Source organism: Dromaius novaehollandiae, chromosome 14 (genome assembly GCF_036370855.1).
Source record: "Dromaius novaehollandiae isolate bDroNov1 chromosome 14, bDroNov1.hap1, whole genome shotgun sequence".
Classification (NCBI taxonomy): domain Eukaryota; kingdom Metazoa; phylum Chordata; class Aves; order Casuariiformes; family Dromaiidae; genus Dromaius; species Dromaius novaehollandiae.
The window spans coordinates 1,985,666-2,548,139 of record NC_088111.1 but is presented as its reverse complement, the minus strand read 5'-3'; the positions used below and the strand labels follow the sequence as shown (position 1 = coordinate 2,548,139).

The 562,474-nt window shown below is 51.2% G+C and overlaps 13 protein-coding genes and 1 long non-coding RNA gene across 34 annotated transcripts; 6 read left to right on the top strand and 8 right to left on the bottom strand.

The window, feature by feature from the left end:
* Positions 1–35,428: 35,428 nt before the first annotated feature.
* Positions 35,429–43,692, bottom strand: LOC112980423 (uncharacterized). Its single transcript, XR_010391517.1, has 3 exons — positions 43,384–43,692; positions 42,921–43,065; positions 35,429–36,150 (listed from the first exon to the last, which is right to left on the bottom strand). It is a non-coding gene; the product is annotated as an uncharacterized LOC112980423 (long non-coding RNA).
* A 39,227-nt stretch (positions 43,693–82,919) lies between these two features.
* SOX8 (SRY-box transcription factor 8) lies at positions 82,920–88,258 on the bottom strand. Its single transcript, XM_026095271.2, has 3 exons — positions 87,495–88,258; positions 86,052–86,290; positions 82,920–85,210 (listed from the first exon to the last, which is right to left on the bottom strand). The coding sequence occupies exons 1-3, from the start codon at positions 87,938–87,940 to the stop codon at positions 84,468–84,470; spliced, it is 1,428 nt and encodes a 475-aa protein (XP_025951056.1). The 5' UTR covers positions 87,941–88,258; the 3' UTR covers positions 82,920–84,467.
* Positions 88,259–96,302: 8,044 nt separating this feature from the next.
* Positions 96,303–327,608, top strand: LMF1 (lipase maturation factor 1). Of its 6 annotated transcripts, XM_064520065.1 has the most exons (18): positions 96,303–96,537; positions 107,009–107,318; positions 122,973–122,983; positions 158,129–158,277; positions 180,992–181,057; positions 230,572–230,739; positions 263,668–263,851; positions 267,140–267,293; positions 270,864–271,047; positions 281,530–281,642; positions 291,282–293,615; positions 293,723–297,016; positions 298,794–298,973; positions 305,705–305,870; positions 309,063–310,252; positions 310,853–320,751; positions 322,660–322,711; positions 323,782–327,608. In XM_064520065.1, exons 1-11 carry the CDS (start codon positions 96,336–96,338, stop codon positions 291,454–291,456), a joined length of 1,716 nt encoding a protein of 571 aa, XP_064376135.1. In that variant the 5' UTR covers positions 96,303–96,335; the 3' UTR covers positions 291,457–293,615; positions 293,723–297,016; positions 298,794–298,973; positions 305,705–305,870; positions 309,063–310,252; positions 310,853–320,751; positions 322,660–322,711; positions 323,782–327,608. The 6 variants fall into 6 exon arrangements, with proteins under 6 accessions (XP_064376135.1, XP_064376137.1, XP_064376136.1 ...); XM_064520067.1 differs by lacking the exons at positions 305,705–305,870; positions 309,063–310,252; positions 310,853–320,751 and having other exon boundaries at positions 325,938–327,608; XM_064520066.1 differs by lacking the exons at positions 305,705–305,870; positions 309,063–310,252; positions 310,853–320,751.
* Positions 327,609–333,726: 6,118 nt separating this feature from the next.
* LOC112980426 (uncharacterized) lies at positions 333,727–353,426 on the top strand. The gene is made up of 20 exons (XM_064520064.1): positions 333,727–333,745; positions 335,983–336,093; positions 336,664–336,793; positions 336,954–337,047; positions 337,763–337,913; positions 338,302–338,464; positions 338,948–339,073; positions 340,326–340,388; positions 341,912–342,034; positions 342,348–342,503; positions 343,621–343,674; positions 343,930–344,147; positions 344,967–345,043; positions 346,053–346,163; positions 347,202–347,288; positions 348,270–348,377; positions 348,637–348,758; positions 349,832–349,954; positions 351,419–351,461; positions 352,292–353,426. The coding sequence occupies exons 2-20, from the start codon at positions 335,988–335,990 to the stop codon at positions 352,367–352,369; spliced, it is 2,133 nt and encodes a 710-aa protein (XP_064376134.1). The 5' UTR covers positions 333,727–333,745; positions 335,983–335,987; the 3' UTR covers positions 352,370–353,426.
* Positions 353,427–361,344: 7,918 nt separating this feature from the next.
* CHTF18 (chromosome transmission fidelity factor 18) lies at positions 361,345–375,945 on the bottom strand. Its single transcript, XM_064520061.1, has 22 exons — positions 375,783–375,945; positions 375,452–375,673; positions 374,991–375,132; positions 373,705–373,903; positions 373,499–373,588; positions 373,255–373,307; positions 372,474–372,618; positions 371,641–371,853; positions 370,804–370,901; positions 370,591–370,714; positions 370,282–370,415; positions 369,770–369,863; positions 369,585–369,683; positions 369,247–369,377; positions 368,720–368,882; positions 368,211–368,435; positions 367,980–368,129; positions 367,515–367,645; positions 364,415–364,559; positions 362,926–363,057; positions 361,897–361,954; positions 361,345–361,663 (listed from the first exon to the last, which is right to left on the bottom strand). The coding sequence occupies exons 1-22, from the start codon at positions 375,874–375,876 to the stop codon at positions 361,527–361,529; spliced, it is 2,979 nt and encodes a 992-aa protein (XP_064376131.1). The 5' UTR covers positions 375,877–375,945; the 3' UTR covers positions 361,345–361,526.
* Positions 375,946–375,992: 47 nt separating this feature from the next.
* On the top strand, positions 375,993–380,885 carry RPUSD1 (RNA pseudouridine synthase domain containing 1). 2 transcript variants are annotated; one of them, XM_064520063.1, is made up of 6 exons: positions 375,993–376,146; positions 376,625–376,814; positions 377,131–377,254; positions 377,654–377,756; positions 377,834–377,935; positions 378,334–380,885. In XM_064520063.1, exons 2-6 carry the CDS (start codon positions 376,633–376,635, stop codon positions 378,732–378,734), a joined length of 912 nt encoding a protein of 303 aa, XP_064376133.1. In that variant the 5' UTR covers positions 375,993–376,146; positions 376,625–376,632; the 3' UTR covers positions 378,735–380,885. The 2 variants fall into 2 exon arrangements, with proteins under 2 accessions (XP_064376133.1, XP_064376132.1); XM_064520062.1 differs by lacking the exon at positions 375,993–376,146 and adding an exon at positions 376,169–376,412.
* A 1,803-nt stretch (positions 380,886–382,688) lies between these two features.
* Positions 382,689–395,797, top strand: LOC112980438 (mesothelin-like protein). Of its 3 annotated transcripts, none has more exons than XM_064520056.1 (20): positions 382,689–382,826; positions 383,182–383,249; positions 383,670–383,701; positions 384,340–384,477; positions 385,928–386,131; positions 386,589–386,774; positions 387,311–387,360; positions 388,035–388,119; positions 388,527–388,612; positions 389,012–389,138; positions 389,250–389,440; positions 389,526–389,616; positions 389,950–390,094; positions 390,446–390,630; positions 391,323–391,478; positions 392,023–392,156; positions 392,498–392,628; positions 392,803–392,897; positions 393,119–394,151; positions 394,928–395,797. In XM_064520056.1, the coding sequence occupies exons 2-20, from the start codon at positions 383,210–383,212 to the stop codon at positions 395,005–395,007; spliced, it is 3,189 nt and encodes a 1,062-aa protein (XP_064376126.1). In that variant the 5' UTR covers positions 382,689–382,826; positions 383,182–383,209; the 3' UTR covers positions 395,008–395,797. The 3 variants fall into 3 exon arrangements, with proteins under 3 accessions (XP_064376126.1, XP_025951063.2, XP_025951062.2); XM_026095278.2 differs by having other exon boundaries at positions 382,690–382,826; positions 385,928–386,110; positions 388,035–388,155; XM_026095277.2 differs by having other exon boundaries at positions 382,690–382,826; positions 388,035–388,155.
* An 863-nt stretch (positions 395,798–396,660) lies between these two features.
* Positions 396,661–435,731, bottom strand: MSLN (mesothelin). Of its 6 annotated transcripts, none has more exons than XM_026095169.2 (33): positions 435,470–435,731; positions 433,631–433,830; positions 431,522–431,866; positions 422,239–422,352; positions 419,763–419,868; positions 419,343–419,438; positions 415,253–415,293; positions 414,651–414,672; positions 414,510–414,537; positions 413,590–413,674; positions 412,318–412,479; positions 411,627–411,829; positions 411,102–411,193; positions 410,036–410,166; positions 409,279–409,400; positions 408,681–408,855; positions 407,756–407,971; positions 407,475–407,645; positions 406,323–406,469; positions 406,118–406,167; positions 405,139–405,259; positions 404,728–404,813; positions 404,005–404,134; positions 403,680–403,870; positions 402,759–402,849; positions 402,117–402,228; positions 401,695–401,879; positions 400,788–400,934; positions 400,418–400,551; positions 399,668–399,795; positions 398,920–399,014; positions 397,922–398,111; positions 396,661–397,209 (listed from the first exon to the last, which is right to left on the bottom strand). In XM_026095169.2, the coding sequence occupies exons 6-33, from the start codon at positions 419,383–419,385 to the stop codon at positions 397,121–397,123; spliced, it is 3,387 nt and encodes a 1,128-aa protein (XP_025950954.2). In that variant the 5' UTR covers positions 419,386–419,438; positions 419,763–419,868; positions 422,239–422,352; positions 431,522–431,866; positions 433,631–433,830; positions 435,470–435,731; the 3' UTR covers positions 396,661–397,120. The 6 variants fall into 6 exon arrangements, with proteins under 6 accessions (XP_025950954.2, XP_025950951.2, XP_025950956.2 ...); XM_026095166.2 differs by lacking the exon at positions 435,470–435,731 and adding an exon at positions 433,937–435,444; XM_026095171.2 differs by lacking the exon at positions 435,470–435,731 and adding an exon at positions 433,937–435,444 and having other exon boundaries at positions 433,631–433,745.
* Positions 435,732–435,763: 32 nt separating this feature from the next.
* Positions 435,764–449,942, top strand: CIAO3 (cytosolic iron-sulfur assembly component 3). 2 transcript variants are annotated; one of them, XM_026095213.2, is made up of 11 exons: positions 435,764–435,913; positions 437,443–437,538; positions 438,946–439,089; positions 439,431–439,563; positions 439,936–440,070; positions 440,414–440,532; positions 441,615–441,744; positions 441,986–442,058; positions 445,948–446,085; positions 447,192–447,349; positions 448,475–449,942. In XM_026095213.2, exons 1-11 carry the CDS (start codon positions 435,848–435,850, stop codon positions 448,711–448,713), a joined length of 1,431 nt encoding a protein of 476 aa, XP_025950998.1. In that variant the 5' UTR covers positions 435,764–435,847; the 3' UTR covers positions 448,714–449,942. The 2 variants fall into 2 exon arrangements, with proteins under 2 accessions (XP_025950998.1, XP_064376128.1); XM_064520058.1 differs by lacking the exon at positions 435,764–435,913 and adding an exon at positions 436,668–437,240.
* A 536-nt stretch (positions 449,943–450,478) lies between these two features.
* On the bottom strand, positions 450,479–455,055 carry HAGHL (hydroxyacylglutathione hydrolase like). Its single transcript, XM_064520059.1, has 8 exons — positions 454,846–455,055; positions 454,371–454,435; positions 454,118–454,235; positions 453,340–453,448; positions 453,118–453,221; positions 452,926–453,027; positions 452,762–452,841; positions 450,479–452,660 (listed from the first exon to the last, which is right to left on the bottom strand). Exons 1-8 carry the CDS (start codon positions 454,948–454,950, stop codon positions 452,495–452,497), a joined length of 849 nt encoding a protein of 282 aa, XP_064376129.1. The 5' UTR covers positions 454,951–455,055; the 3' UTR covers positions 450,479–452,494.
* A 978-nt stretch (positions 455,056–456,033) lies between these two features.
* Positions 456,034–469,754, bottom strand: HAGH (hydroxyacylglutathione hydrolase). Of its 7 annotated transcripts, none has more exons than XM_064520051.1 (10): positions 469,458–469,754; positions 466,957–466,987; positions 465,292–465,473; positions 464,695–464,759; positions 462,968–463,085; positions 461,770–461,878; positions 460,618–460,721; positions 460,044–460,145; positions 459,474–459,553; positions 456,034–458,908 (listed from the first exon to the last, which is right to left on the bottom strand). In XM_064520051.1, exons 1-10 carry the CDS (start codon positions 469,752–469,754, stop codon positions 458,809–458,811), a joined length of 1,188 nt encoding a protein of 395 aa, XP_064376121.1. In that variant the 3' UTR covers positions 456,034–458,808. The 7 variants fall into 7 exon arrangements, with proteins under 7 accessions (XP_064376121.1, XP_064376119.1, XP_064376125.1 ...); XM_064520049.1 differs by lacking the exon at positions 466,957–466,987 and having other exon boundaries at positions 456,034–457,538; positions 458,784–458,908; positions 469,335–469,489; XM_064520055.1 differs by lacking the exon at positions 469,458–469,754 and adding an exon at positions 469,304–469,449.
* On the top strand, positions 469,705–470,859 carry FAHD1 (fumarylacetoacetate hydrolase domain containing 1). The gene has a single exon (XM_026095214.2). The coding sequence runs from the start codon at positions 469,705–469,707 to the stop codon at positions 470,374–470,376; it is 672 nt and encodes a 223-aa protein (XP_025950999.1). The 3' UTR covers positions 470,377–470,859.
* A 2,614-nt stretch (positions 470,860–473,473) lies between these two features.
* On the bottom strand, positions 473,474–493,412 carry MEIOB (meiosis specific with OB-fold). Its single transcript, XM_064520048.1, has 13 exons — positions 490,967–493,412; positions 487,487–487,544; positions 485,895–486,026; positions 485,049–485,121; positions 482,729–482,924; positions 482,132–482,232; positions 480,118–480,170; positions 479,934–480,029; positions 478,359–478,460; positions 477,678–477,831; positions 477,121–477,304; positions 476,474–476,560; positions 473,474–475,562 (listed from the first exon to the last, which is right to left on the bottom strand). The coding sequence occupies exons 1-13, from the start codon at positions 491,033–491,035 to the stop codon at positions 475,434–475,436; spliced, it is 1,434 nt and encodes a 477-aa protein (XP_064376118.1). The 5' UTR covers positions 491,036–493,412; the 3' UTR covers positions 473,474–475,433.
* Positions 493,413–505,851: 12,439 nt separating this feature from the next.
* On the bottom strand, positions 505,852–552,771 carry HS3ST6 (heparan sulfate-glucosamine 3-sulfotransferase 6). The gene is made up of 2 exons (XM_026095136.2): positions 552,287–552,771; positions 505,852–506,632 (listed from the first exon to the last, which is right to left on the bottom strand). Exons 1-2 carry the CDS (start codon positions 552,610–552,612, stop codon positions 506,014–506,016), a joined length of 945 nt encoding a protein of 314 aa, XP_025950921.2. The 5' UTR covers positions 552,613–552,771; the 3' UTR covers positions 505,852–506,013.
* Positions 552,772–562,474: the final 9,703 nt, after the last annotated feature.

Below are 562,474 nucleotides of genomic sequence, written 5' to 3'. Positions count from 1 at the left end.
GACAAAATTAAAATATAGGCAAGGGATTACAATTCATTCTTAAAAAATAAGCAATTTATTCTTAAGAACACCCCCACGCACACCTCCCCGTGCAGCAATACATGGTTGCAGGATTTAACCTTCCACATGTTTCAGTTGTTCTAGTTCAAGTTTTAAGTGACTTCCGCTGCACCAGTGGGGAGAAAGAGCAAGCCAGCAACAAAATGTGCGCAACCTCGTAAATCTGTAGAAACTGAATCTTGGGAGGATTTTACATGGCTAAATGCAAAACAATGCAGCGTGTGCAAAATGAACTAGTGCATCAAAATCAGGCAAGGAGGGTATTTTGTGCTATCTTCAGCATTATAGCTGGGAGCATGTCTCCATGGAGCGGTTGCAGTGGCACGTAACAACTCTCAGTTTTGCTGCGATCCATCTAACCTGAGAAGAGGAGTAAGGACAGCTGCATTTCTGTGGCATCTGCCTGCCTCTGCTTACCTTGCTATCAAAGCTAAACAGCTGCTGTTGCGGCTGGAGTGAGCACAGTTATTGCCACTATTATTAACAGAAGCATTGCGCTAATTCTTATACAAATACATAATATTCAATATGAGCCAATGCTGTATATTCTCTGCCCCCAAAATACACAATATAAAGACCTGATGGATTAAGCAGAGAGAAGCAAGTTTCTGCAGCAGAAACAGCAGCTCTAGGAGGTCTCCGCTGTGAAGCACCGGACCAATGAGTTTGTAAAGCACAGTGAAAGCTCAGATGAGACTGCCCAGAGCACGGGGTAGGCAATGAGCTGGGATTAGCCAGGCTGCACCATCCTTAATGTGTTTTCAGGTCAGTCGGGTGGAGGAGCCTGAAGATCATGAACAAACAGCCATTATCATGTATACATCACAGATAAAGGCTTCTGCATTGCTGCCGGAGATTGCGATTTTCCAAGGAATTATCTGGTCCCCCCACCAAGGGCTCACAAAGTCTTCCAGAAATCTGCTAGGATCCACGCCATAGACTTCCTGCCAGGAGATGCGGTGCCTCCTGCTATCTTTAGAGTATTTTAAATGTCTAGCTTGCCGTGATTTGGTCCCTGAGAGGATCCATCTAGCCCGTGGAGAGACAGAGGAGACGGAAGCCTGTCAGATTCCTAAGAAAACCTAACTCAGACGGCGCCAGCACTCCCTGCAGCTACCAACATCTGCCTTGGGGGCTGAGCTAAAACCCATCGCAGAAATCTCTGGCGAACTCATGATAAAACTGAACGAATCAGAAACTTTGTGATACGTGCCCAAAGAGAGTGGATGCCTGGCTGTGCAGCTTCGCAGCCATGGTGCATTGCCATCCGGGAGAGGACTCTGAAGGCGAGGCGTGAGCACATCTGTAGCCGGGGCCCCAGCGAGGACCACCCCAGGGGATGTGGGAGCAGTTGCTCTTGGCTCTCATTTTTCCAAGCAGGAAATCGCAGACAGAAATATGATGCATCCGCCATACGGCAAGTCCGACGCGTCCTGGACGGCCGAGCTGCACTCCCAGGCCGGGCGTGCAGGGTGGAGCTCCGGCCCCGGTAGCCCCCTTCCCCTCTCCCACCTCCAGCACAGCCACGCCGGGACCAAACCGCTGCAGTGCACCAACACAATGAACTCAAACATTCCCCTTCCGGAGAGGATGTGGTCAGTCACCACACACATCTTCTGGGGCCCGACCACAGATCCAAACAGTCTGGTCACACATCACATGTAATCTTAACAGCAAACTTTCTGACATGCAGTTCAGACCTACCCCTGTCCTTGTGGGATATTTTCCTTATATCTCCATGATAATAAAGAGTGAGACTTGTTCAAAATATTAGTATCTGGGGAGAGAGAAAAAACGCTTCAGCAGACTATGACTCACGCAAGAATTCCCTCAACCTGAGATGTGGGTAAGTCGTTAAAAAGAATGAACTCATCACAGCTCGGAGGTGAAGCGTCAGGGTCTCTTCCCAAGCTGACGTTCCCAAAGCCTTCTCCAAGGAGGGCCCGTACCGGGGGGATTCATGCTGGCACTACGTAACAGATCTCGCCCCTCACGCAAGGCCTCGCAAGTTGGGAGATGTTCTCAGACGCTGTGGTGGAGGCTCAGGCTTGGAGAAGGGACCCTTCACAGGACGTAGCCTATTGAGCACATCTCATAGCGAGGGACCACGTCTACGGCCACCACCTCACGCACCGTGGCAGGACATCAGCCTGGCAAAAATGTGGTCACACCTGGAGGTGACCATTTCACTCCCGCCAGCTGCACCTCGAGGCACCAAGCTCCAAGCTCCTCTTACGTCCCTCCTCTCACGCTGTCCTGGACACTCGTGCAAATTCTGCAGCTCCTCAGCATACGCCAATGTCATCATTGCTACTTAAAAAGGGCTGTGTTTCATATAGCAATCTTGTCCTGAACAATTTACTGCCCAACTTTAGACATGGATGAATAGATGTGTCTGCATAGAAGAGCAAAGCTGCACCTTTCCAGCCAGTTTTTATTTAGCATGTAAATAATGTCTATGACTAAACCTAACTTTCCACATTTTTCACTTCCATTAAAACCTTTGGATGTTTTTTTTTCCCCTTATATTATTTGCTCGACTGAAAACTTCGATACGGGGCAAAAAGTGATTTTCTTTTTAATCTGAAGATGAAAATTCTATTTTTTTCTGATTAGTATTTTTCAGGAAATATATCAGAATTTTGTTATTTTTCTGCTGAAACTTTCTGCAGTTGGGTGATGCATGTTTTCCCACAAGGTGTGACGTGTATATCCACACATCTGTTTAAATAACCTGTGATTTCCCTGTTTAATATCTTTAATGTCAATTAAAATCTAATTGTTATAATAGATAATCTCCATCTTCTAGCATTTAGCTCAGAATATCGTTCATTTACCAGCTTTTCCACCTATGCTTGGAGTTGCAGATATCCACAGTAACTATTTAGTAATGACTTCCTTATGGCTTCTGTTGCAGATATAAAAGCTTATAATGTCAAAATGATTGTTTTTTATCTGTCAAAGTATTTTCCAATCTGCCCCATTTCCTCCACCCACATGTTTTGTTTTGCACAAGGAAAATTAAATAAACAGGATCCATTTTTCCAACGAAAACAAAATCAGTTTGCTAGCCAAAATGAGCTCCGCCGGTGGACTTTGAACAATTTAAAGCTATTTCTCTGCATGTGTTAATGAAGAATTTAAAAGTTTAGAGGGAATAAAATCACCATGAATGATGCTTTGGAAATGAAGCCCCCTTCATGCCGTGTCCCAGCTTCTGTCGTGGCTTTCCCGGAAGGGCTCTCCCTGCCTCCTTGAACTGCAACGGGCACCTCGGCAGGGAAGCCCTACGGAAGAGCTGGCAAGAGCCAGAAAGGGCCAGAATACGCTGAATACTGGTGGTGCCACCATCACGGGGACCCTGGGCAGGAGGACACGGGACGGGAGCCGGGAACAGCTGAGCCCAGGGGGGCAAGGCGAGAGGCAGCGACTCCCGGGACACCGGCTCCTTGGGTCCCTGGCCGCTTCCCTTGGCTCGTCCCCTCCTGTGAGCTGTCACTGTCTGATCACTGCTAATTTCTCCCGGGCTCTCAGGGCCCCTCATTAATGCTGACCCCGGAGAAACCAGCCTGGCCACCAGCCCCGCAGCCCTGGCCTCTAGCCCAGCCCCTGCACGTGCAGCGGACGCTCATCCAGTCGCGTTCACATCCCTGCCTGAAATTCAGAAGTGGCTCATGCCCAAGAAAAGGTCACCTCCCCCCCCAGACTAGAGGAGCCGGGTGCTCCTGCCTCCCCGACACTCCCACGTCGCCGGCCAAGCGCAGACCGTGACAGATGGCTTTTTTTAATAGACATGGCCAACAGCCTAGCAAATTGCAACCAGCGCCACGCTGAGACCCGAACACGTGGCGTTGTCCCGCGGGTCCCTGGGGAGGACGCACGGCCCCGCGCCAGGGAGGGGGTGGCAGTCCCAGCGTTTCCCTGAGGTCTCCTCGCTCCGGGATATTTCTCCACGGGGAGCTCCGCCGACACGGCTGGGGGAGGATGCACTGGAGCAGCGAGCGCTTCCACAAAAAGGAAAAATACCTAAAAACATTGCTGAGGGTAGAGGCAAGTTTAGAGGGTTGGAAAAGCGGGGAGGGTGCAAAAGCAACAGGTTGTCTCTGAGCTGCTGCTGGCACATGCTCCCGACCGCCTGTTGCTGTCTCCGAACAGATGTGGGCAGTTTCTCAGATGATGAAGTATTGAATATGTTTCTCCTTCAGGGATTATTACTACTAAATAAATCTGCAGGTTTATATGTTTAGCAGCTGATGGAGATTCTTTTTCCCTTCCCTTCTACATTATATTATTCCTTGCAGCAAGAGCCAAAACGAGGTCTTTAAGCCAGGGAGAGGAGAGAGAATGATCAGGATATGACTTGGGAAATTTTAGGAACAGTGCTAGACCAAATGGAGGCAAAATATCCTACCCAAAACATAGCTCATTTATACATTTAAGCTTGTTTCATGGTGTATCTTGGACTCCACGAACATTGGTTTAACCACCAGTTCATAAATTCGTCTGGTATCTTTAGAATTTGTGGCCTGAGAAAAGATCTTTCCCTCTCTCCTGGTGGTATTGGATTTATTCTTTTTTTATTTCTTTCTCTCAGAGCTGAGTTTCAGCAACATGAGGCTTGGATTTACAGTGTTTTAAGTTCCAGTGACAATATTCTCTGATCAGCCCAGAAATGAAAGATGGAGAGCACGTGATTAAAGAGCCCAAATCTGTTTGCAGAGCGTTCCAGCTCCTATTTGCTAATGGCAGGTTGAACCCAGGGCATGAGCTGAGTCATGCAGTCTTGATATTTTGGCGTCTATGTGGGTTTTTTAGGAGTCCCAGCTTACTTGAATGCATCTCTAAATCCCGCCTTGAAAGGAGGCTTGGTGCTACCCTACGCTGTTTCTGTGGCCTCTGTGCTGGAGGCCAGAGGCAGCCTCCTAACACAGCTGCAGGACTTCCCTTCCTAAGTCCTCTTTGCCGTTCCCAGCTTGTCCTTGTCTCACAAAAAAGAGCTACAGAGCAGTAAGGGACGCTCAAGAAAGACATGCCCACATACAGCCACCTGCACACCCGAACAGCTCCACGGCTGCTTTTACCTGCGGCAGAAAGAGGCTATTGCCCTTGGCCCTCCCCCTCTTCCTCAGGTGCGGTCCGAGGGATGGGGACCCCCGCGACACCCCGGAGCTCAGCTGCTCCTTTTCAGGGGCCAAATCCAGCCATCGGCCGCTGGTCACGGGAGCAAGGCAGAGGAGGGGGAGGCAGTGGCCACCAGCCACCACGGTGGGACGGGCGGAGAGGCAACGGCACGTGGCTCCAGCACCAGCACCCCAGCCCACTCTGCAAGGGGATTTCACCCCTGCGGGAATTAGTGCTGGAGGACACGGATCCCCTCCCTCTTCTTCCCAGTGCCACAGCTGCTGGGACGTTCACTGAAAACCTCAGGAGGAGGCCAGCGGCGTGGGACGCTGCTGCTTGAGGTGGACAGGACCCCCCAGCTGCTTGCTGCCCCACGGAGATCCCCCACAGCTGGCCAGAGGAGGTCCTCCAGAATAATCTCCCTGTAAGTGTCCCCCAGTTCAGCATCTCGGTCAGAATGAGTATTTTTATAGGCTTTCCCTCCCCCCCCCCCCCCCCCATCACTAAGGAAATGCATCATGTTGTTTGAAACTTTCTGCTAGTTTGACCAAAAATGCAAAAGCTGAGTCCTCTGCAGGACAAAGGTGGCTGCTATAAAAGGAGAGGGCGAAGCACAGGGGAGGGTGGTGGGGACAGTCGCTTCGGAGAACAACGAATGCTGCACATCGGGCTGCCAACACCATCCCGGCGGCAAGGGACACCCCCGGCTTCGCTGCAGCTCTGCTCAGCCCCACTGGCCCCCGCGCCCTGAGGGGCGGCAAGTGCTTCGGGGGGCAACTCCTGCGGCACTTTGCAGAGCCACGAGCAAAAAGAGGCTGCGCGAAATAAGTCTGGTACAAATCCCCCCTCAGCTTGCAGCTTTTCCGACAACATTGCTGCCTTTTCCGCCTTTTGGGCATGAGCTAATGAAACCCCGCAACAAGCACAGCGTCAGATAAAAGCAACAGCATCCACGTGGAGATGGGGGGGAAACTGTCGGGATCATGACTGTATTTCTAATTTCTGGCTCCTAGTTATGGTCAGGTCACAGAACGCGTCTCCGAAGGTCTCTCCTTGGTTTTCACCGTGCGGCAAGCACATGCGCGGGGCAGGATGGGCCCCGGCTTCCCCTGCGCTGGGAGACCTCACTGGATCACCCAGCAATCAGGTAAGAACAAATCTGAAATGGGCCCTCGCGTTACCGGTGCAGAGCCAGTGCAAGTAGTACAGAACAACTTACATCACAAGTCTGAGGTTAATGCATTTCACAACAGCGCATGAAAATCTTTTAACAGATTGTTCTTTATTTAATGGTAAAAAATGTGGGGGGGGGGGGGCTCTGTATAATCCCATGGTCCTGGGGAGAAACCTGCTTTCAGACTGATCCCCCCTCATCTCTGTGCAAAGCTGAGGAGGAAAGAATTATTATTTCTAGTATGTTTTTGACCAAAATATATATTTTCTTTATTTTTACATCCCAGTTTGCGTGAATGAACATGATATTACACTGGTTTTAAGAGAACTTTGGCAGCTTTTTACTGCTGTTTTACAGCACAGTTGTTCTTAGAAACAAAAGGTTTGAATTAATGGTGTTTTAATGTACAGGATATGACAGAAATGAAATGCAGAAACAGTTGGCTTGCACACTGGGATCCAAGTCAAAATAAAATTTGGCCGTAAGCCTGCAGGGCTCCTCTGGGACACCCAAAAGGGGTGTGAACATTAACTCATACAGCAATAACCCTGCTGATCATGAGGCTGCTTCAGACTCCCACTAATGCAATAATTGAATAAAAACCATCTTCAATTGTCGTATTAAAAAGCAGCTTTGATCACTGGGTAAAGACGCACTAGCAGAACAAGCGGGGTGTCCTGAGTCACTTGAGGTTCTGGTTACTGACAGTTTTTCTGTTCAAAGGTGAGCCTCCCGCAGAGTCCCGAGCTCTGATTTGTATCTACTAAGATTTAACAAACTACCCAAAAAAAGCACTGCAGATTTTCCCCCCTTTTCTTTTTTTCAAGGAATTATAAGTCCTGCAAGTACACAAACCAGAAGACAGGGATGATTATCCTCAAAATATCTCTGACATTTACTTCAGGGTTTTTGAAATACTGAAGACCTCTTTCTATCTATGTCAGTGCCTTCCTCTGCTGCCTACAAGCATGTGCCTTAACTCCTCCATCTCTCCAGCCTCCAACCCGTCTCTGATGTTTCATGCAAGAAGGACGCATTGTGTAGCTGACGATTGCTTCACTGTGGTGCCAGCTTCTCCCATGGACTTCACTTTTTTTTTTTCTTTTCCCCCCCTTTTTTTTTCTTTTGGTAATTGGTAACAGGCAGAAGTTTGGGTATTAAAAAAAAGGAGCGTTCCACATAATTTAGAGAAGTTAACGAAGCGTGAAACTAAATAAAAAACACCATCCGGTGCTGATCTCAACGTTTATAAATGCATGAGTGCATATAGCCGTATAGAATATATTTGAACTAGATCTCTCTTTCCAGAAAAAAAAGCTTGTTGCCTTTGCAGTTGCTCTGATATTGCACAGCATTTTGAAGGCTATTTTTTGACCAGATCTTTTTTCTGAGCCACAGTATCTACTAGAATGCCTCAGGCTGTCTGTGCTCTCCTGGTGTTTTGGGATATTTTGCCATGTTAATGGCACATCTCTGAATTATTGCAGCAATAGCGGAGACATGCAGTCCCCTGGGCATTTTCTGGAGGGCTGATTAGCTGAAGCGGACACCTTCCATAGCCTCTCCTTGCCTTCTGCTCTCTCTGAAGGTCTGAAAGCCCTATAAGGAGAAGGAATTAATTAGGGAGGAGAGTTAACAAGTCAGACTTCTGCATTCATTGGGTTGCTCTCGCGAAGAGGGTGAAGCAGCAGAAGGGAGGTGCTGCGCGGCTCCGGGAACTGGGAGGTCCAGAGCTCCAAGCCATACTGCGATGTTGCCACCAATGCAAGGCCACCAACGGGAAGGGACCCAGAAGATGCCTCCGGATTTCCCGGCAGCCCCAGCCGCTCCCTGGAGCCGTGGGTGTGCCGCCAGCGGATCTTGGCCCCAGCGCACGGAGCAGTTTGGTCAGGTTATGCCTTCGGCGCTGACACCGGCAGCTGGCTCTTGTCTGTCAGTGGGAGGCTCAGCATAACATGGTAAAAATTGATTCCTTCTACGTTTCTTCTGTTCCTACCCCAAGTTCAGATTAGACACATGCTCAGCCCCTCTCTAACGAAGTCGATTTCCTGGTTGTGATTAGGGATGGTTTACATATATTTCCTATTGTTTTTTTCCTTTTATTACTATCATTTAAGGAGATTTCTGTGCACCCTTCCTTTTCTGAGACATCTGCGCTTCAAGACATCCTTGCCAACTTTGCTCCTGAAGAGGGGTGTTGAAATCAGTGCAGCCAGGAAGACTTGCACTAGATGAGGATTTGACCCAAACTTCCTTCTGTGAAGCCTCAATCCTTCTGTCATCCTCGCACTTCAAACCCTTGAGCTAGAAGAGGACCGCAGGAATTAGAGCATGTTCGTAAAGCACTTAGTGGAAAGCACGCTATTAAATCACTAAGTAAGAAACAGCCACCACGATGAGTAATAACGAAGTGTGAGGTTGTCCCTCCTCCTCTGCCGCTGGACAAGGGCGGCGTGGAGCCGGGCCAGGCTGGGCACGGCGGGGAAGGGGCCGTGACGGTGACGCTCCCTCCGTGCTCTCCCTCCCTCCGAGGAGGAAGCTGGCGGCGGCTGCGCAGGATCTGCTGCAGAGCTCGTCTCTCCCCTCCAGCTCGGCTAACCGAAACGCTTCCAGCGAGAGTCTGACCCTCCCCTACCCACCTCCGCGGCTCCGAGGAGCGGGAGGGAAGGCAAGAGGGAAACTATCAGGCCCAGTGAGCTCATTTTTCCCTCCCGAAAATAAGTCGTACTGCTGAGTAAAGAGGTACATTCACTTCTTCCATTAGTCCCCCGCCATGGTACACGGGCGAGTGAAACTCTTCCCTCCAGTGCTCGCTCGCTGTATGGCACCTATCTACCACACGTTTCAGGGCACAGCTTCACCTCCTGCAGTGGGGCTGAGGCAATCTCTTCCTTGCTGAGGGCAGAGCAGGACTTTTAAACACTTTGGGAGGCTGCACAGTAACGTACATCTTGGTCATTTCCATAAGAGGACCCAAAAACACTGGCTGTGTGAACTGGCATCCTGGACTCCCTGGAAATGCCCAGTCCTGCTTTAACCCTTCTTGATGAGGCACCAGAGACATGACTTGCAGCTCCTCTTCTTCCCCACCCTCCAGCAGGGCTGCAGGGATCAGACCTTCTGCATTACGAGAGACCTTCCTGTGCCCTTGTGACGGTGCTGCCCTTACTGCTTAGTCGAGAACATGCTATCCCAAACATGATCCTGGAGGAAGCGAGGTGGTTCAGGAAGCATTAGTGCTCCACGGCGATGGAGTGGCCTTCAAGGGCAGAGCTTAGGGAGCATCCAACCTTCTGGGAGAGCAGCGTGGATTCAGGAGCAAATATTTCTTCCCTCCGAGTGGACCTGGGAATGATGGTGAAAGTGCACCCACAGTTGGTGGTAGCATATCATTTTGGTCAAACATTTGCTCAACTGGAAACGCTGGAGGAGTTGCATTCTGAGTTTTACGTCCTATACCATAAAATAGTCAAAATATTTCAACATTGCATTCCATTGTGAAAGTCCCACTCACGCAGCCAAAACAAAATGTTCTGACCTTATTCACACAAAATTATGTCACAAGCTTTGATTCCTCCTCCACTCTTCTTGCAACTGTAAACTTTGCTCAGTCCTTTTCCTTTGGCAGTGTCTCTCTGTTTTTATGAGGTCTGTTGGGGGTTATTAATGCAGGTCCTGGCTCCCTAGCAATCCCACAGAAGTATTGATTTTTCCACCTGAAAAACACTCTCCCATCCCAACTGGTCCCACAGAAACGTGTGGCATTTAGACACAAAGAGGCTACAGGCCTGAGCACGGCCATGTTGCACTGAGAGGAGTGCTGCTTTGGGGGGATGCTGCAGCGTCTAGGAGCACTAAGCTTTAAGCCACTGCTCATTACCAGGGAGATTTCTAAGCCTATCTTCTTGTTTCATGTTCTCCTCTCCTGCTCTATCCTCCCTGCTTTTCTCATTTCCATTGCATGGATACCTGCCATTATGCTGCATGCAAACTGGCTCTTCTGCTGTGAACGATGGGCTTCAGCACCTGCCACGTCGTCTAAGGCTAACAGACCCTGATTCCCTATCCTGCTAAAGCAAGTTCAGGATGTAGGTGTGACACCTGAACTAGTGCACATGGAGGGTGGGGGGTGATTGCAGCCCCTAATTCTCTCCCCTTGCTCTTCAGGGAGCCAGAGCCACGCAGCCCTGCAGGGGCAACGGTTTGAATCTCTTCATGAAGTATATTCCTATGTCCATCTTGGTCCCACAGGTAGTGTTGTAATAACCCATGAATCTTACCATAACAGACCAGTTCAAGTTTGTATCTTAACTGTAATAGGTGAGACACGGCAAGACGATACCAAGGAAAGAGTAAGGCATCATGCTGGTAACACAGACACAATGATAATGGACAATTAAAGAGAGATGTGCCAACAAGTTAGAAATAGGTATTTGTGCAAAAGTAATGGGATCAAAAAACGTGTACTGCAGCTCAATGAGTTCTCATTATCCACAGATACATCCATTCCTCTCTTGAATTTTACAGTCATTGGCTATTAGGTGATTAGAGTCAAATTGGAGTAGTTACCTGTTTCTTGCTTAATGACTTCGGTCTCTTTCCTGCCTGTGTACCAAGATGATGATGAGGGAAGAGCTCAGCAAATCAGAGCCAGAACAGGAAAAGCACCAGGTAGAACTGAGAGGATATCAGGGTCCAAGCTACGCGTCTCTGGAGCCAGAGAAACCCCCCCACTGCTTTTCCCAAGGCCGCTGCATCAGGGCCCTGCCCAAAGGGACCCATCGGCAGAGGTAACGCCGCCGTGCCACGAGGCCCGGCCTCAGCCTGCCTCCCACCGCGGAGCTCAGCGCCTCTCCGCCCGCGGCCGTCACTGCCTGCTCTCCGTGGCAGGGGTGCAATTTCCTTCAGCTTCTACGCACTGCATCCAAAAACAACAGGGAGGCAAAAAAAAAAAAAAATCACATTTTTTTAAAATGTGAAGTTCTACAGGCCTTGTCCATAAAGGGTGAATATTCCCTCGAGCGGGAGAGGGCTCGGTGGAGAGTGTGGTGTTATGTTTGCTGTAGCAAAGCAACAGTAGCTAATGTGAAAGACCATTCCTAGGCTGTTTTTTATTACTTGAGGTCCCTTTGAATTAGTGTTTTAACAAGCGCTACTGACTCAACCGGTAAACATGGTAACTGTTGCTAACAGCGTGCAACAATTAAGCAAATTAATCTCAACACAGCCACATGCTGTCGTGCTCACAGGCCTGCTAGTCTGGCTTCCACTGTGAAACCAGAAGGGCTTTTTGCCCCCCTCCTTGAATTAAGTGATGCTGTTTTTTCCAGCCAAACTGTGAGCTCAAAATTTTTGAGAGTGGTTGGCTAAGGTGCTTTTGCAACCCGATGGGCTGCAGGGAAGAAAACTGCCCCTCCAGCTAGTGAGCCGACGAGTGACAAAACGGCTGCCGCGGGCAGCGGTCCTCTCCTGCTGCTGCTGGGACCAGGATGGGGACTCCGGTGCTATCAGCAGAGCCGGTGCTCAGACGGAGCACCATAGGGGACCCAAATCTTGAAAGTTAGCAGTTTTCCCCAACTTCTGCAACTGAGGCTTTTCACGGCTACAAGTTTAGGTTGCAGTAAATCGAAGCGTTCAAAAGCCTGAGTCATTTTTGGCAACATAAAACACAGAATCGAGTGACACCCCAGTGCCAGTGATGTAGCTCAGCCTTTACCGACGCACAGGACGAGTCTAGACCTGCCAACTGTCAACATTCGCCACAACCCCATCCCCTTTCCTGCCACCAGATCCAGAATGAAAACGTTATTTTTTCTGAATTAAAAATAATGCCTAGAGACCTACATGTACAGGCAGATAGTTGCAGAGCTGCCAGAGCTCAGCTGATGCCCAAAAATTCACCAAGCCATGAAAACACCTCTGTGTTCCTAACTGCTAGGTTCCAACCAAAGAGATGCCACAAATAAAAAACTGAGAGGTTGCCTGGGGAGGGGATGAGGAGACTGTTGGAGATGATGCACGTGTGCTATCTGCATCCGTTTAACTAAGCTCTATTCAAAGCAGCACCCTATTATTGCACAAGTATCACAGAATCGTCCAGGAGGTCAGTCAGCTACCCCTTCCCCTGGACCCTGTATTTCTAAAGTTTCTGATGTCCACCAAACCACTGGGAGAATGAGATTTAACCACGTGAATACACAATGTCCTTCTCTTCCTAATAGAAAAGCTGAAGGTGGCTTATGCACTGAAATTAGGGAGAACTTGTCCAGCCTTCGCAAGAAAGAAGGCAGTGAAATCCAGCCCAGCTCAGTAGACTCAATAAAGACCTTAAATGATGCTTCATTTTTATTACTTATAGAAAAGCAAAAAACCAAGATGTTAAGAGCCAAGACATTTACTAGGAAATTCTTGGCACTTCTTCTTGGAATGTTTCATGATCATTCTGGGACATGGGTTTTCAGGAAAACACAGGGAGGAAGGATATTATACAGGGAATGTTGCAATGTCACACAGCTTTATGACCAAAATCATTTACAAAATATAATTACAAAAACAAATGAAAATAAAGAAATAAAGAGCCACTGCAGTCTGGCCGAGATGGGGAAACTGAGGCACAGAGATCCTAGCTGCCAGACTCACATAGGTGAGCAAGAGGGGCGAGGATGACCTGCTGCGTGACCTGCGCAGCTGCGGTTGCTGGGAGAGCCCGGCCTAGCCAGGCTCTGCCCTCGCTGCGCAGGTCCCACGCAACGGGCAACCGCAACAGCAGCAACCCGGGGGGAAGGTTGGAGGCAAATCTGGCAGCAGTCCATCGCCAGGAAGCCAGAGCATCCCATGGCAAAGCACGGACATTGGCGGGAGTCTGACAGAGCAAGGGGCTTCGGAGCAGAGCTTAGAGATGAGCCAGGCCGCTGATCCAAAGGGACTTCAGTCTGAATAAAGGCTGAGAAGAGGCTTCAGTATTTGGCCCTTGACGATAAAAAAAACATCCAGATGAAAATCTGCGGTCAGAAGCTCTCGAGCTTGGAGGTCTGCAGTGGAGCAAGTGAGCTTTTCAGCAACGCAACATGAACCTCAAGCAGATCTGCAAGGAAATCACTCTATGACAGTAGCTAAAAATATGCTGGAGCACAAAACATTTCAAGGCGGGCCAGGGCCGGCTGGAGCACCCTCTCCCCAGCAGACCTTTCCAATCACTCTAGCGTGCTTCCTTTTTCATGTTTTTTTTTAACTGAATTGGATGGGACATGACTTCCTATTGCGACCAAAATTGCTTCCGTAGGACTGTGGGGGAGAAACCAGAAAATAAATATGTTAATTTTTCCTCTGAGGCCAGAGAAGAATCACAAAAGAAAGGCTGGATATGCAGATGGATAAATGATTAACCAGGCACTGTCCTTTATCTGTCTGGAAGTGTTCTGGAAAATAAAGGTTAAGAAAAGAGTACAGAAGCAACTGGCCATAGACCTCATTAATCTGTCTCTTTTTGTTGGCACCAGCCAGGTAGCTGGACCCCCAGGGGCTATCAGCATCCACTTTTGACATATTTCTTTGAAAACCAACGCAGTTTTTCATGTCCAGCAATGACTAAATGGTGGATTTTGCACTGTTACCTTACCTTACCCCCAGTGTTCTCAGATCACAGGACAACACAATAATCAGCTTGGCAAAGGAGTTTGGCCAGGCAGCGCTTTTAATATGATTTCCAGAAAGAAAAAGCCCTCAAGTTGCTGTGAGAGAAAGCCTGGGCTTCTAGAGTTAAATAGCACGGGAGAGAAGAAAAGAGAGGGAGGCATCTGAAGACACAACTCTCCTTAACGAGGGAGTCTTGACCGGCATAGTTGTTCTTCTTCCAAGTATTTTCATTGTTTTTCTCCATTAAAAAAAAAAGCAGCCTATGTTCCCAATATGCTGCATACACAAAACTGAGAAAAGCCATCACGGGGAGGTTCGCAGGGCTGCTCACAGCATCCTCTCCTGCTCGGTGGCCGTCGTGCAACCGTCCTTCGCAGCTGTGCTTTGCACTTGGCTGGAAGCCCTCGTGCCAAGCTCGCAAAGTGCCTCCGGAGGATGAACACCCCTCGGCCACGGCCACGCCGCAGCACGTCCCCAGCGCGGCAACCGTCCCGCGGCGCTCGGTGCCGGCCGCGTCGAACCTCCCCGTCCTGGGGGGCACGTGGGTGACGGGGACATCAGCCTGCTCTCTCTGGCCAGCTAGCTCATCGACTCAACGAGGCTCTCCGGCAAGTCTGAACGAGGAAAATAAGCAAACACGGGGGGGGAGAAACGCAAAGAAAATCCACTTTTCCCTTCTTTTCATCGGGGGGTTGTTCCCACTGCTGGGGCTGGTGGCAGACAGCGCTTGGGGAGGGAGGAGAAGGAGTTAAAGTGATCTATCAAGCCAGAGATCACAAGAGACCCCCCTTTGTCAATCTGGAGTGCTTGCCAGATACTGGGTTGAATAATTAAACAGCTACTTAACCCTCGGACAGCATGTCTCCCTGCTCGCTCCCCTTGCTCCTGACAGTCTGTACTTAAGTAGCTATGGCAACGGTTTGGGCGCCAGCCTGTTGACTGAAGAATATGGAAATCACAAGGATTTAATTTTGCTGTGGCACAAAAACTTGTTTGATCTGAGGGTTGTGGCTTTTCTGCAGCTTTCAGCAAAGAATAATTTCTATATTCATATCTCCCATTCAGATGTCAGTTAACAGCTCGAAAAAAAAAAAAGCACCCAAAACAACAACAAAAAAAGCCCGAAGGATTCTCAAAAAAATCATCTCCTTTTTCTGGGCTGATTTAACACTTCGGGTGCCAGCCGAACGGGGAGCTCGCTTTGCTTTACCCTGACGTCGGACGGGCCCCAGAGGTGGCTGCCCGGAGCACGTCCCAAGGGCTCTCGGAGGGCAGCGCGGGTGGCGGCGAGAACCGCCGCAAGGGAACAGCCGCGGAGGTCTAAGCGGACATCCAGGAAGGCGCCAAGGAGAAGAGAAGTCATAAAAACCCCAGGGGCTGGAAGGGTCGCACGGGGCGCGCAGGAGGGCTGGAGGAGAAAGACGAGAGGGAGGACGGGCCGTGCGTGGCGGAGGAGGGTGGTGGGGTTGGGAGGTGAGGGGTGAGCAGGGGACCTGAGGCCATCTGGGTCTGCAAAGCGACACAGCAACGCCGCGAAGCGAGGGAATCCCTGCAGCAGCAGCTCTGACGCTGCTGGGAAACCAAACCCAAGGCCAATCTCAGCGCTGAGCCGCAGCCAGGACACGGGACATCAAAGCAGAGCTGCCAGCCGGGGACAGAGGATTCATCCATCACCCCCGAGTTTTTTCCAAAGGCGGCTGCTATCAGCCATTGCCAAACAGACTGCGAGTGGACAGATCAGGACCTGATAGTCCGACCGGTTGGAACATTTTGTTTCCAGGCCTGTTATTTAGAGGCTGCCTGGGTTACAGCCACATGAGGAAGACACAGGAGGAGAATAGACCTGGACCAAACATGGGTCTAATTGTTTTCAGCCCATTGCTCTACCTTGATAAGCACTGCCTGGCAGGAGGGCTCCTGGAGAGAGCCCCATTCCCGTGCAAAGACCAGATGCGTTTAGCTCTAGCCTTGGGGAAAGGAGCCAGGAGTCCTGCTTCCCGCACCACTGCCCTTATCATGAGTTTTCCTCTGTACCAGGTTGTATCTCTTTTTGAGGCTGCTTTCCTGAAGGAATCGATCAATAACCTGAGTTAATGAAGGAAGCAGGATAGAAGTATATAGACATCAACTGTTTGCTAAGATGTTAGTACTGCCTAGTTCAAGGGATGGAGTTAAACTGTTCTTGCTATTTTTGTTTTCTCTTTGTTGTATGTCTGAGGGGTGGAGGTTGAGGCAGAGAGAAGAGGCTTAAATGCAAAATGCTGAAACTCAAAACACATGGTATCAAAAAAAGTCATATGCAAAGTGTGCACAATTGTAGCCTACTGAAGCCAGCAAACCTTTGCCACCAGCAGGACTGGGAGCTGGGCAGGCCCCAGTACTTGCACAACGAGCTCCTGCGGATTCCCATGGAAAGGGGCCTCTGCGCAGTAGGTGAGGTCTGCTGAGGTGCAGGTCCCCATGGCCATGATTAGGCACAAACCCTTTTGCATGTGTTATTTCTCCCATTTTCAGACACTCCTGGATATTAAGGAGAAATACTGATGTGATTAAGGCCCTGCCAAGGGCCACGGACACACATCAGCATCCCCATTTCCAGCCTCTGGAAGTGAAGGATCCAGAGGAACAGGCAGACACCTCTGCAGGGGCCAGCTCCTCTGAGGGGCACGTGTGGCCGGCCATCAAACTGGCCTTGGAAAGAGCCAGCCCAGCCTGGAAAACTGGGAACGAGCTAATTAAACAAGCATCCATGCTCAAAGCTGCTGGAGGCAACTGAATGGCCTCATCAGAGATGTTCAGCTCTGCAGGCGCGATGCTGGGACCGGCAAGATCCCCGTGACACTGGCAGCCCTGCCTCTCCGAGAAGGAATAGCGGGGAAAGGCATAGGAGGGACGTACACAGCAGGACTCAGCCTCTCCCACCACTGCGGGCATCCTTGCATCGCAGCCCCCGCCAGGGACAAGCCCCAAGGCAGAGCTCCCCAGGGCTTTCAGGATGGACCCTGGCACGGTCCCATCCTCACGGACGCAGCAGCTCACCTGGGAGGTGGAAATGTGAGGCAGGGATGTGACCTTCTCTGTCACCAAACTCCACTGCAAGGGGAGTCAAGAGGACTGCAAAGAGCCAAAGCAGCCAACGTCTCTGATCCTCAGAGGGCAGGACGGCACCAGCAGCACGCAGCTACCACCTCCCCGAGTCCAACTGTGCCCGCGGGGAGCCTGTCTCGCTGCCAGGACTGTGTGATGCTGGGGCTGGTGGGAAGAGCTTAGCCCCGCAGCATGATCCTGCTGCAGAGACGGCCCCTTCGGATGCAGGATCCAGCGCGGTAGGGTTCATAAGTGCTACAGAATTACAGAAAAAATCATAATCATGGCACTGTGGCTTCTCACCAGTGGAGCCAGTGGGCAGCAGCTGACTGCACAAGCTGCCAAGGGAGCGAGAGGATACAGTTAATGGGAGAGCTAAAGCTCATTTTTCTCATCCCCAGTAAATCCACCCCTCAGTTAAAAGCTGTAACAGCTTGAACCAAAGCGCACAGGCTCTGCAGCTGCTGGCTGTGACAACTCGTGACCTCTGTGGATTGGCAAAGATGGGAGGCTCTTGTAACATGCACCCCAGGAGGTTGCTCTGGCTCCTATGTGGGCTGAGCACTTCAGTCCTAGCATTATGTTGGAGCTGAATTTTAAATGCTTGGTGTAGGAGGTCCCGAGGGCTTGGAGGGGTCCCTCCGAGATACTGCTGCAATGTGAGAAAAATCACATGGTTTTTTAAGAATACATTACGTAAGTGACAACTTTCACCAGGTTGGCTCACCATTTAGGAGGAGGATGATTTACAGGAGCACCCAAGTGTCTGCCCACCTCACTGGTTCTCTCTTCAACCACCCCAGCCTTAAAGAAGTCAACAGGGTATCTCACAAGAGTAGGTTTTCCCTGGAAAATTCGGGTCTGCTTTGTCTTTTGGAAGCAAGCAAGAAACAGAAGAACAGCCCTCGTAGGAATAACACAGCAAGTTTTTTGAACTGGTCCGAGTCCAGATAGGCAGAATTTTGTGGAGGATTTTGGTGGATGCATCAGGAAAGGGGGGAGGAAGATATGGCCTGAGCTCTGTTAAATTTAATGAAAAGTTTCAGATACAGCATGAACTGGCAGCAGAGGTTTCTGGACAAATAGTCATTTCTAATGTCTGCATCATCTATTCCGTTCCCAGAGTGAGGGAAGATCCTTAAGGCTCCCAGAGTCTGTTCTGGTCCACCGAACACATTAATTATCCTACATTTCAAAGCTGTCTAAATAAAATACAGACAAATAGCCAGCTGGCCAGACGACCTTAACCTCATGCTGTAATGAGTTTCCCCTTCGCCACCATCTGCCTTTTTGGCTGTCCATAACTATCTGTCAGCTAAGAGCAGAATGGGTCGGGCTTCGTCACAGGCCATCTTTGAGACAAGTACTGCGTGACAGTACCTCGCTGGCATCCATCCAAAAAAAGTCTCTTTTCTAGGAAGGCAGCGGAGCCTGGACCAGAGTAAATGTCCTTCTCGGTTCCCTTTGTAACAGCTGGTGAGGGCATCTCCCTGGTCCGCCGTGGTGGCCTGAAATGCGTCAGCCGCAAAGAAAGAAGTCCAGAAATTAAATAAAACCCAGGCAATTACCTGACCTTGAAAAATCCACAGACCCTGGAGATCAAAAACCTTGGAACAATGTCATGCAGTCATTAAAGCATTGACCAAACAATTTGCTGGTGGCCTCTAATTTGCTTGAACAACTCCCAGATAGTCCTGCTCAAAGACCACCTATCTGTCACTTTTGTGAACGGTCTTTCGCCCATTACTGAAATAAATGGGCTTAACTAGATGACATTGCACACGAGCTAATTCCTAGGGAACAAGCTCTTGACCAGGCTCCAGACAAACTTAACGGGGACGTGCCTATGGGCAGAGAACGATAGATGTACCCAACCGTGGGACTGTTACGTGCACAGTTATCTGTCAAAGAGGAAGGGACTCAAAAACCAGATTTTCAATTTACTGGAAATTCAAATATTCTGAAGTGTTTTTTTAATCCTAAAATGAGGCAAAAATGTCAAAGGCGGGATGACTAAATGAACGGCATTGAAAGTTCTAAATGGATGTATTTATAAACAACAAAACACAAGCAACAAAAGATACTGACATTTGCAATTAAAAATGCCAATTCAAAAATTGTATGTATAACCAAGAAATGTGGGAAACTGGAAAAAAAATTGCCATTTTTACTTGATAATTGGTATTTCAGTGAATTCCCGTGTCTTCTCAGAACATTGTTATAGCCAGTATATTTCAAGTGCCGTAAAAAAGCAGCAACTGAAAACAATTTTTATTGACCCTTTGATAACCAGAACAATTTAAGTTCCCTAATATAAGCAAATTAGGGCTTTCCATTAAATAATATTCAAGAGTATTTGCTCAAAGAAACAACAGTAAGTAATACCATTTCAGTGGAATTTTTCCACTGGCCTGACATATTTGTAAATACTGGTCTGTCCGTGGCCAGATGAATTTCGCCTTTCCAGTCTGTAAGTTTATCGTCCATTAATAATTATCGGTATCCATTTCGTTCTGTAGGAATGAAGGGATTTAAGCGCTAATGTGTTAGTGTAAGCAGCACTTTGCTGTTTTCTTGAACTGCAGAAAATCATTCTGTCTTTCCCTGTCATCCTCGCAAGGCTGGGGTGGATAGGTTACACGACTCCATGAAAATTGCCCGCGGTTCAGGAGCTTAGGCATGTGCTGGACTGCGGGAAGGCGTCTGCCAGGCTGGCTTCCACTCCTTGGCCCTGCAGCCCCTTACCTGCTCACGGCTTAGCCTCAGACTTAAGTCTGCAGCCCCAGCAAGCCCACAGAAGAGACCTTTTCTTCCCGTGTTCTGCGCACACCCTTCAAAGCACCTTTTATTTTTCTTCTCTCCAAACTACACAGCCTCACTCCAAGTCTTTTTACATCTTCAGTCATTTTTGTTGCCCGTTGCTGGCCCCCTTCCAAAATCCTTGGGGCTTTCTAGAGACACAGCGGCTGAACCGTAACGCAGTTATTTAAGCATAGTTCATTCTGTGGCATGACAGAGCAACGTTAAAATACCTTTGGCCTCGTTTTCTTTAGATGTTGCTATATTGTTTGGCTATCAGGCAGCAGTATCGCTCTTAGCAAAAGAAAGCCGGCAGCCCTCTTGCCTGTTCGGGGTCCTGCGCTGCCAACAGAGATTATTGGGAAGGGCCGCGGTGAGCAGCGGGGTGGGTTGCAAAGGCTGTGATTAGACTTCGTTCCCAAGGCAGAAAAACTATTTGGAAAACGGGCCTTGACTGTGCACTGAGATTCCTGGAAGACAGGATTGTCTCTGTTCCAAGACTGGTATCAAAAAGATAAATAAACAAATGATACCAAAACAGCAACCACGCTCTGTATTGGAGAAATGAGCTGTGAAGTCCCAGCTTTCTGTTGCAGCTCAACAGACTGAAGCAGAGTGACGGAGCGAGGTGAGATACCAGAGGAAAAGACCACCCAAATGAAAGCTGGCATTTTAGAAGGCATTTAGGGGACATGACTGTGAAATATGCATTCATTTTAATTAAGTTTAATAGGTTTTGAACACCAAAATCCATCTGGCAGTTTTGTAATCCTGCACCGTACTAGCTGCTATGTTCCAAAGTTTCATTTGAGTATTTTTCCTAGCTTCTGGAGCACACGGAGCAGAAGTTTGCATTGGGCTGTCCTTAGTGGTATCAAGGCATTTGTTCTGGGTGACCAAAGTTAACGTGACCCCAATCACATGCAGAAGTTTCTCCAGAAACGCATCGCCTTGCATTTTGAGAGGTTTCGTTTTACAGGTCATCAGACAGCTCCTTCCAGCTGTGAGACAGTTTCATTTGAGCCTTATCTCGTCTGCTAGACCCCGGCACAAGGGCTGCAACCAGCCGCTTCCCTTGCAAAAAGCCAACGAGCAGGAGGAGTTGCTGCCCTCCGTTCTGTGGCAATAGTCCCCAAAGGCAAACCTCGCCGGCTAATCCTTGGAGCCTGTCAAAACCTCGCCGGTGCCAAGCTGTGCCGTGGTACAAGCCTCAGCCGGTCCCCATAGGGTCTGTTGCTGCACAGGGAACACGAGATCCTGTGACACAGATTAAATTGGGCGATCTGTGGGTTTTCATTCAACTCTAGCCTGAATTGTCCTTTTTACTAATTTTTTTTTTTAAGAGTGGCGGGGGGGAAAAACCCTGCAAGCTCTTTGAAAGGCTGAACCCCCAGCTGTAACTAGCTGATAAGTTTATTTATCACAAGTAGCAAAGTTTTTGGCTGCGGCCAGGTTGATATTTTGTCTGATGAAGAATCTCTGCGCTGATGCCAGGTACCATATGCTCTTAGATCCGAGCTGCTCAGGTCCCCAAGGTGATGTGGCCACCGCTAGCTAAGCTTCACCCTGGTACGCTGCGTAGCCCCGTAGAGATCTGCTTGGGGAAACGGAGCCCACCAAGTTCAGCCCGGAGGGTCACCAGACACGGCACCAGGCACAGCGCTGGCAGGGAGGATGCGCTGCCAGGAGTCACCTGCACTGCGGGATTTAGGGAAAAGTGGAATAAGGAAAAGCGATCTCTGAGATGTCCCTTGTCAGGAACCTTGGTAAAAGCCAGGAGAAGGTTACCCATGGTTCAGAGCTGAATCATAGCCACACTCTGACCAGAGGGTCTGGTCTTCTGCTTTCGTTTCCCCTCCAGCCACTCTTACCAATTTATCAGTTCTTGTCCCGTTGCTTTGTGAGACAGCTCAGAAAAGGCGCGTTCAGGGAACTCCTCTTTGTGGTGCTATAAAAACGACAACAGAGAAATTTAGGAAGAAATGCTTCGGGAGCATAAGGCTCCAATGGACCAGCTTCAACATCCATGCCAATCCCTTGACTTTCTGGTAGAACAAGAGGCATTTAGTCCAGGAAGGATCACAGAGCACCACTCCTCACATGCCCATCCGTCACTGCCGCTAAGCCCTCCCAGCACCTTGTAACACACCAGAGAACACAACTGTCATGGGCAAGAGCATCGCTAATGCCAAGGTCCCTGCAAAGGCAGGGAATCTGTAAAGCAAAATCCCTAGTAATCCTGTGCAATAGCCCATCTCCGTTTTCCAAAGGAACCCAGTAGTCCTTGCTCTCCTGACCTGGTAGAAATGATTTCTGGACCCTAATTCTGACAGTTTGTTTAACCCAGAGCATGGAAGAATGATCTATCCACCAGGCATCCAAAAGATTTTAATACCACTAGGAGCATAAGTGCTTTGCTCAACATCCTGTTTCTAGCTGTGGCCAATTTCCACTGTTTCAGAGGGGAAAAAAAAAATCTCAAAACCAGAAGCTAAATCATGCTAAAAGGGTCAGAAATAAATCCTTCCTTGTCCCTGTGGATGAGCAGTAGAATCCCTGAAGAATGGGATTAATATAATACAAAAACAGTGCGAACAAATTTGAACAAACAGCTAGAGAGTCTCCTTTTACGTCTCCCCTCCGTCTAGGGGATACGTCAGAACAGGGGATTTTATTAATCAAAAAAACATATTTTCAGATTTTTTTTCAGATTGTCTCCATACAAACACACTTCTGATTCACGTAGCACTTAGTAGGTCACGGAAAATGGAGCATAACTGACCTCTTTCTTTCATGCATAAATCAAACTGCTGCCATGTGTCTCTCTTTTATTGCTTCCCACCATGCCAAACAGGTATCTTCTGATGCCGACCCTATATACGTGTTTGGTGTCCCCTGGTCAGGTCAGATCTACAATGAGCGTTGCGTGATCATGTTTCTATTCCTCCATAACAGACCAGCTCATGATTTCTCCAGCACCTCCTACGACATATATTTTATGAACTAGAGAAATCCTTTCTGGATACAAACCAGAGGCAATTACCTTGGAGTCTTGCAAATCCTGACTCTCTGCAACCCGGCAGATCTGCATGCATCCCACACAATCTCACATGCAAACCAAGGAAAGCTTGAGCACCAGTTGCTCCTACTCAGGAAATGAGGACTGTACGACCCTTCATTTCTTCTTTCCACCCAGACACCCACAAGACAGCGGCAGTGACTTTACCTGTTACCCAGGAGCCTCCAAAACTAAAGCAAGTAGATAAGAAACAGGCACATAAATATCGTTCCACTATTCAGACTGCCCAGGGCCTATTTTCAGAGTCCCTGTGGATGGCATTCGATGGGACCTTCTATTAAGGTGCGATGAAATTTGATAACATTATGTATAATTCTGTCTCTATATACATATACTCCATGTATATATATATATTATATTTATATACACTTTCATATATACATATATTTATATTATATATATATTTGAGTGTGTGCGCGCATCCACGCATACACATTTATAGGAAGTAACCAGCAATTACAAGAGAAAAGCCACAAGTTAATGTATGTAATCATGTCAAATCCCCAAAGCAATAAAGGGGAAACCGCCTCTGCTCGAGGTTTTTGCTCCATGAAGTCAAGCAGCTAGCTGCGCAGCAAAGAGCCTCTCCGAGACGCTGCCGTTCCCATGCGGATCCCGCTCCCGCCCGGCAGCCACCCACCGCTCCCGGCGTCAGATGCCCCCGGACGCATCCCCACGCAGCCGGCCCCGACCCCGCGCAACCACCGCCTTGGCTCCCCGCTCCTTCCCAAACTGCTCCAGGACACCGGGGCCAAAACATTTCCCTCCGACTCTCCGTGCAGTCTCTTTCCTCGGCCCCCTCCCCCCCGAAGACCAGAGTAATAAGGAATTTTTTTTTTTTTTAATGGGACGTGAGCTACTTTCGGAAGCTACAGGCCTGGAGCCTGAGGTTAGCGAGAGAGAGGAGAAAAAACGCATCTAATTATAAGTGTGCAAAAAAGAGTTCGCCTGTAGGAAATGGGAAGATTACATGCTGAAGGAATTGGCAAATAGCTGCAAGACAGGCAGACTGAAATGAATTATGTCTCGGCACGGCGACTCCCCACTTGTAACTATTTTCATTTAAAATCGTTATTGTCTTCCTTCCTGACAATCGTTCAGGGGACTCCAAATCTCCCCTTGCCTCGGGATCAGCTTGGAAATTGCTGGCCAGAAAGCAGGAGGATGGGGACGAGGGGAAAGACAGCACGTTCAGCCCTTCCTCTGGGCCCTCCGGGACAGGGAGAAGTAAAAAAGCCATCGGGTTTTGCAGATTTGGGAGCCAGAAGAGAGCGGCGTTGCTGCAGATACCCAGGTTGTTGCAGCCACCTGATGCTGCAGATACCCAGGGACCTCGCTGCCCACCCGGGCTGCGTCGGCCCCGCGGCTGCACACGGAGCCGGCAGGAAACGCGGCTCCGGCCCCTCTGGGAGCTTGGCTGATGGTTCACAGGGGTCTCAGGTACACCTAAAAACAACTTTCCAGCAACCTGACTGGGCTGACAGTCCCGAATTAACCACCTAGAGGTCAAGTTAAGTTTGGAGCTAATTGAAGACCCCGCCAAATTATGATCTACCTTATCAGGAACTGATAACTGAGCCCTTTCTTGAAAACATCTCAATTTGCAGTAAGCCCGAGTAGGCAAAATAATTGCAATTAGACACGGCCTATATTTTTACACCGTCACAAATACCAGCTTCTCTGCACCATGCGCCAGCATAACTCAGCTCAGAGGAACACTGGAAAGAAAAACTGCTCTTTCTATGGAGAACCTTTCCCGTTCACTTCAGAGCTTAAGCATTTTCCGTTTGCCAGGCTGTTTCTCTCCTTCTGAATGAAAAAAAGATAATTCAGCCAGCAGACATTACAATGATGAGCAACAGAGGAAATGGATAAACAGCTGGGTTTGTGCATGGTATTTTTATGACCTCTGTCTTACTGGTATTCTCTCGCCATCAAATCCTCGTTATTGGATTCTGATGCCTTCCCTTCCATATGAAACTGCAATTATTAGCTCTGCCTGTGAATCAGCCACAAATACGGCATGCTTGGGAAAGTAAGCAGGCTCAGAGATTACTGAAATTCATATGCAAAATGTATCTAATGATTTGAACCTTCACAAATATCAGTGCATATTTAAATACGAACCATCGCCTCAACAACAGGATTGGTAGTAACTGTATCAGAATAAAACCACTGCAGGAAACCCAGCTCTGAACAGAAACAACCAACCCACTTCCTGCAGCAAGTTTTGAGTGTGAGAATCAACCTTTCAGCTGTCCAAGTAGTCTCCAGGTTTCTCTGACCAGCTGTGGCACGGGTAGTTTGAGCCAGAAATAGCCACAGCCGAAGTTGATTTATCCCACAGATTTACCCCATCAGTGACAGGAAGAAAACACCTCTACCTTGGCTACTGCCAACAGAGACCAGGGGCTTTCCAGCTGGTCGTGGTATTTTGGTCTTAGCCAAACGCTTTACTGAGCATTTGGGCAGTTGCCCTGCAAATCCCAGACTTCGACAGCAGACCCTGAACGTTGCGTTATCGGCTGCCCGATAAGGCGCAACGCAGAGCGTTGGACCGAGGCGCGACAGCTCCCGAGCTGCTCCCGCGCTGCCGCGGGGTGCTCCTGCTCCGCAGCGAGACAGCGTTCACGCAAGGGTTAACTCCGGAGGAAGGAAACCATACGCCAGAGGCCGCCGATGGCAATCCCAACACTGTCAGTAACTGCAGAGACAGACACAGCTGCTGGAGGAAAAGGCTCTGCAAACAGCAGCATAGAACAAGTCCTATGCTATTGCCATTGAATCATGGAAAACAGAGCGGCACGGACCTGAAGAGTCACCGAGTCCATCCTCCTGCCCCAGGCAGCATCGGCAGCTCCCGAATCGCGGCCGACAGCTGTTGGTTGAACCTGGTCTTAGAGAGCTTCAGTGATGATGACTCCACATCAACCCCCCGCAGTTTTTTCCAGTGCTTAACTCCTTCCAGTTAGAGCCATTTTTATAACTTAAAAATACCTCCCTGCTGCAATGTTAGTCCATCAGTGTTGGACCTGTTCCTGGTGGACACGAAGGAAAGGTTTGTTCCTCTTTGCAGCAAGCCCTTTATATTATCAAGACTTCAAATATACAAGTGAATTCTCTTTGGCCTCAGCTGGTGCTAGCTAGCGATAGTTAGCTCAGCATTCGCGTTGGCCTGGAGTGCATTCCTTCCCTAGCACTAGCCCCCTTCAAGCATCCCCCAGGGATACATTTTCAAGTTTTAAGAGCAGGGTGGTGAATCGCAGAGCCAGGTCCAAGGGCACTGCATCCTCCTCATCGGGGCATCGCTGGCACTGCAGCTCTGGCCGTTGCTGGTTTCAGCCTGCTCCACACACTGCTATCCTTGGTTCACGGGTCCCCTTCGCATCTGTTTGTTCCTTTAATTTTAGAGCTACAGGAAAGAAATGCTACAGAGGCATCATTCTTTTCTAAGCAGCTCGTTTCTGCTCAGTGGAGGTGTCACCTGTGTCCCACTCAGGTCTCCAGCCGTGGGTTCACATACCAGCGCGGACAAGGAGGAATTGTTGCAGCGGCTGCCGTCTTCCCGCGGGCCGGCAGCTCTCTTCCTGCCCACGAATCAGCACAGAAAAGTCAAGTGTTGTGGGCTCCAGCGAGCACAAAACCGTAGATTTCAAGACATTTGGTCCCATTCTTCACAAGCCAAATATGCCTTGATAAATCAGAGCCAATTTCACATCAGGAACGTGCAGGGACCATAGAGTTTATGTTTAATTAATGCATCTGGTTTTGCTCCACTTTGGCTCTTTGTTTTTACTTATCAGAATAAGAAACAAGACTAGAGTTTCCCCAGGACCCCAGAAGAAATAAGGAGTGTTTTTCCAGGAGAGGGAATCTCTGCAGACCATCAGTCTATCTGCAGGCTGGTGTGGCCCGCACAGTAGGCAGGATAAGGTCGGAGCCGCATCTCTCGCAGGAAGGGGAGAAGACCTCATGTAAATAATACTGCTGTTCCTTCCAGGGCTCTGCTCCTTCTCTGGCAGACACGGTCCTAAAGGCTACTGCTGCCCACAGCCTGTGTTCATGACTGTTTTGTAAGAAGCTGAATTTAATCCTGTGCTTGCAGGAGGAGTCAGTGGGAGCAATGGGGGTGTCGCTGGTGCATGCAAAATAACAGCTTCCCTTAGTGACATTGCTCAGGGGACTCACCAGCTTCATAATGACATGGAGAGCAGCCGGCCCTGCTTGGGCAGAGGGATTTTCTCCCCTGAGCTTCCTTTGCTGGCAAGGCAGGGACCCTCGCCATCAGCTCCTCATATCTTCTGAAAAGCCAGTGCCTTCGCCAGGATGGGTAAGCAGGAGAGATGGGAATCCCCGTCTCCCTATTTCATCTTCCACCCCTGCTTCACCTGCACAGCCCACCGCCTTCACGGCACCATTAATGCGGGGTTATTGGAGGAACGCGAGTGAGAGTCAACGTCTCGGCACCATCCTTCCTCGTGGCATTTCGCGAACAGAAGTGTTTGCTCCTCCTTGATAATGAACCAAGGTTAGAAAGAAGCCCAGGGCTTCAGTAAACAGAGAAAAAGGGTCCAGTTCTTGCTGCTGCTGCAAGGGTGCAATGCCTCTCGGTGCTCAGGTCTGCAATGGGAAGGGAAGAGCAGGAGCATCCTCGGCCAGGCCTTGCTGGGTACCAGGTACGCACGTCACGCGTCTTGCTGTTGGAACAAATTTTTGGCATGGCAGCTTCTCTTTTGACAGACAGCTCTGGCAGAAGGGCAGGCATGTCAGTGGTACTTTTTCAAAGATTTCCTTGATGTCTTTTGGGTTCTACCAAAAAAAAAAAAAGAAAAACCTCACAGAACAACCTCCACCCCCCCCAATTTAACAGCTTTATCAACCTTAGAACAGCATTTTGCCAGAACAAGGGCGGAGAACACTTGCCAAATTATTTGTTGTCCTTAAAATAAATTAGGTATCAAGTTATAAAACAATAGCATGGTGACAGAAAGCTGGAAAGCAGGAGCAGTCCTAATCAGAGGCAAACATGCTGCACGTTCTGGGGCTGGGAGCACTGAGAGCTCCTCATCCGGAGTGCGAGAGCAGGGTCTGCAACCCATCTGCTGGCCCTGACGGCTGGGAAATTAACTCGCAGGGACTAATTACTGCAGAAACGAAAGGGGAAGAAAATGCCACGCGCCGTTTTCTTGGAAGATCTCGAAGCACGCTGGGAAGAGCGGCTGTGATGAGGGTGCGTGATCCCAACATGCTGGAGCTGGAAGCCGTACGTGATGCCCTGCCTGCGAGGGCTCGCAGCCCCAGGGGAGACGGCCACGATAACGGTGAGGAAGAGGAAGTATTGCTGCTTTCTCCTTCACGAGTGCAGATCCGATGGGAGATTAAAGGATTTATCAAACTGAGATTGCAACCGTTGGAGGGCCGAGCTGTGCACTTCCAGGGGGAGAGGCGAGGAGGAGGCTGAGCCAGGCGAGACGAAGGCTCGCACATCTCCTGGCCCGGGGCTGGGTTGCATCCCGCCGGTGGGCACCCAGAACCTCCACCTGCAGCCTCTCACCGTACAAACCCCACATCCCCCTTGCATTTCGGGGCCCCGCGTTGTCCCACGGAGCGGGCAGCCCCAGCACCTTGCAGGCCGGGCCCCGCGCCCAGCCCGGCCCCCCCAGCACCTCGGGGCAGGCAGCTGGCGCGCGGCGTGTTGTGCAGACGGATTAGCAGTGGCGCGCATACAGCTGTGCTGATCCGACACACCGGGGCCACATTCGCGCCGGGCCGGGCCGGCAGATTCCCTGGGAAGGGCTGGGGGAACGGACACCCGCAGTTGTTGCCCCAGAGCTCGTCTCGCTGCACCGGCACTAATTCCCGCGGTAATCCCCCGGCACAAGAGGCGCAGTGTTGCGGCCGGGCGGCCCCTTGCCTCCCCGGCTGACCCCGCGGCTTGCCAGCTCCGCCGCCCCGCTCCGCAGCTGGATGCCGTCCCCGGGGAGGGCACGGTGGGGTGACGGGGCCGTGCGCACAGGTGCTGCTGCCAGCTGCAAGTTTTCGGTTTCTCGTTGATTCGGTAAGAGCCCGTGGTTATTTCAGGAAAGCAGGAATGGCCGAGCAGGCTCCAGCGAGGACAGGGATGCAGTTTCCTCAGCTGATGTTCAACAGCGACCTATGGGCTATACTTTTATGTTATAATAAATGCCTGGGGCACATTTTCCTCCTCACCAGCAACAGCAGACCCTGTTTGTGGTCCTGTTAGCCTGCAAAAACCAGGCTGCAGAAAGATTTTCTCCCCTAGGATCCCATTTAGCTTTGAACCAGCCTGCACACCTTGCAGTTAGGGCCTGCACACCTTGCAGCCGCAGGTGTGACCCCAGAAGTCTCGCTGATGTCCCATCTTACAGACACCACTGAACCTATTTTATCTTTGGGTACCTTTGCAAGGAAAAACTTTGTCCAGCTTCCTTACTGGAAGCAGACCCAGACTGGCCAACGTTCTCTGTGCTCCCCGCTAGCGCCCACAGATATTTATCATGTGATAGATCATTCCCCAGAAATGTGCAAGTGAGAGCCACATTCAAAAGACCAGCCAAAATATAATCCCTGATCCAGGTTCACTGTTAGCTGAGGAGGCAGGGACTGAGCCAGCTTCAAAATCTGTACAACAGCAGAAATCTCAGCTTCCAGCATCCACCAAACAGCTGCTACTCAGTTGAGCCAAGAAGTTCAAAAACAGCCAGTGAGTTGGAGCACTGCCAGTATCAGCCACCAAAACACCTTAAAAGTCTGATTTTCAGAGGCAGAAACTTCCTAGAAAATGTAGATCTTTGGTGTAGTATGCACAAATTAGACAAGCTATTCTGCTGATTACAAGACAATCTCCGTGACACCAAAACTGCTCTTCTCTGAGCAGTCTTTCCTTTTGAGAAGTGCACTAATGTCTACACAGTGCATAGACTAAAAACAAGGGTAAGCAGAGCGCTGATTTTTCTCTGAATTAGAGATTTATACCTGGTACCCTGGATATACGCAGTAAAATCCAGCCTTAAAAAATGTGTTTGCCTTGGAAGGAGCCAGATACAGTTGTAACATGGCCCCCTTGGGGGACTGATTCATATAACTCTACCAGAGCACGGCACCACGTCCAAACCGTTGTCTGGGGGCACTGGCGAAGGGCTCATCACTCGTCACGTGGAAATGACTTCCTAGGTATTTCTTCATCTTTATATACATATATATACACACACACAGAGAGAGAAAGAAGATATTCATAATACACAGAGTTTGGAGTAGTAGCCAACAACTGATGTCAAGTTTCCTCTCTGTTTTTTTAGCTGCATCCCTTTAATATGGAGACCAAAAGCTTCTAAGGATCTCCTTTACATCTCTGTAGCATCTCTGGAGAGTCTGAAACACAATCTGATTCTGAGGTTGTGATAAAGCCTCAAAATGGATGGTCTTTTAGTAAGCTTTTCAATTTCTTTTTGCTATCAGGTATATACCAGACTAAAATTAGAGTTATTTTCCCCTTTTTCAGCAAAAATTACTATTGGATTTTAGCTTTCCCTTGCAAAATATGTATTTCTCACATAATCTGAATGTAAGAACAAGGAAGTAACAGGCTTCAAACTGGCCAGACAAGTTTCACTGCCCAAACTAAGTAAACTCAAAAACCGAATAAACAATATCCTTTTGGCTAAGCTGGGTTTTCTGCAGATCCAGACACAAGCTCTATGCACTCCCTATTTAATTCAGTAGCCTTTTTCCAGCTGAGACTGTGCTTGCACCCTACTGTAACAGGGACATTTTATTTCAAACCTGCTGTCCTTCCTTTGTGACACTGTAACATGAGCCCATTGAAGTCTTCTCTTTAAATTAGTTTTTCATACCAGTGCAAACAAGAATGAGAATAGAAGGCAAGTCATTAGGCAGAATATAACAATAGCTCTGGTTGGTAATTAATAAATAGAAATGGAAAGTACCTTGATTAAGGAAAAAAAAAATAGGGTTCTCAGGAATTGAATTTCCTTTGAAGTCACTGTTAGTGATTCATCTGCTGACCACCAGGATTTATTTCGTGAGAGACTGGAGGGATTTCCCCGACGCAAAGCCTTAGTGAAACATTAAGAGTACGAGGCAGCCCAGTGACCGGTCACTGCAACGCTTCAGCGATGCTGCAGCTTCGCCGACACAACTCGGAACGGGGAGAAGGAACCATGCAACGGATTCAGACGTGGGATGGACAGCTGTGGAGAACAGACAGCCGTCTCCCCCGAGCAGGGATCCCCTTTTCATACAGCCTAATTTCTGCAGCACATGGAGCACTTTGCCCAGGCGTCCTGGTTAGGGACAGCCAAGCTGCTTGGCCCCCTCGAGTACCGAGGTGGGAGAAGGGTTAGGGGCAGAAGGTAAGCCAAAGCTGCCTCTCTGCAGAGAAAATCTCAGTAGTGGGAAGCTGTTTCAAGTGTTTTTTGTGTTGGATTTGGGGTTTGTTTTGATTTTTTTCCCTCCTCAATGAATTTCTGTGGAATGCTCACTGGAGACAGGAATGTTGGTTTCCCTGCTGCCCTTCCCAAGCATGTGATGGCATTTGGATAAATTACACACACAGCACTTTTTTTTAGCTCTTTCTACTCTTTTTCTAGCTGGGTTTTGCGTAGAGTTGGCCAGCAGTTTGGATTAAAAGCAAGACACAGCTCCTCTCCTGCAAGGGTTACTCAATTATAGCAATCAGTATACAAAGGCTTCCAGAAATATTAAATGTTGACTAAATGTAAAACAAAAAAAGTGATAAGGAACGTTAGCTTATTCTTTTCCCTTAAGAGTCTAGTGGTGATTAAAGGTACCAGACTACGAGCCCTAAAGAGAGAAGCCTTCTAATTTTCTACAGAAGAGCATCACTGAAAATATCCCCATCAACATGCTTCAGTCCTGAGCAGGAGCACTGAGCTTTTTTGACCCCTGCCATTCTTGTCCTGCTTGGCCAAGTCTGCCAGTTAGCAGAAAGGCGAGTGTGATTTGTGATATAGGCAACTGTCCAAAGCAAGCTGGAACTAGACGTGCTGAGCCTGTACCCCACAAGCGCCTGCACCTACCATCAGACTGGCTGCCAGCTGCACTTGTCTAGCCCACCTAGAAGCACTCTTCTCTCTGTATTTTTCTTAGTACTGTCCACACCTCTAGAATATATGAACAGCCATCTCCACAAGAAATTTAGGACCTGGACAAATCGCTTGCACTGAGAATCGCAGAGACATTTAGGATCATCGATGTCAAGAGCTCCAGTCTTCTCTCCACCATTTCTCCCTCTGTTCAGCCCTTCCAATGCTGTCTGCTTAAACTGAGGGGCGCACACTTTAGTAAAGTCTGCCAAGAACACCATCACTCTGACCTCAGCCTGCCCTGCAAAACATACAGACAAGAAGTGGGGATAAAGGGCCTCCTTCAAGATGCCTTATTCCAGCAAAGCTGGAAAGTTGTCTAGCGCCTGGCTCCTTTCTTGGTGCTAGGTCTTGTTTTGGACTATTCAGGTATATTTATGATTAGTTTTCATTTAGTTTGTCTGAACTGCTGTGAGACAACACATCTGCCTGCGTCACTCCCCCAAGGCTTCGCTGCCAAGTGAACCTGTCTGGACATAGCTTTGAATTATTGACCAAAGCTAACTCAACACACTGGCACGAATTGGCCCCAAGACCTGATCAGCTTACTATCAGCCCTTGTTTAGAAAGCAGGGTTAACACCCACCTTGGGGACGGGTTTGGCAAGTGGCTCTACAAACATCCTAGGAGACCCTGCAGTAGGAGAGGGTCCCGGATGGGAGGAGCTGAGAAGGGAAGGTGCCAGAGTCCTGGCGCTCTCCATTGCCACCCCATTCCTCACTTGAAGGTTTGGCAGTTCTTCCCCTCATTCTTCATGTCTTGTCTATTTAAAATGTACATCCTACACGCGGGGCTGTGATATTCTGTTTGTACCAGGCATAGCACTACAGGCCCCCGCTGTTAGGTGGCCCTTCATTACCCCGCAAACGCGTGCAGCTGAAGAAGGCTGCCGGCTTTGGACGTTGGCTTACGGCTCACGTCTGCAGGTGGGGAGCCGCTGTCGCCTGCCTGGGCTTCAGGGGAGGAAGGAAAAAACAGCGGTACGTGCCCTTCCCTGCAGGCAATGGGCAGGCATGCAGCCTTCCCTCCAGACAGCACACGGAAACGGTAGGGACAGATACACCTGCTTGGATTTGATTAAGTCCAAAGCTTGTTTTCTCATCCAAAGTTCACTGGAAATTGCAAAATCACTTGGGTCGGCAGAACGGAGTCAGAAAGCTGTGAGCAAGGGGGCAATGGGGTGGGGGGTTGTCATCTCTGGCACCTCCTCCTTCTAACGGAGTTTCTTTTAAATGCTTTCCAGCATAATCCCCCTAACTATGTGATCTTTGTCCCAGAGGAGCTGCGCTGTTTCTATGGAGTCCCAAAGATACTATCCATTTTCCCTTTGAATTCATTTCAGTGGGTTCAAGAACAGCAAAACAGCAAAGAGCGAATACAAATACTCGCTAGAGAACCACTTCGGAGGCTGCCGCAGTGGCGAGAAAGGTGTGCGTAACAACAGGTCTTGCCTTTGCAATTCTCTGCGCTTCCTACCCCACGGGGCACGTGTCAAAGGCTGGAGATTAACACCCGCCGAGCGCTCCGCTCCCGTACAAGGCCTCCCTCTACTTGAGGCAATAAAAGCTCAGCCCCGAATCAAAAGCTAAGCTTGCTGAGAGTTCAGAACAGCTCGCAGCCCACGCGCAGCTCGGCAAGGCGCAGCCCCGCGTACAGATGAGAGAGCCCGTGCCTGCTGCCAGGGTAAACCTTGCTGAGACCTGCAGGCAGCTGCCCGACAGCAGCGCGAAGCCATCAGAAACGGAGTTTGTCCCTTCACCAGGTCCAGGAGCCCTATGTCTGCACCCTTCCCTGCTCCATCTCCAGCAGAGATGGCCAGAATAAGGCGCTCTGCTGATCTAAAAGCCCTTCCAGTTGAGGATCTCCCAGTGGCTTGAGAGCCCTCAAGCTTATTATCTCAGGTCTCCCATAAGACGGGAAATTATTAACCATCTTTTACATGCAGGGAGGCACTGAAGGGAGTTGTAGGACCTCATAAGGAAGAGGGTTTTTTTGGTTTACTGGCAATTTTGAAAAACTAAGAAAAAAATCACTTGGAGCTAGATCAAAACCAGGCATTTAAAAAAAACCTTTTGGCAAATCACAACCTGAAAGAAAAGTAGAGTGGGTCATATAAAACATTATGTTTCAATCAAATTGAAACCATTCCTCTCATCGATTTTTTGAAAATGTCTTGGAGCCACTTACACAATTAAAGGAAAGCTTGGAGCAGGAATTGAAAGGGTACCTTTTGAAAATGTCAAAACAAGACCTTTGAGTGCTTTTACAGAATTATCTTTCAGCTTTCTCCAAAGCTAATCATTGGGCAAAATGATCACAAATTCATTACACGTTTCACTGTAATGGAATTTGCATTTTTCATCAAAAAGGGTTTCAGGAAAAGAAAACAAATTTCTCTCCTGATGCAGCCAGGCCAACGGGAGACTGCAGCAGAACCCAGAACTCCTTCATACAAATCCAGAAGGCAAACACGGTTTGAGCTCAGACAGAAATACATTCCCAGAGATAGCGGTGCCCAGTGGGTATATCACTGGCCTCACCACTGCATCCTCCCATTGGACTGCTACTGCATTTTATCCTCTTCCTTACTTTCTCGGTCTTTAAAACCAAAAAAATAAACATTTCTCCTTTTTGTAAAGCATTTTGAACTACAGATGAAAGCACGATGGAACTGCTAAATATTAATATGTCAGTGTAATAGTCTTCGATTCATGAAATAATCATTCATATTCATGGAGGAACGGACTGATGATAGATACCAAATATGCAGAAACCCTGAATCTCTCCCATCGGAGGATCCTGCTCCGTGTTATTTCTGCTCTCCACAACTTCCTTTACTCCTGCTCCAGCCCTCCAATCCTTCCACTGCCGAGAGCTGGGGACATCGAGAATCCCACAAGGATGTGGGCCCAATCCTGCCACTTGGACCCTCACAAGCCATTTTCCAAAGGGAATTAGTCTCATTAACCAAAATAGAACTGGAGTACACACTGCTTCCACAATCAAGTCTCTCTCACACACAGGAAAATGGGCTCCATCCTTCTGCTCACAGGCCTCTCCCAGCTCTACTAACTCATGCTTTGCAAACCCATAGCTTGTCTAAGGCCTCACTTACATTTAAATTACAGAGAATGACCCATAGCTGCCATTCAGTGATTTCAAAGCCATAGCAAAGAACTGCAATCTCATTTATTTGTTGCAGTTAAATCTGCAGAAGCACTTTCTAGCTTCTCTGGATTATTTGACTTGGTGCAGCTGGGACAGGGGAGAACACAAATCTCAGATACTGGTGGAGGGAGAAGGTTAGGATTTTTTTTTTCTCCCCTCCACCTGACTGCAAAACCAGCAGCACAAAACAAGACCACAGGGTGGCAATTAAAGTAATTATAAAAAATTAGATCCCTCCTCCTTTTTCCCTCACATAATGGCAGGTCATTAAAGTTAATAGTCAGGATCACATTTGTACATGTCAGCAAAAAGTCATTGCAGCATCTTTCATCTCCCCTACGGCACGCAGCTTCCCTCTCATTCCTGCAGTCTCCGAGGGCGCAGGACGGTATGTCGGCTTCTGGCTTTGGGTTTTCTTCATATTACACCTGCTGCTGGCACTCGCCAGGCTTCAAGGTGCTAAAACTAGTCTGTTGGAATAGGAAAGCTTTCAAGTACTCCGAATATTTCTAGGTCAGGGAGGAATCTGTGTTAGCTGCAACCCCAACGACAACTCTGTCTGGAGCCTGAGGTGGGGAATTCAGCAAGGGGAAAAACAGCGTGAACTGCCTTTGGTTCTGATGTGCTGCTTTGCGAAGCCACCTCCATCCCGAGGAGGCAGAGCCCATGGCCGTGCCGCTGCTGCCGGTCACTCGGGTGCTGTGCTGGACGTCCCTTTGCGTAGGGTGTCCCTGGTCCAGAGCATCCTCTGCCACCACTTCCCCGGGGAGTCACCCACCGTGTCTTGAGAAGACCTTGGGGGTGTCTCAAGGGGAGAGGCCAGGCATTGGTGTTGCGTTGCAAAGGGATGCCGTCAGCGCTCAGCGCGAGCCAAGCGTTTCCTACAGGAAGAGGAACGGTTGCACATGATGAATTTCGGTCCCACTGCCCACAGGTGGGAATTGCAGCCTGGACCAGGAACAAGCCCTGCGCCAGATCAGACACAAAGGGAAGAGCCTTGAGGGAACTGAAGAGCAAAAACTATTTAATTTCAGCCTTTTTCCTTGCAGCACTGTGAACTCAAAATACACATGTGAGAATAAATGAAATATGCCTTTTGGATAAGCAAGCCAGGACAGGATTGTCATTTGGGGTTCAGACTGAAGAGCAAAGTCCATGTTTCATTAGCAGAGAAATAGGCCCATTCGAGGTATGCTTACTGGTCCCTTCACCATAAATACTGCAGCTTGTTGCAATAGTCTTTCTTCTCCTATCTGAAGGAATTCTCTTGTGTTCTCACTTGGCATTTGCAACACTTTGGAGCAGAGAGGAAGACTTTGTCTAAGAGACACAGGCATCGGGGAATAATAATCACTAACAATAGCAAAACTACTACCTGCAGCGAACACGCGGAGAGATTGCTGATTTTATAGTGGCAAATGTTACTAATAAATACTTGGGGCCCAGAGGAATCTGCTGTCACAACGGAGGTTCCAGGTTACAAACCACCAGCTGCTCCATCCGATCTGGTATCTGAGCACAACCCAGAAAAAAAGATTCTTATTTTACACTTGATCCCAGCGAGATGGATAGTGTCTGCTTTTGCTGAACTCATCAGCGGGCCACTCCCGACGGCGGAGTATGCCAGAGGCTGTTGAATGATGCAGACTTGATGTTATCCTCAGAGAAAATTTCATTTCCCCATTTTTATGCTGGAACGTCTCTGAACTATTCCAGCTGTTTGAGAGTGACAGCTTTTGGGGAATGATACACCTCAGTCATACTCCTTTTCCTCTTGAAAGATCAAAACTAGCAATGAAATGGCAGCTTGAGGCTCTCTAAAAGGAGGAGGGAAGAGGATCCTGCTGCGGGCCTTTAGGGGCAAATCACGATGAGCCCGGAGAACAGTGCCTGGGAAGAGCGGTGAGTAAGAGGAAGGGTCTGCTCTCCTCTCCCTGCCCACACGGCGCTTTTGCTGCATTTCCGAGCCTCGTGCTGGGCAGGGACATCAGGAGCCCCTTTGGAAATACATCCTATCCTCCATTAGGGGAATAACTGATGTGCCTGAGTGCATCGGCATGCCTGACTTCACACAGGAACCCAGGTTCAAGTCCCTGCTCTAAAATTCAGAAGAATATGGTTTTGAACCTGACCTGATACATTCCAGTTTGCCGCTGCAGGGGGTCATCCCCCCCAAAAACCGCTGCTGAGCAGCTCTGCCTGCAGCCGCCCACCTCGGGGCAGGGGTTCACATCTGGATTTGTCTTTTATTCCTCTTTACACTTTGCATAACAGTATGTCTTTTGCAGCCAGGACTGTTGCAGCACTTTCAGTCCATTGCAAGCCTGTCTTGCTGCTTCCAGTGACCCTAAAAATTGCAAGTAGTATGTGCTGGAAAGTCCCTCACCCTGCCTGTGCTTTCCCTGCACGAGTCACAGTACCTCCCATGTCATTCAGCCCTCCTTCAGCAAACTGCTATTGTGCATTCAATACTTTTATCTTTTAACAGTTTTCCTTTACATTTTTCATCTGCTAAGTTGCATTTTTGTGGGCTTCTCTCTCTCTTTCTATTTTAGTTTATGTTATTTCTTTCCCTAGTGTAACTGTACTCTTAGGAAGATTTTAATTACCTTCCTTTAAAGCCAAATGACAAGTAGAGCATGTCATTTGTAGCTAAAGTATCACTTGAAAATGCAAAAGCCCCGGCTTTATCAGGCTTAAAAGCTTTCCTGGAATATGTTCAAAAACTGCTGACTGGGCAAGATTAAACATCGCAATGTTAAGTAAAAGATCTCTGCATGTGGTATTCTTTTATTCCCCCGGGTGATCAAGTTAAACTGCAATGCAGCCCTCAAGCCTTCTTCTAAAATATTAATTTTTTTTCCTCCTTTGTGCAATAGGGAGAGAGGTTGGGGCTTTGGCGATGAGAATCTCAAAACAACTATACTCGTAGGCACAAGGGAGCCACAGCCCCGAAGCCTTCAAAGAGATCAGGTGTTCCTAGAGCAAAGCCGCGACAACAGAGGGCACCTGAGGAGCAGACCCCGTCCAAACACGCTGCCCAGACACACAACGCCAAGCCGTTACCCCCGGGACCCGGGCGGATGTTTAATCCCGTGGCACAGTAACAGTCCGACTGCATCAAAGGATTAAGGGAAACGATTTAAGATGATTTCTTGCATGGGGGTCAGCAAAGGCGGCAGGGGGACCCAGCCTTTTAATTGCTGGGACAATGAATGGAAAGGGGACCGGGTGAGACGCTGCGTGCGGACGACAGGGAAATAGCCCAGCCCAAGAGCATGAGCAGGCAACAGTGAGAAACACAGACTCCTCGCAGAGAGGCAGCAAGGTGGACAGCCAGCACAGGGAGATGAAAGGACATGGAGATGTCCTGGATGCCCGTGCGCACAGCTGTCATGCAGAGGTGGGTCTCACCAGGCCCTGAAGCACAGCAGAGATTTGCTATGTGCAAATCATGCAAACCCCCTTGGAGGTGTGCTGGGAGCACGGGGCCTCTCTGCCTCAGTTTAAACAGCACAACGAGCAGCAAGCAGCCCGTGCCAGGGTACACTGGGGTATTTCAGAGGCGCTTGAGCATAACCCATCCCCAAGGAGCTGCAGGAAAGCCTGGAGGTGCGAGACAAGTGGGCATCACCTGGGAAATAGGTGGGAGCATCCTCATCCTGTGGGGACACCAGCAGGGCTGGGAAACGGGAGGGCCAGACCGGGTTTCCCTGCAGCCTGGAGGGTCTGGGGGGATTTCTTGATTTATGGTAACAGGTTTTTCCCTCCCCAAACACAAGGAGATGATCCTAACCTGCTGGCCAAGAGCTCCTTAAAAAATGTTTAGAAAGGAGGATTCTGGGATGCAGAGGGGAAACAGTTACGGTTTAAAAGGCACATTGGACTTCCAGGTCTGTCCAGATTGTCTCTGAAGAAATCCTCCAGAGAGCTTGGATTACTCATTTTTAATACGAACAGGAACCACCTGCCTGCAATCACACACACAAACTGCTGGTTACATCTCAATGAAAGAGCAGCTTGAATGCTTCTCACTGTAACATTTAACCCACTGTGTGTTTTGGACCTTTTTCTTCTTTTAATTGAAAGCACACTTTTCAGATCCGAAACGTGGTCTCCTTTATCTCCCCAAATCTCCTGAAGAAGTAGGAGTGGGGCTGAGTCCCAGCAGCGTGCACTCCACGCTCCCAAGCCAGGGGATTTTGCTTTGTCAAACAATTACGGGACGAGCGTGCAAGCAGCACCGGTGCAGGGCTGAGGCGCACGATAAAAACGCACCTTTGACCGCTTCACCTGCTCGCTGCTGACTGCCCGGCATTTCGCTCTCGGAGCAGCAGTCCATCTCCCCCCGAGCTGCTCCTGACTGTGCAAGCACCGAGTGCTTCTCCTCTTTGCCCTCCTCCTTCCCTAAACCCCACACATACACTGATAGGACACCATCCTCGTTTCTCCCCCCAAAAGCTGAATGCTCCCAGCCTCAAATCACCCAGGCAGAGACCTCGGACAGGACGGTGAGCCCCATCGGCACCTGGGCTAGGACATCCATGGAGACAGGAGAGCATCCCCAAACCTCCTCCTCCTCCACCTTCGCTAACTATTTTGCATCACGCAACATAGATCTCAAATGTATTTTTACTTTGCTAAAGCACCTTTCAAAACGCACTGCAAAAAGGGAACAGGTAACTAAATAGCAAGAGAGAAAGAGAGAGACAGTAATCTCGGGAAAGGATTCCCCAAAGGTTTCCCACTTTTGTTTCTTCAAATCTGTTGGACCTGATCAAGCCTTCCAAAAATAAATAAATAATGAAGAGAGACTTCTAGATTTTTTTTTTTTTTTTTTTTTTTTTGCTATATAGGCCAGTATCCATCACCCCAAATTTTCACCAGCTGAGAAAATACAGCTCTCGATTCAAGCCAAACATCCAATATCAGGCTGTGTAGTCGTTCCTCCCCCAAACAGGCAAATGCAACAGTTTTGCATCCTTGACCTCTGTACGTGTGCGTGTAGCTGTGGGTGTTTTAGCTGCCAGAGTCGGCTTTTGTCCCGGTGGGTTTCCATAGGGACTGAGAATTCCCTTCAATAAAGGGCTCCAAATGAATGTAGCCTTCTCAGGGATATCATACAACCAGGCCTGCAAAAGCCTTTTATTAGAACATTCACCTCTGATGGGATAATTTTACCTATCAGATCACATAATCTCTTCCCCTGATGCTGAGCCAGGAAATGAAAAAAGACCAGTGGGGAGATTTTTGACTCGAGAGCCAGATTCTGCTGTGATGACAGCCTTGATTACGTGGTCACCGTCTTCTTAAAAGACCGAGCACATCTAGCAAAGCCTGAAATTACAATGTGCAAGCAGACAATAGGTGGGGCAAGAAAGGGAGCAGTGACTAGACACTTTTAGATCAAATTATCAGCAGATCATGCAGTTTAGTCTATTCATAATTATTTTAGCGAGTTGGTTAGCTAATGGAGCTCCTTTGGCTGCAAGTTAAGGTATCTTCTGTTGCTCAATTTTTGTCCACACTGGTAATGCTTGATGCAAACAGAAGTGATTGAAATAACACAGAGGTTAAGAGGATTTAGGAGAAGAGGATCCAGATTAGCACACAAGCAAACTGAAACGTTAGCCTTCCTCTGGTCCCCGTGCTCCGACTTGTTACCGCGTATCCTTTTTCATTGGGTCTAAGAGGAGTAACATAATCATAGCAAAGCAAAAGGCTGCACAGCCCAGTGAAAGGTAATTAACAGATACCTGCTTGCAGGAATACACTGCTCCCCCCCGGAGGAACGGCGTCTGGGCTTCTGCTGCCCTTTGCATGCAAATCATCGGCCCCATGAAAATGAAGCTACTAATCACCCGGTCCGGAGCTCTCCGGAGTCGAGCATGGAGCTGCCGGCGGGAGCTGGCAGGCACAGGCTGTGGAGAGGGGACAGGCGATCTCACCGGCACCAATCCAGCCCCCGGGAGGGAGGAAGAGGTCAGCTATTCCCTTCGGCCCTCGGGCAGGATCAGCTCTCCACTGTCACTTCTGACTAGTCTGCTTCTACAGACTTTCAGCAGGTGAAACTCCACAACAGATCTTTACCACTGCTTCGCTATTTTCCCCCTCCCTTAACAGCTTTCAGCAAGATTCAGTCTGAACCTCTCTGATTGAAATGTAAGCCCTTTCCTTCTCATCCTCTCCACCGTGCGTGTGGAGAACTGATCGTTCCCTCTTCTTGCAGCAGCGTTTTGAAGACTGGTCTCATCTGATCTTTCAGTTTCCTCTTCCTGAGGCTAAACCACCCCTGTCCCCCCAGTCACTCTCCATCATTTTTGGAAGGCCAAATAGCAAAACCAATCTCATATACCTAGCAACAACTGAAAATTAAGTGCAGTGCAGGTAATTTGCTTCATGTTTGCACTTCTGTCACTGCATCTGAACAATCAAGCTTTTGAAAGATAAAGTGTTTCCCTTCCAAAATGCCATCATTTTACTGAAAGTCAGTGGCTCGTACTGAAATCTCACTTTTGCTGTCCCAAAAGAATTTTCCCTGCGACTTTTCAGAGTTAGATCCACTGAGCTACTTATTAAAACATCAGTTGTGCTCCTATTAGCATGTCCAAAAGGGCTAGGTCCCGTTCTTCCATTTTTCACAAAAACATAAAGACACTTTGCTTGTAACACAATGATAGGAAAGGCACACGCTGCTTGCGGAATTCATTCAACTCTTCAGGCACGACAGTTAAGAAAACATCACATTTCATCTTTTTAAACTGAGCATATGTGTTAGAACAGGATGGCCGGCCTTTCTCAGCCCTTGAGCCACCATGCAAAATCTCCACAGCAAGGGCCACACAAAACACATCACATGCCGTAAAAATCCCCAAGGGGAAAAAGAGCTCTGGGGGCATCGTAAGGACTACAGATTGAAGGAGCAAGAAAGGAGAACTGTGAAGAACACATCCCTGATGGAAACCAGTTAGGTTCATTGACCCTGGATGGATTCCAGATCACCTCCACTGAGTGCAAAGGCGTTACTCCACGCTGACAGGAGTGCCACTTGATCAAAAATGGTTGTTTATAGCTCCTGCTTAGTGGAGGAAAGCCCATTCTTTCATTGAAAAGCTGTACCTATTTATAGGAATCGGAGAGGTGGTGGACAGAGAGTTTCTTTGTGCTTACTATGGATGATAATTTCTGGGAATTCCACCTTCTGCTTGCCCTACAAGTTCATTATTCACTTATTACGGGGAAGCAAGGCAAGGCAAAGGCATGCAATGCCCTGACAAGTCAACTCCTCGGGTATTTTCTAGTGCTAGCAGGAAGTTGCAGCCGGGTAGATAACAAAGACATCTTCCCTCTGGTTCCCTCCCCAAGCCATTCCTGGCAGCCTTAGCTTACTCCTCCAGTGTTGATCTGTCATTTCACCTTCACTGTGAGCCTTGCCCAAGAATATTCCTACATCAAAGAGAACTGAAATCCACACGGGACATGATTCTTTTAAAGCCAGATAGGACCATTAGGATCATCAAGTCTGGCGTCACACATAATACAGGACATACCTTTCCACACCAAGCTTATAACTCCTGCATGAGCTGTCGCAGATCTTTATGGAAAACTCCCAAAGTTAAAGCCTTCCAGCAACAGAGAAGCCACAGCTCACCTAGGTAAGTCTCCAGGTGCTTCTGCTGGTGTCCAGAGCTGGCAACTCCTGGAGAGGGCAAGGATGAAGCAGAGGCACAGATCCTTGCTCCTGGATATGAGGAACATTTAAATCAGCTGAATGGCACTGAAGACAGTCTCCATTCCTAGAAGGATGAGAAAATCAGGCTCATTGTTGAACTGCATATCATTTATCACCCAGAAACAGCCTTTTGAGCTGTTTGCAAACTAATCCCTTTGAAAAAGAATACATTCACAAACTTCAGTGTCTAAGAGAACTCTGTGATGGAAATGTGAATTCAAAAAGACCCAAATGAACTTTAAGACATACCAGTAAGAGCTATTTTCCATATCATTTCACCTCCTCAGGAAGCCCCCAGAGTACCTCTCCCAGTACCAGGGAGGCAAATCAGCCCACCTGCCCTGTGACCCCTTAAATGAACCCACGAACTGATTGCTCTCACATGTTGCCTCCCCCAGGAATTAGCTAGCAAACGGCCCGGGGCTGGGGCTGCCCCGCTGACGAGCAGCCGCGGCACCGCGGATGTGCAGATTAGCACGCGCTGCTGTGCGATCGCCCGCGTCCCAGAGCGGGTCATCGCCAAACGTCGCCTTATCGCCTCCGTCCTCTGGAGCATCTCAGAGCCGCGCTGGGGGTGTGCGCTGGGTGCCGAAAGGGTTAATCGGGGCTATCGCCCGGTTCCTGGCGGAGGCTGGAGCGTGTATGCCGGTGACCGATTAATCAGACCGGCCACTTTCCCCCATTCGCCAGCTGGGACGTGTTATGATCCTGACTGCAAATAAAGACAGAAAGAAAGAGAAAACACAAGCTTTCCGTGTGGGAGATAACACGGCCTCTATCCCCGGGCGGATTCGCGCGGTATCAGCCGGAGCGAGGTGCATCACCCCCCCTCCCCGCGGCGGTGCAGGGTTCAAGCTCATTAGCTCACGCTGAACAGGGGCTAATCAGGGAGGAAGCGCTGGTGTCAGGGCTCCTCACCCGGGAACACGCTGCCTTGGGCTCCCGCACCGGTGCACGGCCTCTCGTTAGCTCACCGACGAGCCCCGGGCGCCCCGGCCCTTGCACAGCCCCCGGGGCCCCCGCCAGCTCCCTCCGGCAAGCTGCAACGGGAAAGGGGCAAGGCCAAGGCTACAGGTTTCATCACGGGTTGGCTCAAGGAAACAAGTCGCCTTTCAAGGGCGACGCAGTCTTTGTGGAAACGAAAGGACGGGGTGAAAGCGGGGAGTCCGCAGGGGCCAGTGGCCAAAACCACGTGGACTTTACCGAAACCAGGAGTGTAGCCTGGGGAGAAGCCAAACAGCAAAGCAAAGTGACTTCATATCGTCCACGCAGAGCTACGTTATCAGCACGCGAACGCTGCCGGCCGTTCAAGATCGACCAAGGGTCCCCCCGCAGCAAAAGGTCCATTGCTTTGAAAATCATTACTGAAAGCTGGCGCGGTTCAGCAGTCCAGCCCGCAACAGCTTAATCCAAAAAGGGCTGCTAAAATGCACCATTTCAGTTCAGTCCAGCTGGGTCCTTGTGTCGCATTCGTCACGGTGGTGTTGGATGGCGGCGAAGGGAGCGAGGCGGAGAGGAGGGGCAGAGACCGGACTTCCAGGCATCTGCCGTGCAATCCACCCGCAGCCCCGCAGCAGCGTTCAAAACCCTGTGTTTGCTGCAACGGCAACGCTTGGCAGTATCAACCCCGCTGCACGCACGCAGAGTCTGTCCTGCCCACGAGTCTGTCACCCCAGGGTGACATGCCCAGGTCGGCCAGGGCTCTGGGACAAGGACCTGGGACCTGCGCAACCAGCCATCCGCTGACAAAGCGGTTTGGGGACCACGGGCAGCCGAGAGCCCAGCCCAGAGGTGCAACGGGGTCCCGTCACGCGCAGTAAGCTCAGTAAAAAATCTGCCGAGTGACACAGACATATTGCTGCGGGGGCAGGAGTGACCTCGTGAGTCCAGGGGGAAATTGCAAAGCCCTGAGTCTCTGCCCTGGCTCACCTGCGGCTGGTGGGATTCCTGGCAGACCACTGTGCCAGACTAGGCAGGAGCCGGAGGAGCAGGATCTAGCTGGCAAAGAAGGGCAGAGGAAGGGCTGGCACTGGACGGGCGCAGATGTCCAAGCGCACCCGCACATTCCTCCCTGAATTCAATTTTATGCTCCTCGGCCAGGGCTCTGGAGAGCAGCAGCTGCCTCAGACTGCACCTAAGATGCATATAAATAGAGGCATAATACCTTATTATAAAGGAATGCATGCATAAGTAGGAGATACAGTTACCTTCGGAGGAGGCGGGGGAGGAGGCGAAACGCTGTGCAGAGGAAGGAAAAGCGGGCTGACGGAGATCTAAATGGACCAGCAGTAACGAGACGCTGCCAAGATAAAAAATCCTATTAACCCCCTCCCCTTGCGTTACAGCAGAAGACAGGGCCAGGCCCTGGCACCCTCCGCTTTTCCCTGTCCGGTGGAGGATGCGGGGGCTTGGTTGGACCGAGGACGCGTCTCTGGGCCGTCCTCGACTGTGTGGCACAACCGCACGTGGCAGCGAGTGCCGCGATGCTCACGGGTCCTGGGCCAAGGCTCCCCGACCCCTGTGCAGGGGGGTGGAGAGCAAAAATGGCGAGTGCTGCAAAACTGTCACCTCCACGCTGCAAAACTTGAGCCCAAGTTTTAAATCACGGCCTGAAAATTGCTCTCCAATGAGTCTTCCTCTAGCTTATCTTGGGCACAGGGGAGCTTTTTGTCTAGCTGGTGCATGCATGGATGTGGGCAGCTGAGCACCCTTCGCCCATCGTGGGAGCCGCAGCACGCAGGAGGCAGCAGCCCGTCCCCGTCGCGTTCGGGGGATCGCGACCGCCAGGCTAAGTGACTCAACAGAGGTCGCGTGACGAGGCAGTGTCGGAGCGGGGACGTGCACGCGGGTCTCCCACGGTCTGATTTTTGCGCAATTCCTGGGCAGCAAGCGCAGGCAGACTTTGGGGCTCCGGCCTCAGACCTGGCAGAAATCCTGGGCAGCATAAAGCACAGCCGGGGGGTAACACCCAGGGAAGGGGATGGGGCTCAGACCCCGAGAACTGCCCTGCTGCAAGCCCCGTTCCGGCAAAACCTCCTCCGCGGCCCCGCTGGGCTTCCCTGCTTGGGCTGTGCTGCCATCACCCCCTTCCCGGAGCGCCCGGCGCTGCGTCCGCGGGCCGTGCCCGCAGCGTGCACCATGCATGACTGCTCGGGTAGGCTCACATGGAAAAGAATCTGTGTTCGGTCAAGGTTGCCAGCGTTTCGGCTTTGATCTTCCCAGCCTGCGACGTGATGTAACACCTGCAGAATTATACAGTAACGAGTGAAAAGAAAGTTCCTGGCAATTAAGCAGCCCCAAAAGAGGGGTTTGGGAACCCGTCCGCCAGCCCCAGCTCTGCACAACACGCTCTCCGGGTGCCCCGGGTTTGGGGGGGTGGTTTTCAGGGGGATTTTTAACGTGCGTTTGCTTATTTTCCCGAGACGCCGTGCTACTATTTTCCCCTTGTGCTCCTGCGTCTGTCCAGGCGCCGAACCCCCCGCGAGAGATTTTTGTTCTCCCAAGCCGGCTATTCCGGTCACGTGCCACGGAGCAGGGAAGAGCCGAGACGCGAGCTTGGCCGCGCTGCCCGTCGCCCGGGGGAGAGCGAGGGAGCTCCAGGCCCTTTTAGCCCCCTCCGGTCCTGCAGCCACCGCTTCGCGTCCCCTTTCGCCATACGTAAAGCGACTGCTGAGAGCTGCATTAACATTTGCCAAGCGATGACCGCGGCGATGGTCTGCACGCTCCCGTTGGACCCCCGCTCCCTCCGGGGCTCCCGCGGCGGGGTGAGCACCAGGCTCATCCCCGCGCCGCTCGTTTGGACAACTCCTGAGGTTTCCTAGCAATGCGATGTGCTTCCCCAGAGCGAGGCAAGCACGGTCGTGGAGCAGCTACTTCAGAACGAGGGCAAACCCCAGTGCCAGGAACCATGGAAACCCTGGAGAAAACAACTGAAATTCGTGTTTATATGCAGCTCCCGGTAGCTGCAGGAGTTGGATTCCAGCGTGAAAGCGGCCTTTGGCGGACGCTGCACCTACTCACAGACTATCTGGCTGTGTTTTCAGCATACCCACCATCAATCTGAATTGATTATCGACTATCCAAATCGACCTTCGATCGATCCGCTATTCCTTAAAGCCAGGCAATGAGGGGCAATGCAAACCTCTGCGCTCCCTGGTTAAAGCTTGCAAAGTACATTTGTAGCGCTTGGAAACTGAAAAGCCTCGTGCAAAGGCTGAATGTTATCTTTTATGGATATTACTCAGCAAATTCAGGTATTGGCAGCTTTGGGCTAAACTGGGACCGACTTCAATGGAGTTACACAGCTGCAGGGGAGGAGTAGGGCCTGGCCCAGTTTAACTTGCAGGATTCACGTTGGAATAAAGCAGAGTGAAGTTTAGCCTGGGAAATGCACACGAGACTTCAACCAGCTGGGTCAGAGAGGTGAAGCAAATTTCCAGATTTAACCCAACCAGACCTGTGGGTCCTTGTTCCCTTGCACCAAAACTGAATTTAGCCAGAGCCTCCAATCCAAATACTTCTGTGTCCGTGGCAGTAGATCGAGACGGCCATCAGCAGAGACACTCCAATTTACACCACGTGAGGACATGGTCCTCCAGCTTCTGTAATCAAACGTTCTCAACCTGGATTGCCTTTGGGTTTGCGAGAAGGCTTTTCAGGGAGAGGAGTTGGTTTTCATGTTAAGAGTCCCTCCATTTCTGATGATTTGTGACAAGCATAATCCCATACTAATTAGATTTCAGTGCATGTGTTGAAAGCACTGTGCACATTTAGATCGGTTGGGGTTTATGGAGACTCTTGCTTGTTCTGCACAATTGTTTCAGAATTAATCCTGGGAAGCCAGTAAGCTCAGACCAGATAAAACAGCCAGAAGCCCAACAAAAAAAAAAAACAACAAAAAAACACTTCTTGCATTCTAATTCTCCTGATCTGGTCGGGTTCTGGGCAGGTTACGATTTCTGACATTACACTATCGCTCAAAAATGTCCCAAGCTGTCTACTTCCATTGCATCAGTGATATCAGCTGTGTTGACCTGCTCTTAGAGAGTTTTAATTCTGTTTGCTCTTGGCTAAACTCCATTCCTAATCCTATTTTCACCCATTTCTATCCAATTTAATACAGCTTCTGTAAGTCAAAATTAATTACTCCATGTGCTCTCCCAGCCCTGTGGTCTAAAGGAATAATAGAGAAATCCTACCTCGCCGTTAACGGCATCTCATGGCCGCTCTCATCCAGGGAAGCCGGGAGAGCAAAAGGGAGCTGGGTAAGAAAATCGTGATGCTTTGCTACTTTTTGCAATCAGTATTTCGTTATCCCAGCTCTCTCCTCGGTAAGAGCCTCCACATGCCCATTTGCTAGTTATTAGATGGTGATACTGGGAACGGTAATCTCCTGGGGCAGGGAAACAAGTCAGCACCTCCAGGTCACCTTCTCCCTCTTCTTTCACCTACTCAGAAATATTTCATTTGCCTTTCACTTCTAGTATTAATTACTGCTTCTGTCCAGCTTCTGCCGGTGGAGCTCCCGCGGGGAGGAAGGATGACCGTCCGGTCGCACGCTTCTCGTGTTTCTCCGGCGAGGCCTCCTGGGTTACGACTTACCCCACCTGTAAATTGGGTTTGTTCTTTGCAGGGATGTTGCAGATTTGAATTAATTGAGATTCATGAAAAATCCAGAGGATATAAAGCAGAAATCCTACTAAACACTAGAAAAGTCATTTTATCCCTGGTTTACAGGCACCTAGAAACTCCACTGTATCTCTGATGACTATTTATCCCCGGGTTTTTTTTGTAATTGTTTTAGCTTGTGTGCATTCTCACATCCTTCTTCTTCTTCTCTCTCTCCCTATAGATGTAACATCCACACACTGTCTAATTTTGTATCTGAAATTTGGGGCTCGTGCTCTGGTTTGACCTGCACGGCAGGAAAGGTGGCAAACACCGAGCGGAAACGGTGCCAGGCACCCGGGAACTCGCGTGCGTAAGGAAAACGGCAAAATCACCCAGGCACCCTGTGCAGGAGCCAACATTTCATTAATATAATGTAAGAAAGAGACTACCTATGTGAATCTCCTTCATGCAGAATGGCTAATGTGGATGATGGGAGTAAACGTAGCTTCAGTAACAGCAATTAAAAGCTTCAAATGATGGACAAAACGAAGACGTCCTGCCTGGTTGGCTATTGCCTCTTGGCCAGTTCAGCGAGGGCAGACAATATCCGTGTGATGTTTATGGGCCGTACACAGCTTCGTTTTGCTCTCAGAATAAAACACAGTGGTCATTATTTTGCTTTTACTTCTGTGGATTTCTCACTCGAATGGCATTGATGAAGATACTTAGAATTAAGCTGTTACAAGTAAAAACAGAATTAGGAGCAAGATATTAAAAAAGAACAGCTGACATGCAAAGAAATGACAACATATCAACGCCCCGCAGCTGATTTTAACAGAGACAGACGTTCAGTTTGATTAACTACGGTGTCCCAAGTATCAAGCAAAACGTGTTTGCAGGCTAGAAATAATCTGTTTCCTATATCATTATGTTGATTGAGGTAAAAAAATTGAAAATGAAAGCTTCTTAAAAATTAGCTTCACTTCCATCACTCCGTTTCCATTATTTACGCTGTGTTGTGTTCCCTTTAGCCTCCTTTTAGTAAATAGTTCCTCTTGGATTTTTTTGGTAACGAGTGCGAAGGTCCGCACTGGTTGGGAAGGTGTTGCAGCGTTTGCTTACTGCAAGGCGGTAGGACAGAAACGGTGGAGCAGTAATGCAAGGCGTTGCATGATTTCCCCAAGTGCCTGGTTCATATAGAAAATAATAACATACTGCTGCTACTCGTTAACAGCGTTACCCCTTCAGCTTGGACAGAAGTTGTTCATCTTGCACAGCTGACATATTTTGCATGGGATGGGCCAAGAAATCATGTTCCTTCATAGTGAAGAATGTCAAAGTTTCGTAAGTGCATTTAATCCCCACCAGGATTTTTGGAAACTGTTTGTGAAAAGACACAAACAAGAGAGAGACCCTGGCTGACCCACCCACGCCACAAAAGCCAGTAGCCTCCTTGGTGGTAAAGCATCTCCCCAGGGAGGCAAAGGCCACAACTGCTTGTTATATTTCATCTGTTAACAGAGTTGTGCTCCGTAATGATGATATGTAAGTGCTAAAGCACAGCGAGCACAAAGGTGCGCTTTCATTCCTGGGAGCCATCATCTTCAACTAATTAACTCGGGATTAGTACGAAATGATGCCCAGACAAATGAGATACGGAAGGGCAAGAAGTTATATTCCTTTCCCGAACCTTGCGTTATGTGGAGCGCTGCCAGTGCAAACAGCGAGGAGAACAGAGCGCTACATCTCATGAATAAAGTAAAAATGAGATTGGCGATTAGAGGTGGATGGCTGTTTCCCAGCCGAAGCCCCGCGGGAGCGGGCAGTGCTCAGGCTGCGCCGGCAACGCTGTCGTCTTCCGCCGCTGCTTCCCCGGGAGCGCGGCCTCTCCGGGAGGAGGCTGATGCAGACGGCACGGGACTTGCTGCAGCCTCTCCGGCTGCAAATCAGAGCCGACGTCAGCAGCGTGTCAGCAGCGTGGAGGGATACCGCTGCTCCTCGTGCTGACTTTGCTTCTAACAGTCTCCTCCTTTCATTGGCCTTTTCATGATGGATGCATAACCCCGGCAGCGAGCACAGGGGCGGTGGGTGTGCTGGTAGCAAAGCTGCGTCGTCTGTAGTGGTGGGGAGGTTTTGTCGCTGCAAAGCACCGAACAGCGATGCCGCGACAGCGGCCCTACGAAGGGAGCGTAGGAATTGCTCCACCACCGTGTCCAAGGGTTGCTGATAGATTCTTTGCAAGAGAGATTTTCCAGACTGGGGACTGCTCTGGCCTTGCCCCCCGGGCAAACCCGCCATGAGCTCCTGCGGGCTCAGCAGCTCGCGTCTCTGCCCGGATAACGTGCCGGGTCCTCGCCGAACTCGCTCCGTGCGGAGCCGTAAGGAGCAGCGCTGTGGGGCAACGCCGCAGCCCAGCGCCCCAGCTCCACGTGCAGCTATAAATCCCCCAATCTCCGCCATGTGCCGTACGGCCATCACCGTAAATCCAGCCCCACGTTGCCCCGTTGCAAGCCGGGCTCCCCGCGAGAGGCCGGCGATCGCCCCGCGAATGATCCTGCCCCATTCCAACCCGTCTGCGGGACGTTGCGACCAGGCATCGCTGGGAAGCCAATAAAAGGAGCAAGCACAATCGCTGTGTTTTAATTAAGAAGCTAGCTCTTAAATGAGGTGCATCATCTGTTTGTGTTAAACATGTTTAATTTAATTTGTTATAGTACATTTATTAAATAAATCAGCTTTATTGCAATGGCTGTGCCAGTGGCATACTGAACAGAAGTGAGTGGGAAAGAAACCGAGTCTGGAGTTTTCTTTTTAAATCAGTGAAGGCTCTGTCTGCCCATGGTGGCACTCAGGAAAATTAATTCCAGTTAATTAAAGGTGTGAATTTAGATCAGTTCAACCACCCTAAAGCTCCGCGCAGACCTCTTCATTCAGAACTCAAATGCCGCTGATTAGCTTCGCTTGCTTCACTGGGTGTGTGACATGAGACACCGAATTCAGGCCATTTTAAATCTGAAGGCATGTCGGCACCAGCCTTTCTGGGCCTTTAATTCATCCCCTTAATTTTTCTGCGCAGCTCTGTGCAGCCCGGGTGTCTCCGGCGGGGCAGCGGGTTAGGTCCCGATCCGCTTCCACAATCCTCAGCCGTGGCAGGAATTGGTGGGAGCCGGGAAGCGAGGTGCTGGCTGCGGTGATCTGCTCCGATGGCACCGTCCGGCTGATCTCCGCGCCGCTCTGCCCTCTGCAAGCCTGACTCCGCGGCGGAAACGCAAGATATTGGTTTCTGCCCACGGGAGACCCAAGATAGAGCTATTAATACACACCAGCTGGGGAGAAATTCTCCTGGGAACATCAGCCTCTGTCCAGACCTCAAATCACCGAATTTAGCAGCTCCTGGGGGCCAGGACTCCTGGCCTGTCCGCTGGTAGCCAGCCTCAGCGTTTCGGTCTCTGCATCACGGGTGATCTTTTGTCCTGGTCACCACTTCGACAGCCCCCCCGGGAAGCCCCTCCGGGCGCGGGGACTGGAGATGAAAGTCACGGTTTTATGTACCCACATGCATCCCAGCATCCGACGTTTTGGAAAGTGCCGCTGGGAGACTCGGTCTCTTCCTGGCTCCTCTCCATCCCTCTGCACAGTTGAGGAATATCTGCTTATTTCGCAGGAGAGCTAGGAAAGGTTAAAAACCTGCTTGCAAACCCCTCTGAGCTCCTCAGCCAAGATGAGAGATGGCAAAGCGTCGAATGCTAGCGAGCTCTCCCGCCTGGTCCCTTCTTTCTGCTCCAAAGGGGACCAGCACGAGCCTGTCCTGCATCCCGGCATCACCTCCCGGGGCGCTCGGCGCTGCACCCACGCAGGGACCCTCCACGGCGCCCGCGCAGGAACAAGCCCCGGCACCCCCTCGCCCCGCCGCAGGGCAGCGAGGTAGCCGGCTGTCATCCCCTCAACTTTGTCTGCACTTTTCCTCGGAGGAAAACGAAATTCTTGCCTTGGAATTGGCGCCGCCGTGCCAGAACTCCAGTGACCTCTGTAACCACACAAGATTTAGTGGTTACTTTATTTCAGCTGTAATGAGGCTTTGTAAACCACTAAAAGCCAAATGTTTTCTTCTCCCTTAACTCTTGGTAGGGCGCACGAAATAAATAACAGAGCAGCCACTCTGTCTGTGCATGAATTGAGAATTCACTTAAAATTACCCAGCGTCTGAAGTGGGTGAAACAGTGGTGCTGAAGCCAGGTAGGTGCTGAGTGAGAAGCTGTTTGGAGAAATGAGCCCCGCGCTCCTTCCAGAAAGCCGAGCTTCGATGGTAGGAGGAGACACACCAGCCCGGCCGGAGAGAGCTGCATCTTCTGCCCTGCACCAGGACTTGGGGCGATTTCCTCCAAGCCGCGCTCAGACGTACAAGAGGTCACGTAAATTCAACCAGGGTCTCTGGAGAAGCGTACACTCATCCTTTTCATTCTCACTGCAAGCTTCGTCTTTGGGAAGGCTCTTGCACATGAGAAGCGGTCCAGGCCGCGGTCTGTCCCGGCTGCAGCCTGTCTGGCTTCATTCAGCCGAAGACACTTCTCTTGCCGACACGCACAGGAGCTTTTGGGGAAAAAATGGGAATTTAGACCTGTGCAGCACAGGGGCTTAAATGCCCCTTCCCAAATCTCAATTCACGTTTAGGATAGCAGTGACACCAGGGGTTTCCATGGATGCTGGGCCTCGGATGTCAAGAATGGAAGCTCTACCTGAGGAGAGGAGAGGATGTCTAATAAATAACGCAGCTGGCCTGGCTGTTAGAGGCACGCTTTTGAAGATGAAACACTCTTTAAACCAACGTGTCGCCTCTTTAAATATACTCCTTATTTCAGAGCCTGCTTCAGCACACAGTAAAGCCATTAAAACTGTAATGATCAAAAGGCATCGGCTCACCTCTACTTTTTAAGGCACTTTTCTTACCCTCTGCTGTTAATAAATCATCAATTTTTGTGCTTTGCAACAAGTGTCTGGATGAGGGAGTCCTTACAAGCAGGTATTTGCCAGTCCCAGTGCAGAGGGGTCCGGTGCACGTGGCCGGCAGTCACTCCGAAACGCACAGCCCAGCTGGAGCAGAGGGTCCCTGGGGAAGGCAGCACCAGCTCCTGGTCCTGGTCCTGATGCTGGCACGGGAGTCCGGCCTCGCCGCCTCGCGACCCAATTAATTTGGAACAACTGGAAACATCTTCCTCCAGTTTTAATTTGCCGCATGACTGCATCCCGCCTACGTGATGATTTAACGAGGGAGGGCGGCAGGGCCCGGGGCGGGATGGTGGCACGGAGACAAGGAAATGAGGTCTAGCGGTGAGGTCCCGTCCCTGGATCGGCAGCGTCCCCGAGGGCGCCCGGGGCCACGTGACAACCGTCCCCGCGGCCGGTCCCTGCAAAGCTCGTGGCACAGAAAAAACAGTGTCATCTTCCAGGAAGACAACTGCAATATCCTGTGCCCGCCGGTGCCCCGCACAAGGTGAACGCGGCTGCCGGGTCCGTCCCTCGTGGGAGAGAGCAGCTCTTCGAGGCAGAGATGTCGGGAGGCTGCAGAGGGAGAACTGAAAGTCAGGATCCTGCTTTCGAGTCCCAACTCTGCCTCGAGTAAATAACATGGAGCAAGAAGCTCTGACTGGGGACTGATCCACTCCTGCTCCGGGAAGATCAAGAATTTCCATTAAATTCACCTTGCGGGAGTTTTGTGCCCAACCCTCTGCTTAGCCAACACTGTGCACTAAACTGTGGTTGCATAGGGGGTTGGTTTCAAAGTGTCGAAGGGATTAAGCAGGGGTTTTTTTAAGTGCATTGTCTCTTTGCTGATTTTCTGGTAAACTAATTTAGCTTGATATTCTAGTTTTTGTTGCAGCCGTGACCTTTTCTATTCTAACTCGCATGTGTCAGTCTAACCATTTTGGCATCAGTTAAGCTATTTGCTGTAACAATATCTTACATCAGTAAGTTCCACAAGTTTGTAACCTATTGTACTGTAACAATTTTATTTAAATAGATAAAGTCAGATTCTCACCTGCAGTAAATTGGAATGAGGTCAATTTATGCCATCAAAAGAGCTGGCCCAAAGTTTTAACTCCATCAAACGCCTCTTTGATCTTCTATTAGAAGGGGAAATAGAAGCATTTCATAGCTAGAGGGGTTTATGCCACACATTTTGCCTTCTTCTACCTCTTAATCTTTCACAGTGGCCCTGTGCTGCCCTTTTCAACTGCTCCTAAAAGAGGGACAAAAGTTTGGGAACCACCACCCTGGCTTCAGCCTGCAGGACAGGCTCCTGCTGGGTCAGCCCTTACGAGAGGAGAAGACACCTGCACACTGCAGGCGCATTTTAGGAAAGGCAGCAATTTATTCCACACCTGCACGGTGTACCTTGGCCCTTTCCAACGGTGCCACCAGAAACATCTTCTCTTCATCTATGGTGCCTTGCACGTGATAACAAATGAAGGCTCCACTGTGCAATAGCCAGCAGTGTTCTCCTTCTCCCCTTCCTCTTCGGGACCTCCCTAAACCTCCCTTGTGTTCCCTCAGCTAGGTCAGTTCTAGCCCCATCGAGCAGCCCCTCTGCAGCCGAATGAATTCCCGATTCCCATTCCTAATGTCACTGCTCTGCAATGCGGTCCTCAGGGACAACAGGACCCTGGGAAGCTGGACGATCCCCCTCGGTTTTCTAGGAAGGCTTCTTTATGCCTCCAGGGCTGAGTGGGCCAAGGAATGCCGTACAAGAAGGCGTTTTTCCAGTTAGATTCCTGGTTTTAATAGGTTCTTTTTGGTGTGAGCTCAGTCTGAGCAATCAAAAGGGCCTGAAAGCCCAAACTAGGTCAATGTGCAATGATTGCATCGTTGCATTGCTGTCTTGGTGGTAGGTATCTCACCAAGGAAAAAGCCACGTTGCCTGGGCCTCTGAGCTACCACCTAAAGCTAATCATTTTCCATCTCCAATAGCCAGGGCTGCATTTGAAACCCCAGGCAGTGATAGATGCACGAGCTGCCTGCGTGGTAAAGCAGCCTGCCTCAGAGCCACGGGAGTCCCCACGCTGGGCTCTGAGCTACAAATTTAATCGAATCGGATCTCCCTTGTCTTCGGGAGTGATTCGGGCCACGCGCTTGAGAGGAAAGTGCAAACAGGCAGCCATGGGCCAGCTTGCCGTAAAGGGAAATTATGTCTTTACCTCCGTTAATCAGAGCTTCGCAGAGCACTGGAGCGTGAGAATTTATAACCTTTTCCAACTATTGCTTTTTGCTTTCTTCCAAAAAGAAGGGTGCTGGGGTTGCATCACCATTCCTGCTCCTTTCAGGGACTCCTCGGGGCTCTGCACTCCAGCAATAGCTCTGGATCACCTGCTGCACCACAAGTCATCAGCAAACCCAGCCAGGAGTTGTGCAATAAGCTGCTGGAAATTCGGAAAGGTTAAAACATCCTTGTAAACAGAAGAGGGGCTATAAAAGTTGTATTTCCAATCCTCAGCCAGCGTAGCCTCTCCCTGGGTGCCTTTGAGTCAGGTTCTTTAAGGCAAGGCAAAAAAAAACCCAGAGCTTTAAATTCAGGCTCTCCATGCTGAGATCTGCTCAACATTAGGCAGAGATCACTGGCTTCCCTTCTGCCCTTACGGAAGCTGCACATGGACATGAAAGACTTTTTCTAGGGAATCTATTTATGTCAGATGCCAAAAACCGGTGTTTCTTGAGATTTTTACACCGAGTTGCAGCACTGCACTGCAGGAGTGGGGAATGGAAGCCCGAAGGATCCAGCGCAGGGAACTTCAGCGTGTGTTGTGTACCGTGCCAGCGAGCTCGGCAGGACCCTGTCCACGTGTGAGCACCACGTGGCCTGAACACCAGTGATGGAGTCAGGTCTGAGGGAGACGAAGATGAAATCCCAGCGCACGCGCCGGCAGCCTCCGTACGCACAACGACCAAGGGCAGAGCAGGGAGCTTGCGGTTCGGTGCAGCTCATGTCAAGGCTGATCTAAACTCTACCTGCTGACCTAGTATTGATGCAGCATTGTAAAACCATCTCAAGCTTTAGACCTTGACTTTTATTTTACACTCCTTTCAGCTAAAGCTGAACTAAAGCTGCATCTCCACGGACAAAACAGCCAAATTTAAGTCAGGCTTAGTTAATTCGTTCTAACCTGGCTTGACATAAGTCTGACTTTCTCTTTGTCTAGACGAAACCAAGAACGGACTCGCTCATGGTGTTCAAGGCCATTGCCAGGCACATATCTGGAGTAGTGGAGGCTGCTACAAGAGCACGCAGGCAATCACCATGCGAATATGGCTGTGACCCTCGGGAAGACCCTGCCAGGCAGGAGCTGCTCCCTGCAAGGACAGGAAAATCCACTGCAACGGTACGTGAAGTAAACTGCACCATGAAGGAAGGTGTCTGCCACTCGGCTGTGCAGCAGCAATCACGACAGAAGTCCCTGGCTTGTGAAGTTGTCAAACTGTAAAGTTAATGAGGTAGAAATGAGAGTTCGGTGCAGGTGTCTGAATGCTAGAATTACTCCCCAACGGGTTCCCCCTCCTCTTATTGCAGCCTGCGTAAATGAAGTGACTAAGGGTCTCTTTGGACTCTGGCCAACTCGCCACTGCTGCTGCAAAAGGTATACAGGCTTGTTTTGCAGATTAATAAGTACGAAGTTGCCAGTGAAGGAAGAACATGTGGTTTCTAAGAACTAGACAAGCAGGAAAAGCAGACAGACATTACTACGCTCCTTGTCCCAGTGAAAAAAAAAAAGCCATACATGCAGAAAAACCCCTCCGCCAAACCTGGGAAAGCAGTATTCAGGCGAGACAAAGCAGTCGTGTTCCTAGGAGGCTGGGGGATGCTGGGGGAGACAAGGGCTCAGGTGCTAGATGGAAAAAGTTGGAGGCTTTGGTGCTTTGCCACTAAAAGAGGAACCTAAACTGAATTAATTTTATTGGACTTGAGGCTTGCGTTGCCGGTGCGGAGAGACAAGTTAATGAGCACACAGGTGACATGCCAGCAGGAGAAACCACCTGGTGAAGAAAGACCTTCCCTTTTGGTGCTAGGGAGTGGGTGGCTCCATAGGGAAACTCCCAATAAGTATAGGTGTGCCTTCGCCCGAGTCCAAGGGCAGCATGAATAATGCAGCAGGTGGAAACAAAACGAACGGACCTATGTGTTATGGAAAGAATGAAATGAGACATTTGCAAACAACCTCACTGCCTGGCTAACTCCTACATCCCTTTTGGAGCCCCACCAGGTGACTTGCAACACTATACTGGAAGAGTATTAATTGCAGAGAATAAGCAAAAGAGTCAATCCCACAGAGGCATTCATGCCTAGGGCCTGTGACCATGAGATTTTGTTTCTGAAAATCCCACAGAGTTTGCATGGAGAAGTAGGTCATGGCCCTCTTATTCTCCTCTTTCTATAAAAGAGGTTTGTGTAAGACCTTCATCAGCAAAACCGAGCAAAGAGGAGAGGAGCACACACTGCAAATTTTGGATCAGTTTCCTAACTGCTAGACAGCTTAGAGGAATCTGGAGCTGGAGCTTTGGCTGTATCACAGCTTGAAGCACCGACGTAACTAGAAAGTTCAGGCCGGGACGACACAGGCAGGCTGACAGAGGGGTGCTGATGGTGGCCATCGGCTCAGTAAAACATCCTCCTCTTGAAACGCCTTGCTTCAGATAAATCCTGCCTGTCCCTTCCCTATTGCTAAGGCGATGAGGGACCCTGTTACAGAGCAGGGGCTCAAGGAACATCATTTAGATGAGGGTGCAAACAAGTTACAGCATATTTGAAAGTAAGGGCCGAGGCTGGAACAGGCCTTTCTCCAGAAATAAGATCACAGGAGAGAGCTACTTAGGTTTAAAAGAGGTGTTTGGGCCCCATCACTATTTCTTTCCCGCCCCAGAGGAACTCTTCTACATGTCGACTTTGAGAAGAGCCATCCTAGAAAACCCAAACCGTTACCGACATGCCGACCGTCCTGCGAAAGGGGCCAGACTCTCACCGGTAACATCTGTACGCGCTGCACTGTCTGCACCATCTAGCTTCCTATGCTTAATGCTCAAATCCACTCTCCGAGCGCATGTTATTTTGATAAAAAAGCAGCTGTTTAGATCCGGCGTTGCATTCAGCGTGCAGACAAACAGATGCAATGGCAGCCCAGGGGTAATCTGCGCTCTCCCGATGACACATACAGCAACAGGGAAATTGTGAAGATCAATTTTACACCTAATTTAATATGAGTTAACATGTCTCTGCAAGTTTGCTAATGTAATACAGTTGCACTCTGTGTCACTTACAGCTGTTTCCTTTATTCTGTGACTTCCAAAATTGCTGACTTGTGACTTTAGGAAACTGCCAAGCTGTGACTTTGGTTTTTGCCGACTCGTGCCTTCCAAAAGGCTCTGGAAAGGCTCCAGGGAAGCTCTGCGATGGCTCTGGAAAAGCTTTAAAGTGTCTCGGGGTGGGCAGGGGGCTGTGGTTTGGCTCTAGGTTATCTCCAGGGAAGCTCCCAAAAGTCTCTAGGGCAAGGTCTATGCAGACTCTAGGATGCTTTTAGAACGGCTCTAGGAGCTCCAGGAAGGAGTCTCCAAAAAGAAGTTTAGAAAACTTTGTGCTCATTCCAGGGGTTTGCTGGGACGGCTCTGCAGGCTCCTGAGAAGCTCTAGGAAGCTCTGGGCTGCCTCTAGGAAGGCTCTGTGGTTCTCTGGAAAGCTCCAGGGAAGGCTCCGTGTGCCTCTAGAGCAGCTCTGGTAAGGCTGTGGAGGAAGTCTGGGGTGGCTCTGGAAGAAGTCTAGGGGAGCCCTGTGGAGGGTCTAGAAAGGTCTGGGTCTACAAGTCTCTAGAAACGAGCAGACATCGCAGCGTCACGAGACTTGTCAAAATCCAGAGTCACAACTCAACGACTTCGCAAAGGTGCCACTTGGCAACGTCAGGCCCCCGTAACTGCAAAATCCACAGCTGTGAATCAGCAAATTGCAGAGCCGCTTTTACTACTTTTTGCAAATGTTTCACATTTGTAGGTTACAAATATGAAAAGTTGTCTGTTGAAGGGTAATTTTAATGCATCCTTCTGTTCCACTACTGTTGCTCCATCGTTTCCATTACCTCCTTCACTTCATTATTTTCTCTTCACTATCGGTAATTTTCCATCCATGCAGAGCACAATGTTCTTCCAAGTTACTTCCTCATGACTAATTACTTCTAGAAAGTCAGTACTCTCCTGACTCCCCTTCTTCCCCCATGATAAATGATGTTGTCTTACAGGTTTCGTATGACTGTCTTTGGGCACACATTTTCTTCTGCCTTCCCTTCACCTTCCCAAGCAGGAACCATCTGCATCATACCTCTGTATTTGCTCTCTTTACATGTGTAAACGCAGGAACTCATTTCAGTTTCTCTTTCACCGACATGCCCCTCGCTCTTTGCCAGCCGCACCACCGCCACAGCCACTTTCACAAGCAGCCGCGCTGCCACGGCTCCTCCTTGCCCTTCTGCTTCGCAGCACCGTCACTCGTTGCAGGGGACGTTCTCGTGCACGCTGCCTCCTGAGACACGGTCCTTCCTCTGGGAAGGGGTTGAGTGAACAGCATAGTCCACAACAGAATTAATATAGTGCACTGATATTTCATTTTGACATTCACTGCCTATCTTCCCATCCCGGCTGTTAGTGGAGCTACTGCGTGTAACTGTGTAAACGTGCATGCCAGGAGGGGAGGAAGCAGTGACGAATAGGACACTGGTAGCACAAGGAATGCAAAAGGTTCCTTCCACGTGTCTTCCAAGTCCTGCTGGATTTATGATTTTAACTCGTATTTGGCTAGTAAAGCATTGCTTAAATGATGCAACAATCTGTAAAGAACAGGACTTCATGAGAGGCATTGCAGAAAGAATCAGTTTGAAAAGTCAGTGTGCCAATCCTGTTGCACATAATTCCGACTCTGGTTTGCTGTTCTTACTTAGGACGTTTTCCCCAATGCACATTTTGGCCCCTATCATTCAAAAATACATCAGGGTCCAATTTCCAAAACACAAATCATATGAGAGATGCCATTTCACAGGAGCCAAGTCCAGCAGGTCAGTTTTTGCAGAACTGGCACCCCCAGCCCTGTTCAGTGCTTTGCCCCGTTGCCAGACTGGCTGAACCCATCTGGGGACATCTTCTCCCTCTGCAACCACTGTGCCTCCACCGTGTGTGATTTCGGAGAGGGCATACTACCAATGCCAAGTTGCGTAAGAAACACCTCTCTTCCTATAAAAGCTTTATTTTCTGCCTGTCTCTGGCACTATAAAACATATAAAGTATAAAGCTCCAGTTCTCTTGCAAGTAATAAAACCACTGTGAGAAAGAAGCAACACCAAAAACATGGAGACCAAACACCAAGAGACACGAAGCGTCCGCTGTGGTGGGGTGACTTTCCCTGGGCTGTCCTGGTGAGCCCAGAAGCGAGCGTAATTCTCGTCTCGCTCCCCAGACACGTCGTACCTGCCGCCCCGCGCAGGGCACTGAAACACAGGCTCTTGTTTGGGGGCAGATGTATTTCCGGAGCGCGGATGAATCGACGCTCTGCAAGGCAACACGCTTTTAAAGCGGTGGCAGCAGCTCCTGTGCTGCAGAGCTCGGCTTTATCAGCTCCCATCCCAAGGCTGGAGCGCGCCTTTTTCTAAACCCAGGTTAAAGTGAAACTCCTCAATGTTGCAAGGAATCAAAGTGCTGCTTCTTCCAGCTATGTTAATCTTTGGGAAAAAAAGCACTGTGATTTATTTCTAATTGTTGTAACTAAGAATTGTGAGGTTTTCGCCGTGTCCAAAGATTAATTTTGCACCATGGCCCCTATTTCACATGCCAAAATCCTCATTTACCCAAAGATAAATCTCAGGCACGGTTTGCATTGCCTTCCAGCTCTCCCATGCCTGTATTTTTCCTCTTTTCCTAGGAGGACCTTTGCATACAGGCTGAGCCACCAGGAAAAACGCGAGCTGCCTCTCAGCTCCTTGGCTCCACTGTATGGATGCTGGGATTATGTTGCAGATGTTGCCTGCGCTCAATGTATAAGGATACTACGTCGCGGTGTCACAGCTGGACATCCCATTAATAGGAACAATATTTGGTTTGAGCCATTTTAATTGAAACCACGGCTGTAGCAGCGTGTATTTTTTTCTTAATCTTACGCAAACGTGTTCCACTCGGTCCTCCCCTCCTCCTAGGCGATAGTTATTGCTCTAGGACATCTGGTTTCACAGTTCTACAAGCACAGGCATATTTTCACCATGTAGTTCCTCGCTTGTTGACAGGGCAGAATTTTTTAATATGGGGTTACTATCATCCAGACTTCCTCCACCTCCTCATTTGTGTGACGGATACCTCTAAACAGTCCCTCGGCTCCTCCATCTTCAATCTGCTGGCCCAGTTTTATTAGCTCACAGACATGACACCTAGATGTCTGATTCCCCGCTCCCCTCTTGTCCTAGGTGAAATCCAAGCCCCAAGCTTGAACCGGACCTAGTACTTTTTTTTCTTCTTCTTCTTTTTGTCAAGGTCTGTTCCGAAGAAGCAAGGCCAGCAATTTAGAGTCCCCCAGCACTAAGTAATGTGCAAGTGGATGTAATGGCAGGATGAGACCCCGTCCCCATTCCTGGCCAGGGCTGTAGGACAGCCAAGAGCAGAGCAGCTCCATAACCTGCCTCAAGGTTTGCACCGAGCCCTGTGATGCAGAGACAGGGTTGGGGGTCTCTCAGGACAGCCTGGATCCCCCTGCCCACGCGGGTTTGAGGAGGTGTCGGGGAATAGCACCGCTGGGCCGTCGGCTTGCAGGCGCGGGTAGCCGGAGGGGCTGCTGTGCATCGCTGTGCGGTCACCCCGCAAGCCAAGGCCACGGGTCCGTCGGCGTGGGCTTTCCTGGCATCCTCGCCCAGGCGCTACGTTTTGCAGCCCGCAGCAATAGCTGTGTGAAGGCAAAGGGCCGGTGAGCAGGAGGTGGGCACCGCTCGCGCGGCACGCGGAGCTGCTCCGTAGGCGCTGTTCTTACGGCAATGCCGGTTGCGGAGGAAGCTGTCTGCCCGCGGGCACGATTCAGCCGCCGGCGGAAAGGCTGCCGCGTGTCCTAGGCGTTGGCGTGCCGGGGCGACGAAGGCGGTGCAAGGCGCGGAACAGGCGAGGAGAAGAGGCAAGGGTGACGTGGGGATGACACCCCTCATCTCCCGCGCCCAGGGCTGCAGCCAGCTGCCAGGGCACCTGCGCTCCACCGTTTTGTGTCACAAACCACCATCCCAGGACGTGCCACCGTCCTGACTTCACTGCCCCAGCCAAAAACACCACCCCGCTTGCAGCGGCATCCTTCCCTGCCTCGTGGTTTCCCCCGGGGACTGAGGTTCCCCCTGCTCCACGTTGCCCGTTGCCCTCGACTCGACTTTGCACCCTCCCATCTTGGACGATTTTGATTTCTCTAGATGTGATTTACCCTTCCCGCGCTGGGCGTGAGCATCACCCCTCCCTCGACACGGGCGGCTGGGAGGCGGCTTGCACTGAGCTGAGTCTGGAGGGACACGAGTCACCGGCCGTAAGGAGGCATGTTTAGACTGCGAAGATTAAGTTAGTTTACACAGATCATTGAGCAGATGAGAAAACGCAGGATTTATATCGTGTCGGACTGGAGGAAACCCAGCGGCAAAGCCGGGGCGAGAACGCAGGAGTCCTAACGCGCAAAACCTTCCCATTTCCCAGCCAAGAGCAGTGTGTAGGCTCTAGTATACACCCATGAGTTAAATCCATACATATCCTGCAAGAGCTTTAAGTCTGGTTCACAGAGGTGCGCTTTCACGGCACCCGCTACACCTGCTTACCCAGGCTGGGAACCGGGCTCGCTCTTGGGCTGTTTTTCTTTTTTTTAGGCTGTATTTTTCAAAAAAGGCAAAAATCAGAAGAATAAAATCACTAGGTAAGGTACAAACAAACTTAACCTTTCATTCTTGGTTTATTGGTTACTGGAAAATAACTTTTACAACTATCTCTTGCAGAGGACTTGTTTTCAGCTAGTTTATATAGTAGCTTTTGTTCCTATAAAAATTTAGAAAGCCACTTTCCTCTTCTCCTTTCCCCCCCTCCAATACTTAGGGGAGGTATTACAGTGTGAAATATATCTACCGCTAGCAGGGCCGTGTTGTGAAGCTAAAATGAACACAGTAAATTCTGAGAAGGAATTTGTTTAACCTATAACCTTAAAGTAATAAGTGGAGTGCTAAATGTTTTGGCTCACACTGATATATTTTTATAACACTTGGCAAGGCAGCTCGAAGCCTGAAAGGAAAGCGTGTGCCGGAGGAGCGGCTCCCTGCCTCCCCGGCTCCGGCGGCCGCGGCGCGGGAGACCCGGAGGCTCCGGGCGCCGAGGACCGGTGGCGCGGCGGCACCGGGCTGCGCTCCCCCCCTTCCCTCCTCCAGCCCTTAGTATTTGCTTTTTCTCCCCGGGATTTGGTGCAAACGCCTTCGGAGGGGTTTTGCAAGGGCCGGGCTTGCGGGGCGCTGGGGTTTGTGCTCTCCTCCGCCGGGAGCGACCTTGGGGCCGCCGCGCTGCCCCGCTCCCCGCTCTGCGCCCGGGAACGTTAATCACCCCCCTCCCTCCAGCCTGCAAACTCGTTTCTCCAAAGATTTAAGAGGATGCAATGTGCAGGCCTGGTTTTCCTTCGTTAGCACCCGTTTGACACGGGTGTCAATAACGTCACCCCCTGCTCGTGCCACCGTCGGGCGGGAACCGAGCTCGGAAGCATTGAGCTTTCCTGCTGCCGTTTCGCTGCGAACGCCCTCGGCTCCGCGGAGGGTGTCGTGTCCGAGGCGGAGGGCGGCAGGCTGCCCCGGCGCCCGGCTGCTCGCTGGAAACCTGGCGTGAGCTGTCCCCAAATTGCCGAGCGGCTGCGGCGCGCGGCGGAGAGGCAGAGCAGGGTTCGGCCCACCGCCTGGCCGGCGTCCAGGGTACAGCCTCGCCTGCAGCCCGCTGTGTGCTTTGGTTGCAAACCCGCGCGCCGCGGGCGAAAGCAAATCCTGCTTTCTGTCCAGCCAACGTCACTGCTGCCGCACCTCAGCCCGAGGTGATGTTTTTCCTGGGGGGGGTCCAAGGGCCCAGCGCTGCGACGGCGATGGGGGCCGCGGCCGGGTGCCGGCAGCCTGGGGAGGGCAGAGTCTGCGGGGGGATGCGGGGGCTCTCGGTCAGGTCCTCGGGCTCTGGTCGTCTGCAAGGAGAAGTTGTCCCACCTGGGAAACACCCTGGGGACCGGGAGCAGGCCAGGTCCTGCCCTGGCTTTGATAGCCCCGGCCTGGTACCGGTGGGGCAGCAGCTGGGAGTGGGGGTCTGGGGGGGACAGGAGACCCAGGAGGGGCAGGAGGCAGCACCTACTCCCACGTGGGAGGGACCGGGGCGGAGGGTGAAGGGTTCCCGCGGAGATCCTCAGCCTGAGGCCAGGGATGTCCTCTCCCAAAGCTGGTTTCCCAGCCATCTTCAGCTGGAAAAACAGCGTCTTAAGAAGGCTTTTCACAAGGCTTTGGTTTAAATGCCATAGTTCAGATGCATCCCAGCATCCGTGCCTCTCGGCCATGCAGCACACTTCCCTCGGGACTCGGAAAGTGTTGGGCTGCGTCTACAGATGGGGACACTGAGTCGCAGGGCCGTGAAGTGACTTTCTTTGGGGCACACGGAAAGTCCGTGGCAGGATAACGTGAGGAACCCGTCCCGACTCTGCCAGCCCTCCAAAACTGTCCGCCGGAGACATGGAGGGACCCGTCTTTCGAACTTGGGGTATTTCTCCTCCCATTACAATCCCTCACGAAAGCAGCCTTCCCTCCCCCGGGGAAAATGTCCCACCAAATAAGCTCGTCCCATTCCCCAGGGAGCAGCAGCGGCAGGAATGCTTCATGCCCTTCGCCCTCCTCTTTTTTTTTCATTTTAATTTGGCATTATTAATCTCGGGGGGGACATAAATAACCTTGCTCACCCCTTCCCCCCCTCCGCCTCCCAGATCATTTACTGTGGATTAATATTTGCTCGCTCGTTTGCACAGTAGCCTGTAGATTTTCAGCCTCCTCGCTGGAATGATGTTGACTTGCAGAGAAATTACAGGGGCTTTGCCCTGGTACAAAGCAAACAGTGTGTGCTGTAATCAGACTCAACACCTCGGCAAATAATGAAAAGAGATATTATGCGGCTATAATTTCCACGCGGGATTAGGTGTTTGTCTTGTAAAGCATTCAGGTGCCGCCGGGTGTATAAATGAGTGTGTAATTATGGTCATCAGGCTAAACAGAGGGAGCAGGGATCCTGCCCGCGTTCTGGGCAGGCACAGATGGGCCTGGCGGTAGCTGCTAATTTGCAGCTATGAATGGCTCTTACAGGTCTTGAATATTTGAGTGACTTGGCTGCTATTTATGGTCCCTGAAAGCAGAGGCTGATCCAAAGCCTGCAAGAGTCCCTGGGAGCCTTTCCGCCGCCTTCGGACTGAGCCCCCTTCAGAACATGTTTTGCTCATCTGATTTTTGGTGTAAATCAAAAAAAAGAGAGCCTCTTTCTCTGACCAGCACGGCACGGGGGGTTTCTGACCCGAGGAGGAGATGGGGCTCTTCTGCTTGCACAGATTTCACACGAGGTTGAGGAGAACCACCTGGGCGAGGAGGAGTGCGGGGAGACGCTGCTTTGCCGCAGACGCCGGGTGTTGGTGGCGGTCCCAGCCCCGAGGGCTCCTCGCTCTTCAGACACACCCTGGAGAGCTTTGGGGGATCGGATGGGAAGGCTCCGAGCAGGATGGGATGGGAGCACGCATTAAATCGCCTCCTGAATCGGTGCCTTGTTCCCGAAAAGCTGGAGCGGGACCAAGCCGTTTTCCCTTGGCCAGCTAATAGCCGGCAGCGATCCCTGCAAAACAGCTCAGGGACAACGACCAAAAGGAGACAAGAGGTCTGAGGACTGAGACGTGACCACGGGGCAGAAATGTCCCCCCGCAGCCAAAACGCCGGGCAGCAACAAGCTCTTGCTGACAGATACCAGCAGGGCCTGGCATGGGATGAGCAAAGACGGGAGTGGAAACCAGGCAAAACTCAGCCTGGGAATAGGTACCAGTTTGGGCTGGGAAGAAGTGCTAGTCGCTGCCGTGGACCTAGTGAAAAAGTGCTGGACTTGCCCCCTCTGGATGTGTTTGGGAGGGATAGGCTGAGTTTCGGGCAAAGAGCCCCAGCCGAGCTCTAGTCCTTGGGCCCAGCATGGCGATAGCTTGGTGGTACATCACGGCCAAGGGATGATCAGACGCTTTCCTGGCCTTTGGCCCTAGGAAACCAATGACTTTTCACGCGGGTGGGCTACGACTACCCGAGCAGGCTGAGGCCGCCCGTCCTGTGTGCAAGCGCGGAGCCCCCGGCGCTGCTCGTGCCGCCTCTCCCGCAGCACCCGGAGCAGCGGGAGGGCAGCCCCCACCCCGGGAAGGTCCCGCGGGACCGGCAGCCCGCGGGGGACAGAGGCGGTTCTGCAAAGGAGATGCTGCTGCGAGGCGAGGGCTGCTCCCCCAGGGCACTGCAGGGAAGGAGCGACGGGAAGGCAGCGCGGCTGCGGGAGGAGGCTGGAACAGCGGGCTCGCTGCCCGGCCGGGACGCCTTGGCCGCTCCCGCAGCCGCGCCGGGCTGCCTTCCCGGGGCTCTGGCAGGGATGCAGGAGGCCGTGGGTCGGTTTTGCAGCCCCCCGGACCGCTGCGTTCCCGGCGCTGCCTCGAGCCAGCCCAGCCGCCCAGCCCGGACGCATCCAGCGGGCGAAAGCAGGAGAGCAACAACCCCCTGCAGCCCCCCGTCCTCCCCTCCTCTCCCCCGGCCCGGCCCCGTCGCAGGGGCGCCGCTTTGCAGAGCCTCCCCGGGAGCGGCGGGTCGGTGCCCGCAAGGCGACGGGTCCGTGGCCCCCCCGCCGGCACCTCGGCACCAGGGCGGCAGCCGGGCCAAAACGCCTCCGCCGCCCTCACGCCTTCCCCGACACGGAGTCACTGCTTATTACAGCAGATGTTATTGCAGCAGCGCAGGAGGCTGCGTCCAGGAGCAGGCAATATCCTGCCTGCAGCGCTCGGGGCCCGCCGCCCCGTGCACGTTCCTCCGCCGCGCAATTAGGGCGGCAGGCGACGAGCGGCGTGCGGCGGCCGCTCGGGCCGGGGCGTTGGCTTTGCAGCGGATTCACCTCCGATGGGGAACACGCCGCTTTACTGAACGCCAAAATGTTCCAGAGGAAATCATTAAAGTGGGGTGGAGTGACAGAGCTCTCCGTTAATGTCACCTAGGAGAAAAAGGGAGTCCAGAAAGGAAGGATTCAGGAAAGCCCTAACGGCCCCACGCGCTCGCGGTGAGCAGCGGGGACGTGAAGCCGACGCTCTCCCGGGGAACATCTGCAGCAAGCTGACAGTTCCTGGGATCAGCGCAAATGAAACGTGGACGTTCCTGAAGCGAGGTGCAGGTGTGGGGACTGTCCCCACGTCTTCCGGAGCCCGGGCTACGCCTTGGTCACAAAATCATCCTTCCAGTTGGAAGTTTCAGCTCTCTCTTTTCAATATGGTAAGATTTCCCCAGGGCCCACAGACCCCTCCTCGTCGGAGACTCGTGCTTTCTCAGCGGTTTTACAGGAAAGGACCTCACGGCTGGAGTCGCCGGTGTCGGATGAGGCTGGGCTTCTGACCAGCCCTTCTGGTTGCTGCATTTGTCTTATCTCCTTCCCACGCAGAGTCCCTGGTGCTTAGCAGGGTTTAGGTTCCCCTTAGTGGAGATAGGAGCAGGATAAGACACTGGGATTCGTGCCCTGCGGCGGTACCCGTTCCCATAGGACCATTCCCAGGGCGGGCTGTGCGGAGAGCTGCAGATCTTCAGGCCCACTTGTGCCCTAGACACCATAGGAAACGAGCTCTGGGGTGGTCAGAAGGATGCTGGAGGCCTGTTTGACCGTAGAGTCAGGACACCTGGTGCCTGAAATAGTCAACAACTTTGTACCTAATAATAATTCACGATTGAATTCCACTTCAGCTAGGGGAATGCAGGCCTTGAACCCAGACTAAGTAACCATAAGGCCCATCTCCTCCGACTTCAGAAGAATCAAAGACTTTAGGGGGCAATTTTAACTCTTGAGTAGGCTTGTGTTTGCTTAGGAAGTCTGGAAATAACAACTTCATTCCTTCCACTCAAGGTGGGCACATGGGGAAATGCGTTGCCCTGAGCGTTGCCCTCGGGCTTCACATTAAAGCACACAATTAATATTTAGCTTGTTGTTTTCCTGTTTCCTCTCTGGGGTAACCCAGGCCCTAGGGAGAAGCTTCCACAGCTATTTTGGAGCCTGGGGATGTGATTCACTTCAAGCAACCTCTGCAAACAAGCAAACAAGTGTCCGTCATGTCTCACCTCATTAGCTGGAGGAAATCTGTCATGACCCCGCTGTGCAGCAGGTTTCTCCCACCAGCCACACACGTGGGTGTCACCAAACCCCTTTCGGGTGTCCGCTGGGCCGAGGGTGGTTGAACTCTTAGCCCTAGCTGTGGGCGAGTTTGGGGACCTCAAGCCACTGGTCCCTTCCCAAGGAGCCGTCCCTTGGAAGCCACAGCCTTGCGTTCCCATTGCAGCAGCCTCCCCCACAAAAAATAACCCCAAACAACGTAAAATATGTGTCCCAGAGAAAGGACCATGCCTTAGCTAGAGAATTAATAGCCGCTTCCCAGCTCTCTGCCAGTCGGATGCTCTGTAAGAGGTCTGGCAAGGAGCCGTAGCAGCCGAATGGGCTGGGGGGAGGCGAGACGCTGCCAAAGCAGGGTCCAAACCGTGGCCTATGCTGCTCTGGCCGGGTCAGCCCTGCGAGCCGGGGCCGCCTTCGAGCTCCGGCTCCGGCCGTGCCAGCGCAGGTCGACCCGGGCGGTGGTGGCTGTCGTGCGGGTGGTGGTGCGTTAGGCAAGGACAACGCCGTGAAACGCTGTCCTAAGCAAAGACCCGGGAGCAGCTCCCTGCTCCCCTCGACTTTCAAAACCTGCTTTCCCCCACCCCAAGTTCTCCCACGTTATCGCTCTCCGCCAGCGCAAACGCACGCCGCGTTGCCCTGCAGCTACGCGGTTCTGTCTCCTTCAGGAGGAGCTAGAGAGACGCCGGAGAAGCGCAGCCCATCTCCCGGCCTCCGCGCAGCCCAGGCTGGGTTTATTTTCCGAAATAACCCCTCTCTCAAGCACAGACCCACGGAGCCCCGCAGGCTGCAGCGCCCGTCACTCAGGCAAGGGCTTAAGGGCAGAGGGGACATTTCCGATGACACGCCGGGACCTTGGACACGGGCCACGGAGTTTTATTTGCTACGGGCAGAAATGCTCTTCCCTATTATGTAAATCAATATGAGCAAGTTCAGTAGAGAGGCAGCCACCTCGGGAAACACTCAGCTTAAGCTTCAGAGCGCGAGTTTGGGGAGTTACTCTGAGCCCCGCTCCCTTACCTCCGCCTAGCTCCAGTGGGGCAAGGAACTGCCGAATTCGGGTGAGCCGGAGGAGATTCGGAGCTGTGCAAAGAAAGAAAAGAACATGTTAAACAGTTAGAACTCAGGTAATTTCATGGTGGCAGTATGTAATGAATGGATGAAATTTGGCCAGCTAACTGCAATAAATGCAGCTGCATTTGCAGAGAGGAGCAGGAGTTTGTCAAGTCGAAGAGGCGAAGCACTAAGGTCCGGATCCTCAAAACTCCAGATCCAAAAATCCTTTGTGGACCCAATAGCAGAGACATTAATGACTGTCAAGAGAGCCGTTAAACGATGCCCTCCCGCCCTGGTGCAGCTCCAGGCAGCCTGCACACGGAGCGAACGATGCAAATGGGTGCCCCTCGCTTTGCCATCTCGCCCGCAGGTTCCCGCTGCCGGCACGATCCTGCCCGCGCTGCCACCTCGGCGCAGGCTGCTCCCCGCTCCGCAGCAGAGCCCCGGCCGCAGCAGCCGGGCATCGGCTCCCGCACTGCAACCCGCAGCCGGGCGCTTCCCAGCCGGGATGGGGATGGGGCGCAGGCGCCGTCCGGTCCAAGCAGGGCTCCCGCTCCTGAGCCGGCAGCGTCAGCCAGTGTTTTCCTTCCTTGTCTCCGTAGGAACTGACACGCTCCAGCTTTGGTCATCTTAAAAAAGCGAATGAAGGATGATGGATCCTGGAGAAGGATCCTGAAGAAGGAAGTTGTGGTACCAGCCAGCCTCGCACGGATCGAAGCTAGGAGAGGAGCAAAAGCCAGGACAGAGCTAGGAGGGGATGGCTGACGTGAGGAAAAAATCCCTGGGTCTGGCCGGAGCGAGAAAGCAGGCAGCGAGCTGCTCAGCCGGCGGGAACGTCACGTCGTCTCAGCCTTCCTTGCTGCTGCGTCTTGTCTCCCGCATCCCTCCTCCGAGAGAAGGAAAAGCGGATGCTCGCAGGGAAACAAGCCCCCCGGCTTGCGGCGAGGTCAGGCAGCCAGGCATCACTCCGAGGGAGGTCCGCAGAAACAACCGCTCCCCTTTCTCCTGCTCCTGGTTGTGGGCCCGGGAAGCTCCTGAGAGACGAGGTGCCTGCAGCGAGCTGCAGCGTCCTCAGCAGCGAAGCTGGGACCGAGGGGCCGGGAGAAACACGGGGGGGGAAATCACAGCCCCCTCCTCCGAGAGAGCCCCAGACCCGCGCGCTGCCGCTTGCCATGGGCATGGCCGCCCTCACTAAACTCCCAGTAGGGACCATCACACGGCCCGATAGTATTAAAAAGAGTAATAAAACCCCGCTCCGAACATAACAGCAAAGCTGGAGTTTGGAAGAGAGCAAAATTGATGCAAATGAGGCTTATCGAGTGATCGGAATAACAAGCGAACTCGAGCCGGAGCGGGGCAGCCTCCCCGGGTAATGAGGATTATGTACACATGATTTCCCTTGCAAATCAGCGGCGCGTTCCCGGAGCCGGCAGCGCGCGGGGCGACGCTCGGCATGGCATCCCGCGGCGGACGCGGTCGTGCGGAGCCGTGCCGCCGGTGTGGAGCTCGCTGAGCAGCCCACAGTGCTCAAGCCTGCGGCTCCTTGCAGCCAACCGCGGCCTCGGCATGGGCACTGCCCCGGCCCTCGCTGAGCGGGTCGAGCCGGGTGCCTTGCAGACACGGCATTTGGGGTTTTGTGGCCGCACCACGCATGGAAAACGAGCTGGTTAACGCCGTCCTCGGTCTCTGCCGAAGAGAGAGTTGCAAACCGCCGAAGCGAGTTTGCGCTTTGGCAATTAACAGTGCTTATAGCTATTTTTCTCGTCATTAGCGGGCCGAGCGTCCGTCCCGCATCGTGGAGCATCACTTGCCAACAGCCTCCAAACCCCCCTCAGCAAGGCCCGTGCCCCAGCAGGCCGGCTGTCCTGCTGCCGAGGCTCCGAGGGACAGCCCCTGATTGAATCCAGCTTCCAGGCATCATCAGAGAGCCGTCTCTTCCAGCGATTTGGGTCTCACCCGTGCTTTCAGGGCCAGGACTATTCCCATATGCATGTTCCATGCGTTCCAAAATATTAGTATATTGGAAAGGTCCTGACTCAATTTCACTCTGCGTTTTCCAGACATTTATTAAAACAGTGAGCTGTGAAATTCTGCTGCAGATTCCCCCCGGCTCAATTTATGTCTGGGATGGAGGAACCTGAGGAATCCCAATCCAGCGCATACCAGCGCAGGGAACATCCTCTCCGGCCCTAATGGGAGCCTCCCGCAGGGACCCCAATGTGCTTGGTGAGATAAATGCTCTTTCCTTCTGAATATTCGATATATGACACAGGGAGAAGTTGCAAACAACTTGGGCCTCTGTCTCTACAAGAATGATGTTTGTGGGACTCTCTAGCGCATCACGTCCTTTTTCCTCAAGCCTCCAGGTCTGAGCCCCTGGTTCATCCTCCCTACAGAAGCTGCAGTGCTGCTCACACCCCATATTTTGCTTTTCACTGAAGAGCGAGTTTGCTGTTGCCTACCTTTGCCCCAGGGCCTGGAGACCCCCGCAGTCTTCTGCTGCCCCATGGGAGGAGCAGACACCTGGGAGACACGGAGCGGGTGTACCACAGACGTTGTCCACCGGTTGCCAGAGACCAACTGCACTCCAGGCCTGGCCCATCCTGTGGCTGTGTGTTTTCTCCCACGTGCAATCTCTTCCCTTCTTCGGGGAGCGAGTGATCAAGGTGTCACCTGGCCGTGTGGCCCCTTATAGTCAACTTGCCAGCAGGGCTCTGGAATGAGCACAAAAGACCTCTGAGATAAGGCTCCTGGTGAGCAAACGTGGTTTCTGGGGTGTTTCAGCAAGCAGAAATCCTGCTCTCCCAAAGAACCCTCCTGGTGAAAGACCTGAGGTGGGATGGGCAGGACCTCCCCTCCTTCCCGAACCAGCTCTCTCCCAGGGGGTGGTTGGCGGGACAAGTGGTCGTGAGTCTTTGCGAACAAGGGTTTCGCTCCAGACCCACCTGGCTGGAGCTCTGTGGGTGCTTCCCAGGGTGATGCTGTGCTCCCGTCCGTGCAGAAGAGCCATCGCAACCATAGTGAGGGCACAGAGAAGTATGAGAAACGGGGAAAAAAACTATTAAGGCCATGTGAGTATTTTGGGCAGTTGTCCAAGTCTGCCAGACTCAGTGTGCTGAAACCCACCCCACCCATGCCCAACAATGCGCATTCATTTTGGCGTACCGGGGGGTGGAGCGCAGCCGCTCACATGCTCCCGTTCGGACTTTGTTTCGGAGCATCGTGCTGTGGAACCGAGGAGTCACGGCGCAAACATTGTCCCATTGTCTCCCTGCCCCAGCGTTCCCACAGCCCGGAGCTGCTCTCCAAAGAGCGTGCGGAGGAGGAAGTTCAGGGTCGTGTTTCCAGCCCTGAGGCCATCTGCACAACTTGAGCATGGAAAGTTCAGCCTTTGCTCACCCCAATAACCTACAGAAAGCTTTCCACCGTTGTTAAAGATTGAGAAGCTGCTTTACTGCAGAAGTTTAAATTCGGTCATATCTCCACCATGAGTGGCCATAATAGAGAGATCTGTGCTTCATAGGCGCCAGGTGTTAAAGGACTAGGAGACCAACGATCCTCAGGCTACGTTCGGCTCTCATGACACGTGTAAATCTAAAGCAACTTTTGTGGCATCAGTAAAGATGCTGCATGTTCGGAGCCTTCGAAATGAAAATAGGATTTGGCCGAAGATTCCTCCAAACCAACCCATCTCATGTAAACGTGGCCGTTTTGCACACTCTTTGAATACCAAATTAATAGACGTTACACTGCCCAGTCTGCTTCCCATCTGCAGCAGGTAACCCACCCCCGGGTCCATCAGCACCCCTCGGCACGCCGTTTCCCCCCCGCCTCCAGCGCGAGAGCTGTATGCTGCCGGCGGTGACTCCGCTCGCTGCAAAGCAGGATTGCTCTGCCGTTAGAGCAGCAACGAAGCCAGGCATGGGTGCCGGGCGGCCAAGTGCCGCCCACGCGGGGATGCCTGACCGGGGAGATCAGGAACGGCAGCAGAAGTCGGGATGCAGCAGGGCAGCGGGGAAGCCCACGAGGAGCTTTGCTCCAGCAAAAGTTTGCAGACGACGGTGCTCGAGTATTAGAGTGCCGGGGGGATAAAAAAACCAAGATGAGGCAAATGGCTGTTGGGAAATGCTGGTAAAGGCTGGCATATTTGCGTGACGCCAGCCGTAGCCGAGGCGCGGGTGCCTCGTTGCCCGTCGCTCCAGGTGCGGCGTGGGCCGGGCGCTGCGTGAAGTCACTTTGGTCTGGCTCCACGGCGCTGATCCCGCTGCAGCTGGGAGGGGATTTCCCGGCCGCTCCAGCCCAGCTGCTTAAAAAACTCTTCCACTAAGTGAGCTAATATTTCATGAATAAATTGAAGTGGTCAAGTCCCATTTTGTGCAGAAAGCACGGTTCCCTGCCGATTAGCCTCCTTGGTGCTTTCGGAGATATAAATAACTTCACAGGCTCATTCTCTGCGCCTTTCAAAATAAAAGCAACATTCAGTTATTTGATTTTTTTTTTAATTTTATGCAAATGATCTTCTGTTCTGTGTTATTATGTAAACGAGCCAACTGAAATGGTAATGAGGGAACCCAGAAGTATGCATACATTAACTGCCGCTATGGAGCTTTACACCTACAGAAATGACCCTGAATTACATTTCCAACGGGAGGGACAGGTGCCCTGATGGTGCAGACTTTACTGCAGGACTTGGTCACTTCCGAAACCCCTGTATATGAAGAATAGTTCCTATGCAGAAGAGTCAAACGTTCAATGCAGAGAGCAAGCCAGTACTTCGGTCAGAACTGGCTCATTTTTAGTGCGAGAAAATGTGCTGCAGCCGGTTACCCTCAGCTGGTGCTGCAGCAGTTCGGGGTGAAGGTTTTGCCCCAGGTCCCAGGCAAGAGTCACTCCCTTGCTCGGGTCTCCTTGACCTTATCTCAAACACCTCTCGTGGCATGCTACACGTATAGGAAGGCACACACTAAGAGTAACTTTTCACGGGCTTATTGCAGCAGAGGCACAGCCCATTTCCAAAGGTCCTGCAGGCTCTGGTGAAGTCCATGGCAAAACTCATCAGCGTCGGAGGAATGAGAATTGCTCTGCATCTTAAAGCACGCTCCAGCGCCTGCTCCGCGCTTGGCCGCTGCCCGGAGGTGTCCAGCGCTTGCTCGCCCGCCGCGCGCTGCGCGGGACGTGCTCCGAGCTGGCGAAGCTGCCGCGGGAATAAGGAGACAAGCAACGGCTTTATTTCTGTGCTCTTCAAGACTATCCAGGGGTTGGAACCAAGGTGAAAGCATCAGCTTCTCGTGTTTATGAAATACCCCGCCAGCACCGAAGCTGAGCTCACGAGGGAACAGATGCCTCAAATCCTTCCTAATTCCTATATTTAGCAGTGATGTTTGAAGCGATTAGAGGCACAGTGAGCCCCGTTCCCGGGAAGGTAGAGCAGATGTTGCACGCAGAGGTGTACTAAGCTCTCGGCTGTGGCTGGGCTGCAGAAATTTTGGCTGAAGTCCATCTCAGTGTCTGAATATTGTGGCTCTTTGGCTCCAAAGGCAGCGGATTGGACCTGCGACATAACAGCGCGGATCCGTTTTTCACAGTTCATGAACTCGCTGCTACGGCAGAAGCCAGAGCGAAATCGGGGGCCTCCCGAAGGCCGCGGGAGCCTTGGCCATGACTGCGAGGGACCCGGGAGCTCCAAATCCGCAGCTTCTGTTTAATGGTTAAACGAGGACCAGCAAATAATGAATAATTGGTCATAGCAAAAACCACACCAAGAGCACAGGTCTGATCCAAGGGCCCGTGAAAGGCTTCCGCGGGGTGGACTGGATCTCGGAACAGGCCCATAGTGGCAGCGAGAGCCAATCCCCCCCCCAAGGAGGCCAAAGGGCAAATCCGAAGGTGCCGCCTGAGCCATTTCGGGCTCCAGATCTGTGCCATGGGGGTAAGGCAGCGAGGAAGAGGAGGGAGGGGAGGGCTCCTGCCGCTGCGCCGGTCCCACGCGCTGGCAATTCCCACGGCAGCTGGGTCGCCCGAACGCACACCAGACGAGGAGGCATCGCCCGCTTTGGGGAGAAAGTCATCCCTTGGAGGCACAGCCCGAAAGGCAAGATTTACTGCTCGGAAACCAGGAAACCTTGACTTTTAAACTGCTTGCCAAGTCCTCTTACACCGGGGTGAGATGAATGTCACCGTCGTTAGCACCAAGAGTATATTGGGCTCCAACGTGGAGTCAGGGACAGGGACAAAACTCTACCAAAAGAGGATATTTCAGCTTTGGAGCTGAAATATGTTAGACACTTTTAACAGACTCTTCATGCCACAGGGCAAGGTCTTCTGGTATAGTCCGGAGAGGTGGGAGGAAGGTGAAGGGGGGCTGACCACCCTCACCATCACCTGGTGCGCCTCGCAACCCAGCAGGGCAGTGCCCAAAGAAGCAATCCCGTAGGAAGCCAGAATGAGGTGAAAAGCAGACTTTTTCCACTCTGCAGCTACAGGTCTCCCAGCTGCAGGCAGGGATGAGAAGCGTGTTTAAGGGAGAGTTAGGCAAATTCATGGATAACATGCAACTTGCAGGCAGAGCATTCGGAAAGCGCAAGTGTCTTGCAGCAAGTGCCGCTTGCTGGAGGCTGGCCGAGACCGGGGAAGGGCTGTTTTATAGCTGCCCTCTTCGCTTCTCGCATCTGGGGGGGTTTGTCGTTGTTTCTGCATCGCAAACCTGTGCACCTTCACTCTTCTCCAGCGCACGTGCTTCTACGTTCCCTGCTTCTCCCAAGCAGACCTGAATTTCTGAGTAGTTTGGGACTTTTTTTTTAGTATCTTTATTTTCTGGGGGGGGGTCAGAGGATCTTCTCTGCATGCTCCAGAAATGGCGCACAAACATCTACCACTCGGATGTTTTGTTAAGTTATTTTCATTTATAAAAACAAGCTTGCTTCCATCTGGGAATTATATTAAGTGTTTTAGCTATGTTTTTAACTTCTCTGTAGCCGAGAAGCAGATGTGGATTTCTGCCAGCTCTTCCAGGGCTTGAACACGTGGATCTTGAGGGATGGTCGAAATCTGGTCCCGAAATCCTCACCTGCCTCCGCTCTGACCAGGCGCCGCTCCGAGCTCCTCTCTTGCAGGCCGGATTTCTCCCAAATGTGGGGAAGATCTGGAGCCTGACCTGAAACTCGGCGGTTTGGGTCCAGCTTTACCCACGTCCTGACCCGGCGCCCAGGGAAGCTCCTGCAGATATCCAACCCCGCACGTGGCGGCGGTGGCCCGGCCACCCGCGGTGTCACCGTCCCCGCGGCGTCGCGGCTGATAGCACCTTTCCCATTTGCCTCCCTCTTCGCTGCAGCGTGAACTGAGGAGCGCAAATGGCAGAATTTTTTTTCTCCTTTCACAGTATTAAGAAGCTGAAGTCTCAGGAGGAACATTACAATTTCCAGTGGAACTAGCTACCTTCCCACCTCTTTTTTTTATTATTTGATTTTATTTTTGTTTGACACGCATGCCTTTACTTTCCCGAACGAAGAGTGCTACTAACTACCTCTTAAAATCCTACTACCGAAGGGCTGTATTCTACTGAGAACGGCATTTTTTGTAATAACCCCATTTTCCTTTTCACTTATTCTTACCTAAAAAGTTTCAGATTGCAGCTCATCCATCTCTCTGACACCCAAATCCCTTCTCACGTTTTCAAATACATAGAGGGAAAGTTAACCCGTTATTAGCCCAAAAAAGCCAAAGAGCGAGAGGGGCCGGGAGGCAGGTGAGGGGCTGCGCCGGCGTCGGCTGCCTCGGCCCCTCCGAGCCGCACAGCCGAGGGCAGCTTTCCTGCCTCTATTTCTTGGGAATCTGAGGATTTGCCGAGGCCGCCGGGATCAGCGCATCCGCCCTGGGATGATAAGTGCCACGCGGGAGCGAAGCGCGATGGGACTGTCGCCGCCGGGAGGAACGTGCGCATTTGGTTAGCAAAGCAGCCCGGCGGCGAGGCTGGATCCCGCGGACGGGAAAAACGGTGCGGAAAACCAGCCTAGCCTCTGGGCTTTTGAGCAAAACTAAAAATGTGGTCTTTACCTTGCAAAACCTCCAGGTAAAGGCGATAGCTTCCTATTTTCATCATGCTGTAATGAATTACTCGCGGGAAAAAAATGCCCCGTCTTCTTTGAAGCTTCTTCTTTTCCCTGAAACTTTCACTCGGCCGCGCACAGACCCGACAGCAACTGCTTTCCTTATTTGTGACCCTCTTTAAAAATAAAACAGCGCGTTCCTCATCAAAGTCGCACCTACCCAACGCGCTCGGCAACTGTTCCTCTCCCCTCCGCGTGTGTGGTTTTTATTACAACACACCGGCAACTGCTTAACGTCAACAACAACAAAACTTTGGCAGGAGCCGACTCCGCGGATCGGCGTCCGAGGCGTTCGGAGAGCTTCCCAGCTACCGCTGATCCCAGCTGGCCGCCTCCGCCGGAGCCTTCGGGCTCCTCGGGCCGCTCCGAGGGGTTGATTAGTTCTTTTTCCTTCTATAGGCGAAGCTGCTTCTCTCGAGTCTAAATATTTACTGCCGTTTGCGGACGCGGGAAGAAAAATTAATAAAACTCGCCGTGCCGCCAGAGTCCGATTCCCAATTATTTTGCCTTTGCAAAGTTAAAAAAAAAAAAAAAACCTCCCAACTTTGTTTGCGCATTCTCATTGCAAACACAAAGCCGACAATGGCCAAATAGACAGCATAATAAATAGCACCACAATGCCGACATAAAGGCCTTTCTGGTACTGCATACAAAATATAAACTGTGCCATGCCATTATTATTCCGGAGCCCTTGCTGAAACAGTGCAGTTGAAATTCCACCCCCAACGTGCACCTAATCAGCCATTCAGAGCCCCTTAATGACTTGTCAGTTCTTTGCCCTGCCATTTTCTGTCCAATTAATTCTTTTATTGTGCACCGGATAAAGGAAGACAAAGGCCTTCCCTGCAATAATGAATCATTAAAATTCAGCAGCTCCTCTCTTGTGCGCTTGGCTCCTCACCAGCGATTCAGGCTGCTTCGCATTCGCATTCGTTACGTGTGCGGTGGTTAAAATTCACTCTACCTCAAACAAGACCTCGCAAAACGCTTAACCCTTTGCTGCGGGGAGCCCTCCACCGCTACAAAGCGAATTTAGACCAAAAAAAGAAAAAAAAAAGGGGGGGGGGAGGCAGGCAGAGGTATTTTGGGTAAATGTTTGAATATCACGTCTCCGCCAGTCACAATATTGCCTGCGTGCGCAGCCGCAAACACGCGCGGCGGCTGCCGGGGCGCGAGGTGCCGGCCGCGGCTCCATCGCCCCGCCGGGAGCGACCCCCCCGCTCCCCCGCGCCGGGAGGGGCTTTGCTTTCCTCCCTAATTGGTTTAAGATAAACCGAAAGGCGCCCGCGGGAAACCCGAATAAGCGCGTCCGACCGGCGTTTTTCACGCGGGCTTCGCGACAGCGGGTCGAGCCCAAGCTGCCGGCGCGGGGACCCGGCCCAGCCGGGCAGAGCAGCGTCACCCGTCGCTGTCGGTGGCACGGAGCGAGGGGCGAAGCGGCATCACCCCTGGAAAGCCACGCTGGGGGACCAGGACCGGTCCCCAGGCCGCCGCGCGGGAGGCATCGCCCTGGAGCCCTGCCGCTCGGGCGCGGGACGGGGCTGCAGGGCGGCAGCAGGACGAGGCGATGGGCGATAAGGACTGTTTTTCCATGTGTGCTGCGGTTTGGGTGCCCAGGGCCTGTTTTCGGCTCCCGCTGACTCATTTGGGAGGTCGCATCATCCCCTCCGCCGCTCACTGCCATCCTTCGCTCCTGCATGTCACAAGCATAAAGCGGACTTAAAACGATGCCCGGGATGTGCAGCTTTGCCCCGCACGGGCCCCGTGAGCCTCCCCTCGCTTCGTGCATTAGGGAGCAGCAGGACGAAGCCCTGAAAGTATTTTGGGGAGCCCCTGCGGCACCCGGGGGGTCCCGGCACCCCTGTGCATCGCTCCCGGCATCGGCGGGACTCGCGGCTCCCACCTCCTGCTGCGCAAGGGCGTTCGTGGCCCTCGCGCTGGCGGATCAGCGCTTCCGAATTTTGCAAAGAAAAATTAAGAGAGCCCCAAATCACTGGCACCCAACAGCCTGTTTCTGAAGATGAAAAATGGGGCAGTATTGGGGTCTCGGGAACGCCCTGGCCCCGAGCCAGGGGCACCTGCGGCTCCCGGCCCCGCAGCGTGGGAGGCTTTGCTGGCAGATGAGCTCTGCCCTGCCCGGGATCACCGCCTGCAGCATCCGCCCCTTCACCCAAAAATGGCTTTTGCTGCCCTCCAGTCGACATATTAGCAGCATCCTCTTGTTCGGGAAAGATGCTGGGCTTCCCTACCCGTCTGGTGCCTTAGGGCAGCCGGAGAGGAGAAAAGGTCAACGCAGAGCTGTAAAATACATCGGGTTACAACGAACCGTCCTCCACCGGCGCAGCAGAGGGGCTGCAAACCCAGGCACGTGCTGCAAAAAGGAGAACATCTTCCACGAGTGCTCCCGTCCTCGGTGCCCTCCCCGAGCCCCCGGCGCGGAGCCGCATCCCGCCGCGGCCAGGACCGGAGCGAGCCCCGCTGCAACCCCCGCCTCCACGGCCAGGCGGACCGCGAGACCGGGCCGAACCTACGCGGAAGGTCATTAAACCTGCCCGCTGTCACAGAAACCTCACCGAGGAATTTCTCTGCCATAAACCTAATACCTGGCTGTAGAAAACGTGTAAGGAAAGCTGATGTCACTGCAGGAAAAATGAGAATAAAGAGGATGGGAAGGGGCTTTTCTCCCCCATGCAGAAGGAACGTGGAGATGGTCTGTAAAACTAATGTCCTCTTTCTGGCTAACCAGTACGATCCGAGCGACTCAGATAAATAGCAACATTCAGTATTCCCTGCACCGAAACTCAAACCGAGGAACTTTTCTCGCTCGCGGGTTCCTGTAACTATCCTCACAATCCTTTTTTTTGCTGCCGTTCATGCCAGGAGGACGCACAACATGGGGAAAATCACTTCTCTTTCCGTGGACTGCATCGAAACACAGACTGGAAGCAGAGAACAACGTGCAAACAAAACCATTTCCACAAACAGCATTAATTTCAAATCAAAATGCTTTTCTCTGCATGCAAACTGTACAACACGTCAGTGGTTTTCTCCTAAGAAAATGGAACGGGAACCGGGTATGTCTAAGCGTAGGTCTAGGCGTGGGGAACAACTTCTGGTGCTCTGAGAAATTTCCAGCACGCTCCGGAGTCTGAGTCACCGGGATTATTCAGGGGGATGAGTTTCACCTGCCCATCACCATCCTGAACATCCATTTTCTAACGTCTTTGCGCTTTACTCAAGAAATCTGCAGTGAGCATCACCCACTCCGTGGGCTGACAAAAAACCATGTTGAAGGTCCCTCTTCAGCGGTGGCTGCTCGAACGAGAGCTGCTTCGGGGCACCACGACGCGTCCTCCGAGCCTCACGCTGTTGCTTTTACCTACCGAGCTGCGTAGGTACAGAGCATCGTATCTCTGCAGACGTGAGCAAAGCATGGCATAGGCTGCTTCAAGTTCACCAGCGCAACGAGAGCAGCAGACCCGGGCGAATGCGCTCTTCTGCGTTAAATTCAATGTTCCTGGCTCGATACCCAGCGGTACCTGCAGCATCGCCCGGCGGGGATGCCGGCGCTGGTGCAGCCGGCGCGATTCCCGGGCTCAGGATCAACCCAGATGTCGGTGAAGTCGCTGCAAGTTTTGCTGCGAAACTTTAAGCAGAAAGTAAAAACAAGCACTTAGAGCCCCCTCTTCCTACCGCACTTTTTTTCCCCCCTCCATCGCCCGGGAGAGGACGTCCCGCATCAGCGTGCGGCAGAGGCGAAGCCAGAGCGCGTCTCGCTTTCTCACACGAGCTGGGATACGGCTCGAAACCCACAGTGCAACGGGAGGGAGGAGAACGAAAAGAAAGTCGCCTCTCAGAGCTCTTCTGCAGCTTTGGCTTTCAGTGCAATAAAGTCATTTTGCCAGCAGTTTTGTAAATGAGCACAGAGAAAATGGTGTCCAGTTACAGACACTCTGGCAAGATAGGTCTTGGCACATACCGCGAGCAGCAAGTTTGCTTTGGGACTCCGTTGTTCAGACTCTGTTAATGTTCTCAAGCTTCATTAATTGTCATCACATTTATTTTCCCCGTGCTAAGCCCTTTTCCCCAGTGCTGTGCCGCAGCCGAGCCGAGCGCGGCTCTCGCGAGCTCCCCAAACCGGAGCTTTTCCTCCCAATTAGGCCCCAGCCTGACAGTCTTGCACCAGTTTGTCTGAACTGGTGAAACCAAACTGAAACTTAGTTTAGATAACCAAAAAAAGTCACAAATGTAGCTATTTTAATGACTGTATTTAAAAAAACCACGACATGCAACATATAATTTGGTTGCTATCATAATTAAGAGGTATTTACAAGAGCTCGCCAACCAGAAAACAGGATCTTTACTGTAAAATTCCTACGTGCTGTTCAGAACAAAATGAACCGGGTTTAAAACCATGCTGTTTGACCTTGCAAACCCTTACTCATGTGAGCAATCTCAATGAAATCCTTGGGATTATTTGCATGGAAATATACTCCTTGAGGAAGTTAAAAAAAAGCAAAAAAAACCCTTGTAGTAAGATGGTTTAAGTACAGGGGTTAGGGAGCTGGAGGGAAAAAATTAGGAGAACATAGAAACCCTTGGTCAATGTATTTAATTCTGACTAGTCTGTCTCTTTCGGCGTTCTCAGTTTCTTTTCAGCACAGAAATAAGCTCAAATAGAAAGAAAACATAACACATAGTTGATAAAAAGCAATTTTTAATTTTATCAAATTGATCTGTACAAAAGTTAGCATTGCTTAGTCAGAAGCTAGTGAAGAGAACAGATAAGTAACAGCCAAAGTCTCTCAAACTTTATACAGAAAAATAGATTGCATAAAAAATGAGTTTTCTGTATCTTCCCCCACCCCCACGTCCCCAAAAGGAAATATGCAAAAAATATTTTTAGAAAAAGTAGGAAACATAGAAAAGGTAAAAAGATGATAACCTCTGAAATGTGTTTTTAGATTTACAAAGTTTTTAAAGGCACAAGTTACCATAAAATAGATGGTTATTATATGCTCAGCATACAATGGAAGAAGTAGAAATATATCAATGAAATATTAGTCTAAAACTAAGTACCTAAACATTTTTTTTAGTGGAGAAGATTTTAGTTTCACAGCTTGATGGATGATATCTGGTCCCTAGAAGCCAAAATTAAAGCAGAAGTTGATAGTTTCTCATTAAATTACATCTTTCTCTAAAGTAGTCCTGGTTCTGGAAGTGTACAAGGATTCTGCAATGCCTTAAACCCAATTTTAACCTCTAAAAGCAGGTAGCCCGAAAAATACCTCACTGCCTGCTCCTTTTTGCAATCATTTTAGCCTCCGAATTTAATTAGTAGCTTTTGCAGCAAGCCCTTCGCCCTGCGTGCCCCCGTTATTTTGCATGCCCGTTTTATTTCCTTGCCCGGCTCCGCGTGATGCCGATTCCTCCAGGCCCTCTCTAACACAACTGCTGCAGCGCTTCAAAACAAAAAAACCCCAAACCAAAGAAAATCTATAGACTCATAACACCGTTTTATTGTATCATCTCCACTATTTTTATGCTCCCGCCCCACCCCACCTTTAAAATCTTTTAAAATTCTACTTTTTGCACAAAATTACTTCATTAATTAAGAGACAAAATAATACCGAACATAAATACATATTTAACAGATTTAAAAAAACACTTTAAGCTTCCAAAAACAAAAATGTTAATTACAGCCAAACCTTGCTTAGAAGAACTCTTGACTAAAAAAAACAAACACTTCAGACATTTAATTGGTTGGTCCCAACAGACTCGTTTGTTCCCACAAGATTGTTACACGGAATAGCTGGATTTTCCTTTCTCCTCCGAGTTGGTCCTAGTGAGTTCTTGCCCTCAAGGTTGGTCCGTCTCTCACATTGCAACAGACCCTTAAAGTCTTGTACGGCTTTTTTCTTCCCCCCCTCCATTTTTGCACTTGTCAACTTTCAAGACGAATAAGTTCAGTTCAGTCCTCACAGAGGAGTTGAATGGTTTTGTCCTTCATTTATTCAAAAGGAATTACCGGTCCTTGCTTTTTAAATTTTTTTAAATTTTATTAATTAAAGAAAAATAGAGCTCTGTCCTTTTGGAGACTCTCCAAGCGAGGGGACGTCCAGTCGCAGCGAGCAGAGGTCCCAGTGGCTCAGGAGGCACTTCGGAAACGAACGCGGCCCTCCACCTCCTCCTTCATTCCTTCATTAGTGCATATTTCGGGGAAGACCTCGGGGAGCCCAACGCGTCCTTTAAGGCCTCGTCAGGGTCGTGTAGACCGGCTGGTCCCAGTTGGCGGTGGGGCTGTGGGCCGGCGGGATGGACAAGCCGTTGAGGATGGGCGTCGCGTAGGGGCGCCGCGACGAGTGGAAGTAGGGGTACTGGTAGATGCTGGAGGCGTAGCCGGGGTAGGGGTTGTAGTAGTTGGAGCTCTGGAGGTCCGTGTAGTCGCACTGGGAGCTGGAGAAGGAGGCGGCGGCCGTGGCGGGGCTGGCGGTGGTGGCGCAGGCCTGGGCGCTGTAGGAGCCGTAGTCGGAGTGCGCGGGCGAGCCGTGCGACTGGTCGCTGTAGTGGCTGGGGCTGAGCTGCTCCGTCTTGATGTGCGGCCGCTGCTGGCCCGAGTCGGCGGGCGACGGCGAGGCCGAGGCCGAGCTCTTGTGAGTCCAGCCCGGGGCGGCCCCGCCGCCACCGCCACCCGGCGCCGAGTGCGAGTAGGAGCCGCCGTAGGAGCCGCCGGCCGCCGCGGCCCCGTGGTCGGCCGGCATGGCGGCGTGGCCGTTGAGCGGCAGGTACTGGTCGAACTCGTGCACGTCGAAGGTCTCCATGTTGTTGATGACCTCGCTGCTGAGCTCCGAGATGTCCACGTTGCTGAAGTCGATGTTCTGGCGGCCGCTCTCCACGAGGCGGCGGCCCTCGTGCTTCAGCTCCTGCTTGCTGCCGTGGTGCAGGTCGGTCTTGGGGGTGGTGGGCGGCGTGGGCGGCCCGTGGGTCTGGCCTGGGGGCGAAGGAGAGCGAGGCTTTCACGAGAGCGTCCGCGCCAGCCGGCCCTCTCCCCGAGGCCGGATGGCCCGCGCACGTTTCTCCCCCGTTATTGCCAGAGGGGAAGGGGGGTTTAACCGACGGCCGATGTCCCCAGAGCGACCGCCCCGGGCGCCGAGTCCTCGCTCGGGGTAAGCCGCCGGCGAGAGGGACGGTTCCCACCGGGGAGGAGCCGGGGGCCGCGGTCGCTCGCCAGGGCGTCCGTCGCGGGAAACCGGGATTCGGAGGGGCCCGGGGCGAAGCGAGCGCCGATTTCGGAGAGGCAGCAAAGCCCCTGCTGGCGGGGCGGTGCGGGAAGGGGCCGGGATGCCGCAGACAGGCTCGGTAAGAGCGCAGGCATGTCTGCAGTCCCGGACGTTAGCAATCCTCTTGGAATCCGTCAACACCCGCGGTTTGCCAATTCAGAGCTCCGCCGGGGAAGCGGGAGGCTTGGGGGGAAAGCTGCGCTCTCCCCGCTGGGCCGGCACCCCGCACGCCGCCACGGCGTTATTAACCCTTATCCTCTCCCGATCCCTTCTCCCCGCTCCCAGGCGGCTGCGGAGCCAGGATCCCTCCGTGCTTTGGGGATTTCCTATTGCACCGCCGACTATGAGCACTTACTAGAACTGCGGCCACATTCACAACCTGGTGCAAAAACTCACAGCTCAGGGCCACAGCCCCCAGTTTTGGGAGGTCCCAACCCCACAGATTTTCGTGCACATGCGTCCGGGGGGCAGCAAGCCCGTGCGCGCCGCGGGCTCGTTCCACCAGCCAACACCCCGAGCAGCCGGCAGCGTTTCCGCCCGCGGCCCCGTTACCTGCGTGCTCGCCGTGGTGGTGGGAGTCCGCCATGGCCCCCAGGCCGCCGTCCGCCTTGTAGAGCTGGGAGCCCGCGTGGTGGCCGAGCTCGGCGCCCGAGTCGGAGTCGCTCTGCCCGGCTTTCACGCTTTTCCGCCGCCGCGGCTGGTATTTATAATCCGGGTGATCCTTTTTGTGCTGGACCCTGAGCCGCTCCGCTTCTTCCACAAAGGGACGTTTCTCGTTTTCGCTTAACAAACTGGTTTGCAATTTTTTTTTTTTTCAAAAAAAGGAGGAGGAAAAAAATCCAAAGTTAATGTCTTTTCCTTAGAAGCTCTCAGTCTGTTTCCAGACTTATATCCCCACTTCCCATGCACCAACTTGGGCAAACAGAAAGCAAATTGCAAAACAAATTTGCTGTGACAAAAAAAGCAGCTAAACCATGTCACAAAAAAGTGTTAAAATATTAGTTAAAGCAGCATAAAAAAGCTTCCACTATGGACACTGACAACAAAGCAAAACAAAATCCCCCCGCTCCATTTTAAATGCCACTTTTTACCCCTTGGCTAAACATTATTTCCATGTTTGTCCCCGCAATGCCACCCCCTCGCCGTGACAAACAGCGTTGCCCGTTTCCAGCTTTGTGTGGTGCTTACAAAGAAACCACCAAAGCGCCAGTGACGGGATTATTTCTTTTAAGACTCTCTCCCACCCGGGGCTCTCTGCAGACTCGCACCACGGTGGGAACACCGCAGCCGGAGCCGCGAGTTCGGGCGCACGCGGGGAAGCGCAGCTCGTCGCCGGGCCGGGAAGCGGAGCGCGCTCCGGGGCTGCCCGGCCAAAGGGTTCGCATCGGTGGGTAGCACGGAGTGCGTGAGTGCGCAGATAAGCAGGGAAATTACAGAGCAGATTAAAATAACTGCTAAAAATAGGCTTGTTTGGTTGCAAAGCTTGTTAAGCAGCAAGCGAGCAATCCAGGAAAATACTTTTGGGGGAAAAAAACGTAAAAGAAGCAATAAAAAAGCAGTTTCCCAGCAGCAGGGATAAGGGAAACCCAGGCCACGGGAGGAAGGGGTCCAAGGCTGCCCGTGCCCGAGGATGGAGCGGGGAAGCGGCGTGCGTGCCCCGGCACCGGGCTCGGCCGCCCCGCGGGCGCCTGCACGGGGCTTTTCTGCGGCGGGGACCGGCCCGTCCTCTCGCAGGGTGCCGACCGCACTCCGGGGGATTTCTGCACTTCGGTTTGACACGGTTCAAGAATCCCCCGCGGCCAGGGAAGGAAGAGACGGATGCAAAAATAATGCAAAAGAAAAAGCGGTCGGTGGCAGGGAGGCTCCAGACGCGCCCCGGGGCAAAGCCGCGCTGCTCGCCGCGGGGTCCCGGCGGGAGCGGCCGCCGGCGCGCGGGGGGGATGCAGAGCAACGCGGCGCAGGGATGCAGGGCGCGGAGCGATGCGCGGGACTCACCGCCACAGCTTGCCCAGGGTCTTGCTGAGCTCGGCGTTGTGCAGATGCGGGTACTGGTCGGCCAGCTTCCTGCGGGCGGCCTGCGCCCACACCATGAAGGCGTTCATGGGCCGCTTGACGTGCGGCTTGGCCTTGAGCGAGCCGTTGCCGCGCACGGGCATGGGCACCAGGCTCCAGTCGTAGCCCTTCAGCACCTGCGAGACGGCGTCGCGGATGCAGGCGGGGAAGCGCTCGTCCACCTCGGCCGCGTCCACCTTGGCGCCCAGCGGCGCGGGGCCGGGCGGGCGCTGCGCGGGCGCCGCGGGGGCGCAGCCCAGGCCCTCGGAGCCGGCGGGGGACAGCGGCGAGTCCGAGTCCGAGTCCACGTGCGACATGGAGCTGGTGGTGCCCGCGGGGCTGCACGGCGGCTCCAGCGCTTTGTCGTGCTCCTCGGTCATGTTGAGCATTGGGGGCGGAGGGGGGGGCGAGGCGGGGAGGGGAAGGGGCGAGACGGGGACGCGGGCAGCAGAGGCGCGGGGAGGCGGCGGAGCGGAGCGGAGCTGCACGCGGGGCCGCGCACCCCCCTCGGCGGGCGCCCAAAAACGAGGCGAAAAAAGACAAAACTCAAAAATGAAAAAAAAAAACCTCCCAGGCGCGTGGAAACCAGCCAGGAAACCTCGCTGCTCGCTGTCCCGGCGCGCTGCTGCTGCTGCCGCCCGGGCTCCGCGCCGCTCCGCGCCCCGCGCCCGCCGCCGCGCTCCAGCCCCGTGCGAACCGCGGCCCCCGGCAACAAGTGACTTTAAGGCGAGGGCGAGCGGCCCCGCCCCCGGCGCCGCTGCCCATTGGCGGGGCGGGCGGAGCTCATTTCCATACGGGGCGTGGCCTCGCGGGAGCCCCGCCCCCTCCGCCGCCGCGCCCCCGGGACCCGCCGCGGGACGGGGCCGCTGCCGGCAGGGCCGGGCCGGGCCGGGCCGGGCGGGCGGGCCGGGGGCCGCTCTCGGCGTGCTGCAGAGGGGCGGGGGGCTTCGCCGCGCCGCGGGGGCGGGCAGGGACCCCCCGGTAGCGGGATGCGTTTTACCCGCTCCCCGGTGGTGCGGGCCGGGGCCAAGCCGCGCTGCAAGCGCCGCTGCCCGCGACCGCCCCGGCGAGCAGGTTCCCGGGGCCGGCGGGGATGCTCGGGCGGGCGTTTCGCCGGGCTCCGCGGGGGGAAGCCGGGCTCGGTGCGGGGCAGAGGCACCGAGCTGCGGCGAGGCGGCGGGGGGCGGAGGTGCCCGGGGGCTCCCGCAACGGGGGCGACCGTCGCCGTTCCCGGAGCCGAGCCCCGCCGCTCCCGGAGCCGAGCCCCGCTGCTTCCCCGAGCCGCCCCGTGGCCCCGAGCGGCGCCCGGCAGCCGGCGCGGAGCCCCGTGCGCTGCCCCGGCCCCGCCGCTCCGCCGTGCGCGGCCCCGCAACGCCGCAGCGCGTTATTTTTCCCCGCTTTCTCCAAACGGCGAATAACGGAGGAAAGCGGCGAATTGCTGCAAAGCACCGACGCGAGCCGCTCCGCTTCCCCGGGGCCGCCGGGCGGGTGAGCCGCGCTCGGGTGGCCGCGCTCGGGTGGCCCCGGGACCGGGTGGCCCCGCGGTGCCGCGCCGCGAGCAATCGCCCTGCTCGGGGGAACTCTGCGTGTCCCGGCTTCCCGCGGAGGGTTTCCCCCGCCGCAGCGAGCCCGGCTTCCCCGCACTGATCTGCAGCATTTGCTTCTAATTATCCGCGGAATCCAACCTTCTAATTGTGCCTGGAAAAAAAAAAGCAGCTCTAAAAATTCCGGTTTTATCTGCTGCTCCCCCCCCCAGCCCCGGTACCCCCTGGAAGCACGGGGTCAAATGCAAGATTTACAGGAAAAGAAGGGAAATCGCGCAAATGCTTCAAGCATTCCGGTGTTTAAAAAATAGCAGCAACACGGGGTTTTGGGGAGCATTTTATTTACTGCAACATAAAATCATCTTGAAATAAAATGTGCGCTTTGAGTTTAAGGGTAACACCGATTACATTTGTGTGTGCCTGAAAGTGTGTGTCCGTACTGTGCGAAAATGAATGTCCTCCGATAAAGTGCAAAGCATGATTTTGTTTTATTGAAAAAAATTCTCATTTCCTTATTTGGGTAATTACTCTAGATTTCAGCTTTCCGCTTCCAGAGTCACCAAGTAAGTTACACTTGGGCAGAGCCTTTTTTTATTATTACTTTACAAAGTATAATTTTAAACAAATATTGCCTTTAAGGCTCCAGACATAGTACATACGTCGGACTGGCAAACTGGGAATAAATGAACGTCTCTTCCAGGGCCCAATCCAAAGCTGCACGAGGTTGAGGAGAGGTTTCTGTTGACTCCGTGGGCTTTGGACCAGCGGTTTCGCAGTGCTGTTAGACACTTGGCAGAACTTTTTTTTTTCTCAGTTGACAAATAAATAACGGATATTTCTATGATGCCTCTCTCTTTAAGATCGCTTAGCTTTCTGACAAGTTAACCTTACTGAATTTCTGTGAGCGAAGTAAATTGTATTACATCCACCACAGAGATGGCTGAATCAAAGCAGTAATGAGCTGATTTCAGTCCATCTTTTCAAAGATGGTCTCTCCTGTGGAGCATCTTCAGAAGATTCAAGCTTCATTGCCTGGCTGAGGCTGGGACAGGATCTAGGGGACTCTCCAAGCTTGGGGCAAGCCCATGGAGGTAGCAATGGAAACAAGACGCCCCATACTCTAACCCCTGCCTTCGGCTACGGGGCAAATTCCTGCAGCAGACGTCCCCAGAGAAAGCAGGGATGAGAGACACCGTTCTTCTTCGCACTCGCGTGCTGGGCGCCTTGCACAGCTCCGCAGCTCTGCCTGGGCAGGGAATTGCTTCAATCTCTCGCCATTACAGACTATTTCCCAGCCCACACACATGAATTCCTCCTCCTCAAATGCGAGTAGAAGAAGGACCATGCTGGAGCTGCTCCCTCTTACTCCAGGGTTGGGGATGTGGAAAAGTTGGCGCCTGGAGCCTAACTGAGCAGTTTACATTTCCCACTTTGCATCTGCCTACGTGATCTTGCACAAACCATTTCATGTCTCGTGAGCTCCAGTTCTCAGCCGAGCTGACGGAGGCAGCAGCAGTGCCCTGCCCGCAGGCTGGCCCCAAATGTGGGTGGCTGCAAGAAGCTGGGGTGACGCAGGGAGAGGAGGGGGCATAGGACACCACGGATGGGAACACGGGGGAACTTCAGTGGCTCCAGTTTCATGAGAATTTCACTCTTCTGTGAGGTGGCATGAGACCACACCGGGACAGCGAGGGGGTCAGGTGGTGCCATTTGTCTTAGGGGGTCTGAGGTTCAGGTTTTGTGTGTCAGAAGGTCAGCAATGTCCTTCCTCAGGTTTGCACAGGCGGGGGCAAATCATGGGGCTGCAGGACAGGTCTTGCAGTGATCCCAAATGACGTGTCCTCCGGGCTTGCCCTAATGCTTGTCTGTCCTGAAGAAGTGATATGAGCATAGTAAAGCAGAAGAGCTACAAAGTGAGATGGGATGAAACGATCAGCTGACTGGGGAGAAGACAGGCATCAGAAGGGGAAGAAGGACTCAAGAGGGGCTGAAGGATCAAGTTCAGCTAAGTTACGGTTTCAGTTCAGCAGCAGAACAAAGTGGGAGCTTATTTTTCTCAGTAACGTTGTTTGCCTGTGGGCTCTGGCTCACGCTGCGTCCTGGTTCATACCCACCAGACCTTAGCAGAAGGAAGGGGTTTCTCTCTCACCACTCATGGCTTGAGGCCAGACAAGAAAGACAGCAAAAGAAAGCAGAAATCCCCCAAAGCAGAGTGCACTGTGAGGAAGTGACAGGATGACCCACGTCTCGGATTTCCCTGCTTCTTGTCACTGAGGTCATAATTTACATCTTGAACCCCTGAGGACAGAGGAGGATATAAGTCATTCTCCCAACCAGTGTTTCATCAGTCCCGCAGCATGTGGGAGGGCCGCGTTCTGGTACAGGTCTGCCCTGCCCCAATTCTTCAAGGTAACCGGGCTCTTTTTCTTATTCCTCCCTCAGCTGCAGCACAGGGAGCATCGTTTCTCCCAGGGAGATCTCTGAGGTCCGAAGGGAGGCTGGTGCTGCGAATCCTGCCGAGAACTTCCCTCTCAGACAGGCCGTAGCCGAGCACAGACCCCGGGAGATGCAGACGGGAAGGTACCGCTCCCTGGCTTGCTGCAGGGCAGAGTCGGCCGTCGGCGTTTCCAGAAAAAAGACAGAGATTTGGGAAGGAAGCGCGGAGATTCCCCTTCGCCCTCAGAATTACCACGAGACGGAGGCAGCCGGATCTCCCGTCCTCGTTCCCTCATTCCTGCTCCCGTTCTGCAGGAACGCGCACGTGTGTGCGTTGGCCTCAGGGAAGACGGAGCCCGGCTCACACTGGGGAGGGGACGTTTCCTCTCCGGTGCAGGACGGGGAAGTCACCTTTAGAGCGTGACAGCACGCGGGACACCGCACACGACCGGGTACACGATGCCGGTTTCCCGCAGCGTGCACGTCTTGTGCTCCCTCCCCAGCTGGGCGGACGCACGACCCAAAGGTGGGCTGTATCGCCAAAGGCTTAATCTGATCAAGTGGTAAAGTTATCATTTTTCAAAAATTGGCTGCCTTTGAACTGTGAGCTGATTTTACATGGGAATTTCAGAGAGCAAATAGAAAAAGCCTTACAGGGAGGAAAAAAAACAAGCCCTGATCAGATAAGCATAACCTATGCGTCGTGTTAAAATAAGCCTCTGACATCTGCAGGATTAATGCTTTGCCCAGAGGATACGGCAGTTCAGTGGCAGCGCAGAGATTTCTGTGAAACAATGTACAACCCTTTTCGGGAAAGCTACCGATTTCTAACAGGAAAAAAAGAACCGTGGTAATTTTCAATTAATTTCAATTAAAATAGAAGCAGAAGAGCCGACAGCTTTGATCCCCAGAGCGACTGTAACACTGGGTCTGATCCCACGCTGCGTGCTTGCGAAGGCTCCAGCACAAGACCAGTGTCTGCTCATGCAATTTTACGACTAAATTTATGGAGCTCAGCTGCTTGCAGATCATCCGTTTAGGTCCAAAATGTGTCATCCATTCGCACGAGATGAACCTCGCTGCTCCGGCCAATTCTGAAATCCACAGAGCCATCTCAGGAGTTAGATCCACTTAGAGAAGTAAAGGTGACAGAACCTATTTGCAAATTTTAATAATGCATCGGATATTTAGCCCCAGGCTTTTCCACAGCTCCCACCACCGTGCTGAGCTGTGCTCTCAACATCTTCGCTGTCACCTGCACAGCAGGAGTGCAAAATTGCTGTATGCTCCCTCTTGTTCCTGGACAGGAATAGCTTGGCAGCTGCAGGACAACCATGATGCAGGACCACGTGCCCAGCAGCTCTTTTCCAGCCCCTGAACATTCACCTGGCGTGGGTACAAGAAACGCCGCACACCTGCGCTGGGCAGGACTCCGCTGACCTCCCTCCTGCTCGAAAGGCACGCGGAGAGGATTGCACGGGATTCTTAAGCCCTCTCCCAGGTTTGATCCCTGCAGGAGGTATTAGTGAAAAAGGTCATTTATTTTCAGAAAGTCTTGATTTCCGTGTGAGTCAATGGCAGTGAGAGGTTCATGAAAATCTTTGCGTTACATTTGGCCTGGAAAGGAATTTCTGCAAAAATGTAATAAAATAAGCCCTTACTAACAAATGCTTTTATGATTATTGATTGTTTCATATCCCAGCTGAAAAAAGTCAAAAATGCAGAACAAACCGTAGTTATTTTGCAGCTGTCACAGCCTGAAGCTGTGCACTGTGGTGCTGGCAGCTCCCGAAGAAGCAGAGGCGAAAGGGATTACAAAACTGGCAGGGACAGCCTCCTCTTTCAGTGCTGGAAAACATGTACGGGCAAAGACCAGAAACAGTGGAAAGGAAAAGATATTTAAATGTGTTATTTCTGTTCAAATATTCTAAGACGTTACCAGTGACACAGGAGAACTTGCTTTTGCGAGATCTACGACGCACATGCAGGCATCACACTTTTAAGGCCAGATGAGCCACTGGCAAATATCTGCTCCGACCTCCTGCATGACACAGGCCTGACCACATCTTTCCAGAATAACAGAGAACCACAGCTCTACTAATTATGATTACCGTGATTATGAATGGTGTGTCCTGTGCTACTGCGTAGGAACCCCTGTTCCGAACCGGCACCCCTACATTTTAGATGGAGGAGAAAAAAAATAATACTTCCTGCAAAAATCCTTTTCAGTCTTAATCCTGCCAACCCTGGAGTTAAAGATCAGAATTGCATAGGGAAGAATCAGAGATTTTAGTGGGAAAAATTATTACGTCGGGAAAACTCTTAAATAGTAGAACGACTTTCCCATATTCTTCATGAGACTCCATCTCCCATTTAGCAAACACAGCTGAGTGTTCAGTGGGATCGTGTATAACTGTATTATATATAATTGAATGTATGTTTTCTTTAGAGAAGCCTCCAAATGTTAGTGCTGCTTTACAAAATAGTCATTTCTGCACACATTCGCTGTCTCTGTTTTTTTTTTTTTAAACCTAATTCCTGGCAGCAAGAGGGGCAAAAGACTAGACCTGAATGAACACAGAGTAATTTAGGGTGCCAGGGACAGCAGGGTTGAGGTGCTAGTGGGGACAGCTGCTGGGTGCTGTGACAGTGAATGCTTGTTTCGCTGTCACTTTTGCAGCTGTTTGGAACACAGCAAAATAGGGTCGGGCAGGGGGGCGGGGGGACGTGGCGACTTGTGTTTTGCTGAATGAAGATCGGCATCAATGATGTCTTAGCGCTGGCCCTGCAAGCCTGACATTTATGAATCACTTTTCCTTGGAGATTTCAGATGCAGAGCCTCACTTAAATATCTCGTTTTGTTACTCACTTGGTTTTTGCATAGTTTTCTTTTATGATTCCTTAATTAGAAAAGAAGGAATGTGAGCGAAAATGAGAACGTGGTATTTAAAAGCTGACAGTAAATAAATGAGCAGAAAACCAAAGACAGATGACATTCGCGCAAAACCATGCACAAGCATACAGAAAGGTAACTGAATGTTCTAATCTATCATTTTATTAAATGTTTTTCTTTATAGCTCGATCCATCTCCCAGTAAAGCTAAAGGAAAGGTTTTTATTGCCTTTTATGAGAGTTGGATCAGTCCTTTAGAGTAACAACATTTTTATACAATTTAATATACTTAAAACTTTGCAGCTCGTATTGTTGAAAGGTGCTATTGACACAAGCTGTCCCCTGAGCTCGGCTCGGTTTAGGTTGGTGCTCGTTCATGCTACTGTCCCAACTGCGCAGCCGGAGATTTCAGAGGGATCTTTTGCAATGAAAACTGATTGAGTTCAACATTCCCTTCCCAAGCCCAATTATTCCTTTTTTGCGGAATCTTTTAACTAAATCCTCCACTTTTCCTCAGTAATTTCCTCAGTTATCCAGTTTGTTTTACAGACATTTACATTTAATGTGGAATTTGCTGTAAAAGTTTCATAAAGACCTCACAAAGGAAATCATTAGTTTACATTGATTTAAATTTATCTAGGCAAACCTTGTGGCTAATCCAAAGGGAGAGCGAAAGAGAAAATCTAATATACCAGGGGCCTTTAACAAATAAGTTATTTTTCTTTCCCTATACAATGCACCATTATGTACTTTTTTTCGAACGAGAACAATGCGAGCAGCAGCGATGGGAAACCAGAAAAACAAAAGAGGCATTTATAGGGAACTGGTTTACAGTCTGAAAAGATTGAATAATGTTACACCTGATAACAGATACTTTCTCAGAGACCACCGAACAATTTAGCACCACAGTATTTACTTAAATAGGATAAAGAACGCAGCTCCGAACCCATCAATTACGACTGCTGAGCCTCGGGTTGTTCCATTAAAGCGTTTTTGCTAAAAACGCTGATATATAGGAGCTCAGCATGGAGTGAAGTGCTTTGCAATTGCACAAAAAGCAGAAATCGGGGGAGCGTCATTAAAAAACAAACTTCAAAAGCTGCAAGAACGCAACTTAAAATTATTTTTAAGGGACAGACCCAAACCCACCGCTGTGCAGGGAGCTGACGACGCAGCGGGCAGCTCGCCGTCGCCCGTCGCGGCTCCTCCCGCACGGTTTGGTGGTGCCACGCGGGCACCAACACGGACCGCGCCGGCGACGTCGCGGAGAGCGGCCCGCCGAGGGCCTTCACGGCGCGCGTCCCCCCAGCGTGCAGAAAGGGGGTAAATCCTCCCCGTTTGGGGTCGAGGCTTCGCGCTTGTACACCGCTTTTCAGAGATCATTCTGTACAGAAAAGTTCATTTTTTTCACACAACCACCTACAGTCGGCTTTGGCACCAAACCGCCCGTTTCTGTCACAGATACACCTGTACGTGTCTTTGGCACAAAACTATTCATTTTTTTCCCACACATACACCGGTATTTGGCTTTGGCACAAAACTATTCATTTTTTTCCCACACATATACCGGTATTTGGCTTTGGCACAAAACCATTCAATTTTTTTTCGCAGATACACCACAAACCCGCCCTGTCCTGTCACCGAGGCACCGGCACTCGGCTTCGGCCCTTTCGCCCCCTCACACCGGCGCCCCGGGGGCGGCTGACGAGGGCGAGGCCGCCGCCGGCGGAGGCGCCGCCCGCCGCGCCGCGCCTGGCAATGGCGGGAGGCTCCAGCCGCGGCCCCGGCCCGGGCGGGCGCTGAGGCGGCTCCGGGGCCTGGGCGGCCGCGGCCCCCGGCGCCCCCCCTCGCGGCGCGGCGCGGCGCTGCCCGGCACGGCGGGGGGCGGGCCGCCCCGCACGGCCCCGCACGCATGCTCGCTGCCGCCTACGACATGGCGGCGCCCAGCGCGGCGCTCAGGCGGCGGCCGGCGGCGGCGCGGCGCGGCGCCCCCGAGGCTCCGGGGCCGGAGCCGAGCCCGGGGTCGGGCGGCGGTGAGCCCGGCCCGCCGCTGCCGCCCGGCACCTTCTGGCTCACCCGCATCGTGCTGCTGCGCGCCATAGCCCTGCTTTACCGTGAGTCTCCGCCGCCCGCTTTCTCTCTCCTCCGGCCGCGAGCGGGGGGGAGGGAGCCGCGGGCCCCCGGCCCGGCCCGGCCCGGCCCCGGGGTAGTGGTCTGGCCTTGGCTCCGGGGCAGCGGGGCCGAGCGGCCTTGGGGGGCCCGCTGTGGTGGGGCGTCCCCGCCTGGCCCTCCGTCACCCGCCGTCACCTTGGGGGTCACAGCGGACCCCTGGCCCGGCGGCTGCGGTGCCGGGGAGCCCTGCCCGGGTTTTGCGTCTCCCCCCGGGGCGTCAGCACGTGTTTGCAGACCCAGAGCTCGAGGGGACGGGCGAGGCGAGCGACTGAAGGAGCCTCGGATTTCCCAGCCCTTCGCTCGTGCTGGACTGGGCCTCCTGGGCCACGCCAGCGGCTGAGGGCGAGGGCGGCATTGGGCCGGACCCGGCCGCCGGCGTCGGTGGAGGTCGGAGGAGGTTTGGCTGATGTGACGAGACCTCTACCTGCCGCCAGAGCTCTGGTCTGGTACTCCTGTTCCTTCAAGGTCGATTTTCTGAGTGACTTGTGCGAAAGAGAGACTCCTCGCCTTACGAGGTGCTGAATATCTACCGCGTCTAGGCCCAGCCGAGCGGCTGTGGTTGCCCAGAGTCGGGAAGGCCCTAGCACTGACGTCCTCTTTAACGTAAAATGATTAACGGCAAGACCAGTTCCCGGCCTCGGCTCTGCTCGTTTCGCTCTCGCTTCGGCAAGAAATGCTGCAAGCGGTGCTTGGAGCCCACCGGCGTTCTGCTGGAAAAATATTCGCAGTGAAACTTGAACTGACATGTAACACACTACGTTACAAATTCTAAACTTGCCCCAGATTTGTCCACAGAATCGTTAGGATTTGTAGGCTGCCAGCCTGCTTAGATTATTTTGCATCAAAACCATGCAGAAGTTGTAGTTTTGTATGGTTTTGACACGTGCTCTGTTTCTAGTTTGGTTTCGGCTCTTGGAGAAATGCGGGGTTATGACTCTTTCCATCAGAATGAAAGCGATTCTGATATTCCCCCGTCTGTAAATCCAGACTGCTGAGTTTCCCGCAGCTCAGTTTGCCGTTTCCTTATGAAAAACTGATTAGCGTTCTGCACCGTGTGTCCTGGGGAGGCTGCTGCTTTCTGGTCACTGATGTGGGGTTATAAATATACTGTGCCCTGAACCGAATACGGCCTGGTTCTGTGTGTGCCATGAAGAGGCTCCTTCATGCTGGGCACCCAGGAGAGTTTGAGGGGCAGTGCATTGGGACAGAAGATGCAAAACTCTGTCAAACTGGAGATAAATGATGGTGGAGCTCGTGATGCCAAAGGAGGTGGGGAGAGATCTGTAGTAGAGAAGACTAGCTCAGACGCTTCGTGGTGTGAGGCCAGGAGGGTGGATCAGAGTCAGCAGTCACACCAGGGAGAGAAAGGGTGAGATAACGAGTCGTCAGGTCTGTAGGATGGTGGTGTGTTAGATCGGAAGGGCTGGTGGGGGAGGTAGGAAGGGACCAGGTGGTGGCTGCAGGCATTGAACTTGGTAAGGGGGTGATGAGACAGAAGGCAGCAAAGAGCAAGTCAGATGAATGGGGCCGTCTGGTGAGTGGGAGACTTGATCCGGGACTACAAGAGCGGTATGAGGTGAGGGAGAGGAAGCATCAAATTCAAGGGTCGGGTGAGTTACAGCAGGGAAGTAACTGGCCCCTGCAGACTGCAGTGAGGAGGAGGGAAAGAGCATGCATGAGCCAGAAGATGAAACTGAAATGGCAGGCTGGTGAGTGGACGCGTGTTGACAGCAAATGGAGAAGAACTGAATTCAGCACTCTTCCAAAGAGGAGACAGAAATGGGAATGCCTGGAAATGACAGACGGAGTGGGGAAGCCCGGACATGCTTCCATGGTTCGTGGTGGAGAAACTGTTTTGAGAGGTATCTGCAGAGGAAGGGCTTTGGGTGTGAGAGGCTGGAAGGAGCAGGGTGGGAAGGTGGCTCTAATCTTAATCACAGAAGGAGTGCCAGAGAAGGGAAGTTCACCTGCTTGTTAGCAGCTGCTGTTTGATTGCAATCAGGTAACAGTGACTTCAGCTGTTTGTATTGGTTGTGTAAGAGTTGGTGACCCTAAGCCAGAAACCTGGCCTGGACTTGAGGCAGGTCAAATTCCACTTCTGACCGTCACTTCCAGTAGCATCAGGGCTCCAGCTCTGATCCCAGCACGGAGGAGATGCCGCGCAGCCTACAACCGATGAGCTTGTGGAAGGGAAACTAACTGGCATCTCTTGGAGACAGAGAGATTGTAAACAGGCAGATTCCTAACTGCTGCCAGAAGCCTGTCAAAGGCTGCAAAGCCCTGACACGGCTGTAAGGGTGGGATGCTCTCGAGGGAAGGTAGGTTGCCTTTTGATCTCCTTTGTGAGCCTGAGTTTAAGAACAGCAGAAAACAATTTTAAGCCTCTGTGTCAAACAACTCGTCAGGCTTCTTTTCTGAGGATGGAACCATTTACTTTGACAGATTATTTTTTTTTTCCCAGCCGCGGCTATTCTGCGCACACCGAGTCTCAGGCTTGCTGAGGAAACGGTTGATGCCGTTGTGACAGTTTGGCATTCCTCAGTCGTGGGATGTTTTTCCCCCTTCTTTCATTTCACCCTTTTAAACATAATCCTTTCATTCCTGCTGTGTTAAAAAAACAAATCCTCTGGGGAGACCGCTTGCTAAAAGGTGGAGGAAAGTGGTCGCTCCCTGACAATTACAGCTCCTGCCTTTTCGTGCAGCTGTGTGAATTGAAAGCTCCTTCCCGCTCCTGAGTGGAAGGGGAGGGGTGGCAGAGTGAAGGACCCTTCTGGATCAGCAGAGAGGAGCATGAAATGGGGTGTGTAGTGATGTTGAGATTAGGGACAGAATTGCAAAGCGTGATTTGGGGGCCCTGTCATCTCTTTCCTCCCTGCTGTTCCAGTCCTCTCTTATTGCTGGATGCTGGTCCAGGAGATGCTTTCCCTCTGGATCTTTCCCTCTGGAAGGAGGACATGCAGAGCAAGGCAGGTGTGAGGTGTCCTGCCTTGTCCCCTCCTTTCTCCCCCACCCCTGTTTGATAATAACAGCTCTCCTCTTCTGTCTTTTGAAGGGGGTTTCCAGAAGCAGCCAGGGCCTGGGAAGTCCCTGGCAGAGTGACTGCTGTCTGAAAAGCAGGTTAGAAGCAGGAAGGTGTGAAAGGATCTGCTGATCTGTGGAGCCCAGTGGTCAAAACCACCTGCTGCTTGCAGGAATGGGAAGGAAGGGGAAGATAGGTCTGAGCTGAAAACCTTCCGTGAGGCTTACTCTTTGCATTAGGGCTGTGTGAATGGGGTTCTCCTAGCTGGGCGTTAAGGTAAATGAAGACATGCATGTTCAGTACACTTCTATTTTCAATAGTAATGAGCATGGTGCAGTTGCAGATTGGGTGATGCTGAAGTTGTTCTAATGGCAGCACTCTGGGACACTACCAGATCTAGGGCCTCTCTCTCCACTGAGGTCTTCTCACTTCAAGTAAATGGGGGCAAACCAAGTGGTAAAACACTTTCAGAGCAGGAGATGAGTGTGAAGTAAAACAAAATACAAGCCTAGACTTTGGGGCAGACAGTGTTTGTGTAGGTGCTACCCTGTGCACTGCGGACCAGACCTCTCGCTCTGTTTCTGTAGAGGCCTTTTCATACAGCACTGGTATGCCAGTTAAAGAAAATTGTCTTGGAGACTTCCACTGGTAGGACCTGTCACTCAGTGGCTAATCGCAATCTCTAATATAGTAATTTGTGGGAAAGGGAGACTTGGGGAAATGCAGTTTTGAGTTTTGAGGGCTTTCCATCCTGGTCTTGAGGTTTGTCCTTTATAGCAGTGATTGCCATTCTGTAAATACAGAAACAATGGGCCTTTTTGGAAGTGCTGTTGCAGGTAAATAGGTTATTGCCAGCCCAAAGTTCTTAACAACAAGTGTGCATTATTTGATCCCTTTGCCCTCCTTCTAAATCATTTTTGAGAAGTGCCCTTTCTGGATAGTTATTTGAACTTCTGCATCTGGAATCTGATGGCAGTAAATAGATACCACCCTTCCCAATTTCAGCTATGCTTCGTGGAGTGCTTTGAAATAAACACTGTTATGTAAATCCAGTTTATCTTCCCTCTCCCTTTGTATTGTTTAATAGCAGTATTTTCTTTCCCTAGAGCTGAGGCTACGGGAGGTTCAGGCTGCTGCTTCCGAATTCGGAAATCTAAAGCCTCCTCGCGGGAGCTCGACTTCCTGTGGGTGCCTGGCTCTCCCCTTGTGTCCTTCCTCCTCTCTTCCTTTGCCATCTCCCCTGCTTCGCCCCTTCTCTTCCCTTAAAAGACTCACAGTAGCTGTGAGATTGCCTAGCCAGGGTTATAGTGCATCTTCTGACGTTTTCTTTCTCCCCTGAAAGGTTTTCATTTCAGCGCGGGGCTTGTTAGCAGGTCTGCGAGACAAAGGCAGTATGTTAGCGCTGCGTCCTCCTAGCACGCTGCGTGCCCCCGCTTCCCCCTGCAAGGAAGAGGCGCGTTGGGTACTGAACAAAGCGCTTTCACGGCAGGAAGATAAATTCATAGCAAGCGCTGATAGCTTCAGGGAAATGGTAAGAAGAACCGAGGAGGAGAGACTCTGCCACTTGCCTGGAGCTGGTGGGGACTGGAGGGAGCTTTTCAGTGTCCTGCAAGTTGGGCTGCCGCAACCTGGGTCCCGTGGTGGAACTCCTTAGCAGTGCCACAGCCCAGCCTTTTCTGTTTGCTTTCCTGCTATTTCAAACAAAGATACAATGGGGAGATAAGTGCTTAAAAAACCCCCAAACATGTCCACCCGAAAGTCTTTAGCTTTTGTTGCTTTTTTTTATTGTCATTAACAACAAAAAAAAGCTAAGAACAGACCGTACTTTGTGTTTATTGATGTCTGTTCTTGATGAAAAAGGGGTGCTCGATTTCACTCTGGCTCTTTGCTCAGTGCTAAGGTGCTGTTGCTTTTGTGCTGCAGAACTTTACAGGGAATTTATCAATCAAAAACATTTTTCATTCATTTCTAATAATAAGACCTTGAACATTCTCCCTCTTCTCCTTTTCAGTAACAAAACCTCAATTTTGGCCCTACCTTAGCTTGCCGGTATCCAGCATCGGGCCTTTTTTGAATGCCTTGTTGGGTCAAAGGTGCACTTGATATAAGGCTCCAGGCAGACTTTGTTTTGTGAGTGCAAGATGTAGTTTGGTTTTCATGCTCAGCTCTGTGCTCTTGGTTCATTTCTTCTTGTGGTTTGGGCTTTAAGTAAAAGTTAAGACTTCTTTTAATGGGGGGGAAGCCATATGACCGGAAAGTTTTGGATTTCACATCTTTAAATCTTTACAGAGCATGAAGAATAGGATTCTCTCTTTCTCTTACCATGACAGGCTGAGCCTGGGCCGGGGGAAAGGAGCTGAGGTGACAGGGCAATGCGGATAGACCGAATCATTTCAGATGAGCGGTTCTTGTGTTGCATGCTCCAGTTGTGTTTATTGGTAGCATGTGGGTTTGAACAAGGAACACGTTCAGTTTGGGGGAGAGAGGAGGCTGAGAGGGGAAGGAGAAGGTAGAGGGGGGAGTTAATGGAAAAGTACAGTGAAGCACCTTCTGAGGTGAGAATAAGTAGTGAAGGTCTATTAGCAGCTAATGACAATTTACATGCATTACTTATGTAAAGCTCAGCTCGCATCAGGTGGAGGAGCGTGTTCCCATGTGAGCTGTCAAGGGTTCTGCCTGCCTCTCGAGTGGGAGGGAGCATGGGAGTCGCTGGAGCTGAATTTTTCAATCCGCAAAGGAGCGAATCATCTAAAGAATGGCAAAGTGCTTCAAGTGGAAACAGAAGAGATGGGATGGGCAGAAGATACCCATGTCCAGGAAGTCTTGGTTTAAAAAAAAAAAAAAGGGGGGGGGGTAGTCCAGGCAATGAGCAGGGTGATGGGGGAAAAATAGCAGGTTTTTATGCTGGGGTGGAGACTTGCTGAGATAGGTCCAGGTGTGCTGGGAGTCCACAGGTGATGTCCCTGGGCTGGGAGCCCACGGCAGTGGGCTCACCCCTGTCCTCACGTAGTTGCCCTCGGTGAGGTGGGAAAGGATAGCTATGGGAGAGCTTCAGCTTCTGCATCCTCACTGGAAAAGCATTTCCGAACTGCTGAAAAAGCTCCCTTCTCGGTGCCTCTGATGCTTTGTTTTTATAAGATGATACCAGAAAGTGAGTGCCGGCACGGTCTGAGGGGTCTGGCCTGTTGAACTGAGAGGTAGGAGTTGGTGCTGGTGACTCCGGATCAGGCCCTTTGCCGACTTGCCCCATCCCGCGTGCCCGTGCTGGTGGGGCACGTGCCGTCGGAGCCCTGCAGCGTGGTGCTGGCGCTGAGCCCCAGGGTAGCGGAGTGCCGGCGGAGGCAGCTGCCTAGCGCCTGGGAGTCTTGTTCTGCAGGCGCTTGCGCGGTCCTGCAAGGAAAAATAAATCTTGAGCTGACAAGAGATGCTGATGAACGCATTGCCTGAGGGTTGCAAATTCAGGAGCTGGGTTTGGCGCGGAGGGAGAAAGCCTCTCGAGCAGGGTGCACGGTCCTGCAGCTCTGTTCGTCACGGAGGCACTACCCTCGCCTCCATCGCTGTTAGCGCAGGGATGCTGGCTGCCGGTTTGGACTTTCTTTCTTTCTCCCCCCCGCCTCCCTTTGGATAAGACCTTTCTCTCTGCCTCTAGAGATGAGAATACCCTTGGGCTCACGTGAACCTTGCAAACCCTCTGGAGCGCAGCTTTCCGAGGGGTTGGAGGGGCCGAGGCGGAAGCAGCGAAGTGCTGTCGCTGGAGCAGGCTCCGCGCCTGTGACCCCGGGGACTGCTGGCCGTAAGGCCTGGTTGGACTGGAGCGTGCTGGGGCGCTGGATCCTCCCCGGCCCCGACTGGCTCATTAAGCAGTGAGTTCTGGTTAATATAGCAAAATTGCCAGGAAGAAGCCAGAGGACAAATAGGAGAAGCTGTTAGCCTTGCCCCGTGCCCCAGTGGTGCAGCGAGCGTGCTAGCGAGTGCCCGAGGTGGAAGCAATCTCGTCTGACCGTGTTTACCTGAAGGGAGTGGGAAGATGGAGAGTGGAAAATCCCCAAACAGGAGGCCAGAGGGAGAGAGGTTTCCGAGTAGGGGTTAAGGAAGAGGAACGAAAGCACAGGCTTTGGGGGCAAAAGGGACTTTTCTTTCTGAGCAAGCCAAGATCAAAGGGAAGATCCCTGGAGGAGGGAGCCAGATCTGTGTCGCAGACAATTTAAGGATACTGTTTCTAGAGGGGGTCTGGAGAGAGAAAACGGACAAAGCTGACAAATAACTTTTTGCCCTGGATCTGTGTCACCTGTGCTGCTGAAATCCTTTGCAGAACCTGTCTTTCAGCCTCAGCTGTTGCCCGTGTCTGTGGGCACCCCGGGAGCTCCTGCCTGGGGGGCAGAGTCCCGGGAAGGGAGATGCTCCAGGTGGCATCTCGGGAGACCGGGTCCAGAAGACTTAGCGGAGGGGTTTCCGAGAAGTGGGCGCCGCGGGTGGGATTCGCGCTCCGAGGTGCCCGGGAGCCCCTGCGGCAGCGCCGGGGCTGTGCTGCAACGGGGAGAGCGGGCGGCCGGGGCAGCATCCGGGGGAGGGAGCGGGCTGGGGGCTGTCCCCACAGCTCCGAAGTGCCGGCCCCGATGCGGTCCCGATGGCTTGGGAGGGCGGACGACGTGAAGGGTCTGTTTTGGATTAGATGAGTTTTTCATCGAATTAGGGCTGTTGCTCATGGCGTTTCACTGCAAAATCATTACACACAAAGTAGCAGGAATTCAGCATCTTTAGAAAAATCTGCATTCTGAGAGAGGACCACTTTGGAGCCCAAGCTGTGTGATCCTGAGATGTGCAGTTCATGCCAACTTATAATGCCCTCTTTGCTGCTTTTCAACCTAAAAAGGCTGTACAGTATTTTGTACATATACAGTGTGTACTTTTCTTCAATTGCTATAGTTTGTTTTTCCTAATTTACCCTTTCCTTGTTTATCTTGCATACTGTACAGGGGTCTAATTTACATTTTTAGGAAAAAAAAATGCTTAGCAGTTATGGGTTGAGGCAGCAATTTCTGTAGCATTTAGAGGTGAATTTGATTAGCACTTTTGGAAAACTGTGCGGCAAATTGCAGTGCTAATCAAGGCAAATCAGGCCATGTAGTTTTAAGGCAGAGTTGGGTTTATTTATTTATTTAACCAAAAATGAAGATATTAAGCTGTCTGAAGCTTGTAAATGTTGTATTTCAGCTGGTTTCATGTACCAGGTTTTCTGATGGCACAGTTGTACTGAACAGAGTATTGGTAGAAAAAAATGTATTCTCTAAAATATAAAACATTTCATTTGCTGTCCAAAAACTGGTCACAACATCGAAGAGTCAGTTTCCTCTTGTCTCTGCCTGTTCGTAATTGAATAAAAAGTTCTTGTCTCTATCATTTGAGCGAAATCCTTCACTGTTTATGAAAGACGAAAGGAAAAAGAACCAACCGATTAAAACCCTGAGGGACCGTGTTAGCAGTGTGATTCGGGATCTGTTGAAATCGATGGGAATCCTCGCCGTGACCTCAAACATGCATTAGATTGTGCAATTTAGTGTCAGTTTTAAATTGAGAACAAAATATATGCCGTGTGCGGAGAGGTGGCTGAAGTGGTAAGTGGATTAACTGAAATCCACTGGAGACCGTTGTGTGTGTTTGGGGAGAATGGGACGCTTATTTATTTATTTTCCTGGGTTTGCAAACTTTTGCTCATCAGTCTGAACTTCAAAGAAATGCGAATCCAGGCCTGAGCTCAAGATACAGTTTCACGCTTGCAACCGGTGTCGCCAGTGCAGGATGCCAACCAGATGATCACCAAAATTCCTGTTTGCTGAATGACAGCATTCAGATAAGGAAAGAAAGGGATTTGATCATTAACTGCGGAGGAGTGGAAGGAGTCAAACTGGCTGTTTGCGAGACTTCTGATATTGCTGTGTGTGACGTGGCTGGTGTTTGGATAATGTTTGAAACGTATAAGTTAGTTGCTGGGAGCAAAATGTATGGAGCCTAATCAGGAAATGTTGGCCTTCATCATTTTTCTGAGAAATGGAGATTACTGCAGTTACAAATTGCAAATTGGTAACTGGAGGAGATTCCTAAAATATGAGATAATCCCTACGAACTGACCAACTTTCTCTGTAGAACATCAAATTCTAGGTCTATAATCTGTAATTAAATTGCTTATATGCTGTTAAAAAAAGCATCTGGCTGTTCTAAGATTGTCCAGTGCAAGAGCGTAGCTCATATAAATGAGAGCGCTGTAGTGACATGTAAAAAGTAGCAATTTAGGGGACAGGAAAATATTAAGTCTTTGTATTTCCAACCTAGCAGGATGTGAGAGGATCCAGAAGGTCGACCCGTAACAGAACTACTGTCTTGTCCGACTGGAATGTGTAACCGTTAACCATTGCGCTGCCAGAAGAGCGAGGGCTTCGTTGGGACCCCTCGTGAATACTGCAAATGAGTTCATGCGGTTTCATTAACAATATTTTGAAATACTGAATGTCTTCACTATGAGGAAAAGTTCTAATACTTGGTATCTACACAGATAGCGTTATGTACAAGTGGGGATATGTTGTCCTCTAAGGTTGGAGCACAATATTGCAGGTACAGCCCGCTGCCTGCCATGGGTTATTTGTGCTGGGAGCAGCAGATACTGTAAATTACTGCCAAAAGCATTCATGATGGAGTCGTTATCTGTTTACGCCGTAAAGTGTTTTGTGTGGTGGAAAAAAGAGGGGTGCAGAAATGCAGCTGTTGCTTTGCTGCCACAAAGCAGAAGGGAGTTGCCTCTGCTTTTCTGGCTGCTTGAATTGTGCTCCCAGTCCCTGCTCCTAAACTGAGGGTTTCCTCTTGGTGTCTCTTCAAACGCTTCTTGTAAAAAGCAAATCCAATCTGAAAATCTTGAGAAATTAATGCATTAGTTTCACTCTTGCTCTGCAGTGTAATTAGGCTGTTTTCCTCATTTGCGTTAGGAGATAAATAGCGTGTGTGACTAACCTAGGGTCACGCGGAGCGTCTGAGAGCTGGACTGACCCTCTTGTTTCTATATTGGGTTAGGTTGCTCCATAGCAGGGAGCTTTTCCCAGAAGTTTGTTGTTGAGTTTGCCCGCAGCAAGTGACATGGCCCTTACAGCAGTCGAGGAGAAAATTATGTCTCAAAACAGCCCCTGTGCCATTTCCTGGTGTGAAGGCAGACAGTATTTTTAGGATTTCTGTGCCTTCTATGTCATGGTTGATAGAAATGACTGTCTTGTATTTTCATAGAGAAAACAACATGTGAATAAAGTCCTTCCCAAGACATGAATATACTTGTGTAACGCTGGACTCAAAAGATGTACTTCTGCCTGGATGATTTCTAATACTTTTTTTTCCCCCTTGTTTTCCTCTAGTTGTAGCCTTCCTCGTGGCTTACCATCAAAACAAGCAGCTGATAGGAGAAAAGGGGCTGCTCCCGTGTAAACTGTACCTGCAAAATGTCAAAAGATACTTCAAAGGGAAGATAAGCCTGGATGCGCTGAGCTACGCCCCGACAATCATCTGGTTTCTGGACTGGTCAGACATGGACAGCGTCTTGGACTACCTCTCTGGCTTTGGCCTGGCAACTTCGGCCTTTGTATTGGTAACTGGATGTGCAAACATGATCCTCATGGCCATCCTGTGGATTCTCTACCTCTCGCTTGTCAATGTTGGGCAGATCTGGTAGGTTAACAATCTCTCTGCTTTGATTTCCTCTGATATCTTGCTGTTCATTGTACACATTGAATGTCTAGCTCCCTGAGGTTGGTAGTCTGGTAAGCAGTGATGTAGGCATGTCAGAGAAGGAACATCTTTGGCAAAGCAGTGTTTCACTTATAGGTTATGGGCACACCCCACTCTTTCCTGAGACACGTGTCCCAATTTGCCTCATTCTCAGTGAAAGGGAGATCAGCTGCGTAATGTATTGAGCTACACGTCATCCCTGCTGTGGAGTACCTTCCCTCATGGCTCTTGTGAGAGGATTCCCCTAATAATTACCTCTGAGCTGGTTTATCGATTTCCATTTCTGTCCGGAAGACTGTCAGAGCACTGGAGATGAGTATGTAAAACCTGTGGGAAACGGGAAAGGGAAAATGGTGAGAGTCTGTGTGGTTTGCTCACATCAGGGAAAGGCAGCAGTGCAAATGCAGGCTAAAAAAGCCTTGTCAGTGCCCCAGACAGAAGAAAGGCTTTAGTTGGGCCTTGCACCTTTTAAGACCCCAAATATTCTGATTAAGAGAAGATGAGCTTTTAGGAAATCAGACTTCACTAGTTCACCTCTTCAGGTACCTGTGCATCACTCCGCTAGTAGCAGAGGTGATGCAAGTAACTTTGGGGTGTAAAAGGCCACGCCAGGAAGCAGTACCAAACTGCGGTGGCGGGGACAAGCAGTATTGCTGTGTCACTGGGATGTTCTGCTCCAGTGTTCTGGCTCCACAGTATGTGACAGGACACCTTCCCTGCAGATGGGCTCAGTGATTTTAATTTTAAGGATTTGCATGTTTTCAAGCAGCCCTGCATCTTGTACTGTCCCATTCATTCCTGTCCTACTCTGGATGGTATGTAAGTGGGTGAATGATAACAGCTTCAGATCTCTGAAAAGCTCTGTTCCCTGAGCTCTTAACTCAATGGGAAATTAAAACTCTGAAAGACAGCCACAACATTTGAAAAATAACTCAGTCGATAGCTTTCTGTTGCCCATTTTTGAGTTATTCTAAAATCACTTGTCTTTTTTCTAGGCCTTTTATGTTACCAGGCAAGAATTAAAGTGTCTTCCTGCTCTCATTTTCAGAGAGAGGAGTTTGGTCATTGTAGCAACAAAATCTAGATGCATTGCTTGACCTCCTTCTGTTTGCCTTTCTGTAAAATAAACAAAAACATTATTAAAGTTGCAAGATTTCGTAGCTGGAAGCTGGACCTGTACTGGCTTCAGATTTGATCTAGCTTGCTCCTGAAGGAGTGGGCTAACTAAGAAATTACCATGATAGACCTGCTTCTTTAGCACCCATAAGGCACTCTGGAGTTTTCCATGGGCTGGTGCCATGGTTGTAGCGGTATTACTGTGTCATCATAGTTTTGATGGAAGAAGTGACCAGAATGTGTTCTTCATGTCTTGCTGGACAGTTGTGCTTTCTGTGCTTCTCCTCTGCTCCCAGCTGCTTTTCCTGGTAAAAAGCAGAGGTGCGACCTCTTCTCTGCAGGTGTTGGAGGAGTAACATTCCTGCAGAACTCTTGAGCTTTTGCTAAAAGAAATCCAGTTTTGCCCATTTAACTCTTTCTCTGAGTGGCTGCTTTGTCATCTTCCAAGTCTTTGAGGGAGAGGCAAAGGAAAGGGGGGTAGAGAGGGGGACCTTTTTCTACTCCTGCACTGAACTGACACCAGCATCCAGCAGCCCGTGTCCAAATGTCTCTTCCTGAGTGCGTGTAGAGGGGTTAGCGACTCACGGCCGAGCTGCAGCTTTCTTTGCAACTCTGAAGACAACGAGTCGGCCAACAGGAATGCAAGCAGAGCACGGAGTTTGCATCTGGTGGATGCTGTGTTTGAAAGGAATTGCCTCTTGATTTTTGAGATAAGGCCATTTCCCCCCTTCGCTACTTCAAATTTGGAATTTAAAAGTTACGTTGTCGCAAGCAGGTAACTCATGGCATAGGTAGCAGCCTGCCAAGAGAATGGGACAGGTTCTTCTGGGGAAGGGAGGGGGTGAGAGAAAAGAGGTGGAAGGATAAGAGGCGTTGCCTCAATTTCATCTCTTAGTTGTGGCATCAAATATATTAAACAGGAAATTAGGTTCTTCATGTAAAGGGGCGGGGGAAGAGAATCAAAGCAACCCAGCGCTACAGTTCATTCAGCCGTGGTTGCATTTTTCATTAGATCCTCTGAAATGGGTCACTGGGTGGTCAAAACCATATTATTATTGTGCATACACTGTGACATTCAATTCCATGGAGAAGTGGATGCTGGGTGGCTAGGTGCTTACGGTGCAAATAAAAGGCAGGAGGGAGAAAAGGGGGAATTAACTAACTTCTCCCCATTCTCCAAAGAATTCTGGTGGCACCAGATACGGACTGAGAGTACCCGAAATCTCATGAATTCTGCTGCCGATCATGAGTGGGTGGGTCGCAGTGTTGGCCTTAAAACTCCCTTTCCCCCCTGATTTGTAGATGGGGATTATGTTAAGGTGTCTCAGGGAGGTTGCACGCTCACGCGGGTATCTCTCCACGTGTCCAGGACAGCCGATGGAGAATGTTCTTAATGTTCCTCTGCAGCCCGCAGGTGCCAGCTCCTGTGAGAGAGCACTGCTGGACTGAGCATGGACCAGAGGCTCATCCAGCTTAGCAAATCCTTTGCAGTTGTTGATTGGGAAACCAGTCCAAGGAAGATACGGGATGCTGAGGAGAAAGAGTTATCTTTTGTAGGCCAGTGAGGAACAATTTATTCCTTTATCACTTTTTTCTTCTATTTTAATTTTAAATGTTTCTATTTGTTTTGGGCTGGAGTTCCCAAATACCAGGCGATGCTGAAGGAGTGAGTCTTTCAACTGCTGTCCAGCTGGCTTGGGCTCAGAGTCAGAGGAAGCTTCAGAAGAGCAAAGTGTCTCTTTTGAAAGGCAGGACACTGCTTGTCGGCTCCCGATGCTGCCGACTGCCGCCTCTTTGAGCCACAGCAGTTGGGGAAAATGCTCTGTGCCGGCGGGAGACTGAGCCTTGCTGCGACAGCACAGCAAGAAAAGAGTTAAAGGTCTTTGAGGGTATTAAAACCCCTTAATTTGGTAAAAATGAAACATGATTTAAAACCCAGAAGGAGAAAGATGCCAGACTGGATGGCGAAGGAAGCTAGTTAATGACTGTGGGAAATGGGAGGCTGGGGGTGAGTGAGGCAACTGATGTCTGAGGACCGCGGGGGCAGCATCTTCGGAGGAAATGGCAGGTCTCAGCCTAATTGCTGGAGGATGGAGCTGCTCTTTGGGCCGTGCCTGGTCCTTTTAAGGCAGTTGGATGTGAAAAGCTTGTATGTCGCTGGGGTTGTGCAGGGAAGAAGGCAGCTCCTGGAGCCGGCTGATGTGAGCCCTTTGGGGCGGATTTCTCAGGGTGAGGATTACTGTAAGGAGCTCTGGGAACTTAAAATCCTGAAAACCAGGGCCAGGATGTTGTCCTGGACCTAAATCCTCAACTTTGCCAGTTTTTGCCAACTTTTGCTGTCAGCTCTGCCAAAACGCAGGTAGATTGTCTGGGATGAGATGGACTGTGGTTGAACCAGGCTAGCTTTTGGAGAGCAGCATGTTAATTTTGGTGCCTGTGGAACATGGGGCCGAGATTGTCTTTGACAAATCTAAAAGTGCAATTCGCAGGGAAGCTTCTGCAATTCTGGGCACTCTGTTCCCAAAGCATCTGTGATATTCAGGTTCTTTTGAGATGAAATCTGGACACGTTCCCTGCATCACAGGGCATACATATAATGGTGCCACGCTCACATCACAAGCTGAGACTGTCTGCATCTTAAAATAGTTTTTCTTTTTTTTTCCCCTTCTGCCATTTTGAACTTTTCCTTTTGAAATAGGAGGAGGCTGTCAAAAAGCCAAAAAACTGCCAGTGCACAAAAGAATATTTAAAGCTTGACCCATAGGCTGGGTAAAGAGCCTGCCTAATCTTTATTGTTAATTTTAGCCTTGATTTTTTTTTCTTTTTCTCTTTGTTTTTGCAAAGTATCTCTAATTTCAGTAAAATAATAGTAAAAAGCAGTCCCAGTTTGACTATAATGGAAGTTATTTAAGGAAGCTAGAGATCCTTGAAAAGATTTTGTGGAAATTCCTCGTACTTCGGTGTCCCTTTTTGTATACCGCAAGTCCTACTTGTCCAGGTTCTGTCATTAGAAGAACGATGCTGCTTTTCAGGTCGAATATGAATGTTCCTGCCTTTCTCCCTGCTTCTTCCCACCTGAATGTTAATATTGTATTAGATTTAAACAAGAATGCAAAAAGTTGCCCCCTTGTTTAAAAGCAAAAATACTTTCTGAGCTTGTTGCAGGTGACCTCATGAAACCTCCAGTTGTGGTTTATTCCCTGCCGTTTCCGCTGGGGCGTATGTGTGCAGACATGGACCATCAGCAGCAGAGGTCCTTTCTCAGGACAAGCTCTTGGTGAGAGGCATTCTAGCAGAAGTTAATTTTTATTTTTGTACCAGAATAACTAGTGCACTTCCAAAGTGAATTCATAATTTTGGAATAAAATCACTTTTATCCCAGAGTAAGGTGCCCCCGGAGAGCTATTATATTTTCTTATATAAACAAACTTTTAAACTACTCTGCCACTGATCTCCTGTTTCTTCTTCTGTTGTTTCCTCGTTGAACCCCCTTGACATTTTCAAATATCATCTGAAAACCCTCTCCTTTCTCTTGGCTATTGTGCTGCTTCATTTTACAGAGTGTATTGTCCGCTGCTGGAGAGCATTCGAGGGTACAGTTTGCAACACTTGGTACAAAAGCTAGAATTGTGGGTTTTTTAAATCCCGTTGCCTCTTTCTTTCATGATTAAGATTCTGTTGTGGTTACAAGAACTCAAGGGAATAGGTTAAACAAGCCAATAAATAAAATGTTATAGCATGAGGTGGCTACCACGTTCTTTTCAGTGTGTTCTTCCCTTGTGGAAAATGTTGGTGGAGCTACTGCAAACAGGTATTTAGGGTAAACTAAGACTAAGCAGCACACCTTTTTTTCTACATGGAAAACTGAGCTGTGCTTCACTGCCGTACCACCCCCTGAGGTTGGTGAATACCATTTGAAGTGTGCTCACGTGCCCTTTGAAGCCACTGTGCCCAGGTGGTTTCCAAAAAGTTGCAGATGCTGTAGCACTTAGCTAGAGTACAGAAGAGGACGTGCCTGTCTTTCTGGCTCCAAATGTCTACTGTTTTTTTCGTATTTAGCTGATTGGACATAATATTAATGGCTTTTGACTTTAATATTAAAGGACTTATTAGAGGGACAGGCATACTGCAGGTCGTGAAAGCATGTCTCTGAGGCATGTAATTTAATTGCAGTTAAATCACCATCCTTAGAAGTTCCTTTACAATAGAGGAAGAAGAAAGACTTCTATGTCACAGAGGTTTTGTGGTTTATAAGTCTCATTAAAAACCACTTGACCTATGCAGGACTTTAATCACAGTCTTCTGTCTGCTAGCAGATGAGCTAGTGAATGGCTCAGGCTGAACTCCATTAAATGCTGGGGGGCTGATGAGATGCTCAGGGCTGTGTTTTCCCTCTCCAGGAGGCCTTTAGCAGCCATTAAGTGGACCGTTTCCCCATGTTCTTTCTTCTTAGGTTCTACAGCTCTTTTTTTTTTTTTTTTTTTCCTCCCCTCTAAAGATCCTGGATTTTTGTCTAGTGTCATCCCATCCAAGAAGGGTTAGAAACAGATCTCTTGGGAATTTCTTATTCCAGCTTGCAAATCAGGCAGTGTGAATTGTGGACTAGGTTTAGCAAACTTTTATTCCTAATTTCAAGTGTGCAGGTTTGTGACTGTCCGTGACAAGGGCATGGAGATCCCTTTCAGCCGTAAGCTGGGTACCTGGTGTGACATGCAAAATGGGGACCGCAGAATCATCCTTTGAGACTCCAGCAAACCAGAGCCACCTCAAGTGTGAGTGAATGCCTCCACGCTGGCTTGGTGCACGTGAGCTAATGCACTTTTTATTCACTAGTATGGGTAGTTCAGCAAGACTTTCTTGACTGCCCTGAGCAAGCAAACACTCAAAGATCATGAGCTGTGCAAGCAGGGAATAGAAACTTGTGTCCTGAGTTTCCTCAGTGTGCTTGAATCACACGGGGGGTTTCACTGAGACCTCGCTGTGTAGCCAGGAGCTGATGTGTCGGGCTGTACTGAGTGTGCGGCTTTGGCAGGCTCTGTCGTTAGCTTATATCCTGCTTTATCTGCCTGTCCAGAGGGTGATACAAGGGTTGTACTGAAAGACTGTAGGGCCTTAATAATATCGCCCCTTGAGATATTAATGTTTGAGATACAAGCAAAAATTGTTATTGGACATGCATCTAGCATGTCATTTTGCATAAAGAAAAGGTTTTTACTTGAATCGCATTCAGATAACAAATATCACCTTGACATGTATGCTAAATTGGAGTCATTTGAAATTTGTTATAGGCTTTGCAAATAACCCTCTTGCAAATAACCCTTTTCACAACCTGACTTTATTTTTCTAGCTCTCCAAAGTATCCAAACAACAACAAGAAAACGTAGAATATCTTATTCCTTTATCTGGCCCTTGCCTTGGCAATAAACCTCAGGAATTTCTTTGTTACTGCGGATCACGGTCTCACATCCCTTCTGCTCTGAACTTGCCTCCCTCTTTCCCCAGAAAGAAAAGATTATCTCTAGAAACGTAAACCAAAAGCCGAAGGATCTCAGGGGGTCATCCTTCCTGTAGAGGAAGCTGCTTTTTGGCACTTCCTACTCATGCAGAAGAGAGGGAGCGTATCGGTTTCAAAGAATGCTGCGAGCAGACGTGAGCAGTCGATATGACACATTAATGAAAACAAAGATTAATACCATGTGACACCGTTGCCTTGCAGTACAACTGGGAACTAATGAGGCTAATGAAAACCATATTTTTGTTTGAGAGATTAAAATTTAATCATGGCTGATGTCAGAAATGAATCATTTAATGTTCTTCCCCTTTTCCCCCCAGGGTGCTTAAGGTTTGCCCTCCCCACCCTAGGCTGGCTTTCAGTTTAGCAGCCGTCCTTTAGCAAGGATAGCCCCTTGCTTTCTGCTAGCCTGGCGTTTGGTGTAGCTGGACTCCAGCTCTCTTTAGGCTAACGTGGAAAAGTAATCTCAGGGTTGACTGTCCTTCCTTCGGCCCTTGGACCTGTAACTGCATGTTCCCGGGCTTTTTAAGCAGGCAAGACAGAGCAAAGAGCATAGTTTCCATAGGGAATCCAAGGAGACTTGAGTGCCTTCCTGCCCGCTGCCTTTAGAAACCGTAGTCTGTGAGCAGGGAGTGGACTGAAAGGCTAGGTGGAGATGAATGGGATTGAGAAGCCAGGTCCAGCTATGCCATGGATTTGAGAAGATCTGCATGAGCTGTTGGTAAAGGAAGAGTTGCCAAATGCCTTTCTGATAGTTGGTGGCCGGAGCAGTGAGGAAGGCTGTGGGGTCGCAGGCTGCATCGGGTCTGGTCGTTGCCTGCTCCTGTGGATGTATTTTTGGGGAAGAACTAACCTGTAGCAAGTCTAATGTGCCACTGAGAGAAAACATGAAAACCAGCAGAAGCGGCTTCAGTAAAACCGCACGCCGGGGTTTCTTGAGCAATTGCAGAATGGGAAATTGCAGCAGTGCTGATGAGGCTATTGATTTTCGTAGCAAGTAGTGCCCTGAAGATTAATGGCATCTGAGTGATGTGAGCGCTTGCAAGAGCTTAATGCATTAAAAAGGGGGGAAATGAAAGAGGAATTTAAATCTTTTAAATTGGTTGTACTTATTGTTTTGATTTACTGTAATTACTGGTTCTGCTTCACTCAATAGTACTTTTGGAGGATTTGGGTTTTTTTTTTTTAAATTTAAATCTGCTCTAAGCTAGGCAAAGGTCTACTAAAAACATTAATTCACCGTGTATGAAAGAAATTTGTCTCTGTCATGTCTAGGGTCCCCTGAAGCTGTCTGCAGCAGCCGGAGGGTCACGTCCCTATTGCCGGGTGCTCCGGAGGCGTTTGGGTGCTGCCCGCCGCGTCCGAGCCGGTTCTGCTGCCCATGTGCTGTCGCCGAGCCGAGCTCCTGACCCAGCACGTGCTCGGGGTTAAGGTGCGCTTTGACGTTGGCCGGCGAATGTCCTAGCTGATAACCTTTTCTCATGTTGGTTAATCCCAGTAATAGTTTCTGTCTAAATGTCAAGACTGTTGGCTGTGTATGGCGTTAGGAAAGCCTACAGTTGCTTAGCTTTGCAGAAAGCTTGACAAAATGACTTAACCTCATCGAGCTTAGTGCTTTGATAACGCAGCAAATGGTAGTGAAAAGCATGTAGTGATGTTCTTTTCACCTCCTTCCTGCTTCCCCTGCCTCTAGCTCGATTTCGTAAAAAGACTGTGTGAAAACATCAGCAGCAATTCGACTGGGCTGTGGGCTGATGCAGCGGTGCAGGGAGTTGTATGTAGTGGACGGGCAGCTAATAACACCCACCATCCATTTGCCTGGACGATCTCTAGCTTCCAGTCACTTCTGCAAATCACAGCCCATGAGAAAATGAGAGCAGAGGAATTATCAGAAGATTACGTGGTTAGTGGCATGGCTGTGCAGCGTCTGATATGGCACAGGGCTTTGCCAGAGACTGAGACAAATATTTAATTGCTTATTATCTGGCACATCCCATTGCCAGCTGTATCCAGTTTGTAGACTTCAGTATTGATTCCACAGCTGAAAGACTTAAGAATGAAAAATGTTTCTCGTGTTTTTTTTGTTTGTTTAGGCTTTTTTAACTGCAACTTGCCAAATAGCTTCATGCACCCGGTCTGGTCCAGCACACGTTCGTGTTGCTTAACTCGTCTAACTCCTCCGGCAGCTGTGGTTGGAAAGAATGTTAATGTGCTGATCGGCGCAGCCGAAACGCAGCCGAGGGCTCGGGAAGCGTCCAAGCCTTGGTGGGATCCGTGCGCGCTCACCTCCCTCAGGGTCTTAGGCGGGAAAAATAGTCTCGAGACTAGCGCTCACTGCTAGTCGTGTAGGCTGTTAACTGGGCTGGGATTACTCCGTAAGAACAACTACTTGCCGCGTTGAACCATGTTACTTAGAAATGTTCCAGATCTGCTTGGCTGAACAGGAGTCCTGTCCTGGAGAACGGAGGAAAATGGCTGCAAGACGACGAAAGCTCTCCTGGGGGAACGCTCCCTCGTAGAAAGTAGATGGAAACTTAAAGTAAATCGTGTCTTAAAGAACTTAGTGTAGGAGAAATCATCATGCTTTCACAGGAACCTATAACCCTGCTGCAGACTCCTTCATTTAATAAGGAATTACATTCAGTCTGTACGATGGTTGGCGGAGGGGAACAGCCTCTGGGGAGGGATTAATTAATGCAATTAAATGATTCCCCCCCCCCCCCCAGCATGGCTAGAATTTTACATTTTTATGAAACACTACCTGTCAGCGTGTCGGCAGCTGAAATACAGAACCCTTCTGCTGCTGCGTCCTGACGGAAGCTGAGCTGCAGCGCTCGTGTTGCACCTTCTCCGCGGTGCACGCGTGACCACCACAGTGCTGCAGCGGGGCTGCTCTCTTGGTCTGAGGTTTAAACGTACTTGAATTGGAGCTGATCCCTTTATTTCCCATCCATAGCCGGTTCCACTTGCTGTGCACGTGCTTTTGTTTGAAGGGATTTTTCCCTCTAGGGAAGCGTGGTGATTTGGGCAAGCCGGGCAGCCTGGTGTGGCTGCCGCTGGCCACGGGCTGGGGCGAGCAGTGGCCAAGGGACCCTGCAGCGCTTTCCGCTGCCTCCCTTCCTGCGTGCTGCTCCGATCCTGGCGTCTTCTGCCTTTGATTCGCAGTCTGGTTTAAGGAGCAGCTCAAAGTGGGATTCTCTAGGCTGCCATTGCAGCATCTGGTTTTAGCACTGGAAGGATTTAACCAAAGCAAACCTCATTTGAGTTTGGCAAATTTTGCAGTTGCGTAAGCCAGGGCTCATAATAACTTTTAGCCTCGGAAATGAGCACAGACAGAAAACTTGGCGAGCACCGGGGCTTAGTTAGGTAATTCACATTTTAGATGTCTTTTAACCAAGCCTTGTTCCCTGCCTTGCAATGGGAAAATAAAATGATGCGTTGCTGCTTCGCTGGATCGGCGCGTGGGAGCCGGCGCTTGCCGGCTGTGCAGAGACCTTGTGGCAGTGCCCTACCGCGGAGCGGGTGTGCACGGAGCACGTGGGGGTGTGCGTGGGGTGCGGGTGTAGCTGAGCAGCCAGCGTAGCGGCAGCGGGAAGGCTGCGCCTCGTTCCTCGTCTTTCTGTGCATTGCAACTCTGTGCAGGCACCTACTCCAGCACCATGTGCAAAGGAGCAAACCTCATCTTTGAGCGCTCTTTTTAATGTTATCCCTGTTCCTTCCATTTAAATGTGGATGTTGTAATTACAGAGCACCGAATCCCAGTTTTTAGAGATCTGCGACCACAATAAAGTGAATCCAGAAACCAGACGAGTGGTTTCATTTACTACCATTCTAGCTTATTTCCTCCCCCCATGACCGCCGTGCAATGCTAAAGGCTTGGCAGCAACTGAAACCAGCTGTCAAAAATGTTTCTTACCCCCACACTTTTAAGTTAATGATGCTCCTAAATTAATGGTGTACTAGACTAATTTTGTCATCTCATTTTGATGGACTGTCGGCAGTCTTGCATGTGATACTTGCCAGCTGGCTGCTTTATTTTGAGGTAGCGCACTAAGGAACTGGAGTCACATGTGCAAGGTACTGTACATTTTACATATGTGTGTGTGTGTATATATAAAAGATATTCCGTGTCCTGAAGTGTTTACAGCTTCAATTTGGTTCGTATAGTGTGGTTCACCAAACAATTTTGCAGGTACGTAAGCCAGGAACTTCTTCAAAGGAGCGTCAGGTGCAAGGCAGCAGTGGAAGACGTCTTCCACTTCTTGGAGCTGGGAAGGTGTCAGCCAGCATCTTGCTTCTGGTTGTAGCATCGCGCTTGACGTGGATGTGGCCCCGTGTCAGGCAGTTGAAGTCGCAAGCCGCAGCAGAGGTGCAGAAGGTGGCCTGTTGTACAGAAAGGCTGAAGGAGCTGAGGTTGGTTAGAGAAAAGAGAAACTAGGAAAACGGATAGAGATCTTGCAGTGCATGAAAGCAGCAGAGAGGAGAGAAATAAGCTGTTCTCCATGATCGCTGTCTCCGTGTGGATAGGACAAGGAGCAATGGTTTTACGTGGTGGAAAAGGAGATGCATGTTAGACTTAAGAAAAAGCCTTTGAAATACAAGTTTGGAGAAACACTGGATTGAGTACCTGGAGAGGGAGGTGCAGTCTCCATTGCTGCCTAGGCAAACATCTCAGAAATGACTTTTGTGCAGTCAGCCCTGTCTTGTGGTGGGTGGATAGACTATGTCGATTTTTAATGTTCCTTCCAGCCTCATTTCCATGCTTCCATGGTTTAGCCTGTTCTGTTTCCCTTAATGCAATGCCCAGACTTATAGCAGGCAGCTCCTCCGGCCTTCCCTGTCACTGAGATTTTGGAAGGAAACTCTTAACTCTGTGTATCTGTTTAATTCCCAGCTGTGTTCTGAGGATGCCGCTGTCCCCTCAGGAGACTGTCTTCTGCTTTTTCTCCTCTCCCTGCCTGGTTGCCTTAGGAAAGACACGGATTGTGTTGTGTGTCTTGTTTCCATTCTCGATTGGGAAGGAGCACCTTGTTACATAGCTTCTGCCTCATTTCCATTTTGGAGAGATGCAGCTGTGGAAACCTTATTATTCAAGCAGACCTCAGAACCTTAACTTGCTGGAGAACAGAAAATGTGTCTGCACTACCCTAATATCTCTTTCTCCATTCCAAGTTATACAACCCAGGGAATAAGAGAGATTTGTCATGGAGATGAAAGTTGGCATCTGGGTTCAATTCCTGTAGAGGATGTTCTCCGTGGAGATCAGCGAGAGAAGCTGTTAACACCATCTGCGGATTAGGGGTGTAGCAGTCAGTTATCCCGCCGGTGGAAGTCGGTGTAGTTGGAAGGATCTTGGGCTGTTGGGCACTGCCATGACGTGAGTGGTAGCTAGGGCTGGTTCCTTTTTTTCCCCAGTTATAAATACAGATGTATTTTCCTAGTAAGCATCAGTAAAGGTAAAGAAACAAGTTCCTGTGCGTGTTTAATACTGTTTGTTACCCTCTGTATAGAAGTCTGTCGTGTGTTTAACAGACTTGTAAGAGAAGGAGGCCATGCTGCAAACAACTCGTGTTAAATAATCTGTGTAGCAGTGGGGTGGGCGAGTGGAGAAAGGATGGAAATTTATTGGACAAATCTGGCCAAACCCTTTTCCTAGGTTAGCATTTTAAAGAAAGAAAGGCTTCCAAAATCCTATTCTGTGGCCAAATAGAAACCGGCATCGTAAGTGCTTTACACCCGGAGAAAAGGGTGTTTCTATGCAGGAAAGGGGCAGAAGAGCAACTGCCATGAGGAGTGTGAAAAGCATTCGTGGGCCCGTCCTTAGCAGCAAGGGAAACCACACGGATGTGCTCGGACCGTTAGCCAGCGGCATTGGCCGGCGATCGGGTAGCACATCGGCCGTCTCGTCTCAGTAGGGCAACAAGTCCCACTGCTGCCGGCGAACACGCGGGAGAAGGTCTAGCACGACCGCTGCAACACGTGGCAGAGCCTTAAGTGAGGATGCTTTTTGCCTGGCCAAGGTTGACGTCTGGTGTGGACAGTTCTTCTCCCGCAGGAGCTGTTGCATCCCTTGGTTGGTTGTTTGCTACCTGGATCCGTGGTGTTTTTATTTGGTTTTTAAGTTCCCTCGCCGGGTCGGCTGTTCATTTGCACCTCTGCCAGCGGGAAGCCTTGAGACCCAGCTCTGCTGAGCGCTCGCCCCACCGCAGGGACCCGGGGTGGGAAATGCTTTCATCAGAAGTGATGTAGTTTAAACTACATTTTGCTATTGCTTTTAATTTTTGCTTTCCACAAATATGCTAGAACTAGAATTCATTGGTGTGATAATGTGATGAAAACAACTTAACCCAAATATTTGATGATGATTACGAGTCCCAGCTGATTTTTATAGTATTTAAGTGTGATATGAAATTTTGCCTTTTATGACAAGGCTAATTACATTGTTTCTCCAACCAGAGAACAGAAATGACATCCCATGGTTTTTATTTAATTTACAAAAGATGAGCAGAATGCACGTTGAGCTTGTAAAATTCACGGTTTGGACAACGTGCAGATCAAAAGTTACTTTGCTGCAATTTGCCAAAAAGCCAAACCCACAAAATCAAATCCATGTTTTTACTTGTCATTATCTTTTGGTAACGTTTCAAACAAACTCCAAGGCAGGCAGTAGAAAGAAGTACACTTTTTTTTTAATAAACACTTCTGTTTACTGTGTATAAGCAAGGAGAGGACTTTGGAAAGGCAAAGTGGTAATTAGGCTCCAAACTACAATCTGGAGTCCAAGGGAATTAGGTACCTGCCTATTTGTACCTATAAAAAAAAATCTCTGCGAGAAGCCCTGCTGCTTTTATGTATTTGGACTTGGCCATTTGGTTTGGTTTCCCTGGCATTTGTATCGCAAGCTTCTTCAGAGAAATAAATTCACAAGTGTTTGCCTGTCATCGCATGACAAGTTATGGAGCCGAGATTGATGTAATCAGCAACAGACACACGTCAGAAAACCTAACGTCGCTCAGAAGAATACAGTATTTTATTAATTCCTCATTTTGTGTGTGTCTGTGTGTGTGTGCGCGTGTTTTAAATGAGCCTCAGGGGGTTCTTTACTTCTGCCAAGAAATAACAATAATTCGTGCAAGTTTATGTTTAACTGCACCACAACTATGGTGGAGAGCAGTGAAGTTGGGTTGCCCTTAATGACAGATATCTTTATAAAGAGCCGCTTTTATTAAGAATGTTAAAACTTATTGTGCATTTTAAAGTTATTGCTCTCTATGCGTCAGTAGCCCTGTATGAAATTGTTGTTAAATATGCACTAAAATATTTAGATTGATAGCTTTTATAACTGTTAGAACTACATGTGCACGAATGTAGAATTTGTACACCTCAATAGGACGTTTTCAGTAAGAGAGAGTCTTTCTGAACACCTTGAAAAGGCTTTTTGGTGTTTGGGGAGAGGATTCTTGTTTGGTTTTTAGTGTAATGTGATAGACTGCAGATAACAAAGCTGTGATGTGAGATTGAAACCGCGGTGGGCGTAAGCGCTTTAGGGAAGCGCGAGTGAACGTCAGCTGTGACGATGCCACGACCGCGCATCCAGGCTGCTGGCGCTGGGAGCTGCGTGCCAATATCCGCCTTCACCTTAGCTCTGCCCCTGCAGCCCCGGCCGCTGTGCTGGGCACCGGCAGGCGTCTAGCTGGTTCTTGCTGGGTTATAAAGTAAGTAAAATTAATCAGACTTGTGCTGGTGGAGCTGCAGCTTTGCACAGCAGAAGAAGGTATCAAAACAGATTTCCAGGGAACATCAAATTTCTTAGGAATATGGATGGACCTGGGAAGTTTGAAATAAGCAGCATGCTTCTGCAAGGCGTTGAAAAAGAATGGTGCATTCAAACTTGTTAATATTTTGGTTTTGCTGTTAATTGGAGCTGGCAATCTTACATGAAATCACTTAGTTGTAGCTAAGGCTAAAGGAAACTCCAGTGAAAAACCTCAGTCAGAAAAGCAAATTAAATGGCTCACCAAAAAGCATGGCAGACATTCACGTGACGATGGTACAATGAGCACGTATTGCTTTCCCTTAGATGCTGGAGCTTGGCCATAATCTAATACATGGTACTTGACTAGCAGACTGGAGTGGTGCTAAATAGACTTTTCTGTATTAAAAAGGAGGGGGGAAAATGAGGTATAGTTCACCTGCAGCGAGAAGTCACTTCTTGCATTTCAGCAGCATGGGCTTCATCAAAGCAAAAGTGTGCATTAAGTCCCGAGTGTTTTAACGGCTTTGGTGCAGCCTGGTTGCCTGCTCTCTGGGAGGTGCGGGGTCTGCTTTGGAAACCGTAACTAAATAATCTTGCTGGGGAGCCTTGTTAAGCAGCGAGGAAGACTACATTGCTCACTCGGGTGAGTGCTGCAAGTCAGAGCAAGTGAGGAGCTGCTCTTAATAAGGCTGCCACAGCCCATTTTACCTCTTGTGATCGGGTTTTGCATTCGTAGTGCAGGGGGGTGCGAGCAGGACCTTCCTCAGTGACGAAGAAGGAAGGCTTAGAGTTTCCCAGAAAAGCTAATGTTCTTGGTGAAGGCAAATGTTGGGAAACGACTTCCCTTGCACAGGAGACTGGACTAGTTGCCTAGTCTCTCGGTGCTGTTTCTTTTGGGTATGCTGCTTTAGCATCTTTATTGAAAGATGGGTGACCAGTTTCTTGGAGTGCTAATAACGACTTAATTCACCCCAAAAGGGGTGGGTTTGTGCATTTTACATTTCCAGGCAGTGGGCCACCTTGAGCAGTGATTTGCCCTTCGTGCTTTTGAGTTGCCTATTACATAGTTAAATGGTTAGGCAAGTTTTTCACTCCTTGAGAGCTGTGTTTGGAAATTCAAATGTTTGAAATAAAGTCATGAGACATAAGTCCAGGAGGTTGATCAACTGAGATTTTAATGACTTTGCTTTTTCTTCATTTTGTTTTGCAGGTATTCCTTTGGTAAGTGAATATAAATGAGAAAATCTGCAGTAGTAATTATTGGTGCGTTTGTGGGTATGTAGTTTTTACATTACTCTAGCTTGCTTTCTTTCTCTCTCAAATATTTAAGCTACAGTTGTCTTTATTCTCCACCTTTCATTGAATTTCTTTCTACCTGCATGTTCTTAAGGAAAGGAAAACTGGGATAAAATCTGTAAATCGAGACTGAAGGAAACTTGGTGGAAAGGTTGTGTAACCACCACCAGCATCATTTGGGGGTGAGGGATGACATTAGGAATGAATAGTTAAATAAGTGTGGGATTACAAAGTGAAGCAAGGTCTAAAAGACAATTCCTGGAGGGGGGGAAATCGGTAAGTCCCAAATTCTAATTCTGTTTCCACCAGGGGTATGTGTTAACATCAAGAAGCTCATACTCATTTCACTTGTTTTCCCACTGGCATGCGGTGCAGGTATTATTCTCTCGGAGGCCTGGGAGACTGATTAATATTTGTTACAATGCTTTGCACAGATTTGTTTTTGTTTCAGCGTTAAGTATTCCTACCCACAGTCAGATGTCTAAATGGAAACTTAGATGTCCCAGTAGAAAACTTGTTCCTCTTAGTAGAAATATTAGGAAAACTGCTAGTATGTATTTGATTTTCTGGGAAGTACTGGCATGGCATAATCTCCCAAACCAGCCTATTTTTGACTGCTATGTAGTGCCTTCTCACCCTTCCACCTTGGCGCTCGATCTGTTGAACGGGTCTGGTGGAGAGGCATGCTTTGTCCCTGTGTGGATGAAGAATAGGTTCGTGTTCCCAAGCTGTCACTAGCCAGTCACAAACAGACATTCGTTTAGCCTAATATAAGGCACTAAAATAGTTAAAGCCATTTGTGTCTATGCGTTATTGATGCCTGCAGAACTGATGACTGAATATTCTTCCCCTCCTGCAAGGAATTGCACCCTCCTCCTTGTTTACTGATTCATCATCTGCATAGGCTGTGAGTGGCCTTACCACTTTGGTGTATCTGGGATCACTGAGGAGATGCTTTGCCAAATGGAGAAGCGGAGGAGTATGGAGAATTGTTTGTACTCCTGTGTGTTTTCAATAATACTTCCAGGTCTGGTGTGAATCTTTATTTTAACCAGCTGGACTGTACAATATGAATACACACTTTTGTTAAGTTCGTGGGGACACCCATCCTAGCCTTAACTGAAGTAAGTCACATCCTGTGTGTGTTTTCCACTTTCATTGATGGTTGTAGGAAAAAGTGCTTTTCCCAATTGTCTTTTTTTTTTCTCCCCCTCCTTACTTTGGCCTTTCTTTGTCCTGGCTGCAGAGCCACCCGAAGAGGGTTAGTAGAGTCCTTTGTTCGCAGTAGGGTCTCTCCCTTCCTTGTTTTTGGCTTAAGTGCTATTTCTGAATAAGATGAATGAGATGTAAATCTTAAGCTACTTTTGTTAGAATACAGGAAAACCACAATATTTTTGTTATAATATAGCTGAAACAACAACATTGTCATCCATTGCTGTAGAAGTACATTAAATATTGCTGAGCTCTGGAAGCCTTATTCTTTGGTAGCATCTACTTCAAAGAAGGATCTTTTTAAAAAAAAAAAAAAAAAAAAATTCCTGGAGAGATCTTTGTAAATGCTGACTGTTTCCTATTCCCCTCCAGGAAGTGTGCTTTTTTGATACATCTTAGGATGGATTTTGGTAGCCTCTATTAAAACTGCAGGCTGTCCCTATGAATTTTAAAGAACTCCAGAGTCTGGAAATAACAACAAGCTGTTAGGCCAAATGGGATCAACTGGTATTGCCACAGGTTTTGCTCTTTGCTCTTGCTGCTGTCAGGTAACAGTTATTAAAAACACCCCTCACTTCGGGGAATGAACTGTGAAACAGCCATGCGATAGCTTTCACAATGCAAAGCACAGGCTTGCATTTGACTATTTATCTGTAAAAGGTGAAGAGGTGCTCGGCAATGCAAATCCCGTAACGGGCACTGGCCTGGAAATTAGAGCTGTGCTGAAATTAGTTGAGTTGTAATAACTTCTCGGCTTTATTTATTGTTGTTCAGATATAAATTTGGCTTTAGATTTAGTGTGGCGTGTTTTAGGGAGCTCGCGGTGCTGAAAGGACCGGGCTGACCGCTCTGGCACCTGGGCGGGTTTTACTGGATCCCTCCCTGCGGACAGGCCCAGCTCAGGCGCGCCAGAGTCCCTGCCAGCGGACCGGAGCGCGTGCCTTCGCGGGGCCTTTGCATGCCCGTTTTCTGCAGGTCGGTGCTCTGCCGGGCTGTTAAGCGTGGCCTCTCCTCCGGCAGGACTGCTCTTTGGCCGGAGGGGTCTGGATTGATTTGGTCCTTCCTACCTGGGCTGAGATTGCTGAGAGTCGTGATGGATGGAGCCGCTGTGTCCTCACGGAGCACACCTGCAGGGCCAGAGGCCAGGTCCTCTGCCTGGGAAGCTGAGCTTTCATGGTGACTTAATCCTAGATCTCTGCCCTGAGCTCTGCTGTCCCGAGGGCTTTCCTCCACGGCCCTCTCTGTACGAGCCCTTAATGGCCTGTCTTGGGGAGCCCCTTTCTCGGTGCACGCTGGTGACCCACCGTGAGCCAGCTGACCCTGCTCGGCACCTTTAGGCCTGGCTCAGCTCCAGCCAAGGTGGAGCCTCCCTCTCTCTGGAGGTCACAGCAGTGGTGCAGAGACTTGGAAGAACTGGCAAGGTCAACTCATTATTTTGTCCTTCTTAAAATTAAGGACATCTTTTTCTGCTGGCTTAGAATGGGCTTGAAACTACTCAGCAGATTCATGGATAGCCTTGTGGGGTGGACCACAGCTTTGCTGTTTCTGACCCTTTCTGAACAAGGCTATCTATCCTCTTCTAGAGCAAGAGTTCCTAATGATCCTACTTGTTTCTGTTAGAGTTACCCCCAAGGATGGTTTTTTTTTTCCATTTGAGGCCTGATTTAATGTAGTGACTTTTTTTTTTAAATGTTTTCAGATCACCTCTGTTCTAACAGAGGCTTTAACAAAGAAGTTACTCTTTTACAGTCTGTCTTACCCTCTTTCTTGTATTCTACCTTATTATTGTGCTGAGTAGCCCCAGATATTTGGAAGACAGTTTGGCCTGATGTACGTCCTGAGATAATACAGCAGCGATGCTGGTAGAAGGAGATGCTGGTGGAGAGCTAAGCAGAGCTGCAAAGGTTGTGTGACTTGTAATGGGCAGCTGTGCCTGTCTGAAGGATAAAAATCCAGCTGTGGTGTGGGAGAATGATGCAATCGTTCTGGGAGGTGCTGACTCCACGTTGTCCTCTTACATGGTCCTTGGATACCTCTCAAAGTAGCGATTTTGATTCCCAGCAAGGAACACGCAGACCTGTTAAAAGACAGAAATGTGGCTGTTTGATGATCCCATTGATAACTGAAAGGTAAACAGAAAGAATTGAGGAATGGCTGATCTTATTTGACTTGTGATGCACAAAAGTGGCTTTAAACAAAGCCAAAGCAAATGTTTCCTTAGGGAGAGTTCCAGAGGACCTCGCTTCTAGGCTCTTTGTGGGCCAACAGTATGGACAGAATCGGAAGTATATTTTAAAAGCAAGAGTGATAGTTTTGGTTTTTAAACAATGACCTTGTTAATTTCTGTAGGGAAAGAGGACAGTTAGAAGTTCACCAAATATAGAATTAAACTTGTAATTTTTCCATCATCCGTAAACATGGACTTAGCACATACATTAGTTCATACCTAGACTTGCCCCCAAATTTTATACTGCATCTATTATCTCAGAATTTAAGATGAACCATGTTTTGATTAGAAATAGAATGAAAAGTTGAAAGCCGAATGTACATAATTCTCCATTACTTGTTAAATCCTCACTCTTTACTTCAATGCAAATTGTTCCAAGGAGGATTTTCTTTTAAAAGGTCTTCAGGGATCTTGAATTTTAGATGTGCATTGACAGAAAGTGAAATGGTAGAGTGCACAGCTGGGGTTCTGGCTTTTGCTGTTCAAGACTGAGATGTTTTTCCTTTGTGAGCGTGTTTCTGAGGAAGGGCCTAAGCTTTCCTATTTGTTGCACTAGATGAGTATCGCTGGGGTTGTGGAAGAAGAGGGGAGTGAGCAGAAAAGACTAAGGTCAAGCTTCACTAGTGCAGTTCCAAAGCTCAGTTTAAAAGCGTACTGCAGTTTACTGAGATGGGGATGTCTGGGCTGAACTTGCCCCAAACTGAACAGCTTGTTGCTTCTGACCCACCTCGAGGTTGCGTGAGTGTCAGAGTAAGAGTTCACCGGGGAAAGGTTTGGGGTTTTTGCATGGTAGCACGTAAGTATTGTGCTAGCCCAGGGTGGCATTTGTTCCTTCGGTGGCTTACTGTACGTGAGGCACGGGGGTGAGGAGGGACAGAGAGACATCAGCCGTAGGACGTGGAGGCTGGGTTGGCTCATGTTGTTCCTGGAGGACTTCACGTCCTGTTAACAGCATGAGGCCGTGGACCGGCAGCACGAGAGTCCCAGCAAGCCCCTGGGAACCGCTGCCGGGCTGGAACACCCATATGGCCATACGCTCTTATTTATCCTCCCCCTCCCCGCGATGGGAGGGACCGGCTTACGGTTGTTCCTTTTCCTGGCTCATATTGTGATCTGGTGTTCCTATTTCTCGTGCAAGAGTGGGAAACTTTTCTCTCTGTCTTATTAAATCTATTTTTCAAGCTGTCACTTAACCAGGTCTAGTGACAGAGTCGGATGTTTATGTGGCCCTGGACACTTGAACTCTGGTGTTTTCAATCACAACAGCACCTTTTGCCAGCCGTTGTGAATTAAATACTCCTCGTGACCTTTTACCCTCGCCGCTCTTAAATTCATGCTTTAAAAACAGCTTAATGAGGGGTTTACTGGCCCAATTGGAAGTTTTTATTAAAACCTATTAGTGTGCTAGAGTAGCCTGCCTGAAGGAAACGATTAGCCCAAAGCAACTAAACTCGGAGCTGGCCCCTAGCCACACCAGGTTTTCACTAAACTGTTTCCAGACCCACGTTAACCCTAGCACTGCAGCTTGCATGGTATTCATATCCTCCGGTTTAATTTATAGCTTGTCTGATTCTCTACCCAGCCTTTCCCCATGTTCACGAAAGCATTTTGTTTTAATGTAATTAGACCTGCATTAAGGGGCAACATGCCTTTATCCAGGCCTGGCTTAGCTGAGAACCTAAATTAAGTAGAAGTGTTCCCCAAAAGTCCAGCTGGGGAAGAGCTTCCCTACACATCAGGCTTGGAGCCCCCTTGGACAAACCCGAGATGCTCCCAACCGAGGCTCCGGAGAGGAGCGTTGTGGCATCAGGGATGCAGCCGTGTTGGCAGAGGACCACCGAGGTTGGACGTGAAGATGTCTATGTGGAGAACCCAGACCTGAGGTTGCACCCAGGAGCAGGAGGGTGAAATTCTAGCTTGCATCTACTGCTGACTTGCTGTTGAATGTTAGCCTTTTTGTAAATTGGTGATTTGTTTTCAAAGATGCGATAGTGATTCTTGTCCATCTTAAAAATAAATTTTATAATGCTGCAGAAGCCCTGTAGGCCTTCTCTTCTGCATTCCTGTGCTCATGTTTCTGGGCAGCTGACAAAAGCCAGCCAGAGCTCCTGCTTCACTTGTTTAGAAAATTGATACAGTAGGTCCATGCCCCCAAAGCTGACATTTCACCAGCACTTTATTAGTATTCTGCTGCCTCCGTGTGCCTGGCCTGCTTGTCCAGGCTTCCTGCGGTCTCCTCTCTTAAACCATAAGGTCTTTGGAGGAGGGACTTCTGATGCTGCTTTCTTCAAGTGCAATACCTTGCCTGTCCAGAGATTTCAGGAACTACTGAACTAGAAGCATGAAATAACACAGGACTTGTAGGCTCTATTTAACGTTTTGCTGGTGGTTTGCATTGTTGCCAAACTGATGAAATGGCTGTCAGCTTGTTAATGGTACGTTCTCCAAGCCCAGGGAGTCAGCGCTGTGGATGCTGAATGCTCTTGTCAGGCTTTATAGTTTTTCTTGTTAACCTATAATCAGGGAAGGAAAGCTGAAGAGTGAGACATGGACTCTAATTTGCAAGACCTGGAAGAACCTGGAAAGAAGCCAGGTTCCCCCATAATAATATTATAGATAGTAAATATCAAAATTGTTTAGAAAAAACTAGGTAGTTGCCAGCGTACCCACTGGGGGGTTGCTGTTCAAATGACAAAGTTTTAGGTTCTGTGATGCCTTATTTCAGCTTAATTGTGATGTTTTACTTTCCATAAAGTGGCCTTCCATAAACCAAGCACCAAACAAAAGGGAACGTGGTCCCTCTTCACACCAGGCGTTTCCTGAGTGTCACCTTTCTTTATTTTTGCACCCGGCTTGGGAGGTACCTTTTAAAAAGAATGTTTAAGGAAAAATCTGCCATTAAAGTTATTACTGCAAAGTAGTGCCTTTGATTGCAGCAATTATGCAAATGATTTTAAGGGATAAAATACTGCTTAACAAGGCCTGATATAAATGGTGGTGCTGGAATGAGTGCAAAACTTTTTCAAACAAGATATTTCTGTGTAAGTAATTTTCCTTCAGCAGTTTGCCATGTTGACTGGATGTCGACCTGTGTAACCGATGATTGGCCTGCGGATGTGATCTTATTTTCTCTTGATCCAGGAATGTAAGTGGGTGGAATGGGAACGCTGGGCTTGCAGAAACCGGGAAACCCTTTCCCTAAGCAGATTGTTTCTCTGCAGCTCTTGTGACTGACTTTTGTCCCAGCCTTAATAAAAAGGAAACAAACAAAAATGCTTTTTGCAGGCAGAGATTTTCCTAGGGAAAAGCCGAGTTGGGTTGTCTGACTAGCGAGAGCGGAGCTCTCCTCCTTCTTCCCCACATTTCAGGGACTGTTCCTAGACCTGCTGCCCCTTCTGGGGGACTGAATCCCACTCCTTGTCCCTTCTGGAGCGTTTTCACTGCTCAGGACGTTAACTGGTGTATCTGAGTCCTCCTGCATAACCCTAGAAAAATAGAATTTTCCTCTGAAAAATTACTGCTCCAGGTTGGGAGGAGGTCTTCCGATATTTAACTTCTCAACCCCCTGAAAAAGGTCAGGGCAGGAAGGACATGTCGGTGGAGCAAACACCGTAATCTGGTCATCTTCAGAACACCTTGATGCATCGCCAAAGCTAAGTCAAGTGAATTTGTCTTTCTCCCATATTAGTATTAAAGCAGAGAAGTTAGAGCACTTTCTCCCGCAGTTTGGAAAAACATTTACCGTAATTAGAAGAAGGGGATCTGTTGTTGGTCTGGTGGAGAGATTTATCTCCTATTTCAGAGCCATTGATTGTGCAAAATGATTGAGCAAAATGATTGTGCATTTCTTTTCATTAGTGACGTCTCTGGTCTGCTTGAAAGCCCGTGTTGTGGGGAGCACAACCATGTGGTGGTGGTTCTGACAAGCTGGAGATTCTGACTAATGAAAGCGTAGGTACGCACGTGTTTTACATCTGGGCGTCTCTTTGTAGCAGGAGAAAGGCAATGCTGCAATTAACTTGCCGTAAGTACATGAGAGCAGGTCCGCCCTGGGCTGGTTCCCCTGCACGAGTTACAGTGCAGCCACTTGTCCTCCTTATCTTGCCCTTGCACCTCCATGATCCGCTGTCGTGAGCTTATGCTGGGTTTGGGTTAAGCCTTCCCATTAACCTGAGACTTTGTGCAGTGTTCCCAGTTGCAGCTTCCTGTGCAAGAAGCAAAATAAGACTAGGGTTAATAACGGCCAATTGTTTTTAAACCAAGAAACAAGAGGCTTCCTAGGACCCTTTCCATAAAGGGGTGGCTCTGGACATCTTCAGGCCTTTGAGGAGGATTTGGTTTATGTCCAAACATCCCGGCTTGGACTGAGTGCTGCTTGCTTTGCTGAGGTTTAGCCCTGTCTGATAATCGCCTGGACAGGGCACAGCAGTAATCGGACCGGGCAGCCCAAACGCAATACCCACCCGTTTGGGGGGATTTAAGGAGGTCAGATTTAATCACCCAACTGGAGCGTGGCCAGGGGAGTGGGATTAACTCCCCGCTCCTGCGGGAAAGGCTCGGTTTTGTGTGCCGGTCGGATGAGGGGCCCCGTCCGGCAGGACAGCGCTGCCGGGACGCTGCTCGCGGCACGGCTCGGGCCCCCTTCGCGGCAGCGGTGCCCTCCGCGGAGCTGCAGCCGGGTCCTGCAGCGTGGAGGAGTCTTGGCCGGGTGCGACGGCTCTGCCCGTGCTCGGCTCGTGGGGTAGCAGGACGCTGCAGCAGAGGTAAGGACTGGTGCCAGCTGTGGCACGAATCTCCCCTCTGCAAAAATTGGGGCAAATTTTTTAGGCAAGGCTAGCATCACAGTGTCCAGGAAAGTTGTCCCTGTCAATACCGTCCTAGGGGATTATTTTTCCCCCTTTTTGTTCTCTTTAGAAAAACAGAACAAAAGTCAGACATCTGTTTGAAACAAGATTTTAAGGGAGCATCAGCTTTTTTATGTCCACACCTCATTTAGGGTTACTGTCTGTGTTTTCTGCTAGCGTGATGCCGCCTTTCTGCCTGTAATGCTCGCCTGCGTGTTACCATGCCTAAAGGTTCTTGCCCGCGCTGCTGATCCGTTGCTGCTGCTGAGCCTCAGCAATGCTGCTGCTGTTTTCATGGCAATATTTGCCAGTTGTCCAAAATGCCACGAGTCAGTGTAACCCAAGCACAGTGCATCTACCTGGATTTACTTTGTAGAAAGGAATCTGTTCTATCAAATGTAAGTGTTGTGATCCAAAAGGGCAGCACGAAAGCATAATACACCTGCAAAGTGGGAGATGGTAAAGTGTGGGGTTTTTGTTTTTTTTTTGTTTGTTTTTTTTTTCCCCTCCCTTCTCTCTCTAGTGAGGAAGACTAATTGGGGAGAATCCAGTGAAAACAGTGGATTAGATCCATGACAGTGCTGGCCTCAGCAGACTGACACCTCTCAGCAAGGGGCTGTTTAAATTCATTGTGATATTGCCAGGCTTTTGATGGAAGGAGGGTGAGAGATGGGCACAGTTGTCTTCAAGGCATGTTTCGATCAAAAGTTCAAGTTTGGCATGGCAGAACAAGTGCTAGTTTTATTTTTCTATTTTTCTGAAGTTAAACCCTGATGCGCAGAATAACCTTTGAATAATAATAATAAAATCTGAATGAGGTCCAAGGAACTGCTGGAGGTTTTCTTTTTGTTTTTATCTTCATTAATCACATTGTCATGTCTAATGTGCACCTGACTTATGTTTGTCTGGTTAACCGTTCAAATGCCTGTTTTCTTACCCAATATAACATTATGTAAAAGTTTTACAGCAGTAATTTATAGAGGATGATTATAGCTCCAAATGTGAAGTTTGAGAGCCATTCTTCTCAAGGACGGTTAGGACTTGTCCCTGGTTAGGTGTTCCCGAGGTAGCTGGTAGAATTGCAAATTAAAGGGCCGAAGTTTTAGGATTTGATACCTCTGAGCAGCAAAAAGAAGCTGCATGTTGATACCTGAGGAAGCTCAGTGAGAGCTGGGCACTAAAGTTTGGGTGCTTTTTGAGGAATCTAACTCTAGGAGGATAGTCTGCATCCTTCCTTCGTTCTGGATTTGATCTGGAGCGCGGAGGGTTTGGAATGACGTTCTGTAGGTTTCAGATGCTTTCCATTAGCAATGTTTGATGTACAGAAATGCACCGCAGTTGGGTCACATTAAAGCTGTGGTCTAGATCTCATGTCTCGTTTAATCAATCATAGGATCTATAAAGCTCTTTCTATGGAGGATCATAGGTAAAAGTGCAACGCACCCTTAATGTCTCTCTGTGCCAAATCCCAGGTGCGCAAATACAGATGTGGAGAGACCATTAGCAGCATTGCGCTGGAAACGGCATTTCGGAAGGAAGAGCATCGCAGTATTCCTGCCTGCTGGCATCTGGTATTAACCTTTCTTTTGGCCAAGCATTGAAAAATGGTGATAATCCAGGGACTTGACCAGTGAAACGAAGGGCCGGTTTTGGGACGCGCGTGCTAGCGTGCCCTGAACTAGGCTCTTTGTCTCCTTTTCCTTGCTGGGAGGAGGCAGAGGGGTAGTGCTGTGTGATGATTTTTTTTTTCCTTTGGGAAGCTTCTTTTTAAGGGTATTTATTTGACTGTTCAACGCTACTTTGGGCTAAAGAGGTTAATGTATTTATGCTGGCAGTGTCCCTTTTTGAAGCCTGTGTGTTTCTTCACAAGTCTGTATTTTGGAGTTTATTGCGTTTTCTGGGGTCGTTCTACGTAGGAAGACGGGGGGGATTACTGGCGTTGGTTAATGGAATGAGAGAGACAGGTCAAGTCTGATCTTCCTCCGAGTGCTGGACCCCTTGATCTCCCCTTAGCAGGGAACAAGCTGTCACTCTTCATTGTCTTTGCAGAAAGTGATGCAAAAGTAAGTGACCACATGAATGGAGCCGGCTAGAGACTTCTTGTTGCTGTTCCTTTGTCCAAAAATGTTGTTTCCTTGAAATGGAAATTTTTCTTGGGAATGCACTAGTTTGGACGGCTTTCTAGACCAGACAAATGAAGTCACCGTTTTTGAAACTGTTGAAACTTTTTGTCTTGTCATTTTTTTTAAATTGGAAAAAAAGATGTTTCGTGGTTCAGAGTGTCTTGGTGTATAGAAATTTAGAAATCAAGTGTAGTTATAACAAAAAGTGCTCTTGTATTAGTGTGTTTGCACATGCAAAAAAATGGAACCATGCAGCACCTCAGAATGAAATGAAGATCAAATCTGTAGGCTTATTAGCAACCAGAAATACTATACTTCCAAACCGTTTCCTAGACCAGGACTTAAACTTGAGCAAAGTCAGAGTGATTTATGTGCAGAAAATGTTTAATGAGCTTGCATAGTTTTACACTTAAGTCTTTGCAAAGTTAATGGTTTTGGCTGAATTCTGAGCATCATCTGAAATCCAAAACTCGGGACAAATCCTTTCAGGAAAGATTGTCCGAAATCTGAAATGAAAGAGTGGGTGTGCAAAGGAGAGACAGCTCTGCCCACCGAGCTGTGGTGAGCACTGTCCTAGGGGAACCTGAGCCACGGAAGTACCGATTTTCTTACTATCCAGAAAATACCTCATCCTTGTACCGTCAATCTGATTAAGTTTGTTTGACGTGCATCTGCTGCAACTGGGAGTTCTTGGAATATCTTGTGTATTTTAATATTATTTGTGGCCTCCTTGCATAGGAGCTGAAGCAGATGCATCTGCTTGCTACTGAACCGCGTGCACTGCAGCAGTGTTGTGACTGCGGTGCCTTTATTTCCTTAAATATTGTGCTAGTCCCTGAGTTTCAGTTTTACATATATCAGTTTTGATTTACAGAGAATGCCACATAGCAAATGCTTTTGACTACCTCCTCGTTGGATCCACCATGTTCCCTTCAACTCTTTTTTTAAATCATTTATTTATTTTTAGTCTAGCGAAATAATTTTCTCATGGGTTTCTCTTCCGTTTCTAAACTGGATGAAACCGCAGTGCGAAGCCATCCTCTTCCCAGTCGTATATAGGAAGTGAGCATGAGCCAAGGTACATATTTTATGTTAGTCCAGAGAGATAAGTGTCAGGGTTTCAAAGCAAATTCCACCCTGTAGTTTCCAGCGCTGAAATCTCCTCTGCTCTACCTTGGCTCTCGAGCCTCCGTTCAGAACAGTCGGTGCTTTTGTTGCAACTCTTGTATTTTTATATTCTTTTGGGGGAGAGGGGGAGATAGTGCCTGTGTGCGTGCCCAAATATCTGCCCGAGCCATCCGCTCAAGGAAAAACTTCACGTGTCAGAAGAAAGGATGGTGGCGGACGCCGCGGCCCTGCAGGAGTGTGTGCTGCAGGCGTGATGCCGGCGGCTCGCGGGGCCGGAGGAAGGAGCTAACGCTGCGCTTCAGCATCCTGCGGAGAGGGCAGAAGTGGCTCCGGTCTTCTTGCAGGAGAAGACTCGATACCTAAAGAAAGCGGCTGCTCCCGGGGGTGGGCCGTGGCAGGGAGCGGGAGCAGGCCGTGGTGTCCATGGGGAGCAGAGGAGCGGGGACAGCAGCCCCCCGGTGCCACCCACACTGGAGGAACCGGCCCCCCGCCCGTGGGTGAGCAGCTTCCAGACCTTCATGTAGAGCCGCTCCGCGAGGGCAAGCGATCGCTGTTCGGTTAAGGCACAGTGCCTAAAACAGCAGTGTTTTAGTAGTGGGATTTTGATTCCTATCCTATGCTTTCAGGCTATTAGGTGATTAAACCACCATTAAAACTGGACTAAACAGCTCCAGGCTGTAGTGGAGCAGGTAGCTGAGGTGTGCAGTTACTTTTGATTTACCATTTATCGGGAATATTTATCAGGGAGTCGATAGGGAAGAATTTTCTGCTTTGTTTCGTGCTGGCCTGAGCCACGCTGGATCGTGTCCGATTCAGCAACGGGACTCGAGCTCAGCTGCAGGGTTTGCGGGATGGAGCCCATCGCTGATGAGCTTCTGCAAGCATCTCGCATGGCGGGTCGCAGGCCGAGCCGCGGGGCATTGCACAACCCTGCTGGCGCTGACGCGGCTCTGGCTGGCTCGCTGCGTGGGCAGGTTGGGCTCGGATCTGCCGGCCGAAGCCCGTGCGGGGAGATCTTCCCAGAGCGTGCGGGCAATGGCAGAGCTGGGGACGGATTCTGGGTCCTCCAGCTCCGGTCTGGTCCGCTGTCACCATCGGCCACCTCGTGCGGGTATTGGCTTTCCCAGCGCACGCGGAGGTGGCACGCGATGGAGAGCGGAGTGACCAACGGGTACGGGGGCAGGAAAAGTGATCCTGCCATTCTCCAAAAATACGATTTTTCTGTTGCGTGGGAGACATGAAAGAGCAAAGATTATTTCCCCACCACCACCACCTTTCGGGGGGATTAACATGCTATGCAGTAAATAGGTGGTGAGCAATCTGGGTGCGGGGCAGGGGTGAGAATTTAGGAAGGCTCCTTTTGGGGAAAGGAGCAACGCGAAAGGTGGCAGACGCAGGCTGGAAGGGACAGGGGGACCGTGCTTGTCCCTTGTCCCTGCTTGCTGAGGTAATGCTGTTGTTTCCGAGCCGCCGTGCACGGCAGCGCTCGGCTCCCCGGCGCGACGGCTCCGTCCGGCCTCGCAGCTGCGGCAGGGCTGCTGCCAGCACCGGCAGTGGCTGGCCGCGGTCAACGCTGCGCGGCCGGTTGTCACAGGCGCAAACACTGGCGGGGTTTTGCCTGCGGTTTGGTAAACACCGGGGCCGAGGGCCGGGTAGGAACCTGGAATAGCTGCAGTTCGCCGCGGTCGGGGCCGCCCAGCTGCGCGGGGCTCCCTGGCCGGCTGGAGAGCGCGGCCGCAGAAAGCGGGTGCCCCGGGCGGTTCGGTGCCGCCTGGAGACTCCTAAAAACTGCAGAAACGGGAAAGGGCAGCGGGAAGAAAGGGAGATGCCAGGAAGGGGCATGAAGGGACAAAGCAAAGTTGTAGCTCTTCCCATTTATTCTCCCTTTTGTCCAGCTTTAAATTGCCTTTTTCTCTCTCTCTTTTTTTTTTTTCTTCCCCTTGCCATTTGGCTGATGAATAAATTACATTCTCATTTACATGGTTTATCTCTTAATATGACCTCTTCTGGCTCATATGGCGTATTCGGCTTTTAAGATAGACATGCCTGATAATTAATGGCCGAGGAGAGGAAGAGGAGGAAAAATTTTGTATTCAAGACAGAGCTGTCAGAAAATACGGCTGTAATAATTGACATTTACGTAGCAACATGAGTGCCCTTATCCCGAGGCTCCAGCGGGAAACGAAGCCTGGAGCCCATCCGGGGATGCCCGAGCCGGGTGGGCGCCCAGCTGCCCTCGGCCCCGCTGGGAGCAGAGCTGGGGCCGCGCGTTGCCCAGGTCCCAAATCGCCCGCGTCGCGGCTCACGGCAGCAGCGTTGCTCCACACCGATTTCCACACTCGTGCGTATCTGCGGGCACGCAGCTCTTTGTCCTAAAACGCTTTGCTTTTTTCCCCCCCAGTCGGCTGCGCTGGTTGTCGAGCCCTTGGGAAGGGAGCTGGAGCGCTGTCAGCGTCGAGAGGCGTCCCGCTGAGGTCCGTACCGCGGGGCGGGTGAGGCGGAGGCTGAAGCGCCCTTTGGGTTTAACACACACACCCCCAGACGCAGGAGCAAGCCTAACCTCGGAGCAAGGATAAATCCCCTCTCCCGGGGGTTTCCCGTGGGCTGCGAGACCGGGGCCGCTTGCGAGCGGCGCTGCTGCTGCGTGCGTGTCGGGACATGGCATGATTCATCGTATAAATCATCGCTCGTGTTTTGTGGTGGTGTCAGCCCTACGGTGCAGCTCGGGGGCTGATTTTATTTAATTATTTTTAAGAACGTAGCCTGGGGCGTGTGTGTCATGTTTGGGAGTGTGGCATCCTCCGAGATCTGCGCGGAGAAAATGGTACATGGATGGTTAAGCAGGGGAACGCGGCCAAGGCTTTCTGGCACACAGTCATAATAATTTATTATAATATTTTCCCATCTGTTTGTTATTATTAAATACGAAGTACTGAAGTTGCACAATCTTACCTTTTGGATTTATGTCCAGAAGAAATTGGTGTACGTTTTTATTGAACACCGTTTAACTCCAGCTTATGGTTATGAACAGCATTTTGAACTTCTCCTCCTTTGTCAGCTTATAGTAAAATAAAATTAGAAAACTCCTGACACATGCCACTCCTTAAGGGTCAGCACTTTCTGTTTGGAAAATTAACCTGTACACGGATATCTTTCTTGAGTGTTTTATTTCACTCCTAAATCCTGGGTTGCCGGCAGCTTCTCTCTGTGCTCGGTCGCGCAGGAGAGCCGTAGCTCTGGCGTTTGCGCGGGGAAAACACGTTTCCCAAGCAAGGATAGTCGCAGTCTGTGCATTTACCCCGATGGGTTTCATTCCTATTTATTTCACCATTTCATTCATCATTTAAAGCTGAAATGCACTTAGTATTCCTTCTCTTGCATCCGTACACTGAAGTAGCTTCCAAGGAAAGTCTTGATTTTCCCGAGGAGGAAATAAGGCCTCGAGAGGAGGTGGGAGGGAGCCGAGACCCTCCGTTCTGGGCAGCAGCCGGCGGGCCCTGCCCCGGCGCCGCGGGCCCTCGCCCAAGTGGCGGGCGTCAGGGTGGCCCGTCCTCTTCGGGGAGACCCGGTGGCCCCGGCGGTGCGGGGTGGAAGCAGCGGTTCAGGTGGGTTGCAAAAGTCTACGACGTAAATCCCGATACGGTACCTCCCACGAGTGACTTTATTTCTCGCTTTCGAAATAACTTGTTTTATCGTTCTAATGTTTCACGTTCCACAGATGCAAGTGTGTGTAAAAGAGGCGTTTGCTTCTTACTGGGTTCTTCTACGTCTGCATATCTAAACCTTTTTTTAAAAAAGTTTTCTCTTTATTATCTGTACTTATCCTCCAGTATAGGCATTTAAAGTGTTGCAATGTGTCATGTTAAAAAGCTACTGATCTCTCTTTTAAATGACTTTCTCGATCAACTGAGCAGTACTGCATTTATTAAAGAGAAGAAGGGGTAATTTTTTGTATAAAAGTTTACTTCACAGGGAAACATTTAGAAATGGCCTATTTTATAGAGTAATTATTTTGACAAGTAATGCAGATGCTTTAGAATTGCTTTTGGTTCCCTGACTGCGTTTCAAATGATTTTTAAGTAAAACTTTTTTTTTTTCCTTTACATCCAGGGATTTATTGGTGCGAGCGTACCAAAACCTCAGGTGTATGATAAATCACCGGTGTAAGCTTTGCTTGTGTTAGGGCTACCTTCACAGATGTTTCCAGTTACCTTAGTTTCAGCCCTCAGCTTTACTGACAACTTTCCCATTAATTATTGAAAGATCACATCAAAGGCTGGATAATTATTTTTATTAATAAAAAGAATGTGTTCTTTGAACAACTGTTTCAGAGCTGTTCCCATTCACTTGCAATTTAAGCATTAAATTAAAGAGTTGCAAGATATTTTCCCCTGCTTTTCGAGAGTATTGATACCATTTTAATGGTCAATCTGCAAGCAATACCCGCTGTTTTGCATTTCAGGATTGGTGTTACATTGCTGAATGCTTACAAACTACCTGATCCCTTGTTGGGTAACTCTTTGCTATAGAGCGCGCACACATTTTCAGCCTGAATTAATAACACTTCAGACTGAGGATGGAAAAGCCAATGATTAATTCATGTGTTTGACTTCATGCACTGAAGTCATCTGGATTTCTTACAGGGGGGAGAGCCGAGCGGGTGTGTAAGTTTTGTGGTATTGGGACATATGTGAATAACTGTTTAATATCAGTTGTCACCATTCTGCGTGATGTTTTTAATGTGGTTGGTTTCAGTGGCTTCTATAAAAATATAAAAAGGTTTTTCTTCAAATTAGAAGCAAAAATTCTAATTATATGCTACAGAATATGCTTGCAAGTGAATTTGATGTCACACGGGTGGGAAATGCACCACCCATGTTGCAGGCAGCATAATCGCGCTGTGCTGCCTTGCAGTGTTTTGGGGGAGGAAAGAGGAGAAAGCCAAGTCTTGCCATACACCATATTATGTTATCATTAAACTTCTGAATCCTTCCAACTGGCAACTTCTCACTGGAACTGGGGGAATAGTAATATTTGTGGGAAAACATGTTTCTCTCTTCCCCTCCTTTCTTTAACACGAAGGCTTTGCAATTTTTGCAGCTGGTTTAGGGAAAGTGGTGTGATTTTGGAGTTGACTGTAGATAAATGTTTGTTGGAATGCCAAACCCCTGTCTTTTGTCAGAAAAGCAGTGATGTAGGATCCACTAGGGGACAAGAGAGTCCTCTCACTGGGGTAACCCAGGTCAGGGCTGGGAAGAGAAGATGCTCAGGAGCGGGATGTCTTTAGTAGTAAATGGTTGTTAAGAGTTGTATGAAGTAGGGAAAGGGCAAACGATTTTAGAAATGCATTCGGGGGGCGGGGGGGATCTTGCCAATTAAACTGTTGGATGATTTGAAATGAAAGATTGCACCCCGCGAGTGTGTTTTTTTTTTTTTTTTTTTTTATGTTCTTCTGGCTGGAGGAGAGGAAAGACAGGACTGGATTCTGGGTTGTCCTTTTATTACTATGTTTTGTTGCTGACTATAGTATGTAGACATGAATAAAAAAGAAATGTGAGGCTTAAAATATTAGCTATTGCTCCATAAAGTTATTGTGTCAGGAGTTTCAGGATTCATGGATGTAGTGGCAGCAGTTGTCCAGACGGTGCAGTTGGAGGGGACAGGATACCCTGGGACAGAAATAATTAGTGTGCTTAATTCCTTGTCAAAGGAAAACGGTTTGATGGATGGGGCAGAAAATGAGGAGTCAAGAGACTTGCAGTTTTGAACCTGCTGGTGCTGCCATTACCCTCTTCCCTTGAGCAGGGCGTTTCATCTGCATCGCTCTGGTGCCTCCAGCACTTGGATCCTTAACGTTGTGTCATGCGAGAGATGGAGGGCGAGGAAAGGCGGTGGTTGTATTCCTGGAAAAGAGTAACTGGAATTCCCAGGCAGCTGCTTTCCTTCCTCCTACGCTCGGGTACTCCCGGTTTCCAGGTGCTATCCTCTACTCTGTGACATTAGTGTGAAACACTGCATGCAGGTGTGGCAATAGCAGCAGCTCCTGTCTGGGCCCTTGGGTCAGAGAGGACCTGGCCACCTCTCAGCCAGCCTCCCGGCATCACTTTCTGCGGTCTGAGTACTACAGTTTTCATTAAACCAAATCGCTGTTTCTAGGCAGTTTATTTAATTTTTTTGACAACTTGTTGTTATGTGGTGAGGGGCTTTAGGAGGACTGGGGACGAGCTGCACCTGTGTCACCTTCCAGGCAGAGGGTGTGAATCCAGAGATCATCTGGTGGAAGCACATGGGGAGAGACCAGGTGTAACGGAAAATACGACGACAGCCTGGAAAGCTTAGGAAAGTGGAAAGCTGATGGCTCCCCGAGCTCCCCCGGCTAAGGGCAGGGACGGGAGCCGTTGGGAGGTGGGTATCGGGAGAGGCCCGTTTGGGACCAAATCAGTGCTGGTCCCAGTGGTGGGACTGCCAACCGCTGTGGGCCTGGAGGAGGGGATTATGCATGGAGGAGGCCTGGGAATCATTTGTGCTAATGGAAGGCTGGAAGGCTCTAGCTAAGCGTAACTTGATGCCAATCATCATTTCCAGTGAGGAGGATTATAGCACAAAGCTGCCTGAGGTGACGGTGGCAGAGGTGGTAAACTGAGGCAGTGGCCCTGCCCGAAGCAGACTGGGAAGACCTGAGACTTCGGCAAAGCACGCAGCGCGTGCTCGGTCTTGCATAGTCAGTTGTGAAGAGTGCAATTATGTAGTTACTTCACCCTGGGTAAATATAGATTTCAGCTAGCATGAATTTGAAGTGAATTTTGCAATTTTGGGAACATGTATCTGTTTTAATTTCCTTTCCAAGCTGCTTGATCGCTCCCTTGATACTTCTGCCATCAAATTATTCTCCTGACAGTTGAGTGTGACAGCTTAGGTCTCTCAAGTATATTCACTCCTGTCCCAGATGGATACGTGCTTAGAAACCGCTTCAGAGGGGGACATGTGAGGAAAGGTTGCAAGAGCAGGCGCAGTCCTGGTTGGTGGTGGCATGAAGGGGAGAGAGGAAGAGCCCAAGCCCCAAAATATTCCTGTTTTCCTTCAAGGTGTATTGCAAAACTGTCCTGATCTGAGAAGTGCTCCGTGAGGGAGTATGTGCAAAGTGTAAGCGCGTGGCAAAGCGCAGCGTTCCCTAGGACCGTCTCTAGCACCCAGTTTAGGTGCGCGCGGGTGCAGGCTCCCGAGGCAGGCGATGCAGATGCCTGGTAGCTCTTCTGCCCTGAGACCCGGCCTCGGGGCAGAGAAGATGCAGCTCGGCAAGGTGCTGTCACCCAAACTCCCTAACTGTGCTGTATGGAGAAGGATTTACACCAGGATCAGCTATCCCATGCCGGATGCCAGGGCATCCTCACGTTTCCCTGTGCAGCAGGGGACTGAGGCAAGGCAGGAGGGAGAGGGCTGAATCATCTGCTTCGAGTATTGTTTTCAGGCTGCTTAGGTGATCTAGTTGATGAAGGGGTTGATTTATCAGGAAAAAACTCCAAGTTTAGATGAACTAAGAAAAGCTGTGAAGTGGCCACGATTTTTTTAAATTTAAAACATGTCAAACAAAGCTGCTTGATTTCTGCGTAAGTGCCCAAACGGGGTTTAATGTGTTATAGTGTAAATGCTGATGGATGCTGACCACGTGGTGCTCGTGTTACGTGTGAGCAATGAGTCTGTGTGTTCTGCACAGGCGCGGCCCTGAGTCTGAAGCTGTAAATGATGGAGATTTTAGGAGTATTAATATCTAAGTCACCTTTTTTGCAAAGTTTGATCCTGACTTGTGCCTACCTGGCACCTGAGCGTGGTGTGGCGTTGGAGACCTCCTTTCCGTGGAAGGGCCGTGCAAGCTGTGATCGACTGGTCCTTGGGCACCTCCCAGGCGTGAATGTCCACATGAGGAAGAGACAGAGGAGAATCCAGCCTTCCCGTTCATTTGTTTTGGTCATTTAATGACTATGAGCAAGCTAGATCCCAGCCATGGTTTCTGAGATTGATTTTAATCAATATTTGAAGGCCAGTCATAGCAGCTCACTTCCCTGCCGGGGCAGCTGGAGAAAGTAGTTGCATCGGTGAAGGCAGTTCTGTCCTGCCAGGGAAATGCTCGTGGGAGAGTTTCCTTTCAGGAAAACATCCTTGGAGGAATATTTTCGTTTTTACCTTTTATTAGCACTTAATGAGATTGGCTGTTCAACAGCAGGCAACAACTCTGCAAAATAGCCAGAAAACAAAGGAAAATACACATTATTTTCCAAAAGTTGGGGCAGATGAGGCAAGACGAATGTAACACATCCCAGCTGGGATTCTCAACCATAAAACTAGTGCATGGTCTTCCCAAAAATAGGGTGGCTCATAACTTCTAGGACCTGAGAACCACGTTTTCCTTCAGACAGTGTTAACAGGAATCATTCTGCTAGTGGAAGACGTGCAGTTAGTGTTGGTTAACCTTGGCTGTATCATTAACAGTGTACTTCATGTGGTGGTTCTTAATTTTATTTAATGAAGTTTTAGGGCAGCTCCAGACCTATCTGCTGAGAGGTATCGGAGTCCTCTTAATGGGAAAATGGGTGTGAAACCACATCCAAGTGCTCTGTTTTCGTCTCATTTCAAAGTTTTCAAAACAAAAATAACGTTACTGAGGATTTTATGCCCATACAGAAACAGAGGCAATGTTGGAAGTTTCCATGTTACTTTTATGTTTAAAAAAACCCTTTTCTTTCCCCCCAAAACTGTGCTTTAGGCTTATAAAGATGATGGAAACTTGCAGGTCGCGTATCTTTCCTTTTAAGCTTAATTCCCGTGGAAGCATGAGCTGCTGCCGAGCGCCGTGGCCCAGCGGCTTGGACGCGGATGGGCCGGAGGGCGCTGGGGCAGTCGGCGCGGGGCCGAGCGCCTCCAAAACCTGCCCCGGGGGGGCTGTGCCACGTGTCCCAAATCTGTATGCCCACGCCTTCAAAATACACAAATAAAAAAAAAAAACGTAATTGCAGGCATTAACCTCGTAAAAAGATAGTGAAGCATCTGGGCCCTGTGTGGGCAAAATCACGTTTTTTCGCTTAAGGACGCTGTTTCTGCATCAGTGACGCTCTGGCTCCTACTTTTGGCTGCTTCTTTTTGGATGTTTTTCCTCCTCTTTCCCTTTTTGGAAGTTTTTCCTCCTCTTTCCCCCACCATTTGGCTTTTTTTCTCTCCCCCCCCCATCCCCGGAGTCGAGCGGCGGAGGCGGCACTGCTGCCCCGGCTTTGGCTCCGGGCAGGGCAGGTCGGCGCGTTTTAACCGCGGCCGTCTTTGGCTTTTGGGGCTTTTGGCGAGTCGTTTTAAGGTGCATCAAGGTATAACCAACCCGTTTTCAGGCACAGGAAATAAAAGGCCTAGAAATGGTAATTTCGCATGCCCTTCAGGCGTGCGCAAGTTAAATATTTGGAATATATTAATGCTAAATAGTCTGTGTTGCTAAGTCTAATTTCCGCTGAAGGGAAGCATGTTCATATTTATTTTAAACCAATAAAGCTAAGCAGGGTCATTACTATGGATACTTTTCTCAGGCCGGGCCAGTGACACCTGTATGGATTTAAGCAATGGAAGCCATCTGTGGGGAGGAAGCGGGGTTGCCATGGTTCCCCGGCGCTAACAAGGACCATGACAAAAGCCGCCCGGGCTCCGGGGTCAGGGCGGTGGGCGCCGGGGTCCCGGGGTCGCTTCCGCCCCCGCCGCGCGCTTGGGGGACGCTGGGGACCCCCGGCCTGCCGGGCGACCCGCCACGGGCCCCGCGGCTCGGTGCTCTCCGGGCCCCGTCCCCGCACGTCCCCCCGTCCCCACGCGTCCCCCTGTCCCCGCGGGCTGCGGCACCCGCCCCGGCTCGATCGGGGCTCGGGAGCAGTTTGCTGCCCAGCCCCAGGGAGCTGCGCCAGGCTGGCTTTACTAAGGCTCCCTTATTTCTTTTTTTTTTTTTTTTTTTTAAAAAAAAGGATTTCAGTGTTTCTTTTAGAACTATCATAAACAGTTAAAACAACTAAACCGCAGCTGTCAAAATAAATAACTATGCTTTGTGTCGCTCTATCTCTTTGTTTGCTTGCGACTCTGAAACTTGCTTATTCCTAAAAATGGAATCCGCAGTAATTCTAGCAGCTGCTGGTTCCCATTAATAAGGGTGTCTGTCTCGCGGCCGCTCTTGCCAGCATCTAAGATTTTGAAGTTTAACAAGTAATATCTATACATGTTGCAAGGAAACGTAGTGATTGGAATGTTAATAGGAACAACGTTTGGTGAATTCCCCATCTGGCTGTTTTTCAGCATCACGGTTAACCTGATTTATATTTACCATTTTTTATCAGCTGAAGTCTAAAATTTTATTTTAAATGCATGTTATAACTGTATATCTACTCCTGTTGTTTTTGTAAGTAGTCAGCCAAGCTTGTTTGGTCTCGTATTTGATGTATGTGAAAGTGTTGTTTATCCACATGTCAGAAAGGAAGTAAAATATTATGAAAGGTTCAGAAAGAAGCTCGAAGAGTGACCTGAGATCTTAAGGCTCATGTTGGTGTAGACTGACGGGCAGTTTGATCGTGGTGGAGAATTGCAATGGTAGTCGAAAGAGCAAAGGCAAAACGCGAGTCAACGTTTGGGGCTGTCGTATGGCAGAAGGGTAGGTAAAACTGCGTGGTTTTTAATAGGTTACTTAATTAGAAAACTGGGGGGGTGGACAGGTCATCGTCTGAAGTCTGGGCAGGAGGAGTGCGGTGTGCTGATGGCCTTTTCTCTGTTTAACCAGGCCATGGGAGGCTCCCGCGGAGGCTCCGCGGCCTCTGCTGCTCTCTGCCAGGCAGTGCTGCCCTCATGGGTCTTCCCTCCCTTTCTCCCAGGAAGCCATGGATTGATGGGCTTTAAAGATGTCCCAAGGATGGTTTTCTTGGCTTTTTTCAAAATGAATAATGATTAGAAGAACACAAACCTCTCCAGCGGGTAGGTCTTGTTCCTGATGCTGGGTAAGTTGTCTATTGGACATGGCAACAAGTTAGCTAGGGCGGATGGGCCTCGCTGAAGCTCTCGTGTGTCCTGCAGACTGTTCGTCAAACCCATCCCTTACCAATGTGGAGGGGAAAGCGTTGCTGCGGCTGAAAATAATTATGTCAACGTATTTCTGATTTCTTTTATTGATTATAACTTTCTGTGTACTATATGACAGCTCAGTTGTTCCAGCACTGAATTAAGTGCTTGCTGATGTAGTTAATCTTTCTTTGTATCAACAGCAGAATTTCAGCACTCGGAAGGGCTGGCCCGCAGTCAGGTCTCCGAACACCAGCACTTCTGCTTGTTTATGTATTTGCTCATCCCTTTGTACTGTGCAGGGAGAGAACAACTTCCTAACGCAGTTGACTTCTTGGCATTTCTCCCGTAATTGCCAAAAAACTGCTGCTCCCTCCTACGTATCCATCAGATCTTCTTAAAATCAGATGGGTTTTAAAAGCAGCTTTTTGATTTCCTGAGATCCGCATTTGGTCTTCCTTCCTCCTGCTCCCTCTTTCTTCCTTTGTTCTTTGAGGTTAAAGCTGTGGGTGTCGAGGTCCCGTTAGTCATTTTGGCCATTTCTGAACTCTGCGTGTTGAAAAATGCCTGGATTGAACCATTCCTGAGTTACAGCAGACGGACACTGCTGAAGCTTCAGTCAAGTTAGCTGAGTTACTTCAAAGTGAGGTTGCTGCGCTGAGTCTAGCTTCCTTCTGCTGGAACTGAGACTATGTCCTAAAAATGCAGCAAAACTGGTTTTCTTATCTAATTCTAATCCTGAAAAATAGCCTTCACTCTCAAAAGAGAAAATCCCCTTTTAGAATCAGAAAATTCATGTTATAGATACTGTAGTGATTTTGTCATGCTGGCTTGTGTGAACAGTGGCCTGCATTGGGGGGGGGGGGGGGGCGGCTTCCTTTTTTTCCTTTCTTTTGGTAAGGATTTGAGTGTAAAAGATGGTGAGGGAATATAACTGAAAACTGTAAGTGTGGGTTAAAGTAGTTTCTGGAGTTCCCCAGCACCAAAGGAAATGGGCTCTGCAGTTCTCTCCCTCCTGATGACTGTTGGCTCCAATATTGTTGCTGTTTTATTAGATGAGCGTGGTCGGCGGGATCGGGGCTGTGTAAACACTCGGTCTCGCCAGGCTTTGGTTGCCCACCTGTTACACGGCACTGATGATCGCTCCCTGCGTTGCTGCCCCATGTGCAATTGCACGTGGAGGAGTGTTGGTCATGCCAAGTGGTGAGACCTTGGCCGTGGCCAGTGGCTTTGGCACAGGGGGAAACTGAGGCCTGTGCCCATTAACGGATATGCAAAATTGGGCTCTCCGTGGCTTTCCTGTCCTCCAGCAGGATGGCTTTTCACATTAAACCTAAGAGCTGGGCGTAACCTGTTCGTGGTCTTCTCGTTGTCAAGATGACACCTCCATTATCACTCTTTTGAGCCCTTGGTGGTTGTGGGGTTGGATGGGTACATCTGACTGGAGATTAATGAATGATTGTAGAGAGGACACTGGGTTTTTCCTCCCCAGTACACAAGCTGTCCTTTAAAGGCAGTATATTCAAAAAAAAAAATTTAAGGAGGGGGAGAAAGCTCTAAACAACAGGTCCAATTCAAGTTGACTCTGGTCTGCAGGGGAAGCTGGATGAGGGAGTTGTCCCTTGGTCAGTATTTATCATCATGCAAAAGTTGGTGTTAAAATGTGTGCTTGCACGAGGCTAAAATGTGATCTCTTAAGGGCAATGGGAATCTTGCCTGATACAGCAGGAAAAATTTGTCTAATATGCTTTTTATTTTGAGACTTGCTCTGTGTCTGCTAGCAAAATAGCTGGCCAGGTGCCTTCATGGTATTGGTTTTAATTTGTTCTTGCTTGAAGTGTACAAGCGGGAAATGATAGTTTTGAAATGGTGAAGAAAGCGGGCTGGTTGAGCTGTTAGGCTCCTATGTTGCCATGCTAACCATGTTAGCAGCTGCTAATGGTTTCTTAAGCTGCCAAAGCAGCCTGAAGATAGATTTAACACCCAACAGACACCTGTTTTTAGCAATTTAGCTCTGCAGGCACATGGCACGATACTGCAGGGGTCCTGTCTATAAAGAACAGATAAAATGTGTTCAACAGGTTGCTTGGGAAGCTGGAAATTGCTGGCTTTCTAGTTCATTTTAGGATTTTCATGATACAGAGTAAGGAGGAAAAGCACAGTAAGAAAGAACTTAATCTGGAAGAGATGAGCATTAAAGTGATTATTTGGTATTTCAAACTCAGCTCTGTCTTCCAAAGCCCTTGGTATCTCTACGTCAATTAAAGGACCCTCGTTCCCTTTGTCCTAGTGTCCTCTCACGGTTCAAAGTGCTTTGCAAATGGGAATAAGGTGCAGTTTCTCCCAGATGGTTGGGAGCTCCTCTTCCATGTCTGAAAGAGTCCATCTGTAGCAAGATCAAGCTGCAAAATGACCTTCCCAGCCATCCTAGCCCTGAGGCAGGGTCAGAGTTCCCGCTCGCTGATTCCTGCATTGCCTTCCTTAACTTCCCTGAATGACTGCTTATCCTCAGGCCCCTTCCCACTGCTCCACGTGCTGCATTTTTCCGCCTGCCCCTTCTCTTGGTGCAGCTCATCCACCCTGACCGCAGAGACTCCAGCCGCTGCCAAAGCAGAGCAGAGGGTCTCTCCCTCCCGATCCCTGCTCGTGCTGGTGAGATCATGGCTGGCTCAGCTGCAGCAGTTGCTTTGCCATCCCGAGGGGCTGGAGAGAATGGCTCGTGCGATATGTGTAGGTCAGCTCAGAGCCGAGGCCTGGGAACTGGGAGACCCTCCCCATAAACCTCGTCTTGGCACTGGGAACACCCAGGGCTCCAGCAGCTTTGGTGGGAGAGTACCTGGGGGTGCTCTCGGGGAAGGACCAGGCCCTTGCTGGGAGAAGCAAGCTGAGCTAGGGAGAGTGCGTTGTGTGCAACAGCGATGGCCTTTTGGCATATCTGGATCATGCCAGAGCAGGATTTCACTTCTGACCCAATCAGGCCCATATCAGCACCATATCATGCTGGGAGGAAGGTGTCGGCTTCCCTGCCAAAGAGGGCTGAGAGCCAAGACTCCCTCTCTCTTGCCAATGCCAGACTTCAGAGTCACGACTTCAGCTTCCCAAAGCTTTGCTTGACCCTTAATTGCAAGGAAGGATCTTTTTAGTGATTTCACTTGCTAATTTGGTGTGAGCTTCGTGGAGAGAAGGTGTTGCAAATGTCCGTACAGGACACCTGTATACGCCTCCCTGCAGAGAACGGCACTGCACTTGCAGAGCTCCGTATGGACCAGCTCAGAAGTGAGCAAATAGGATTTCTTTACATGAAATGGGTTTCAGGCTTTTTCATTGGCATAGCAGGGATGTGTATAATAATCACTGGTTCCTGAACAAACCCTGGCTGTTTTGGTTTGGTAGATGAGGGTTCAGTCTTTGCCATTTTTGTCCTTTGCGTGTGTTCTGGTTTTACTTATTTTCTCTTAAGCCAGAAACTCCTGACTCTGCACTTGGCTGTGCCATCAGCTATTCTCTTCATGTGATCAGTGTGCATTTCCAGAGTGAGAACTCACCAGAAGACGGTAACTGGCTTTTAGTTATATCATGAACTTCAAAGAGATCAACAGAGAAAGGATAATTGGAAAGAAAATCCCTTCCAGGTTATAACTATTTGTCCCAGGAACTGGAGTTCCTTAGTGATGATACATATTTTCCCTTTTATTTTTCTAGCGCCATGGGAACCTGGCAGTAGATGGTCTCTGCTGATATGTGTAGCGTATACCTGAACCTCAGCTCAGGGGAGCACAGAAATCATGATATTGGATTCAAACCAGTGATCCATCAAGACTTGTTTCCAGCAGCACCGGAGCCAGCGGCTTCAAAGGAGAATAGAGCTCGGCAGTGGGCAGGTTATCGGTTTCACAGGGAAAGCGTCCCTCAAAGACTCCCATCAGCCAGGGATTGTTCTGCGCCTTGAGGCTTTTTTGTTTCAGTCCTTTAAAGTCGCTTTCTTTTCTTCCTCTGAGAATTGGTTGAGTGGGAATTCATAGCCCTTGCGGAGAACTCTGCTGTGCCCTAATGCAATGTGGAGCACCAATATTAAAGAGCTCCTATCATCTGGTGGTGGTGGTATCGCTTTGTTTCTTGGCCTCTCCTTTAGTTCTGCTTCTGTTCCCAGCTCTGTTCTTCGGCATCTTGTTTCACAATCAATCCTTTCCGTCACTTCCTATTTTATTTAAGAAGTTGTGTGTGGCATGTGAGTCGTGGACCGTTGCAGGATGCTCTCATCCTTGTGACCAGCCCCAGTCCTGTTGATGTTTGTCCTGATATATTGACAGCCCAGACACTCGCGATGGTGACTCTCCTTGTCATAGTCTACTAGGGGAAAATGGGGCAAATCCCCCCACCGTAGGAGAGAGTCCGGAGGAGCTGTTAAAGTTGGTGTCAGGTCGTACTGGGGTCCAGCACCGTGCCAGCCTCGGTCGTGCCGCAGGAGGCCAGCCGGGTACCCGAGAAAGCCACTGTCCCCTCCTGGCTCTGGAGCATTCCTGGTGCTCTCTCCCTTCAGCTCACCGAGGTTGGTGGCGTGAGTCTTGTGGCTGTCGGTCACGTGAAGGTTTTGAGGGATGGCTCGAGCAGTTGAGGAGTCTAATTAGTAAGCGGTAGCTGCTGTGGTTACAGCAGCCTCTAGAAGCAAAACACACCTCAGTGCCAAGCAGCGATGCTTGGATGTTCTCCTTGCGCTGTCGGCCACGCTCAAGAGATACTGATGCCGGTGAGTTCATACGAACACAGATGAAATTATTTTAGTTTCTGTAAGACAGAGTAATTAAATACAGTATATACGGATCCCTCAAAATGACAGCCGCCCACAGAGCTAAAAACAGGAAATCCATTAACTTCATTATTTAAAAAATAAAATAAAAATCTTCCCAACTGATTCCTCTGTCACTTAAAGTTCTGCATGGAAGGAGGGCTAATTTAATGCTGCATTAACTCACTGTTATCGCCCTCCTGTTACCTAAGTAGTTTCTAATGACTACCCTGGAGAGCACTTGGAAGCTTTTAAAAGTTTTTATGCTAAACTTTTTTTTCTGTGTGGTTTATACTTTAAGAGCAAAAGTTATTGATCACATTTTTCCAAATTTTCCAACAACATCAAGAACTATTCTGTTGGCTGCAGAACTGTTAAGTATCACTAGTCTGTTACCTCTTTAGCAAAGGAGAAATTTGAAACATTTAATTTAAGTGGTATTTGAGCAAATTGATGCAGCAGAGTTTGCCTGTGGGAAGCTAGTTCAGGTCGCGGGTGTTTTGGTGTCCGCGACAGCGGTGCTCCGGCCACAGGGCGAAGGAGTGGGGTTACTGCTGGCCGCGGACGAGGTGGCACTGGGGACTCTGGCCTGAAGCTCTCTGCTATTGGTGTTCATATCTCCGAAAAAACCTGAGACCCTGTGGGCAGGAGGCTTGGGAGATGGACCGCTTTGTTTTGAGATCCTTCAGTGAAAGGCATGACACAGTTGAGAAGTCATTAATCATTTTCTTTCCTCCTTGTCTCTTCCTCAGAATTTGGGTGGACTGACTTTTTTTTTCCTTTTCTTTCTTTCTTTTTTTTAAAAATCATCTCTGCTCCTTTTTCTGTCCAAGTTAGGATGTGCTTCTAGGGTTAGGGTCAGCACCCTTTGCACTTAGGTGCTAGAATATGAAAGCCTTGGGGCTTTTTGTGACTTAATGAAGCGTTCTTGTTGCTCTGCAGTGTTCTCAGGTCTTCAAGATGAAACTTGTGCCATGTGTCAGGTGAAGAGAGGTCTCTCCCGTACTTGAGGCGTTTGAGCATTGGCAGGAGTCGGTCCCAGGGCTGAAGGGCGGCTGCTCTCTCCCGCCGCAGCAGAGCGGAGGTGCAGAGCGTGGAGCAGGGGGAAGGTTGACCTTCCCGGACAGAGCTGCAGTTCGAGCTGTGGGTGGCCCTACGCTGTGGAGCAAAGATACAGCAGGCACACTGCCTGTGCAAGGGATTTCCATAGATTTCAAAGAAAAACAATGTCTTAGTAACGAGTTGGTTTCTCAGAGAGCTCTGAGTTGCAGGCTATGATTTGGGATGCTGCCTGCGAGTGAATCTGTGCACGATGTTAATGCCCGGGACTTGACTTTCCTTGGGAAATTGGAAGACCCAGAGTGCTCTGGAGTTCAGCCTTGCATGCATGCTTTGCCTGCTGATGGAGCAGGTTCAGAACTGCTCTGAGACATTTTTAACAGTTTTTTCATGTTTATAGAATGATTCTGTAACTGCACAGAGATCTGGTATTCCTATTAGGAATTGCCAGGAATCCTTTCCATAGGGAGCCCTGGGAAACCTTTTAAACTTGACACAAACTTGAACGTGTCTCATATGTGTTCTTTGTGCCTCTGCTGTTTGGTGATATTTGGAAAGCTAGAGAAGGAGGTGAGTGAGTCTTTATCCCTTTGATAGATCTGTTGCCTTTCTGAAAAAGGGAAAAAAGACCGCGAGGAAGGCGAAAAGGGGGCAATGCCACTGCTGGCAATGGCTGGTGGAGAGCCCAGTGCCTCTGGGGTCCAGATCGCCCACCTGGTTACGACTGCAAACTTCTGTGCAGCAGGTTGACTTGAGTCGCTGAACATGCTCCGCTTTTCAGGGGTTTCCTTCCTCCATCACATTGGTTAGGAGCTGGTTGAAGTTGGTCAGATCTAGGTGCTGCTCCCTTTATGGCCGAAACGGCACAACAGCTACCAGGTCCTCTCCCCTCGCCTTTCACAGTCACCTTCTGCACCGCGTTGGTCTCCCCTGCTTTGGGGCTGGCTGGCGAGCCCACCCCGCGACGGCATCCCTTTGCCCGTCTTCACGGAGAGGGGGAGAAAAGCACGTTTCAGCAGGTGGCAGCTAAGACGTGCAAAACCTTTGCGTGAAAGCCAAACCCGGCTGGAGCTGGTGGGGATTTTGCCATGGGCGTCAGCGTGGCCAGTGATTCACGCTGAAGATGAAGGACTTTGTAGTTAGCTGACAGGCGTAGGATTTTAATTTACTGGAGAGCGGGTTAGTAACACGCTTGAAAAGGATGGTGCTCTTTGCTAGGATAGATGGGACTTCTGCTTTCCTTTAGGAAGCTTTTCCTGTGAGTGATGAAAGCTGTGATGATTTATACGGTATTTTGGGTTTAAAAAAAAAAAAAAAAAGTAAGGAAAAAGTAGAAACATTTATCTTCCAGCATTTCTTGAGGCTTACCTGTCAGAGTTGGAAGAGAGGGCCAAGTTTGGCCTGACTGTCCTCTTTTAAGACAAGATGCACTTAAATTAGAAGCATTTATGGCAGTGAAGTGCTGTGTGTTCCCGATTCGGTCTGTATGGCCGTAAGCGGGAAAGCGGTTTGCTGGGGGCCCCGCGGAGCGCGGGGCGGTCGCAGGCAGGGCCGTGCCCCCGCTGCCGGGCACGAGTCCATTTATTTTGGTGAAGCTGCATGAGCTGGTCGCGGTGGGTATTTGCAGACCGAAATCCTTATTCACGGTATAATCACTAGCCCATCATATTTTCTGTAAGGTGTTTCAGCCCTATAGTTTATATTATATCCTACTAAATTTCAGGGAGGTAGAGAGGAGAGGCTCGGCAGCGGTTAATCTAATTGCATGAGAAATATGTCCGTGCTGGGCATGCTCCTTGCTCTGGCCGCCAGCGCGTGTGACACGCAGCGTTCATAGGACAGCTGCGCTCTCGGCTCCCCTGGGCGCCGGCTGCAAGAGAGCTGGGAAACGTGCCCACGCTGTCGGAGCGCTTGTCCGCGCGTTGCAGACGTGCCCTCGGTGCGCTTCGTGCGTGCATCTGAATGTGCAAAGAGAGATGCTTTCCGCTGCACCTTATCCCAAATTTTAGGAAGAAATGGGAATTAGTAAGAATAAATTCTCTGAACTGTATATACTGTTGTAGCTAGGTGGGGGTTTTTTTCAATTTGGACCAAAGGATTTTCTGGGGAAAAAATAGGTTAATTGAAAATAGGAAATATGCTTTGGAGCTGGCTGCTTTGTACTTAGCTTTGAGGCTCTCTGGCCTCCCCGCCTCCGTGCTCTCTCCGCTGCTGTCCCTGTGAACGGGGAATTGCGGTGGGAGCCCGGGAAGCCGAAGGTGCGGCGTCCGGGGCTGCGTGGGAGGGTGGTGGCGGGGCTTTGCTCTGCAGCCATGGCCAAGCTCCGGTAACTCTGCTGTTTTTGCCATCAGGTATTTGATGGTAAATAACATAAAGATGAAGATTGGAAACCTGAATGATATAATGCTATATAATCTATATCCCCTTAGAAATAATGCTCCCTATAGGAAGCCATAGTGGTGCTGCTTTGGACTCTTTTGGAGACTGTTTGTACCAAATTGACTTTTTTGTGTGTGTTAAGTAGCAATAATGTTTTCTGCAGCGCATCGGCTGTTCCTGCCAAAGCGTGCGGTCTCCCGAGGAGCACCGGCGAGTGCTGCACCGCACCGACGCTCGCGGCTCCTCTTCCAGGCAGCAACCGGCTTTTGGCCCTGGAGATCAGTTCACGTAAGCTCCATTTCCCAGCAGCAAGTTTCAACCATCGCAGGAATGGCTTTATCTAATTTCGAAGCAGCAAATCATTTCAAAACCTTAAAAAGAAAAATGGGAAAGCTTGTTTTCGTTTTCCTGGCCCCGTTTTCTGCTCGCCTTCGTCCCCTGCCCCCTCGGCGCGTCCTCGCCGGCGCCCTGCCGCCCTCCCCCTCTCCCCGGCGGAGATTTCGGAAAATGCCAGACTCGGTATTTCGCTGCATCAAGTTAGGAGCGTGTAACAAACATCTGAAACGCGTGTGGGGCAAGCGCAGCCACCATCGGCAGTTTACTTCATTTCATTTTTTGGAGGAAAAAAAAAAAAATAAACGTAGTTGGGGATGGCTGCGCGGCGGCGCGGGGCGGACAATGGCGCTCATTGTGCCGCCCGCAGCTGCTGAAACCCGACGAGATGCAACTGCCGGGAGCGGGAGCAGGTGGGGCGGCAGCGTGACCCCGCCGTTCCCAGCGGTATCAGCGCGCGCCGGGGGCCGAGGTGCGGCCCCGCTCGGCAACGCGGCCCAGCCTCCGCTCGCGGCTTGAGGGCTCGAGTTCGGCTTGTGAGCCCCCCCGATGCCGCGCCGCACGGGGCTTTTGCAGTGCTGGGAGCATCCCGAGGGATGCTGGGCTGGGATGCGCTGCGGCGTGCCGGAGCTCTGGCCCACGGTGGGGGCGGCGGATGCTCCAGCGGCCCCGGCAGCGATGAGCCCCTCTCCCTAACGAGGGCCGAGCCCCTCTCCCTAACGAGGGCCGAGTGCTGCCTGGGCTTTGTGAGCCTCAGAGGCGGCAGGGGAAGGCGACGGAGCTCCGGCCTTGGCAGCGAGCCGCTGCCGCGCCGGGCTGCGAGGATGCTCGTGCCCGAGGAGGCTTTTGAGGAGCGGACGTGAACCACTGTTCACAAGGCAGCAGTCAGGAGGAACGCGAGGTTTCTGTTGACGGCTCCTAGGATCTTGCTTTCTGATATCGATTTACAGCGAGGTGGATCTGAGGTGGAGCAGAGCTGCCCCCCTTCTCCCCTCTGCCGTCGACACAGTCGTGGCGTTGAACGCACGCTCCCTCCCGCAAAAGCCTCGTGGTTTAGATGTAGTTTTGGAAGAGAAGCTGATGCACTTGGCACCTCCCGTCATCCTGCCACACCAAGCACCGTTACTGCAGGTGGAGTGGCATCAAAACAGGTTCTGTTTGCACATGATTCTGCTTAGAAGAGGAAAGATGAGTTACAGGCAGGGGGGTGAGCCCATGTTAAAAACAGCTCGCGCTTATGTCTGATCTTTCCTTTGCCTGAGCTCAACCTGTAGTTTTAAGCCAAAATGGGAGCAGAAGTAGGTGACTGACTTGGGGGTCAGCGAGTGGGATGGGAGTCGGGACGACTGTGGCCGAGGGAAGGGGGCTGCCGGCACGGGAGGCCAGTGTCGGAAGAGGCCAGGACCAGCTCGCTGTCCGGGTGAGCAGCACGGGGAGAAACCAAGTGCAGAGCAAGACGGGAAAGGAAAATTTAACATCCAGAGGCTGCAGTGAAACTGGGGAAGCTGCAAAATTTCCACCCGATGTAAAAATAGGGGATAAAAGTGCGAGTCAAAGCAGGGAGGGGAGAGTTTGGGCGTTGGGCAGGGAGAAGAGGAGGACCCGGGGCTGCGGGGAGCTGCCGAGGACGGCGCGCGCCTGTCTGGGTGGTGCGTGCCGGGAGGGAAAACCGATCCGCTTGACCGCGGTACCAGCTGCGGCTGTTGGGGAAGAGGGTTGCTCTTAAATCAGAGGCTCTTCGTGCGTTCCTGCATCTCGGACTCGTCCTCCTTTGCGGGAGCTCGGCTCTGCTCCGGCGCTGCCAACCTTAGCGCAGACCGGGGCTCGGCGGGGCGGTGGGAGGCTCGCGGCGCCCGGGCCGCGTCGGCGGGGGAACACGGCGATTTCCATATGAAAACGCCGATAACAGTGGGGTCCTTGTGCCGGCGGCGCCGTGCGAGATGCGCGCCCGCGCTGGTGCCAGTTACCCGCGACGGCCGCTCGCGGCTGGGCTCGGCGACAATTGACCTTTCACGTCTTGCGCTGGCCATTGCGCTGCTGCCGCAGCTGCCCGTGTAGCGACGTACGCCGCTTCTCTTCGCGGAGGCGCTGACTTTGGCAGCTGGAGGATCTGTTCGAGAAACCACAGGGTGTATGGGGAAAGAATGGGGATTTTTTTTTTAATAGCTATTCAGAGTGCAATAATCTCCTGTTAAAAATCATTACATTTTGATTTAAGGGACCTTCTTGATATTGAGAAGAAGAGGTTCCATTCCTGCAGCTAAAAATATTCTGAAGCGAATTCACCATATTTTTGCTTGTGTGACAACAAGCCAAATCTTGAGTTTTGATAATCTAGACCTGATGTGCAATCGGGTGTCTCATACTGGAGCTGGAAGGAGTTCATAGCTCTAATCGGTGTTTTCCCTACCTGTCTAAGCAGAGCTAAAGGGAAGGTGATGATTACGGACCAAGCTTTGCCTCTGCTGCTTTACAGGCAGGGAGAGCCATGTGCGTCTCTAACGAATGAGGATGCTCTCCTGGTCCCCGAGCAAGTCCCAGCTACGCACTGGTGACAGACCGGTGGGAAGAGCAAGGTCTCAGGTGGCTCCAGCCAATTTGGTGAGGCTTCAGAGTTGCTCCGACTTAGCCCTTCACCAGGGCCTCAACGTGCAATTGTTTCTTATGGAAATATTTAAAACTATATATGTGTGTGTGCATATTTAAAAAAAAAAAATAGAGGTAGGATGAAGTTGGTGTAGTGAACTTAAATTTGTTTTTGGCATCACTATGTTGTTTCTTAACAACGTAGTGGAGGTCTGACTTCACCTGTCAAAACATAACTGCTGTCTTCTGGCTCCTGAATGATCACTTCAGCGTTCGTACTGTGTGCTGGGCTGGAAAAGTAAATGCAAAGTCTGATTTGCATGAAGTAGGTTATAGCCAGTCTTCTCCTAAACATTATAGTATCTCAGGTAACAGGTTCATTGTGTGGTTTAAGCCCATGTTTTGATCTCCGCTATACTGGTATTAAATCTGGAGTAATTACCCCAAATCCAGTAGTGTGTAAAGCAAGCTTGATGGATGATTTGGACGTCTTTTCATTATGATTCTTCTTTGTGATTAAAGATTCAAAGCTTCTGGTTGCACATTAAAGCTGATGATGAATACGACTTAATGTGATTTTAATCATCCTCTTCTGAAGACAGGAGCCTGCCCTTTTTCCCCTGGCACGGCTCCAGTGCAGTCGCTGGAAATGGGTTGCGCAGGCCAGCACGGAGCCGGCTCGTTCGCCCCGGGGCAGAGCAGGTTCACGGCGAAAATCCCCTGTGTGCGTTTGTCAGATGCTGCCAGCTTTGGACAGTGGTGTGCCATGGAAAAGCAGATTTCCAGCCAGGTTTACAGGAGTGGTTGTACAAGCTCACTGGTTTTGCAGTGGGTCATCCCCATCCTGGGTCATCTTACCAGTTCCCAGGGTGCTGAAAATTGTATTTTTCCTTTGCTTTGTAAAAATACGTATTTTTCTCTTGGTTCATGCTGCATAAAATAACCATGTAAACAACACACAAATGTGACAGATCGCTCTTGGAGGAAAACAGTGCAGCCAAATTCACCAAACGTACTTGCTGTGTCTTTGATGGAAAAACTAAGATAATATGGTCTTAGATATTAAAGATGATAATAGTGGGAAATGCATTTACAGATGTACAGTGATGTGTTTTACTGAAGTCAACACTGTCTTGTAAATTGTCTTAATTTTGTGTGGCTCATTCAGTCAGTATGATACGTGTATTATTGATAGCTAAATTGCCTCAAGTTAAATAAAACAAAAACATTTCTTCTTGTGTGTTTAAAGTTTGTGACAGGATAGTTTCTAAGATTCTGCAATAAATATATATATATTTTTTTGTTTCTTGCATGTTGGCACTGCAGGATGGGAGTCGCAGCTGCTGGAAACGGGGTTCCTGGGGATATTCCTTTGCCCGCTCTGGACCCTCTCCCGACTGCCCAGCTACACTCCGCCTTCCACCATTGTCATCTGGGGCTTTCGGTGGCTGATTTTCAGGATTATGCTGGGAGCGGTAAGTGCAGCTTTACGTTTTTGCTCTTTGGAGGTGGCAGCAGGAGTGTCCCAGAGCGTTAGTGCCAGGATTTATTCCAAGTGCTTCCTCATAGCAGAAGACCCATCACTGGTACAGTACGTTGCAAGCTTCTAGTTTAGGACTTTTTCTAGTTAAAAAGGAAGGAGAATGCATCAGGAAGTGCTTGATGCTTCTGTTTCACAGAGTCTCTCAATGTCTTATTACTGGTGTTTATTTTTAAGGAGGACAAGCACAGGAGTAAGAGTGTATGTGTTGACATGCTGGTGCTGCGCTTGTGATTGGCTCTTTAAAAGGAGTTAAAGTGAAGTTTAGGACTTGGGCACTGTGGCTTTCTGATAAGGGGTTGGGAATCCAAGGGGTAATTCCCAGGAACCAGCAGCTTTGCACTGAGTTATTTTTGCTTTGTGTGCTTTGCTGCGATGTCATTCTCTGCTCCGTGCTTTCCAAGTAAACAGTCGCTGCGTTCCTGCCCAAGCGCCCATGGAAATTCCCGAGCAGCTTCTAAAAGCATCCATCAGGAACTGACAGATCTCTGCTAACGTAAAGGTGTGGCAGGGCGCTATCCCGTGATCTGCATCAGGATTTTGGACCTTTCGGAATATCCAAAATGTTAAGTCAAGGATCATCACTCTAAAAAAAGGAGTGAAGGCAGGTGGGGTGGATATTCCTGTGTCCACTGTCTCTAAAACCTTTCTCTAGTCCCAGCTCTTGAGGGGTTCGAATCTGTAATCAAGCTCGATAAGCTCTTAATTCTTCTTCTCCTCTTAAAGTTAATAAATAAATGAAAGAATAAGGAAAACTTTTGGGGTCTTAACCTTACTGTTACCTATTTTCAAGGCCACTTTGTTAGCAGAGAACATGGTATTGCTTTAGATATCCTTGGAAAATCATGCTGCATGCTTACTGCACCCAAGCAAGGCTTCCCAGCCTAGGAGTATTTAGGAAATTCACCTTCAAAGAGCAGAAAAAAATCCTCTTTTCTATGCATCACACAACTGGTGTTTCAAAACCCGCTATTTGATGTTACTTTCATCTTTTTTGCAATATCTACTGTGCAGCGTTGCCAGATTTTGCTCTGGTAAAATGTTTCCTAAAGCTGGAGGGATTGGTTCCTGTAATTCTCACTTATGATTAATTAAATAGATCTGGTCCTGCTGTGGGGCAATAGAGATGGATTAAATGACTACTTAAGGTCTATTCCAGCACAGTTTTCTATGACCCTATAAAACGTCTGTCTGTGTGGATAATCCCATAGATTTCAATGCAACTGCCTGTTGAAAATGTCCAGTAAGGGTTTATAGGACTAAGTCACATTTGTAATGCTTTTAAAATGCCATGAGCCTTTCAGTTGGAGTCCATGTGAATGGTGCTGTTCACGTGTGGGTTCTGAGCATATACGATGAGCTTTACTTTTAGATATCAGTCTCTTTAATATAGAGTGGAAATAAAACTAAAGAAAACAGGCAGGTGTCAGAGAACAACTAAACCGTCCTTCATATGCAGCTCTGAATGTCACCGTGTCCTAGGGTTGAGGCTACCTGATGCATTTGTAATTTCCACTTTACTTTAAATAGTCGAAACCCAGGCTCTTTGGACGGTGGAGCTGTGTAGAAAAGAGGGTCGCCTGGCGCTCCCCGCGATCAGAGGGGACACGGGGCCGATGTAAAGGGCTCTGTGCGGGGCTGAGCAAACAGGGTCAGGACCTTCATGGCAAACAAGATAATCTGGTTTGGTAGGTAGATGAAAAATGGTTTCAGTCTCGTGTAGTCTGTTCCATGGGATCTTTTCCCTGGATAGATGGGAAAGCGCTCTTAGAAAAATGGCTAGAACGGTTCCTAGCAAAACTGCCGATAGGGAGGGCTCCGAGCGCGGGAGGCTCTCGAGCTTTGTTGCTGGCTGCGGGTGAGCGTGTTCGTGGCCGCAGGGCTGGGTTCGGACGCGTATTCCCTGCTCGGTGGCAATGGTCCACGAGCCGCTGCTGGCGGGGTGCAGAGCTCCCCAGGGACCGTAATTTGCAGCCCATGTGGATATTACAAATGTTCAGATCCTGGTCTACGTGCAGTTAGTTCAGTGTGTCCAGCACATACGAAAGGTATTGTGTTAGGCTAGTGAAGTTTTATTGAAGCTTTTTTGGATGAGAAATTAGTTTTTCATTGGCATTACATTTTTGTGGGAAAGCGTCTGTTTTTCCTGATGTTTTCCTGCTTCTCATTTGGACGGAGAAGCCCATTATGGTATTTTAATTTGGTTAAAATTCAGATTTTCAGAATTTGGCTGGAGAAGGTCCCAGTCACAACTTCCCTCAAGTTTGCTGGAGCCATGTATATGTCAGAGCAGTTGGATGGGGCTGAGGAGGTCAGAGTCCCCAGGGCAACTGCTCTCCGTCTAAGGAAGGATTTGTAGAACTTTAAAGCAGAGCTCAAAACTTAACACACTAGCCAAAATTGACACATGGGTTTCATAGCAGTTTTCAAGTACTTTCACAGAATCACAGAGTAGTTATGGTTGGAAGGGACCTCTGCAGATCATCTAGTTGTACCTCACTGCTCAAGCAGGGTCAGCTAGAGCAGGTTGCCCATGTCCATTTGGGTTTTGAATATCTTCCAGGATTTTAAGCAGCCATTTAGGAAACAGAATTGAAGGCTTGCTACCTGCCAGAAATATCCCTCTGTGTTTTATTACAAATTAAATTTCCTGCCCTCTCCTTTAAACACAGAATGATTGCACAGAATGATAACTGCTTAGTACCTGACCTGCATGGTTTCTTCATAAGACTTTTGCTGTCCACAAAGATATAAGCTGTTAAAATTTTGCAGGTGCAATAACATGGTGCCAGCTGGCCTTCAGTGATGTTGTTTGGGACCCATGTAGCTGCCCTGTGACATGAGAGGTCCCAGGGTCCTCTGGTGCTGCGTGACCCATGGGACGATTAGTGGGGAGCTGAGATTAGATCCCGTAAGGCTGCCTCTTAATCCTCCAAACTGATGAAGTCTGAGATGCGGGTTACGCTTCACTTTGACTGCGGGGCATGTGGTTTTTTGGGAGTACTCAGAGGAACTTTGTTGTTGTTGTGTTATTTGGGCCATTTAATGCCAACTGACATTTGGTGAAAATATCAAGGTAACCCCTCTGTCCCCTCCAAAGTTTCTGTTCTCAGTAGATGGAGACTGGCTTCTGTGGTCTTGATGCATTGCAGAAGCCAAGAAGCTTCTTCTCTGATGTGACGTTGATTATAGAAGAGATTGACAGTCCATGACACAGAGCGTAGGGAAATCCATCTATTTTTCTTAACAAGTTACGTAATCACCACGTTTGTATCCAGCTTTTCTTTTAGAACAGAGCTTGACTCTGCGCTTTGCTCTGTTCCTGTTAATTTTAATATATATTATGAATTATGGGACAAGTTTGATATAAAGCAAAACCATGCTCATGAAAGATCTCTGTTATTGTTATCTCTGCGCTGCCTCTCAGTTTTATCTGGAGAGGAATAACTCTCCCGTTATTTTGGAGAGAGCTCTGCAAAAGAGATGCCGCCCCCGAGTCCTTCGTCTGTCTGGGTTGCTGATATATAAGTAACAGGCATGGCAGAGTGAAACGTGGAAAGGTCGTTAGAGGGGGATCTACTCCAAGCAAGTGGAAATCAGTGATTGATGGTATCTTTAATGTTTTGGGGCCCAAACACGTGTACGTTTCCTTCCAGGCTGGGGTAATGACGCTTGCAGGCCCTGGAAGCACGTTTAACGCGTGAAACCAAAGTATCCTCCTAGAGCGCAGGTGCATCTGTTCAAAGGCAATCTCTGCCTTCTCCACTCATCCGGGCCGGGGCTGGAACACGTGTGCAAATGTGGAATGAGGAAAGGTTTCCCAGGGGTGGGATTGGCAGTGATTATATGTTACACAGAAGGAAAGTTAGACTTTCCTCTGCAGATCTCCAGAGATCCTTCTGGCTGGTTAGGGTAATGTTTCCCTTGTAAAATGCCATCTTCCAAGCCAGTGGCGTTCCCTCAGGTCGGCTCTGGGTTTCTCACCTGGTGCTGCATGTGAGCTAAGCAATGCCATATGCAGCTTTAAAACTTGCCTTAAATAGGCAAACTTGCCTTTCATTTGCAATGCGATGGCTCCCAATAAAGCCTCTTTTCTCCTGGGCGGCTCTCTGCAGCGGCTGCTGTGCCGGCGTTGGTGCCAGGCAAGGTGGGGTGGACATCTCCGTAGGGTTGTCTGCCCACGTCTGCAGCCGTCTCACTGCCCAGCATCGCGTGCGCGTACCTGCTGCTTTAGAAGTGTCTGTCCTGGTGGAAGTGTGGTCACTTCCACGTGGTCTCTTAAATCCTAACTCTGAGTTTTGCAGCTTTTGCCCCTGAAACTCAAGTGGGGAGCAAAGGGTGTATGCTGGATTAGAGAATTTCCCTTTTCATCCCAGAGGTCTGAAATGGTGCGGTCAGCCCTGGGAGGTTTCCTTCTGGGTTTTGCTCCCTTGTCTGGGACAGCAGCTCCTCTCTTCTCCCAAAGATGATCTGCCTTCAGGATTTCAAGATCAGTTGTTTACTGTGACTGTTTTTGGTGAGTTTTATGAAGACCAAGTTCCATCGCTTTTCTTTTTTCTGAAGTTGGTTCCTGTATCATGCCCAGTATGAGGGTGTGACTGTCACTCCAGCTTTTTTCTTTCCTTTCCTCCTCCAGTGTATCATATTTGGGTACCTTCTCCATGCAGGGCTCTAGCACCTTCACCAGCTACATTTCAGGCCTTCACATTTGCGTGTAAACCTGCCCAGCAGTTTTATCCACATCTAAAATACCAGTCAAGCAGGTTATTTGCGTCTCGGAACAGTGCCATGTTTGAGGGGGAAAAAAGAGGACAAGTTTGAATTCTCCTGCCGCAGGAGCAGACGGGGTCTGAAACGGCCGCGTGAGGCTTCGTGGTCTGCACATCCCATCTCGCGCCGCGCCGTGAGCGGCTCCGAGCCCCTTCCCGGGGCAGCGCTGGGGCTCAGCCTGCCGCGTTCGCGGGAGTGGGAGAGCTCTGCTGCAAACTGTCCCCGCGTATCGCTGAGCGGGCGCCAGGCCCGGGACGGCCCGCACGGATTGATGTCTCTGGCACATGGACTCTGGAAGTCCAGCTTTAGTCCTTTCCTCTGGGGGTAGCAAATAAATCCTGAATTAGTGAATGATATGCAAGGCTTTTCTGCAGAAGTCCTTGAAAAAGCATTTGTGGTCAGATCTGGCTTTATCGTGCGTGCCTTCCTTGGGGCGGGCTGGGCTTTCCCGGGAAAGATGCGGCATCGGAGAGGTAAAGCCCTCCCTTCGCCATCGTGCCGGCAGGCGAGGAGCACGTTCATCCTGCGCTTCTGCGGTTTGATTGGCAGCAAGTGCTGGGCTGATCTCAAATATTGCTGGCTTTCTAAAAGGCATAATTATGTGATTCAATCTATATGTTTGATGTTCCTGATAATCCATTAGTGCAGGATGTAAAGACGGATGTTTCAGGAACACGCAGAGGCAACGGAAGAGCGGTCCCTTTGTGCGAGTGAGCAGCTTATTAGGAAATAAGTGATACAAACCGACTTTCATGCTGCCGATTTGCCTCAGAAGTACTCCGTGGCTTGAAGTCTTCATCGTTTTGCTCCGAGCTCTCTGTCGCTTTGATTTGTGGAGCCGTGGAGGATGCTCCGCGCGGCCGGCTCGGGGCCTGGCAGCCCCTTAGCCGAAGGCAGATTTCCGTAACTACCCCATCTCCGGCGATGGGACACGAGATTTAAAAGTAGACAACAACTTTGTCGAGTTTACATGTGCCGTGTAGTTACCTGCAATAGGTGAAAACCAGGCTGGGGGAGTGAGAGTGTCGGCCCGGCGCCTCGTGTCCTGGGGAGCATCGTGGGCTGCTGAGCTGCCAGCAGCATCTCGCTGCCGCTTCAGGGTGGCTCGCTGGATCCTGAAGGACGTTAGCGACTGGGCAGGTAAACCATAAAATACAGCTTGCTTCTTCATTAGATAAGTGTTCGGGAAACGTAGTGAAAGCAGTTGTTTGGAAATGCAGGAATTTGATTTTTGTCAATACCTGCAAGTGTTGTAGTTGCATTGATAAAACTTAATAACCATAAAAACAAATGTAAAAGGATAGAAAAAGTAAGGGAATATGATTTTTAAGTAACTTTTGGGAAGCACCTTAGGCCTTGTGAATCCTGTTGAGCCCCCGGTAATCAGCCTCAGTGGGTGAATCTCAACAGCGCAGGGTGCCGGGGCACCTTCAGGCTTCCCCGCAGCGCTCCCGGGCTGGTCCCAGCACGACGCCGGGGCTGGTCCCAGTGTGACACCGGGGCTGGGCTGCTGCGGGAGCTTGGTTCAGATCGAGCTGAGTCCTGGCTTGCAGAAGTCACTTTTGGCTGTGGACATGACGGTGATGATTCCTTCGCTGATGCTCCCAGGAGTTGGCTCTGCTTATCGTACCTAGTTCCTCAAATGTCGCGTCAGAGATGCTTCTTTTTTTTGGCAAGAAGTGGTGAAGCGTGGGGATGTGACCTTCCCCAGCACATCCTTCTGTCGGTAAGGACTGGGGCACGGGCGCGTCAAGGGTGAGGGGGGCACATCAGTCCTGCGAGGGGTGGTCTGCGTGCCTCTTCGCCGGGTCCCTGATGGGCGTTTTCTCGGCGTGGGGACCAGCACGCGGGGCCTCGTGAGCTGCCGGCTGCCCCTCGGCCCGCGGAGAGGGGGAAGCGACCCCTCGGCCGCCGGCGACGCGCTGGGGACCCGGGCACGGGCGGACGGGCGCCGCGGGAGAGCGGCAGCGGGTGGGGAGCGAAGGTCGGGCCGGGGCTCGCGAGGGCCCGCGGCCATATGGAACAAGTTACCGGGGAAGGTGGCTGGAGCGGAGAGCGCGAGCGCGTCTGAGACATCTTGATTAGTTTCTGGAGGAAAGGATTGAGGAGGGTAGTGGAAAAGCAGGGAAACAGGATTTAAAGCACATTACCACTTTAATTTAAAAGTGCCCAAAGCAAGGAAATTCGGGTTTAAGGCTGCCAATCTCGCAGTCGCTCGCGCAGGTGTTCCCGCTCGGAGACCCCCGCGGCGCCGCGTGCCACGGATGGGCGCCGGCAGCCCGCGGCCTCCCGGGTCGTCGGAGCGAGCGAGCGAGCTTGCAGTGCCGGGCCGCGCAGCGGTGGAGCCCCGGCGCGTTTTCGGCAGGCGCAGGCTTACCAAATAATTCCAGTCCTCTGGTGCTTCGAGTATGCACAAGAGAGAGGTTTCCTCCTCTGAATTTGACAGAAGGAAAGAAAGATTGTTTCAGGTGATAAGCTCTGGGAAAGAAAGAGTGCGAAGAGATTTATAATAATTAGCAATAAATTCTTCCACTAAATCCTCATAATTATTTTCTAATAAAAGATGTTGCCTGTCCTTCACCCAATGATATGTTTTTTTCACAGAAAGAGGATTAATTATTTCCAGATTATGTGCCTATCACTATACATTTAATTTTTTTAACAAATAGTTAAAAGAAGTATTTTTTTTCTAACTGCAGTGAATTATTTTAGAAACTAGTGGTTTACACTAAAATCCTCACTTTTTTTTTTGTTTTTCCTTGGATTCTGTTAAAAGTGTCATAACGTGGGTGGCATTTGAAAGGTTACTGGAAAGGGTGGGGATGTGATTAGCTAATAAGGGAGATGAACTTTCTGGCAAAAAGAATGAAGACTTTGAAGCAAACAGAATCTGGATGCCTGTAGTAAAATTGCATTAGATGTAATGAAATAAAAGTTGGAATTTGGGAGATCTTTGTAAATCTAGAAAGGAAAAGAAGGAGAAGAAGAATCAAACGGATGTAGTTGTCATTTCGGTGACAAGCGTGCCCTGATCCTGGGCATTATGGCTCTGAAATTGAGAATAATTATTCTAATTTGTTTTATTACATTAGCGTGGGTAGGAGGGAAGAAAGGGCGCTTTCTTTTATGGCTTTCTCATTATTCATCGGAGAGCCGCGAAGGGCCAGACTCCGGACTCCAGCGCCGGGGCTTCATGGGAATTTTTGGAAAATGATGTCTGCAATGTTCTGACCTTTGCCGTCCCAGCTGCAGCCCTCCTCCTCTCTGCGGGGATCCCACACTTGACTCCTTAGCAACCTCCTTTGTGCCTCTGATCTCTCTCCATTTGTCTAGTAATAGCCCTTGGCAGGAAGACTTGTTGTTCCTTCAGTGGCTTAAAAAGGCATGGAGCCGCTAATGCCAAGTACTTTTCAGAATCCCTTTCACCCACTGCTTGCAGCGAGTCTTCAAAGTCAATCAAATGCTGATGCAGTCCGGGCTGGCTTTCAAAGGGTCTTTCTGGTAGCAGGGGGAAAAGACAACAACAAATACCACAAAACAAAAATCAACAGCAGTGACTTCTCTTTCAGAAACGTGCTTTTCAGTCCGTCTGAATCTTACAGGGAATTTGGGTGCTTTTCTGTCCCATTCGGTGGTGACTCTGGTTTAGCTTTTGCACCGAAACGCTTGCTCGTGTTGCAACAAGACCACCAGAAGCAGGGCATCTCCTTCGCTGCCCCCTTGGATGTTTATTTCCCTGCCAGCGTTGACTCGGATCCAACGTTGACTCGGATCCGTTATGGGCCGTGGCAGCGGGCAGGGATTGAATTATCGTCCAGGGCCGCTGTTTCCAAAACCAGTCTCGCAATAGCTTGCGTTGACTCTGTCCAAGCGTGGGCAAAGAGTTGCTGGGAGGGAGGCGTTGGAGTCCTGGCGTCCCGTAGCGGTGCTGCCCCGGGGCTCGCGGGGCCGCAGCCAGCCGATCTGCAGAGCTGGCGCTCCGGCCGCGTTCAGCCTAACGCGCGGCTCGGACAGGGAGATGTTGAAGCCTGGTCCTTTAACCCGCTATGCTGAGCCCGAGTTGAGGAGCTGGGGAGATCCCATCATCTTGGCACAGGCTTGAACCTGAATGAGGCCGGCTGCAGGCTTTGGACCGGTCGTGCAAATGTTTGCGTTACGGAGTAAAGGTGTTTAAAGAGCGGTGTCATCTGATGAGTGTAAACTTGTCGTTTGCTGGTTAAGGCAGTGCTATTTTGGCCCATGAATTCTGCCTCTGCGTGGAAGGAGCAGGAGAGGTTTGCGTTATCAGCTGTTAATTTAATGAGAGGGTTATATGAACATCAGGCACAGCTGTAGTTTGCTGCTGTCAGAGTTGTACTAAAAGGTTTCCAAAAAGCCTAATACCGGTGTTACATCTTTACTGTGTGGCATTTCTAAAAGCAAAGGATGAGATGCCCCTCTGCGGCATGTGCGGTCGCACCGTTCTCCCTGAAAACTGCAGCTCTACTAGGAGCTGTTCTTGGGAGCTAAATATTGTGTTCGTTATGGGGCATTTTGGAAGAAACCCTAATCAGCAGCGCGGAATTAGAGGCCGAGCGCTGCGCTTGGGCGGGAGGGCTGCTGCACTGCGGTGTTGCGGCTGCAGCATCCTGCCCCTGGAGCATCTCCCCCCGATGCATGCAGCATTCAGACGGGATGCTTCACACCAAAGTCGAAATAAAAGCCAATAATTCTTCAAGATTTATCCTTTCGGATTCAGAAGAATTGCTGCAATGGTGAACAGACCTGGGGTGGGCAATAGCGAGAAAACAGGGATCGTGAGCGCCGTGGGTCAGCCCTGCCCCGCGCCACCCGAGCCCGTCTGCACGGCCGCGAAACGGTGCCTGCCGGGCCGCCGCTTGTGCACGGCAAGTCCGGGGGTTTAGTGTTTCTGTTGCAGCGTAAAGGAGTCGTGCGGCAGGTCCTCCAGGTCTCCCGGTGCTTTAAGCGCTTTAGGAGCAGCGTGGCGGCCGTGCTGGCGGTCGTCCCGGTGGCAGGAGACCCTCTCTCCTTCCTGGCACGTGCTGCACAACCGATGAGGGATGCGGATAGGTCCCAGCTCCAGTTGTCTGTAAGCTCAGGTGTGATCCAAAGACAGTCTAAAATCAATCAAAGAATCAGAAAAAAGCACACTATCTGCTGTGAAAATGCACTCGCCTTTGGCACCGCGGCCAGGCGACCATGCGGCAGCGGCGCAGGCAGCTCAGCTTTGCTGGTGCCGCTGCCGTTGCTTCTCCAAGGGGTTGCACCGGGGTTTGGTCCATCGAGGACAGGTCAGTCCTGGGGTTGTTTCGGGCTGTTTCCACTCTCCAGCCCAGCTGCCCGAGTGGGAAACTGCTGCGTTGGTGTTGCAAAATGTGCAAGGATAAGGAGTGCGCAAGTCCAAGTTACAGAGCAGTTTTGCTTGTGTCTGCAGACAGCAGCGCAAGTCTCCTGAGATGCATTACTCAGGTGGGCTTCGTAAAGCTCCTTGCCCTCCTCTGGGCGTTAATTTGGATGCTAATTACAGTGCATTAGCTAAACCAGCTAAATTGTAGCTGGTTTGTCTTTAAAATATATTTGTATGTATTTGGCTTTTAAAAGATGTTGAAAGCACTTTTTTCGGGGGACAGGGCAGCATGGGTTGGTTGATCAGTTGAGTTTCCAAAATGCAAGACACCATTTTCGATTTCCTCAGGGAGTGTTTGATATTCCGAGATAAATTAAAAATCCAGATTTCAGGGTTTCCCTTCTTTTGAGGTTTTTTTTCCTTTTTGCCCATCCTTTGTAGCGTTAAGACGCACAAAAAAGGTCTTTAGATTGACTCTAAATTTATAGCGCTGGTCGCCGTACCCCACCCTGCTCCCCAGAGCTGGTATCAATAGGATTTTTGCAGACATGGTTTGAGTCACCAGGCTTTTTCTCGGCTTGCCGTGCTATTGGCCTGTCTGTACCATTTTTTTCAGAATTAATTTTGGGCTGAAAAAGTCTCAAAGAGAGCTTTGTTCCTCTTTGACACTCACTCCGGGGAAAAAAAAAGAGAGAGAGAGAAAAAGAAAAAACCGTGGAAAATCTGACATCTGCATTGTAGAGAAAAATCAATAGATAGGGAGGAATATAATTATCCCCCACTCCTGAAAGAATTTTTAAGATATTTTTTGTAACAGTGACTCATATCGGCTTAGAGCTTGAATGACATTTTAATTATTTCGGCTTTTTTTCATTTTGAATCACCAAAGTGCATCAGCCTGGAAGGGGTTCGGTCGGGCAGAGTAATCTGCGTGCGATAAAAAGGAAGGATTTGGCGTGTCAGGGTTCAGCCGCTCTTCTCCCCCGGCGCGGCGGCGGGGAGCCCGGGGGACTCGGAGGCGAGCCGGGCCGGCGCCTGCGTGCTGCTCGCCCTCGGCTTCGGGCCTGTGAACCGCTTCTCCTGGCACCCAGTGAATACGGGAAGTTTATCTTCTTTCGAGGTGTTTTGCTCTGTATCCAAAGTGCAAAAGCCGTAATGACTTTTCTAGGGCGGCGCATCGGTGCTTTGCTTTGGAACTAGTAATTGGGCCTGGGCTCGGTCCCGCGGGGAAGCGGGTGCCCCGGGGTGTCCGGAGGCTCCCGGAGCTGCCTCAGCATCCGATGTCGATGCCGTTGCGGATGGCCGTGCCGAAGGACCGGCCGGCAGCGAGCGCCTGGTCCGTGCGGCTCCTGCCCCAGAGCTTGCGCCCGAGGCGATGGGAAGGCGTCAAAACCACAGCAGAGGACGGGGACGGGTGTAATTAGAAGGGCTCAGCTAATTAGGAAGTCGGTGGGAAGGAGGGTGAGCGCAGGAGGGATGGGCAGAGGGGCACGGCGGGGCAGGGCAGGGCAGGGGAGCGAGGTCTGGGATGGGGCCCGCTTTGCGTGGGGCAGGAGCGTGGGCAGCAGCTCCGCGGCATGTCTGGAGGAGGGCGGTGGTGCCGGCTGGGGCCCACGCGCCCCGTCCCCGGGGACGCCCCACCTCTCCTCCGTCAGCGTGGCCGAGAGGTGCCAGCGCAAGGGGACCGGCAGCCTGGCGTCACGCGGTGGTGGCCGGGGGAGGACCCTGGGAGGGGGGAGATGAAAAATGGGTTCGTGTGGTTTCCACCACGTCCGTGGTTGACGTGGGCGTTGCAGGAGGGCTCCCGTCCACCTCTGCTGGGGCTGAGTCGCACGGTTCCCGCTCAGCATCTTCCTTCGCCGTCTGCCGCAGGGCCTGGGAGTCCTGGGTGCCCCTACAGAGCCTCTGGCCGATGGTGACGGTGACCAGATGGGCTTCACGAGCCAGTGGGTTGCTTAATCCTAATAGCAGAAGCCAAGGATGATACCATAAACCAGGAGCCTAAGGCAGCTCTCTCCAGACATGGTCCTCTCCCTGCAACGTCTGCCCTCCGGAGAAGGGGCCGGCGTTTGTGCTGGAAGCGGTGCTGTGTCCTGAGCTAGGTAAGATGCCTGTTCCCATGAGCTCATGAAGCTTGGCTGAAGGTGAGGAAGTTCTCGCTGATGTCTTGGCCCTGCGGGTTGGGAGCCTTCCCCGTGGCCAGGCTGGCCCTGCCCCACGCCTGCCACCCCGACCCGCACGTGGAGCCGGGCTGCTCCAGCATCTGCAAGGCTTCACGGAGCACCTGCATCCTCGCGAGGCGGTTTGGCAATCCTTGCCACCCAACGGTGAAGCGCTCAGCAAGGATTGCTTCTTCACGCATGCTGCAAGTTCCCGCTTCTGCCTTAAGCGGAGTCTATGTAATTTTTTCCTGTTGTGCCCCAGACGTGAGGAAGGAAGAAGGAATCGCTCTTCGCTCCGCCGGTCGTCACCCCTCCGCCTCCCTCCGTCGTCGCGCCGTGCGCGCCGGTGTTGGGTTTCACGTGCCACCGGGCACGGTGGCCACGGCTTTGGGAGCTTTGCCATGATTTAATCGAACTCGTGAAGTGCAGAAATTGAAAGCTGTTGGTAACTTCCCTCTCTCTGGCTTCGTTTCCACTGAAATCCCTGCTGCTGGATACTCTTTCAACGATGGGGAAAGGAAGGGGGCATGTGAGGTTACTCAATCAGGCAAAACTGGAATCGATTCATTGGGAGCAAAGGGTTGATTTTCTTTCCGCCCCCAAAGCCCCCTCGCCACCACTTGGCAAATGTTGCAAATGTCTTTGCAGCAATCTGCTTGGTTTGAAAGAGAATTTCAGTCAAAAATAGCTAGTTTTCGGCTGGCATAGCTACTTCTATAAATGAAGCGTGCTTAAAGGGCTGGTTCGTGGACTTGCTAGCAGTGCCAAGTCCTGCAGCGGGCAGGCAAGGGAAGGAGTTTTTTCCAGAGTGGGTTTTGCCCAGAATTTGGTTTTTGGCAAGGTTTTTTCTTCAGGTCGCAGTGCAATTCGCTGCAGCAACGCTTCTGCATCCGCTCCAGCTACCGCCTGGCAGTCTTTGCTGTAAAGCTGCAGCTCAGCTATCGAATCTAGCGATGGTGCTTGAACCAAAATGGGACCTTGCTCCACGTACTGTAGCTGGGAAATGAAATGAAAGTGCGGGGACAAGGGCACTCTGTGCTTTTCAGATGTCGCCTGCAACGCACCCGGGGAGCAGATCAGGTGCTTTGGAAGACACCTTTTTTAAGAAAAAAAAACAACATTAAATGTAGTTTCGCTTCCCCTGTGCAAAATGCTGGTGAACTGAATGCACCTCAACCGCGAGGGCCCGGGCGCCCGGAGCAGGTGCTGCATCCCCATCCTCGCCGGGGCCGCTCGGCCGTGCCCCGGGGGAGCGAGCGGAGGCGGCGAGAAGGTATTGAGCCCGTATTTCATTCGGGCTGCTAATTCAATGCAGGGCGAGCGTGCGATGGTTCCCTGCGGACAGCAGCGCTGGGAGACTTCAGAGAGGGCAGAGCGGCCCGGAGCCGGCTGTAAATCAGCGTGGCAGCGCTCTCGGCTTCCCCCTCGCGCGGGCCGCGCTCGCTTGCTGCTCCGAAGGGCCCATTGGGACGTTGTGGCCACCACGAGCTCAGCGGGAAGGAGCAAAGCCCCGTTTCTGCGCAGGCACCATCTGATCAGTCTGAATTTAATAATGCTGCTCGGAGCTGGATTCAAAGCAAGGCCGCGGAGGGGAAAGGGCAATTGCTGGTTCACTTTGCCACCTGTTGCCTTCCCTTTAGCTTGTATTTAATTTGCGTTGCTGAATACCTTTCCCTTCTGATACGCGATGCTTTGAAAGTCCCTTCACCCTCCCCGACGTGCAAACAGAGCCGGGGGGTTGCGGGGTTTCTCCGGCGTGCGAGCGTGGCTGCGAGCGTGCATCTACCTGCAGCGCTGGGGAAGAGTCAGCTTTGAAAGCCCTTTCCCTCCCCCTCGATGCACACCCGCTTTTTAGTTTTATCCGATGATTAGAGCTGAGCATAAAAAGGGAAAAATTGGAAAATGTTTCTAAAATCCCCTATTTCCTGCCTGGTAGTTTCCTGTCCTTGCTTGATTTTAAAATAATGCAGAAATTTAAGTTTTTAGCTAACGCTACGCTTGCTCAAAACTGGGGAGAAAGTTGCCAACATTAAGGAAAAAAGTAGTCCTTTTGGAATTTAGATAATGAGAAACGAAATAGTGCATTGAACTTTCTATAGCATATCTTTTCCTGGCATAACTTTTCCAAAGAATGGCATCAGCCCTGGACAATATTAGAAGCCTTTCTTATATTCTGCCAAGTTGGGATAATTTAAAAATATGTGTAAATTGAATTCTTATAACAAGAATGACTTGAATTGACAGAGTAAAGCTGAATCTAGTAGAAGATGGTTTTCCCTGCTTTTGCGAAGTACCCATTGAGATCAATGTTTTATTCTGTATTTGTGCAGCACCGACCACAACGGGTTCCTGTTTCATGCGATCAATTCATAGGTGCTATCACAGTGCAAATAGTGAAAAAAACGTATGTAGTATTGAGTCAGGTGCTGTTTCAAATTGCCTTGAATTTTTAGGTTTTCTTCTTTATTCCAGACTCGGGGAGTGCAGTCGGTGTGCTGCAGATAGCCATGAATAACGACGTTACCAGCTGGCACGTAGCCCCTGCTGTGCGCGCAGCCTCACCTCTCAAGTTTAATAAAAAGCCAGCAAGATGGTTGTGTTGGACAAGGAGCTGAAAATGGGATAACAGAGGCTTTCCCCTTCTTTGTGGGGGAGTCTTACTGTATTCACATCTTCTAGACGTTTCAAAAAGGGCCATAAAAGCTGGGATGGTTCAGTATGTTCAGGAGCAGTCCAGTGTTCAAAGTGAGTGACAGCAAGCAAGCATTTGCTTGTCATTTTTTATCATCCAGCACCTGAACTTGTTCTCCCAGAAAAATGGAAAAATGGAAAAATCCTTTGTTAAAATATTTATAGCGTGGTCTTTCCAATAGCCAGGCACTGCCTCCAGCACAGCCTCGGTGCAGCAAAGCATCAGGCTTGTTCCTAAACCTTCCCCACCTACGTCTGGCTGATACCTCTGGAACTTGGTTTCAGTCGTATGCTTAGAAGTAAATGTTTTGCTTCACTAGAGCCTGAGATGGGGCATTGCCTTTTTCTCCTTTTTTTTGTTTTTTGGGTTTTTTTTTTGTTTTTGCTCGAGCAAAGCTACCAGGAGGAAGCCGCAGGAGGTGTAAGGTCCGACTGAAACGCACCGCAGGGAGGGAGCGGTTGGAAACGTCATTTCAGGGTCGTGAGCCCTGCTCTGCAAAGCGCTGTTTGTAATCGTGTGAATGATTTCATTCCTCTCCTCGTTTTCCCTTTGTCTGTATTGTTCATCTCTTGAACTCTGATTAATATTTGCCCCCAAAATACTCCTTGCAGGATGTTTGCAGCCTATGTCCCAATGAGAGAAGAGCCTTCCAGTTCTGATGGAGGCTAATGTGGTTGTCCCATGGACATGTCCCATGGCTCCTTCTCCTCCTGGTGCCTCGCATGTCCTCTTCTCATCCTCCAAGAGGATGATTTGGGTTCACCAGAGATGCACTCAGCCTCTGCTTGTCTGAGGGCAGGGGATGGGGATTTTTCCCTGTGCTTTGATCTGTGCTGTGGCAGCATAATCTGCTGCAGCTGTGGAGCTGAGGCCAGCTCAATATACACAGAGAAATCTTGAAAATGGATTGGGAATTGTTAGCAGACTGAAAGAAATCCAGTGAACGTGAAACTCCAGCAGATGTAAGGATCAACGTTTCCTCCCTTCCCCCTTCTGTCCTCCCATTCCTGCGCTCGGTTGGACCCGTCCTCCTCTGTCTGCTTTTCTCCTGATGCTTCCCTGCGTGCTGCCAGTTGGAGCAATTAATCTGCGTGTTAATGTATAGGGCATAAACACATCTGCATTTAGGCGTTTTCAGCCACCAATGTCTGAAACTCATGTGGTTCCCTCTAAATACCTTGCACACGGTCAGCAGCTGCTGTGGGAGGCCACACGTTCATAGCCGGCCCTTCCTCCCCTCCTCCGCGTCCATCCTCGTGGTGCCACCGCTCAGCAGTGCCTTTGCTGTGGCTGTGCACACGCGACGGCAAACACCAGCTGGCTTCTTGCTCACACCAGTCCATGGCAAGGAGATGCTCCAGTGCACTTTGTGGTGGTCCTGGGCAGGAAGGCACAGCCAGAAGGGCCTGCCTCCCACCTCTGACCTGTCTGCTGTGAGTTTGCCAAGTTAAAAAGAGGGTGGCCGAGAGCAGACGGTCTTTTCAGGGTAGCGTGCTGCCCAGCTCCAGGGAGGACTGTGTCTGTTCGAGTGAGGGTGTCTTACTGCCCCGGCGGGGAAGCTCAGCCACCTCTGGAGAAGACAGCGGAGGAGGAGTGACTTCCACAGATGAAGAAAATACGTGGCAAGAGCTAGATGTCTTGGTGTACGGACACAGCATCCTTTGCATCTGACCGTTGGCTTCAGGTGACAGCTTGTGGCCTTTTGATGCGTCGTTGCAAAGCGGAAGAGCCCCACGCGCGCTGCCGGGTACCGTGGTCAGGTGAGCCTCGTCGCTGCCGCCGTTCAGTTTGGTCGGTGCTGGTCCAGGCAGGAGTCCGTCCAAGTGGAGCAATGTTGCAGGCTCTCCCGCTGCCCTGGAGTCTTGCTTCAGGCGGAAGAGGCTTGCTCGGGTGCCGTAAGCGCTCTGCCTGCAGTAGGCTGGAGTTTCCTAACGCAGCCCTTGAATAGCCCCGGGGCAATAGCGTGATAAAACCGTCTGCAGGCCCCAGGGTTCCTTGTTTATTCTTGCTACATCACTTAGTGTATTAAAAAAAGAGGGAGAGAGAAATGAAACCCAATCCCTATAGACGTTGTCTCATTTAGCGTTACATGCTTGTATAATAATTTGGCAATTTATGCATGTAGAAAGAAAAACACAGCTTGCCCTCTGAATTCTTCCCCTGTTTAAGAGGCGGCTTGGACCCGGGGTGCTTCCAGGGGCTCTGCTGGCACGCGTGGCTCCTTCAGTCCTCTCAGCGACTGTCCACCCCGTAGGCCCCAGTGGTCTCTGCTGCAACACCCCTCCTGCCAAGGAGGATGCAGAACGTTAACTTCCCCTATTGAATATGTCAGTCATCGTAAAGCCAGTTCCCGTGTAATTTGATTTGCATACTTAGTTAATATAAGTTGAGCTATTTGAATTTGGAGGCAAAACCCTGTTACACTCCCTTTGCCTCCTTTTCCTTTTTTTTGCATGTATTTGCTGGGCTGGGATAGCAGCCCAAGGGACGGGACAGGCGTGTTCTGCGGGTACTTACCTGAGACGGGCTGGGGGCTGCATGGCCCGAGCCGTGGGCAGCCAAGGGCCAGCCTGCTGCGCCTGCCTGCGGGCAGAGGTGGTCTCAGAGGAGCTGTTTAAACGTGCGAGGGAAGCACGTATAGCTCATCTTTGCAGGACTTGAGACTGGTCCTAAAACCTGTTGATAAGGGTGGGAGGTTGCAGGACTTCCTATGGGACGGTGTTGCTCAAACTGTGGGTGCATCTTCAGGAAGGCAGGAGCTGGCTTCCAAAATTGGCAGCACAAACCAGACCGTCGGGGAGAGCGTGTAAAAACAGCGTTCCTCTGCGCGCAGAAGTTACCGATCTCGTGTGCTAGATAGCAAGTGCAGCCGGATTTATTTAGCGAGCCGGGGCTGCTCGGTGCCGCGGAGCGTTCGGCTGCCTGGGGAGCCGGGACGGGCTGCGCGTGGCCGCGGCGGTGGTGCGGCAGGGCCCGTCTGCACGGTGCTCGTCCTCATTTCGTGGCCTTCCTCGGAGGAGAGGAAACCACGGAGCACTTGGGTTTCCAAGCGCTCTGCGCTCTTGTTTGCTGGCCCAACTTCATGTAAAAACTGGAGAACTCACATGCCGATGTGGGTGTGAAAGGGGACCGCAAAGCACCGGCAGTGCAAAGACAACATGAAACCCCCCGTAATTATGAGAGTGGGAGTTTTCTATACTGAAAAACAGATTTGATTTTAAGAGCTTTAAGTGACTTTTCTATTTGAAAGCTTTATAGTAAACAAAATGTGATTAACTCACTTAATGACTCATTGCAGGAGAGCTTTTGCTTTTTCGCGTGGTGTGTTCCTGTCATAGGCTCGTTTAATTATCCTTACTGAGTAAGAGAGCTGATAGCAGCGTGGACGAGGTAGGAGGGAAGGTCATCGAGATAGCTGTCCTTTCTTAGTATCGCAGCAGTCTCGCACGGAGCCGTTCCTGACGTCCGTTGTGCGGTGACAGGGCTGTCGGCTGCGGCGCATCCCGCGAGATGCTATCGGCGGATCCTCTAATTTCAGGAAAGGTTCCAGGGCAGAGCGAAGCGTGGGTGACTCGGGGGGGGCTGAAGCCACGGCTGATGACAGGGAACCTGTCTTGTCCCTTCCTCCCCCCTCTGGGAGTAACATCGGAAAAAGCAGCGGGTCTGTTTGATAGCTCCCCAGAGTGAAGTCGCAGCGCGGTCACCTTTACCCGGGCCGGCTCTGCCCGCGCCTGCCGTGCTTCCCGTCCCGCTGCTCTTATCCTGACGTGACGCCGTTTTGCAGCCCTCATGCTTCGTCTGTCCCTTTTGGACCGATTCTGCTTGGGTTTGGTGGCGGTGGGGTTTTTCCCTTTCATTTTCTCGTGATGACCCTGAGATGCAGCCCTGTGCTGGGGTCTTTCTAGAGCTGAATTTCTGGCGCGAGGCCGTCGTGGACGTGCCTGGAGCTGCCCCCAGCCGTTCCCACCGGCACCGGGGTAGAAGGAGGCATTTGCTCACCTACCAAAACTGAGACCTGAGGGTGACTGCAGAAATACTCCGGTTCTACTTTTTTTTTTTCTATTCCTTACTTGCTCTCGCGTGTCCTGGTAGGTAAGGCTTCAGCGTATGGGAAGCGTGCATGAGGTCCGAAGGTGCCTCCCGTCCTGAGGCTGCTGGGTGGGTTCCCATGCAGAAGGGCTCAGTCTTGGTGTAGCTTCCCAAAAGACGTATGGATCTGTAGGCCAGGAGGTGCCTGGGTGCCTGCGTTGTACAGGTCACTCGCCATCCATGATCCCAACACGGACCCGTGTTGATTTTGTACTGTTCCCTAATTCCCATGTTGTGCAGGACCAAGGCACGTGCTGGGCAAAAGTCTTTGCGTTATTGTTATCTTCTTTATTAATCACTTCTGCAAAAGAATTATTACTCATTACTGTATCTTCTAGTTCTTTCTCACTGATTGCTGTAACACTTGTTTGCTCTCTTGTATCTGTAGCATTTGCCACTGTTTTTGTCTGTGAGGTTATGGTTTTTCCTGCTGCCGATAGTTTAGCTAAGAGCTTGTACTGTCTATCTAGCGCTTTCTTGGTTGGCCACAGGACTGTATTCTTAAAAGTGGCCTTTTAGGTGGTGGGTTGTCCCTCATCCTGCCATAGGAGATGCCCTATGAATACGCTGGGCTTTTACTGCCTCAACTGTGCTAGGTTCTTCAGGTTTGTTCTTGGCTAAAAATTACAGATGTGAATTGTCTGGACTCACCGATTTTGAAAATGTTTAATAATTTCTGTTTACTGTCCTCTGCTAGCACTGGATTGAAAAATAGTTTTGTATTGTATTTTGTATTTTGTTTTTGTATGACTGGAAAAAAAGAGGAAAAATAATGTGGAACAGCAGATGGGCAAAATCTGCTTTAACTTAGCAAGGTGCCCGATAACAGATATAATTTAAGGCTGTAAATAGCCCTGCTGAAGGCTACTGGGGTCACCCATATTCACAAAGACATACACGTCTAAACATCATCTGGTGTAGGCTGTAGATCCACAAAGGTATGTGGGTGCCTATTTCTTTTTAATTTATGCACCAGATAAGCTCGTAACCATTTTTGTGGATCTTTGTTTGTATGAGAAAGTCTATGCTGGGTTAGGCCCAAGGTCCTGCTAACTTACTATATCATCTCAAGTAGCAACCATTAGCAGATGTTTAGGAAAGACTAAAAAGCATAACATGATGTTCTCATGGCAGATCCTCTCCGCTCCTGGCAGTCGAGGGTTTCGGGGACTTTCCGAGGGGGAGGTTGCGTTCAGACGTTACCCTCCAGCCTCTCCTCTGAGAATTTAGTTCCTCTGAACCCGTTTGTACTTTTGGCTTCCACAAAGTGAATGATTTATTATGTGGAAAAGTACGTCCTTTTGTTTCTTTCTAAACCAGCTACTTGATGCTTCGTCAGGTTGCCCTGGCATCTTGCATTAGCAGAAATGGTGAATAATCATTCCCAGTTGACCACCTACATATTAGTCATGAGTTTCTAGAGCTCTGCTCTCCTCTCCTTCGTGGTCTCTTTTCCACACTGAACAGTCCCAGGCTGATAAATGTTACACGGCTCGTGTACGGGATGGGGAGCTGCGGGGTGTTGGTGTTTGGGCAGGTCGCTGGATCTCGTGGTGGCAACACGGCCCCGTTCCTGGAGGTCTCCAAAGAGGGGAGCGAGGTCTGGTGGTGGATCTCCCCCATCGAGAGGTGCAGGCGCTGGTTTTATTTTCCCTCCCGCTTTCCTGATACGTTGATGGAGTGCTAACCCAGACTTTGTGGTTTCCCTCTCACTGGGGGAGGGTTTTGGGGGTGTTTGTGGATATTTATTTATGAGCTCTGGACCGTTGTTGGAGGTGCTTAACTTCCTGGAATCCATGATTCTCCTGAGCCCCAAAGCCTGCTAAATAATGCTGAAAGTGAAGGGTTTTGAGCAATGTGGATGAAACTGATAGGTCAGGATATGCCTTAGTGCTGTGATCTCCTTTGAGTTCCCAGATTTTGGCACTGAAAGATCACCGGTCTTTTCTGGAAAACATCTCTTATTGCAAATGTAAAAAGCTTCAGGATGCTCCCAGTGCAGCCAGCAATGGGTCCTTAAAGAAACTTCGTGTCTTTTTCTACTAAAGAAAGCAGGAACATTATAACTAGAGGCAATGTCAGAAGGTAGGCAAATATCCCCTAATTGTATGCAGATGATAGAGCTGGTCTCAACCTTTTGACTAGTGAAGCTTTCCTCAATTTGGGATATTGTGATCCTAATCAGAGACCTTTAGCCGCACATCAAAGGCGTCACGCTGAACCTGCATACCTTGGGGCTGGCACGGCTTGATTGCACGGCTTCCTGCTAACAGACTCATCTCTGGCCAGGTGTCTTTCCTGCCGTGGACGACTGGTTCCTTTTTAGTCTTCATCACTGAGGCAAAGAAATTTAATCCCAATATTACTGCCAGCCCTGGAATGGACCCACTGATTTGGAAATTTCACCCTCTTGTTGCCCTGAAATATCAATGCAGAGCAACCTCTGATACCTGCTTATTTCATTGCCAACCTCTAACCTAAGGTAGAGCAGACCTGTCATTAGGGTATTCATCTGTGTTTAAATCTGTCAGCTTCCTTCCCCTTCTCCTCTTTTGTTTCTCTAATTACTTTGATTGCATCTCTGCATCCTGCTCGGGGCTGGGCTGAGCGGGAAGGCCGCGTGGTTCGTCTTCCTCGGCTGCGGCAGCGTTAACCTTTCTCCAAGCGGCAGAGATTTGGGTCTGGGTTTTGAAATTCCACGTGCAGCTGCGTTTAGGCTTGGAGGTACCCTTTCAGCAGAGAAGACTGCCCCAGCTGCAGAGCCCGGTCTCAGACCCTTGCTGCGGCCGCGGTGCTCTGCTCCTCCCTCCGACCTGCCGGGGCCGCAGGAGGCAGGTGCTGGGAGCCCGGGGCTGGCTGTGGCCTCGCTGCAGCGACGCTGTGGCCCCATGCGGGCAGGGGGTCGAAGCCCTTGCAGGGCTGCCGTCTGCGTTAGGCTAATAAACCTTGCAAGCTGGTCCCTGCTCTCCTGCGTTTTCCTAAAGCTGGGGCTGGAGGTTGGTTCACCTGATTCACGTGGAAGGTGCTGCGTCAGCTCTTTGGGCATCTCACACCCGTAGCAGCATCTTCCACAGAACGGGTGCCGAAACTGCAAACACCACCTCCAGCTCAGGCCCTTCATGGACTGATCAGGTCCTGAGCTCTTTCTGCTCCGCAGATGCAGGATTAGTTCCTCAAGTTGGGTTCAGATAATGAAGACTTCCATTTCCCTGACAAGCTGCACCCCTTGCCTCTTGCTGTGCAGACATCCCTCATCGCAGTGTCTTCCGCCACCCTTTAAATGACATGTCATGTTCCACCAGGATTTGATGTCACATTGCTGTCAATAAACAAGCCGCGGAAGGAGCGCGTTGCTCGGGGCCCTGTCGGAGCACGCTGGTTTGATAGAGGCTCCAGGGGTTGGTGGACGGACCTCGGGTGCGGATGTGCGAGGGACTCAAAGGTGGTGCTTGTTCCAGCCTCTGTGGTTCCCTGCTGTTACTGGACAAGTCCCTGTAGTTTAACCAGAGTATTTGACATCTTGAGATGTACCTTGATGTTAAGGTAAAGGAAATGAAATGTTTGTGACTGTATTTTTTTGATTTTTCAGGGGTTGATTAAAATTCGAGGAGATCGCTGCTGGAGAGAGCTAACTTGCATGGATTATCACTACGAGGTAAGCGAGCCACACGTGAACACCAGTTTCTGTCGACTACTTCACTCTGCTAGAAAAATTTTCTGTAAACTTTTCTCCTCTACCAGCCAGTTCTCCGTGTTGTTCTTTCTTTATCGTTGCCTTCTGTCTCTGGCAGCTCCATCAGTGTCCATGCGCCAATTCAGTGATGCTGTTGAGGCCGGTTTTTCTCCATTTCCTCCCTCGATGATGGATTGAATCAGGAGCAAACCTGAGCTCCTCCGAGAGCTCCCTTTGCCCAAATGGCGCAAGGAGGGACCAGAGAGGACCGGTCCATAGCAGCGCGCTGAGTGCTTTCTGCCTACTCTTCCAAAATGTGGGCAGAAAGAGAGCATCTCGGTGCTATTCAAGATGCCGCGCACTGATTGTCGGCAGTGCAGAATTATACGGTTTTCTCTTCTTGACATCTGTTTCAGTGATTACATTACGTTTTGATTATAAACTGTGGTTTGTGTGCTGGCTCTGAGTGTCATCTCTTCTTGGATTGTGGAGAGAGGGAGCTCGGCCTCCCTTCTGTGTTCTTTTACCTATATTTTGGCATTTGAATTTGATATGAGCAGTGTTTAAAAAAAAAAAAATAGACACTACGTACAGTGGCACGCAGCTGAGCAAGTAGCTCTGGTTCCGTGATGAAGTAAACAAAACTGCGAGCAGTATTCCTTTCTGCAGATTAACATCAGAGCCGCTGAAGATGGCACACCAAGTAGTGATGCCTCTGATCTGTAACGCGTTTCCGTGTGATGAGCTGGGGAGCGTTCTGCATCGCTTTGCACGATGCTGCAGTCTCAGTCATGCTTTGCTGGCGCAGTTGCTGGTGTCATGTTTGTCCGGCATCACTGAGAGCTGCCTGCGTCTTTGTGCTTGAACCAAGCAGCCGTGTTCGGATGGGGAGCCCGGGCTGTCGATCCCTGACAGGTACCTTTGGGGTGACGTTCTCAGCAGACCTTCTTCATGTCTGGAAACCATTTCCCCCTTCGAGTTAAATCTGACAGCGCCCGACTTCCCTGACCTTCAGAACATGTTCCAAGGTGTCGCCTATGGATTACTTTTTGCCGGGGGTAGGGACACTTAATGGGGAAAATGGGGAGGTTCTTGCAGTCTCTCTTTCTTTCCACCATGGCATAAGGAGAATTCCACGCGAGTGCCAGGGACCGCGTTACCAGTCTTGTTGTAGGATTAAGATTTCTCTTTCCAAAATAGGAAAAATTATATCAGTTTCCCAGGCGCTGAAGCCTTTATCCTTCACTCCTATGACCTAGTTAAGTGGTTCCATTTTTTGAAACAGAATTTTGCAGGTCTGGAAAGCAGCGTCTCCCATCTCAGTTTTAATGCTACTTTTTTGTTGTTATTTCCTTTTGCCATTGTTTGCCCCTGGACTGCAGGGAAAACGCATGAACAGCGCTGAGCGCTCAGCGGACTCCGGGGGTCCTGCTGCCTTCCGAGTCCAGCGTCAGATGCAAAGACCCTCGAATGCTGCTGCTCTTAATCCCGAGCACAAAGGCGGCCGTGGTAGGTTGTCCCTGCTTTGTCCTTGCCTAGCAGCGAGTGCCCCTCTGCCCCGCGCGCTGCGAGGCACCTGGCAGCGGTCAAAGAAAAGCCGGCTCAAGCCGAGCTCCCCCAAATTCCCCGGCGGGCTCCGCCGGTGACCCCAGCCCACAACAGTCAGCCTGCGTAATCCCAAATATTTCAAATCAAAACCAGAATCCGCTCTGTAGCCCAGAAGGCTAATTAAGACCATTCCTGTCATATCCATACCGCGGGATTCCCGGCCTGCGAAAGTAATTGGGAACAGGGGCGCGGGGCAGATCGCATTATCAATATCAATTATTTTAATCCGCACAAAAGAAGCTGCAATAAAAGGCAAATGAAAGCGGCCGAACGTGGGCTGCTGGCGGCTGCAGTTCACCTGTTGCTTTGAGTTTTGCACGTGCCCCTTCCCGCGGGCGGACGGGCTTTGGGCTCAGCCGCAGGCAGGGCTCGCGACAGGGGAGCACGGCTTTGCCGCGCTGCCGCGGGCATGTTGGGAGCTGCTAAAGTTCCCAGGCGCAGAGAATCCGGCTCCGGCCCCGGTGAAGTTTCTGTTTGGCTAGCGCTTGCAGGCAGCTTTCCAGGGGAGCTGTAACCATAGACTGAGCGTCACCGGCTTGCACAGATACGATCGTGTGAGGCCGGTAGAGGGGGAAAAGAAAAAAAAATCAGCGCAGAGCTCTGGGCTCTACCTGTGCCCCTGTCGCGCCGCGGTCAGCTCTGCACGGCCGTCTCTGTCTGGCCTCTTCCCTGGTACCTCCCTTGGTCCAGGACCAATTTGGACTGCTGTAATTCCTCCCCCCGGGGCTTCACTGGTGCTCGCCGTGTGACAGCACGAAAGCCACTTGCAGAAATGCAGTGAGGAACAAGCCCAAATCAAATGACCCGGTGGGAGGAAGAAAGGGGCGAAGCTGAAGGTACCTCCGCAAGGGAGGAGAGGAGCTAGGGATCTGCTCGTGATTAGGATAGACCTGGGTATTGGACCAGCTCATACGTGGACCTGGGCCAACTGGAGTCTGCTGTGATGTATGTTGGCCACCCCAGCTCTCGTATTGCAGTGCTGCGCTGCGGTCCAAGAGCTACATGGGCTCCTTTGCCAAGAGAATTAATGAAAACACATGGCCTCCATCGCCTGCATGTTGAGCGCGCCCTGGACTATTTATTTGTAGTAGAACCAGCAGCTATGCTGGTGGAAAATAACATTTCCACTTTTGTCAGGAATATTGTATAAAATAGTAAAATGTTGTTATGCCTTGGGTAATTAAACGGAGCATATTTTTCCTCCGTTTTTCCCTTCTGATGTGTAGGGCCTTAATCCCAGCCTTTATGGAGATCTGTTCCTCAACTGAAGACCCTCTGTTTAGAGGACTTACGATCTGTAACGTTGTGTAATTTGGAGAGGGAAATGGCAAAATGCACAGTTTACATAGGAAAGGTATTTTCCTACCAACCTACCACTCCTCTGATCCCTGAGGAGCAGATGGGCTCCAGCAAGGGTGGAAGGGAAAGCAGAAAGACTCCGACAGAGATGAGAGGTTGGACCCTTGCTGCACGCGCAGCCTGGCACAGGGAAACGACCTGGAGGAGGAGATTGGGCACGAGGGTAGAAACACTCAGCAGATTAGTCCTGGGTCTAAATACCAGGAGTCCCAAACCGTGCTCCCATGGTGGCGAGGCACCGCAAGGAGGGGATTCAACCTCTCTCTGCATTAGTGTCGTCGTTAAAAGGGGCCGGAGGATCCAAGCTGGGTGCGTGCGCTTGTACCTGGGGTGACACCGGTCGGGGGTCCCGATGCCCGGTGCGTGCCAGGGGCCGGGATTGGCATGTGAAAATGGCCCCATGCTGGCGTGTGATGAGCTTTAGTTACCGTTCACTGGGATTGCGGTTGTTTCACTGCTGGCTGCTTTGCTGTAAGAAAACGCGGTTAAATCGGGGGCTTTTAGGCCGTGCTCAGCCAAACCTGTTTACGATGCAGTTAGTGCAGAGGGAAGCTGCTTCTGTGTTTCAGGTCTGTTTGTCATCATTATTATTAAGCATTTATCTACTGTGTACACAATGGTTTACAAATGTGGTTTGCAAACGAGAGCTGGATTTCGGCTTCCGCCAGAGTCCGTGGCAGGGATCCCACCGCCCCCGGTGCCGTCCTGCCTGTTGGGCAGGAGAGGGGCGGCCCCCGCTCCGCGAATCCGGGGACGAGGCCGAGCGCGTCCCTGGCCGCTCCGGCGGCATTCCCACCCACCGTGGAGCGCAGTCGTGCTGGCTGCCCTGGGAGGGAGCCCAGCGAGGGGCTGGTGCCGGTTTTGTGCCCCATGGATGCTGGTGGTGGTCTCGGCAGAACAGTTCAGATCATCTTGGGGGTTCGGGAAGGGGAAGGTCCTACACGGACACGTCTAGTCCGTGCCCTTGTGCCCAGCGCAGGACTTGTCCCCGGGGGCCGGGATCCAGCACTGCGGCTCGCCCCGGCTGCCGGAATATTGTTGCTTTTTAATTACAGCCACAGACAAATATCTTGTAAAATTCAGCCAGCAACTGGTCGGAGCAGCTGCCGGAGCAGCTGCTTGGGCAGCGCAGTGCGTAAAACGGATCCCCGCCGGGCATCCTCCTCCTCGGCGTGCTCCGCGCCGGAGGCAGCGCGGGAGCCCTCGGCCGTCCCGGGGTCACCCGTGTCCCAGAGCCGCCGGAGGTCCGGACCCCCACGGCAGCGCTCGCCAGGCAGCAAGGCTGTGGCCGGGGCACGCCAAACGCCAGGGAGCTGTGTTTTCTTTTTTAATTTTGATTTTTTTTTAATTATTATTTTTAAAGTGACATTTTGATAACGATGTCTTTTATCAGAAAAATCTCTGTGCTGTGCAACCCTTCCTGCAGTAAGCCTTGCAATCGGCCAACTACTGCTGATACAAAGATGAGGCAAAGGGGTGGGGGGAAGAAAAGGAAAGAAATAAGAAAAACAGGAACAAGGTCTTTGGCAGTGTTGGAAGCGGGATCCAGGATTTGTTCCCCACTATAGAGTTATCCTAGATGCTCAGGATGGGCTGGACAGTCCGAAGGACTGAGCCAGACACCGTTTAATAACTGAGTTGCATTTTAGGTCTTCTGAATCTGCCAGTGCCACAGGTGAAAAGCTCCGTTCTCTCCATGCGACACGGCACAGCCGCAAAGGTCACTACTTCCAATTTGGACAAATCGTTGCTAATTACTCTATACCTTGATTTTCTTAAATAGCTGCTGTCAGTCGGTGCTGCAGCTCGGGGCGTGTGGCGGGCTGCCCTGCAGCCCTCTGAAGCGCGATGTCTCTTGTGCCTAATGATGCGCTTGCTGATAAGGATGAGCAGGAAGCTCTCCTGGCTCCCTGAATGCCTCTTGATTTCTTTTCTCCCTTCTCTTCTCCCTATTAGAGCCTGTTAGACTTTTCATCTACCTTTGTCCAACCTATCAGGAAACAAAAAGTAATTAAATACTCGTTATCTAGCAATTAATTTAGATATGTAAGAAAATGATCTGCTTTTCTCATCCCTGGTGTCTCAGGGTGGGCTGTATCCCAACCAAGTTTGTATTGCTTGGAGCAAAAATGCTCCAAACACTTAGAAGCGGGAAGCTGGAGCTCTTGCTCAAAGTCATTTTTTTTTAAAGTTACAGATTAGGGTGAAACAGAAGGTGCTGAATTAGAAAATAAGAGTATTTAAAATATCTTTTAGAGTGCCATGCAAAGCATTTTGGAGATTTGCTTTTTAATAATGTGTTATGAAGTATTTACGCAGCATCATAAATTTACAATCATTGGCACTTTACGAAATTTTCTCCATTCTGGAGACAGTAACGGTGAATCCTGGCAGAGTTGGTAGTCACAAAAATGAATTATTAAAGCCAATAAACTACATTCACAAGCTGTGGCTTCACTTTGAAGGTCCCGTGTTGGCCTGGATGTAGGCATGATAGACGAGCTTTCCAAAAACGATGTCTTCTAGGGACGGCGTCAGTCTTGCCCTTGCAACAAGCACCAAATGGGAAAGGCAGCGGCGGGCGGACATCCCCAGCTGACCCCGCGGGCCGGCACCTGCCCCGTTTGCAGCTGTGGAAAGCGGTGGGGTCGTTTTGCTGGTGGGGAGGTTGGTTATCAGGGATGGGAGGACAACTTTCCTCCTTAGAGCCTCTTGTTAAAGCGTTACTGGTCCGCTCAGCCTTTGCATGCTGGCGTTGGTGAGCGGCGATGCTAAAGCGAGATGGAAACCCATTTCCTGAGGGGAGAGGGAATTTTTAACAACTGCCAGGGGAAAAAGGGAGATGACGAATGAGCTTCATGTTCAGTTGAAGCTGCAGAAAGTAAGAAAACAGGCTCTTTCCTTGCTAGGTGCTGAGACATGTGGCTGTTCAAGCAGCTTCGTCAGGGAAAAGGTGTTGACAATCAGCGTCGGGTGAAGCAGAGCAGATCAAGAGATGCTTCTCGCTTCGGCTCCGCTTGCAGCCCTGGTGCCGAGCTGCGGTCGCTGGGAGTGGCGAGGTTAGGGCTGCTTCCGAATCCCCGCGCGGGGTTTCCTAGTCAGCATAAAATTGGGAAGCAAGGCAAACGTGATGGTCCGACGATCACGCGCCGTTCAGCTCCGAGCCAAGGCTACCGACATGCGGCTTTTTGGTCTCCGGTTATTGCTCTCTAGCTGCTGGGGTGCCAACCCCGAGGTCTCTGAAAGACTTTGAAGTCGTCATCACTGTTTTCAACTCGTCAGATAGAAATTTTGCAGTTTTCCCTAGGAGAGGATATTACACCAAAAGCCAGCATAATCTAAGGTGATCTTTGAAGCAAGGAGCACATATGTTTTTGTATTGGCACGAGGCGTTTTGAGTAAGTACTAGCGCTGCTCCCACAAATGGGGTTGTAGAGGAGCAGCGCGGTGCGGGAAGGACCATTCTACATGTAGGATTTATATACAAAATCTAAGCTTTAACCTAGAAGGAGATTTCAGGGTAAGAAGTTTAAATACAAGCTCTCCTCACGCTAATTCAGCATTAGGGTCGACGCAGGCAGCGGGTCGTGGTTGCCTGTGCAGGGAGCAGTGGTTGTAACGGTGAGCAGAGTTACCGAGGTTGAGTCTGATCACGCTGCCTGCCAGTCATCTTTTCTCCATCTTTGGTTAATTAGGATTTTTCCTTATGAAGTCCTTTTAACTGACCATAAAGCACTAAAATGCACAATTATTATTACCAGTGAGCTCTGCTTCAGTGTACGGTATTCTTCGATGTCTGTCTTTGCCCTGTGGACCTCTCCCTGGGGTTTCGTAGTGCTTTTCTTCTTCTTTTTCATGCATGGACTTTATTGCATAAACCCTATGTTATCAGATGAGGCTTGCCACAGAATTGATTCAGACTTGGAGGAGAAGGAACAAGATGCAACCTTGACCAGTGGTTTCTACACAGGGAATTTCGCAAGTCAGGTTTTTCCAAAAATATTCCACTCTCCTCTGGGCTCGGGAGTCCAGCAGTGGGGTGGGCTCACCACTGCTGTGGTTGGGAGTGCAGCACGTGATGGGCTGCCCTCAACTTTCGGGAAGGTTTTGAGAAGGGGCCATGGGATCTGGTAAAAGCGCCACGGGTTCCTGGCGTGGTGCAGAGCTGGTCGTTCCTCAAAGCAGAAGTTCTGCCTCTGGAAGACACGTTTCTGTGAAATCGTGGCTGAAGCGAGTTGTTTCATCTGCATCCTCGCTGGACAGCTTGCCTCGCGAGCGCTTCCGGCTGTCTGTGCCTAAGGCCGCTGCTGGTTCCTTTTCTGTAAGGAGGAAATTGGATTCTGCTCGTGGTAGATCGTAAATGAAGTTTGTTTTCACCTGTTGTTGTAAAAACACAAACCAACTGTTCTTTGAATTAAGGCTGATACCAAAAGGAAGAGCGTGCTTGTGCTCAGCTTTTGTTTTTTTCAGTTGGTCATAGGTTTTGAAAAATGATCTTTTCTGAGGCATAAGTGGAAAACCAGTTGTCCCCATTCACACATATTGAAGGGCCATTTAGTGGGGATTTGAGGCTAAGGATTAGGTGCTTTCTTCTGGTTTTTGGTGATTTGCATGATGTCAGTGCTAGCTCTGGAAGAAGGGCTAATTCTTGACCTTGCCTGTGATCAATTAAGTAACAAGATCCATCATAAGGTAAGTGCATGAAGCAATAATATTGGCAGATAAATGTCAACACGACATCAAAAGCTTATTACGCTGTATCTGGATTTTGTATCAGGCTGCTGCATGAAGGTCTCTATCTGAGACAGGTTTTCAGATGAATCCCAGGTGCTCCGTACTGAACGCAAGATGCGTTTGAATGTGATTTTGCTGGAAACGTTTGTTATTCCCAACTTTGGGCTGGGCTTTATTGTTCTAGTAATAGGTAAATATACAGGTCACTTAAAAGGGCAGGGAGAGAAAGCTTTTAAGGGTGGATTTTGTGCTCAGCTTGGAAGCATTTTGGAAGACAGGAGTGTGAAGTATTGCTTGGTTTACCCAGGTCTGATTTACTGGCAGAAGTTTACTGGAGCTCAAGAGGAGATTCGGTGACTATAAATTTCAGCAGAACGCTTCTAGGAAAGAGGCCCGCGTTTCCAGGGCTTGGGCCCTGGCAGCCCGCTCCGCCGCCGATGATCCGCACTGCTGAAAATGAGCTCTGAGCTCTCCAAAGCTGTGAAGCAATCAATTTTCAGACGCGCACCCTTCCTTGCCGAGCTGCGAGTTTAGAAGCCGCAGTGATAAATACCGACACTTGTGCCCAGTCGTGTTGCTCTCGAAAGCGCAAGAAGGAAGAGCGGTTTCCCACAGTCAAGTGATGCTCCAGGAGGACGAAGGTGATTAGTGATGTTGGGCTTTAATCAGCATGAAGCCAGGTTGCTGCTGCCTGCGGGGACGCGCCGGGCACCTCTCCGTCAGCCCACGGTTGCCCCCGTAGTCTGGCTTGTGTTAGCCCGAGCAGCCTACGTGAAAGGCCACCGCTAGCTGGATTCTCGACCACCTTGAAGTCAGCATCAGCTCAGCCTTCTCCTCCCTGGGACCAGGATCCCAGCGGTAAATTCAGAAGGGGAGAAGAGCATCTGGTCGGGGAGCTATTGAAGCGAAAGGTAGGGCTGCGGATCGGGATCGTGAGGAAGGCATCCCACCTCCGGCCCGCGCTTGGGAAACCACGTACCGCTGGAGCAGGTGCTGGGAGAGCAATTCTCAGAACGGCTTTGGAAGGAAACCAGTGGCAGGAATCTGCGGGACGGGGTGCGAAGGCAGTGAACGATCCCTCGCCGGTGCCAGCTCCGCGGTCTGCAAAGCCTGCCGGTTCGCTGCCTGGCTTTTCTTTATCTTTTGGGTTCGGTTTAGGAATTGCATTTTCTGGGTGTTTCTTCACCAAAAGCACCTGCAGCAAAACGAGCAAAGACGAAGCGAGCCAATTCTGCGATTTTTCACGCCGGTATAAGCCAAACCGGTTCCTGGCACCTGCCGCGTGGGTCGCCCCCCAGGTGCCCCAGCTTTCGGGTGATTTCCAGCAATATTAACACAAAATGAGATAAACCAGCATGAGTTTAGCGGCCGCATCCCCCTGGGAGCTTCCCGTTGCGAGTCTTGGAGGCTTTGGAGGCGCAGGAAGACGTTGTCCGCTCTCCGCCGCCGGGATCGGGAGCGGAGCTGTCAGTCACCCGCTGCAACGCATTGGTAATATGCCAATACCGGTTTCGGCAGTAATACAATGCCTCTTCCTGGATTCTTTTCTGTTTTTCTTACGGATTTGTTTTAAGCCGGGTGAAAGCTTCCTGTACAACGATTGGATTTCGGCTCTTCGTTACACTCTCCCACTGTTTCAGACTCGTTCGCGGACCACCCAGGACCCCCGTCGCTCGCCGGGAGCATCGGCGTCTCCTCCCGCCTCCCTGCAAGATCCGCGCTAATTAGTCACCGTCCCGCGCGGATGCTCGGGCGTTAAACGCTGTCTGGTCCCGTGCTGGGGTCCGGGGGGGCCCGGCCACCGCTGCCCCCAGTGACCCTCCCGCGCCTCGGCGTTTGCTCACCCGGGTCCGGGCGCCGAAGCGAAACCGAAACTGGAGCCCGCGCGATTTAATGCAGTATCGGCTGCCGAGCGGTGCGTGTTTGGCTCCAAAATACAATTAAATTAGCAAAAAAATTGTCTGCATCCATCTGCCTTTGCAGGGCAAGCAGAGCGCGTACGCGCTTTTAATTGCAGATGGAGTTTACCCAAATAGGGCATTTGTTTACACGCTGCTGCTTTCTTCTGTGCAGATCAGCTTACGTTTCCATCAGATTATGAAAACATGCTACTGTTTCATCTCTTTCCTGGACTATTAAATGCGTTAAATTGTCTAATGAATTTTCACATAATAAGGAGATAAATCACTCCTAATTTAATAAGTGAAATATTAAATTTGTTGCCTACAAAACAACAGATACAGAGAGCTCGCTTAAGAAGCTGCGTTCCCCGTGATGGAGGTGTCTGTGCCTGCTGCTTCCTCTGCTGTTCTGCTGGGATTTTCTTACGGGAATAACCACAAGAAACTTTTGCACTTCTCAGTTTAACACCGTGTTATTTATTGTTTCCCTCAGAAGTTTTTAATTCAGCTTTAAGTTTTATTTTCTGTCCAGGAAAAAAGCCCAGCCGTGGGCAGAATCTCCTGAAGTGGTCGAGCCCTTTCTTTTGCTGTTAAGTTTGAGCCATTTGAGTATTTTAATTTATGCTGCTTCCACGTAATTGTCTGTGCATTTCCCAAACTTTCTGTGCTGGGTGCGCATTTGATTTGAGTTGTAACATGCAGGTAATGTCCTCTCGGTAACCTGGGGGGGGGGGGGGTGATTGCCTGATATAATTATACATATTTCCCTTCCTAGAGTGAATCTGGAAAAATTCCATTTATTTGTGCAGTGCAATTTTTTTTTCTTTTCTTTTTTTTGCCTTGCAACTCCTGCTTTGCTCGCAGCAAGCCCCGGTAGCCCCGGCGCCCGCAGCAAGCAGCGGGGCATCGCGCTGGTGCACGAAGGAGTTAACAGAGCTCTGCTGCGGTGTTTTGCTCCAAAGTCGTGTGCGCCAAACTGACCTTTAATCTTGGAATATAAATCACTTTCCAGTCCTATTATTTGTAAAATCCTACAGACTTGCAAATGCACAAAAGAAGCCTTTGTCTCTTATTAATTTAATTTATAGGTTAACGTTTCAAATCAGTGGCAAGCAAAAACTGATTTACTATTCACTTCAGGAATTGCCATTCTGGAAAGCGTTGCATTTGCTAGACTGCCTAAAAATTGTGATATGTAATTAGGAGCTTCTGTAATTATATATAATGTAATATAATTTGCTTATCTTTTTTGGTATGTACTAAACATAAATGCTGGGAGGGTAACTCCATGTGAATTAGCTCTTTCAACCCTAAAAACTCGACAGATCCTTAAAACCACTGTTTTTTGTCTCATTCTATTAACATTGTGACAGGATCGATGTTGTCAAGCATTTAAAGTTGCTGCCTTTTCTTTTTACATGTCAAATCATACCTTCATCTTTTCGTACAGTGCCATTTGCGTCGCAATGAAAAATAGCCAGTTCTATGAGAAAAGTTAAATAAAAACAACGCAGTTTTTCTTTTCCTATCAGTTTAAAACAAAACAAAATGCTACTTTTTAATTTGATTTAAGTGGTGGAATTCCAGTGTGGAGACAGAAGTGCAACTGCGGTTTCCCTTCCCCGGTTAGGAGCGTTCCCATCTGCCGCTCAGACCTTCCCTCGCGCTTCGCATTGGGATTTCTGTTCAAGTGATTCTTGCACCCTTCCAGCTTGGTTACAAAAAGTGAGTTTTCCCTGTTCTTCTCCGTCTCCCATTAAAATATTGTCATATCACTTTCTAGTTTAAAAGGTTTGACTGCCCAAGGCGTTTAGGAAAAGCTTTTACCTCTTGACCAATTTTACAGAAAGTACAGGTTGTGAATTGCCGTTCCTGCAAGCATTCTGGAATATTTGTATTAAGAATGGCATTTGTCATACTCCTATTTATGAATTCACTTATCTGTATTTTACACAGATCATATTCTTCCTTCTCCCTCTCAGCCTGCCTGTCTTGATGGCTAAAAGGGGTTTTATTGCTTTAGCATTAATCAAGACGTTTGACAGAATTGAACTGGATCCCGTCCAATTAGACTGAGACAATATTGAATTTCGAACTGTCATGTTGGATCCATTTTAATGTAACACAAGATCGTCGGGCTCTGCAATCGATACCTCAGTTTAACGACCCAAGGCGGGAGCGGGCGGATGCTCTCCTCTCCTCTCCCCTCCTCTCCTCTCCCCGCGGCGGAGGTGAGCGGTGCCGGGCGCGGGCAGCGTGCCGGGGTTCCCGCGGGGCTGGCGAGGGCATCGAGACGTTAACTGGCGGATGCTGGAGCGGAGCAAACTCTGCTCGGCAAATAATACTGCATTAAACAGCATTTAATGAAATGCAAAATGCAAGTTGGCTTTGATACCCGCTGGGCTGACTGTGTCACTTCTGCACAGAATACGTAGGCTTGTTGGTGGTTCAGGGCCCTGCAATGAGCTTCATCTTGTGTGATAAAATTTCCTGTCATCTGTCAAAGGAGTAGAAACAGTATCCTGTGCAGGAGGTGGCCCACGCTCGGTATGAAATGAGAGTTATGAGCGGTAAGTCCTTAAGGCAAGAGCTGCAATAAACAGTTTGCAGGCAGCCCACAATGGAAATCTGTTTGAATGTGTTACCCTTGGCCTCGAGGCAAATAAGTGAAATATTTTAATTCAAGGAGTTAATTGCAGTTTTAGGAGCCTTTCAATATCAAATTTGGCAGATGATGTGAAACATTGTCCTGCTCTACTCTAGGCCAAACGACCAGGAACACCAGCACAGATGTTGGAGGCAAACATGAGCAAGAACAGGCTGGGAATGTTTCTTGAGTCATTATGTTATTCATTAATGATTTTTTTTTAGTATTGCTGCCACACTCGAAGTTGGTGCAGATCGCCATAAAGAATAATTCCAGTGACTGCAGAGCAAGAGCCCCCGGAGCGGACGATCGTGGTGCAGCCCCGAGGTCTCTAACCGTTACCTGCCAGCTCCGAGTCCCTTCTCTCGTTCGTTCTTCCCTCGCTCCCTGGCTCTGTTGGTAAACAGAACTGATGGACGTTTCGCAGCCTTTTCCTCCTTTTGAACATTGAACCTGAACTATCTCAGTGCACGAGGGATTGACAGGAGAGAGCAGGAGCCAAAGAAAACTGCAATAGCCTCTTTTCCATGCCAAAAGAAGTGAAAGAATAATGTAGCCTGTAGTTATCACAGGGTAGTTTTCTCAAAGCCGGTCAAACCTGACTTTCCTCATTGAACTTTGGTTTTATTACACACAGGGCAACTCTCTTTTGTAGCTTACTGGGGTTAAAGTTCACGTGAGGGTCCCTTTCCGAATTTCTGCACCCCTGGTCTTGTATGCTGACCTTGGATTTGGGTGCTGCCATTTGTGAGGCTTCTTCCAGCAGTTCTCGTCCCAACGTTGCTTTCACCAGCGGGTGCTCGTGAAGGTCCCGCGCAGGTTGCCGATGTGAGACGGAGGGTGCCAGGGGCAGATCACCCTCTGCAGCGGCCTTTCTTGAGCAATCTCTAGTCACATCCATGTTGGCCTAGACCTCGAGCCTTGCCAATACCCAGATGTGATTATGGGTGTCGCTGAGCTCTGTCCTCTCCCCAAGGTGCCTCAGCTCAATGCTCAAAGCCTTCCAAGGGGAGGCAGCTGCCTCCTCCCCGCCTTAGCGTGCCCCCTTTGCTCCCAGGGCTCCTGATGGGCTGCTCTTCTGCTAGACTTGACTTTCTCCTGCTCTTGGCCCCTGAATGTCGGCTTTGCAGGGCTGGGGCAGCTGTGGGGTGCTGGGAGCTCGCAGTGTCTTGGCCCAGTCCTGCTGGGAAGCTCCTTGTAAGGAGCGCTGAGCACTTCTGGCAGGTCGATCCCTTTGCTTCCCGGAAATCTGCATACACAAAGCTATAAAAGGGTAATCCTTTAATTCTTTAAACCACTAATCTAAATTTCACCATGGTCTGTGAGGTTGTGATCATAAGAATTTTCTTTAGAAATTTTGTAAGAAATAGCTCAAACAGGTTACCAGAAGTACAGCTTCGAAAGGGTTTTCCTTCCATTAAGGCTTTTCATTTTTGAAAAATATTTGATCATTAGTATCCCTCCGTGTATGTGCGCATGTAATCTTAATAATGCTGCTCCTGCTGTACGTTTTCCTAACCACTAGCAGGATCTAACAGTGCTTTTTATAACTCCCTTCTGCAGTTATCTGTGCCAAATATGTAGCAGTAAACACACGTGACCCAGTTGTGCTAACAGAAGATAATCATTAGCTGATTACCTTGGGGGGATGTAAAGGCCAGCAGTAGTTAGCAAACGTGGCCGTTTAGCTCCTTAAATATCGGAGATTTGCTTTATGTTGTTTTATCGCTTCTGTAAGTCTCTGCAGTATGATTAGCATCAAAAGCATCATTTTCTTCATTACTGTAATGAGGGTTTATCAAACTAATAGGCGAGGGTGGAGGGGAGTTCCCAGATCGAGCGAGATCCTGCGCATAAGTGAAAGTCATGTGTGTTGCATTATGTCATTAAATGCAAATCTTTTGCAAAGAGAAAGTACTTCTGAGATTTGTAGTTGATACCTTTTCTTGTTTGCGGGACAGAAGATGTAGGTAAAAGAAAAGGCTGCTGTCAGACTGTGAAAGGCACAAATGATTTTTTTACTTCTGAAGTAAAAGAGCTTCTGGATGTAGCAGTGAAGCAACTTGGGTGCTTTTAAGGATATTATGCATCGCTTTGTCCTGTTCGGTGTCTCCCTATCTGTGCCCGCTGTGAAGTATTGGCCCTTAATCTTCTTTCTAGCCAGAATAACGTGGGAGCAGCTCGCCGCAGAGAGCAGCCGGCATAGAGCAGGCAGGAGCGAGACCCTGCGGGTCGGAGAGCACAGAGGTAAGAGCTGAAGCCGCAGAAAGGGGGGTTATCCGCAGATCTGCCGCCGTGCTCTGCAGGATCTCCTCCAGCCGGCTCGCGCAGGGATGAGTCCAAGCTGCGCTTCATGCGATTTGCCTCCAGCAGATCTCGGAGGAGCTCGTGCCAGCTTTGAACCCTTTCAGCCGTATCCCTCTGAGAGCACTTTCCTAGGGCAATAATACGGGCTTTTAGCAGCGTTGCCTCTGCCGACATCGAGTGTGGTATGGGTTTAATTTGCTAGTTAAGATGTTACTGACTTCTCCTAGATTTCTAATGTTTCCCCTCTAAGAAATCTTATATGTCACCTAGATGGGAGCTGTTTTGGCTGGGGGTTTTTAGGAGAACGCTCAGGAATTTCTTACTGTTTCTCTGGCACTTTCAGTTCAGTTTACACCGTGCACCGAAGAAATCGTTCCCTTTGGGCTAGGCCGGGTTACAGGCGCTGCGGAGGAACAAAGGCCCGTCTGTTCGCGCGCCTCCGGGTCGGGGCCGCTGGGTGCTGGTGCAGACGGGGAGGATGCGATACCGGCGTCTTTGTGCGTGCTTCCCATTTCGGGGTTTGACGAGCAGCGAGAACATTGCGAAACGGGACGCAAACAACCCCTTAAAATCCTGGAAACGTTGGAATAAATTAGAGGAGTAAACCTCGGGGTGTTTGCCGCGTCGTGCTCTGCTGCAGGGACCCTCCGCAGCTCTCCGTGGTTTCGTGGGGCTGGATCCCGGGTCCGGGCGGTCGTCCCTGCCCTGGGCTGAACCAGCAGCCCGAGAGCTGCGCTGCCCCGTCGCTGGCTGGATGCGTCCCTCCGTCTTGGCTCCCTGAAGTCTCTCGGTACCAAGCTCAGCTCGGACCTTTGTACCACATCCGGGCTTCGTTACGTCTGTGCCACGCTGGTGATTACCAAAACTGGGGGAAGTAGCTTCGTTTTTCTTGCTGTTAGGTCCAGCCTCTCAACCAGGTCTTCATGCAGAGCGTTGTGTTTCTCCTTTCCTCAAGTTCTCCTAGAAGGTCCCCAGAGCACTGTGTTTTTTCCTGCTTTTTGTGCCAGAGCCTCTCGAATTGCTGCAGGGTGCTATTGCCCAGCCTTGCGTTTCGGTGATGGGGAGCCCTTCATAAGGTGCGCTTTGAGATCCCCAGAAATGCAAGACACGATGTCTTGCATTTCACTATATAGCCGTAACTGTGATGCCTTTCCATGGGGACTCTCCATCCGCCTCGGTGCCAGAGCCCCTTGGAGACGGGCTCCGTAGCCTGGCGTTCGTGCTGCTCCTGTACTTGCGTGCCTGCACACAGTAGCAGGCCCTGGCCTCTTTTCCAGGATTTTTCACACTGGGAAAAATGAACCCCCGTGGACCCTTAATAGGTGTTTTCATATTTGGTTTAAGTCGGCTACACAACATGCTGTTTTTATGGGTACTGCATCTGTGTGCACCAGAGCTGGGTTTAGGGTCCCTCTGGGATGAATGGCGCAGTCGCTCCCTCCAGTCGTTTCTTCCAGAAGTTGTATTTAGAGGGAAGGCAGCTGTAAAATTGTATAACCTGTGTTCTGCCACAAGTCACTGCTGCTGGTGTACGGGACTGAAGGTCAGAAAGACAGGCAGTGGTAAGCAGTGATGTTTTACTCTGGAACAGTGGTCGAAATGATGGTCTGAAGTATGTTTCTTTTGCTGTTAACATGACCGATGCCTTCGATCCCAAGGAATACCTGGAGCAGACCTAGCCATGCATTGCTAAAGGCTTGTGGGTTTTAGTGCCTGATGCCTTCTGATCAGAGCTGAGGTCTTAGATCTCTTCCTCCTCCTCTTGGACAATCCCATGCCCGTGCCCTTACGCTGTACCTGGTTTTGCCCAAGCAGACATCATGCAAACATGGATTTTCACTGATTTCATTGGGGTGTTGCCTGGACTTGGAGGCCCAGGTCTAGGAAGTCATTCTGGAGGTTCATCTACATGATGACCAAAGACCATGTTCCCTTCCCCTTGTCCCTGTTCGTAAAAGCTGCTTGTGAAGTACCGCTTGCAGCACGTGTGTGTTTGTCTCGGGCTTGAATGTGCCTGTTGCCTGCCATCAGTGCGTCTAGTCTGCTAGGACTCGGTTGGATGTCAGTGTGGGGTAATTAATTCACCATTTAACATCTTCACGTGTTTTTAGGGGGTTTTATGGCTTGTGAGAGAGCCTGACTCTTGGCTCACTGTTTCTTCACTGTAGTCCATTAAGAAAGCCCGCTTCAGGATTCAGTTTTACCTGCTGAAAGAATTTATTATAAAATATATTGAGAGCTTTGTCCTGTTTCATTTACAGATTTCACGGGATAAATTGTATCCATGTTACAGGACCATGAATGGATGTGTATGACACCAGCTGGTTTTGATAAACTATAAAATGGCCTGTCTCAAGTAAATTAAACACAAATTTTACGAAACAATTATGCATCGGACTTTTTATTCCCTTCCCTTGCAGTTTGAATTTAATTTTATTGCTTCAGATTTAGCAGAAATTTAATACTTTATCTCCTGCTTCTGAAGACTGGAGCAGCTCGTCAAGGCCAGCGCACTTTTGGCCATACGGAGTGGGATTTTGGTTCCAAGCACAGACCAGCTTATTGCCAACTTGCAGTTACTTCTGTACCCAAGCTGCCCAAGTTCAGTGGATGGCTGAAGCCTTTGAAGTTTGCTCAAGAATGTGCTTTACGTTTAGTTGCATGGCAGGAAAGATCCCTCCTTTCTAATTTTTCATTTAAGGCGGTCTTTGGTCAGAAAGCCAGACTCAACCAACATGTCATGAATCACTGATCTTTACAGATGTTGGTCTGGGGCTGCAGAGGTATCTGTTTATTCAGTAGGGAACCAAGACTTATCTTTATTGCATGAAAGTGATTTAGACCTACCGGTGCAGCGCAGTGTCCTGTGGTTATTAGCTGAGCATCTCATCTGCAGTGCGGCGGGGATGCGATCCCCAACTCTGCTAATGAAGGAATTCCCTTAATGCCTCTGGGGCTCTGGTGTATTAAATACTTCCATGTGTGAACGTTTGACAGTTCAGGACCCAAGTTTTATAGATGTTCCTGCATGAAAACATCCACCAGCTCAGAATCATTTATTGTGCAGTTAAAATACGATCAGGATTGCTGGAGAAGGAAAGCCAGGGCCCACGAGAAGAAGGGGAGGCGGGTTTAGAGAATGGTGTGGGCATGGCTGAAGGCATGGGAAGCCCTTGAGCAGGGTGGTGGGAGATGTGGTGGGGAGAGGGTCGGGGTCACCGAAAGGGGATGTGGTGGAGGTGGAGGACGGACGGAGGCAGGTCGGTGTGAACCGGGCTTTGGTGGTCCGGCTCCTCGTGGAACAGCTCACGTGGTTCCCTGGGCCGTCTGCTGCATGCAGGAGTTCTGCATCCAGGGAAGGATTTCCATCAGAGAAAAGAGGGAAGGCAGCTAGCCTTGTTCAGGCCTTCGGCAGATGCACCAGGGAGCCGCATCACGGAGGACACGCGGTCTCAGTGCCGAGGTGGGACGGCTTTGTGCGTGTTGAGCCCAGCGGTCGGGCTGTCTCTGCGAGTGCTATCTAGTGCTTCCCCACCGTACGGGCGAGCACCAACCCTACCTCTGCCGAGAGCAGAGGCTCCACGGGCTTCTTTTCCCAGAGAGGTTCCTGGGGCCGGGGCCCGCGGTCCCGCTTGGCACAGCCCGGACATCGCGGCAGGCCCTGCGCGTGCTCCTCGCTGGTGACACGGCTGCTCGCCGAGGTGCCGCTCTGAAATTACCCCCTCGTGCTAATGCGGCGGGGTGAAACCCTCGGCCTCAGATGCTCGTTTCCAGTCTGCTCGCTCAAAGTGTCCTATGTTGTTTTAAGTGAAAACGGTGCTGTTTCTGGGGAAGGACGGTGCCCGGGCTGTCTGGCAGGAGGGTCGGTCTGTGCAGACCCCTGGATAGCTGCCACCAGCGGGGCCACGTGCCACCGTCTGTGGGAGGGCCGGTCCCGCTCGCTCCCCCGGCAAGCGGCTGGCTTCACCCCAAAGGGCTTCGCCCCAAAAGGCTTCACCCCTGAGGTTATCAGAATTTCGTAGCGCTCGCGCTTGGCTCTTGCATGGAGGTCCCCAACTCCCCATTGACACATTTGCAAGCGACTCTGCGTCACGCTGCTTTTCATGAGTTGGTGCCAGACTTGTATTATTTTAACGTGGTTGTTAGCGTGTAAACCTGTCCGTGTTGCGGTGTATAAACAACTGTGTTTTCCCTTTGCAGTTTTAAAAAAATGCAGTGTTGTTTGTTCCTCTGTTTCCCATCCTGTAACACCAGGTATCCAGCGCCCAGATGGGAAAGACCAAAAAAATAAGCCCAGCTTTAAAATGCAACAGGAGATTGATTGTGTTTTGGTATTTAAAGTAATCACAGTTTTAGTGCTTTTCCAGAGGAGGTTTCTAGATAGGGAGTTCACGCAGGTTGGTTCGATTGGGGGTGGATGAGGGATGCGCGGGCTCCCGGGGATGGGGACGGGGCTTTGCCGGCCGGAGGCTCCTTCAGCAGGTCCCCGCGGTGCACGGCATGGTCAGCAGAGCTGTCGGGAAGCCCGGGAAGGTGTCACGCTCCTTATCTGCTCTTTGTTTATTAAAAAAAAAAAAAAAAAAAGGCTGCAAATAAAGCAGTGTCACAAGATCCCACTTGTAACTGAGGGTCCTAAATCCATTCGCTACGGCGCGTGTCCCGCACAGGGGCGGGAGCTACCCGCGGCCATCGCCGGGCCGGTCGCTCCCGCTCTCCTCTCCCCGTCCTTCCCGAGTCTCCGCGTAGCAGGGTTTCCTAATGTTTGCAGCGTTTGCTGCAAATTCAGTCTGTTTAGCGCTAGCATTTAGTGTTTTCTCGGTGCATTAAGAGCATTCGGATGTGTTTCCCCCATTGCTGGATTTTAGGCTTTCATGCTGGTGTACGAGGGCGGAGGGGTGATGGGGTGCGTGCCGCGGCTCCTGGCACCGCTTCTTGCACGTCTCCCCTAGCTTGCCCACCATGACGGCTGCTTTTTAGCGATGAGCTGCTTGCGTCCCTCTCTGCTGTCCCGTGCCACTGAACTAGGGGCTTGCTGGATTCGCTTTAGACTCGCTTTTTGTAGCCAATTATTAAACCATCCTTTTTTACGATGCTCGACAATGCTTTTTGGCTCTTCGTGTGCTGACAGAGCTATTGCTTAGAAGAGCAGCAGCAGCAAGGCTGGGCTTTGCTGGCGTTGTGCTTTCCAACCTTTTTCCAACCTTCTTCCTGACGTTGGAGACGTGTTTCATAGCGCGGTAATGAGCCTGAATTTCAGGTATGCGTCCTCTTCCCCAGCCCTCCACGACATGCCTGTGACACGGTGTTTACTCAAGGAAATTAAAGCCAGCAATGTGCATGCTGGGTTTTTTTATTTGTTTTTTCATGCATGCCTTCTTTCTTTTTTTCGTTAAACCCCACAACACCCGCCCGGGCTGTTAAAGTTTGTGCATGATTGGTTTTAGTGGCTGGATTAAAAGAGCAGATCTTTCCTACCACGCTCCACGTCGTACCTCAGCCGTCGCAGGGGAGACGGGTCTGCCCTGGGAGCCGGGCGCGCGTTGTCCCGGCCCTAATTGCGAGGCCTGGACGTGTGCAAACTGTTTCTTAGCATAATTGGATGAGGGTCACTGGCTGCCCTTAGATATATGGGCACACTAATCAGAGAATAATTTCGACCAAGGTTGAAGTTGCCAGTAAAAGCTGTAAAAGTTAATTTTATAGGAGTTGGTACAAAATATCAGCAAGCAGTGGTGTAGTTACGGTTTATTTGCTTTGTCTAGTGACATTTTTATTATGGTTTATTATTATTATTTGTGCTTTAAATGCAGTTTTGGCCAGAAGGGAAGGGAGAGGAGGGAGCGTTGACCGGATCAGCAGGCGGAGCAGCGTGTGCGGATGGATCGACCCGAGTGGGGGAACTCAGACTGACACAAGCTGCCCCAAAGCCAGGACCGAAACAGGGTCAGGTTTAAATCAAGTTTCGTGATTCGCGTATTTTACCTTTACGTTCTGTCGCTTTATTTCCAACGAGCAGCAAAGCTCTGCTAAAGTGTATTGATTAACTAGGTGGTTTTGTGCGTGCCGTGGCCTGTTGCCCCGTGCGGGTGAAATGCCGCGTCTGAGCCCCTCGGTGAGGGCAGGTGCCGGCGGTGCGACGCGGTACGCCTGGTGACAACACCCAAACTCCCAGTGTTTGCACAACACCGCATACAGAGAGCAGCCGGTCAGTCAGGACCTTCATCAAGCCGGTCTCAGAAGACAACTTTTGCATTGCAATATGCAAGTCCTTCCTTAATCCGTATCCAGTAACGTTAGGTTTTACAGTTCCCATTAGCGGTAATAGCTGTGGCTGAAGCCCAGCGTCGCCGGGTTTGATTGTTTCCATCTACGCAGCTATTCTCATTTCAGGTGCAATGCTTTGTGCTTGGATCTTTGCCATAGGTGCCTATTTCCCCCTTGAAGTTTCAGCAAAGTCGGTTGTTGAGTGGTGCAGATGCATGCTTCTGATTTTAAAGAATTCGGTAAGGACCTAATCGTATGTACAGGCATGCCGATAGCCCTCAGTAAAAAAAAAAAAAATTAAGCCTTGCTCCATTTTGAAAACATGCAGCTGAAGAACTGGGAATTAAGGAGCAATAGAAGTTATGTTGGAGCTTGCTGAAGAGAAGCGTGCCCAGATGTCAGCAGACCCTCCGTGGAGCCCTCTCGGGCCGTGTCTTCAGCATCGTCCTGCCGAGCACGCAGGCACCCTGCCAGGAACGGGCTCTGCTGGGTACCGCACCAAACACACGGTATAAAATGTTATAGCCCTTATAAATGAGTAATTGCTTTGGAAAGAGCCCTGTTAAAAGAGCGCACGATGTCAGTGCAGTGAAGTTACCCATTAAACTGGAGAAAACACCTAGAGGGTTCAGGGTGAGTCGCTGGCCAGCGCTGACAAAGCTCTGCCGGGTTACAGTCACGCCGTTGTCCGTGCTCCCTGCCTGAAGGTCTCTGCTCTGCCTTGAAATACGGCGCCTTGCTTTTTCAGCAGCATGACTTCAGTGTGCTTTCTCAAAATAATTTTCTGTGGTCCTGGAGAATCCCCTGAGCTTTGCAGTTTAAATAAAAGCCAGACCTCAAATGAAAGCTTTGTAACGTTCGAGCAACCCACGTTGATGGTTTCTTCAGCACGGCACGACCCTTTTTCCAAAAGCAAACAAGATGGTCATGCTCCTCAGTGAAAGATTTTGGGCTACTAAATGGCCTGAAATACATCTTGATGCCTGTCTGGTTACCTTTGCATTTTCTCCTTCCAGAGTGGAAAGTTTGGTGTCTGGAGGTGCTGCTGGTGTTCTGGGGCTCGTGCTTGCCCTGTTCCTAACCGAGGTGTTGGTGTTCGATAGTGGGATTTGGCATAACTGTCTCATGAAACTGCCCGTGGAGGATGTTGAGCAAGGGTTTGGAAGACAGGTTAGGAGGGAATCGTTCAGAACCGTCTTGTTATGGAAGGAGCATCCTTATTTTGAGCTAGTGTTTCAGCCGAGCTCTGTTTGTCCAAAGCTGCCAGCACACCAAGTAGCGTTGTGGTCCAACGGGTTGGGCTCTGGGAAAGTTCTTCAGAAACGCTCTTGCTTGGTTTATTTACCGTCTTTTAATTGATGCATTTTTAGCAGAAAGCCAGCAGTGAAAAGCCAGCTGGCTCGGCGGCAGCAGTGCCCGTCTCCCCTGGGTGCACATGCCTAGCGCAGCGGGTGACCTCCTCCGTTGCCATCCGAACCTGTGACAACACAAATACACCCTGCAGCAGAGGGAAAATGGGACGAGTAAGCGCAGGTAGCTGTAAATCAGAGATATCTGCACACGTGGGAGCGACGATGAGCTCTCCTCGCTAGCAAAGCCCGGTGCAAGCGGGGCGGGCGAGCGGCCGGCGGTGCGTTGCCCACAGCCGGGGCAGTGCTGGTGTTTGTTCACGGCCGCTGGAGTTTTGCACAGTCGCTTCCCATTAGGCGAAAGTCTGCCTTTTGGAGCAGGGATTGTGTAATTGGGATTGTTTCTCGGAGCGGTGCGAGCGCCGTTCTCGTTCACCTTCCTGTTATTCATCTCGCCCGGTAATCTGATCTTCAGAGTCTCGTTGCGCTCTGCGGGGCTCAATCTGGTAGCAGAGAAATGACTTGGGAGAGACCTCGGGGGATTTCATCACTAATAACAAACCGCTGGAGGAATCAGCAAGTATTTTGCATTGGCATTCGGCACGAAGCAGGCGTTTTGCCATTTGACTTCGGAGAGCAGCAGCTTTTCTTTTCTGTTTCTGGGCTCTCTGCGTGTGCTGCGACTGTGATGCTCAGCCTGCTCAGCTGCACCTCCTTCAGCCCTGCACCGGGTGACTTTTTTTATTATTACATAGGCCCGATAAAATCAGGTGTAAACAGCAGTTGAAAAGTGTTTGCCTTGTAACCCAGCACAGTTTTCCAGTGTGGGCTGTAGAGTGGGAGTTCGGATTTGTACATGCTACTAGCTGCAGGAGAGGCCTTTGCTATTAAAAATGATGCCCTACGTGTCCTGAAGGTCTATTCAGCATCTGCAGGACCGGTAAAATGCAAGGGCTATAACAGTTGTCGGTTTTAATGTCACAGATACAGATACATTTGATTATTTGTGCAAACTTTAATTAATAAGGGTCTTTGTGTAATTAAAGAGAGAATTGTGTTTGCAATTTGGAGAAACAGGGAGGTCACTATTCCCTTTCTAACACCCATAAAATATTTGGCCACAGGCCTTATCGTCTGCATAAAAAGAGGCATAAAGGATATCTTCACAATTTATGAATTAAAGCAAATTGTTTCTCTTTAGGGCAAGTATGACTGTGTTGGGAAATGTGCTCTTTATCCTTCTATGTGTATATTCACGCACTGTGGTGTTGCCAGCTGTCCCCATCGATGCTGCAGGAAAGGGGAGGCTTTTCTGGTTTTCCGATTTAGCTGCGTGCCTTTGCACCCTTCCTTCTGCATTGGCTCCTGGTTTTTTGTGCCGTTTCCTGCAAGCTTTCCTTGCCCTCGGGAGCCCGAACCCTCTCGAAGGTGCTTGAGCCGCTGGCGGTGCCGGCAGCCGCGGTCACGCCGCGGTGCAGAGATCGTGGCAGCGTCAGCGCGGCAGATGTGAGGAGCTGGAGGCAGCCCAGAAAATAGATGCCGCTCGATTCTCCTTATGCCTCGTGTTGACGTTGTTTCATACGTGCTTCTGGGTTTCAGAGCGACCCTTTCTAATTTGCTTGCGCAGGGAAGGATTCGTTAAGGCTCTGATTAGGGAATTCTTGAACTCTTTCCCAGCAGTTTTCTTCATTACGTTAAATTCCAAGAGCCAGGCTGTAAACAATATTAGTGCGGGGATGACAGATGGGCACTGTAATTTTGATGCCTGCTCTATGCAAGTTTTGATGCTGAAGTTTCATTAACTGGAGCGAAAAAGCAGCAAGGGGAGGGCGGAGGCGCTTCGGCGGTCCCGGCGGGGGGGCGAGGTGGGCTGGGGGTCGGGAGCGGAGGAGCCCCCGCGTTCCCAGGGCCCCGGGCTGCGCTGGAAGGGCCGGGAGCGGACGCTGGGGTCACTGAGACGCTGAAATACCCATTGCAATTGGGAGGAGAAGGGATGCACATTTTAGGTCGGTCCCTGTGCATCTTCCCTTCGACCTCGGCGTAGCCCTCGCTTTTGCAGCAAGGAGGAGAGAGATGTACCCATAAATTCCCCTCGTTTTTCATTAACGTACAGTATCAGGACACCATGGTTTTGGCACTCAGACTTTAATAAGGAGACCGGCATAGTCTGTCTGCTGTAACTTTCTGATGACGAAATCTATTAATGGGTGGGAAATCACTTAATCTGACTCTCTTGTTTTATCTGACGTTAAACAGCTTCACAGCTCCGGTTCCTGGGTTCAGGAAAACGCATTTGATTTTCCTCATCCATCTATGTGATTTGGGATCCCTAAAGGTACTTCTCGGTTAAGCAGAGAGCATCAGCATGGGGCCTGCTGATGTTCAGGACAGTGCTTGTCCCCGTTTCACTTGCTTATTCTGCTTTTTTGTTGGTACAGCCTAGGTCTGCTCTAAAGAGCTCGGCCCCAGCCCTGGGCAGCCCACGTGGAGGAAGCCGTTGAGCTGGAATACACCACTTTTATTCTGCGTGAGAGCTGGTTTGGGTTTTTGACATGTGTTATCAGTTAAAAAAAGCAGAATTCCAGATCTTAACGAACAAAACTAAGATGTATAAACTCCATCTCTATTGCTCTTTAAAGAGCGTAGGGGACACATAACGGGACGCGGCTCTGCAGTGTGTGGTCTCGCTGCCTCTGACTTATTTATTTATTTTGCTGAAGTGAGACACACAAATATTCCTTTTATGTGCTCAGCATGGATAGCGGTGGATCCAAGGACACTTTTTTGCCTCTTCTTGCTTTTGCTACTGAAATTCCTTCGTCAGGGTGATGCCCTGCTTCAGGGTGGATGTGAAACGCAGCTTCTGTTTGATGGTTTTAATGCTCGGCTGAAGTTGTTGCAACCGAAGTGCTTCAGTGAAGTTAAAATAGATAAATAAGCTTGTTCCTTTTGAGGTGTAAGTGCAGGGTTTCAGTGCAACGTCTGTCGCGCAGCCCCTGGGTGACCAAGCTCAGCCTCAAAGGGCACAAGGCAGCGAAGCTGCTCGTTCCCCCTCCCGGCGCGTTGGGGGACCGTCACTGATTCCGCAGCCTACGCGGGTTATTACCAAATTCACGCCTGCAGAGCAAGCAGGCCCGGGCTACGATGGAGTGAAAAAGTCTTTATGGAATTTCTTAAAAAGGAGAAAAAAAAAGTGGTTTTAATTATTATAAGTAGGGAAAATATTTGCATTATTGAAAACATCTGCATCCCGCTGGGATTGCTCTTATCAAGTAAAATGTTAATTGCTTATGACTGAAGCAACAGTGTGTTTATTCCAATGTGCCTTTGGTGATACTGCTAATTAAGTCCTTTATTTTATTTAGACAACTATGTCTAAACAGTTGCAGAGTTACAGTAGCTCTAATTTAGCTATTATTTTCTTACCCGCTTAAAGATTGCGCATGGCTTTGAAGAGGGAGAGGTGCAGCCAGATTTACGTTCCAGGGGGTTTCAGACCCCAGAATTTAACACGAATTGGTGAACTTGCAGTGCCGGTTTCTGTTTGTAATGTTCCCTTTTTCCCCCTCTTGCCACCTCCCATGCGCCCGGCCGAGCCACCGGAGTTAGAGGAGAACGACTTTCTCCAGCCCTTTGCTCGCTGTTTTGTTCCTGTTTTTAGGAACGTTGGAAGGAAAATAGGATCCTTTCTCCTCTGTCCCCGGACACCCGCTTCGCGCCTTCTCGGCACCGCCCGCGCCTGGCACCGGCGACCCGGCAGCGCTGCCGGATGCTCCGGCTCCTGCATCCGCTGCCTGCCGGACCGGCTCGCTCTGCCGCCCTGTTTTCTTGCACTTTTTACTGAATCCCTCTAAACCTACGGAAAAAAACCCTCCGCTAGTTAACTATGTCTTTCCCCTTATGCTTGTATTTATAAATCTGCCTGTTTTCAGTGTAGTTAATAATTTGCAGCCCCGCACTCAGCTTTTTCCGGAGCCTGGCCGGGGTAGGTGCCGGCTGCCCGGCGCTCCCGGCCCCTTCGCCCGCTGCTCGTTTTTGGCACTTTAACCTGGAAGATGGCTGCGAGGAGGGAGCATGGGCCCGCGGGGAGGCCGGGTTTCCACACTACTGCATCAGTTTAGTAACGGGGATCAGGAGTTGTTTTAACTACATTTCCTAAACATATTCCAGGTGTGAAATCGCTAGCTCTGCTTTCCCCTCTCCGCGGTGCCGCCCCACCTCGGAAGTTTTCCCTGTCTTTGTTGTCAGAGCTGGAGTCGAAGGACGAGGGAGCGTTGATGTCCTCAGCCTCGAAAGGAGGAGAAAGCCTCTGCTCACGTCCTTTGGGTGCTCCGGAGAGGGAACAGCTGCTTCCGACCCGCTCGAGCTGCTTTAGCTGATTTTTCCATGCGGAACGACTGAGCGTGGCCCAGAAGTCCCGGGCGGTTTAACCCCCATCACGTCCTACCCGGCAGCTCCCTCCCTCCCGGCTGCACGATGCCGGGGGCGTGGGGGGCCCCGCACTGCTCTGCTGCAGGCAGGGAGCCCGTTCCCGGTGTGCTCCTTCGCAAGGAGAAGCGGCCGAGGCCCTCCCTTGCCTTTTCCCTCTTGTTTATACCTGCCAGAGTAGTTATTAAATTAAAAATACCCCTGCCCTTCGGGCTGCGGTCTGTTTTAAGCCCCACGGTTCGCATTTTAAAACTTCTGTGGTCCTTGGAAACCTGGGCGGCTCCGGCCACGTCCCTCGGCTGCCGTCGGGGTCCCCGGAGCCGCGGGGCTGCAGCCGGCGGGGTCGAAGGCTCGGGGACCGTCCGGGGACGCGGAGGGGCCGGTTGCGGCTGGCGGCTCCCGTCGCCCCCAGCGAAGCAGCATCCGCACTCGCGTGTGCCGGGCTGCCGCGGCGGTGATGGATGCGCTGGGAAGGTAAATAACCCCCGGGCCGGGGGCCGCGGTGCCCCGCGAGCCCGTGGTCGCTATCGCGGAGACCTTCCATTTGTTACCTCCACTTGACAGATTTGGGTGATTGCTCCGTATTTTCACTCCGCTGCGGACCGACACTGTTTATTTCTGTTAGGAGTTACTTTAAACATCCCAAATTTGTTCTTCTGAAACAGTTGCTTGGGTTTGCACAGGCATTAGGGCGGGAGATTCCTCCGACTTTGCTTGCGGCGTAAAGAAACAAATCATCTGCTTGGAGACGGTAACGCGAGAGCAAAACCGCCCAGGACATTTATGAGCATCCTCATCCCAAAGCAGAAAGGCTGCTGGTGCCAAGCGCCGCTTTGGCGTGGGGCTGTGCCATGCCGGAGACCATCGCCCCATCACCGCCCCAAAAACCCCTTTCTTAAGGTCCTAATGAGACCTGGTGAACGGAGCTCCCAAAATTTTTTTATTTCAGGGCTCCCAACAAACAAGCTAATATGCGCCCAGCGCCCGGAGCCATTTGGGGTTAGATTAAAACTTTTCATCGGCTCTTCTTAATAGAGCCAGATAAACCAGGCTAATAGTCATGTGTTGAGTTATTGAAGGGAAGTGCAGGTAATACGCGATCACCTTTAACCCTCGGCTTCCTCGGACCTCCTGCCTCGCCATTGTTTGTCTGTGGTGTAAACCGGGGTCCAGTTCATAAATTATTATGTAGTTCCCCTAACCTTAATGCAGTACAGGTTTCGCGGTGTTTCATTTTGTAGTGTAAGCTAATTCTGGCTGTGCGCACAATAAGGCGCGAGCGTTGCTGGAATTAACCCCTTCCCTGACCGCGGGCGCTCTGCCCCTCGGTGAGTTATTGCTCGGGGGCTTGTCTGGGTTTTGTCCTTGGGCACGATCCAGATGTAGCTCTCTTTTATTGCAGGCTCCTGGTGAACCTGCAGAATTCCCCGTGTAACATGCAGCAGGGAGCTTGTGTCTAAAAGCAATACTAAAAAATTAAGATGTCATTTCTAGCATCCAAAGTAAATACCACCGTAACGATTTGGACCTAAAATCGGCAGCTCACGATTTTATACCAGGGAGGTTAGAACTGCCACATACGTTAGTTGTCTGCTATCTTTTAACCAAATACCAGCCAATAGATCAAAATGTACTGGCAAATGCATTCAAAGTAACAGGCTCCAGGCAATTCCTAATTCCTTTTTTTGGTGATGGTTAGGCTTCGCTGTAGTTTATTCAGCTTGTTGCAGGAGTATGACGAACCTTGCGCACCTAAAGCCCTTTTTCAGGCTGCTGAAATACGATGTGGTAAGTCTCGGTGGCGGGAGGGCTGCGGGAGGCAGGGTTTGCAGCAGGAACCCATGGTAGGGATGCGGGGCCGTGGGGATGCCGGGATGCGGGGCCATGGGGATGCCGGGATGCCGGGATGCGGGGCCGTGGGGGATGCTGGGATGCGAGGATGCCAGGATGCGGGGCTGTGGGGATACAGGGATGCGGGGCCGTGGGATGCCGGGATGTGGGGCCGTGGGGATGCAGTGCTGCCCTCTGGGGGAGCTCAGCCTGCGGCCGGCCGGCAGCCAGCGCCTCGCGTCTCTCCTCCTCCCTCTCTCCATCCTCGCTGCCTATTTTTCTCCCTCTTCCTGCGTCCATAAAGCCTTGCATTACAGGTTGCAAAGGCTTCGGCCGTATTTTGGAATCACGCTTTGGAACGATCTGATAGTTAATCATCAAAACCGGAAAATAACATACAGCCTATTTTTCCTGACATAACCTGAAATAGAAGAATTAGCGCAGTGTTCATCAGCAGTTTCCACTTGTTGTGCCCCAAGCTCCCCTTTGTCCCCGCTGTCCCGCGGTTTGGGCAGGGTTGCGGGCTGCACTGCTGCCGGCGAAGCACGGCCGCTCTCTTCCCTCCGGAGCCTGCGGGATGGGGGAACGGGCTCCTGCCTAAGGCGGGGAAGGGGGAAGCGCAAGTTGTCCATATGGCAGAGCATTTTCATTGGTGTGCAGCAGCCTCACCTTTCACCTCGCCCTCCTGACACCTTAGAAATATAAGTTAATAGATTTATATTGCTTTAATAATGACAATGCGTTAATGTGATGTACTTAGAACTTAGTTATGAGTGATGATGATCCTTCTTCGTTCTTAAGAACATCTATGGAAATTTCACTTAGGTTCATGCAAATTTTTTATCACAGGTTTTCTGAATTCCTTTCAATGATTCCTCCTATTCATCAGTTATGTTTTTCATTCAAGTAGCAGATATGCTGCTCCGTGGTAAGTGTGTGCTGCTGGTATGTGGCATAAGGGAAGGATAAGAAGAGGCTGCAAAGCTTTTGCAGTGAACAGCGAGGTCGCATGGCTTGCAGGGACTTCTGAGCTGCCCTGACGGAAGGTGGTGTGGACTTGCGTTTGGGGGTGTTATGCCAGGCTGCTTGACAGGCTTTTACGTTTTGACTTTGGCACTAATTTCCTGCTGAGAAGCCACGAGGAGTGAAACGCAGATATCGCTGTTGAACGCAGACGGTGCTGCTGATCCAGACGCCGCAGAGCAAACCTTACGCGGGAGCTGCCGTGACTCGCCGTGATGGAGGAGGTGCCCTCTGCACCTGCCATCGCTGCCACCGGCATCTGCAGAAGTAGTGAGCTCTCTCCTCCAAGCCATTGACGTTCACCACGATCTCCAGCAGACCTGCACGCTGGCGTTCTCGGCATTCCTTGTTTTTGGAAAAAGTTATTGCTTCGTTAGCTCTGCAGGACCTGGATCGTGTCCATGAGGTAAAAGATTTGCACCAGAGGAACTGCACTGCCGTTGAGGCCTGCTTTGTGTCTGATCTCAGGCCAGCTGGCTTTGGGATACCCCATGCATTTTTGGTCCCTGATTCCTTTCCCTAGAATGGGATTTGGGAATGGGAATGCTCTGCCGGGTCGGCTCACCTGTGATGCCGTTGGACCTCTCCTGGCCACATACCCCAAACCAAATCCCCTCCTGCCCCAGGGGGTAGCCCAGGCCCCCTCGCACGCTTCCCCTTGCTCTCGTTCGCTGCGCCCCAGCTCGTGGTGCCCCTCTTACATTATCCCACTCGCGTGTAGCACAGGCCTTGCTCAACCAAAGATGAGTCTCGTTTGGTCTCTTCATCCCCCTGCAGCCAGGATTAAAATGCAGCACTGCCTCTTACTAAAGATCCCCCCAGTTTGTCTGCTATTCCTACTGGTCCAGAGCTCTTTTGTTAAGATTCCCGGCACTCCAGATTCCTTCTCCTCTTCTTCTCGGGTGGGTATCAGTCAACCTTCCCGTTCTTCCCCCGTCCAGCCAAACGGAGCCTCGGGAGGTCCTTGGAGGCTGGCGGTGGGTCAGGGTGTTGCAGTGTCTTCTGGAAGAGGACTGACACCCTCTGAGCCCCAGGCCCTCTTCTCCTGCACCCAGCACCCGCTTCTGGCTGCGGTACTTGTGGGAGGACCTGGCCTAGTGTCTCCTTTTCTTCATCTCCTCTCTGGCCAAGGGCTCAGTCCCCCAAAGTGAATTCCCATGTACAACATTTCACAGGTTCTGCTGGTGCTCCTGTGGATGGAGGTAAGAGACTCTTTAGGGCTGAGTCTAGTCCACCTCAAAATCTGACTTAGAAGTAGCTAGAGATAACTCCAGCCAGCCAAGTCCATGTGCCCTTTTTTTGTTGTTGACTTACTCGAGTATTTCATCATCTCCCCTTCCCAATTTTTATTTTCTGCTCTAGACGTGGCACTTTTGCAAACACAGCAGCAAACAGCCATGACTATACCAAGGCCAATATGTAACCGGGGATTCAGAAAGTGCCAGGAAATAAAAGACCTTGCTCAGCTCCATCCCACCTTCATAGACTTTTCCGTTTTGGTGGTGCCAATGGGTCATTTATCAGGGCAGCAAGTTTTTTAAAAAGCTCAATTTTGAGGAAGAAATGCTGTTACCAAGTTGGCTTTAATTTACTCCGGGTCCCCAAGTGAGTCTGTGGCAGCGCTGTGGACGGTTGCAAGGGTAAGTTATAGTAGCAGTTTCCAGTAGCAGCAACGTGAATAACCGCAAGCAGTGCATAAAGTCACAAAATGCAGTGACACGGCTGTATCACGTTGCGTAAATGGTACCGATGTGGGTGCAGAAGCCGTGGCGATCATACGAGGAGGGGATTCACCAAGGCTGGGTCCAAAGTCCCTCCTAGCTACACAGCCACTGTGCATCTCAGAGCCACCGGGATTTGTTTTAGGAGTCCGTTTCCCTCCAAGCAGCAGCAGCCGATGTTAGTTTTTCCATATCCACCGGGAACCACGCTCGTTAAAGCCGCTGCGGGGCGGGAGGAGCGGAGGGCTCCGGTTCCTTGCAATAACACGCCGTGCAGCTCGCGGTAGGCACGGCGCTGGGGCGAGCAGAAAACATTGACGCATTCAGGAACGCCGCTGCCGGCTGAGACGCCGGCCTGGGAACGGCTCCCGGTCTCCTCGCTGCAAGCTGACGCCTCTCGGCACGGTCTGCGCAAAGAGGCGCCTAATGATTCGAGCACCCCAGGATAAAAATGCTGGAGTTGGGCTTGCGGTCTCGTTAGCGTCTCTGTGACCTCCCCGGGGAGCCTGCGCCCGGAGAGCTGCCCCGCTCCTCCCCTTGTTTATCTGTATTTATCAGTTCATCCAAGTCTTAGCATAATTTGGAGGCGTAGTTGCTCTTTACTTTTTCCTTTGAAAGCTATGAGAGGAGGACATTGAACTTTTAATGAGACTTATTCCAAGTGTTTGCTGGCTGTTGAAATCAAAGCACTGAAATCAGAAATTCATACAAATCCGAATTTTAAAACCTGCCTGACTTTGAGCTCCCTTTGCAGTGACTTGACTCGTTCTCCTGAATCTTCACACATCATCATTTTGGTAGTTTTCCAGGTGTCAGAGTTTCCTGGATTATTTAGGACCTGGATTCTCAAAGTAAGAAAAAGTGATGATGATTTTGTCCAACATGTCCTACATCTGCCAGTGGCTTGCTGAGGGTCCTGTCCTCACGGGCACGAACCAAACAGTTATTTACACCCAAAGCTCCTGGCCTCCTCCGTCTGAATATGGCATTGTTTTCCTTTCTTCTTCGGTCATATAAAATGGTACTTGGGTGCACAGCCTTTTCTTCCCACCTCCCACGTGTGTTGTCTTAGGGACCAGCTTGAGCATTTGGACACACTGCAAGTGAATGGGGTGTTAGAAACTTTACTTTTTTTTTTTTTTTTTTTGAGTTCAGTCCTTTCTAAATCAAGATATGCATTTCGGTGGGTGAGAACTCTTGGACGAGAAGTTTATGTAGAATTGCTTCAGCTTTTGAGCTTACGCTTTACAACGCAGCTGCTTTATGTACGATATGGATGTACTGTAGCAGTTTGTAGAAATCTGAGCTTCCAGAAAGGTGTAAGCAAATGTGTGTAACAGCACAACGCTTTGTACCTGCAGCTGAGCGTTGTGTCAAGCCACGGTCTGGGCAGTCACTTAGGTAGGTTTTGAATACGGTTCTACGTATTTGTGTGTCTGTGCGAATATCAGCTTCTCACCTGGAGCCAGCCTCGCGTATGGTAACCGTAGCCAGCGTAAAGGCTTTTTTGTCCGAGCAATCCTGGCACCCAAATTGCTTGGGAAATCAGGCTGTGGAAAAGTGCTGTTTCTTTACAGATGGGGGATAAACCCTAGAAGCTGGACTGACAGGGCTCCAAGCCGTGAGCTGCACCCGCGAAGCAGCCCGGCTGCGCGCGTCGCGGAGGGATGCTGCGGCGGGTGGAGGTGGGCTGGCGCGGCGGCTGCCAGCGGAGCGGCGGATGGGTGCATGCCGGTGACATCCACCGCTTTTGGAGGTAGGGGCTGGGAGAAATAACCTTCTAAGGTGTCTACGTCTACCTAAAATTATCCCTGTCTGGGATGAAGATCACATTTTCCTTGAGTTTTTCCTCCAGCCTGAGGGATGCTGAGGACTCTCCAGCCTGCGTGAATCCGGGGGGATCAGCCAAAAGGAGATGTTCAGTCTCGTACGACCGGGTGGTTATTCACAGCGGGTCCCCGGTTAGAACGAAGCAATATTTAGCAGTTCATAACTGTTTTTTCCTCTAAATATGGGAGAAAATTGGTGGCTGTGATAAACTATTGCTGTTTCAATGGCAGCTGCTGTTAAGGAGTTTTGCTTTCTGGCTTGCTTATTTGTAAATTTTATTTTAATTAGTGCATCAACTTGGAAACGGGTTTAATCACTAATACGTAGGTTCTCGCAGCTGTTTGCACTGGTGCATGCTTTTAATGCACTGAGCTGCTTGTGTGGGCGTGAAGCTTACTTTTTAAATATTTTATGCAAGGCAAAAAGTCTCAGAGGTGTTTTATGTGGCAAGCTAAAGATGTAAGTTAACAATAACAAATACGGAGGGGTTATTTGGGGAAAGTTTGCCTCTCTGCCGAAATGCTGAAAAACGTCATAGAAAATCTGAACTACCCTTCGTGGCGCATTGCTTCCTATCACCCCCCAAAACGCCAGGGCCGTGGCTGTGTCTCGTCTGGCTGCTCAGAGTCAGATCCTCAGACCTTGCTTCCCGCTGTCACATTGCTGTGGAGCATCGCTGGTGGCTGTGGGACACCTTTCGTTGCCTCCCTTGGTACCCGGCTTTCGGGAGCGGTTTCCAGGGTTTGGGGGCATTAGAGCCACGTGCGCGTCCTGCGCCGTGCACCGCATGGGTGTAGATCGGCAGTAACATTTTTGCCATTTCCAAAGCCCTTGTACTGGGAGGCTTACTGAAAATCTGTATTTCAGCAAAAAAAGTAGAATTTTTGTGTTTTCTTTATAACTTTATAGAAATTTCCAGAAATGTTTTTTGCTCCCACCAAACAGCCTATGGCTTCTTGCTGACTCTGGGCTGCAAAAGCAAGGCATGAACCCTCGCTCGTCTTTTCCGCTGTTTCTGCGCGCTGAATCGGGGGTGCAACAGTGACCAGGGCTCCGAAGTGAAATCCCCGAGCGCCGCAGAGGAGCGATGATCGGCCTGAGCCGGGCAGCAGCTCTTTCCTCCCCTGCCGCGCTTGCGACGTCGCCTCGCGCTCTCCCTGCCGAGAGCTCGAAAAGCGATGCAGCGGCCGCGGCAGGGCAGGTCCGGTGGAGCGAGCCGGCGGCGGCAGCGGGTCGGGGACCTCGGTGGCAGCGGTGCCACCATGCCGAGGGCTCGGCCCCGACCTGCGCGGCGGCGTGATAACCCGTGCGCGGGGTTTTGGCTCCCGCCGCGATCCTGTAACAGCAGGGATTATAGCGGAAATGTCAAGCGAGTCCTAGCCCAAGGGGCATGAAATGTCATTAGGGGAAGGGTAGATGAGGAGGACTGAGGAGCTTGGGCACCTCTCCTCCGTTCCTGATGATAGCATTGATTTAATGTGTGAATTTAGGCACATCACTTTTTTGCACTTCTTTCCCATCTTAGCTTCCACCTCGTCCGTAGTTGGCTTTCTGCTCCGGTCTGCCGCTTCCCAGCCGTTCCCGTAGCCATCGCTGGGCCCTGGCGGGGACGAGCTGCTGCCAGCGTTGGGTTTCTTTGCCCGAACAGCTCCGGGATGACCAAGCGGGGTGACGGCACGAAGCGAGCCCTGCCTCTGGCATGTTCCTTCTTGGCACTGGCGCTCAGATATTCGGAATAATCCATAAATCGTAGGCAGCTGCTGACAAAAAATAGGGCATATTTCACGGTTCTGCCTCGTTCCCGGCCGTCGTGGTAAGCAGCTTTGTGCGATAAAGCCGTGTGGCTTTGCACCGCGTTGCAAACCAGGATTAAATCCGCGGGCAGGCAGAGACGAATGTGGGGTGGCCTCATCTCAACGTCGCTCTTTTGCTCTCCGAATTTCTTGCGGACAGTCGCGTTAGCTTTATTTTGCCCTTGATTTAAGTACGGCTGCAACGGCAGCCTAGGCTGTATTTAATAACTAGTCCTTCAACGCAGAGAGGTGCAGAAAGTAATTTGTCCCCTTGCCAAGGAACCGAAAGAATGGGCGTTTTGTTCTGGGCTTCGCGGCGATTTTACCTGGCTGTATTATGGGAAGAGAGAAAGAGTTGGGCTACTGTTGCTCCGCGCGCCGGGGTGATTTATTGAAACTGGAGCCCGCGAGCGTGGCGCGCGAGGCACCTCGGGACGGGGAATTTCCAGGAGAAATATACAGTCGCTCTGGTTATTATTTTTGCCCTCCTCCTCTCGCTTGGGCGCGTTTCCAGCTTTTTGCGCTGAGGAGCAAGACTTTGCGTTGGTGCTGGATGTTGAGGCAACGCGGCCCTGCGTTCTGCTCCCCGGGCTGCTTGGTGCGCACGGCTCGGCAAAGCCGGGGTCCGAGGCAGGCCTTGCCCATCTGCTCCGGAGCGGAGAGCTTTCGGGCTTTTATTATAAATACATGTATATTATATCATATATATAAACATATATATCCTATTAATACTATATAAATAAAATATCTATTATTTATTTATAAAAAGAAGCCGCAGGCAGTTGCAGCATCCCACCTCCAGGCCTTGTCTGTCTTTGGGGCTGAAAGTGTGGCTTAGCTGAGGCTTAAATTTCCCCCTTCTCCTTTCCCCGTGCATCTGCGTGAACCACCGTTACTTTTGCAGGAGCGCGCTGTCAGAAACCCGGCGTCTTTGTACGGCATCTCTCAGCCCAGCCTTTCCGGGGGCTTGCGAGTGGTTGGCCTGGAAGCCCTCAAAATTCAGCAAAGCGCTAGAAAGTGCTTTAGGACGTCTCTGCACGCTTAAAAATCAGCGTGCCCCCAGGCAGAGCAGGCCTAAGGGGGGTCAGTACTGTTGCTTCGTTGCCGGTGGAGATGCCAAAATGAAAGATGGGCATGCACAAGGCTGAGGGGATTGTTTATATTTATTATTTATATTATTATTTATATTTATAATTTATTATAATATTTATATATATTTATCGATACAATTTTGTGTGCGTTTCCAGAAGCTGATAAAGGTGTTACAGATGCAGAGGCCTGATAAGACGGGGATGGGCAGGCGAGGCGCGAGGTGCCCAGCGCGGGAAGCAGCCGGCCTTGCTGCCCCCCCGAGTTGCACGCGCCCCTCCAGCTCCCGGGGGAGGTTTCCAGCCCCAGGTGCCGAGTTACGTTCTCGCCTCTTCGTCCTCCTATTAAAATCATCGCTTGAAACACATAAATATGTTATAAATGGAGGAAGGTTTGTAAGAAGAGTGAATTCCCTAATAGCACCTCTAGTTGATTTATTTCCTCTTAGTTTGTATTCAAATATTCAACAAAAAAAATCCTTTCTTTAGTATTGCTCACACATGTATTTTTTTTCTTTTTCGTTACTTTTGAAGCAAAAGATTCAGGATGAGTCGTTTGAAATGGATCCTTCGGATGTATTTTGTGTCTCCTCGCTAGATATTTACAGTGCTTCCGCTCCGGTTTTAAATTACGTGCTGGGCAGGTTTGGACTCTGGATGGGCTGAAAACCCGCTCGCGGTGCAGCCCGCTGGTCGCAGCTCGGGGTGCCCTGCCCGGGGCAGCGGGGCGTCCTCGCTCGCCGGTGCAGGATCCGACCCGAGTAACGACGTCCAGCTGCACCGACAAAATGTGATTGCTCATCAGTTTGCTCGACGGCTTAATCTGGGGCTGATTAGCATCTTGGAGCCCGTCCAGACAATCAGAAACGATGCATAATTTTGCCGCGGGCCGCGGTTTCGTTAGCGTTTCAGCATCCCTTTGGCCGGCGCGGCGTCGCCCTGCCGCCGGACCCGCGCATCCCGTCTCGGCGGCGCTGGGCTCGAGGCGTCTGCCGAAACGCGGGGTGACCCTGCCGCTTGGCTGCCCCGGGAGCTTGGTGGCCGTGGCAGGGTTTTGCGTGCCGGGGGCACGTCAGCGCCCGGGTTGTGCCCGGCGGAGGGGAGAGCATCCATGCTCACCATGATGCTGTACCCCGGCACACATCCTCGGTGCTCTTGGGGTAAAGATAATCCATAAGAGCAATGAAACTCCTCTCCTCCCCGCGCACCAGCTGCACCTTGGGTGGTTGCATCCATCCTCCGCTCTCCTCCAGCCTGCCGCTTGCAGACCTCCGCGCCGGCCCGGTTTTGGTCCACGCGGGGCTTTCGGCAGCCCCGTTACGTGGCCGGGCGGAGGGAAGGGCCGTTTCGGAGGCCGAATCGCGAGCTCAGCCCCCGGCGCCGCGGCAAGGGTTAACGCCGGAGCGGCTCAGTTGTTTCCCATTAGGCCGGGGCGGCCCCGGCTGCCTCCCGCGCGCGGGGACCGGGGGCCGAGCCCCCCGCGTTAAACGTGCGTAACCGATGCCGTGCGGCTGGCACCAGCCTCGACCGCAAGCGGCCGTGAAAATAAACACGGCCGGGCTTGAGTGACGGGCGGCCGGCGCAGGGGCAGGCCTGCGTGACGGGGAGCACCGAACGCGGCCCCCCGGCCCCCCCCCCGGCAGCTCCGGGACGCTATTTATCCTTAGGAAAGGAGGTAAAAGGCTGCGCTAAAAGGGAGGCATTTGGCACGGCCCTTCTCTGCGCGGCCGGTTTGTGAGCGCTCCAACTCGGGACAAGCGTGAGGGCATTATTGCATCCGCGGGGACGAGGGAGCGACACTTTTATTGGGTGGAATTTATTTGTCTGCAGGATTTATTTATTTTGCTTAGAGCAGCATAGAAACGAGCTCCGCTTACAAAACAGGCAGGGCGATTGCACAAGCGCAGTGCTGTGCGGAGCTCGGGGCGACGGGACCCGGGCACGCGAGCGGCGCTGGCAGAGGTGCTGCCCCGACCCTCCCGCAGCGCCGAGATCCCTCCCGGGCTAAGGAGCCTCCCAGGCACGTGCTGCAAGTCCGTTAGGCTTCTGGGCCTGCTGGGAAGCCAGGAGAGCTATTAAGAATGTACTTTCCATTCCTAGATTTTGCTTAGAAATATATAAAATGGCTATTTTTACCCCAGGAAGGCCTCGAGCAGAAAGAGGGCGTTTATTGCAAACATACACTTTTCTACCCCGGTGTCCAAAGAGGTCCCAGTCTGCTTCCTGGCATCGGCAGAAAGGTTGGACGTTTCTATCCGTTCCACTGCGTGTATTGGTATTGCTTCCTAGCAAGTGGGCACGGCATTGCGAGGAGTCACCATTTTAACCATTTGACTAAAAAAAAGAAAAAAAAATAGTGCTTTGAATTATTTCCGCACACGAAGCTGCAATGCTTGTTTAACTGACTGCAGAGGTGCAATGTGTTGGCAACGGAGACCGGAGTTGGCTGTTGAATTTCACTCACTATTGAAGAGTCTGTGTATCAGCTCCTCACGGCAAAAGCATTTCCTAATTAATTAATTTTATTGTCCTAAATTCTCGCTGACTGCATCCTTTGTTGCTAGGGAGAAGTCCTGAAACGGAACTAAGTTTTATGAGGTTTTTGGCTGCATCTTTGGAACAACTACCTCTTTTTTCTGTTTTATTAGGGGAGAATTTCAAATGGTAAAGGTAGCAATTTCGGTTTTCCAGATTGTTACACTCGGGCAGATCTTTTTTTCTTTTTTTTGAGGAAACAAAAGAATTGTCTTTATTCCATCTTTTAGATGAATGAAGGATAGGGGCCTCAGTTTTGTAACTGGAGCGGGGCTGGGCACGGCTGGAAGGTGGTCTGGATCCGTGATTGCCTGCGGTTGCCCTTCTCTTGGTTTTGCTTTAGCACAGTAGCGAGTTGATGCCTCTGACAAAGTCAAGCAACCGTGCCATGAGCATCATTAAGTGTCTGGTTTAGGGGATGGGTGATTTTTATGCCCAGTTAAAAGGCTCTTTTGCATTGACCAAGTGCTGCCAAGAAGTCTTGAGGCGTCTTTACAGCGTGTGCAGGAGCTGTACCAGCTTCAGCTTCATGCAGGAGTAAGTGAAATGGCAAAACACTGCATTAGAGTGGACACAGTTATGCTGGTGTTTATACTATCATAGTTTCTACAGGAGAATGGCAATAAGATACACCACATGTCATTTTATCTGTGTATTCAACTTGGACTGAACTGGCATAAGCATTTTGGATTAAAAAAAACCTTTGCATCTTCATTATTTCCATGCAAGACCTGTCAGTAAATTGGAACGTGTACGTGGCAGAGTTGTCAGGCGTTATTGATTAAAACAGAGTGGAAGAACTTACCAAACAAGATCAGAAAATGTATTAGAAATCCCTATTTTGATATTCAAGGCAAAGGGGTTTGGTCTTCAGGAGCAGAGAGGTCTGCTGTCTGCTCTGGGAGGTACTTGCATAGACTTTCCTATACGGAAGAGTTTCCCCATAGCCTGGGCTTTTGCACATCTCGAGGACCTTTATTTTCTCCTTGCCCTTAATGATCAGATAGTAAAGGCATAAGAATTTATTGAGCTGGTTTCTTGGCTGCCTTTTGGGATGTGCTGATACAGTGCTCAGCGCAGCGAGGAGCAAACTTCCCTGGTGGTACCGCAGGAAGCCCCACGCCAGAAGCCTTGCCCAGGGTTTCACGCTTAGGTAAAAAATATGCTTCTCTAATGGTATCAGTCCATTTCTGCCCCCCTCCCACGGAGCAAAGAGTCGGTGCAGTTTTTATTATTTATTTGGAAGGCTCTGGTTTGGGTTACAGCTAACGGCTTCCCGGGAACACGTGGCAGGTCTTTGTACAAGCAGGCGGGATGGCTGGAGCTGACAATCTTCAGCTTGTTTCGCCCTTTCCAGCCTTGTGCAAACATCTGATCAATGCGGTTGCCAGTCACTGTACGCAGGGGCTAGGTTTTCAACCAAGGTCCCCACGGTGAAATCCAGCCCGCTTTGTATCTGAAATCTCCTGGGAGTGAGCTTGTTTTTTTGTTTTAATATGAAAGTTACAATTTACATGATTTTCCTTCTTTTTCTGCCTTGGCTCGGCGTCTTTGCAGCGATGCCCGGGTGACTCATCGAGCTAAGCAGCACCAGAAGGCCTCCTGCAAAGCAACGCAACGCCTCGCTCTCCTCGGAGGCTTCGTTTGCAACAGCGACTGCCCCGACCAGGCCGTTGGTTTAAGTGCCCTGGTTTGAGGTGGATGACGTGCAGCTTGTTCCGTCTTTCGTGGAATCGGAAAGTTGAAGTCGGCGGCCGGTGGCTCCGAGTTCCCTCCTCCTTCGCCGCCGGTTTGCGTTGGCTCGAAGCGAAGCGGTGCTCCAGTTTGGAGAATTCGCCCGGCCGTCCAGGTAGCGAGGTCCTGACGGCACAATTTGCCCTTTGTGAACGCGTTTTATGAAAGATCCCACTGTTTGTCTCCGGTTGTAACTCTCCTGTGTGGGGAAGGAAAAAAAAAAAAAAAGAAGAAAAAGTAAATGTCCGGGCCGCCAAGCAGCCTGATCCAAAGCCGGGCGCGAGCCTCTGACGTTGCCCGCGTGTTCCTTGGCCCAGTGCTCAACCTCGTGTTTGTGAGCCAGCCCAGCAAAAAAGCCCTCAGAAGGAGATTCGAGTCTAGTTTTAGCCCTGGACTTTTAAAACGGAAGAACGCGAGGCAACGGGGGCCTTTGGGCTCCTCTCCCCGGCCCCGCGTTGGAGCGGGAGAGCGAAGGAGGCTGTCGGTGCTCAGCTGGGAGCCGCCGTCCATCTCCGGCCGTGCTGCTGGAGGGCTGCGGGTCCTGGACCGGCGTCTCCCTGGCTGCTCTTCTCACCTGCCCGCGCCTCGGCACGCAGCGGTGTGTGCAAGGAGACCTGGCCGAGCATTTGCCTCCCGGTCCTCAGCAGGGAGAGCACGCGGTGCTCGGGGCAGATGTAGGTTGTCCTAACTGAATGCAAGCTTGTCTTCTTTCTTAATACCGATATTTTTTCATCCTCCTGCTGCTCTGACCATCTTCTACTCCGGAGGTTCAGCCTCGGCTGTTTTTGGCAGCCTGTGATCTGTATTTTTAGTAGTTAAATTCAAATTGAATATTAAATGCTCTCCTGACCTTCGGGTAGTTGAGCAGCTCTATCTGTTGGCAGCGGATCGCCGTCACAGTGCAGGGCTGTGCGACGCCTGACGGAAAAGAGAGACCTTTCTTTTCCAGGCGGCACATGGAGGTCCCGCGGTGGCTTTTGGTGGCTGCATCCGTGTCTCCGCTACACCCGCAGGTCACGGTCAGCCTCTCCCACCTCCCGCGGCCGGCGGCATCCTGCCGCTGCGTCCCACCATCGCCGTCGCCCTGCTGCATCCCGGGGCTGCCGCAGTCCCAAAATAATCGCGGTGTTTGAACGTTGCTGTGAGCTTGGACCAGAGCTGCTTTCTGCCTGCGTGATCAGTTTAACGCTGTTGTGTTGCCTGAATACCTCTTTATTTGCAAAGTTCTGAAAACGTACTAATTTTGACGGCTGCGTTATCAACTAGAGCGTGCCAAGAACTCTTTGCTGAAAGGGTCTGGTGGGTTTTTTGGTCAGAAAATCCCAGTTCGTTGAAAATTCCCTCAGAAAAGTGCCTTAGTAAGACTTTGTCGAGAAGGTTTGCAGGTCTGGGTGGGATTTGGTGGGGCAGAAATGCAATCTCGGGCCACGTTACAGCCCCGTGATGACGGCACTAGCATGGGATACGGGAAACCCATCCTCGTTTTGAGCCCTTCTTGGGGGAACTTGTCTCTGCCACTTGGATCCGGGATGTGCACTAGGCTACTTCTCCATGCTGGGTGACGTCTCTCTTTGCTTCAGTTGTATTTTTGTGAAAAAAAGGCCCTGGAGAACTCGTGCCGCAGCGGCCCAACCCCGGCTTTCGCCCGGCTGCTGCGTATCTCCGGGACGCGGGGCAGGACGCGGCCGTTTGCAAACCGCGGGACAGGATACCTGTTTCCTGACATCTGATTTACCGGTCGCTAAATCAAGGTACCTGGTGGGAGCTGGCAAATCCATCAGCATGTTCATGTACCAAAGCGGTACCTCTGTCCTACAGGAGAAAAGACTAAATGAACCCCAAAGTAATGTATATTAAAAGAAAATGTAAAATGGCAGAGGCCATATGAACTAAGCAGAGGTATTTTCTAGCTGTCTAGTCTAACGTTTGGTATCATTTTTCTCTAGGATTACAGGGGCTTTCACCTCATAAATTTGTGCCTGTTTTAGGTCGTTAATCTTTCTTTACATGTTGCCTTGCAATTTTAGAGCTTTGCCACCATCTGGGATCACATTTTAAATGGAGTTTCCACTCAGTACGTTCCTTTTCATGAAATTATTTATATATATAGAAATATATAATAAATATATCAGGACTGGATTGGTTTTAAACATTTTCAGTGCTTTCGCAAGGGCTTACCTTGTGTGGAAAAACTTGTCTTCTCTAATAGAGAGCCATAACAGTGACCAATTAAAGGATCACATTTGCAATATGCTCTTAAATGGCAATTTAAAATATTGGTGAGTAACCCTGCCTCGCGATCTGCCGAGGAACGCGAGCTCTGCTGTTACGGCGTCAGGCCGCGCGGTGCCTTTCTATCGCTGCGTCAGGAGGAAACCTCAGCCCGTGGGACACACCAGGAAGCCCCGTGTGATGTCAACCTGGTGTCAACGCCAACCGCTGGAGCCGTGCCTGGGGTCGGGGCTGGCTTTGCAGGTGGGGATTGTGCTGCGGAGGCGTAACGTGGGAAGAAGGGATGGAGACGCTGGGTTCATAGTTCGTGCAAGGTCTCCTGTCAGCTGGTTCATGGCAGTAGTTGAGGGAAGGGAAACGTTCACGTGAGCAAGAGGGAGCCGAGTTACCTGCCACGGCTGAGCTGCTGTTGCTGGTGCACGTAGCGTTAGCCGTTGGCCCAGGCGGGACGGCCACCCCACCCCGCGTTCAGTGGCTGCGGCTTAGCTGTTGTGGCTTAACACGAGAGGTGCAAGGAGAAGAGTGGTGAAAAGGGACAGGGTGGAACCGAAGTTTTGGTTGTGGTGTTGGCCGTTAACATATCCGTTTGGGGGAAATGTGGGGAGGGGCCACAAGCCAGTGAAAGGTGGGAACTGGGAAGGAGCCGGCTCTTCCGCATGGGTGGAAGAGCAGCCGTGGCCTTGTGGAGGAACCTGTGCTTTCCTGTCATTGAACCCTCCAGACTGTCCGTGCACATGGAGGAATATTTTTCATCCCCCCTCTGGCAGCTCGGATGGAGAGGTTTGTAGACCAGATCATTAGAGATGATGATTGGCAGGAAAGGATTGCCCTCAGAGCTAATAGAAGAAATCAGTGATGTGCCCCAAATCGTCCTCATCCTCTTGGCATCTCCACATCCTCGGTTGCGGGGTCTCACGGTACCGTCCTCTTCCAGGGCATTGCCCTCGGTGGCAGTTTTCGGGTGTTAGCTCAGCACTCGCTCGTTTGCCTTGTATTCGGAGCGAGCTGCAGCTCCCAGATGTCATCCCCTTGCCCACCGCGATGGGAGCTTCTCGGTAAGAGCCGATGGCCCTTAGCTCTGGTTTCCCACCAAGGTACCTTCCAGTCTGTGCTGCCCGAGCCAGACGGGACACGTCGCTGGTGCTGCTGGTGAACGGGCCCTTCCCGCACGTGCGCGGTCGGGGAGGGAAGGCAATAAGGAATCCGCAGTTGGTAGCCCCAGAGCCTTTCCGCCCCACCAGAGCCGAGATGTCTGTCCCAGGCCCTGCTAATTATTTTAAAGGGATTTTGAACAAATAAATAGCCTGAGCAGTTCTGCAGTTCCATGTGTAATTTTAGCTCGGGACCCCTCCAAGAATGTACAGAATAAATAGGTGAATCTGTAATACATCCACAATTAACTCTATATACAGCAAGCAGCTCCAAGGCATGCTATGTAGGAATAGAGTCAATAAACAGGTATGCTGTGGGCCGTGGAAATGTGGTCTTTATTATTTGAGAAGGATAGCTCTGACCAGGAGGCAGGGCGCAGTCTGGAAAAGCAAACAGTGCAGCTACAGATCTTTCTGCCCCCACCCAATTTGCTGGAATTCAAAAGCTGTCATTTAAATGTACCCCTGGTAAAATATATCCTATGAGCCAGCCTTGCTCCTCGCTCGTGCTGGTTTAAATGGGGACTGACTCATCGTGAGCAAAGCTTGGCTTTGTACCTAAATGTCACAGATGTGGCAGGAAGGTTTCAGCTCCGCCAGTGACTTTGCAAGTGCAACTTTGTGAACACGAGAAAGAATTGCTCAGGATATTTTCTGATGCAGAGGCATAAAATTGCACGGCAGAATTTTCTCCCCAAACCCTCTCCCCTTTGGCATCTGCAGCTGCATGTGCAGCCATCATTCTGCAAGAAACCCAACGCCCAGACGTGAATCATTTCGCTGATTTTTCATGCTTTTAACTTTTCATTGCTGAGGCTTCGCTCAGCCAGGAGAAGTAGGGACCTGTTTCAGCTTTGAAAAACCTTAGACGCAGGGAAGGCTGGGGAAAGGACTTAAAAATGAAACAGCAGATTTATATATATAAAAAGTAAAAATATATGTTCTACATCTGAAGTTTATTTAGGTCCTTTGGGAGAGTGGCGCGGCACTACGTCTCTACTAAATTGCCAACATTTTATGGTCGTGCTGGCACCGAGTCAAACACACATCTCCTTGGCTTGGGTTGCTGTCTTAAAGCAGGCAGATTCCAGTATGTTTTTCTATGAACTGAATATTACTATTGACTGGACAAGGGAGCTCTGCCCAGCAAGAACATATAGTTAACTTTTCTTTTTGATAGATCTATCAAGACTCAATTATTTTGACGTTGTGTTGCTGAGGAGTTGACCCCTTCCGACCCACCCAGACATCAGACCTCTGTGCATTTTAAGACAGATACAACTTCTTAATTTTTGTCTTTTGATTTTTTTTTTTTTTTGAATAGAACTATATCGAAGATGGGAAGGTTTCAAAGGGGCTGTTTTTAACTGGTTTAGCTGTTGTATATGCAAGCAGGTTAGTAGCATGCACACGAGGACTTGTGTGCATGATGTATGTATAAAAATGCGTGTGAACATGTATTATGCTCTCACACAATTACGGCTGGGATTCGCACAAGATGCTGAGCAGTTTGCTGCTCAGTTTCCTATGAAAACCATAGCCGACCTCTATGTCTTTGTGCAAAATCACGGTGTTGCTCATCGGTCGAGCTGGCTGCACCCATAGTGCACCCACCACAAAGCCCCGCCAGCGGAGCTCGACATATTCTCCCCCTTTATGAGGAGGGGTATTTTGCAAAAGTAGATGGTTGCGGTACCTCCTGAGAGACTTCAGTGAAGACGCAGATCTTCCCACACGTACCAGCAGCTGTGGAAGTGGCCCGGTTTATCTGCTTTCTGCTCGCCTGCCTTTGCTGTCCTGCTTGGGCCTGGGATGCCGTTGCTCAGGTTTTGGAAAGCAGGTCTTTGATCTGCAGATGCGTCAGGAGGAAGGGTCAAGATCTGAAGCAGAGCAGACTGGCAGAGGAACAGCCCGTTGGATCCTGTTGATCAAATAATTCTCTGCAATGGAGAATCTTTTTTTTTTTTGATCCAAAGTATGAGAGAACTCGGTGCTTTCCTTTGAAGATGAGCTCATGCCTCGGTACTTGGGGAGGCTGGAGCTCTTGCTTTGTGTTCGTCGGGACGTTGCAGCAGCATGCAGGAAAGCATTTAATAATAATTCTCAGCGTGGTTTTCCATTTGGCTTGACAGGGTACTGCTGTTCTTCACACCTTCCTGTCTGTGCCAAGGACGTCCTCTCTTCTGACTGCCGGAGCCCCCGGGTGCCCGTACACTGTTAATGAAGTGTCCGTTGGGCCAAGCTAATCCTATTTCCTTTGACTGAATAGTTGATTGCTCTCATCATTTATTCGTGTGTGTTGTTGTTCAGTTTCCTACTATGTTTTTCAAGATTTTTCCGTAGTTATCCGCACTCGGGTTTGAGCATTGTGGTTCAGGAGGTGCCTTTCCAGGTAAAAATGAATTACAGTGTCCCGAGTGTGTAAGAATATTTAGTGCTTGCATTGCTTTCCGTGGGGTCAGACTTCTGAGAGAGGCGTCCAGGGCGGTATTTTGAAAGGCTGTCCTGCAAGCCATCCTTAGTATTGTTTTAATGTTAATGCCAAGCCTACTTTTGGTTATCTGGATCGATAGATCATCTGATTTTACCGTACCCAAACAGGTAAAATAGCAGATTTTTTGTTCACCTTGTCAAGACAGATTGATTCATAACTCGATAATATTTTGCTAATCTGTGAGTCTGAGCTGCCGAGATGCCCAGCCAAGCACGCAAACCCAGCGGAGGCTCCTGAAGACGCGCAGCAGGCTCGTCGTGGGGTGACGGAAGGTAGAAGTCCATCGTGGCAAAGGACAAAACTACCTTGACGTGTCTCTGGACTCCTCCTCGCGTGCAGTCTAAGGGGACGGTGTCTTCCCTGCGCTCCGGCTTTGCCGTCTCGCGCCGCGCGGTCACTGCCGGGCAGTCGTGCCACCCGCGATGAAAGCACGAGAGGCGCGGCCCGGCTTTGGCGGTGGGTTGCTCGGGGACAATGCGGGGCTTGTTTCCGCGCACACGTGTGGGAGAGCCTGGAGATTTTCCTAGGCTGAGATGGGGTATCTGACGCTGGGATTAAATACTTCACCAGAGTTTATGTAATGCCACGCCAGTAAGGAAAACGGGGTTGAGAGGAGAGACCATGTGCATTTACAGTCCCAGAGAAGAGCATTTGCTCTGGTGTATAATAGCCTTCTGTTGGGTTTTAGTAGCATATAGTTTAGTAAATTAGGAGTCTTCAGGTACTTAGCACTTTAATGGTTCTCACTAAGAACATAATTAAACCATAGACCCCTTAGGGAGAAAAAACAGTTTATTGTGCATATTTTTAGAATCTGTTACCAGCCCTCATAAAACCCGGTAGATACAAGCCAGAGAACATGCTTTAGCTGGCAACGTCGAATTCATTTATCAGTGCAGGCAGCCCCTACCCAATATCGCCCCAAAGTCACACGTTACAAATCTGTCCCGTGAATTATGGAATTAATTTTCCCCAATCTCGTTTCAAAACACATTTGCAGGGCAGTTTTTCCCTCACTGCTGGAGGTGTGAGGGAGGCAGGAGGTTTATTATGTTACACCTTGAGCTGACGCATAAAGCCAGTTTTTGCTAATCTTTTTTTTTTTTTTTAAAAGCATTTCATGCTTCACAGAAGTATCCAGAAATGTGGCTTATTTGAGACCAGACTGAACAAGGTTCCTGTGCTTCTTTCCAGGGCTTGTTTATTTATTTGCCTCGACCACGCGCGGCAAGGCGGGCGCTCGGGGACAGCAGGGACGGGGAGCAGGACGGGCCCGGTGGCCCCAGCCGCCCAGGTTGTCAAGCCGTCCTCGCTCGTCCCCCCACCAGTGTTTTAACTAATTTATGCAAATCATGCAAATCGCTCCCCTGGTAGTGTAATTTATTTAATTTTACATACCCGGGGTTTACGTCCCGGGGAAGCGGCCGCGGCGTGGAGGAGGCGGGGGTCCTTGCTGGTGCCGCTCCGGAGACCCCCTTGCCAGAAACCCTCTTATCAAATGCATTTCTTTCCCTCTGTCAAAGCAAGTGCCGAGGAGCCGTGTGTTATTTGTGGCGTGTCTACTGCAGCTTTAGGCCTTCGGTCGCGGGAGTTGACGCTTGTCATTGGACTTATCTCGCCTGTCACGCAGCGTTTCCCCCACCGACACCGTGATAATGTCAGTGCCGATAGCGTGAAGGATGGAAATACCGTAGTATCTGGGAGCAAATTATTAACCCGCGTCAGGTTTCCTAGCTGCTTTGCTGCTTTTTTCCCCCGTTTCTAGTTCAGCATAAGAATTAGGTCCCCTGAAAAAGTGCATGAGACACAAGTGCAGAAGATGCATCCTGTGCGTGTGCTCCCCTCCTGCACAAGTGCCCGTCTGCGGAACGGGATGGGAGCAAGGACCTCCCTTACCTTCGTGTCCCTCCTGCGCGGGGAGCTGAGGCCCTGCAAATCCACCGCGGCCCGTGCACCCCCTCGGCACGCTCACGGTGGGAGGTTTCACTGCGTGCGGGAGCACGTGTGTAATTACACGTGCAATGTTAGGTATTCCCCGTGGTCCAGGCTGCCGAAGTTGCACGCGTGGAAGAGGACGGATCCGGCCCTGCTCCGCGGGGCACTGCCGGTGGGGACGAGCCTGGCGGGGCTGCACCGCGGGACCGATGCATCGAGCGGGTTCGGTTAAGCCACATCCCAAAAAAAGCAAAAGAAGCCGCGGGAAGGACCTGCCTTTTTGGGAAAGACGGATGCGTTGCTCGGCGGTTTGGTAGCGAGGTCAGAGCTCCTCGAGAGCCTCCCTGAGCTTCGGGACGGCTGCAAGGGGACCAGAGCAGCAGATGAGCTGGGGCAGGACCCGGCGGCAGGGCAGGACCAGGGCAGGGCCGGGGCCGGGGCCGAGGCAGGAAGGATGCGGTCTGCCGTCCCGAGGGGGTGAAGCAGCCTCCAGCCCGGAGAGAGCAGCCGCTTTATTAATCCCAGCTTTGCTAATGAGGAATTACAATGGCTGTGGGATTTGGCAGTGGGAGCGGACTCAATTGCCATGCACAGTACAATATTTTCCCCGTTTTGTTTGTATTTTTGATTTAGCTACAAATAATTTAAAGATGTGCTGTGTCTCCTTTGATTAAAATCGGTGGTTTCGTCCTCTTTTTCTTTTTTCTGTTAGGATTTTAAAGCAACAATAATGAATTTGAGCTTTAGTTAGATGTGCTAAGGTAAATTGTTACCTTCTTTTTGTTTAAATTGCAGCACTTTTATGGGTTGCAGTCGTTAATGTATCAGTATTTGTTCTTGTTTCCTTTGTAAAATATTGTACTGGGTGGAAGGTTTCCCAGTGTCAAAAAACTTCAGGCTGATAGAAGAAAAATACTGTCCCAAGGCCAGCATGCAAGTATCTTAAACCAATATAGCATGTTTGGAGGAATTATACTTTCCTCTCCTGAATTATGATTTTGGAAAGCAGCGCTACCACCGCATTTATTTGAAATTTAAACATTCTGGAGGACTATGTGCTAGGTCTGGAAATGTGGTTCCCATTCGTGGCGCTGCGTGACCCGCTGCGTGACCCTGGGAAAGTCTTCTCCTCGGCTTCGCTATCTGCAGAGTTGCCCTGATGATCTTAGCACTTCTGCAGAGTGATTTAACATCCGTCGGTGTCGAGCGACGTCTCGGTATTACCTAACAGTGGTTTTCATTTCACATGCATGAGGGGTTTTTTTGGTTATAATGAAAAACGAAAGAGAAAGTTAAAGCTCTTGTTTTTTCAAAGATGTATCGGTTTAAAAATGCCTTTGTTTTTCATGAAAAGAATTGAATGAAATAATTTTCTATAACATGAAATTGCTCCTCAGAGGCAAAGGACAGCTCTTCCGTGGGCCAGCTTGGGGAAGGAAGGAGAAAGGCCAAGGAGCTCTGCAGACAGCCCTGCGGGTAGGGCTGGGAAGGGGGCTCGACTCCAGGTGACGTGTCTTCTCCTTCCTCTTTCAGACCCAGCCGGTGCCCAACCCGATAGCCTATTTCATGCATCGCTCCCCGTGGTGGTTTCATCAGTTTGAGACACTGTTCAACCACTTCATCGAGCTGGTGGTGCCGTTCTTTGTCTTCCTCGGACGTCGCATGTGCATCCTACACGGCGTTTTGCAGATCCTCTTCCAGGTGAGACACTCCTGGGTTTGCTTCCTAAGGGTCACACCTTCGCCCAAGAGATCGCAGGGGTGTTGGAAGGGCCTAAGACCTCTCCCGCGATGCACGTGGGTGCTGAGCAGCTGGGGTGGGCCAGGGCGGCCGAGCTGCAGGCGCGCGATCCTAACGCTGGCGTGGAAACCCACTGAGCACCTTCTCCGTCGCGGCAGCACCACGGGCTGTAGCCCGTCGAGCCTCTACCGGAGCAGCGTCCGGAGGAACTGCATCACTGTCAGGTCAGGAGCGAATCAAGATGATTCAAAGCAATTAGCTGCTGCCTTTGGGGTGATTTGCGCTGGTATGGCTGCTGCTCGTGTGTTCCTGGAGATTTGTTTCCCTTGCGTTTGGTTGGTTTCCATCCGTGTGGGCGGCAGAGAAATGTTAGCACAGGGACTAGGGCAAAGAGTTGGATGGTCCCGGCTCTGACTGAAGGTTGCGGAAGGCCTGGAAGAATATTTGCAATTTCTCCAAAAGTAAATTTTTACAGACAACATCTTTCGCTCTTTGAAGAGAATTAGATATTTAATGTTTTCTCTGAAAACATTTAAGTTCTCATTTTCACAACCACCAGGTTTGCCAAGGTTCATAGTGAAAATCATTTGTTCACAAAGTAATAGCATTCACATTCCAGTTGGTTTTTTTTACATGAAATAAATGGATCTGTGCAAAAGGCAGAGAACAGAAGGTCCTGAACCTATACGTTCCCAGGTCCCATCTGATTTCCGTCTCCTCTGCCCCAGGACAATTGAAAAACTTCATTAAACCGCAGCCGCTCCGAGTGCCGCTTCCAGCTCGTGCTTGCTGCAGTGTTTCTTCATGTCACTGCAGCTTCGTGAAATTCATACACTGGAGCTGTTACTGCTTCCTGTAAATACGTGCCATGATTAAACTGGAGAACAGCTTATAAACTGTATTGGTAAACCACAAAAATGCTGATCAGATTTTAAAGGGCTGACATAAAAGCCGAGGGATTTGTGTGTTCGCGCAGAGAAGGCTGCTCCCCTCCCTGCTTCTGAAACACGTCCTGTTGTGTCTGGCTACCGCAGGACATAAAACCTTTGCTTTGCTCTCTTTACGCACCTTTTGGCGTCGGGGGTCTTCTCGGTGTAGCCGGAGGTCCCCAGCGCGGGAGCAGAGCGGGGGCGGCTGCCCGTAGCCGGCGCTCGGCTTCGAGGAGGTCTCGGGGCGTTGCTGCGTCTGGGGCTGGCACGCCGGGTCCGCTGGTGACGGTCGTCGCGTGCGACGTGTCCCGTGTGACCAGGAGGATGAGGCCAACCCTAAGAAAGAGAACCTGCTTTCTCTTTTGTGGACAGAGCAAAATATCCCCTGGGAAGGGGACGGGTGCTGAGACAGTGCCGATGGAAACCGGGTTAGCGTGCTCGGCATTGCAAGTGGAAATAGTCTTGCGTGTGAGCAGGTTTAGGGGGGACGGTGACTGCTGTTTCTCAGGGCAGATGGACCAAGAAAGGACCGTGGTGAAGGGCCTGGGAAAAGGAAGCGATGCTGCCCAGTTCCAGGCCCAGGACAGGGCTGTCGCGTTCTCTTCGCTCCTGTGTTGACAGCAAAGCGGTGGCCTGACAGCCTGAGATGACGATGGGCCAGGCAACGCGCCCGCCTTCCCAAGGGCCCTAACGAGCCGCGCGACCGCGGGTGTGCTGCAGGGGTCCAGGGGGATCTGAGCAAGCAAACTGCACACAATAAAGGCTCATAATGACATATTGTAAATGCATGCATCTAACCACCCTTTAATTGGTGCTTTATTGATAGTTTGCAATTACTGACTTATTTCTATCATGAGGGGAGTCTGCAAAGGGAAAAAGGGTCCCAGTGTAACGTGCGGCTCTGGTGCATTTATAGCATTTCAACAAAAACCTGTTTATTTAATATTTACTGCCCTTTTCTTCATTCAGAATGACTTTTATTGACAATACTTCTGCTCTGCAAAGGAAGCAATAAAGTTTAATGTTGATATACCACTTAATTCTGCTTTTCAAGATTTGAATTGACATTACATGCAAGCTTTATTGGACATTTTATAATTGTTATTGGAGTCATGGTGGCTAGCTCGAGTAGGTGTATTTTTCCAGATTCCAACTGGCCTGGAGAATATTGCTTTGTCAGGAGCCCAGAAAAAGTTGTGCTTAAAAAAAGAGTCTTTTTTTCAGGTGTGAACTTATTCTTCTCGCCTCTTTCACATGTGTAAGGAAAAAGGCTTAGCGAGCGGGACGTCGGCGAGGAGGGGCTGGAGGCGGGCGTCCGGGCCGAGCCGAGGAGCGGGCTCGGTGGAGGTTTGTCCCCAGCGGTGTCACCGGCCGGGGTTGCTCCCGCTGGACGCCCGCAGCGGCTCGGGGCGCGCGGGAGCCCTGGGCATTGCCCGCGCATCCCCGGTGCTGCGGTTTCGGTCCGCACGTGGCAGCGTGCTTCGGGCTCTGCCCGTGCCGACACGGGTGCCCTTAACTCGAGCTTCCGGAAATCTCCCCATTTGGCTGCTTTTTGATCTTTAATAATTCCCCGGCAAGTCCCAGAGTCTGATTGCAAGTCACTTGCTATAAATAGACTTTGCTTTAGAAAAATAAAAATCGAGGAGCGGGTTGAATGCTGGCCAGTTCCCATTAGAAAAATCATTACTCATTGTTAGCAACCAGCAGATTGGGGTGATTTACAGCTGTGGGTGTAGTTTTTGCAGGACATCTGCACACAGAGAGATTCTCAATCAACTCTCAGCGCCCAGAGCACGTTTGCCAGGATCAAAGGTGAGCTGCGAGAAAATGTCATCCAAGATTTTACCGCGGCTCGGCCAGGCCCCATCAGCAGAGTTTCCCCCGGGCAGGCTCCGGCCGAGCTCCCGAGCTGTCAGCGCAGCTGCGCGCGGCGGCTGCCAAGGGCCAGGTGCCTCTGCTGGAGGAGGGTCCTCCCAGCCTGGCACGGAGGTCCCGCCAGGGCTCCTGGGCGGGAGAGGGTCCGCGTCCTCAGCACTGGTGAGTCCCTTCTCCCAGCAGAGAGATTGCAATAGGCTCTTCTGACCCGTTAATCAATTGCCACTTCAACCCCAGTCTCCTGAGAAGGGGTTTTTGCACTGTAAAGAGATGGCCATGAGGATGAAGCTTTGGGATGAGGCATTTCCTAGCTTGCAAGAGCCTTTCTCAGCCTCATGCCACGCACAGCTCCCTAGCAAAGACTCCCAGCCTGGTCTGCACAGGTTAACGTCGCCCCATGAGGCTCTTTCCTTCCTTTAGTGCCTGCTGGGATTCAAACCCCTTGGGTTTCCGAGACCCAGCGTAGCGCGTTGACCCATCCCACCTGCAAGGGAGCCTTCTCCAAGTACCGCAGCTGGCGTGGAGGTGTTGCCAGCTGACGGCGGCAGTCTCCCCGCTGGGCTCTGTGTGCTGAGTGCATCTCTCCGCATGTAGAGCGAAATCTTAGATGAAGGGCAGCCAATTGTAGAGGATCTCCAAGGTAAATACGCAGCATTGTTTCAAAAAAACATTCTTTCTAGCATTTACGGTACGTAGAAATCCGAATCTAAAACAGAAATTGAGCTAAATGGACGTTTAACTTTTCAACATCGTTAGGGATTTATTGTGAGCAGGTGCCAGACTCGACGTGCCGAGCAACACTGCTGCAAATGGTCTCTGCCAGGAATAAAACTGGAGGAGAGACTTGTAACTCAGCTCCCTCCCTGCTCGGTTCTGCACACCAGCCCTGTAAAAACAGACTGGTGAGAAATGTCCAATCTGAGCCACAGAAACCTCCAAGTAAGCCTGAGGTAGAGTTTGCTCATGTATAACCAAGAGTGTTTCTGGGAGTTCACGAAACACAGCGAGCTTTTTGCTACCATTTATTTTTGCCCTTCCTGGGAAGTCTGGGCACAGCTTGTCGCTGCTGTTTCGAGGCAGAGCCGTGTTCCCCGAGATGCTGCTGTCCGGAGGTCGCATCAGACACCAGAGCCCGGTGCGTGTGACGGGCGTAGGAAAGCTGCAGGTTCCAGCTAAAGATGGTTGTGGTGGCCCCTGGTAGATGTTTAACAAATGGCTTTGATGAATGATTCTTGCACTTTGAGTCTGATGGCACCCATTGGCCGATTTTGTAGTAGTAATGGGGTCTGATCTGCAAAATATATATGCAGGTCAAGAGCACACCCAAGTTCTGGAGAAATCAAGTCCAAAACGTGGTCGTTAGTATCTAGAGGTGGAGGAAGAGGTCTTCAGGGTTCTTGGAGACCACAGGGGACATCTAGACCCTGTTATATGTGGTTCTGGGGAAGCAGAGTCAGAGGACCCTTCCCACCGTACCACCTCGGACTGCATCGCGTGGTCTCTCCCTTCTCTCCCCGCCAACGTTGGTCCTCTGCGTGTGCACGCGTTCGCCCTTGCCCGTCCCTCCGCTCAGCCACCCACGGCCAGAGAGAGTCGAGCGCGAGAATCCGTGAGTGAAATCCGAGAGGGTGAAAAAACAGGTCCCTGCCGCCTTGCGGGTGTTTCGCCGCTCTCCGGAGCTGGCTCCCAAAACCCTGAAGCTGCATGTTTTTCACGACGTCTGATGCACGGCTTACACCAGCAAACGTGTTTCTTGGCTCCTGCCGCCAGCCTGTAAAATTACACTGCTTGGCAAACAGGTCGGCGAGGGGAAGCCAGGGGGAAGCCAACAGGAGAGGAAAAAGCCACCTTGCCCCTGCGAACTGGCAGGTAGCGTTGGATTAGCGCGCGCGGCGGAGGTTTGCGTTGCCGGCGGGAGGGAGCCGCTTCGGCTCTGCCAGACGGGAAGGAGCTGAAGTCTCACAAAGGTAAAAATGCACTAAAATAAATAAAAATAGAGGGAAAACGGGGCAGCTGGCAGTGTTGGAAAATCAGGGCTGTTCCTTCACTTTGCTGCCATAGGACTTTCAGCAAGAGGGAGAGTTTTAGGCCTTTGAACCCCCCGGGCAGGGCAGACGTGCCCTCGCGGGGGTGGAGGCCAAGTCCCTGGCCCGTGCCAGCAGGATCAGGCCCTGCACACGGGCTTTAGCTACGCGCCCGTCGGACATGCATGCCGCTCGAGCAGTAGTTTTCCTCTGTCGACGCAGATGCCTGTCATTAGCTTGTGGTCGCGTTGTGCACGGAGAGAAGGTCGCTTCCCCATCCGCCGTCCCAGCCCCGCGGTTTGCCGATGGCGCAAGCAAAGGCCAAGCGCAGAAGAGCCAGGGATCCCTCCTGGAGTCCTCCGGGGGAGTTCAGCCCCGTGGGTAAGCTCAAATTCAGCCCGTGAAAGACACTGCGGACCGTATTTCTCCATGCAGCATCCCCGGGCCAGCCCCTGCTCTCGCTCGCGGAGGACCGGCTCCGCGGCGTCGCTCCGGCCGGCCGGGGCCCGTGGGCATCAGCGGGCGCTCGCTGCGCGGGCTGGGAGACTCGCTCCGCAACGCGCCTCGGGCCAGCACCCGTCCCGGGCTCCCACCGCTTGCCCTGGCGCGGCTCCAGCTCTGCTTTGATCCGCAGCAAAACAAAACGCGAAGTCACGGAGTTACGGGGCAGCTTTTCGGTTCCGTTTAACCCACCCTAAATTAATACCAAGCTATTCAGGAAAAACCCCACTTAGGCAGGCAGAACCCAAAGTGCCTAATCGCTCCCTAGATTTGGGTTTGCATCCAGCATGCAGGTACCCGGGCAAGGCGAGCGGCTGCACCGGGCCCAGGAGTGCCGGCCCGCAGCACCGCCTCGGTGCATCACGCCGCTCGGGTACCGGGTCTGGTATTAGTTAGCAGCAAGTTAAGTCCTTGCATTTTGCAGTAGTCCGAGCGACTTAGAAACACTTACTGTTAGCCATAGGAGTGCATTTAATTAGCTTCTGATTCAGGGGGCTGGGGTCTTTTTTTCTTTTCTTTTCTTTTTTTTAAATCATTAAATAAAGTGTCACCCCTAGCCAGCGCTGTAAACTCTATTTTGATTGTGGCTGCAATAACCCCTTTGGGCGTCATTCAAATTGTACTAAACAGTTTCTGGAGAGCGCTGGTTTCTCTCAAAATAAACCAAAGTCCAGCTTTGACAAGCTCTAATGAAAAACAAATTGTTATATTACTTAGAAAAATAATTTGAAGGAAGTCTGAATTAGTTGTAAAGGTGGAAAAGGTTCAGCTACTTGAAAATAGACGTTTGGAAGGTATTTATTTTAACCATTAAGCCAGCGGCCTTGAAATACAGCCTTGTTTGTTTCTGAATGCGCCTAACGAGAGACATGAATCATGCTGTTAATCAGTATGGGAACGTGATTAATTGGAGAGGGGACCGGCGACGGCTCCAGCAGGCAGAGCCGCCTGGCAGAGGCCCGCGGCGAAGCCGTCGCGCTGCTGGGACTTGCCGTCGGTCCTGCTGCTGGCCGGGGAGGCACGCGCTGGAGGGCTCCCGCAGCCCGGCTGCTGCGGGCCGTTGGTTTTCTTAAATGGAAAATAGAATGTGGCTGTTTGGGACGCGGCAGTCTCGGATTTTTGGTGCCTCTGCGTTTGGTTGTCCGGCTTGAAACGTGCCATGGGCGAGAAGGTGGCACGTCCCGAGCCGGGCACCCGGCACGCGGTCGGCTCACCCTGGCTGCGCTGATGATGTTTTCGCTTGCTCAACCTCAGGGACACATTTCGAACCCAGCCCTGAAGCTGGCTGTTGTGCCGTGCCCCCGTGCCGGCCGCGAAAACGGCTGTGCCTTCGCCCGGGGACCGCTCGCGGCCCCTTGTCCTTGGATGTATTGCTAAGTGCAGACGTTCAGAGATCACGAGTTAGATCCCACGTTGTAAGACTCGCTTAAGCACAATGAAAATCCAACATATTCTGGATGCCCTTCTTATTTCTTCCCTGTTACGGTCTTTCGGGGTGCTCGCCGGTCTCGTTTGCTGCGCTGGCCTATGTAGGCTTTACACCCTTCTCCTCTTCGCACTATATGAACACCTTCCAGAGGCGTATTAAATGACCTGGCTGACGTCCACCACATGTGGTCCGTCCTTTGCCAAGGGAAAAGGTTGTGTGAGCATTAGAGTACTCCGGTTCTTAAGGCTTTGGGGCAATTTTTTTCCCTCTTTTAATTTTGCATTTGATTTTCGAGATTTCTCGGCGATGCAGCAACTTTCTGCTTGCAGTGCTCTAGCAGCGCTCCAGGTGGTTGGGCTTGAAGAGCAAAATCAATTACGGCAATGTTGTCAGTGAAACTATATGAGTTGGCGAGGCTGAAACAGCTTCAAAACATCTGTACTTTCCAGATGTGGCGTGCTCAGTACTGCGCTGTAGCGTTCAGGCCCAAACAAGGATGGGAGATAAAGTACGTGTTGCACATGTGATTGCATGTATGTGTAAGTGTATGTTTAAAACATTATGTCTAATAAGAGCCAGACCAGCTATAAGCCAGTGATGTTACCGAAGTCACTGACATGATTTTGAACGTGTGTTGTTACCATATTTCCAGCGATGGTTATTTATTTACATTTAGGTGTAACTACTAAAGCTGAGCTTTTTGAACCATTATGTTGCCCAAGCCAAAGGACTTAACCACCAGTATCTGTGTCAAATCCGTTTAAGGTACAGATTTGTACAGTTGCAGGTAATGGCTTTAAGTGATGGGCTCCCCAAGTGAAGTTCTTCCAGGTTTAATCCCATTCCCTGTGCCGTATTCCTGATTCAAACTTACCACATTGCGTCTTCCCAGCCTGGGCTCTCAGGAGGTCTATGCTGATGTTCGCTCGCTTTTCAGCAGTGTAAAGGTGGTACTGGGGTGGTATTTGGATTTTGGATTTTCCCCCCAATATCTAGATTTTGGGACCCTTTAAATAATGTTTAATATTAAAATTAAAAAAAAAAAAAAGAAAAAACAGAACAGCCTAACTGGCAACAGATGGCAGATTATAAACTTTTTTAAAGGGAGTTTATAATACACGTCAAGAAGAGAATCATTTATTAGCTTCAGATGCAGACGTGGGAAAACAGAACGTGTCTGTTCGAGCAGTTCGAAGTGGAAGAGGTTGGAGTGCGTTGTCTTTGGAGTAGTGTTTTTGGTGTGTTTAAGGAGGATTTTGCCGCGCAGTTCACAATTACGGAGAGCTCTCCTAGCTGAAGCGAAAGGTTTCCATGATTGCTGCTCTTTAATCATCCCTCCGTGATCACTGTCCATTGCAACTGTTTAAACTATGCACTTCCCACGGGTTTCTGGGTTCAGCTTAGCAAAGCTAGGTAGCCCACCAGGTCAGAGCCCTTCATCTCTGCCTTTAGCGGTGCCCAGATTTCCCTGTGCAGACGCAGCTCTGCAGCCCGTCCTCGCCCACAGGGACGGCACGAGCCCCCCCGGGGTCTGCACGTGCCGGGAGAGGTGGTGAGGGGTGTAAAGCCGAGGCCAGTGGCTGCTGCACGTGCTGCGATCGGTCTCCGATGGGTCACGGCACCAACAACAGGGCTGCAGGTACCAACTCACGGGCCAGGTCCTCGTTGGTGTAATTAGTGCAACTCAGACAACATCCATCGAGATGTGATGGACCAGATGATACCCAGTACCCCGCCAGGTAGGCAACTCTTTTTAATTATTAATTTGCATATTTGAGGAGGTGATTTTCTGCCAAGTTAACCAGTGCATCTTCTGTGCGTGTGGACAGCTTTGTTTGAGCACACCTTGAATCTGCTGAGCATAAATCCATAAAAATGCCCTTGGGTTCATGGGTGGCAGCTTTGCGAGTTTGGAGGGGGTGTGGAGGATCCCTGGCCCCAAGACTGGTTGACTTTAATTAAACCAGCTACAATGAATCCCACATAATTTCAGGCCTTTAATTTTTGGTGTCCAGGCTGCCCCGGGGTAGCAGCGAAGATGGATCTTCTTGTGTACTGCTCAGATGAAAATAGCTCATTTGCTTGTTCTGGGCCAAGTTGCCGGGTTTAATGTTTCTCCGTAATGATGCTGCCTCCAGAGAGGCCTTATTTTGATTTGGAAGTGTTGGGATGAGGATGCGGCGCTGTGATACTTTAGCCCACACGCAGTTTACACAGCTGTGTTATCTGCGTCCCCCGGCGCCACCGGAGACATTATCTCCTCGGTGATGCAAGAGCTAGAAATTGCAGGAAACCTGTGTCACTCATTACTTTCATCTTCGTATAAAACTGGGGTTTCTTGGAGCCGGTGACTCAGAGAAATCTCCGATTAGTGCAAAATCCTCCTGGAGCAGCTGCGGTTTGTTTGCCCGGCTGCCTGAAGCCAGCGGAGCCGTGCTTGGAGGCAGGCGGCACTCGGCCGCGCGGGGCCGGGCCACCGGCGTGAGCAGGGCGCGCGGGTGGCACGTAGGCGCTCGCTGTCAGGACACGGCGGTTTTCATCCGGAGACTCCTCTGCAAGCGCCGAGTCTCCCCTGGCCTTTCCTTGGGGTGGCGTCACCGTTTTGCAGAAGGTTGATGGATTTTGCTTGCTGCCATGAACTGAGTCAGTGGCCGATCCCCGCCGAGACTCGAGCGCGAGAATACCTTGTTCCAGGCCTGTGCTCGTGTTACGAGGCCTCGCCGCTCTTGCTCACGTTTGAGTTTAGTCTCTCCCAGGAGCACTGAAGGTTTTGTGTGTCCGCGGGAGACGTTCCTGGTGACCTGCTCTTGCTTCACACACACGCGACCCACTTTGAAGATGGGTTAAGCTAAACAGGAACAACGTAGTTTTGCTCTGGAGCTGATGTCCCCATATGGAGCTATTCAGGAAGCAATATGGCACTTTAAATTTACACCCTACTTTAATTAGAAAAACTTGCAAGCAAACCCTTGATCAGTGCCAGTTTTGCAAAGCCTGGGAAAGCAAGTGGCCTAAAACTGTGTTCGCGGCTCATCGCCGTCGGCCCGTCCTGTGACTGGTGCTGGCGAGAGACAGGATGAAGCTTCCAGAGGCTTTTCTGGGAGCCATGTGGCGGATTCATTTGGAGAGCAAGGATCAAAGGAGCCGAACCCTCTAAAATCTGAAAAGCTTGTTCCCGTCTATGAAACCATATCATTGCTGAACTCGTGCTTGTCTTAGCTGAGACATCCGTGCATGCACAGCACGGGTGCTTCCGCTTGCACAGATCATGTCTGCAAGGCGGTGCAACGGGACCCTGGCGAAAGCCTAGCAGAAATACTCACAGAATCGGCAGTAAATCCTTAAGAGCAGTTTGGCAACGTTTAGTGTGAGATTATGCACGTGTAGCATAGCGACTGGGTCTGGCAGGTCGTGTGGACCTGAGCTTGGAGAAGTGCTTTTGCCATGCAGACAAGCAAGCGGAAGGGAGGAGAGAGTTGGGTATTTGGGGGAAACCTTTCTGCTCGCGCTGGCAGGTCGCTGGCTGCTGCCCCTCCTGCCTGTGCAACGGCCCCCTCTGATCTTTGCTGCTTTCTGTAGCTTTTGGGTAATGTACTGCTTTGAGTTTGTGCCAACAGCCCAACTATACCCGTTCTGGCCAGCTCAGCACGCTCGGCTCAGGGCAGGCTTGAAGTCTCGTTCACAGTCACAAATGCTGAGCTAAACTCTTTCCCCGCGTACGTAGCAGCCTTTTTTTTTGCTGTAAAAGCATGAAAGTCCCAGGTCTGCTCTGAGAGTCAGACGAGCGCCCGAGTCTCTAAGCTGGGGACGGGCCCTGGCATTTGCGCTCAATGAGGCCGCGAACATCAAGAAACAAGACGAGAAAGCAAAACCTCCCAAAGCGAATGGGCGTTTTATGACAAGCCCTGCATGCTGCTGTTCTGCAGCAACGTGTCTTGGGTGCCTGCTGCCGTTCAGGGCCGTGGGCATCCGTACGTTCATACCCATGCTCGCCCCTGCTTCCCCGGGGCATGGGAGCACCATTGCTCTTAGCAGCCTCTGTTTCTCCATGCCTAAAATGTTCGAGAGGGCCTGCGAGGCAAGGATCGCTTCTCCCTTAATAACTTTGCTGATGGTTGCTTTCTGAGGCTCATCTTCTTCCTAGGACTCAGAGATTGGTGGCTTTATCGTCATCCTTACCTTAACCAGTTCATCTGCAGCAGCTATTTTTACCCAGTTACCAGCACCTTTTGCTGAAACTTGCCTGACTGCTGGAGTCGGTGTTGTCCCGTGCCAGGAATCCTGCAGGTCGGCTGGAACTGAAGGTGAGACTTCCTCCATGTCTCCTCCAGCTGTGTCATCCTTCCTTGAAGAGACGTTGGGTTTTGGAAGAGGTGAAAGCTTGGGTCGTTCTTCCTGAGCAAAGTAAGAAGTTAGGGAAAGAAGGATTTGCTGAACTCCACATTCCTACAATGTGAAACGGCTTGGGAGAGAAGGGAAGATAACTGTTTCTCATGTGCCAGTCAACCGTCACATTATTGTCATTGCTTTATAGCACCTGACAGCTCCTACTGCTAGGTGCTGTAGAGAGATGCAGAAAAACAGGAGAAATAGACAATTCAAAGCATAGTCAAGCAAAATTCAAAAATTTCCACTGTAAAAATAAACCATACTGCGTTACTTGTTTGGATGAGGATTGGGTATTTGTATGGCAGGAAAGGGACTGGGATCGCTTTCATTGCATCAGTAGCGTCATTTGCTCCATGGCCAACTCTTGAAAACCAGCTCTAATCCCCCCTCAGATCCCTCTGGGGCAGCAATGGCAAATCCGCCCGCTCTCCTAATCAACGCTGAGCGTTACCGTGGGCCAGAAACCTCAGAAGGGAGCAAAGCCAAGGTAAAAGGGTCAGGATCTGGGGGAGGGGTGCTGGGAAACCTAATGCATCAAAATCAGCTCAGCTGCTGTGATTCAGTGGGCAGATGGGATGGTGCCAGAGACACTATGAGGCCAATGTTTTTCTTTCCTCCCTGCAAAGTATTCAGGGGCAGGCGTTAGGGTCCTAAGGAAGTGCAGAGATCATTTTCCTGTGAGTATTTAGAAGAAATGTAACCATAGATAAGAACTAGAGCTTCAGATGTTATCGGCCATCCTATGCTCCTTCCCCTCCTCCCTCTCCATGCAGCCAAAAGAAGCGAGCAGCTCATCATACCGGCTCGGGGCACCGGTCCCGTTGCTCTAAGCAAAGGGGTTGGTGGTGCCTGCAGTGTCTCTCCCGGAGGATTTTCCTCTAGGCCCCAATTACTGATTGCTGGAGCGTAGGGGAAGGGAGAGAGATGTTTTCATGGAAATCTGTACCTCAACCGTCTTGGCAGTGGGAGCTGGAATGGCTCGAGTCTTTTGCCCCCAACTTCATGTTTATGGTCAATCTAAAACTCCACCTGTGATCACCACATGCGTCCTCTGCAAGACTGCAGTAAATTAAAACACAACAGGGAATTTTAAGAAACACATCCTCTTCCTTCTTGGAATCAGGTTACGTCGACCTCCGAACATCTGGACGCGGTGTCTCGGGGCTCCCAGAGGTTCGGCCGCACTGGAGGTTCATCTTCCTTTGTTACATTCCCGGCTTTTCCCTTCCCCGTTGCCTCCTCCTGGTTCAGGGTTGCTTTCCGTGTGGTTGGCTCCCAGTGTAACTGGTATTTTATGTTCAGTGTGTAAAACGTGGAGTTTCGGTTATCTCTCACCGTTGGTAAACACAGATCCATAACCCATCGCAATTTACTGTGCTCGTGGGAGAGGTCTAAAAACATGCACTAATTTTTTCAAAAGCATGAATTCCTCCAAACTACTGGTTGCCAACATCCTAAAAGGCTGAAATATAATGTCGTTCCCTAGTTCACAAAAACAGTATTCCCTAGGTCACAAAACTCTGTGTAATGCCACTTTGCTTTGAGTTTTCTTTTGCCTGATCTCCAGGTTGCCCTGATAAACAGGCAGCCGTTAATTACCCCGTCCTGCTAACGGCGGTCCAGGGTCCTGCCCCGTGCGTGCCCTGCTTCGCAGGCAGGACACAGCTGCTAAGCGGGGGCTGTTTCGTGATCCCTCAGCTCCGAAAGGAGAGGCCGCTGCCGCTGCCAGCCTCAAGCGAGAAGCAGGTTGGGTTTTGCAAAGAGGCCGGAGCGAGAGAGTGATGCAGGAGCCGCCGTGGGCAATCAGAGCCGTGGTGGTTCCCGCTTTCCCGCGGAGGAGGTTTCCAGGCGTGGGATGTGCTCGCGGGGCAGGGGAGCAGCGTCCGCGGCCGTTCAGAGAGTGTTGTGTTTGTTCGTTAGCGGAGATGGGCCAGAAACGGAGATGGCCAACGTGAGACGGGACGGGTTTCGGAGCCGGGTGCAAGGCTGTGGAGGCAATAGGAAGAGGGAGCTGCCTGCAAAGGCCGGGTCCAGGTCTGGGCAGATACGTTCTGGTCGGACGTGTCTGACGGGTGGGTACAAGGCCCGAAGCTGAGGCTTCGCATGACCCAAAACACAACTGGGTTTTTAATTTAGAGCTGAACGCTGCCTGTCCGTTCGATCCGAACGCTGTGCAACGTCGCGTTTGGTGTTCAGGAGCCGACAGCAAACCACCAGCGCGGTGATAGTGTGCAAATACCGTGGTGCAATACAGCCGAGCCTGCGTCCAGCTTTTAATGCTGAAATACAGCGCGTCACCCCCTCGTCACCCGCTCAGCCCCTCACCTGCGGAGCGGTGCCCCTCCGCGACTACCCCGCCAGCACCACCGGCGTTCAGCTGTCGTGCAAAGATCAACGCCCGGAAAGAAAACGCGACTCCAGCTTTCTGCCTTTCTGCCTCTCAGCACAGGCCCCGAGGTTTTAAAGACTTACATATGTGTTTCAGTTGATGTGCTCAGAGTATTCCCATTGAAGTTAACTAAGTGGATAAGACTTTGCAGGATTAAAGCCAAATGAGTCCTCACCCACCATGCTGGGAAGCCTTGTTGAAGTGGGTCATTGGAGGGAAAGGAGGAGGAGTCAGCGCAGAACTTGCCCCTTTGATTTTATCCTTCTATTTATTCAAGGGGTATTTTTTTTCTAAGGCAGCTTTGGGGGGAGAAAAAAAAAGCCCCAGTCTGTGGTGTAACCACCACAGTCAGATGTTGTCATGGCTACTAAACAAGAAACCTAATTTATAAAATGAGGAAAAACACATGAATGTGAAAAAAAGAAATAAAAGAGAGTCAATCTTAAAATATTAACTACAATGTAGAGAACAATATAAACAGACACAGTTAGGAAATTCCATAAGGAATATGACTTGTTTAATATTAATCATAAAGGAAAAGATGATGAGAGCTCCAGTGAGTGCCAAATGAAATACTCCACACACGTCCAGTATTGTGATAAGAGCCCTCGTGGTGTTTTCCTTTGGCTGCTTCAGCAGTAAGTGCTCTCGGATGTGCTCTGGTGGAGATGCCCTGGTAGGGGAACGCTTCAGAGGTGCCTGTGGCAATTCTGCTGTTTCCCTCTCCGCGGTGTTTTTCCTCACTTCTGCTAAAGACACAGTATGTATTTGCGTGGAAACCTCCATCCCTTCAATGACAGTCAAAATAGTCTATACCTTTACTTAAAACATAAATGACTTGGGAAGATAATCGTGTCTGGGGATGTGAAGGGATGTCCGTGAGCAGATCAGGGCAGAAGTGGATCTGATGCTCCTTTGAGTGCAGCTCGCTCCCCGGTGATCGTCTTCCAAAGCTCAGTTCCCTTCTAAGAGAGGTTGCTGGGAGTGTGAGCAGCTAAGCATCTCACCTGTGATCATCTCGAAAGGGCTCTGCTCCCTGGTCCTCCCTCCAAAGGCACTCTGTTGCAGCAGGGCTCTTCTCTTGCCTCTGTTTTAGCATCTGCCCTTTACTGATTTTGGAAGATGCTGGAGATCTGAAAGGGAAGTGTTGGAAAAGTCCCAGACACTCATGATTCATGGATGTTGACCAGCTCAGAGGCTGGTGACAGCCCGTGGGTTGTCCGGAGCAGGACCAAAGCAGGCAACGCGGCTGGTCATCGGGACCAGGCTGAGAAGCAGGACGCCTCCGGGCAGGTAGCAGAGAGCTCCTTGGGGGCTGGCCGGGGGCCGGGGCAGACACCGTGGTTGTATTCGAGTGTAACCGCTCTTGTGTCTCCTCGGTGACAGTGGCCCGATGTGGCCCTGTCGGAGCTCTGGCACCCGTGGCCACCAGTACCGTGACAGCAGCGGTGCCACCGCAAGACGCCAGAACGGAGCTGCGCTGACCGCAATTGCCGATGAGCCGCTACTGGGAAATACCTATGTGGTATCCCGGGTGGAAAATCCTGGGCAGAGCTGTAATTTGCTGCTTCATTAAACTTCCCTCAGTCATGTCTGCGCTGCTCATGTATCTGTCTCGGAGCGATTTCAAGGGTAAAATTGCGCGTCGGGAGATTGATGTCTTGTGGCACGTCCTGCGCTCTATCGTGTAATTTTGCAGCAGAGGGGCTGGCTGCTCGCAGGCCACATTGGACTGGTCTCTCTCTGGCACTCGCTTGTAAACATTTTGGTTTAAGAAACCTTAAGGGTTCCTTCTCGCTGTCAGAAGAAATTAAGCTACAAAGTCATACTAAAACCACCCAAAACAATGTAGGTCTGAAGTACGTAGCATCCCGGGCCAGGGCGTAAATGAAGGCATGGGAAAACCGGGCCAGCGATGCTCTGTGCATCTCTTCCCAGCTCGGCGCTGGCTCGCAGCAGCCTGTCCGTGTCCTGGTTCCTGCTGGTTCCCTGCTCCCTTCCCATCGCGGTGATTTCAAACACCGTTGCAGCAGCACCGGCAAGTACCAAGCGAGCTCTGGACGCTGTGGTCCGTGTCGTCCCCGTCTTAGTGTCACGCTGGCTGTCACCCAGCTCCAAAGAGCTCGTTATTCCCTTTTGCTAGATGAGGCTGTTTGAGTCACAGGACCAGGCGATGCTGAATTTTTACTCTCGCTGTCTGTTGACAAATCTAATTTGCTAGTGAATAATGAGTAACCTTTGAAAACGAGCTGCATGGCTGATGTCGATGCACTTGGTTTTTGTGGAATGAGTCACACGCCCACTTTGGAGCATAGGAACTTACTCAGGGACAGGCAGATGTATTTCATCCTCTGCTGGAGATTATTTTGAGCTGGAAAAGCTCAAGCCCAGTGCAGTTTTTTTCCAAGAGTGCGACCCTTCTTGATAACATTGCAGCTGCCATTAGGTTCTTGTCGATGCGAAGGCTCATGGCCGAGTTACCCCGCCAGCAGCAAGGCTGTATTGGGACAGCTCTGCCTGGAATATTCTAATATACATATATTTTTATTATTCTTCCAAGGTTCATCTCATATGTAAGTGATCAGTGCAGCAGCGTGAACAGGGATCTCCTTGCAGCTGTGACCTTGGAAGTGGGTGGCATTTTCTGCTTCCTCTCCAGCATCCTCCGGGATCTACATTTCATGTGATCCCATCTGACACAGGCCAAAGCTGTGCTGGGAAAAGAAGCGTGATACTACCAGGAAATACCCGCCGTCCTGGGCTCTCTGGGGCTGGGATCTTCAAAGCTCCCTGTCGGAGCGAGGCAGCTTTTGCAGCCCTCGTGTGCCGCGTGTGCAGACTGCCGGCTGTTAGTTATCCCGCACGCACAGCTCATCCTTTGGCCAACGTCCCTTCGGACACTGTCACCTCTTCTGCCTTGCTCTGCAAACCTAAAAACGGGACCCCGGCTTTTCATATGGATTTATTGCTCTGCAGGGCTAAACTGCCACAAGCAGCTCCTGCGAGCGGAGGGGAATGGTTGGAAGTTCTCCGTTTTTGATCATTTCATAATTTGCACCTCATTCCCGTTGTAAACTGAATTAGGAGCGAGGTGCCCGAACGCTGAGAAGGACCTGCCGCAGATGGCAGCATAGAAATGTGCGATTTAACACTTTTTTTGCTTTCTTAAGCATATCTGGTTTTGTCCAATGTGCACTTCGTTTGCATTTCGCTTAAGTCCCCACCACGGACAGCCTGTGGCTAGCTACGTTGCCGCCTGGGATGCAGGTAAAATGCCCTTTTTTTCCTCCTTTTGGCCTCAAAGTTTAGCAAAGGCTTCCCCTTCACCAGTGGGGCACTTCAAATCGTGTTGTAGATACACGGAGCAGCTTGTCGGCAAGCTGGCCTGCTGTGCCATGTAGTTGTCACAGCTTCCAGCCTGTTTTAGTTCCTTTCCAGAAGCCTCTGCAGACATCTGTGTCTGCAAAATGCAGACAATAACTGCTCTTCACCTATTCCGTTTTTTTTTTTTTATTAACACATCGCTTCTACTAAAAATTTTACATTCATATAATTTATTTTATTTTTACCCCTGAGGCTTTTTCAGGTTTTCTTTATTAAAATCGAATGGTAACCAACCCCAGCTAAGGCATGGGGTTATTTTTTTTCTTGGTGCTTTTTCACACCGCAAGTGTTTCCTACTTTGCCAGAGCTTGCGAAAGCTGATGGCCCAGTAATGCGGAGCTGAACTGGTGCATGTATTAGCTCCAGAACGTGCTGCGAGAGGTTGGTTGGGTGGAAAAATCCAGGTCATCCGGGATTTTGAAATACGCCCAGCCTTGGCTTTCAGTGACACTGAGTAGCCAACCCAAGTTAAATATTTTACTGCAGATGTTGCTAAGAGCTTAGAGTTACAGAAATTATGTGCTTTAATGAGGCAAAGAAAGTAGCTGCAGAAAGATATAAATCAGAGAAGCCACCAATGTTTTCCACCACGGTGTCAAGCTGATCAGATGTGACATCCCCTTTACTTTTTCCCTGCTTTTTCCCTGTGCCTGCGGATGTGGTCATGCCCTTTACTTTTAACTTTAAAAGGAAAAGATGAGTTTGAATCACTGTTGGGATTGAAATACCAGCACATTTTGGGACTGGAATCCTGATCCAGCTTTTGCAGCTGGCTGCTCCGTCTCCACAATTGGTCAAACCAAAACCTTGGATCTGAGTTGTTTTGAAAGGGATTCAGGATCCAGATCCCATTTCCGTGTGTCAGGACTGTCTGAGATTTGAGGTACTCAACCCTCCCATCTAAATTTATTCCAAAGAGCACTGTTTTCCCTATATGCTGTCTGTAATGCCACCTTAATCCAAATTTTACCAAGACCTGGACAGATACTGTGCAAAATGTTCTCTATCACAACAGATTTCATTCTCCTTCTCTAATGGGGTTTGCTCTTACTTTGGCAGTTGTTAGATCCCTCTAAATGTTATAGAAAAAGTGAATTTCAAAGGAGCCTGCAGCGACTGTATGTGGAAAGGGAATCGAAGTATTTTTGCCAGCAGTATCTGAGCATTCCTTCAATCAGGGGACATAAACAGTTCCATGTGACTCCAGACTGATCCTGGATTTGGGAGATCAGGATTTAATTTAGATCATTTCTTGCAGAGCGAATTTTGAACCTACGTGTCTCTCGGTGAAGAATGTCCTAATGAGCAGAGAAGAGGGTATGGTGGAAAAGGGTCTCTCACTTTCCAGTCTTAATACTATTCTACTTTGTATTGGTAATTAAATAATCATCTGCAATCTTTTACAGTGGAGCTCTGGACTTTACCATGATGCTGTAGTAATTTGTGAGCTGAGCTGTAGTAATTTGTGAGCAAATTATTGGTTCGTTGCTATTTACAGATTGCAATTAGGATGGGATAGAGCCCAAACCATGATAGTTTCTACTAGGGTGAAAAATGCTTTTGCCGAATAATATTTTAACATGCGTTAATATTAGGAGATAACGTTTGCTCTTAGCGGAAACGAAACGGCATCTGTGGTTTGACCAACTCCTGCGTCAAGCCGCGGCACAGGTTTGTCCTTGCAGTATCTGCACTCTGAAGGTGGTGGGAAGGGAAGAGCCCGCGAAGCTGTAACCTGCTCTCGGTCTTCTGAAACCTGCCGTGCCCGAAGCGCCTGTGATTCCTGGAGCAGACCAGCTGCTCGACCAGGTGCTTCTCAACGCAAAGGCAGCGAGGGCCGAGGCCGTGCGCACCTCTCGGCAGTGCCCTTTCCCGCGGGAGCCGGGCCGGCCGGGGCCGTTTGGGATCCGCGTCCCGGCTGCTCCCGGGCTCTGCGAGCCAACAGCACCGCAAGTATTTGTCTGCGTCCGCTTCCAGAAGTGCATCTAGCCAGCGGCACAAGCAGCCCATGTAACTTTTTAGGTTTTTGACAGTTTTATAACCCTAAATTTGCACCTTATGGAAAACTATGACAGTTGATGATTAATTGCCACGTTGGAATTTTTCTTATGATGTCTTAATATCTGAGTATGTAGCAGACCTCAGCAGAGAGGAAAAATAAAAACCTGCGGCAAAATGCTCCCAGAACAACTTGACTAGGCAAGTATCGCCCGGTCCAGCTAGCGCTCTCCAAAACACACGGTTATATTTAGTGTTATTTTTTTAAAGCTGTAATGCTATTTACTAGGTGTCTAGCTCAAATTCGAAACCGGTTTGAAAGGAAGCTATGAAACAGTTCTTCATGAGTGCATTCTTAAATCATTTTTTAGTAAGAAAGTTGCTTTTAATATTACAGACCAGGTGCTAATTGTTAGCCAGCGCAGAGAAGAGCTCTCTGTTAAGGTCTTCTGTTGTTTCATTCTGAGAACACTTTAGTTCAGTGCTGACAAGTTTTGATGCTATGCTGCAGATCAGAGTGACGTTATTCAGGCGTGCTGAACAGGAACCCGGGCTCCAGGGCAGCCTGCGCTCGGGCCGGGAGCTGGGTCCTTCCTAGGAGAAGCAGGACAAGAAACACCTTCTCCAGGAAACAGGGTTCCCGGAGAAGCTGCTCAGAGCTGGACCTGTCCTGGGCAATATTTTGACAAACACTCAAATTCCGACTGGATGCGGGGGGATGCAGACGGAAGGCAGGACCCGTCGTCTCTCCCGCGTGCATGGCTTGGGTCTCCTTCCAGCATAATCCAGCTGGAGATACCACTGAAACAGAGCACTTCTCCTGGACTTTAACTCTACGTTTGCTATAAAAAGCATTTTTAATGAGCAGGACGGAGCTGGTTAGTGAAACGCTTGGACCATTAATAGATGTAGAAATTTTTTAATACGCTGTTTGACTTTATTGATGAAATGAGCTAACTGGAACGAGCACTGCTATTGCGCTGAGTGAAGAAATCCAGGCATGCTTTGTTGTAACGATAATCTGGTTTTCCATAGCCCTGGTGTCATGTGGATGGATCCTACAGCATTTTGGAACCAACACGTTCAAAGCTGTCTAAAATGCAGCCATATTTAGGGTGGGACGTCACAGCTCCTCAGCTGTGTGCCAGCACTGCCGGTGCATCGGAGGGAGAGTGTGTGAGGGCGGCAGGATCCAGCAGCAATTCCACGGAGGACTAAGGTGCGCTGAGTATAACAACCTGACTTGAAGTTTGGGTTGAGATCTTCTGCATCCTGCCCACTTCTCCTGGCTCTGCAGAAAATTCCATGGTCTCTTTTATGACCACGAGTAATCAGGAACTTGGTTTTACATCCCGTTTCAAAGTCCACACAAGGCCCCATAATTACATGCTAATACGGTTTTCTCAGGACTGAATCAGGGCCAGATTCTGATCTCATGCTGGTACAGAGCAAGGAGGCCACTCGCTCTGGGTAGTTCTGCCTCCTCCTGCTCCAGCCTCTCCTGAGACGGTTGTCCTGGTGCTGATCTGCAAAGTCTTCTGCTAACGGTTGGTGTATTGAATCGGTGCTTCCCGCCCTTTACTTGGCTTTAAGGTGCTTTTTGGTGAGCAGTCAGAATTGTTCCTGACTTCACCTGCAGGTATGAGCTCTGCAGAGAGGATGATTTGCCACCGTCTTTCCTTGGGATGACAAGTCTCTCCCTGGAGAAACTCTCTGTCCCAACCTAAAAGGCTCGGTCTTACCTCAAGAACGATTCCGCCTTCCTTCTCCTAAGCAACATCTTAATCTAAGAAGCCTTCCACTAAGGCCAACTTTTGGAGCAAATTAGAATAAAATCAAGAAGAAAATATCTCCAAATGGTCCCGTCTGTAGGATGCTGCTGAAAAGCTCACTGAGATTCGCTGGCCCGTGCTCATTGGCCTTTAGTTTAAGAAAAAAAAAAGTTTTGAAAGATTTTTGCTATTAAATATATTTGTGAGAGCTTCTCCCTTTAGGAAGTAACCTTACCATCAAGGATGGAAAGATGTTGATAATTCAGAACAGAGTAGCAAAAAATTCCTTCCTTCTGTAAAATTATTCTTTCATTTTATATTGTTCCAGCACTTACATAAACAGTCCTTCGGCAGTTATTTAGCCTGTAATATATTAATGTGGAACACTGTAGCCTCCAGCAAAAGAGTCAATCGATCAAGCAACACCAAGAGGTATTTTACATAACAAAGCTGCAGAGTAGAATAAATGTGTCAAAGTCAGTAATTCGAAGACATCTCCAGGCTCTGAAGGAGTAGGACAGGAGGAGTCAGCTTGTATTTCAGACCCAAAGCAAGCAACTGATCCTAAATTCACACACAATACTTGAGTAATTGAGTTAAACGTATAAAATTTCCTGGAATAGAAATACTGGCTCTGAGTTCTTGTGCTATGTGATAAAGAAAGGAAAAGAAACTAAATTTAACCCTTTTAATACTGGACTTTTATCACAGTGCAGATGAGGAGGTAGAATCAAGCACGTGCCTCGGGTCTGAAAACTGTGGTTCGGTATCTGCTTATGGAAACCACTTTGCGATGATGTGAAGTTCTTCACTAGTCAATCGACTGAAGGAAAACGCAGTTTGTGTTGTGGCACTTGCGTCTTGTTGTATTTATATGAACTATTATGCACCATGTGGTAGATGTAAGAAAGGTTGATTTGCACAAGTTGCCCTTGATTTTAAAGGGTGACAGCTTCAGAGGTTTTTCCATGCAAGTCATGGTTCACTGTGCGGAGCACGGCAAAGCTGGGAAGTGGTTTTGGGGTCAGAACAGGAAGAGGGAGGTGGGAGCAGAACCAGATTGTTAGTCAGGACCAGGTGTGAGATGGGCATTTTCTGCTTCAGCTGAACCTACCTTTCAGATCCCGTTTCTGTCCCAACAGATCCTTGACCATAAATAAACATGGAGACTGTTACAGAGAAGGAGTTTGGTTGAAAATCACCATTAGAAGGCCGAATTCTAGTAATCAAACTAAAATCATCCCCCAGTAGGAAGCCTCTGGACTGCTTAAAATCCCACCTAAGCCTACAAGGGCCTCGTGGTACCTACGCTTTGTGCCGCCTTCCTGGGCGATAATGGATGTATGCAAAGCTGGAGCAGTGAAGACCACCCTTTCAATCTCATCCCCACAGATTTGCTCTCTGTTTTTGGTGCTTTGTGATTTTTTTTCTCCCCACGTGTGTTTTACAGCCTTCGAGGAATTCACCATGCTGGGTCAGGCCCTTCCTCAGCATCATGTTTCCCCAACTAGCCGGGTCTGGGTGTTTCGGAGCGGCAGCCTGCCCTGTGCCACCATCCTTGCATGGTTCTCCTGACCGCTAATCGCTGGAGATCAGGTTCAATTCCAAAGTGTGAGGTTTTTGGAAGGTTATATACAATTATTTCTCTTTTGCTCTCTTACTTCTCTTTAAAATATTTTCCATTGAAAACCTGGAAGTTGTGCTTATCCATAGAAATGCTCCTCAGTCAAATCCCCTAATCTGTGGGAACGACAGTAGGTGGTTCATATAACTCCAAATTAAAAGTGAGCATAGATTGAAACATTTATATTGGTTCACATTTCAATCAAGAACAAATGTCATATACAACAGGAATGGAAAGGTTTGAGTTCCCAATTGCTTTAGCACAATTCTGTTTGTAACTTTAGACCAGGTACTTAGGCTGAGGATTGCAAACCCCTTACAGTGCAATTTGTAATATGTCAAAATCTGACCCAGTTCAAGACCAAGTTTTAGGAGGATTGCTGTACGATTGCATTTGTGCCTCTCGTTATTTTATTCCTCAATATTTCCATTATAAGCTTGTAAGTTCAGGGGAGTCTCTAACAGTATAAGTATTTATAAATATTATAGACAGACTTCTGATTTTTAGGGAGTAAATATGGGTCTTTGTTTTTTAGGATATTTTAATGTAGTTGTTGAAGCCCCCAATCATAGCCATTCAGGAAAATAAAAATCTGTATATAACATGTCAATTATAAAATGCTTCAAATTCTAGCTAATTTCTCTGTCTCCAAATCAATCATTTGCATATATTTAATCATCTCAGCGTGAACATCCACTAACTAGAGGTATGCAGCATCTGCCTACCACTGTGCAAGGGTCTTTCTTAAAATACCTTTTATCTGGACATCGCAAAGTTCATTATTTGCTTATTTCTGTATTAAGTGTAATAATTAGGTGTGGGTTCTCTCCTATCATCTTGTGGGAAGGAAATACTCAGCCCTTGACTATGAAATAACGTTCAGGATATCAAATTTGGGCTATTTTGTGGCTCCGCAATATTCTAAGTGGGCTGGGTAGGTGTCCTGCTACCCATCTGGGACATCTCCAGGCAACCAGCACCTATGGTGGAGATCGCTGAGGAGGGTCCTGACTTCAGGTGTTCTCCTGGCAAGTAAAGGGTGGGAAAAGGCAGTTTGCTTTCTGTGCCTGAAGCTGAGAAAATGCTTAAAGGCTTTTTGAGTCCTGTATTTGGGAGAGGGAAGGAAAAAAACCCTCCTTTGACTTGTATATTATGTCTTGATTGTCAGAATTTTATGGGGGTAGAAAATTAAGACAGGTATTTTGTGGTGCAAGAGTGTGGCAGGCAAACGGCGTGCTGCAGAGAGCTCACCTAGGTTTGGTGTGATGCGTCCCGCTCAGGTGAGAGGCTGTGGTTCAGCCTGGCTTAACCACGTTGTGATTAACTTGTTGGCTTTTCGGTGCTGCGAAAGCAAAACCTGATGGTGTTTAAAGAAAAGAAATAGAAATGCACATGGCCTGCTCTTTGTAATGGGTATTAAGTGGAGATCAGCTAATTCACTGAGTGTTCAAAAGTAAACTGAAGTCAAACCCTGTGCTTCTCTCAAACCTCGCCTTTGCTCCTTGTTCTCCTGGTACTTCCAAGAGCTTTCTGAATTTCTGTGGAATTCAAAAAAACTATTTTATCTGCTGTATAAAACAGAGCAAGTGGACAGAGGTAATTATTTTCCTATGTATTGTTCTGCACTAAATAGCTCTGCAAAGCAGAGATTAAATCCTCATGCAAATATTGAGTTAAGAAGTTAACAAGAGGCTAAATTAATAATAGGGGAAAATTAAATGTTCTTGCTGTTGTCATTTAATGGGAATTTTTTGCCCGTGCCTACAATAACTTTTGGGAAAAACTACATATATAAGTATTTTTCAAACTGAAACCAGATGGGGGAATGATAGCCTGTTTTTTTTTTGTGGGAGGCTGTGTTTTCGTGGTACGCAAGTAACTGGAGGCACATTAAAATCAAATTTGGCTTTTGAGGCTTGTCCTTCCTATCTCTTACAGGAAGGACCAACTTCTGATGTTAGGCATTTCAGCTTGTCGTATGAGTAGGGGATTCTTGGAGGTGGGGCTACAGGTTTCAGAGGAGGAGAGATGACTCTTTGACCAAAACCACAGCAATTCCTGTCCACCAAGAGTAAGCTGCAATTCTCTTTTGGGAGATCCAGCCCACGCGCAGATGGCACAGAAGCGCTGGGCGATGAAGTCTTCCCAGCGCAGCCAGTAGCAGTTCTACTTTCAATTCCAGTGGCATCGGCATGCCCTCCCCCGTCTGTCACCCAGCCCGGCCCCTGTGCACCCAGAAAAAAAGCCAGGATGAGAGGAGGCTGTCAGAGAAGCCAGAAGTGATGCTGGGGGACGGGGCAAACAGATCGAGGTGGTCAACGGCCGATCTCTCTTTCCCTTCCTGTCACCCATCCCAACAGTACTGGCCGCCTCTGCTCAAAGACAGGGGCTGGTTGGGGTCATTTCTGACCTCCTCCTTCTCTCTGGCTGCCACCAGAAATGTCTCTTCTCAACAAGGGGAAATATGTCTCATACAGGCGTTTCTCTCAGCTGGGGTCCTTGCCATTAGCTCCTTGTAGTTGCAGAGCAGCGTTGTTGTCATATGTAGGATGGAAAGGGATGGGGACCAAATGGTCCTGCCAGTGCCTGATGCAGCTGCTTTCCCCAATAGCTCCGGCGAATGCAACGCAGTTTCCTTGATAACCTTGGATCCCGCCTCACATCTGTTCCTCCATAAAGATCCATAAAAAGCAGTTTAAAAGGCTGACTCCCTCTCTGGTGACACACAAAGTCAGCTGAGGAGCGTTCTTCAGTTCTGGAGACTGAGTAGCAGGTCTTTTGGGAGGAGGGATTTTAGCTGTCCCGATCAGCTGAGCTGATCCAACTGCGTTGCTCTTTGGGGATCTATGACGAAAAGGTCCACGCGTGACAGGTACTGTTGTTCTGACAATGCACAGATGAAACATTTTCTCTTCTCGCCAACTTTCACTAGCATGGAGTGAGTAGGTGGTTGTTTATTTTGTATACAAGGAAGGAGGTTTACATTGGGTTTTTCTCCCTGGGGTTTTTTTGGAATTGGTAACTGCAGTCTGTTTTATCTTGAAATGATTAGTGACCTTTTTGTAAGATTCATCACTAAGAAGTCACATGCGATGAGGCTGTTGGTATAATTAATACCAGTAATAAAGCAGAATGACCTCAACAACAAGTAGGGGTGAGCTAGAGAGTGCTTAGCTGAGTTGGATCTTTTCAAATCATCCGAGCCGGAGGAAATCCATCGAGGGCTCTTAAAGAGCTGGCGGTTGAAATCTTGTCAGCATTAGTGATTATCTTTGAGAACTCATAGAAAGTGGATGAAGTAATGAAAGAATGGAGAAGAGCTAATGAAGTACCTGTCCTCTAAAGAGGGAAAAAAGGAAAACTGGGAGATTGCAGGGCCATTGCTGGAAAAATACTGTAAAAAATGCTCGACAGGCCATTTGTAAATATCTCAGAAAAACCAAGGGGATGACTACAGCCATCGTGGATTTGCCAAGAGCAGGCTGTACAAAAGCAATCTTCTTTCCTTCATCGACAAAGCAAGGCATGTGAATAGCGGATAAACAATATATGCTTTTAGTGAGGCTTTTGAAACTGTTTCACATAAAATCTCATAAACAATCCGAGAAAACAGGGCCGGTAGGAAGTAGGAAATACTATCCAGTGGACAAAAGTGGTTGGAAAACTCTATTCAGTAGTTATCAATGGCTCGCTGTCAAACAGAAGGATTTATCGAGGGGGCTTCCACGGAGTCTATCTGGTGATATTCAGTGTTTTCATTAATGACATTGAATTAGATAATGCCCATTAAATTAGTAGACCACAGTAAGGTAGATGGAATGGGCAGTATTTTGGAGCACGTAATTAGAATTCAAAATAATCTTGACAAACTGGAGGTTACAGCATAAAAAAGCATATATGGGTGGGAAGGGCTAAGTGTAATGCACTGCGCTTGCGCAGCTGCTTTTTCCTGAGTGCAGGAGGGGAGACGATGGCATAGGGGCAACTCCACCAAAAAGGTCCGGGTGGCTGGGAACGGCAACACGCTCGAGGGCTGCACCCCTGCAAAAGGGGCGAATGTCCTGCTGGGATATGTAAGTAATGGGGGTCGCCAGCGAGATGCATGAAGGAATCCTTCATGCTGACTGTTGCTGGGAAAGCCCTGGCTAAAAGCCACGGCTCAGTTTTGGACATTCACTTCAGGGAAGATATGGACCAGCTGGAGAAAATCCAGAGAGCAGCGCGAACAGCCCACGGTCTAGAGACTGGCTTCACAAGGGAAGGTTGAATCCACTGGGATTGATGGGCAAAGAAGAGGCAGTGGATGGAAATGGAGGAGTAGAGACCATCTTTGATGCAGCGAGTAGAGACGGCATCATGTAAATAAGTTATGAAGGGGGGTAAATCAACTCTACTTGTTCTGAGTACCCTCATTTGGGCTCTTTTTGTGCAAATTACGTAATATCAGACTGCTCCAGTGCCACATGGTGACCGTGTCCCTGTGATCTGACTTAGCCTACAAACTCGCAGCCACCCCTAGACCACGTTTAAGGGTTTACAGCCCATTGTTGTCGTTCCTGCTGGACAAATATACAGTCTGCTACAAAGAATATGAGCTTCTAGTACCTACTGTATGTTTATAACAACCTGTGATTTAAAAAATAAAAACCAGGCAAACTAAGAAGTCTAACCTGTAAAAAAGTTATGGGTGTAGGTGCCCATTTTCTGACAGAGGGTTTGGTAACAGTGCAGGGGACAGAAATGTAAGGAATAATTGTTTTTGGGCCTAGAACCAGGAAAACTACTTTTCCAAATTAATCCAGTGAGAGCCATGAATCCACAGTATTTCATATCACACTTCATAAAACTCCAGTCATAATCCATAAAACTGACATTATTAGATTAAAAACCTCAGTTCCTCCTATAAGGAGCTCGCTCATTAGACATGCTGTAGTTTTATAACCTTAAAGTTCCTACCCAATTACCATGATTAATACTGTGCTTTAATAAAAAATTTTTAAAAATCACCACAGGGGTTGATGCCATCTGTTTGTTATAATTGTGCATTTAAATATCGTCCAGCAAGAGAAAGACACTTAGCAAATGCAAATCATGGCCAAGCGAAGGAAGAGGGCAGAGCGCATCGGCCCTGGCGGAGGTGTGACGGGAGATCATGGCACCATCCGAGAAGGGCCAAGCCATGCATGGTCCAAAGCTTGGTGCCTCTGGTTCTGAAATGATTACGTGACGTGCAGTTTGGTGACTTATCCCAAGCATGGTCATCTAGCATAAGTTTGTGCGGGGTCTTTGCCCCCATAACTAAGCCAAGCTGTGCTGGGAAATCAGTGTCGTCCAGGAGCGGTGAGGACCGTCCCCAAGAGAGGAGCCCAGCGCCGCCATCCCGGCAGGGAGAGCCATGCGGAGGTTTCACGGAGAAAAAGAAGGGTTTAGGTCAACGCGTGCTGTCAGCCAAGGCAAATCCTCGTCTGCCTCGCCAAGGATGCCCTAACCCTGGGCCGTGCTGCGCTCAGAGGATCACAACTGCGAAGACAGCGGTAATGCAGCTGACACAGCTTCAGTCTAAGCGTTGGCCAGACAGATCTATCAAATAACACACGCCTTTCGCAAAAATGGCCAAGAAAGCGTTTGCCGGGACAGCTAGCCATCAGCGTGTTTGACAAACCGTCTGTTTTGCTGCTAATTGACTTCAAGCGGGAGGTCCTTGGAGGTTTATTTTTGCAAAGCTCAGGGATTCACAGTGTTCTCACCCCCCTCCCACCCGGGTATGATATTAACCCTTTTAGGAATTTGCTTGTTGGTGCCTGTTCAGCAGTCGCCTTGGCTGGTGGTGATCGTCGAGGTTCAGCTGGAGTAACCGAAGTTAAAAATGTGTCAGGTTCATGATTCCACCCACAGACCAGAAAACGCCAAACTTATATTATTTTTGAATCCCCTGATTTTAAAGGCTGGGGGAAATAAGATATCTTTGCTTCTGACTTCCAAGCAATAAAGAGAGGTGAATCACTACTGAAAAAAAAAGAAGTCTAACGGACCACCCAGTCACTCCTTATAAAGCTGTAAAATGATCCGCTGCAGAAGTGGCAAAGTGGAGAATTATTTTCTTAATGTTACTGCAATTGTGCAAGGCAAATCAAATCAAAAAAGGATCAGCTTTTCCTAACAACGTAGCTAAGTGAAAAGTGTGTTAATGAACACAGGCCAATTAATATGCATTGAACGAAAAGCTGAACCACGTATGGGTCAAAGGGGAAACTCCAAACCTATTTACTGCTTTGAGTACAACATTATGTTCAAGGACTTAACATGTGTATGTAATTCAGATTTAAATACTTTTTCCCTTCATAATTCTGGGTAATTATCCAACTCAGGATAAGTAAGTAATTTTTTTTTACTAAATAGTAGTTAGGACTTTTGTTACTCACTGTAATTGGTCTGATCTCCCCCTTTTTTAGGATCGTGTGACTCTGCTACTTAAGTGTCCTGCCAGCATTTTAGAAAATTGTAACTTGCAAACCACTGTATTTAAAAAAAAAAAGTGCTGATCTCAGAAGCAAAAAAAATGGTGCTTTTAACATTTATTTGTTTTTAATTTTTAATGAGAAAATGTATGTCCTTTTTCATTGAATGCTGGTTGGAAGTCCTCAGACCAGAATTGTATGGGAGCGCACCTTTTGCTCCAGAGAGTCGGGCCCCAACAGGAGACCAAACGTAGGAAACTGAGACTTTTTCTAGGCCGTAAAAGGTGACGCTGGCTGAGTGCACTTCAGGATAAACCAGAGGGAAACTCCAGGGACTAGAGTTCCCGGAGGGAGGAAATCCAGGAGGGATTCCTGGAGGCGGGGGGGACATAATTAAGACATTGGATTTATACTTGGGAAATTTGGGTCCTATTTGTGGCTCTGCTGCAAGACTCCATGTATGATCTTGAGTAAATAAATGCCTCTAAGGAAGTTTCCCCAGAGAGTGTCTTTGAAATAAGAATTAGGTGCCAAAACTCTTCCGTTCTCTGCCTGTAACACAGGCATAGTAAATCCCAATTTTTATGGTGCTTTGTTGCGTATGTTTAGATTTGGTTTCTGCAGGACAGGAACTGACCTCTTACAGTCTGCTTTAGCAAGCCCAGGCTAAGCGGGTCCATATTACAGCTGGAAGCTCCTCGTGTTCTGTGAGTACAGCATCCTAATAACACAGCTCCAGGTGATGCCCAAAAGCCCTCGGAAGCAACTCGACCAGGCTTCTTCTGAAATAAAGCTGGGGTCTCATTTCCTTGTCCCCACCGGGAAATTACACGTGTGATTGGCACGTCCCTGGAAGCCGTGCTCTCCAGCGAGCCCCAGAGCAGGTTTGGTCCCTCACGCAAAGCGAGGGCTGGTGTAAAGGAATATGTAAAAAATACATTGCAGCAGTTGCAGACTTTGCAGTGTGCAGGCAAAGAGCTGCCCTCGTGCTGTAGCGGTTGCACCGAGCTCTGCCCGAGCTCTCGTCACCTTCACCAGGGGACGAGCGGCTGCAACGGGTCAGTGGGATGTTCTCTTTCCTTGGGGCGTGGTGTTTTGATGTTCATTGCGGCTTTTTTTGTACACGCTAGAGAAGGCGGACTCGAGGATGGGCTCTGCAGCTGGCATAGAAAGTTTGCGATGGTCTCGGGCTCCCTAGGGATTTTGTTGCGTTTGGCTTGAGCCTGCCCGTGGAAGGGGCAGTGTTTCCCCTACAGACCGACCGTCCTCGGGTTCGACGCGGCCCGAGGAGCAGCCGTGGTCGTCAGCGGTGGCGGCTGAGACCGCGATCGGTCCTTGAGCATCTTCCTCTTGTCATGTTGTGCAGGGTTTCCGAAAGCTTCGTAGCATGTTCGGTGCCCCGGAGGGGGAGGCGGGCTGAGGGCCAGCAGGATGGGGATGATGAAGGTCATTGGAGAGGAAGGCCATTCGCCCTGCCTCGACTCCTCGTCCCGCGGGTGAGATGCTGCGGTGGCGTGGTTTAGTGCGTTTGGGTTTTTCGGAGCCTTGAAACTGTTCTTTGACCACAGGCGCTAAAAATTGTGAGTAAATAGTTCACAGAAAGATAAAGTTCAGCTGTGAGAATAGTGAAGTGTTCTCTAAAACAAATAATAGTGGGACCAATCAAGGTTACAACTCTGAACCCAGCTGGAATGGGGGAAAATTCTCATTAGCTGGCCTCAAGTCTGAAAAATAAATGACTTTGTTACATCAGGGCATTATTTTTCAACGTGTAATACATTAAGTCAGCTTTATAACCTCATTTTTTTATAGGCAAGATGGTGAGACTACTTCATTTCCTTCTCTTTTTTCCTCCTTTTTTGCTTTAATGTGTCCAAGGAACAGCTAGTTAATTAGAATAACTAGGGCTAAAGCCTAAGGAATATGACTAACGGGACAAGAATTCATATCAGTCTCAAAACTCAAATAGTCCTGAACAGGCATCAGCTGCTTTTCTTTTCTTGCCTTTTTTTTTTTTTTTTTTTTTTTGATGGATTCCTATATATTGTTTTATGCCAACATGCTAAATCACTTATAACATGTTCCTTTTTGCACGCGCGATGGCTAGACGGTTCAGCAAGGCAGGCAGCGCTCGGGAAACCCAGATGTGTCTTCATGGCAACGGTGTTGGGTTTGGCTCTGCCTGACGCGTTGTTTTGCTGGCATTTAAGCAAGTTCGTCCTGTGCATTGTGCAGCTGGTGCAAGCCGTGGTGTCAGCAAGGTTGAACTGGCAGCGGGCCCCGCTCGTACGAAACAGGGAACGAGTAAGTGCTTTGGCCACGTTAGGTTAAAAAACACATGCTTTGAGCGTGAAAGCAAAGCAGAGATTTTGAGTCCGGCAATTTTGAGCATCTTCTGCTGTCCCAGCCGCGGGCCGGAGGGGTGAAATGCCGGTGTCCGAGGCGCGGGGTCCCGCTTGCTTAGCTTAGGGCTGCAGAAAGGCTGAGCAGCTTGGAAAGAAGAGCAATGCTAGTAAGGAAGGAGAGCTGCTTCTGTGCATCCAGGTTTACGTGACGCTCTAACGAAGGGCTCGGGCGAGGGGGTTGTAGCTTGCTGTGAGCAGAGGGGTAGCTGCATCTTCCCTGCGGCTGGCCTATGGAAACGGCAAGTGACTTCATATAACCTCATATAACCTGTAAAACAGCCACGTGCTGGAAGATGTGATCTGTGGCCAAGGCGAAACGGGCTGTGCCCAAACAGGACTGCTCCGTGCTTGTTTAGATGTGCTGGAGAACCGGGGTGCAAGAAGGTACCTTGTGTTTGTCAAGGCATTGTAACAGTGAGAAAAAATAATCCCTGCCTACAAAGCCCTTTCCCAATACGTGCGAGTGTTGAGAGACTTTTCCGAAGGCTTGCAGATTTTTCCACTTTGCCTTACGCATGCAAAGCATTCTAACAAACAGGCAGTAAGAGCTAAAATTAAAAAAAAAAACTCTTAAAAAAAAGCCACAGTCTTATCGTTAAGAGCTGCTCCTTAATTAGAAGTTCCAATATTTCCTCTTGAAGGGTTTCAGAAACTTTGATTTCACAGATACGGAGGCACGATCAGGAAGCAGCCAATTCCCCGGGAGCCAAACCACCGCGCGGTCCCGGGGAGCGCTATGGAAATCAAGTCACCCTATACTTTGGCTGCGCTTTTTCCCCCGAAAGCGGTGGCAGAGCTCACGCTGCGAGTCAGCGGGCTGCATTCGGGCTGGTGGCCTGGGCGGGGGGGGCTTGCCGTCGTCGCTGCAATCCCGAAGAAGAGGAAGATCTGCGAAGCACGCGAGACGGCGCTGCCAGCCAGGTTAACCGCCGGGGCAGAGAGCCCTCGAGGCGAGTTGCCGGCCGAGCCGCAAGGGCAGACGGCGTGGGATCGTCTTCGGCAGGGCTCGGCGTCGCCCGGGCCCCGATGCCGCTGGCGCAGAGACGATGGCGATTCGGGGAGCAGTGGCAGAGGCCGTAGCTGGAGGTCTGACAGTGCTTGTTTTTTCGACGTTGCTTGTTTTTTCAGTCGTCGCCCCGGGCTCGGAGGACCTCGAGCGACTCCCTGCTAGGTGCTGCTTTCAGGGTGTGCCAAGGTCGGCAGGAGACAGAGTTCCCTCCGCCGGGCACCTTTCGTGTCTCCGAAGACGCAGAGCTCGGGAGAGGGTTGAAGAGGTGCCAGCCTGGCAGTGCAGGAGCAATCGAGCGTAAATGGTCACACGTGGGTTTTTCCAAAGCCGTTTTTAACGGGGCTTCGCTGAGCATTTAGCAAAGCTCGCGGAGGTGGGAGCCACTTTGGCCCAGGGGCCGTGGAGTCTCCTCGAAGCCGCTGACGGCCGGGAGCAACCCGAGGCTGCTGATTTGAGGTCGGTGCAGTGGGTGACCGCGGTGACCACGGAGCAGCTGGCCACTGCGTTTGCACACTCTCATTTCCTTTGTTTCCAAACCAGCTATTGCAGCAGGAATTCTTGCTGAAACCCACGCTTGCTCTTAGAGAGCAAACCCGGGTGCAGGTGGAATTTCCTTTCCCTGCTGCAGATAGCAGTGCCTGGAGAGCTGGCCGAGCGGCTGCCAGCACCTGCCGTACCCTGTGCTTCGCTCTTTCCTGTCCAGGTGCTTCTCATTGTGAGTGGAAACCTGAGCTTCCTCAACTGGCTAACCATCGTGCCCAGCATCGCCTGCTTTGATGACGCCAGCTTGGCCTTCCTCTTCAGCTCCAGGCAAGGAGGTGTGAAAGACCAGCTGGCGCAGATGCAAGTCAAGCGGGCGGCTGGAGAACAGCTTCCTCTGAGATACGGTGAGTTATTGCTGGAAGGAAAAAAGTTGCAGACAGGTGTATTCAGCATGTTTGTCTGGAAAACTGTCGTCATCTCCTTCTGGAGCAAACATGTATGGGAAAGGAGGTAACTGCTCCTTCGTGGTCCTTCTCTGTGGTTTGAAGGTTGTCTGGATCTTGCATTGATGACAGATGAGCGCAAAAACAGTAGCTAATTTATAAATGTCTGTCACGTTATTGCCACTAGAGGGCACGTTGTTAGTGCAGGTGTATTTATCTTGGAGCGGATAAGTCTCTGCAGCTAAAATTCTGACATCTTTGCTCCTGAGAGTTCGTATTCGTTGCATTCATTGCAGTGAGTGTCAAACCCCAGCCCCAAATAAGCAACGTGGAACTGCACAATTTATCTTGCAAATTTTTTTTTTTTTTTTGGCTATTTAAAAGTCGGGAATGAAACACCCAGAGCGGCTTGGGGCAAGGATTTCATTTTTGAGGCTGGAAGAAGCAGTTCTCGTGTTTGTTCGCTCTCAGCCCTCTCCCTTCCCCTGTGACGTGGTCGTCTTCCAGCTGCTGGCACGTTGCTTCCCTGGTTGAGTAAGTAGCTGGACACGAGGCCAGACTTCCAGAAAGAACAAAATTCATTGTCAATCTGCTGTGGCTCCAGTAATGCTTTTACTGACTGGAGAAGAGACCCAGCTCCTGGGAAAATGGTCTTTCTCCACTCAGCGGCCACTTGGAGAAAGAAGGCCCATGGAGCAGCTGCCCGGAGCTGTGGTGTCCGGCTCTCCTTGCCACCGCTGGCAGCAGGGGCACCGTGACATCGTGGAGGGAGTTCCCTGAGAGCGGGCATGAGACAGACTCATATATTCATATTATGAATACGGAAAAGCAAATACAAGGGTTTTTTTAAATTAACAGAAGGGGTTATGGTGGCTGATGTACCCCTCTGAAGTGATTTTTGCAAGCAGCCCTATTTGCGAAGATTGCCTGCACAAGCAACGTTGGTCTGTTTTTCACAGGGCTGCGTAACAGATGTACAGTTGTGTCTGTAATATTTTTATAAACCGCATTTAAGCAACAAATTAACTATAATATCAACAACAATTACAGATGCTCATTTTTAAATATACTGAACATCTGTCAGAGTGGTGAAGAATGTCAACAAGATACACATCTGTCTCTAGTGCTTTCTCATCTACCAAGAAACACAGTTTCTTAACCAGAAGTGTTAATTCCAGCAAGGCTAATGCAGTGTCATTAAACTTTCTATGTGTCCTATCGTACATATTTTGCTGAAAGGAGAAATCTTTAGCAGCTTTTCGGTTCAGGTGCCTCTGCTTTAGAGGCTGTGAGGGTCTGGAGTTTTCCTACCAACTGTGTTTTTGCATCCAGCCCCAGACAACGCTCAAGTTGCACCTCCTCGTTGGGGGAGAAGCCGAAGGGTGCTGCTTTGCTGCATCGCTGGATGAGCTGCTGTTAGAGGGAGATAGATCCTTTGATGAGGAACTTGCTCCTTTTCTGTGGTGCTCCCAGAAAACGATACCGAGCCAGTAGTAGCCGTGAGCAAGAAGAGCTGTCCACACTTAGCACACTTCCAGATTTTAGAGGTGTCCCTGTTCTGGGTTTTTTAAAAAGGGGATTAGGATTAAGGGGTAGGGTGTCTGTTGTATTCCGGATGGATCTGGGTTTCTGGATATGCTAACAGAGCAGGTGCTGATGGGCTGCGCGGCAGAAGGCTTAGAGGGACACTCGCCCCAGGTCACAGGGACAGGGGACACAAGGTTCTCCATCAGCCCGACTCATGACCAGATTTTACGAGGATCTGGCCACATCCTTGAAGTACACGTACGTAACTGCTACCGAGACCTCTAATCCCCATCGCTAGTGCTCCGTTCCTAAAGCTCTCTGAAGATGAGAGGCCCTTTCTGTCGGTATCTAGGGGCTTGATCCTGATCCCATTGACTTATGTCCTATGCTCCTCCCCTGAGTCTTGCTCCATTCTTTGCCATGTATTTTTTTCTGAATTAAACCATTTATTCTGTGGCTGAGTAGCTGTGACCCAAAGGGCAGGAGCATGATCACCACAACACAGCAGGCGTGTCAGGACCGAGAAGGTGCTGACAGTTCATGGGCCAGATCTCCTGAATCCAGAAGTTAGGGTCATGGTCACTGGGGGAGTTAAAGATGGGCAGCCCACGCATGGCCACGAGCAGCGAGGCCTCCAGAGCCACGGGCACTGCCTGTGTTGTGCAGCACTTTGCGTCCATACCTGCTCTTCGTTCTCAGCTAGAAAGTCCAGCCCATCTAAAAGACAAAAAATGCCCCTGCCCGACTCCTACGTTGCTTTGCCTGGTCGCAGGGGTCCTGCAGCGGTGCAGGGGGCGAGGAGACGTGTCTCGGCGAGCTCCCATCCAAATCAAATGATTCTCCAGAAATGTTCTCAGACTAAACAATTATTAATAGCTTCTGAGAGAGGTTCAAATAAACATCCCTCTCCTGCAGAGATAAGGGGAAAGCTGCATGCAATTGCTTTGAATCTGATCCTTTGGCTGTTAATGTTAAACAAATTAAAAACGGGCATAAGCACAAGAACTCTTTAGAGGTCACTTGTGCTTATTTGTTTGATTGCAGTAGGACTCTCTTTGGACTGAAATGGCACTTAAATCCAGCACAGCCCTGTTCTGTTCTGAAGAGGGTCTTTCCTGCAAACCAAATGAGAAAGCACTGGCGAAGCAGCACACTTCTGAAACGTAAAAGATAAGTAACAGAGAGAGATTTGCAAAGGAAGAAACGAGATCTGAACAGAGCGAGGGAGCGAGGGGCAGGGATCTGCAGGAAATCGAAGCTGGGCGGCAGGAGCTTCGGGGCGGCGCGCCGGAGGCAGCCGCGGTGGGAACGTCCTGACGAGCTGGAGGAGGTCCACCCCGAGCTTGAAAGCAAGGAGGGCAATTTTGAACAAGGTGCAAGTGCCAGCTGTGTTTTTTCCCCCTATACTAAAACAGCGATTAATCTTACATTTTAGACATTCTTCTTTTTAGCCCTTTCTCAGACTATTTAGAGAAAGGCAGATCTCTCGAGCGATAGCGTACGGCCCCTTGGCAAGGTCTGTTTGATTACACAGGAGCGTATGTCAGCCCGAGCCTGACGTGGGAGCTGAAAGCTGCTGTTAGCACGGCCAGGAAGGGTCCCGTCAAGCCGCGCCGGGGCCGGGGTCGCTGGCAGGGGCGGTGGGGAGAAGCGGGAGCAGCTCCGGACTGACTGCCAGCGCTGAAGTCACTTTCTTCTGGTCTGGTTTTGTGTCCCGAACAGGCTGCTACGTCCGCAGAGTGGTGAACATCTCCTTCGGACTCCTGATTGCTTATCTCAGCGTCCCCGTCATCCTAAACCTCCTCAACTCCAGACAAGTCATGAACACCTCATTCAACCCTCTCCGAATAGTGAACACGTACGGAGCCTTTGGAAGGTATATTTGTTTTAAGGGCACATCATACAGCACGAACTATAGTCAGAGAGCCAGTCTTTAAGCCTTAAATCTAAAGAGAAATCCTTCCAGTAGCAGGTAGACTTGGAATACCTGTTTATGAGGAAGAGGGAAAAAAAGGGCAGGTGTCTTTCATACTGAATTAGAATTTATTTTCCTTAGGGTATTTTTAATTAGCTTGTTATATTGAGGTAGCAAACAGAATGGCAGGATGGAAATATCCATAGAAAAGTTCATCTAGTGGATGGTCTTCACCACTGCCAGCAGGCTTTATTTATGGCGAACTTCTCTTCCCGTGTACACACTTGTTCTCCCTCGTGTAAATATTCCTATAAGCTCTTGGGCAGCAGGTTTAAGGCCAACAAAAGGAAGTACTTTTTCCAGCGAGCGACCTGGGGAATGCATTGCCACAGGAAGCTGTGGAGACTAAAGTGTAAATGGGTTCCAAAAAGAACAAGAGAGAGTCAGAAGACAGGCACAAGGGCAGTCTGGCTGCTGCCTTCAGCGCAGGAAACCCCATGTATGGCAGGAAGGTGGGGACCGAGCAAGGGGAAGCGTCTAGGTCTGCGTTTGGAACCGTTCTGTTCTTCAAGCCTCTGAGGCTGGGCTTTCTGGAGGCAGGTCCCTGGGCTTAGGTGAGCCACGGGTCTGACTCAGGATGACTGTTCTCGTGTACCGTCCCTCTCAGCCCCTTCCTGACCAAGACATCTGTGAAAATACTGTTTTTTCCATAGAGCAAAGAGGTGGAGAGGTTTCTGCATGCCACATGCAGGGTTATTGCTGCTGTTGTTGTCGGTGATGCTGCAGCGGGGCCGCGGAGCCGGCTGGGAGCGAGGCCACGTGACGCTCACAAGGAGCTAGCCGAAAGGATAAGGCAGCCCCTGCCCTGAAAAGCTGAGAGCTGCAAGAGGCAGAGGGGAGGCCGGGGGCTGAAATCACAGCAGAATGGGCAAAGCGGTGATTTACGGTCATCCCTCTAATTCCAATGCCAGATACCAAGAAGAGTCTGTTCAGGTCCTTGCCCGGTCCGTTGCTCTTTGAGTGGCATCTGTCAGTCTTACGGAGCTGGCCGAGAGCCGACGCGGGTCACCCTGGGCTTGCAGGGAGCAGGAGTGTGGTCATCGCGCCGCTTGCGTGCAGACCTCCCAGGAAAGCCCAGCCGCGGAACGGAGGAAGCGGCCAGGTCCGAGGGATTTAACCTCGCTGGAATCAGGGAACGAGAGGGCTTCAGCAGAACACGGTGCTACACATCTAACAACGGGGCTACTCTTCCCTGTATAGACCTGGGGTTTTGCCCACCCCGCGACCTCGCTGTGGTGACCACGAGGTGCTCCCCAGAGGCTGGAGCCGGGGGTGGGCTAGGCTCCTCGTGACTTAGTGGGCTCTGGACACGATCCCGGAGGAGGAGCCGGCTGGAATTAAGTAGGTATTACACGAGGAGAATCAGGTTGGCTGTTGGAAACGCTGGCTGAGCAGCTGGGTGAAGGGGAGGAGCAGGTCTCACTGGGAGCACTGGAGATGCAGAGCACACCTAGATCCATCAAAGTGATTTGCTCTTTTCCCCCATATTTCAAATAGCAGAAATGTTTGTGAAAGCGAAACTTAGAGAAAACACGATTAAAAGTATCAGCACTAAAAAAGTGCAAAACAGCGAATTTTCTCCTATTTTTCAGAGAGGGAAAAATAACCCTTGAACCTCTTTGAATGCTGGAGTGGTGAAGCTACGGGAGATTGTTTTCTTTGGGTTGTTGTTCTTCTTTTTCTTCTTCAGTCTATGGTTTCTGTTTCAACAGTTAGCAGAACCTAAAGAGCATGTGATGAAATGCTGCTGTAATATGTTTGTAATTCCAGCCTATGTAAACCAATAAAAAGAGGATTGCAGCTTATAATGAATATACGATTATGTGAAACTTGACATATTTTGAATCACACAGTAGGAACATACTTTTATTAGTAATTTGCTGTCCCTGATTTACAGTGTGTTTCTAACCATTGGGCAGCTAGCCACGGCTCATAACTCAGCCCAGCATATAATATGGAACTTGGCTGGAGGATCCAGAAATCTATTAAATGTAGGTAACAATTATAAGCAGAGACATAGAGCATTCCTTGAGTTGTAAGCATCTATCACTGGAAGTCACTGCGGGAGGAGGAGGCTCTGTGCTCCAAGCTTTCGGTTTCTTGGGTTGAAAGAAGAAGGAGCAATATAGTGAAAAAATTAAAAGTGTGTAGGGAGCTGGGCGGTTTTGATAGGCAGAGTTATGTTGTTTTGCATTTGTTGCAGAAAACAGCTGTCCAGCGTAGAGGAGTGTCACTGACAGGTCATTGGAAACCTTGACAGTCATGTTTTCGCGTGGGCTTTCTGTGGCCTGGAGAGTTTGCTGTGTCTGCTGCCCACCTTGCTGTGCAGCAACTGGCAGATCAAACAACAAAGGGAAAATGCATGACTTGTCCTAAAGCTGGGCTACTTTTTACCCAGTTTCCACACATCTACTAGGTACGATGGGCCTTGTTTGTTTTCCTTCTCTGTTTCCCTTGGCTTGGTTTGCAATGGCTCATTCGTCACCTCCGCCTCCTGCTCCGGCTGAGCAGTAGCTCCAGGAGACCTGTCTTCCCCCGGGACGGTGGAAGGCCTGGGGGCGTATAGACAGCTCTTGGTGGTGCCCCAAGAGTCAGCTGCCGGGGGGTCCCCCACCTGGGGCCGACGGGCTGCCCAAGGCCACAGCAGATGTAACCGATCACCCTGGACCCGCCGCGAGCGGATCCTGCCCTGGGCCGTAGCCAAGGGGGAAGGGGAGCTGAGCACCCCAGGGCAGCCGTGCAGCGGGGAGAGCCCGGCTGGCGAAGGCGATGCTGGACTTGCCCCAGCTGGAAGCTGCTCTGCTGATCCTGTGGCTGGAGGTCGATGTGCACAACAGCGCGTGAAGCTTCCCGTGCAGAAGTCTTCACTGGCTGTGCCATTAGGGCAGCCGCACGTGCCAGTCGCAAGCCTCTATTTTTGCAAAACCTGGCTGTGTGTTGGCACCTTTTGTTCCCATCCTTCATCTCCCCTCTCTCACGTCACCAGGAGTCTGTGTCCTCAGAGAGCTCTTGCATCGTGGGAGTCATTTTACATCATTGGTATAACAGGGATAAAGGTTTTCTTTGGAAACTTGGGACAAGTTGCCCAGGGTGAAGGTGCTCACCTGGGACTTGGCAGACGCTCATTATACTCTCTCAGTGTCTTGGGCAAGTGTTAGGCTGTGACCTAAAAAGACAGACAGACCTCTGATACCCACTGATTTCTGTAGGAAGCGTCTTCCTGGGCTTCAGTCTCCCTGGGAAATAGCAGTAGTGCACTGTGATAGAGGGGAACTTGGGAAGACGGGAAAGATGGAGTTTTCCAAGTGCCTTGGTGCTGGGGGGAGAAGAGCATGCCAGACGGAGAGCTGCTCTGTAGGTTGCTGCTGTAGGATGAAAACATCACCAGGCCAACGAGGTAGTTGCCTTGCTGACTCTGAGCAGCATTTTTCACCACTTGAGAAAAATAACATATAATGATGTGTCCCACAGCATCACCAAGGAGAGGACAGAAGTCGTCATTCAGGGAACGTCCAGCGAGGATCCCAATGATCCCGCGGCTGTCTGGGAGGAGTACGACTTCAAATGCAAGCCCGGGGATTTGAAGCGGAGGCCGTGCTTTATTAGCCCCTACCACTACCGCCTGGACTGGCTCATGTGGTTTGCTGCGTTCCAGGTAGGTGTGCGGGCGCTCGGAGACTCCCGCGCCGCCTGAACCGGGAGCAAACCCAAACCCCGGTGAATTCGCTGTGTCCTTGGCGTGGGCGGGGGCTATTTTAAGCTCTAGCTAAGTTTATTCGGTAAAACAAGCAAACAAACAAAACGGCGCAGAAGGACACACAGACACCCCCAAGCCCTGCAGGTTTGTCCAGTTTTCCAGCAAATCAGGCGGTTTGAATGATGAGCTTTGTTGAAGTCACCTGATACTTGTTTTTGTGCTGGGAGAAGAGGAGCCTCCAGCCGAAGGACGGGGTATCCTGTCCCTTTGGGGTCCTCCAACACGGCTGGTAGCCCTGAAGGATGACCACTGCCCGTGTACTGAAAGTCATGGAAGTTGTACGTGAGGGGTTTTTTAGTGGTTTCTCAGCAATAATAAGATTTAAAAGCACTGAGGACGTGGGTGGACGGCACCTGTCTCACAAGCGGCTGTGAGTGGGTGGCATTACTGCTGCCGGACCGGTGTCCCAGCGCGGCGGTGGCTCATGGGGACGGCCGGGCGGCTCGAGCTCGCTGCCCTCGTGGGCAGCATCTTGCCGACACGGGGGCCTTGGGACCCTCTAAGCGTTGTCACCAGGTGAAAGCAGCAGGCAGAGGACAGCTGTAAATTAAAAAAGGGAAGGGGGGGGGACACTTGTAAAATTAATTCTTTGATATCTTTTAGCCTTTTCTGCAAATTGTCATTTGTGACCATGCGAATTTGCACTGGATTGTACAAAACTGAAGCTCACAAGAGTTGCGTGAGGCAAACCCGGGGCAGAAGACTGCAGGCCTTTCTCTTTGTTCCCGTACCCTCGCCTGCGCTCGTCCCCTCTCCTCTCCCCCTGCCCCAAACCTCTCTGTTTTCCTTCTTTGTGGTATTTTCATTTAGGCGCCTTTTGGATTCCTCAGTGATGACATAACCATCTCGCTTTGGCTATGGTTTTATATTTACCCCTCCAGTTTTCGCGTGCTGGAATTTCATTTAATCTGCATTAGGTATGCTTATCCCTCGGCAAGACGGCAGCAGGGGTTAAAGCTCCAGCCAGCGCGAGGGCAGAGCGGGGAGCGGAGGTGCCGACGCGCGCAGGGGAGCTGCCGGGCTCAAGCCCGCGGCGTTTCGGGAGGGCTCTGGCACCGGGGCCGCGGTCCGGGTCACCCGAGAGGAGGCTGCGGCGGCGGAGCGGGGAAGCGGATCCGAGATGAGAGAAAGGCCGTTTGTTTCCAGGGCAGGAATATCCCTGAGGTCTTGAAATACAAAGTGGTCTCAGGTTTAAAAACAAATGAGGACAGGGCATAAATACTCATGCATCATACGCAAGTGCTGGCCGGGCTGGTGCTGAGAGACGCTGTTAGACACCGGCGCGATCTTTCAGCGGACGCAGCCCCTGTGCTGAGTGACAGTGATGTATGTGAGCAGCCCGGCGAGGAGGAGGAGGAGGAGGAAATAACACAGCCCCGTTCGCATCTTTCTTTCCTTTTTTTTTAATTCCCTGCAAGGTTCCCGGAGTGTTTCTGTGAGCCCGTTTGCACGGGCGGTGGTGGAAGGCACGCGTGCAAGCAGGGTCCTTCCCCAGCCCTCCGACCCGGCATCCCCCACGCCAGCCGCGCTCCCTTCTCCCCTCCCGTGCTCGAGGACCGTGGGCTTCCCCGCGGCCTCTCCGTACGAAACTAGACCTTCGGGAAGCAGCGGCAGCTCCTGCTTAGAGGTTTCAGCAAAAGGAGCAGAAAGGAGGAAGAAACCTCTAACAAAACTGCATGGAAATGGGGGTGAATCCTGCTGCAAACAATAGCAACATAAGTAACACAGACACAGCAGCAAACGCTTGCAAATGCGGATGTTTAAATTTAAGCCTGTAAATATGTACCTAAGCGTGTAAGTAAATCTCAGTTTGAGTAGCTGAATGTTTGTTTGAAAATTCGGAGCTGTATATTTAGGACGAGGTGTCACGCCTGCCTCTTTGGAAGGACGGCTGTGCCGCTGCCCTGTCCAAGCTGTTTCAGCTGCAGTTGTTCGTCTGTTGCTTGAGTTTGAATCACACACAGTAAATAGCTGCAGAGAGAAACCAGAGGTTTAAACTCCAGAAGTAAAGTCAGACAAGTTTTGCAAACCTCACACTGTAATTTATGGAGTCCATTAAGTCAGCTGCTTCTGCCCCTGGATTATATTTAATTTATCTTCAGAAGTTCTGGATTTTTTTGTCCCGCTGTTCCCGCTCCGCCCGATCGCTTCCAGTGCAGCGGGCCGGGGGGCTGCTTTGGCAGTTCGTCGGAGGTGGCCAGCTCAGGATCTGACATATCCAGCTTGTGACAAGCTGCGGAAATGCTTGCTGCGTTTGGGGGAAGATATTTACCATCCCGTTGTGCCGCTCGTGACAGGTTCCTCTTTGCACCTCATCGCCGCTTGATGTACGACGCCTGCCTTCGCGCGGGCTTTCCCGGGAAAACTTCCCTTGGAGCCCAGCAGCAGGATTCGCGCTAGGGGGACAGGATGGGACGGGACGGGACGGGATGGGACGGGACGGGATGGGACGGGACGCGCCGGAGCGACGGGCCAGGGCAGCCGCGGTGTCGGACCACGTGCGTAGCCGAGCTGGAGGCTTCGCTGTGCCGCTCCACCCCCACGCGCGTTTCGTTAGTTCACTGCTTCTCAGTTGCTGCTCTGGTAGCGCCTTAATGATGTGTCATGTAATGTGACATTATTTTCCAGGAAACGATTTTCATCATGTTAACTTTATTATCTAAAGATAGTATCCCTTTTCATTTGTTTTCTAAATCCCCTCTTTGTCTTACACGTCTCGACATCCCATGGGTGCTGTAGCTCTGAATTAACGTCCTTCACTCAGTTCTGGCAGGGACATGGCCCGTCCAGAAACATGTCTGCGTTGCTTCTTCCTGCCTGGAGAAGGGAAAGCTCCCACAAACTGCCTGCGGTGATGGCACGCAGCAATCCATGGGGCGTTTCCAGCTGTTTCTGCTGCCTAGGACAGCATTCCCTTTGGTCCATCTCCCAGCTGAAAACGTTGTCACGTGTAAAGTGAGTTAGGATGGACTCAGCAAGAATAATGTTTGTCTCAAGAAAAAATTGGGCCCAAATCCCACCTGCATGTATTCAAAGAAGAGTAGCTTTATCAGTTGGAGCAATACTCCTGGCGCTGGTGGCACCGCTGGCAGGAGCAGGGCTCCTCTGCGGTGCCAGGCTGGTGATCGCTGAGGTACTGACATTTCCAGATCACAGCAAGACTTGGAAAGGAATTTGACTCTGGCTCGGGATGAACATTACACGGGATTGTTTGGGAGAAAGAGGTTTACCCAGACTGTGTCTCTTGTTCCAAAGCAGAAGCCGAACTGGTGGCCCTGATGGGGCAAGGGCACTGCATGGCTTTCCGCAGAAGAGAGGAGGATACTTGCCTTGAGAGAGCTGGTCACTAGTGATGGTAGAGGAACCCAGAACAGTTTGGTCTCTGCCAGCTGGGATGCTCATTTATTAAACAAACAAGCATTCTTCAGCAGTCAGACCTTCGTGAAGGAGCTAGATAGGCTGCAGTGTCTTCTGCATAGTGCATTGTCAGAGGAGTTCGATGTTCCTGTTCCCGAGATTAGTCCCTGTGGATCACATCGTTGGCTGGTGCAGATTGGCCTACCTCCATCAAAGCAATTTAATCCAAGGTCTGACCCAATATATTGCAATGCATATTTCTAAGAGGAGCCATTACGAAATGGAAAGAACAGCCTGACATGCTCATTGAATTTGCAGGTGCTACCAAGGTGTGAGTACGGTGGAGGACAACATCTAAGCGCATGGTCATCTTGCTAAGTTTGGTCTGCGCAGACAGGAGACGAGTGCCTGGTGCTGCACACGGCAGTACGGGATGGAGCAGAGAGACGTTCTCCAGGGAAGCCTCTTGGGCTCAGAGCACATCACCAGATGAGCAGCATCCAGCGACGTTACAGCGTTGTGGAAACAGCAAACACCACACCAGGGTTCGGCACACAAGGTGCATGGTGTCACCCTTGCAAGGTGTCACCCTTGCAACACGACCAGCCGAGCACACGAGTTCAGGAAAACTATCGGCCAGTTGGAAAGAGCACAGAAGGACCCACAGGCAGAGCAGAAGTCCAGAAACCTCGTTCCATAGTGACAGATTGCACAAATCCACATCAGCTGATCCAAAGAAGAAAAGGGAAAGACAGACAATAAAGCAGGTTTGGAATATGTGAAGACCTCCTGCAAAGGGGCAAGCAACAGCGTTCTCTGTGTTCATGTGGAGAAGGAAGGAAAGCATGGACTAAATGTCAGAACATGGTTTAATCTCAGGGAAATTCAGCCTGAGGATTAGGAACAGCTTTCTAACAGGGGGGCAGTTTAATGACAGAGTTGATTGCCAGGAGTGCTGGGAGACTCCCAGCATTGGAGGCCTTTAAAAACCAGGTGAGTGACAGTCATCGCAGGAGAGGGGAGCGGGCTCTGCTCCTCCCGAGCTGGTTTCTTGCCCAAGGATCCCTTATTGTGTTAGTGCAAAGACACCCTGTTTTTACATATCATTAAACCTTTGTCTCTCCTCCAGCTACTGATGGGAATGCTCCTGTAATTATTCAAATTGTCATTTATGGTGGCTATTCCAGCCATCGTAACCCAGTGTGGAGCCGTGCTGTGCCACTGGTGCAAGAAGCGTTATGGTCGGACTCCTGGCAGGCTGCGGGTGGATTCAGCGTTGTTAATAAATAACAACCAGAAAACAAGATACCGTTCATAGTTTTTATGCTTTAAGTTGGTCGCTTTTCCTGGTACTTGGATGTCTTAGACTTTGCAAAAGCTGGTTGTTTATAGTATAAAATATTTGTTCTTCACCATTGGGCAGCAGTGGAAAGTCTTCACTGCTCTGAATAAAGAAAAATCAAAGGGAAGGCTTTTTCCCTTCTTATTATAGCATGAAGGTTATTTATTCTGTTCAGGTTGTGTAAGCTTCTCCATAGCAGGGACTACGTGTTTGGCCAGTGCAAAAGAGCGCTTTTGGTGCTTACCAAATAATAACTAGTCGAAAAATAACAAAGCGATTGCCATCTTGATATTGGTTTTTAAAGCTCCGTGTCTTGTTGCATTATACCTTGAAACTCTTCCAGACGTCTCTGACTGTTGGGAGGGTCTGTGGCCTGAGGTGTGTATCTGAAGTTCGGGTCACTTCTTTTTTGTATGATCAAATAAAGTGGGAATTGTGTTACTGCATCCTAATTAGGGCGAGGGCAGTAAGCTGGATCCCAGGGATGCTGTGCAGCGAAATACTTGGTACGTTTGAGGCTTGAGGAGTGCGATACCAGATACAGCACCAAAGCCAGTACCAGGGTCTATTTCTTCTTCCTCCAAGCATCTTCCTTCCCCGATATGTGGCTGTCCATCTCAGCTGACCTTCTCTGCGTCTGCTCACTGAGGAATGTCCTAGCTTCAGCAAGGGACCTGCGTCAGCGTGCCGGCAAACACGGACACGCCGGCTCCTCCACCCAGCAGCACGTGTTGCTCTGTCGTGGAAGGGCTCTGCAAGCTGTTATCGAACCGACCAAATCACAGCAATTGCGATGCAGTGAGAAGTGCATTTTCCAGATGTGCTGTTTAAGTTTATAGATAAAATTCAGCTGATTTCTAAAGAGAAGAGAAATGCAAGCAGCAGAATTGATGCTCTAAGGAACTCCTCTCTGTGGTGAAAGGGAGTTGTGACAGATTTCATGTTATTGCACGCAAACTGAAAGAACTGAGAAAAAAGCAACCCCATCTATAGAGAAGACATTAATATTTTTATAAAATATTTTCCTCAAACCTCTGTTATCGCGGTCTTCCAACCAGAAGGTCCTCACAGGAAAAAGAGCTGCATGGCAGCAGAATGGAGGAAGAGGTGTGTGTAACATCGTAAAACCCAAACCTCCTGAGCAGTGTGCTAAGTACGCTCTTTTACATTTCCTTTCTTTCCCCTTCTAAAAATACAGCCCTCAAGTCACTTCCATTTTCCATTGCAGCATTCATACATTTTGGGCCATGTTCAGAATGTAAGAACTCTACGTTTTTTTGTTTGACTCTGATTAGTTGTCTCCCTGTGACTATGAAAACTTTTCAAACCCTCAGGCTACATTCATGAAAACTGCAGGCTGGATCACGTGTTGATTTACCTCTGATAGCAATATTGCAATGGAAGAACGGGCCCAGAAACCCAAACAAGACTGTTAGCCTATCGTGCTCGGTACTGTAGAAATGTAGAGTAAGACCTCGTCTATGTAGGGAACGGTTGTTGTCTACAGTGGTTATTGTTTGTCCCTGTCTAGACTCTGTTCTGGAACAAAGTGACTTTGATTTCTGAATATAGAGGTGATACGGGAGCTATGCCAGGTGCACCATTTCCCCGGATAGGCGAGATCTAAGAGACGGTTCCCAAAGTCTCGCTCCGCTCTCTCACAGCCTTTTCTTGCTCTGCCTGGACCTGCTGCACTCTGAACGACACGCGCTTTCTCCTGGGACCTGCTGCTTTCCCAAGCGCCTTATAACAAGGTAGGCTAATGGATGGCTTTTAGCGAGGCTCGAGCGGCCGCCCCCATCGAAACACTATACGTTGAATCAGACCTGCTGAGAAATGGTTGCCTCTTTGGGAAGCTAATAGAAAAAGGGGATGTGGTTATTGGGGATAATTAGAAGTGAGACAACCTGACGTAGCCTTTGACCTTCCGTGGTTCAGTCAGTTGGGTAGCAGGATGGTAGCAAATGCCTCTGAGATGGGATGCTTCAGAAAAGCAAGGCATGTCTTTAGCTATGCCCTCTTTTGTGTGCGACACGGTTTAATTCTCCAGCGGGTATCTCAGGTTCCTTGCACAGTGACAGTTGAAGGCAGCCAGCTACAGAAGTGTACACGCTGGTGCAAACAGAGACGTGAATACATGGATGAAAACACCCAGGATGGTGGAGTTCCTGCTTTACACCCCCGAAGCGGGTAGGCTGTGATGCAGAAAATGCCCCTTACGACATGACGCTGGAAACGTGAACCTCCCCGGCCCCTCTGTCATCACGAGGCGCACAGAGAACCTGCGGTGAAAACGTGCAGGGCTCCCAACCATGCAAAATAATAACGCTGGGCTCCCGGGCCAAGTTTCCAGCTGTTTCCACATGTGTATCTCATACTTACCTCCTCCCGTGCGCCGTGCCAGGACTGCGATTCAATAAAATGCCACACTAATCCACAGTCCTTTTTCATTAAATGACCAATTAAAGCTGGAGGAAAAGGGTTCTTATTATTATTATTTCAGTTGGGAACATGTTCCCTGTAGTGCCGTGTGGTTTTACATATATTTTTTGCGATGATTATATTCTCTTCTACTTTGTTATCTCTGCAGAGTTGCGTTGCTACTGCATTCGTTCTGCCCCCAGCTTCTTGCCGTTGCCTGGCTTCAATGATGAGTTGCTTTTTAATTCTGTAAAGCTTTTAAATACTTCTGAATGCAAGTTAATGTATTCAAGGTGCCAGTGCCCTGTTTATGCACTGATTAAGGTTACGCTGCTGAAAACAGAAAGGTCGGAGAGTAGAAATGGTTAAAAAGTCTGGCAGCAGCATTACTTCGTGGTGCTGCTGTTCACCCTGAGGTCCGCAGTGATCCTCAGCTCCCGACGCTGGTCCGTGGGGAGGCGGAGGGAAGGAGCAAGCCCCGTCCCAAGGCAGCTCGCCCGGGGAGAGGTCTGGAGTGGTGGTACCAGCTGAAAAGTTATGCACGTGTTGTATATGCACGGCTCTGCGTGCACTGTCTGTGCCTACGGAAAGTCCTCTGCTTGGTGGCTGCGGTAACGTTGCTTTGGGAACCCCAGCTCGGGCCGGAGCTGGCCCTCAGGCGTGTTTTAGTTAGGTTGGTGATGGAGTTTGTGTTTAGGTTCATTGGTTGCTTTTTTGTTTTAAAATAAAACAACCCCCCTGGAAACGAAGGAGGTAATCACACCCACATGCGTGTCGGCGCTCCTCTCCGCTCGGGGCCGGGCGGTGAGGCTGGGCGGGACGGCGTGCGTGTCGGCACGCTCGGCGCCCGCGAGCGTTGGCGTTGGCTTTGCGGTTCGCTCGCTGCGCGGTGGCAGCGGGCGTTCGAGCGTGCTGGTGCCCCCAGGGCAGGTCGGGCAGGAGCACGAGCCGTAGCTCCCGCGCTCGGAAGGGGAGTCTCAGTCCCTGTGTCCCGCCAGAGATCCAGCGAGACTGATGGAGGGTCATCCATGCAGGCCCGGAGGCGTGTTAGGGAATGGGACAGTGGCTGCCGCTTAAGAAGGTCCAAAACCTGAGGATGAGCCCCCCGACATGACCGCACGCGTTCCTCAAAGCGATGTGTGCATTGGTCCTAGCTTTTTTTTGTTAACCCTTTGGATGGTTCAAGGTCTCACTCCCGTTTTGCATGCTCAGAAGTGGATCTCACTCCACGTGAATCTCTCCCATCCTAAACGTCACAGCTTTACAAATCGTACTGGGGTCTGGGTCTCACCGGAGCCACTGACAGGAACTGTCGCCTTCCAGCCTCGTAGCGTGGCGCTTCCCTGGACAGGACCCAACTCACCTTGACTATTTTTTCTCCCTTTGCCACCGTATCGCTTTACAGAGTAATGAGTTAAACAGTACAGTTGTTAGTGCTGCTCTGCTCCTGCATGCTCCAAGCATCAGCGGTGCATGATATCTAAGCCTTTGCGTTGGGGGCAGCGTGGGGAACTGCATTTGATGGAAATTTCTCACCGCAGACTTTGCTGGGGCCAGACATGTTGTAAATTTTACAAGAAAAACACTTTACAAACCAGAAGTCCAACTCTTGTGAGCACAGAGCTGCTAATTAACAATTTGGAGACCACGTGAGCCAGGGATCCTGTTCCACCGTTAGAGTCTCATGGTTATGAAATCAGGCTTTCAAGATTTGGTGTCCTTCATAAAGCTCTAGCTCCTGGAGTCTGGTGATTACGTAGAATTTCTAGTTACGTTTTCTCCAGCTTCTCCCCTACTTCCCTCCAGAAAGAAAGCCATCTAAGAAATAGTCCTTAAGAGCATGAAGAAAAACTTGAGAAAGTGGACTCTGGGGAGACTTGGGAACCTGACTCACAGTGTTTGCTCATCCGCGATTGCCGAGGAGGCAGCCGGGGCCGGGGGGGGATTCGTGCGGGTTGCGGGCGGGAAGGCGAGCGGGGACGCGTTGCGGGTTGCGCCGGGCCGGTGGGAATCCCACCGCGTGCAGCACCGTGGGTTTGAGGGCATCCGTGGTGGCTGGGCCGCCTGGACCGCAGATCAACCAACAGCTTGGTGAGGCAAGGTGGAAGTGGGAAGATGGGGAGCGGAGCTGCCTTTGGAAAGCTTCTTGGCTTAAATAACTGCGGTTTTCCTCTAAATTGTGATGAGCACGGGTCAGAAGCCCTGCGAGGGAGTGCTGCCTTTTGAAGGGCCTTTCCATCAGTGTTTGGTGTTTTCCAAGTCATTTCTCTCCTCTGTTTCCCGTAGCAACGGAAATAACAAACTTTACCATTGTATAAGATTTGCAGAGTAACTTTGCATCAATGTTCTGCATTAGTCACAGTCTTGCAGGTACAGCTGCTGGGTTTAGCTTTCCCACAGTGTCCCCTACTGCTTGCATTAAAAAATCCACTTAGGTACACGTTAAAAAAGGGGGAGAAAAGGCTTTATGGAAGTGTAGGGCACCGAAAATCACCAGAAAGGGAAATGCTTTCTACGGAGGCTCACGAAGACCCTTGCGAAGGGTGCAAGATGCGCTCCTTAATTCAGCGGCAGCTTAATTAGGGGTATAGCATAGACACTGGATGTAAAGAAGGCACGTTAGACTAACGGAAATGAAGGGGATGCAAAAGACAGGGATTTAGTAATAGAGAAGTCCCACACTGAAAAGTCCCGAGCTTCTGTTTTCTCTCTGATAACACCACAAGGGAAAGTAACATATCTTAAAATGCTGGATGGATTCTCATTTTAAAATACACCATTATTGTTTCTCTGGGGAATTTTGCTGCTAAAAGAAATGATTAAAATCAAGTGTTTGGAGTGCAAAATTAGCAAGAACGTCTCCAGCTAGATTAAATATGTGAAGTTAGCTGGCACAGCTAATGAACGGCAGCTCATTAGGTGGTTGTGTCTCGCCCACTCCCAGTGGTATCCGTACCCCGAGGAGCGGTTTCCAGATGAAGGGCTCCCTGCTTCCGCTCAGGCTCCCGCTCTGCCTCTCCTGGCAGATCTGCTCCCTGCCCACGCCGGAGGGTCTCAGCGTGAACCTTGGGGTGTTGGATCCTGCAGGATCTGTTCCCAGCAACACCAGGAAATTCATCGTTTGCTGCCCGAATCCACTGCAGTCCCTCCCCAGCAATGGGCAGAGACCGTGCAGAATTCTTTAATGCTGGTACCGACACGTGGTGAGTCCAGCAGTGTCTAACGTTGTTTTTTCTTTTCTTTCTTGTTCCTTCCCCAAGACCTATGAGCAGAATGAATGGATAATCCACCTGGCTGGAAAGCTGCTGGCGCAGGAGGAGTCGGCGCTGTCCCTGATGGCGAGGAACCCCTTCGCCGGCCGAGCACCCCCGCGGTAAGCTTTCCCCTCGGTCCAGGGCTGCAGGCACCAGGCTCTGTTCAGCACGGTCACTTGTCTCGGACATGCAAGCGTGGTTTCTGTTCCCTGAGCGTTATTTGTGTCTGATGACGCACAGGCGGTCTTTGAGTAGGGCGGTTCAAATATCAGGACACCAGGAAGACCTGGTGCTCTCAGCACCATAATTTCTTCCCGGTGCGCAGACGGACGGACGGACCCTTTGGTTGAGCTCGTTCCCAGGCACGTCTGTGAAGGGCTCCGCGTTGCTTCTCTTGGACAGGAATCCTGACTGCTGATGTGGTTTCCTGCTTGTCAGCTTTAGATTTTTCGCCATGATCATTTTGCAAGGTCAGATCACAAATGCTGTTTCTACCGGGCTATTGAGATATTTCAAAGACAAAACAGTCCTGCAAAAATAATTGGTTTTGTTGTCTTGGAGTTGTTTGAGTTTCAATGAAAAGACAAAGCAAATATCAGCAAGTGAAAAGTACAGATGAAAACCCAAGGCTTTCTACAAAGGGAAATTTTTCACAGAAGTGTCTATTTTGTTGACAAAGTTATTTTTAGCTGAAAAAACATTTTAAGGGAGTTTTGGATCAACTCAAGTAATATTATGCTCTTGCTAATATTTTCCATTTGAGGCTCTGGAGATGCATTGCAAACAGGGATTAAGGTTCACAGCACCATATGAACTTCCCTTAGAAACAGAGCTGATGTTTTTCAGCTTTAATGCAGTATATCCCTCAAGTCTTCTGAGGAGAGACTTGTTGTGTTTCTGAGATGTTAAGAACCTCCACCTTGTACCAAAGCACTTCATTTTAGATGTGCCCTTCAACCCTTCATGGTTTATATAGAGGTGTTTATGTATGTATATCTGTATATATTTTACAAAAAAGAGAACAGAAACGCAACAGAAATACAGCTGCTAGAGCGAGTTTCCCACAAATGCAGATTTTCTCTACCAAACTGCTTGCTTGCTGGGCACCCCGCGGAGCGTTGGTACGGGCAGGTGGCAGCAGGTTCCCTCCAGGCACAGGACCAGGACGGCTGCAGAAGCAGGTACCTGGGGGTTGCACACATGCTCTTTGCAGAACTCGCTTTGCCGTCGCTCGGTGCCAAGCCCGGCGCCGGGGCCCTCGGCGTGCGGAGCGGGGAGGCCGCCCGCGGCCCCGAGCCTCGCGAGCGCAGCGGCGTGCCCGTAAATCACGGTTTATTGCTCAGGTTGCCTTGCTGGGTCACGTCGCAGTTTGTTGGGTTACACAAGCAGTAGATCTGTTACACCAAAATAATTACGCCTTGGCTGGGATCCAGGAGGGTTCTCGGGGAACCTCTGTTAATTATGCCTACCAAAGGCGTGCTGGGCTATACCAGAATGCCCCTCGCCGCTCAAGGACACGGCTTTAACAATGTTTACGGAGGGTTTTTCAGCTCTGCTGAGCTCTGCTTGCATTAGCTTAGCATACCAGGAACAGGGCGTTGATGCCACCTCATCAGCCAGCCTCGATCGGCGATATTAAAAGGGACATGGAGTAGCCCACGAAACCCCTTTGATAGAGATCGAGTACCCTTTCTCGCTTTATTTTCTGTTTGCTTGCGTGCACGGGCAGCGATGGCGGGATCGCGCTGGCACTGCGGGGCCGTGGGCGGCTGGTGCAGAGGTCCTGGAGGCATCTGCAAGCGTGAGCTGAAATAGCGAGTACCGAAGAGCCTGTGATACTTTGGCTCCGTAGCGAGTGGATTTACTGTCCCCGTTCTCATCAAGCTTAGCTTATATCCCCAAGGAGCAGTGCTGTAAGTTCACTGAGCGGTGCTCGTTGTTTTCTTGCATTGCTTCTTAAAAAAAAATCCATAAATAAAGTCAGTTCTGAGTGTTGGCCGACCCTAGAGATGTTTAACCGATCCTGGAGCCTTTGGACACCAGCGGATCGAATTAGGTGTCCCCTGTTGAGAGCAACCCGAAGTCACTGCCGTCCGGTGCCTGCTGGCAATAAACGGCTCGTGCGGTTCACGGACGGACAGAAGCGTTCGATAATCCCGGAGCTGTTTATTACCCTGCTGTCCCTGGTGCCGTAAACATCGTTCCTGTTCCTCACCAAGGCTTAACCTGAAAATGAGACGTTACACCAAATGAAACGTGTATCACACCTCGCCTTTGGAGACATGGCCGCAGAGGAGCTTTCTGGGATCAGCGGTGTTTTAAAAAAAATCTGGTTATTGGATAGAGGAATTCATTTAAAAATGAAAGTGATGATGGGGGATGTGGTTGGGACAGCACTGCGTTTGCCCAGCGGTGAACAGTTAGCTGCTGCGTTCTGTAGCAGGTGAGGACGTTAAATGTTGAAGAATTTAAAGCGGAGGTGAAAGCAGATCTTTATCGAAAATAGCATCTTTCTGGTTTTGTTGGTATTTGCTGGCCAGCGGATACGTAGCGCCGAGGGGTGTAAGCAGGTCCATAGGAAACCACACGGCAGCTCAATGCTGCATTACTCTGGTTTAACCAAGCGGAGACTCTGTTTTCACTCTTTGGCAGCTAGTTTATAGCAGGAAAAGACCAGGATCCAGTGCTGGTTTTGTGTGTCAGCTGCCTTCGCTCTGGCATTGGTTTTGCTTGAAGTTTTTCGTGGGCCTCGTGCATTTTTGGGTGATGTAAATTGTTATTTTTATTCTACAAATACTCACTTTGGCCCAAGCCAAACTCCAAACCCACAGTTTAACTCTGGATCCCGCTTTCTTGGTCACATTGCTGCTTCCAGCAAGCCAAATCCCAACATCTTGGGGATTGGCACCGTCTGTGCTTTGGTCCCGGTGTACGGCGGAGGGGCTCGATCCCGCCGGCACGGGGATGCTGCGATCCGGATCCAGGCCCTACACCGAGGCATCAGGTCACTCGCGGTGCCGCTGCCGTTCGCGTTTCTTTGGTTGTTTGTTTGCTGTTAGCGCTTCGCCTGCGCGAGGGGACTGAAGCAGTTGGTGATATTTAGCTTTTACGCCCCATCGCAGTTCTGCTGAATTCACGCTCCCGGCACTCGCGGCTGGCCCGTCCGCAGCAGCCCCGCAGCCGCTTCGCACCCAGCGTTCGTTCTGCCCCGCGCGGCTCCCGGCTTGGTGTCCGCCTTTATGTTCCAAAACCGCCGTTTCTGTGCTCGATTTTGAGCAGTCCCTCGCTGCGTTTCAGCCCAGCGAGCTTCGTCCCAAACAAATTCGTGGGGGAGAACCTGGTAGTGAAAATGCCAGAAACCGGCTCATCTCTCCGGTCCTTCAGCATGGATTTAAGAGGAGGACTGGGGCGGTTAGAACTGAATTTACAGGCTGCCTCTTCCTTGAAATGAGACACCCTGACAATATTTAACGGAGGAGCAAACCCGCCTGCGACGGCCCCAGATCTGCGAGGCACCTTCGCTCCCACCTCCCAGCTCGTTCCCAGCCCTGAGCCCCCGCTCCCGTCGGTAGCTGTGCCGAAAACGTCCAGTCTCCTGCCATATTTCCCCCCTCCCCACTCGAAGGGGAATTTTGAGACTTAATTATTTTCATTCCCTGCTAGACTAAATAATTAGGGGCAGGGGCTGTTTTCCATGAGAGCGTTACGCTCCATCCTCGGCGGAGTTCGTTCTCCTAATGGAAACTCTACACCTCGAATAGCCAAGGGACTTTCGGAATGAGTTAATGCCTCCAAAATGAAATTTCGGAGACCAAAGTTTGTAGGTTTCTTTACAACTCTAGAAATTATAGTATTTTTTCGAGTGTGATAAAGTTCAAATGAGAACCAGGTGAGTGATTAAAAACGAGCGCATTGTTGAGCGCCGGCCGGGCCGCGCGTGACGCCGGGCTTCGAGCGCGGGGACGGCTGGGGAGCGCAGCTTTCCCCAACGCTCCCGGGCAGCGGACGGTTCATAAACCCCAGCCACCGTAAATCTGAGTGGTGGGGCTTCGCCTAAGGAATTAATAAGCGTTTAACGCACCGTCATGGAAAGGGCCGGCAACGGCGAAAGAAAGCAAAATCCGCTTTTGCCTGGCGGAGGAGAAACCAAACCAATTTAGTTTCTGCCCTGAAGTGCTCGGCGTCACTGATATTAAATCACGTTCACTTAAGGACTTTTATTCCAGTTATAGTAGCCCTGTGTTGAAAAAGCCCCAGCACGGAGCCTCGGATGCGCAAGCGCAGGGTTATTATGGAGGCGGCATTTGCGGTCCGGCGCTGCCTGCCCGGAGCAGCGGAGATGCTCCCGGTGCTGCGATGCGCTCGGGGCTCCTCGGGGCTCGTTCCCCACCGCCGCCGCGGCCGCTGGGCTTGCAGGCAGCATGGATCGGCGCCGCTCCCGGCGATGGGCGTTTTCCTTGCTTTCTCGCGGCGCCTCCCAGGATGTCCAAGCCGGGCGGTGGGAAGTCCTGGGCAGCGTTTGTTTGCACAGTGCAGGAGAGCGGTGCAAAGTCCCCGCGGAGCCTCGAGGCTGCTGATTTGGGCGACAGCGACCGTCAGCGTCCTCCGTGGGAACCCGGTCGTTACGAGTGCACTAAGACAGTAAGTAGTAGTGCAAGCACACGTCCCGCTTTCTTGGGATGCACCAAGCCTTGAAACATCTGCTTCTAGCCCAAAGTTGTCGTAATTCGCTCAGCGAGGGGAGACGGGGGAGCGCCGCGGACGCCTCCGAGCCGGGGCTGCTTCGGGAGCCCCAGGGCGCAGTGTCCCCCCACCCCGGAGCGAGCACCCGGCTCTGCTGCGCTGGCGGCTGCCTATTTTGTGTGGTTTCCCCCAAAAAGCCGTTTTATCAACAGCGAAATCTTTCCTGGAGAGTGACAGCACGTGCGGCGGTGAAATAGTTCAAACACGTTCTTTTGACTTTCTTACTGGGTTTCGCCATGGTGAAATACTTTATTGCTGTTCATTTCGTCTTTACCCACGTGCTATGTTAAAACAGCACCTTTAATTTATCTTTAACAATATTCCTGTCTAATATTATCAGAGGGAAATCAGCCTCCTGAATGCAAACTTAGAGGGATTTTCTTCTGGTTAAAAAACCCCTCGGTGTTTCAGCGTTGTCGGGGAGGACAGGGGAGGGCTCCTGTCGCAGCGCGGGGCTTCCCGGCGGGATGGGACACGTCCACCCCATCGGAGCCCGCTGCGTCCGTCCGGGCCGCTCGTTCGGCCGCTGCGGATAGCGGGGTGGGGACGCGGCCTCCGAGCCTCCGTTTCGAGAGGGCAGCGCCGTCGAGGAGCAACCCATAAAACCACCGTTTTTCACTAACAGTTCCCGGGCCAAGATGAATTTATGATGTCTCCAGCGAGCGGGGCTGGAATAAGCAAGAAAACCCAGGGCGGAGGCTCTGTTACTTTAATGAATTTGTTGGGGGCTTTGCCGAGGCCGAGGCCGAGGCCTCAGCTGCCGCGGAGACAGCTGCACCCGCTGGAACTAATTACAGCTGTCCGGGAGATTTAGGCCTCCAGCGCAACGACTCCAATATTGCTGCTAATTTTTAACACGTACAGTTGGAGGATGTCATAAGCGGCTGATATATGATCGAATCTTAAAAGCGCTGCGGCGCAGCTGCTACCGGGCATCTGGCGGGGTGAGCCGTCGAGTATTGATTTAAAAAAAAAGAAAAAAAGTATTATTTTTAGCCCTCGCTGCCTTTCTGCCCTCGGCGAGGCCGCGTGACTTACCGAGCGAGGGGACGGTGGCAGTGCGGGTGTCCCCGGGTGTCACGCGGCATCCACGGGCTCATCGTGCCGCGGCCTCAGCATCCTCCCCCTCCGGAGCACCGCGCCGCTGCGGAGGAGCTGCCGAAAGGGGCTTTTCTCCTTGTTCCGAGTCCCCGGAGCCACCGTGGTTATGAAGATAAACTAGCAGAGAGGGTTTTGTGTCTCCTGAAGGTTAAACGTCTGACCCGCTTTATCTGGCCGTATCTCGTTACTGCCCGCGGGTGTCTCGGGGGACGTAGCCTCGACTCGGCTGCCTCGGGCTGACGGTTCCTCCGAGCTGTTTTCCCACCTGGCTGCGGCGGTTGGTACCTGATGCCTCCGAGCAAGTCAAGAGTAGCTCCTGGTTTTCCTTCATGCAATAAATCCTGGGAAACAGAGAATGTCCTTCCTGAGCTTCCTGATCGTCCTCTCTGAAACACGACTACCGCTCATCCTGCTCTTAATGCGCGTGATCGCCGGTGGCATTAGTCTCCTTGTAGTGTAGCTGGAATCAAGTAGCTTCCTCCTGACCTTCTTGAAGATGTTCGCATTTCTTCAGAGCAGCAGGCAAGGTTCATGCACGCAGGCAATTTCCTGTGGTTAGAGGAGGCCTCAGAAGCCTTTGGATCTCTTCCACCGCCCAGAATGTCTTTGCACGAGTCCCAAAGTTGCAAAAAATCCAAGCAATTTAGGATAAAGCGAGCTGTAGCCTGTAGCAGTTTCACGATCCGCGGGCGACCACGTACGTGCAAATCCCGCTCGAGTTACAAGTTGTGCGGGTCTCTAACTGATGCTTGTAAACTCCGCGAGCCCTGAAGTGATGGACTCCAGGGCGTTAATACTTCTGCCGTGTTGCTGCGAGAGCGTGTTCGCTCCCCGGGTACCGGGAGGAAGGAGCAGTGACGGTGATGCTGCGCTGGAGACGCTTGCAAGTTCTGTAAACTCCGACATGAGGCACCCGGCTAGATTATAAATTCTGGGGTAGCTTGTAAACTCTATGAGCCCTGAAATGAAAGGCTCTAGTGAGTATTAACTTCTGCAGCTTTCACATCAGTGAGCATTAGAAAGAAGGATTCACAAATGTTACAGCTTCTCGAGTTCTTCCGTCTTTCCCGCGTAGCACTTAACCTCGGGAAGGAGAGGGAAGCTGACTGCCAAGCTCCTGTAGTGCCGCTGTAGGACCTCGATATTCAGAGGTATTTATTTCCTCTGCAGCTTCTCCATCCTGCAGCCCATGCTGGCTGCTGCAGCATCGTGAAGGCTCTTTGGTATCTTCATCGATCAGAGAAGAACTCGAGGCTTTCAGAGCTGGAGTCCTAGAGAAGCAAAAGCAGTGCAGGAGAGCGGAGGGCCACGGGCTGTGGTGGCTCGTAGCGTTGTGGCTGCAGTGAGCAGAGCTTTCACGCCGTCCGGCAGGTCGTTTGGATCCAGGAAGAACCGCACAGAGTCTGTGACTCCGCAGACCAAGTAGCTCTGCAGATTTGCTTTCCACGGGGCTCGTGATCCTGCCTTAGACGGGGCAAGCCCTCACTCACGCGCGAGCTCACCGCTCAGGTAGAGCCGGTTGGGGAAGTGGCACGAACGTGGCGTGGACAAGAGGATCGCTGAGTTTAGAGGCTGGGGGCTTGGGGGGCATTTTCAGATTGATTTAGACTCTGAACGTAAGAGCTTGAAACGTACTCGGGTAGAAAGGCAAACTTTATGCCACAAAAATGCAGCTTCAATTGCATGTGGTTGCTTTAATGCTCACACGGTTCTAGTTTTACATGCCGATCCCTTTGATAGCAAACTTTCTAATAGAGAACATATGGGAAAAATCATACCAAATCAGATGATAGATATTATTTAATCTAGGCAGGCAAGCCCATTCGAAAGGGACAAGGAAATTTTCATTCCAGAGGGCTTATTGGACAGGCCTTGGAGTTAGGGGGAAGATGTTTCTGTGTCTGAGCAGAGTCCTAAGATCTAGGTTGGCCTCAGCCTTCCCCTGGCAGCTCAGACAAGTCGTCTGGTCTCTGTGCTCTGCGTCCCCATCTCTAACATGGGAATTTTGCCAGACAGGGTTTTGCAGATCGCTCCCTCAGAGCGGGGCGTACTGTTGGATGTGTATTGTGGGGCTGCGTGGAGACCTGGTCCACCGTGGTCGATGCCATGCGGTCAAGTAGCGGAGAAAGCCCCCAAGATCCACAGCGTGGCGGGGAGCAGCTGGAAGGAGCTTTAGAGCAGGAGAGGGATCGACATAAAACCAGCCAGAAGCTCGGTAGCACCCATCCCGTTCAGCGCTGCCTTTGCGGGAGCGTGCTACGTCCCGTTCCCGCGGGTGCACCGATGATGTACGTCCTGCATCTCCATAAGCAGTGTTGGTGCCTCTATTCTGATGCTGCTTCCCAGTTTTTTGGGAGGATCTGACTGAGTGGCATCTGCCTCCCTGGTTGGCGCCGGGCGTTCAGGACAGCAGCAGCTGAAGCTCAGTTGCTCACCCCTCTCTAAACAGCCGGTACGAGCAGATTGAAGCTTTTTTGGGAGACGGGTATGTTTTCTGAGCTCAAAAAGACAATCAGCAGCACAGCTTTTAAATCTGTAACTGTCTCAGACAGCTTGCAGGCTACCTGGACCCGTGTAACCTTTGCTGTTCAGTAATGCTCTAATTATGGACAGGAAATTTTGTGCTTCTGCGAAGTAAACACTGTGGGAGTAACACTTCAGCCCCCGTTTGACTTCTAGCAGCCTCAGGAAAGGGGGGAGAGAGGGCGGAAAAATGGCCCTGAAGGGAGTTAAAGCAGCAGCTGCCGGGTAGCGTGTGCGGTGACGAGATCCAGGTTTCGGCAGCGCGGGGCACCCGAGCAGCGAGCATTGCCCTGGAGAGCGTGGCTCCCGCGTGTAGCTCCAGAGACACTACTCTGGGCTTTCTTGGATCACCCCTCCTTCCGCGGAGGAGGCTGGAACATCAAGGCAGCCGATTTCTCATGGTTATTTTCACAGGCAGGAGACGGTCAGGAAGCAGATGATGCTGCCGGTTGCTGCAAATCAGCCACAAGCAATGGACACGATTAATGGCTCCATGTTAACGTGTTTCGTTAGCAGAATCCTTTCTGTTTTGCTCATCTGGGCACCCATCAAGGTTTAAATTGAGGTGTCAAGATTTGGTTGTAACAGGGCTTTGAACTGGGCCACAGTGTTACCGGTCGTCTGCAATCTCCCCCGCCTCCCGTTCGGGTGCCTTCGTTACAAAGGTGGGAGCTAATGGCAAATATATAGGAGTTGTCCCTAATTATTTTAGCAGTAGGAGCTAACTTTATGGCAGCCCAGGTTGCAGCCATGGGAACAAGCAGCTGCGCGAGTGCCCTGCTCAGTAGCGGGGTTTGTATTTTAGTAGTGAAGCAGAGTAGGTTTAAATGAGCATTGACACGACTTTGACATTTTTATATTGTGGGTGATTTTATGAAGTTATCCAGCGAGTGCGGCGATGCACTCTGCGAGCAGGGACCACGGCTCTGCGGGCCCGGGGTGTTGCTCCGTCTCTTGTCAGCATGCCCTACATCAAGCGGGACCAACCCTCCCGGGCCCGTCGAGCCGCCGAACGCGTGTCGCGAGACTGATGAATGCTGCTTTCCGCACTGCTTCAAAATCTCCGTTTCCGTCAGCTCCCAGGGCGGCCTCAAAACAGATGCGCTCTCCGCCGCTCCGCTAAGCTGCGGAGCCAAAGCAGCAGCCGGCGGCCGGGCTGGGGACCGAGGGGTGCCGGGGAGGGCCGCGCTGGGGGAGCCGCGCTCTCCACCCGCAAGCGCCGCTTGCACAAATACTCCGCAGTTGCTGGCAGAAAAACGGGGAAAAATCGTGGTTTTGTTACTCTTTGAAGCGTGGCAGCGGAGGTGCGGGCAGGCTGCGAGCTGGGCCGACGCTCGGGGCGGCGGGAGTTCCCGCGCCGTTCTCACCGGCTGCCCTTCGTTTCTCCCCAGGTGGATCCGAGCGGAGCACTTCCAGTACAAGTTCAGCCGCCCGGGCGGGAAGCACGCCGGCGACGGGAAGTGGTGGATCCGGAGGAGGATCGGGCCCTACCTCCCCCCCGTGAACCTCCAGGGCCTGCGGAAGTTTTTTGAGGACAGGAGCTGGCCTTTCCCCACGCGGGCTTGATGGCAGCGAGCAGGCAAGGTCACCGGCAGCCGCCTGCGAAGGCAGAGCAGTCCCCTTCGTTATAAATTACCATTCTCGCTCCTATCTGTATTTTTTTACATACCCCTGTTTACACATATTTTACAGTAGGTTTCCAGCCAACCTGTCTACCTGCTGCTGGGGTCTGGTTTTCCTCCTCTTTCTGGTTCTTTGTCCATCCTTCTGTTTGTCTTTCCCTTCGTGGTCTTGCCTAATGATTGATTTGTTTAGTCTATCTGCTCCATTAGAAAATCATCAGCTCGGAGTCAAAAAAAAGGTGAACCCGTACGGAGTCAAATTAATACTCCTAATTTTACACGATCCAGATTTGCAGCAAGCATGTGTGAAGTGGGCTTTCCTAGGCCCAGCAGCTCGGGAGTTTTGATTTATTATCAGGAAGGTAAAACTCAAAAGGGATCGAAAATTAGAAAATGCGCTTTTTTGGGAAAAGCGACCTAAAAGCAGAGCTCTCGCCCCCTTTCTCATCTCCTTCTGCTTTGCAAACCATCAGGGTCAAACTGGAGGCTCCCGGAGTTTAAATGCGGATTGAAACCTGGGCAATTGGAGCCTCCCTAACGCGGAGAGCTCGGCGTGGACGCAGCGAGCGACGCGGCCCGAGGAGCCGTTTCCGCCTCGGCGTTTCTGGTCGCGGCGCAGCATGAGCACGTGTGCGGCGTTTCCAAAGGGCTCCCCAAGTGCCGGTGCTGGAATCGCTTCCCGCAGGCAATGGGAGGGATGCGCCGTGCGGAGCGCGGTCTGCACCGCTGTCCGGCGCGGGTTACGGAGAGCGCGTGCTTCCCAGTCCTGGGCAGGCTGAAGCACCTTCTTCCCAAAGGAGCTTGTCGAGTCCTCGACTCCAACACCGCGTTCAAGGAGCATTTCCTTCTGGCCTTGCCCGTTGGGCCCAGCCTGAGCAAGAGCTTCGTCCGCGCAGACCGCGCCGGGTGCCTGCAGAAATCGCTGGTTGAACTCCCCGGGCTGGGCCGTGAGGACGGTCCCTTCCAGTCCCTAACCTCTGTCCGGGACAGGAGGAGCCCCTGCATTTCGGGTCTGCTGCGGGACCCGGCGCGGTGATGCCGCGCGTTGCTGCTGCGCCCTGAATAAACCGGTCCCTGCCCCGCTGCCCGGCGTCGGCGGAGCAGCCGTGAAGTCCCCGGTGTGGCTGGTCCTTATTTAAGCCTAAGGGGTTGCTGTCCGCCCTGCAGAGGCACCCGGAGAGGTTCGGGGTGCTGCCGGCTCCCCGCAGCGGGCACGGTGCCTCCAAGCAGCAGGCAAGCGGCCTGGGCTGGCATCGGTATCGATCGGAGCTTGTTTGCCCCGCTCCCGCCCCGTGGCCCGAATTCCCCCCCGGGGTCCAACGCATGCAGCGGGGGCTGCACGGCCGCCCGCCCCGGCTGTCCTTGGGGGCCTGGGCACCTCCCGGCCGTCGGGCTCCGGCGTGGCGGTTTTTAAGGAGAGTAGATGAGTTAAGAGCACTGCCCGTCGTCTGCCTGCTCCTCAACCTGGCAGAGCCATGGGTTAATTAATTTCTTTCGGTTCCCAGCCCCTGGGTCAGGGCTAATGGATGCAGGCCGGCGCGGCATTCCCGGTCGCGGTGCGTGGTACTCGTTACGCCTTTCTCTTCTCTTCTCTTTTTTTTAAATCAAAAATTCTCACTCTGCTCCCACGTAATGGCTGGGAGACAATATACCCTCAACAGCAGCAAGCAAGGAAGGTGCATGTGGGGAATTAAATGAGAAACGCTTCTCTCGGACAAAATTTTAAAAAAGAAAAGAAACGAGTATTTAGCAGAGGGGGAAGCAAATCAGAATCACATTGCATTATCTGTTGGCTGAAGTTTGCTTGGAGAGGTTTTTTTCTCTGAGCTGTACACGGCTTTGCTGCATCCGCAAATCAGCGCGCCATAAATCCGTCTGAAGGATGGTTTCAGGGAGACCCACCAAGCACCAGGCAACAGGGACCAGGGCCCCGACGTGAGCTACAGCCGCGCTCGGGCGTCGCGTTGTGATCCGTCAGTCAAAACAACCGTTGGCCGAAGCCTCCCAGGACAACGCTGCTCTCTGCTGCCTTGGCCGAGTTCGTCCGCTCCTCCGGGGTCTCGTGCCGCCTGACGCCCTCCTGCTGCTTCTCCCGAGGTCCAGGTGGGTCCCTGGGGGTCCCGGCCGGTCGCGGTGACGGCAGGGAGGTTCCCGGGGGGTCTCGGAAGAGACGGCCACAGCAGAAATCAGCAACGTTTTCTTTTTCCTAGGTGAAAGTTATCGGCCCTGGGGACGTCACCACCACCTCTTCCAGCAGGCGCGTGATGCTCTGCCCGTGCGCGTGGGTACCGGCGGCCCGGCTGCGGTGCTGGGGCGCAGAGCAGGTCCCCCCACGCCTTGGCTTCCGTCCCCCCCAGACCGTCACCCGCGAAACCGTGAGACAGCTGGAGCGAGGGAGGCGCGGAGATGGGTGGGGAGGAATACCCCGGAGAGGGACGGCACGTCCCGCCGGCGCCGCGTCCCTGCAGGGAGCATGCAAAGCCGGCATCTCCCCCCGGCCCCGGCCAGGCACGCCGGGTCTTGCAGCCCGCGAAGGTGCTTTCCCCCGCGCGGGGCCCGGGGCAGCCCTGCACACCAGCGTTCGGCCAATCTTTTTTTGTTTTACCAAGATCACGGTGTTTCCAGTGCGTGAGCCCCCCAGCACGGGAGGCCAGGTCATCCCGCTTGGAGGTCTCCGGGCAGGCTGAGCTCCTCGGGGCGTTATCACCTCGCCCGACGTGTGAGTCCTTGGCCCAAACCTTGGCAAACAGAAAGTCACAGGGGTTCCCGAGTTTTGCAGACCCTCTACCTGTCTGCAGGTCTTCCAGGAGGTCCGTCCCCAGGAGGCGGAGGGAAAACTTGTGCTGCTGTAACACACAGCAGCGTGTTTAACCTCCACGGGAGTCTAAGACTCGACTGGAAAATCTTTAATGATGAATTTATATTTTAAAGTTCTGTTTCCGAACGTAGCAGAGGTCAGTCATCGAGACAGCCGAGCTTTCCAACAGGATCAGCAGTAGCGAGTTAACGTTAAATGCAAACGCTCTGCCGAAGACAGCGGTGCATCTCCACTGCTGCTCCGCTTTGGTTTTGTCCCGGGAGCACGGAGATGTTCCCCACTAAATCATCATCGCAGTGGACACGGAGGGAACATCTGCCCTCCCCAAAATCCCTCAAACCGACATCCTTCCTTTATAAAAATAACCCTGCTCAGCTGGGAGTCAGCGGCACGGGCGCAGTCCCCTCTGCACGACGTCTTTGGGCAGTATGCGCAAAGAAATCCTAATATATATACTACACCCATCCAGAAAATATAATTCCTCATTCCTGGATCAGCAATAAATTGCACTTACTCATTTTAAAGTAAGAGAGCGTCAGTCTGTGAGTTCCCATAGAAAATATTCCTATGCCTTCCCTGCTCCGAATTGCTTTTAGAAGCTGGCTTTACTTTAATACATATTAAAGGAAAGAGCTTTTTTTCTTCCCAGTAGATTAAGTTTGGCTAAACAATTCAGTGTGAACTGCTGGGAATGAGGCAGAAACCTGTAGGCTAAATTACCCAGCTGCTATAAGTTTAGACCAGCATGGGATGAATTTCAGGATCATATATTAGTTTTCGTTTAATCTGATTATTCTGGACTGCAGTTCCTGGAGGGTCTTCAGGTTATTGTCAGTCAAAAGAATCCTTAAAAGCTTCCATTTGCACTCAACTTTTCCCATTAGTCTCTTTTCATTATGGATCGATTTTTATTTTAATGAAAAAATGATTCCTCCCCCTGCTTTTTTGCCTGCCAGGGTTGAAAATAGAGCAGTGACAGCTCTTTCTTGCTTTGCTGCCAGATGTGCGTCCAGGGACGGGCCGGTGAGGTCCGGGCACGGAGCTGGTGATGGGGTCCTGCCACCCCAAAGGCCATTTTCCTCCTCTGATGAGGCTGTTGGCTCAGTTAAAAGAGATCAGGCAGAATACGAGGCAGAAAATCCAGAAACCCGTCTCCTCTTCTCCTAACAACGCTTCCCGATACCTGCCTTGTTCTTCTCAAATCCCGCTCTCCCTGGGAAAATGCTTTAAGTGGCTTCGATCCTGGGGGGTTTCTAGTTCAAAGCTCGCAGAGACTAATGCAGAACTAATTGATCCCCAAAGCCCGCTGCAGGATGGCTCCGATTCACTCTGGCAAATTTACGACCCCGGTTGCTTCCATCTGCCACCTCCCCAAGATTGCACATTCGGGTGTGCGTGGCGGGACGGGACAGGACAGGACGGGACGGGACGGGACAGCCGCACGGGTCCTGCACCTGCACCGGGTGCCTGGCGGTTCCCGACCGGCCGGCGGGCCTGCAGGGCCGTCGGGGATGTGGGGCTGCCCCGGCCGGGGCTGCCCGCCGCAACGCAAAGGCCTGGAGAGCTGCTCCAGGGCTGGGGCTGCTCCAGGATCTCAGGGAAAAAACAGCCTGGGGAGGCGTCCGGCAGAAAAACCCAGACCCATTTCTTCATTTATGCAGGATTTTGCGTCGGAGGTGGCAGCCTGAGCTTTCTGGCCTCCAAGTCCCGGCCGGTTCCACGTCGTGGTACCTTGTCACTGCCCAAAATACTCTGTTTGGTCCAATTTTGCCTATTTTAGGCTGCGAGAACTTGGGGGCTCTTCCCTTATCAGCAAAGCGCTCTTGAACCCACGTGTGCTCTGCAGCCGCTAGCATCAGACTTCCCCCTTCTTTCACAGCCTCTCTCCCTGGAGAGCAGGAGTTCGGGGCGGCGTGTTGGCCCTGCGCCGAATTCACGGCAGTTAGTGGGGTTTTGTCGTGCCCTTCCCCTCGCTTAGACTCAGGTTCCCCCCTCTGAGCCGAGCCCGTGGGCCGGCTTCCTCCGCGGTAGCCGCTCGGGGTACGATTGCACGTCGCTGAGCCTTGCCGTGTGCGTAACTGTTGCTGAAACAATTACGCTAAAATCACACCACCTGCAAGCAGTTACCTAGAATAATAAATAAGTGATAGATTATCAAATAAAGCATTGGCTTCGGATGAGGTCATCGCGGCACCGTGTCGCGGGTCTCGGAGGGTTTGCTGGCTGCTCTCCTACTAGCTAATAGCTAATAGCTCTTGTATCAGTCAATAAAAAAGTTGTAGAGATTAAAGAATCAATTAGGCATTAGCCGAAGGGGCAGAAGCATAACCCAAACACGCTGATAAAATCCAGTAGGTGATTATGGGAACGGTTCTTATTTCGTTGTACTCGAAAAGGGAATAATTGCTCGTTACGAGGCGCGGAGCGGCCGGGCCGGGATGCTTTACCGGGAGGAAACTGCAGCGGTCGCTGGGAAACGCCGCGGCACTCTGCGGTTTTGGAGCGTTATGTTTGGGCAGGTCGCTTGGCACCTGCGAGAGGTGATGGGGGCTCGCTGCAGCGTTCGTGCATCCTCACCCGGGGCTCAGCCCGCCGCGCCGGCGGAAAACCTCCGGCTTACACCGCTCCGGAGCCGTCGAGGGAGACATGGACCCAAAGCAGGGAACTGGCTGCCTGGACAGGAAAGGTGAGCGCTGAAAGAGCAGAAATTCAACGTTCAAAATGCACGGGCGTTTGCCCCAAGCCGGCTGCTTGCAGGCAGGCGCATCCCGCGGCCTCGGCTCCCGCTGCCCACAGTACCCGCAAAGCCGGGTTGCCCAGGCGTCTCCAGGAACGCCTCGCACGTCCTGAAAAACACCAACTGCTTTACGGGCAGAGTGAGAAAAAGTGCACAGAAAGGCTTTAAAGGGCTTGGAAAACACGCGTTGAAATTTTGAAAATGTTAAATCAGCTCCAGCGTGTGTTCCCCGGGTGGGAACAGAGGCCGTGCAATTACACGTGGGTCCTCAATTCCTTTGAGCAACGTCTGACGCCGCTTCTCTCCTGAGCTTGCAGGTTTTCCAAGGCCGATGGAGAAGGGCACCTCTGTGGCCAGCTTCCCTGGGCTGCAGATCTCTAAAAAGTGCAAAATCGGTGCTTGTGAGCGGAGCAAAGTGCAGGTAGAGCCCAGGGGAGCCGCGCAGAACGTGTCCTTCGCCAAATCGTTTCTGAGAGAGGAAGGTCCGAGTGAATTGCTTCACTTTTTTTTTCCTTCTCCTGTTAAGAGAAAACATTTGGTTTTACTAGGGGAAAAAAAAAAGAATGGATTTTGTTGTTTCAAGCTGGTTTTGTCTTCCGTTTCCAAAATGGAAGTTTGATGTTTTCCCGTTGGTTTTTTATGCAATATCCTGTCCCCCAAGAAGCTCCAAACGGCTCCTCTTCCCATTGAGGAGGAAAAAGCGTTTTGCAGCATGAGCATCCGGGGGGCAGATGCGCCACTCGCTCGCTCGCTCGCCTCCCCACTTTGCAAGGATACTGCTCTTCCCGGCTCCCGATTTCACGCTTTTGTCTGCGCGGTGGTGGCAGCGGGGATTCGTGCAGCAGGCAGCCTGCGCCGGCCGAGCTTGCGCTACGTTTGCGTTTTCTTTTGCCGTGAGCCTGGCTTGCACGAGTGATGCTTTGGAAATAGCTGGTAGGGAGGCTTTTTGCATGCACCCATAGGGCACCGTAACGTGTTTTAAACTGTGATCGTTAGAATAGCAAGGTGAACCTCAACATTTTTTAGCAAGTGAGCCCTCCTGCAGGCACTTTGGGCCTGGGGTGGAGTTCGACCCAGCTGGCCGACCCAGTGCTTACGTACCCTTAATGAAGCATCATGTTTACGGCACACGTATGAAGCATGCAGGCAGCTCGTGGGACTTTTTTTGCTTTTTTTTTCACCCCCTTTTGCTTTTTTTCCCCCCTTTTTGCTTTTTTTTCCCCCACCTTTTGCTTCCCCCCCCCTTTTTGCACGTTGCGTCCCACCAGATCGTGCTGTGGCTGCAGGCAGACCGCTTCTCCTAGGTGCGTCTTAGGAAGCGGTGCCGGAGCTGCTCCGAGGGGAGTTTCACGCTGTTAGAGCCGAGGGGGGACCGGAGCAGAGCTGCACCGCGCCGGGCAGCCGGCTGCGCGCCCCGGGCTAGGGCACGGCCTGCCCGGTGTTTTCCCACATGCACAAAAAAAGGGAGCTAAAAAAGAAGCCCGAGGGCTAGATCCCCAGCGCGCAGGAGCCCGCACGGCTCTCGCAAAGGCTAATTCTCGCCAGCTGTGAAGCCTGGATCGGGGTCCGGAGCGGGCCCTGGCCGCTGGCTGCGGCTTTGGGAAGGGGAAAGCGCTCGCAGCTGGGAGGGAGCCGCCGGGAATAGGGTTTCATGTGCGAAGGAAAAAGGAGCCCAGTCCTTGCTTGGGGGCTACGCGCCGCTAATCCCTGTTTATTCTCCGTCTAGCCCAGATGCCCACGCTGTCCTACGCTCTTGTTCCTTAACAAGGTCCGGGGTAAAAAGATCCCTCTGCCCCGGCTGTGCGCCGATGCCGGAGACGGCGAGCGGCTCCCTGGACGCCCGCGCAAGCGTCCACCCGTGACGCTGGACAACGTTGGCACGCTTTGGACCAAGCTGTAAGCGCAGGTGAGCACGGGCACTTGATGTCGTGCAAGAAGGCTGTTGCAGTGCGTTGGTTAATACCAGTATATATAAATACCAGTACGGGTTGGTGCCAGCCCAGTACCGCACCAGCAGCGCTGTGCACTATCTGGATGCATTCGCTGGCGAAGGCCATGGTCTCTGTCTCCCGGCCCGACTCGAGCTCCGGCTGCTGCTTCGAAGTCCTGGAGCGTGGGACACGAGCACAAGCTCCCCACTGCAGCCTCTGGGTGCAGTTTTGCTCCTGGTAAAGATAGGAAAGATGAAATCCTCCCGCCTTCGCTGCTACGGGAGCAGGCCCTGGCTTTGTAGTGCTGAGATTACGACAAATGCTGAAATGCTAAGGAAGGCAAGTGCACTTTGCGAATAGAAGGTGAATTTATAAGGCTGAAGGTTAGCGCTCTTATCTCCTGGAATAAAGTAGCGTTTATAAAGGCTGAGATGCTTTTGCAAAGCTTAGTCCAAAATGCCATGCGAGGGTGCTCAGCACGAGCCGCCCCGGGCAGCCCTGGTGCCGCCAGAAACACGCGGGGAGCAGGGCCCTTTGCAAGCAGCCGTCCTGGATTTGCAGGAAAACAGGCGCCGTTCCCGTGCCGCGGCATGCCGGCCGGCGGGATGGGCAGGAGCCCGGCCACCGCCAGCCCCGAGCCCGGAGCAGCTCCCGGGGCTCTGCTCCTCTCCACCTCGCGGGGTTTCCTGGGAATTTGCTCCGGTTTGCGGAGGCACGCGGCAGTGCAGCTGCGCGGTGCCACCTGCGCCCAGCGCCGGCCTGGGAAGGGGGTTTTCGAGGGTCTCTGCCGTCGGCACCCCAATCCCGCCGCGCGGCAGGGAGCCGGGGGCTCGGAGGAGCCGCGATGGGGACGGGGAGCCGGCGGTTCCCGCGGGGTCCCGCAACGGAGAGCCCGGCCGCGGGAACCGCTCCACCGCCGCCTATCAAGCCCGGTTTTCTCCCTACGGGATGCCCCGTCTTTCCTGTTTACTTGTTATTTTGGAAGCGGAACAATAAATAATTTATCGCCGATTGGTTGGCGCGGGGCCGACTTGTCAGTTAAGCTGATTTTAACTGGCCGAGTGTCAGGGCAAAAGGCCAGGAACGCTGTGTTAGGGAACAGTCAGCAGCACAATTATAAGATTAACACCTTGTTCGGTGGTCAGATACTGTCAAGTGGTAAAAGATTGCTCCGGTTCGTCTCTATAGAGCATCGCTCACAAATTACCGCATTAGGGAGGCTCTTGCTCGCGGTCCCTCCCTGCACCTGTGTCCTCAGATATCCGCATTCATCCCGGAGAGGGGGCCAACGCTGCCCGCCCGGGCGAGTCGCTGCAGCTGCGAGGGCATTATCTGCTGCTAACGTATTTGCATCTCAATGAGGCCCTGATTAATATTTAAAGAGCCAGCTGTCCAAGCCACCTACGAAAGAAAAAAAGCCCTGTTATTTTTTTATTTATTTTTTTTTCTCAGGGATAACACTTACTTTATCAAGTATGCTTCATTTTTACCCCCTATTCTTGGATTTAAAAGAAAAAATGCCGGGGGGAAAAATATGAAACGCCATTAACGAGTTATCAGTGAATTAGTTGTGCGGCTTTCAATGCTTCTCAGTCCTTTTGTGCCGCAGTTGCAGCTGCGTGGAGCAGGTTTTTAAGGGTGGGAGCCCAGCACGCCCGAGCTGCTGTGAGCCCATGGGAACCGCGTCGAAGGGTGGCTCAAAACTCGCGCGAGGCCCCAAAATTAGTGGCATTCCTAAAGGATTAAGATCTCGAGATGCCTTCGCGTAATGGATTGGGGCATCTTTCACGTCTGCGTGTCGAGGAGGCGCCAGGTTTGCAGCATTCGGAGCTGCTGTTGGTTCAGATTAGGGTGATGCTAATATTAAGGATGCGCCACGTCGCTGCAGCGTTTCTTTCCATGTCCCTTCAGTCCTTGCTGGCTTCGTCCTGCCGTCACTGTACATTGGGGGGACGTCGGCGTTGCCTCCCCGCACCCAGCGAATGATGCTGACTTATTCCAGCCGAGGAATCGGCCCATTATGGGGAAAAAAGTGAGGCAAAAAGGAATGGCTGGAGGTGAAATGCCAGCGAAAAACTAAGAGTTTGTATTTCGTGTGTCCCCTCTGTGCTATCGAACGTCAGGCTTTTTTGGTTTTCAGGCTTAAACGCTGCCATTTAATAGACCGTTTTCCCCTGAGCGTTTGTCAATAATCCTTAGACAGCGGAAGCTTTGTTATCCCAACTAATTGGAGTCAAGTGGGGCCCCGATAAAAGATTCTCCATCGGCGAGCCCTGGGAAAAATGCAAAAGGACTTTAATTTCTGATAAAATACGCGGATAAGGAGAAGTTAACAGTGGGGAACCAGCTCGGGAGGCTGCTTGGATAGTGGCCGGCTTGCCGGGGCGACGTGTGGCCTCCCCCGGGGTGAAAACATGCGGCTCAGGTCACTTTTTAGCCTTTTCTACCCATTTTTCCTGGGTGCGGGAAGCGGAGCAGGCCAGTTATCTAACGGGTTGGGTCTGGCTGCCTCTGGTGTAGAAGTATTTCAGATCGCGTTTTGTTTTTCTCATAACCTGGAAGGGGAAAAAAGAAACCCTCGGGTGAACGGCAGCACGTGGGTATTAAAGCCAGAGCATAATGTTTCCCGGGGCAGCGGCCCGGCGTGGCTGCTCGCCGGTGGCCGGGGACCGGCGCGGTGATGGATGCAGCCCCGGCGCTCGCCCCGAGCACCCGCTTTGGGCCAAAATGCCGTCAGCGTTGGGCACATTTAGCTTCTGATCTGCTGAGCTTCGTCCCACTCATAAAACAAGCAAAAAAAGATAGAATTTTAGTAAATCCAGGGAAAACACCTAAGCATTTCTTAGCTGCGGAGAGCTGGAGTCTGGTGCGGATGCTGCCTGGTGCTCGCCTGCCTGGTTTGCTCCTCTCTCGTCTCTCCATCTCCCTGCGCAGACCCACGGAGGGGCGGCACGGCTCCTCTTCCCGAGCGCCCACGCTCTCCCCGACACGTGCATCTCTCCATTTTGCCTGTTTTCCTGAACTGGAAATTTAAAACCATGGGAAAAGTCCCGTAGGCAGCAGGTGCATCGCTCCCGTACCCTTGCAGGATGGAGCACGTTGCGGGAGCAGGACCTCCCGGCTTTGCTCCCCGGCAAGGCCAGCGGCAAGGTCCAACCAACCTCGCGAGCTCCGGCCGGGCTGGGTGACCTCAGGAGATCCCTGGGCTCGGCTGCGCCTGGCACGGCCGCGTCTTCTCCTCTTCTGCAGGGCGAACGGGCGACGCTGCTTCGAGCTGCAAAAGTCCATCAGATCCTGCGAGGTTGGTGGAAGCAGCAGCCTGCAGCAGCCTCAGTCCCTCAGTGCCTTGCCCAAAGTTCAGGATTTGGCCTCCGCTGCTAGAAGCAGGGAGGGATTGGTCTGGATTCGGGTTTTTCAGAAAGCTTTCTTCCCACTACTGTGCTTTTAAAATTGCCCAGTTTGCTATCTGTTCCCCACGCTCATGCTTTTGGTCTATTTAAGAGCAAGGCTGTAACATTAAGGTGATTTACAGCAGTCTCTGGAGTGGAAGGGCAGAGGGCTGCGTGTTTTTTTCCTTCTCCTCAGGTGAAAGAAACCCTACAACGTTAACTCACGAGACATTACAGTGACTGCTCCTTCAATCCCTGATTTACGAGCTCAGATTTATGAGTTAAAAATTATTATTCCACTCGCCTATATTTTTTTCCCCTGGCCATTTTAGTGCTTGTGAAAGGTGAGGGTTTTGACAGCTCCTGGAAACAAAAGCCTTTAACATCTCCCCGCGCGAGCGGCTCCCAGGCGAGGAGGGCGATGCCGGCAGGGCTTTCCCCGCTGCCGCAGATATCCATTGCTTCAGCCCGGTTTTAACCAAACGGAGCAGAAAGTTGGTATTTTGATCAGTGAGGGACCTCTCCCCTTCCCCCAAGGGACACCAGTGTTTTGGGCCTAAACGAAGCTGGCAGTGGTCTTTAAAACCTAACATCCATGAAATACCAGGGAGCAAAAAATACCCTCTTTAAAGCACGCGTCGCACAGTGGCTCGGGGAACCCAGGGATAAAACCTTCGCGGTGCCTCCGGTGGCCTCGGTTTTGGAGCATTCTTCTTCCAAGAAAGACCAAGCGGAAAACACTTCTGCTTTTACTTGACGCAAAAATAAGATTTCAGTCCCGGGCATTTTGAGTGTCAGAACAGAAAGGAGACGTTTCACTGGCTTTGGCTGTTTCCTGTGGAAATTCCCATTTTCATGAAAAAGCCATTGTTTTAATTGAAAAACATGCTCGGAGCGAGGAGGAGCAAGGACCCTTCAACCGGCGCAATATGGATGTAAGTGCAAACGCTCCCTGGTATCAGTCCATCACCAAGGACGAGGCAGCAACTCCCCACCCCGGCGAAGGCTTTATGGGCGCAGGGAAACTCCAGCATCCCGCAGCGTTTGTGTTCTGCATTTCCAAAATGCCCAAAGGTAGTAATCCGCCTTACGGAAATTTCATCGATAGCAATGAGCCGGTTTCAGCCTGCAAGGGCACAACGGAGCAGCTCAGACGGTATCTACCTGTTCTCATCTCCTTCGTCAGCCTGCTCCTGAAGTCGGGCAGATTTTTCTTCCCATAAATTGTCTCCAAAAGAAAAAAGATTGATCCCAGGTTGCAATTTTATATTTCAAGTATTTGGGGCTTGTTTCTCTTTAATGCAGAGGCAACTTTACAGCTGGGCCGGCTGAGGAGCTTATGGGCTTCAGTTCATGTTCCACGCTCAAACTCAAGTGGCTCCAACGCGGTGCGGCAGGTCAATGTGGCAGGAGGCCCCGCACGGCTGGTGGGTTTCCATGGAAAGAAATTACGGGCACTTCTCCTCCTCGTGAATCCGTACGTGGGCTGCTCTGCCCCCAGATGTGTCCAGCTTAGGGAGCCCCGACCATGCTCATTCCCTGCTGCTGCTCCAGCGGTGCCTGTCCAAGGCGGGACACTGGGCTGGAGGATCCTCTAGTTCAGGAACGTTATGTTCTCCTCCGTCTGCACACCACGTGCATCACCGGGACCTCCCCAGCCGTGGAGCTGCTCTTCCTCGCGTGGCCAGCTGAGGATCAGCACGGTGATGTGTCGCGTGAAGGCATGGGAGACGCTCCTGAGGTCAGGCCAGAACAGAAACGGTCCCAGGAGACTCAAGCAGCCAGGTCCAAATACGGCTCCATCATGTGCATCTTCTCAAGGAAGAGCTGGCCAACGTTCCCACAGCCTGTGTCATGGTTCCCCGAATAACCAAGGCGTTCAGACAAACAAAACAAAAAACCCCTCGGTCTCTCTGGAGACAAGTCACAAACAGAAAGCCAGGCCAAGCTCATTGATATAACTGTGTGCAGTGAATCACTCGACCAGCTGTAGTTTGAGCAATTTGGGTCAAATATGCATCCTGGCGCCGCTCCCTTGACTTATCTTGCATTTCACTTGTTCTACCTCGCCTCCGAGTTTGGCGTACAGTGCTTTTAGTTAACCGTAAAGGCGTCATGTTAGAGGTGGACACCTGCTCGTGCAGATTCACCTAAGGAAGCTGCTGGTCAGTCCCCTTTCGGTCTTTCCCATGGCTGATCCCTACTGCAGCCCAGCACAGGGGACAGCAAGAACAGCATCAGCAAGGAGTTTTGCTGAGCTGTTATGTTCCCTGTGGGTGCCTGGGGGACTCCAGAAGTGCACAGCGTATAAATAGGTCCGTAAAACATGCCCGGCAGCATCCCAAAGCCGCGGTAGCGAGGGGCTTCCAGGGAGGAGGACCCATCTCCGCCAGCAAGTGGTGGGCTGAAGCCGAGCTCTCGGTCCGGCTCCCGATTAGCGCGGCTGGGCCCCGGGGACCTCGCTCCAAGATTACATCAGTAGCATGAGGATGCTGAGTGTACTGTCTGGGAATCTAGAGTAAGAGGGTTTTTTTCTTTGAGATTATGTATATGATAAAATATGTTCTTTGGCCTGTCTCGTTCCGGCAGCCTGCAAAAAGGGGATGTGGTACAACAGCAACGTCGCTCGGTGTCCCGGCACCTGGGGAAGGGGAGCGTCGGTCCCCTGTCCGGTGCGGGAGCAGAGCCGGGGACATCCCCGGCGTGGCCCAAGTCCTTCCGCCCGGGGACAGTGGCTGCGCGAGCCCCCGCGCCGTCCTGCACCCGTGCCCACGCAGGACCCGAGCCGGCACCCCGCATCGCCCCGCGGGTGCAGCGAGCTCGGGAACGGAGAGATTTTCTCCTACCCAAATTGGGTGCTTCTGAGGAGCGAGGTTTCCTCCAAAACCCTGGCAAAAATGGGCTCCAGTTCAGCATTTCAGCAAGAAGGTGAAATTTTTGTGGAGGAAGGGAAAAAATGGAAGAAAAATGTCAGTGGGGATCTTAGTAAGTCAGTGCAGTCCCCTGTCTGCCCCAAGTGTCGAGCAGGCTGGAATTGCTCCAAAATCACAGTTTTAACCAAAAGACACTAAAGTAAACAAGCAAACAAACACAAAAACACTTGGCCCTGTTTTCCACGGTTCCCTTCCCCCTGCTTTTGATCGTCTCTGTCTCGTACAACCCTGGTATAGGCAGATAACGGAGGATTTCACCCGTCTCTTTAAAGTAGTGGAGAGGAAGAATGCAGCCTTTGTAAGGGGGTTTCTGAAGTCCTCTGTTCTGGTAAGGTTGGAAATAGCACAAAAACATCCTTTCTCACTATATTGTGTCGCTTCCAGCTCTGAGCTCCACCACGACCCAGATGTTTAGATGCTGATGCTGAAAAGGAAAATAAGAGCCGTGGAGAGAAAGCCAAGAGAGCGGGGATGCTGTGGGAGAATTGCTGCTAGAAACTGCACTGATGTGCGCAGGATATGTCTCTCTTCTAACCGGGGAAAAAAATCAGTGAGTGAGATTCAAACACTGAATTAATACCTTAATAGGTACTGTGGTGGTGGCTAGTCCAACTGTCTGGCTCCTTACATGCAACTGTATAGTTTTGCTTTAAAACTATATATATATATATATATATATATATATATATATATATATATATTCAGCCTTGAGCATGTTCAGGGTTTCTTACTATCAAGCATTTTTTTCACCTTACCTTTCCCAAGTACAGTTTTTCTGACGTTGGGCCAGTGGTCGGTGTGAGTTCACTGGTCTGCTTTTAAAATTATCCTTATTGACCAGAAGGAAGCCCCCGCTTAGGAGCATGTACGGAATAACTGTGTTATTATAGGATTGGCTGGACAAGGAAAGTTAAGTGCGAAACTCTTCTTTATTGTCCATATCGTCGCCCTAATTATTCCGTCTCAGCGAGGGTCTCTCCAGATGCCCCCTCCCCATCCGCTCCCTAATTGCCCCACCTCAGCAGGAATGTCCCCAGATGTCCAAGCTCCTAATTTATCACTTCCATGAGGGTCTCCAAGTGCACAGGCAGCCTGAGCCGGGCTCAGCCCGTGCTGGCATGGAAAGGGGGTGACGGCTCCGCTCGGGGCCCAGGCGTCCCCGGAGCCGGGCACCGGACCGTGCAGCCGGCAGTGGCCGTGCCGGCAAGCAGGTCGCTGCAGAGGGGAGCAGAGGGGCCGTTTCTCCCCCGGCTCCTCCACGGGATCGCTGGAGGATGCTGCAGAGCCCAGGGCTCCCGGCCGCGAGGGTCTGCACCGGCCGGGCCGTGGCACGCGGCCACGGAGCAGCAGGCCAGCTGCTTCGGCGGGGGCGGCAGCCGCAACGGGGCTCCGCCGCTGAGCCGCCACCGCGGGAATGTCCCCCCCGAGCTTCCCGCGGGGACGCTGGCATGGGGCGCTCTCCCTGCCCCAGGGCTGGGTTTAGGCACGGAGTCTGGCCCCCGAGGAGCCCGCCTGAAATGAGTGGGTTTGCTGCTTTTGAGTGATGGCTCGTGGGTCAGGGATTGCCAGGAAAATCCCCTCGCCTCGCTGCAAAAGCTCCCGCGCGTGGGCAGGTGGCTGGGGGCAGAGGCAGAGGCCGTCCTGGACAGGGGGATGCATGGCTGCGTTGCACAGCTGCATTGCACAGCTGCGTTGCACGGCTGTGATGCACGGCTGCGATGCATGGCTGTGATGCACAGCCACGTAGCATGGCCGCGCTGCACGGCTGCGTTGCACAGCTGTGTTGCACGGCTGCGATGCACGGCTGCGATGCATGGCTGTGATGCACAGCCACGTAGCATGGCCGCGCTGCACGGCTGCGTTGCACAGCTGTGTTGCACGGCTGCGATGCACGGCTGCGATGCATGGCTGTGATGCACAGCCACGTAGCATGGCCACGCTGCACGGCTGCGTTGCACAGCTGTGTTGCACGGCTGCGATGCACGGCTGCGATGCATGGCTGTGATGCACAGCCACGTAGCATGGCCGCGCTGCATGGCTGCGATGCACAGCTGCATTGCACAGCTGCTTGCACACACGTGAGCACACTCAGTCGCAGGCTGCTCTTGCAGGGCATCCCTTGCCCTGCCACCACTCCCGTCACCCGCCGTCTCCCGCCAGCCCTCCTCGCCTTCCCCTTCCTCCTCGCCTTCCCCTTCCTCCTCGCCTTCCCCTTCCTCCTCGCTTGCCAGCCCGACGGCCGGGTGAAGCCGCAGCCTGTTTCCCCTAGCCCCTCTCCCGCCCTCCCTCTCCCTCATCACTGCTAATTCAATTTGCTTCTCCCTAACCGGCTTCCCATAGTTTGACCATTAACAAATGGACTTGGCCGGAGGCCGCGGGGACCATTTGCATGATAAACCTGCTGCGGCTGCTCGCGCGCCAGGGCCCCGGGCACCGGCGCGCACAAGTGCTGGGCTCTGCCAGGAGCCTCCTCGCGCCTGGTCGCGGAGAGGTGCCAAATCTCCGCGGCGCTGGTGCCAACTCGCAGAGAAAGGGCCGAGAAAGCTGCACACAAAGAGAGGTTTATAGCCCGGCCGGGCACCTGACACTGCGGGGAGGGAGGGCTGAGACGTGCTTAGCCCTGATAATCCCCAGTTTGAGTTTAATATATATCTTTTTTTTTTAAATCAAAAGCACAGCAACAGCTGGGGCTGAGGCTTTCCAGGAGATGAACTCATGAACAACTGTTCAAAATAACTGTATTCGCACTGCTATTAGATCAGTCCACTGGGGAGCAACCAAGTATTTGTGATTGCTGGAGGCAGATAAGGCCGGGGAGAAAACCGAGGGCTGCCGGAGACGGGGGACGGGCTGGCTGCGGGCGCCTCGCGGCTCGCGGCACACGGCCGCGCTCTCCGCCCCCGGGACGCGGTGCCGCCGGTCGCGCCGGGGGCTGCGACGGGGTTTTGGCCGCGTGTTGCAGCCATGCACGGGGTGTTGCAGCCATGCACGGGGTGTTTCACCCATGCACAGGGTGTTGCAGCCATGCACAGGGTGTTGCGTGCATGCACGGGACAGGCGCAGCGTGCACACGTGTGCCGTAGGCAGGCTTGCAGGGCCGTTTGCAGGCAGACACGTGCCATTTCTCCCTAAAAGCACGTGGCCCTGATGCTGCAGAGCTAAGGAGCCTGGTCCAGGCTGGCCAGTCCCTCCAGTTCATCAGCCCTCGGAGCGGGCATGGAGTCGGCACGGAGCAACACAGCGGCTGCGGGTTTGCCGTGCGCGGCCGGGGCCCCTTTGCTGCCCAGCCTGAGCCTGCCGAGCACGGCACCGTGCGGGAAGCGTTTCCCCAGAGACATAGGAACAACTTGGAAGCGAGAACCACAATGGGCAAATTATTTATTACCATGGATTTGCAAGCAATCCTGGTGCTGCTCCAGCGTGCAGGAGGAACGGAGGCGGGGTGGTGTCCCCAGCCCTGTGCGGAGGCAGAGCTGAGCTGTTGCCTGTGGGGCTGCGCCAGCTCCTCTCTGCTCCCACGGGGCAGTTTTGAAGCCCGTCACCGCCTGTCCCTGTATTCCCAAACCCGAGGCCCCAGCGATGCCCAACGCGGGGTGGGTGATGGCACGGGGTCCGCGCGGGCACCCGGCTCTGCTCCCACGCCTGGCCCTGCGCTGGGCCCAGCAGCTCCCTGCTTCTGCCCCAAGCGTTTGGCTTTCCTGCTCTGCTCCCTGAAATCCCGTTTTTTTTCCCTGCCGTTCAGGGTTAAAGTGGAGTTTCTCCAGCTCTTTCAATCAGTCGAGGCCAGTGCCGGACATTTTTGCTTTCCAGCATGACATCAAGCAAACCTGAGCGCGAGAGCTGTGAGCCAGCGAAACGCTCTCCCGAGGGAAGGCAAGGTGGAAGCTGGACCACGAAAAGCCGGGCGCAGGGAACAGCCTGCGCTGGCCAGGAGACAGACTGCATGAGCTAATAGGTCTTTTCTATTTCTCGCTCCTGTGATTCAAGAAGTCTTGTCACTGGGGATTCTTTAAAAATAGCCTGGCTGCAGCACAAGGCGGTGGATGTGAGGATCAGTCCTGCCTTGGCCGGGAGACAGGTTGGTCTAACAGGACTTTTCCATCACGCTGTTCCATGATTAATCAAGACAAGAAAAGAAAAAGAGAAAGGAAATTGATAAACACAATGGTAATTCCATCCAGCGTTTGCCTTAGTCAGGTTATTATAATCCTGACATCATGTCTTGAAAAGAGGACTGGAAATAAATTTCTTCTAGATAGCAGCTGGTCGCTGGAGATGGGGAAGCGCACCAGACCACAAGGGGAATGAGGAGTTAACCAGTTTCGATGTTCCCCCTCCCTGGAACGGCGTTTCTCCCGATTTTGCCGAGTTGGAAACGGGCAATGGAGGAGCACGTGGCTTCCAGGGGAGGCTTCGCACCTTGGGCTGCTCCCGTGCTCCTCAGCCTCTGCTGCTAAAACTTGGTCCCTTGAGGACAGCAGAAGGACGTGCACTGCGCGTCTCCTGGAAGAGCTCAAATTTGGACCTGTCCCATGCTGTGGCTGTTCCCAGCTGCCTCCATGCTCTGGAGAGGTGCGTTCAGGCAACCCAGGACAACTACGCAGTGCAAAATGTATCCGGATTTTTTCTGTCCTTTAGGCCCTTTTCTTTAGTGCTGAGAATAGGTCCAAAGTACAGGAGTGAGGTTGCTCCGAAACGTGTCTGGGCATCTGGAGCTCCTCTCAGCCCTTCCGGAGAGCGCTGGGAACACGAAGGTCTTGGGGTACATCACCGTTTCAGGGAGGAAAATGAAATATTCCCCCCTTTTTTCTGAATGGTCTCCATTAACGGAAGGTCTCAGTCTGGAACTGATTTGCCCCCAGGCACCAGAGCTGCCGCTACTGGGGATTTCGTAGGAGCCTGCAAGACCTTTATCTTCTCCTCTACAAATAGGTAAAACCCAGATCCTGACCACCTCGTGGCTAGAAGCCTTGGGGCACTTGCAGCGAGAGCCAGGAGAGCCCCGGGGTCCTGGCCGAGCTCCAGTGTGGGAATTCGCATTCGGTCTCCCCAAGTCCCCGCAGCTCCATCCGGGCAGATCGGCCGCGGGCGCTCTGGAGCCGGCACCATGCCCTGGAGAAAGCCGTGTCTCGGGAATGTGTGTGTGGGGGGGGGGCATTTGTTTAGCTGCTGAGTTTTGGGTTAGTTTGTTTAGCCAGGGCGAATGCACCCGCCGGCTTTCCGCACGCCGCTGCCCTGCCTCGGCGCAGAGGCAGGAGTCCCCAAGGCCCCTGTCCGGGAGCAGGCAGGTGCTCCTGCCCCTTCCCCGGGCGATCCGCGGGCAACAGTGCCCTCCAGCGCCCGCCCGGCTCCCCGGCCCCGCGGCCCTCACCGTGGTCTCCCGCCTGCGGTGCCCGCGGCGGCTCCGCTGAGCCGCGTGAAATCGCGGCCCTAACAGGCAGGGCCATGTGCGTGCCGGGGCCCGGCGGCAGCCCCTCACCTGCTGTCTGGCCTTCTTCCCTCCTTTTTGTTTTTTTTTTTCCTTTCCCCTAGGAAAAACAAACATCCTCATCGACACATTTGATCCCCCCTGGCCCCGGGGTCGCGTGCCTCGGTGCTGCTCTCCTCCATCCGCGTGGACCCTCCTGCCCCCTCCTCCCGTCCCGCCTTGCCCTGCCGGGGCAGGAGGAGGGTGGTGGCGGTGGACAAGGCCATCGGGGCAAGGCGTTGCAATGCCGCCCAGCGATCCCCGTGGGGGCCGGATTCAGCAAACGGGAAGATCCAGCGGCTCCGGGCAGGTGGGAGCTGCCCCTTGGGACGCCGGTGCTCAGCACCAGCGGGACGTTGCTCCTGGCTTTCCACCTCTTTGCTGCGGGTCCCACCAGGCCCATGCCCAGGTAAAGGTCTCCGCCGAGATTCGGGAGCTGAGGGTGAGCGCGGTGCCCCTTCCCGCTGCTCCGATTTCAGGGCAGCCGGAGGAGCTTCTTCCTGCGGCCGGGAGAGGTGGCCAGGCTGGACTGAGCAGGGAGCGGAGCGCCCAGGGAGCCACCAGGACAGTTCTGTGGTCTGGACCTGTCCCTGTCCCGCTGGCATGGCAGCGTGCGCTGGACACGGGACCAGAAGGGTCTCCTGGCCCCTCAGGTCAGACCTTCGCTATAATCCCATTCACAGTTTAATCAAGCCCCATTTTAAATCCCTTTAGGGCTGCTGCCCTGTCTTGCTCGCTCGTTCTGCAGCCTCCCTGCAGAAGATCAGAAACCCTCCTCTATTTTCCGGCCTAAGCGTATGCACGGCCGGTGCTTCGCTCCTCTGCTCTCCTGCCAGTCCAAGCAGCTCTTTCCTGCTCTTCGGCGGTGCTGGGCAGCAGCCCCAGCCCCGCTTCACCGCCCCGCGATGACCCCGCTCATGATGGTCTCTCTCTCCTGCACAGCCGCCCCGGCAGGTCCCGCAGGGCTCGCGGAGGATGCCCGGAGCTGCAGGGACGCAAGGCGGGGACGCCCGGCTCCGGCCGTGTCCCCGTGGCACCTTGCGCCAGCGGCGATGGCCCCTTCTCCCGTCGCTGTGCCCTGCTCTTGGGGCCGGGTTCGCCGAGCGCCGTGCTAGGTGCAGATGTTTAATAGCACGGGGACATGTTAAGTGTCGTTAGCATTCGCGGCTATCGGTGGTGTTTAACCATGCACACGTTTATTTTCCTTGGCTCTGGCAGAGAAATGTGCTCCTAGAGGACTTTTCATTAAGCAAAAATTTATGATAGAGGATGAAAATTATGTTTTACTGTCTGAGGTCTCCGTCGGTGCTGTTTCTTCAGATGTTTCAGTAATTCATCTTGGCAGGGACTTGGAAAACTTCTCCAGTGAAACGAAAACTTAACTTCTACGTTGGGTCCGTTGCCCATCATGGGCCACTGCCTGCATTAATGAACTGCCGTCCCCGGGGAGTCAAAACAACAGCGAAACACCCCACAATTCTCGTCCCGTGAAAAATAACGTGTACATGATGTAAAGCGTTATTGGGATTTGATGCTAATTTTCGTGGTCACCTTGGCTGGATTTGAGGAAGTTGCCGGTGCTGCCAAGAGCAAATTTACCTGATGATGAATGAGGAACCAGAGCATAAAATAAATAAATATCAGCAACACCTTTTTTTTTTTCCTTTTTTTGGCAGATTGGTGTCATCCAAGGTCACACATTTGTGCCTTAGGAGAACTACTGCCAGCGTTTAGCGCTTGAAAATCGTTTTTAAGTAAAGAGCAGCATCTTTAAGAGCTGAATTTAGAAAGCAAGACTGAACTGGAGTCTCCCAGAAGGTCTTGCCCACGGGATAGATGTTTGCGTTGAGCGTCAGCCTTGTCCCTTCCCTGTGTCCCCCATCGGGGGGACGAAAGGAGACGGGGGAACTCGTGGACCTTTTTCTCGTCCTCCTGGAAAACCTTTCGAGAAGTTGATTTGCAGCGCTGTGAAACGGAGGAAAGGAGGGTTTTTCAACACAACGCGGCAAATTTCAGCAAGCAGGAGGATCTTTTGTTCCCATCAGCAATTTCTCCGGGAACGAAGAGCATTTCCCGGCCAACGTGCCGACGGAGCTGCTGCGCTCCCGGGCTCGAGGCCGGCTCGGCTGGACGCCGGGCACCGTCCCCTGGGGACCCCGGCGCTGCCCGCGGCCCTCGAAGCCCCCCAGCCCCGTCGGAGGACGCGTACGGGACCACGTTCAACCTACCAAAGCGCCTGTGAGTGAAACCGCCGCGAGCCCTCCCGAAACCCCCCTGCTCCCGCGGGCTCGGAGGGCAGCGAGTGTCACCGCCTCGCTGCCAAGCTGCTGCTAATTACCGCACGCGTTTTTTTTTTTTGAAAAAGCAGGAACTTCCCCTGCTAGAAACCACAAGTTTTATTTGTGCGTAATACCAGCCATTCTGCGGTTTTGGAGATGGCCTTGAAAGATTTGTTTTCTGTTTTATTTTATTTTCTCTTTCTCCCGAGGAGGATGCGGAAAGGAGATGTGTAAGGTTACAAAAATAACACAATCTACAAAGAGAGGCAGAAGGAAAGTTTGTGTTACGTTAAGCAGGTTCCTCGGTGCGGCCGGGGCACAGCTGAATTTATAGCAACCCTCTCAGAAAAATGATAAATGGAAGCTGTAATTTTTATTGGGGAGGAGGGCCAGATCACGGGTGAGGGAACAAAATAATAAAAAAAGCATAAATTAGAAACGCGGCTTGACATTTGGGAGCAGAAAGCGTTTGGCTCGTATATAATGTGACTTTCTGGTGGAACATGATCCAGTGCGGTGCATGGAAATTACCTGCAAAAAGATTTTCTATTAAGTCATATTACGGCGAACTTTCTCCAAAAGGGCTCCGGGGACTGGTCCCCCGGGAGAGGTGGCTGCACCTTGCTTCCTCCCGTCACCGAACCGCGTCCCGCAGCAGCCACCCTCTGCTAATAATAGCTTTAAAGCGCCCGTATATATAAACGCGGACAGGATGAAATTCCTAGTGCAGCGCCCGCGCCCCTTCTAAGCCCAGGGTAAGCGCAGCGGGATGCTCTGGCGGTCTCCCCATGGCCTTCGGAGCGGCTCCGACGGGGCTCCCCACGGTCCCGGCAGGAACGGCCCCAGGAGCAAGGGAGCGGGGCGAGCGGGCAAAGATTTCGGCAGCGGAGAAATGGTGGCATCTTCTTTGTAGGGCTCAGCCTTCCCCCATCCCCAAAAAACAGGCAGAAAAAACGGGAGGCCCTTTCCGTGGCCACAAGACTCCCGGAAGGTGGGTATCAGGGGGCAGATGCTCAGCGAAAGCCGGTTGCGAAGGGCAGGCTGGGATTTTATTCGTTTATTTGTTTTCTAATTTCCAGTCATTAGCCCTGGCTCTGGGGCTGAGCCCTGCCTGGTAGACGGGCTTAGCCCTGTCAGTTCCCTTTTCCCTCTGACGGTTTGATCACTTGATCGTTTGAATGTGTAAAGCGAAAGTAGGACGAATCCCAGCCCTAAGGGATGTGAGTTTATGGGAGCAGCGAGAAGAGGGTCGGAGGCTGCTCGGCTTCACGGCCCGGCTGCGCTCAGAGCTTGGCCGTGGCCCCGGCCTGAGACGTCCTCGGTTCTCCCCATCCCTCTGTCCCTTCCTCACCCCACGGTTACCAAATACCAGGCAAAGTCAGCAGAAAGCGAGCCCTTGCCTCGAAGAGAGGAGAGTTAAACCCAGGATACCTCGATCAACGCGGGCAAGGATGGTAGGACAGCCGGGAGGAAGGCAGCAGTCGGAGGCATTTGTGGACCCACAGCAGAAACAGCAATGCCATGACCACGCACCCCCCACGCCGGGGTGTTGGGGTCTCTGCCCACTCCCCAGGAGAGCTGGCACTGATTTCCCACCCCTTGTCCGGTGTGGACGTCTCAGTGCAAGGTGCGAGGTGCAGCGGGCCCGGAGAGCCCGGAGCCGGGCGGCCGTGCTGCAGGGGGGCTCCGGGGCAGCCCCGCGCCCGCCAGCCAGCAGCTTCCAGCTCCCCCGAGTTGGGGCTGTCGGCAGCTCTGGATCCCAAACAGCCTGAGCAGCCACACTAATATTATCTCTAAATAACCCTCCCGCCCACTCCCCCACCTCTGCCCAGGTGCCGCGAGTTCGTGTTCCGCCTGGAGCAGAGTGTCCCAGCCAAGTCCTAGATCTCCATGAATAAGTCTGTACCAAACGTGGTAGACCCTCGTGGCCGTAACCGCTTGCACAGAATAGCCCTTCTTTCCTTTCGCTGCATTTCAAAAGGATGGGTGTCCCCGGAGGGTTTTACCACGTGCCGTCCAAGCGGAGTCGCTCCTGGTCTACATGGCCAAATAAAAGGAGAGGAAAAGACCCGAACATCTTTCCATGACACGTTTCCACCCACCGAACGTGTCTCAAACAGCGGCAGACTCGCGGTGCCCCAGACTTTCCAAGTCTTGTCTTGACAGCCAAGTTTGTCTCTAAACCTGACCAGTCTCTTTGGGTTTGAGTCCATCTACCAAGCCCTCTTTGATGCCTGATGCCAGAAATGCCTCCTCGAGCCAAATTTCCCTGGTAATTGTCCCTTGGATTAGTTTGGAAAATTGCATAAGCCCTGGGTTATAGCTGGCTGCTTCTCTCATCCGAGTGCCTAAGGCTTCATGGGGCAAAGACTAAAGAGCTGCGAAATGCAGAGATATAACAGATGTTGACATGCAGTGAAAATACTAGACGCAGGAGCCTAAGATAATAAATCTGAAAAATTAACACGTAGGAGAACGAAAAAAGGAGCAATATGTTTTGGTAATCATTCTGAACTGCTGAACCCTTCTCCTGCAGTTCAAAAATCTCTGGTATTAAGCAGATGTCATTCAACCAATGATTAACACATTACCGAATTTCTCCAGTCGTTTAATAAAAGTTTTACATAACATGCAGGTAATTGCTTCCAAATGTCAAGGTAACAATGCGGGCTTCTATGGATGGCATTGTTTCCAGCATCAGGTGAAAACCCTTCTTGTTGCCTTGATATCAGGCAAAGTCCCACGGCGAAGACCCCTCGCCTGGCCAGCTGCTTTTCCAGTCACTCCTCTTAAAGCAAGAGACAAAGAAACGGTCTGGACAGATTAAAAGCCTTCGAGCTGGTATGTTTTCCTCCCTTCTCATGTCTGTAAGGGCGGCAAACAGGCCTCGTGCTCCAAAACGGTGGCACAGAGGGATATGCCGTCTCCGTAATTTTTTTTTCCTTTCCTTGCTAGAAAAGTGGTTGGTGCTGGGCGCAGGTAGGTGAAGGAAGGGACACGGCGCGGGGGAAAGGCTGGGCACCCGTGCACCGGTGACAGACGCTGCTCTTGCAGGCAGCCCGTGCTACGGTCCGCCAGCCCAGCGTCTCTCAGGAGCCGTCCCCTCTGCCCTGAACCCAGCCCGTGCTCAAAATCCAAAATTATCCTTTGTGAGAGCAGGCGGAAGGTTGTTCCAGCCAGGTTATTTGCTGGAATATCGTCCCAGGGTGCAGCTGGGGGCACCGCCGGCTTCAGCGGGGGTACTTGGCCCTGGCGTAGGATCTTGCTCGCTGTTTCAAAGTGTCGGTGCTAGAAGCCCCACAGCTCCCGGCGAGGTGTGAGAGTGATGGATGCCCTGGGACGAGGGAGTCAGACAGGCTGCGAACTCTGTGCAGGCTCTGAGAGTTGCTGGCTAATGGCTTTCAAGGCTGCAAACGAGTTTCCCGAATTATTAGAGCTGGAGAACAGGCTGCTTCTAAAGCAACCAGTCTGTTACAAGATCCATCCCTTATTGGACAGAGGCCAACGCGACTCCGTTGGGGGGATCCATGACAAAATGTAGGGATGGCTGTAAAAAAAAAATGCATGTCGATGCAGTAGTTTTGATGGGACATTTCTTCTTAGTAAGCTTTAAGTGATTTTTCCTGCCACGGCGGGTGGCACGTGTTATCGCTACTAACCCGCACCAGGGTCCCCGTTCTGGCTCGCGCTGCTGCTGAGAGGAGCAGGGTGAGAAGCAGGGCTGTCCCGTGGTCTGCCGGGAGCAGAGACTTGCCCAAGGCGTAGGGAAGGTGGACGCACTGCTCTGTCGGGTTCACCCGGCTGTGAGTGCTGCTCTCGGGTGTCGTTGGCAGCCCCCTTCATGCCAAAGGGACCTGGGCTGCTGGGGGACGCGGCAGGCTGTGATTGACGTTGTAGATTTTCCTGCACCTGGGAAGTTTGGGCCTATTCCCAGCACCACTGGTCACATCAACTGCTACGGACAGCATGATCTATGGGCACATTATTAAAACCATATTTTCAGCCTCAGATCGTGAGGCAAGCGGTGGGCGGTGCTGGAGGCAACAGGACTGGGGAGGACGGGGGTGTTTCACAGACCACCTGGCCTCTTAATGGAGATAAACAGTAACAAGGTTGGTAACGGGTTGACCCAAATCACTAGAGAAGAGACACTCAGACAGGTCGACCCTCGCTCCGGAGGAACGGATTAGCTAGGAAACATCTCCCACCGCCTGCGGTGGTTAATGTCAGTCATCAGCTGGTCCTGCTCTCCATCACTGTCAGGCATGAAATCGCTGCTCGCGGATGGGCTGCTCGAAGACAGCGAGAGAGAGCAGTGAGGGCCAGGACGAGGAAAGTGGATGCAAATGGTTGTCACCTAATCCAACCGTGCGCTTTCTGCGAGGATGCAACGTATTTGGCTTGTTTGCACCAAGGCTGACTACACGTGTGAGACGCACAGCAACACATTGCTGCACGTTTTGGTGCGGGACAGCAATGGGAGAGTTCATCCCTGCTCGCCCCAGCAGAACCCAAGCAACGCAAAGCTCGTGAAAGCCCTTTCCTGGACTGCAAGAGGTGACAGCTCAGGCCCTGGCTAAAGAGCTCCAAAGCACAAGTTTTTCCATAGACAGCTGTTAAATTCTTTAAACTGAGACAAGGAGACTTCCCGTTAAATCAGACTCGCGTAGAATGACTATGCCCAACACACAGCTCGCGGCTGGGTGCCCTCGGCGTGTGCACAGCTCTGCTCTCTGATGATAACATATCCCTCGCAACGGTAGCGTCTGCGTACACACCCCAGCTCCAGGCAAATAGGTGCAAAACATTTGCAGGGCATCTGCTCCCCCCACCCCTACTCCTGGAGACCTTCTCCCTTCACCTCTCGGGAAGAGGGATCACGCACAGCCCCAGAGCAGCAGCGGATGAGGTTGGTAGGAGGAAGGAAAAAGGCTTATCTGATGGCAGTAGTGTCACTAGATTTCCAACCTTCTTTCGTTTTGAAAAGAAATGAGTTTTTTTCTGTAAATAGGACCTCTTCATGTCTGAAAGGGCCTCTGGATTTTTCATCGTGTCCACATCAACTTTTAGCATGAGTGAAAACCGAGCTCTTTTTTGTGTTTGCTTGTTTGTCTTGTGGCTAGTCTATGAAGCCATAAATCTGGATATCTCGGTTCCTGCACGTCCTTATGGGAACTTCGAGACGTTCCAGCGTGCTCCGGTGATACCGGTGCTTCGTCCTCCAGCTGCCGGCTGCGGCCTGGTGCTTTACTGCTCCCAGAAGACAAAGTCTCACCCACCCTGCGTCATCCCATTGCGTTTCGTTGCTCTCACTCCGGTCCAAAGTCCCCGACTTCAAAGAAGTGACAACACAGCAGAGGCTCCCGCACGGCCGGCAGGGCTGCGAAGAGCGGGAGGAAGGCTGAAGCTCGTGGAAATGGCTGATTTGCTACCCGGAACTTCTCGGGCGTCTCTTGTCGCTAACATCTGCGCCGGGGCAAGAGGTGCGCGAGCGTCTACCTGTGCATGGGCCGCAGAATGGAAATGACCTTTGCACGGGCCGTTGCTGAGCTGCTCCGAGAGAGCAGGGCTCTGCGACTGCTGAAAAGGCCTGGCAGGAGGTCTTTAAATTGCTCGATGTCTCTGTGCTGAAAAGCAATACCTGCTGAGATTAAACCGTTTGGCCTCCTTCCCCCTGTCTCCAAGGCAAACATAGACAGTTCTATTCATACCCACAAGAAATACATATTTCAGCATTTGATTCTTTTTGTGTGCGCTTTGTTTTATCTAGCGCCATGGCGCTTGGATGCCTTTTTCATCTCATATTGTGCTTTGGATGCAGCCTCTTTTATCCAGTCCTCTTGCTGCCTTCATAAAGAATAACAGCGGCAGTTGTTGTTTTTTCCCCTGGAGCATGGGCTGCTGTAAACCAAAGGAAAACTTCTTGCTGAAAGAGGGACCGAGCAGTCGGACGCTGCCATATCCGTTTCCACGCCGGGGCCGCAGCCCTGCAGGCCGTGCAGTTTGGCTTCCTCGAGTCTTTGTGGAGAGCAGCAAATTGTCCCATAAAAATTCTTTTCTTGAATTTTATTTTTCTAAGGAACCAGGCCCATCTTGTAAACCTGGGACTAAAATTTCCCACTCTTAAATGGACGGTATGGTCCAAGATCTATGACACTGAAATCTAACGGGGGCTTCAGATTCTGCTGCTCTCTCTCCCAAAATCTGCATTTGGGGCTTCCTTCCCCCACCAGCGTAAAGCCCGTTCGGTGGGTTTAACTAAGCTCCCGCTAGTTCAGCCTCTCAGCAGCTGTCTTAAAGCAGAAAACGGTGCAAGTACGTTTCTGCTTCATCTTCCAACTGAGAAGGGACAAGAGCTGCTGGCCCAAGCGCCAGTACTGAAGGATGTGGTCCAGCCTCACCATTATCTTCCATGAGGGTAATTTGGGGTGAGGATGGGACCTGCTGCCCCCAGTCTCTTCCGCTCCACATCTAGCTGGAAAGTCATGCCCTACATTCCCCAAAAAGCCAAAGGTGCAGGAGCCCTGTCCCGCCACCTGGGATCTCATCTGTCTTGCTGTCAGCGTGGGGCTGCTCACATCTGCGCACCTCCCTGCTTATCCCATTAGCTTTGCGACGTAACACGCGGACCGGTGCAGCCGGGATTTCAGCTCTGCGGGTTGCCAGCTGCTGATAAATCGCTTTCCGCCAGAGATCGATTGCTTCCTGCTCGCGCTGCGAAATGCCTGCGTTGCCTGCGCCGCGCGGCTCTTTCAGGCACCGGGGGACGTGTCCCCACCCTTGGTCATGCTCAAGGCACTGACAAGCAATAACAAAACAAGGCCCCGTGTCCAAACCGCAAGAGAGGAAGGCCTGGGTTTGGGGGCCCAGGCACCCCCCTCTTTGCACCTTCATCTTCCTCCTGCCTGGTCCATCCTTGCGCTGTGCCCGGCGCTGGAGACCTCCTGGGGCGATCGATGTCTGTTTGGGGGTGTCTAAAATGCAACAACGAACCCATGCAAGGTCTGAATTTTACCGGATTCTCCAGTTTTTGTTATTTCCCCCCTAAATGTAAACAAAACCCCCATCCCCATGGTGCAGTGAGAGATGATCGTTGGAGGCAGCGGGCACTAGTCAGAACACCCAGTTTTGGTGCTGTAGCAAAAGCAATGTTATTTCACTTCTCCTGCAACGTTGCTGCAGTTGGTCCTACTTTTATAAGGCGCTAAGCAGAAGTTGCCTTACGCAGAAGCCTTTAACCACTGGTTCCCAACCATCCAGCTTGGATTAGCTCCCAAACTGGATGCTGCTAGCAGTGCACCATCCTTTCGCTGTCTGGCCTGTTGCCGTGGCGGTTTCCAGTGACCATGAGCAATGCCAGAAGCAAGAACATCTTGTGACAACATGTTGCCCTCGACTCTGGAGCTGGGAATCACGGTTTTAAGGCAACTGAAATCTGTGTCTGAAGTTTGTGGCTCCTGTCACGCTCTGAGTTTAGAGGAGGGATGCTTTGAACCCGGGGGGCTGCGTGAGCCAGCCAGAGCAGGGGTCGTCAGCCCCGCACCGCTGCCTGGGGGAGGCAGCGCCCCAAAATACCGTTCGCAGCCCTAACTCCCGCCAGCTGCTCCTGAAGCAGGGTCAGCAGAGCCGGCTGGTGCTGATGCACCATCATTGAGACCGCCCGAGACCCGGTTCTTCAGGCCCAGGTAAGAACTGAAACCTCTTCTTTTTTGAAAGAAAACAGCCTCCGTTTTTCTTGCACCTTGTGTCTGCCCCAGCGTGGGGCCAGGGCTGCTCTGGTTCTTGTTCTCCTGGTCGCGGAGGGCCGGGACGGTGCGGGACGGCAGGTACCATCGGAGCTAACGGAGCTGCAAACGCAGCCCCGCAGGCAGCCGGGGAGGGGAGGCAGGAGCGGGGCAGCTGGGGAACGTGTCCCCTTGGCCACGCGCATCTCTTCGGCTGGGCAGACCCCCGAAGACAAATGACCTGGAGGAAGGATTTCCTCTGCCGACGGCTCGCACTGGGGAGGTTTCTGTTCGCAGTGTAGGTCAGGAGTTGAAAAATGAAGAAGAAAGGAAAACAGATAGGAAGATCCGTCTTCCCTTATGCAATCCCCAGAGCAGGGGGCGTTTGGGAGTCATTTTTCACTGAGCTGAGAGCTGGTTCTGGCCCTTTAGCAGACCTTATCCCCCAACCTCCCACGCCCGAAGCTGCCGTTTCGGGATGCGGGGAAGCGCTCTCCGTCTGCCCGCACGGGTGTTCGAGGAGCTCGCTCCAGGGCGGACGGGATGCCGGGAGCAGCTCCGGCTCCGGAGAGCTTGGGCCTTAAGAAACATGTTCCTGTAGCTCCCAGTGCCTGGGAGCAAGGGAGGAATCTTCCCTCCAGGAACGTTATCCCAGGCTTGCCGGGTGCAAGACGCTTTGCACCTTCCTCCGCGGCCTCTGCTCCCTCCTCGGGGCGCAGACGTTTTGCACTACTTGGGGCTGAGACGCAAAAGCAAGGACTGGCTTGGATTTGCTGGCGCTAACACGCAGGTTAAGAAGGAGCGTTTTGAAGGGGGAAAAGCCCACGCACCAAGAGGAAGGAGAATTTCAGTATGGTTAAAGCAAATCTAAATAAAATTCCTTTCTGGAAGGAATTCAAGAAAATTATTTTCTTTCTGTGTTTCTGTCTCTCTTCTTCTGGCTTATAAAAACACCTTGGCTCGGATATTACATCAACTCTGCCTTTTATTAAAAACCCCTGCTCCGGTTGTGCAGATTTCATGCTGTTACATGAAAGTAAAATTTTATGACCAGAAGCTGAAATTAGGAAGGAAACCTTTTTTTTTTTTTGGTGTCGTGGGTTGGATTTTGTTGATAGTGGTGAGACTTTGCTTTTTGCTTTTTTTTGTGTGTCCTGGAACAAAGGCAGCCGGCTCCCCGAGTCTCGGCACGCCGGGCATTTTGGGGTGCTCGTGGCAGGCGGGTGCGGATGCGAGCAGTGGGCTGCTGCAGCGGGGCGCAGGCCATGGGCACCCGGCCGGGAACATCTCAAGCCGGGCGATGGGCAGCAAAGCAGCCCGATCACAGGTGGGAGCTATTCCCTCCCCAAGCCCCCTTGCAAACCCAGCGCCGATGGGTGATAACGTGGTTGGTGCCTGCTTGCAACAGCAGCTGCTTGCTGGCTGGGTAGTGCCAGCTCTCAGTTTAAAGGTATTTTTTTTTTTTTGCATAATTCCTCCCTCCCCTTCTAAAAAAAAAAAAAACAGAAATGATAAAACCCAGAAGTGTTTGAAAAGGTTGCTCTGTCCTTCCTTGCGGGTGAGCATCAGCGAGCCCCCGGCGTTGCTCCGTCTGCAGGCGCCCGGGGAAGAGGAGCTGCAGCGGGATGCAAGCCGTCGCGGTCCCTATGGGACACCCACTCCCACGTGGCTTCTGCAGCAGGACCGCGGGGATGGAGCAGCCGGGGACACCTCGGGGGCTCAAGGAGGGTCCCCGAGGGCACACGGGCAGCCTGGGGGTCCGGCCGGGCGCGGAGCGGGGCTCCCACCGTGCTGCGGCCCCGGGGACGCCCTGCGCGGCAGGGATGGGGGATGCAGGTCAAGCCCGATGGCCTCTCCGTTTCCTTCCAGCCCCAACGTCTGTGCAGCCGCCTCCTGCCCTCGGAAGATTTACGGAGCAGCAGTAAGTATTTCACCAGCTCTTTATTAATAACGCGGCAATAAAAAAGGTGCAGCCTTTCTCTGCGAGGACTCGCAGAGCCCTTACTAATCCAAGGAGGGATTTAGCTCGCCGCGCAGATAGCGGCCGGGTGGGCACCCTTCACAGCGCCTCTGTGAGCCCCGGCTGGTCCCCCAGCATCAAAGTGCGGACTGGGGCTCCGCGATGGGCTGCGCCATAAATCTCTCCTCTCTAATCCTTTCCTTTCTCCTATTTGCAAACTGGGGAAGGAGGGGGTGGACGGGATGCAGCAGACCGACGTTTTAACCCTTTGCGCTTGGGGGGGATCTTCTGCCCAGCAGAAGAACACGGTGCGTGAAGAGGGGGCTGCTTCATGGTAGCCTTTTGGAAGCAGGTAGTTATATTCTGCAATTAAACCCCAAATGACAGCTTAAAGGGCTCCTCTGGAAGCTTAATAAGTCCGGCACTGTATGTAAGAAATAAATCTGGCTGCATTACAATGGCTTCAAACTGCTTGAGCAATAACTGCAGACCTCTGCTCTCACCCATCCATTACGTGGGTAGCGTTGCTTCGCTTCTCCTTGGGTTTCCAAGCCTGGGATGCCGGAGGAGGGCCCAGCCCGCAATTCGGAGCCGAATCGGTGCTGGGAGGATCGCAAGGTCAGTGAGAGGGAGGTCGGGTGATGCAGCGTTTTGGGTTGGGGCCACCTGGAATCCGAGGCTGAAGCTAAACCCTGGTGGGATCTGCGGAGGTGAAGAAACCGGCAGAGTAAAATGCCCAAATTTCCTTTTACCTTGCGTTTGGTGAGGTATCCGTTTCCTGACGGATGCGTATTCCAGCCTGGCTGCTTTATGGCTCATCTCGGATGCCAAGGGGATGGTGAAACCGGGGCAAGGGACAAAGCGCAACACGGGGCTTTTGGCCTTCAGGTTCTCATGCAAACGTCTTCTTCAAGGCCAGGTTTTGCTAGACTGTCACTGTTATGTCTTGACACCAAACCATTTCTCAGGCATTAGCCGATTTTTATCCTCTCAGTGCCAATCTGAGGTAGGGAACAACCCCTGTTTTGCAGGCTGGAAACAGGTCCAGGGTCTACAAGTGCTCACCCAGGTTTCGCATGGAAAATCCCAGCGTCTGGTGCCTCCAGAGTCCTGGTGTGACATTTCATCCCCAAACCAGGACGCCCCAACCTCTCCGGGCCCCGTCACGTTACAGCTGCCCAAGGAGATACCCCCGGCCGGAGGGAAACAGGAGGGAGCCCGGGGCAGGATCCGGCCCCCCTGCCCCAGCGCCGGGGATGCTGCCGGCACCGGCCTCCCTCCCCTGCCAGGCGCCGCGACGCTCGAGAAATGACCTTAGCATCCATTTTATCATAAAAGATCCCAGGCTTTTTAAGCCCGGCTTTACCGAGGGTGCTGAAAGGTGCTGCGACGGGCAGAGGTCTGCTTTTGAAACCGGACAAATTGTCGTTTTATAGTTCCCGCGTGCGGGGGGTGCTGTAAATCTCGCGGCATTCAAGGCGTCTGGCCTTTCCCGGCCGCCCTACCAGCCTCCCGCGGAGCGGAGGGAGCAACCGCGGACGTTTCCTGACAGCGGCTGCTCTCGAGGCCCCCGGGAGCAACTCGGGAAAGTTCTTAAAGTAATATTTATGGATGATCATGGTGAATCAGGCCCTGAAAGGTACAGGGAAAGGACTGTTGTTCATTAGCGTTTGGAAACTGTGCACTGAGGATTTCCCTGTGGAGGAGCGAAAGAAATGGAGTGAAAGTGAAAGAGCTTTCGAGTTAATCCAGGGCTTTTTTTAAGGTTATTGTTGTTGGTAAAAATCAGAACCTTATTTTGGATGAAAGGAAAATAAAAGGAAAACTGTAACTTCATATTTGGGATGGTTTTCCTTGATATGGTTTTCTTTCCAAAATTTCATAATGAGTTCCTTAGCAAAGATATTTTTTTTCTTATTCATATATGGATACATGCTTTTTGGGTTTTGGTCTTTTTTCATACATGTCTCCATATCAAAACAACAATATATCTGCTCCAGCTAATACGCTAGGAATAACTTCAATGTGATGTTTTTTCCTGAAGAAAACTTCCTTATCGCCGCAAATCATTTAGTTTTCAATTCGATAAAAACGTTCTTATGGCTTCGTACTCGCAATGGCTCGCACATGATGTTCTCCAAGCACTTTGTTAAACTTCCACATCTCAGTAAATAACAGATTTTTCACGGGGACTTGTAAAATCCCTCACTGGTAATTCAGTAGTTATTCAGGTTATACTGAATATATATTATTCAGGTTTTACGAACAGGAAAGCTAAGCATAGGGCGATCAGTGGTTTGGTGCAATTGCAATAGCATCATGGGGTTTTGGCTTTCAGTACATTTTCCGAAGGGCCAAGCCAGCATCCCCGTAGGCCTCACGGATATACAAGCTCCCTGGCGGGGAGTCCAGGCTTCTCCTTTAACGTATTTATGGGAAGCACCTTTGGAACAGGTTTGTTCAGACAGAGGCATGGAGGAGATGAGGCCTAATTCTTGCCCAAAATACACGTGTAACTTTGAGCAGCTCCCTTTCTTTCCCTGATATCCTGGGGTTTCTCTGAACGTGCCCGAGATGAGACTCAGCCAACATTGCAGAGAATCAGGGTATGCTGGAAAAGCAGGTTGCTCCATAATCCCTGGCGTTTGCATTTCTTGCCCCTTCGGCTTTGACCTGCCGGCCCCGCTGCCGTCCTGACTGTCGGGTGTCGGGGTCAGAGCTGGCCTCCAAAGCTGCCAGCTCTCGCGCCCTCAATTTCCGTGCACGGAGCCTTTGGTTGGAAGTGCGTAAAGCTTGCCCAAAAATAACACTGGCCCCTCTCCCAGCTGCGGGCGTCGGGACTTCTGCGCGGGGAAGCCTGTGATCTGCTGTGTTTCAGGGCAGATTTCGGTCAGCCCTGGCTCCTCTCCATCCTCGCCGGTACCACGTTTACAAGGTTCCTCTTTCCTGCGCTTCGCTCTTCTCCCGGGCTTAGCTCTGCCTCTGAGGCCTGGGCTCTGCAAAGCCGCGGTGCTTTCCTGGCACAGCTGCCTGCGAAACGTGGCACAGACAAACCAATAAAAATAGCCAGTAAACCCCACCAGTTTTCTTTCCTTCGCTGCAAGTGGCCAAGACAGCACTGCTTCCTCTGGGATGACATGAAAATGCAGCAAAGAGGGGATGAGACTCAGATACTTTATTCTTGCAGTTTCCCAGCTGATGTACAATTTTTCCACTGGTGCAAGCAGAGATCTGAGGCATTTTTGGAAGAGGAAAGTCGTTATGGAGACAAGTGCCGTGGCACTGCCGAGCTCAGCCTGGGGACTCTGCTAACCAGCCTTTAAGCCAGTGGTGGCTGATCAAAAACGGAGCGAAAACCGAGGGGCTGATGCCCAGCTGGTGCAAATTAGCCAAGCTGGTATGATTTTAACGCGCTCAGCATCAGCTCACCCGCACCGACAGCTCCCTTGCACGCTCCTGGCTAGGGGCATTTTGTGGGGGACAAGGTCGCCTTGTTCCTCTCCCAGAAATCCTCCCACCTCCTCCTGTGCCGAGAGGAAAGGCAATGCGGGAACCGAGCCGCAGCCGCCCCACGCCGGTGTCAGCGGCTCTGAGGACCACCGAGACGAGTGACCAGCTGGGGAGAGGGGACGTGCCCGGGGCCACCCCAGCACCCACCTGCGGCAGCCGGGAATCCCGCGCGGGACCCTGGCTCTAACTCGACCCTGCGCCCCCCCCCCGTTCCAAGGACATCGGTAATTTCATGGGAAAAGCTCCTTTTCCCTCTCCCCGCTGCGGCTGCCGACGCCTGCACACGTGCACTGCTGCGGCCGAGCCCTGCGGGCAGCGGGACCTTTCCCCCTCGTCTGGGAAGAAGCCTTGTCCCGGCAAACCCTTCGTCTCGGTGCGATCCTGCCCTTTCTGCACCGTATTAATTTAAGATGCTGTGAAGTGAGAGGTGCGGGGGTGAGGGGGGTGCTGTCTAAAATTTGTTCGGAGCCTTTGCTGGATAAATCCCCGTGGAATTTAATTTAAACGAGCTGACACCAGTATGAATCACGCCAGCACCACCAGCTTTTGAACACTTCCTAACAACCGCCTGCAGAGCTCTGGCTTGCTTGAGTTAAGAGCAAAGACTAAAAGCATCTAAAACTGTTTGTCCTCTGCTGCAGCAGAATCCTTTTTTTTTTTTTTCTGTCTTCTTCTCAGTGTACGGAGAAGTAACATCTGCTATAAAAATCTGCGGGCCAGGGGCGGTGGGAGCGGATACCACTTATCACAATTTGGCTCTTTGAGGCAGTGGCTGGTTCTGAGCAGAAAGTGCCTCCGCGCAGCCACGTGACGCTGCCGTGGACCAAAGCGTGTCTCATCTGTCTGCAATCTGGGCAGATTACATGCATTTGGAGAGGACAGGGAGCTGGGGAGAAAGAAAGAAGATATTGGGCCTGGAGAAAGAGCGAGTGAGAGGCGGAGGGAGCTGGATGGAAAGGAGGAAGGAAATACAGGCTCCCGGGAAAGCGAAGAGCAACAAGGCTCTCGTAGAGGAGAAGACAACACTGCACTTAAAAATATGTACATGAGCTTCACTGAAGTCTCCTCAATGCTACTGGAGCACAAAGTCAGGCTGCTTTATAATAAAACAAAGTCCATTAGGTAGTGTGTCTGTTCCTGGGCTTTAGCTGAGAAGTGACATCTTTGAAGAGGCAGGAAAGTGGTCAGAAGTAAGCATGGAGCATGTAAGATTGTAGAATTCAAAAGGATAAACATTATTTGATACCTTATTTATAGGGCACCACAGGGGAAAGGTAAAGGTTTCAGAAAAGAAAGAAGCACTTTAATTTTATCTGGAGATTTTCCAACAATAAAATCTAATCCATCATTCTCTCTGTGTGACTGCTCTTAATGAAAATTTAGAGGCTGTGACTGAAATTTAGAATTCACAGGGGATACTATTAGGAAGATGTCTAGCAGCTATGCAAAACCTGTTATATCATAGCCCCTGCCACAGGCCGGGGGAAGAGGGGAGTGTGAAACGGACACGTTTTAATTTGGCATGTGGACCCTGCAACACCGAGCCCCCCCTCCCCGCAGCGCGGCGGCAGGGACTTCTCGGGACTCGGAGCGCCGGTTCCCCAGCGGACTCCCACCCCACCAGGCAGCGGCTCAGCGCGTAGCAGCCAGGCTCCAGCGAGGGCAGCTGCGGTGGTGTTTTCCAAAGGGACAGGATTTGGCCCATTTACCTTTGCTTTCTACCTGAGCTGCCTTGTTCACCCAACAAGTTAGTCCCTTGGGGGCGAGGAGAGTGGTAGAGCTCATCTAATGCAAGGAGATCTCTAGGTTGTACCACCTGGACTGAGACCTTTCAAACTCATTTCATGCAGGCCAAGGAGCCTCAGTTAGTGTTGCTTATTTAACATGCGCACTGTCTAGGAACCACAGGGCCCATAAGCTAATGCCTGGGGCTGCACAAAGCTAAGCAGTGCCGTATAGGTGACCTGGCCCAGGCCGGGATGGGTGACCCAGCGGGGAAGGAGGACCATCTCTAATCATTACCAATCCTCTGCACTTTATTTTTAATCAAAGCAGATCACTAGACTGTTTCCAATACTTTTTAATGGGAAAAAAAGGAGCTTCAATTATCAAGACAATAATGTTAAATTATATAAGGGCCTGGATGTACATCATGAATCAGTTTAATACTGAAGTCACTGCCAATTATTCAACTGATTCAAAATGAAACTCCATCACAAAATGTTAAATCACAGGATAAATCTGTCCTAGGAAGGGCTTTAGTAATCAAAATTCTCTCAAAGCAGAAAAAGCTTTCCTTAAAGCAGAAAAAAAAGAGGTTACAGCTTAAGCCAGACATTATATAGTAATGCCAGATGTTAAACAGTTGACTTAAATTATTGGCAACTATCAAATGCAAGATACTAATACTACTGGTTTCAGAGCTATGCCACCAAGTTTGTAATCTGTGGAATGGGCTTAAATATTCCTTTAATTTTCTGCCTATGGATAACAGGCAATTTGGATTAGCTTCCGCAGAGTAATAACCTCCTAATTCTCAGCAGATGAGCATAAGCCTTCTGCAACATCAAAAAACCAAGACCACGTTTAATATGTAATGTTTAATGGCATATGTTTTTAAATTATATGACTCCATTAGAGCTGTGCAATTAAGTACAAGAAATGCCGGAAACCACTCTGCTTGCCTCGCAGATAGGAGAAGGCACCTAGAAATTCCCCCGCTCCCAAATGCAGAACAAAACAAAATAAAATGTGTTCCCAGATTTGCACCAGGGGAAAAGGCAATCTTCCCCACCCCAGATTTGCCTTTAGAAAATGTTGCCGTGAACCCCTGTGGCTGGAGAACGCAGAAACCCCAAGACCACCCGGAGCGGGGGCTCAGTCCCTGTCCGTCTGTGCATTTTGGGTCTCACGGTCAGCCTTGCAGCGGCTTTGCCTTTACCCCCCTCCTTCGCACCCTCCTCCCATGCCACACTGCCCACCTTGCCGCTGTTTAGCAGCGTGGGGGGGGCAGAACTGGCACCTAATAATTTGTCTGTGTGTACAGCACCCAGCCTGACGTCTGCAATCTGCAGTAACCCCAGCCAGGTGTCCTCTCGCAGCCTCTTGCATGGTGTCGGGGACTGCTTGCCACCGTGGCTAAAGAAAACAGGCTCTGGGCACCTCTTGGCTCAGTCCAGGACGGGACTGGTGGAGCTGGCCTCGTCCCCGGGGCGGCTCCGGCTCCGACGCAGGTCTTTGCTGCTGCTTGTGCAGCACAGCAGCGAGGCCGGTCACCTCGTGCCTTTGCAGGATGGGTCTTGCCCCCTCTCTGTGCCACGGTCGGGGCAAGAAATAAACTGGGCAGAGTCATAGCATGGCCTGTTCTCCAGCTGTTGGCTTCTCAGTGTGTGTTGGGCAAACGATGCGAGTCCCCAGCACAGCCACAAGCCCACCTGGCCCCTGAGCCCCCAGAGGCACGAGGACAGCCCTCAGCCCTACTTGCCTGCTACAAACAGAATAAAATATCCTGTGAGTCTGAGCTGAGGCTGAAGCGTTGTAACAAACCTCAGCCGTTCCAAATCCCACATTTGATTTTGTTTCGGTTTGCATTTTTTTTCCTTCTTCAATAAAAAAGCTGCAAGCGTTTGAGAGCGTGGATGACAGCGCTGCGTTTCGTCCTGCCTCTGCACCGGTGGGAACGTCCTTGCTCAACGGCAGGGAGATGGGTAAGGGGAGCTGATACGGCAGTGAGGAAAGGGTCAAAACATATCCTCCGGACTGCAAGCCAAAGAAAAATGTTGGCAGAGAAAACCTTGCCACAGGAATAAAAGGTTGTCCTGACTGTTCATATTACTCCACATGGGGTGAGTAAAACTGTCGGTCGGACTGAAGCGTCTGCTATACAAAGGGGAATAAAAACTCATTAAAAGTCTAAAAGAAAACCCTATTAAAATACCAAATATAAAATGGAGGCGACTTGATCACCCTAGTGCTAGAGAAGTGTCAGAGTCTGAATGAACCTGACTTTTTTCCTGAAAGCAGAGGAAATGTGTTTTGTGGAAAGCCAGGTGGGATGAGGGGCAGGTAGAGTGTCAAAGAGCACTGATAATATTTCAGGGACTCACTAGGAGCCTGAAACACGAAGGGGATTTATTCGGCTTTCGGTGGAGAGGAGAGTGCTAGCAGATTTTTGAAGGCATTCCAACACGGTTCATATTCATCTGTTTCTTAAATTGAGAGCTCTTGGCTGCCGCTGTGCCAAGGCAGGGAGCATCTCCACCTCTCCTGTCTCCCACCCTGAACACGGGCTGGCTCGCAGCCGACAGGCAATTAGTGCTGGTGGGTCCCCGCCATTCTCCTGCCCTGGCCCATGCTTGTCCTCCTGAAAAGCCAACAGACCTCACCATTTTTACAGGGCCTGAAATATCCTGAGAACAATCTTTCTATGGCGTCTCACTTCTACTTTATTTGGTCTTGGGGAAGGAAAGAAATTATGAGGGAAGGAGCTAAATGAACCATTTTCTTTCAAGCGTAAAAAAACCCCACGTCGTCCTGTGAGCGCTGGAACTAATGAAGCCTGGTTTGCAATGGATCTGTGCCTCATGGTTGATGGACTTCTAAACTGAATTGTACTAGGGCTGCGGCAGGCATTCACCTCTTTTTAGACCTCAGAGAAGCCAAGCAGGAAAAAGACATTAGGAATACCTTAACCACAGCAATTCCTGCCTGGTTAGCCACCCCAAAATCCACATCTTCTCCTGTGAGGAGTCTCTGGTGTCTCATACGCACGAATGCTATCAAGACTCTTCCACAGCGGGGGCATTTTTAACATCTGTGTCCAGACTCGAAGTCTTCTCATCAAGGTGGAACTCAGAGAAGGCATAAATAGAGGTTTGTCTCTCTTTCTCTGTCTCTCACACACATATCTCTTTTCACAACACTTTTAGGGACTTGTTACCTTTGGGATTTCTACCTGCTGTCAATTTGTTTGAAATTGGCACCAGAATACGGTAATTACCAGGGTGTGGGGCTGTGAGGGAAACATGCACTCATACGTGGGCTACCACCACATAAATCTCATTTCCTCGTGAAACCAGGGTTCAAGTAAAAGCTTGTTTCTGATTTAGACAGAGGTACAGAGCTGCTAGGGCAGACCCCTAGCTAACGCATGTTTCCTTGTTTTCTTTGCTCTGCCACCATTTTCTTCCCCCTGCACAGGGAGGTATGGTTTTTTGCAACCCCTCCTCTTGGATCCTGTTTTTTGGAGAGTAAAGATGGTTTCCTCCCACCCTGGTGACATTGGGATACAACCAGGGGCCCATCATTCACTCATATGCACATTATAATCAAGTAAGTCTTGTTTCCTTATGAAACCTGAGCAGAGCTGATTCCACACAGCAGACGACACTTCGTCAGCCCATTGCAATGCGCTGCGAGGCACTTCAAAGATTAAAGGAGGGGGGGAACCCTCCTTCCTTCAAGTCACCATGGAAAGTTCGCCCATAACAGAGGCAATGAATCTGCAGAGACGCCAAAGGTAGCTAGAAAAGACCACAACCCTTTTCCCAGAAGCTCGGTTATGAGAATCTCTTTTACAGTTTCAGCACTGAACATCCTTTTCTGGGCCAAACAGCAAAAGAGTCCTGAGTCAGCTCAGCGCACCTGGAAAGATCGGTGACACCTTGTTTGGGCTCAGCAGACCGATGGATTAGCACTTGTCCGTGTGGAATTGTAGGTTTCAATCCTCAGAGCCTTTTCCAGTCAATTGATCTATCCTGAGCTTTTCATCGGGTACAAATGGGCCTTCGACTTTCAACAGAATGAAGCAGCAGTAAATATAAATGGGACGTGAATATTTTCTCGAATGGACATTTTAATGGTCTGTTCGCTCTACAGCTCTGCTGTTGCGGTCAGAGACACATTCCAGTTTTACTTCAGGAGCTGGTGGCTAGAAACCCGTTCCTCTGGCCCCTCGGCAGCACGCTCCCTGGTAGCTGAAGCCTTCTGCAGCTTCAGTTAACGCCCTGACTTGGTATAGACCACTCTTTGCCAGGCCTGCTGGAAGCACCTACGTGGGTCCAGGCTGGGACCTGCTCATGCCTCTCCTCTGTAAAATAAATCAGAACATGGCAAGGCTCTGTGGAGGAGTCACTGGCTTGGTCCCAACACCTGGCAACAGCTCTACTGAAGCGCAGAGCTGCGTATTTCTTCCGTAATGTTTCACCTTCCAGCCTGCAGCTAATTATTGCCTATCTTCCACTTCTTTATTCTGAGCTTAACAAATATCCTCAGATAGACCCTGACTGGATTGAATACTGGCCTTAGTGACTGGTATGACACTGTCTTCTCGCTGAGACTGTGGGAGTTCACTGGAAGCTCATTCTCATCTTGTCTGAGATTTCACGCAGCTTGTGGCTCGGGATGGGGAGCTGTACTTTACGGGCTCACGGAGCAGGAGAGCAGGCCCAGTGCCCCATACGCAAGAGGCATCGGCTTACAGGACAAAGACAACGAGGCAGGAGCCTGTGGTGTCAGTCTCAGACCTCGAGCTCTGCTAGGTCTGGGCGTGAAACCCGACATGGCAGAACAGGGCAGACTGAGCTCAGGCTATGTGAAATCTATCCAACATATTTTACACCCACACCACTAAAAATAGGCCGCTGCCGCCAACTCTTCATCTGGAAGGAGAGGAAACACCAGCGTTACTGTGTTTTGGATGAGATGCAGCACTGAAGTCCTGACCATATTTAGCCATAAGCTCATCTCATAGGACTGCTGCATGAGAGTGGAGCTGAAGAAAAGTTATCCTGGCCAAGTGCCAGTTCTGCCTTTATTACTTCTCCCTGCTATCTCAATACTTCATTTCATCACCTAAATCACTGTGTTGAGTTACTCTAGGCTGTTAAAGTGCTGTCATGCTACAGAGGCAACTATGTGAAGGAAATAATGTCTATACAAGAAGCGCTCCATACAGCTGAAATCAGGCCACCTATTTAGGTGTCAGATTTAGATTTTTCAGTGTAAGCACAGAAACTTGAAACATTTTGCCCAAATGTGTTGAAAGCTATGAAGACATTAAAGATTATTCATGGAATAAATATTCATTGCAGAGAGAGATTTTTTTTTAACACATGATTATTTCAGGCAGCACATTGCACAGCATGCAGCCACTTATAGGAGAAGGTAATCACATTCTGAGCGTTGTTTCAATTGTTTTTAAAAGTAACAATACTAGAAATGTACATCATTTTTATGGTTTAATGGCCATTTCTGTTTAAATTAAAATACCTGCTAGATCTTTCCCTCAACCATTAACTAATTACTTAGTAATGCAAATTTTTCTGAGAATTAGCCCTCAAATGCTTCTCTGCCAGATGCTGCAATACCTTCACTTTGCTGGTAATTTTTAACCACAAATATTACGTTACACTCGTAGCACTGAACACAAGAAAAGCGTCCTTATTTTATTTGCAACTCCTCTGTGCTGCTATACCCATGGAGAAAGTGAGTATTTTGCCCATAGTGATTTAGTAGGTTACAGCTTTACATCTTCAGCTCTCCGTGTTTTGCGATCTCCCTTTTCTCGGTAATTTTGGTGCTGCAGGGTGAAGGGGTCCCGTTCATCCTCACCGCAGAGCTCTAGTACCATCTAGCGTTACCGGAGGAGCTCTTTAAAATGTGCCAGACGTGTAATCTCGCCAAAGGGCTTTTCCTTGCTTATCACCTGCTTGGGTTCACGGTAGGGGAGAGCCGAAATTGTGACGGACCTGGTGGTTACTGGGGATGACAAAATGTTAGGAAACCCTTTCCTCAGTGAGGAACCGCGATGGGAGGTCGGCCTCCATGAGGAACTGCGATGGGAGGTCGGCCTCGGCAGAGGAGGCCGAGCGTGGCCTTGGTGTGACTGGTGGGGACACAACTACCTGGCCTTGGGGACAGGCTTGGGCCAGCGGGACATGTGCAGGGTTGTCCCCTGAGAGGTTTTGGTCACCAAGCAGCCTCTCGAAAGGCCACAGGGGATGAGGTGGAGGACGCGGTGCGTTTTATCACCATGAGGCAGGTGGTGACATCCCTCCTCCATCTCCCGCAGAGCCCCGTGTCTAACGCGAGGCGGCCTGCAGGGATACACTCTGCTCTGGCGCTGATTTCACGCTATTTCTAGCGAAGGTGGAGGGCGGGCGGCGATTTAACCCGCTGCGGATGCCGCCCGGCGAGAGACCGGGGGCAGCCACGGGCCTCGCCGCCCCGCGGAGGCGCGAAGCACGCCGCCTTGCCCTCACCAAACATGGCCGCCAGGCGACGGCCGGGGGCGCCGAAGCCAGGGCGGAAGTAGTGTGGCCAGCGTCAGCGCGCGGGGTACTTCCGGGTTCGCCACCCCGGAAGGCATTGTTAGTTCAAAGAGTGGCGGGGCGGCAGCTGCGGCTGGGACCGGCCGGGGCTGGTTGCGGGCTGGGGGCCGCGCGGTGAGCGTGGGGGGGGATGGATGGAGGGTGCGTGAGGGAAAAGAGCCGGGGGGTCTGGGGTGAGGGAGCCGAGGGAGGGTTGTGGGGCAAGGAGGCGACCGAGAGGGGCTGGGGGTGACTGGGGAAGAGGGAGCCAGGAGGTGGGTGTGGGGCAGGGAGCCGGGGCGGGGGGTTATGGGGAGGGAGGGAGGGAGCCGAGAGAGGGGCTTGGGCTGGACTGGGGAGGAGGGAGCCGAGGTGGGTGTGGGGCAGGGAGCCGGAGGGGGGTGGGGTTATGGGGAGGAGGGAGCCAGGAGGTGGGTGTGGGGCAGGGAGCCGGGGGGTGCGGTTATGGGGAGGGAGCCGAGAGAGGGGCTTGGGGTGAATGGGGGAGGGGGGAGCCAGGAGGTGGGTGTGGGGCAGGGAGCCGGGGGAGGGGTTATGGGGAGGCAGGGAGCTGAGAGAGGAGCTTGGGGCAGACTGAGGAGGAGGGAGCCGAGGTGGGTGTGGGGCAGGGAGCCGGGGGGTGGTTGTGGGGGGTGAAATTGGGGGGGGGGGTGTCAGGATGGGTTGAAGGGGGAGAGGAGTGGGCTGGGGGAGGTGGCTCTGAGGGGCTTGGTGTGTGCAGGGGTTGGGAGTGGGTTAGGACCAACTCAGGTGGGTGGAGAGGAGGCAGTGGTTTGGGGGAGGTGACTATGGGGCTGTGGTGGGTTTTGGGGTGAGGGGGTTGTGCGGGGCTTGGCCTGGGGCAGAGGGGGCAGCTGTGTGGGGTCTCCCGTGGTTAAGGGGGGAGGGGATGAGGGCAGTCAGGTTGATGGGGGCAGGGGGCTGTTGCGGGCGGACTAAGGGTGGGTTATGGGTGATTTGAGCAATGTAGGTGTTCAAGGCTGGAGGGCTGGGACTCCGTGAGGGGTGAGAGCAGGCTGGCCTGTGCTGGGCATTTCTGGTGCCCCTAGCAGGCAATCTGCAAAGGGCAGCTAAAGTATTTGGAAAAACGATAGTTTTTATTATTAAATAAATAGGTTTTTTCTCAAAGGCTGTCCCACCAAAGGAACAGCAGATCTCACCCTTTGTTCTGTTCCTGCTTCCTTGCTTCTAGGATTCTCTCTGCTTTAAATGGGAAGTGCAACGTTTTCTGAGCTGCTGACTCCCATTAAGGTTAAATGTTTCTGTCCCTAGCATAATTTACTCAACATAGATGAGGAGTCTGGGTCTTCTGTTGAGGAAAGGACCTTCATAACTGGGAAGCATCTTTCTGTCCTATTTGCTGCTTCATAGTTCCTTTCCTTTGGAATTCAGTAAGCATGGGGCCATCGAATGGAGACGAGGAAGAAAAGAGTGTAATCCTGATCAGTGATGATGAAGCCGAGAACCCACTTGGGAGTTCAGTTGTGTTAGTAGACGCTCCGGGCAAGTATTGCGCTCTTGTTATCTGTGAAGTTTTGTAAAGAAACTTCTGAAATAAGCTGAAGTAAAATCACGGTAACTTGGGTTGGAAGAGACTTCAGGGTGTCTCTGGTCCAACCTGTACTTTCAAACAGCACGGTTTCTTGTTATTTTCCCAGCCCAATTTTGAGAACTTAGAATGAACCGAAAGTGACACAGTAACAGACAAAAACAAACATACTTGTTCTCCCAAAGTCCACAGAAAGGAGCGTTATTTCATACCTTGAAATTTCTTCAACAGCACCAATTATGCTAAAGAATACTGCTGTGTAGGTTCAAAAATATCACTAAGCTCTCTAAGAGTGGGCCTTTTTTGGCATTAATTGGATCCCTTTTAATTAAATTATCTCTCTTGTGATAGAGGATTTTGTCCTAAGTCAATGTACCTTTTTTTTTTTTATTGTCACCATATGAAATCGTAACAAAATCCCTGCCTTGAAGTGCTTCAAAAATAAATGTCAATAGCTGATTTAATTTATGATAAAGTTGTAGTTATTTTATACTGATTTATACTGGGTATTCTCTTTTCTACAGAGAAGACGGTCCTGGAAGAGGAGAAATCTGGAGAGGTTGTGGATGAGGAATGTGAACTAATGGTTACTTTCTGTAAACAAGCCAAAGTTATGCCTCATGCAAGATACGACTGTACAGTACATCCATTTGAGTATGTTCAGTGACGTGGAGGATAATATGGGGGTTTCCTTTTCCACTTTTAGTCCTTCTTGCAAGTAATCCTGTTAGGATTTTAAGAATGAAAGCAGAAGTAGAGTGGATAGATATGTAGCCTGTTCTGTAAATAATGTTTTGTTTTTTCAACTCTGTAGGCGAATGGAATGTGATACATGTTCACCCCTTGGAAAAAATGCTGATATTTGTAATCAGTGCTACTGCTACATTTGTGATAAACTAGCTTCTGAGGTAAGGAAGAGCTATAGTGAAGAAATACACAACTTTGAGTAAACTGAATTCCTCAACAGTCTTTAAAAGAAATAATTCTTCTAAACACTTAAAAGAATGATGCATGAAATTTTGATTATTTTAACAGTTCCCCTCAAATGTTGATATCTGTCTGCTTCACAATACTACTAATGCTTTTTATTTAGTCAATGTCTGAGGTTATTTCTAGTAATCTGCTAAGTTGTTGGAACAGATCTTTGCTTGATACAAACAAATGCAGCTCCTGCATTACATTGCACTGCAATACGGTGTATTGTATGCAGTCTGTTTTTAGTAATCCGATTTCTTTTCAGAGCAGTAGATAAAGGTCAAACTTCTAGATCTTTCTACCCTTCTGAAAAAGATGTTTCTACCCATCTGTGAAAGATGCTGGGGAGAACATCGAAAAACAGTACTCTTACCAACCCACAACTTGAGAGGATGCCAGCCTGAAGTGTCCCTGTAAGGTGTTGGGGAATGAGGGGAAATCGGTGGAGTTTTCCTTTTCTTTTCAAGCCATGGTATCAAGCTATTGCCATGTTGACCTTTTTCCCTGACTGTCAAAATGCCTCACTGTGGCTTTGCCTAGTTGTGTAAAAGGATGAAGTGAATTAGCTCCTCTCTGAGTGAAGCACTAACTCTTGGTTTGTTCAACTGAAACAAACACTTTTCCTGCCTTTCACTTTTTATGAAATAGTGCCAGAACTGGACAACCCCTTCCCTCTGTCATTGCAATGCACATAACAAAAGCAAATTCTGGAAGGACCAGCGTGACTTTGCCTTGGCTGGTGTTCTTGTAATGTTCAATTTGGAGCTCACAGACATAGATGCAGACCTCCGGCATGGTGGTAAGTATTACGCTCTCATGTTGTCCTGGAAGACCTGTGGCTCACAATGGCTGCTCAGTCTGTGGCTTGATGACCTTTGTAACCTACAAGGACAATTTGTTCGGTCCACAGCCCTCTTTGCTGAGGCTTGATGAATTATTTGGGTAGTAGCTTACTTCTGCTACCTTTTTCCCAGGCCATACACAAACTTGACACAAATCTGCAGGTACAGTCATGCGTTTTCCTCCTCCAGAGAGGAGCAACCAAGTTTGCCTGGCCAATGAGATTGGGCACAAGTAATTTGCGAAATACTTTGTATAGGGTATATGTGAATGACCACCTGTTTCTTTGTGGTTTGAAGAAGATTTTTGCACTAACAGTTTCACATCTCCTCTGCCCACCCTTCTAGGAAGTCTTCTAATAAACTTTATCCATGAACTTTCTGTGGAATATAATAAGTATTTGGTTGGAGAAAGAATGCCTCCCAAACGACACGAATGCTTTTGTCTCCCAAAACTGCCACCTGGGCGATGCAGTACCTGCAAATCACGCCATATGGAGGTTGTATACAAGTAAGTGACGACAGAATTCAGTTACCTGGCTACTAGCAATACGTACTGGTCAGTGCAGGCTTGCTTTCCTTTAGTCAAGTAATAATTAGAATCATGGCAACCTGAAGTAGCAGAAACGTAACTGAGACAATTTAGCCAGTGGGTGGTTAGATTGCACTTGGATGTAGTTTAAGCAACCCCCTAAATAACATCTTCAAATACATCTCTTCTGCTGTGCTAAGATGCTTGATAATATTCCTCATTATTATAGCTTAGGGAAGCATGAAACTAAAGCCCATATTTTTGCTAGTCTGTTAGTACTGGGTTCCGCTTTTAGTCCAGTGTGTGCCTTCAGAATGCTTAAAAGAGAACTTGTGCAAAAGCCCTGTCACTATCCCCTAGATTCTTTTCAAGGAAAGATGAGTCAACTTGCTTTCAAACTACAGAATGGTCATAATTGCCATTTGTTTACAAAGTACATCATGGACTGCTTATCTTTCTTAGGTATTCTGGAGTTTTTGCACTGGTAACAAGGTTTTTAAATCAGGCAGAAAGAGAGAATCCTAAAGCTGCTGCTGTCATGTTTCTGGGAGCAGCTAAAGAGATAGCACTTCATAAAGACCCTGCTTTGTAAGTATCCAGTTCCACAACTAATGTATAATCCTCATTTGCTTCCCAAGAGAATAAGCAAGAAGAGAATAAGCAAGAATGCTGGTTTTCCATTTACTAAGGGAAAGGATACTGTAAAGATCACAGCCCTGGTGGCAGCACAGTGAGAGGAAGATGAGTACACCTGAGGGAGAAATGAGATTGGTAACAAGGAGGGTTTGGGGGAAAGGAGGAGGGCAAAGGCTGGATGTGGGAGGAGGAGAGAGGGTCTCAGATGAGGGAAGGGAACTGAGAGGGGAGAGGGAGGAAGAGAGCTAATGGTGGCAGGTGGGGATTGATTCCGGAGAGCATACAGGGGCGGGGAAGCTTTCCTGAGACGAGAACAGACAAGCTGCATTGTACAGAGAAACATCTGCTCCTGAACTGGAAGGAAGTGAGAATGTGGTGTTCCTCAGGTGACAGGTCTTAGAGCCCTCCTGTAAACTTGCAGGAAGCTGGCCTGCTTCAATGGGAGGATGCAATGTTTAAAAAGTAATTAAAAGGCTTTAAATATTTCTGTCTTTGCTACTTGCCCTGCTGTTTCTTTTCCTGTTTACATCATGTGTGTGTGTTGTGATGCCCATGCATGTTTCATGCTTATTTACTGCCTAGCTTGAGCAAGGTCCCAGAGCTTTCCTTTGCAAAATCTAAATATTTGGGGGGTTAAATTCAAGGGTATCTGCAAAGCAGCAGTAAATGTTTCTGACTTGTTAAGCCAGTCCAGACCGCAGCAGCTTCTCTGCAATTCTCTTTCTGGGGAACTGTCAGGATTTGAAGGAGCCGGCTGGATGTATTATTTGAGTAAGTCTCTCTGTAGGCTTTTCTGAGTCCCAGGGTATTCATTGTACTCAGATGGGATGTGGTTTGATCCTCTTGTGGGGTGATGACATACAACCCTTTGGGGCCCTGTACAACCAAAGATGTGCACATGTTGGTCTAATAAAGCAGGGTAGGTGGTTAGGTACCGCTGTATTGCGCTAGTGTGTGTGGCTTTGGAATGCTTTAGTTCATTAGGTAGTGCTCTAAAACAAATAGTGTTAATTCTAGAATATAAAATGTGTTTTACAATATAAGCATTTGTTATAACTATTTGGAGTCGTTTTTATTACCTTGTAAGCTCCCAATGCTTTTTAAGAAAGCATTTTCCTAAGCAGTTGAGTATAGAGAAGGAAGAAAGGTAGGAAGAAGAGATAAGTGTTAAGTAGTGCATTGTTTGTTTGGTTTATTTTCTTAGAAGCTGGCAGAACCTTGGTCAGACTGCTTCACTAAAGATTGCTGTCCCTTGTCTGCTGCAAAGGTGAGACTTGTCTTCTCATGTAATGTGATGTCAATGGGGTGGTTGGTGGCTGCAAACTTTCTGCTATGGTACTTCTACAAAATGCATTTAAAATGACTCCTCTCCAAAGGCATAAAGAAAAAAATGTGAATGCTTTAGCTCTTAAAAGCTCCAGAATAAAGGTGTATAGTCCTATGGTTCTGTAGCAGCAGGAATCGCTATTGGGGAAGAACCTCAGAGCAAGGAGAGCCTACTGCCTTGGTGTAGACTGCAGGTGGGTAGGGACAGGCAGAAGAATACAAAGCAACAACAATGTCACCAGTCAGCCTCATAGATAGAAACCTCAGCACGCTATGGTGTTTTACAGTTGTACACTACAAATCAGGATTTTTAGCAGTTCTGTTGAGTATTAGTCCATTTTTGTGAAGAACAAGGGCAATATCTGCCTTGTTTAGCCCCATGTAGACATTCAAACCCTTGGATCACTTTTAAACCATAGTTTAGGAGTGTTTTGTAAGGCCAGACCAGAAGATGGTGTCAGATAGCTACTTGCAGTTAGTAAGCCTAAGAGTATATAGTGTCTGTTTAGAGTCAAAACATCAGCCCTGTAGTCCTCCGCAAGAGGGGGGTAGTCAGGGATGTAACATAGTAAAGTTCCCCCAAGAGGCTAATGAATGAGGGCATCTAGCACACCTTGCTTAATTCATTTCTCATTTTAGCTCTATACTTCACCTTTAACCTGAAACTCACTTGCAACAGAAGATTAATGAAATAGGAATTAACTTTTTTTAAGAACACTCAAACAATTATATATCCCACCTCCTATCTGAACTAATGATAGGTACAACCTAAATCCTATATTGGTTTTCATTTTAAGTGCGACTACTTGTGAATTTATTAATTTCCTTACTTTAAAAGAAGAGGAAAGACAAGTTTTTTCTTTCCTTTTTTTTAACTCCATTCCCAACTTTTCAAAGGGTAGACTCTTATTTGTGTCAGTGTTTCGTCTTAATTGAAAACTGGAGGTAACAAAGATTTCACTATTCTTAAAGTTGCCAAGAGTTCAGATCAGTAATCATGCTGGATTGTTATATTTTAATCACACCTAAGGTAAATTGTGAAGTGACGTGCTATTGCTTTTACAGTTTACTTCAGAAATGACATTAAAGGAAGTTTTAAATGTAACCGATGCTTACTGTTCTTAGTTTTTTGCATTTCTCTTGGCATGGAGAGGGATCAGGTTACCTATCTAGCTCATCATATGCTGCTGCAGTAGTGTTTCTCACATATACTCAGTGGGGGTCTCCATCTTAAAGTGCAAGAACAAAGAGCTTTGGTTTCATTGGTGTTTAAAAAATAATAACAAAAACAATCCTATTGTTCATGAATTTAAGCTTAGTTCCAAAATGTCTACCTGAAATATTAAAAAATTCTATAAACTGGTTTCCCATGGGTTTAAAAAAACTGAGTCTAAGAAATGATTCATCTGCTTTTAAAAGATTTTGACTGAATTCCTCAAGGAACTTTTTCTTTTAAAAACACAGGATCACAACACAACTTCAAAGGATGCTGGTGTTATGTGACTTCCCCAAAAGCTTGTATGAAAAATTTGTTAATTTTTTTCAGTCCATATCACTTCCATGTCACTGTTTTGGCTTCTCAAATAGGTATGTTCTTTGTTTTTAGAATATGTTTTTATACAGTTGCCTGACTTGAATTCAGCCATAGAGGAGAATTCTTTCACTGATGGTGCTAGAGATATGTTTTTTGTTATAGGAAGATTTCAGAATTTGCTACTTTCTACCTGACTTGTCCTTACCATAGTGGAAAATTGTTGTTTAATGCTAAGCTGTTGTCCATACAACCATTTTTCAGAAGTGAACTATAAACTTCAAAATACTTTATTAGTAGAATCATCATGTTACTTAAATAATTTAGTGTACCAATGAAGTGCATTAAGAATGACTTTTTTTCTTCCAGCTTAAATGTTGTACCATGGGACCATGTATTACTGACCACTGTTTTAAAAGGCCAGAACGTTACTGGCCAAAGAACACAGAAAGGAAGAAAAGTATTTCTGTGGGAAACACTCCCTGTTATACAGGCTCGCGTGGAGAAATTGGTAGACAAAACAAAGTAAGATTGGTTTGGTCTTGTTTTGGATTTTTCATTTTATAAGCTCAACTTCTATGTTTTGCATAGTATTGACTGCAGTACAAAGTTTCAGTTCTGCAACAGTTATGCATTATGGGGAAACATAAAAAGCAAGAACACATTCAGAGCTTCTCATGACTATTACTTGTTATAAACAAGTCTAGTATTTTTTTTTAATGATTCCAAAGCAGAAACAAGAGCTCTTTGCATTTCAGGACCCTGAAAGAATAGTGAAGTGGAGAACTACTTTGTTCACATGAGCTCAGTAGGTCTTGCATGCTGATATTTAAAGTAAATCCTCTTGATCAAAGGTTGACTGGGTGGGAGACAGCAAAAGGCATGCTCTGGTCTCTGGCTCTTTAAATGTGAATACAAGCTGCTTAATTAAATTGAAAGGCAGCCTCACATTGTATTTTGCCAGAGTACCTAGCTGAAATAAGAAGCTGTTTTCTCATTATCTACTGTATTCAGTAGTGTCTTTTTTGGAACTTACTCCCTTAGAGAGTTCACTAGCAAAGCAGAACATCCATACTATATAAACCAGCATTGGTATAGTGGAGAGAAGCCTCATCTGATCAGTCCGCTACCTTGGCAGTCACTGAAGGCTTTTCCCCATATAACTTCATTTCAACTGCTAAATCCCACAAGTTTCTTATAAATAGCCCCAGGGTAGAAGAACATGCAAGAAGCTTGTGTGTTAGTGTCATATCTAATGATTATGGTTTCTTGCTGCTTTGTAGTATAGAGGCATGTCAAGTTGAGGCTTCATTCAGGTCATCTTCTCTTAAGCTGTTGTAAGAGTAGTGTTGGGTTTTTTTGGATGTAGACATGAAATAGTCTGTAGTGGTAGATGTCTTTGTCAAGAGTTTCTGCTCTTCTTGGGTTTATCAGAAAATGGCACCAAGGCAGTTTTAATTTACCACACTTTCGTTTTGTATTTGCAGCCAACTGTCTCTTCTCTGCCAGTTGTACTTCTATACGGTTTTTGCAATGTCTTCCATGTGGGAAGAACTTCTGTTTTGTTTTATGAATTGTAATAAATACTTGATTGACCTGTGCAAAGCTTAATGCTTCCTTTCTCTCTGCCCCCCACCCCCAGCTATAAAGAAGTTGTTCGCTACCTGAGAGCTGTGAAATGCAATGATAGCCAAGGGTAAGTGGCTTTTTTTTTTTTTTTATTTTTTTGCCTTCAGGTTATGTCCCAGTCTGTGTTTTAACCTGCAGTAGAATGGCAGAATGAAAAGCAGCATAATGTTGGTGGCTGTTTGCTTACAGAAAGTAATACTGCATTGCAAATACTTTCTGCCTTATCGGATGTAGTTTATTAGTTATTAAGTGTAGTTGGATACTAAGTATTGTAAAACTTCCATGTTAACAAAAATCAAATGATCTGTTTTCTTCTTTCCAGGTTAAGAGACCTTAGGGATAAAATCCCGTTCTATCTGTGTAAAACTGGAGACTTCCTTGATGCTGCACATTCACTGTTGTTTCCAGTCGACAGCCTTGCAGGCTGTACTGCCTCCCGGATAACACCGTTACAATTTGAAGTCTACCTAAAGATGTTCAGAACAGGCAGTGTCCCCAGTGGAAAGGATTTTCAGGACTCTGGGCCTTGGGTTACAACTGGCAAGTATAACTTTTTGCTTTCATATGTTTAAAACCTTTCATAATTGCAGCTTTTACTTTCTTATTAAATTTAGTAACATTCTAAGAGACTCTGAATTCAGCAATAAATTCTCCAGGCTAATACATAGTATGTAATGTTAGGCAAGAAGGAAGTCTTTAGATTTGAGCATGAATTTGTTTAGAACACTTTACACACAATGCTAGCTTTGGTCAGCTGTGAAGTTATTTCTCTCAAAGCAATCTGGTTAAAAAAAAGAAAAGAAATACAAAGCCCTTTAGATCATGACACTACCAATGGTCAGTCTATAACTTAGTCTCATGGTATGGCTCAATTTTGACCTTGAGGATAAAAGCATTCCCTTGGAAAGGGTTTCTCGATCTGTGTATTGCATTCTGTCATTAGTTCAGCTGCTGATGACTAATCTGTCTTGGTGCATGATATTTGCCAGGAAGGTGTATTCCGAAACAAAAGATTTATTTCGGAGAAGCTGTCCAGTTACTAGTAGAATTCATAGAAGTGTGAGACTGGCAGTGTGTACCACACTGCACCGTGATACGGTGAACATAATGAAGATTTTATTCTGGGTCATGTGCTGTGATGGCTTAGACCAAATTGTATTTGGTCCTTTGTGAAGCCTTCTGGGATAGCATTTTACAGTTGATGCAGGCTCCCTATAGAAAAGCTGCAGACACTCATCTTCTCATTTTTGTTAGATTTGTGTAGAAGTATATCTGTGATAGAGGTAATATACCTTGTTTTTATTTATACACTGTAGCTATTTGGGGGATGTAAGACATGTTTGGGTTTTCTTCTTGCAGGGTCTCCTTTGAAAGATGGTGTTCTAATTAAGCAGGCACTCAAACTGCTTTACAGGAATCTGTTGCTATACAGGAATGTGAGTCTGTATTAAAACTGTGTTTCTGTGGCCTGCTGAGTGTTTCTGTGCATGTCTGCTTTGTCCAAACATGTTACTTCTCTAACGCAGAATTTACTATCAGGATGCTTTTTGCATAGTTCACACTTCCCTGAAACTTTTTTCTTTCTGTTTTGTTTTTGGTTTTTGTTGGTGGTGGTTTTGTTTTTATCACTTGTTTGGAAAAAATTGCAAAGGTTTTTTGTTTTCCTCCAAGTATCATCTCTGTGGTCCCATTTCCCTAACTGTAGACCTTGGTGTTCATGGCTCCTGTCTCAAAGTGCTATGCTGTACTCACAAACCAGATACAGGTCTCAAGTTGTGTAAATTGTCCACTGACTCAGCTGAGACCTTACTGATAAAACTATGACAAATGTTGTATCTTTGTAGTCATTGCAAGATTACTCAGTTCGCCAGCATGCCATAGTAATGATGTAACAATAAGCAAAAGTGCCATACATATATCAAATGATAGGTTTTTATTCTTATGCTATTCAGCTATTTTAGGCAGTTCTCCATTCTAAGTCGTGCATGCTCTGATGCTTGTCAGTGGGGCTGTAATGATTACACCAGCTACAGGTCTGTCCATGGGTCATGGAATAGAAGCATAACAGGTGAGGAAAGCATTGCCTTTGTCTACAGATATATTCAAAATGAATGAGCTGTTTTGCCACCTGACAGAATTCAGAATGGGAAGCCTCAAACATCAGTGTGCAATCCGAACATATACAAGTAACGTGTTTCCATTACGTAAGGAAATGAAGAAGGCACTTTATTTCCCTTTGATCAGTTTATTTAAGGAAAGTAAAAAGAACTAGCTGTTCTGAAAATACTGGATGCCCATCAGCTTGTCAAGGAGGCAAATTCTGATTGCCAAAGGTTCTGGTATATGTACAGTTTTTAATTTGGGTAACTTATTTATCTAGTTCAGTCTGGTTGACTGAAAGACTTACTTGACTTTTTATAAAGTAAAAGTTCTGCTGTGTTTCAGCCCAAATGTTGGAGTTCTCTTATCATGATTTTGGGCAGTAGCAGTTTGCTGGGAAGAAACGGATACCTACATCCCTTGTCACTGAAAGAGCCACCACTTGAATTCCAAGAGGTAACTGAAAAAAATACTGTAATATGGAAGCATTTGTTGCCTTGGTTTTATATAAGGCTTTATTTGATGTGGGTATTGACTCATTCTTTTAAATACCGCGATTAACTTTACAGTGCCAAATCTAATCTTTTGCATGCAAAATGTTGTAACTTGGGTGTCAGTTGTTCTGACTCAGCAAATCACCTGTTGACAACGACTGTCATCACCCAGGACTTGTTGCAAACATGCAGTAAAATCCATGTTTAAATTCTAGTGAAAGCTGTTTAGATTGGTTCATTTTACCTTGTGCTTTCTATGAGATGAAAGGGTGTGCGAGTCCCCCTTCTTCTAACTCCGTTGATGCACAGTGACCTGTTCCTCTGTGCCCAAAGTCCGTGTGCATGACCTGTTGTTTGAACTTGCTATGCTGTAGTGTATGAAGTTTCGATGCTTGGGGGTAAAAGGTGAGAGCTCTTTAGGACTGTATTTAAAATGTAGATGTTGTACCTGCTAGGATATAGCTAATACTTTAGTCTGTGCCTATAGAACCCAGTCTACTGGGAAGCTCACTTCCCTCAGTTCCTTATATCTAAAGTATCATGCAGGTACGTCACTGGTGAGTGCAAAGAAGTGTTAAATGTTGTAGTAAACGAGTTAACTGTGCCTGCAGTTCAGTGCCTAATACTGATGCCGTATCTTCTAGTGTTGAGATAAATCGGATAACCACGGAATAGATACGAAAGCAGTTGCCTGCCTTTATGAAAAATGTACTCTGATAGTCTAAAAGAGACGATGTCTGGGTATTTTTTCATAAAAAATAAATGTCTGCTAAGCATAGTAGGTTAAAATGAAGAGGACGTGATATTGTTTAGTTGGTGCTGTGGAATCTCAGTGTTGCCTGAGGACACCATTGAAAAATCAACCTCGTCTGTAAAGGGTGCTGCAAAAAATAGATAAATGCACATTAAAGTAGTATATGGCAGAATTGCGTTGAGCAGTGTTTGTGTGTAGAATATCGGGGCCACTGTCTTTACCTGTGACTCATTACTGCTTTTGCAGGGGGTGCTGGCTGCCAGTAGTGGTCTTTTGGATGAACTGAAGGCAAAAGCTAATATTTCTTTACCATCTGCTATTTTCTCTCCTCATGTAAGTGTGCACATGGTAATAAAATTAACCAATTGTTTTATTGCACTTTAAGGTATTGCCATATTGCAAACAGTTGGATTATTATGACAAGCTTTTAAGAGGAGGCTTGGAGATTTCTGTGAAGTGGCATGAGACTATTCTTAGCATAGTCTGAAAGTTAGAGCAGATATCTGAAATTAAACAACCTATAGTCTGTTCTGGTCTGACACTGCCTTCAACCTGGTAAAAGTCTTAATCCCTTACTGTCCAAATTTATACATTTATACAATGCAGCGGTTAGCAGTCCTCAATCCTTTATTTACTTCTCAGGTTGAGTCATCTTGCACTGTTTGATTTGAATTGGAGGCCATCTTTTGAGACTTGGCAGTGTTGCTTGTCTTGAAACAAACGTCTCTGACTTTAACAGAATAGCCTGGAATTTCCAAGCTTTTTTTGAATGATGACTTCAAGTGTGGTGGAATATCTCTAAAGATGTTTTGAAATGAGTTATTAAATACAGTTGGAATGTTTTCTAATCTGAAGTATGCAAGTCGCAATGATTTGGAAAAACAAGGTGGATAGAAGTCATTTGTTTGGAATGGAGATGCAGTCACCTACCTAAGGAGCTGTCTTATCATGCTTGACTTGTTACTTCTTTTGAGGAAATTACATTTAACTTACTCTGCAGCTATATGACTCCTGGGCCAGAACTTTCCTTTTCCACTTAATCGTAGTTCTGCTTTACTGTGGAGGTGTGAGACCTCATGTTTTTGTGAGGGACGTGGAGAGAATCAAGTGAAAGATGCTATATAAATGGAGTGCTCTTTCTGTTCCCCTATTTTGTGGTCTTCCTAAGATTCTTCTGGATGTAGTGTGTGACATTCAACCTTTCTGACTGGAATGGCAGTAATTTCCTGCTGATTTGAATAGATACAATGGACGAATAGTAGGAAAGTGGGCTTTTAAATATATGTACTTTTTAACTGATATTTCTTCCTGTAGTTGCACCGTGAGGCTTGTCTTATTCTCGCAGTGCAAGCAATACAGCAGATGCTTTTCTGTGATCTTCCATACTTGACTTCCTTCCTAGAGATAGCCCTGGCATTTGGGGTAAGTCCTAGATATTGAGTTCTGTTCTAACAGATTAAAGCAAATGATGCTTAAAATCCATGTAATGTCACTTGCTGGTTTTAGGCATATTTAACTCTTTCTTGACTTTATTCTATTTGAGCTTTGTTGACCTTTGATTTCTGTGTTTGGTGTGTGTTTTTTTTATGGGTTGTTTTCTCCTTAAGAAATGACTGTTGCCGAGCTTAAATCATAGCTTCAATTTTTTTTTTATTTTGTCTTTTAAACTTTCTCTTCCTAGAATAACTTCTGGGCTCTGAAGCTATTATTAGACCATCTTTCCTATGAAGAACATATTCTCCAAGGCACTGTCAACTTGATCTTGAGAGATCTGAATTGTCGAAGAGCAACGATGCTGAAACTGTGAGTAAGCATTTGCTTCCTGAAGTCTGGCTGTTTGTTTATGGAAACATTAGGAGTGGTCCCACAGCAGTAATATTTAGCAAAGATATAATCCATAGCTTTTTGAAAATGGCCAGCTCAGTGCTTTGGAAAAGTCAAGAATGCAAATAGGATGCTAGGAATTAATAAGAAACTAATACAGAAAAAGTGTGTAAATGGTGCATCTGTGTCTTGAGTATTGTGCATGGTTCTGGTTCCTCTTCTCAAAAGTACTGTAGAACTAGTAAAGATAAAAAGAAGGATGACAAGGGTGATCAGAGGTGTGGAACAACCTCTGAGAGGAATCCTTAACCTTGATACAGCCATCTGAACTTAGGGTTCTGATAATGGTCTATAAAATCATGTGTGTCCTGCAGAAGATGACTAAGGAATAATTGTTCGTTTTCTCTTCTGGTACAAGAACTAGGGAGCATAAAGAGAATCTAATGTAACAAAACAAAGCCATTTGAGGTTATACTTCTCAAAGCTTGTAGCTCAGTGTATATATAGCATATAGTTGTGGATTTTTGTTGATGCAGGATGTTGTGGACACTATAGTCCACAGCTAAAACTATAAATGCTAAGTTTCTACAGGTTGAAAAACAATTAGACATTGCTGGAAGATTGTCAAGTATGACTGGCATGGAAACAGCACTCCTGATGTAAGGAGTTGGTCCTCGAGCTGTGAATCACCGAAGATGGGGAGAGTATACCTAGAAGTCAACAAATTTCCTTCAGATCTGTATGAGCTAGCACTATTCTTCAGCAGCTGTCTTCCTTCAAACAAAAGGCATCCAGGGTGTCCCCTTCTGTATGCCTGGCTTGCAGAAGGCCAAGATGAACATCATGTTTGTTGCAAGAGGCAGGACACTGGGCTAGGTGGGCCATTGATCTGACCCAATACATCTGTTCATATAACAAGAAAGCCTGAAGATGTGTGTCCTGTTCTTAACCTCATTCCAAAGACTCTGTTCTCAGTCATCATTGGTGTCAGGATTCTGAGTTAAATGGACTTTGTTTTTCACACAGTATGGTTATTCTTGTGTTTTCATTAGGTGGCAAAACCTTGGTCCTCAGTATGTGGGTGAATTCCTGTGCCTGTTCCTGACTTGCAGACATAAGAAGATGCAATCCATTGGCCTGTTCACTCTGAGTATTATTACAGAGAACCTGCATATGTAAGTGTGAATCTTCATGTATAAATAGTAAATCATTAAGTGTTGTAACAGTGCTGATAACTTTCTTTTAGTTAACACAGTTTTAACTCAATTCATTCTTGCTTTTATACATCCTTATTACTAATAATAGTAAAGGTGCTGAGCACCATGTCTTTGGTAGGTTTGAAATTGTTCCATGTTACTTGCTGCAACCAAGTGGACTTCTAACTTCCCAGTGCCCTGTGTTATGAAAACATGTTATCTGATTTGGAGAACCATGACCAGTCATCAGGAAAAATAACATATAGTCTAGTTTTGTTACTTAAATGACACTCTCCATATCCCTTCAGTCCCTTTAGGTTTATTAAAAAAAAAAATTAGGATTTACAGCAAAAAATTACTGGACTGTACAAAGGTGTAATAGCTCATAAACATTTATTTAAAGAGAATAGTCTAAAGTAGCTCAAAATCTATATTGTTCTATATCTACCAGAATATAATGGGTGTACAGATGTCAACATTTCTTTTAAATTTGTAAGAAATACTTTACAAGGTAATGAGAGGAGTAGATTCCATAAGTCAGATTCAGAAACATCTGTGCATCATAAACTTAAGGCTGTCCTCAGTTTGCACTATGCCTGTCGTTCTTCTCCTTTTGAAAGAAGAGAGACCACTTACTCTGAAATAGCAAAAAAGCTTCAGTGAGTATTCAGGGAAAAATAAAGTTCTGGAAGAGTCTAAGTGCTATGTCTAGATTACAAACGGTAATAAAGCACACTGTTACCTTTGAGACCACTAGCTGTTTGTTAGTATGATCCTTGCTCTCCTGTGTTATTCAGTAAAGCATAGGCTTTAGAGTGATAGACTTCACTGTATTGACATAGTTTTAAAATCAAATGACTCCACAGTCATACACGGGAAGGCAGAAAGATTGCCTGCTTCAGCATTTTTAATTCACATATATAGCAGACGGCAGCAGAGTAATATTGAAAATTCCCTCCCTGTAGCTGTCTTAACTGGAAATCAAGGATGTGTAAGTTAACTGTCTTTGTAAAATGCTTTTTTCTGCTTCCTCTCTTCTCCCTGAACTGTGTGTAGCTGAGAAAATAAAATAGCTGATTTCATTCAGTTGTGTATGAGCTTGGTTACAGTGAAGAAATTTACAGTTCTAATAACTGTCTCTTTTTGGCTCAAATAGTCAAAGATTAGAAGCAACCTTTTTGTGAGGTTACTGTTTACAGTATGCTCTGTCAGAGGTCCAAGAGGAAATCTGATGAAATCCTGTTTATTGTTGTCTAACTTTGTCTTTAAATTCTTTACTTTAAATTTGGTGCTGAAATCATCTCCATTTGGAAGTTGGAGTGAACTGTTGGATTAGCCTTCAAGTAAAGCGTTGGGGTATGGAAAACTTAGGGAGTGGCTGGAACTGTGGACATTTCTGTCCCTATCAAAAAATGGATGAAGAATCTAAATCTCTTTTTTTAGGTGTCCATGGGCAAAGCATCTTTGCAACTTCTTTCACAATGCAGTAAGTATTTCTATTTTAGAATTAACAACAAAGCATAAGGGACAGACTTCAGTATTTGAGAGGCAAATGTGTTCTATCATTTGCTTGCAATGACTTAAGTAAGGCAGTTGGCCTAATAGGTGTATATGGAGAAGCTTAATGAATTCAAGTCTAAGGGTCCATATTAATGCCAAAGAAAACTGTACTTAACATATGTTCAGATTGGTTAAAAGAGTTGGTTTTGACGGCTTGTCTATTTGTATACCCTTGTTGGATTCTGGGACGATCACAAGAAATGGAATTGCCACACACTCTGGCTCTTGTCAGATCATGACTTTACTCTTCCTACTAACATAAAACTGGTTTGAATAGTTTCTGTGTATTTCCAGTAACTGAGCATTTCACTGTGATTTTTGTCACATCACAGGTATTCAGTAAAGCAGCCTAACAACCCTTTTTGTCCCTAAGAGCTCATCAGCTCTCTATCTAGACAGCCCCTTTGCCCCCAAGCAGGCTGAGATAAAACCAACAACATACTGAATTGCTGAGCGCATCTTTTAATTAGTTGCTAGTTTGGATTTTTACAGAGAGGGTAACTTCAGTTCATCTAGTTTATTGCCTCTCTTGGGAGGAATCATTACATGTAGAGCCTGTAGAAGATGAATTCTCTTGTAGTCAGAAACACTGAAAGTCAGGCACAGCTTGAAGGGGAATAAGCCAGGCTTGTTAAAACCACATCCCCCAAATAAACTCCCAAGTAAGCTTGCCTAAAGTAGTGTCTGAGCCCAAGTTCTTGTATATAAAAATGACAAGTTACTGAAATGTATTAATGAATTTTTTTCTTTGGACAGGGATTAAGGCACCTGCCTCTTGGCACCACAGCTCATCATGAAGTCTCCAAGTTCATAAACATTTTGGAAAAACTGTAACTTAGCAAAATTTGTAAGGTTTTTTTTTAATTTGTTTTAATCTAAATCTCTTCCTAGGTTCTCTTGCATTTTGCCATGATTGTCGTCTCTTCCTCCCTTTAAATACATTCAGCTGAAGAATTGACTTCAAATCTAAAAATCCTAGATTTAGGTGAATGGTGGCTGTATTTCAGCAAAAGTGTTCCTGAAATTTCCTTTCTTTCAGGTCCATGTATTGAGCAGTTCTTTAAGAGTTAAAGGTCATAAATCTAAGAAGAATCAGCCTACAGAGATGCTGTTTGGGATCAGGCCAGGGGGGAACAGGGACAAAGTAGGAAGCACCACAACTCTTTGCTTCTGTTGTGTTGCCCAAATGGGGCTCTGGGAGAGATGTCTGCAGCAGAGCAACTGCTGAGGAAGTAGAAGTTTCCAAAGTAATGGAAAGAGTACAACAGTATGTGTTAAAATGTTGTTTGCGTTCCCTCCTTTATTGGATATATAATTATAAAAAAACAAACCACTCTTCAAGTAGTATCTTCAGCCTCCATTTTTTTTTTTTATACCTGCTTCAAGAAATCAGATTCAGAAAGGCCTAATGCAGTAAATAGCTTGTTTTATTTGTATATAGAAAATGTAGCTTTCTGGGGTTTTCAACTGTGGGACTCTGTTTTTTTACTGCAATACTACAATAGATGACTGTTAGGCTGGTACTGATGCCTCTCTTGGTTACTTAAACTGACCATTATAAGGATTCAACAGTTAACTTTTGAACTGTGGATTTAGAAATAGAGTGTAATCAGGCCACAACTATCTCTCTCTCTCTTTTTTTTGGTTTTTTTTTTTTGTTTTTTTTTTGTTTTTTTTTGTTTTTTTTTGTTACACTGTGATACCTGTCCGCATTGGTTTAGTGGTCAGGGGAAAAAAATACTAATCTGTGATGTACCATATTTTGCACACTTCTGGCTTGCAGTGGCTTTTGCAGCTTCTTTATCCTGAGTCAACTAACTTATTCCAGTTTTCTGTAAAAGTGTAGATGTATCTAAAACAACAAAGTGTTAAATAAAAACTTTGTAGAAAGTGTCTGTTTCATTTTTTTAAGTTGCTGTACCTGTATGTACATCTTGTTGTCCAAGCTGACCACACCAAGTGGCGTGATGTCCCCGGATGCCTGTGAAGCTAGCTCTGGTGGCTGTCAGCAGAGGTGGCTGCTTGGTGTCTTCTTCTAGTCTGTGTCCATAAAAGACACACGCACTTGCTTTATCTCCATCTCCAAGGCAGCTGTTTCTTGCATGTTCCTAATAGTAGGAACATGCCCCTAGTTGGAGTGGTCCCCTGTCATACTAATCCTAGGGGGGTTACGCCGTGCTACTTTGCCCTCCGCTGTGGGTGTAAAAAGACAACAGCAAAACCAAACAGCTCTGCACTGAAAAATGGGTCTATCGTTAGGTACAGAGGCAGCCTTAATATCAGATTGAACTCGTGAACGCTGCAGACTCCTGAGGGTGTCCCGTGGCGGGTGCAGGACCAGGTGCAGACGGGAGAAGGTGCTGGCGAGGGAAGTGTGCGTTGTTACTGCCTTGGTCTGAGTTCCCCATCACAGGGAAAGGCTAGGAAATGCTTGCGTTTCAGTAAGTAAAGGGGATGTCTGTTCATTATTTATCTACTTGTGAATTTTAACAAATTACAGCAGCAAAGAGCAAAGTCTTAGAGTGAGGTTTAGGCTATAGATATCTGACTATATCATTATGTATAAGAAATGGGCTTTCTCTGAAGATTAGTGCTTTTTTAATACATTATATAAATGTATACACACACCCCTATGCCTGTCTATCCCATGCCATGCCCAATCAGCTAAAGTAGAAAACATCCTCCCAGTACCCTGAGACTAGAACTGGTATAACCCCAAAGGTAAATTGATCTCAGCTTTGCTCCAGGTATGACTGAGATGAACAGGACTTACTTAAAGATTAAAATGCTTAGCTTGGAGTTGGAAATGTGTGTCTACAGCTGTCTGTTCCAAATATTGTATTTCAGCAAACTTGACTCTGCTGTTCTCGCAAATGCACAGACAGCTGCTACTGCCAAACAACAAATAAAACATTTGCAAGTAAATATTTAACTGAAAATCATATTTCAAATAATGGAGTTGATAGATCTGATTAGAAGTGGAAGGGAAGCGCCATCATTCAGCCCGTGGGCTCAGTTGGGGATGGCAGTTATTGGACCTCTTCTGAGTAGGGGTGTCCCAGTTGCTTTGGAGGGGATTTCTGAAATATATAGCTAAGAAAGTCACCTCTCTCACAGGACAGCTGTGGGAGTCTGTTTTAGGATTCAAAAAAGCTGCCTGGTGCTGGCTTTCAGTTCTCCTCAAGTGGAAACGCTAGTGCACATCCTAAAGCAGTTTTAACAAGACGGAGATCTTCAGCACTGGTGGAGGAGATCTGAACTCCGGCAGCATGAACCTGAGCACGAAGCGAGCGCCTGCACCGCCTCGGCCCCTGCGGAAACTCTCCGTTTGTGCAATAGCAGAAACTGTCCGTTTGGGCAATAACATTTTCAAGGGTTGAGTTCACGGCCAAAGCGTTGCTGGAGCAGTCGGTGCACAGGACCATCCCCAAGCTCGGCTCTTCCTGCAGTCCGCACACTCTATATTTGTACTCCCAGCCACTTTCTCTGCTGAGTGGGCTAGGAGAGTCACTGATTTCTACCAAGGACACTAATTAACCTGCTAAATGAGTTTATCCCTTCAGCGTGTGCACCAGAGAACCACGTTATCTAAAATACCCTTCCAACGGGAGCCGTAATTAGCTCTGCCTCCCGGAGCCGGCCCTGCGCGGCGGAGGGGGGCTGCTGCTCTCAAACGCTGCCGCCGGCGATGCCCCCGCGGTTGGGGGCTGCTTTAGTCCCGGGGCACCTGGGAGCCCTGTCTCGTACCGCAGCCCCTTCCCGGGGCTTGGTCTGGATTCCCCTGGGCTCGGGGCAGCTGCTGCTGCACGTGGGGATCAGCCGGGCAGCGGTGCCCACCCGGGTGCAAGCGGCTGCTCAAGCACCCCGGGCCCCGCGGGAGCAGCCTCCCCCGGCCGCCGGCCGCAGCAAAAATACCCGCTTTTAATAACTGGCCTAAGCAAAGTAAAAACCAGCTGGTTGCCGGCTGCCAGATTAACAGATGGCGACAATCATTAATATTGCAAAACTTCAGGAGTTCATAATTCTTTAATCTACAAAGCCCATCAGCGCAGATCATGCGGGCCCTGCAATCTGCCGCACGGGGCTGGGGCGGCCGCGGCTGGGGCGAAGCCTGGGGCTGGGACCCCCCGGCAGCGCCTGGCCCCGGGGCCACGGTGTGCTGCGGGCGGCTCTCTGCAGCGTAAGAACCTGAGCTGCCCTTCACAGGGCTTGGAAAAGTGCAAAAAAGATGCAACTGCTCCGAACTTGCCGGTTTTTCGGGCTCCTGCAGCCCCTGCGCTTTCCCACGGCCAGCCAGGCCCGCTGCCCTGCGGCTGCCGCGGTGGGAAGCGGTGCCTGTGCCGGGAGCATCCCAGGAGCATCCCGGGAAGCAGCGACATCGCCGCTCCACTGCAGGTGCGCCCAGCCCGCGGTCAGGTTGGGGCAAAACCCACAGCAATCCAATAACCCCTGTTCCGTGGCTTTTTATCACTAAACCCAAGCCTTCCCTATGATTGTTTGGAGGCAGCGCCAGGAGATTACGACTGATGTCAACAGCTAGATAATCCGCGGTGCAGCCGCCGGGAGCACTGACCTCTTTACCGGGCGGCTGCTGCCGCTTGGCAAAGGCAGCCGGTGCCCGGGAAGCGGCGTCCCGAGCTGGCGGCTGCTGCGCTGGCGCTTCCCTGCGGCACAGCGGCACCGACGAGCCCAGCGCTGCCGGTATAAGAATATATAAATATATATATATATGTATATGTATATATAGTTTTGTTTTCCTGCAGGTGGAAATGCTGCGCTGCAGCCGGCTCAGCATCTTGCCCTCCCTTCCTCAAGCAGCTCCCTGGCTAGTGCTTGCGGCCCCGCTGGCAGCGGCAGTGCTGCCTCTCTCGGGGGGGGGGGAGGAGGAGGACGAGGAGGAGGAAGAGGAGGAGGAAGACCGGCGAGGCCGTTAAACATGCCGGGGATGCCCTTGCTGCTATCGACTTTTCGCGGCGGGCGCCCGGAGAAGCCGGGCAGGCCCCGGTGGCAGGTCAGCGGCGCCGGGCTCTGGGTTGGTGCCTTCCCCGTGCAGGGACAGTGGTGGCTTCGTCTTTCTGTCTTTCATTTTGCAAGGCAGCAGCCTGCAGTCACGGCGCGGGATGCAGCAGAGGCTGGGAGAGGCAGCGAGGCGCAGCACTGGCCTCCCCCCGTCCGCAGCGCGCCCAGGGCAGCCCGGGGCGTTTGCTCCCACAGGAGCAGGACAAGCTGCCGATAAATGGGGAAAACCCGCCGTTTGGCACCGTCAGCCCCATTTGGTGGCGTGGAAGTAGAAGAATCGTGCGTGGAGGCTGCAAAGCAGATGCTGCGCTCGTTTTCACTGTGTAAACGCACATGTACACCTGCACATACGCATATGATATCCTAGACACACACACACACACACACACACACACACACACACACACACACCCCTATATATATATGTGAAGAGAGACAGCGAGATTTATATTTTATACACACACACACAGAGACGTATATAGAGGTATAGTTTTATGCAAACATATGCACACACATATAGCTATAGATGCATAGATATGTATGTATGCGCGCGCGCGCACACACACACACACACACCCCTATATATATATATATATATATATATGTATGTGGGGAGAGAGATAGCAAGATGTATATTTTATACACACACACACATAGAGGTATCCTTTTATGCAAATATATGCACACACACACACACACACACACACGATATAGATGCATACATATATATGTATGCGCGCACACACACACACACACACACGTGTGTATGCATTTATGAAAGTCACACATAAATTCAGGTTATGGTGAAGCCTGCCATATGAACTACTGTCCTGAATGGTTACAGTTTGAAAAATAACATTATAAGAAAACACACGCTTTGAATACAGCACGGCCGACCCTGCCGTCGATGGGCCCGGCGGTGGCGGCTGGCTTTACCGCGGCTCGGCACCGGGCACCGCTCGCCCAGCCCGGCCGGCAGCGGGTCGCGGGGGCCGCTGGTGCCTGGTGCTGCACGTGTGTAACGGGCCGGTCGGTTTGGACTGCGAAGCCTTGGAAGGGGCCTGGAGCACCCCCCGGGCAGCCGGAGTCTGGGGGCCATGCGGGGGGGCGGGGGGGCTCTGCGGGCAGCCCCCCGGGCTGGTGGGCTGGCTCCGTCTGCCCAGGTGAAAGTTTTAATTTTCTTTTTTTAAGCAATAAGGTGATTATCACCATAATAATCTAAGCGTAGGTAAGAATCTAAGGGCAACATCTACGGGGGTTTGTTTTAACGGGCTGGCTAATGCAAGGTGGGGTGGGTTTTTTTCCATTTCTTTTTTTTCCTTTTTCATTAAATATGTTGCTTTTATCCAGCAACAATTTTTAGAGTCCCTCCCTTTTAATACATAATCCCCCCCGCACGCTTATCCTAATCATTATTTCTTTTAACCACCTCGCCCTTCTGCTCTCCCGCTGCCCCCGGCTCCCCACCGCTGCTGCGCGGCGGCTGCTCGGCCTGCGTGGCCGACGGGGTCTTTAAAATTATTATTTTTAAGCAGCCCCCCCGCCGACCCCCCCACCCCCGGGGCCGCTGCCCTCCCGAGCGGCAGGAGGGACCGAGCCGCAGCCCGGCGCGACCCGCGGCGCCGCCCGCCCCGTCCCGCCCGCTCACGTGAAGGGGAGGGAGGGAGGGAGCCCGGGGGGGGGGCGCGGGGGGGCCGCGCTGCCCGGCGCCGGCAGCGGCCGCAGCGGCGGAGCGGAGCGGAGCGGGGACGCGCGGCCGCGGCAGGTGGGTGCGGGCGCGGGGGGGGGGGGGGGGGGGGCGCGGAGCGGGGCCCCCGGTGCGTCTGGCCGGAGCATCCCGGCGGCTGCGCCTCGTCCCGGCCCGCGGCGGAGCGGAGCCGCCGGGCTGCGGAGCCGGGGGGGGCGGCCGCGGGGGCGGCCGCGGCGCTGCGGCGCAGGGAGGCTGCGGAGGCTCCTTCCCCGGCCGCCCCCGAAGCCGCCCGGACGCCGCCCGGGGGGGGGGAACCCTGCTTGGGGGGGGGGGGGGCTGCGGAGGTCCCACCTGGACCCTTCCGTGATGCCTGCAGAGGTGGGGGCCGGAGGAGAGGACCCCCCCCCCCCAGGCCGCCCGCTTGGGGGTTTGCTCGGGGAACCGGGTGCAATTGCTGCCCCCCCTCTCCCCCACCCCGGCCGGTGAGCCGTGCCTCAGTTTCCCCGTTGAAGGCCGCATGCACCTGGCCGGGGTGCACCAAGGTTTGCCGAACCCATCGCCGGGGCCACGAGGCGCCCGCGCTCCGGCCGGGCAGGAGGGCAACAGACCCCCCCCCTCCCCCCAAACAGACCCCGTCCATTTCTGGGGTCCGGTGTGTCATTCGCTGCCGCTCTACCTTGGCCGATACCAAAATCCAAATTGCATCCAAATGCGGCCTGCTTCTGCAGGTGGGTTATTTGCATGGGCGCGGGGCGGCGGGTAAGGACCCGCTTTGCCTTCGCTGCAGCGAGGAAGAGCCCGGAGCCCGCGGGGCGCGAGCTGCTCGCCGAGGGCCGCACGCCGACGCGGGAGCGGGGCAGCGCTGCGCCCAGGTAAGGGCACGCGTGGCACCCGCAGCCGCCCCACCGCCGGCCGGCCCCGGCTCGGGGTCTGCACGTGTCCGCAGCGCCTGCCTGGACGGGGCCCGGCTCCCCTTGCAAAGATGCTCCATGCTTTTATTTCTTATTTTTACGAAAGGCCGCGGGTTGGCAGGGGCTGTGCGGTGGCGGGGCGAGAGCTGCCGCTCGGGCGCCGTTCGGTTTTGCCCCGGTGCAAGGCCGGAGCTGGGGCTCGGGGTGCTGGGGCTGGGGACGCTGCAGCCTCCAGCTGCCTCTTAGAGCCGAAAATTAGCCGGCTTGGAGCTGGGACGGGGGGAGTGTCCTGCCCTGGCCGGGGCGTCCGTGCCATCTGCCCCGGCGCTGGTCTGAGCCGTCGGGGAGGCCGGCGAGCGGCTGCCCGGCACCATCTCCTGCTGCAGCGGCGGGACAGGACGGAGGAGGAGGAGGAGGAGGAGGAGGAGGAGGAGGAGGAGGAGGAGGAGGAGGAGGAGGAGGGCACCGGCCCGCGTTAGTCCCGTGCCCGGGGTAGGGGGGCTCAGAGCAGCAGAGCCGTGGGAACCAGCTCCCTCCCCTGCTTTCAGCCCGGCCGTTTCCTCGCTGAGCCCCTCGCCCGCGCCCGGCCGCCATGGACGAGTGGGACCTCCCGCAGTGGAAGAAGGAGGTCGAAAGCCTCAAGTACCAGCTGGCCTACAAGCGGGAGATGTCGTCCAAGACCATCCCGGAGTGAGTGCGCAGCCCCGGTAAAAGGCACCCCGGGGGCGGGGGGGGGGGGGGCAGAGCTCGGCTCGGCCCCAGACGTGTCTGCGAGCGGCGGTGTGGCTGCACGGACCCCCGTGCAAAGCTCCCAAGACTTCAAACTATATAGCAAAGGCGTTTCTCCTCCGGCTTTCGTACCTCGCTGCTCGTGGGGCATTTTGGAGCAGCCCCAGCAGCCACATCAGCTCCGGGGTCTCCCCGCGAGCTGCCCTCTCCTAACGGGGAGGCAGGAGAAAGCGCGACTTGGGCAAATAAAACTTTCAAGGCGCAGCGGCGAGGCAGGCACGCGGCCGTCCCCATGCCGGCAGCCGCGGGGGCCGGGGACGGAGGCTGTTTTTAACCGGTCCGCTGGTGCTGCTGGTGCGGGAGGCTCACGGCTGCCCGGCCCTCCCTTCCAGCGGGCGCCCGGGCAGGAGCGGGGGGACCAGATCGGTCAGCACGTGCCGGCAACGTTATGCAGGAAAGAGAGGAAAAAGAGGGACAAAGAAAGCCTTGGAGCGGGGAGCTGGTGGTCCCCACCCGGGCAGGTACCTGCGCACTGGGAGAGCGCGGGTGATGCTGCAGACCGGAGCAGGATGCAGCCCGGGTGATGCTGCGCGCCGGCGTGGGATGCACCCGGGCGTTGCTGCATGTCGGCACTGCAGCCCCCTGTTCTGCTGCTGCACAGAAAATGGTGCATTTTCCCTGCGTTGGGGCCCGCACACAGCACCCCCCCCCCCCCGGGGGTGAGGTGTTTGCAAATGCTGTGAAGTGCTTGGCTCAATATTGCCGCTTTGGTGCAAAAACGCGTCCATTGAGGGACGGGCTGGTTTGCACTGGCCCCAGAGGCAAGGAGCGAGGCCTGGGCTGTGTAACCACCTCCCGCTCCCCTCCTCTCCGCAGGTTCGTTAAGTGGATCGAAGACGGCATCCCCGAGGACCCGTTCCTGAACCCGGAGCTGATGAAAAACAACCCCTGGGTGGAGAAAGGAAAGTGCACGCTGCTCTGATGGGCCCGCGCCGCCCGCGGCACGGCTCCCGCTGCCGCTTCGCGTTAACACTGAATGTACATTTTTTATTAGCTAGCGTCCCAATATGACCAACTGAACACAAACCCTACCCTCCTCGTGTCGTTTTTATTAGTAGAAGTGTTCCTTTTTCATAGCGGGTAAAGGAAGCGCAGGCGGGATGGGTGCAGGCGGGCGAGAGCCACGCCGGGTCAGGGAAACGCGGATTTGCATTGCAGACGGGAACTGCACCATGCAGCTCCCAACAGCCCGAGGGGTCGCTTGCTTTAGCCCGTAGCTTCCACTTACAAGCTTCCACTTGCCTCTGCAACAGCTGTCTTGAACGTGTGAAGGAAGAAAATTTTTATAAAACATTTTCAGTAATTTTACGTATTCTTTTGTATATTGCAGAATATACAATTTTGCAGCAAAACAGGCAAAATATGACAAGGGTTTATAAGTGAAATAAACAGAGCAATACTTCGTGTTTTATTTATTTTTATTTTTCTATTTTATCATTTATTTTTACAAAAGAGCTGAGTACAAAAGAAAAAAAAATAATCAGGAGCATCCTCACACCCCACGTCTGTTGTGAGAAAGCTAAAAGTCAGCTTTGCCTTTCCGTTCTGCACGCGCTGTTTCTTCGCTTTCCCCCCTTTCCCGCTAGAGCAGGTCCCGAACGTAGAGGTTCCTCCGCACGGCGTTGGAAACGCCTTCGTTGAATCGGAACCAGACGTCGCTCCTGCCCACGGCCTTCCCCAGCTGCTTCTCCACGGGGTCCTCGGCGGCGGGCTGCGAGGCTGGGGGGGGGGGGGGAAGGATGAGTGACCAAAATTTGCAAAAACTCCAGGTTTAAGTTAAACCCTGGGCGCAGCCTGCACGCCGGCTGGGTCAGCCCTTGGGATTTTGGTGCTGCTTGAAACGGCACAGCCACACGCTGATGGCCCTGGGGAGCTTAAACCCCCCCCCGTGCCCGTTCCCGTGCCCATTCCCATTCCCGTGCCGCGGCACGTCGCCCTCCCCGTGCACCTACCCGGCGCCGGGGCTGCCGCCTTCCTGACGAGCGGGCGCCCAAAGAAGTCGGTCTCAGGCTGCAAGAAGCAATGGCAGCAGGTTAGCGCAGCTTTACCCCCACCTCCGTTCGGGCGCAGAGAGCCCAAACGGGACGAGATGGGCTCCTGCCCGCTCCCAGCACCCTCCCCGCTGCCCCCGCCGCGTCCCCCCACCCGCCCAAACACCCCCGCCGGGAGCCCAATGCAAATCGCCACGGAAAGGGCGAACGCTCCAGTAAAATGCAAACGACATTCAAAACCCGGGGCGGGGGGCCCGAACCCGCAGCCCGGCTGCGGTGCCAGAGCCCCGGCACGCACCGAGACCCCCCCGCGGCTCCCCCCGCGCCAAATCCCCCCGCGCCGACAGCCGGGAGGTTTCTCGGTTACGTCTCCTGCATCAATGCGGCAGCTCTTGCCAGGGCGCGATGCCACGGTGAGGGGCACCGCAACCTCCCCGACGCTGCCGGCACCCTCGGGCCCCATTCCCAGCTGTTTTATCCCACCGGATTCTAGCGGAAGAGGCTGCGGCAAAGACGCGACGGGGGCAAGGGTGGGCGCCAGCCGCTAAGGGTCTGGGATTTGCAGCCAGGCTGAGACCAAGCGTAAAGCATGAATCTTCGCAGTACAAACTGCGAAGAAATTAGGTAAAACCGTGGAAGCCGTTCGGCACTCAACGGCGGTGAAACCTGGGTGTCTGAACCTCGGTTCATCTCGGGAGGCTGGTGAGACGCCAGCGTTGCTCCTAGCTCGGACACCACATCGTCCTCAGGAGCCCGGAGCCGGGAAGAGCGCGTGGTCCAGCACGCTCCGACGCGGAGGCAGAGCCAAAATCCCCCCCGGGACCCAGGCTCACCGCGCGGCGGGGGGGAGCAGCACATCATCCCGCAGGGAAAACGCAAACCAGGCAGTTTAATTCCCTTAAGCACCATTAAAAGCCTCCCCGATCCTTCCCATACAGCTGCCGCGGGCGTCTCCCGCAGCCCGGCCCCCCGGCCCGGCGGCCCCCTCACCTTCTCGCCCGCGGCGGCGGCGGTCCGCACGATGTGCTCCAGGCGCTGCTCGTGGTTGCGCAGAGCGGCCTGGGGCGCCCCGGGCTTCGCGGCCCCCTTCGCCCCCGCTTCGCCGAGGCCCGGCCCGGGCTCCTGGAGGGGGGAGAGGGGCCTGAGCGAGGGTCCTGCTGCCGCGGGTCCCCTTCTCCCTGCACCTCCGGGAGATGGGGCAGCGCCCAAGCCAACATCGCTCAGCCGAGCGCCTCTATCTTTTATTTTCAGAGCTTAAAATACCTGCATACGCATGTCCCACCTGGGCAGACAAGCCAGCGTGGTTATCTTTATATTAAGGACAAAAAACCTCAGCATTAGACTCTACTGCAGGAAGCCTTCGTTGGCCCCTCCACAGCTCAGGTCCACCGGGTCCCGCCGTCCCCGCGGCAAGGCTCTGCCATCGGGGTCACTGCGACGGGGCTGCCGTCACCCCTCGGCCCCCCAGGCACCCGTTGCTGCCGCATCCCCCAGCATCTATCGCCATCGATTTGGTTTACGATACATCAATGACCTGGTGGGAATTTTTCAGTATTTTCTGTCTCCCAGCCCTAACTCTGGATTAGCCCGAGGCAGCGCTCCAAGCTCCCGTTTCTGCCCCCGCCTCGCCCTTCGAGGCTGGCTCCACGTAAACAAGAATCCTCCGGGGAGGTTTTCGCACCATCTCACGGGCTCCCCGAGAAACCGGCTCTGCTGCGAGCGGGACGCCGGCGGATTAATGAGCTCCCCGCGGCGCCGCGGCAGGGCTCGCCGCGAGTCATTAAAATCAGCCGAAACGGAGCCGCTTCCGAGCCGCCCCATCTGCCCGTGCCCGCTCCGGCTCGGCTCCAGGCCCCGCCGAGGGCTGCGGGAGGGCAAGGACGGGCACCAGCGCTGCCGGGGGGCTGCTTTCCGTCCCTGCCGAGGGGGGAGCAGCTAAAAAGGGGGCCGAGTCCTGCAAGCCTTAAATGCCTTTGGGGGCCGCTCGTCTTCCTTGCTGGGACCTGACCCCTGCCCCGGGCTCGGCTCGCCCCACGGCAGCCCCCAGCCCTGCTCTAGCCCGGGGGGAGCCTTTATTTCCAGGATTCGTGCAAGGAGATGAGCCTCGTGCAAGCAGATGAGCCGCTCGGGCTCGTGGCATGCACAGCTGGCCGGCTCCACTGCGCACGCTGCAAGCCTGAGACAGATGTGCAAGCACCCGGGCTCCGGGGACTGGGGGGGATTTTAATCCCGGATTTTCGTCTGCAGAACGAAAGCCGCCAGCCCGCAGGGCGCGTTGGAGGGAAGGCGCCAGCCGGTGCTTTTCCTCTCCTTTGCTGCCGTCAGCGGGCAGGGGGGCAGCTGCTACCAGCCAGGCCAGGACGGGGGGCAGCGGCATTTTGTAACCCCAGACCTGTGGGTTCAAGACCCCACTGGCTCCTCAAAAGCCCAGGACGCCTCCGAGCCGAGGCCCGGCCCCGCTCTCACCACGCACACCCACCTCGCCGAGGTTTCGCGCCTGGAGCAAAGCCTCCATCCTCCGCATCTTTTCCAGCTCGATTTCCCTGGCGATGAGCTGCTTGGCCTGGTAGGTGAGCTGCCGCCGAGCCGGGAGGTCGGGGAACCTGCAGACGTCCTCCACGTTCCTTCGTTAACGGCACGGCACGTGGAGGAGCGGGGCAGGACATAGAGGGACAAGGAATCGATACTGAGCATTTTAAGGAGTGATCAGTTGGAGAGACTCGCCGCTTACGCATTCGCTGCATCACCCGGCCCCGGCCCCGCGCCGCTCCTGCCCGCTGTCGGGGTGAAGCCTCGTGTTCTCCACCTCCACCCCTCCGAGGTCTGTGTGCACGACCACGGTTTTAGGAGCGACCCAGCGAAAGGTGCCAAAAGTGCAGACCCACGTCGCTTCAGAGGATCTCGCCTCAGTGAGAATTCAAAAGAGATGATGCACTTTTAAGATCTTGGTTTTAATGCAAGACAAAGACATTGCATGCTGCTTTGTGCCAAAGGGATTGTCCCGAAAAAGCCCAAGTCCTAAAGCCACAGTTCAGGCACCAGCAGCACCAAAACCCTTTGCACAAACCCCGATGCTGTGCTCCCTGCAGCCCCTACGGGACCCTGCCACCTCCGATGGCGCGCGGTCCCAACAGACCCCTCCAACCCGCAGCGCCCCGATGCCTCTCGCAGGAAAGAGCAGCGGCAGAAGGGGCGCGACGGGACCAGCCCGTGTGGGAGCCGAACTCCCCCCGCGCAGGGACGAGACCGGACCAAGCTCCCGGCACCAGGTCCGGCCCGCAACAGCATTTCGCTGCCTCCCTTCTTCCCGAGCCATCGCACCACTGTCCAGTTCAGCATCCTCAAACAAGCCGCCTCACCTCCCGCTACAGCATCCTTTGCGGCACCACAGGGAAAAAAGGAGAGAAAAAGATTATGACCAATGCCGGCGTTCGTTTTATTGAGACATAGCTGTGAACAGTCACTCTGGTTAATCAGAGCAGTCTGACCCTCTGTGGGGCTGGTGCACCTGAGCTGCAGCTGAGCCTTTTTCAGGACACTTGGAGCAAACGCAGCTCGAGCACTTCTTAGAAACCAGCTGATTCGGTTCATCCAATAGGTATAAATATTTCATACCTTATCTGCATTTGATATTCTTCCCATTAAAATAAAGGGAACAAATGCACATGTCAGATGGACTGGCAGTCATTCAGAAACCAGCTGTCAAATCGGCTATTTAAAAAGCCATTCCTCCTCCCGTTTGTCCTCACGCGGTCACTGAGCTGCCTTTAAAGACCAGGAGAGCAACACGATAGGCACCCAAACCTGCCACGGCAGGAAGAGTAAACTCTTCCGAAACCCAGCTTTGCTTTAAAAACGCTGTTCTTGTTTCAAACCGCTGGAAGGAGGCAGCACGCTGCTCCCAGCGCCCCGCGGCTTCTGCGCTCTGCCGCTTTCGGACGAGCAGCCCAACGCGGGGATGGCAGGATCTCGCTACAACCTCAGCAGGTCCCTTAGGCGCTTCCATGAAAAAATAAAACGCTTCACTGTAATTAGATACAGCTGTTTGATTTAACAGAGGCTAATTTTTTTTAATTAACTTTTTTGTACCAGGAAGACATTAGCATTGCTCCAAGCTATGGGCCAGGTCTGTGTTACTTGGCTGCAATATTTCCTCAAACCCTGCGAGCGTTTCCAGCTCTGTATGTGATGGAAACCGGTGGCTCCTGGCCGGAGACGAGATGGGCAGGAGCGTCGATGCGGTCCCTTCTCTGCCAGCTCTTGGCATCTCCCGTAGGAGCCAAAAAGCAACTATTTCCTTTCCTTTAATCCAGTTAAAGCAAAACCAGTCCCCCTTTGGCATCAGCATGACCGGACAAGCCGGCAGCACGGGACTCGTGGGGGAGGAAAATCCCAGGGTGTCCCCGGGCAGCGGGGGCTGCTGCTGGCGTCTTCATGCACTCCTGGGAAGGACCGACTCGGCAGTGCAAAAAAAGGAGGTGAGGACCATCACCAGAACAGAGAGAGAAAAAAATGGGTATTTAGACTGAAAAAACCTCACTAAGCCCCTTAGAAGAATGTAAGGGATTTGGCACAGCAGGGCGTTTTTGTAGCATTAACCTCAGAAGTGCTTTGCCTTTTTTTAATATATATAGGAAAGGAAAGAGTCGCATCATTATAATTTAGGGCGAGCGTTTCAGAAGTTCCTGAAAGACACAAGAGATCGAGTCTCTGCTGGGATTTCTGTTTTTTTGCTCGCAACGTCTTACTGCCACGGAGCAGCAGCTGTTCCCAGCTGACGGCACGGGAGAGGGGCTGGGAACGCCGGCAAAGAGCCGCCGCAGGAACGAGGAAACAGGCGAGCCGGAGGAAAGCCAGATTGGTGGAAGTTAAAGAGGATAAAACGAGGTCTGATCTGCAAGGGGGGGCAGCGAGGGGCAGGAGCGCACGCGGTGTCCTTAATGTCAACGCAGAGCTGAGCACGTTTGCTCTTTGGGCTGGTTTGCCATCTGCTCCTGACCTCAAACACGACAAATGCCTCCTAAAACCAGGTTTTCCCTCAGAAAGAGCAGCACAGAAAGGCGACTGCCTAGACGCTTCCCGACTGCAGAAAGGACCACGACGGCTAGCATTAAAGGTCATCGGGTCAACCATTTTTCACATCATCTACTGAACCTCCAGCTGGAGCTTCTACATTTCTACAGAAACGTCCTAGCCCAAGAGGGACGTGGCGCGACCCGGGAACGCTCGGAGTGACACAGCCGCATCCCTGGCTTGGATCAGGGCTCTCGGGAGCTAACCCAGGTCTCTCCAGAGATACCTTTAACCACCGGCTGTAGGAAACCAAGCCAGTGCCCTGACGCCTCCAGGCTCCAATTTCTCCCTCAACGCTTTCATTTCTCTTATTTACCTTTTTCAACCCAATCACCTTCTGTCTACCCTCTTAAGCATCCACCAAGTCCTATCTCAGTCAACCCACTTCATCCAGCCCCATCCGAGGTAGCCCCCATCCATTTCCACCAAGCCGCCCGCAGATTTTCAGGGTGACGGATCTATACCGGCGGCGTTTCGCGGCGCGGCGCGGCCCCGGGCACACTTACGGGTCGAGCTTGTAGACGTACTGGCCCTCGGGCGTGCGCTCCTGATGGTAGGTGAGGTTGTAGGCCAGCATGGTGCCGATGAGGTCGGCGAGCTGCTGCTTCTCCTTGAGGCTGTACAGCTGCATGTTCACCTGGGAGGAGAGCGGGGCTCTTCAGGGAACGGCGCGGAGGTTAAGTAAGGGGAGAGCACAATTAATCTGTAATAACTTCTACGCACAAAAATAACCTGAAGCAGATATTTTTCCTTGATACAAGAAAGGACAGTTAATACCCGTGAGGATCAGACCAGGGAGAAAAAGATTAGTTTCCTATTAGGGACACCATGTACTTCGCAGAGCTGGGAATGTCCCCTCCGTAGGCCAAGAGGGTAAATGCACCGTTAAACGCAGCCTCAGGCTTTGGTGAGCCGGGCAAGGTGCAGCCTAGAAGCCGGAGGAGAGAGCAGAGGGGCTGCCGGTGCCTCACCGGTCGGAGCTTCGGGGCGATGATATCCAAGAGCAAACAGAGCACCTCCAAGACGAGAGCCTGCTGCCCGGCACGGCTCCGGGCGCCGGGCGTTATCCCCGAGACCATGGACACGACCAGGTTCTGCATGTGGTTCAGCTTGGCCAGGGCCTGGGGGAGAGAAAGGCTTCAGCCACCGCAGCTGCCGCCGGCCGCCCTCCGCGGGGACCCCCCGGCCCTCCCGGGACTCGCCTCGTGCTGGCTGTGGGGATACGCCAGCCGGGGGACGCTGGAGGCCGCGAAGAGGAGGTGGAAAGCCACGGGCAGGAAGGGCAGGTACCGCATCAGCTGGAAGCTCTGCCCGCGCAGCACGGCCCTGCCGAGCACGTCGGAGAAGCCCAGCCACTCCAGGGCCAGGCACACCGAGCCGAAACCAGAGTCCCTCAGCTTCATGTTGAGGAAGTTGTCGTACAGGCCCTGCAAGGGACCGCGCGCAAGCGGCGTCACCGACGGCTCCGGGCCAGGCAGCCCGGCCCTGCCGAGATGGGATTTCAAGCATCCCGCTAAATTCAGCTCCCGCACTGCCCATCACCTGGATACTCCACCCAAAATTCGCATGGAGCAAAGACTCGCTGCAGCGGAGCGCTGCACGCTTGCAGGCTACTGCAGGGAGCCACCGACTAGCCGCGACACCCGGGACCCGCGTGCTCCGCGCGGCACGGCCGGGGGGGCACCCGGCTTCCCTGGCCAGGCTGCTTCACCTGGGCGAGCTTCTCCTGCTCCCCCGCGGTGACGGCGAGGTGGAGGATGCGGTGGAACCTGTGCGCGGCCGTGTTGAAGCCGGCCTTCGCCCCGAGGTGCAGCAGGCCGTCGTCGCCCCCGAGGAGCTGGTTCGGCAAAGCGGGGTCCACTCCTATCCTGTGCCTGGGGGGACAGACGGGAGAGCGCTGGGGACGCCCAGCTGAGCAACAAGCCCTCGCGAAAACGGGGCAGGCCAGCGCTGAACGGGCCAGCGAGAATATCTGGACGCTTTCAAACCCGCCTGAAGACAATATTGATGTCAAGTTATTCGGTGCTAATGAGAGCAACCAAAGGGAATCTGGAACACACAAATCTGCTTAAAGAAAGCCCTGCCTGCTGCAGGACACACCGTCTGCCCTGGGGTGGTTCAGGTCTCCCCACTGTGCGTCCTGCAAGGAGATTATGCGATACCACAAAGCAGTGTGCACCAAACAGACCCTTTCCTAAGCTTCTGCACGTGCTGGTGATCTAATAAATTCCCATTTACCTCTGAACCTTTGGGAGCTGGAAAATCTCTTGCCAAATGGAGAAGAGCCCCTTGTTTTGGTCCTTCAAGCCTATCTTCATCGTCTGCACCATCTGCATGCTCAGCTCCTTCTGGCCTCGGCCGTGCAGGAACTGCAACGCAAGAAGGGGTTGGGCTCCGGGAAGGAGAAACTCCGGGAAGGAGAAACTCCGGGAAGGAAACGGGCAAAGGGAGAAGGGGGATGCTGACAAAGTTACCCGTCTCTAAGAAAAACAGGAGACAAAGGCAACTCATTCTTCCTCGCTTCGCAGGGGAACCGAGCTTCCCTCCCGCCGCAAGCGGAGGCGTTTCTGCCGTACCTGCAAAGTGTTTATGCACGAGCGGATGTCGTTCTCCGTCTTCTCGCACAGGGCCAGGAGCGCTCCCGTGTCCGCCTTCATGCCCTGCCTGAGGGCGATCTGGAAGAGAGGGACTCCCTCAGACCCGCTCCCGTCCCCTCGCCGGCCGCCACGCGACGCCGGGAGAGCCCGCGGCCCGGCCGTACCTCCGAGAGCCGCTGGGCCAGCCGGGACGGGGCCGTCTGCGGGAAGTGCAGCAGGAACGACTGCTGCCGCAGCTGCCTGAGAGACGGGACGTACCTGGCAGGGGGAAACACACGCGTCTCTGAGCAACCCTAGCAGGAGCGAAGTCCAGTCGTTAAAGAGAGAAGTGTGTTATTTAACAGCTGTCTACACAAAACCGTGCATTTGTGTGCACAAACATTACCATACATTGAAACCTGGCAAAAAGTCACAGCAGCAGACACAAAACCTGATGAGTTTAAGAAAAGCTGAGTGTGTTGCACTTTTACTCTTTGGGAGACATTTCTGATCCGAGGTCTGGCACCAGCCAGCTCAGCGCAGGGAGGCTTTGGTGGAGGGTGCCCCGTCCTGCGAGGCTGAAGGCAACCCTACTCCTCCCTACCAGCTCCACCGCGACCACCTAACCCAGCAGCACGGGCTGGCTGCAACTCGTGGTCTCTCCGTTTTCTGACCCGGACGGACAGGCATTACTAACTGGTCGTTGCAGATGCAGATGATGGGTCTGAGCAGCAGGCCGCCTTCCCTCCTCCTCCTCCGGCCCGCGCCAGGCACTGCCTCAGTCTCCACGTCCTTACGGTTGATGATATTTAGCAGCACATTGATGGACGCCTTAGGAAAAGTTAAAAGAAAAAAAAGAGAAACAAATGCTTGCTGTTTAGAGAGACAAGAAACAGTCGGCAGAGACCGAGCAGGGTCGCAGCCAGGGGAGGAGCAGCGGACACGGGGTGACGACCCAGAGGCAAGCGCGCAGGCGGCCCGAGGCAGGCAGCCGGCGAGGGCTCACAGTGGGCGCGCCGTCGATCTCGTCGATGATCAGGCAGTTGGGCTTCTCGTGGGCGCCCAGCACGGACTTCATCTGCGTGGCAGCTTCGATGCGGGTTTTGAAAGCCTCCGGGCTGCGGTCATCGCTGCAAGAGAAAACCCCTCCGGGTCGCTCCTGCACGGTGCCCTTTCCACCGGCTTTCCGGACGGAGCAGGGCAGCCGGCGCGGACTCACCTGGCGTTCATTTCGACCGCGTTGTACCCCGCGTGCTTCGCGATGACGTGGGCCAGCGTGGTCTTTCCCAGGCCGGGCGGCCCGCAGAGCAGTGCTGCCTGCGGAGAGGGTGACGTCAGCCCCGCGCAGCAAGGCAGGGATTCATCCAGCACCCCTGCAAGCCGCTGCGCTGATCACTATGTTTGTGGACATACTGGGAAAAGGGACAAGCAGCTGCAAGGAGGGAATCGTAACAGAAACTCTCAGAGGGGACAGTCACCCCCGTGGCAGCTGTATCTCTCATGCACATCAGAGATTCACTTAAGCTTTTAGTGCAAGGTTGAATAAAAAAACCTTTGCAGCATTATATCCTGGGGAAGCAATACTGTTAGTAACTATTTTTGTTTCCCCTTTTTTATATCCTTCCATTGCACAGGTTAAAGCTGGTAAAATGGCCTGGGTGTGTTATCTCTGGTCCCTTTACTGTCTCATCATCATTGCTCTTTTCTGGATGCAGAACTTCTTGCTCAAGGACATGCCACGACCGCCTGCAACAATTAAAGTCAAGATCAACCTCTCCATAAAAGGGTATATCTCTCCTCAGCCAGCCCATTTAATCTGCCTGTGTTCTGCTGGAAAAAATCTCTTGAAATCTGTTCCCCTCCCCATGTTACCACACTATTTAAGCTGAAAGAGAAAGGAAAATGAGGAATACCTCACATTTGCTAAAGGAGAAACAAGGAATCCAATTTCTCCTGGATTTGTGCTGAAAGAGGAGACCCTGTTCCCTATCACGGTGGTGGGATTAGGGGGACAGGAGAGGAAAGACCCATCACAGCTGCATCTTGTCCTGCTCACCTTGTACTTGGGTCTCTTGTGCTGGTCAAGCTCAGCCTCCAGAATCTCCTCTGTGAGCTGGGCCTTACTTTTCCACTTATTCTGCTGCTCCTTGGGCTGTTTGAGCGGAGGATGAGCCTCAGCGCTGGGCTTCGCTTTCTTCACGGGTTTCTCCTTGCCGAACACCACCGTGTCCCAGAGCTTGAGCCACTTCAGAAGGCAGCGGTTTGTGTACTGAATGTCAGACGCAAAAGGAAGCGATCAGCATTTGATCTCAGAAGCACCCAGCCAAGGGGAGAGAAAGGCTCTCCTGCACGGCCTAAAAATCTGCATTGCAAGCACAAGAACGAGCGGAGCTGCTCAGATGCCAGCCTGGTTTCCACAAGGTATCACTGCACGACAGGCAGGGCCAGAAATTGGGAACACAGTTTCCCCTCCCAGCTCAGCCGGCATCCCATGGTGGAACCCAGGACAAGTCCCACCATCTCACTCTGCTCTCTCTTGTACGCCTCACCTCAATCCAGTGGTTTTCAGCCTTTCCCAATTTGCAACTCCAATTTCCTACAGGATTTCCAGTATAGGTTAGCTGGCTAAAGTCCGCCCAGTAGTCTTGTTTGTCTTGGTTATCTTTTATAGACCCGTTAGTCTGAGCTGAAAAACCACCACTGTGAGCTCTCCAAAGCAAAAGCTGCCCCGACCGCGTACGGGGGGGTCTAACACAAGCAGAGTCCCCCAGCCAGCACTTCCAAAAGCCACACCAGCACGCGCTGCTGTAAAACCTAGATCCCGCAGCATTAAAGAACAGTTACAAAAATGGTAAACCCACCCAAACCCCGCTTATACTAGCACCTCACATCATCACTGAGCAACTCGGTGTAGCGCCGGGGAGTAAACCTATCCACCCAGAGGCAATGCAAGGCAGACTCCTCCTCGTCGTCTGCCATCTCCGCATCCTCGCTAGGCTTCGGGGTCTCATCGCTGGCCTGGCTCTCCAGGCAGCTGCAAGAGGCACAAGGGAAGGGAAAGGCTGAGAGCAGAGCTCCGCAGCGACAGCAACAGAACGGAGCTCCCACCCAGCTCAGTCCTAGGACCCGTTACTTGCTCCTGCAGCACCGTGTTCCTTCAGTGCCACCCAGTGTTGTCCCCACGCTCGCAATCTCCACTCCTCCTGCTCAAACCTTTCAGCACCCAGAGCAATGCAGCTGCAAAGCTGCTGCTCTTGACAGAGGAGCGACCACGGGGCTGCACACAAGTCTTCCCATTTACTCCTTCTACCACAGAAGTCCTTAGGGAGATGCTCCCAGATAAGGACCGGGCAGCATTAGCACTTGCATACTCCCAAAGTAACAGACTCTCTCCCAAAGGTCAGAGTCCAGGCGAACAAGGCGCCTGTCAAAGACTTGGTGAAAAAATTATCTTTGTTTTATAGTGACCTACCCCAAAGCACACAGGGAGCCTGGGCAGAGCTGGGAATTAAACCCCGGCTCCCCGAGCTGAGGGTGCGGAGTGCCACGAGGCTCCTCTGCTCACAGGCGCTTTGTGGCTGGGATCCCAGCAGGAAACCTCTGCTCCTGGATCCCCCCCAGGAGCCACATCCGAGAGCGCGGCAAGGACGGGAACCGCCAACCAACTCACCTGTTAATGATCTCCGTGAGCTGCTGCGAGGCCTCCAGAACATGCCTGCGACGCTTGAACATAAACAGGGCGAGAGGGAAGTCAGAGATGCTCTGCTAACCCGCGGCCAGCCAGCGAGCGGGGATGTGAGAGCCAATACTTCCCCGCGGGGCAGGGTTCCCCCAACCTCCCCCGTGGGGGAAGCAGCTCTGCAGTCCCAGGGACGAGCAGAGAAAGCCTTGAAGGTAGGAATAAGACGCAATACCTCTTCGTTCACTTGTTCCTTCAGGTAGGAGAAAGGTACCCCCAGCAAGTAAAGCGGCCTGTGCGTGTTCCAGCCCAGGGAGTCGGGGAGCTGCAAACGGCACAACGTGATCACGCTGGTGCACGGTGCAAACACGCGTTTCACCCCTGAACCAGAGCTCACAGATGCAGCTCATGTAAACAAGCGCAGCCCCCAACCCCTCTGACCTCCACCCCTGTCCTGCAGCAATCTTCCTTCAGAACCAGAAAGACCCTGGTGCCCTCGGTGGACGTCACGTTGACGTAGTCCTCCAGGACGGGCGGGCGCTTGAGAACTCGTTTTGGATTCTTCTCGGCGGGCGGCGTGGTTTGCAGAGGAACCATGTCGCTCATGCCCAGGTGGTCCGAGCTCGAGAACATCAGGCCCCTTTAGAGGGAGGCAAGAGAAGGAGCACTTCAGTCCCCGCCCCAGGGAAGAAATCCAGCATGGAGCCACTTCAGCAGCAGCACCCCGCGGGCCTTGGTCTACCCAACATCACTTGGGGAAGAAAGAGGAAGCAGCTGAAGGCGGGAGGTTAATAGGTCACAAATGGAAACACATTAAATTCCCATGTGGACATCTGCCTTCAGAAGTAAAGCAGCCTTAATTCTCTGTAGCTTAACCATAGGAGGATTTCCCTCATAACCGCGGGAGATTAAACTGCTGGAAACAACACGCTACTTTATTCTGAATGAACACGTCCCCGTGCTCCAACTTAAAGGTGCTGCCTGCACGCGGTTAGTTAATCCGCCATCACCTGCCGAAGCATCTCTGGGCACGCAGGGCTGGCCCCAGTCTCTGCTTACCTGGGAGACAACGCTGGAGCACTCCTCCAGCGAACCCAAAGCCCTTCCCAAGGGGAACTGCTTAACCCCGTCCCTCTCGACTCCCCGCAGGCTCCTCGGCCCGACCGGCCAGCGAAGCTCGAGCAGCGCTTCCCCGAGGCGCTCTGCTCCCGCAGCTACAGCCTCGGCCCCGAACCTCACCGAAACCCAAGCAACAGAGCGGGGCATCGCTCAGGGCCGCGCTCGCAGGAACCAGACCTTAAGCAAGGCCAGACCTAACGACACCTGGACCTGCTGACGACGTCCCGCGAGCGCTGTCCCGGTGCTCCAGCTCCTCAGGTCCCTCACGGTGACTGCAGCACCCCAAGTCCCCTCTCCTCCCCAACACGGGCCTTCAGCCAACAACTGCTCCAGCAGCGAGGCACTGGCGTAGCCAGGGCAGGCGCGATGCCCACTCCCGGGGAGCCAGCTGCAGGCACCCCGGCCCCACAGCTGCCCCGAGCGAACGTGGCCCACGAACAGAAACACGGCAAGTCCCTGCCACCACCAACCCCCTTCCCTTCTAGCCCAGCTGCAGGTTCAACGGCCCCGCGGTCTCCAGCAGCGACGCAGTCCATAGCATTAACGCGGTTCCCAGGTTTAACGCAGCTCTACGCCAAACCAGGAGAAGACGCCCGGGGCTGGCTAACCTGGCACTCTGCGGGGCAGCGGGCGCCGCCGGGTAAGGCGGCAGGGCGACGGCGTCCTGGGGGAAATCAGGAAGCGACTCATCATCCGCGCCGAAGTCCAGCTTCTTGACGGCTTCCAGCCGCTGCCGCTTCGGCTTCGGAGCTGCGAGAGGGGAAAAGGAAGAGAAAGGAGGAGAAGCAACACTGACCAAAGCACGAAAGGCAGGGTGGAGGGTCAGGGGGCTACGCCGGCGCCCACCCTCGAGGTGAGCATGGGAAAGCGGTGGGGCAGGAGCTGGGGCTCAGCCCCCCTTTTCAACCGAGGGGGAACCTCGGCACCGAGAGGCGACCACGGGCTGAGGAAAGCTGCTCTCCCGCAGCAGGGAGCGATGACCGGGGAGGCCCGGGCACCACGGAGGACCCCGCCGCGGGCACCCGCCCGCGCAGCCCCTGGCCCACACGGGGGGGTTTGCAAAACCTACTGAGCGCCGCAGAGGGCGGCGGGGGCAGCGGCCCCCCCGGGGACGCCTCGTCCCCCGCCAGGCGCCGGGGGCTGCCCAGCTCCCGCTTCCTGCGGTTGGCGGCCTGGGGGCGACGAGCCCCTTCCCCGCCCGTCGTGTCTCCGGGCGCCGCGTCCTCCTCCAGCGCCTGCTTCCTGCTGCGGAACTGGGAGACCCGGGGGGCCGCGGGCGGCGAGGGAGGATCTGCGAGAGACTTTAGGTGAAGCCTCTGCCCTCGCCGGGGCCGCGCCGCCTCCCCGGCGTCGGCGGCAGCGGCGGGGCGCGTCAGGGCGCCCGGGGCACCGCGGCCCACCTTCGAGCTCGGCCAGCACCTCCAGCTCGGCCGCGAAGCGCTCGTAGAAGTCCTCGTCGGGGCCCTCCGCGGGGTCCCCGTCGGGGCCCTCCATGGGGCCGCCCGCGCCGCGCTTCCGCCCGCCGCGCCGCGCCGCGCCGCGCCGGGGAGGCGCTGATTGGCTGTGACGCGCGCCCAGCCGGGGCGGCGGCGGTCCTCATTGGCTGCGACGCGCCCGGCCGGGGCGGCGGCGGCGCTGATTGGCTGCGGCGCGCTCGGCCGGGCCTGGCGCCCCGGTGGATACAATGTAGCCGCTGGCGGCGCGGCCCGTCCGGCCCCGGCCCCGGCCCCGGCCCCGGCCCCGGCGGCGGGGCGGGAGCTGCAGGTCGGCCCCGAGCGCGGCGCCGGTGGCCGTGGCGGTGCCGGGAGGGCGGATCGGGGGTTGCACGGCCGCTCCGGTCCGGCCCGTGCAAGGGCATCGGCGGCCTCTGGTCCCGGCCGCCGCGGGCGGCGCGCACGGGCCGAGGGGCGCGAGGCGGCACCGATCCGGCCTCCCCGGCCCGCATCGCCCCGGCTCCAGCACGGTGTCCGAGCGGGGCGGCTGCGGGGCCTGACACCGGCCGGCTGCGGGACCGGCACCGCGTGACACCGGTAGGGCCGCGGGGCCGGCGCGGTGCAGCATCGGCGCGGCTGCAGCCCCAGCACGGCGTGGCCCTGGCGCGGCTGCGGCTGCGGCACCGGCACGGCTTGGCAGCGGTGCGGCCGTGGCCATCGCCCGCCGGCCTGTCACCCGCGTCCCTTTCGGTCACGCAGAGTCGCAGCCCCGGAGCTGCCGTGACGCCCCCCTCGCTGCCTCCCCGCAGGGCTCGCCATGGAGCCGGGCACCATCGACAACCTGGCCATCCTGTACCAGAGCCCCGACTTCATCGTGGTCAACAAGCACTGGGACATCCGCATCGACAGCAAGATGTGGTACGAGACGCTGACCCTGCAGAGCCAGCTGAAGTACCGATTCCCCGAGCTGGCCGACCCGGACACCTATTACGGCTTCAGGTAGGCGCCGGCGAGGCCGAACGGACCTTTGGCTGCGCTGATCTCGGTCCGCTGCCCGCAGCGTCCTCGCTGGGGGCCATGGCCTAGGCGCAGCGATGGGCACCGCCGCTGCACGGGCTGCCCGAGGTCTGGGGACGCGCCGGGGCTGGCGGGGCACCGGTGGGTGACACGGGGCTGAGCTGTGCCCTGCCTGCTGCTGCCTTCGCGTAGGCACGTAGGAAAAGACAAGACACCCGCAGCTGGCAGGAGTCCCCGGGAGGACATTCCCCCGGAGGACATTCCCCCGGAGGACATTCCCCCTCCGCCTCCTCTGCAGGTTTTGCCACCAGCTCGACTTCTCCACCAGCGGGGCTCTCTGCGTGGCGCTCAACAAGGCCGCCGCGGGAAGCGCCTACAAGTGCTTCAAGGATCGGCTGGTGACCAAAGCCTATCTGGCCCTGGTAAGTCCGGCCACCAGCTCTGCTCCGTCACAGGTTGCCGCAGCCGCCATCAGCCCCGTCTGATCTGTGAGTATTAGCTGAGGCGGGCTGTAGGCTGGTGGGACTGTGCAAACCACAGTTTTCCAGCCTGATCCTGCTTCCAGGGACACCTGGAGTCCGGAGTCGGGACACCCGTCCGGCAGCCTGGTGCTCTGCAGCGGTTTGTTCGCTGCCTCCGGGAGCGGAACGCAAAGTCCAGGCTGATCCTCCTGTTTCTGGACGCATCTGAGTGGGGACATCTTCTAAACGGGGACCAAATGGGGACTTGCTCCTGCGCGTCTGACGTCCGGGCGCAGCTGAGCGGCGAGGGTCGGGGCTCGGTCTGTCCGGCGAACCAGGTTTCTCCCCTCCGCCCTCCAGGTCAGGGGCCACGTGAAGCAGAGCCGCATGACGATCCGGTACGCCATCGGGAAGAACACGACCGAGGGCCTGACCCACATGATGTGCATCGAGGGCACGGAGGGTGAGCACCGGGGCCGAGCCGGCGCTGCCCGGGCCGCGCTCGCCCCGCGAGCTGACCCCGTGCCGCTCTCCCTCCAGGCTGCGAAAACCCCAAGCCTTGCCAGTCGGAGCTCATCGTTCTCGAGCACGGGTCCTACAGCGGGGACCCCGTCACCAAAGTGCTGCTGCAGCCGCTGACAGGTGGGAGCCGGCGGCCGGGGCTGCGCGGGCACGGAGCGGGATTGCCGCGCCGGGGAGCGGTGGCGGGAGCTGGGGGCCAGCGCTGACGCTGCTGCTCGGCCGGGCACGGCTCGGCCGCCGAAGCCGGTAGGAAGAGGTGCCGCGCCGGAGAGAGGAGCCGGAGGTCCTGCTGTGGTCCTGCACGTGCAGCCCTGGCCTTGGCCGCAGCATGGTTGCATGGTGCAAAGCAAAGCGTGGAAAGGGCTGAGCTGAAAGCCGCGCTCGGCCCATGGGGATTTATGTTCCCTGACGGGGGGCACAGATGCCATTTGGTGCATTGCCACCTCGCACGACAGGGCCCTCAGCTGGGTGGTGCAGGATCTCCTCTCCGTGATGACCGTGCTCCTGGTTCCCCCCAGGGCGGACGCATCAGCTCCGGGTTCACTGCAGCGCCGTCGGCCACCCCATCGTGGGGGACTTCACCTACAGCCGCAAGAAGGACGGCAGCCCGTACAGGATGATGCTCCACGCCTACTACCTGCGCATCCCCACCGGGAAGGAGCTCATCGAGGTCTGCGCGCCCGACCCCTTCGTGACCGCCATGGACGGCAACTGGGTGCCTCACCACGTCACCCACCGGCTGGATGAGACCATCCAAGAGCTAAAGGACAAGAGGATCCAGAAAGAGGAAGAGGAGGAGAGCCAAAGAGCCGTGCTTAGCGGCAGAGGGGAGGAGGCACCGAGGGAAGCTGGGAGCACGGAGACAGAGGACCAGCGAGCCAAGTGTGAGCAGTGGTTGGCGGAGTGGGCTCTGGAGTGAGCAGCTCGAGTTTCTGCATTTCCAGCCCAAAGCTGCGTTTTTGTCCCAGTGGGTCCCGGCCAGCCTCCCCCCCAAGCCCAGCGCTGACCACACCTGCACTTTTTGTACACCACGGTTCCCTTCACTTCTGGGGTGAGAGAGGTTTTAGCAGCGGCTAGGATCGGCTTGTTTTTTGATGTGCTCCTCACCTGCCTGACCGCTGGCTGCCCCTTCCCTAGCTCCACGCCTCAGCACAGAGTTAGCGTGTCCCGCACCGGCTTCGAGCGCAGGTGGGACCGGGGGGGTCACCCCCATCCCAGGGCTCGGACGCAGCTGGGTGAGCGTGGACACGGGCTTTGCCAGTAAAGCGCTGGGGATGTCCGCAAACCCGTAGCGCGAGGATGCTGAGCCGTCGAAGGGGAGGGAGAACGCGGATCACGCGTCCCGCGGGATGCAGCTTCGGGATGTGTCCCGCGGTCCCACCCCTCGATCCTGCCTGCAGGCCGGGTCCCCCAGGGCGGGCGCTGAGCGGGGCTGCCCCACTTATCGAGGGAGCGGGAGGGCGAGCGGGAGGCTGCTGGCCGGTTGGGGGGCCGAGGACAGCCCAGCCCAGGGCTGCCGGCGGGTTTCTCGGGACGCCCGGGGCCGGTTCCCGCACAGCCGCTGCAGAGGGGCGGCTTTCCTGCTGGCTCGGCCTCCGGGTGTTTTTCCCGCTGAACTGAGACGTGCGGAATGGGAAAGGTCCCCTAACCGCCACAAAGGATCACTGCTTTCCCCTCCCTGTCCTTGCAACTCCCTGGCTGCATCAGACCACGTGTATTTTTTTAAAGCTTCGTTGAGGATGAGTGAGTTAATACTAATAGTTTTTAAACTTTTTTCAAATTTCTACGAGAAGAATCTAGTCTTTTAGCAGTTCTGAAATACTGATGGTCTCGGAAACGCATGTATTTTTAGTACTTGTACCCGAAATAGCCAGCATCGCTAAGCTATTTTTAATAGCTCTGATTATTCTTTCTACTAAGATCTCCTTTTCCTAGCACCGCTTTTATCCTGGATGTGCGTGCAACCGCTGCCGGGGCAGAGCCGGACGGTAAAAGCCTCCTTCTGCTTTTCCTTGATGTTTCCTTGCTGTTGGGGAATAAGGATCGCTGGAATCGCTCGCTGCAGGCGCTGGCGCTAGACGGTGCTGGAGCCGGGGCTCCCAGCCCGGCACTTTCTCGGGCTGCGGCGGGATGCAAACAGCGGGGAGGGCGGCTGAAGCCCAGAGAAGCGCTGCGGGCTGACGGGAGCAGCAGGAAGGAGGGTTTCGTTTCCAGCTGGAGCTCAGCGTTGCAGCACGCAAAGAAAAGTCGGTGTGAAAATTTCCTCGCTTTGCCGGTCGGCTTCATGCTGCCTTTGCGCTCTGGTTTCCACCTCGCTTTTCCTCTGCAGCCCTTAGGGGAAGTTTGGGAAACGAAGAGAACAGGTCGGCTGGAGCGGGGTTAGGAGAGACCGCCCTGAGACTGCTGCAGGCATCGGTGGCCCGCTGAAGCGTGTTGTCACCGCTGGTTCCGTGCATGCAGAGCACCAAGGCCGTGGCGTGCGCGGTGGCTAAGGAGGCAGCCAGCCGCCCCGGGGTGTACGGCAGGGCTCGCAGTGCCGGGGTGGAACCTGCCGCAGCACCCGCTGCCCGTGCGCCCGCGTGGGGGACGGTCCCCGCTGCGACAGGTCTGTCTGCGAGCGAGGGCGCGGGTGGCGGTGGCATTTAGGGACACCAATGCACATGCACAAGGGGCCGGTCACCTAGACAGTGGCAGCCAGGGAGCTTCAATCCACTGCCCCCGGGAACGCCGCAGGCACCCCAGCACCCCCCTCAGCCCCCACATCTTGTGCTTTTACCCCGTGTTGCAGGAACCGGAGATAAAACCTGTATTTTCCTTCCCCTGTTTTACGGCAGCGCGTTCACCCGCGTGCCCCTGCGTGCTGGTGCGCGGTGCTGCTCCGTGCTGGCGGTGCAGCTCCTCCCCTGGGCCATTCGCCGTGTCCCGCGTGGACCCACTCGTGCGTTTAAACCCGGTCGGGGGGGGGTGTGAACGGGTGCGTGTGTGTCGTGACGTGCTGTACAGCTTGCAGTAACCCTTATTTATTCTTGCACATTCGTGGACGTTACTGGAGTAAATCGTTGCACGTGTATACGGCAGCTGGACTGGTCTCTCAATTCGCCCGGGGGAGCGCGGCAAGCGGGCGGCAGCGTGCTCGGCGCCGGGGGGCAGTCGGGAATGAGCACGGACCGGCCCGGCAAGGCCGGCACCGGCTCCACCCCGGCACGCGCTCAACCCCCCCTCGCCCGGGTGGGATCCTCGTTGCGGAGACCAGAGGGGTTCCCACCCCGGCTGGGGGCTTCGGGAGGGCGGGGGGAGCGCGGAGGGGGTCCGGGGTTTTGGGAAGCTCTGCTCCATCCGCACCTCCCCGCCGGGGCACCGGCACCCGCGTCCGGCCCCACCGCGCTGCCAGCCCTCCCCGTCCCGCGGCGACCCGCGTTTGCACCCAGCGCGCTAACAGAAACCGGCTTCGGTTTTCTGAAAACAGAAAAACCCAGAGTCACCCCATAAAAAATACCTGACTGACAACACCGGCAGCTGCTTTGGTCCCAGGCCAAACGCCCAGAGCAGGAAGAAAAGCTTTGCCCAGCTTCGAAACACCGCGGACCTCTTCCAGCAAGGACGCCGGGTGACGAGGGTCAGAAGAGGGGCGACGTGTTTTGGGGGCTTTTCGGGCGTTTCGGTGGGTCGCGGAGACGAGGACAACGCTTTCAGCTCGACAGCTCGTTCCTCAAATTGAAGCTTGTGATGATCCACGTGCTGAAGCTCCCGGCAGGGCTGGGTGCACGCGGTGACCCCCGAGGTGCCGGACGCGTCCCTGCTCCCTGCTCCCTTCACCCCTGGCTGCAGAGCCCCGGGCGAAGGCTCTGCCCGTCGGCAGCCTCAGCGCAAACGAGTTTCTGTAATTTTACCTCTCCAGCGGGAGCTATTTTTGCAGCAGATCCTTCCAAAATAGAAACCAGAAACACGGGCGAGCTGCTGACCAACACCTTGCTCTGCAGGACCGGTTCCTCCGCTCCGCCCGGGCCCCCGGCGAGGCCACGGCCCCAAGGAGCAGTTGGGATGGGGGCTGCGGCGGGGGGACCGCGAGGCTACTGGCGGGGGGGGGACAGGACACACATGCTCCCGTGATGCTGGAGCGAACGGATGCGATCCAGATCCAGGCTCCAGCACAAAACCCCAGGGAGATGCCAGGGAGCCCAGGGCCACCCAGGCTACCGCAACCAGGAGCTGCAAAGAGGGAGTGAGACCCATTGGCAGCTGCTCCGTGGTTTGCAGTGACTATTTGCAAAGGCCAATATACCCCAGACCAATACCCTTGGATTTGGCCAAGCCAAGGAGCAGCGTGGCCAGCGAGCGCGGCCGGCCTGCAGTGCTGACAGCATGCACGCTGCTGAGCAGCGGCACTTTCCTCTGTTTTTTTTTTCATCAAACACCCCTGGAAAGTCTTTGCTTTCTTTATTTTTAGTCTGTTTTTTTCATGGCATCAAAACATGGTCAGAAATTCCAGGTAGAAAACTGTAAAAAGGGAAACGGAGGTTGTCCACATCCAAGGGAAAGCTAGCGAGGGAAAGCAAGCTCACAGCCGGACGTCGAGCCCTGAACTGGAGACTGTGCTGCTCTGAACCCCGGCTGCCCGACAAACCACAGCCCTAAACAGTTCAGAGGTTTTTCACTGTCTTCAGGGGACTTTTGTCTCCGCGAGGAACGCAGGAATGGCCAAACCGGAGGATTTAATGCATTTGCCCCAAGTTCAAACTAGCCCTTATAGCAAAAAAAAAAAAAAAAAAAGCAAAAAAAACCCAAAGCTGCTTTACGAAACCCTGTTGAGAAACCGCCGGTGTCTGTGTCACACCCCCTTTCCCCAGCGCCATCCCCACCCCGCGAGGCGCCCGCGCAGAGCAGCTCGCCCAGGCTCCCGGCGCCGGCAGCAGCACCCAGCGAGAGGGGCCACCGCCACCGCTGTCACTGCTGCCACCACCGCTGCCACCGCCACCGCCACCGCCACTGCCACCGCACCGGGCGCAGCTGGGTGAGCACCGTCCCCTTTCCAATGCACGACGTGCCCGTGCCCCGGCAAACCCCCCCGAGAACTGCCCGCGCGAGCAGCCGGGTCGGAGACATCGCTCCGCACGCTGGAGAGCAATACGCGTTACGGCGTTTCTTTCCGCAGGAGGCAGAGAACAGAATTCTGCCCTCCACTATTAAAGATTTTTTAAATTTTTCTCTTGGAGGCGGGTGGATCTGCCCTGGTGCTCGCGGAGCGGCAGAGCTCACGCTCGGGCCGCGGTGCTCACGTCCGCTCCAGCGCCAGGGTTTTGACACCGAAAATCGGCAGCCAGGGCGAGACGGGGGATGCGCTCACCTCGGCGCTCTGCTTCTTCCAGGCCAGCCCCGAGGACCCGGCCCCGCAGCATGGCCCCGGCGCTCCTGGCCGCCTGCCTCCTCTGCCTCCGTGAGTCGCTCCCGTCCCCCGGAGCCGGCCCTGCCTCGTCCCGGGGGCTCCCGCCGCGGCCGCTTTTGCCCCGCAGCTCCGCACCGCGTCCCTCCGCTCGCGCTGCCGTGGGTGCCGCGAGGCTGCGGGCGGTTTCCCGAGCCTGCCGCGGGCACCGCGTCGGGGGCCGATTTCTCACCGTCCTTCGTACCCGTCCGTGGGAGAGGCCCTGGTTATCAGGGCTGCGTGCAGGCTGCAGGGTGCTTGTGATCTCTGCGCGTTTGAACCTCTGCACACTCGCCTGCATTTACTAAACATTATCAAACTGACACAGAAAAGATTTTTCCTAAACATTAAATATGGAGCTGTTTGAGAACAGGCCCCCGTTCACGAGTATATAGAGGTACAGCTATTTTATAACGTGATCTCGCTTTGTTGCAGGACTTTCAACAGACTTTGCGACAGCAGCATCAGTAAGTCGCCGCGGGTTATTTAAATAGCTAAATATTTAAATACCGGGTTTGCAAAGAGCACCTGCAGCGGGACGTCACAGCCCGTGCCGAGAGCGGCAGCCCCCGCGGCTCTCTGCACGCCAGGGCGGCCCTGGTCCCCCGGGACCCTCCACCCGCTCCAGCGCCGGGGAAGCAGGGGGAGGTGACTGCGCCCACCGTCGAGGGGTCCCCGCTCTTGAGACTGACCGCGGTGGTTTTTGCGGCCGAGCACAGCTTAGAGCAGCCTCAGGGCTGCTGCACACGCTGCCTGGGTGTCCCCTTTTGTCCCTTTCGTATCTCTGTCCCAGAGCTCAGACAAATAGCGCGTGACTCAGAACGGGAGGCTTTTTTCTATTTTAGTCTAAGCCCTACATTTGCCGAACGTGGGAAATATTCTCTACTGTTTTCCCTTTGTTTGTCTTTGTAAGTCACCGGCATTTGCAGGAATACATCCAGGTGCCTCCGGTAAGGATGGGAAGGGAGAACCTGGCAGCCTCAAAGCCTAGGTGCTATGTACCCTGCCGTGGCCAAAGATCCCACCCCAGCTGCAGGAGCAAGTTCCTCTCTGTTACTGCTTCTCGGCTCCTCTATCCTAAGGATCCGGTTTCTCTCCCTCCCAGGCTGCGGACAGCACGGACCCTGCCGCGCTGGTTGACCTGCTGGCCAGCTCTGCCCCCCGCAGCAATGCCACCGTCCTGACGATGCTCATGAGGAGTCACAGGAGCAAAGGGCACCTCGTGGCCCGGCCGCGCATGGCGGTAGGTTGGACGCGTGTGTCTTGGTGCCACCTGATTCTGCATTTTTGCTGCAGTGGCAGGTGCTAGAAAGACCCTGTAAAACGCGGGGGGCTTCACCCGCGGCATGGCCCCGGCACGGCCCCGCTCCGAGCAGCCCCCTTCCCCATCCCGACTCTGGTGGGCAACGTGGCCGAGCCCCACACCGGCTCCCCGTTCGCCCAGGCCAGCCTCAGTCTTCCCGCGAGCGAGACGGCCCCAGCCGCAGGATCGGGCCCCTCCCTGCAGCCCCCGCCAGCCGCTCGGGTCGATAACGTGCGTCCTTTGCTTAGCCCCCAGCAGCATATGTAAACGCCCGAGCGGCAGAGCCAGCGCCTGGTTCGCTACTGAGAAAAATCCAGACTATTTCTTATCCGGGGATATGTTTTGAAATTTTCCTTCTCAACCCCAGACGTTTTTACCTGGTTTCCTCTGCCCTCTTATCCGTCCCGTTTGCCCTCATTCAGTTTTGCTGCTGGAAGAGGAGAAAACGGGAAGACGGGTAAAACCCAAGGGAAGGGTAGCTCTGCCTGCTTCATTTTTCCGTTTGCTTGGGGGATGTGGGATAAAAGCGCAACGTTTTAGAAGACATGAATGACAATACAGAAAATGCTCAATTTTGGAAAAAAGATCGTGTCTTGGCCAGGAAAAGAAAAAGAAATGTTGGCTGGGTCTGTGTGTGAGAGGCTGTAGCAGCATCTTTGCCGTATTCTCGTACCTGCATGGGATGCGCTCCCATCGGCGCCCTCCCGACGCGGCTCTCCCACCTCCGCGCGGCCGCTTCCCTTGGTGCCAGCGCCCGGATGAACCTGCTCCGGGGCTGCTGGGGCGCCCGGGACCGAGCTGAGCCCTGCCGAGCCCTCGCCGAATTTGCCTTGGCACCGGTGTGGGGCTGCCGAACCCGCGCCTCGGCGTCGGGGCGGGCCGGGGTCTGAGCCGGCTGCTTTCCTTCAGTCCTTGGAGAGGGAGAAAGCAGAACCGGGAGAAAACCCAGGAGATCCGGTGATACCCAAACAGCGCAACAGCTTTTACCAAGCTGTTCCTTTAGGAGAAGGAGCTAAAGGAGCTGGGATGGTCTAGGTGCTTCCTCTAGACACGTTCAGAGCGAAACTCTGTGTTAAAGGAGCCTCAACACACAGTCCGCATCTAGGTGCATTATTTCAGCTTTGCCTGAAATCCCTTACTTCACCCCAGTGAATTTCTGCAGCCTCCCGAAGGTGCCCGGGAGCCCAGGGAGCTGCCGCCCGCCCGGCGCGAGGCCGAAGCAACCCCCCCGCTCTGCCCCCTGCAAGAGAGACCTGGAGGCTCCCAAACGCCAGCCGCGAAACCCGGGTGCCCCGAGCAGGAGCGTCTCCCGGCAGAGCGTCCCACGGCGGTTTTGGGCCACCTTAGCTGCTTTTCAGCCGTTGTCACTAATCGCCACTGTTCCCTGCAGCTCGGGGCTCTGCTCGCTGCCCGGATCGCACCCTCCGCCTCGGACACGGGGGGGCAGCGAGGGCGGGGGCTGGCCGCCGGCCGGGGGGCACAGCCGAGAGCCGGGAGCGCCGGATCCCCATCGGCCCCGCGCTGGCCGGTCGCAGGCTGGACCCCGGGGCAAGCCGAGGCGCCGAGGAGCAAGGTCAGCAGCAGCGACGTCACGGTAGGGCCGTGCTGCCCGGGCGCATGGGCCGTGCTCGCGCCTTGCAGTTTAGCGGCACACGTTAAGCGATTGCATGCACGGGAAGGGGCCGGGGGGCATTTCGGGGGCATGCAGAAGGTGCCAGGCTACTTAAAGAGAGCTTTTGTGGACAAGGCAACAAGCCCTTCCAGCTGCAAACTTGCCTTATTGCCTATCCCCCGAAGGCTGAGCATTGAGGAGAAACCCAAAATGTCTGAATTCACCCCAAATCCTCGCGATGCGGAGCGAGCCGCTGTTGCAGGGCTGCAGCGCGAGGGTCCCCGCTGAGGAACCACACGCCGCGCTGGCGGGGCCGACGGCCGCGGGGTCTAGCAGGGCTCCCGGCCTCCCGGCACCAGCCCTGCGTGCCAAGCGCGTTTCGGGCAGGTCCCAGGCACGCGGGGACGTGCGCCGGCAGGTCTCGTGTTCCCTTCCGCAGCTCGTCTCCAACGCCTCGTCTCTCGGGGACGTTTTGACGCGCGTTCCTGACCGTCTGGCCGACCGGCTTCCAGGCTCGCGGCTGACCTTTCCCGTCCGGAGCCCGGATCTCGGCAGGATCAGCAGGAAACGCTGGTCCCCGGAACAGGGGACGCTGCGGCTCTCGAGCCGGCCGGGCGCCGTGGGGGTGAGGAACGGGCCTCCGTAGGGAGGGAGCCCACTGTGTTTCATGCCTCTCGGTCCGGCAGCTGGGATGCGAAGCTCAGGGTGTTTGGGGGAGACGGACTGGGGAGGTTCCCTTTGCCCCCGAGACCTGTACGCTCTTACTGCAAGCAGATGCAAAATACTACTCGTTTCACGGCCCTAGCAAGCTCCAGTTTAAGAACAAGTTCTCTTCGCTTCTCTTAAGGATAAGCTCTTTCCAAATTTCACTCCTTTGAAGATTAGAAACCCCATTCCCAGCCTACAGGGTTTTGCTGAGATGCCAGCCTGGTCCTTCCGTTTTGAAGCTCATCTTCCCCAGTGCTTTCATCAGGTCTCCCTCACGGTCCCGCACGTGTCCTGGGGAGGGTGGCCGGTCCCAGGGAAACGGGAGCCGCTCCGGTTGCACGTCTCTCCCTGAACGCAGACCCGTGGGGCTCGCGAGGCCCCCGCGCTCCCTTAGCCCGTCTGCCCAGGTTTGCAGCTCGCTGTGGCCGAGCATTTCTGCATCCTCCTCCGCAGGCCGCCGTCCTGTCCGGAGCTGCCCTGTCCGGCACCGCTCGACGCGCCGCGTAAGTACCGCGCGGCCGCTCTCCAGGAGCGCGGGGGCCCGGGGCGAGCGGACGCGGATGCCTCGCATGGGTGGGTAGGGAATTTCTGTGTGTGTGTGTCACGGCCCGCTGTGACAGGTCTGTAGGGCTGGAGAAGATTTAAAGCCTTGCACGGCGGGTTCTGGGTACCAGCGGGCAGGTCGGGCTTTCAGCTGCCTCGGCTTTTGTTGTAGCACAAACACATAAAGAATTCCTCGCCCTGTAAAGGGCTGACACCGACTTAACAGGAGCCTCCCACGAGCCGAAATCCAGGCTCGGCTGGTTTCCTTCACTGCCAAAGCCAGGGTTAACCCAGCCACCTCCAGCCTTCGTGCTCTCATTAGCGACTGCCCCTGCGCAACCTCGTCAGCCGGGACGCGAGCAGCGTGGCTGCTCCTTGCACCGCCACCCCCCACCCCATGGGGCTGGGGCATCTCTAGCCTGGAGGACAACTCCTTCCCCACCGAGACAGCACTGGGGTTACGGTACCCTTCTGCACAGCCCACGGGTCACGTCCACCCACAGCACCTCGCGGCTGTGCGAGCGACTGGGGACCGGCGATTTCCCTAGGAAAAGAGCAGGCTCGTCCTCAGCTGCTGCGCGCAAGGGGGTAACTAAAACGGAGAGCAAAATGCTAATCTGCCTCCCCAACGCAGCTGTTCAGCCTCGGTCCTACGAGGTTTCCAGTGCTCCTCGGCCAGCGCCCTGTCAGCTGCTGAGACCCTGTCGCTTGCCAAAGAGGTGCGAAACCGGAGAGTCGCGCTGAGCAGCCCCCAGGTAGGCGTTGGAGGGCGGAAAGCAGGGTGGGCAAGGGCTGCTTGTGTAAATGGGTCCCTTCCTGCCTGTGGATTGCTGGTGAGGTGACAACGAATCCGGAAGGAAAGCCGCGAGTCCGACAGGCAAAAGCCTGGGCCGTGGGCAGGGAGCTCCCGCCGTTCCCCCGAGTGCCTTGCACCAGGACATTGTCCTGAAGGGATGGGTTTGCAGCCACTTTCTCAATTAAAAAGACACCTGGCCAAGCACAGCATCAGGGCTGTTATCTGGGCCTACTTTCCTGCAAGCCAACAGACCACACAAAGGCCAATGCCTCTCGTCTCATCACCGTTATTATGAAAAGTATCTCCCCTTTACCTATTTTTTTATCTCAGTTATCCTGCCTGGCCAGACTGCTCGCCGCAAAGAACCTGACAGCCAACTTCGCCGGCTACCCACCAGACGTGCTGCTCTTCTTTGAGTGAGTATCTAAGGATGGCACAAGGTCATGTATTTAGGGCAGAATCAGTCCAACAAATTACAACCACACTTGCGAGCGTGGCTACAGCCGTCACACCTTGGTGCGTGCAGGAGCTGTACACGGGAGAAACTTTGGAAAATTGCCTATTTCGGTAGACACCTTCAGACCTAACGCATCAGGGCGTTTCCAGCCCTCTCCCTTGCTTTGGAGCACTGCAGCCCACTCCTGGGCCTCTCCTCAGCCCGCTTCTCTCCAACCCCAGTAAGGGCCCCAGGAACACAAACTATGTGCCAGTGCCAGTCTGGCCGTGACGCTGCCAAAGGGAGAGCACAGGGCTCGATGACACCTCGCCACTGTCCGAGATGTCCTCCCAGCCATGGCGTGTCTTGTTCCTCCCAGCTTTGCCGGTGTGCACAACCGGACCTGCAAAGCGTTTTACGCTCTGGCTTCTCAAGGGAACCTAGACCTGTTGCCGAAAGGCTCGACCCGAAGGACGCAGCTCCTGCGCAGGGCACTAGCGTGCTTGGTACGTTGGAGCTGAGCTGCGAGCTCTGCTCGGGAGGAGGTTACGAGAGCCACGCTGAGTCGGACCGAGTATCCGACATTTGCAGGAAGGGTTGTCTCGGCCTCTCCGCAGGCAGTGAGCAGCACCAGCCTGAGTCCAGAGCAGCTCGGCAGCCTCGGTGCCCTGGTGTGTGACATGGAGCCAGCCGTCATCACAGCCTCCCACCCCAGCGTCCTGGAGAACCTGAAGCTCTGCCCAGCGTTGTCCGGGGCCCAGCGAGCCGCCCTCAATGCCGTGCTCCTCGGGGGTGCCACGGCGTACGGGTAAGGAGCCTCCGCTTGTACTTACGGGTGGGTGACGGTCACCGATGTTGAGGAAGCTAAGCTGTGCCTTGTGCCTTGGCTGCAGGTATCCTTCGTCCTGGGATTTAAGGAGCCTGCAAAGTTTGGGGCCACTCGTGCTGAGCTTGAATCAGACAGTTTTGACCTCAGTGGCTGAGGTAAGCGGTCCCCTTCGAGACCGCAGGGCTCATTCACCCTTTAGCGTATGTGGTGGTGGCTGGGATGGGTGACGGGTTAGTTATGAACTGTGTCCTTTGCTATCAGCCCCCTGTGACCCCCAGATCCTCTTGGACCCAGCTTTTCTCTCCTGCACTTCACCTTTCCTTTGCCCGGCATCCAACTCCTTTCCTGCCTTCGCACTAGCCTGAAGCCGATACGCTGGCCCTGCTTGCGTCTCTCGTGCCGCGTGGCCGTCAGGTCCTGGCATAATCACTCGTTTTGTCCGGAGCCGCCAAGGGCCCAGGAACCCTTTCTGCCCTTCCTCTCCTCAGGGGGTGAGGAAGGCTTTCTGCAGGACCGTTGCTGCCGAGTACCGCAGCCAAGGGGTCTCCCAGAGGGAGAAATCCGTGACCCTCCTGAAAGCCTTTGCAACTGCGTCGTCTTCGTCTCGCCGCAGATTGAAGCGGAGCACGAAACGTAAGTATCTGCATTAGCAGTGACAGAGCTGCTTAAGTTCAGGCACTTAAAGCTCTTGGGGCAAAAAACGTAAGTCGGGGGGGGACTCATGCCCCGACATGCCATGGGCACCTCGGCCTCTGGCTCTCTCAAGAGAAAGGGGTCCCTAGAGAGAAGAAGAAAACTGGAGGATGGGACACCAATTCTAAGTCCCACCCTACAGGACGATTGCAACAGCATCGTTATAATTTCCTATTAATTCAGTATGGCTTTTCTGAGGGACTCTGAGATCCCGTAACAGGCTCAGCGTCAGGCGGGAAGGAAGGAAACTGCCGTCCCTCTAACCCCCCTTCCCTGCCTGGCTCTCTCCAGACTGCCTGTCCGCACCGGTTGTCGCCAGCACCATCTCCGACCCCCTCTTCCTCCTCAGCTACGACACCAGCGAGCAGTTTGATCTGTGCCTGAGTAACGAGGTTTTAAAAGCAAATCTGGCCTTGCTGCTGGAACAGCCTCTCACTGTGGAGTACCTCCATGTCGTGAAAAAAAAAATCAGTGAGGTAATGGACATAGGGAAAGAAGGCAGGATCCTTCGGCTGTGCCTCGGGTTAATAGAGCCACGTTATGGGAAAGGAGAGACCAGTCTGCAGGGAACGGGCATCGCTGGGACTGGTCGTAGCGAGGGAGAAACTCAGCACATACTTGGGAGGGACAATTTAACGGGCATTTGAGGTGTAATGCATGTTTCTGCCTTGCAAAGCACTCAAAACCCTGGAGTTCAGGATCTGAGAGCAGGTACGGCTGAGAGAGAAAAGCAGACGGGTTGGGGAAAATAAGGGAGAAAAGAGTTAGGTGAGGGGAACGAGGTGTAATGTGGACAGGCTGGTCTTTGCCAAGGACGCCTGAAGACACTGGTGTCCTCCAGCACACGCCTTGTGCGCAGGTCTAAGAGGCTGGCTAGGCTGGGCTTTGCGTGCCCGGAGGCCAGGGTCTGCAGTCAAGTGTCAAGTGAAAGATACAGCAAAGCGCCAGAGGACACGGGAGCATGAGGGCAACCATAAAAGGGGGACAGAGACTTTGGGTGCTGCGTCTGCAGTAAAAGGGGAAAACGTTGCTTGTGGATTTCTCACTACTCTTTAAGCCACTGGAATGTGCCCTGGGGTGTGAAGAGCAGTTCATATATTTAGACACAAAGAGAGGCGTCCCTCATTCTCTGACCCTCTTTCTCTGACGAGCTAGCCTGACCTTTCAGATCTACCCAGAGGGGATCCCGGAGAACCAGTTAAGGCTGTTTGGGCAGTTGTCCCACCAGTACACCGCGGAGGAGATCAGCACGTGGCGGGTGACATCCAGTGACACGCTCGCAGCCCTGCTTGACCCCACGGCCGGCAAGTGGAAAGCTCCCGAGGTAAAAGGGCCAGGAGACAGGGCAAAAAACAACAAAACAACAACAAAAGCCTCACCGATTCTCCCGTGAGATTTGCAGACACTGCAAGTGCTCCTGTTACGTGAGATGAAAACGTATTGCGTGCCCTAGGAGGGAGCGCGTGGGGCAAGGTGGGACGTGTGAGGGGAGCAGGCCTGGCCACAGGCGTGGGGAAGGCACCTGGCATCGGGTTGCACGAGCGTGTGAGAGCCCACAAAAGTCCCGCAGAGGGGGAGCGACAAGGCTGCTTGATCTCAGTGCACGGCATCACAGACCTGCAGGCTTAGCCCATCACCTAGACTGGAGATCTGAGCGGGGTATCATTGGTGAAGTGTCTGACTTCACTGCTGAGCTCAGATTTGCTGCGCAGCCTTGAAGGAGCTCTTCCTCTCCACTCTTGCTAGGATTAGTAGCAAAGGCTCTGCTCGAGTTTGCCGTGACTGCTTTTGTCGTGCTGCGATAAGCATTTGTACAAGGAGCGTTCTCCTTGCTCAATATATTCAACCTTTTGAATTGCATTTTCCAGGCCCAGCATCTGATCACGAGATATTTGGATCTAGGAGGCACCTTAACCGGGCCCTTGCTTCAGAAAATTGGTGGCAGAAACCTGTGTAACCTGGCTGAGGATCATATTTGTAGAATAACTCCAGAAGCAATTGGGTAAAGCACTTTTTAAGGCTACTGGCAAACCCTAAGGCCCCTGGCATTGCAGGGGAAGAGGGAGGCAGAAGGGCAGATTCCCGCACTCCCAGACCCCTCGGACTCTGCCCCTCGCAGGGCAGCGCAGCTGGGCAAAAACATCAGCCTCAGCGCTCCGCTCCACTGCCTGGACCTACCGCGTGGGTTGATGGCCAGATCCGTGGATACGGTGGGTGGGGGACAAATCGCTGCACCTCCTCAGGCAGTCACCCCACAGCAGCACTGGCCTGAGCACACCAAGGGCTTCTGCTGTCATTGGGGTGGTGTCCCCGGCTCTAATCTGTGACCTTCCCTTGCCCCAGGAGCGCCGGACAACTAGACATTTCTTCTTGTTCTCAAGACAAAAAGGACCAACTCTACATAAAAGCCCAGGAGGCCTTTGCTGGCCAGGCTGGCACCAGAGCATATTATTCCCTGATTCAGCCATATTTGGGTAGGTGTTTCAGCCTTTGCCCTCCTTCCCCATGGTGCCTGCGGCATGGATACTTCTTCCTCTACGTGTTTTAGACAAACTTGAGACATCTAAGAGTCACCAAAACCTGTCTCTGAGCTTTGGAAGTGCTGCCACATCTGCCTGCGTCTAGGTGCCCTATATGCTTTCTTTAAGGTGGAGCTCCAGCAAAGGACCTGAAAGACTTGGCTAAAACTGGTATTGACATGGACATCGGCACCTTCACTGCCCTAAACCCTGATGAACTGCAGGTATGTTCCCCGGTACCTAGTTGCTGTTTCCCCTGCTGAAAAGAAGGGCTAGTCGAGTGCTGAGCTCTGGGGTTCAAGGCTATCGCCCTGTCAGATCAACAAATCTCTATTTTTCCTTCTTTTTGTAAGTCTTTGCTCAACCCGCAGTCCCACTAGAAAAGTGGGACTTTTTGGTGATACCAGCTGTGAGGATGAACAAAGACGTTGTAAATGTATTGCAGAAACTCACTGTCATGGATGTGAAAAATTTGCTTGGGGTAAACCTCCCCGATCTGAAGCAAGCAGAAAATCACCCTTCTGTGATCAGCTGGATCAAGAGACAGGACCAGCGGGAGCTGGACCATATCCTGGGAATCGGCCTGCAAGGGGGGATGGTGGAGCCCAGCTCCACGGGCTCTGCCACCCCTGCTAACACCACCCCCTCGGCCAGTATCGCCCCCACAACCGCTGTCCTTGCCACCACTGCCCTCCCCGCTGTCACCACTAACAGCCACAGCACCGTTAGCTCCAGTACCAGCACCCACACGCCCCCCACCCCCAGCGCCATCAGCCCAGCCGTACCTAACAGCACCCCCCCACACGCTCACACGACCCTCCCCGGCGCGGGTGGGAGTCCCGCTGTCACCCCCAGACCCACCGCCCGACCTGCTCTGACCCCTAGCTCCACCAACCCGTGCTCTATCCACCAGCCTGCCACCTCCAAGGCCACCTCCCCAGCCACCGCCCTCACCACCACCCCTGCTGCTGTCAACCCCAGCACCACCTCTCCCGGCTTCCCCCCACCCCCTGCTCTCACACGCAATGCCACCACTACTTCAAGCGCTGTTGTTAACCCGGCTGTTACCACCCCTAATACCAGCACCCCAACAGTGCCCATTAACCCTCCAGTACCTGGGGGTACCACCAACCCAGCTCCTACTACCCACAATACCACCACTGCAAGCACCCGCACTGCTCTTAGTGCCCTTGCTCCTAACATCACCTCTGCGCCCGTTGTCACCACAGCCACAGAAACAAACACCATTCCCCACAAGCCCACCCCAATTCCCAGCACCTCCGTCTCCACCCAAAAGGGTGCCATCTCCTCAACTGCCAAGATGACAACATTCAATTGCAAGACTGGTGCCCCTCCAGCATTTCTCAGCCCCTCTTCCACCACGACCAGCCGTGAGACCACTAAGAAAACACCTACAGAAGCGCCAGAGCCACAGAACCCAACACCCTTTGGATACATCAATCTACAACCTGAGGCTGGTAAGGCGTGAATGCGACAAGTCAGGAAAGCCTTAGGAAGCAATGTCGAGGCAAAAGTCTTCATTGATAAGCAGTAGCTGATTCACTTTCTTCCTGGCCAGATTCAATACTGGTGTGGTGTTGTCCATAAGAAACTCCTTACAGCCACTGACAAGCCATGTAGTAACGCATCTCTACGGGGCATTGTAGCACCACACAATCCAGAACGCACTGCTTTCAGATACCCAGGGCTCTGCAAGGGCAGCAGGGTTGCACCTTCACACGTGTTATCGAGTTCTGAACACACGACACCCCCTCATCCACTGTGGGGAGAAGCTGGTATAGTTCTGTTATTGCCAGTGGTACTGTGTCATCTTTCACAAAGGAAGGATACGGCCTTCCATATTTTAGCTGTATACAGTGTTTTTGAATAGGTGTCATTATAAAGGTCCTAAAATCTGAAGTTCTCTCTCTCAGTAGAGCTACACCAGTAGCTTTAATGAATCAAACAGATTTACTCCTGCTTTATGCTAGTGTAATTAAGAGATGACTGACTGCTCCTGACTATTCATTTCCAGCTGATATTTATAACCAGGGTGCAGGTCAGCGTCTGAAGGTGCAGAGTACGGGCAATGTCACAAAAGACAGAAAAGAGTTGATCTACTAGACGTGCCATACTCTGCAGTACCTGAATCCCAAAGTAACTCTACAACTGTAACAGCCCCTCACAAGCCCACATCTAGCTGTGCTGTTTACCTAGATCATCCAATTCATTCTCATCTCTGTTCTCCATCCAGGCTCAGGATGCAGGCTCTCCTGCTTACTGCACGTACTCACTGCAGCCCTGGGAATCTCACTGTTGCAAGGGCTTCTCTGACACCACCACCTCCGGGCTCACGCTCACTAGATCCCTCTTCCAATTTTCACCATCCTCCAAAATATCGGTGCTGGCAAATTCCCTGCTGAAAGCCAGAAAGCCAGGAAAGGAATGAAGTTTGTCAATTTTAGACCGGCAGGAAATCTGATTATTTCTTAAGCCAGGATATGAAGGAAGAACAGCTATTCTTCCAGGCCAAAAAAGCCCAACTCAAAATAAAGCAGTATGATTAGAGGTTCTAGTTTCCCATTACAATAATTAAGACCTTTTCATCACTCAGGGGTCTTTTACTTGGTGGAGATCAATCCTACCACAAGTACGGCAGGATCTCATTCAAATTAAATCCCCAAGTCTCCTTTGTATTTCAGGATGAGATCCAAGAAAAAAAACAGGTGTTTACTAGCTAGCTGCTCTATATAATACAATTATTAGTGACATTGATTGGTCCAGCACCACATTAATGCTGACAGTGGGTCCAGTTGTGCTAGCTTTACTCAGATCCAGTGACATTGACTTCCTAAGCAATCCCAGTGGGAGCTGTTGAAACCAGTGGGACTATTCAGGGATCCAAGTTACTGGCCATTGCAAGAGAAGCAGCACATGGCCCAGCAACAGAATCTGAAAGCTCACTCAGAAATCCACTAAATTGCATTTAACTTGCTTTATGAACTTACAAGACTTTTGATCGGGATTTGTTCACATTATGCCAAGCCTAGTTAGAGGGAAGATTAGTTGAAGACAGTGCATACTGATTACTGTTGTAATGCTATATAATAAAAGATCAACCAAAGGTTTTTTTTCCTTTTTCTTAATCAAAGGTGTTCTTTGATGTGTTTAGTGCTTTGTACTGTACATTTTTCTGGCTAAGTTAAATCTAAACAGTTTCCACTTCCGTTCTGAGTTTCTTCAATTATCTAGTATCTCCCTTGCTAGTAGCTCTCCTACAAGTGAGTGTTTCTCCCTCCTGCTTGCAGATCCCCAACTTTCCTGGTTTCACGCGTCATGGGCTGAGCAGAGTCTTTATGCCACTTGTTGAGAGCGAGTCAAGGAACAAGAAACAAACCAAGATTTCTGTTAGGGAACCAAACTTTGCCTTACTTATATTGGGCTACCTCCCACCTTGCTACTGCCCCAGCACTGCAGCAATGACTTCTAACTAGTCAGGCCTTGCAGCCATCAGTGTTTCTCCAACTGCTGGAGTTAAATTTCCTCCCATCAGAGCAGTCCGGAAGCAGGCTGTGGGGAAGTGTCACCAGCTCCACAGAAGCCTGCAATGAAGGACAGACTACTCTCTCCTCTTTCTGTAAACCATGGCTTAAACGAACATTTATAACGTCTTTGCAGGCAAGCTCTCCACTTGGGGGAAAAAAGATTTCAGAAGCTGGATTCTGACAAAGTATAGTTTGCACTAAGGTTTTTTTGAACAGGGTTTCCTAATGAGAAGAAAAAAAATCTACTGAAAATGTTATACAAAGTCCTTATACCCTTCCCATAAAGATGCTGAAAACAGCCTCAGCCCTTAGGCTTAAATAGTCAACACCAAAGAAAAGAAACAGGCATGCCTGGGGCTCCTGACCATTTAACTTTGTCCTGTACTTGCAGACACTAAGTCACAGGCTATGTGAGTGAAGGGAAGACAACAGCAACTCATCATTTTGCTTCTGGCATTTTTTACTCAATTCCAACATTTCTTTACAAACAGCTGGAAAATTTCACTCCCACTGGCAGAGCAGAGATCAGACTCTCAGAAATGTAACCATTAACATGCAGAAGAGCCAATTTGCTCACCCTTAAACCACCAGGGTTATACAGTAAAGTACTGACATGAGTCATGTTGCAGTAATGTGGCTGGGCCTTATGTAGGCTGGGCTCTGTACAAAATGCAAACAAGAAGATTCCTGCTCTGAAGAGTCTGAAATCTTCCCTTCAGACAAAATACCCTTTTTTTTCTAGTGATTTGAAAAAGAAAAGTACCTAAAAATGAATACTGGGCTCCATAACAGTTGCTTGCTAGCACTGAGCACCCTCCCCCTCCCAATCCCACCCACCCGACAGGCCTCAGAGCAAGTCACAGGCTGGTCCCCCTCATCTTGCTTTCTCCCGAGGGAAGATTTCAAGACAAGACCAACATCATCAGGAAACTGAGAAGCAGAGCGGGCAGGAGGTGGAAGGCCATGGCACCCAGGGGAGCTGAGGATGGTGCTAGAGGAAAAAGAGGGGGTATCAGTGCAAAGAACCCAACAACTGAACCATTTCCCCATGGGGGAGACCATCCCATTACACCACATGCAGGGAAGATCTTTGGCTTTCCGAGCACAAAGTAACCATTCCTAATAGGATCTCCCAGTCACATCCCAAATCCAACACATGTGGGAGCAGGATGCTGTGGAAGTGCTCACTCAGCTGAGATGTTCAGGTAGCGAGGATGTTCCCAGTGGGATTACAGAATTGCCTCTTCTTGGGCCCAGGCTGTGCTGCAAGGCTCCTCAGAACTGAATTTGCTGCTCCTCGAAGCCAGGAGGCAAAGGGAGGAGGTGAGCGCTACCCAGTGCGTTTCAGGGGGGCTGGGTGGATGTGCAGTGACGAGTGCCACTCGAGGGGTCCACAGCAGCCAAGAGCCACAGTCTCTGCTCCCTCTGAAAAGGGAGTGGCCGGCAGGACTTGCTGGGGCCTTGGCACAAGCACGGCCAAGAGCAGGACCAGAGCTGTTTGGCAGCACTGCTCAATGCAACCGCCTGCTTGAGCACGGCTGTGACTGACTGGTTCCCAGGGAGCTACATCAGCTGGTGCATTCGGTTCCCTTACACAGATGACTGAAAACACCTCACCTCCCTAAGGCAGTTTTTCCTCCTTGCTGTTAGCCAAAAATAAATATTTAAAGCATGCCACTCAGAAGTCCTAATATACTACGTACTCTGAAACTTAGGCGTGATCACATTGATGTAACCTTCCTGTGTTCCCCCAATGAGCCCAACACCCAGTTTATCCAGGTCGGATTGTTTCTGCATTTGAATCCATTCTCGGATGGGTGACTTCTTCTGCACAGTCGTCAGTGCTTTGAGATTCACTCCCAGCAAGTCCTTTACTTCAGCAGGCGTCAGGCTCTACAGAAAAATCAAAGAGCAAGACTTAGACATATAAGCACAGGAATGGAAATAAAACCTGTGACCAAGGACTTGGTGAAGTTTCCATTAACAGAAGTGTTAAGAACAGGAAAGAAGCTTCTTTTGAGTGGTTTCAGTTGGGACAATCTTGCCTTAGGCTAGGGGCATGAAAATGATTTCTCAAAGCTCACTTCTGTTGTCCTCTGACGAAAAGGCCATGCTGGAGTACACTGGGTCAAAGCTAGAATCATAGCTGCCCCTCCATAACACTGCACCTCCTGTTGTGGCTTTTACCTTTCTCGAAAGACTGCACTGCCCATTTTGAGCTCGGTGTGTGGTTCTTCACCTTGCTTACATCCTCACCCAAGACTCCTCTTCTACACCCAAGCAGGGCCCCAGTCCCTGCCTAGATCACAGGGCTTTCTTCCAAAATAGACAGTATTAGAACAGCAGCATATCCCTGACTGTCAGCACTCCTGGCACTAAGCTAGGAGATTTGGTACACAGCTTTGGACTGGGGCAAAGCGAAGGATTATCACATTGCCTAGTGGAATCCTGCTCCCTGCTACTATGTCTATGAAAGCCTGGTCTTGGGAAATTCCCCACTAAGGCTGGGCAAGCATCTATGTATGACTCCAAACCACTCTTCTGAAGAAGCTTCAAGCTGGTCCTCCTCTTTCCACTACTGCAACATCATTCTGAATTTGATGGAGTGACTCCTGATTTACACCAACGGATAATGAGACCAGAAGTGACCAGCTAGCATGATACAATGCATGGAATGAAACACTCTCATGGTCCAGCTCACCAGCAAAGAGTCTCTTCTTAACTTTGTGAAAGTTTCAATATCCATGTTCACTCGGTCCTTGCTTAGAGCTCTGAGATCCACAGCAGGAGCACCCCCTAGGAGCAAAAAGAGAAAGCATATCAAGGTACGGAGGACGGTCCTCAAATGAGGACTGTTGTGTATTCGTATAGGCTAGAGCTAGAATATGCTTTCATAGCGTCTCCAAAGTTTATTAGCCCAGGGCTCCTAGCAAAAAGGGTTCTAACTGGAAAAAACTATGGAGGCTAGTTCATTTTACTGGGAAACCTTATCCTGTTGGCCATTAAACAAACCTGCATCAATGCAGATGCTAGAACAAGTATCTCCCATCCAGCTACTCTATTGGTCAACATGGAAAATCTTTGTTTTGTGACATGGGGAAGGCTATGAGGTAAGCCTAAAAACACAACATAAAGAGAACATTCCTGCATTAGCAGCTGGATTTACTAGGGTATCTAACAGATCTTACCCATCCCAAAAGCCCTAAGTTTGATTTTCTCTGCAACAGTTTGACAATCTGTTCAGGGGATTTTAAGTCAAGTACAGAATCTCTCAAGATTATTTCCTGAACCTGTAAGTTGGAAAAGATTCAAGCCTCCCTGAACTTTCAAAAGTTTGGCTTCAAAAATTCAACACTTTTACGGCATATGACCCCAATTCAGCTTCTGGCTAAGACCCATCTCTTTCCCTGTAACATGCTTCCTTCCCCCCCCGCACCAAACACACCTACCTAGATATGGTTTAATAAGAGTATAGTAAGCACGTGAATTATGCTGGTCTGAGAAAGCACGTTTTGCTTTAGGGTACAAGATGTCTTTAGTAAGCTGTGAACAGGCTGAAGGATCAAGAGATGCTGTTCTGCAGAAAAATGAAGATTTATGTAAAAAAGAAAGGTTTTTATTATATTTATTTTAATGTTTTCAATAAAATAATTGAAATATGAATAAATTTTGAACCATTCTGAACATCTGAGTTTCTCTACATAGGATAGGTTACCTTCTCCTCCAGTACAATCCTGGGCATTTCCCAGTGGATAGATGAGGTACAGGGAAAAGCTAAACGAACAAATAATGGCTCAGTCTCCTGATCAAAATACTATATCTGATAAGGTATCATGGCTCAGACAGCACATTACAAGCTGAATGTTTGTAAAGACATAGGATTTAATTAATTTCATTTAACCCTCTTTGAAAGGAAGCTGAATTAATTTTCATTAACTCTTTCACACGCACACAGATAAAAACATGCACACAGATCATTACTGTTGTCAGCTGAGGTATATTAAAGAAAACTTGACTGCAAATCTGAGCCCTTCCTGGTAGGACTAAGAATGGCAGGCTTTCAAACCTGGATGTGGAACAGATACTAAAGCTGCTTACTAGATTTCCTTTCACTTTCAGACGGAGAGAAAAGGAACCTGCAATTGCTGATAGGAAGGTGCTTTTGCAAGAGGCAAGGAGCGCCACAATACTTGACTCACTTCAAGCTGTTGGAGTCTATCGCATTCAACTCAGTTGTATTTAGAAGGCACACATATCTCATTCCAATTGCGTTCAGCACAGGGGCGGTCAAACGATTTCCCAAGGTAACATATCGTTTAATCATTTCGGCAGCCTAAAAACATATATTAAGTTTTTTTTAAAAGTTAATTTGAACCAGAATTTATGTTTTTATCCTCAAAAGAGAAACAAATGCAATAATTACAAAAATAAAATTGAAACATTTCAAGTCTATTTGCTTGGACATCAAGGATAGGCCAATCATCTCTGAACCCACTGAGCTAGTCCTAAACCAGCAGCTCCCAAAACAGGAAGCAAACATGGGCAGGAAAGCAAAATCGGAACACGCACCATGCTGTCAGAGGGCTGATTCTGTAGCAAGGCAGCCAGCACGTCAGCTGAACTTATCTTCCATTTGCTAACGTCCTCAGGGGTGAGAAAATCAGCCAGGGTGCCCAGTTTGGGGAGCAGACTTTCAGGATACCCGTCAGGATGTGTCTGCGGAAAGACTGTTGTTATTGCTATGGACACTCATTATCATGCCTGTGATGATGAATTTATGCTCTTTGCAAAATTGATGTGGAAAACTATAAAAGGTCTGCAAGCAACAATAAACAAAAGCCAGTGAAAATATATGAGCATGTCTATCCTTTTCTCCTTGGCAGCCCAGGCAAGCGAGCCCCAGGGAGGGAACGACACCCGCAGCAATATGAACCAACTCAACATGGACCTGAATTGGCAGCGTGCCCTTGCAGTGGTGAAGGCTAATCCAATACTGGGCTTCACCAGTAACAGCGCAGTCAGCCAGTTGAAGGAAGTGATTATTCCCCTCTGTTTGGCACTTGTGAGACCCACCTGGATACTACACACGGTTTTGGGCTTCACAGTACAAGAAAAACTCCAACAAACTGGAACAAGTCTAGCAGAGGGCCACGCTGGTCGGGGGGCTGGAGCACAGTCTGAACAAGAGAAGGCTAGGAGAGGATTTTATCACTATCCTTCAACTACCTAATGGGATATTAGAGAGGGGATGGAGCCAGACTCTTCTGAGAGTTGCATAGTGAAAAAATGAGGGTCAACAGACAAGGAAAATTTTGATATCAAGAAAAACATTTTCACAGTAAAGGTGGTCAAACACGGGAACAGGAGCTCAGAGAGATGGTGGAGTCTCCATCCTTGGAGATACTAAAACTCAACTGGACAGGTTCCTGAGCAACCTCATCCATAGATAATCCTACATTCTTCAGCCTGGCATTACCTTATCCAGATGCCTCTTCAGCACAGCTAACTGCTCAACAGTGAAGGGGTAGCTCAGTATCTGAGAGAGGTGATTATCCAGAGAGACATTCTTCAAGCAAGCCTGTAACTGCTCAGCGGTATAGTAAATAGGCATCATATCATCCTCAAGAACTTTTTGTGTTATCTTCTTGTCAGGTGGGCATTCTGTTTGAGGCAAGAATCAAATGTGCCCAGCATTACATTCTTTTGCTTTAAGCTTTGAATGTTTCCTTGCTGGAGATGGACAAGGGTGGACTTACGGTTCCACCCTCCTCCTGGGCAACCTACCACTATGAGTTTCATAGCCCAAGTCAGACATGTTCAGGGTGTCCCACAAGAACTAGGGTCAACCCTGACATCAAGGGGAAGACTGCCATCAGGGGTCAGTGAAAGCTCTCATACCAGCAGCACGCTTATGCCGAGAAGGCAGGAGTTCTTCGACAATGGAGGCCAGCTGTTCCCTTGACAGAGATGAATCATGGGCAAAGTTTTTCAGCCAAAGGGTTAAAACATTCTGCAAAGAAAACTTCTCATCAGGAAGATTTTGCAAATCCTGGGCATTTCACCTGCAGAACAAGTTGCTACTCACACAGACAAGAAACCTTATTATTGAAGTACCAAGGGCAGCAGACTGCCCGCTATAAATCTAGAAACCTTTCCCTGGTGAGCTAAAGGCAAATTTCTAAATGCTTAAACTCAGTCATTTATGGGGTGTGGAATATGATAATCTCCCCACAAAGTACTGTACATAGTTAGTACTGCTTTCCACCTCTGGTGCTTTTCAGATATTTACAGAAAGTGAGTGATCTAGATTGGCAGTTCCCAGCTTTCTGGCTTGATCAACCCTCACCCCTCATAGACCGTCTGGCACCTTTGGCACCAGGCTTTTAACTGAAGATGCTGCTGATAAGTTATCTGCTGAACAGATCCCCTCATCCTCATGGAACACAGTTTGGGAACCACTGACCTAGAAACCATGCTCCTTCCAAACTGCAGGACATAACAGTGCTTCCCAAACTCCCCACTTTCCTGTTTGTAACCCACCTTGGGGATCTTCTGCAAGATGCTGTGATCAAACACAGGAATCAATTCACTGAGCTCGTTCAAGGTAGAAGCTGACCACACTGAAGGAGGCCTGAATCCAAAATCAGCAGCAATCAGATTTCAAGAAAGAAAAAAAAAGAAAAAAACCCAAACTTAAAAACTGCCAGGATTATGTCCTTGTAACATTGTAAGTTAATAAAACGGAAGGTTTCCATCCTAAAATTTCCTTGATCACTTCCTGCTACACAAAACTTCATTCCAGCAGTGCAGGAGCAACTGTCAGTGCCATAAACAGGGGCAGCAGGATGAGGAAACGTCATGGAACAGATACATTATTTTCTTAAGCATGAACACTAAAGTCTCACTATTAACTAAGCACGAATACCCATTGCTCACTATTAATGATCCAGTGCCAAGGTCTCAGAGCATTTGACACAGGGAGGGAAAATATTTTCTCTCTCTTGGACAATGTCTGTTAGATAAAGCCAAGAAAGCCCGAGAGATTCAGGGATTTATTAAACATCTATCAGTTTGACTGGAGGAAACAAAAAGACTTCTCAGAGCCAGTGGTTGAAAAACAGCTAGAGTCTACCTCAATTCACCAGGACAGTCTCAGAGAAACTTCATTATTGAAAAATAGGCCAAAAAAAGGCTTTTATAACTATGGCAGGCAAGACACAGATGACTATTTTTCAGTAGAATTCCAGTCAAGCTAAAGAAGTTCAAAAACAAACAAACAAACAAAAAAAAAACCCCACAAACAATGTAAAAGGCCCAATGTAAAATTCAAAACCAACAAAATAGTCAAGGTTTTGATCAAGCTGGTTGGCTGGAGTTCACTCAGGTCTCAACTGGACAAGCGCTTTGTTTTATCTGAGGTGTTTTGCTCATGCCCAGAAGGAAAAAAAAAAAAAATCATACCCGAATGTAGTGTTTCCACTGCTGATAACACTCCTAATAGCCTCCTCTTGATCAGGCAGGAAAGATTCACATTGGCTTAATGGCTTCAGCAAAATTCCACCAGAACTTCTAATGTATTCTCCACTCAGGTCACAGACCAGACGACCCAGAACCTCTGCATTTTCCTCATCTACTTGTGTGCCAGGAATCTTCTAAAGTAATACAAGATAGAGGTGTTAAATAGGCCTGGCTGCCACTGTAGGAAGGAGCACTCCTGCTCCTGCTGACAGCTGACAACTCCAAGTTCTCACCAGCCTTGTGCAAAACCGTCCCCTTGACCACATACCAAACATGCTAAAGCTTCCAACAGCAGCTGTTTCCGCTGGGAGGACTCTCTTTGCAGAACATCAAGATTTGCTTTCCCAATATTAGCAAAGTATTGCCAACAGCTTCCTGTCGTTGCATAGTCTGAAGGACTAGAAAGACAAATACTCCATAAATTCTAGTGAATGGTATCAGACAGTTGATCGGGTTTAATGTTGTTCAATATAAGGCTTCCTACACCACAGACTCTTTCTAAACTCTACGCAGTTATTCTTCCCAAAGATCATAGTCCATGTTTTTTAAAAATTCACATTCACCTTACAGAATCTATTGTGAGACTCAGTTTAAAATTGTTCAGGCTCTGGCTACAGAATCACAGTGGGAAGCTATTGGAACAACAAAATTCCACTCTACTGATTGTTCTCTTTGATGTTGTTAGTGAAAGTATATTCACAGAGGCCAGAAAGTACTAAAAACCCATAATGATCTCATATCCAGACAAACTTATTTAAAAAGAGCTTCACACCCTTTTACTAATATGATGGATTGTTGAGTCTGAAAGGACCTCAAAATTGAATGGCCTTTTGAAAGCATTCTGCAATCTGCTTTCCTTTCTGTAAGGACACCTGAACAAGCTGGGAACATATGTCATATATGAGGTAGTCATTACTAGCTGACTTCTAAAATAACATCTCTTTTTCCCACTAAGGGCTAAGGCAACGCAGGAAAACCACAGTATGGTTACCTTAAAAACAGTAACAGGTCTTTAGGATAGCTGTCTAGATCCTTGGGAATCCCATGCAGTGTCACCATTTCCACCAAGCACCTCAGCTGAAAGGACAGCAGAGTTTACATCAAAGAAAAAAAACCAGTATGAAAACATAAGAAAGTAAAGCAAAAGGAAAGAATGTGCTCTGTTCCAAAGTAAGATAAAAAGAAGACAGAACTCAGAGGTTTTGGTTCCTGAGAAACCTAGCCAGTTGGGCTGTGACTTCACCTGTCTTCAGAGAAATTCAGAGCCATGGGATGAAGACAAAGGACCCATTCCTTTGGTTCTAGTCCCACAAACGGGAAGTGCTTGAGTTCTAAATGAATGATTCCGATTACCACTTTCACGACAATATCAAAAATTGCATTTTAGCATATGGGATCTGACCTGGTCTTCTCCTAGCTTGACATTCTTCTGCTTCATGACTTTGGCCAGCTGCTGAAGACTTTCCATTTCCATCTCATTGGCAACTGCACATGTGAAGCCTTGGAGGACAGACTGGGAAAGCCTGAATATCCAAAGAAAGCAAATCACAGGGACAATGACATCAGGAGGAAAGTCAACGCTAATCACATTTGTAATGAACGTATTACAAGTATTACAAGCATAAACCTCTAGTCTCAAAGCCTGAAGTTCTCCAAACTCCATCCCCTCAAAATCATCAGTCTTGACATATGTGGGAGATCAGAAGCCATCGCTGGCCAAATAAACATAATCTGGGGACTTGTACTAGAAGCTAAAAGGTAGACACTACTGGCCCCAGTAGTATTGCTGAACCCCAATTTAACCAGTCTGCCTCCCTGTGTTTTCAGCAAATGCCATCCTTCAAAACTGAAGGGGAGTTGTGCAGATCTTCACCACAGAACATAATTTTCACAGGCTGGGACAGCTCAGGGAAAAGTCCTTAAAACTTTATTTGCTTTTTATATGGAGAAGCTTCTACTGTGAAATCAACATGACACTGATGCCGATTCCATTGTTTTTCCCAGATATATTTCATTGTTTGCATCATTTTCCATCGCAGATAAAAGAGTTGGCAAAAGAGACATACATCGTTCTTACTAGATTTCAATCCCTGGAATAGCACTGTGTAAGACTGACATGTTCTCCAACTAGAAATGTCTTCCACAGTTAGAAGCATGGATTCCAAGTGCAGTCCAAGCCAGCAGCATTGTTTTAGGAAGCAAGTTGGCCTTATGGATACATTTTGCAGCTGACACCCTGGTACACCTTGGTGCTGCCTGTCCGCGTTTGGGTTTGCATGGTATTTGCTGCCTCTTGCTGTGGACTGAATGTGGTGGATTTGCCACATGCGACAAAGGGTCAGCAAACATGGAAAATGGTAAGAGAGGAAAAAAAATGCTACCTGCTGAAATCAGGCTCTGTCTTTATCACATCACTGAAAAACATGGCAGCCTGTGGAGCAAAGCCAAAGAGAATCAATGGTTTACCAAGCTCTTCTGCAACACTCAGCTGTACTTTCAGACAGATTTGCAGCGTGAACTGATACCCCTACAGTGTCAAAGGCTGACTCTGAGGGGTAGGAAGGAAACAAACTGCTAGCATATTACCTGTTCTCGGGTCCACGTTTTCTGATTGAGATCCTGAATATTAGGCTTTTCTTTCCCAAACAGAAGCAATGATTTTGGAATGTAACTGGTGAAAGCATCAGGGATGTACTTAACCAGGTCAGCAGGGTGGCCAACACTGGAGGAAATCTAAAAAAAATACATATAATTCAAACCCTGTGGCTAAAATAAACAGTTGTTGGGGAAGAAATGAAGTGGAGAGAGACTGGGCAAATTCCCCTGCTTATCACATGGGCATTTCTCAGAGACCTAATGCTATGAAATATTTCCTGTTTGACATATCTGTCAGACTGAGAGCTGCTTGCAGCTAATACCTGGGGCCCTGACTGGGAACGATCCTGCCTGTATCAGTTTCCCAGCTCCTGGCTCTAGCCCCTAAAAATGTGAGACAGGCCAGAAAGAATGGGCGCTTCTTCCCTCTCTGGCAACCCAAACAATATCTCAGCTTGCTGAAGGGCACAGTTCAGAGCAATCCTGTGGTGAAGGAGATGTTACTCCCCTAAAGCTTGGCACAGAGCCCTGATGGCTTGCTGCCCCAGGACAAGCTTGAGGCAGAGTCCCAAGTGCCAAGCACAGGTCAGAGTCTTTCCTGCCAGGAGGCTGAATAGCAGCAAACTTGAATGCTACATGTGCAACTTGAAAGCTAAAATCATGGCCAGCAAAAAGATCAAAAGAGGTCCAAATCCTACACAGTCATATGGATGAAACAAAATAGCACATTGCTAGAGGATCAGTCTGCCCTTAAATGGCCTGAGTTGCCTTTGCTTCTTACATGTTCTCAGTCCGAACCCTGGCCATAACTTTTCCCTGAAGGCATATTCTGAAGTCATTAGGGAGTAGTTTCTTTGACCACCCTGTAGAGCAGCTGTGTCTTTTCTGACACTAGCCCAAAGAGACTAGGCATGGTGTGGTGGCCGGCAGCCAAGGATGCCTATACAGACACAGCGACAAGGACTGGAGACGCCTGTCTCTGCTGCACCCTTGGGTTAGCAATCACAAACAGCCCTGAGGGAACATGATCTGGGTGTGCGCGTGTGTGCCAATGCCTGGGCTCAGGTAACCACCAGCACTCTCAGCTCTGAGTCACTGGGGTTTTCTTCAGGACATTACAAGTGAGCAGAGAAATAATTTCACCTTTTCCACAAACGCCATTTTCAGAGCAGAGGGTAGGGTCACCATTTGCTGAACAAACTCAGGCAACTTAATGGCTTCCAAGATCACCTTTGGAGGCAGACTTTGAAGTGTGCTGCTGTTGAGGCCAGCCACCAAGCTGCCTAGCTTCGCCAGGCTCTGGCCATCTGTGATCTGAAAGGCAATGCATACAGGCAAGAGGACGTTACAGGCCATACATCATTATTTTTGCAGCTACAGCAATACCAGGTGTGAGGTGCATATGTGGACCTTATTATTTGTACCTGATAGCCAGAGCTGAGCAATTTGTTGACAATAGTGCTGGACTGCTCAGTGTTCCAGCCATGAACTTCACTCAGGGCAGAAAGAGATGCTTCAATGTCCTTACCACTGATGCTATTCTCAATCTGGGATACGGACAGCCCAACGGCAGCCTGGCCCAATGCATGCAGGATTGCAGGCGGGAAATGTTCAAACTTTCTCACCAAAGAGGATGCAACCTGAAAAGGTCCCATACAGACAGAAAAGGAAGTCAGAGGAACAATGAGGGGACCCTACCGGATCCCATGACCTTTGGATGTCTTAAATCACTGAACTTTCTGCTTTATAGGCTTTTGTGATGAAGCCTGGTGATGGACTTCCTCTACCTACTAAGATTTTGCTGACCGCAAAACAGCGGCCAGAGGCCACAATAAAAAAGCAAAATGACCTACAGGACCATACAGAGGAGGAGACACAATAATTGACACCAAACCTTCTGATTAGGCCAATTACTTCCAACTGCTCTTCCTGGCAACCCCAAATCCAATATCACTCCCAGATTTGTGAACCCTCTTCCATGTGGGAGACTCATTCCCCCAAGGGAAGTCGCACTGGGCAGAAGAGCCACTCCATTGCCCAGGAGCTGCGACTGGTTGGGCTGCACCCATGCTCTGTGCTCATCACTGCAAGACCGCAGCAAGCTCAAGTGCTTCCCCGTAACAATGCTTGAGGAGATCATTTAAATTCTCAGTGCCTCAATTTTTTCATTGATTAAAGGGGATAATAGTACTTTAAAGATTAGTCCTGACCCTAGCAGGGACCTAATCATTTGTAAGAGGTTGAGAACTGTTTATCTGCTGCAGGATTAGAGCTCTTTCTTCACCAAGAAGAAAAGACTTCCTCACAAATTCTGTGACTCCTGATTCACAGGGCTGGCAAGTACATTACCTGCAGCTCCTCCGTTGTCAGGGATGAAGAGTGAGGTCTCTCCTTATTTGCTCCTGTGTGTGTCACGTTCGTGGGGCAGTTCTTACTGATCCTCTGGGCCAAGCTCAAAGCCTCATCTCTGCTCAGGCTGCTCACAGCGGAGGGGCTCAGGTAGCAAACAAACCTGTCTGGGAGACTGTAGGTGGGAGACAAGGAGGAGAGGTTGCAAGTATGATCAACAGCAGCTCTATCAGAGATCTCTCCTCTTTTTCCAGAGGATGCTCTCTTCCAGTGCACAATTCCCCTCACTTGCTCAGGCTCTGACAACACTCCTGTTTACAGAGAGCACTGCTGTGTCCTGCAAAACTGCCCAGATGCAAGGCGAGCTGCTGGTCGTTAGCTGGCAGATTGCACTGTGTGACAATCACTTCCCATGAAGTGGGAACTTGGGGTCTGGCCCTCCCCAAGATCAACTGCAACGTGATTAGAAATGCAAACAGAAATACGCTTTGTACGTCTCATGTAAGTAGACACCAGAATCACCACTGAGCAAAACTGGCTAACTCAAGGTACCGCGTTAAACCATGAGTCAGGTAGGAAGTAAGGTCAGATCCCATACCTCGATAAGGGGAAGCTAGGCCCAGAGGTCAGCAGCAAGGTGTAATACACGGCTGTTGTCCGCAGCAAAGTGAGGTTGCTGACCATTTGTATATTGGCCGGATCTCTGGCAAACTGTTGAAGCTGAGAGTGTTATCATGAGGAGGGAAAAAAAGAAAAAAGAAAATTTAATCCTGGCAGTCACTTGGGACAGTTTGAAGAGAATCTCACTTCAAGCAATATGATTTTTTATATCTGGCTTTAGAGTTTTGAGGGCTTTTTTGTTCTCAAGTAATGCACTGGGATTTTGCTTCCTTTGTGCACTCCAAGGGTACATAAGCCTCTCACTCTCTGAATGCTGTAAGGCACAAAGGTGGCACTGTTGCTAAAAGACACAGTCCTGCCTACTCATCCTGCCCCTACAGCACCCCTCTTGCAGGGTGGCCTGGTAAGGCCACATACTAAACCAGGCCAAGACATCACTCCAGTCTTAAGACTGGTTCTGCTCCTCTTATTGACTCCAGTTTGCTTTGTACAGAATCACCTCTGTCAAATTAACTTCTGTGCAACTGAAAGGCTTGTGTGTCTCATCATGAGTGACAAACCACGATGGGAAAAAAATAAAGAACCAAAGGGACTCTTCATCATAAATAAATGAGAAAAATCTTCCTGCTGGCAGCATCCCCATGAGTTTTGGCCCAGGCAGGAAGATGATCTTCCAGGTAGAGAGTATTTCATACAGTGCACATCCCTCATCACCACTGTGAGCCTGTACTTACTGTTGATTCATCAGCAAAAAGCTGCAAGTCTCCAACAGTAGCATGCTCCATAAAGGATCCCAGATAATTTTCAAACCAAGCAGTGGAATTCAAACCTGGAATGGCTGCATTGTAGCATTTCTGTTTTGACCCTGCAAAACAGGCAGACACCATAAAACGACAGATTCACACTGCAGCTGAAAATCAGTGGAGATAAGAGATTTCTGAATACAGAGCAGACTTTAGTCTATCAGAGAAATAAGCCAGCAGAGAGCTCCCTAAGTGCTTGTGATCACACATTACAGTAAGAATGAGCAGTTTTAGAGAGACCTTTACATGATTTTACATGTCCCTTTCTTCGCACTGGTTTTGTACAGCCCTAAATCCAAACGAATGAAATATTGTTTCACAGCAATAATGAAACATGTATCAAACAGTCCAGCTCATTTTCTGTTTCTTTAAAGTTTTGCTTCTTTTTACAGGCATTCTATCCATCACTAAATATCAATGCAATATCCTTGCATACGTTTTCCCAGTCAGACCAAGCAGATGCTCAAATCCGTGCATTTGAGCATTCAGGTCACAAATGACGTGGAACAGGACGGAGGCCTCGCTCTTTCAGAGCCCTCTGAATATTTCATCACAGCTCTTTTTCTTCCTCTTTCCAAATTTGCCAAAACCTTTTGCAGGAAACAAAAGTTTGCGTGCAAACTACTGCCTCGGCACAGGGAAGTGCCTTACCCAGGTCCCTGTCTGAGCCAACCTCTGAGCTAAATTCTTCAGCTCTCAGAACCAAACTCTGCACTCACCTTTCACAATAAAAGCAATAAATGCCATTTGCAGAGGATGCAAGACGGCACAGAACTGCCTCTACTGATTTAGACTGGCTTAAGAAAGCTTTCAGGCTGGGAAATGATTCCTGATACCACTTCTCAGTGTCACATTCCCACTCTGTTAGCACTAAAGAGACAGTATAAATTCACTATAAATCTGTTACAGAGCTGAGGCTTCACAGATCATGGCTATCATTGTAACATACATTAGGGGCTTAAAGTAGTTGTTTCTTAAGGAAAAAGAAGTCATTTACCATCCTGGATGAGGTAGTACTTGATCCCATTGTAAAGATTCCTCTGTTCTTCTACTGGAAGTTTAGAATAGATGCCGTTCAGGGCAGTAACTCTAAAGAAAGAGAAGAAAAACATCTCAAACACAGAGGAAATCAAACCTGGCAGGGTGGGATTCTCACAGAAACAGCAGTTACATGGAGACTGGTATCACACACACAAAAGTCCCTTTTCAAAACCACCAACGTGACTGCCCTTCACAACAGCCCCCACCACCTGGGCGCTGCGCTACCAATCCTGCAACGCAGCTTTGCAAACCCAGCGCTCGCAGCTGCAGTGCACATGCACTGGCCAGTGCAGAGGACCAGCACAGGGGCAGCAGCTGTGCTGAAAGGCCCTGGGGAGAGGTTCTCAGTCAGAGACTGCCCTGGGTCTCCATCAGTTCACAGCACTTGCGGAGTTTAGCTCTGTTTCAGGAGATGGGAGGAAGGGCCACTATCCTACCCCAGCAACACAGGACTGAAGCAATGCTTGTGTTCAGCACTTACATCTCCTGAAAAGTCTTGCACAACACTTTTTTGGCATGGAGGCAAGCAAAGACCGTGGGCTTCACCAGGAATGGCTGAAGCCCCTCATGGACCCATCGAAACAAAACGGGTGGGCTGTCAATGTCAGGTACTTGTAACATCTTCTCCCACAGGCCATTAATGAAGATCATGCTCCAGTTTTGCGAGAGAGGCACATGAGAAAACTGCAGGCAAGACACAAGGAGAAGCATACGAAGTAAAGTGAATGCAGACCTCTAAACCCACACAGATGTAGATCCATGTGAACATGAACATTATGAATCAGCCCTAGACATAAGTCCCCTCTCCAGGTAGCGACTCTTTCACCAAGATGTGTTTGTGCAACCCAAGTACAAATAGGCTCTAATTCACATTGGAGCCACAGGTCTTCGTAGTCACTGCAATTAGCAACACATAACCTACATGAACACATTTTGTTTAAAAAGAAGTTTTATTCCTCTTTCCCCCAGCTAGTTTTGACAGCAAACACCTCTGCTACATTGGCAGATACCTGTGGATTGAAATCGTGCCCCTTCTAAAATAAGATGATGTTAGGACTGAGCTAGAACAGCTGAATAGCCATATTGCCTCTGAAGCCCATCTGCAGCCCACGGCTTTGCCTTTCAGTGGAGTTAACGTTGCAGGTGAACAAACAGTCTGACAGTATACCTACCCGCCGGCTGAAGGCAGTCAGGGCAGCTACAAGCTTGTTGGCATCGTACTTGGAAAAGAACAGAATGGAGTATGCTGGATCCACTGCACTGACAGGCTTAGGGCTAAGGCAAGAATATAAGGATATGAGGAAATCATCCTTAAGGTCCTGGAGCCAAGCGCTCTGAAAAAGGAAGGGGAAATCCATATAGAAATAATAAAAGGTGTGTCATATTTAAAGATGCTGCAGTATGCAATCTCCTTTAGGTCCACTTCACTAGCTCACTTATGTGTGAGCATTTGGCATTGAAAGGTGATGTAACCTGTTGAAAGAAGAGCCAGAAGAAAGTCCAAGTTACACTGACTTGAAACAAGTCTAAACTTACACAACACCAGATGTTGGATCCTTCTATTACCTAATCTGTGCTTCCTCCAAAGCCAAAAATGGCTTTTAGAACTTTATTCAAAATGCTTTTCCCACAAAAAAAATGGCCATTTCAGCAAAACAGAAATTTCCGTAGGGAACTTCCTCATTCCAGAAGTACTTTTCACTGAAAAACCAAACCCCAAACAAATATGTGAAAAAAGGTATCTTTTTGTCAGAAACATTAAAGCAAAAATAAGAATCTTTATCCATTCAATTGCAATTACTGGTAACACAGCAACTTGGAGACAACAACCAAAGCATGAAGGGATGTAAATCTGAAATATTCCAGGTGACATTTTCCACACTGCAACTACTTTTTATTGTGCTCAGGAGCAAGTCAGCCCTGATGGGTTACTCTTATGCAAAGATTTGTTCCAATGTTCAGATGCCAGTTTCTAAGAGCTTATTCATTTCGGGAATCTCCATTGTCCCACTTTCCTATTTGAGAGGCTTGGAAAAGACAGTATCGCCCACTCCCACGGACAGCCCCAGCACGGCCTCCATGGTGGTGTAGCTGCTCTTGAATCTCGGGACGTGGAGCATGTGCTGCATGCTGGGATGTGTGGAGCTCTCCAGCCCCCTCCCTGTAACCATGTCTGATGGTGACGTTGCACCAGGAGGGCCCTGGCTTGGGCACTGCAGCCCAGCGCTCCGGGCAGTCCCAGAGTCCCTGTGCCCTGCATGTCTGACCCAATCCCTTCCCTCAGTCTTGTGAGGGAGATGGTGGCAATCCAGCACCCCAAGCTTGCACAAGGCTCTGGCCACTCCATGCACAGCCTGTGGTGGGACTGCTTTTAAGATAGAAAAGGCACTCCTGTCAAGGAAAACTAGGCACCAGCCCATGAAAAAGAAGGGGACTGCCATTACCTGCGCACAGGCGTATTGACCAAAGGTGAGGTTGCAGGGGGAAGCTTGACCATGGGCTACCTCAAGAAGCATCTCCCGGCTGACGCTGGTGAGGAAAAGGCAAAAAGTCATCACCTCCTTGGTAATCTCCCATATCCCATGGCAGCTGGGGGCAGGACTGGCTGGGAGCAAGCACACTGTCAGCCATGTGTCTGCAAACCTAAGCATGGAGCGCGCTGGCCTGATTCCAGAGCCCACGCTGCTAGGGATAGGCACTCAGTTAAAACTGTTTGAAAGCTCCTGACCACAACTTTCATTCATTCCAATATCTGCAGTAGGGACAGTTATTAGCTACTCTCCTGTAAAGGGTCCAGCCCACCCACTGAGGAGCAAAAGCAATGCCAGGCAGCCATAACGAGGCCTAAATAACCCAAATAACACCCAAATGATGAATACAGGGGAGTGAATGAACAACACAGAGGTCGAGAATTATTTGTTGACACCATTCAGGAGCAGGGAGAAGGCACTTGTAAACCACTGACCCTTAGGAAGAAATCAAATTCAAGAAAGGCTGGAAGCTGACCTGTTTGAGTCCTCGCCCCCCTCCCTCCTCCCCCCCCCAAGCTTAACTAAGCTCAACACTGATGACAGGGGTCTTGGAGTGATAAATCCCCAAGGCATCAGGCTGTCTGACATACCAGACACTTGCCGTGCCTTTCTTTGCCCTGCACAGACAGAGCCCCAGGAAGGCACCTTCCCTTCACTGCTGCACCGAGCACCCTGGCCTCCTTCCTGCCCTCAGACGACCCTGGGCCTCTCCAGACAGAAGGGTGCTACAGCTGTTTTCAGAGGTTTCCTGACACCCAAAGTGATATTCCTAACAAACTGGTATCATTCCAAAGGAAAATGCTGCCAAGATAATTTGTTGGTGGTTCACATACCTTTTCACTGAAGCACACACAGCAGCTTCTGATTCCCCAAAAAAGAGAGAGAGAGACAGGGATAAAGGAAACGTGACAGAAATACACACAGAGAGCTGTGTTTGAATCTTCCTTAGGAAAATTACTTGGTAAGAAACTCACCATCGACAGGGCTGCTCAAGCACTAGACAGGGAGAAAGAGAAGAGAGATGATCTCATGTGGTTACAATGGTAACACAGCATTATTTGTGACCATTTAATACAGACAAGGATGTGAGCTGCAAACGTTTGCACTTGGATTCGGCCTGAAAACACACAAGTGTCTAGATCCAGAGTTCCCATCTTGTCATGTTAGGTAGCTGCCACCTGCAAAATTCAGATCAGTACCGGCTCTGTACTTCAAACAGCTGGAAAGTTCAGGGCTGTGAGGATTCCCCTGTCACTCGGGCGTCGGGGCCAGCGAGATGGACCACTCTCCCAGTGACCTGAGTGGCACTTTCATTGCACTGCTTGTGACATACATACACTGAAGCCCTTCAAAGATCTGGAGAAGACATCCCCACCTCACACACTACTTAGGAGACATGAAGGGGAAGGACAGTTAACATCCACCTCCATGCTCAAAGCACTGAATTTGGTTTGTAGCAATTAATTCCCATCAAGGTACTGCTATCAAGAAGGGGTCCACACTGATCACCAGTCCACACATACTTTGCAAGTGAAGGCAAGGGCGATATGTATGTTATATATGGAGTTTGTCTTACCGGATATGTCCCAGCAGAAGCTGCAGCAGCTGCCAGCCAACCTGGAAGACAATGTGCCATGATTTTAGTCACAAACCTGTGACAGAGGCTCATTCCCACAGTCCAGCCCCTTTCTGGCTTAATAGACCCTGAATATCACTCTCATCTCACTAAGTTATTTTACTCTTCATTCTTGACACAGTATCTCACAGAATCACTCCTGTTAGGCCTTTCCATTGCTTTCTCTTTGATGTTGTGACAACTGGCTGACTGGGTGGGCAGACATGAGGTACTCCTCTACCCACTTGGGGTTGAGCTGGTGGGGGACAGAAATGCAGTGCCTTGGTTGACATGAGGGATTCCATGTGCTGTCCCCACACTCTGGAGAACAGCCTCATCAATCCCCCTGCACTGCTTCCAGCAGAGGAGATTGTGGAGAAACCCACCATCTGGACAAATGGAGGTTGTTATTCCTATGGGCCATCCCCCTGGACCCCTCAGCCGTGCTTGTCACCTGAAGAGCCCCTCGGTGCCATTGGCAGTAAAAGCCTGGGAACTGCAGTGAGCAGATGCACATGGTCTAGCTGATTAAGCACAGTGATCAAGAAACCCAAAGAGGAAAAGGCAGGGGAAGGGGCAAGGGAAGGCCTCCTCTTCTCTAGGACTTGTTTGCCCAGTATCCCTTGTGCATCATGGCCAGATAGCTGGCCAGTGATCAGCCCGGAGGCTGGACAAACTGTGTTTGTACTTCCACAATGTCTTTAGATTTGCAGAATCTACTTGTCTCTTACAGCATCCTCATCATTATGTCGACCGTAGCTAAGTCTGTGTCGTATTTCATACCTTTCCCCCGCTAAGTCCTCAAATGGACTAAAATCAGCCTATTCCGCAGAGCTGTACATGATGCAGATAACGTCAGTATGTGACAGCCCTCACTCCAGACCTGTCCGAGAGCTTGACAGGGATTTACGTAAAGAAATGAACCTGTCACTACTGGCTCTTGGCAGGCCTGTGCAAGCTCTCCACTTGTCTACACCTTGTTTTCCAACTTCTACGTTGCCCCCTAATGACAACTGCCTTCTCCTTTTTTTGGCTCCATCACATACTGCTTAGGACAGCAGGATTTTCCAGCTACCTACTGTTGCGTCCAGGCCACCTTCTCACTCCCTTATCACTGCAATTTTCTCCCTTTCATCTCCAGCCTTTGCTTAGCACCCAGAGGACTTGCACGTTCCCTGTCACAGTGAATCCCTGCCAATGGTGTGATGCTGGAAAGGTGAGGAAATGAAGGCTTGGGAAACCGGGAGCAACACGGACAGCCTCAAATCACCCAGACATTATTATTATTCACTTCTGATTAGCAGCCAGGCAAGCCTGGCACCCCTTATGTACAGACAGAGAAAAGCAAAAAGCAGAGACTTCCCACTAGTTTCCGACAGGTTGGAATAAGTGAATGTAGCAAAAACAACATGAAATGAGACGTGGTGAGAGAGAAGGCAGCCGTTAGAGGCTCCTGGGGTGACACAGGCAGGCTGACACACACAATTTAATACCGAATCACTGCGGAGTTGTGAACAATCCCTTGAAGCCAGCTGTCTTCAGTGACTTTGGATCAGGCCCTACAGCTGTCAGGAGGCTGCAGTGGCAATAGGGACCACCCTGACATCCGTGACTCACAGCCCTGTGCACCCACTTCAGCGAAGCAGGGTCAGCATTCAGGTGCTGTCTATAAATATTTGGTCAGCAGCGACTCACAGGTGAGTGCGGAGGAGCCAAACCCCAAAGCCGCAAGCACAGGAACGTCCTCCCTTCTGGGGAAGAGAAGCTTGCCCCCAGCGTGCTGATTTACTATGTGTTGCTGTGTCCTGTGCTTCCTCCACACCATACTGCGCAGTCCAAGGGCAGGAGACTCAGTCCAACGCTTGGCAATACTTGGGCACAGAAATCAATGGAATGGGACACTCTTATCCCTCAATCAGGATGGAGAAGAAGAGGAAGAAGGCGGCAGCTTTCCTGGGTGTGGATGTGTTCGGCAGCCTAATGTCCCACATTAGGAAGGGGATTATAAAATGGCTTGTAGGAAAGCATGAAAGGAGTCTCTAATTAGTATAACAACTATTTTGATTACTAGCTGCTACACCTTTTAAATCATTTAATTAATGCAGAACTGTCACTAAGTAACAGGCAAAGGAGCCACAGCCATAGCTTGCCAAACACAGCACCTTCCTCTAGCCCTAACGCACAATAGTTTGCTCCTAGAGAAAGCTGTGAAAGAGTTACAAAATCGTAGCGAAGAGTTCAGTGCCAGAAGCCAGCCCCAAGGCCACGCTTCCCTGCTTGCACACAAAGCCAGGGTTGTTCCTACCATGATAATTGCTTCCTGCTCACCCCAGGACTGGACCTTGGAAATACACAGCCAAGCCTTTTGGCCCCCATTTTGGAAAGTTCTGAGACGTGTGCTTAATTTCCAGCATGTGAATTGTCCCATTGACTCGAAAGGGCAGTGCTCAGAGACACCCATGTGGGGAGAGGAGAAGGAAGAAGACTGGCTTCTTGCTCTGCAGGATCAGAGAGGCCCCCAACTCAATACATCAGAAAAAATCCTCACTGTATGACAACAAATCTCCTGTTGCACTACATGACAATAAAGGCTATGGACTCAGCTTGTGTCATGATGCTTCTAAGACATGTGGGCATTGCTCTGGGAGTAATGCCCTTCCAAAACATTGCTTTTGTTCCCATGCTTTGTTAGTGAAGTAGTCCAGGCTGTCATGAAGCCTCCCATAAAGGTACATACGTGGAAGGACCGGCTCCCTACCCGCAGAGGTTGTGCTGCTCACAGCCGCTGCTCTCCGCAGTCCCACCTCGCTCAGGGCACTTCTGTGCTACAAAGCTGCTGAGCACTGCCTGTTTTCCCCAGTGCTTCTTAACCTTTACAAGAAGGCCATTCATTCTGATAACGTGGCATCACTACGCTTGGATCTCCCATCCTTTCCCTGCTAAGATTAGCCACTGGTCCCTTTGAGGAAGATGTTGTTAGGACTTTCAGAAATTGCTGTCTCCTCTTTCATTTCTCTTTGATCTATCCTCAGTAGGGACAGTGCGCACAAGCTGTTACATTCAAATCCTCTAAAAGCTCAGGGCCTTTCCTCCATCTCCAGTTATCTAGGGCTTTTTACATAAGAAAGTGGATAGACAGATGGGGGCAAGCATGGCCCAATGAAATGGAGTGATTTCCCAAGGCTGTATGCTAAGCCAATGGCTGATGTAAGAACACATCACCAAAATTACGGACCCACTAGACTTAAACAGTTGCTTTAGAGAGCCATTAACTTTTACAAGCAAGCTGTGTACTTCTCCTGGACAGACATATCTCTCCTTGTACAGGATGGCAATATAAACTTTTCAGATTTTCATCAGGGTGTCCACAATACACTGGTCAGTTGTGAACAGCAACAGCTGCTTAATTAAAGGAATAAAGAAAAAAAGAAGTGATCTGCCTACTTGCTTCCCTTCCCTTAGTATTGAGAACTAAGCCTACTGCAGAGAGAAAGATTCTCTCTTTTTGTAGCTGTTCCCTAGCTGGTGTCTTATTAGCTTGTTTGTAATGTTCATGGGTTTTTGTCACCAACGTTCATTGCAAACATGATCTAAGTCTGATGAGGAATGAAGGATAAAGTGCTGACACTTTATGAAAGAAACAAAGATCCTGCTTTGGAACCCCATGGTACCAAAAAAATGGAGGTGGGGAAGGGGAGGAATATAAAAAGAATCAGATCTCTGGGAAAGCAGTTACTTAAGAGACATCTGGATACTCTAAAAAGGGGGGCAGCAAGCAGACAGACAGCTCTGCAATGACAGAGTGAGAAGGAATTTTAATTTTGTCCTTCTACTATTGTCTAATTTGTTTATTTATTAGGAAACTAATATATTTTGGATCATAGATACAACAATAAAGAAGCATAACTAGGGGCTGGGAATTCAGAGCAACAACCAAAATAATTTTCAATGGTCTTTCAGCACAACTCTTCCTTTTGAGGATTATCTTACCTACAGCTGCTAGTGAGGACAATCGTCCTGGGACAACCGTCACCCCTGTGGTAGTACTCACCAACCGAAAGGAGGAAGCCCAGCCCCGACTGCAAAGATGTCATTCTTGCAAAGATCTTCAGAGTGCCCACACATAGAAGGAATTGCCTTATTTCAGCTGAGAAAAATCGAATATGAATAGTATTTAATCGCAAAAAAACAACTCTGAGATTAGTAAAGACACTCACTCAAATGACTGTCTCACAAGCAAGCGTACACATGCCAACACCCTTCACAAAATCTATCTGAAACTGGATCCAAAGCACATGAAACACTATTGAGAGTCCCCTCTGCCTGGCAGAGCGTGAAGCTACGTGCAGAGAATTCAGCTCATTAATCTAGATTTGCTGCCAGAGATGCCCTGAAGTAAACAGCCTCCTCTTCGGTGGAGGAGTGCAAGAGGTTACACAGCTCCGCTCGGACTGCTAGTTGTGACACTTACCTGCGAGCTGCTAGTCACCTAGCCCTTAGTGTGGAGGGCTACGAGTGCAGAAGGCTGCTTTTCACCGAGCAAACTGGGGCGTGGCTCTACCTTCTCAAAACTGCATCTGAAATTACAGGATGGATTTGGAGTGCTGGACACACCTATAAGTCTTCGAGAATGCAAAGGTTTGGCAATACAAATAAATGCAGGTGTTATTTGTTAATGCTTGACATCCCCTAGGATACGGTAGGAAACACTAAGCCTGAAGTGAGGCTGTGTGGGGTGGGCAGGATGAGAGCAGTGAATAGCTCCGCTCTCCCCCTGTCCTGCACAGGAGGTACTCACAAAGTGCAGAACTAAATTCTAGAGAAATGCTTGCCACCAGGAAGTTTTGCACTTTGAAGCGTTTGGCCCTTTTCTTAAGATTTCTGTTCACCCCAAACATCTCCACCTGGGAAGCCCCATACAGAAAGACACAGCAGCTCTTCCTTTGGCCAGCCAGGCCACTTTCAGACCACAAGTATTTCCAGCTAGGATCTCTGTTTAAGGCTCAGTGAGGTCGATGAACTGAAACACACAGCTGCCAAGTCAGGGTAGAGTATCAGGATAGCTGAAGCCAAAAATGCAGTCCAACAGTAGCATGACATCAGATCAAAAGCTAGGACTGGTGCAGACGAGTCCCACAGCACAGCCATCTTTCAAATTCTCTTGATAAAACTTCACTTGCAGAGATGCTCAGAGGTGCTCATGGCCCACTGGACTCAAATTGAAGTGCCTGACACCTGCACCCACAAGTGCGATGTGGGTCCGTGTGTCCATGCTCACTGCAGCAGCTCATGAGCACCCACACGCAGCGTGACAGTAAGACTATTGAGCAGGGATGCTATTATCCAAAGGAAAGTTCTTGGCAATGGCTCCAGAATTGCAGTCCCTGAGATTCCTGTCTCCCTATCACCAGGAATGGCCTTTCACTCAACAAACCTTCATTTATTTCCTCTCTGCACAGTTCCTAGGATGTAACTTTACCGGCTTCCCAATTCCTGTAGGCTGCTCTATTCCAAAGTTTAATCAACATTCTCACTAAAGAGCTCACATGTGCTTATGAAGAGATTTTATGCAGGAATTGCATGCTGCAGGAGCTAGGGAATGACATGATGGGTTTGCCCTGTTCCATTGGCTGAACAGTAGTGTGGCTCTTCCCATGGTCTCCCCAGAACTGTGCATCAGCAGTCAGGGGACCTCCTGATTTCAACTGAGTTGCCTTGTCTCTAAGGTAATAGTTATCCCATGAGCACCATACCCTGAGCACCAGGAAAACCTGGCAACTGTAATCACAAGAATAAAAATGAGACCTGCTGCAGATTCTAACACGGGATGGATATTACATTACTGTCCAGTCATTGCAGACTTCTCACTGACCAGCACCCTTGGAGCTGAGCCCTCAAGCCACTAAGAAATTGCTCACAGTAACTCTCCATTTCTCTGGATGCGGCAGTGTAATTCTCTATTCTCAGATTTGGAAATCTTTGTTGACTAGCTTCCATCATACTGTACAAGGGAAAATTTTCTATAAGCCAGTTATATCCCAGGCTTAGACTTGTTCCATCATGCCCAGCTATAATATATGGTTTATGACAGCACAGAGGAAAGCTGCTGTTGACTCACAGTACCACCATGTACCCAAACCCCTGCTTTTTCTGCATTCCCAGTTTTCTTACAACAGTTAACACGTTTATCAGCTATTTTGGAACCAATACAACAACAGTGACTCACACATGTAGTTTGTCTGACTCAGAGGTGCACAGGATGCTGATCATTACCACGCCTGTTATCAACGCCCATCATAAGCCACCCACATCTATATAAACTTGAGACAGACCATTTTGTAAATAGCCAGAATCAGAGATTCCTAGTTAAAAGAAAGAAGCTTCTTCTTCAGAAAATTCAAACAAGGTCTGCTTGATATGGATGGGAGATCTTTCAGCCAGGTTTCAAATACCACAGCTTTCAGTGCCTTGCACCTTTTGGGAAATGGCCATCGCAAGCAGGCCATCCACAGAGGGTGAGATGCACGTGTACTGCTGTGAGCCTTGGATCACACACGTGCCTGGAAGAACTGCAGGTCCACCTAAGAGTCACCCAAGACAGCAGCAAACACTACACAGCACAACAGACCTCGGCCAACTGCGGCCAGACCCACGGCTCTTCCCCAGGGCATCGGGAGGTGAAATGCAAGAATGGGAAAAGTGTCAAAAGCAGAAAAATCAACACTGAACCTCAGTCAAGGATGAGGAAACCAGGGGAGGGGGATGATGCAGTGTCAGGATTTTCTGTTTGCGTCAGTCAGGAAATCATGCATACTTAAACAGTGTACAGAGCACCCCCCTCATGGGGGGAGAAAAGAGTTCACAAAGGCAAGGAAGAGCTTTCATCTGTAAGTAAAATGTTTTTCTTAGTTCTGGTCCCAAGGTGGCTGAGCAGAAGCATCTAGTACCTGGAGTCTGTGTCCATCCTTTAGCAGCTACAACTCCTGAGCACAGGTAGGAATCCAAGACTGTTAGGTGTGGTGCAGACGAGAAGAACATCTTTGATTCAATGAGCATACAATCTAGGAGAAGACGACAGATGGAGGAGTTCAAAGATCAGAGGACAGGCAATGATTTCAACACAGCAATAGGTAAGCCACCATCACATTTTTTTGCATGCTTCAAAAACAAAGGAAAATTGTAAGGACAGAGTAAGGTGATTTGTAAGTAAGCTGATCTGTGGATATTGTGTCTGGTCAAGTGAGTCTAAGAGCTACAGCTGGCCTGCAGATAGAGGATTTTTAGCTTTTGGATGCAATGCCACGTCCAGCCTCACTGCAAGAACAGCAGTTTGGCCTTTTGCAAGTTTTCCTGCACTTTCCAGATCCCAGCCTTGCCCAGCCCAGGGACATGGACCATGTTACCAGCGGCTCAGCACTGCTTAGCGCAGTGGCACAGTTTTCAGACCAGAGCAGGGTAAGATCACTCTGATGGATGGCCAGAGAGAGTATCACAGTCTCACACAAAGCAACATGAGTTTGGACAGGCAGGTTTTATGACCATAAGTCAGTAGTAACCTTCATGCTAACTAGAAGGGATGTGGCCTAGGAGCTTTATTTCTATTATCTGAATATCCTCAGCAGCACACACTGATCTGCATGGTAACTGTGACTAAGCAAGACTGAGATATTCGCAGCCCACACCTGGGCAGATGAGTCTTTCACGGGACAGCGCTTAGCATGCTCCGAGCTACAGAAGCGGAGCTCTTCCTGACATTAGCCTCTTCTGCACTCTGTTCCCTTTCTAAGGGCAGACAGCCTGCCCCTGCATAGGCCTATAATGGGGATTTTCAAGCTTGCTTGTAATAACAACTTTTCTCAACACAGTAAATTAGGAGACCTCTCACTGCCTCTCTTCCCTCTCTCATTTCTCCTCTCCACAAGCTTCCTCTTCCCTAAACTGAATAAATCCAATGCCTTCAATGTCACCTTCCCTTCTGCTCTAACAAGTGACTTTCCCTGTGACAGCAAGTGAGGAGTGAAACCCAGTTTTGCATGGTGATCTCTAATGTGCACACCACGGGGCCTGGGTAAGAGGGGAGCCAGCAAAATCCGCAGTAGAAAGGCAGGAGGGGGGCAAGTCTGAGATGCCATTTGTACCATGGGAAAATGAGTCAGTGCATTAATAACCCTCTTCTCATCTGGCCTGACTGTGCATGTGTGGCTTCAAGTATGGCTCAAGTGTTCATTTCCCCTGCATTGTACAATGGATTTCCTAGGTGTTCCTGCCATGTTAAGCCAGGTGTGGCAAAAGACAAATCCTTCCCGGTCCCATCTCCAGCACGCACCCCACCCACCCAGCTCAGCCCAAAGTCACTGCACTTCCCCGTGGTTTTCACAACAAAGCAACGTGGGCTTTGTGCTTCTACAGAAAAGTCAAGTCTCCCATTACTTCAGGTGAGCCCTCAGGGAAAGCAGAGCTGCGCAAGTCAGATATATGCTCACACTACAGGTGAAAAACACGCCAGCAAACATGGGCCCAAGGACTAGCAAACTGCAGGAGAACACACTATCCTAGAGGGTCAGTACAGAACATCTGACCATGAGTTTGGTGCTGCATGTACAGGATGAGACTCACACTTTCGCTAACATAAGACCGACCACAGGTGAACTCCTCTGTAACCTTGCACGGGCCACTGCAACTTGGACTGAGTCCAGGTAGCACTGCCGCTGCACTCCTTTTCATTAACTCCAAGCCTCCCCAGAGATTTTTAGGCTGCTTCTTTATAGATCGCTGTAAAGAAGGAGAAGTGTTTCACAGGGCTCCCTATTCAGAGAGGCTGCTTTCATTTGCCTCAGCACAGGCTCAAATAAGGGCAGAGATTTAAAAGCCTCTTCATGTCACAGCACTACTCACCTGCAACATCATGTCATCGGCCAGTAACAGCACAGCAGCAGTTTCTTTCCCAGAACAGTTTTTACTGTGGAAGTCTTTATAAAACCAAATGAATATTCTCAGAAATTTCCAGGAACCCAGAGAGGTGCATTCTCGATTTAGGCAAGCCGTTTACTGTCTTTGGCTTTTAAAGGACCAAAGGGCTACAGAAACAGACTGCAAGTGTGCATCCAAGCTACAGGTGTTAATGTTTCAGAGCCTATCACAGCCCTTAGGAGACTTCACTTAGGCAGATCACCTGCCAGAACTGAATGACTAAAAGCTATAGTGCCATCAATAAAACCCACTAACGTCAATCATGGCTACTTTTGCACAACCACACTCAGATCCATTTTCTTCTTGTGTCTCCTGTACCTCAGTGAGGCCCTATCCTCCCCTTCCGGAGGATGGCCCGCGTGGGCATGCCGCTGGGCTGCAGCGCGGAGCACCAGCAGCTGGGCACATCTGCCCGAGGCGCAGCAGGCTTTTTTGCATTGCTCTCTGCTTCCCATTTCTCTAGGCTCTCGGCACACTGGGGCTGCACCGGCCCTGGTACACGGGGATGCCTGTGTTTCTCACAGCGCCTGGCTCCGAGGCAGTGAATGACGAGGAGGTAAATAGGGTTGGTTGTTCACTGTTCTTGTGAGCACAGAGACAACCCTTACAATAGGAGACTTATTCGGACAATGCATATCCCAGAGGTATCAGGAGGAGAGGTTTAAGAACAGGAATAGCAGCACAAAATGAGGTACAAAAAGGGATCTGGAGAGATACAACTCTAATGGGGAAATTAAATTCATTCTTTGTATCCACATTGCTCGTGCTAGAGCCCTTCATTACATGAGTACACCAAAAAATTAACTTCATATGTAGATTTTGGCAGAAAAGGTTACAGAACAAAATATTTGCACTGAATCACATCAAAACACCCAGACAAGGTAAACTACAGCAGAGAGTGCTGGAGGAGCTCAACATGACATAGCTACAGTGTCCAACCCTTCACCTCAATAGGCCTCTGGACCACAGGGCTGAAGGTGATAGACAACAGCAGCTTTCAGGAAGGTCTCCAAGGGAAACTGGGCAGAGGACCAGAAAGGAGGACAGAGCCGTGAAGGCCAAGTCTCAGCCTAGAGCAAATCTCTTCTCTTTGGTGGGGCAAGGAAAGGATGGGCTCGCTGTCAGTCAAGTGAGCTGGATGAGCCTTTTCAAAGGGCTGTGCCTAGAGCTGACTTAAGGGGATAAGACAGAGGTGATGCAAAGTCCATGGTATAAGGTATGAAGAGCTCCAAGCCCACAAAAGAGGTGTTAGGACACAGTCAACACTTGCACTTGGCTCACCTTTTATGCTCGCTGTACAAATCACAGGCTTGCTGAGACCTGGCACAAGAAGGAAGACACCCTGGTAACTGAAGCAAGCCTCTGTGAAACCTGTCCCGTCCTTATCTCTCCAAAAATGCAAACAAGGAAACACTCCTAAACAAACATTCACATTTGAAAACTGTGATTTCAGTGGCAACAAACCAACTCACATTGCTCCATGGCTCACTGCTCCCTCTGCACAGCAGTCTTACCCTTACTTCTGCTGCTCTGGGTCAAAACAGCTGCTGCCCACGTGCAGAATCACAAAAAAGAGAGTCAAGAGAGCCCACCGGGCATTCATTAGCCCATCTCCCGGCCTAAGAGTGGATCGGTCTTATATCTATCTACTTGGGCCAGAACAATCTTCTGGGTTGGCACCCTGAAATATTCTGCTTTAAGGCAGAAAAGGCATTTCTGCAAAGTCCCATCCTGCAGATAACCTGTAAATAAGGGTTTTCTACTTGAATGTCATGTTGTGGTCAGTGTTGATAGGAAGAGAGAGAGCTTTAGCTTAGATAAGCAACTTTGATGTCTGGCGTCACGGCCTTTGCATCACAGAGCATTTTGGCCCATTTTGGCGGCGCAGCCCCTCCTTCCTCTGGGAATCAATGGATTCAGATGGACCAAGCAGAGGGCTACTTCAAACTGGAAAAGGAGGAGGCTCATCACGCCTGCAATTATATTGCACAATTTTTTGCCTCAAGGGGTGGTGGGTGCTAGAAGTGACCATTGATTCAGAAAGCTACTGAACAAAATCACAAAAGATAAATCCACTGAGAGCTACCAAACATGCAGATACCACCCTTGGCTCAGAAGCTCCCCAAATGACAAGGTATTGAGACAGGAGAGTATGCTGGGGAACGCATGACATCCTCTTGCCCTTCCTTCTCCCCTAAATGTACACTATTGATCCCTGTTTGAGACAGGATAACGAGTCAGGCCCAGCATGGCCATTCTTTTAGCTTCTCCAATTTCATTTTATTGCTGCATGTTTTGAGAAATTACACCATTAGAAATCTTATCAATACAAGTATAGTTTCAAATTGACGCAACTGATTCTTATCTCAGCATAGATCCTTAAAAGGATGCATAAGCGCACAGTGTATGTCCAGCTATGCGCCTACGTGGTGTTACGTACCTGCTTCTTATATGTCAATTACAGACATATTTTTATAAATAAGGTGATACTTGGTTCAATAAGCAGCTTGTCTCACCCCTGTTTGCTCAAGCATTCGGTTACAAGCTGGGAGCACACAAAGAGAAATGTTGCTGGCTTCAAGATGTGACTCAGCCCACACCTACAAATGCCAGTGGGGTCACCAGAACCTCACATTGAAGGTTTGTGTTCTACAGCTCACACAAGACCATCCCTCCTCACCTCCCTGCACTAACAGGCAATCCCTCCAGCGAAGCAGCCACGGAAAGAGACTGCCTGATAACTGGGCACCGAGTTGTCCCTCTTTGGTTCCTCTCCCCATGACACTCCACAGGGGATGATGGGAGCCACATTTCTTGCCTCTGATAGCGGTAGGCTTTTACTCAAGGCTAATTCTAAGTTACAAAGGAGGAGGCAGAAAAGCCGAGCGTCTCGGAGTTCTGCCTACCAACACACACACTGAATCCTCAGCCACCTCAGGACGAGAGCCCAGTCCTGATTTATCCCCCCCGTGTAGTAACTCCAGGGCAAACTCTGCTCTAGCCACTCAGCTCTCCCAGAGCTTTTCTCTGCATGTTGCTAAAGCAAGCGTCATGTAGGCTAATGCAAAGACAGCACAGATGATTAAGATTTGGGACATAAAAGCCAATTAGCATTCAACATCAGCGTTTATGCCTGGAAGTAAAACTCATTCTCCATCCGACACCTTGCCCAAGGTTCACACAAGACATTTTGCTTGTTTTCCACCACCCCCCCATCTGTAATCATGTTTGTGTTGCATGAAGTCTAAAACTACCTGCATCTGATACTCAAATATTCTCCTGAATTATAAGCCTGAACAACCTTTAAAAAAGGAAAATACTCTGGAGTTTGATTTTCCTCCCTCTTAGCAAGGTTTCTGTTTGTGCTGGTGAGTGGCTGGCTGCACTAGAGAGTAGGAGTGTTGTTTAGCAATGCCTTAACCCTGCCCCTTTAGCTACCCATTTGGGCAGGATCTTGGGCCTATGCCTCCTGGAGACATTCCTGACATGTTAGTGGCCAGAAGAAAGAAGCACGACCAGTTTTAAGGTCACTGACGTTAGCAGAAGGCAAGTTTTCAGCAGCAGGAGGCTCGAAGCTGACACCCGTTCCCAGGAGCCCAGCCCAGCCTCAAAAGGCTACTCAGGATAAACCAGACTGCTGAAACACGCTGGCCCTCAGCCAACAGGTCTGGCTGCACGTGGTGCCCACAGCGCAACAAGCATCCGTCACCAGCGCTCCAGGAGTGGCACTCCCCGTGCCCGCCGCAGTGCCGCGGTCTCCCGACTGCCCCGACGGCTGGGGCCGGGCAGGGAAGGGTGAGGTGCGTCGGTACCCAGCAGTGCTTCTGCCCCATCTGGCTCTGCCGTGGGTATCGTCAGCACTTAGACATCTCCATCATGTGCTGAAGTGCTGCAAAAAAGGCTATAATTGACAGGCGCTCCTTATCCCCGAATGCAGAGAAGCCCTGCCTCTGTATTTATAGCTTCGGGAAGATGGTCTCCTGAGTCAGCTGCCTGCCAAGAGGCCGTGCGTGTTCGCAGTTCCTTCCCCTCGTAGCAAGGCTGACACCTTGTGATGCAACAGAGCAGTCTAACCTCCCTCTCCTACATATATAATTGTATCTGCGTTCATAGAGTCACCTATGCTGGGTGACAGCTCATACACTAAGCCTTAAGAAAGAGAGAAAAAGAGAAAATCTGCCTCGCAAAAGTCACAGTGATCTAGCTCATCAAGTGGAAAGCTTAACTCAATCGCTAGCAGGACTGAAACTCATCTCTCATTCTCCCCAAATCCCCGTTAGCCAAAGGCCCCCTGCCCTAAACATGCTGCTCAAGTACCTTCTCTGGGCTGCCACTCAGCGCTTTGCTAGGCTGAGCACCTGCAAGGGATTCGGATTCGGCTCCAGCTCACAGTGCCCAGCCGTGCCCTGCCTCTAGCACTAAGGTGCTCTGCAGCGTAGGCCAGGGAAGGCTTAACCCCTTCATGCTGCATGTATATGTCTGATAAAAGTAAACATGTGCCAAGCAGGACAATCCATGAGCCTGGCTGAACATCAGGTTCAGAAGAGGACATGGAGCCAGGAGACTGGCGTTTTGCTTGGACGTGTCTTTAGTTTCCAGGACAGGAAGGGGAAGAGAAACACAAGATGTTAAGCAATGTGTCCAAAATTACATGCCAAGGTCAGAATTGTAATGAGAACTGGGGAGAGGAAAGCGGGAAAAGCATCTCAGGTCAGCTCCCACTGCCCCTGCCTCCTGCAACCTGCCAGCCCTCCAGTTACCCCTAAGGATCCAGCCTTTCCTGGCTCGGTGGGCACGGCCTCAAAGGTGCCTGCAGCCCTGCGGCCCTCGCAGCGCCTTTCCCCTGGCTTGTGGGCTCAGGACATCTGCCACCACATCCCTGTGGACCAGGCGATGACAAGGGCCATGCAAACACCAGAGGGCACCAGGAGATCAGCACTGCTTCTCTGCCAGCCTGTCCCAGAGTCCCTGCTGTGGCCACTGGACGTCTCTGCTAAGTCAGATACCGGGGGTGTCATGGGGAAATAGCTGTTGTGATCACACTGGAAGACTTCACAGAACAGTATCCGTTCTGATGGAAACTCCACTGGAAACATTCAGGACAAATGTTACTCATTTCTGGTAATTTCTCGACCATGAGTTCTTTTACATTTGCTTTCACTCTGGTTCATACAAATGCCATGTTTTGAATTGTAACAATCTCTCACGGACAGAAATACCAAAATCCAACCATATCTACAGAGCAGGTCAAATTCAGACTCTGTTAGCTAGGACTCACTTCCACATGTACCCATCACAAGCCCCCTCCATACAGACCACGGCTCAGCCATCATTCCCCTGGCTCAGCGCCCAGATCCCCGGGCAAGTCCACTCCTCCTGAATGAGTATCTGCTAGTGACTCATCAGATGAACAACAGCAGAAATCTGCCTCTATGGTTTTCTTTTCATGCTAGAGCAATAGCTTATGTCAAACTGAAGTGGGATGGACTGGCATTAATGTCAAAGCTAATTTGAGCCTAGACAGGGAAACTGAGAGATGTCTGGAATGGCTATTTTCTGGAAAGATTTAACTACTGTTGAAAAAAAAAAAAAAAAAAAAAAAAAAAAAAAAAACCACCCTGTAGTCTGTAACTATTGCTGGCTTAGCCTCCTTAATACCATGATTCTTTAGTCTGTACTGTGAATCTTTCCATGGTGTGTGTTTATCCTCTAGTTTTACATATATACATATCTAACAATGTACTGCCCTTTCATGTGCCCCCCCCCGCCAAAAAAAGTCTTTCTCCATCCCTAAAATAAAACACTGCTTGGCAAGAGTCTCTTGTGTGAGTGTCTTCCAAATGCCAAAAAAAAAAAAAAAATGTTCAAAAAAAGCCACAGTTTGCAAATCAGACATTGAACAAGTCCATGAATTCACAAAACTTGGGAAACAGCCTTGCTCAGAGAAGTTCAACAGCATCTGAGGGCCTTCAGAATTAGGCTGCACATGTCCATCTTCAGCCAATCCTTGCTGAAAATGTGAAACAGCTTCTCACTGGATTTGATCCAGATTTCAGTCATCAATTGATTTTTAATTGCGGGCAGTGCGTTCTGCGTTACGCCCTTCTAACACTGATGCCGCTGCAGGGCAGGAACCAGCTGGGACCTCCCACGCCCAAAGGTGGCTTCACAAGCACGCAGCATCTTCACAACCGGGTAAAACACTATAGCCAGGTAATGCACTGCAAAGCAGAGACGAGGGCACCGGAGCCCCAGACCTGCCATGCCACAGGCCACACATCTGCACGAGGGCTGGGGCTAACTTTGAGGCCTTCCACCAACCAGACTGGATTCTGCAACGCAGAAGCCACTTTACCAAATGCCGAAAACCAAATGCTTCTGTAGTAATCTCCCACAATGCAAAAAAAAAAAAACAAAACAAAACAAACAAACAAACAAACAAAAAAACTCTCACCCTCTCCTGATAGACTTGTATGTGTAATGGCCTATCACCACATAACAACATAACAGAGTTTTCTAGAATATTTTCAAAGTGCCCCGTTCTTTTTTAGTTCAGCTTTATCAAATACTCTATGTTAATTCAGTGGGCTCTTGGGGTATTAGGAAGCAGGATTATGATGTGGGACTTGGACATTTCTACCATTTAACTGTTGCATTTAAGTGAGTACCATTTGGAAACACCATGTGCTGCAATGTGTGGTGTGCATGGTCAGTGTCCCCTAGGGCCCGAGCCAAAAGCCTCTGACTTGGGATTCACAGTCCCTTGTGGAAAGTCTCCATGTACAATATGACACATTTGCTTTTTGGAACAGGACCAGTAAGTCTGCTCTGGTTGATGCTGGGAGTTTGAGGTGAGTTTAAAGAAGAACGCATGGGTCTCACTCAAATGAAAGGTGCATTTTGCTTAGCTCGGGGCCCGAGACCTAACGCCTGGGCCGTACGGAAGCACACACTCGTGGCAACGCTGAGCTCCTACCAAGCACAGCTACTAAACCTCGTGCTCGGGGCCCCGGGCAGCAGGCTGATCCCCACGGCCACTTGCCCTTTCCCAACCGACACCCGGGCCTGCCCGCGCTTATGTTGTCACAAGGGGCCAGCGACCACACGGCCTGCAGCGCCCTCGGCGAGCACTGCAGCGGGGAGCCTGCGCCGTGCAGGGACGCCTGCCGACGCTCTCCGGCCTACCCTGCGGTCTCGGCTGCCCATCGGGCAGGCTCGCAGGACACAGCCAAGATGTGTCTTCCCCTCTCTGGCACTCACCCAGAGGCACTGCTGGCAATGCCACTCCCTCTGGCCTTGCACTGGCACGACCTTCTGAATCCTGTCTGCTCACGGCTCCTCATTTCCCTTCTCCTGCAGCTGGCACTCACCAACCTCCAGGACAAGGAGGCGAGGAAGCAGGTGCTCTTCCAGTTTATGGGAGACCTGGAGGCAGAACTTCCAGCCTTCAGCCCTGCCCACTGGACGCTCCTGTTTGCCAGACTCGCGCTGCTCCTGCTCAGTGCCAGCAAAGAGAACATCAAGCGCTTCCTGAGCCGTGCTGCTGGCAGCGACAGTTTCAGAGCTCTGTGAGTATGCAAGGGGGGAGGCAGCGGCGGCTTCGCTCTGTACAAAATGAAAAGGGCCGATGTTAGCGCACGCTAAAGGGACCCTCGGGGCTGTGTTCTGCTGAGGAACATCCCTGCACGAGAGCAGTATTTTCAGAAAGGCGCCAGCAGGCAAACACAGCACAGCTAGGCTCAGATCGACGTTCCCGTCAAAACTAGCTCAAAGCAAGCCAAAACAGTTGCTAACACACTACAAAGTCACCTATCACACCTTCCAAACCGAAGGGAGCCCACCCATTTGTAACACGGCGCCACCAGGGGCAGTAAGAGGAAGAGACATCAGGAAGAGGCGAGAGGAAAGAGTCAGGCTAAGAAAGTCGATTAAGCCCTAGAATAAGCTCCAGCGGGCAGTCCTGGAAGGAAACCCCCCACACACAGTCACCACTGGGCCACACACAGCACCAAAGAATATGCTGCCAACCACAGTCCTGCTTCGACCCAGGGAAGGAGGAGCACAAACCAACAGCAGCGCTGGGCCCACAACAAGGGCTTCCAGTCTCCTCCTACCTTCCCCCTTTCCTGACAGTCCAACTCTCACATGCTGCCATGGCACAGCTCACCCTTCATTCCTCATCTGGTGAGGAATGAAAGCACTGTCCCACTTCACAACACCCAGGGCCTCCCTCCCTCCCCCTCTCGCTCGCCCCCCACCCTTTTCCCTTTGGGCAACCCTCTTCTCCCCGCCCCAGCATCCCTCCCAGCTACAGCACTAGTGGCACCAGCTCTAAAGCAACAATTACACCTTTCCCATGTGACTTCCCTCCCCAGCGTGTCCGCCCTGAGCCAGGCATACATATCCCTGCTGCCCAGGGATCTGCAAGGCAGCTGTAGCACTTTGCTCACCTTCCTCGAAAGCCAACACGCCGCCACAGGTAAGATGAACCAAACACTCAAACAGGGAGCTGGCGGGCCCGGCCTTCCCAGCAAGCCACAAGGGAAGGCCACCCTCCGACTCCTCAGCTCTCTCCTGCCGCAGGCACTGCGTGGGCTTGGGACCACCAAAGAAACCTCGACTGGCTGCGAGACAACTTGGCGGCACTCGCAGCTATTGCTCACTATGAAGATTTCATCAGACTCGTGGCTGATTTCACTGGGGTTCGTTTGCTTTCTACCTCAGAAGGGACCCACACCTCTGCTCCCTCTCAGCTTGCGCAGCCTGCTCTGCTACAGCCCTTGGCACGCGCGAGGCCGAGTCCTCTCCTGCCTGCTCCAGTCCAATAAAGACACATTGCCCCACGCACAGCACAGCTCCCCGCCACAAGGCCAGCAATTCAGCCAACTCCACGCCTTAGGGCTCTCTCTCATAGCAAAGTTTGGCTTCTCTCTGATGGGGTCCCTTGGCTTTTGCAGTTCCATCTAAGCGACGACCTCACGGCCACCCAGCTAGCCTGCCTATTTTTCGGCCCCGCACTCCTGGAGCATATCGGCATGGCTGAAACCCTTTTGCTCGCTCTGTAGAGCCAGACACCTTCCAACGGCTCTGCCTCCCTTGACGAGTTTGCTGCTGCTGCGCCTCAGGTGAGATATTCACCTGCCTTCCGCACTGGTAGGCAAACGCCACGCTTTGCAGGCATGCTGTTCCAGTACACAGCCAACGGGGAAAACGCTTCTGCGCCCACGCTGTCGCTGGGCCTTAGCCCCACTTGGGCTTTGACGAGCGCCTTCCCAGAGCCCCTTTCCCTCTCTGACCACCCACACCCACACCCTTGCTCTACCAAGAGCTGGGAAACACCTTCTGCTCACACCTCACCTGCCTTCTTACCTGCTTGGTTTTGCAGCAAGGCTTATCATCCCTGCCAAATACGCAACTCCGAGACGCCACATTCGGGACCATCGTCCCCAGCCTCCGAGGCCACTTCGCTACTGCGGGCATCCAGCTGCAGGGGATGAGAAGCAAGATGCAGGAAGAGCAGAGAGTCAGTCGTCGATGGTGTGCTGAGAACATCCTCACTGATCACCTGCCTGGAAGCAGCAAACAGCTACCATTAAATTTCATCCCAGTCAATCCTGAGCACTGGTACTTGCCTGGAACCCCCCCCCCCCCGAGCAAAGTTCAGGCTCCCTGCACCTCAGAGGTCAGGTGGGCTCAGCGAGCCGAGAAGGGGACAATGCTGCCCTCTGCTCGCCAGGCCTCACACTTTGCTCTGGCTTCTTCAGCAGGACTCTGTGGAGGAGCTAGCAGGCAGTTCGACAGAGGAAGAAGGGTGTAGGCTAGAGCTAGACGTATGGACAATGATCTTCAACAAATCGCAAGTGAGAAGGCTACGCATGAAGAATCTATACAGGTATAAGCGTACGTGTAAAACCTCAATAAAGGGTCTTCTGATTCACCCGCATCAGGAGTCTGTGCCTTAACTCTCCGTCAGGACTCTCTAGAGCTTCTCGCACACCTCAGGCACTGACCCCACTACCTCTTTGGAGCCAGACCATCCTTATAACTGCTCTTGGGAGGCGCCAAGGCCTATGGACATTGACCGTTTTTGGGACCGAGGGAATTTCTGGAGTATTCATTTCCATAAGCATCGCCCGGGAACCACACGCAGAGACAACGAGCCCTCTCGCTCTGCAGCAAAAGCTGTCAATCTCAACAGCTCTGCAGCCAAGGGGACGCAGCGATATGCTGCCCTCTGCTCACCAGGCCCCACTCTTGGCTCTCGCTTCTTCAGCAGGACTCCCTAGAGCTTTTCTCACCTCAGGCACTGGCCCTGCTGCCTCTTCAGAGCCAGACCACCCTTATAACAACCTCTCATACAAACACATGCCAAAAGGTTTAGATATGCCTAACAGAAGGGCACAAAAAAGACTCTCATTCCATACATGCAAGAGGACAGACTCTCTCCCACTGAACGGAAAAAGAATAGCTTAGCACAAGAAAGAAATATCATGCCCACATTTTGCAGTGGCATCTCCTAGCCAAGAACTTGTTGCAAGCTCAATATTTATTTCAGCACCTCCTGTAACTGGAAGTGCAACAACATACATGAAAAAACACACGGTTCAGAGTTTCCACTGCGTTCTCCCGCTCTGGCTACTAACCACTCTTTGCGGAGATGCATTATATCCTACCTATCCCGAAGGGCTCCTAGTGCAGAGAAAGCTACAAAGCACTGAAGCACATGGACTCTCTTCAGAGGTCCCTTTTTGTCAGCGTAAATCTAGACAGGCCACTGCTGGATGCTAAAGGCAAACAGAAACCAGCACAGCCTGCAGCACTTGCTGGTAAAGCACCTTCTCCAGAGCCCAAACTTCACACCGTAAAGTGGAGCAGCAAGGCAAAATTCCAAGGGCACTGTCAGGATCGGGCCCTGAACACGGCCACTGTTTCCTTGCACTCTGCCCACACCTAACCGTCACCCCAAACAACAGGCCTCTCTGCCCATAACAGCACGCAGCAACTTCCACCTGTGCTGCAAAAACGCAGAGACCCGTCTCTGAACAAAACCCGTTAACAGGCACCGGGCTGCGTCCCCCAGGAGCCCGCGTTCGCAAGCCTCCCCGGAGAGGCCGCGGGCCCCGGGAAACCTGCGGCCAGCGCGGGCGCTCGGGAAGACGCCGCGCTCCCAGCCAGGCGGCGACCCCGCCCCGGCAGCTCCCCCCGCACCTCTGCCCTGGCCCCAACGGCTCCGGGCCGGGGCCGGGGCCGGGCCCCGCTCCCCACAGCGGCCAGCACGGGCCCGGCGCTGCCCGGAGCCCTGCGGGCCACGACGCCTTCCTCCCCCCGCGCCAGCCGCGGCCCAACACCGCTCCGCTGCAGCCCAGACACCGGGACGCGCCCAGCGCCGCCCCGCCCGCCGCAAACGCCTCAAACGCCCCGCCGCCATCATGGCGCCCGCCCCGCGCATGCGCGCTCCCCTCACGCCGCTCACGCACGCGCGCCTACCGCCGACGCTGTCTTTCGCGACACCGGTGTCGCCACGCTTTCCGGCGGCGCGGCGGCTCGCTTTCCGGCGGCGCGGCGGGCTCCCCGGCGTCGGCCGTGATGGCGTCTCCCTTCAGCGGGGTGTTGCAGCTCACCGACCTGGACGACTTTATCGGGCCCTCCCAGGTGCGCGCGGGCTGCCGGGGCGGCGGGGCGGGGCGCGCTCTTGCTTGCGACCGTCGCCGGGCCGGGGGGGGAGATGGCGCCGGGCCGGGGGCCGCGGCTGCGGACGGGCGGGCGGGGCAGGCCCTGCCGCGCTCCCGGGGCCCTGGGAGACGCCTCGTAGCGCGCAAGGGCCGCGCCCGGCCCGCTCCCGAAAGCCCCCCGCTCTTCTGCCGCTGCTGCTGAACAGAGGAAACGGCGAAAGCACAGAGGTACCTGGCGGCTGCCTCCAGCCGGCGTGAGGGGTCCTCGAGGGCAGCAGCTCCGCGGTCAGCGCAAAAGCGGCCGGGGAAAAGCCTTGTTCGTGTGCCCCGCAGCCAGCCACGCTCACCCGGCCTGGGGCCGCGAACAGCCGCCTAAGTATTAACCTGGAGGGAGAGAGAGAACAAGACAACAACAAAGCTTAACCAAGGTCCCAGACCCAGCACACGCGCTTCATCCTTGCACAAACTCCCCTGCCCACGTACAGGAGCGGGTGGCACCGAGGTGGCAGCGAGCAGCAAGGCCAGGGCAAGGCTTTCTGGTCAGAGTCTTCAAGCACTAGCAAAGTTCCCAGTCAAAAGAAGCGCAACCCTAGAGATGGCTGCTGACAGCAAATAGAGCCGACGGCTATCGCAAAATGAGAGCAGCCGAACAGAGTACAACAAATCCCGTTAACTCTCCTTGCAGTACTTGGGTTTCCAAGGGAAGTCTTTGACATAGTGTGTCCCGCTTTTGTGTTTCAAACAGAGCGATCCTTTGGATTGTTATTATGCAGGGAGCATAACTGAGGAGACCTAAGGACTTGCTCCCAGTGGTCTGTGAATCTTGCGCTATTCAGAACAAAGAGTTAGTAAAGCTGGACCCCAGGGGGAGAAGTGTTTGAAGACTCTGGCAGAGAAAGGATGGTAAAAGGCAAGGAGAATTCCAGTTGGAGGAGGAGGAGAAGGAAACATAAGGTGCCTAACCAATAAAAATCATACACAGTATGAAAACGCCCTTGGGACTGCATCCCAAAACAATGCAGAAGGCTGGAAGCAGGCCATCTGAAGTCGTCAGATTCCTTGCAACATTAAAAGACCCTTCACTGGCACTAGCCACATGTTGCCTGTAGTGACCACGCCTCCACTGGTTAAAGTTTGCAGTGAAGAATGCATGATCTGCAGGGCTTTTAGGGAGAAGAGGACTTGGCAGGCAAGGCCCTGTTCTTTTCAAGGCTCCTTAAAGCACAGCTGGCTTCTTGGGAGCAACAGCAAAAGTGCCCTCTCTCTTTGGTGTGATGTTGGAAAAGTGTTCCTTCTGTAAAAAGGGGGTGAGCTGTTCTTACTTTTACATTTTCCCGTGGTGGTTAGATATGCGGTGAGTAAAATGCAGCCTACCTTACAGTAGAATAAGGGGCACTCACTCTTGAACTAGCCTCGGCTTTTGATCATTCTAGTTTCAATTACATTTTTGCTACGCTTTCCCTTCCACACCTCTCAGCTGCTCACTTTTGGGCTTGCTTTCTGCTTCAGGAATGTATCAAACCTGTCAAAGTTGAAAAAAATCCTGGAAAAGCAGCAGCTAAGATCAGAATTGAAGCAGATGGGAGCTACTTTCAGATCAATCAGGTATGTGTGGTTTTTGATTCTTGGGTAACATATAATGCAACCATCTTGCTCTGAATTTAAATGCTCCAGCTCTTTACTGCCTCTTAGGGAACCAAGATGTAACAAAAGTATTGCTCTTGTCATCAGCCTTCTCACATCTTTTTCTAGAGCCCAAGGTTGTAATTACCCGCCTCTGTAAGCAATATTTCTAATTTCATGACTGCCTTTTTGTTTTATGCTCTCAAACACAGACATTAATGTATATTTTCAGTGTAAGAGCAGATAAGGTGAGAAGTCCCTTTTCTTGCCATCAAGTCCTCAAGTGCCTGGACTGCTAGATTATTTGAGATAATGCTTTTTCTTATTACATCATACAGTGGAGTGCTCAGTCACAAAAAGATTCATTGAGATATTCTGTAACTTTTTGCTCTGATTTTTTTTTATAAGTAGCATGCAGAATTCATAAGCCTGTTGCTTCCAAATTAATGTAAAGTTGTACTGAACTATTTTCATACTTACAGAGAGAAGTTCAGCATTCCTTAGTTAACCAAACTGGGATGTCATCTAGAGACAGTGGTTTTAATTTCAGGCCACTGATTACTTTTTGCCTTACAAAGGGCAATACAGCATTTTTAAAGCAGTCTGGTTTCATAGTTTTAATTTTTAATTTAACAGTACTTCGCTCAGTTTGTTTCTGACTTTACTGAGAAGTAATGTTTAAAGAGGAGTCTCACTACAAAACTGACTTATTCAGGTCAAGTAATAAAAAAAATATAAATTCCTTCCAATGCCATGCCACACACCCTTTGACGTGCCACCCAGTTCTCCCATCAGTGTCCATGTAAGTTTTGCACGCAGAACAATTGCAGAATATTCCTTAACGATTAATAATTTTAGTGAGTTTTTTGCCTGGCTACAAAATCTCTTTAAAAAGAGTGAAATTCAAGATTCCTACAAAGCAACGGCCCTAGTAAAATTCAGTAACGTGAGCAACATCTGACATAGGTGACAGAGCTGGCATGCTTTCTCTAGCATTAATCAGAACATTGAATGCAGACTGGAGATTGTTGCTTAAGGGCTTGGGATCTCAGCAGTCTTCAGTTTTGTGGTTAAAAGTAGCAGCTACAATCTATGGCGTGTCAGTCGTACCAACCTCAGTCTTCTGCCATGCACAGGTTGAAAAAGCAGACGAGATAGACCACATTTGCTTCTGGGAAAGTGTATACTCTCAAACAATCCTATTAAAAATCAACAAGCTTCAAAGAGATTTGTCGTCTTCATCATCTTACTCAGAGGATTTTTTTTAATGATAAACTGAGAGGCTGAAAAGGGCAACATCTTTGCTACTATATGTAGTAAAGATGGGAAACAACTACTTGACTACTTCTGGCCTGTGATCAGGACTGAGTCTGATCTGTTCCTTTCTAGGATGGAGGCGCACAAAAACTGGAAAAGGCCAAAATTACTCTGAATGACTGTTTAGCTTGTAGTGGCTGCATTACATCAGCAGAGAGTGTTTTAATCACTCAGCAGAGCCATGAGGAGCTGTACAAAGTGCTGACTTTTAACAAGGTAGGTGGCAAGAAGCAGCTAGGTAGGCTGCAGAGTTTGAAAGTCTTCATAGATTAGTGTGGTGCATCTGCAAAAGCATGCATGAAGAACAGCACATGTAAAAATTAATTTCCAAGAAAGAAGAATCTGAGCAGATTTGCAGTGCATGTTTTTTTTCCCCCCACAATTTTTTTTAAGTGATCATAGCTTTGGAAAGGGCCTTTAATATAGCAAGTTAATGACTTGAAAGGTAAGGACAAAACACTGGGAGATATTTTTTGAATTTCCAGTGTGCTAAAAGTGCTGTATGTACCTGTTAATATTCTCTGAACAGTTAAGATATTTTGCTTACTGTTTTTTAGACTGCAGCTCCCAGTGAACAGAAGTTGGTAGTGGTATCTGTTTCACCACAGTCCAGAGCTTCCCTAGCTGCAAGATGTAAAATGAATGTTCTGGAAACAGCAAAGAAGTTGACCACATTCTTAAAGAGTTTAGGCAAGTGTGGGACTGCTGGGGTATATGTTAAGCATAACTTTTATGAATGCACAAGGGTGATATGAATAACCTCCTCATAGATATGTAACGTTTCATAACTCATATTGGCTGAAATGTAAACTGTCTACGACTTCAGTGGCATAATAAACTCAGAGTGATAGAAGGAAGGAACTTTAAGTGATTTGTTGTCCTCCTGTCACTTTTGCTAATGTCTTATGCTGACATGCTAGGGAAAAGATCACTGTCAACTGGGGAGATCCAAAACTGTAAAGAGACATGCAGTTTTAACCCAGTTTGGTTGGAGGCTTTTTTGTTGTAGTTTGCTGTTTGCATCTTTCTTGTGGATTTTAACACAGATGCTGTACTGCCTAGGTGTGCACTATGTATTTGATACAACTTTCTCAAGAAACTTCAGCCTACTGGAGAGCCAACGAGAGTTTGTAAAACGCTTTCGAAAGCAATCTGAAGACAAAAAGGCTTTGCCCATGCTAGCTTCTGCCTGTCCAGGTATACTATTAAATTCGTTATGGAAATAGTAATATGGCATACTAATAGCACACTAGAACATGAAAACTCAGAAAGCTGATCAGAAGAGTTAGCATGGATAAATTTACCAATGAGGAAGGGATTACTGTCTTTACAATACAAAGAGATCTTGATGTTAGTAACAGTAACGATCTGTAGAGATACCTAATGATCTCTCTAAAATTAGTCTTATTTTGTTTCTGTGCTGAAATGAGACTGAAAACAGTAATTAATGAGCAGTAAGTCAGAGGGCGGGGGAAGAGGAAGAGGGATGCTTGTTTTTTAGTTTACTGCAGCTGTTTATTAATTACACTGTCCTTCTCAGGTTGGATCTGCTATGCTGAGAAGACCCATGGCAGTTTCATCATTCCTTATATCAGTACTGCCAAGTCTCCACAGCAGGTCATGGGCTCCCTGGTCAAGGGCCATTTTGCAGAGCAGCAGGTGAGGGTCTGAAGTGTACTATGCTTAATGGCCAAATGCTAAAATTGAACACTTAGGCTGATTTCTTTTTAATGTTGCTACATGTTTTACACTAGAGTTTAAAGGTAAAAAACGTCTTGCAGAATGCCAAAGACAGGATCTCTCTCGCTTCCATCTTATCTAACGAGAAGCTGGCAGTTGGGGCAGTAACACTAAGTTCGTGCTTCATGGGTTATTTAAAACCTTTGTGTATTATTCAGGAATGTGCTCCCATCTCACTTCTGTGTGGTATTTTCGCATTGTTTAAAGATGATGAATAACTTAAAATAAATTATCCTCTCTGAAACAAAACTTCAGTCAGTGCATACGTGCAGATCATGTCTTGTCTAAATATTACTTGCTCTTTCCCAACTTCATGTTCTGTTTCAGTTTGACTTAGTTCTGTTTTCCCCCTTTAACCTTTGGAACCTCTCCAGATATAAATTTGATATTTAAAGACTGCAGTCATACTAATAGCCCAGAGTTGTCAAGTGAGAAACTTGAGCACCATTTCTGATTGTATGATTTATTGTGCATTAACAAGCACTGGTTTAACGCTTATATTAAATAAATGCTGACATCTGCATACTTGTTAAAAAAATTGGCAGCTACTGAGAACATTTGGCACAAGATACTGAAACAATGGCCTTGAGTCAGAGACTTGTTTCCTTGGCCTAGACTCATTTCTTGGATGGTCGTGATGTTTTTGTCTGACTCCAGTTGTTAGTTGCTGATGCAGGGGCTGGATTTTACTAATGTGTAGGAAGTGCATCCTCTAACTGCATAATTAGGAATTCTTCACTGACTGACTTTGTCTGGATCATGTGCGCTAGCAAAAGGGGGAGGAAAAAAGGAGTAAAAGACCATACTGTTGAAACTTACTACAAACTAAAATTGGTTTCTGTGAGAAGAAAAAACCCACATCTTCATGGTCAAGTAATAAAGGAGAGTATTTCCAGAGACAGGGTGGCATTAGTATCATCAATTTCATCTGTACCTGGAAAAGTCTCCCTCAAGAGTTTAATATTGACCAATCCAACTGCACAGCTTTATCTTTCTTCCAGCACTTAAGACCTGACCAGATATACCATGTAACAGTAATGCCCTGTTATGACAAAAAGCTAGAGGCTTCAAGGCCAGACTTTTTCAACCAAGAGTACCAAACTCGAGATGTGGACTGTGTAATCACTACAGGTAAGTGGAACCAGAGGTAGTCTAGCTAATTTCTGGAAGCCTGAGTGAGGTGTTCGCTGTTTTTTATAATCCTATGTCTCTGACAGAGGATGTAATGCATGGATATTGCTGTCTGGTTTCATTTTAATAATGCAAATTGTGCCCTGGTAAAGTTTGCCAGTGTAGGTTTATGTACCGATCGGTGGATTTTGTTTTCCTTCATCTCCAAAACAAGAGTTTTTTACCTGTGTTTCTGCTTCAGGAGAAGTGCTAAGGTTGTTGGAACAAGAAGGAATATCTCTATCAGATGTAGATCCTGTTCCTTTGGATACCATGTAAGAACAAAATTTCCTTTGTGTCTTTGGTCATATTCGCCCAGTATCCATATTGGGTTCTTCAATAGAATTTGCTCTTCCACTGCCATTCTACTTTACATAAGGCTGCATGTGTTTGCATTTGATTCATTTTTTTGTGTCACTGATTTCGAATCAGTACAATTGTGCATAAAATAATCTACAGAATATGTTGAATCTGCAGTTTTGGAGAATCTGAAACTTTGTTCTAGATTTGTTTTAGTAGCCCAAGGATTAGTTGCTCTCACTGTAAATTGCCAGAAGTAGCTCAGAGTATAATAGTAATATAATTGTATAGAGAAGTATAAATTGCGTGGCAGGTGGCGGTCTTACTTTAAACACATTACAGTATAGCTGATGGAATCTCACAAAAAATGTATCTGCAAACTTAAGTGAAAAAAATCTAAATCAGTGAGAAAAGTTTGCTAACGCAAAGAAGTCTGTTACTGCATTGTACTCAGTTTGCCTATAACTGTTCCTGGTTATCCAAGCTACTGTAAGGATTCTAGTAGTAAAGCACAAACAAGAAATATTTAGGTCACTTCAGCTAAGATCTCTAGGAGTCCTTATTTGTTAAAAAACAAAAGACACCATCCCCCACACACACCACCATGAGATCTTAAAGCCTCGTCTGGTTTGCACATGTTTAAGTGCTTTAACTGAAAACTAACATCTGGCTAAAGGACAACTGCACAGAGACCTAACTTACTACAGAAACTTTAAAATCATGTTTTATTCATCTGAATTGCTGGTTCCATACTGATCATTAAAAAAAAAACATTCTCTGCATCAGTTTATAAGTGACTTTATAGCACTCGTTATGTAGCTTTTCTGTTTATTAATGTGCAAAGTGACCTTAAGAAACAGAAGGGCTACATATACAGTGACTTGTGTACAGTGACCTTCACAAATTGTAAGAGATTAAGTGTATAATCCAAAAGTTTAGTGCTCAGGCACCTTAAGTTTTTAAGGAGGGATTTTGATACACCGGATATGCAGCAGATAGCCCATGAGCAGAATGTGGCACTAGTCTATTTTCAGTTCTTCTGTTTTTAAATTTGGCTTATCTCTAAACAGGGTTTAAGACTATCTAGTACATCGAAGTGCCATTGGCAGCCTTTATTCAAGAGTTGTCTGAGCAGTGTATTTTGACAGAGCTGTGGAGGAAAGTGCCCTTGCAAGAGGCCTATTTCCTAGTTTTATTTTTTTAATAGTTATGAAAATTGGTCACTGTTATTCTGAAAAAAAAGGAGACTAGGCGATAGAGGTTGCCTATTGCAATCCAGTCCCTTAAATTAAATGTCTGCTTAGTTTTTTTTTTTTTTTTAAAAAAGGCTAAATGAGATTTGTAACTAGTACCTTTTCTTGTATATCTAGTTCTATATTCTTAACTAGACTTAAAAAGATCTAAAATAATATGCATGCACAGAGCCTTTTCTTCTGCTGCTGTGTTTCAGTGGATCAATAGGTACGCATCTGATGAACATTTCTGTAGAACTGAACAGATTCTCATTCACATGCTCAAGAAGAGAGAGGACTTCCTTAAGGGTAGTAAATTGAGCCAGGAGTCACTCTTCCATTTACTTATGGCTATGGCTGACCTTGTTTCTTTGTTACGTCTACCTTGTAACATATGGGTGACATAAATAATACCAGATGATGCAAAGCTGGAATACTGGTAAAACTGAAGTGCTTCAGACAGGTTTGGGGAGCTTTAGGAACTTTGAGACTGTAGCATGGATGTGAACATATTTAACATTGGCATTAGGCTTGTATACTGAGGAAGGTTATACCAGTATATGCTGGCGTATGAATGGAAAGCAGTGTAGTTTTACTAGCACAGATCTATCTACAGACACTTTTTCCATCTTCAAGCATCTTTTTTTTCTGACATAGCTTTCTTTCAAATTGTTTTCACGTCAAAAATGAAAAAAAGTATCTTCAGCTATAATAAATGTCTGCATAGCTAAGTCCCAGAAGTACAACTTTAAAAGTTACCCATGTAAACAAGCACTTCAATTCTACCTGCTCTATTGTTGCACAATTAACAGAAAATCGAGAAAGATTTTGAAGTGTTTGAATCCATTAGGAAATAACATTATGGAAGTGTCAGTTATAACCCAGAACAAAATGTCTAATTACTTGATAAATATCTCTGGCTAACTTCTAAGAAGTACATTCTGAGCGCTAGCCTCATGCTCGTGGTGATAAAGTGCCTCTATGACCTTTTGCTAGCTTTAACCTACTTGGTAAATTGACTGGTTATGAACAGCACGTATTCCATAGAACTTGGAGCATTAAAATAAGCAGTCCAATGGCTGTTGTTCTACTTATCCTCTAGCACGTGGAAAAGCCCATTAAGAGGTTATTACATTTGGCAGCAAGAATGAGGTAAAGTGCCAGAAATCTCAGGACTTATGCTGGTATAACTGTTTGCTCCAAGCAGCACTGAAACTTTACTGGCAGCCTCATTTTCAGAGAGTAGCAGTACGTGAGGCCAGACACACTGAAACGTTCATTAATGAATCGCAGTTCCTGTAAACAAGACTGAATTAAAAATAGTTTCTGAAAGCAATTACAGGCTAAAGTGCTGCCTCCTGTAGTTCTTATAAAGCTGAGATATTATCTGCAAGAGGCAACATCTTTGATTTGACTTGAAATTATTTGGCCTGAATTCAAGTGTTTTCCCTTCTGCAGCTGTTAGTCGAAGAATGCAAGTGTCACTGCCTGATGAGCACTTACAAGCATATCCCCCATCTTATTATTCTCCCATAACAAAAGCCATTGTTGTGCCTTCCATCTGGTGAGCTGTTCTCAAGAAACATTATCTTGACCTCTGAATAGTTGGTGTGTTTTGGCATATCAGTGAGATGGGATTACTTGTGCAGAACTTGAACTGCAGAACTTTTATTAGCAGAGTTTGGACAAAGATGCATTGAACTTGAAGATTCTGTTGAAGATAGCCAGCAAATGCCCTGGCATCATTAATTTTTGTTCATCCTTGTTACATAAATTTTATTAAGCATATGAAACCAGAGCAACACAAATATCATCTCTCCATGCTTGTAGTTATAGCATTAACACTCCCCAGAAGTGTTTTGGTATGTCCCAATAACCAGATCTAAAGTTGCTGGTTTCAAAAATTGTGTTGTAATGCAGAACTAGAGCTTTCAGTAGTGAACTCAGGTGTTTATGCTGCAGAAAGCTTTAGCACTGATGAAATGTTTCATTGCTGAGACAGGACTCCTCCTAGACTGGGTTCTCCAGAAGAAGTATGCATTGCACAGTTCTATACCATCAATACTTAGAAATTGGGGGGAAAAATAATGAAGTATAACCCAGGCTGTTTACAGAGATACTAACTAGGAAGCTAACGAAAGCACATGTTTAATTAGATATCTCAGATAATTGCCCATGTCATTCTGGTCTTCCCAAACATATTTTTGTTATGGGAATTGCCTGGCAAGATTAAGTTTGCAGTGTGTAGATCAGGCCTTGTCCTGGAACGTGATGGAGCATTTCCACTGAGCTTTATCCAAAGCACGCTAGACAGCACAGCATTAAATCTAGAGAGAGCCCTAAAGCTATAAATAGTCAGTTCCCAGGAGAAAGGGAAAGGCCAGGAGTTCTAGGGGAACTAATCTATGGCTTGTTCTGTTGCTTTTGAATTCCATGAACTTTTGTATTTGCTCTGTGAACAAGTCTACTATCAAAAACCTCACAGGGCTAACAACATAATGCTTTTAGTAGTACTGAAGCTATTTCAGCATTGACATGATCGAACTTACTCGCTTCAAAGAGCAATGGACTTGGTGCTGGCCATTCTATTGAAGGTCCTCTAAAACAGCTTCTCTTTCTTTCCTCCCCTCAGGTTTAGCAGCGTTACTGAAGAGGAGCTCACTAGCCATTCGGGAGGTGGTTCTGGTGGCTATTTGGAGCACATATACAAGTACGCAGCAAAGGAACTTTTTGGAATTCAAGTGGATACAATTCAGTACAAACCTTTAAAGTAAGAAGTTAGTCTTACATAAAGCACTATTTTTATTGCAATTCTGTTTATTGTGTTATCTTGCTGATGGCTGAAAATTTCTTTGCAATGTTAAACATTTTACTTGAAGCCATGGGAATTGGCGCCTCACTCCCACAGTTGCTGAGCAGTAAATCAGCCAGCACTCTGTGCAGCCTTTTCCCTTGGAGACTTCTAGCCCCTTCACCACCCACACACTTTATTTTGGCCTGGTGGATTTTCCCAGCATCCAGCTGCAGACAGTTTCTAGAGTAGTTTAGAAAACAGGGCTCATATGGATTTGAGCTCTCACCTGTGATCAGATCACTGAAGTAGATTCATTACTAATCTAACCATCACAGAACAGAAAACCAGGTGTCAGGACTCTAAGGTTCCATTTTAATCATATTGTGGTAAGACAAAGTAAAACAAGTCACTTGAATTTGGGCATAAAAGGCACATTTAAACCAAGATTCCTACTAGCTTCCTAGGTATAACCTTAATGTACTTTTTGCAATGAATTACATACCTAATCAGTGATATTGATTGTTAGGATTCTCTGGTCTAGGAGATAGAAATAGTCCCCAGCAGTCTCAATACAGGATACTTAAAAAAGCAAATAAATACAAAATAAATAAATTGCTTATTTTCTTATCAGGAAGAACTATTTCCAGTGATGTTAGGAGTAGGGAAACCTTCAATACTGGTTTACTCTCTAGTGTTATGACCAGCTACGATTTAAAAAGTTTCTTTGAAAGGCCTCACTGATGTGTAAGTTGGCTGAAGCCAACCCAGAAAGCCCATCACAATGAGACTTTTTTGTTTGAGCTCTGTTCGCCTAGATTTTAAGGATTTATTCAGTGTGGGTGTTCTTCAGCAAACTCAATTCATGTGAAAGGTGCTCAAACAGGATCCAAAAAAGATTGTAGCTTCTAATACAACTAAATCTTTGTAAGCTAGTTCTTTCATCTGACTTGTTTGGGGGGCAAAGAATTAGGACACTTTTCTTGAATAAAACTTGGCAAAGACCTTAGTTTCAGCACAGTATTTTTTAGAAGTTTAATAGAAGTTGATTTAGATAAGACATTTTGTTTGCTTTTGTTCCTCAGAAACAAGGACTTCCAGGAGGTGACGCTGGAAAAGGATGGAGTAGTCCTGCTCCAGTTTGCTTTGGCATATGGATTTCGAAACATACAAAACTTAGTGCAAAAACTGAAACGAGGGAAATCACCTTACCACTACGTAGAAGTCATGGCTTGCCCATCAGGTAAGGCCACACAGGAATTTCACTGTTAGAATTCATAGTTGTAGGAAGCTATATGAAACTGTCACTGAAGTACAAGGAACACAGGCAGTTTCTCACATCCTGGATATTGTAGCAAAGCCTTCAGACCTTTAAGATGTGATAGTCACTGCATCAAGATTTCAAAGTTGTTTGGATGTATTTTTTTATCTAGAAGCTAGTAATTCTTCAGGAGTTAAGTGGTTACAGTTAAAAAATTAATATTGACACTGGTACAACTAATGCTTTCAAGGAGGCCCTCCTAACTTTGTAAACTGTTTACAGAAGTTAACAGTATGCTTCTAGAGAGCACTTGCTATGGCTGGTGAGGAAGGTCTTTTTCTACTTACTTTCCTCTCTTTTCTACTTTCTGTAAAGCCTTTTTTTTTTTTTCCTCCCATTTCTCTTCAGATCTACCAGTAGAAAGCTTGGGCAGCTCAATTCACATTTCAGCTCTGGCTTGCTTGTGATAGACAAGAACACAGTGCCAGCATGACACTGAGCTGCCCTTCTTCACTCTCTCTGGGCAACATCCTCTCCCTGAGGATCTGTACAACTCCTGGCTCACAAGGTTGTTCAATACTAAGAACAGACCCCTGAGAGCAACTACACATTACACAGTCTGACCCCTTGATCCCATCTACATCAGAACAGCAAATCCAGAACTGCACCCAAGAATGTTTATCTTACCTTCAGCTGAGACACCAAGGCTGCTCATGCCTGAATTGCATTCCAGCCCTCTCTAGAGATGCGAAATAAGAACCACAATTGCTTGTGCCCTCTGTATCTTATATCTCCCTGGTGCTTTCCCAGCATGCCTTGGCAGCTCTCCACTCACACCTGGGCCGTATACTGAATTAGCATGGGTCACATCAGGCCAATAATCTCCCCTTTAGGGCCACTGCCTGCCCTGCTGCTGTTAGATAACTGGGGAGGAAAACACAGTTATAAGGGTGTTTTCATTTCTGAAACTTGGTTCTCAGCTGTAGAGTAAGTTCAATACAAACACCTTCTAACTTTTGGATTTAGTTTTCTTAATTATTGGGGAGCTTTTTCTGATAGAGCTGAAGTAATTTCTAAACTCAGTGACATTTTCTTTGTTGCACATAGGCTGTTTAAATGGAGGTGGTCAGATCAAAATAGAAGGTGAATCCAGCAAGGACTGGCTTCAGCAAGTTGAGAAGCTGTATGAGTCTCTCAAGACTGAAATTCCAGAGAAGAATCAGACTGTAAACGAGCTGTATGAACACTGGCTAGGTGGCATGGATTCAGAAAAGGCTGCAAAAGCACTGCATACGGAGTACCATGCAGTGGAGAAAACGGGCACTGGATTTAATATCAAATGGTGAAGAATGACTCTGGCAGCAAATCTGTGAAGCCTACATGCAGAGATACTCAGTGCCTTTTTAATTCAGTTGTATTTAAGATTCTCAGAAGACAGCTGAAGTTCTGTGTCATCACTAGGAGACCATAATTTGTGTCTAGCATTAGTGATGAGAAGGTAATGTGTATGTAGGCAGGTAATCTTAATTCCTACTGCTTTTTAATTATTGAAATGATGGGAATAAAAAACAAACACTGACTTAAAATACATGTTAAAAGAAGCAGTAATGCATCCTAGTCTCTAGACAGTCTTTATGAACTATACCTGGCCTCCCCATACAACCCCTACTTTTATCAGAACTGATGAATTTTAGGTACTGAAGGATTTGCCTTGCAGTAGACCGTGACCTCACTGAGATGAGCTTTATGCTCCATCAGAGTATTGCTAGTCCAGGCCTTGCTGTATTTTCACAGCACTAAGTCGTATGGCTGTCTCTTTTTCGGACATCCTCATTTAGTTAGAAATGGTCTAATTAGACCTTGGATTCTTGTTTTTCATTTCACTGCCCCCAACTGGATGCTCTTGAGGTCCAGCTGCAGGATCTTTGCACTGTCAAATGGAGTGGGTACCAGCAGCCTGGAATCATGTGAGGAACATGAGATCAAGGGCTGTTTTATTGCCTGCTGAAATGTGACCTGAATGAATGTTTAAGAAGAAAAATCTGAAGGTTTTTTTCCTTTAATTGTAATAATCATCTATAACTGTGGGCAATTATACATCTCTCTCTCTCTCTCTCTCTCTCTCTAAATACATAGTACAGAGAGTAACAGAACTGTCACATCTACCCCCACCTCAACAGTAGTTTACTGGTGGATAATATCCTTAAATTCAGAGAAAACAAACTCATTTTTTGCAGTGTTTCAAGTAAGAATTTATTGCCATCTTTCCACAAAGAACAAACCGTCCTTGATGTCTCTGAAAGCTGTTACTTTACAAAAGTTAATAGAGTAATAGAAGGCTGTGAGATTTAATCATTACAAAAAAGGAGTTTACCAGAACAATGAAAGGGGTTAGCAGAAATACAGCCTTGTTTCATGCAGTGTATCAAGATGCCTTGCCCAGAGCCTTGTGAATGTGAAACAGATTTGGGGTTTCATTATTGGAGATGAAATGCACTTGTCTTGCTGTGTGTATTTTTATATACGGGTATTTTGAGAACTATTTACAAAAAAATAAAAAACTATGAATAACTGATTTGGTCTTTCTTAATTTGACTGTAAGTTTTTCCAAAGTGTCAACGTATTTGGGGAGGGAGAGCTTACAGTGGGAGAAGTGGCAGCAGTACCTGAATTCAAGGGGAAGGGATGCAGTCAGATATGGAATCTGTTTTTGTGACTGCTGTAGCTGCCAGTGAATGTGAACTTAAAAATCACATTCTTCTCTCCCTTCAAAATATTTCTCCTCCCGGTTACTGCTGTATGAGGAAGGACTATGAAGAAAGCACTGTTAGATGAACAAAAACCAAGAATAAAGCTGTCACAGGGCTTTGTTCCTTCAGTGTAGACACAAACAGATGGAAGTGATTGCTGCACCTAGCCCAGATTCAAACCTTGCTCAGATGCCCTTTGAAGATAAGTCACTGAGTCACTGTGGACCTTGAGCTCATGCCCGTCAGCAAAGCTGTCAGACCTTGAACTGCCTCCGAGAACAGCTTAGCTGACAACACATTACTGTATCCCTCTCAAAGCCTCAGCCAGTCTCTACTAAAAATAAGCCAACAACATACAAGATATTTTTTAATGTTTTTAATTAAAAACGTTATAATTTCAGGTGTTGCTCATTAATTAGTGAGTTCACAGTGTTCATAAGGCAAGACTCTCACACTGCTCACCTGCCCTTCCCTATCCATTTTTACAAGCCAGTTGGTAGTTTTCGTCAACGCCCTTTTTTCATGCATAGTTTCATAATGCACAGTGTTATGCAAACTCATAAGGTTTTTAACTACAGCAAGAAATTCCAGTGCTAATGCAGAGTAGCTGCAGTCCTGCGGCTATAAACTTTGTACGTCAGTGCAGAAGAAACACGTTCAGTTTAGTTGAGAACATGCATGTCAGGCCAGAAGCACACAAATAAACAAAGCTAAATTAGCTGCAGCTTGAACAACTGGGGATCTGTTTCATCTGCTCTCCAGCTCCCGGGTTACCGGCACACACATTGCTAAGGGCACCAGCAGACCCTGCGCGCAGGACCCGTCCCGTCCCGTCCCGCCTGCAGCTCCTCTGGGCCTTCCCAGCGCCTGTCCTTGCCATGGTGTCAAGACCAGCTTGACCTTCTCCCAGCCTTTGCGTTCCCTGCTACTGCTATCAAAAATTAGCAAATTCGATGCCAGTTCAAGAACCCTGTTTTCCCCCCAAAAACGTGTGCCTCAGCTCACAGCGCACCTCAACGGCCAGGGAGCACCCAGGCACTCCCTGGGGACAGCCGCGTGCGGGTCGGTGCAGCAGCTACACCAACCTGTACCAGTGTGTCCAAACAGAATAACTCCAGTACCGAGACAACCTGTGCAGCAGGATCAATCCCCCCCCCCTCCATGGGGGAGAGTAAATTATAACAATGCAACTTAAAAAAAACCAAACTTGTCAAGTTTCTAGCAATGGAAGAAATGGCCATAAACCAGGCTTTAGTGGTAAGAAATTCATTTAAATTCATAGTCCACACATGAAGGATCCTGAAGTCAACTCTAGTCCAGTGTTAGGAGCTGTAAAGCTGATAATCAGCGCTGCTTAAACAGGCAGCGTACAGCACAGGGTTACGGGGCCAAGGCCTCTCGTCGCTGCGCTGTGGTTTCATTCCAGCTGTGCAAAGTAGGTGTAAACTCAGCAACGCGAAGACAATTACTCACACACACTTTGCACTTCGATGCAAAAAGAAAGCCAGAGACTCGTATCACTGTCCCATACGGAGCAACCTGCTCAAAAGTTGCCCCATCAAAGGTATTTTCACAGCTATTTACAGAGGCACCATCAAGCTCTCACCCCCACCCCCACCCCCACCCCCCAAAAAAGGAATTCACACTGCTCAGTTTTGTAATAAACCTCCCCATCACTTGCAAAATAAAAGCTCCGCACATTTTTCAAACTTTAAAAAAAAAAAAAGAGTCCCGACATTGCACAAACTTAGCTCAGAACTTTGCAAGCTGAAGAGGTTTAAGGGTCCCAGCTGCTCTCTGGCTTTTATTCTAAATAAACGGCAATGTAAATATAAGGTTCATCCAAAACATTTCCCTTCTCCAATTTCCTAGCTGTCTTGAAAAAGAAAAATAACACGTAATGGACAAGCGGCAGCACGTTGCTGCCTAACAACTGCTGCACCTAGAAAAGCCGAAAGCGATCCTCCACTGTGCACAGCTGGGCACCGAGCGGGTGCAACATCCCGGTGCTGCTCCGGGCCCCGGTTCTGCTCCCCCGGAGAGCGGCAGCGGTGTAAAAAGCCATCGGGCTGCTGGGCGCTTCCCTCCGGGCCCGAGCTGCTCCGGAGCATCCGCAAGGCGCGAGCGGTCGCGGCGGCTCCAGCGAGTTAGCGACCGCGGTGCAAGTCCTGACCCAGGGTTTTATTTTGTCCTATTGAAAGAAAAACAGAACAACCCCCAAGCCCCACGGTGATGGGGGAGACGGCGTTTCTTTCGTGCATCACCTTTGCCTCCGCGCCCTCGTCCTGCTCCGGGCGCAGCTGCTGCCAGAGGGACCCCGGCCCCGTGGGCATCGCGGGGAGCCGGCCGGGATCGGGGGCCGCGCGGCTGCGCCGGGTCACTTCTTCTCCAGGAAGGGGCTCAGGAGCCCCCACTCCAGCGCGAGCAGGGCCTGCGGGTTGGGCCGCTCCTTGGGCTTCTTGAAGCGATCCTTCTCGGCGCGGAGGGTCCTCAGCACCTCCACCGGGTCCGTCTTGCCCGTGAACCTCTGCAAGGGCTCCTCCCTGCAACGGAGACCGGCTCGGCTCCGGCGCCGCGGGGACGAGAGGAGGGGAGCGGGGCCGGGGGGGTTCCGCTCCGCTCGGGGCTGCTGGGCACCACTTACGCGACCCGCAGGAAGGGGTTGTAGAGGAACTCCTCCTGCAGCGTGGAGGGCACCGTGGGCAGGTCCTCGTCGTCCCGGCGCTGCCAAGACACCGGGCGTCACCCCGGATCCCGCGGACGCGGGCGGCGGTGCCAAGGAGCGGGGGGGGGGGACGGGACGCCCACCTTGGCCCAGGCGAGTTTCTTCTTCACCACTTCGTTCTCCGGCTCCACTTTCGAGGCGAACTTGAGGTTGCGCACGGTGCACTCGTGGCCGCAGAACACCTTCTGCAAGGCCCACGGGAGACGCCGCAGATGCACAACCCGCTCCCGGCGCCGGTGCCACCGTCCCCGCGGCGCCGCCGGCCCGGCACTCACCGTCTCCTTGGGCAGGGCGCCCAGGACGCCGGTCAGGGCGGCGTACATCTGCTCGGCCGTGCCCTCGCAGAGCCTCCCGCAGCCGCCCACCAACAGCGTGTCGCCTGCGGGGACACAGCGCCCGGCCCCGCTGCGGGATGCGCGGCCGGAGCCGGGCCGAGCCGCGCGGCCGCCCGAAAGCAAAGCGGGGGCTCCGCGCCGCCCCCCGCCGCCCCGCGGTACCTGAGAAGAGGGCCGGAGCGTCCGGGGACTCGTCCTCCCACATGAAGTAGCAGACGTGGCCCGACGTGTGGCCGGGCGTCAGGAGGCACCGCACCCGGATGGCCCCGAACTGCCGGGGCAGCGTCAGGGCCCCGCCGCGACCCCAAACCTCCCCGCCGGGACCCCAAACCTCCCTGCTGGGCCCTCCCCAAACCTCGGACCCGGGCTCACATGTGCGGTCTTGCTGCGGGGCCCCGCTCCCTCCCCACGTCCAGCCTGGCCACCTGCACTGGGCAGTGTGGGAACCGGGCCCAGCAGTGCGGGAACCAGGGCTGGCGGTGTGGGAACTTGGGCTGGTAGTGCAGGAACGGGGCCCGGTGGTGCGGGAATGGCTCTGGGCAGTGCAGGAACGGGGCCCGGTGGTGCGGGAACGGGGCCCGGTGGTGCGGGAATGACTCTGGGCAGTGCAGGAACGGGGCCCGGTGGTGCGGGAATGACTGCGCAGTGCAGGAAAGGGGCCCGGTGGTGCGGGAACGGGGCCCGGTGCCTCCCCCAGGTCACGTCTCACCCCCAGCCCCGGGGAAACGTTGCTGCATCCGCAGCCTCCTGGGGCTCCATGGGGAGGGGCGGGATGCGCCCGGACACCCCGCGGCACCCGGAGCCGAAGCGCAGCCACCAGCCAGGCCACAGAGCGCAGCAAAGCGGTGCCAGCTCCCGCGCAGAGCCCACGTCCCCTGCCCGTCCCGCGCCCGACCCCCCTCGCCGCCGCCCAGGGCGCGCGCCGGAGCCCCCGACGCACCGCGAGCTCCTCGCCGTGGGCCACCTTGTGCGTCAGGGCGCCGATGCGCTCGTCGGCACCGTACACCCGCAGGCCGGGGCACAGCTCCGCCAGCTCCCCGTTGCCCCTGGCGTGGTCCCTGCGCCGGCGGCGACGGGCGTCAGCGTGGTGGGTGCTGCGGGCGCCCCACGGCCCCCCGACCCGCCGGCCGCGCTGCAGGGGCATCGCCGGGCCCCGGCCGCCGCGCTCGCTCGAGGGCAGCGGCCCCGCTTACCAGTGGTGGTGGGTGGTCAGCACGGCCCGCAGCGCCACGTCCTCCCGCCGGGCGATTTCCAGGAGCTAGAAGGAAGCGCGGAGAGCAGGGAGCTGGCGCAGAGCGTCCGGCGGCCCCGCTCACGCCGTGCTCGTGCGGCCGCCTTCGAGCTCGCCGCTGCCCGGGCCCCCACGGGCTGCTCCCGCTCTCCGAGAGGAAGGAGCCGTCGAGGAGGGCGGCGAGCACTCGAGGCACATGGCGGGACGGCAGCGTGCGGCGGGACGGCGGCCCCCATCGCGCCCCGGCCCCCGCAGCCCCCTCCTCTACCAAACCCGCCCCCGAGCTCCGCGTCGGGTTATTCCCGCTCCCTTCGGGATCTGCAATAATCCCGGCCCAGGACCCGAAAGGCCTCGGAGGTACCGGCTGCAACGCTGCCAAATCCCGGCCCCGGCCCCGGCCCCGGCCCGGCCCCTGCGCGGGGCCCCGCCCCGCTCACCCGCCTGGGGACGGCGGCGTCCACGGCCACGGCGTCCCTGGAGCTCTCCTCGATGACCAGGTACATGTAGTTGTCCTCCAGCACCGAGATCACCTTCACCTTCATGGTCCGCGGCAGCTGCAGCGCGAGCGGCGGCCCCGGCCCCACGCGGGACCGCGCCTCCTCCCCTCCCCCCCCCGCGGAGCCCACGCGAGACGCGGCCCCGCGCGGCCGCTACCTGCGGGCGGCGCCGCCCGGAGCTCGGCGCGGCGCGGCCGGTCCCTCCCCGCGGCGGGCGGTGCGGGGGCGGGTCCCGGGGCGGGGAGGAGCTGCGGGCGGCTGCCGGGGCGGGGAGGAGCCTTCCCCGGCTCCCGGTGCAATGCAGCTCCCGGTGCACGGCGGGGGAACCCTCCCCCCGGCTCCCGGTGCAATGCGGCTCCCGGTGCAGGGAGGGATAAACGGGGATCAAGCCCTCCCGGATCCCGGGGGCGGCCGCCCCGTCTCTGCCCCCTGCTCCCAGCGCCGCTGCCCCGAGCCCCAGCGCGGCCTGGCCCCGCGCACGGCATCGCCCCGCCAGCGCCCAGCGCGGCCCCGCTCGCCCTGCGCCTGGGCCCGGGGGGCCGGAGGATGGGTGACCGGAGCAGGGAGCAGCGTGGGAGCCCGGCGAGGGGCACAGGCTGCTCCTGGCAGCACCGCTGCAGCCCGGCAGTGGTGGGGAACAGGGGCTTCGAGAGGCAGCGCCGGGCCCCCCATCCCCACAGCCCCCCAGCCAGGAGCCGGTTGCAGGAACGTGCCCCCGCGCGCAGCTGAGAGCAGCGGGCCACGGCCAGGGGGGTAAAAATAGCCCCATCTCCCACCTCCGCCACGCTAAAATTAGCAGCGAGGCCCTCGTCACCCGGCCCTGGCAGGGGGCTGCCCGCTCCCGGCAAACGCCAAGCACAGGGGTGACAGAGCGGCACGGAAGAGCCCGAGTGCCCCAGCGCCAGCGGAGGGCAAGCGCGGCCCCCTCGAGCCCCTGCACAGAGAACCCGCTCCATTTCTCTTTCAAAAGGAAAACACGGCTTTAACAAGAACAGACTCTGGATAAAGCCTTAGAGGTTCCCCAACTGCCCCCAAGAATTAGGAGGAAGGCTGGGTGCAGCTGCTTGCTGACTTTAATCACTAGTGATTAAAACAAGAAAATCCACCATCTCCAGACCGCCGCATTGATGCTGTTTACAGCCGTATTTATTTCCTCAGTTGTCAAAACAGACATCAGTGAAGTCAGGCTTCGTTGTAGCAGCACAGCACTCAAATTATTAATGCATCAGTAAAGTTTTAGGTACCACTTTTCCTGCTGAACTACAAAATAATTACCTTTTAAAAGCAAAATAAAGAACGTTACACCAAGCTCTGCTCACAGCCCTTTAAAGCAGCCACCGCCCTGATGCGCTCTCTTTAGACAGCGGACCCGAGCTACCGCAACAAAATCCAGCGGTTCCCAACTCGCCACTGCACCATGCGCTAGGGACGGGGGAGAAGCCAGAACCACGGTCGTTCGATTCTTTCCATGCTTAGTTTCAACTGGGAAACATTTATTCCAAAAAACCTTATATTTGAGCAGATTGCAGTATGCAACGGAGATCAAGAAACAGGGACAAAGACATAATCAGGAGCAAAATTCATTAAAGACGCAGAGGTCGAGCCCCTTGAAGACTGTGTCCTCCCCGCTCTGGCTCGCCTCGCGCCGAGGCGGCAGTCGTTGCCCAGTCTGCCCCGACGGTTTTTGGGACAGGTTTCCACCAGGCTTCGCTTGCGAGATTCCTCTTGCACCGCAAGAGGAAAGGCGGGATAAGCCACGGTACCAGCACACGGACGCACAGCAGCTGAGCAAGCTGCAGCAGCCCTTGCAGATAGCTTTAAAAAGCCCAAATTGGTAACCAGCCACTGACCCCCCCTTGTCACAACACTGGATCAGGCACGAGGTGTCCGGATGCTCAAGAGGGACAAGAGGAGGAAGGTTGTTCCTGCAGCAGGTTCTCTGCCTCCTGCCAGCCCTTCTGATGTTTCTTTTGCCTTCCATCCTTTTCTTTTTTTTTTCCTAAAGACACAAGTTGAAGGGTGGAAAGCACAGGAGAGGTGTGTCCCAGGCCAAACAGACCCAGGCCGGGGCACCAGGACACTGGAGAACTCGGAGGCGGCAGTTACTTTGGAAAGACACTTTTCCTTGGCAACATGAAAAGCTCCCTGGATACCGGCTCGGCCTCCAAGGCACGAGCAGGCAGCCTGGGCTAACTGCTGCTTCATTCAAAACAAGCGCTGCTTCACTGTACTCCAGAGATACCGTTTCGGCTGGGGAGGTACTAGAAAAATTTCACAGCCAAATGCCTGTGCCAATTCTCTCGGCGCACCTGGGCTGCAGACCAAGTGCTCTGTATCCCGCAGGTGCAAGCAAATATTTCCAAACATCGAGAGCAGAAAGCTAGCCTCACTTCAGGCCTCTTCGGCCTGAACACATTTTATTCCACAACCAGGACTGAGCACCCCAGCCACCCCAAGAAGATAAGCCCCTCAGACTCAATCCACTCCCCTCTCTGAAAACTGGATTTCCCCCCCGGATTTGATCCCATTCACCCACTTTCACACACTACTCCCAGTCAGAAAATCAGCCCTGTGCGATGTTTCCTCCTTGCAGTTTTCACGATGGCGGCAGACTCAGGTCATACGGCAGCAGCCTGAGAAGACAGAGAGCTTTTAAGCCTAACAGGCAAACCTAAAAATTGGAACGTGCCATGCTAGGATGGCTTCTCAGGGGATCTGAGATCTAAGCCTGATTTAATTTGGCAATATATGGGCAACCTCTCCATTCATAACATCACTTCTCTGGCCTTTCTTGAACAGAAGCTGGACCAGAGCGGGCTGCAGGAGTAAGCGGTTAATCGCAGTAGCATACGGCATCTGCTCTTATTTAATTCAGGCCTATATGCTGGTATCTGCCACACTCAGAGGCACAAGGTAGTTACTACCCATGTTCACCAGAGCAGCTACTCTCTTGGCTGGGGATCGGTATCCAGCTAGTCATCACAAAGCAGCTCTTCTGGCTGTTGGCAGCAAGGGACCTACTGGAGTAACCTAGGTGCTACTCAACTGTCAGACACGCAGTTAGTCACTAGGTAAGTTCTTTCTTCTCAGGATCTTGCACGAGCAGATGAATTCCTTCTTCAGCCTTGTGGTACTAATACAAGTAACAGAGATCACAACTGAGAGCAGTGAGCAGGTACATGCAGACAGGCTAAATTAACAGCAAAAGGGTATAAGCAACAGTGCAATCTAAGCCAGCATGCTGCCTGGAAAAGTTACTGCAGTCTGTGAGTAGGAAAGTCAGAGAAGAGAAAAGCCCTACAGAACAGCTGGACAGACCCACCATCCTGTTTCTAAAGCCAGGCCACACAGCGTATTCAATAAACTAAGCCCTTAACTGGTGGCAGCACAGCAGGTCTGTCACTGGCAAGTGGCTTCAGTGGAGACAAAAGTGACAGAAGAGTTTAAGTAGCAGCATGGAAAAATTTAAATCTTCAGATGGCAATTTAAGTTATGTGCACTTTGCCTCTGCATTTTAAATGAGGACCTCTTGGGCCCCAGTCCCACTGTCCGCATTCACAGCGGGCTCCTATAAAAATAACAGGAACTTTTTTTTTAGGCTTCAAGACTTGACTCTTCTCTACCTCACCCTCTGGGCCACGTACCAACACTTGTAAAATGATCTGATCCGTTTGTGACATATGTGACAGTTTGAGATCCAGAAATAGAGGGATAAATATTCTTCATCATATAAATATGCTGTAGAACATCTCAACAAGGGCAAAGTGCTTTTTTTCCTTAATTAAAACAAAATAAAAACCTAAATATGACTGTCTTAACCACAACAGAATGCTTAACTCCTAAAACATCTGAATAGTCTAAGTTACAATTGAACTGACATTTAAAGTGATTCAGGCAGAGTGCTCAGTCCTTCGGGACCCGGAAGTTATCCTTCTCTCTTCTGATGGCTCCCATTGTGCGGATGGGGTCAGTCTCCCCTGCGTGCTGCTGAACTGTCTTCTCCCTACCAGAAGGGAGCACCGAGGACAGTAAATACACATGCTGCAAGATGAAAATCTCATAGGCAAAGTCACCACTATCACGTTTCATCTGCATCAAGGGGATATTTTGCGTTGAAGACCAAGGACTCAGGCTTTGCCACAGGCTTATCAGCTCCTCTGATTTAAACACTCATGGGCAACAGAGGTTGCAGACGCCCTTACGCCTTGAACGGCGTCTTTTACTGCACCTCTCTGCCAAACTCGGCATGACAAAGGAACATAATCACACTGCAGAGTATAGCCTGTTGTAGCTCCTGAGCCAAGGACCCCAGCACAGGCAGAGGTGCTCATCACAACCCTTCAGATCTTACTGGAACAAGCCTCTGCCAGGACAGTGAGTATATTTTGCTGTATTTACTCTTGGAATACAGATGTTTTAAGGAAGGTCTTGGCAGCATCCGAACAGAAGCACGTGATGCAAGAGAGCACTTTGCTCTCATGGCTCACTCTTTGCGGACCTCACCCTCCCTACACACACCCACATCCCAAACACAAGACAGAGGGATCGGTCCCACACCCCCTCCATACCTCACTCGCATGAAGGGGTTGTACGTAAACTCTTCTGCAATTGTGGAGGGTATGGTTGGTTCACCACTGTCGTATTTTGCCTACAACAAGGGGAGAGATTTCTGCTTGATGAGGAACATTTTGGTGAACAAGAAACGTCCTGGGTATGAACCATGCAGCAGGCTTAAGGCCGCATCTAATCGCTTGAACTGCTCCTCCGGCCTGGCGCTTCCCGGGGCCAGGCAGTCAGACAAGCACACAGGTGAGCACAGAGGGGCACGGGCCCTCCCGGGACAGAGCTAATCCTCCCAGATGGATGCGGAGGGTCAGCCTGTACTTATACCAAGAAATTCCCAGGGGCAGCTGTATCTCCACAGGATAGCGAACCGTCCTCTCTGGGACACACGCAAACCCTGCGACCAAACATACTGTACTCTTGAAAGCAAGAGCTACTGCTGCTTCTGGCTCTAATCACTCCCTTCCCTCCCCTCAGCCTCTCTCTCATGCTGTCCCCTCTCCTCTGCCTTCGCAAAGAGGCTCTGTGTCCACAAAGGCATCCAGCGAGGCTAAAGAAAGGATGAACCAACTTACCTTGGCCCAAGCAAGCTTTTCTTGGATAGCAACGTTATTGGGCTCAACGTGTCGCGCAAATTTGAGATTGTTGATGGTGTATTCATGACCACAGTAGACTCTCTAGGAAGAGAAACAGAGTTACGCAGGGCTCCAGGGAGGTGGAGTGCCAGGTGCTATCATCAGTGTTACGGTACAAAGCGGGGCACAGAGTCAACCCTCCAGGATACACCATATTCTCCATGGGAGACATGCACAGGCGAAGTGCTGAGTGTGATCAGCCAGATACTGTGTGCCAATTCAGTGGCAAGTTTGATAGGAGAACCCAGGCATCCTGGCTCTCTAGGCTTTGTTTTAGTAGATAGCCTCTACTCTTTCCCCACAAAACACAAATGTATTTGGGGTATACGTATTTTCTTCTCAAAGGACTCCAGCCATTCTGCAGCAAAGGCAGCCTTTGATGTAAGCATTCATTCCTTCAACACATGGGAAATTCTATCTTTGAACAATAGTATTATTAGGAAGACAGTTTCTTACGATGTCTGTAGTACATTTTGGCTAGTTAACCTACTAGCACAGAAGGATAGTTTCATACCGTTGCAGGTTCCAAGCTGCCCAAAATCTCAATCAGCGCTCTGTACATTTCCTCTGGAGTTCCCTCGAAGAATTTCCCACAGCCAGCCACAAACAGCGTGTCACCTGAGAGCGAAGCATAACAGGGCATCAGGACCGGACGAGGCTCCTGACACCAAAGACGAGCAAACACTCCCCAAGGGATCAGTCCTGCCATTGCTCGGTCCTTGCTGCGGCTCACACTGTGCTGCAGCTAGCCGGAAGGCACAGGGACTTTGCAGCACTGCTCCTCGTGGTACACGGACACCCAGTCTGTGCCTTTACCCCACACAGGCTCAGTGCTACATTAACCCACTTGACAAACACCTCTCTGATCCACTCCTAACTTCTAATGCAGAAAATCTCACAGACTCCACAGACAAACAATCCCTCGCTGTGAGGCAATCTCCCTTGCTCTCCCTTCTTGTCCCATCTACAGTGGACAAGGAATACTAGTTCTCTTTGCTATGAACTTGAACGAAGATAAAGGCAGGCGAGTACTTTCAGTTTCCTCTGCATTTTCTCCTCAGTGCTCCCTAAACCTCTGCTCAAGCAGTTACTTCTTCTAGACACCAGCTGCTCCAAACTCTGGAGAACACTCACCAGGAGACATACGATATGGCAGTTTGGGGACACTGACAGCAGTCTCATTTAAAGGGTAATCCTACTCTCCAAAACAGGAGCCAAACCTAGACTACCAGAGATGGAACACCCATCCCATCTTATTTCCCCACTTTCTATTCTCTCAGTTTTGTTACGGACACAGGTACAGATATATGGAAAAGCAAACAGTCTTTGGAATGAAGACACAGTTTGTCCGGGGCGGGAGAAGGGGTGTACAAAAAAAACAGCTCTTGATTCAGAGAAGAAAATGTTAAAAGACTCATCCAGGGCTCTTTCTGAATGTTACTTGCAGGGTGTCCAGCAATGCCTTTACAAACCTGGAGGAGCTTCACCAGGTTTATCTACAATCATTACTCAGTAGCTCTTGCTAAGGGGCAAAGGTAAGGAAGTTAGTCAGCTGCAGTGGTAATAAGGAACAAATACACATCCAGAGTTAGGAGCACACAAGCAGAGGGATAGCCTATTTCTTTGTGACACAGGCTGCAGGCGATGTAACCTCCCAACTCCTCACCTGTAAAAACAGCAGGTGGCTCGGAGCTATTTGGCTTAGTCACATAATAACAGATGTGTCCAGAAGTGTGACATGGTGTACAGAGGCATTTCACATTAAGAGATCCCACCTGAGAAGAAGGCAGAAGACTAGAGCTTAAGCTACTGTTTGCCAGCATTTATATGATTAGAAAAGAATCGCCACTATTACAATCGTCTAGTAGTCCTACAGGCAAATTCTCACAAAGTCAGCCAGTAAATCTCAGCTCTGTTCCCTGGAGAGTCCAGCAAGAGTTTTACAGTAAGGACTTGGAAGGGAGCTGTTTCCTCCTAGCAGGTGTTGTTACAAAGAGAACTGCCAGATTCTTTCATTTACATGCAGAGTGACTTAGCATCTGGTTGACAGCAAGAGCAAACAGATCCAGAGCAATACAAAACCCTAAACAAAGTTAACCAAGTGTAAAAAGCTCCAAACAAAAATAAAGCTGAAGGGAAGAAGTGGAGGACGCTCAGCAACAGGGAGGGACTACACACACTCATTAGGCTAAAGGGATAACTCCCCCGCAGTTCTAACTCACACACCTTCCCATGTCTTCCTGTGCTGCCTTCTTTGCTGCTGCCCCCCCAAAGGTGCACTGCAGGACTTCCAGCGACATTCATGCCATCCTGCACATTTCACAACTGTTTATGTCATCCGCCAGCCTATCTGTAATTAAAAAGCTATGTTCCAGCAAGGTTTGCTGCTTTAGTTCTGGAAGTGCAATGCAAGCAGCCACCACTGCTGGCACAGTTGCTCTCCACCCTGTATTCTCCGCCTTGATTCAGAGCGGACTGCTTGCATTTGCTCACTATTAACCAGGCTAGAAGCAGAACACAAGCCCTGCTCCTCCACACCTGTGTTCTGACCACCGCAGCAAAGACAGCTGTCAAACAGCAGCTGGACACCCTGCATGCTCCGGGCAATACAGGTGTGTGAGCCATGCCGATGTTCTCGTCCACAAAGTATCACCAGCCAAAAGGAGGCAGAGGGGTTACGGTTCATAGGGCTGAGAAAGCCAAAAAGCTGTAGTTAAACCATCAGCTGCTTCTAAGAGATGTTTAGAAGGTAAAAGAGCTGTAACCCCAATATTAACGTAAGTTGGGCTGCACTGGTCCATCTCTAAAGCTGTTTTGCAAATGGAAGATGCCCCCAGCTGAGTCCTGCAGCTCACTCCCTTTACCTTGAGCGACGTAAGGTGTGACACCTTCTGTGTTAGCGCTCCAACCCTGCTGTCTCCTCCATACACACGCAACCCCGTCTCCATCTTTACGAGCTTTTCATTTCCTCCAGCATGGTCCCTGGAAGGTTAAAAAGATAGATCTGGGCAGGGATGGAGACAAATTTCTTGTAACTCAAATTGTAGTAGTAACCTCCAGGTGATCATTTCTGATCAGCTAGTCTCCCAGTATCCACACAGGTAACACTGTCCTCATATCAAAGGACAGGCCATATCACCAGTGGAGACAGTTTCTTTCTGTGCCATTTGCACAGGTGCCAGCGTTGTAGAGCAGCAAATTCATGAAGGATTTCAAGACATGACCTTGGACAGCAGCTCTCCAAGAACACCCCTCGTGTTCACACCTAATTGAGGAACTCTGGCTTTATATACTTATATCAACTCTCCACTAAGTGGGGCAGTGAGAGATTGCGATAATGGGGATATGGGTAATTCACTGTCCCAAAAGACACCGGGGAGCACATGAATAGATGCCCGAAGAGCTCAACATTCACTCTCAGTGCTGGCCCTGCCAGATTGGGGCTGGCTCCTGGGTGATTCCACTATGACCAACGGGAGGGGTTAGTCAGGTTCAACGGTGCATAAAGAAGTGCTAGAGCAAAGTGTTCATTTTTGACATCCCTGGCAGAGTTAATCTGCAATCCAGGTAAACCTCCCGCAACAGCTGACTGAGTAGTATGCCTTACCAGCATGTCCTAGCAGTCCAAGATAAATGTGCTCCCTCCTGCAGTCCTCTTTCCACATGTATCGCCACACATATATCTCACTGACCAGCTGGAGTAAGCCAGCATTTTAAAGGTTAAAGGCACTGACACAGAGAACTCGCAATATAGACAGCGTGCCAGTTCATAGCAAGAATTACTCATAAGAAAGCCTGGCTCAACCTGAGGCACAGGAAGACTTTCCCATCTTTGTTGTGTGCTCAGCTATTTTGTACCATTTCTTTGTACTTCACTGCCTCATGTGTTCACCGTACCTCCACAGGACTGTCCTTTCCCAGGGCTATTCTGTGGTTTCAAACACAAAAGGACCGAGATGGACTACTTGTGAGTCCAGTCTGTCAGCAACCTGGACATCTTCTAGGGGAGACCTTGGTGGAAGCATCAGCTTTTGAAAAGCAGCCCTTCACCAATCACACCCCTCTGAGTGAGAGAATCTGTTCCTTCAATTCACAAACTATTTCTCCGCTGTGTTTCACAAAGCCTGTGCTAACACTTGATTAGCCTTAGCTCTGAGTTGCCTGGTCAAACAAGCAGGCAAGGAGCTGTCATGGCAGTTGGCCTCCAAGGGAGCACAACAGCATGCTGATCCAAGCCACTCTCTCCCCAATTACTTCCCCCCCTCATGTAACAAGCACTTACACCAGCTCAAAACAGCGGTGTGGAAGTGAGTGGGACACGCTGTTCTGGTGCACCAGATGGAAGAGGAAGGGGACATTATATTCCAAACCCAGGCCTGCCCTGAACACCCATGGAGCCATGTTCTCAGCAGAGTCTCTCTGGGTGTGCTGGCATCAGACAGCCCAGGGGACACTTCCTGAGCTCTGGCCCTTCTCCCCACATTGAAGTTCCTGCTTAAAGAAGACAGGTCTGATCTGGACGTGCAACAATTCTCATCTGTTTGTGTTTATTCAGAGGAAAGAGGGATCTCACTACAGCAGGTAAGGTTACCAGTGATGGTGTGTGGTCAGGACAGTGGTCAGCTTCACGCCGTGCTTTTTGACTGCATCCAAAACCTGCAGGCACAGGACACAGCAAGAACATTACAACTCACATAAAATGACTTACCAGCACACCTAGGATGCCTGCCGCATCCTAGGCGCAGCTACTACAAGGTTCGAGAGGGCCACAACCCACATCTGAGCTCCCCAGCGACTCTGCAGAGCTCATCTCTCTCCAAGTAGGGGGTTACAGATCAGGACATGAGGTCTCTGACCCAGCTAGACCACAATTAAGCCCCCAGTTCCATTTCCTCTGTTTTGCAGTCGAGCAAGTCAAGGGAGAAAACAAATCAAAACAAACAAACAAAAAAACAAAACAGAAAAACCCAGGCCAATAGCCCTTGAACTAAGGGAGAGGCTGTCCAAGCCCAAAAGAATACAGCCTAGGAATCCTTGTCCATAGCTACGGATGGCCAGTAGTTCCCGCCTTTCCTCCGAGCCTGAGTCAGACCTGTGACTATTTCTGCCTCTCACGCACACAGCAACCTGGGAGGATCTCCCAGACCGGTGGAGGCAAGCACCCCACTCACACGGCAGCATACATTACCTTCTGTGGCTGCACAGGATCAACTATAGCAGCCTCCTTCGTCTCCTCATCGATGAGGAGATACATGTAGTTGTCTGTGAGGGCTGGGAGCAACTCCACCTTCATGTCGGCTTGTGCAACTGTCGTCGACTTCCTCTGCTCGTGCTCTGTGTGCAGGAAGACAGCTCGCAGCTGCGCTGGACCTGGGGACCCCAAAACAGTCAAATGTCAGGTCAGCCCAGGGAGGTGAACATGCGGGACAGAGCAGAGCAGGTCCCTAAAACCACAGCCCCAGAGAAGGTCACCCACAGCCCAAGGCTGCCTCCTTTGGAGGAGGAGGAGAGAGGCCATGGAGGAACAGAGCAGTGTCACCCTGCTACCCACAGTGTGGGAGGCTCTGGCTGCACGGAAGAGGGAAGGAGCACTTCGCTTCCAGAGACATGTTCACGCGGGCAAAGCACTGGGCCCCTATTCAAGAGGAGATTTCAAGAGGGAGGAAAGCAGAACAGAGAGGGGAGAGTTGGACAAAGGTCAGCCTGGGACAGTGACTTTGCACAAAAAAAAAAAAAGCACAAAATGCCATGTTACGAACAAACAAAATATAATGAAGAAATACAGACACTGATAGCACAGAAATATCTGGTTCATTAGTCGGGAAATCACACCCTGCACAGCGCCATGCAGAGAAGACTGGTTCTCTCTGTGGAAGCTCCTCAGCTGGCCACATACAAGACACCCACTGCAGGAAGGTTTCTTGTTAATGGGTTACCCTGATGCAACAGCAGCACTTTGCTATTTACTTTTGGTTAAATGTTTAATCAGATCCAAGAAGCAAATCTTATTTGAGATGCAAATAACCCAGGCTCCACTTCTTCCACACTGTCCAGCTCCCAGATGCACAGTTCTTAGAGAAACAACCAGGCAACAAGAGGATCTGCCATTAAAAAGAAAAGGGGGGGGGGGGGGGAAGAGGGGGACAAAGAGGAAGAGCCCTTCCATTGCTGAAGCCCTGCAACACAGGCCTGGGTCCATGCACTTGAAGATAGCGATGTGTCAGTCTCCCCAAATCAAAAATCATTTTTCCTAACACCCAAGGCCCATGTGCACAGGTGAAGGCAACTGCATTATTCTGAATTGTACTGGCTCAGCTGTTGTTTCATCTTCCACCACCGACTCCAGCCCTAAGGCTCTTAACACTCGGCGCTTGGTAACTTCCCTCAGTGCCAAAGGGAGGGATCGCCATGCTCCTAATCAACCTGCTCCTCTCTCTCAAAGCACGTCAGTCCTGCCCACCTCTGATAAGAGACCGTTTTAGAGAGCAGAGGCCTCACAGCCTCAGTACAGCCAATATAGACAACCCCCCTAGAGCTCCAGAGACTGACACAACATGCAGTGCTGCAAAACCAAGATCAAAGCTCTGACCAATGCATGCAACAACTGCTGCAACCCCAGACACAGGGACGGTGGGGGCTGTGAGGCCTCTCTCTTACATTTATCCTGCCCAGACCCACTTTTCCCCTTCCCCATCCACCACCTCACTTGCTTACAATATAAGTGAGGTAAGGAGGGGAGAGTGCAAGTAAAATTAAACACAGTACTGCAAATAAAATCCTAAGGCACAACAGTGTAGGCATGCACTGGGTATTTGACACAGAAGGCATGTAGTACTGAAGAAAGCATCCATACCTGCCAAGCGTTCCTTTGGAGCAGGAAAGTCCTTTCAAAAAAGAAAAACACAAACCCTTGTCATTCCTTGATAGAAAAAAAGTAATTGCTCCTCAACTGCTCCCTAGCATGAAGCGCTTTTCTGTTGGATGCTCTCAGTCAGAACAACTGCATACGCACTACACATGTGTTTGCAGTACCAGGCACTAACTGAAAACAAACACACAAACAAAAATCCCCACCCCAGCCCAACTTAACTTCAAGTCAAAGGAATTATTCGCATACTTTAGAAGTTTTCTCCCTATAAACTGTTTCTAACTTTAGCCATTATCCTAAAGTATCTCTATACGTTTAACTCACATTCTTGCAAAACAAACAAACTGCACCACACAAGGAAATGTTTTCTAAAATGCAATTTAAACAAAGTACTGAGAAAGCATCCATGAAGTAAGAAACTCGTTCTGAATTTCCATCTGTAGCTAAGCTGCACCGTTTCAGCTCTTCCCCTTCAAGGAGCAGATCAAAAGCTCTCCCGTGCATGCATAGCACTACTCTTAACGAGAAGAACATGTTCTCAGAACCAGCTCTGCTCAGGGAAGTTTCCCTAGTAATATGTAACTCTCGCCCTGGCTCAGCACCTAGCACAGAGATCATTTCAGAATTGCTGCAATGCATGCAAGTCTGTTCCAAAATTAAAGTTCAAGAACTTCATTTTCACTCAGTTTTGTAATACACCCCTCCTGACTTCCTGCCTGATGCAAAGACAACTGGGGATAAGAGAAGTTTTCCCTTGGACATCAGCAGCCTTTGGATCACACTCTTTGGTTTTCTGGAATGGATCATTAGCGCAGCTTGGCTCGTCAAGAGGAAAGAGTCTGCAGATAGGAAGCGTTAATGTTATCACATAAATGCATACGTACTAGAGACCAAAGACAACAGGCAGCAGCACAGTTTAATACTAGATTCCTCCAGAAATTCCTTCAGCCTTTTCTCCATAGTACTTTGTTCTACTCCTTTAATATGGATGAGAGGGGAAAATTCCTATTTCAGACTTCTGGTCACACGCACAGAGGATGACTACGCAGACACACCCAGATAAACACCCTGGCATCACCATATACGCCGTTCACTTTTTACATAATCTGCATGTGGGTATTTTTTGGATAGCAAGCGAGTTCACGTCAGCTCCCCGGAGCCGGCGGCACTCCAGTTCCCCCCGATTTCCCCGCTGGGCACCAGCGGGCAGGCGGCAGGGCAGCGCAGCACACCCACCCGCCGGCCCCCAGGAGCAAGGCCCGCGCAGAAGAGGCACGCCACGCACACCCTGCAACCTGGCAAGCTCGAGGCCTAGTAGTTACTCAGAGGCTGACGTGCTCGTTCCTAAGATAGCATCGGGGTTTCCAAGCCTGGCAGTAACCCCAGCAGATTCTAGATCATTAAGGCCAGGTCTTAAAATTGGAGTAGTGCAAAAGGCCCCTGGCAAGACTCGCCAGTGACACTGTCAGGCCAAAGCCCTGCTTCAAAGAGACACTTCCAGAATTTAGGCCCCAAATTTAAATGCAGAGCTTAGAGATCTTTCAGGTTTTTAACATTACCAATACAATTCCCCACCCTTCGAGTTTAAATTCAAGCCTCCCTCCCCAAGACCACAGAGCAATAACCAGCGCTTTGGGAGCCCAGGAACTTTGCAGGAGCCTCCCAGACTCGTTGTTATCAGCGCAGAAAAGCCGGCGGCAGAGAGGCTCCAGCTGAGCAGATCCTGACCTACTTGGGGCCGTGAGTCAGCTTAAAAAGCCTGGCACACCCCTGAGCCGCCGAGAAAGAGAAACCAGCATCAGGCTCCCGAGCTGGCCAGGGGGCCGGCAACCAGCCAGGTTTAAGCCCGCATCCAGCAAGCCACGAAGGGGGTCCCTACAGCCCCCAGGCCTCTGCCTTCCCCAGCTGCAGCAGGGCACAGCATTGCCCCCATGTCCCACTGCAAGGGGGATGCTGCACGGCCCCCCACCCTGCTGCAAGGGGGGTGCTGCATGCCCCCCCCCAGCCTGGCCCAGCTGCAAGGGGGATGCTGCACGGCCCCCCCACCCCCCAGAACGCGGCCCCTCTGCAAGGGGGACGCTGCACGGCCCCCCCCCACCCCCCCGAGCCCGGCCCCTCTGCAAGGGGGACGCTGCACGGCCCCCCCCACCCCCCAGAACCCGGCCCCTCTGCAAGGGGGACGCTGCACAGGCCCCCACCCTGCTGCAAGGATGCTGCACGGTCCCCCCCGGCCCGGCCCCGCTGCAAGGGAGGCGCTGCACGGCCTCCCCCCCCGACCCGGCCCGGACGCACAGGAGGCACCGCGCAGCCCCGCAGCACGGGGGGACCCTACCGGGCTGCAGCCCCTCCGCCGCCGCACGTACCGGCTCGGAGCAGGGCCCCGGCTCCCAGGGCCGCCAGGGCGGTGCCGAGGCTCCGCCAGCCCCCGCCGAGCATGGTGCGGCGGCGGCGGCCCCGCCCGGCGCGGCAGCGCGCGGCCCGGTTACCTCGGCTGCCCGCCCCCGGGGCGGTGCGCGGCGGCCCGGGGCGGTGCGCGGCGGGGGGGAGCCCGGCGCCGCAGGAAGGACGGGCGGAGGGACGGACGCACGGACGGAAGGAAGGCGAGCAGAGCAGGGCCGGAGGAGGGGCAGCGGCTCGCCGGGCGCGGCAGCGCGTTGCGGGCGGCTCTGCGCCTCGCGGCCGCGCCAAGGGCGCCCCAAGGTCCTCCGCGATCGCCGGCAGCGATCGGCGCCCATGGCCTCCTCCAGGCCCGTGGCCCGCTTCTGGGAGTGGGGCAGGAACATCGTCTGCGTGGGGCGCAACTACGCCGAGCACGCCAAGGAGATGGGGAGCGCGCTGCCCGCACAGCCCCTCTTCTTCCTCAAGCCTTCCTCGGCCTACGTGCGCGAGGGCTCGCCCATCCTGCGGCCCTACTACTGCAGCAACCTGCACCACGAAGTGGAGCTGGGGGTGGTGATGGGGAAGCGGGCGCAGGCCGTGTCCCAGGAGGCCGCCATGGAGCACGTGGCGGGCTATGCCCTGTGCTTGGACATGACCGCCAGGGACACGCAGGAGGAGTGCAAGAAGAAGGGTCTGCCCTGGACCTTGGCCAAGGGCTTCAGTACGTCGTGCCCCGTCAGTGACTTCGTGCCCAAGAACAGGATCCCCGACCCTCACAAGCTGAAGATCTGGCTCAAGGTGAACGGGAAGCTGAGGCAGGAGGGGGAGACCTCCTCCATGATCTTCTCCATCCCCTACCTGATCAGCTACATCAGTGAAATTGTCACCCTGGAAGAAGGGGATTTGATCCTGACAGGGTCTCCCAAAGGCGTTGGGTCCCTGGAGGTGAATGATGAGATAGAGGCCGGGATAAGTGACGTCTTGTCCATGCGGTTTAAGGTGGCACAGCAAATACGTCGAGCCTGACGGAGAGCCTCGCCGTGACCCCGCTCTGTACAGGAAGAGGCACTTTGGGAATGGCTGGTGAACGAAGAGACATGCTGGCACGTCTGCCGCCCTGGATGTTAAACACTTTTGTGGCCTAAATCGACTGTCGGGCATCAAAAACACATGGTCCACGAGCTCTGAAGGCCTTTGACTGAAACAGCTCCCATGCCCACAGCAACTTCAGCCTCCTCTGGGGCTGTGAACCTGCAGAGGGGGCTGACTGCTTAGCTGAGGGCAGGCCAGGAGTCCAGCCTAGGGGAGCTGGTTAGTATCTAAACCTGAGCTGGGAACTTGCTGTGCAGACAATGTGCCATACAGCTGTGGAGGAGCTGCAGCAATGAAAGAGGGTAGAAATGCAGCAGCGGGGTGGCTGTCACTATGTTTCCCCTTCCATTCTACTGATATTTTGAGCTTTGCCAATGTATCACCTTAAAATAAAAATTAAAAATTAAAACATTAAAATGGTGATGTATGGAAAGTGCTCTGGGGCCCTGGTGAGGACTGCAGCTGTCCCTGCAGTGCTGCGCCACGTGCTCCGTAGTTGGAAAACATCCATGTCCTGGCTCACAGGTACGTCTCTGAAAGCCAGGCCAACTAATACTGGGCCTTAGGTTCCCCCCACATCCAGTTCCTACCACAGGGGCACAAAAGTAGCAAGAACTTGTGCAAGAGAAAATAAAAGCTTAACCTGGAGACTGGAATTCACCCAAGATGGCCGTTTCGGAGAGCAGCAGCATGACTTGTGCACTCGGAGTTTGCGCCTGTACGTCGCAGCGGCTGGCAAGGTGGGCGTCCTTCCATAGTGGGGTGCTGCACAGGCCCTCTTGGGGTGACCAGCAGCAATCAAGGGTGCTGTGCTTCTGGGTGCTGGGGAGCAGCACTGACTCACTGACATTATTAGGGAGCTGGAATGGGAAAGAACTGTAATGAAACAGAGGAAACCCTACGGGAAAGGTGTCCTTACAAAGCGCTGTACAGGTTCTTATCACGACAGCGAGCAAACCATATGACTGTAGGACATCCAGCGGTTTTAACTAGGATCACTTTAGTTTGCCATCATTTTGGAAGTTACACTTGCAGAGCTTTCCTGAAGAACTGATAAACTGGTCATGGGGAGGGCTGGCCTAGTTTCAGTGGTTTCATTTCCAAGACTTAGGATTCCATTTGGCAAATATATGCTCCAGGGGACTGTCTTCAAAAGAAAAATTAGCTACTTTTCAGATTTTTTTACTTCTGAAAACATCCTTGTGCACAACAGTTGGCAAAGTCTGTTGTGTGTTGGGGGGGGGGAGAAAATCATTCCAAAGAGTTAAAATTTAGGCTGTCGTTTAAAGGGCTATTTATATACAAATTTAGCAAATTAATCTCATACATGAATGACTGAGTTGTAACATATGTAAGTAGGTAACATTTCTTTTGCTGATAATTACATTAGCTTTAAGCCACTATCCTACAAACCCTAGGCATGCATTGACCTTTGAAAACCTCAACCAACCCCCAGGGATTATTAGCCTTACCCACCTCTGCACAGTTGCAGGAATAGAACCCTAAGCCTAAATTTTAATTACACGAGATGTATGCTTATGAATAGAAATATTTTTGCAGGCTGACTTAAAAAAAAACACTGCCTCTCTTTTCCATTGGTGTAAGAGGAGGGCCTGACTTAATCTAGCAAAATGTCATTGTAAACAGAAACCATCTTTGCATTCTTAGTTGTGGATGGGAAAAGGGTAGTCGGGATGGTATGAGGAACACCAGGGAACAGAACTACTCCACGGCAAACACAGCTGTGCAGCAAATCTGTGTAACTGGAATAAAAGACCAAAAGGAGAGCAACACGTGTGGGTTCTAGATTGGGATGGCAGCAGTTTACAGAAATAAATGCTGCTTCTGGGTGCAGGGTGTTACACTCAACGGCTTTCTATCTGAGAACACGCACTGTGCCCTTCTGCTGTTCTTCCTTGGCAAAACTTCCCTTCGCAGAGTTAACCAGTAAAACCTGCACACTGTACCCACCGCGGCTTGCGAGAGGAAAGGACACCTACTCCACGATAAAGGGAGGCAGATGGCCTTGCTTGTTATACGGCTCGTACTGTCAGTTTGGGGTTGGAAACTCTCCAAAGAGCATGTCAAGGAGGCGTAACTTCTGTAAGAGGGAAGAAGATGGCCATATGAGAACAGTGAGGGAAAGCCGGAAGGTGTCTCTTGCTCATTTGTAATAAATCTGGTTGCCATATACCACAGCTGAGCTGGAGGGCTCACAGAACTCCACTGAGGGAAAACAAGCACTGGGGAATGTCGCTGCGTTTTCCCCAGAGGAGTGATTATCACCTCTGGCCTGAGAACAGAGAGCAGCAGTGGGCCAGCAACCATGGAAAATAACTTTTGGCTGAAAAGAACAAAATTAAATAAAAATTAGGAGCTAAATTCATCCATGCTATATAAAATCAAAGATGTATGTGTAACAGTAAATCAAGAGTTACAGCTTCAGAAAGAATTTCTCTCCTTGGGGTATTCTGCACTAAAAAGATGTTTGCTTTCTAGATTAGTTTCATGATTCCTTCATGCATTTTTCAAATGTACAAATTAAATGAGAATTGCTTTCCTTCCCACTCCAAGGGGTGTAATGCAGCAGGAGGTACACCAGATGCCTGGCAGATTTTCTTTTTCTTTCTAAACTGAGCTTTAAATATGCTTCTAAAAGTAAAAAAAAAATCAAGAATAAAGAAGCTCATTGGTAAAGATCACCAGTAAACTTGTCTTTTACAGATTTAAATATATTTTAACAGAACATAACTTCAGCATTTAACATTACTTACATAATGCAGAATAGTTGAACTTTTAAAATATTTCCAGCTGTTAAAAAGCCATGCTGTGCAACTTTTCCCATTTCCAAACTCCAGCTGATTCAACACTCTCTACCAGTTTGCATGACAGTGAGTTCTCTTTCAATTCAAAGGAGTGACAAAGTAAGTTGTAAAATAAAATTTAACCCCCCCACCATAATCATCAAAACTTACCATTTTCAAAGGTTGCATGGAGTAGTCTAATTTCTAACAAAAACAGATGGATTATTTTGTTACATGCTTGTAAGCACCAAAGTTGAATGCTTCCACTTATTGGAGCCAGATCTTAATAATCACTAGGAAAAAAGTTTTGTTTTAAAAAGTACTTTTGAAGAGCATACACAGAAGAAATTACTGTAGCCCAAAAACAAGCACCTCCAAGAAAGAGCAGCAAGGTCCAGTAGACTGTAAATCACATGATAAAAGAAAACAGAATATGTTGCATAAGAAAAATAGAAGATTTTCTATCAATTCATTTCTCCAGCTGCATGCATTTCTAGTACATCACTGCAAACCAATACAACACCTGCACTTGGTATCGATCCTGCAAACGTATCCATTTCAGTTCCTGATCGTGTGACTTAAGCCAATGGCTTAAAGCACATGCAAAAGTTGTTTGTGTGATGAGGCTTTGTAATCACTAAAAGCTCTGAACATAATTCAGATTTTAGCTAAAGGAAGGCTAAAGAACTGAGGCCCACTAAAACAAGCAGCCATTAAATCTGAACAGACCAGCCTCTGACTCGTAGGAGTCAAAATGTTCCTTGATTTGAACCTGCTTCCATCAGTGAGAAAGCTGCGTTCTGAATTTGGTGTGCAACTCCCCGACAAGCAGGGCTGGACACAGAAGTTTGGGTGAGTAATTCACTTTCTGCACTGTTGTCTTTACATTGTGCTCTGTCAAACACATCTGTCTACTGCAACAGCAACAGCACACCACTGGCAGTTTGGTCTTAAGCACTGTGTATTGATTGCAAAGCTGAGTTGTGATCAAAATTACTGAAAACGTGCACTTCAACATTCTTCAGCTGTAACAGGTAATATTCTAAAGCTGTTTATTGCCGCAACAGCAGAGATGCAATGATCCATTATTAGCAATGTGTAATTTGTACAATTAATTCCATGTTCCTATTCCCACTCACAAGAGTAAGCGGGTGCAATTCTTGGTGTTTTGCTTGTCAAAATTCACTGTTTCTGAGGTCGTCTCTTTGCCCTCGTGCTTTAATGGGTAGGTAGCACACAAGGGATAACAGAGTTTCTTAAGGCGTTTTACCCCAACAAATACTTTGCAACAGAAGGGCAGCAACATCTTCCCACAATTTGAAATTGGCCAAGTCCAAATACGCTCAAAAGGTGGGGACTGGTGAATGCAGGAAATACACCAGCTGCAGGGGAGGCTAAGGGCAGAAATAGATTTAAAAAAAGAAAAAAGAAAAAGAAAAAATACCTGGAGAGGAGCAACACATACATACAGGGGTTCTTTGTGTTCAGGTAAGAACAACTATCTTGGTGCAGAAAAGCCCTTTCCTTCTCTGCCACCTTAGCTTGATCATTTGGTTGCCACAGGTCCCTGGTAATTGACGGCTGGCAGTCCACCGCAAGGCAAGCTACCGCCTGTCCTTTTCTGGACTAGATGTTCTCCAGAGATCCCCTCCAACCTCAGCCATTCTGTGATTCCGCGATTACTCTGGTCCTGTAAGACTTAGTCTGCCCTAAAGAAAAGCAGCCTTGCAAAAATCATGGCTATTTCCATGCTTCTGCAGGTGCCAGAAGTTCTGTGTTTGGACTCACCGATGTACACCACAAACGCAGGCAGTGTTTTAAAGTGGGTCTTTATTTTCTGAAGTAACACAGACATAGCAAGGCAGTTTAAAACACAGAAGCTCAAGAGATCTGTCTCGTACTACTTGTTATTTCTGAATTTTTCAAATATATTCTAAACTGAATGAAAAAAGTTTCCCTTCCAGTTCTAAAGGGTTTAATTTAGTAGAATTAACTTTTCTTCAATTAAGGCCCTAGTAAGCTTTTTAAAGTACAATTATCTAAAAAAGATCAATAGAGAAGCCCACTTAGGGGGATCAGTAATGTATATTCCTCCTTCTTTATCATCAGAACATACTTAAAAAAATACAATGACAAGAGCATTCTACCTCTAATAACGCAGTGAAGAAACAGCCTTTTTTCCAGCTGTTAACAAGCCATATAGGGTAATCTTTTTCCTTTTTGCAACAAACTCTGACTTGCCTCTATAGGGTCTGCCAGTTTACATGAAAGTACATTCACTTTCAATCCCGTTCTCCAGCTGGGTGACAAAGTAAGCTGTAAAAATAATTAAAGTTCTTTGTTTTCATTGCTATAAAGCACTTTGAAATTTATTATTGACAAACAACACAGAGCATGTTTAATTGACATATATGGTTATACATATTTTATATTATTTTATACATAAATATACATATTTAATGTTATACGCCTGTCACTACTGAAGTAAAATGCTTTCAATTTTACTAGAAATAGGGATGGGGGAGATGGAAGAGTAAGAAGAGTTTTGTTAAGAAGGGTAAGTTTAAAAATGGGAGTCAGTTTAGAGTTGTCCTAAAATGGGCAATTCAGTGAAAAAGGAATTCTGATCAGTATAAAGTGTGCAAAAAAAAAATTGTCAGGAATATCACAAATAATAGCAGATCTTTTAAGAATTTCTCCAGGTATGTGAATCTAATACTGTTGTCATTTCAAGAGGGGTGCAGATTTTAGCAATGCCTCACCATATTATCTCAAAAAATACAAATCAAAAAGGACAAATACAGGTAACTAAATAATAAATATATTTAGGTAACCCCATATTCCACACAGTATGTTAAAAAATATCGACTGAGCCTTATTCTTGCAAACAGTTAACTTTGACCATTATAGCCCTACAGCCCTAAAAATCAGTGACTTCAACTTTATCTTATACAAGTGTTTGCAAGACCAGCGTGTTAATCAGTATTGACTAGGAGCTGTTTGTGTCCTTCACAGTTTGCCTGAAAGGGGCCTGCAAATCTGATCCTGCAGAGACACCATCTGCTGTTGAAATTATGTTAAATAATATTTGCTTGGAATATTCAGAATATGTACAAAAATTAAAGCTTATTTTAAAAATCCAGTAGAACTGACATGCAGCTTTTCAATATTAAATATACTGCCTAATTGGAAACAGCCATTGTTTTAGTTTAATATTAAATACTAACTTTAAAATAAATCTTGCTTCGTTCCAAAAGAAGGTGCCATTTCAGTGCAGTCTTTTTGTCTTCTGTCAGAGTTAGGAACTCTTGGACCTATTAAGGACATGACACGATACCACAGAACAGTTCTTCAGCATATAGCTGTAAACATCTCCAAAACAAAATGACAATAAAAAGAGCATCCTACTCATTTTAATACATTTCTAAACGGTATTTTTTTTCTTTTAGCATAGTGGTTGGTGCGATATATGTACCAAGACAGTCAGATTGATCACAATAAATTGCAGGGTGTCTGAGAATGAAAGTTAGGGAATACCAACTATGTTCTCAGAAAAGCAGAAATTAAAGTGGTATTTTTAATAGGCTATTCACTCTTACATTTAACGTGTTTCTTCTTATTAGCATCTACTGACTCTTAAGTTTTGACTAGTTAAAAAAATGTGTATGTGTGTGCCTATATATATGTGTGTGCCTATATATATGTGTGTATGAATATAGACATACATATGTATGTATCCATACATACACACACCATTTTTTAGAGCAGTGTATATATATACATATATATGGAGAACATTTTGATATATTTGTAAGTTTCATCAGGCTTCACAGCTCAGATCAAAACAAGAAAAAACTAATTTGCTTCTACTTACTGTGCAGCCTAATGATTCCTCAGCTACGCAGTCGGACAGGTAACAAGAATAAAGAGTGCCTGTATGATCTGATAAATCAACAAGTATGTCAAAGCTTGTAAAAGTTGACTTTGAGTCTGAAGAGATGTCACCACAGAAAGTGCATGTGTTTGACACTTCATTCACCACACAACGGCATATTGAACTGAAAGATACACAGACAATTAAAGCACGTACGCAATCGCTGATTGTTTGAAACTGTTTTCTAGAATTCAAGATTTCCCAAGGGACTCTTTCTCTTTGACAAAGTTCTTGATCTTCTACACTCAAAGTCCATCTAAGACAAAACGGTCTCTTCCTTCTTTCCCCTAGGACCACAAAGAGCAAGTCCTCCAAAAACCCAACTGCTTCTCCTTGCTCCTTCTGAAACTACACAACAGATACCCGCAGAGCACTCCCCAGAGCAGTCTTACTATTTCTTTCCTGGAACTAGACTAAAATATTGTTCAATCTAATTTGGGTCAGGGAAAAAAGGATTAAAATATTTTAATACAAATTTAAAACAAGCAGTTGCTTACCATCTGTTGCGAATAAGTTTAGATGCATCATTATCAATGTCCAGTGTAGAAATGTAGCCATAAATAATGCCATAGACAGGTTCAAGTTTCCCATCATTCTGTAAAGCTTTTACTTTCAGCTGTTCCACAGTATAAACATCAACTATAGTCTCCACTGAAAGTTAAAACGACATGTTAAGTGTGTCTGAGAAAGAAACAATAGAGAATAGCAGCAGCAGCAGCAACAACAACAAAAGGATCTGAGGTTAATAAAAAGAAGAGGATTTGATCTAAAGCACCAGAAAAGCCCCCAAGTACTTTCCTTTTGGAGCAGGCTTATGATTTGGGGACAAAAAAAGAAACAAAAGATGAATCAAATCAGGAAAATATCTAATATTTAATCTTTATATCCCCCCCAAAATGAATTTTTGACTAAAACTTTTCCTCTCCTTTTTTCTTATTTATTCAAGCCACAAAGAACAAGTCAGACAGGCTGCAAGATGGCATAATCACAAAGCCTGAAGATACCTAACTGATAATATTATGGACAGTCCAGTAACAGTCCAAACCTTAAGTATTCGTCCAGGAAATACCTTAGTTTTGTTTTTATAAACACAAGGAATAAGAAATTGAAAATCAAAGTGCACCATAATAGTACATTCTACCATTATATGAAATCAAAGCACCTGGATCATTACTTACAGTTAGTGGATTCTTTTGATTGCTCCTCCATTTTATCATGAAAAGCTCCTGATTGTGCACTCTCTTTCAGGAAGCTGAAGAGAATGTTTGCCTCTGCTGTGTCTTGAAAAATATTTTGAAAAAAGCTATGAATATATGTAACTTGTCAAAATGATAAAATAATTATATTCTACAACTTTTTTATTCTGGTAGTACCAATATAATGTCTCTTGCAATTAGCCAAGGGATGCTTTTCTTTTTTTTTCTTGCTAACCATTAGTCCTACATGGAATACACAGGAAATGCTTAGATAGCACAGAACAAAAAGCAGGGAAGCCAAAAGCACCGGTCATTAAGTAACTGACTGCCCCTTCTCTAGTATGAGGAAAGTTACATTAAAAATACAAGTAACTGACCCGTTATCAATGACACATCATTATACCATCTCAAAGAACACAGGAAAGCTGAAGGACAGCTTTAGACCAGCTTATTAGAATACCTAAAGGCTGGCACAACCTGTTCACCTCTGATCTGTGAATGAAAGGTTATACTATGTAAGACCATTGCACATCCATATCTTGAATATGATGTGTCATTCTAGTTCCCCCATCTTAAATAGGAATATATGAGAACTAGAAAAAAAAAGCACAAAGACAGGATAATCAAAAATTTGGAGTTATTTCCATACAAGGAATGACTAAATACACTAGGAATCTAAGTTTCACACAGCAATAACTGAGCCATATATGACACAGGTGTACTCAGTTGTGAACAGCAAGGTGAAGGTGAATAGCGAGTTACTGTTTACTGTTTCTAAAACTTCAGTATGAATGAAATCAACACATGACAAGTACAAAATAAATGAAAGTAGTATTTTTTCACATAGCACTGTTAAGCTGTGAATGTATTCACAGGAGTATTCTGTGTGCAAGAAGTTTACACATGTTTTTAAAAAGTCAGATCAATTAATTCAAGTAAAATCCATCAAAGATTGTTATTTATTACAGACACAATCAACAGCATGGCAGGTCCTTGGGGCACAAACTGTGAAAAAGTTGAATGGGAATATCAAGGAAATATCTTTCTGCTTGAACTATGCCCATTCTCCTCTTTTGATAGCTGTTATCTAGAGAAAGGATACTGGGCAAGATGGACCTTTAGTCTGAACGACTTACATCTGTATGAGACAAAAAACAGAAAATGTTGCCAAATGGTGAAGGTGACTCACAAGCAGACAGCTATTATGAGATCAGGCCTTTTTTTTTTTCTCAAGTTAAACAAAATTTTTATATATCTCTATGCACAGATATGGTTGGCCAAATTCTGCATTTTCAAAGGCCCACATTTATTATTAGGTTCACAGAAGACGCATGTGAAATTCTGAGGATTGAATCTGGTCCATGTGTTTAACCAAAAAGGTATTAAGTTTGTGTTCCAGATCCAATTGAGAAAACAACAAAACTTAATTATACAATGCTCAAATGGAGATAGGGAAGAAGCAGGGAGTTATCTGAGGCAGGCAGAGAACAAATCAGACCTCCATTTGATTCATTCATGCATTCTGCATTACAGCAAAGAATACTTAACAGACCTTACCTGGATTAGTTGTAATAATGGTTTTTGATATCACAGTTGCAGTCATACAGTTCCTAAATTTGTCAAAATTTATTCTCACATCTGATGCAAATATTACTAGGCACAAAAACAAGTTTTTTTGTTACTTTAGAGTAAGTATCACATTAAGAACTACAGCAAAAATATCAAAAACAGAAAATGATACCTGTTTCTCGTGGGATCCAACTTTGTGCAAGCTGGATAGACTCATTATCCCAGCTAAATTAAAAAAAGCTAGTCAGTCAAAACATTTTGAAACAGTGGTAACGTATGTGAAAAATAATACATGCTAGCTTTTATGCCACTAAGGAGTATTACTCTCATCTGCCTCCAAACTACTAAATAATACAGTTATAATTAATTGGTCAAAGGGGATACTATTCCCTTGTTACATGCATGACCAACTGAAATGCTGTGTACATCCAAAGCTGTCTAGTTTGCACCCAGTCGGTAGGCATTTACTACTGATCTAATACAGTCCCTATCTTATCCCATGCCAAGCAGGATAAAATAAAGGCCTGTTAGGATGTTCAAAATGCTTAAATGCAGCATATACCTGGAAAAATAATGCACCTATTTCAGAGCTTTGAAAAAAGCAATTTCTAACCAGAGCAAATCAGAGTAAAAATTACTACTTATCAGCTGAGTCTTTTCTGCAAGAACAAGCTGATTGCTCACATCACTAGTCCAGATGTTAAGCCAGCTTTCCGACACTGGAATCCTTGTAACTGTGAGTGATGAAACTAGATTGAGGTCAGCAGTATCCCTCAAAAATGATAATTTGATGGTTAGGTCCCTTGACAAAACCTCATTCAGTTCCTTGTAAGTTTGGAAGGATGGCAGAATACTGCCAATGCAGGTTTTGTTTTATTTTTTGTTTTTTTAATTCTTGGAAAAAGACTTCAAGTATTTGCTTTTCATCTAGCATTGCCTGCCCACCTCCTCACTGATAGCCTCTGAAGTATCCTCACAACATCATTGCTTAAGAACTTCCTGAATCTTTGCCTCTACCTATAGCTTCATGAGCAAGAGGTATTGTTTATGGTGACTACAGCAACACTGCCCATAGTCTGCTTTTGAGAACTCCTAAAATATACAGCTCTGTATCACTGCATATCAGCACTGAAACAGGAATATGATATCTGGTCAACATGACTCCAAAGCAGCTGCTGCAAATTAACATAGGTGGCAGCTCAAGGGCTTGAAAACTGCACATAGCACAAATACATACTAGCATTCACGTGCGTAAATTCTGTTAAACACTACACTGAACAATAATACAGTTTATAACTCAGACATGCAATGCTATCTTTATATTTAGTGAACAAAGGTCACCGCAATCAACAAGCACTAAACTTAGTGCAAACTAATACCTCCATATCCTTGCAGGGAGATAAGCCACAAGTTTACCAAACAAAGCAGACTTGTAAGCTATGTACAAAATGCAAATGTTCCTGGGTAAACAAATTACTATTTATACACACAAATGGCATGTAGGTAGAGTATTGTTTGTAAATGGGGATACAGTTTGAAAATAGGGCCAATAAATAAATAAATAAAACTTTTCTCTGCCATTTTAAACATTTAAAAACTATCTCAATCTATCTCCACTTCACTTGTTAATTCTGCTTGGCTTTAAAAATGAAGTATAGTCCTCTTTTTCCCCTACCAGTTTGTGGAAGAAATGTACTGCCTTTGCAACTGGTTTAAAATGCTATGTCCTCAATTAGTTCAAATCTCTCAAAAAAAGGACATAATTACAATTTACTTGTGTATGTGGTGAGACATATATATAAGGAAACTAATGCAAAAGCTGAGCTGTGGCTGGGACCAAATTATACTTTTTTAATAGGTAATATATCTATTACTCTGTGAACAATTCATTCATTCATCCATATCACTGGTGACCCTTCATAATGTATTTGGAACCATGCTTCATTTTGCCATTCATGAGCTAGCTGTCTGAAAATAAGTCATACACATAGGTAATATATCCAAGGCCTTTCTATTGAATCTTTTTTAAGTCTCTGTTTAATCAATATTGCTGCCTCATCACAGTAGCCATCCAAAGAACAATATATTTAAATTAAACGACAATATTACAGTAATGGTTGAAATATTATGTCTTTACCTACTCTTGCATTAATTGGCGTATTTTAGTGAATTAAAATACATTTTACCATACTATTGGAAAAGACATCTCTGTTTCATCATACAGCTTTACTTCACACCTCTGACCTTTTCTTTTGTCTGCAGTGATAAAACACTTTGGCTCCCCAACCTTTAAAAAGAAAGAGAGGCAGTCACTTTTCCTCTAAAGAATGTTTAGCAGAATAAAAATGATAAACTAGAAAACAGAATAGCTGGAAAAAAGCCCTATACGCCACCAAAAGAAGGAAGTTTAGCAGTAATTTTACTTCAAGAGAAAGGGACCATTTTGTGTATTTCATTAAAAAAACCTACATATTTGCAAGGTATGCACTGGAAACCTGTCTCTATATAAAATGTTGTTTGATATGCATGATTTCAAAAAGATAATTGATCTAGGACATTTCTATTCCCTTAATTTTCCCCTACACCTTGTTTATGAAAATTTTAAGTAACTTGTATGGTTACTATAATTAACTCAACCAAAATGACTGCCAATCTAAACAAACAAAAAATACTAATTCCTGTCCACTATGAATCCAGAAATCCATATTCACACTTAAGGCAATTAAGCTACCCACACTACAGTTGAGAAAAAATCTTTATTCTCCTATGGCCCCTTAACTTACTGACATTACAGCTGCAAGCACATTAAGGATTCTTCCATTGAGGCTTTGCCCATTTGCAACGATGTCACCCAGTGAATAATAATCCTGAGGGTCCTTGACAGGTAGATGCAACAGAGAAAGTAGTTTGGTGTCCATTTCATAAGAGGAACAAGTTTTGACCACTGAGTGATTTTCACTGATCAATAATTTGTAGCAACTAGATAGTATACACAAAACAAATCACATCAATCAACATTTCACTTACCAATTTATTAACAAAGTGCAAAACATTAATTCAGTTCACATGGGAATATAACTGCTGATTTTTTCTTTATGATTTGCTCTAAAGATACTGAAAAGTTTGAATTAATTTGTTTATAAATTTGTAAAATAACTTTAGAATTTTCCTCTTAAGAAAACTAATTACTGTATACTTTATACTTGATTCGTATTGAAAAGGCATCATGAATTGCTAGCAATGTCCAATATATATTTATAAGTCCTTCAGCCTTTACCAAGTAATTTTTACTTTGTTGTATATAATTCATGTAATGCAACATTTGCAAAATGCTGACTTACACCGTCAGTAGGGGAGCACAGTGACAACCATCATCCTACACCACCTGGTTTCTAAACAACAGGGGAATGGTAGAAATAACACTACCAATAAACATTCAGAAAATAGAATTTTGAATCATAATGAGGAAGTTATTTCTCCCTATCTTCAAATGTTTAGAAAGCCCATAAGGAAAGAAAACCTTCTTGACTCTTCTAGCTCAAACAATTTTCCTTCAATAACTCACATAAAACTGAGTAGGCAACACTTGGATTCATTTTTATGGTACCTCTGACAAACTGCTCGGAACAAACACCTCTATCAGTCACAACTGCAGCACAGCAGACTGGTGTAGTAGCAATTTCCTGCTGCAGTGAATTGTCCTACACTGAGGTCTGTACTGCCTCAAAGGGCTGCTACAGTGGCCAAGCTAGCCAGTGAGAAGTTTCAGATTGGTCCATTAACTATATTAAGATATTTCTTGCTTACAGTAAACCTTTTGCAATAATAGATATACATACAACAATGAGTAATAATTTAGGGTGATGTAACTAAAAGTTTTGTCCACTTATAAAAAGTATCTGAATCTGAATGATGGACTGAAATATGTCTTACAAATACATTACTTATTATATCACTTACATAGTTTGTTTTTTTCTTAACAGAGCAATGAGGGCAATTAACTTTGTTGTGCAATTACCTGTTAGTTTGAAATGTCTGTAATCCAGGTAATTGAGAGGTTTTAGCATTGCAACATCACAAGACATTACTACAGTTGGGCTGGATTTGATAAGGTGTTTTCAAAGGTATTAGCCCTATGACTTTAGTAATATTTATACTGCACTATACGCCAATGGAAATAAGGTATATTCAATACACTCTGGATAAATATCTTTACAAAAACTTATGAAATCTACACATTTAGAGAGAGAAGCTCTTTTCCTCAGGAAAGTTTCTACCTGACACTTAATCTTCAACTTTCTATTTAGCCAAAAAGTAGATGGTGACTGCAGCTACTATGAATATACCTTTGTTACAAAATTTAGAGGATGATCAGTAAACAACAACATATAACTTATATCTTACCCATTTAAAATGCATATATGCAATAATCCTATAGTATTTTTAATCATATGCTGGTCATCATGTGACTGCTTAGGAAAAAAATCTAATTAAAGAATAGGTGTATTACTGGTCTATCTTCATCTAACACCTACATCTCAGATACCTAAGATATTTCAAAGCATATCTAAATTAAGTGCTATTTAGTTTCATTATAGCAGTTCAAATTGTTCAGTTTTTAGAGAATATGTTGAAAGACAACATATGTACATTACATGACACAAAAGAAATGACGATCTCTTACCAAATAAGTAACAAACAGCATTACAGCATACTAAAACTCTTTCAAGAAAACATGTTATGTGAATGGATTTTGATAAGAATCTATAAAACAGTTACGTCTTACAAAACACAATGTGAAAAAAAATCAGATTAAATTCAATTAATTTTAGTAGACTTTTCTCAAAGAATGAAATTAGCTCTATTTAGTTACAAAGAGATTATTTTATGACAAAACTCCAAAGACCACATCATGACAAATATTTTCTCCTGAGATTGTTTGACCACATACGCATAGTTGAATATAGGGAAGACGGTACAGCTACGTAAGACTAACCTCAAATACTCCTACCAATAGCATGATGCTGCAGTCAGTTGAGAATTAAAGAAAGTATTAACTGTGATCTTTCTGGAAAGAACTACCAGTTTATGCTTTAAATTTACCTAGGAGTTACAGGGTTGAACTTTTCTTCCCTTTCTGCTTCCTTTGTCTGAACTAAAGGATTTTCAATTGTAACTAAAATAAAACATTGATAAGCAACATTAGAAAATTGAATATAGATATATACACAAAGAGAAGCAGCTTTGCAAAATGGTTATTTTCCAGGTTGGATAGAGGAAAAGAAATCGTGTGTGTGCGCGCACATGCACACGCAATAACTACTGGTAAATGTTTTCACAGTGAAAAACACATCTGTCCAGACAGCTGACATTATAACCAAAGTCCCACAGGAAACCTCAAAACATTTAATGGAAACAAAATGACACAGAGTTCTAATGTAGAAATTCTTCATAGTCATGAGTTTCATCCAAACACTCTGATGCAACATCTATGGGCAGCAGAGTCTTTTTATTAACTTAGAGACACGAAAGCACAGACCATAAATAAATACAAGACTAGTGAATTTTTATCTCTTTATAAACAATCATAGTAACTAAACGAAGACATAAACACTGAATTACTTAACAGAATTTATTTTTCATAATTTGTAAGAACTGAATATAATGTAAGAATTTAGATCAATTAACTATATAAAAGTTCTGGGTGGCAGCATTCAGAGGATTTATATACAGACTTTTTGTTGACATATTTACTGGTTTTGAATCTAAATTCTAGAAATCTTACTCCTTTCCTCTTTATACTTAACATAACCAAACAACTTGTTTCCAATTAGACTGTTTTCTGAGTCCTCAGAGAAAAATACAGTAAAACCACAAACACGTAACAGTGATTTACTGGAAAAAAGACACATTCAAACAGAAACATGTTAAGAATAAACTCCAACTCACCACAGTCACCAACTCTAAAGCTTTCCGAGAGTGATCTAACATATTCTTCTCTGCCCCAAGAATTTACATTTATAAAGTAAGTTGGTGAATCACGAATAGTAAAACCGAAGGTGTATCTTTCAGATCCAATGTCTGCAAAAAGAAACAGTGCTATTAAAATTCATTAGCATGGCTTGGTTTGGATCTAGAATATGTAATAAAACTATTATTACGAGGCTAGATATTGCCATAAATTTAAAGCATTAAAGAACATGCTACCCACACGCTGGTGAGTACCACTAGAGGTCAGCAGATTTTTCAGTAAACACACTGGTGTTCATGAATGGGGACCGTTACAATTCACAAAGCAGTTGTACCTGTGTTATCTTATTAATGCATGTATATCACTTAACTTTAAGCAGCATCATACAAACTTATAGATCTAATGCCGGAGAAATAAAACAACTGTGTGCTGCTACATGCAGAGCAGATAATCATCATATACACAGACAAATACACAAACAGCACTAAGAAATAAGGGAACAGTATGAACAAATGGATGTATTACGCCAAATATTCTAGTAGATAGGCCATCTTTAGATGGCTATGCCCATGTGTGAAAAGAACACCGTAAGCTACATCTCTAGACGTATCACTGTCTAGATAGTACTACGGGATTTAACAGAATAAAACAAGGTATTTCTAGCCCTAGAGAAAGCTCATGATCAAGAGCGTATCAGTATGACTTACAAACACTGTGCTCCCCTTTCTCTTTCAGCTAATTAAAAAAGCATTCCATGGATCATACTACATTATGCAAAGTGTTATTTTTTAGTTATCAATGAAAACTATATAGTGATCTGCATACAGTAAGCATAATCTGGAGGCGTAAGAATGAAACCAGTGAATTTTCAGACTATGCAGAGTTGTTTCTGGTGAAGACGATGACCTCCTTCCAACAATTCACCATAAGAACAGGCTGAACAAGATGACAGTACAAACAGAAAAGCTGAGCCCTTGACACAGAGCTGGAATTAGGCTCTAAAGCTGGAAGTGTGTCCTAACAGTGTCTGTGTCATCCCTAAATTGTAGACACATACCTTCAATTTCCAATTATATCAATTTAGGATTTCAAATGACATATCAACAATATATTATTCCCATTTTTTCTTTAAGAGTATGCAATAATATGAATCTGGTGCTACTCAGACAAGAAATTACTTATTTGTTTCACTCCTCAAAACATCCCCTTAACATTTCTGTTTTAAGAAAGAATATGAAGAGACTAGAATCAAATCCAGCAGTATTTATATTAAACGTGGGTTCAAATTAGTACCATCTCCTTCAGACCCCGAGGCTGAGTTACAAAAATCTGAATCACTTCCATGCTGGAGTTTTTCAAAACAAGTTCTAATTGGTAAAGTTTGGCCAAACTAATGCTGCTCTTCCCTCTTGCTTTTCCTCTCCTGACCCAGAAAATTTTTTTTGCACATTTCTATTCTACACATTTTGCAGTAAGAAGCTTGCTTATCATTTAAATATTAAATTCAGTCATACATGCCAAACTACACCATGTAAGAAAATGAAGTAAAGACACTTAAAAAGGACCCTACTTTTTCTGTCTGGAAAGCCTCTGACATCTGTTTTCCCAATAACCACACCAATTACATTCTAAAAAATAAAAAGATTATAGAATACAAATATTAAACACAGATGTATATGATAAATTAGATTTCATGGACTTGTACTCTACTGATTATAATAAACATACTTCTGACTGGTAATCATTTTAATCTATTTATTCCACAATACCTTATGAACTAAGGGATAAAAAAACATTCAATTAAAAAAGCAACTAATAAAAAAATATTAAAAGAGATGCATGTATTTCTGGTTGTAAAGACAATGGGAGGATACCAAGTTCACCCCAAAACATTCAGTTTTGGCTGTCCTAGGGCATTCTCTCTTCAGGTAGGCAAAAATGCTTAAGGTCCTTTCATGCTCTGTATACAGGCCTCAGATCTCCTTAAATCTACTATGAAAAATCTGGACAGGACTAATTGCAAAGTCGAGTGTCCAGGTTTCGTGGGCTGTCAACATTGAAAAACATACATCTGTACATCCCATCCATGTCTAAGTGTCACCAAAGGCCTAGCTATTAACAATTTCTGTAAGGATTATGTAAGTGTGGCACTTTAGAGAGTATTGATACAGAACACTATATAGCTGTGTGGTAAATATCTGTTAAACAAAGGTCCTCTCTAGCATGAGAGAAGAGCACAACAGTGCTGGTTTGGGAATTTAAGAACAATGAAAGATGGTATCATAAAGAGGACACGAAGGGGAATCTGATATTGTAATATTGCATAAAGACAGAGGTGGAGAGACAAAGTCCTGAGGCTATGGAGATACTTTCCTCTTTCACAAACTAGTATCATAAATTTATTCCTCATCAGATTACCCTAGTTGCTCTAAATTCCCAATGGTCCTTCCAGGAGGCATAATGCATATATTGTGAATACAGATACTTTAAAAAAATGGGGGGCGGGGAGTGGGGGCAGCGCACCATGTCTCTTCCACTTCATGTACACACTTACCTGCAGTATTCCCTCATTTTCTTGTTCCAGCAAGGGAGTCACAGAAGGCAGTTTGTCAGGTGCAATTGTAGCAATTTAATAATCAACACAGACTGAATTTTACACCCATTCACAAAAACACAGCAACCCCATTGATTCCCTGAAGCTATGCTGTATTCAAGTGTACTCAAAAATTACATCTCGTGTTCCCAGTTTACTTTCAGTCGCTAGATGGAGCAAGGTAGCTGTGATTATATATAGTGATATAGTGATTTGAATGAATTCATTAAAAGGACGTACGTGTACAACAGTATAAAGTAGTTCTTTGAATCTTTCTTACATAGAGTACTTTCTGTCAGCAACATATAGTGATTTAGATTAGGATTTTATTTGTTTTTTTGGTTTTGTTTCTTAAACAAAAAGTTCCTTCCAGTTAAACCAGATTGCAACACACCCTGTATCTCCCCACTGGTAGAAGAACTGAAATTTAGGATGACTTTTCACATGAATTAAGCTGATGTAAATCTGCAATTTCCAAAAGAGAAGATCTCCCTTTTCCCTGTTGTGAATATATTTACCTCCCTTACATCAGCACTAAGCCAGCATGGCAAGCGGGCTGAAGGACGTGATCTAGCCGAAAACTACTTTTGGAGGGCAGGAGGTAGAAAAACTTTCAGAGAGATCATCTCCTTGATCAGCTTACTCTGCAACTACACAAACGCCAGTTTCACCAGAAGAGGAGGAGTGGAAGACCTGCTTGGGACAAGGGAGCAGGCCATACTGCCTTTTTTGGCAAGAGCATTGCTTAAGGCCGCTCAAGCAAATCAGGAGGCAACAACATTAAGACACTGCAAATTCCTCAGACTTTGATCTATTTCACTGTCTTTTTTAAAATAAAGTGCAAAATAAATACTATGACATTTAGATACTTAGAATGATGCACACTCAACTATTTTAACCTCCTAAATACATACTGCTCAATCCATCACCACAAACTGGAGAGCTGCTTTTATAAATACTATAAAATACTTTATTTACTATGTGTTGCTAATTGCAATACTCAAAATTAGTTTTATTTGTCTAATTAAACGTTTTAACCGAGTTAATGGATCACTGTATTTGGGAATAACTGTGAATGAAATACTTAATTGAACTTTGCTGAAGACCAGGAGTTTATAAAAAGTTGGAAAGAATATATAACACTATTGTGAGTGTGTATAAAACTCTCTCTCCCAGTTCATCCCTTTTCTGTGATTTTTCTGTCATTGTTTAAAATAAATGAGAACAGAGGGCTAAGTTGTACCCCTCCCAAATAAAAAGCTGTGGGAACAGGAAAATTCCTTGTTTTCAACTCTCTTTACAAGGCATTAGAACTTCCGTGCGGCATACAGCCCCACTTTGTGCATCTGCTTCAAGTTCTATGGAGAGATACGGTTATAACACCACACCATAGCTTGCAGTGCATCCATGTGGAAACGCAGCCTCTCCGTTTTGTTCTCCATGCTCCTAGTGCCAGCAGCACTGAACACTTGAAAGACATGTTACCATTGGCGGCCTACACAAGGGTGGGAAATGCCGCAACAGAGAGAATAACACAGCCTTCTCCCTGCCATATTAAAACATAATCTTGAAGAGCAGAGAGTGAAAAATTTGGGGCCCCAAGACTTCCTATTTTTGATCTAAAACACAAAAGAGAAAAATACTGAGTTATACTGTGCACCCCATCCTCCAACTATTATTCTAGTAAAGATAATCCTCACTCCAATCAGGAAAACAACAACAAAAATGAGTATTTATGCACACATGCACATCCAAACATATGTATAAAACCAACAAGTACAAAATTTTGCTGTTAAGTTCACTTCTTGTAAAGTAAATTTCTACTTTAAGTTTAAACTTTTACTTTCATCCTACTCTCCTATGTTTCCACAAGAAAATTCTTAGCTCCTTATAGCCTGACAACTATATAGCCTATTCTTTGTTGTAAATAAAGAAATAGCAATAATCCCATTTGATATGAGATTGTGAGATTTTTATACAGTCAAAACACCACAGTATTCAATGAGAGTTTTGTTTGAATAATTAAGGACTACATTATTTCATTCAGTGGGATTGAGCACACAAGTAAAGACTGCAGGATTGGGCCTTACGTTCATAGCTTGTACTGAAAGACTATTGTAGGTTACAGATGTATTGTGACTACATAATGCTGACTCTGTACATGCCTTCACTAATTCAGCATTCGTTTAAAACATTACAAAGAAGCCTCTGATACTTTCAGACATTGAATTGTCCAGTCAATATCTATAGCTGTGGTATCCACATACTATGGACAACAACAGCATCAATTTTCATTTTGCTGGTTTATACACAAAGAAGGGAAGGTAGTTTATATCTAACAATTATACTAATGCTGTTAGTATCTAAATACATGTCAATTACATAATTTTGCAGTAATATAATACAGTCATATACAATTTCATTTGAGAACAAAAGTACTATGTCACTGAGACTTACAGGACGAGCAAGATTTGGATGCAGATCTGAAAGTGCAACAAAGTCCCGTGTTGAACTGAAATAAGCCATTCTTTATCTGCAATTTGAGAAAACTAATTTAGATTTAAGAAATCATAACGAATCACTTAAAACTACTCATAGCTAGAATAACAAAAGTTTTTTTTTTAAACACGAATGTTTTGACGTATATAGTGTCTTCAATAACAAACATTTCAAGCTTTCTGAAGTAGCAAATTCTTTGTTGTTTGTATTTGGATACGTAAGAGTTACAATTTTACTATTCTACCTATGCTTCTTAAATAAACATCTGGGATTTGTTTTAGTATTAAATGACTCTATTAGCACCAGCTTCTGAAAAATATTTACCCGCCTTCTCCTCTTGGCGAAGTCCAACTGAATTTAATGAGACAGTTCATATAAAAAAGGCCATTTACGTGGAGAAGAAAAAGTGTCAAGTTGCAACCTTAACTGAGTTTTCGGGCTTAATATTAAACTACTTTAAAATGTAAGTCCATCCATTCCTCAAAAATGGAAAAGCTTTGATTAAAAAAAAGTCAATTATTTTTCAGACTGCCAATGTAGCCTTAGTGCCCATTCCTGTGAGCTGCTGCACACTTGAGTCCCCTGTTGATGTCAAAGTTGGGCCACAGATGCTTTGTTAGCTTGTCTGAATGCCTTTTATTATTTCAGTATTTCAATTCTACGGGTGCACTCAGAGACATTAGTGATATTTAGCAAACAGAAGTCAGGTTCTATTTTTTGTAACAAGGACCCTCAAGTTGTCCAATGCTTAATAAGCTAATATTGAAAAACTGCTGACATTTTTCAGGGGGCATCTGTTCCAAACTATGACAAAAGTCTGAAACTATTTTAGCTATCCTATACCTGGCACCTTGTGTGAGAATTTTTAACCATTTTATTAGATATTAGCGTAACAATCTGTTACGGAGTTTGACAAAAAAGTAGACAGTCTACACTTTAAACACAGTAAGCAGTTATCTGAAAAAGAAGGCAAATTCTCTAAAACAGAATTTAAAACCAAACTCTCACAGATAGATGTCCCAGATTTGTTTTACAAAAACTACTCAACGTTGTGGCCCTCAAACCTACTCCCATCCCACCACACAGAAGAATTCACATTCATTTACATAGGAAAGTCACCCTCAACTATGCCTCTGAGGCACGTCAATATCCTTGCTGGAAAAGAAGTAAGTATTGCTAAATTATTTACCTCAAACCACAGCTGAATCAGGTTAAAGAAAATAACACTGGGAACACATTTATCGGAGGAAGATTAGAAAGGCAGTTAAAGATTTTAAATGCTACAGGCCCTGGCCAGGAAAACTGTAGCATCCCACAGTACCACTGCTTTCTCCTCTCCTCAGAGGCAGGCGTGCAGCCCTGCAAGGGCGGCTGAGCTGAGGGAACTCTCGCTCAGCACCATCCACGATCAGGCCTTTCCCTGAAAGGACAACACGGAAGTCACAATAAAAGTAGGTAAGTATGAAACACTTGGCATAGTCGCACCATCAGCCCATCTCAAACCGGTAACTAGCACCAGGCGAGCCTGCGTCCCCAAAGCCCAACTAGGCTCTGTGCTGCAGAGACTTGCATGCGTCCACCATTCCCTTTCCAACCCCTCACTCACAGACAGAGACAGCAGCAGCTCAAGGGCTGGGGACGGGGGAGCACTTACAGCCAACTCCACCCACAGCTCAGGGTGGAAGGAGAAGCAAGACACAGCAGGCAGAAAGGGAAAAGCCCCGAAAGGGGAGGGAAACCCCCGAAAGAGAGGCACTGGCAGCTCAGGGCGGAGAGACAAGATGGCGGAGAGACAAGATGGCGGCGAGCACTATGGGCGGGAACGGCTTTGCGCCCCCATGGCCCTCCTTAAAGGGGCAGCGCACAGGGGAGAGGTGTCAGGGCGTGCGTCAGTCAGGTGTACACGTGTGTCAGGGTGTGCGTCAGTCGGGGGGGTGGCTGCACACAGGCACAGGGTATCAGTCATACCCGGGGGGAGGGGGGGCAGTCAGAGGAAGGGCCCTGTGTAACAGGCGGGGAAGGAGGCCATTTCAGTGAGGAAAGTGGCGTTTTTAATGGCGCGGTGTGCTTTTTTCCCCTCTAAATGCTGCCAAACACAAGCCAAAAAAATGGAAGTATAGAATATTCACGAGAAGGCTTCCACGTATACAAACAGCAGGGCTCAGCCTGGAGGGAGCAACCCGAAGCACGGCAACGTCAGCTTGGATTTTCTTCAGCGCGCCCTGCGGCGGATCCGCCATCAGAGCCTGGGTTTCACTTTGCAGATTTCTGTGAAACATTCGGATCTCTGGGTTGGACCTGGTCCACCTCTAATCCCCCTTTACGATTCCAGCTGCAGTAAGGACGTGTTTAAGCAGGGCCGGTTTCCGGAGGATAAATTCCTCCTGGAAGAGAGCTCTTCCCGGCCTCTCGGCGCCCGCCGCGCCAGTGCCGGCCACGCGCCATGGGGGAGGCCGGCAACGCGCCCGGGGACCGCGTCCACGCACGGCATCGCCCTCCCGGGAGGCCCCGGCTCCTCAGCAATCCCTCGCGGGAGCTAACGAAGCTGACGAAGCACCAGCCTAGTCGCCCAAAGTCACCCTTATTTTGTCAAAAGTTTCAGCACGGAACACGTTAAGATGTCCAAGGAAATTTTGGGAAGCTTTGGAGTAACCATTCCCTGCTTCTCCTTTTTTTTTTTTTTTTTTTTTTTTGGTGGTAGCCTTAAGAAAAAAAAAGAAAAGCTGCCTATATTTCACAAACAAATTAAAATTTATGTCTTAAGACATTATTTGTATTGATTTGAACACAGCACTGCTGGGTTCTTCAGGCCACGCGGAAGGCTAGAGCAGGCTGTTTTTTCCATTTATACTGCATATAAAATTATTAAAAGAAAAAGTCAATACTCTTCACTTCTGTACCGTAAAATTTTTTACTCCTGATCAGTGATTTTATGACCTCAAGGTCATTGCTATGGAAGATTTTAGCGTAGCCTGACAAATTCTCTGTGTTGACTCTGTATTACAGGATCTTTCATTTCTTCAATTAAACAGCTGAAAATGGATACTGCCTGTGCTCTCGTATTTATTGGGTTGCTAAAGTCCCCGATAATTATACTGTGCTGATGACAAACGGCATGCCAGAGAGCTGACAGCCCGGGTGTTTTTTTAGGTCACCTTTTATATAGTACAAGCCATGGCTCTAACTTTGTTTGTAGGTTGGAAATCTCCAGTAAATAGAGCAAGCCTGTGGCCGTTACTCTGTTAATTCTGTTGTGTTAATTATATCAAGCTAATGAACAAGCAGAAGATAATTAACATGCTGATGGGTTTCCAATGCTTGCAGAGGCACGGGTATGCTTCTTACCACTGTGACTGCAACGTGTTAAAAAAAAAAAAAAAAAAAAAAAAAAAAATCCCCAAAATGAGGTCTGTGGCATCTTCACCGCTGCAGAGGATGATAAAAGCAGATCAAAACCCGTGGACCTGCAGGTCTTGGCTTTGTCTAACATCTCAGCAAGGTTTTGGTGGGACACGAACGCTGTTACCAGTCGAGCTTTGCTGAATCGAGCTAGGATCCCGTGCTCCTGGCCAGCGCAGACACTGCTTCCCTTAGGTTTTGTCCAGCTTTCGCTCCTTTCCTGCGGGCACCAAGGGCAGGTGAAACCCGACGCGGCCGGCGGTCCCCCGGCCAGGGCCACGGGCTTTGTGCAGTTTCAAAGCCGCTAGAACAAGGGTGCTGTTGTGCCCCGTCCCGGCGCGACGGCAGCCTGAATAGACGCTTAATGATGGGGTGGTTTTGCCTTGTGGTTGACTTCGCTCTCCCGGCTCCCATTTTCAGCATGCCTATGTTTCAAGAAAAGCCACATTTTACTTTCCCATGATAGCTCCTGCTAGGAAGATGTTATCGGGCACGTCTCAATGGGAGGAATGGCAGGAAAGGATCACATCGCATGGAGATGTGCCGATCCGGCCGGAGGCACAATGGTGGCGGACGTGAGAACGGAGTCATTTCACCAGGAGACGTGATGAGATGCTGAATTCCAGACTTGCAGATATTGAGAGGAGAATTTGTTCGACTTACCTGTCCCACAACGACGCCGGTGAATTTTGCCCTTCCTGTAGCACCTGGCAGCACAGGGGACAGTCAGCAACGGGGACCCCATAGGCAACTGCGAACACATAACATCCTTATTGGTGCTTATAATAAACGACCCTAACCTGAACACGTCCAGCTAACTTACAATATCAACAGCTTCTCCAAGTTAGGGATTATTAATACAAACACTGAAGAGAGCCTGTAAAAACAAGAGTTACTCAAAAAACAATAAGCTTTTCTGCTCAGTTGACCTCAAAGTGGTTTGTAAAAAAAAAAAATCAGCATTTTTAATCACCATTTGACAGCTAGAAAAACAGAGCAAGAAAAAGACCAGAAGCTGCTTCCCAAAGGCCAGGTACCATGCCAGCAGCGAGGAGCCCCTGGCCCCTCCAGCCCACTCCCTTCTCTAGTACTAGTACCAGCCCCAGCCCCTCCAGGAGGGTGATAATATAAAATCACTATTTTTCTGCTCTAGCACTTGATTGCTGGAAAGGTCTGAGTGATTTTAACTCTCACGCACATCAGCAGCACTTAGCACTCTGCTGGATTCAATCTGTGATTAGCAGACTTCCCATCCACAGCTGCAAATTGAATGGTCCCTGCTAATTAGGCCTTCGTGAATGGATTTATTTAAATTACACTCATCAGTATGGTCAAGGAGTGCAAATGGCATTTTGTAATTCACTTAGCAATTTGTTATGTAACGATTAGTATTGTTTGCATGCAGGGGAAGCTCGGCTGAGTTCCACGATAGTAGGGACATTTAAGACAGTCTTATCTTTAAAAGGATCTTCAAAGCTAGAGCACATCACAATGTTTGCTCTGCAAGTTTTACGCTATCCACAGCTTTTACTGCGCAGACTCATTTAATATTTATACATTCCTAGGACCAAAAGAATCTGTAAAAGGGAACGGCCAGACCTGTAATTTTATGTAATTGGTCTGACTGAATGCATTAAAAGCAGCAAATTATTAAAGGTATTCACTGTTCAGTGGCTTTAGCTGATACCTGAACTGGATGAGAATCGGGAGTGCTGATGGGGTAATGATGGACAGTTTTAGCAGAAGTAGGGCAGGTGCCGGTGCAGCAAACAGGTGCTCAGTGCATTAATGGATATTTAATCCAAACCTTCTCCCCGGCACTGCAGGGAGCAATTGTCCGGCTCCTGCTTTGCCCTGGGTACCCCCTCCTGTCCCCTGGGTACCCCCTCCTCGTCCCCTGCGCTGGTGTCGTCCCGGTGCTGCTGCAGTTGCATTTCCCCACTCCGAGCAGTGCCACAGCCTCCCGCGGCTCAGGAAGCTGCAGCAACATGGCAATTATTTTAAAATGAAAATGAACACGAACCACGGCTGATTTCAGCCTAAGTGCAGCCTGTGCTAGTTCTGGCTGCCTTGGTGCCACTTCTGCAATGGTCCGTGCCGGGGAAGCAAGTGGTCCTCCTCCACGGCCAGGCCTGGGTGCCCGTTCATCAGCAAGTTCAATTCAGAACTGTTTCAAGAGTAATTAATCCCTTCTGCAACATTAGCGCAATGGTGGAGCAGAAATACCACGTAACGCAGGCAAGCAGGCATACACCAAGGAGGAAAACAAGCCGTCGGTGCTAGCCCGTACACTGAAGTACGCTCACATCAAGCAGCCGTCGCAGAGTTTAACAAAAATGCAAACACCGTGATTGAAATCTAAGATAATCGCTAGCATTAAGTAGCCTATATAGTTTCAACAAACTGCAAATAAACATGTCCCAGAATTAATCCTTCTCTGTATCTTTACTATTGCAACAAGTCAAAATAAGATATCCACACGGGAATTCGCTGTCTGAAAACACTGACGCACACCTTCACTTTACTTGTCTCCGTTCACAGACTGATACCCTACCTCGCTTTTCTGAAGAGGAGGCTTTGACTCTGCGATTTTACAGACGTCAGCCTGCTCGTCAGCCTGCCTGAAACTGCAGCGGTGAACAGTGCTTCTTTTTGGAGCCTCCAAGCCACGTTGTAGCCCTCAGGCTTTAGGGATTAAATCCTCCCCCGTGTCATTCCAAAATAATTTCAGTGTGGTCAGTGAAATTACTTGGATTTTCATCACTTTCCCTAAGACCAGAATTTCCTCCTCCCTCTCTGTGCAAACTAATGATGAATATTTTCCAAGAAAACATCATAAATTAGAAAATACATCAATTAAAAATAGTTTTAATGACAACTCCCTAACACTGGGGAAGAATGCTTTGGAGGAAAAAGAAAGCTTTAGAACTGGTTGGCTGCCATTCAAACATTTTCAGCTATTCAAAATCAATGAAACCAAAACCAAAAAAATTATATCTGCATTTCAGTTTCAGAAACATGAGACTCAGCAACAGCAATTAGAACATATTGGAAAAGTGTCTTCCAGCGACAAAAGTGGGGGGAACCACTCCCAACCTCGTGCTTTAGTTTCCAACCAAGTCTAAAACTCAGTCTCTCTCACTAGCTTAAGGGAGAAAGCTTAGGATATAACTCTCAAAGGCAGATGGGGGATGACTGCAAGGGAAAACTGGAATCGTCGAGTAAATAAGATTTTTCCCTCACCACAAAATTCAGTGAACAGAGCATCAGTGAAATCCAAATGATCCGTCCAAGCTCAGCTTTCCAGCATAAATATATATCTTTGATCTGCCGGCTGCGCCCTTGGCCGGCGGCAAGCCTCCCACCGCCGCGGGAGCCAGGACCGCAGCCGGCCCCCTTCCTATAGGTAATCGCGTGTCACCGTTTCCACGGCGGGCCTGGCCGCCCGTCAGGCGGCTGTTTAGAAAATTCCTTTTCTTAAGTTTTCCTCCATTAAAAAACAAAGCTTCTCCCAAGGTCTGTTCGAAAGGCAGCGGAGAGGAGACCCGGTCAAAGCAGGGCTTTCTCCAGAAATCGTCCCTTACGGGAACGAACACTAGAGGTCAATCTAACAGCTTGTCCCGGAAATATATATCCCGGGAATAAAGCGTTACAGACTTTTTCTGCGCACTGTACACCTCTCTAACTACATCCAGATTCACTGACTTGGCAACACGCTCCGTATCCAACAGGAGTTTGCTCTATTCTCTTAAATTTGTCCTCGTCTTGCTCTGCATTACCGTTTCCTTCTCCAGCGTTTGCCTGGGTGATCGCCGTCCCGATTCACGCGGCTTGCTAACGTACTTAACCACCCATTGATGACATGAGGGGGGACTGGCGCTGGCATGCATGGACACTGGTGGCCAAACGTGTCCTGCTGTAGGGCCACGGCAGCTCGCTGAGTTGGGTGAAGGACGAGTGCAGAAGCAGCGGCGCAGCTGTCACCGCGCAGCTCGGAGCCGTCGGCTCGGCATCCCGCGTATGGTGGGTGATGCCGCGCTTTCGGAGCAAGGCAGAGAGCCCGGCTGGGACCCGAGCGATGGGTTTGTGACTTGCAGCGTTCAGTTCTGACGCCCCTCGAAAGCGTCTCCCACCTAACAGGGCCATGGATGACTCCATCACTCCATCGCCGGACGCTTCGTTGGGCTCCTCTGCCACGCTCGGCGTCCGAGGACCTCGTGGCTACAAGCTCCCGCCGACTGCTTAGGAATAATACAGACAAAAATGGTTTTCTCTCAATCACCTTTACATGCCTGGCGTTCACTGCAGTGAATCCCCCCCTCCCTCTTCCCCGCTCTTCCCTGCTGGGAAACAACGCACGGCACTGCTGGCCGGCTTCAGCCTCCCCGCGGCACCCGTCCTCCGCCGCGCTGCCTCTCCCCGTCCCCAGGGCTCCTCGCTCCGCCAGGCTGGGGGACCTGGTGCCAACAGGCACCATCTGCAATGCGACTTTTTGGGCCGCTCCGAAGCAGGCGGCGGCCGGGGTGCAGCTCGCGCTGGGCAATGCCGGCGCGCGGCAGCTCTGTGCACGGGCACCAGGGCGGTGGCGAACGCCGCTGCTGCCCAGCGCGGTTTTCTGGTGGCCCTGGGTACCAGCCCCGTCGTTCCCGAGGCGCGCGGGCTGGTCACGGTGTGACGGGACGGGGACGGGGCTGCTCCCCCCGGGCAAAGCGGGGGGAGAGCCACCGCACGCAAAGCACGTCGGATGGAAGTGCAGCTCCAGCAAAGAGTGCGTTGAAGCACGACTTTTCTCCCGGGGAGTCACCGGGACGCTCGCGCGCTTGCCGCTGAGCACATGTGTGAGTGCTTTGCTGAACAGAGGCCAAAAATCCCGTTCGTCTTTATGACCGGGGGCCAGATCCTGCAGCACCGAGCGATGCCGACGAGTAACATCTATTCGCACAAGTGGTCTCTGCCGAGGGGGGCTGCCAAGTCCCGGCCCTGCGTGATTTTTCTCTTTAGCAACCAGCCAGAGCAGAGCTCCATATGGCAGCGCTGGCTCCTCACTCAGCAGCTTGCCTCCTGCCAGCTCCTCGGTGGAAACGGCCCAGCGAGGCAGAAATGTTCCAGCTCAACCTTCATGTTAAAATTACCTTTAAAAACCTGCCAAATAAATTCCTTAAAATCCTTCCAGGGAGTTTCTTCCCGCCGTGGCTGCCTGGAGGGCCGGCGCTGCGGTGGCGGTGCCCTCCCAGGCGAAGGGGCCCGGGGCCGGGAGCCGGGCTCCGGCGGGGATTGGCGCGGGTTTGCACTCCCCGGTGAAGCAGCTCCGATGGGTGGGACACTCGTAACAGTCCTCTCCCAGGTGGATGCACTAATTGCCCTGGAAGCTGAGCCCGTGCTGCACTTTTTCACTCCGAGGTGCTGCTGTGGGTCTCCATCCTCTATCCAGCCAGCAGTTCCTGTGGCTGTGGGAGCCTGGACAGCACGTCAGACCTCAGCCGGGCTGGAGAGTCCCTGGGACATGATTCATCCAGGAGGGCTAATGCAGATGGTGGTGGCCCTGCAGTGTCCCCAAACGCCGGTGCCCGTGTGCTGCGACCTGCAGGAGCTGCTCACCAGCAGCAACGTAAAGCAGTGCTCAGTCCCTAAAAAAGGCGGTGCTGCCGCTCGCCCCAGCCCTTCGCGGGAGAAGGTGTCCCCAGTGTGTGCACAGGCAACGTCCGTCCTTGGTGCCCAGCTCCTCGGTGGCCCGGCGCGTCCCGAGGCCGGTCCCCAGCTGGGGCTGCACCCGGGGCGGGAGCATCGCTGCCCCCGCGCTTAGCGCTCTCGGTAGCTCCCCGGCACGAGGGGCCATGAAAACCCTCCTTCCCCGCAGAGCCCACAGGACCCTCACCAAGGTCCCTGGTCCCGCAGGGACGCCGAGCAGAGCGCAGCAGCAGCCGCACGTGCCAGTGCCGGCATGCGTCTGTCCATCATCCCCATCTTCCGAGGGGCCGGATCATGCAATTACCGGCCACGCTGCTTGCAGGGCTGACATTTTGCAAAGGTCTCCAAAGACACGGACAAGTGCACGCCGTGCCTGCCCGGAGCAGCCGGTGGGGAGAGCGGCTTCAGCCCGCGGCTGCTCCTCCGCGGTGTCGGCCCTGACGCCAAGGCAGCAGCACCAGGGCGGCCCTGGGGGGCAAAGACCACCGTGGTACCTATCGCATCGCGGGGTTAACCCAGCCGCGGTCAGGCTGCTGAGCACCCAGGCAGGATCAGGCCCAAGAGCGGCAAGCCCAGGTTGCACCTATGGAGCTGTCACATCCCTGCACCCTTGGCCTTTCGGCAGCATGTTGCTATTGCTTCCAGATCAATACATCTTCCAATAGATAATTGTGTCGGTGGGATTTTAACGGCGCTTGCAGTGTCAAGACTCTTTTTTTTGTCAGCAGAGCAAAGTCGGCCGCAAAGCGGCTTCCCCTGCCGCCGGTTTGCAGGGACGGCCCGCAGCACCACTGCCGCGGGGATGCTCCAACGCTGCCGGAGGGGAGGGGGCTCGCGTGCTCCCGGCCCTGCTCGCTTCCTCCCTCCCCCTCCACTTCGGCTTCGGTGTAAATCATTCCGCGTTTTATCTGTTTGCTTTTAATTTCTGCTGATGCACCGGTGTTATTTATGCTCCTGAAACACAGTCATGGCGCACGGGGAGCATCGCGCTGAGATACGGCCGGCTGCCGGGGGGTTTATTGATCGGAGCGGTAAATAACCCCGGCAGTCCTGGGCAGCTCCGGGCGGGGAGCACGATGCCGGTCCCCTTTGCCCGCTGCACTGCCCCGGCACCCCGCTCCCCCCCGCCGTAGTGCTGCAGGATTAAAGTTGCATTTTCGCTCTTATTGTGACTTTTCCCGCAGATAAAGGCGCACGGTGGAAGTGGAGGGAGCCGCGGCGCTGACCATGTCATCGGAGCTGACAGCCGGGGGTTTCAAGCTGGGAGAGCTGTTGTGAGCGGGGCCGCGCCGGCCCGGGGGAGGAGGAGGACGGTGGCATTCAGCGGCTGCGGCGCTCAGCCCCGGCTTTGATCACGGGACCGTTGAGGGTTTCTTTCGCTGGAAAGCGGGGCATTTCGCAGCTCGGAGCGGAGGCCCCCGAGCGGGACAGCTGCCAGGTTTCCTGGATTTCCAGAGCAAAGGCAATGGGAAACGCGCGGTGCTGGATTTTAAGCAGGTGACTCCGGGCAGCGCATTGCTCCCAAACTGCTCCGATACGGCGAAGCAACGCCGACCAGCCGGTGACCCCTAATTAGAGGCTGGCGGTTGCACAAGCCCCTTTCCCAGGGGTTTGCCCTTTAGTTTCCCATTGATACATATCGGCAGACTCCGCTAGACAAGGTATCACTGTTTCCAATCAAAGACAAAGCCCGATGCGCGTGCAGGAGCAAGGGGAAGCGCTCCACCTATGCATGCAGGGCTCCTTTCTGCTGCAACGGGCCAGCCGTGTCCAAAATCTGCTCCCCTTGTGCAATGGGTGATCGCAGCCCGTGGGGCGGCAGCTGGGATGCCCCGGGCTGGGAAAGGAGCTTTTCCTCTCCCAGACCGTTGTGGATGCAATCCCGGCTGCTTGCTCACGTGAATCACCTGGGACGCCCAGGAGCAGCCTTGCCGCGACCGGGGCGCGCACTGGGCAAAGGCAGCACCGCCAGCCCGGGGGGGGCGAGGGCTCGGTGCTGTGCTCCCACCTCCCGCAGCGGCCAGCAGTGCTGGCGGGGCCGGCCGCTGCTCGGGGGCCGTGCTCGGTGCCAGGGCGGCCCCGTGCCCGAGGGATGCTCCGAGGGGGACCACGGCCCCCGGGAGCACCCCGACACCCAGGCCCGGCACCGGGGAGGCCGTTTCAGGGGCTGCACGAGCCCTGCAGCACTGCCAGGCTCCTGCCCTTCCCGGCCCCCCCCCCCCCCCCGCTGTGCTCACTAGCAAACACAGCAGACGTCGATGCAGCTCGGCAACAGGGTTTTGCACCTTTATTCTCCGGGATCCTGTGCGGAAAACTGCAGAGGTTATTCTGCGTGTGCTCAGCTTGTGGCAGCTCGTATGCACCCAACACCCGCGTCAAAACACGCTGCAAAGGGGGTTAAAAATTCGCCCATGGCCGCCAGTCCCTGTTCCAGGTTAGATTTTCCACTGCCTGCGACCAGGGAAGTGTGAAAGTCAGGAAATCAGCTGCTGATCTTCCTTGGATTTGCTTTTCTGATGAGGCCTGCATGGCAGCCACGACGAAGGCTGCACAGACATGAGAAACACGTGTTACGCTGGCAGGGGAGGGGACCCCCGTCCTGCTGGGGACAGGAGCCCCCTCGGCCCCGGGAGCGGACGCGTGAGAGCCGGCGCTGCCCTGGCAGGGGCCGGGACACGACCACCCAACGGGCACCTTCACATCCCGGTTTTGCTCAGTAAGTGCCGGCGATGGCTAAAGCCCTCGAGGGCCGGGGCTGCCCGGCTGCAGGGCTCCCAAAGGATCGATCCTGCGCCCGCGGGAACGCCTCCGCGCAGGGTGCTGGGAGCATGGCCCGGGGCTGCAGCGGCTGCCGTGGGATAACGGGGCCTGGTTTCCCGCGTAGCAGCAGTTTCCCAAGATCGCGTCGGCGCTAAGGCGGGCTGCCGCGGTGGGCGCCTCGGGGACTGGATTTCGCAGGGTGCCGTGCTTTCCCACGGGCTGCAGCCGGAGCGATGCTGGGACCGCGCAGGGAAACCCTCCCTCAGCGCCTTCCTCCTGCTTTGGGAATCCAATGTCAGATGCTTCCTCTTAGCGCATCCATCCCGACAGCCGCCGAATCCAAGGAACCGGCTCCAAAATCCCTTCAAGAGGGTGTCAGTAGCTGACAGACCACAGAAATGGTTGCTAAACTAGAGCACACGCAGAAGCACATTTAAGCTGTGCCCAGCCAGGCCCTGAATGCTGAGGTCCCGTCCATCCCGGCCGGCCACCGCGGAGCAGCTCCACCAAGACGCTGATGGAGCTGCAGGCGAAGCAGCCATCTCGGGGGGCTTCGCCCCATTTGCAACCATCTCCCTTGAAAACGAGAGCCGCGACCCAAAACCGGCCACGGGACAGAGCCGGGAGCGCGGTGGGGGCGAGACCCGGGAGATCGCGCCCGCGCAGCCCGCGACCTTCCCCTGCCGCTGCCGAGCCGCTGCCATTGTCTCCGTCGCACGGAGCGCAGGCTTCACCTGGGCAGACCCACAAGTGGCTCCTCTCGGGGGCCATGAATACAAATACTTGACCTCGGGAGCCGTGGGGCAGCAATTAGTTTAAGCAGGGGGTTTGTGTAACACTTCAAAAGTCTTAATCCGTGCGGTCAGTCCTGGCACGGTATTTGCCAGAACCTATTGAGTAGTCTTAATGAGTCTGCAAAGCAAGCTTTCAATACATTTTGGGTCGCTTCAGATGCTTTAAATGGCATAGTCTATATGGCATTGTGCGGCTTTAGAAAGGCCCGGGCTTTAAAAAAGTATGGCTCCCTTTCACAGGGCAGACAGAAACCATCTTTAGACCCAGGACCCTTAACGTTTTGCATATCAATATGGCTCGGGCTGAATGTAGTCACTCAGCTGAGAAATAGGATCACTATCAGCATTTCCAGGCTTTCACAGGCACTTGGGAAACTTTAAAGCCCTTCGTGGAGAATAATTTGGTCGAATGTCGTGGCTGGAAACAAAACCTAAACAAGCGGAGTGCAGTCCATCACGCGGAGCTGCCAGCGCCGCGGACAAGGGGCTCCGGCGGCTCCAACATCCAACCCCCAGCGGGTCGGCGGCCGGGGCACTTCCAGCCCCGGGGCTCCGCGGCCGGCGGCATCCCGGCGCCCGGGGCTGCTGCGCGGGCGGGGGGAGTGGGGCTCTGGGCCCGGGTGCCCCTCTCCTCCTCTTTCTCCTCCTCCTCCTCCTCCTCCTCCTCCTCGCTCAGCCCCACGGCTGCCGCTGGGCTGCGGGCAGGGTCCCACTGAAGCCGCCGCAGCCGTGCCGCGGGGATGCTGGGGATGCACAGGAGAAAACCGGCCCAGCGCTCAGCCCTGGGCACTGGTCTGCTTAAGCATCCCAGTTCCCCATGCACCTACCATCCAGCCTGAAAAGCCCCCGGGCCCCCGGCAGCCCCGGCACGGCCACGGCGCCTGGCGGGACGGCAGCTCCCGGCACGCGGCACGAGGGAGAGACGCCGAGCCGGAGCGACCCGCAGACAAAGCAGGGCCTGGGGGCCCTCGGAAGCACGTAATTAGCTCATTACAGAGACAAACACAAGTCACTAATAAGATATTGAAGGTTAATTAAGTGTTTTCCCCATCTTTAATTAAGGGAAAAGTAGTCAAGGCAGTTCAAACTAATTTCTGCAGCCTCCCGCGCTGGCCCGTTAGGGCTGCAGACCTGAAAACCTGTTGGGCTCGTTGAACAGGAAGGTCAAAGTTTGGGGCTTCTGCTTGCGGGGCGTCTTGGGAAACTCCGGGGATTTTCATCCCGAGGGTCCCTGCTTCCCCAGCTGGGTTACGCCGCGAGCAGGGGAAGGTGTGTGGGGGGCAGCTCCCCCCCCCCCAGCCCCAGCCCTGGCAGCTACTCAGAGCTACTGCTCTTAATTGCTTTCCTTAACGGGGAAATTCTCCCAGACCATTTTCAGTCTGTAAAAATACCCCGTGCTCAGGGTTTGCCGGCCAGCCAGACTCACGGAACGGCAGTCCGTGCCCGTGCTCAGGGTGGAAATTCAATTCCATAAAAACCAGCCAGCAAGGTGGAGAACAAGCTGCAAAACCAGGGACCCGGCAGGAACCGTGACGCTGCCTCCCCGCATGCAAGAACGCCCAGAAACCACTTGGGCCCCAGATTTAGCGTTTCAGTTTTGCAAACGCTTTCATAAACCCTCATAAACAGAACAGGAAACCTGGTGAAAAGCGGCGCGGGGAGGACGGCGCGCTCCGCCGTCGCCTTCGCGGCTCCTCTGGCAGGAGGTGGCTCTGGACGTGCGAAAGCCAGGAAAAAAACTGATGGGAAACGTAGAGGCTGGCCTGACACGGCCAACAGCAAGGGAAAAAACAAAGGGCAATTAGCACTGAATGTCATATATGTATGTATGTATGTATGCATATAAAAAATTAACAATCTGAGCTTGATAGTGGTTGCTGTAAAGTCAGTGGGAAAATCCACCGACTCCCCCAAAAGCAGCACAGGGCCCACGTGCTCTTTAGTAAATATAAATTACATTTTTTTCCCCCCTCTTTGCTGGAAGGGGCCAAAACCTCAGCCGTCAGGAGCCACCCGGAGCCCAGGGGAGCCGAGCAGCCGCAGCCCCGGCCCAGCGCTGGATCTCGCGGCTGGGAACACGGCCGAGAGGCCCCGCTGCTTCCCAGGGCCTTTTCCGCGGATCGCGGCGACGGAGGCGCCCGGCACCCTCCCGCTCCCGCTCGCCAGCCGCCCGCGGGCACGGTTCACGGAGCTCAGCGAGGCTTATACGGAAGAATATTTAATCTGGTTGGGGAAGGGGGGGGCAGAGGGGTCACCTGTGTTTTTATTTCTTAAATATTTCTCTCTACTCCGTGCGGGTCCGTTTCTCGCCGGAAGAGGTCCGATATAAATTAGAGCGAGGCAGGGGCTGGTCCGAGGGGCGGCTCAGTCCCACCCGAAGTCCTGCCCCGTCATCTGGTAGAACTTCATGTTGAAGGGTCTGTAGAAGTCCTGCAGGCGCTGGACCACCCGCAGGTCGATTTTCGGGTGAGGCCGTCCCTTGGACTTGCCCAGGCAGCGGGGCCTGCTGCCGCCCTCCGGCTTCTTCAGGCAGGGGAAGCCCTTGGTCTCGTTGAAATAGAAGTGCTGGTCCGTCACGGCCCTCCTGAGCCCCAGGAAGTCCTGGACGCGGCCCATCTCCCCCGCCGGGTCGCTCACGAGCCTCTCGCCGCTGACGAAGAGGAACTTGGAGAGCGGGAAGTACCGCAGCCAGTTGTCCAGGTGCTTGGCGTAGATCCCGATCCGCACGGCGCTCCAGGTCGTGTCGATGAGGCCCGTGCTGACGTTCTTGAAGGCCAGGGCCTGGAAGCTGGGGATGGCGGGGTTTTTGGAGAGCGTCTGCGTGTAGTCCGAGATGGCCCTGGTGACGGGGTTCCTCACCACCACGATCAGCTTCGTGTCCCGGGACATGTTGTAAATCCGCCGGGGAGCCTCCTTGGTCACAAAGTAGCTGGGCGTCTTCTCCATGGTGATCTGCCCCTCCATCGTCCGCGGCATCAGGCTCCTGCGGAGAGGAAGGGGCGGCGGTCAGGGCTCGGGGACGACGAGGGGGATTCGCGGGGGCCGCGACCGCTCTGAGGCCAGACCAGGCCAGCGGAGACGGTGCTTCCTCCCACGTTTGTTCGCTGCCTTTTTGGGGATTTACTGGAGAAAAAGCCGGTAACACCAGCAGTGGCCGAGGAGCCGCTGCTGCCGGCAGCTGCCTGGGACTCGAGTCCGGTGCCAGCTCGAGCTGCCGGAGCGCCGGGGCGATGCCGGGGCCGAGCCGGGCCGCCGGGACCCAGAGGCGGGGAGTGCTTGCGTGGGGCTGCCAGCGGGGCAGGGCGGAGGGGAGCCCTGCGGGAACGGGACGCGGCAGCGGGGACGGGACATTGCAGCAGGGATGGGACATTGTAGAAGGGCTGGGACATTGCAGTGGGAATGGGACACGGTATCAGGGATGGGACATGGCAGCGGGGATGGGACACTGCAGAAGGGATGGGACATTGCAATGGGGATGGGACATTGCAGTGGGGATGGGACACTGCAGCAGGGATGGGACATTGTAGAAGGGCTGGGACATTGCAGTGGGAATGGGACACGGTATCAGGGATGGGACATGGCAGCAGGGATGGGACATGGCAGCGGGGATGGGACACTGCAGAAGGGATGGGACATTGCAGTGGGGATGGGACATGGCAGCGGGGATGGGACATTGCAGTGAGGACGGGACATTGCAGTGGGGATGGGACATTGCAGAAGGGATAGGACATTGCAGTGGGAATGGGACACGGTATCAGGGATAGGACATTGCAGTGGGAATGGGACGCTGCAGCAGGGATGGGACACGGTATCAGGGATGGGACATTGCAGCAGGGATGGGACAGGGCAGCGGGAATGGGACATTGCAGTAGGGATAGGACATTGCAGCAGGGCTGGGAGCGGGTGGGCACAGCGCGGGAGCAGGTGCCCATGAGGCTGCCAGGCGCTGCCCCGGCAGAGCACCGCGGGGCTCCGGCTGCCCCGGCCTCCAGCCAGCAGCTCAGGCCAGGAAAGGGCTGTTTCCTCCAGAAAAAAAAGGGCAGAAAACCGCTCAGGGCCCAGCCTTTGTGCAGGGTAAAACTCACGGCCCCGATCGTTCCCTCGTGCACTTTAATGAGGCTTTAATTGCCGCAGAAGCCGCCCGGGCACGTCAGCGTCAGCGCAGGGCGAGGGGAGCCCAGCGGTGCACGGCAGCGCGCGGCCTCCAGCCTGCGAGCCGGGGCCTCCGTCCCTGCCGTCCCCGCAGCGCGTGCATCCCGCACCGCCGCCCGAGCGGGGCTGCCTCCCCGGAGCGGAGCGATTCGGGGCCGCCAGAGATTCGCTTCACGCTGTGGAAAACGACCAAGCCGCTGCAACCGGTTTTTCTAGCATAAAAACTGCACGTCTAATTGCATGCACAAATAAACAGCCGCACGCTTTGCTCCGACTTAGTGCTTTTCTGAGCAGACTGCAAAGCGCTTAACCCAGTAGGCAGGTGCCACTGGGCAGACTGGTGCTCCTGGCTCACCCGAGCCCCCCGCACCGCCAACCCCGGCCCCCCAGCACCCATGAATGTCCAGCCCAAGTCTCGCCCCCGCGGCCACCCCCCGGGCCCCTCTCGAGGCTGGCTTTACGTCCCAGCAAATGCAAAGGAACCCGTGAAACTATCAATAACGAAGCAAAGCAGCAATGGGAAAAATGAGGCTTCACTGGGAGCCAAACTGCTGCTCCCGGGAGAGGGAGGTGCCGGGGCCGGGCAGCGCTTCCGCCCCGTCGACGCAACTAATGGGTGCCGTGACAGCTCCCTCGCTCCTCTGCCTCCAACTATCCCACTGACACGAAGGAAAAGGAGGGAGATTAAAGCCGCCGTTTCTTAAACCTGGCAGGGGACCAGTTTCTGTGTGCCCTCGCTGCAGCGGACTGCACACCCGGCCCCGCCGGCGCTCTCCTGCCCTTGCATCGAACCAGCGACTTTCCGGAGCTCCCTTGCATTAAACCAGTGACTTTCTGGAGCTCCCTTGCACTAAACCAGTGACTTTCTGGAGCTCCCTTGCATCGAACCAGCGACTTTCAGCATTCCCTTGCATTAAACCAGCGACTTTCTGGAGCTCCCTTGCATTAAACCAGCGACTTTCTGGAGCTCCCTTGCATTAAACCAGCGACTTTCTGGAGCTCCCTTGCATTAAACCAGCGACTTTCTGGAGCTCCCTTGCATTAAACCAGTGACTTTCTGGAGTTCCCTTGCATTAAACCAGCGACTTTCTGGAGCTCCCTTGCATTAAACCAGCGACTTTCTGGAGCTCCCTTGCATTAAACCAGTGACTTTCCGGAGCTCCCTTGCATTAAACCAGTGACTTTCTGGAGTTCCCTTGCATTAAACCAGCGACTTTCTGGAGCTCCCTTGCATTAAACCAGCGACTTTCTGGAGCTCCCTTGCATTAAACCAGTGACTTTCTGGAGTTCCCTTGCATTAAACCAGCGACTTTCTGGAGCTCCCTTGCATTAAACCAGCGACTTTCTGGAGCTCCCTTGCATTAAACCAGTGACTTTCTGGAGTTCCCTTGCATTAAGCCAGCGACTTTCAGCATTCCCTTGCATCAAACCAGCGACTTTCTGGAGCTCCCTCTGATGAGCCCCCGGCACCTTCCCCTTCCCAGCGAAGGGAGGTAGCGCCGCATCAAGCAGCCTGCTTCCCGGGCTGCCCGGCTGGCCACAGCCCCCCCAAAACTGGCCGAGCTTTGGGGATCCGATCATTCCCCTCGATGCCCCGCGGCACGGCCGGCCGGCTCCGGGCAGGAGCAGCGGCACTGGCGGGGTCTTGCCTTGGGGGGGGGCGCGGGGTCCCCGGCGGGGCTCCCGCGGCAGCGCAGGTCGTGCCGTCTGCGAGCCAGGGCTCTACCCCGCCGCATCTGTTCCTTATGTAATGGGGAAAGGCTTGAGGTTTTCGGGTTTTTTCCCCTGGACGCAGGAAAGAACACTTTATTAAAAGCATTTGCGAGTAGTGCTGGGCCCCGCGCAGCTCCCTCCCCCAGCTGGGAGGCGAAAGCCGCTTGTGGCTTTCTTTTTTCTCTTTTTTCCTTTTTCTTACACTGCCAGATTTGCAGAGTCGCTCGTCCATCCCCAGCTCTGCTGCTGCTGAGGAGCACTAGGAGCAGTGGTGCCCTGAGTGCCTCCCGGGGCAGATTTTGGGTGTTTCCCCACCCTTTCCAGCACCTTTTCCTCCCGAACAACCCGCGTTTGCGCTTGCCGAGGCAGGAGCAGGCCAGAGGGGCCGACTCGCGGCAGCGGGGCTGCACGGCCACCGGCACGGCCGAGGGGCAGGCTGCTGCTTTCTCCCGTCCTCGGGACTTGCGGCACGCCCGGGCGCCCAGCCCCGTGGCCTCCGGCCTCCCCGGAGCGTGCTCTGCCCCCCGAACGGCAGCCCGCGTTTTCGGAAGGGGCCGGGCTGTCTGCAGAGGAACCGCAGCTCTCCCGGGCGCTCGCAGCGCCCCTCAGACCCGCCGCCGGGCTCCCCCCGCCAGGACAAGCCAGCGAGACACGTTTAATCCTCATTAAATTCAGAAACCAGCCATAACGTTTGCCAGGCTGCTCTGTGCACTTCTCTGTGCCGACTCGCTGAGGAATTTACGCTGGTCTCCTGTGCTTTCCCGGGATGCCGCCGATCTTTCCGAACGGGAAAACAATTCTTTCCACGTGCTGCTCACCAACATGAAAACACCCCTCAGCAAACGTGGGCTTGGGAGCGAAGCCAGTCGCTCTGCTGCACGTGCAAGGAAACCTTTATCATCAGACGGAAACCGTTCGGGACGGCGTCCCCCGAGACACCGACGGGTCCGCGTCCCCCGAACCGCTGCTCTGCCCAGTGTCTGCACGGCAAGCCGGAGCTGCTCTCAGCGGAGCTTGGGGACTCACGCCGCTGCTCAGCTTCTGCAAAAGACGACGGCTTGCATTCGTTTTAGTTGCCGTAGCTGCATTCCCTAAAATACAAACTTGAGAGGAAATCCGTAAGATTTGGTAACAAGCAGAGGCCATGTGTAATATCTTTGCGATAGCAGTGCTTTCCTTAAAGCCGGCTACACTAGCATGGGCATCTGGAACTGCAAAAATCTCACCCAAGACATTTCTTACAGCAGGTGAGGTGCAAATTAAAAAAAAAAGGAGACCCAGGGTCACTGATCAGGCCAGGATCTACCAGCAGGCAGAGCAGAGCGCACGCGGGCGGCCCGAAAAATTCGCGGACTGCTGGGTTTTGAGAAAAATTCACCAACCCATTTGGAAATCACCCGATTTTCGGTGCCAACAAGGCACCCACTCGCTAGCTGCCTTGGTTGAAACCCCTCAAGTTTAACCCAGAGCCACCGTCTGCTCCGGGCAGGTTGGAGGTGGAAAACTCCGTCCTGACGTCATTCGGGGGCCGCATCAGGAGCAACAACCCCCCAAAGTTAATCGTGCGACACGTCCTCCTCCTCAGCAGCCCGATCGCACAAACTCCCAGCTACTCCCAAGATAATTACGCTATTTCGCATTTTCATTAACTCCCTAATACTTTCCCCTAAATTACCCCAGTTAATTATTGATAACCCTTGTCTCTCTCCAGGTCTGGCTTAAACTGGCAAATAAAAGAGCAGGCTTCTATTATGCTCCACTTTAGCAAAAGCACTGGAAACTTTAATTAAATTTACAGTTAATTCTTATTGACCTTAAGAGAATGTCTTTGAATGCTAAGTATTGCCTACAGGTACGTGCGAGATATTCGGATGATGGAGCGCTCCAGCAGCCTTGGAAGGAATTCACATTTTAAGAGGCGAGAGAACGCCCGCGAGGAGGGATAAAACACTTCTGCCTCTCTATTAAGCTGATAAATTTCGATTTTTAATAAATATTAAAGTGACTGACATTTGATAGGCATCAGAAGAGGGTTTCCTACGTAGAGATACGCAACACGTGAAGTTGTTAACGTTTGGAGAGATCACAGCGGTCCAGAAGCAGGAACATGCATCAGAGACGCCGCGAAGCCAAGAGCATCGCTCCGCGTCGGCCTCCGGGACCTGCTCACGCCGAGGCTGCCTAATTGCTCCCGTACCGCTGCGCGCAGCCCAGCGCGACCCCGGGCTTCAATTAGCAGCCACGGAAGGGTCGAGCTAACGAGCCCACGTCTGTAACATCCTCTAATTGCTATCGGTCGAGGCGCCTTTCCGAGGGCCGCCGGACCGCGCTGAGACGGGACCCTCGACTGCAGTCCAAGGGAAACCGCAGATTAACTGCAGTCTCCGGGGGCCCTCGTTAGATTAATCACCCCCTCCGCCGAGGTAGCACGGTGCAATAAGTCACAGCGCTGATAAAAACGCAGAGAGCTGCATTAAACACAGATTAACAGCCACAGCGGGCAGGTAACCAAAGCCGGCTTCAAAAAGCCGGGCCGGCATAACTCTGCGGGGTTAATTGCTTCATGATTCCCCGCGTCTGGGATGATTTTGCTGCAGAAGAGCTTCGCCCAGGAACGAGCCTACGGTGATGGATGCGTCTGTCTGAGGCCAAATTCACTGATAAACGGGACTCCGGAGCGGGAGCTTCCCCCGTGCCGGGGCCTGGCGGAGCCAAGGGGAAGCGCGTGCACGGGCTGCCCGGACCACGGGGTCGGCTCGCAGCGGGCTTCACCCGGGCTTCATGCAGCAGCCCCCCAAAAAATCCCTGCAGCTGCCGTTGCTCCCCGGGCCCTTCACTGCCGATCCATGGGACGGGGAGCGTTTCTGGGATGCTGCGCGGGGGGACAGTCCGGAGCACAGCTGACAGCTTCCAAGCCATCACCCAAAGTGCAAGAGAAAGGAGGGGGAAAAAACCCCTCTCTGCTATTATTGCAAAAAACAACCCCGGCAAAACCGCCCCCGACAAAGGAAGCGAGAGCGAGGGGCTTCTGCTGCCGTCGATATGGTTGAGACCCTCATCCAGTGCCGAAGGCAGCGACTCTTCCAAGGTGATGGGATCGCTGAACGCACGAGTGGCGGCAGGAGCACCCGGCTCGCCGGCTCCTCGCGGGGCTCCGCTCTCCCGCCCCGGGACGACGGGGCTTAGCGGGGCACAGAGCCCTTTTTGTGCAAATGCAAAGCAGCCAGGAGCCGGGAAGGGGGCCGGGGCCGGGCACGGCTTCCCCCTCTCGCAGCAGCCACCCAGCACCCCGTATCTGCATATGAATCCCGCAACGGGCTTTTCTCTGCCGCGGGGACAAGGTGGTCTTTGTGGCGGGGCGCAGCCGCCGTGAGGATGCTGTTAAACCAGAACTAAGTTACGTATAGCTTAAGATACTGTAAGACACCGGCCTTTTTCTTCCAGGCAGCTAAAACAGCAGCACCTTTGCTGAGAAAGGGGCCGCAGGGGCCGCAGGGCTGCGGCGGCATCTCGGGAAGGATGGAGCCGGTTCATGTCCTCGCTCCAGCAAGTTGCCCCGCAGCGAATTAGGCCACGTCCCTTCCTACTTCTAATTACTCTAATCTCCCCCCTCGGAGCAGCCGGCAGCTCCCGGGGAGCCCCCGCGGGCGGGCGGGCGGCAGCGGCACGTCCAGCCCCGCGCCCGGCTCCCTTATTGCTGATTCTCCCAACGATGCAAAACCCGAAACTGTGCAAACGAGGCGGCTCTTCCCCATCAGGCCTGGCCAGGAGCTAATTGGCTCTAAGAAGGGGAACCCGAAGATGCTAATGGCGGCGGTAACGAGCGCCCGAGCGGTGCGCGCGGAAGGGAGCCGAGCCCCCGGCACAGCCGCCCTCCGCCTCCGAGACGCGCCAATTAACAGCGAGGGAGATAATTTATTAATGCGCCTTTGCCTCCCCCCTGCCTTTTGCATCTAATTACAGGTTGATGCAAGAAGAAACGCGCTGGAGGTCGCCCAGCCCTCCGCCAGCCCCGGTGCTGCCCGCTCGGGGCCAGGCAGCTCCGCGTCCGGCTTTCCTGGCCGCTTCCCAACGAGAGCCGGGTGATGGAGCGGAGAGACCCCGGGGCCGGAGCCGCCGTTCCCGTCTGCAGCCCGAGCGGCTGCTTTCAGGAGCTGCCCGACACCTCCTGACTGCTCCCAGGGCTCCGGAAGGGGCTGGTGGCCCCAGGACCCCCCGGCGCTCCTCAAAGCCGACGGGGCACGCGCGATTTTGAGGCTACGCTGCAATAAACCTCCTGCTGCAGCAAAGCCGCAGGCATCTCCTGCGTCCCACGTCCCCGCAGCCGGGGGGTAAAGAGGCCGGCGGGGCGGCTCTGCGGGAAGAGGCTGCGTAGCCGCGGGGTGGGCACGGCCCATCGCAGGGCAGCCCTGGGCCGCCTCTCCCTCCGGGACCGTAAAACACATGAGAAACGCATGCGATGGCTCTCTAACGGCTGGTTGCTCTCGTTGGCTGCATGCACACACACACGTGCACAAACACGCATGCACACACATGCATGCACAAACACGCATGCACATGCACACACGGGTGAGCAGGACGCTGCCGGAGGCAATGCCACGGCCTCAGGAGCACGGGGTGCCGGGGGCTCGGCTGTAACCCCCTGCCCCAACATGTAGCGTCCCCGGCTACAGCAGCACAGTGACACCTGTGATGGGCAAATGTCACTTAGCTGGAGAGAGACCTGAAGGAAAAGCAGCCTCCGACTCCCAAAAGCAGCATTTCACTTCTGCAGAACAAAGACATCTTTGGAACGACCATTAGTGTAAAAGCAGCTGAACCCAGTTAAAACAGGTGAGACACAAAATAGCAAAGTGAATCCCCACAGTGGGGATTCGGGGAGCTCACGGGGCGGCTGCACGAATTGCCGTGACTGCCCAGCGCTGCAGGCTCCTGCCCTGGCCCCCAGCACCCCAGCCGTGCCCGCCGCGGCGATGCAAAGCATGAGCCAACTGGGCTAAGCCTTTATTTTCCACGCACTTAAACACGGAGGACGCGAGAGCGGGTATTAAGGAGCACCGGACTGGGTGCAATCTGCACTCTCCCAGCTCCCCACTGCCGTGCTCAGCCCAATGGGATGCTCCCGCAGCGTGGCAGAGCCCGGGAGCGGGATGCAGCGCGGGCACAAGCACCTCCATCCCGCCGCAGTGAGCTGTGGCTGCAGCCCGGCAATTAGCAATCCTCTCAATGCCGCTCCCTGCCCGATGTCCCTTTGATTCCCGGGTCCCGGCGGCCCCGGGGGCGAGGGGACAGCCGTGACAGGTGTCTTGCCTGTGACCCGGGTCAGCCGAGGGCTCTGATCTCCAAGCGACCCTGCCCGGCCGTGAATGCGCGCCCGCGCTCAAACAGCTTGCAGATGAAGGAGCAACAGACTGGAGCTGATTTATTCAGGAATTAAAGGTTCAGTACCCCTTTTAAAGGCTGATCCTCCGCGCTGTCAGCCTTCATTGCACACAATTAAAGGGGTTAGCTGCCCGGGCCAGCCACGGCCCTCCTCCCTCACGGGGGAACGAAATAAAACAAGAACAACAAAACCCCCCACCCCCAGCAGCCCCCAGCCCAACTCCTCCGACGCGGCGCTCGGGCCGCTGCACGAGGACTTGCAGGCTCAGCTCACTGGTGGCTCCGAGCTGCAGCACAAAAGGGGCCGTGCTCGGCTGCCCGCGGGGGCTGGCTCAGCTCCCTCCCTGCTCCCGGCGGGATGCAGACGGTCAGGATTTGCTCTCCTCTGGCACGAGGGGAGGATCCGGGTCTGAATCGGTGCTCGGCTCGCTGCAGTTACCCGAGCGCAGCCGGTGCAGGGCGCGTTCCTCCAGGGCAGCGCCGGGGCCGGGGGGCACTGGCCGTGCGGGAGCGGGGAGGGGGCAGCTGCCTGCGAGCAAACCCTCCTCCCGTGACGCCTCGGGAGCGACACCAACCCCGCGAGCCCAACGCGGGAGCATCCCGAAGCAGAGCCGAGACGCTCCCAGCCACAGCCACCCCCTTCATCCTTCTCCCACCCCTCCAGCAGCGGGAAATGCGGAAAAAAGGCACAACAGAAGGTAGCATCCCTGCTCGCGAGCGCTCACAGGCACGAGCAGCAGGAGCTCAATCAAAAGCTTCCTTCCCTTTAGGAAAGAAAAGGGAGAAATCTGCTGGCTCCAGTGGCTGCTAATAATCTCTTTCCAAGGCAGTTAATTTTCCTGCAGCCACCCCAGCAAATAATCCAGCTGATTATTACACCTTTCAGTGGAATCAGCCCTTTAAATACGGTCTCCTCCAGCCATGCATCTTGTGTTTTACGACTGGCTGAAGATACTCGACTTGCTGTCTGTGAGCAATGAAACAAAAATTATGCTCTTCTGCAAACAGAGCAGAGGCACCAGTGACAAATTTTATACCTCTGGCAACCAAGATCCTTGGGCCCGCCAATAAATAAGGAAAATTTGCTCTTAAAACTCTACGGGGCTGCCAGGCTGGGGGCTCTGAATCACCGCAGCGAGACAGGCCGGGCAGGGAGGGAGCCGGAGCCCGTTGCTGGGGCTCGGTGCACGACACCGAACGAGGCATCGCAGCACAATGCCGAAAAGGGACACGCTGCCAGGACGGGCATAATAAAACTTATGCGTACTTATTCACCTTAAACAGCAGGCTGGTTTTTATGGACCAGTTGTCCCCAGTCTGGATATTCCATACAGGCAGGAGACTTCAAAGCAGGCAAGTTTAGATGCAAAATTTATCGCTATTAAAAAAAAAGAAAGAAAAAGCCCTGAGATTGCTAAAAAAACTTCAAAGATCTTTGTTTTCAATTCAAACTAAAAAAACCACATATATTGGTTTTGCCTAAACTGTTGTCTTGCAGCGATGGGCTGGTTGTTCCTGCTTTCACTACCTAGACCTAGAGGGGCACAAGAAGGAAACCAAAAGCCTGCAAAATTTTGTGATCCGGTGTAAAACTACGAACGCCTTCGCCTAACGGGCTCTGTGCGGTCCGTGAGCTACGTCTAAGCAAGGTTTCCCGAGGAAGACGGTGCCCGTGGGCGGGCAGGGCTCGTGCACCGACCGCGCACACAACGCAGCAGCATCTGCTGCCGCGGGGAAAGGAGTGAGGGGAAAACTGCCTCCAGCCTCTCCCGGCGGCTCCCGCCGCAGCGCAACGTGCCGGGGAACGGCGGCTGCAGGCTTCCCACCGTATGAGCAGCGCCGGGCCGGGGCTCTCAGCTAATTAGCTCAGGCTAATTAGCCAGAGCTCAGTCTTGGTGGCTCTGCTGCTAGCTGGGCTAAGTGGCGGCTGGCCCAGGAGCTCCACAGTGCCCTCCGCTGTAGTTCCAGCACGTCCGTAGCCAGCCGCGCAAAGCGGCAGCGCTGCAGGGAGCACCGGGATGCTCCGGCCCTGCTCCAAGCTGCTCCGCCTGCGGCAGCACTGCAGGAAGCATCGGGATGCTCCAGCCCTGCTCCGAGCTGCTCCGCCTGCAGCAGCGTTGCAGGGAGCACCGGGATGCCCCGGCCCTGCTCCGAGCCGCTCCGCCTGCGGCAGCACTGCAGGGAGCACCGGGATGCCCCGGCCCTGCTCCGAGCCGCTCCGCCTGCGGCAGCGTTGCAGGGAGCACCGGGATGCCCCGGCCCTGCTCCGAGCCGCTCCGCCTGCGGCAGCGTTGCAGGGAGCACCGGGATGCCCCGGCCCTGCTCTGAGCCGCTCCGCCTGCGGCAGCGTTGCAGGGAGCACCGGGATGCCCCGGCCCTGCTCCGAGCCGCTCCGCCTGCGGCAGCGTTGCAGGGAGCATCGGGATGCCCTGGACCTGTTCCGAGCTGCTCCACCTGCGGCAGCACTGCAGGGAGCACCGGGATGCCCTGGACCTGCTCCGAGCCGCTCCGCCTGCGGCAGCGTTGCAGGGAGCACCGGGATGCTCCAGCCCTGCTCTGAGCTGCTCCGCCTGCGGCAGCACTGCAGGAAGCACCAGGATGCTCCAGCCCCGCTCCGTGCCGCGGCTCCCCGGCAGCCTCCCCCGGTGCAGGGCCAGCAAGAGCAAAGAGCAGGGAGGAAGAAAGGAAGAACGTGCACGTGCCGTCCAGAGCGGGACCTTCCTGTTTGCCTATGAATTGGCAGATGCTTTGATTTGGTCAGCAGATGCTGACGAGGCATCAAGATGAGTCCCCAGAGCCATGAATAATTTCGCTGTATTTGTATTTATTTGATCTCGGTATGAGGCTGGCCCTAGCTGCCTCTTCATCCGGTGCTCTCACAAATCCATCTCAGACACTTGTACAGCATCGCTGCAGAAGCGGTTTCTGGGCTCTCCAGATGGTCCGTGCGCGGTCGCCGCTGCAGGGCTGCCCACACGCTGCCTGCCCGCCCTCGGCACGCGGCTGGGAATGCCGGATGCTCCAGGCCACGCGCTGGGAGGAGAGAGATCCCATTGCCCCGATCCTCTCCCTTGCAAATCCGCATCTCCTGCACAGCCACCTCACAGGGTTTGAGATGAGGAAAAGAAACCCATCGCCAGCTTTCAAGAAAAGTGATGTTTAAGAGACGAGAGCTCCCCAGCCTTACAACATTTAACATAACTGGTTCCAACATTTCCAGGTCTTTTTTACTGTTTCTCCTTTTCTGAATGGACAAAAATGGGAAGCTGGCACTAGCTGGTTCCCAGACCGAAGCTGAGATTGGAAGCTGAGGCACCACGGCCGACCTTAACAGTCCTTTCAAAATTGCCAGTGGGTCAGATGCTCATAAGAAAGTAATTAATACATTTGACCATAACTAACTGGCCATGAAGCTGAGATATGTCCTGCTGGATCTGGGAGAAGATGACCTGGGAATCCAAACTCCGCTCACACACAGCCCTCGTCGCTGCACGGCTCTGCCACGAGGGTCGGTCGCCGAACAGGAGGGACGCGCAGGCCCCGGCGGCAGCAGGAAGGCTCGAAGGAGCCCCTCCGTCCTGCGAGACCCAACGAGCCCCCGAGACTCATCACCTGGGAGTCCCTGGCACTGCCCCACATGGGGAAAAGGGATCCTGAAGAGATCTGGGAATGCAAACGCATCCTTCCAGCTTCAACCCCAGCGAGAGCAGGGCCTCCGGAGCAGGACCCGCAGCCTCGGCCTTGCACGCCCCACGGCAGGCAGCTCCTGGGCTGGAGGCACCGTCCGCTCACACCGCCTCGTCCGCGGCCAGCGAGGAGCGGGCAGCTCGGAGGCGAGCGCCCATCAGCAGCACCCTGCCCACGCTGCCGCCCCGACGGCGCTGCCGGGTCTCCTGCAGCCGCGCGAGAGCTTCCTCCAGCGGCTCCGGCGGAAGCAGCTGCCGCATCTCCCGTTGTCTGCGGAGCAGAAAGGCAGAGCAACATCTGACTCGGATATTTTCCTTCTTGGGATGAAACCACTCCATGAAACACAAGCAGACTCCAGAGACGGGATAACTAATCTGGTGTGGAAAAGCTGTCAAATTTGGCCAGGGGACAGAGTCGTTTTTTATTTACTTTTTAATGCATGGGGAAGGGCTGTTTGGGGACTTAATTCACAGTTAAAAAGAGAAAAGCCCCTTCAGCAGGTTCCCTGTAAATGCTGAAAGGAAGCCAGCCAAAATTGCATCCCTAATGCAGAAGGGCTGGGAACTGAAACGCATGCACACACAAAAAAGCCAAGAGCAAATAGCCACATCGCGCCGCAGCAGAGACGGGGAGGGGACAGGGCAGAGCTGCACAGCAGCTCTTCCCCGATCCAGGGACTGCAGGGACAGCTCCTGCCCCAAGGCAGCGGGATGCGAGACAGCCCCGGGCTGAGACGCGTCTCCTCCCACCTCCAGCCCCCGGCACCATCCTAAGCTACTAAGTTTGTTAATAAACCCAGAAAAGAGAGGAAAACGGCTGTGCTTGGTCCCCAGTTTGGAGTCAGGGACATTGCATGCGTCATCCTCGTCCCCCGAGCCGGGAGGGCTGGAGCCACCGACCCCGGGCTGGTGCCAAACTGGTTCCCAGGGAGCTGGGGAACCAGCAGAGGGATTTCCAGGCTGGGGGAGGAAGACCATCGTGTCCCTAGAGCCTCTCCTTATCACCCGAGCGTGTAGTTGTGACCGGGAAAGCAATGCAATAGCTGGAAAAGGAGGCATGAGAGAGAAGTGGAATCCGTCAACTACATGACCAAACAGTTTAGAAATACCCTAGCGCAACTTTGCTTTTAATAAACAAAACACCCTGAAACGCTACTGATTTATAGGTCGGCGCATCACAGCTTACACGGGGAATATTTAGCTGTTACCTGCTGCTCATTGCGCGGTTCACCCTGCTCGGAGCGGAGCCACTCGCGGGGGACCAGCAGCGGGCTCAGGCAGCCCGGCCAGCGCGGGAGCTGGGAGTCTGCACGGGACTCCCGGCCAGCACGGGCCGGGATGGCTCCCAAAAGCACGGAAGACAACAGGAGGGAACAGCTCACGGCAGGAAGCGCATCCCTGCCCAGACCCGATGGAGTGGTTTCTTGGAGCACCTCTGCAGAGATTCAGACCTGGGCTCCTCCGTGGTGGACACTGGAGCCTTTAGGATGAGGGGAAGAACAAGGCATAAAGGCAAATCTGATACAACAGCTCTGCTGAAGAGATGCTTGGCTGCTTGCAAAGTTGTGCCATGGAATCGAAGGCTCTGCACAGAAGTCCCTCCTGCTTAGAAGCACAGGGTGGGGAAGGACCACAGCGGTGAGCCCATTTTCCAGGTCATGCTCCACATCCAGCGAAGGGGGCACAGAGACCCCACAAGCAGCTAAGGCTAAGGAAAAGAGTGGGACAGAGCACAGGGTCCCTCAGCCCCCTTGCCAGCCCCGGCCCGAGCACGCAGGACGTCTGCGTGCCCCTCTGCCCCGCTGCTCACGCCTCTCCTGGGCACAGCCTGCGGAAAGAGCTGGGAAGGTCCCAAACTCCTGGAACAACTCCCACACACACGGTCTGCTCCCCAACAGCAACATCAAACAGGGCTTGGGGAACCAGGGCTCACACTGACCCTAAAGCACGGCCAAGGCGGCATCTTGAGCATCAGATCATCTGCGGGCTGCTCTTCAAAGCATCGTTCACCCGGATGCAGCCAAGATGAGAATCAGCCCTCAGCTGCTTCCCGTCTGATCCGGAGACCACGCCGCGCGGCCGTGCAGACCCGATCCGCCCGCGGCCGCCTGCGCCGGGGGGCCGGGGGGTCCCTCCCACGCGCGGGGCGCTCTGATCGGTCCCAGACGCGTCCCACGCCGAGCGGGTCGGGCAGGCGGGCGGGGAAGAGCTCCCGGCTGGGCCCAGGCGAGCCCCGGCCCTCGCCAGCTGATCCCTCCCCACGGAAAATTCCTTAAGCAAGCGTGCCGTACAAAAGCTTTGATCCCAGCTAAGTTACAAGATAACAGATGTTATTTCTGAAAGAGCATCAGAGGTCTCTGAACATGTTAATATATATCCAAGACTTCCCCAGTTGGCTGCCCCTGGATTTTGAAGCCTGACCTGTAGTTTTGACTAGCTTCCCCTGAAAACGTAGCTGCTGTTCTGAAAAGGGAACTGCACTGTGTATTTAATACAAAACAGGCAGCACACGTTACAAGGCCAGGAAGACTTCTGCTTCTGACTCAGAAGCGCTGGGTCCCCTCGAAAGAGACTGTCCTGGGCGATGCAGAAGCAGCCTGGCTGCAGCAGGCATCCTCAGGGCAAGCACAGCAGCAGTGCGGCATTGCTGGTTTCCCCACTCCGTTCGATTTGTTTCCTGATCTGAAGGTTAGAGGGAGGGTTGATGGCTCCCCTGCTTTCCAGGGACAACGGCTTTCTTGTCGATACGTGCACGATCATAAGGGACCTGCATGACATCTACACGCGTCGCGCTCTGCCTGAAGAGCGATGCTAAGTGACACCTCCGCACCCGCACGATGCCGCAGGCAAAATCAGCTAACTGTGGGCCAGCTTCCTTCCCGCGGTAAGCTGGACCGGCCTTTTCGCCTCAAACGCATCAGTCCCCCCGCCTCCACCACCACCATGCTGCGTTTTGATTCCCGAACGAAAGGCAGCGGCAGCGAGCGAGCCCGGCTCAGCTCCTCGTCTCCTGGACGGTGCCGTCCCAGACCAGGTGCCAGGGAAGAGGAGGGCACAGCCCGCGGAGCAGAACCGCTGCCCTGTGCCCAGCCGGCCAGTGCCGAGGGTCACCCTCCCCTTCGCCCATCCTGCTCCCTGACTGGGGGCCCTGGATCCTATTCCGACAGGAAAATCATAAACAACAACAGATATGCACAAGGTCCATATTTTAAAACAAACAAACTAGGCTGCTTTAATGCAACTTTAAAACTGCTCGTCCTGCCCACACCACCTTCATCATCCAGTTTAAAACTGCACTCGCCGGGTCTGATCACTCAGAAGTCAAAAATGCTGGGAGTGAGGCGAGAGCCTGGCTTCTGCCCTATGAATAACTTCCTCCTCCATCGCTGGCGCGAGGATCTCGCGCACGGGTGCGGGGAGCTCGCTGAGGACACATCACGGGGACTTCTGCAAAAATGCTCTCCCAGTTCGGCTTCCTGTGCTGAATAAACACGGAGCCTTGCTCAGAATTTCGCGTTCAAACTAACCACGAGTCATTCTGAAACTCATCCAAAACTGTCTCATTTCTACCTAAGAAAACATAAATCCATCTCGACTTATGAACTGGAGCCAGGTCTGAGGTCTGCAACGAAGCCTTTGGGATCCATCAGGAAACTTTCCAGCGACAGTTATAAGCTCTTTTGGCCAGATCCACAAAGGTATTTAGGCACCTAACGCTCATTGAAATCAGCGGTAACTGAGCACCTACATCGCTCCGTGAACGTGAGCTCCTGCTTGCAGCCGTCCCCGCCGGCCGCGGGGCTGGGACGCGCGACGGTACCTGGGCCTCCTCCCAAAGCCGCTCCGTTGACTCCAGCGGGCTCTGGACCAGGTGAAGCACGGATTCACCCCCTGAAAGCCCGCAGCTCCTGCCGAGGGGGCCGCGGGGGGCCCAACAGGAGAGTGTAAGGACGCAACAACCCTTTTCCAGGCCTTTGCATCACCACAAAGGGAGCCACTAATGGCTTCACGGGCATTAACCTTTCTAAGAGTTTTGCATTCCCAATACTGCATCTTTTTTCTTTTTTTGCAAGGAGCACGCTGAGTCCTTGCTTTGTCCCGGGTTCCCATGCCCCCCAGACCCTCCGGCCCCAGCCCTCGCCGAGCTCGCTGCCACGGCCGCCAAGCCCCACCTCCGGCACGGTGCCTGCAACACGGCGAGGCCCCGCGCCCTGGGCACCTTCCTCCCCCCACCTTCCAGCCGCCGTCCCCAGCAGCTGCCGCCGGCCCGCGGCTCCTCGAGCGGGAGGGGGCTGCCGGTCTGCCAGCAGCGCCGGGAAGCCGGAGCAGGGACGGGGGACGCCAGCAGCACAAGTCCTGCTCTCCCTGCGTGACGCTAAGGGCCGGGCTCCATAGCTGGCAGAGGAGCGGTATCATCTGCAGCGCAAGTCTTGGCCGGGGAGCGGGGACCTGCCGCAGGAGGACTCCAGGCACGGAGCAGACGCCAAGCAGGCCAACAGCCTGCGGAGCCCGCGGCCGAGCTGCGCGCAGGCGGGAGGTGCGGGATCCCGTGGCACCGCGGGACGGGGACGCAGCGGTGCCGTGCGCGCAGACCCCCCGGCCGGGCGGCACAGGCCACGGCGGGGACTTGGAGGGACCGGCAGGGAAACGGGCCAGATGTAACAGAGCCGCCATCTCCCCCCGGGCAGAGACCCCGGTGCAAGGCCGGCTGCGGACGAGCGCGGCGGTTACTGCCCATCCCTGGTGGCAGCTGCCCGCGAGGACACGCAGGGCACTGCTGGGAGGCAGCCGGGGCCGCACAGCCCTTCTCCTCGCCACCTCTCCCCCGGGCTGGGCGGGATGAGGAAGCTCTAACGGAGACGCTGCACCTCCTGCCCGGAGCGGAAAGCCCAGGTGCTGCCGCCAGGTCCCTGGGCAGGAGCAGACTGTCCCCTGGTCCCCATTTCCAGCAGGACAGCGGCCACTTCTCCCTCCTCCCCAGAGCTGGACCAAGGAAGGACCAAGTCAGGTTTACTGCCGAGCCTGGATCTGCCCAAGGCCTCCCTGCAAGGTCCCTCCGCCAGGGCTGCTAAGGGACCGCGCAGCCCGGGCGCAAACCCCCGCTCCGTCCTTGCAACCGCCGGCACCAGCAAACCGCGACCTCGCCATCGGCACAGGGGTTAAGGCGCAGAAACGACGCTGGGAAGAGGCTCATCATGCAGATGAACTTCGTACTCTCAGCGTGATTCTCGCCCTCGCCACCCCGATGTGGGCCATAAGCTCCAGACCTCAAAGCACTCCTAGGTCCAAACCCTGTGCAGCTCCCCGGTCCGTGAGCGAGGAGGACATCGAGGCTGCAGCTTCCAGCCTCTTTCCCCAGCTTTGGGGTTCAAGCACCTCAGGGGAAATTTCAGTTTTGAAATTCCTTGTCACCGTCTCTGATGTGCAGACCAGCGTTTGCCACCGGCCTCCTCGGCCAGTCGTCACCCGGCAGGAGCCACCTCGACGCTCTCCTCGCAGCACGCGCCGTGCGGGCCCCGCCGCTCCCGGAGGCTCCCAGCTCCCGGCGGCTGCCGCCCTCGCCCGCCTCTGCTCGCTGCAAAAAATTAAACGGGGTTTGTTTGTTTTTTTTTCTCAGGCAAAACGCTGTCGCATTGCCACAGAAAAGCTCTTGTTCAGATGGAAAATGCATCCAATTTTCCACAAAAACGAGACAGATTTCCCATCTGTGTCAAATTTGTAACGCGGCCTCAGGGAGGATGAGGAACAAATTTAGCTTTTTTTACTATCAGAAAAAGGCCCATTTCCTGGCGGGGAGCGCAGCACGGTTCCACCGCGGAGCAGAGCAGTGACACGAGGGGGCCGTCCCCGACGGCACGGGGACGCTGCTCCGGGCTCTCGCGGGAGCCGGTGGCGGGAGCACAGGGGGACATCGTGCAGCATCTGCCGTGCGTGTCGCCACGTCGAGCCGCCCCCAGCTCCAGCGAAACGGGCCACAGGGGCACGGGGAGGCTGGCGGGACGCGGGGCGCTTGCAGAGCCTGCGACCCGGCTCCCAGCTCCCCGGCGCCCGCGAAGGCGATGCTCCGGGCCGGCTCTCGCCCCTCCACGAGCATCTTCACCTCCTCCCGTCGCGAGAAACAACCGGGAATCTTCTGACGAAACATTTTTTCACTGGAAAAGCACCAGTTTGTGGCAACCGAAGCTGTTTGTGGGAAAGGACTGGATTTTGATTATTTTTAGCCTGGCTTCCTACGGAAGCGTGGCTTAAGCAATCACACGGTCTGTCTGTCTGCCTATCCACTCATCTGTCTGCCAGCCTTCCCCCCGCGACGTCTGACCCCACTGGCTGATTTCAACCAGATCTGATGGGGGAGAAGGGTCAGAAACAGGAATTTTGCACATTTTCAAGACAAGCTGCAGCAGAATGGAGGCAGGCAGCCCAGACCATTGCCCTCGACTCAAGGAAAGGCAATTCCAGCGGAGCCCTTTGCCATCCCAAAACCCAGCAGCCCATTCCCACCAGGAAAGCGGTTTGCTCGATTTTAGGCTCCCCAGCTCCAGCTCAGTACCAGGATATTTGGGTTGCAGAGCCAAGACCACCCAGACCCCACCGGGGTTTGGTGAGCAGCTTTCTGGCACGTCGGATAGTTCTTGCAGGATAAGATGCTCTCCTCTACCTTATTTCCTTGGCTGACAGCTACAACTAGGATGAGAAAAAAACCTTCCAGTTAGGAAACACACTGCCTCTGTCAGCAAGAAGGACGAAGGGAGCAAGCGGGACCGACCTGCCCAGCCCGCATCACCGGGAAATCGGGATGAAGAGGAGCAGAAGAGAAAGGGCATTTCTTCAAAGCCCCAGACTCGGGGCTTTAGAAAGAAACTTTGTCGGAATAGAAACTCAAAGGCTACATTATTTGCTCCCAAGTTATTATGTGTCATCATATATATCCAAGGCAGCCCTAAGCCTTCGGAAGGCAGCGGCCAGCAGAGCAGCTAAGGGTAAAGCGCAGGAGGCTGTCAGCAGCAGAAAGCTGCTACTCATTTTGCCCCTGCAGAGGGGGGAAGTAAATCTTGCACAGCATTTCCCACTGATGCAGCGATGATAATACATACTTAATTAAATCTGTGCTGTTTCCAGTCATCAACTTTTATGCACTGCTGGGAAGAAACGGCTTGACTTCCATTTCTGCATCCGAAAGGCTTTTCGCAGGCCGGCACGTGGGGAGGTGCGTTAACCTCCCGGTTTGGGGTCTGTGCCTTGGGGGAAGATGCAGCGTTTTTGGCCGGGAGGACAATACAACCGGGAAATGAAACCACCCACCTTGGCACCGGCACCGGCACCGGCTGGGTTAGCGCAGGGCTGTGCAGCTGGCGGCCACCGCTGAGGACGGCTGCAGGTGCCACCCGAGGGCAGAACGGGGGGGCCCAGCCCGGCCCGGCCCCCCGGGCTTCCTCCGTGCCAAGCCAGCGCCGCCCTTTCCCCCACGTGCAGCTCCTCTCGCGACCCGCATCTGAGGAGCTGTACCCACAGCCTGCCGCGCGCTACAGCGGCGAGCGCGGTCAGAACCGTGGGTGGGCAGCGCAGAGCCACCTCCTGCCGCTCCCCCCGCCCTCGGCGCAGAGCCGCTGCGCCCCGCGTCCCCCGGCTCCCTGCCAGGCTGGAGCCAAGGCCCAGCCGCAACAGACGTCCCACGGGGCCGGCAGGTCCCAGCCACAGCGAGAAGTCACGTCCAGGAAACGCCAGGGCCAAGGCAGCTCCGCGGGCGATCTCGGTGCCGCCCACCCCAAACCTCCCGGGACGCCCGGGCCGCGCTGCCGGTGCCCTGGCGGGACCCCTCTATGCACGGGGATGTGGGGACCCCTCTCAGCACGGGGATGTGGGCACCCCTCTACGCACGGGGATGTGGGGACCCCTCTCAGCACGGGGATGTGGGGACCCCTCTACGCACGGGGATGTGGGGAAGGCTCGAGTGAGACACGGTCTTCCCGCTCAGACTGCTCTCCTTCTCTCACGTTTAGGACCCCGCCAGATGTTCTCCTGCGGTGACTGACCGCTCTTGGGGCACGTCATAACTCTTCCAAGGGCCGGGAGCTTGCAAAGCCCGGCGCTAGCCCGGCACTGCGGCTCACTGCCGCACGCCAGCACACGGCTCGCAGAGCTGCTACACTTCTGCAAAGTGAACAACAGTCCCAGGTGCCTCCAAGCTGTCCCAAGTCAACGAGGAAAGTTTGGCCCTTGGGAATCACGGATTTCTCTCTGGACACCTCCAGCGTCACAAGCCCAGCCACCCGCAGAGGCGGCAGGACCACGCCAGCATGGATCTGGCTCGCTCCTTAAGGACGCCCGTGGGTCTGCTGACTGCTGTCCGCGTAAAACCAAGATGGGAACCTGCCTCGCTTTTACGAGAGCGGCGGCTCCTCGGCAGCCCGGGACCACCACGTTGCTGCGGGACCACCAAGGAGGAGCGGGGAGGAAATGCTTGTCTGCCCTCAAGACTCGTTTCGTCGCCGGAGCAGGAACCTCAGTCCATAAATGCCGGCAGTTCCCAGCGACTGCTCCTGCGAAAGCAAGCGGGCCCCAAAGCGCGCTGCCGTCCGGGGCCTTGCCGGCTCTGCCGCGGCCCGGCCCCTCCTTGGATGCGCTGCGGCCGCCGCTTAGCCCTGGGTATTAATTTAGGACAAGCGGCACTGCAGAACGACTGCAGCCAAGCATCTGATGTGGGTTCCCTTGCTTCTCGTAACATGGGTGAGCTCATCCTGAGGCTGCCGGTGTGGATTCTCTGGTGCCTAATAACGTGGCTGTGCTGCACTGGCAGCCCTTCCTCGGAGGAGCGCTCCCTCCTCTCCCTCCAGCCTGCACCCAGCGTTCAGGGGCTCAGCACCCCCGCAGAGCCCCGCCGGAGCCGGCAGAGGGGGGCAGGAGCTCTCGGGGGTGCTGGGGGTGCCTGCACCGGCACACGCACAAGCAAGCCACCACGGCTGCGTGTCCTTAGGGAAAGAGGCTAGAAGGGGGCCGCTTGCCAAACACGGTTCCTGGGGGGAGCGGGCACAGGCTGGGAAGGATCCCATGGATCCTGCCCTGGCACTCGGCAGCGCGGGGGCCCAGGGATGCCACCACCCCGGGATGGTTCTGCATGGCCGCTGCTGCCTCCACACCCGCAGAGCATCTCCCCACGCCAGCCCCCAGCAGAGAGACCACCACAGACGGCCAGGGGCCTTCAGCAGCACCACATCCAGCTCCCAGCAATCGCAGGGCTGCTGTGAGGATACCGTGCCCAGGCAATGCCATACCCCAAATTCACCTCTGGGCAGGAGCAAAACCAGGGCTGAAAACTGAGCTAAGGTGGTCAGAGAAAACCCTTCTCCTTAGCGGCGAAGGCAGAAAGAAACAGCTTCAGAAGCCAGGATGCCACACGTTCAGAAGTGTCTAAGATGCTGAAGCCTGGTGCCCTGTTTGAGAGGTAACCATAATGCAGGTGCTCCGGAGCACTTGACAACTCGTGGCCTCCCAGCAGCTGGCTCGGCGTGCACTGGTCTCACTGGGAGCAGGCCGGTGGCAGGGCTGAAGGGAACAGCGTTGCTCCTCTCCTGCCCTGTCCCTCCTGGCTGCTCATCTTCTCAGCACGGCTCTTGGGGGGGGGGGAGGCAGGGCAGGGGCGCTAGCAGGGTGCCCCGCCAGCCCCTCTCCCTGTCCTCAGCCATCGCCGGGAGCCTTGCAGTTTTCTCCCCCAAATTCATCACCAGTAAAACGCTTCCATGTGCGCAAGAGGCCCTCCGGAGCCGGAGCCGGGCGGAGCGCAGCGGGAGCGAGCGCAGCTGCCGACTTGGATGCTCCCGCGGTTTGGTGGCTGCTCTGCGGGCTCAGGGATGGGCTCAGCGGAGCGATGCCAGGAGAAGCTCCGCCAGCTCCAGCGAAACGGCGGGCCAAGAGGAGAGGCCGCGGCTGGGCGAGGGAGCGGGCGGCCCTGCCAACAGCACCTGCGTCGCGGGGACCGCAACAGCCCGGGGGGAGACGGCTGAAAAAGGGACGGACACCAAAGCGGGGAGCGGGGAGGCAGAGGACAGGCTGCTGCCGAGACGAGGTTCACGTGGCAGCGCTCGTTCGGGGATCCCAGACAAACCCGCACGCCAAGGCAAGCTCCAGCCGTGGCTGCGGAGACCAAGGCTGGCTGAGAACCGACGCTGCCTCGCCTGGAAGAAACAGTAACGCCCAGGAGAGGCGAGAACCCACATCATTTCTTTTTCGAGGAGGCATCAGCAGCGGAGCACGCCGGTGGCAACCCCAGCTGCCTCCGTGAACCATTTCCAGGCCAACTGCTGCAGCACAGCCCTCGGTGGTGCCGGGGGACTCGCGCCCAGCACATCCAGACCTCACCACTACGTGCAAACACAACCGTAGTCCGCAGCACCCTGGCACTTCGGAGACGAAAAAGCAAGAAACATGGTCCCAGGGGCTCCTCACTGACCTCAGAGCCTGGCACCAAAGCCACATACGCACGTGCTCGCACACATCTACGCACCACTGTGAACGTGTTTGTTCACCTGGGGGAGAAGCAAGGCAGTGATGCCACCAGTCTGAATGCACGCCTCGTCTGCTACAGCTTTACGGCATCAGCATCCGCAGCTAGACGCTATCCTGCTTCATCTTGGTGATGATGGATGGACGGATGGATGATGGATGGGAGCACGGAGCTAGACAGAAAGATCGATCCGTGCCTCCCCTGGCAGCTGCTGCCATTCCTGACAATCCAACCCAACGCGGGATCCCCGGTCTCTTTGGAAGGGCTGGAGTCCTCAAAGGAGGTGAGGGAGGGGTGTTGGGGGTGGGAAGCCTGCGGATGCACTGAGCCAAGCCCACACCGGGGTATGCTGGCTTGCAGAGATGGAAGAGAAGACAGAGGAACATGGATACGGAAGAGGAAGAGGAGGCGTCTGGTAAGTCCAGGCGAGGGCTCGGGGCAATCGAACAGCCCAGCAGAGCCCCCGAGCAGAGCCCAGCGCGCACCGCCCTGCCGAGCCTGGGAGGAAGCTCCGGTCCCACCAGACCAACGCCCAAGACCCTCTCCAACCCGGCAGCAAAGTCAACTGCAATTAAGCTGCTGCCTGATGGTCTAGCGAGCACGAGGAAGGCAGGACACCCTGCCAGGGCCCTGGATCTGCTCAAACCAGACCTCATTACAGCTTTTACACCTCCAAAGGGCAGTTTACAGGCTCTCCCCCACCCACTGGGAATAAGTGCGGGGGCAGACTGCTTAGCTCTGATGTTCGGTGGCTGCATGCTGGCAAAGGGGTTGGAGAGGAGCCTTTTTCACTTCAGACAAGCGTGCCAAGGAATCCTAGCACGCAGAGCTGGAAATTAAACGGACACATGCCTGTTTCCTGTTATAACATCATCACCCATTCTGCTGAGTTTCACACATGCAATTTGTTCCACTGAAAGGAAGTCAAATTTCTTCCAAACCCCACCTAGTCCCGCAGTTCTGGCCCCACCATCCCGGCAGAACAGCTAAGACAAGTGACAGTAAGGTCGGTCTGGGCTCTGCAGACACCTCGCAAGGTGCAGACGGGGGCAAAGAAAGAGGGAGGAGAGAGGTGGGGGCAAACGTCAGAGCTCAGCTCGAGTGCCAACTAACCAGAAGCAAAGGGCATCCACTTAAACATGAAATCGCCCTGACGTCTGAGGATGGGGTGGGCTGCTGGTGTGAACGTGCTGGTCAGCCCAGGGCCACGCTTCCCATTTCATCCGACCCACAGGCAGACACAGTCAGTCCCCACATTTAGGTGGCCTCACTTCCACCTCTCATCACTTCTGCCAAGGAAAGTCCCTCAGCCTCGTGGGGTGGGGTGTTATTTAAGAAAGACAGTGGCAGCACTAAAGACTCTCCTTAAACCACCACCAGTGGCTCTCTATTCCTAACCAATAAGTCCGAGTGTGTTAATAGAACTGGAAACACTAAGGCTTGCAACGGCTGATGGTCTTGCTGTCACTGAGCTTAATGAGCAGCCGCTGATGAGGAAAAGCACCAGGCAGTCCACAGCCCTGGTCACACCGAGCACAGCAGCGCAGTTTGGCCCGGTGCCTGCTAGTACCAGCCTCAGAAATCAGCAGAGAGCAGTCACGGAAACCACGTCCTACACGACCAGCAGACCAAAGGTGATGAGGACAGTGCCCACCAGGCATGCAGAATCAGCCTGAGGACGTACCATCTCGAACACCCGAGCAGCCCTGTCCCTGCTCACACGTACAGCAACTTCCAGCAAAGAGCCTGTGACAAAATTCAATTTTCACACTGTAACACGGTGGCATCTGAGATGCTGTAGAGCATCTGAATACGCGAGATGTTCTTGCAGACTGATTCCAAGGGGCTGCTCCAGCCGGGTGTGAAGCAGCCCGACTCCCAAGGAAGCAATGTGATCTCAAAGACTAAACCTTATATCCAGAATAGAGACCAGATCTTAGCGGAAACGATGACAAACAGGCATTGCCTCTGGGACAGCAGCACTAGTCCAGCTCCACGTAAACCAGTGGGTCTCTTCCCACCGACTTCTGTGGGGTTGAGGTGTCCCCACGTGGACTCCCAGGGTCTGGCCAAGGACAACACGGTCCTGTGGGAGCAGGAGATGAAAACGGATGGGATGATTGGAGAACTGGTCCATGCAACAAAACCAGCGAGGAGGGAACAGGCTGTATTATCCCCTGTATTATCACAGGCAGACCTGAGATAACCGTGGTGGGCCACAGCAGCCCACTGTTCATCACATAACCACACTGGTGCTCGTGGTGGCCACGTGCACGCGCTGACCGCAGACCCAGAAAACAGCATCTCTACTAAAAAACAGCCATGAACGAGACAGGGGTTGGCAGGGCGAGGACCAGATCCTGATGCAACATAAATCAGCACACGCTGGGCTTTCACAGCCAGCAGCAGCACTGCTTACGCTGCTTCCCAGCCGGGCGGTTTCCTGCTCCACTCCCGCGCGCTGCCCCGAACGGCGGCCAGCACAGCGAAGGGAGGGACGCGGGGCTGGAGGAGCTGCTGCGAGGGCAGGGGAAGGAGGCAGACAGCGGTGCTGAACACACGAGGAGCTGCAGCCTGAGATTACCCCAGCCAGGAGCAGGCCAGTATCTCTGTGGCTCAGGCAGCATCACCCACTTCGCAGAAACTCAGAGTCCACGGTCCTGGTGCTGCACCAGCGGAAAGGCTGGAAGTGAGCAGGACTTTGACGCAGTTTGCTGCTGACACGCTGCAAGCCCAGCTCTTCTGGGACCAGAGCTCAGCTCTCGAGGGCTCCATGCCCCCCGGGAAGGCTCGGAGGAAATTCCCAGCTCAGAGCGCCGGGGGGTTGCTGTGGGACTACAGTTTTCTCTTTCTTCCCCTTCCTTTCAGGACGCAATAGGAGAAAAATCTTGGGCCATTTGGAGAGCATTAAACGGTCCGAGGCCAAGAGGCGTTCCTCGCAACGCGCATCCAGGCGACGCGAGAGCTGCAGCAGGCACGCCTGGGAACTTCATCTGCTCCTTAGGAGCACGAAGCGCACGGGGAGTTTACTGCTGGGCTCATCTCACGCAGGGTGGGAAGTTACCGCTCCACAGAAGCGTTTCCAAGATCCCCGACTCCCGCTGACTCACCCCTGGGATTTCGCCATTGCCCCCACGCACCAGCTGGGACATCTTCCTCCCGGATACTCGTCCTCATCTCCACGGGGGCTCGGGGTTGACATGCAAAAAAAGGCAACCCCACAGAAAGCAGGTCCCCAGGCCCCAACAGCTACCGGTCCCTCCAAAAGCCTCTGCGATGCCCGGCTCGGCGCGGTGCGACCGGGCGGCGAGGGACCCGCCGCAGGATGCTCCCAGCACCGGCGAGCCCCTGCGATGGGACCTGCCCCACGGGCCACGGAGCCGGGGCTGCCGCTTTTTCGGGGACCGGCTGTGGTTTCCCGCCCAACTGCGCGGTGAGGAAAGGGAGAGCATACGGCAAATTAACCCCGGCTGCCGGCAGCACCCGCGGGGACCCCGGGAGGGGCAGGGTGGAGCGAACGTGGCTGCGAACGGCTTTGAACCCACCGTGGGGTCGGTGCAGGGACGGTCGGACGGACAGGGGGACCGGGAAGGAAGGGACGGCGTAGCAGGAGCGCGGGGGGGGGAACAGCAATCCAAGCGCTGCACTCCGGTTGCAGGCTTAGGCTTGGTTTACACCGCGGTCTTGGGCAAGCCAGACCGTGCCGGGGCAGAGGCAGCCGCAGCAGCCTCCCGCGCCGAGGGAAGGGACAGAACGGCGGCGGGGAGGAGGGTCGGCACAGAGCATCACCCCCGGGCATGGCACGGCCCCGACACGGGCTGGGGCGCCCGGGGGGCTGCGAGGGAAAAGCGAAAGCCAGGCGGAGCAGGGACGGCGGAGGGAGTGCTGGCACCGGTGGGGATGGCAGCGTGCCGAGCTCAGCGCCGAGCTCCCGGCTCTGCCGGGCCCCGGCCGCTCCGCGGGCGCGGGAAGCGGGGAGCAGCGCAGCCTCGGATGCTCACGGCACTGCTGTGTTTATCCAGGCCGCCTGCCCGGCCCGCGCTCGGTTCGCTAAGCTCCTCTCTTCCCCTCCTTTACACCACAGCTCAAACTTCATTAGCAGACTAAACACATCAATTTTTTATCTGCTGATGGAGGCTGCGCGTTTGCACAGCTCAAGTCCAGCGAGCACCTTCTCACAACCGCTGCGTCCAAAAGACCCCGAAACGCCGCAGCTACCACCGCCCCCGGCAGCCCAGCAGCACCGCTGCCTCCCGCCCGCCCCTCATCCGGGACGACGCAGCGGACGGGTCCGAGGGAAGGCGACTCGAGCGGCTCTGCCCAGGCCGGGGAGCCAGCGGCTGCGGTCCCAGCACCTCCGTCGGCCTGGCGAGATCAGCGCGAGGAACCGATTGCAGCACGGGCTGCGTGGGTCTGCAGCGTGTGCACATGCGAACACACAAAAATCATAACAAAAAAGAGAGTAACGTACTGCCCGGAGCCACGGGCAGAGCCGCGCGCCTCTCCCAGTGCCAGCAGAGCATAAAGCTCCCATTTTCTCCGCGGCATCCAACTGGACTCCAGCTTCCCCAAGCCAAACGTCTCAACGGCAGCAGACACGCATGTCGCGAAAGCTTCCCGGAGGCTGTACGACAACGTGTCCGTAATTCCCGGGAGCTCGTGAGAGGACAGCACGCGGGGCTGAGCCCCGAAGGAGACCTGCTTGCAGCGGCAAAGCCCTCGAGGTTCCCTTGCAAATTGTGGGGCTGGTCGGGAGAAGGCGCGTGCCAGACGGGCCGGAACGGGGTGTTGGTGCTGCCCCGTGCTCCCTCCCCCGGGGCTGGACGAGACGAGTGCGCTCTGGGCCCCCCGCACCCCCCCACGACCCCTGCTCAGAGCTCCGCGGCTGCTGGGGAAGCCGGACGCTCGCTCCGTGCACGATTGCATCGGTCGCATGGGTGCACGGACGCATGCACGGGTGGGGGGACGCACGCACGGGTGGGGGGACAGAAAGGTAACCCGGGGAGAAGCGTGCATGGGTGCATGGACGGGAAGGTAACCCAGGGAGAAGCGTTAGCGGGGATGGAGCATCCTGGGCTCACGGCTTCCCCCTGTGCCCCAGCACACAACGCTTCGCCTCTCGGAGCCCTTCTCCAAGGGGATGGACGTGTCCACCAGCCCCTCCGGCGGCAGCGGGGGTCCGGCGGGTGCACCCGGCCCCCCGGCCCCTCTTAGCACCGGGACAAGCCACGAACACGTTGCAGCAAGCGCCCGGGCAGCTCCGGACCTGGAGGCAGAGCAGCGTTGGCACCCCGCCTCGGGCACCGGGACCTGCCGAGGACGCCGCAAACGGAGCACGCGGCCAGGACGGACTGCGCGTCAGGACGAAATTAAAAAAATAAGTTCTGAAAAGTCAGCTTGCAATAAATGGATTTCTCCCTCTGTGTCGGTAAATTCAAAATTAAAAAAAACCCAATACAAAACAAAAAAGAAACTTCTTCAGGCTTTTCAGAATAGTTTTTCCTAGTTATCCTAAAAAATTTAGATCAGAAAATACGTTGGGTAAAATATTCTATTCCCCACAGCCTGGAGAACCGCATCAAAAGCCCATTTGAAGTATTACTTTCGAATCCCTCGTGGCAATGGGATATTTTAAGGTCAGTTAAACTTATTTTTCACTCAAGATTTTCTTTCAGGTCCCTGCATATTTTAGACATATTTTTCCCCATCTCCAGCCCAGCTATGCTACAAAAATCCTTTTCCCCTCTTTTTCTGAGAGGAAAATAGTCGTCAGGAAAAAAGCTACTAATCAGAAACATCTTCTGAAGTTTTATAACCCACTACAGTTTATATTTGTTACCAAAAAACATTGATGCTATCTCCAGATCCCTAAAGCCCTCGACATTTAAAATGCTGAATGGAGCTGGGCCTGGAATAAAAGAATTAACCTGAATTTGATTTTTTTTTTAATTTGCAATTCATTTGCCCTTAGAGATTTTACACATGGATTTCCCCCCCCCCCGCCATTGTTCAAAGACAGACCAAAACTGCAGTCGGTATTATTTTTGAATTATTTAGGATTTCCAACTTAATGGAATTGCAACTTCTGTTCCTATGATGCCTTTCCCCTTGCAGAAAACTAGGCACTTTGGTTAAAAAAAATAAAAAAATCACATAGATTATACGGGTTTTCACTTCCGAAGCGCGACCACCTCTGGGGTGGGAAACAACAGCTCTTTCTAGCAGCAGGTGAAAGCGGAAGGGGGTCAACGCTCAAAATCCTTGGTACATCCACAGGTGTTAGCAGGATCCGTCCCTGAAGGGACAACGCAGTGACTCGCACTGGGATTTCTCTCATATACAATAGCAAGTATTTTAGAGAAAATATAACAATATATCTATTTTTAAGAACAAAGAACCTTCACAGCAGATGACGAGGTTCGGAGTAACAAGAGAGATGAGCGCTTCCCCTGAACACCACGGTCACTGTTCTGCCCCAAAACCTCCTAGTTTTGAAACACCGACTAAATTCAAAATTTCATCTGGAAGACCATCACGTTTTTTACATTAAAAAACCAGACTCCTGCTTCGAAGCAAATGAAGACTTTTGACGACAACAGAACAAAGCTTAAAGCGACTTGGAATGAAATTGCAAATTGGGTCTCACCGCATCTCCTCTGGCAACGTAAGCACCAGGAGGAAAAACATCTGCGCTAACACACGGCCTGGGAAGGGCCGGTCCCCCGTCCTCAGCACTCAGCCACCTGCGCTGCGCCGCAAGACACCGGTCGGGTAACATTAGGTCTGTAAATTCCTTGAAGGTGGCATTAAAATACACATCTGACGTCACGTGCTTGAACCCCCTGCTAACCTCCACGGGACTCACATTCGCGTCTTCCCAAACAAGGGAGCTTTTCTGGAGATCAGATGAATCACGGACACCACCAGCTCCTCTAGCGAAGCAGCAGGGACCCCGGAGGGACGCGAGTTTGGGGCAGAGTCGTTCAGAGAGATCCCAACGATCCGCGTGTCCCACGGGCGCAAGCCGGCCGGCGGCCGCAGCAGCCCGAACTCTGCTCCGCGCTGCAAGTATCTCCTCTTGCAGCCCCGGCCAGCGGGATTGCAAAGTCGGCTTTTTCCCTGTGACTTTGGCACTTCTGGATCTTGGAAACTTGGCGAGCAAAACCAGCTGCTAGCCTCGCGACAGGTTGAAAGCCAAGACTGACCAGAGGACACGGGTTCCCGCCTCCTCCGCTCTGACCTTGTGCTCACACCAGAGCCACCCTGACCCCACGCAGAGACCCCAATTCTGCAGTAACCCCCCCTTCCCCCCTCCCGTAATAACGCATTCCGCTGTGTTTACCACTTCCTAGCATCCCCTCACGGTTTGGAGCACGATTCTGTAGCAAAGGCATGATATTTGGCCCTAGAAATGCACCGCGCATAAAGTCAGTACGCCCGGGTCTTGGGGACTACGGAAACGGTGGGCTGGGAGCGTCCGCTCGGGCTCTTCTAGTCCTTCCCTGCTTTTAGGGGGGACAACGCAGGCAGTGGGGTGATCACCGAAAAAACCATCACAGGGACCTATCCTTAGCAGCATTTCTACAGCAAAGCACCCTTCATCTCTAAAGCCTTCAAGTACCTTCTCCCTCCTCCCTCTCCCCCACGTGGTTCAGCCACTGCCGGGGAGAAGAGCAGCAACTAGCGGGACCCAGTTTCTAAATTCTCTCCCAGGGAAGACGACTCCTGCAATGCAAATGGTTTCAAACGCCACTTCTCTGTTGAGTAACATCGCTTGATAGGACCCAGATGAGAGCATGTGCAAATCTGATCCAGCTCTGCTCAAGTTCAGCGGCTGGAACGGGGTGCGCGTGTCCTGGAAACCCAGTCTTGCTTTGCTGCCGGGAATTTACACCGACTTCACTGGCGTTTGGTAGAATTACTCCATTTAGCCTGATCTCGAACTGGCCCAGCTGGTCAGTGTAAACAAGACGCAGCAAGCAGAGTGAGGCCAGATTCTGACCCCAGGACCTTTGCCATTACAGCGGGGATGTTCACAACTCTGACACATGTAGGATTGTGCAAGCCACAAAGTCCCACGCAGGATCTCCAAAGCCCCACCTCCCTGGGACAAAGGGGTCTCCTTACAAATCTTGGTCCGTTTCCTGAAAGATGCTCAATTTTTATACCCCAGATAATAATTTTACAAATTCCTGAAGGTCACAAACAGTGACCTACTCAAGAGCTCTACTCAAAAACAAAAGAGTCGCCAAGACAGGAGGCAAATTCAGTGGCGATGATAAGACTGCAAGTGCCTAAAATCTTGCTCCAGAGAGCACAGTTTACAAATTATTAAACAATTCTTAGTATTTCTAGCCATCTGGCCTACATTTCTCCATTTATTCAATCAGACATATGCTGCTTTTATCCCTGCAACTGCCAGCTTCCTCCTGTTCTCTTAAACATGTGCATCCTCCATTCTCTGCTCATTTTCAGCTTAGCACAAAGCACAGGCTGCGAATCCCGCGCATCGTACAGACTTGTAGCAAGTGAACATGCTCATTACCGCCACTTCCATCAACAGATTTCTCCCACTTGTGCCTAAAACTGGCATTTGCACAAATAATGCAGCTTTGGCAGATTGCAATGTAATTTTAAAGTTGTGAACCCCATCGGTGCAAAGCAGCATAATTCCGCCGAAGCCAGCGGCATCCTATTGATTTATGCCAGCCGGGATCTGGAAGGAGAGATCTCTTCCAGTTGAAGGTGTGGAGAACCAGAGCCCAAGAAGAAGGTTTGTGTGCCGTTCCCTTCTGGGCCACCACAGCACACTTAGGCCAAAGCAAGAAAAAACCATTCCATGCTGCCGTTCCACAACAGCGCACGCAGGCTCCACACCAGACTGTGACACAGGCAGTAACACACCCAGGCCACCCCTGTCAATGTGTTGACCCCACAAACCTTACTCTCTGATCAGCCCATTCTTTGCATCTCTTATTTCCTACTGTGATTTCTTCTCTGTAATGAGCAGAACGCCCATCCAGAGGGACCAGAAGCCAGAACTGCAAGTAACAGATATGAAGGGCAACAGATGAACTCTATACTGAAGAACAGATAAATGCTCTGCTCCAACAAATGCAGGTTTCTATCACCTGAGCCAAAAGCATCTTCCTTTTATCCAACTCTTCACTGCTCATGAACTCGAAGGTCTTCAGAAGGCAAGAGAACGAGGAGATCCAACAGCCTGTGAAAGGATGGCCAATGCCAACACACGGACGTTGGACAGCTGAAGAGATATAAGAGCCATGGAGGTTGTTTCAGAGCTGCACTCATCCCTGCTTCCTCGGTTAGCGAGAAGAGACAGCCATAAGTTTAAATCAGGCCTAGGTTCAAGTCAGGCCTAGCTTCCTAATTTAGACACCCAAGTACGAAAACACGAGCTTTGACTCTCTTGCCACCTGGAGATTACTGCTTTCCTGCAATACGACCCTCTTCCCCCAGCAGCCCGCAGCAAAACACTTCTTTCAGCTTCCCAGCTAGACACTCACTCCTGACACCGGCTGTGGCTGCACATTCCACGGCCATGAGGCTTCTGCGAAGACCGCCCTTCAAACAGGAACGGTCCTCTTGGATTCCACCACAGGGCAAGGAGCGAATTACATTTAATTACACACTGTCCGGGGTCTTAAGTATCAGGCCAAGTGTTACCAGATGTGCAGGGATCTCTGTCAAAGCGATCTGCAGGCCTGAATGCCTGTTTGGATATTTAATATGTTGGTATCTAGGGTGTGAGGGTCAGAGCTGGGATTTGCTATGCAGATGTTACAAATCTTTTCTACTCTTACCGTCACCATTTAATAACACTATAAATCATCAGACACTTCTCAGGTGACCATGTAATTGCCCATTTGTGTATCTGAGCAAGTTTACCTGGGCTCTCACTCTTTGCTGCCATATGAAACTGCCAGCAAAGGAGACCTGCTGAGAGAAAATTCCAGCTACAGGACGTTGCCTGCCCCATATTTCATTCAACAAGTTATCTTTTGGCATATGTGCTTCAGATGCATTGCGGCAGCGCAAGAGAAAGACAAGTAACTGATACAGAAGATTAAAAAAAGGTTGGATCGGTCTGTTCCTAATGCAAGCCTTGTTGCTCACAGTCCTTTGATTGCACCAGAAATAAAAGATGGAAATTCACTAGAGGCAAAGGAATTAATTAAAAGGAGAATAAAGAGCATGGGTCTGCTGGAGTCCTGGCATCAATTCTGAGACTAGTTTTGAAGTGGCAACAGTTATACTTGTTCTTTAAAGTTGTTCTGTGTCCTGCACGGTGACTGAGGAACTAACGCGTAGCATGTGCTTATGCTAATGGTCTACCAAGAACGAGGCAGCTCACCCAATGCAAGAGAGGCCTGCCTGCTTCATGGGGACACTGAAGCACCTCTCCATCATTCCATCTTCTTCTGCTCCAAGCATCCAGGTCTTCGAAAAGACCCTAAAAAAGGAGATCTCTGCGGAAGCTGCGTGTCTCTACAAGGCCAGGACTCCCAGTAACCAGGTCTCTGTGACCTTACGCGCTACCATGATACACTGAGCTGCTCCGAACTGCTCTCTTCTGGTCCGCAGAGACCTGCAAAGCATGGTGCAGCCACCGCTTTTCACCAGGTCTCCCACACTCGTTTCAGGTTTGTAAACCGTTCTGGCACGGTTTCAGAACTCTGCAAAAAATCAAGGTTTTCCTGTAGGTCAGAAGAACGTTAACCACCTTCGACCAAATCACACCTCAGATCCCAGCGTTTATGGGAACATCTTTAAATATAGCTATGCACATACATATAGATCGTGGTTCTTTATAGTTTTCTTCTGATTTCTGAGCCTTCGGTTTTCTCACATTTAGGAGATAGCTCTTGCTTAAGAGAAGTAAGATCCTCTTTGTGTCCCATGACTCCAGGAGCTACAGCTTTAAGAAAAACACCAAGTATCTTGAGATTCATAATAAAATAGGAAGAGTTCCCAACACTGCATTCCACACAGATTGTACTTTAAATATTTATGTTTGACTGCCATAGTAAGAGCAGCATCTGTAACTTAAAGCCTCCCAGCTGAACTCTGGAGGCTTTTACAACCAGATTTCTTTCTAAGTCACATTTGCAAAGGGCATTTGTTACCTCTCTTTCATCAATGACTTTGGCTCCAACTTCATCTAAATAGAAGTATGGGGTTTGCTTTCAGGTAAGTGCTGCGTGCACTGCAAACACGACCTGCTGTGTAAGTCATTGGCCTATCATGTCATGCGACGAGAAAGCAGGTAGTAGCTTCCTAACGTTCATGGGCAGCTAGTGGAACCTCGATGCAAACTCAGCGATGCCAAGGTCCCACAGCTGGACGCAGAGCACAGCTCAGGTGGCCACCAATCCTTGATGCGACTGGCACATAAATAAGGCTTAAATTTTCCTTTAATTAATGTTTCTCTAGAAAACAGGATCTTGCACCATCAGAGTACGTTATGCTAAAAATGAATCATTTATTCCAGTTTCATGTTCAGTAACTCAAGTTTTGTAAACCTGTTACAAGGCAGAGACCTCGTTCTGAACCCTGGCGAGTCCTGTGAGCATAGCGGGCCCTTACGTGCTGCCGGAGACGCCTGAAAGTAGAGGAACGTGAATTTTTAATACACATGACAAGATCAGAACCGAACAAGGCCATCCCTTGTACCTACCTTTTAACAAGATTAGAATCAAAGAAACACTTTCAGCGATGAAGAGGCAGTGGGACTACGCTCAAACACCAAGTTTCTCTGCTATTTGTGCGCTGGGTAATTAACGAGGACGCTAAGCTCAGAGATTCGAACCGTTTTAACTAGAATTTAAACCAAAGCAAAGGCCACCATGGGAAACTCGCCGAGTGCAATAGGTTTGCAGCAGACCCTGACGCTGCCACGATCTGCAACAGCCAGGGCGCTGGCTTTTTGCCACGTAACAGTCAAAACAGGGACTAGGATTCGGAACTGAGCGTGTTTGGGAAGGCGATAAATAGCTTCATCAGAATTACAATGGTCTGAGGACCGAAGGGAGGCAAGGCTCCGGAGGAGAGGCGGGCTGAAAAGTTTTTCCAGCTCTATCAGCAGTCCAGGGAAGCCAATAACCCCTCACTGCCAGCTCCACCTCACCGAGGTGACTCGGAAACTGCCCACACCAGCCCCAGGGGCAGTCTCTCATTTTGAAGCATTTCAAGCACTATTTGCAATACACGGAGATGTGCGGAAACAGCATCAAAAATAAAAACTTGCTTATGGTCAATCTTTCAGGGGGGTCAAAAGCGGAAACACCAGAAATCCCCTCAAATGTGCAGGTGCAGGAGAAGGCCTGCCCTCAGGACGCAGTCCAGATAACCACACGCACACTTGCCTCTGGTGCAAGGACTTGCCCTAAAACAGCCCAGACGTGCTACTGAGACAGAGGGACCTGCAGCAACAACTGAAGGCAAGGAGGCTGGGGGACTGCAGGGAGGCCTGGGGACTACCCTCTCCTTCACTGCTGTCCGGACCCCTGTAAGCAGGTCTGCTCAAAAGAAGAAACTGAGAGGCCCGAGCACAGGTATTCAGCCAACCATCATCACAACGCCAGGAGAAGCGGGTGACCCAGAGCCCTCGGCTGTGGTTGAAGCACATGGGCTGCATTAACACCGAGCAGCACTTTATGGGAGAGGAGAAGCAGCAATTGGCCCCTCTATGCAGCAGGATGGGGAGCAGCGCTCGCTCCGCTGGCCCCAGTGGAACGTTTCCAGCTCCCAGAATATCATGGAAAGAGCAGGAGCTGGAGGTGAGAATATCACCCCGTGACAAAATTGCCTGTCCCCCCTGCCCATCTAACCCATGTCACATAAAATAAGCCTGGACTAATGCTTCTAAAAACGTGCAGATACAAACAGGGCACTGCCATCCTTTCAGCAAACCTCCCTCTTCACACAAAGCACAACCGCAGCTGCAAGAGCAACCTGCACTCAACGTAGACCACGAGAAATCCTGGCCAGGGAGCCAAGGCTGGTTAGCAACACGCTGGGAACCAGAGCTTCCTCTCACTTCTACTTTGCTCATCAGTCTGGTGTTTGACAGTGGTGTAAGCGAAGGCAAACGTGGCCCGCTCTGCTAGACTCCAGTGCGGTCTTAGAGGAGCGCAGCACGGTGCTCCGGACCACCTTGAGCCTTGCACTGTTGCACGAGGCTGGGTCTCATCCTGCACGCAGCCCTTCCGCTGGACTGCGGCGCTGGGATGCTCCTGTCACCGGAGCATCTCTTCCTCCCCGCGTCTGACACGTGCTGCTCTCTCTGCAGGGCAGGATCGGGCCCTCAGGGATGCCGTTCTCCTTTCTTCTCCTGGGAGCAGCAAACCGCCCGAACCCTGCCCGGCGATGCCTTTGTGCAGCTCCGCGCCGCCCTGGGAGGCAGCTCCGCTCCCTGGTAGCGGCGAAGCGGATGCAGGTTGTCACGCTCGGGTCTCTAACGCCGCGGGGGAACGCTCAAAGCTCCTCCTCCCCCCTAAAAGGGCTTTTCACGGAGACAAACGATCCCTTCCTTCAACAAAACCTAAATTCTGAGCCGAAAGTACTTGGCAGCAGCCCCTTGAATTTTTCTCAGGGCTTGTGCGGCTGAGGAACATGACTTCTGAAATATAAAAGCAGCCGGAGGAAGCAGCCGATGCTCTTGTTGGAGAAAAATCATCCCCCCCCCCCCCCGCCGCTTATGCCAAACGCTCGGAGGCCCCAGCGCGGCCCCGAAACGTGCCCCGCCGAGATGTCACTCGGGGGGACGGTGCTGGCAGACCCCGGAAAGCAAGGGCAGCACAGCCCGCGAAAAGCTGTGCACGGCCATCAATAACCCCCGGGGCCTCCGAGCACCCCTCTCGCTGCGGCGACGGGCAGCGTTTTATCGGCAAGGGACCGGACAGGCTGCCGATGGCTCCGTCCCAAACGCCGAGCATCTATCGACAAGTGGAAGTAACGAGGGCTCGCGCTGACACGCGCCGAGCACCTGATCAATGACACTTATCGAGCCCCCGTCACGCTCCTTCGGCGGCCGCTCCAGCCCCCTCCTCGTTTCGGGTAATTGGAGGATTTCTTTTGCTTCCACTCTTATTGACATTTCTCCCTGTCAGGGTGTCAAAGGTAAGTTGTCACTCGGAATTACAGGGGGACTTAAAGGCACAGGCAAGGTCTGCAACAACTGTACGGCACTGGGGCCGAAGAACCCAGCCGGGAAAGGCAGGGAAGTTTTCCCGGCACGGCCAGCAGACCTCGCATACGTCTACCCGCAGGGCAGACTCCCTCCAGCGTCTTCTCGTGTAGACGGAGAAAAACGCACAGTATTGGGGTCAGGGGCCAGGAGCATCAGAAACCCACTCCCGTCTCCGCAGGGATGTGTGCCTCGTGCTTAGAGCAAGGAAACAGGTCTCTGCACTTTGAGTCCCATCTTGGTCACCAACTTGCTACGCTGTGGTTTTGCTATGGTTTGCTTTTGGGGGGGCGGGGGGGGGGGTCTGTCTGCCTGGGCTTATGGGGGAGCCCGTCCTGTCCTCATGTCCTCAGCTGGGTGCTGGGAGGAGGAGAGCAGAGGGTCAGAGGACCCCCAGGCGGGCAGCAGCCACAACCAGCCCGCCGAGCCCCGAGCTGCAGCCCCCCAGGGCTGGAGGTTGGGATGCTCCGGGCTCCGAAGCAGCTGCGGAGCCGAGAGGCGCGGGAGGCCGGGCGCGCGTACCAAGTGCCCGCGGCATCCGCTGCCCTGCGGCTGGGGCGGCCGGGCAGGAGGCAGGACCACGGCCCGGCCTCGGGGACTGCGTCTGTCACGTTTCTTGTGCATTCCCATCAATCACCTTCCGTTCCCTTCTTGCACAAGACGGTGCCCGCCAAAAGCAGCTGCTCATTCACCAGCTGAACCACCCAACGGGTGCAAACGGTGGCAGGTTAAGAGACTGCCAGTTCCTCATTACAACTGTAAAGACACTTTCTGTGCAGCCGCGTGCGCAGAGGCGGGCGGGTGGGCACACACAGGCGTGCACGCATGCAGCGTTTAGGGGCTAAGTAGTAAATCAATAGCAAAATGGTCGTCTTTCCATCAAGGATGCTTAACAAGGTCACATTCTAATTCTCTCCAGACTAATGTGTGGAGATTACTAATAAGACCTTGGTGACAAGTGACTATATTAATGTAATTCTTTCCTGCTTGTAATCAATTCTCTGTGTTAAAATTCACAGCTCTTTTTGACGCCTGGGATCACTTGTCCCACCCACCAGCCACTGCAGAGCTGCTGGTCCAGATACAGATTTTTTTTCATCCCCATGGTGTCCTTGCTGGGGCCGCGATGTTTTCCCTGCGGAGCACGTTCAGTTGTACGGCTCACCGGGGAGTACGAAATCACCCCCGGGAACAGCTCGTCAACCCCAACAGCGTATCCCATTCTCAAAGTGCTGCTTTTCCCCTCTCCGCTACCTACAACATTTCTGTGCTGGCACTTTAATAACCCAAATATCAAAAATTTTGTGCAACTGCTTATGAAAAGCTAATCTCAAACATTTCACTCTCAGCTCCAGACTATGACTGGTGCTGGCCAGAGCACTTTGCACAGCACTTATCTGGGTGATTTATTTTACTAACAGACGCAAAGCAAGCAGCATGTCCTGAAACAGAGATCCCCTTTTTGATCTGTGGCTCAGTAGCACCTCACACGTGGCAAGACCTGGGTTTCCCGCGTGCCACTCCAATGCACACAAAGCGATCACTACAGTCTGCAAACACCCGCAGGGTTTGGGGTTGCACGTTCGCAGTCCCATGCAGTGGGCATCACTTGCACACTCACAAAGCCTGGCATGCCGCTTACGTGCCTTGGTCGTGTCGCAGCACAAATGGCACATTTGACTGGAAGAGTCACCATTTGCATTTCAAACGACTCTTTGGATCAAGAGTAACTTATTTAAGAGATGCATGAATAATTTGGAAGGCGTTTAGACTTCTGTGATCTGCAGGATGTCTGCGCACTGAGGGAGGAGGCGGCGAAATTACATTAGTTGCTGTGAATTTTCACCCAGGACCATTAGCACAAGATGTGTGTAAAATCTGAGCAACCGCAAGTGCATTGTGCCCCAAACGCAGGCACTCTGGGATCTCAGCAAGCCAACTCCGGCTGGAAAGCCAAAGCCCCTGGATTTTATAGAACAGACTAACGTCACCCAGCCCAGGGCCCAACAAGCAGCCGGGGGTGAAGACCGCACGTTGCATTATCTGTTTCCGTGTCCACTCCCCAAGGGCTCTTGAAAGCAAAGACCGACTTTAAAACATTGCCTTGGCTGCGCTAGCACCGCTCTGCATCCATCCCCTAAGCCGGACCAGACCTTGGATCTGTAAATCTGCTTCCCGACTTTGTCTCCCATTTCTCCTGCCTCCCAGCTGCAGGCCAAACTTTCAACACAGCGATTTTTCAAAGATCTGCGGAAAGCCGTTCAAAACATCCCTTTCCTCCTCGCTTGATAAAATTATGAACAAACACGGTGGGAAGAGAAGAGGGAGCTCGAAGACCACCACCAGCTTCTCTGCGCCCATCCAAGAGCTCGCGCACGGGCAAAGAGCGGCCAAGCCGGTGCTGACGGCTTCCCGAGGAGTCTCCTATCGGGAGGGATCTCGGGGGCAGCCCACAGCCCGCAGGAATGGGAGACGCAGCCTGATGCTGACGAGCTTTCTGAGCAGATGGATTTCGAAAGCCCTTTGAAAAGCCATTTAGAGCTAAGTCCTGGTATTAAACCCGGCCTTTCATTAGGCAGGTTTTCAGTCTCCACCCAAGCTTGTTTCAGTAAAGTTCTTTTAAAAGGTCAGGAAGAAGCTTTTAGGCATATTTGCCAATTAGCGATTGTAACTCCCTGCTCCGCTCGCTGCGAGCTGCCCACTTCGTCTCAGGGGACTGGTAATTACTGTTTTATAAATAATCTTTGAACCGTCCTAAGTAATAGCCTCTCCTTGCATAAAGGCACCTTCTAAATCCACTGGCCTTTCCCACCTCTGTCACTGCCTAAGAATAATCTAGCAAAAAACACGCAGTACGTTCGAGAAGAAACACCAGCGGCGCTGAGCACGGCTTTGGGGGGTTTCGGTGCGAGCGCAACAACCCCACGCGGCAGGACGCAGGTTCAGGCGCCGCCGTCGCAGAATCCAACCCGGAGCCGCCGAGACAAAGCACAAGTCCGCGAGATGCTGCCCACGGATCGACGGGACGGGCCGAGCTCTCGGAGCGGCCGATGTCCCGTCGAAGCCGAACGAGGATGACGCGCTCAGAGCTCCTGGAACCGCCCCCGGCTTCCCTCTCCCCAGCGCGGGGGAAAAAAGAAAAGAAAAAAGAAAAAAACCCAGAATGTCTTTTAATTCTGCTCTTAATCGGTAGCTGTCTAGCAATGATGCGATGACCTAGGTCTTTCCCCAGACAGGTTGTCAGGAGGGGGAAGAGCCTTTCCTCCAGCTCCATAGGAGCGGGATTAGGACTCGGCCCAGCGCGAGGGTCCGGCGGGCCGGCAGCCGTCCGGGCACGCAGCTCCGGAGCAGCGGAGCCCCCGGGAGAAGCGCCGTGCGGGGCTCCCTCGCCTCCCGGAGCTCTGCCGCCCGCCGGAGACACTGGAAACTTCCCCGACTTTCTGCGCAAGTTTCATAATATTTTACATTTTTTAAGTAGTTCTCTGGAGTTGCATGCAGACACTAAAAAAAACTGCTCATGTTTATGTATTTTTTAGCTTCCAAGGTTACAAAAGAGTAAACTAGGCGATCACAAGGGAAAGGGCATGGATTAAAAAGTACTTTCCAAAGGCATTAATTCATACAAAATTCATTTTTTAAAACAGCCCCACAGTTTCTAGGTGCTCAGCTTTATTTATTTATTTAAGCAGTCTGGGATAGCAACTGGAATACTTTAAATCCTTTGGAAACTCAGGTTACTCCTGCACGCTCCACTGCACCGGGTGCATATAAAACCACCACTTATTTAGCAGAGACAGCGACAGAAAGAGCTCTTCAATCAGAAAGCTCAGGACTCGTTACACTCGGCAAGTCACAGCTTTTAGCAGGAAGATCTCCGCCAACACTAACATGCAGCTTTAATCGTTTTAGCCTGACGCTACGTAACACCACATGGACTAACCAGGCTCGATCTGCCTTGCAGCTGCACCAGCCTAAAACTCACACTCACCAGCCTGCTCGTATCGGCACGAAGCACCGCACCGACTTCAGCAGGTTTTGAACCAGAAACCAAACTTGGGAGCTGCCCCGTGAAAGCGGGAGAGCAACGTCGGCGCGAGGCCGGCAGCCGCGAGAGCAGCAAGACATGGGCACACCATCGTGGAGGAGACCCGTCCTGCCGACACACACGCACATATATTCCCTTATGTCCCTGCAAAGGCGTCTGCACAACGCGGACTAACCCAAAGTAGCATGCATTAAATAAAGGTTTTAAAACATCTCCTTCCTAGCTACAAAATTGCAGATTTCTCTCGCGTTTCCTGTTTTTTCTTTGCATTTTAAGACTGATCTCGATTGTTTATGGAGACGAGGTGGGAGAAGCTGACACAAAAACGTCCTATTTTTGTAGCCAAAGGAGAAAAGAGAGAGAGAGAGCACAAAACAATAAACCCAAGCAGCACGTTGCGGGATTGAGTTTCCGCGAACGCGCCGAGAAAAGCGAGGGCCGCTCTCGAACGCCGAGCGCCGAGACGCGAGTCCATTAGGCGAACAGATTAGCCGGTGTCAATGAATAAAGATAATGTCCTCGAGCAGCTCTCAGTGCGTTGCCATCCGACTCCTTGCGAGATTCCTTTGTCTCTTCCCACCTACGGATTTCTTAAATGCGCCCGTGGAAAGCTCTCCCTGGAAAGGGATACGAGCTTCCTGCCGAAACGGAGCCTGGCGATTCCAGAGCGGCTGAAACGTCTGACTTTGTTTAACAGCTTGGGCTATAGGGTGTCTCGATCTGTCGGTACGACCACAACACACACAGGCACCCCCGGGGCATCTGCTCGGCTGCCAACAGCGTTCGCAGCAAAAGTCGAAGGAGCAACGCTGGAACCGCATCCTTCCCCGCGGCTCAGACTTCAGGGGCTTGGAGAGGAGAAAGTCTGGCTCCAGCAATCCCGGATCCCTTCCACGAATGGGGGGCGGGGGGAAACTGCACGAAGCGGCACTCCGGGAGCTGCCCACCCCGTCCGGGCACGCACACACGCACACACACACGCACACACACACGCACACACACACGCACACACACACGCACACACACGCTCCCAACCTGGGCTCCCCCACCGACGCACCCCCCGCGCCCGTCACCGTTCAACGCACGACAAGCCGCACGAGGAGCCTCCCCCCTCAACCCTCAGCACCGAAACCTGCACGCAGCATATTGGATCAAAAGGGAAAACGACAATAAAAAGCTAAATTTGGCCTCAGAGAAAGTCAGAGCTCTCAAGCGATTTTACAGTGCTGGTGGGCACCTAAGAGACCGCGTCTACTTGCAACATGCTGCCGCAGCCCGGCGCAGAGATCGCCACTGGATGGATTCACTACTTTTGCCCCAAATTGCAAGAAAGCAAGGCATCCTTTATCATTCCTATGAAACGCAGCGTGCACCACCAGCCAGGGCACCCAGTTTGCACGGAGCACAACGCCAGCGGCCGCTTGCTTCGGAGCTGTGAACGGTCGCTTGGAGTCTTGGCCCAGCCCCGTTTCTGGGCAACTCTTCTTTAGATATTACAAAAAAGCAGGAAGAGAAGATGGGGAAGAAAGGGGCTTTGGGATCATAAGTCATATGAGGAAGTACAAGACTGTTGGACTGAGCTGATGCCGCCGCAAAGTTTCGGCGGAGGCAGACGAGGAGACTGTTCTCTGTATCCGCTACAGCAGAATCCGAACGCTTTCACCGTGAACTTCCCCAAACTCCCTTTCATGCAAAGCAGTATCGCCAAGGACATTCCCTGAACTGCCTCATACCCCAAATCCACTGTTATCCGCCGTTTCCCATGTCCTTCTCCCAACACCAGAACTGCCAAGGACGCACTGGATTACGGGGCATGAAGATGGAGCGATGCGAAGCTCGGCCGCAGGCGCAGCAACACGAGGCAGCTGATCGGAAAAGCGAGCCTCAGCTCTCGAAAGCGAAAAGGAAAGGAGCCGTCACGGGCAAAGTTTTCAAACGCTCCCCCCAAAGCTTCACCACCAGAACAGAGCAACTTCTGCCAGCGATGCCACTTGAGCATAAACTCGCACCGAGAATATTTGTGGTTTTGTACAATTTCTGCGTTATTTCTATCCAATTTCTTTAAATGCAACTCGTGACTTTGGCTCTGAGCTCGTGCACATTGCGAATCCTCCGGGCTGGAGAGAGAGCACCGCTGCCCGGGCGCGGGAGCTCCTCCGCTTTACATCCCCAGGAACCCGGCCCGCTCCGACCGCGGCGTCTCCAAACTCACACAGCCGGGGCAGGACTGGCCCCACGCCATCATGCTAAGCATCTCTTAAAATGTTTGTAGTGTAGTTCTGAGTATCACTTGGAAGCGTCTCAGATTCAAGGAGCTACTTACATTTGCCCCCTCCTGCATTCGCAGAAAGCAGACAGACAACGGCTCAAGAGATGAGTTCCTACAGTCCCCGATGGGCAAAAGCCAGGCAGCCGCAGAAAAGCAACGATAAACTAACAACAAACATATATATATATTTTTTTCTTAGGTTTAAGCAGTGCTGAGAGCCAAAAAATTAAAACAGTGTTTGGCTTTAGGATAAAATTTCACTTCATGCTTGGATTATCCATTAAGTAATTTACGTTACAAGCCAGAAAAGGTGTTTAATCTCCTTACAATTAGCTCAACCTACAGTAACTCAAGGAATTTCATGAGATGCTTGCCACTTTTTATCAACTGTTCTCTTTTCACTAGTGAAAAGCACCACTCCAAAAAGGGGACTTCATGCTATTTCAAACTTAAATAAAATGAAACACTCCAGTAAGAATAAAGGTTTTCAGGCAGTTACTTCTATTATAAAGTAAATTACTCCACACACACAGTCAGGTACTCCTTCCGCAGGAGAGAAATTGCTGAGACTGAGCTACGAAGTAAAAAATTCCCCAAGAAAAACTGCCACAGGGGGGTTTTGTGTTTGTTTTTTTTAAACTTTTACTTAAGACAAGCAACGACCTACAGGTGCCTTCGGGCCAAATATCTTGGCACGAGAAGCAGCTGGTGTAATTTTGGTTTCCTAGCAAGTTCAAATATTTTAAAAATGCTTACACCACTCTGAGATATTCATTGGAAAAAAATGAACTTCTGTCCAACCTCTGTTTTCCTCCACCCAAACACACCCCAGCTTTGAACGTTCAGCTCTGTCTGGCTTTCGGGGGGAAAAAAACCTTGAGCGAAGCACGGTTTTTAAGAAGACAGAGCAGGAGAAGCAAAGAGAAGAGGAATTATAGAAAAGGTTGTGCATGTGATTGAAAACACACTTGTTCTATACAGAGTTAAAATAAAGCATCTACTAAAAATTTCTTTACAGTGTACTGCATTCCTCCCTGTAATGCATTTGACTGCGCCGAAAACATCCCCTATTCTATTTCTCCAATTTTACCATACTCAGAATCGCTTTAAAACATCTAGCTGTGTCAGGCCAAGCGCCCCGCAAGCACTCACAGCGCCGAGAACTCACCGCACAGCGACCAAAACCCAAGATTTATTTATCCATCGCTCACGGCAGTACATGCCGCAAGCATCTCACTGGACTGCGGCGAACAACACGAGAGCATTCAGTCCTCCACACTTTAATTACGTGCTCGCAACCGTTAAAGTCCTCTTCTGCCAAGCAAGATCCATCTTACAATTTTCACCCCAAAAGATTAGTTATCATCATGGTTGTTTCTAGAGCGCGGTACATATGGAACTTGGAAATGAGCTAATAAATCACGGTAATATTAATGCAATCATAAAAGCAAGTGTGCTACTTACTGTGTTTGAAGGTGTGTTAAGTCAACAACTTTACAGTCCAGATGTGGTCTTACAGAGCTGAAACTCCGGGGGTAAAATTACCGCTAAAATTACACTTTCCATTAAACACACCAATTTTCACAGGTTATTATTTTGGTGAGATTTGCTAAGTTGAACCTCTCCCAAAACACAAAGAAATACGAAGAACATGTAAGAAGTAAAGTATTCCATAACGGTTTAGAGAGACTACGACAGAGCGGCAGGAAGGACAGAGGGAGCTACTCGTTTGATTATTTTCAGATGTTTCGGGGGAACACCGCAGTGCTTTTATGAACCTACACATTTGGATTCTCTTCAGAATAATGGACTAGATTCTTTCCCCGGCTTCAAGGGACTTAGCACGCCGAGCAGATTTGGCCCGGCCGCTCTCGACTTGGCCACGATACGGAGGTTTAATAGACAACACATGCACAGTAGCCGCTCTTCCGAATGCTTTATCGCCTGAAGAGCTCAGCTCCACTGAAACCCTCAGAACTAAACAGCTCCCTTGAACCCGTACGGCTCTGCCCTTCGACACGATTCAAACGATGCCGCTTCGCCCTTCCCCTCCCTTGGCCGCTTCAACACGCAGCCAAGAACAGCCAGGACCAAGGCAGGTCCTGCCGCCGAGCTCCCCGCTCGCTCTATTTTTTTAAGCCGCTTAAATAAAAAATTCCTAAAGGAAGCCGGGCAAGGACTGCAGGACGACGGGGAATAAAGTGTTAGAGGTTAAACCCACAAAGCCTGGGTAATTAAAAAAGCAGGTTTCTGTTCCCGGTTTGCATCCCGCGGACTTCCCCGTCTCCGCCACCTGCCCCGCGGGCAGCGGCGACGCGCACGGGACGGGACGGGACGGGACCGACGGGACGGGACGGGACCGACGGGACGGGACGGGACCGACGGGACGGGACGGCCACGGCTTCCCAGGCTCCCGCGGCTCCGGCTCCAGCTGCAACAAGCGGCTGCAATCGGCTCCTCCGAGAAAACCCCCCCCCGGACCCGGCGCCCTGCCCGCGCCGCTCGCACGGCCGCTGCCGTCCTTTTTTTCGTGCTGTTTCTGCCGCGCTCGCCCGTGGCCCCCCAGCCCGGGGGAGCAGCTCCCCGCGGAGCGGAGCGGGACTGGGGAGGGGGGGGTCCGGCCGCCGGCGGGGCAGAGCCGCCCAGCAGCAGCCCGAGCCCCGCGGCCGCCCGCGCTTACCGGTACCAGCGCAGCCCCTTCTCGTAGCACCTGTCGAAGAAGTGGGGCTCGGCGCCCAGGGCTCGCACCTCGGGGTGCGCCCGCAGGAACTCCAGCAGCGCCCGCGTCCCGCCCTTCTTCACGCCCACGATGATGGCCTGCGGGAAGCGGCGGCTCCCGGCCGCCCCGGCCGCCGCCCCGGCGCCGTCGGGCAGCGCGGCGGGCGGCCGCGGCTCGCAGGGCCCCGTGAGGCAGTAGAAGAAGTAGGTGAAGAAGAGGATCATGGTGAGGAGCAGCGAGGCGCGGCGGCCCCCGACGGGTCCCAGCAGCCGCCCGCTACATCCCATCGGCGGCCGCTCGCGGCAGCCCCCGCCGCCGCCCCCGCCGCCCCGCCGGACCGCGCATCCCGCCCGCCCGCCGCCGCCACCGAGCGCTGCCCCGGCCCGGCGCGGCCCCTCCGCGCGCACCCGGCCCGGCCCGGCCGCCGCCCGCCCCCTCGCGCCGCCCCCCCGCCCGCCGCCGCCGGGGTTGGGGCGGGGGGGGGGGGGGGGGGGAACGCGTGCCGCGCGCGTGGGGCGGGTCGCGGCGCCTCCCGGGGGGCGCGGACACGCGTGGGGCGGCGGGGGCGGAGCGCGTTTTCGCATCCGATTTTTTTTGCCGTTAATTGACGGGGCGCTGAGCACTGTCCCATGTCGCGACAAAGGCGGCGTTTCCGCAGCCGGGTCTGGGGACGACGGGCTGCGAATAAACGGTAATATCGCGGCGATATCCAGACGCCGCACGATTAGCGCTCGGCGGCAGCGCTGATCCGGCCGCGCGGGCTCCTGCGGGAAGGTGGAAACGCAGCCAGGTGCGAGGGAAAAATAATCCTGCGCTTCCGCCTCATTCCCTGCAAAACGAGTCAAAGAGCAGCGATTTCCACGTTGCACCTTAAAGCACGGCTGTGAAGCGCAGCGTGGGGTGGGACGGGCTGGGGACCCCCCCGGCCCCGGCTGCCACCAGGCTCCTGCGTCGCAGCACGTCCAGGCTTCGCCCTGCTGCGCGCCCCAGAAGGCTGATGCTCTTTTCCAGTCTTGCGCTGAAGTCTTCCTTCTTTTGTAACTGAAATCACCGCTCTCTTAATTAACCTATTCATATAATTAGCTCTTTTTTTAATTAGATCTCCTGAGTCTTGCAGAAGACGGAGAGCATCCCGGGGAGAGGAGGATTTGTGGCCTGCAACGGGGGGGAGCGCGGAGCTGGGCAACCAAAGCCACCCGGGGCCGCAGCTCTGACCCCGGCGGGCAGGGACCCTCTGGGGAGCACGAGCCGCCGGGGCCCGTGGGGCTGAGGGGGACGTCTGCGGAGAGGCAACGTGCTGCTGCTGGCGCACGGGGAGCTCGGACGGGAAGGAGGCCGGGTTATCGCCTTGTTTCGGCAGCGCGAGGGCCCGAGGCACCGCGCAGGCTCTGGTGGGGCCACGGGCAGCCGGGACCACGTGGCCGCGCCGGGCTGGAGCAGCTCCCCGAGCAGGGCCGTGGGGCGGCAGTGTCACCGCCGGCTGCACTGCTGGGCGGTGACGGGGCGGCCCGGCTGCACGGGGGCACGGCTGCGAGGCTGCACCGCTGCACGGGGGCACGGCTGCGAGGCCGCACACACAACGTGGCCGCGCCGCTGCACGGCAGCACGGCTGCACTGTGGCCTGGCAGCCTGCGTGCACGGCTGCACAGCTGCACGGCTGCACAGCTGCACGGCTGCACAGCTGCACAGTTGCATGGCAGCACAACTGCATGGCAGCACAGCTGCATGGCTGCACAGCTGCACAGTTGCATGGCAGCACAACTGCATGGCTGCACAGCTGCACAGTTGCATGGCAGCACAGCTGTATGGCAGCACAACAGCACGGCTGCATGGCTGCACAGCTGCATGGCGGCACAGCTGCACAGCGGCACAGCTGCCCAGCGGCACGGTAGCCCGGTTGCCCGACGGCGGGCCGCGCAGCTGCGCGAGGAGGGGGCTTTGTGCCCTCTCGTGGCTGTGCTGGGGCTGCCGCTCCCGTCTCCCACGGCGGCTTTTCAACAAGAGGAAATAAACGGTTGAGTGGGACCCGCGGAACTTTCCCATTTACAACGCGACGGTTCCCCAGGGAAAAATGGGAAGGAAAGATTGCGATGAGGAAGTGAATCTGTTATCGGGAGCAGTGTGATAAATAAGAAGGCATCCAAAACCCGCAGCGCGGCACTTGCCAGCTCTTGCTCAGTTTACGTGAGCGATTAGCAGCAGGAGCTGTTTCACTCCGGGCTAGGGACAGTGGGAAGTTTTCCAGCTCAATGTTTGGGTTGGGGGGCAAGGGATGTCACGCTGGAAAATGCCAATTTGTCAAAATGGGAGCGTTTGGCAAGAAACCAGCCGTTCTGATGAGCTTCTGGCACAACTCAGCCAGGGCGGTTTCGCAGGGCAGGGACGCGCAGCACGCTCGCCGTCCGCACCCGCACGGCCCCCGGCCTCGCCGGGCCCCCCGGGCTCGGGGCTGCCCCAGCGCCGGCTCCTTCGGCACAGCGCGGTGCCCCGGGAGCAGCCCCCGAGCGCCCGCCGTCCCCTGCCCTCCGCAGCGGTTCGGGAGGAGCTGCCGCGGGCGCCTCCGGCAGTTCCCGAGGTTTGTTATTACAGCAAAAGAAAGGGAACGGCTCGGGGCAGCAGCGGGGATGGAGGATGCTTTGGAAACACGGGAGATCATTTAGCAGGTCCCCTCCGCGGCAGAGCTTGCCAAGCCGATAAAGGCAAGTAAACCTATTAGTGAGCGCACAGCTTGATCCGCTGCCACCGCTTCTCCGCAGCCAATTATCCCGGGCCGGCGCAGCCCCGTTACCAGGGCCCTTTCCCCAATTCGGCGGCGGGTTTTGCCGATACAGCCCAGCTCCGCGGGTCCAAAGAGCGCCGTGAAGAGCATTGCCAGCCTTTTGCTGGGAAACCCAGCCAGCTTTGAGCTTTACCCACTGGATAGTGGGGAAAAAGCCACCCAACCTCAAAGCAACGATGCGGGGGGTTACACGGCTCCTCGCTGCTGGAAGAGGCAGGTTTTAGCAGAGGGAGAAGCTCTGATTGCCGCCGTCAGGCTAAAGGACCCCCGGGCATGGGCCAGGCCTCGAGCCGCTGGCACACGGCTGCCGCTGGCCCGTAGCACAGCCCCCGTCGTGAAAACGCGCGACAGCAGCTCGAGATGGAAAGCGAAGCCGTGCATTCTCCATCTGAAGCTGGGGGAGGGATTTCAGGCAGGGGAATGCAATTCCCAGCCTGGAGCAGAGCCAGCAGCACCAGGGCGAGATGTTTCTTAATACGGTTCTGCAAAACTTGAAGAGAGAAAATTGCCCGTAGCTATAGCAATACCAGCGTGCAGGAGACAGTGCTGCTGCGGCAGGAGGTGAGACATTTTTCCGGACGAAAAAACCCCACAAACTTCGACAAGCGCGCGGATCGCGGTGCCGGCAATCGCCGGCACAGGTTTGTGCTGGTGCCCAGCCGTCTCCTTCCCGCGGGACGGCGGGAAGCGTGCAGGGATGCTGCAAGGACGGCGCGCCGTCCTTGCAGCATCCCTGCACGCTTCCCGCCGTCCCGCGGGAAGGGGATGGCTGGACCGCACTGCAAGGCGACGTGTCTCGGGGCAGCGGACGGCCGGCACAAAGCAAAAGTGCTTTTTGTTGCTGTTTTATTTGCTTTTACGCAACGTGCTGCTCACGCAGCCGTTGCTGGAAGTGAAGGATTTCCCTATCCGAGGCGGATGGGACAACAGCCCGGAGCAGCCCGCGGTGCCGTGCTGGGGCAGCGTTCCGCGCGGGACGGCTTCGAGCCGGGAAAGTCACCTCTCAGCATCCCTGCTGGGTTGCCGGAGCTGCAATTCCCAGCAGAGCCGCGATTCCCAGCAGAGCCACCGCCTCGGCGTTTAGGGCTCTTTGCAAACTCCATAACTCAGTGCAGCCATAATTGCATGTTCATCACCGATGTCATTTAGCACTAACGACATGCGGAATAGAGGCCTCGCTGGGGTGCTTGGAAGCATCCCGGTAGGACTCGAGCAGCCGGTCGGCATGCACGGGTGTGGATATCCAGCCGGCGAGGCACCGGATGGACTGGTGCATCTGCAGGTCTGAACCAGCGGTACCACCCGCGGCGGCACTGGCGGGTCCGGCTTGGCTCCCGGCACGTGCGGCTCTTCCCAGGCATGCCGGATGCATGGATGCTGGGAGCCCCGGCGAGCCCGGCACAGCTGGGATGCAGCCGCCGGCCGGGGCCGAGCCCTGTGCGGTGCTGGGGCCGAGGGGCTGTGTCCAACCCTGGGGCCGCTATTTCACTCCGCTTGGATTTTTAAACAATTAAAAAGACGATAAATAAATACGAACCCCAAACCATTCGGGGGTGGGGGGCTGTTTGTCTTTAAAAAAGAGCCCCAGGCGCAGCCGGCCGCGTTGAGGAGCCCGCGAGGCGCTGGCTGGAGCCCGGCGCGGGGGGGGCAGCCCAGGTTGGCTCCAATTCAGCGGAGGAGGAAGAGCGGGGAGGAAGGCGCGGGGGCCGAAACCGCAGCGCCTGGCACAGAGCCGAGCAATAACGCAGCGCGAAGCTGCACTTTAAAGCAACCGTCTCCAACGCACAGAGGAGGAGGGGGCAGTTCAAAGGGCTCCTGCGGCCGGGGGGGGGGGGGGGGGCAGGCAGCTCCCAGCACCGCTGGGTGAGGGGTTTGTTTGGTCTTTGGAAGCAGAAAAAAATGCGGAGTTAAAGGGGGAGGAAAAAGTAACCACCAGATTAAACCTCAGCCCCGGCTGGCTTCGCCCCAGCCCACGAGAAACCTGGCTCCTCCGCCCTGGGCGGCAGACTCCAGAGCTTTGTTAGGAAAAACCCGATTCCAGCGTTTCCGCCGGCGAGCCGGCTGCCGAGCGGCAGGGCCGGGCAGGTCGCAGCACCGCTCGGCACCGCTTTGGGTCAGAATCTTGATTTTCGGGTGCCTCCATTTAGGGGATGGACCGGGACGTGCCCCATTTCCCGAGGAGCCGCGCCAGCGGGGCCAAAGCCCTGCCCAAGGGTCCCGCCGTCTGCTTCCACTGCCCGGTCCGGCCTTAACTGCGCAAAACCCCCACCACAGCAAAATATTTCACCATTAAGAACAATTAATGAACATATAACGAGTTGGGTAATGAACATAATTAGCTAATTCTCTCATTCCCCCAAATGCTCACGTGCATCGTGCGCTCCTGAGCTGCAGCTGCGGAAGTTAGAGCCAGTCCTGCGACATCCCCGGGCGGCTTCGCTGCGGCCCCACGGCCAGCGCGGTGCTGGGTGCCGGGGGCTGAGCCGGCGGCGGTGCAGGGCTCCTCTCCCCCCGACTTCCCAGCCGGCCCGGAGACATTCCAGAGCGGTGAAATCAAACCCAAAATGCCGCCACGCTCGTGCTGCCAGCGAGGAGACGGAGCTGTTTCCAAAGCGCCTCGGACACGGTGACATGCCGGAGCCACAGCCGCCCGGGCGAGCCCGCACGCCAGGGCCCCGCGCTGCACGGCACCGGTGCGGGAGACCCAGCCGAGACCCGGGACGGAGGCGCTGGGCGGGAACAGACCCCCAGGCCCTAAATCCCAGCGCTGTGCTGGGATCCCCGGGAGCATCACAACCACGGGAACAGGGATCCCACCGAGGCCCCGGGGCCGTTTCTGACCTCAGCTCTGCAGGACACCCATACCATCTGCGTGGGTGTCACTGTCCCCGCGGGGCTGCATCCAGGGGACGTTCATCACGGCCACCGCAGGCCGGGCTCCCTGCGGGACAGGTCCCATCCGAGCACGGGGCTGCTCCATGCGGGGCATTAGCGGGCACCCGCTTCCAGCCCAGTTCCCCGCAGCTGAGCTCAAGCTCTGATGGCCTTATCACTTGCACCTGGAGCCCTGCAGCCACCCAGGCTGCTCTGCTGGGTCCTTTCCCGACCGGTGCTGGTGCTCACCGCACCCCACCCACCTCACCTGTGTGTCACCTAACCGGGCTGGGCGCACGGGGCCGTACCGACACCACCGCGAAACCAGCCCTGCGCGACGCCCGCTGCACCTGCGCCCGGTGCCCTCGGAGGGGACGTGCAGCCTGGCCCCGTCCCCGCCTCGGTGATGCCCCCATGCCAGGAGGGAGCCGCTGCACCTCCTCCGGATCAGCCGGCACCGGGACAGCTCGGCTCTTCCGCCAGCTCCAAGCGCGGCCGAGGCGGGTCGCAGCCCGGCCCAGGTGCAGCCTGGGTTCGCGGCCAAGCTGCTCCGGTTCTGCCGACCGACTTTACACAAAGCAACAATTATCCTCCGTTTTCATCCATTAACATGTTCAACAACATTGAGCTTGTTTTTTTTTAAAAAAAAAAAAAAAAGAAAAACACGTTGCACCAGAAATATTTCGGCTGCTGAAGTCTGCACACAGGTGTCAGGGCCTGAGAAAAGCTGCGTGAAGGAGGTGCCTCGCGGCCCAGTTCCCGCAGGAGCCCTGCAGAAAGCTCCCGACTCCAGGGATCAGGGTCTGGGAACGGGCTGAGCGCCTCTGGGCCCTGGGTGCCGCGAGGCCGCGGTGAGGGGCAGCACCACTCCCAGGGCTCATGGCTCCCACGGGACACTGGCTTTGCCCGGAGCGCGGGGTGCTCCCAGCGAGCGTGCAACGTGGGAGAAAGCAGCAGGAAGAGCCTGGGCTTCGCGTCTCCCCACAACCCATCTGGCCTTAATTTCTTTTGGGGGTTTCGCTCCAAATTCTTCGCATTCCCAGGCAAACGCTCTGCAGTCCCGGGCTGGGCTCGCGCACCCGGCTCACCGCGTCCAGCTGCCCCGCTCGGCAGACGCCGTGTGCCCGGAGCCCAGCAGTGCCGCGAGGATGCCGGGAGCAGGCGGGAGCAGGCGTCGGCATGTTACGGCAGAGCATCACCCCCCCGAGCTTCGCACGGGCACCCAGTGCTCGGCCCCCGCGGGAGCCCAGGCTTCCCCACCACCCCAAAAGCCGTCCGGGACCCCCAAAAGCCAGCCCTCGCCCCCGGCGCACTGTGCTGCCACGCTCTTTGCCGGCGGGCTGGCGTCGGCGGGCAGGGGACGGGCGCTGCCGGGACCCCCAGCTCCCCGCCGCCGTGGCTTTGCTGCAAACACACCAATGACTCAAACGAAGCCGGCCGCTTTTGAGCAGGTCATTAATTACAGCGAGCTTGAAAGAGCCGGGCAGAGCCGCAGCCGGCCCCAGCGGACCGGCCCCGTCGCCAGCCCCGCCGCCCCGGAGCGGTCGGCAGAGATAAGGCGCTTTTTGGCGCAGCAACAGAAGAGGCCGTCTCCCCCGCCGTGCCGCCGCCGGGACGCGCGTCTGGCTCGGGCCAGGCCTGGGTGCGGGGGACGGCGACAGCATCTAGCAGCCCTGGCCCTCAGCAAGTGCCCTGGGACAAAGGGACGCCTGGGATTAGCCCCAGGGATGTCCTGCATTAGCCCCAGGAGCACCCAGATTAGCCCCGGGGGCACCTGGGATTAGCCCCAGGGACGCCCAGATTAGCCCCAGGGACGCCCAGGATTAGCCCCAGGCGTGTTCTGGATTAGCCCCAGGGACACCCAGGATTAGCCCCAGGGACACCCAGGATTAGCCTCAGGGATGCCCGTATTAGCCCCAGGGGCATCTGAGATTAGCCCCAGGGATGACCAGGATTATCCCCAGGGTTGCCCAGATTAGCCCCAGGGATGCCTGGATTATCCCCAAGGATGCCCGGATTAGCCCCAGGGATGCCCGGATTAGCCCCCCAAGAGCTGCCAGCCCCCACACATTTCGCTTTTGCGTTTTGCCTGCCCCGCGCCCGACGCACCGCTAGCAGCGGCTGCCGCTCCGCCGAGCCCGACGCCTGCAGCTCTGCCGCGGGCAGGCGGCAGGGGAGGAGGACACTGTCCCGCACTGCCTGTCGAGAGCCAGCAGCAAACGGGCCGTTTTAATTAAGCACAATCTCAAAAGCGAGGCTGCAATGTCAGGAGCGGTGATGGGAAACACTCCGCTTGGCGCAGCGCGCGGGGAGCTGCATTTTGCGGGCTGCGTTAGCCGAGGGCTGCTCCGGAAGCGGCTCCCACGCCGGCACGGCCCCGGCCCCGCACGGGCATGCACCTCGGCATCCCCGTGGTCCCTGCACCCACGCGTGATCCTTGGCATCCCCGCGGTCCCCCTGCGCCCACGCGGGGCCCTCAGCATCCCTGTGGCCGCGGCATCCCCACGGTCCCGGCTGCCCCGTGCCGGCTGCCCGGCAGGACTTGGCTCTGCAAAACCTCCCCTGCGCGTTTCGGAGCCCCAACGCTTCGCCCTCCCGAGCCAGCAGCTCGGATTAATCTGCGATTAACCAGTTTAAGCTCTTCCTTTGAATTTTATTCCTGTGAGATTTTAGAGAGCAGAGAAGTTAATTTGCAGCAGAGTTGTCGTGCTGCTGGCAGGCACAACTGTGGCAATAAAATCCCATCCCCGGCTCGAGACGTCAGAGGGGAACAAAGATAGCCCGTGATGCAGAAAAGATGCTGCGTTTAAACTAATCTCCCAGGAATGTAGCACAATCGTGAAGACACATGTCGAGCGCAGCAGCTCTCCCGAGCCCATCGGCCGCTCTTTAAATAGCCTGTGCCGTTTCCTGCCTCCCGCTGCCTTTCCAGGCTTCCTTGTGCATCTGATAATGATATAATCTAACAGCAGCCTGGTCCACGGGCCGGCTGCGAGCCCTCGATGGGGCCTGCAACCCCGGCGGTGGCCGTCCCCACCGTCCCCGGAGCAGCAGCCCCGGAGAAAATGGGGGTTTTGCAGGAATTCTTGGCAGTCCTCCCACAGCTTCCCTGCTCCTGAAATTAAAGGAGAGCTGCACCAACCCCTCCATCTAAATTAAAACGAGCTCTATTTACTGTTCCTGCTAATTGAATTACACCAACTCCAAGCTGGAGGCTAAGCAGCGCCGTCCCTTGCAGTTCCTGCTCCGAATATGTTTTGCATTCAGACAACATACGCCAGCGTGTGTGTCCGCGCGTTCAGAGCGGAGGAGTTGGTTCCTGGGCTTTTTGCACCCTGCTCTGGCAAGGCTGACCTGGAAAGCTGGTTTCTCTGTGCGGTCGCTGGGGTTTTGGGGGAAACAGTGTCCGTGCAAGAGCTGGGACCCGCGGGAATGCTGCCTCTCCGCTCCGGGCTGGAAACGGCTCTGGGAGGCAGCGGCCGGCGGAGAAGCTCTGCCATCCGTCCCAGCGCCATCAAGATGCCTCTGATCCAAAAAGCTCGGGCCGGAGGCTCCAATAAGCAGCCAGGGTGGGCCAGTGCCAGCCAGCAAAACCATAACGCTGGGAACGCGCAATATTAATCACCGGTGCACGAAACCATAGGGAAAACCTGCCTTTGGAGGCAGCCTCGCTCGCGGGAGCACCCGGAGCCGCCAGCGCCGTGCTCCGACATCCACCCGCCCGGACGCTCCCGCGCGCGGCGCTCGCTTTGAAGTCCGGAGCAGACCGTAAACGTCTTTTGTGCGAGATGAAATGTGATAAGACATGAAACTAGGAGGCTAAACTGCAGTTAATCACGGTGGTTTTATAAGCAACAAATCATTGCTGCAGACGGAATCGTATTGCTTGAAAGCGGAGGGAAAGGGGAGCCCTGCGCCGGCAGCGCCCGGACACGCGGGGACAGGGACGGGGATGGGGACGGGGCCCGTCGGGAGCAGCGTGGCGACGGCCCTGGTGCCAGCGTGGGAGAAACCATCTTGCTCCATGCCAAATCTTTCCGTGTCCCACGTGAGCAGTGGCGAGCACGGCTCTCCCAGCACTGCCCCGGGGAGAGACGGCGAGTTTCCCGGCGGACTGAAGCCGCTTTGGGGCTCAGCGACCCGCCCATCCCGGGCACCCGGCGTGGGAATCGGCACGGGAACCATCCCAGCCACGTGCGCTTCACACATCAAATCCCCGGGTTATGATTAGGAGCGATGTGCACAGGCAATAAGACCCCAAAGCGAGCGTATAGGTTGCTTAACAAATACACCCTCCCTAATTGCCGTAAAAAGTCGGATCGCAGCAGCCAGCAAAAAAAGAAGAAAACATAGATTTTCCTTGGGCTAAACATTTTTCCGGCGAGCTCGGACTTGCTCTGAACGTTCCCAGTCATTATCTCCTTAATTAACGCACGCCGCAAACCAAGAACAAATTTCAACACCTCGCGGCTTGGAGGATGCGCCAGGACTGAGCA

Bases quoted from the DNA above. Each gene is read 5' to 3' on its own strand.
- RPUSD1 (XM_064520063.1), top strand. From the start codon at position 376,633: ATGGAGCCGGGCACCATCGACAACCTGGCCATCCTGTACCAGAGCCCC. The intron at 377,255-377,653 runs GTAAGTCCGGCC...TCCGCCCTCCAG, and splicing joins CCAAAGCCTATCTGGCCCTG to GTCAGGGGCCACGTGAAGCA. The intron at 377,757-377,833 runs GTGAGCACCGGG...CTCTCCCTCCAG, and splicing joins GTGCATCGAGGGCACGGAGG to GCTGCGAAAACCCCAAGCCT.
- HAGH (XM_064520051.1), bottom strand. From the start codon at position 469,754: ATGTTCCTGCCCCACTCCCAGAAGCGGGCCACGGGCCTGGAGGAGGCC. The intron at 466,988-469,457 runs GTAACCGGGCCG...CTTTTTTGAAAG, and splicing joins CCCGGGGGCGGGCAGCCGAG to GACTTTCCTGCTCCAAAGGA. The intron at 460,722-461,769 runs GTGAGGAGTTGG...CTTCGCTCTCAG, and splicing joins GCCACCTGCTGTTTTTACAG to GTGACACGCTGTTTGTGGCT.
- SOX8 (XM_026095271.2), bottom strand. From the start codon at position 87,940: ATGCTCAACATGACCGAGGAGCACGACAAAGCGCTGGAGCCGCCGTGC. The intron at 86,291-87,494 runs GTGAGTCCCGCG...ATTGCAAACCAG, and splicing joins ACCCTGGGCAAGCTGTGGCG to TTTGTTAAGCGAAAACGAGA. The intron at 85,211-86,051 runs GTAACGGGGCCG...CTTCGCCCCCAG, and splicing joins CCACCACGGCGAGCACGCAG to GCCAGACCCACGGGCCGCCC.
- HS3ST6 (XM_026095136.2), bottom strand. From the start codon at position 552,612: ATGGGATGTAGCGGGCGGCTGCTGGGACCCGTCGGGGGCCGCCGCGCC. The intron at 506,633-552,286 runs GTAAGCGCGGGC...TCCTCTCCGCAG, and splicing joins AAGGGGCTGCGCTGGTACCG to GAGCCTGATGCCGCGGACGA.
- FAHD1 (XM_026095214.2), top strand. From the start codon at position 469,705: ATGGCCTCCTCCAGGCCCGTGGCCCGCTTCTGGGAGTGGGGCAGGAAC.
- LMF1 (XM_064520068.1), top strand. From the start codon at position 96,336: ATGCTCGCTGCCGCCTACGACATGGCGGCGCCCAGCGCGGCGCTCAGG. The intron at 230,740-263,667 runs GTGAGACACTCC...TTTCCTGTCCAG, and splicing joins TTTTGCAGATCCTCTTCCAG to GTGCTTCTCATTGTGAGTGG. The intron at 271,048-281,529 runs GTAGGTGTGCGG...TCCTTCCCCAAG, and splicing joins TGTGGTTTGCTGCGTTCCAG to ACCTATGAGCAGAATGAATG.
- LOC112980426 (XM_064520064.1), top strand. From the start codon at position 335,988: ATGGGGCCATCGAATGGAGACGAGGAAGAAAAGAGTGTAATCCTGATC. The intron at 339,074-340,325 runs GTAAGTATCCAG...TTATTTTCTTAG, and splicing joins CTTCATAAAGACCCTGCTTT to AAGCTGGCAGAACCTTGGTC. The intron at 351,462-352,291 runs GTAAGTATTTCT...TTCTTTGGACAG, and splicing joins GCAACTTCTTTCACAATGCA to GGATTAAGGCACCTGCCTCT.
- CHTF18 (XM_064520061.1), bottom strand. From the start codon at position 375,876: ATGGAGGGCCCCGACGGGGACCCCGCGGAGGGCCCCGACGAGGACTTC. The intron at 373,904-374,990 runs GTTAGCCAGCCC...CTCCCTCTAAAG, and splicing joins GCTGCCCCGCAGAGTGCCAG to GGGCCTGATGTTCTCGAGCT. The intron at 363,058-364,414 runs GTGGGTGTGCGT...TCCCCCCTCCAG, and splicing joins AGGCGCGAAACCTCGGCGAG to GAGCCCGGGCCGGGCCTCGG.
- MSLN (XM_026095169.2), bottom strand. From the start codon at position 419,385: ATGACATCTTTGCAGTCGGGGCTGGGCTTCCTCCTTTCGGTTG. The intron at 401,880-402,116 runs GTATGAGAGCTT...TGCCTCAAACAG, and splicing joins TCGGCATAAGCGTGCTGCTG to AATGCCCACCTGACAAGAAG. The intron at 398,112-398,919 runs GTGAGCTGGACC...ATTTTTCTGTAG, and splicing joins TAAGAAGAGACTCTTTGCTG to AGCCTGACGCCTGCTGAAGT.
- LOC112980438 (XM_026095277.2), top strand. From the start codon at position 383,210: ATGGCCCCGGCGCTCCTGGCCGCCTGCCTCCTCTGCCTCC. The intron at 383,702-384,339 runs GTAAGTCGCCGC...TCTCCCTCCCAG, and splicing joins ACTTTGCGACAGCAGCATCA to GCTGCGGACAGCACGGACCC. The intron at 392,898-393,118 runs GTATGTTCCCCG...AATGTATTGCAG, and splicing joins TAAACCCTGATGAACTGCAG to AAACTCACTGTCATGGATGT.
- MEIOB (XM_064520048.1), bottom strand. From the start codon at position 491,035: ATGGCTTATTTCAGTTCAACACGGGACTTTGTTGCACTTTCAGATCTG. The intron at 486,027-487,486 runs GTAGGGTCCTTT...TTCTTTTTGCAG, and splicing joins AGGCTTTCCAGACAGAAAAA to ACATTGGATCTGAAAGATAC. The intron at 476,561-477,120 runs GTAAGTAGAAGC...TGTCCTTAATAG, and splicing joins AGGAATCATTAGGCTGCACA to GTCCAAGAGTTCCTAACTCT.
- HAGHL (XM_064520059.1), bottom strand. From the start codon at position 454,950: ATGAAGGTGAAGGTGATCTCGGTGCTGGAGGACAACTACATGTACCTG. The intron at 454,436-454,845 runs GTGAGCGGGGCG...GCTTCCTTCTAG, and splicing joins ACGCCGCCGTCCCCAGGCGG to CTCCTGGAAATCGCCCGGCG. The intron at 454,236-454,370 runs GTAAGCGGGGCC...CCGCCGGCGCAG, and splicing joins CTGACCACCCACCACCACTG to GGACCACGCCAGGGGCAACG.
- CIAO3 (XM_026095213.2), top strand. From the start codon at position 435,848: ATGGCGTCTCCCTTCAGCGGGGTGTTGCAGCTCACCGACCTGGACGAC. The intron at 440,533-441,614 runs GTGAGGGTCTGA...TCTTTCTTCCAG, and splicing joins GCCATTTTGCAGAGCAGCAG to CACTTAAGACCTGACCAGAT. The intron at 442,059-445,947 runs GTAAGAACAAAA...TCCTCCCCTCAG, and splicing joins CCTGTTCCTTTGGATACCAT to GTTTAGCAGCGTTACTGAAG.